We start from the raw sequence: 525,833 nt of genomic DNA, 5'->3' as shown, positions 1-525,833 counted from the left end.
AGATCTTCAAATTTGGTGCATATGGCACTTTATGCAGCTGCTGGCAGTCATTAATATCACCATCCTCCGTTCAAATCTCCCCCTGAACAAGCTGTTCTGAGGAGTAGAGTATTATTTGTTAGCCTTGGGAGGTACACTAGCAGCTGAGTTCAACCCTTGTTTTACGGTTGAGGACAGAAAGGCCTGTATAGGAAAAGCGATGTCACCCAGGGTTGTTTAGCATGAGAGCTGTTCTCTGAATATGAGAAAATCCATTTATTCAAAATGGTAGAAAATGATGCAGAGTATCAGATCTTGAGTAAAAGTCTCATTGGAACTATACATTTCATAATGTGCCTGCTTTTTTTTTGTAATCTTTCATGTTTCCTTATAACCCTTCTCAGTGGATTTCATGGTGGGCTGTGGCTCTCTCTGTAAACCTGTTTGCCTTGAGATTGTGTCTGAGAACATGGGGAGGATATAGGCACCCTCCCCACCCCCATTCTTTGACAGAGGGTACGTCAGCTTTGTCTATGTCAGAGCAAACCAGTGGCCTGGAAAATAGAAACTACAGTCAGTCTTTGGTTCTGGTGCCTTTGGATTTTATGTAGCATTCACATTTCTTTTTTTTTTTTTTTTTAATTTTTAAACTTTACATAATTGTATTAGTTTTGCCAAATATCAAAATGAATCCACCACAGGTATACATGTGTTCCCCATCCTGAAAGCATTCACATTTCAAAAAAAAAACCCCTGAGATTTAGAGGGTTCCAATTTTTAAACTTTTCACAGATTGACAACTATCATTTCCTTATGGAAATCATTACATAAAAGAATATTTGAACATCAAAGGTGAAAGACATGATATCAGAATAACCAACAACTTTTCCTCAGTAAAACTTATTGGCAATCTAGCCCTGACACATATGTAAAAACAAATGTGTATATGTACTTGTTACATGTATAAAGTTATCTGATCTTGCTCTGAATGAGTGAACATTTTAACAGAGTCTGGTATTTGGGAACATTTGTTCTAAACAGCACCCAACTACAAATTGAAATACTTTATGGCCACTGTGACTGAATTTTGATTATTGTTTTGTTTTCATGTTAAGCCATCTGCCAAGTTTTTTTTTTTTTTAATCTGAAAGAACCTATTAAAGCCATGCTCAGAGCATTTCTCTGCTTGTAGAAATTGATGCATATATTTATAGTCTGAGCTCTGTGCCATTTCTGAATATACTCCAAAACCTTGCAGAAAAGGAGCTATCTGCCCTGTGTTCTCAAATTCACAGTTCTGTCTGGTTGTCGTTTGATTCCTTCTAATATAAGCTGTGCTGTTGAGGTGAATTTTGCTTGCTGGTGGTCATGGGTAAGGCAATTACAAAGTCTGACATTATTCTTGGAACGGTTTTAAGTAAAATATCATAGTTCATCAAAACCTGTCTGCAGAACGCCAGCAAGTTAATAGTCATTTATGTACAGAAGAAAAAAGTTACGGCTGCCAGACCACCTTCATGTGGGAGATTTGGCCATAATTTTAAATATCCATTGTGAGAATTACATTATGTGTAAGGAAATCAGCATCCTGCAATTTTACTAGTAGGCCTAGAAGGGACTAATGTACAAGAAGTGTAAACAGGATAGGCAACTGAGGTGTCTCCAAAACTTCTGGTGCCTTCTACAAGGCTTTTGGAAAGAGCAGCGTTCCCAACACTTTTTTTTTTTTTTTTTTTAAATACAGAATGGTGTTATGGGGTCCTGAGTGTTTTAAACTCTTTGCTACAGGATTTGAACACTTTCTATGTGCTGAGTATCTCTTTGGACCATCTAACAAAAGCTTTGAAAGACCCCCATGAGTTGTAGCTACTGAGGAAGCTGAAGTCCACTGAGATGGTAACTTGCACAGATTCTCAGTCTATAGGCTAGACTGTATCTGGCCATTGTAGCAAATCAAAAGGCACCATCTTAAGGGTAGATGAATTACAGAAAGGTACTCCACTGAGCACCAGAGTTACAAAAAGGTGCCTGTCGGTCTATGTCCCTATAGCCCAGCAACAGGGATTCAGGTAAGACTTCTTAGGAATGTGGGTATTATCTTCATAACAAAGAGATGCCACTTCCTCAAAGCAAACACAGTCTTTCAGCAGAACACAAGGCTTTGGGAGCAGTGGGCTGAGTTATAGCTCCACTGACTCCAGTCTGGCCTAGCTTCTGCTGCAGCTGTGGTTTATTTTTTAATTGGAGGATAATTGCTTTACAATGTTGTGTTGACACATTATATCAATTCTTCCAGTTAGACCACATGGCAAGTAGAGGGCTTGGGAGTCGTACCTGGGTAGGACGATGCTAGAGGCACATGCTTAGGTGCAGTTTTCCCTTTCTTATCTTTAATACGGAGTTCGGGCCAGTGGGCAGATACCTCTGCATTCATGCTGAGGTCCCCAGAGTCGTTTCTCCTTTCTTCCCATCCTATTCCATGTACCTAGGTTGTGTATGCATGTGCATTCCCAGTGAATGGGAAATGAGCGCTGCCCTCAGAGAATTCTTGTTCTAGAGGCATCACCGTTTCCCAAGTCATTACATGAGTTGATGGTGCCAGTGGCAGGTGCAGGTAGAGGGAACATAAAAGGAGCCATGAGCACACAGGGCAGGGGCCAGACCCTGACTCAACATCAAAGGACTTCTGGGAGCAGCTGCGGCTAAGCCTGGGACTTGGGAAGGAAGAACAGGAATCCAGCAAGAGAACGATATGGATACGAGCAGTGGGTGTGACAAAGGCAGGCTATGGAAGGAAGCAGGACACAGATCTCAGAGGACTTCTGGGCCATGTCAAGGAGTTTACACGTTATCCCAGGGCTAAGGGAAACCACTGAATGTTTTTAAGCAGAAACATGTCTTCTAAAATAATAGTCCTGTATGTTCACATGGTCATATTTTAAAATGACTTTACAACTTTGCTTTTACTCTGTTCTTATTCAGTTGCTCAGTCATGTCTGACTCTCTGCAACCCCATGGACTGCAGCACGGCAGGCTTCCCTGTCTTTCACCATCTCCCACAGTTTGCTCAAACTCATGTCCATTGAGTCGGTAATGCCATCCAACCGGCTCATCCTCTGTCGGCTCCTTCTCCTCCTGCCTTCTATCTTTCCCAGCATCAGGATCTTTTGTAATGAGTTGGCTCTTTGATTCAGGTGGCCAAACTGTTGGAGCTTCACATTATATACTAAGATCTCATCTCGTTTTCAGTGTTTTTGAAAATGGTTTGAAATTAGTTCCTAGTGTTCCCCCAAGGGCTAAGTGACTTATCCTGGGTCTCCAGACTAGGTTTGGCCCGTCACTGTCTTCGTCACAGCATGTAGCATGATTACAGTGATGTATGTATTCCTATAGTGCTTTATTTGCTGCCTTCTGTGTCTGAACGTAAGCTCTGTGTGGACAGGGACCTTGTCTGTCTTGTTCACATAATAGATTATCCAACAAACACTTAGGTGATGAATTAATATCCCATGTCAAGGGGCCCTTCTGCTCCCTGATATTTAGTGGCTCCCCAGCACTCCAGTACTCTTGCCTGGAACATTCCATGGATGGAGGAGCTTGGTAGGCTACAGTCCATGGGATCACAAAGAGTCAGACATGACTGAGCAACTTCACTGGTTCAGCATCTTCAGTCTTTGGGAGCTGGTGCCTGAGACATGAATTGTGAACCCCCTGTCACTGAGAGTTTACAACAGGCTCTTGGGTTGTGCATGGTTAAAATTGTTTAGTGCAGCCTTTCCAAAAATTGACATTACGTTGTCATTGTAGTTCCTTTTAGGAAGCCCATTCATGGAAACCATGAATGAATTCATGGTTTCCATGAATGGGCTTCCTAAAGAATGAAGTAGAAGTTACTGGAGGTTACCACCAGTCTCTGAAAACTAAGGCTTTAGTTACTTTAGCAGAGGGATGCCCAACATCATCCTGTTTGGGAGCACCCTAGAACTGAGGTCTTCACAGCTCATAATGTCTTAATATCTCTTTACACCTCATGTTGTGGGTCAGTCCAAAAAAAGTTCAAGTTTGTGTGTTTCTAGACATTGACTCAGGTTCTGAATTAATCATGAGCAGATAGTTGTTCTCTTCAGGCTATGTGTTAGTTTCCTTTCTCTGGTATAACAAATTATCACAAAATTTAAACTAGTACACCTTTATTACCTTACATTTGTGAAGTTATAAGTTATTACATTTTAATATATAATATACATTCTTTGTCTGGCACAGGACTCCTAAAACACTTAGAATTTCCTTAGGAAAGATATCTTTTGTTAATGAGGGGACTTTTGGAAGGCACTTAAGGGAGGAGGGTGCTGTTTGCCCAGGGAACCAGCTGTTGAAACTTTCACTCCCACCTCCCTGCACCCAGACCTCTGAGGAGAGAAGAGCTAGAGATTGAATTCAATCACCAATAGCCAATAATTTAATCAATCATGCCTCTGTCATGAAACTTCCATAAAACCTCAGAAGGATAGGATTCTGAGAGCTTCCAGGTTGGTGAAGACAAAGATTTGGGGAGAATGATGTGCTCAGAGAAGGCATGGAAGCTCCATGCCTTCCCTCCACACATCCTTGTCCTACACATCTCTTCTATCTGGCTGTTCCTGAGATATATCCTTCTATAATAAACCCATAATCTAGTAAGTAAACTGTTTCTCTGAGTTCTGTGAGCCACTCTAGCAAGTTCACTGAACCCAAGCAGGGGATTGTTGGAACCTCCAATCTGTAGCTGGTCAGTCAGAAGCACAGACAACCCAATCTTATTTGGCATCTAAAGTTGGGGGCATGGGTGCACTCTTATAGAACTGAGCCCTTAACTTCTGGAAACCGATGCTATTTTCAGATAGTGTTAGAGTTGAGTTGAATTGTAGGATGCCCAGCAGGTGTTGGAGAATTGCTTGGTGGCATGGGGAATAAAATACACATGCATCATAACTGATACTGGTACAGTTGAAGTTCAAAATAGATCTTAGCTAAAAGCACAGGTTAGGCAGGGCTATGTTGTACATCTGGGGGCGCTAGGGAAGAAGTCATTTCTTGTGTGTTTTTCAGCTTCAGGTGGCTGCCTGTAATTGATCACGGTGTTAATCTCTCCAGGACGTATCTTCTCACACTTTTGCCTCTGTCTTTAATGCATAAGGATCCTTGTGATTACATTAAGCCCATCTTCATAATCCAGGCTAATCTTTCCATTTCAAGATCTAGAATCTAATCACACTTCTAAAGTCCCTTTGCTGGGTAGGTACCATGTTCCTAGGTTTTAAGGATTAGGATGTGGGCATCTTTAGAGGATTATTCTCTGCCTACCTCAGCTGCTATGTGGTGCATTCACCCAACTGGTATAGGAAAGAACAATGAGTCAAACGAGACCTAATTCCAGTTCACTTCTCCCACTTACAGAAATACAGTCTTAGGAAAGTTACTTCATTTGTTTCAGCCTCAGTTTCCTTATCTGTCAAATGGGAAAGATATTGTCTCACCTCAAAGAGTCACAAAGCTTATAGACAATTGTACAGGTATTATTTACTGCCTCTGTCTAGAAAACACTTAAAATGTTAGATGTTATCATTATTACCTTGTTTTCCTTGAGAGGGCATCTCTGATAGCACATGAGCCTTTTTGACTTGGGGAGATTTTCAGAAATTTATCATGGTATGTCATCATTCTCTTAAAGACTTTTGTTAACTTGAAATGGTACCGTTTTCATAAATGGAAGTTACAAAATACTCAATAGTAAGTTCAGAAATAGTCACTGAGAGCAATACAGATTTTGAAAAACAGCTTTCAATTCCAACAAGAAATTAATTTAGAGACTGGGTATGCCCTCAGAAATATTTTAAAAGTACATCATTCCAATTTCAGTGGGTGCAAGGATCGATCAGCCTTGGGCACCTTGTGGTCTTTGCCTGCTTTCCTCTCTTTGAGCCTTGACAGAAATTGCTTCGGGACTCTTCCTAGAAATCATCATGACATATAGGGCATTGTAAATTAGACTGTGCACGCCCTGCTCGCCTCTAAAACTAAATTCCCATAGAATAAGACTCATTTCCTGGTGCTGCTTTCCCAACTGACTTTTGGATAATCAGTTTCCTATAAATTCAAAATGAGATGCCAATTTGCCATAAAATTTTTAAAAAGCTCCTCAACAGCTGCCGGAGCTTGCCTTGAGGCAAGGTTCTATCGCACCCTTTCATTTCCTTTCTCCTACTTCCTGAAGACTAAGTCTGCCTGCCGCAGTGAGAGCTCTGTTCTCCGCTGACAATGGGCATTGTCTCTACACAAAAAGCTGAGGTCTATGAGCATATTTTGAAAAACTTGAGTAGGAAAACAGTATGAGAATGGTAAATCCCCCCTCCTCCAGCACACATGTTCACACATACATACCCATACATACACACACATACTCAGGAATTTATGAAGAATCCCCTGAATCTTGGTGCAGACTTGAATTGCCAGAATGCAAGAAATAATGTCTTTGTTGAGGCCATTTCTAGAGGCTCTGAGCTTTGGACAAGGACAATTCTTGGCTCATACTTTTGCCACAGAATTAGAAATCAAAAGTACAATTATTGAGTAATGAAGTTGTTTCTAAAAAAAATGCCAGAAATTCTGCATTCACAGGTTGTCAGTCTTGCACTTAAAGGTATTGAGTTCAGTAGATATTGTTAAATGACCAGAGTTTTCACCCATGAGAAGTGTTAAACACTATAATTACACAATAAATGTAGCTTATTGCTTCTTTTACAGCATAGATGATTCCTGAAATACTTTGTAGTTAGATTTTTTACAATTAAGTTGTTAATAAAGTCCTAAAGGATCTAATCATTTTAAAACTCCTTGCAGTGAATCTTTTTATGTAACCAATATGTTTTATAAAACAGTAATCGGAGTAGTGTTGACACAAGGATAGACGGACAAATCAGTTGAACCAAACAGAAGGTCCAGATTCAGATCTATGAACACATGAAAATTGGATCCATAACAGAGGTGTCTTTGCAGATCAGCCAGAGGAAGTCATCTTTTCAAATAACAACGCTGCTATTGGTTGGCCATATACAGGGAAAATTGGATTTCTATTTCTATATAACACAAATTTCAAGTGTATAAAGATGGAAATGTGAAAAGTAGATCTTCAAAAGTGCTAGAATAAAATAGAGACAATTTATTACTTGGAAGTAACATAAGAGTTTTAAAATATCACACATATATACACACATAAAGGAATTGCTACTGCTGCTGCTAAGTCGCATCGGTCGTGTCCAACTCTGTGAGACCCCATACACGGCAGCCCACCAGGCTCCCCTGTCCCTGGGATTCTCCAGGCAAGAACACTGCAGTGGGCTGCTATTTCCTTCTCCAATGCATGAAAGTGAAAAGTGAAAGTGAAGTCGCTCAGTTGTGTCCAACTCTTCCTGACTCCAGTCTCCTCCGTCCATGGGATTTTCCAGGCAAGAGTGCTGGAGTGGGCTGCCATTGCCTTCTCCACATAAAGGAAAATATTAATAAATTATCTTCCATTAAAATACAAAAGCCTAGTTTTGTCTAAAACCATTTTTAAAAGGTGAAAAAATAAGCCACAGTCATGGAGAATACATTTGCAAGGCAAAACTCAGCAAATCAATTAGAAGCAGTGTATTTTATAGATAATGGGTATGTACTAGAAACAAAACATGTAAATAATACTATAAAATATGAAATTAGGGGCTACATATTTTTAAATGCTGACATTCTCTATAACTTGATATATATGAACTAGGTGAAAATTAAATTCTGTGATACGTTCCAACGCACATGAAACATGAATGCTGAATAGTAGTTATAAGCATTTTATAATATTTTTTCAAATTTACTATACAGAAAAATCACAAGTTAACTTTAATAGTTGCTATTAACCTCCTACGTGTTTTATCCGTGTAGGCTCAAATTATTTCTTTTGACACAGGTCTACCTTATTCTCTTGAATTTTTAAACACAAGATTGAACAAAACTGAGAACTTGCAAAACCACAATTTTATCATTAATAATTATAATTTTAAAAAAATTCTATGTGCTTAGCATTGTGCTAAGAACTTCAAATGAAGTATCCCTTTTATTTCCTACAAACCTATTAGATAGGTACTGTTTTTAACAACCCTTTTTAACAGATGGTAAAACTGAAACACATGGATTATGTAATTTGCTTGCAATGGAATATCTAGTGAGTATTATTATTTAAATGATTTTGGTATGTTAGTGACTCAGTCGTGTCCGACTCTTTGTGACCCCTTGGACTATAGCCCACCCAGCTCCTCTGTTCATGGAATTCTCCAGGCAAGAATACTGGAGTGGGTTGCCATTTTCTTCTCCAGATTTTTGTATAGAAGATATAAAAACTTCCATTATTACACTCCTCTCTGACATCCTTAAGTGAAAGAACTAAGAGCAACAATGAAATAATTATTGTTTTTCAAAACACTTGTTTGCTAATTTGATATATTCTCTTTGCATGACTGCTGATAGGTCTTTAAATCACATTGATTTAAAAAACGAGGAAAAATTTTAAAAGTACTGTTTTCTAGTTTCAAATAACTAATAGATGGACTCTTACAGAAAGTTCCTGTTTAGATAACTTCTCTGAAAGAGAAGAAACTAAGATGGAAGATAATGTCTTATTCTACCCTGCTGTGACTTCTTCAGGTGGGCAATCAAATTGAGTCCTTTTAACACAGGTCATGTGCAAAAAAGGAAAAGAGATGTTTAATGAGATGTACTAGACAGAGAAAAATGAGGGAAATGCCATGTACCTCTCATCCCAATTTATTCTCTCCAGACTGAGGTTCAGCTCATACACCCCAAAAGGTAGCACCTACTCCTAAATTGAGGTTAGTTCATGCTGGTTTGAAAACAGTCATTGCATATAAATCTTCTATAGGCTCAAGCTTGATTTCTGTTTCCTTCATCTGGAAAGACCATTAAGAAACATTTGCATATAATGGAACTCTTAAAAGGCATCAGCATATTATTAAAACTATATAGATGTTGAAGTGCTTTTTATTCTGTGCTATTTAAATTGTGAATTGTATTTGGAAGTAATTAAAAGAATAGTACGAGACAGCAAAAGAGACACTGATGTATAGAACAGTCTTATGGACTCTGTGGGAGAGGGAGAGGGTGGGAAGATTTGGGAGAATGACAATGAAACATGTAAAATATCATGTAGGAAACGAGTTGCCAGTCCAGGTTCGATGCATGATGCTGGATGCTTGGGGCTGGTGCACTGGGACGGCCCAGAGGGATGGTATGGGGAGGGAGGAGGGAGGAGGGTTCGGGATGGGGAGCACATGTATACCTGTGGTGGATTCATTTTGATATTTGGCAAAACTAATACAATTATGTAAAGTTTAAAAATAAAATAAAATTAGAGAAAAAAAAAATAAAAGAATAGCAGACACAATCAAGGAACATGCTTAAGTGTCTGTGTTGTAGATGCAATTAGAAAACATCTTTTATTAAAAACAAGCACTAGCAAGTGGTAAGTTCAGGATTCAAGTCTAGAAAGCCTGACTCCAGAGCTTATCTAAGTTGGATGGATGCAAAGAAAAGTTAATCAAAAGACCTGCCCCTTCTGATGGTAGAAACTGGTTCCATTTCTTCTTTTTGTTCTTGTTTTTAAATTGAAATGTGGTTGATTTACAGTGTTCTGTAATTACTGCTGTACAGCAAAGTGATTCAGTTCTACATATATATACACACATTCTTTTTCATATTCCTTTCTCTTATGGTTTATCATTGGATATTGAATATAGTTCCTGTGTTATTCAGTAGGACCTTGGTGCTTATCCTTTCTATATATACTAGTTTGCATCTGCTAATCCCAGCGTCCCACTCTCCCACCTTGACCACCACAATCTATTCTCTCTGAACCTGGCCGTATGAGTTCTATTATTTTTATATACCTATTTCTACACACCCTATGCCATTCTGAGAATACTGTCGGAAAACTCAGATTCCATGTGTATTCTAACAATAAAGCCCTCCTTAATTTAGTTCTTTTTTTTTTTGAAATTCAACATCTAATAGAAACAATTCATGAATTTTGTTAGAGAAGTCTTTTACACTGTGAATATTTGAATAAATGACTGTCCTCTTTAACATTTCACAAGTGGATCACATAAATTAGTACATTTTTGATTCACAAATTAGATTCACATTCTTCACAACATGATTTGATTTTCTTTACCTCATTAAGAATACAAATAACTTTAAAGCAAATAAATTGTGCATCATACTCTTAAGTTTGTTTTAAAGAATAAAGATTTTCCCTAGTTCAATTTTATCTTGAATTAAAACATCCTATCTTCAACCCTTGTTTTCTGCTTATCATACACAACAATGCAAGTAGGTATAATGTGCAGAACATCAAAAACACTTATTTTCTCATCCGTGACTAAACCATTTTTATTCAATAAGTCTGTCCTGTAAAATTTTCTCTTTTTCTTTAAATGTGGGAACTTTGGTACTATTGGCTCTTGATCTAATGCTTATAAGAGAATATTTAATGGTTGGTGGCAGTTTTATTGCCCCTTAAACATTTAATTGGTTTTCTGCATAATTTCTCAGTGTGTTCTTATTTGTTTACATTTTTACACTTTTTGGTATAAAACTGAAAACTTATGGTATTGAATTTTATGACATTGGCAGAATTCCTCCTCCACAGTTGTAGTATATACTTATTTCCACTTTATGTACTCTTATTTCTAGGAGCCAAAATATGAACTTAACAGTGCAACATGGCCTTGATCCATAAAGTTTATATTTAGATCACTATTACAAATCAAAACCTTTTTCTTCTTTACACGAATAAGATTGTAGTTTCCTTTTCTTAATTTTCATTTATTATAAGTACACTGGAAAAATTTGAAGCTACATTTTATTATAATTTTTTAAAGTTCAATGTAAGTTTCATCAGTTTTGTTTTCCTTGCCGAAGTATGTTCTAATAGAAATGGCACCAGGGAGGAAGTCAGGAAATTCAGATTCTAGTCATAACACCACCGTTCATTTAGATGCTCTGTGATCCTAAGCCTTAGTTTGGACGAGATCAGAGATTTCCAAATTTCTTTAGGCTAACACTCTGTTTAAACAAATCTTACAATATTAAAATCAGAACACAGTATCTGAAAGAGTGTAATTTGTGTGTGTGTGTGTGTGTGTGTGTGTGACTTTATAATCCTAGAACAGTACAGTTTACTTGATGAAGGAAATAAGTCCTGCCAGCAACTAAGGAGAGGTTTTTCAATTGTTTTAAATGACTAGTTTGCCCTTCATGGCAATTTATTTTACAAGCACAGAAATTAGAAGCTTAGAAAGTAAGATATATTTATAAAAACTTTCTATTAGTCTGTGTCCCCCAGTCATTCTACTGGTATTTATATTAACAATTTAGTGAAATTCAAAAGAAGCAGTTTTCAAAAGTCCACACTTTAAATGGGGCAAAAACCAGAATGATGATACTGTAAAAAGTTTTTACTCTCATATTTAGACTTTATATAAAGTGAAGAAACATAAATGTTTTTGTTCTTAAATTACATGTATGAGAAAATTCATTATCATTTCTTCTGTCTTTGGGGAAATGCTCCCAAGGAACCTGTCTGCATCTCACAGTTGATTTCAGAAGGCCATTTCACGCACAACTCAGAACGCACTGTCAAGAGACAGAATGACATAACTGTTTTACAGAAAAACTGAGAATGAATGCCCACTTTATCTTTTGCTCACACTCTCTGAAGTCGAGCTGTGACCAGCCCCCCTCATATCATTGGTGCCCCACTTTGGCCCATCTAGCCCCAGTCTCCACTTGCCTCCATAGCCATTCCCATAAGGAGGCCCTGGGGCTGCTCCTTCCTCTGGGAACAGCTACCCTGATCCCCTGCAAGTCTCCAGGAGAATCTTGCCAGACTCTGACTCACAAACCTCTTTATTCCCCTCTCCTGTTCCTAAGTGAAGTGAAGTTGCTCAGTTGTGCCCGACTCTTTGCGACCCCGTGGACTGTAGCCTACCAGGCTCCTCTGTCCATTGGATTCTCCAGGCAAGAATACTGGAGTGGGTTGCAATTTCCTTCTCCAGGGGATCTTCCCCACCCAGGGATCGAACCCAGATCTCCCGCATTGCAGGCAGACTCTTTAACCTCTGAGCCACCAGGGAAGCTGTTCTTAATTTCATAGCAAATCTTGTAGGTTTTTGGTGCCTCCTTTGTTCTAGTTGTTTCAGCCTATCCTTGTTTTCTGATTTGTTTTGATGCTCCAAGCCTTGGTTCAGCCTCCCTCTCACCCAGGACTCCAAACGACTTTATTGTCCTTGACTTGATCTTAGCCAGAACAGCCCCAGGATTTCCCTCAGTTCAGTTCAGTCGCTCAGTCATGTCCAACTCTTTGTGACCCCTTCAGCTGAAGCACGACAGGCTTCCCTGTCCATCACCAACACCAGGAGCTTGCTCAAACTCAAGTCCATTGAGTCCGTGATGCCATCCAACCATCCTGTCCTCTGTCGTCCCCTTCTCCTCCTGCCTTCAATCTTTGCCAGCATCAGGGTCTTTTCCAATGAGTAAGTTCTTCCCATCAGGTAGCCAAAATATTGGCGCTTCTGCTTCAGTATCAGTCTTTCCAATGAATATTCAGGACTGATTTCCTTTAGGATGGACTGATTTGATCTCCTAGCAGTCCATGGGACTCTCAAGAGTCTTCTCCAACACCACAGTTCAAAGGCATCAATTCTTCAGTGCTCAACCTTCTTTATGGTCCAACTCTAACATGCTTGCATGACTACTGGAAAAACCATAGCTTTGACTAGATGGAGATTATTGGCAAAGTAGTGTCTCTGTTTTCCGATATGCTGTCTAGGTTGGTCATAGCTTTTCTTCCAAGGAGCAAGCATCTTTTAATTTCACAGCTGCAGTGATTTTGGAGCCCCTCAAAATAAAGTCTCTCACTGTTTCCATTGTTTCCCCATCTATTTGCCATGAAGTGATGGGACCGGATGCCATGATCTTCGTTTTCTAAATGTTGAGTTTTTAGCCAACTTTTTCACTGTCCTCTTTCACTTTCATCAAGAGAATCTTTAGTTCTTCACTTTCTGCCATAAGTGTCGTGTCATCTGCATGTCTGAGCTTGTTGATATTTCTCCCTGAAATCTTGATTCCAGCTTGTGCTTCATCCAGCCCAGCATTTCACATGATGTACTCTGCATGTAAGTTAAATTAGCAAGGTGACAATATACAGCCTTGACGTACTCCTTTTCCTATTTGGAACCAGTCTGTTCTATGTCCGGTTCTAACTGTTGCTTCTTGATCCGCATACAGATTTCTCAGGGGGTAGGTAAGGTGGTCTGGTATTCTCATGTCTTTCAGAATTTTCCACAGTTTGTTGTGATCTACACAGTCAAAGGCTTTGGCATAATCAATAAAGTAGAGTAGATGTTTCTTTGGAACTCTCGATGACACAACAGATGTTGGCAATTTAATTTCTGATTGCTCTGCCTTTTCTAAATCCAGCTTGAACATTTGGAAGTTTTTGGTTCAGGTACTGTTGAAGCCTGGCTTGGAGAATTTTGAGCATTACTTTGCTAGTGAGTGAGATGAGTGCAATTGTGTGGTAGTTTGAACATTCTTTGGCATTGCCCTTCTTTGGGATTGGAATGAAAACTGACCTTTTCCAGTCCTGTGGCCACTGCTGAGTTTTCCAAACTTGCTGGCATATTGAGTGCAGCACTTTCAAAGCATCATCTTCTAGGACTCAAAATAACTCCGCTGAAATTCCATCACCTTCACTAGCTTTATTCGTAGTGATGCTTTCTAAGGCCCACTTAACTTCAGACTCCAGGATGTCTGGCTCTAGGTGAGTGATCACACCATCGTGATTATCTGGGTTGTGAAGATCTTTTTTGTACAGTTCTTCTGTGTATTCTTGCCACCTCTTCTTAATATCTTCTGCTTCTGTTAGGTCCATACTGTTTCTGTCCTTTATTGTGCCCATCTTTGCATGAAATGTTCCCTTGATATCCCTAATTTTCTTGAAGAGATCTCTAGTCTTTCCCATTCTGTTGTTTTCCTCTATTTCTTTGCATTGATCACTGAGGAAGGCTTTTTAATCTCTCCTTGCTATTTTTTGGAACTCTGCATTCAGATCGGTATATTTTTCCTTTTCTCCTTTGCCTTTCACTTCTCTTTTCTCAGCTATTTGAAAGGCCTCCTCAGACAACCATTTTGCCTTTTTGCATTTCTTTTTCTTGGGGATGATCTTGATCACTGCTTCCTATACAATGTCATGAATCTTGTCCTTAGTTCTTCAGGCACTCTATCAGGTCCATCAGGTCGACCTGAATGGTCTAGTGGTTTTCCCTACTTTCTCCAATTTAAGGCTTAATTTGACAATAAGGAGTTCATGACCTGAGCCACACTCAGCTCCCAGTCTTGTTTTTGCTGACTGTATAGAGCTTGTCCATCTTTGGCTGCAAAGGATATAATCAGTCTGATTTTGGTATTGACCATTGGTGATGTCCATGTGTAGAGTCTTCTCTTGTGTTGTTGGAAGAGGGTGTTTGCTATGACCAGTGTGTTCATTCTCTGGGCAAAACTCTGTTATCCTTTGCCCTGCTTCATTTTGTACTCCAGGGCCAAACTTGCCTATACTCCAGGTGTCTCTTGACTTCCTACTTTTGTATTCCAGTCCCCTATGATGTAAAGGACCTAAAAAAAATTTTTTTTTGGTGTTAGTTCTAGAAGTTCTTGTAGGTCCTCATAGAACCACTCAACTTCAGTTTTTTCGGCATTAGTGGTTGGGGCATAGACTTGGATTACTGTGATTCCAGGACTTCCTTGGCCGCTGCCTACACAGTAGGAGTCCCAGCTGAAGTCCAGTGTCCCACTGAATCAGAGTCCCTTATAATCATGACATCACTCAATTCTAGACAAAAAATGAATTTATATTTTAAAGTCATTTTGTATTGATTTAATTCTTTTAGTCCAAAGGAGAGAAGACCCTTCCCGCCACACAGTTATTTTCATCTTTTTTCCCTTTTTGGTTTCAATCATCTAAAATCCTAAAAAGAAACCTTGCTTTTCAAAGACAATCTGATACAGATCCTTTTGGGATGAAGTTGGCCAATACTCAGGTAACAGTTTTGGACCCTATTTTATGTGTATACTGAATTAATTAAACATATTTTTATTCTTGATGAACTGACAAATACTTCATACACAGTTGTAGGATTGAAAGTGTCTTGGATTTATGTAGGTGGGCAAGCGTCTAAAAATGCTAGAGTATTCTTTCATTGTTTGATAAAAACATTTATCAGGCATTTACACTCTACAGGATTCCATAGGGAAATGTTTGCAACCTAATGAGCAGATCAAGATAGTAAAAGCTCATACAAACAAGTATATTTCCTTCCCTACACAGTTATTATATGTTTATTTTTCTTCTTACAGTAAGGACAAAATCCTGTTTAAATATACTGTTTTCTCTAAATTGTGAAGTATTTTATGGTATAATTCCACATAAAAGCTTCAGTTCTTACACTGTAAAATATAGTATTATACCTTAAATCCTAAACATTCTTGCTTGTGAGCTGAAAATTAAGAATCGGGATCCAGTCAAGCCCTTCCAATTGCTTTTGGAACAGGTGCTGGGGCAAAGCTGTGAAAACAGAAAGCTGAGCGCCAGGAATTCCCATGGCCTTCAAAAATGGAACTGACAAAACCATAGGGTGGTCCAACAGTCACTGCCAAATGACATAGCTCACTCTAATCACTGTATATTTTGAGAGCAAATGCACTGGAATAACGAAACTTTTTTCCCTTATTTTTGTATTTTGGAAAATAGGAACTAGGACAGTTGTGAGAATTTTCTGTGTTGTAAAGAGAAATTATAGGGAGAGTCTGAAACTGGTTTTTCATTAGGAAAGCAAATGAAAGGCACAGGTCCCACTGCTGGAAGCTCTGAGTCTCCCAGAGCCTCACTTTCGGTTCCTGGGAGTCCTTCCCAGCCGAGCACACTTCTGGGAGAACTCAGGGACTGGCCTCTCCATGTGCTCTCCACATCTGCCATCACCCTGGGGACTGCTGCCCCCTTCTGGTGCCACAGCCTTCTGGGTATTGCGCTCTCTCCCCCTCATGCTACTGGAGCCCTTGGGGTCTCAAAGCTGCAGGGGCTCACTGTTAAGAAGCCCCCAGTCTTGTTTTGCTCCTTTGACCTGTCAAATAACATCTCTGGGACTCAATTTCCTTTTCTGAATTCAGGATAAATAACAGGCCCCGTCCACACATAACATCTAAATGTACGTGCTAACTCAACATGCACTACTTTACAGGGTCCGATAAAGGAATGTGTATGAATGTGCTTCAAGAAGCAGAAATCTAAGATGTGAAGCTTGATATCTTAATTTGCACTGTGAACTGCCTGTTAATATAGTAAGATGTGCTTAGAAGTTTGAAAGTGAGAGTGATCATGAGCACAAAAAAGGTATTAAGATAAAATAATTGTGTGAGTTAAGACCAAAATAAAATGAGAGAATATCAAGTGGAAAATGGACAAGACGTCAGAAGTATGAGGTGAGCTCTAATGCCCTGTATGTACAGGTTGTCCAGTTACAAACAGCACACCCAAATTCGGATGACGCTACCGGAGTAAGGAAAGTAGACAGCCATGGGGAGCCAGGAGCGTGAGCAAAGGAGCTCTTAAGAGGCAAGAATTTATCAGTGATAAGCACATCATAAATTCCTGAAACAATCAGTTTCATCTATTGTACTTCACCTTGTACAGACAGGTGCTTCACTGGGTATAAAAATGCTTTTTTCTACTAAAATTAAGTTTTAGATTTTACAAAGTAAAAAGATGTACACCTCTGACAATCTTAAGGAAAAGAAAAGGAATTGTTCATTGGAAAGATACTGAACAGCCCACAGATCTAAGGAAGAACTGAAAGATGAGATTTGATTGCAGGAATGACGGGAGAGTCTCTTCAGAGCACCATTAGTGGCAATCAAAATGCAGAACACTGGTCAAATTCAAACTTCTTTCCTCCTGCCTGGGATAAACTGGAAAGGAGAAACAGCCCAGAGACCTTGTTTGTTTAAATTGCATGATTTCTTTTAATTTTTCATTTAGGAATAGTTTAGACTTAACAGAAAACTTGCATAAATAGTACAGAGCATTTCTGTATACCCGTCGCCCTGCTTTCCCTAATGTTGCTGCTACTGCTGCTAAGTCACTTCAGTCGTGTCCGACTCTGTGTGACCCCATAGACATCAGCCCACCAGGCTCCCCCATCCCTGGGATTCTCCAGGCAAGAACACTGGAGTGCGTTGCCATTTCCTTCTCCAGTGCATGAAAGTGAAAAGTGAAAGTGAAGTCGCTCAGCCTTATCCTACTCTTAGCGACCCCATGGACTGCAGCCCACCAGGCTCCTCTGTCCATGGGATTTTCCAGGCAAGAGTACTGGAGTGGGTCCCTAATGTTAGGATCCTGTATAACTGTAGTGCAGTGATCAAACCAAGAAATTGGCATTGGTGCAATACTAATAACTGAACTGCAAACCTTATTCGGGTTTCACCAGTTTACTCAGAAATGTGTTTTATCTGTACAAAATCAAGTCTAGGACTGGACTATCTAACTATCAGGTCTCCTTAGTCTCCTCCAGTCTGTGATGGTTTCTCAGTCTGTGCTTGTGTATCATGACCTTGACATTATTGAGAAGTGTGATCAGTTATTTTGTAGACTGTCTTGAAATTGAGTTTGGCTTTTTTTTTTTTTTTTTAGTTTGAAGCAAAGAAAGGTTTATTGTAGGTGACTCATGCTCAAAACTCCCTGAACTATCTGGCATTTTATAGGAAAGCTTGTGGTGGCTCAGACAATAAAGGATCTGCCTGCAATGTGAGAGACCGGGGTTCAGTCCCTAGCCTGGGAAGATTCCCTGAAGAAGGGATGGGCAATCCACTCCAAAATTCTTGCATGGAGAGTTCTATGGACAAAGGAACCTGGCAGGCTACAGTCTACAGGGTTGCAGAGAGTCAGATATGAGTAGAAGAAGGTGACTAACACTTTGACTTTTCGTGTATCTTTGGTAAGAACACCATAGGAGTGATGTTGTTCCCTTCTAGGTGTATCACATCAGTTTATATGACACTAACTTATCTTCTTAATGGTGATCTTTGTGGCTTTGTTTAATGTGGCATCTGCCAGGCTTCTCTAACATAGTTATTTTTCTCTTTGTTATTAAAAAAGTCTTGTGAGGAGATACTTTCTAAGGATGTAAATATGCTACATCTCATTATACTTTTGCTCACTAAATATGACATTGGTTGATGGTGTTTAACTTAACGCTTGCCTGCTGCTGCTGCTGCTGCTGCTAAGTCACTTCAGTTGTATCCAACTCTGTGTGACCCATGGACTGCAGCCTACCAGGCTCCCCCGTCCCTGGGATTCTCCAGGCAAGAACACTGGAGTGGGTTGCCATTTCCTTCTCCAATGCATGAAAGTGGAAAGTGAAAGTGAAGTCACTCAGTCATGTCCAACTCTTAGCGACCCCATGGACTGCAGCCTACCAGGCTCCTCCATCCATGGGATTTTCCAGGCAAGAGTACTAGAGTGGGGTGCCATTGCCTTCTCCCCAGTGCTTGCCTAGTGGTGATATTTTTGTTTCTCTTATTCCTTCTCCATTAAGAATCCCATGATTTCTTAATCAGTACTTGATTGGAGCATGATCATGATACCCATATTTAGGAAAATAGTATTTCTTACTAACACTAAGATGTGGTTATAGAAATCCAGGTTGCACTATTGAGACTTCATGCAGTTAATTGCCTCCAGTGCCTAATCAATTAGTTAAATACTCCCAACTGATTTAGCCTTATGAGATTCCATTTTAAGTATCATATAGAAACTGGGAATTTTATAATACTATTTTGTGACAATTAAAAGACTTACAGCTAGGGTAATTTGGTATAATGAGATAAAAACCACAGAATTAGAAAACTGTTGCCTGAAAAAACCTGGGTTGAATCAGATGCTTGTTTAAATGAGTTAATTGTTCAGTTTTGGTTGACATGGTATAGGAGGAAATATATTTTAAATGTATGTAAATAGATATAAAAAGGATATAGTCCCTTTAAGAAACCAGAGTGCCAAATGTAGGAAATATTCCAAGAAACAACTCTCAGGGTAGGGCAATCTTTTACATCATTTGCCACAATTTTGATAAAAGCAGAAAGTACACAGAGGCTCCGAGCTCTAGCCTCTAAGTCAGGAACAGCCCTGGGGGAGAAAAATTAAGAGCCTAGAGTAACTAGAAGGTGTTAAGGAGCCAATAAAATTTTTTCCTCTACATGGCAGCCAGGAACTGGCTGAAGGAGAAAGTGCCAGGGGCGATGAAAAGGTCCAATAACTTGAACCTGTGGCATTATTTCAGATAACAAAGTTTAGTTGGTACAACTGGTAAACACTGTGCATACAATTAAGTAAATATTCCTAACTTATAGAGTCATGGGGGAAATGAAATAAGCCATACTTAAGGATGGCTGGTGTACAGTAAACAGTGAATAAATATTCATTTTCACAACAAACATCCACTGAGTTTCCATGTAGTTTTACACTAAACCATTTTGGACCTTAGTTTTTTTTTTTTTTTTTTTTTCCAATAGCTATAAAAGTGATCATACTAACAACCTCTAAAGTGCCTTTTCATTTTAAAATGCTATGAATACACTGCCATAGGTGGATAATTTTAAACAAAAGTGCACATTTCACTTTTATAAAGGCCTAACTGCCTTCATTTATTTATTTGTTAAGTACTGGCTATATAGCAAGCACTATGCTGAAGACTGCTGCTGCTAAGTCACGTCAGTCGTGTCTGACTCGGTGGGACCCCATAGACGGCAGCCCACTAGGCTCCCCTGTCCCTGGGATTCTCCAGGCAAGAACACTGGAGTGGGTTGCCATTTCCTTCTCCAGGGCATGAAAGTGAAAAGTGAAAGTGAAGTCGCTCAGTCATGCCCGACTCTCAGCAACCCCATGGACTGCAGCCCACCAGGCTCCTCTGTCCATGGGATTTTCCAGGCAAGAGTACTGGAGTGGGGTGCCATTAGAATATTTAAATATTTAAATAAGTCAGTCATTCCCTGACTTATTTCAGCCTAACATTCTGTTCTGACAGATGACTACGCAAACTGTTAATATGTAATATGGTAGAATAGTGGAAGAAAGGGTAGTGCTTCCTGTAGGAGCAAAGGCTGCCCTTGGAAGTGAAGACAGGAGAACTGTTCTGTGTAGAGCAAGAAGAAATTTACCAAGCAGAGAACAGTGCATAAGGTAGAAGAATTGTTTGTACAAAGATATGGAAGTGTGTGGTCATTTAGGAATGAGTGTATTATACTTTGGATGGAGAAGAAAGTGATTGAATATGAGTCAAGTTAGGATAAGACTAGAGTTTGACTTCTGTAAGCAACAGGAAGCCGTTGTTACTTGAGTCACATGACACATCATTGTTTTACGATGTATTTGTCAGCAGGGTAGAAAATGAAATTAGAATGACTGGAGGCTGAGAAAACAGTTTAAAAGACAATTCAGGTAAGGAGCAATGATTTCAACTAGGGCAGGAATCATAGGTATAGAAGAGGAAGAGATGCCATAAATATTTTGAAACTAATGGTAGCCTCTAGGAGTTGCATATCTGTAACATGGCCATCAAAGTATTTATACTAACCTTTTCATTGAAAATATCTACAAATGTCAGTATGCTTGTGAATTTTTAAGCATCAAAATGCAAAAAAGTAAGAAAACATCAAGCCAAAAATCTATGTAAAAGACAGTACAGATAGGTTCAGCACAGCAGCTCTGCTTACCTAACTTAATTTATCGAGGCTTTGGGGAGAGTAAAGGGCAGAAGACAGAGCCTTTTTAATGTGAAGCTGGGAAGTCTAACAGATAAATTCCTTTGGGACCTCAAAGGGTTATGCCACATGTATAGGATATTAGGCTGAACTAATAATAAACTCTCTAAGTTTCTTCCATTTCCCCAACATCAGAGGATTGTTAAGAATTATAAGGAAAATCGTTGGACAAAGCAGGGTGTTGGGGAAAAAATAATAACGCAATTCTTTAAGTTGTAATCACAAGCTTGTCCTAAAAGTATTTGATAGGTAAAATTCACATTTCCTGGGAGGCCCCCAAAAGTTTAACCTAAAGTGTTCCAGAATTGGTAGTACCCTAGAATACTTGAGTGAAGTAGATATCAATCCCCTATAGAGAAACCCACCTACATAGTAGGCCTCAAAGATTTTCCACAAAGAATTATTCAAAGGAAAAGTGTGTATGTGTGTCATACATGTCTGACTCTTTGTGACCCTAAGGACTGTAGCCAGGCTTCTCTGTCCATGGGGATTCTCCAGACAAGAATACTGGAGTGGGTTGCCATGCCCTTCTCCAGGGGATCTTCCCAACCAAGGTATCGAACTCAGGTCTCCTGCATTGCAGGTGGATTCTTTACTATCTGAGACACCAGGGAACAAAGATAATCAAGCACACAGGAAACAAGATACCATGGACACGTACCAGTAGAAACAGGCAGCAAAAGCAGACCTATATAAATGTTAATATGAGACAGATTTTTATATAAATATAAATTTCCACTTTAAAACAAATTGTGTTTAAGCAAAGAAAGACAAACCTAAAAGTACCTGAACCGAAAACTAATATTAGCAGATTTTGGTTGGTTGGTCAGTCACTAAGTTATGTTCAACTCTTTGCAACCCCATGGACTGTAGCCTGCCAGGCTCCACTGCCCATATAGTTCTCTAGGCAAGAATGCTGGAGTGGGTTGCCATTTCCTTCTCCAGGAGATCTTCCTGATCCAGGAAGGATTAAACCCATGTCTCTTGCACTGGCAGGCAGATTCTTACACCACTGAGCTACCGGGGAAGCAGATTTTTAAATAAACCAAATAAAACTAAACAAATGATAATTGAGTTAAAAACTCAGATAACTTTAACTGCAACTACAGCTGAAAACATAATTAGTGAAATTAAGGGTCAGGAAAGGCCTATTAAGAACCAGAGTTTACAAAAATCTAGGGCAAGAGTATTAAGATGGAATAAGCTTACATGTCAGAAAACAAAGGTGGCCAGGGATCTGGAGCATAGTGAAGGAGAAAGTGGTAGAAGTTGAGGCCAAAGAAGGAGATGGGGGCCAGAACACACAGAACTTCATGTGCCAAGGGGATTACTGCCGTATGGAGCTGTGTGTTATAAAATGTGATGGGAACCATTGAAAAAGAGATTTAAAAGCAAAGTCTGAATTACATTTTAATAATAACATTCTGATTATGTGTGTAGAGAAAGAGGACTATTTAGAATCCTATTGCAATAGTCTTAGATGATGGCTATACTGATGAAGATGGAAGCAAAGAGAAATTTGAATGTGATTTATGGTGGGAGACTGGGAGACAGTTCTTTCTGAGTTTTAGTTTTCTGCATGTCTTGCAAGAAGAGTCACTGATTGTTTTTGCTCTGGACTGTCTTTTCTGGCTTGTATCCCTGTGTAGGGTACAATCTTGGAGACTAGATAGTCTTCCAGTGGAAAAAGGGCAGGCATGCTTACTGTAGTTTTCCAAGTTGAAAGCAAACTACTGTGTTTGTAAGTATACTTGGCCCTCTTTACATTACCCTGTAGGAACTGGAGCTTCAGGTAAGAAAATGCCAATATTATGGCTATTTGTTGTTGTTCAGTTGCTTAGGTTTGTCCAACTCTTTGTGACCCCATGGACTGCAGCACACTGGGCTTCCCTGTCCGTCACTATCTCTGGGAGTTTGCTCAAACTCCTGTCCATTCGAGTTGATGATGCCATCCAACTGTCTTATCCTTTATATAGGTCCATTTATATAGGTCTGCTTTTGCTGCCACTTCTCCTGCCCTCAATCTTTCCCAGCATCAGGGTCTTTTCAAATGAGTCAGCTCTTCCCATCAGGTGGCCAGAGTATTGGAGCTTCAGCTTCTGCATCAATCCTTCCAATGAATACTCAGGATTGATTTCCTTTAGGGTTGCCTGGTTGGATTTCCTTGCAGTCCAAGGGACACTAAAGAGTCTTCACTAGCACCACAATTTGGAAGCATCAATTCTTCAGTGATCAGCCTTCTTTCTGGTCCAACTCTCACATCCGTATATAACTACTGAAGAAATGATAACTTTGATTATATGGACCTTTGTCAGCAAAGCGATGTCTCTGCTTTTTAATATGCTATCCAGCTTTTCTTCCAAGGAGCAAGCATCTTTTAATTTCAAGGTTGTAGTCACCGTCTGCAGTGATTTTGGAACCCAAGGAAGTAAAATCTGTCATTGATTCCATTCCCCCCACCCCCATCCATTTGCCGTGAAGTGAAGGGACCAGATGTCATGATCTTAGTTTTTTGAAGTTGAGTTTTAAGCCAGCTTTTTTATTCTCCTCTTTCACCTTCATCAAGAGGCTCTTTAGTTCCTCTTTGCTTTCTGCCATAAGGGTGGTATCTTCTGCATATCTGAGGTTACTGATTTCTCATGGCAGTCTTTGATTCCAGTTTGTGCTTCATCCAGCCTGGCATTTTGCATGATGTACTCTGCATGTAAGTTAAATAAGCAGGTGACACTATACAGCCTTGACATACTCCTGTCCCAATTTTGAACCAGTCCACTGTTTCATGTTCGGTTCTTACTGTTGTTTTTTGACCTGCATACAGGTTTCTCAGGAGGCAAGTAAGGTGGTCTGGTATTCTCATCTCTTTAAGGATTTGCCACAGTTTGTTGTGATTCATACAGTCAAAAGCTTTAGCATAGTCAATGAAGCAGAAGTAGATATTTTTCAGAAATTCTCTTCCTTATTCTATGATCCAATGGATGTTGGCAATTTGACTATAGCTATTGGTTAATAAACTCCTTTGTCTCTAACTCAAAACTCATGTCTTATTCAAACATCCATAAAACTGAAGCAGGTTAACTTGATAGCTTGCAAGTAGACTCCAGTACTAGAAGTGTGCTGGAATGCTACATTGGGTATCAAATTACTTAAAAAGGGAGAGCATGAGAAAACCCCAGCTTCATGAACTAAGGCATGCAGGGGCAGGGAAAGTCAGACAAGGAAACTCAAACTTAGAAGTAAATGTAGGTTTATAAGAGGTTGATCAATGAGGCAAAATGTCAAAGAGGTGAACATGCTGTGTAATTGTATTTGGCAGTGAATAATGAAAATGGAGAGCCAGAGGCATACAACTGGGACACCCACTGTAGGAATAATGTGGGGATAGAGTTTCGACCTAGGGGCACTAAGCTTGCTGCAGGTGAAAAAAGAAAGTGTTGGTATTTCCCTTCACTAAAAGGGGAGGCAGATTATGGCTGAGGTTGTTTAAGTACTTATTATCTACTTCAAATCTGGATTAATATTAAAGCTAAGGGTGAAATGGGCAGATCATTTGTGGGATATAAGAAAGCTAGAGGTGTTAGAGGTCAAAGCTGAGTCAGAAAAGTCCTTTTTTATTCCCTCTTCTTGCATAAATGTCTTTCATGTTTCTCAGCATTGCATTCTACAAATCTTCCAAATTTGCTTCTTGTTTCTACCTTTCACATATTGTAAACACTTGACAAAGACTATGACCTGAGCCCTTTTTGACTATTGCTAAGGCATATTTCCCTTATAAAAACATTTCTTACATAAGTTATCAGTTAATTTTGTTAGGAATACTTTCAACAAGCAGTAATAAGAATACCCAACTAACTGTGGCTTAAGCGGTAGAGACATTGGATTATTTCACACAGTAGGAACAGTGAAGGTAGGAAGGTTTCAGGAAGAAATGTCTGTATCACCAATGACTCTGGTTCTTTTTCCCCTCTAGTCTGCCACCTTCTATCATGATAACAATTTGGCTCTTATTGTTCCTCATTCAAGTGGTTCAAAGCAGGAAGAGAAGGCCCTGGCCTCATGAGACTGGATAGAAAATGTGTTTTTCAGAAGTAATGAGCTGTGGTTAACATCTCTTTGGCTAGAACTGGATCTATACATGTTAGCCCAAACTGGGTCACGTGCCCGTGCAGACCAATCACCAGCAAAAGGAAAGGGATTATCGTGATTGACATAGGCCAGCATATCTCAGATGTCACTGCACACTGAAATCACATTGGGGGCCTTAAAAACACTGACGCCCGGGTCTTACCTCCAGAAATTCTGATGCGATTGTTCCGGGTGTGACCCGGGCATCAGGTCTATTTGTTTGAGTTTCCCAGGTGATTCTGTGTGCAGCCAAGGTTGACAGCTACTACTGAATACTTAAAATGCCAATTATGATCCTTTAGGGTTGGCGTAGGGGCCTAAGTCTACAAGTTCAAGGGATCTCAGCTGCCAACTGAATGAAACTGAGGTAGCAAAATGGCTGCTGGTAGCCTCAGACTCACATTTCTTTCAATCCGGCCAGCCCAGTGGGAAAAGGTCTCTTTCTTTTCCAGTATTTCCAGTAAAAGTGCAGAATTGAGTCCCACGGGGCTGTCTTTGGGTCTCTGCCATCCTCGAACTAATCCTTATGGCCAAAAGGATAGGAAACACTAGTAGACTGATTGTGGGTCATGTGCCAGAAACAGAAATCACACCAACAGAACCAAGTAGACTGAGTAGGAAAGGGGAAGAGCTTATTCCCCCAAAGGACTGTGTAGGTGCTGGTACTGGAAAAGGAGGAAGAAAAAACCAGAGGTGCACTTGTGTTCAATATACTGAATTTATTGAATGAATGAGCGGAAGAATGATCCTCGTTTTTTCCATTCCTAAGCAAGCAAAGGGAATAATTAGTACACTGCCCTCTCATTTAGTCTGACTTCTGTTCTTCAGAGGAACTCCATTGATGGTCAACATAAGGATCTTTGAAATATAATTTCATGTATTTAGGATTATTTCTATTCTCACACTGTGAACTAACTTCCACTAAATGGATAATGAGGAGAGATGTGTAGAAGATACACACATTCAGTAGGAAATAAACTTGAGTCTTTTGGCCCAAATTCACCGTGATCATTACAGTGCCAATTTTGCATATTTAATTGTCAAATACGTGGTATTAGAGAATAGCATACATGATTATCAAATCATCAAAATTAAGGTGTCTTCACCTGAAAATAAATAGTCATTCAACTAAATCAAAGCATGACTTTATTACTAACAGTGTATTAAAAACAACAAACAAAACCCCAAAGTAGGTATTATTGTGGCTTGTTAGCTTGGCTTTGTAGTCTCTTTGAATATTAGCATACACCAAGTTACAACCTTAGCAGGTGCTGTAGGATATCAGAGAACACGTGATGAAGAGTCAAAAAGAAATGTTAGGAGGCCAGAAGTGGTTCATTCAACCTATATCCTGACTCTTGACTTTCTACTTATGGATTAAGCATTAGCTTCAGGGTAATTATTTTCCAAAGGATATTAAAACACCAATTTCCATAGCCACCCTTACATGAGAGGGCAGTGAGGTGCTTCTTACAAATTGCCAGGAAGGGAGAATGGGGGAATCTTAGTTCCTGGACCAGAGATTGAATCCAGGCCAGCTGTGAAAGTGCTGTGTCCTAACCACTGGACTGTCAGGGAACTCCCTGTTTTATATGCCCAGGTTTATAATGTTATCATTTTGTTCTACAGAACACATGCCCATTCTTACTAAATCTATGTTTAAATTTATTTAGTGCTTCCATCAGCTCTCACCAAAACTTTCTTATCACTATATTCTGTATTTTGATTCAATTCTTAAAGGCTGGTTTTTATTGTCAAGTAATTTTTTTTTTCCAGTGGGGCTCATAGGGCTCTATTAAGTTTTTTTCTTTATTTTTGAGAATTATGACTGTTTTATTTATATTTAACCATTTTGGCTAACTATGGTAATTATGGGTCATCCTTTTCCTTAGAACTTGACAAATATTGTTTCATTGACTTCTAGCATTAAATCTTGTTATAAATTAGATGAGTCTAGAGTAATTTTCCCTCTGAATAGAAAATTTGTAAATATATATTTTTTGATATGTGACCTGAAGCCCTATAACTTAGGTGTGTGTCAGATTGGGTACTTAAAATTTCTGTATCAAACTTCCCTGAAATACAGTTTGTATCCTGCAAATATTGTTTTTCCCTTCACTTTAGAGACATTTTCTTGTATATATTATCCCTGAATATATCTTTTTTCCCCTGGGCTCTTTGCTTCAGAGATCTTGATTATCCTTATTTCAACTGATTTCAGTTTTAGTCCCTGAAGCTATTAAGTTTGTATCATTTCAACTGCCATATTTTTAAACTGAAGTATAGTTGATTTACCGAGTGTTAATATCTACTGTAAAATGACGTGAATTAACTATTAGTATACTCCATCCCCCATGAGCCTCCCTCCTTCCTGTCGCCCATCCCACCCATCTAGGTCATCACAGAGCACTGGGCTGAGTGCCCTCTGCTATACATCTGCTTCCCACTAGTTATCTGTTTTAAACATGGTAAAATATATCAACGCATTTATAGCATTGACATATATCAATGCTACTCTCTCAATTCGTCCCAGCCTCACCTCCCCCTGCTGTGTCCACAAGTCCATTGTCTGTCTAAGTCTCTATTCCTGCCCTGGAAATGGGTTCATACATTCTTTTTCATTTTGTCTTTTCCATTTCTTTTCATCTCACTTTGTTGTATAACCACATTTTTAAGTTCTTTAAATGGTTTGTATTTTGAATGGTTTGTTCCCACCCTTTTGCTCTGTTTTGCTGGTGGGTTTTCGCTGCTTCTTGCCATTTTACTGTTAGCAAGTTGCAGGGTTGTCCTGCTGTTTCTTTTTCTATTGTTCATGCCTGAGTGACTCTCCACTCTACTTGCTCTGCTAATGTGAAGAGTGATTTCTTAACTCTTCCTACAGTATTTGAGGGTTTGTGGGGTTTTTTTTCCCCCACTTCCTACCTACAGCTTGAGATTCTGTATGTCCTTAACCTACCTGCCCCCCTTTTTTTCCTGTGTACTAAAAGAGTGGTGGGGAATGAGAGTAGTGTGCAGGCTGTGTCAGATGACCTGGGGTCTTGTGCTTTTTTCCTGAGATTTTATTACATATCCGGTTCGAGAGTTCATTTTAGTTAATTAGGACTCAATACCATTCACACTGGGGAGTTCTTCTGGGCTTTGCATCCCCTTCTGTTTCACTCATTTCTCCCCTTTAGTTCTTTTCCACTGTTCGTCAAATGAGGAATAGGATAATAAAACCAACTCAATTTCCTTTTCTCCATATTTGGAGGTATTTTGTGGGAATTCTCAGGCTTTTGTGAACCCACCATCATAGTTTCTGGAAAACTGAGGGCTGGATTCTTAGCCAAGCTACGTCTTTCATTCTTGTTTCATTTCAAAATAGTTTCTTACTGTAATAGATTATGCCTCTTTCCTTATTTGGTGGTTTGAATTTTTCTTTTTGTTGGATTTTACTTTTTTAAACTAGAAAAGGCAACTTAAGTAGAGTGCATAAGGCATGAACTCTGGAGTCATACTGCCTGGCTTCAGGTCTCTATCACTTGCTCATTCCGAGATTTGAAATCAGGTAAAGAGCTTCCATGGTGTTAGTTTCCCAGTCTGTCGTATCTTTCTCAAAAAATTTATTAATATTTGTTAACACAAGTAGAGCTTTTAAAACAGTCTCTGGCATATAATAAGCACTTAATGTTAGGTAATCTTTTTATTTTTATTATGGCTAACTTTGTTAAACATTCAGCCATGGAGAGTTCTTCCCAATCTACCCCCTTAAACCAAAATCTCTGATTCTGTTCTTCAGGTCAGTGTTTCCTAAAATTTTGAATCTATAATACACATGTTGCCTGTCTAATGTGCTCAGTGAGGCTGTTCTGTTTCCATTAGTCCAGACTCTCTGTTTATAAACTCAAATCAGATAAACATGCCATTTTTTTCCTCCGTCTTTTCCTTTTCTCAAATCTTTGACTTTTAGGAGCTTATTAAGCACTTATCAATATCTGGTGCCTACTAGGCACTGATCAATGTTTCTAAATAAGGATACCTAAGAACTGTTGCACACTTGGGTTTTTATGTCCCCTGGTGGGCTTCCGTATATAGGGTTGCACAGAGTCACACACAACTGAAGCGACTTAGCAGCAGCAGCAGCAGCAAGGGTCATTTAAGAGTCCATGCCATTCTTTCATATATTGAACATCCTGGGGAAAAAAAAAAAAAAACTTGATATCTAGACATTATCTTTTATTCTTGCATAAGTTAACATGGTATATTTTAAAATATTTATTTTTGGTTTTATACTTCAAAATATCTGATTTCTGCCAATGATTCCCAAATAATGGGTCCTACAAACTGGTTGCATGTAGGTGGTAATATTGATTCCTCTTGGCGGCTGGGCCGAGCCTGAAAAGCTGGAACTACCTGCCCTCAACATTCTCCGCTTAGCTCTACAACAAAGATCATCTTCTGTGTGTGCCACAATATGGAATATGTTGAAAGGAACGATACTCTGCAGAAGTTAGTTACAATAAAAAGTAACACCCCCCGCTATATGGACCCATGCACCGTCAGCTTAGAGGGCAAATGATGGGTTTGAGAAAGTCCACCAAACCCCTAGAATTGAGTGCAAAGTTTGTGTGTTCTTCTGAGGTAAGGCTATATAACTCTTAAAAAGTCTTGGAATTTTTCAGAATGCAATTTGAGATTCAGAATCATCTGAACAAAGCTTTATCAAAGATATGGACTCCCAGGACTCATCTTACTGAATATAAATGACTAAAGTAAAATCCTTTACTTGTCCAGGATATTTGAAATTTTTTTCTGTACAAATGTCATTTTTTTTTTAAGTTGAGGCTGAGCATAGTGCTTGTGGCAAAATTGGGGAAAAATTATGCATTGTGTTTGACAGTAAGTTCTGGATTTATTGATAATATAAAGAGGTGATCATAAGTTGATAAGATCATCTGCTTTACTGACAAGAGTTTATATGTAGAAGAGATAAAAATGGCCTTTACTTCTTCACAGATTATATCACACATAGGTTGTGTTCTCTCTCAGAAACTTTCTTTTATATTGCAGTTTTAATTGAGATAATTGTAGATTCATGTGCATTTATAAGAAATAATAGAGGAATCTCATGTAGCCCTTACCTAGTTTCCCTCAATGGTAATGTTTTGCAGAACTCTAGTATAAATTCTGGAGAGGGAAATGGCAACCCACTCCAATGTCCTTGCCTGGAGAATCCCAGGGACGGGGGAGCCTGGTGGGCTGCTGTCTATGGGGTCACACAGAGTCGGACACGACTGAAGCGACTTAGCAGCAGCAGTATAAATTCAGTTCAGTTCAGTTGCTCAGTCATGTCCGACTCTGTGCGACCCCATGAACCGCAGCATGCCAGGCCTCCCTGTCCGTCACCAACTCCCGGAGTTCACTCAGACTCACGTCCATCGAGTCGGTGATGTCATCCAGCCATCTCATCCTCTGTCGTCCCCTTCTCCTCCTGTCCCCAATCCCTCCCAGCATCAGAGTCTTTTCCAATGAGTCAACTCTTTGCATCAGGTGGCCAAAGTATCGGAGTTTCAGCTTCAACATCAGTCCCTCCAGTGAACACCCAGGACTGATCTCCTTTAGGATGGACTGGTTGGATCTCCTTGCAGTCCAAGGGACTCTCAAGAGTCTTCTCCAACACCACAGTTCAAAAGCATCAATTCTTCAGTGCTCAGCTCTTTTATAGTCCAACTCTCACATCCAATTGTTGACAAAGTAATGTCTCTGCTTTTTAATATGCTGTCTAGGTTGGTCATAACTTATATGTATATATTGCAAAATGATTATCAGAATAAATTCAGTTAACATACATCATCCCACATAGTTACAAATTGTTTTTCTTGTGATGAGACCTTTTAAGACCTATTCCCTTAGCAACTTTCAAGTATATAATACAGTGTTGATAACTATGGTCACCATGCTCTACATTACATCCCCATGACTCGTTTATCTTCTAACTGGAATTTTATACTTTTTGACCACCTTTACTCATTTTGCCCACACCTGCCTCTGGCAGTCATCAATCTGTTCTCTGTAAATATGAATTCAGTTTTTTAGATTCCACATACAATTGATTATCATATGATCTCTCAAACTTTGAAAATTATAGAAAACTAATTTCAGATCCTATAAAAATAACTTTCTCTTAGTCAAAGCTGCTTACTGATGGAATGGGCCATTTTGCAGAGCACTAAGTTTCCATTTCACTGTAGAGGGATTGAACATAAGGACAACTGTAGAGGGAATTCAAACATAGGCATATTGGGATTCCACTGTTTTAATAATCTACCTTGCCCTGCAACTTCAATATTTTAAAATGTTTTTTTTTTTACAACAGTAACATACTTATTGCAGAAAATTTAAAAATTAGAGACCAACAGGAAAAAATAGAAAAAAAAAATGTAATCCTATGCCATTCATAGATAATTGCTGCTAGCATTTTAAAGTCTTCTAGTCTTTTTTATAGACATATTAATATAAATATATAGAAATATTTTTATAAAATACAATTAAATTGTGCCTTTTATATAATATTATAAATTATTTTTTCACTTAATATTAGATATACTGTTAGAAACTTATTTAGAATAGTTTTTAACATCTACCTATTTCATTTTATGGATAGTCATACTCTATTGACTTTTTTATACTGAATGTTTAGATTTTTTTCTTTTTATAAGACAATATTACAGTATACATCTATATAGTCAAAGCTTTGTATATATCTGTATTTTCTACTGCTGCACTAAAAAACTATCCCACACTTAATAGTTTAAAGCAACAAACATTTATTATTTTCTGAGTCTGGAATTAGAGGCACACTGGGTTTTTTTTTGGCCCACGGTCTTTCATAGGTCATCAGGATGTCAGCCAAGGTTGTAGTAATCTGAAGTCATTTTTTAAAACTGTCCAGTACAGTGTCATTAACTATAATCACTGTTGTATATTAGATCTCTAGACCTTATTCATCTTATAACTGGAAGTTTGACTCTTTAACCAGCATCACTCGTTCCTCCCCACCCCAGGCCCTGGTAACTACCATTCTGATCTCTGTTTCTGGGGGCTTGGCTTTTTTAGATTCCACATATAAGTGAAATCATATGGTATTTGTCTTTCTCTGTCTGAGTTATTTCACTTAGCATAATGTCCTCAAGATCCATCCATGTTGTCACAAATGAAAGAATGCCCCTTTTCATGGTTGAATAATATTCCATCAAGCATCTTCTTTATCCATTTATCCATCCAGTGAAAGATGTTTCCCTATCTCGGCTATTGTGCATAATACTGCAGTGAACATCAGAGGGCAGATATCGCTCTGCTATCTTGTTTTCATGTCCTTTAGATATATACCCAGAAGTGTGACTGATGAATCACACTGTATCTCTAGCTTCAGGTTTTTGAGGAAGCTCCAGAGTGTTTTCCATGGTGAGAATGTGCATTGCTGCAGCCACTAACACTGCAAAAGTGTTCCCTGATCTCCACAGAAATTTTCTAACACTTGTTATCTCTTGTCTTTTTGATGACAGTTATTCTAACATGTGTGAGGTACGTCTCATTGTGGTCTTGATTTGCCTGATCATCAGTGATTAGTGATGTTGAACACCTTTTTATGTACCCGTTGGCCATTTGTATAATTTTTTAGGAAAATGTCCATTCACTTCCTTTGCCCATTTAAAAATTGAATGGTTTGGTTTTTCTGCTATTGAGTTGTGAGCTGTTTGTACTTTTGGGGTATTAACCCCTTATAAGATATGGTAGATTTCCTTTTTGTTTTGTTGATCGTTCCCTGTGCTGTGCAGAAGCTTTTTAGTTAGATGTGGTCTTGTTTGCTTGCTTTTGCTTTTGCTGCCTTTGCTTTTGGTGTCAATCCCAAAAATTCATTGCTAAGACTGATGTCAAGGAGTTTAGCCCCTACCTTTTCTTCTAGGATTTTTATGTTTCAGATCTTACGTCCAAGTCTTTAACCCGTTTTGAATTGACTTTTTTGTTTTTGCTGCAACACATGGCATGTGGGATCTTAGTTCCCTGACCAGGAATGGAATCTAGGGCCATGGCAGTGAAAGCACCAAGTCCTAAACACTGGACCAACCAGAAAATTCCTGAGTTGACTGTTGTTGTGTGGTGTTGGATAGGAGTCCAGTTTCATTCTTTTGCACATGGCTCTTCAGTTTTCCCAAGGCCACTTATTGAAGAATCATCTGATGTCTCATCAGAGGCTGAATGCTGACTTTCATGGCTCCCTCTCATGGTCAACAAGTTAGCCAACTTGGGTTTGGGCGGCAGGTCATGTGGGCTCCTCCACAGGCTGCTAGAGAGTTCCTCCAATATGGCAGCTGACTTCCTGCCCCAAAGCAATTGATTTGGTAGAAAGCCAGACAGAGGTTGTTCTCCTTGTGAGCCAGCCTTAGAATGCATATGGCAGTCCTTCTGCCACACTGTTTCTGTTAGATGTGTCTTCACTGAATCTGGTTCATTTTCAAGACGAGAAGCATAAGGTTCCATCTTTTGAAGGGAGGAATGTTAAAAAAAAAAAAAAAGTTTTTTATGAACATGTTATAAAAATCACCACACCAACTAACCTTAAAATAGATTCCTAAAGAAGGGACTTGAAGGATCAAAGGATACAGAACCTGTTAAGGTGTATACGTATTTCTAAATTGCCTTTCAGACAATTTATACTGATTTTACTCACATATGAGTTCCTGTTCTCCTGAACCTTAGCAAACACTGAGCATTCTCTTTAAAGCAGGGCCCCTGCTTGCCCAAGGGGCACCTTTGTAAGAATTAGAAAAAGATGCCTCTTTTCTGGGCAGGCACAGGGCCCCTCCAAGGTACATGGCTTGGCAAGAGGAGTGCCCACCGGATGTCAGCTTCCCTGGCCTCTTGGGCTGGATGCCCTTGTGTAGGCCACAACATGCATAATCATACTCCATGGCCCTGTTGAAGATTTTCCTTTTTCTCCTAAACTACAAATCTGTGTTTTTCTACTCATTAGATCTGATTTTGCTTCTCATTCTAATCAGCAAAGAATTGCACTAATTTACAGTTTAAATTTATTATGTATACCTGAGAATGATAAAAATTTACTTTCTTAACAAGTTATTCTATACATGTTTTATTAAACTGGTTTGGGTTTCTTATCCCTGCTTGGCGTGCCTCTCACCATCCTTCAAAATGGGGATTGGACTGTCACTGTATTAGGACAAAACTGTTTGTAGGTGTGATTTCAGTTTGTAATGATACAGGCAAGCTTATAAAATGCCAGCCAGGAAAGTTAAGTGTGTACTTATAAGCATCAATTGCCCTTGACCATATTCACAGCTTCGGCCTTTTTCTTTTTTTTTACACTTTCATTTCCTGTAAGGGGAGATGTGATAAACCACAAAATTGGCCATGAATCCTACACCTGCTCCAACTAGCCATTTGGATCCTGGCACTTATTTTTCATAAGAATATACAAACATATTTATGCCAGTTTACTGGAGAATACAGCAGCCTATTCACATGTTCTGTTAGAAGGAAATGTTGAAATTACGATTTTTATGCTGCCTAAACCAGGCTATAACTACCATCCATTTTAATATACCTCTTTCTGTTCTTGTACATCAGGCATCAATTTCTGAGTAGTTTTTTACTGCTCAACTATCACTCATCTCATGTCCTTCTAAGACTGAAAATTTTCTTCATTAACTAGTAAAAGAAACATTTGATAATTAAAGGTTTGGGAACCTTGACTAATATAAATGTGGATGATACTGTTAAACAATTTGACTGTTTTAACTAACCACAGTGGTGGTCTTTTTACATTAAATTGACTATTCCACTTAATCATAAACAGTAAAGTGGTTTATGTGGTTAGAGTTGAAGCCAGAAATATAGCTGCTGTTTTTCACCCTAAATATTTGGGTGTGATATTATCATATCTGATTCCTCACTAAATCTATGCTTGGTGGTAGGTTTAGGAAGCAACAAGAGCTTGGATTTACTTCCACAGGCCTCATGGGAAGGATAATTGGAACATTACTTAAAATGTAATTGCTTTTCCATCAAAAAATTTAAACAGATCACTTTTCCAGGTGTCTAAGCACTGAATTTTTTTTTAAAAAGTGAGTTGCTAACACTTACCAAAATATACTCTTTATATCAAATAAAAATGAGTTCCAGTCACTGCAGATGGTGACTGCAGCCATGAAATTAAAAGACGCTTACTCCTTGGAAGAAAAGTTATGCCCAACCTAGATAGCATATTCAAAAGCAGAGACATTACTTTGCCAACAAAGGTCTGTCTAGTCAAGGCTGTGGTTTTTCCAGTGGTCATGTATGGATGTGAGAGTTGGACTGTGAAGAAAGCTGAGCGCTGAAGAATTGATGCTTTTGAACTGTGGTGTTGGAGAAGACTCTTGAGAGTCCCTTGGACTGCAATGAGATCCAACCAGTCCATTCTGAAGGAGATCAGTCCTGGGATTTCTTTGGAAGGAATGATGCTAAAGCTGAAACTCCAGTACTTTGGCCACCTCATGTGAAGAGTTGACTCATTGGAAAAGACTCATGCTGGGGGGGATTGGGGGCAGGAGGAGATGGGGACGACAGAGGATGAGATGGCTGGATGGCATCACTGACTTGATGGACGTGAGTCTGAGTGAACTCCGGGAGTTGGTGATGGACAGGGAGGCCTGGCGTGCTGCGCTTCATGGGGTCGCAAAGAGTCAGACATGACTGAGCGACTGAACTGAACTGAAGCACTGAATTTTTTTAAAAAAGTGGCAGTCGCTAACACTTACCAAAATATACTCTCTATATCAAATAAAAATGAGTTTCACTAAGAAGCAAACAACCTCACTCATAAAAAATTTGTGTGAGTGGTTACCTGTAAATAGATATGTGATATAATGTTCATGAAGATGAACAAATTCTAATATGACAAAAACAGCCTACTAATGGCTTAGAGTCCATTCTGAAATAGTCCCATTTGATCATTAGATCAAGCAAGACTATTTTAACTTTATGGCAGTCTCTACTCTCAATATCCTCTTTACCATATTGTCAGAAATATTTTTGCCTCTAAAATGTTCCTGTCCTTTCTAAGTTGTCAACCTGGATTTTACATCAGTAGAGAGAATGGTGCGAGAAAAAACCTTTCAGTGGGCCAAGGGTTTTGCTTAAATCAATTTCTGTTAAAGTGCTTTCCCATTTATCACCTCTGAAAGGACGTTTAACAAAGGCCCTCTGACGTAACTTTTGTCAGAGTACCAGGTAAACTGCTGCTTAAACATTAGCTTGGTCTTGAGACTGAGTCTTGGAGAGGGAGGGGCAGTCTTCAAACCTCAGTCTATATGAGGAAATGAATTTATTTGTGGAGTTGTTAGCTGCTTGTTTTAAAATGTGTTGCTTGGAACTTAACAGTTTCATGTCCACGGTGAGAATTCCCATGTGAAGCATGATCTAGGGGATTATGATACTTAAAGTTTAAAAAAAAATAGATGGGTGGATTGCTGGAAACATCCTTTCCAATGCAGCAGTATAAAAGGTTTTATGTGTACTGTGAACCTGGAATATTTGGCTCTTGTTGGGGAAAGTTGACTTTGCTGGCAGAATGTCCTGATTTTTTTTCACTTGTTTTTATGTTGTATTGGTTTGTAGCGTTGAAGCTGGACTTCAAAGTAAAATAGAGATTTTTATATTTGTGGAGATTAAGTCACTTCTATGAGGCATTTTCATAGGTTTAATTACATTCATGTAAGTGAATCAGAGTCCTAGGACAAAACAAGAATATTTAACAGAAAATGACACTTGTATTAAATGATGTTAATATTTACAGTAGAGTTGTTTTGAGGGTAGAGTGTGTCTGAGTTAGTCCCTCCCTTCTCAACAACACCTTTTTGGCGGTGACATTTTTGTGAATAGACCAAATTAAAGGTAGGCAGTAAGTTGCAACACAAAAGCAAAGATTACGCCTCCACCAAACCTGGCCACACCACCAATGTTTATTGGAACTTTTTGTTTTTCTAATACCACTTGGAATTTGGAAGGAGAGAGAAAATCTTTTCTGTTGTATCACTTATGCTGGATGTAGTCAGGTAAAAAAGAGCACCCAAAGGGATTTTAGTATTTATTTCTGTTAAATGAAAATATGAATAGGGCGAGAAAAACCTGGATGTGTTTGTGTGCACGCCCTTCTCCACTTTGGATGTGGCTGCTGCTCAAAATGAGGGACTCATAGGATGGGATGCTGCATGGAGGGAAGTCTGTCCTTGTGGACAAGACTTCCAGGGTGAACTGTGTTGACTTTTTTGATGTTTCTGGAAAAGGCTCTCTGAGAAATACATAGCACAGTATTCTGTCTCATTAGGTGCTCAATAAGTTTTTGTTTTTCTTTTGAAATAAATTATAACCCTAGACTTTGCCAGTGGCTCAGTGGTAAAGAATCCACCTGCAGTGCAGGAGATGTGGGTTTGATCCTTGGGTCAGGAAGATTCCCTAGAGCAGGCCATGGCAGCCCGCTCCAGTATTTTTGCCTGGAGAATCCCGTGGACAGAGGAGCCTGGCAGGCTACAGTCCATGGGGTCGCAAACAGCGGGACCAACTGAAGCAACTGTGCACACATAACCCAAGATCGTCTAGGCCCCAACTGTTAGGCCAAAGGCAGTGACTTGTTCTGTATGCTAGTTACAGGACCTTCAAGCTCCTTGAATGTTTCATATGGTGATTTCTAGGAGTCTGAAAGGGAGCGTCTTTTTGAGTTGAAAAGCAGGCCACAGGTTAGAAACTGCTTGAGAGGCTCAACATGGCAATGCTAGCTTTCTGATCTTCCCTACAGGGCCACTGGAAGGCCTGTGTAGGACCGTAAAGGTCATGCTCCCCACAGCCTCAGGGAGCATGATTTCCACGTGCTCCAAAACGAATGACGCTGCCTGGAATTTTGAACAATTCTTTGCTTGCTCTCCTACAAGGCTTTGCTTGCATTACCTCTGAGTATCCAAAAAACGGTGCTGTATTTCAGAGAGTTCACGACGTGCCAATGGCGTGTGTTAGTGCAGAAATGCAGAGTGCACCCTTTGCTTCTCTGCTCTGACATGCTTGGACACCTGAGGCCTGAAGTAGCACTGCTTGTGTCCTCTACTTTCCGTTAACAGCAGCTTCTGGAGACAGCCTCATTCTATACAAGTGCAGTGGGACCAAGATTTGAGGAGGATGAATAGCCAACCCCTTCTAGTCCTGACTCTCTGTGCCCATGAAAAACTTTCACTCAGCTCTTAGGGACCCTAACACATTTATTTATTAAGCATGCTTGTCTTGGTTGATTCTGTGCTGGGAATCAGGTGTGGACGCTTGCTAGAGTTTGAGTATGTGAATAAATTCATGAATGACTGGATTTTAGTATCCATATATATATATTTATTAAATTGGGTTTATGATGGGAAAAATCTGTATGTGGTATTAGTTGCCATAGTGGAGTTTGAACCCGAGATCTCTCATCAGGGTCTGTTGGAAAGATAAATTACTCATTCCTGTGTTTTTCTTTTTTAATTTAGTTAGATCCTCTCTGTATGATTTAATGGGAAAAGCTTTGAGGTTGATACAGAATCCTCACTAAACTTCCCAATAAACAAGCCATTAAATGGACAATGGGGGACAGCCTAACACATCCTGGAGAGGAATTCTAATAATTTCATAGTTCTGCTTGGTTTGCTTTAAATGATGCGTACCTAATAATCACCAGGACATCTTTAACATAAATAACTTACTGTTAATTTTAAAACAAAACCTTGGTTACCCTTAAGCCACACAGGAAATTGTGGTTTTCTGTTCCAGGATGAATTAACAGTTCAAAGCACCCTGTTTCCAGGGTCTATAACTCCCAGATGCAACGTGTTAGAGCCTCTAGCCAGAACACAGTGATCTACATACCTCCTCTCCAACACCACAGTTCCACCTCAGGCGAAGAGTTGACTCATTGGAAAAGACTCTGATGCTGGGAGGGATTGGGGGCAGGAGGAGAAGGGGATGACAGAGGATGAGATGGCTGGATGGCATCACTGACTCGATGGACGTGAGTCTGAGTGAACTCTGGGAGTTGGTGATGGACAGGGAGGCCTGGTGTGCTGTGATTCATGGGGTTGCAAAGAGTCAGACACGACTGAGCGGCTGGACTGACTGACTAACTGACATACCTCTTCAGCCCGAGGTCCTGCATCCAGAGTCTAGGGATGCAGCTTCTGGAGGATACAAAGGTTTTGTTTTGTTTTTCTCCTTTCCTGTGTGGTCTGTTTTTAAGAACAGCAGTTCTAGCCAGTCTCAACAACTTCTTTAATGTCTCCCAGTTAGAATGGGATACACTGATTGGATTGATTGAAACCTTTTGAAAGTACGCTCTGTTACTGATGGATAGAAATCTAAACTCCTCAATGTGCTAACAAGGCCCTCAGCCACATGACCCCAGCCCACCTTTCACACTGTTCTCTAACATCTCTGGCTGTGTAGACCATGCCCCAGCCTACAACAAATGCAGCACCACCACCCACATACATTTTGTGTATATCACGATTTTGTGATGGTGTGCACGCCATTCCATCCGACTAGAACTTTCTGCCTCCTTTCTATAGTCACCTTCTTTCTTAATAACTGGCCATCTCTGGGGCTGTTTACAGATGATCAGTTTCTCCTGCCTTCAGGGATTTGGTAGTGCTCTTCCCCATCCCGTTTTAATTTAGGTATGGTCCTATGACTTTTTCCTTCCAGTATGTTGTGAGCAGATGTGCTGGGCTGCCAGAAATCTCCTGGTAGGAGTTGAGAGGAATGAGAGGTCCTGAATCCAGCCCCGCCCTCTGCCCCAGCACTCCTCCTCCCTGCTGCAGCTCTCAGGAAGGTACCTGTTGAGATGAAGTCTCTGTCAGCTGGTCCCCTGGCGACTGTGCTGGACAGTGCCTCCCAGCTAACTAGACCTTGATGTCTAATATGAATGAGATATAAATGTTTGCATCTGTGTTAACAGAAATATCTGTGGTGGTGTTTTCCATGGCTTAGCCTTGCCTATCCTGGCTAATAATCACTACCAAATTGAATTCACATCTTAGCTTATCTAAGAACTAAGATTTGCTGTTGCCCACCTCTCCTGGAAAACCACACTGATCACAGTTCTCTTGGGCTTTCATGATGCCTTAGACATAACTTCATCATTACACTTGTCACAGTACATGGTAAGTTTTATTTACATGACTGTTTTCTTTGTCATCCTTTGAATCACCACGGAAAAGACTGTATCTTAGTCACCATTACTATCTTCCCCTACATTCTAACTTTTCTCATTTTCCGACCCACTGCCTGGCACTTGATTGATATTTAATGACCATTTTAAAATAAATGAGAAAAGGACAGTGGGAAAACCCACTTACCTTTTATGATTAGAAGAGGGTTTTTTAAACAGCTCAAACAGGGAAAATAAGCTCATCAAGTTATTTGGCCGAGATTTTTTTGCTGTTCGTTTGAAGTCAAGAATGTTAAGTTTATTTAAATATGGATTTTGCCCTAAATTAATTTCACAGGAGGAGAGTAAATCATTTTATTGGTAAAGTTCGCAATCAGCACCAAAATCTGCATCTCATATAATCAAGGTATTTTTAACTCTAGTCACATTGTTAATCCTCAATATTGTGTGTTTGCTTATGTTTCAGTCATTCAGTAAATATTTAATGATTGCCCCTATTGTGTCTGACACTATGCTAGGCACTAGATATGGTGAGTGAATAAAACACAATCCCTAACACTAGGGAGCTGATAGCTTAGTTGGACAACGATAGAAAAGGTAATTATAATACAATGTAGTATGGACCATAACACACACGGAGCATTATTTTATAAACACAGAAGCATTCTTACAGCCTGAGGAGTCTAAATCAGAATGACATGATCACATTCACAATTCTGCTGTTTCACTCTGGTTGCAAGATGGTTTTGTTTTTGTTGCTATGTTGTATGAAGTGCCTGACCTTATGCAATGCTGGTAAAATGGACAAGAGGTAAAGCTGAAAATCTTCATGTTTGGGTTGAGGTCGGAGTAAGGAAAGGGAGGAGTCAGAAATGACATCCAGGTGCTGTCTCGTGGGATTGGGGGTACGATAAGCCCACATGAGTAGAAGCACATTAAGATAAAAGTTAATAAAACCGTTTTGACATACTGAGTTTGAGGTATGCATGGTTATATCCAGGCACTATAGCCTGCAGAAGGTTAATGATACAGTTCTGAGCTTGAGATACATCTGTGCTGGACATGTGGATTTGAGTTCCCAGCATTCAACGTGTCCTCAGAGAAGTAAGGAGTGGCAAAGAAATCCAGAGAATTGAGGCGTAGAGTGGAGCCGTGGTTCTCATCAAGGGAGAAGGAGGCTGATGCCTAAAAGAGGGACAATTTCAGCCATCACAATGATTGGTAGTGCCCTTGGCATTTATTGTCCTACAAAGAAAGGACCGTTCTACACAGTAAAGAATAGTACATGGTTTTTTGGATGTCCTGCTGGACACTGATGCGGGTAAAAACTTGTTCTGAGCCTAGAAATTGACCCCATTTTATATGTAAGTAAGTTTTTCATGCTTTCTCTCTCTCTACATACACACACACACACACACACACACACACACACATATGTATGTTAGTTGCTCAGTTGTGTCCAACTCTTTGCAATCCCATGGACTGTAGCCCACCAGGCTCCTCTGTCCATGGAATTCTCCAGGCAAGAATACTGGAATGGGTTGCCTTTTCCTTCTCCAGGGGATCTTCCTAACCCAGGGATCGAAACTGGGGTCTCCCGCATTGCAGGCAGATTCTTTACCACCTGAGCCACCGGGGAAGTCCTGGTGGAATGCTTTCAATATACATTGTTATATTTTTTAGCCTCCAGAAATGTAACTACCCAATAATTATACTTATGTTTGGAATTTTACCAAGAGTTGTTACCATTTTTGTAAATCATACAGTTGAAGATATCAACCATGGTATTTGAGTTATACAGCTATATAAATCTACATTGTAATTGTCACAATTGGTAATGAAAGAGGTTTAGGGATCTGATTACTTAATTATGGCTTATAGTGCTATTGAATCAAAGTATTTACATATTGGAATATGTACTAATTTAATATAAATTCTTATTTATATTAGAATATTTTATTTTACTTAATGTCTTTACATATGTGTTATGAAGATATACTATATTTAGCTTCAAGATCCTAAATGGGGCATTACATGATTATAGAGAAGGGGCTTTGGGGCTGAGGGATTTGGTGAACTATTTCCAAAACCTGTAAAGGCCTACAAAGCACTGTGCTTCCTTCTTAGTGGTGGCAGATACAATAAATAACTTTTATTTTTGAGAGAATTTCCTTACATGCCCTTTAAAAAAAAAAGTCACTGATGCTGCAGACTTCTGAAACGTCATAGGGATTATCTCCCATCCTTTGGAGTTTATCCCATCTTGTAAGACAGAGACTTCTGACTCATGTTTAAAGAGGTTTAGGAATGCCAGCCTTCAGAGGAGAAGAGTGGGCCACTTTTACAGGGCCTACTCAAAGGGCCTGTAGAATCTGAAATTTCAAAGGCCTTGAGTGCACTGGCTGAGATATTTCTATCTCAAGTCTCACCCTTCCCCATCAGGGCACTGTAATTGAGCTCGCTTGTCAGACTTGAGAATTCACACTTCTGGACTTCACTCTTCCTAATTAAATTTAAAGCCTGGGCCTTAGTGTCTTCTGTTCTCCAGCTGCAAGAGGTAAACTGCTTCATATGCTGCCAAGGAAGGTCTCCTAATCACGCTTTTAAAACTGGTGATTCATCACCATTGTGCTTATTGTCGTTGTCTAGTGCATCAGTAACACCCAGCAATAGCCATCTAAATCTGTGATCATTAAATCACTATTTCCCCCATAGTGCTGACATGCCCAAGATCACAGCCCCTTTCAGTGCATTCCCTTCCACTGGCATCCTGTACTCCTTCACAGCTGGTGAATGATTGCATTGCCAAGGGCTTGAGTATTCTGCCTCTAATCCCCCTCCATGGCTCTATTATAGAATTGTTTTTAGGACACTTCCAGTTTTAAGCTCTAGGTTGGATTTCCTGGAAACAGATTCTGAGATGTAGTTTTGCAAGTAGCAGGTTTATTGGGGAGTGTTTTATGGGCTTCCCAGGTGGCTCAGTGGTAAAGAATCTGCCAGTCAATGCAGGAGATTTGGGTTCGAGCCCTACGTCAGGAAGATCCCTTGGAGGAGGAAATGGCAACCCACTCCAGTATTCTTGCCTGGAGAATCCCAGGGTCAGAGGATGGGGCACAGTCCATGGGATTGCAAAGAGTTGGACATGACTGAGCAACTGAGCACACACATTTCTGGAGTAGCACCTGTCAGAAACTGAAGAAGTTGTGATTAGGGAAAGAGAGCAGTTGTGTCAGAGGCCCTAGCTGACCTCACAGGGAGCTCTGCAAGTTGAGATATCCTTTAGAATTGTCCCACGGTGAAGCCGGGGGCCCAAGGGACTGTTAAATACCACCTTGCTGCTGCTGCTGCTGTTAAGTCACTTCAATCATGTCCGACTCTGTGCGACCCCATAGACGGCTGCCCACCAGGCTTCCCCGTCCCTGGGATTCTCCAGGCAAGAATACCACCTTAACTAGTGTTTAAATGCAGGCAATCCCTGAGGATGGGATTGGACCTTGGATGAGGCAACTACCTCTGCTCAAAAGTAATTCCCCGAGAGGAATGCCATTGTGATCCATAGGCCAAATTATTGTTGTTAAATTATTAGCTGCAGCATTGGGGGAGGGCAGGGCATGTGCCTTGGTCCTAAGGGGTTGATCTGGGTTTTGCAGCACGATACAGTAGAGTTCAGAAGTGCCATTTCAGAGGTGGTAAGAGAGGGAAGGGACAAAAAGATTCCAAGGAGGGAAAGATGAACAGGTTCATATCCCTCCCTGCTCGCCTTTTCATTGTTGTTGTTCAGTCGCTAAGTCATGTCTGACTCTCTGCAGCCCTATGGACCTGCAGCACACCTGGCTCCTGTCCTTCATGGCCATATTTTATTGCCACTTTCTAATTCAACCAAGATGTAGGGGAACGAGCACTAGCTTTGGAGCCAGGCCTGTTTTCAGATTAGAGTCTGCAACTTGCTAGCTGTGTGACCCTAGGCAAGGTATTTAAACTTTATTCTTTAGTTCTTTCATATGCAAAATGAGGTTAAGGTAGCCCCCTTTCGCATGCTGCTACTGCTAAGTCACTTCAGTCGTGTACGACTCTGTGCGACCCCATAGACAGCAGCCCACCAGGCTTCCCCGTTCCTGGGATTCTCCAGGCAAGAACACTGGAGTGGGTTGCCATTTCCTTCTCCAATGCATGAAAGTGAAAAGTGAAAGTGAAGTTGCTCAGTCGTGTCCGACTCTTCGCAACCCCATGGACTGCAACCTACCAGGCTCCTCTATCCATGGGATTTTCTGGGCAAAAGTACTGGAGTGGGGTGCCATTGCCTTCTCCGCCCTTTCACATGGGGTTATCATAAAGATTAATAGTTAACATTTCTGGCATTCTTAGTGTAGACTGGGTGTTCTTTTTGGTATTTCATTTGCTAACGCTGCCAGGGAGGAATGATTACTAGTCATCTCCCAGATGAATAGGCTGAAGCACAAAGATGGTTGATACCTTGCCCAAGAATTTCAAAACCAGTATGTAACAGAGTGGGAGATTTGAACACCCATCATCAACCTTATATACTTGATCTTTGATTATTGTCCTGTACCATTTGCTTTCTTTAAGTGAAATGTTTTATCAAAAGAGCTCATGGGTGTAGAGGACCTGTCACAAAGTAGGCACTCGGTAAATGTTAGTTTCTTTCCAGTCACCTTTTGGATGGATTTCTGAAATTGTCTGTCTAGATTGCTCTTCTGGTTCTGTTCTCTCAGGCCTCATGTGAGTCTGCATTCAAATGTTCATGAGAGCACTGTTTTATTCGTGCAGCGTGCTCATATATTGTGTGTGTGTGTGTTGCAAAATAGATCCTCAATTTTTTTAAATGAAAGAACAAATGACACTGGATATTTAAAAAAATAGTTTCTAGAGATATTGTAACATTATTATGGTGGTTCCACTACTAAGTACATTTGTCAAAACTTATTGCATTATACATTTAAATGGGTAAATTTTATTATATGTAAATTATGCCTCAATAAAGCAGATTGAAAAATAGTTTCAACTCTTAGTAAAACGAAAAAGAAGCTCCCTGGAATACATTTAATCACTATGGGATACTGAGACGAGTTCTCTACCACCAGAAAGGGACTCGAGTACAATTAGGTCATCCATTGTAGAAAGATTAAGTTTCTAGTTCAACCAAGATAATGTAACAACTTGGCTCAATGTTTCTTTAATTGATTTACTCTTTCCTCCCTGCTGCTTCTGTTATTCTGAGAATACTTTGAGTAAATTTTAATTTTAAACATGAGTTACCAAATTTTTTAGGAAATTGGGCCTCTATGGCACTGTCATATTGACCATATCCATAAAGCACAATGGCCAGGAAGTGGCATATTGGTTTACAATCCCAAATAGTCACATATAGTAATCTCAATCAGCCATGTTAACATGGGCAGAAATTCCGTATTAATGATATGAAGTCTGGAGTAAGAAGACACATTCAGATGGTGGTTTTAATTTTCTGAGGGTTGGGGAGAAGTGTTTCAGCAAGCATATTTATGTCATTTTCTTAAGTTGTCAAACCCTAGAAATTTATTGTGGCTACAAAAAATATCTTTTATAAATATGTCATTATAAATACAAAAAAGATGTTAAAGTAATCAGATACAAGAATAAATCTTGACAGTTTCTATTTGCAGGGCTTCTCTTGTGGCTTATATGGTAAAGAATCCGCCTGCAATGCGAGAGACCCGGCTTTGATCCCTGGGTTGGGAAGATACCCTGAGTATTCTGGCCTAGAGAAATCCATTGACTCTATAGCCCATGGGGTCACAGAGTTGGACACGACTCAGCGACCTTCACTTTTATTTGCAAGAGCAACTTGGTTTTCAAAGTATTCAGTCCTTCTGCTATTTCTTTTCATATTGGGTCTTTCAAAAAACCATAGAATTGAGGGAAAACTTTCTTAAAATTATTGAGGGCAAAAATGTATCATAGTGTACTGAATTCCTGGTTTTTTGGTGTCTCCCATGTTTTCACTTATTTTTAAGCAGCAGAGCTACATATTTTTCATCTTTGTTTTCCTAGCCATAGTATAGCGCCAAGCATGAATTCGTGCTTGTTCACTAACTGAGGTGAGTGCAGTGGGCTGTCAGGTGTTATTTCAAGGCACACTGAAGACCACGTGGTCACCTCTTCGCAGTGGAGAAGCCGGGTTATTGCTGAAGAGGCTTTAGAAATATCAGGCAGATAAGTACAGCTAATTGAAAACAAAACAGGTCTAGAGAGGTGGTGGCAATTTGTTAAAGGTTATCTAGCAGAACCAGATCTAGAATTTAGGACTTCTGAATTCTGGTTCATTTATCTTTCAAATACCGGATATTGGCCTTACGGGTTTTTAAAATCATCAGACAAGCATTCACTCATTCAATAGTAAACAAATACTTAATTACCCTCCTATATGTCAGATACTGCCCTAAATATTTGGGATAAAATAGTGAAAGGTATCTATACCCTACTCTAGTGAAAGAGCTGGGAAGGAGAAACAAATACAAATATGCAAATGAACAATTACTAAAGATTGCTTTATTATAAAAATGATTGTAGCAAGCGTTTATTACTTATTCAGTTAATTACTACATGTTCCAGGCACTATGCTGATGCTCAAAGAACCTCATTTAGTCCTCACTGGAACTCTTAAGTAGTTACTGCTTATCTGTCCTTTGAGGGTGGCAGAGGGAAGGTCCCTCAAGACGGATAAATTCCAAAGCACTGAGTTTGTTAGATGCCCTCCCCAGGTGGTATAGGCAGGCCCTGGGCCGGCGCTGGAAATCTCAGTGGACTGCAGTCTGGGGCTCCAGAGAGTGAATATTCTCTTAAGCCACCAACTGTCCTCTGCCCTCAGTCCAGAGACCTCGTGTTTTTGCCCTTTCCACAGAGCAAACTTCAGTTTTAGTCTTTATTTTCTTTGCCAGGATGAGGAAGGAACAGTCACCTGGTTGAGTGGTACAAGTGTAAGGGGTGGAAACTGGGAAGCAAGCTGCTTCCTAAAGTGACTCGGAACCAGTCTTCCTTACTGAGGCTTCCTCCTCCCATCACTTGTGCTGCCCCAGATAATAGTACATGTACGGTACATTGTGATCATTACATTTCAATATTTGGTATGTTTAATTATTTTTATTAGCTATTGGAAGTTAATATTTATAACATGTTGTAACAGAAATAGAATTACTATGGTAAAAGAACATGACAATTTTCAAAATTATTGGTATTGTTTGCACTTTCATATTTTTTTAAAGATAGTACAGGCTTCCCTGGTAGCTGAGCTGGTTAAAAAGTCCGCCTGCAATGCAGCAGCTACTGCTGCTGCTGCTAAGTCACTTCAGTCGTGTCCAACTCTATGTGACCCCATAGATGGCAGCCCACCAGGCTCTGCCCTCCCTGGGATTCTCCAGGCAAGAACACTGGAGTGGGTTGCCATTTCCTTCTCCAATGCATGAAAGTGAAAAGTGAAAGTGAAGTTGCTCAGTCGTGTCCAACTCCTTGCGACCCCATAGATGGCAGCCCACCAGGCTCTGCCCTCCCTGGGATTTTCCAGGCAAGAGTACTGGAGTGGGGTGCCATTGCCTTCTCTGACTCCAGTATATTCTGGCCTGGAGAATTCCATGGGGTTGCAAAGAGTTTGACACAACTGAGTGATTTTCACTTTAACAAAGATGTTGTTACCTATTCTGAAAATAATCTCCGTTTTGTGTTCACATTTAAGTTTTAATCTATCTGGACTTTGTGATTAAGTAAATTTCTTCTTTCTTTAACTCATTCTTTCTCTGTCTCTCCCCTGTTTCTTCCCTTTTTTCCTTTTCATATGTCTGACTTATAGCCTTGACAGCATTTGCTATAAATCTATCTTTTCCCCAGTATTTTCAGGGCAAATTCTATTTAAAATCAAGTTTCCACAAATGTATAGGTTTGTTTCCTAATTCTTTGATTCTGTTCTGTAGATTACTTTTGTATGATTGTGCTGCATTAGTTCCTGTAGTTCTATTAATATTAGTTACCTAGTAGAACAACCCCCACTGCCCACTCCTCAACTAGTTGTTTTTTCTTTATAGTTACTTGGTTCTTTTCACCTCCATGTAAATTCAGAAATGGCATGTCAGGTTCATGAAGTCTCATATTTTGAGTATTGATTAGATGGTGGTACTAACCTGCCTGCCAGTGCAGGAGACATAAGAGACACAGGTTTGATTCCTGGGTGGGGAAGATGCTCTGCAGGAGAGAATGGCTACCCACTCCAGTCTGCAGGAGAGAATGGCTACCCACTCCAGTATTCTTGCCTGTGGAATCCCATAGACAGAGGAGCCTGGCAGGCCACAGTCCACGGAGTCACAAAGAGTCGGACACGACTGAAGCGACTGTGAGCATGCATGCACGTAGATTTGTATTTAACCTATAGATTAAAAAGGAACATCTTTGTGATTCTGAAGCAATCTATGATCATGGTGTTTTTCCTTAATTCCTTAATATCATACCAGAAATCCCTATGGTGTTCTTTGTAAAGACCTCTTAAAGATTTATTTCTAGGTACTTTGTTTTTTGATGGTATCGTAACTCTTTCTGACTCTTTTTGATGGTATTGTAATGGTATCTTTAAAAAATTGTATTTCTATTTGTTTGCTGGCATATAGGAATATAATTAACTTATATATATTTTGTATCCACCAGTCTTATTAATCTGTGACTTTTAATAATTGAAGATTCTTTTGCATTTTTTATGTAGGCAATGATAGCATCTGTGAAAAATTGTACATTCCATTCTTTTCCTTCTAATTCTTATCCTTTTACTTTTTTCTATTGCCTTATTCTGCTGGCTTGGACCTCTTCTGAGTATGTTTAAAAATTTGCCTTTCATATAAATATCTAAAATTTAGGGACTGGTTATGTGAAATCAGTGAACTGACTACCATCTGATAGATTAAGATTACCTGTCATTAACTTGGTGGTCCCTATCTAAAGAGAACATAGTAAATCAATTCAGACATAGCTCATGAAACCACATAACCCTTACCTTTTGTAAATCTGGAAAGCTGTATAATTATTTAATGATTGGCTTCCCTAACAAACCTTAAGAAGAGGAAGGAGTGGGGTGCTCTTCTGTTCATCATTGTTTTCTCCAAAGTCTAGCATATTTCTGGCACAGAATGAACCTCTAATAAATAGATAATGTATGTAAGAAGTCTTTTTGAGGCTGGTAATTAGACTTTCAGCTTCATTGGCTACATGAAGGCTGTAGATTTATCCCACGCTGATTGTCTTTATTCATCCTGCTCAAAATGATGATGTTGGGCCAGCAGGATCCCCATCATCTTGGAGTTTGTTAGAAGTACAAAACCACAAACCCTACCCCAAATCTACTGTATCTGCATTTTAACAAGATCCCCAGGCAATTTGTAGGCTTTTAGTGTGGGAAGCCTTGATCTATGTGATGCCTGCTGGCTTACCTGCTCTAGGATCCTTTCAGAAGTTTAATCCCTATAGTTTTAGGCTGTGTCTGACTCTTTCCTGAGGAGGTCTGAAAATCCTCCTGCAACCAGTCACTCTGCCATCTCTCATGCATGCTAGAAGTCCTTGGAATTAAGTTAAAGCTCTTGTTTTCCTGTTCAAAAGACAAGGATTTCCTTCAGGAGCACAGTCAACGCCAGACAGAGATGATGTTTTTAGACAGGCCTGAAAACTTCCCCTTTTTATATCCATCAAGAAAATGCTGGGAATATTTGGCAGATAGTGTGTTCAAATGCATCATCGTCTGTGTGATTCCACCTCTTTGAAATGCATTAATGTTTGCAGTAAGTGGTAGAATGTTGGCAGTCTTTCCTGTGTGCTTGAAAATAATGTGTGTGCTACATTTGTTGAGTGCAAAGTTCTATGTATGTTTATTAGATCATGCTTTCAAGCTGTCACATTCATATTCCAGCCAGCAGTGAGGAGGATGGCAAAAAATTGGTGTCTCCAAACTTTGCTACTTTTAAGAAGTCTTTCTAGAAGCCTCATACAACACTTCAGTGTATATCGCAGGGAGCAGGAATTAGTCATATACCAGTATGTAGCTGTGTGGGAGGCAGGAAAATGCAGGATTTATTCTGGGTGGCGGTATGCCCAGTTAGCAATTGGGGTTTCATTCCAAAGAAGAAAGATATTTGTATTCATAGACGAGTAATAGTAATAGTACTTGCTATATATAGGACAGAAATTCTCTCACCATAAATAATACAGTATTTATGTTTCTGTTTTTTGCTAGTTGAAACCTGGCTCTTCTAGAAGACACTGCTTCTGCAATAGTCCCCTTGCATCAGTTCAGTTCAGATCCTCAGTCGTGTCTGACTCTTTGTGACCCCATGGACTGCAGCACGCCAGGCTTCCCTGTCCATCACCAACTCCCGGAGCTTACTCAAACTTGCATGCATTGAGTTGGTGATGCCATCCAACAATCTCTTCCTCTGTCGACACCTTCTCCTCCTGCCTTCAACCTTTCCCAGCATCAGGGTCTTTTCAAATGAGTCAGTTCTCTGCATCAGGTGGTCAGATTATTGGAGTTTCAGCTTCAGCATCAGTCCTTCCAATGAATATTCAGGACTGATTTCCTTTAGGATGGACTGGTTGTATCTCCCTGCTGTCCAAATGACTGTCTAGAGTCTTCTCCAACACCATAGTTCGAAAGAATCAATTCTTTGGTGCTCAGTTTTCTTTAGTCCAACTCTAACATCCATACATGACTACTGGAAAAACCACAGCTTTGACTAGACGGACCTTTGTTGGCAAAGTAATGTCGCTGCTTTTTAATATGCTGTCTAGGTTGGTCATTGGAGAAGGAAATGGCAACCCACTCCAGTATTCTTGCCTGGAGAATCCCAGGGACATAGGAGCCTGGTGGGCTCCCATCTGTGGGGTTGTACAGAGTTGGACACGACTGAACTGACTTACCAGGAGCAGCTAGGTTGGTCGTAGCTTTTCTTCCAAGGAGCAAGCATCTTTTAATTTCATGGCTGCAGTCAGCACCTGCAATGATTTTGGAGCCCCCCAAAATAAAGTTGGTCACTATTTCCATTGTTTCCCAGTCTATTTGCCATGAAGTGATGGGGCCTGATGCCATGATCTTAGTTTTCTGAATGTTGAGTTTTAAGCCAACTTTTTCACTCTCCTCTTTCACTTTCATCAACAGGCACTTTAGTTCTTCTTCACTTTCTGCCATAAGGGTGGTGTCATTTGCATATCTGAGGTTATTGATATTTCTCCCAGCAACCTTGATTCCAGCTTGTGCTTCTTCCAGTCCAGCGTTTCTCATGATGTACTCTGCATAGAAGTTAAATAAGCAGGGTGACAATATACAGCCTTGACATATTCCTTTTCCTATTTGGAATCAGTCAGTTGTTCCATGTCCAGTTCTAACTGTTGCTTCTTGACCTACATACAGACTTCTCAGGAGGCGGGTCAGATGGTCATGTATTCCCATCTCTTTCAGAATTTTCCACAGTTTATTGTGATCCACACAGTCAAAGGCTTTGGCATAGTCAATAAGACAGAAGTAGATGTTTTCCTGGAACTCTCTTGCTTTTTCAATGATCCAACAGATGTTGGCAGTTTGATCTCTGGTTCCTCTACCTTTTCTAAATCCAGCATGAACATCTGAAAGTTCACGGTTCATGTACTGTTGAAGCCTGGCTTGGAAAATTTTGAGCTTACTTTGCTAGCGAATGAGATGAGTGCAATTTGAACATTCTTTGGCATTGCCCTTCTTTGGGATTGGAATGAAAACTGACCTTTTCCAGTCCTGTGGACACTGCTGAGTTTTCCAAATTTGCTGGCATATTGAGTGCAGCACTTTCATAGCATCATCGTTTAGGATTTGAAATAGCTCAACTGGAATTCCATCACCTCCACTAGCTTTGTTAGTAGTGATGTTTCCTAAGGCCCACTTGACCTCGAATTCCAAGATGTCTGGCTCTAGGTGAGTGATCACACCATCGTGATTATCTGGGTCATGAAGATCTTTTTTGTATGATTCTTCTGTGTATTCTTGCCACCTCTTAATACTTTGTTTCTTTTAGGTCCATACCATTTCTGTCCTTTATTATGCCCATCTTTGCATGAAATGTTCCCTTGGTAACTCTTATTTTCTTGAAGAGATCTCTAGTTATTCCTATTCTATTGTTTTCCTATATTTCTTTACATTGATCACTGAGGAAAGCTTTTTTATCTCTCCTTGCTATTCTTTGGAACTCTGCATTCAAATGGATATATCTTTTCTTTTCTCCTTTGCCTTTCACTTCTGCTCTTTTCTCAGCTATTTGTAAGGCCTCCTCAGACAACCATTTTGCCTTTTTTCATTTCTTTTTCTTGGGGATGGTCTTGATCACTGCCTCCTGTACAATGTCATGAACCTCTGTCTGTAAGATCTAATCCCTTGAATCTATTTGTCACTTCTACTGTATAATCGTAAGGGATTTGATTTAGGTCAACCTGAATGGTCCAGTGGTTTTCCCTACTTTCTTCAATTTAAGGCTGAAATTTTGCAAAAGAAGTTCATGATCTGAGCCACAGTCAGCTCCCGGTCTTGTTTTTGCTGACTGTATAGAGCTTGTCCATCTTTGGCTGCAAAGAATATAATCAATCTGATTTCGGTATTGATCATCTGGTGATGTCCATGTTTAGAGTCTTCTCTTGTGTTGTTGCTGCTGCTAAGTCACTTCAGTCGTGTCCGACTCTGTGCGATCCCATAGACGGCAGCCCACCAGGCTCCCCCGTCCCTGGGATTCTCCAGGCAAGAACACTGGAGTGGGTTGCCATTTCCTTCTCCAATGCATGAAAGTGAAAAGTGAAAGTGAAGTCGCTCAGTCGTGTCCTACCCTCAGCGACCCCACGGACTGCAGCCTTCCAGGCTCCTCCGTCCATGGGATTTCACAGGCAGGAGTACTGGAGTGGGGTGCCACTGCCTTCTCCATTGTGTTGTTGGAAGAGGGTGTTTTCTATGACCAGTGCGTTCTCTTGGCAGAACTCTATTAGCCTTTGCCCTGCTTCATTCTGTACTCCTAGGCCAAATTTGCCTGTTACTCCAAGTTTTTCTTGACTTTCTACTTTTGTATTCCAGTCCCCTATAATGAAAAGGACATCTGTTTGGGATGTTAGTTCTAGAAGGTCTTGTAGGTCTTCATAGAACTGTTTCACCTCAGCTTCTTCAGCATTACTGGTCGGGGTATAGACTTGGATTACTGGGATATTGAATGGTTTGCCTTGGAAATGAACAGACATCATTCTGTCATTTTTGAGATGGCATCCGAGTACTGCATTTCAGACTCTCGTGTCGGCTATGATGGCTACTCCATTTCTTCTAAGGGATTCTTGCCCACAGTAGTAGATATAATGGGCATCTGAGTTAAATTCACCCATTCCAGTCCATTTTAGTTCACTGATTCCTGAAATGTTGTCATTCACTTCTGCCATCTCCTGTTTGACCACTTCCAATTTGCCTTGATTCATGGATCTAACATTCCAAGTTCCTATGCAATATTGCTCTTTACAGCATCGGACTTTACTTCCATCACCAGTCACATTCACAACTGGGTGGTGTTTTTGGTTTGGCTCCGTGTCTCCATTCCTTCTGGAATTATTTCTCCAGTGATCTCCAGTAGCATATTGGGCAACTACTGACTGGGGAGTTCATCTTTCAGTGTCTATCTTTTTGCCTTTTCATACTGTTCATGGGGTTCTCAAGGTAAGAATACTACAGTAGTTTGCCATTCCCTTCTCCAGTGGACCATGTTTTGTCAGCACTCTCCACAATGACCTGTCTGTCTTGGGTGGCCCTACACAGCATGGCTCACAGTTTCATTGAGTTAGACAAGGCTGTGGTCCATGTGATCAGATTGGTTAGTTTTCTGTGATTGTGGTTCTCATTCTGAGAAGGATAAGGAGGCTATAGAAGCTTCCTGATGGGAGAGACTGACTGAGGGGGAAACTGGGTCTTGTTCTGATGGGGGAGTCATGCTCAGTAAATCTTTAATCCAACTTTCTGTTGATGGGCGGGACTGTGTTCCCTCCCTGTTATTTGACCTGAGGCCAGACTATGGTGGAGGCAATGAAGATAATGGTGACTTCCTTCAAAAGGTCCCATGCATTCACTGCTGCACTCAATGCCCCCAACCCTGAAGCAGGCCACTGCCAACCCAGGCCTCCACCAGGCACTCACGGGCAAGTCTGGGTCAGTCTCTTATGGGGTCACTGGTCCTTTCTCCTGGGTCCTGGTGCACACAAGGGTTTGTTTGTATCCTCCAAGGGTCTGTTTCCCCAGTCCTGTGTAAGTTCTGGCAGCTCTATGGTGGGGTTAATAGCGACCTTCTCCAAAAGGGCTTATGCCATACCCAGGTCTGTTGCACCCAGAGCCCTACCGCTGCAGCAGTCCACTGATGACCCATACTTCTGCAGGAGAAGCTTCAAACACAGTCCTTTTGTATAAATACTACTTTCTCTCCTAAATACCACCCACCAAGGGAGTGGAGGTATGACCTGAACTGCTTGCTCTCACTTCTGTAAACTATTTCAAGATCACTCATTAATTCTACCCACCCCCCCCCCACCTTTTTAAAGACCTCTTGTCACTTGAGCCATGTGCTACTCAGCTACATCAGACTTCCTGTCAGTCACTGTCAAGGTCAGTTTCCCAATGACGGCCATATTCACTAAGGAGTTGAGTTCCTGGGTCTTCCTTTCCACTCCCATTGTGATCCATCATCTCTTTTGACTTAATGTACACAGTGAACAGTAGTTTTCAAAGGGATCCTGGGTTTCTTTGAGACCTTTTCAGGGGTTCCATGAGGGCTAAATCATTTTTATAATAATTCTAAGATGTTATCCTTCTTTTCACTGTCATTTTTTCACAAGGACACAGTAGAACTTTCCAGAAGCTACATGGTGTGTGATATTGCAACACACAGTGTATCCATAGAGGCAGCAATGAGACTCCAGCTGTCTCCTATTAAGCCAGAAATTCATAAAAAACAAAACAATGCTACTTTTATCTCTACTCTTTTAAGGTTGTTATTCATAAATATATTTTGTTTATGTTAGCATGTATTGGTTGATTTTGAAGTGAATTAATATAATTTTTGGTTTAAAATTTGAGTTTAAATTTATCACATGGTAAATATACATGATCAGAATCTTTTTAGGGTTCTAAAAAGTCTAAGACTGTAAAGGTTTCCTGAGACCAAAAAGTGCTGACACAGCTCCCCCTCCCCAAAAAAAGCCAATCCAGTATTTCAGCCTCTGAGTTCTTTGCCTTTACTGAAAGCACATTTACCTCGTATGCATAATGTTCAGAACAAGGGGCAATGATTTGTGTCTGATCTTCACATTCAACCGTCCAGTACAGCAACTTCCTTTTTAATGTCTCCAATTAGATGTCTCATGGGCACGCTTGGGCTCATTGTGTCGAAGCTAAATTTCATCACTTCTTCACCAAACGAGTTCTTCTTCCACTTTTACTGTTTCAGAAAAATGGCATCATGACCCACCCATTGCCTTAAACTAGAAGCCTGAAAGTAGTCTTCCGTGTCTCTTTCCTCCAAACTCATATTTAATAATTACCAAGTTACATCATTTCTATTGTCTATGTGTGTTCATCGTTATTTTGAAATTTTTTATTTTAATTGAAATATATTTGACATATAGTAAAAGTTTAAGGGATATAGCGTGTTTATTTGATATACTTATATATTGCCATACAGTTGCCCTTGTGGTGTTAGCTAACACCTCTGTCATGAATATAATTATCATTTCTTTTTTTGTGATGGGAATCATTAAAGTCTTGTCTTTAGCAGGTTTGTTTATAATACAGTAGTGTGGTCTATAATCACTTTGTTTTGCATTAGATGCCCAGGATTTATTTATCTACTAGTTACACCTTTGTATCCTTATGAACATCTCTCCTATTTCCCTAATTGCCAGCTCCTTTTTTCACTCTCTCTTTATGAGCTTAGCTTTTTCAGATTCTATACATAAGTGATATCATACAGTGGAAATCTTGCCATTTGTGACAACAGGATGGACCTTGGGGCATTATGCTAATGAATGAGTCAAACAGAGAAAGACACTTCTAGATTCTTAATGACTCCTGAATCTGTCCACTCACCTCCAATCCCATTGTCACTACTTTAGGTAAGTTCGCCATCATCTCAAATTCTGACTGCTTTGACAGACTGCCAGGTGTCTCCTTGTTCCCCTTAAGTCTGTCTTCCACATCTCACTCAAGTTGTTGTTCTGAACTAATTCTTGTCACATCACTTCCTCATTGGCAATCTTTTATTTCCCATTTACCTCAAGGTAAAATATAAACTTCATAAGGTAATGATCATTTTGTGAGCATACATTATTTCCTCAAGACAACTCCATAAAGTAGATACTGTTGTAACTTGAAATAAAAGTTAAAGTTGCTCAGTCCTGTCAGACTCTTTGTGACCCCACGAACTATACAGTCCATAGAATTCTTCAGGCCAGAATACCAGAGTGGGTAGCCTTTCCCTTCTCAAGGGGCTCTTCCCAACCCAGGGATCGAACCCAGGTCTCCCGCATTGCAGGCAGATTCTTTACCAGCTGAGCTCACCAGAGCTTACTATTGTAACTTATCATCCCCTTTTAAGATAAAGAAACTAAGGCATAGAAAGGTTATGTAACAAGTCCAACATATCAGTCAGTGAAACAGACCCACTGTGAGTTATGGGATAAGAGGTTTAGAAGGCAGTGGCACCCCATTCCAGTACTCTTGCCTGGAAAATCCCATGGATGGAGGAGCCTGGTAGGCTGCAGTCCATGGGGTCATGAAGAGTCAGACATGACTGAGCGACTTTCACTTTTCACTTTCATGCATTGGAGAAGGAAATGGCAACCCACTCCAGTGTTCTTATCTGGAGAATCCTGGGGACGGGGGAGCCTGGTTGGCTGCTGTTTATGGGGTCACACAGAGTCGGATGCGACTGAAGCGACTTAGCAGCAGCAAAGTATAATGAGATGTCTTAGAGGAGAAGCTAGAAGTTAGTGAGAAAAAGAAGTTAGTGGAAAAAGCACACACAGCCCCTGTAGTGGGACTATGAGGAGGCTGGCGGGGGCATCTGTGGGAGCTGTCACCTCATGGGTCTGCAGTCAAGCATCTGGTAATTGTCCTGGGGCTGCGCTTGGTCAGTGGAGCCAGAGCTGAGGAGAAGAGCTCAAAGTGGTGAAACAGAGGAGGGTGAGGACCAGCTGGAACCCTCCAGGCTCCTCTGGGTCTGCCACCACCTCCAACCATTAGGACCTTCAGAGGGTAATGACTGCCACTTCACTTCCATCTCCTAAAATCTCTCAAGTTCCTCATCTGGCCAATAATAACAGAACTATCCAGTAATGGAAAATATGAAGTACGATTCTCAAGTTAACCATGTTGATAATGGAATGGTTAAGCACCCTGAAAATCACCAAAGCTTGTAAATACTTGAACCAGGCTTTGAACCGAAGCAGCCTGCTTCAGCTTCTGTGCTGGTCCACCTTCTTGTGGCTTTCCTGTTCTTATTCCTGATTCCTTTGGTTTCACAGATGCCTGCTGTACATTCTCTACTTCAGCCACATTGACCTACCTCTGGTTCCCTAACTTTGGGATGATTTTTAACTTTAGGACCTGTGCACCAGAACATTCTGCCTTTCCCTCGCCTTTGTCTGGCCAAGTAAAAGTTATTTTACTTTTGGGTCTCAGCTAAGCTGTCACTGACTCTAGAATGACTTCCTTATCCTCTAAAGACTAACTTAAGTACTCCCTGTGCATAGGATCTAATGCTTGATGTTATCTTAGGACTCTTGACACACACCCTCTACCATAGCAGAGGCCTATGTGTCTTTCAGATTGCTGTATACCTAACACAATGGCTAATAATCCATGAGTAAATAGTCACACCTTTGAGTAGCTTATTTACTAAATTCCCTCCCTGGACTATAAACTCAATTGAGATGGGTTTTTGTCTTGCTTAATGTAACCTTAGCATACAGCATAATGTCTATTTATTTAATATATTTTGAATTAATGAGACCAAAAAATAACTGCAGAAGCTTACAATTCCAATAATCAATTGAATATGTTCTCTTCTTGGTAAATTAATAGAATATTATTTAGCTTAGATGATTAGACTCATTAATCACTCTGTTCATCTTTATAGATACAGTTACTAAGGTAAAATTATACTATGCAGTTCTAGTTATTTGTTCAGGTTTTAGTGATAACACAATAAAACCGACTTCTTTAAAAGATCTAAAGATAGCCAACTGTAAGGGTAAGAGTGTGAATAAATTGTTATTATTAGAAAATGACAGAAACACTGACTTCTTTGAACATTTTGCTGATTATCCTGATAGACTTGACTACTGGGAGAAGGAATCTAACAGTTCTGCTTGCTCATGAATTCTGATAAAGTCCAGGGAGTGAAGTAATCATGGTGTTTCTTCAGAAGGAGGCTGCCCTCCAGATGTAGGATAGAAAGGTAGAGTTACTAATGTGTTTTCTATGAAAATACACTGGCTTCAGTAGGAAAACCAAAGTGAAAGAATATGCTGCACATTAAAGTGAATCCTAAATCTTATAAATCCCTCTATAAGGAAAAAAACATGGAGGAGGAAGTTACATGAGCTAGAATATGAGCTAGGAAAAGATATGTAATGTATATTTAATGGTCAGAGTGGTATGCCACAGGTGAAGGATACTAGCATTTCTAGAGGTGAAATCAACTATCAGCTGCCTAAGCCAGACATTAGGAGCAGATAAGTCTTTGAGAGATAAAGGAGAAAGTTTTAAATAAATAGCATGTCATGAAGTTTTACTTCTTTTAACAAAAATGTTGATCAGTGCAACTAGAAGTGTTAATTAGCAAGTTTATGAATCTGGGTTCTGTTTATATTCTCTTATGAAGGACAATTATTTGTTAGCATAAGATTTATTCCTTAATGATGAATGTTAACAAGCTCAAATATCAGCTGAGTTTGGGTAAAAGATGAGATGTTTACAATATGCTCACAATTGTGGAAATTAAAATGTAGAACTTTTAAACAAATGATTATAGTTAAAGTAGAAGTGCAAACAGAGCTATAATTCATGACAAGTCAATTCTTTTTCCTGCCATAGTCACAAGTTTTTCACCTTCCTAGTAACACCCATATGACTGCAACAAAATAGATCAGGACTAAAGGGTTTGGTAAGACCTTGCTTTGCAAGAAAATAAAAACAAAAATAGACAAGACATTAAGAAAAAGACTATTGAGTTGCTGTTTAATGAATTCCCTATACTTTCAGGACTACAAAGCTAGGCTATGGGAAATTGAACTGTTTGAATCTTCTTTTGTTTCCAAATCTGTTATACATTTATTGACACATTCTATGTATACATTATATAGATTAGACCCCGGACCTAAATGATTTCCTGGGAATTAAGTTTAAAGAAATGGAGATCTTGGTAGTAGGGCTTTCCATCTGTTACTATAATCAAGACCTGTATTATATGTTAGGAGTGTGTGGAATACACTTTAGCCTGGTTATGGCTATACAGAAATGAATGCTGCTTCTTAATAACAGAGTAAAATTCAGGAATCTTCAATTCAGAAGTCCATTATCTCAAAGGTATACTCAAATAATATCTTCAAATTGTTATTTATTAATTAAAACTAGAGTGACAAAATAGAATGGTAAGAAATTCTGAGATCGTCTTTGGTATAATAGATAATAAAGTTCGTATGTAATTGAATTAATTTTGACAGCTCCTGGGTGCATCGCACATGAACCCTGGTCTGTCATACTCCCATGGCCACACCGTCCTCCAGTGTGAAGGTCATTAAAACAATAACACTCTTAATCATCTATATGGGAGAAGTATCTAAAAGAAAACCAGGAAGTGGATATATGAATATGTATAACTGATTCACTTTGCTGTATACCTGAAACTAATACAACATTGTAAATCAACTATACTCCAATAAAAATTAAAAAAAAAAAAAACCCGAAACAATCAACATCCAAATTGTAGACAATTGGAAAAAGTGAAAGAATATAGTTAAGGAAAACAATAGCATCCACTAAAACAGTGTCTTGGTCAATACGTTGAGTGCCTTTATACTAATTTTATATATATTGTACACTTATATGTCCTCAGAGTACTGTACCAAACACAACTGTGAAGTTACTAAATATAGAAATATGAATATCAGTAATTTCGAGATTGTGGTGAGTTGCAGATAGAGTAGTTCTTGTGAAATGTTCTGTTGTATAATCTGGAAGTCACTAAAAGCTCTCGTAGTCATTCACTTTTTGGTCAGTTGCCTCAGATGCTTTCTGTTTAAAAAGGTGCAGTGACTTGGGCAGCATAAGGTGGCAGCTTTATTAATGAGTAGCCTTTCTCCAAGTGGTTTTCTCATCACTCAGGGGAAATAGGCTTTATGAGTGTTAACACCATTCAAACTATTGTCTTTGGTTTTCATTTGTGAACAGCAGACTATTGTCACCCAATGAACCAGGCTTCTTGTCAACTTTGAGACCTCTATCTTGCAGAGCTAATACTTGAAATCTGAAAGATAATCTGTCCTTATTTCAGAATTCATGTTATAACATTACAGCTTAACTTCATTTATCTTTTTCATTATGACACACACATACCTTCAACACATATAGATCAGAAAAATCAGTATGATGCTAAATTGAGACCAGAAATATGTGATTTATCTTTGTATTCATTAACATGTGAAATACTGATTAATATGATACAAGTATGCTAAATGCTGAGAACACCAAAATATATAGTCCTGACCTCAAGAGGTCAAGGGCTTCCCTTGTGATTCAGCTGGTAAAGAATTCGCCTGCAATGCAGGAGACCTGGGTTCGATCCCTGGGTTCGGGAAGGGAAAGGCTACCCATTCCAATATTCTGGCCTGGAGAATTCCATGGACTGAATAGTCTATGGGGTCTCACAGAGTCAGACACAACTGAGCAACTGTGACTTTCAAGAAGTTTAGCAACTTGTAGAGAAAGATAAAACAAAAGCTTAACATTCAATATAATTTAAGTGCTTTAAAACCTTTAATAAAACGAAAGGGGATCCTAAGTTAAACTATTTCCTCACTCCCTATTAATGTTGGAATTTTAATCAAACATAAAAATGGCATCTTTAACAGTAAACGATGCTGATGGTGCTGTGTTGTCTGCATGGTAGTCTTCTCATAAACATTTCATGGTCCGTGATACCACATCCAAAGGCAATGGCAGTGAAGTAACTTTAATACAGAAAAAGGGTTAAAAACCTGCAGTCATTAACAGTTTACTCTTTTTGGTCCCCAACAGAACAACATTCTAAAGTAAGTCCATGGTTCTAGAAAGATCTTACTAACAGCAATGAGAACTAAACAGTAGATTCAGTTAGAGGTATTTTACTCAACCCATGCATCAGCTTGCACTTTTGACTTGTGACAGTATTTAGAAGATCTGGGGTAGAGGGTGTTCCGGTTAAGAATGTGAGCTCTTTGTCCTAAAAAATTTGGATTTAAATACTCATTCCAAGGTATGCTAGCTCTATATCTTAGCAAGTTAATTGCTTAAAACCTCAATTTTGGACTTCCCTGGCAGTCCAGTTGTTAAGACTTCCAGCTTCCAACGCATGGAGTGTGGGTTCAACATCTGGTAGGGGAACTAAGATCCCACATGCTGTGTGGCACAGCCAAAAAAAGGAAAAAAACACAAAAACCCACACACCCAATTTTCTTCATCTGTAAAGTTATGGAAATAATAGTGTCCATGATTAAATGAGATAAATTGCTATAGTACCTGGTACATAATAAACAGTGAACAAGTAATAGCCATTATTTATACTGTACTATTACTGTTCTTATTCCAGCTCATCTCTAATTTTATTTGACCTATAATAGGAGCATGTGTGAGAGAAGAATTTATCTGTTCTTATACTTCCACAAGAACATTTGGTGGGTGCAACAGTAATGTTATAAAATTGATGCATGTTTTCATGTTATATTTATTCATTCCTCATATATTAATCAAATGCTGAATATGTTCCAGGTTACTGATTGTGTGTCTGCATCCTGAAGGATCTCCTATTTACATCATAAAGTATCCTGAAACACTCTGTGTTCAGATACGAGTGCTCTGAAAATTTGATAACATTCTCAGCAAATCATCAGATTTGCTGGCCGTTTCTTACCATTTAGAGATGATAGTGATTATGGTCTGAATGTCTGTGTCCTCCCAAAATTCAGATGTTGAATCTTAACCCTTAATGGTAGTAGAGGTTGGATCTTTGGAAGGTAATTAGGTCAGGAGGGTAAAGCCTTCATGAATGGGATTAGTTTCCCAGGTGGCTCAGTGGTGAAGAAATCATCTACCAATTCAAGAGACTTGGGAGAGGAGGGTTCAATCCCTGGGGTTGGGAGGATCCCCTAGAAGAGGGCATGGCAACCCACTCCAGTATTCTTACCTGGAGAATCCCATGAACAGAGAAGCCTGGCAGGCTATAGTTCTTGGAGTCACAAAGAGTTGGATGTGACTGAGCACGCACACACACGTGAAGGGACCAGAGCTCGCTCGCTCTTTTTTCTTTGCTATGTGAGAACACAGTCAGTCATCTGCAACCTGGAAAAGAGCCCTTACCTGATCTCAGCGTTGCTAGCTCCCTGATCTCAGACTCCAAGCCTCTAGAACTCTGAGAAAGAAAATGTTGTTTAAGCCACTCAGTCTGTGATATTTTTGTTTTAACACCCTGATTGGGCTAAGATAATAGTCTCCGAATTCCTGAGCAAGGACTGAAGAAACTTTGCCCCTGAGACAGTCATTCCCACACCTGACTGAACTTCCATTATCTGGGCTCTCCCCATCCGACACTCAATCCAAATTGCAGATTGGTCCGCCCATCGCTTGCCCTGATCTTACAGTTAATAAACTTGTTTTTTTCCTTCTTTTGAAAATCTTTTCCTATTTTTAATTTTTTGTTTTGTTTTTATAAATCCCTAGCAAAACCCCATATATCCTGCTTCCCAAACAACCCATGTGTGGGGTGTTAATTGTTATTTCAGAACCTTTGAGTGGCTGATACAGTTGGGAATCTATGTATGGTTCTAAAACCTGGTCTCATGAGTCTAACATAATTGTGAGATTTCATAGTTTTGTCTTCCTTTAACAGCAAAGATACATGGAACATCTATTATTACTAGACACTGTGCTATGTTAAGAATATAAAAAGGTATAAAATATGAGAGTGGTAGTGCCAAAGCTTGAGAAGATGTGACTAATATGCATGGGGAAATAAAAACATGTTTTGTGGGAAGGAAAAAAGACATTTGACTGGGACCTAGAAGGTGAACCTCAGATGAGGAAGGGATAGCAGTCGGGGGCCTGATGATATACCAGGAGGGAGAGATGGTGGGAAGTGAGAAGATACTTGACAAGTAGCCTTGGAGGCTGGAGTGTTTGGCAAGAGATGTGGCTGGCATGGGATGCTGAAGTCAGGTTGTGATGAGCCCTGAAGTTTCTATTGGGATGCATAATTTGTAGGCAAAGGAGAATCCCACCATTTTGTAAGCAAGTGCGTCACAAGATCATCCACATTTCATGTGTTCAGACTTAATATCTAGCTCAACTTAATGAATGGTGCTACTCGACAAAATCACAAATGCTGTGTGCTAAAACAGAATTCTGCCAAAAGAAAAGAGATATTTTCTAATTGTATTTATTTTTGACGGTGCTGGGTCTTTGCTGCTGTGTGGACTCTTGTACAGTTGCCGAGTGTGGACTTCTTGCAGTGGTTCCGTTTGTTGTGGAGCACCGGCTCTAGGGCACAGGGCTTCACTTGTAGGACATGGGCTCAATAGTTGCAGCTCCCAGACTCTCAAGCACACATTCATTCAATAGTTGTGGCTCAAAGGCTTAGTTGCTCTGTGGCATGTGGGATCTTCTCAGATCAGGGATCAAACCCGAGTTTCCTGCATTGGCAGGCAGATTCTTTACACTGAGCCACCAGGGAAGCCCTGAAAAGAGCTATTTTAGAACGTAATTTTTTCTTGTTTCCTCCTTGACCTTTTGCTTCCTCATTCTTGCTATTTTTTGTTACTTGGAGGACTTGTTTTCTCTTTAGTCCTTTCCTCCTTAAACTTCAGTTCTGTCATTTTTCCTTTCCGTTAATAGTAGTGTGAAATTTCCAGGATTTATTGAAGACTGCCAAGGAAAGCTGTGGCTTTACCCTGCAGTATGCCCTAGAAATAATCAACCTAGCTATTTGATTTTGTGGTATAGAAATCTGAATAGCTTTCAGTGTTCCAGTATTGATGTCTTCACATTATGTGATTTTAAAGCATAGATATTCTTGTAATTAGTAATGTTAATAAGAACTTCGTAAAATGTCATCTTTTAGTTCACAGGGTTATATTCAATATTGTTCTGACATTAACACAGTGTTAAATCTTTATGAATTTATTGACATGTAAGGCACAAAACTCTGAATTCCTGGAACAGAGGTTAAACTTCACTAGCTTAAAGCAGTTCTGTTTATTGGAGAATATATGACGGAAAGAATAGGCTTTTCAGGTAGTTTAATTGGAGATTTGCTCTTCATATGTTTTCATTTCCTAACTTTTCTTTTGTCTAGTATAAAAGGAAATAGTCGCCGTGTATTTCTTCCTGAGATACATGCTGTAAATATACTGTGAGTCATGAAAACACCAAGAGGTTCCAAGGCTGGCAAATCACTTTAGAAGGAAAAAACCATTGGGAACATGAGGCTCCAAAGAAACAGATGTAAAAATTTTTATAAGTTTCATTGCAGAATTTTTTCCTAATTTTTCAGTTTTAGGAATTATGTAGGTGTATGGGTCAGAGTGGTTCAGAAAGAAAAGATGCTCAGGCTGTAGAAATTTTTAAAAATTGAAATGCAATAACATTGTATTCAAATCCAATTTCAAAGGGATTAATTTATATCAGGCCCTGGATAATTTGGCAGCATATAAATAGGTATATATTATATCTGCTTTTATTAAGAAAAATTGGAACAATGCTGACAGTAAAAGAAAGTAAAATCATTTTAGCATTTCTACTTCAGATTTTTTTCATGGTTTATTTCTGTTTCAATTGAGAAATTCTATTTTTCTTGAACTTACATAGTAGACAAAATGAATTTAGTTCTAGTTATAGAACTTGAATCTGCCTTTTTCCTGTATGTAATCACAGTTGTTTTAAATAAATAAAGAGAACAGCAGAAAATACAGTAGATGTTTCAGGATACAGTATGGAAGTAATCTGTGTATTTTAATTGTGAGATTATCACAGACATGCATCAGTGAATTATCAACATATTCATTCATATTAAAGTTATTTAATAGCCATTTCAGTACTATGAGCCTTAATACTTATGTGAATTATATATGTCATATTTATGTTGTATTTGTGTTACTATTTTAAGTTACTAACCTAACTACATTAAATATAGACTTGGAAAGTAGAGAGGGGTCTTAGAGATTTTTGACTTTCCTTCCTACCCACTGTAGGAACCTTTTCCACAATATTCCATCTCCGCCTCAGCCTGAAAGCTTAGGAAGGGACTCTCACTACCTTATGGTGTAATCTGCTATCCCATGTGAAAACTTCTGACTTGTGCTAAATACACTCATATCTAGCTAGCAAAAGTGGTTGTGTTTTAAAAAAACATGTGGTTGCAGAGAGTAGTGAAAGACAAGAAAGGGATCCTCAGGAAGTTTACAGTTTGGCAGCTGGCCTAGCCAAAAGCTTTAAATGCTGACCCAGAGAGCGACATTTCAAAAGCCGCAGACCCTACTGCTTCCCACGTTCCTGGCATCGTCGGCTTTTAGCCCAGGTGCTAGTCTCTAAGAAGCTTGGGAAACTGTTTAACAAAATATAAAGGACTCAAGTGCTTTACTTTTCCATCCGTTCTAGGATCTGAATCACAGCTTATCTAACATTCAAGATCTTTAGGTATTTTTGTCTCGTATCTGATCATTGGATACTTAAAAATGTGCTCACTGCTCGAGTAGTTTAGTAATGCCGAATAAGCCTGAAGTGCTGTAGTGACATTGCCTGGGTTCATATCTTACCTCTCCCACTTGGTAGCGTGGCCTTCAGCATGCTAACTTCTCTGTGACTCAATTTCCTCATTCGTAAGATTGGGAAGAAAATAGTACCTACCTTATTATAGACTGAAATGTGTTCATATGTATAAAGTACTTTGTAGTATGCCCAGCACACAGTAATTAATAAATTGGGCTTCTATTATAGAAGCTATACATGTTGCCAGTATTTACATTTTTAAGTTGGGTTTAAATACTCCAGTTGAGAGGTTTAATCTCTTATTTTGTGTATGTAGTCACTGCATTAGTAGTGGATTCTAAGAAAACCACAGTAGTATGAATTATAGGGAAAGAAAAAGATTTCTTTTTCTGGAATATTTCTTTCATCTAATTCCTAAGATAACTCAAGAAAGAGACTATTTTATGCCACATCTAGGGAGAAATAACTTAAAAACACACACTCCAGAATGTTACTTATGATGGTATACCTTTCTTAGGATAAAATAATAATGGTCAGATCCCTTATAGTTACGGAAGAGGGGAAATGGAAGAGGTAAAGATGTGGAAGTAGCGAAATCCATGAAGAGGAAACAGTTGGGAAAAAGGGAGGCTGAGATCACAGAAATAAGCTTACCAAATCACTTTCTCATGTGTATCCTATTCAGTTGCATGTAAATTCCACAAATAGGTTTGAGTCCAACAGAGCTGGGTAAATGTCTTATTCAGTGGGAAATAAGCCAGCAAATTCCATGAGAGTTCTTGCTTTTGCTGCCCTGGGGTCCTCTCCTGAGATCCTAGGAACTTTTCCTTTACCTTTACATTTGGATAAAAAGAGAAACTGTGCTTTTTCTTAGATTTGTCATCTCACCAAGTAGCCTTTCCTTCCTCTTCTCAACAGCTTCTCCCTGAGTGGTCCCTGTTGCCTTTAAAAGGACCACCAGCCCAGGTTGCAAGGCCAAGGAATATGCTTCTACAGCTCAATGTACTTGAGATAAAGTATTTTTCCAAGTCTGCTGGTGATCTTGGTAGCCACATCATTATCTTGGTTCGGATCTTTACTCTTTACACAGCAGACCCCTAACTGGTTCTGTGCTTCCATTTCTCCTTCTCTAGGTACTTCAAAATGATCTTCTGAAAGTCCCAGTCCACTATTTAATTCCTTGGTTTAAAAATCTTCATTGCTTCCACATCACCTGATAAGGAAAAATCTATTTCATTGGCTTATCTGACCAGGTCATTCCTGAACACTGAGATTCATCTCTTGTACCTTCTCCTGATAACTTGGGTAGCAGCACTGAGCTACCAAGCTGTGCCCTAAGTGTACTATGCTTTTTCATTCTGTTCCCTTTGCTTAGAATGCTTATTCTCTGTCTAGCTGCTTTTTGGTCTCTGAAGATCCTTCAGGGCCCTGATAAAATGTGGCTGTTCCCTGCAGTTTTTCCTGCCATTCCCAAGCAGAATAGTTCCTTTTCCTGTGTTCCAGTAGATGTACATTCATATACTAATTACTGTATTTCTCTCAGAATATTCTAATTTAAAAAATATGTATGTATGTATGTTGTCTCTTACAGGTTTCAAGAAGGGACAGACAGAATTTAAAATCTGAGATACCAGTGCATGGCATACCATGGGTACTCCGTGAAAGTAGATTGTTGAATAGCTTATACCCCAGATTCCTCATCCCTGCCTATTGAAATGCTACCTTCCAAGGTGTACTTCAGTTTCCTTTACTGTCCTCTCTGATTCTGTCTCACCCAGAGTGCTTTTTAAAAATTTTTTAGATTTCTTCATTCCTCTGATTTGGAATTTTAAAAGTATGTTATTTAATCTGTCTTCCCTACCCAGAGATGCATATACTCTTTGAATTAGTGTGTTACGTCCAGTATACTGTTTGTTTGCAAGGATATTTGCTGAATAGATTTGAGTCCATTCTTAGCACAGTTTCTGAAAAGCTGTACCGTAACCCACACACTCTCTGCTCCAAAACTTCTTTAATGTGTCATTTATTTCACAGTAGTTTGTGAGGATTGAAACTCTTAAGAGGAAAAAATAGTCAAATCAAAGTTACCAGTAATTCACACAGTAGAGGGGATCGATTCAATCAGATTTATTTCCTCTTTAAACCTAGTTAATGTCAGAAGATGGAGATGATAGGAAATTTGAGGACACTGAGGAAGGTAATTTAGGAGCACAGAGAATTTGGTAAGGGTAAAATGTGTGGATTCTACCTTGGGATTCTGGGGAGAGTAAGATGATTACTTGTACTAAGGACTAGAATGTGGGTTGAGTAAGAGGGGTGAGGCGATGCCAATGACAAATGTTTTGGAAAATTTCTAGTGTTATACTCAGCAGAACTTTCCTCATTCAGTCTGGCACCAAGAACCAGAACGCAGGTTAATCCTGATAATATCATGGTCCAGATATGTATTGGGGGCAAATAGACTTCTGTGGGGACCTTAACATGTCTTTGGGGAAAATATGCCTACATTTTACAGGCTCATCAATACATGCCTGGATGATACATCCAGGATGTATCATGGATGTATCCTTGATGATACATCATCTGCTCTTGAGTGGGAGTTGCATAAAATGTATTTATATATAGTTGAAATTCTTATAAGTTCAAAGGATTGTATTTAATGTTTAGCATAAAATCATTTAATGGGAATAATTTAAGAAAAGGGAGGAGGTGAAAAGAAAATGGTAGGCTAAGAATTAGACAATAGAGACATATGAAAAAAGTTGGAAAACTACATCAGAATGAAATGGTATTAAATGATTTGAATCACACCCTTGGTGCCTAGAGAAGGTTTATCAATATATATGGAAGATGGAAAAATTTTACAAGAGGAGGAAATTAATTCTGGAGGGTAAATAACTGAAAGACACTGGGAGGAAAAAAGTATTTGGAAGTTATTAGATGTCTCCCTGGAAAATACTGTGGACAAAATAGCTGATTTTAAAAAGTTAACTCTTATCCCCAAGGTTCCTGAAAGACTAGCTTAATTTATATTTACCTCCTTAGAAAATACTTCAACACTTAAAGATTTAGCAAGGAAATAACAAAGAAGTTACATACTTTCCTGAAGTAAACATGCTGATTGTAAAATTTCATCAAATACAAATGGAAGATGTTTCCTTTTTTGTTTTTGACAATTTTAAAATATGTGAAGAAAGGAAATATTTCTTTTCCCTAGGAGGCCCACCTGTTTCAGGGTTCCTACACTCCTCGTCCAAAACTGCAGGCATAATTTGCCGTGTAAGTGTACTTTTTACGAGGTGTTTTAAAGTTTTTATCAACTTCTCCAAAGTGTCAATGGCCTTGATGAGTTTCAGTCCACTGCGCTAGATCAGTTTTGGGAGCCCCTTCCAAGCTCTCAGTGTACAGTAATCCCACCTTTGTTCCTCAAACTTGTTTTTTTTTTTTTTTTTTTAAAAAACCCCTTCTTACACATGACCGAGAAAGCATCTGTGATTGAAGCCGAGGTGAGGCTCTGAGAAGCAGACCGAGCTGGGAAGTGCCCCGCCTCGATTCAGGGGATGCGGGGCAGTAGAAGGGCGGGAGGCAGCCGGCTCCCCAAGTCCGCTCGCCCTTCCAGACACAGGCGGCGGCGCTGGGGCAGCTCCAAGTGCGTCGAGAAGTGTAATCCCTCCGCTAAGTACTTGGCTCTCAGGCTCCAATCACTAGTGGGAGCTGGAGAGGGCAAGTGAAAAAAAAAAAAAATTCCAGAGGCAGCAGAGGAGCTAGAGAGAGAGGAAAAAAAAAAAGTCCCGAGGCGGCGGCAGAGCGGCCACGGCGGCCAGAAGTTGACGGCGCGGCCGTGCGCGGGGCGCGGAGTGGGCGCGGGCCTGCGGGGCGCCGAGACGGGCGGGGACCCGGGACTGCGGGGCGGCGGCGCAGAGGACGCCAGTGCCGGGGCGCGGCGGCGGGTAAGGCGCGCGCGGGCAGAGGACCGGAGGGCGGGAGCCCGGCTCGCGTGCGGGGGGCCGTGGAGCCGAGCCGAGCTAAGCCGGCGCGATCAGGCGGGCTGAAGGCGGTGCGGGACGGGCCGCACCCGGGCGCAGGGCTGGGCGGGCTCGCCGATGAGCGGAGAGCTAGCCGCACGCCGTGGGGGCGGCGGCGGCCGCCCAGGGGGCTTTGTGCGCGGGCGGCTCTGCCGGGATCCCCGGCCCCAGTGCCTCAGTCCGGGGGCAGAGGCGGCTGCGGGTGGGACACGTGCTCGGGGTCGGGAAGGAGGGACGCACCGAGGCGGGGAGTCGGGACCTGTGCGCCCAGGGAGCGGAGGGATGGCGGGCGGGAGGGCAACCCTGGAGTCGGGGAGACCGGGGGAACCTAGCCGCCGCTGGAGGCGCCGAGCCCGCCGAGACTGGACTTGGGGGCCCCAGCTCCGTGTGGAGCCACCTGCCCCGGCTGCCTCCCGAGACAGCCTGCGGCGGGAGAAAGTGCGCAGTGGGCCGGTCCAGTCGCCTGGGACCTGGCGACACTGCCCCTGGTGCCCCTCTTCCTGTCTGTTGCTCTGTTACAAGTTCTCAATGTTTCTCTGCCTTCTTCCTTCCATTCTCCCTCTATTTCTTTCTTCCTCTCCCCACCCACACTCTCTCTTTCCCCCCGTTTCTTTCTTGTCGTCGTCTTTTCTGTTTCTCAGTGTGACCCTGCCTATCGCTTTATCTTCCACCCAGCCTCCCAGACTTTTGCCTCTCTCTCATTTAGAGGCTGACTTTCTGCCCCTTGTCTCACTCTCTCCTCTCCGCACCCATCCGTCTACTCTCCCGTTTCTGTCAGGGCTCCGTATTTGTCAGTCCCTTGCGGTGTTCGGATTATTTGACACAGAGAAGATCCTCTGGAAGTTGTCTGGTGTGATGCCTTATTCCTTTTGAGCCGCACCTCTTCATCTGGGTCTTGGACCCTTCCAATTTGTTCTCCACGGAATGAGAACACTGGTTTCCTTGAGTTATTAGGAATTGTTCTTAGTTTCCTTCTCACCAAGGTGAGGTCAGTGACAGAGCAGACACAAAGGTGCCAGTGAAAGAAAACAGAAGAGAGCTGCTTACTGCCCCTGACATATAAAGAGAATGTATCAGATGTATCCACAGTGAAGCAGATCCACCTGAGAAAAGGCTCCTAGATTCTGGAGAGAAACACAAGAGGCTCCATCAGTAACGAGAGGAGTTAGCTAACAAGTATTTGAAAATAATTTGAAAGAGCGCTTAAGGAAATTTCTCCCTGTCCTAAACTGTTGCCAACTAATAACTGTTTTTCTTACATACTTTTTTTAGGATCCTAGTGACAGCTCTCCTAATTATTGTTTTGGGAAAATCATGGGAAATGTCCTGTGTCAACTGAGACATTTGTCTTTAAGAAAATATTCAGTCTTTGTACTCTTATACCTCTTTACACTCTAGTGATCAAGAAGAATTATTTCTAACTGCAAATAAAATAGAAAAGGATTTGTCAGTCCTTTTAAAACACGAGACATTCCAGAGATCAATAATTTCTTTGGAAAACTTTCACTACAAGGATGTTTTGAAGGATATTACATCTTAGTGAAATATGCAAGTTATTACACACTTAGATCATTGTACGATGCCAAAGAAGAAAAAAGATTGCATGCTATAAGCAAATCATAGCAGTGATGGTTTTTTAAAAATTTTTATGGGAAACATAGCTGGAAATTAATTGCTCTGATTTTCACTGTTTTCTTTAGTCATGCATAATGTACCTTTGTTTTTAGCAAAATATGGCCTAGGGCTACAAAACTTGATACAGTGTGTTATTTGTCCAATCTGAATTACCATTTAGAAAAACCACCTTTTCCTTTTGGTCACAAGATATGAGTTGATATGATCTCATTACTCATGTGCTGGGGTCTGTTGATGAATTTTAATGGCACTGACTTGTGATTTTAAATCAAAATGTTAGTTTTTGGTGAGTTAAAGTCTTGATTTATGTCATGTTAGTGAATCATCACTATTTATAGGGGCTTTGCCACCTTGTCTGCCAGGTGCTACACAGCGTTCAGCCTGGGCAGGGTTGTCTGAAATTGCCTGTTAGATCCGTGCTCCTGAGTGACGTGCTGCCTCTACTCATGGTGTGTTCATATATGCCCTTCAGAATGTTCTAGTTGTTAAAGATTTATCAAAAAGAAATTGACTTATTTTTTTCTTCATAAACTTTGAAAACTGTGTGAGATGGCCTGATAACTTATTTTTGTTACAGTAAATACTGATTGTATTATTTACTTAAAAGAATAAGGCAGTTTAAAATGTGATTTTTTTTGAGGGGGATACATAGAGTGCCCTTCACTTTTCCTCAGCACTCATATTTATTTAAATCTAAAATCAGTTTTCACCTACTCCAACCTAGCACAGCCTTCCCTAATTTTTTTAAGCCACCTTATCTCTGCCTCTCTGAGATGGGATATTGTCCTTTTCTTAGCTTCTCTGGGTTTCAGATGGCCCAGCACAGTACCTGCCACATGACACTCAAAAAATCCTTCGAGAATGATTTGTTCTCTTCCAATTTGTCTCTAACTTGTGATGCTTACATTTTGTAGATGGGGTAGCTCCAGGGAAATACTTTAGCATGGTATAATAGAGCATAGACTGAGGGTTGAGTCCTCAAGAGCATCTCACCACACGTTAATATTAACATTGAAGCAGACAAGCCCCAAAGAATTTGAAAACCATGCTCAGAACTAGACAGTGAAGTCACGTGGGCCATAGAACTGAGACCTTATATTCACTGTGCCACAGTTTTTTTTTTTTTTTTTTTTTACTGGACTCATGCCTGGCTTTTTCCACTTGAAATGAGTATATCTGTCTGTTATTAGAAGCAAACAGTTACTTAAACTCTGAAGATTCTTTCTCAGGCAAACCAATAAGAGTCATGTCTGAAATGTATCAATTTGCAATAACTTACAATCATAATCTACATATGCATGGAGGTAATCGTTCAGAACATTGCCTAAGTGCTCTTAGGTGTTAAGCATTATTTTGGATGCTGTGTCAGCTTGTGCAGACTGATTATTTCTACCTGCAAAGATGATTTAAGCTCTCTGAACTTAAACTGTCTCCTCTGTAACTTCCAGTGTGTATGTTGAAGAGGGCCGAGGAGAAAAGAAAGGAAGTTTGGACCAGATTAAGGGCTCTTTTTGAAGTCTCTTCAGAGACCACCAGTTGAACTCCCAGAACAACTGCAGATTCATCTGTTTTACATATCAGACTTCTCTGTGAGCTTTTGTTTGAAAGAAGGCTAACACAGTTTTAAAAAAAATCTTGAAGACCGCTTCACTTGATGTTTTCCAATCTTCCTTCCAGTTCTTCAATTTAATGATCAAGATCATTTCTGGGTTTTAATTCTGGGTATCTGAAGGATGGTTGATAAAAGTGTTAAGAGTTAGAAGGAGAAACTGCGTTTGCCTGAAGGATACTAATTTCAGGTTTCCATATGCCAAATGTGATGTGATGGCAGAAATTGAAGTAGAAGTGTTGCAGTATATAGAGGCAGGCCAGAATTCAGGGAGAGGAAGGGGCCAGAGCTAGACATAGAGATTTAAAAGTCATTCACACTGAATTAATAATTAAAACTAAGGAAAATGGAAACTTTTTAGGGGTAGTCTGGAGAGAAAAATGAAGATTTGGAGTGGAAAAGAGGGACATTTTATATTACTTCTGATTATTTTTAAAGTTCATCTTTAGTATTAAAAAAGCCCTTTGCTGTCCACCTGAAACTATCACAACATTGTTAATTGGCTATACTCCAATATAAAATAAAAAATTAAAAAGTAATTCATGGTTTACATCCAGCAATAATCTGTTTTCATGAATTTTAGAACATCCACATACATGCTAATCATCTTAATTACATTCATTTTTACTTAAATGTTTGTGCCTGGCATTACTGTATACTTCGGGACATTGCAGCCAAGAGAGACATAAGACCCTTGCTGTCATTGAACTCTCATTGTAGAGAGTGAAAACAGTGAATTATAAACAAGCACATAAGATAATTTTCAGTGGTATAAATTGCCATTATGAAAATAAGGCAGGGTGATATGATAGTTCAGTGACTGGGGCTGCTTCGTTTGAGGTGGTCAAGGAAGGCCTCTTTAAGGATGTTTCTGAACAGGAAAGATCCAGCCCAGTGAAGATCTGGGAGAACTTCTGTCAGTGAACTTCTGGGAATCATAAGGCTTTCACTATAGCAGCAGCAGGCTGGGCACCCTGGCAGTCAGGGGAAATGGTAGAAATGAGGTCAGAGAGATTGCCAGGGTGGTGTTAAAAAGTATGCATTTTATTCAAAGTACATTTTATTGACCTACTCAGGAGGATTTTAAACAGAATTGAATGAATGTGACTGTAGTGTGAGCAAGCATGTCTGAAGATGATGCAGAAAGCTGTGAGAAAGATCTGGCTGAGTTTGGTGGTTTGGCCAAGGGTGGAACCCTGAGAGATTGATCAGACATTGTTCTTATCACTGAGTAAGAGTCGCTGGGTTGAATCATGAGTCATAATGTGTAGCCTCCATCCACTCATCACTCTCCTGCCCCCACCGTTGATCTATACTGCAGCAGTCCACTGGTTCAGTAGTTGCTTTTGCTTTGAAATTGCAGACCTTAGTATCTCGCAGTTCCCACATGTCACCTCTTTGAAAAATGTTAGTTGCTCAGTCATGTCTGACTCTGCGACCCCATTGACTGTAGATCCCCAGGCTTCTCTGCCCATGAGATTCTCCAGGCAAGAATACTGGAGTGGTTTGCCATTCCCTTCTCCAGGAGATCTTCCCAACCCAGGGATTGAACCCAGGTCTCCTGCATTACATGCAGTTTCTTTACCATCTGAGCCACCAGGGAAACTTCATGTCACCTCAAGACCTTCAAATATGTCCTGGGCTGGAAGCAAGCTTCTTGACTCCAAGGCTGCAGAATGCATTGGGAAGTGTTGTGGCGGGGTTTTTTCAGACTCAGAGTGAGCCTTGGACTTCCTGGGGATGCTCAGCTAACCTCTCTTCACTTCAGTATACATCAAGTTTGTGTTCCGGTTACAAACGAAAGGAAGCAAGTTGGAATTTCTCTGATCATGTTAGTGTGTCACATTTTTCTGCCCCTCAGCTTTGAAAACTTTGTCTGCTTCTTGAAAGACTTCACTGTGAAGTCCACATTTTAGATTTGGGTCTCATCTGTCATACCCCAGCCTTTGCAAAGAGCATACAGTAAACATTCAGTAAATATGTGTGGAATGCCGTTGGATGCAATCTACTAGAGACCCCTAGTTTTGATTCCTCTGACTTTATTTTTCCTGTCTTTCAACAAGTATATGGCTGCATGTGCCTTCAGCTTACAAGGTAATAAGTAGCAAGTTTGGAAATGATTTTTCTGCAGTTTGCATTTACTTACTGGCTGAAGGAAAAGAGATACAATCCAATATATCTCTCTATAAGATTTCTTGCCTGGCTGTCTTAAGATAAACATTTTAGTCATTTTTATAGCAGTTAGATAGATACGGGTTTAAACAAGTACAGACACGTCTGTCATTCGTTAATTTGTTGATTTATGAATCGGAGGTGATTCCAAGGAGGTCTGTAATGATGGTGCCTTTGTCTAAATTAATCTCTTGATAGAGATCAGTGAGTTTTATCTAACTAAAAGAGTTTACAACCATCTGTAAAAGATATTAAATTATCATCAGTATCTTTTCTGGAAACAAGCTACTTACTGTTCTGCTGTTGTCCAATAAGCATTTAGCCACACTGGTACACATAATGGGGGATTATCCCTAAATCCTTTTGTTAACAAGTGTGTTCTGCTCAGATGGGCTTACAGGCAAGTTGGTTGGTTGTATCTAGCAATTCCACTTCACTGTTTCTTTAGATCCTTTTCAGTTAAGCTGTCTCTTCTGTATCTGAATGTCCTCTCTTCCTGTCTAACTTCATTTTGCTAAAACCTCTTGCATTATAGCCACTGGCTTCTGTGTGAAGTGCCTTCTGTCTGCCTCTCCAGGTCTGCTCTCAACCCTTTTACTTTATGTCCTCTGTCCAGGATGATACCTGGCTGAACTGTGTTGATTTCCAGATGGCTTATGTCGCTGGGGACCTCCGGAGAAAGATTAGAGGGACAAGGGTAGAGAAACGGGTATTGATTCTTTGGTGTGCTCCAAGTTGATGGATCAGCCTGGGCTGCCTGTGTCTCTGCTCAGAATGTCACTTCTGCTTTCAGCTAGTCTTCTCTGTGTCAGTTTCTTTCTCAGGACTCCAATAATCTCTGGAGTTAGCTCCTCTGTTTTTATGCCCCTGATTTATTGCACTATCCTTCAGGTTCTTTTACACTGCACCTATACCTTATTAAATTGTTTGCAAATAAATCCTCTTCAATTTTTCAGAAATTTGTAATGATTAAGGTCCTGTTTTTTGTTGATTAGCTTCTGAAAAGCTGCCTCCTTTTCGGAGCCTTCTTCAATTGATAAGAGCAGTCAACTCCCCTTACCTTGTTGGACACCCGCTTTCCACCAAATTTACTTGTTCTATCCGTGCAACAGTGACACAGAAAACTTACACTGTTCTTATATAAATACTTTTCTCTCAACCAGTTTATTGGTTGCAATTCTTTGCTTTATAGTCTGTAAATTTTCACATATGTGCTTTGGTTTCACTCACTCTTTTATTCGTTTATTAACATGGTACATACTTAGAGAGTTGCTACTTAGAACTTAGAACAATGCACTGTACTCAGCGTAGGTACAAAAAGGCAGATGTTTGTCCTTACTTGGATTGAAGACTGGGGAGGAGACAAGAAGTAAAAAACTCAACATTATATTTACCAGTCAAGTTTGTGATTTATTCAGTGACCACAGAGAGCAAAAACAGTCTAACCAAATTTCTCTTGTTTAGCAATTCTTGAAATTTTTAGGTCAAACACCATGGCAAGTTATTTCTATCTCATCACGTATTCAGTGAGAAATTGGAGTTCGAAGCACTATGAGTTTATCCAACTAATTCAGATACACAGTTTACATATACTAGTGTATTTTAGTTGATTGCGTTGTTTTCATGGTATGTTCCAATGGAACAGAGGTTTTTGGGATGTCAGGTTGTATAGCTCAAGAAGGGTCACGTGGGTGGTAGCCTAGCCTACTGCTGAACTGTGAGGGCTCTGGAGTTTGACTGCCTTTTTCTGTCACTTAATAGATGTGTGGCCTTGAACAAGTTGCTGAACCTTCTGTGTTTCAGCTTCGTTATCTGTAAGATGGAAATGGCAATCATAATGATTATGTCCTCGGTTTGAGGATTAGAATAGTGAATATTTGTAAAGTGTTTAGAACAATGTCAGGTACATAATAACCACCACAGAGGCATTCAATAAGTAAATGAATGATCAGAGAAGTCTGGGAGTTGCTGATATGTTTAAACTGAAGCCTTGTGTGAGCCTTAATTATGCTAATGTGCATTGTGACCATCCCCACAAGGGGTGTTTTGACCTTGGGGCTTATATTTTTCCCAGCATATATCATTGGACAAATGTTCCTCAGAACAAACTTTTGGAAAAATTGATACAAATAATTGGCTAAATATTTCACCAATCTGTTGTCTCCTGAGAGATGGGACTTGTTCCTCTACCTGTCACACTTGTTAAAAGAGTGGGAATCCAGTTCTTGTTCCCCTTCCTTTCCCCCTTTTTCTTTTTAAAGGTAAAATGAATGATTTTCTTCATTACCAAGAGAAAGACTTTCTGCTTGTATAGATGTAAGTATACTCAGAGCCTCTGGGGCTCACAGAGCCAAGGTTTACAGTCTTCTAAAAATCTACTAATTGTTTTATTTTTCTAATAAAGAATGCATATTCCTTGAAGTGAACTTGGGAAGTACAGAGAATTCTAACAGTTAAAACCACTCTTTTCTACCACACAGATAGCTTATTAACTTTTTGGGTCTCTCTCTTTTTTTTTTTTTTTAATATAATTAAGAGTATAGTATAATATGGTTTTGTGTCTTGCCTTTTTTTTTTTTCACTTTACTTTATATATTATTCTCAATCCCAGACGTATAATGACTTCTGGCCTTCAGATGATTGGTAATCTACATTTCAAAAGAGCTTCCTTCCCTACCTCCCCAGTTCTGTGGCCAGAGACAATATGAAAATAAAATGGTGTATCTAGAACGAGTTTCTCATTTTAAGTATTCTCGGAAATTGGAACCACCTGGTAAGCAGCTGGCAGTTCTGTTTAAGAGACCTGGAGTAGGTGACCTCAGGTTGCTTCATTTATGAGTCATTCCAGTGTTCTAGCCGGCAGGGCAGCCAGATGGACACACCAGAACCCATGACCAGGCTGCTTTGGAGGCAGTACTTAGTCATCCTGAGTGCCTGAGTGAACTTATATAATGTTGAGATTAACTGGGAAAAGTTATACAGGGAAACCTGAATTATTCTGGGATAAATGTAACCGTTACTCAATTTTTAAATGATACTTTCTTCCTTCCATTGCATGTTTGAGTTGTAGGATTCTAATAATATACTAATGTGTGGTTCTCTGTTTTATCTTGTCTTGTAATTTTATATTTTAAGTGAGAAACAATGTTGCATCTGTATGTCAGTACATAATGTAAAGATGTAAAAAATACTAAATGTTGTAAGTTTTACTCTATGTACTTTATTAAGTGAGGGATGCTGTTGTGGTTAAAATATGTCTGTTCAGTAAGTCCTTTCCCATTCAAAATATTTCAACAGTTTTGAATCTTTATCTCAAGATTAACTCAATCATGCTTTAAAACACTTATCTTTAACATCTGTAGCAAATGAAAATGTTTAAATTCTTTCTGAAGAAGAAAACCATGCTATACTGTTTAATTGAATTAAATTAGCTTTTCATGGAAATTTACCTAGGAGCTGTTTCTGGAACCAATTTGGAAAATGATCTTTGTGTTCTGTGGCATTTATGTTTGATTATGTTTTTTTTAGTAATTCTCAGTGGATGTGATTCACTCCTTGCTTCAGTCGTCAAACTCTCCCAATTTTTGTAGGCAAATTAGGCATTTCCTACTCCATAATTATGCATATTTATGGAATAATGTATGCTTGCTTGTTAAGTAAAGACAATATAAGCAATTCCTAATCATATAACTTAAAATTATCTAAATTTTTAAATCATTTTTAGCATTCCATAGAGTATGTTAAAGCTGAGATAAAGTCATATATAAATTAACTTCTTCCAAAAATGTCTTCCAGTTTGTTTTGACACCTTTTACTAAGAAAAACAGGTGTTATTGTTTCTAAAAATAGCAGAAAATCTAAAACTTCTTGTAAATACGTTGCCTTGAAACAGTCTGTACTTTAAGCACATCAAAGATGTGCCTACATTTTCTGTACTGCATTTTCTGCATTCTCTTAGATTGTTATTTCACAGAGTCATGAAGAATTTGAAAATTGCTCAGAAAAACTGAAGTTTCAGATTCTTCTAACTGAAAAATTTATCCTTCGGCATCAAGAGCACGGCGGTGTGTTTTATATGCTTGAACCAGGGCTATGACATAATACCTTTATTTCTTGAATACTTCCTACTTAGGAGTTTAAAGATATTTAAAGCATATTTAACTTTAAAAAACAAAACAAAAACAGCAGCAAAAAACCTTTGCCAGTATCTACAATGATCTGTGTGTTGGAATCGCAGCTCCTTGTCTCCTCAGGTCTGTGAATACACGCATGCTTATTTCTGTTCTCTCCTACTCTCCACTGTCCCAGTCGTGCCTCCCCCCTTTACTTTTTCTCAGTTTTGCACTTGATTTGGAAATACTGTTTCCTCTACTTTTCCTGAGCCAGAGGGGATTAAAACATTCTCATTTCTATGATCCTTAATCTCCATCAGAGTATTTTCACGACCCTTTCTGACTTTTCCATCCTCTGATGGGAGTTTTGACTGAGTTAGTATAATTGGAATGATGACTTGGTATTCTGTAGACATAATCTTAAAATACTATAATAATGTTATGGAAATGATAGTAATAGCGAGATGAATTTTTATTTTATGAAATTACTTATTATATAATTTCACTCATACTATTTTTATGAAATGTCCATGCTTGAAACATTTAAAGAAATGGATTCTAGTGGCTAAAGTTAAAAATGGCACAAACATATGAAATGTATTGCTAGATATGGCTTGAATCTACAGTTTTCATTCCTTTATGCATTTCTTTGATATAATGCACTTATAGATGTTTGTATAGGTTTTTATCAGATACTATCTAGCTCCTCTTTTATTTGAGATTTTATGTATTTATAATTGTGGTTTGAAAGGTGTTATTAAGCATTCTTAGATGTTTTTCTAATAACTTACTAGCATGCAGCTGACTTACCATGAGACCATAGATTCCTTTTTTGGCTCATTTCTCCTAACCCTGGAAGGTATAATGCAGTTTAACAATAATATTTTACATCTTCAGTTTGTGAATAATGTCTTTTTTACAAATGGAATTGTTAAATATTTATGCAGTATGGATAAACTTCATGCCATATGTGTCAGAGATAACCTGAGTCTTACTCTAAGGGGAAAGATGTTTAAAATCATGGATGATACACTATCAAAAAATAAACGCAGAACATAAACAGATGTAACATGGGAAAGACAGGGTGAAAAGTCGATGAGCACGTTGATGAGGTGCCACGGTGAGTCAGTCTATTATTCTGTCTTTAGGCGATGCCACTGGGGACTGTTTTAGGGAAGGTGTGACTGGTGTTCCATGATTTCACTTTTAAAATTTTGTATTATATCGGATATCTTAGTTTTCCTCAAGACACACCATTGCTCTCTTTTTGGAACTTATGAGAATTCTTCAGTGTAACTTCTTGACTTTATATTTGTATTCTAGTTGAATTGACAGCTGCAGTTCTTTAGCTCTGTATGTCTTGTCCATACTTTCCTTTGTTACACAGAGCCTATTGAGTTTTGACATGTTCAGTGTTTCCTTATAACCATCACCTGTCCAGACTGAAAGAATGCTCATCTATCTTGTTTTTCTTCACAGGTCTGTCCTGTGGTCCACTCAATCATTTATTTTTATTCACTTGGATTTTCCTCAGTTTCTAGATCTTTATTTCCCCTTCTTTCTTGGTAAAATTAGAATTATAATTTTTCATCCTTCAGTAGGTGGTGGAATGTTAGACTAGATCTGTGTGTAGTGTTTTAAGTAAAAATGAACTGTGGTTTTAAATTGGAGGGAAAAGCATGTTTTTTGTTCTTGAGTGATGTCAGTCCCATTGTTAGCTTTGTTGGCTGTGGGAACGCAGTAACACAGTGACTTCTGTGCTGCTATTTATGATATCTAAGGCCCATTTATCCTAAGAAGTACAGTCTCTCTGCTTCCTCCCTTACATGTCTAACCTTATAGTTTTCCACTTTAAGTCTTATTTGATGTCTTCCTCCTAGTAACTCATAAAGTTTCAGAAACCTTGTAGGTTATCCCACTGACTTGGCATCTCCCATACTGGAAAAACTTAGTATCTTTTGAAATCCTGGAAAATTTTTTATCTACATTTCCTCTTCTATATCATTTAAAAAGATGTTGAATAAGACCACTTCTAGCACCTTCCCTATTTTTAGTTTTCTTGCCAAAATAATGTCTTTTTTTTCTTTTTTACGGTCGTCTTTGTTTCTCCAGTTAAAAGTTCATCTAATCCTATGATGACTCAGTTCTAATAACTTTTGTGGTAGTACCTTGTCAAGGGCTTTAAAAAAAAATAGGGTGGATTATATTCACTGGTTTCTCCCTTGAGGCTCCATATAGCTTTTAGTATTCCAAGACATGATTAGCCCTAAAAAAGTCAAAGCTAGCCCCCCACCCCCTTACCATTGTTTGCTAAACTCCTTGCTGACCTTATGCTTTAGCATATATTGACCTCATAAATTTGCCAAATTGCCAAGGAATAATTATAACATTATATTGGGAGAATTTGAAGGGCTGAGGATAAAGGAGATGAAATTTTAGCATTAATGTGGATGGCTGAAATACAGTTATATATAAGCAGGCAAAAGATAGAGGTTACTATGTTTGAGTTTTTCCTATGTTCCAGGAAGTGAGCTAATAAATAGGCTCATCACGGTTGAGATCGTGATTGCCAGCTCCGTTTTTCAGATGAAGGAACTTAAGACATAGTGAGGTTCGGCAGTTGTTAGTGGGGGATTCTAATATAGGGCTGTTTGATTTTAAATCTGTACTTGAATATTGGAGGGCTCTTAGAGCCAGACATGTGTTAGTTATTGATGGTACAAAGATGAGCAGAGATAAGCCCATGTGGTCCAAGAGCTTCGAAAGACTCTTGGAAGAAGGAAGAGACTTGTACACAGTTGTAAGAGAAAATTGCATGTGGAAGATGTTGTGAGCGAACTTACCACATTTTTACTTAAACTGACTTCCATTTGATCCACATTTTTCTGTGTTGTGCTTTTTTTTTTTGTGAGGGAGGGGGAGAGGGACATGAAGTTATTAACATGGGTTAAATGTAGTGACATGTTTTAGTGGATTTGGGAAACCAAATAGCTCAGGTAGTTTGCTAAGAATATACAGATGCAAATGATGAAAATTATTTAAAATTAGTTTATCTGAAATGACATTAATAAACTTAAATTGTTTTGAAAGAACCACCATAATATAAACCTAATAATAAACATTGGATTTGGGGGCTTGGCAAAAATCTGCTTATTTGGAGGGACCAGAAAGTTTCCACTAAAAATACAATAAAAACCTTTGAGTAGAGTTTGATCTTGAAATCACTTTTTCTAACATTGAAATGGACTCTAGATCATCTATAATAGGGATATCACATATATTTTGTCTCTATTTTTATTAGACTGTGTTGGAATGAAAATGAAATTAATACAGTGGCTTTCAAAGAATCATAAAACCTCTTCTTTAAGTGTAATACCTTTATTTTTTGCATGTTTAAATGAAAGGGGTCTGTTGGCTGTGGCCATAGAGCTTAGCTGACGTAGAGTTGTTAAAGAAATCTTTAGTTTCCAAAATAATTAGTTGAAAAATATTTTACATGGAGCAGAAGTGCTGTGGGGAAAGCAAAGTTTAAAATGGATTTAGGCATTAAAAGTGAAATGGTAAATTTAAAAGTTAATATTACAAATATTACGTATAAGTTAAATCCTCACATTTTTGCTAGTCTGGTAATCACCATTTGATTTTCCAAAGGCATGTATAGGCCACAAAAACATTAAGTTATAGTATAATTTGTAACAAAGAGAAAGCTTCCTTAGTGACTCTTTATATTCCAAAATATAATTTTTCCATTATGGAAAATTATATCTATGTTGAACATAAATAATCAGATATTTGCTTCACTAATGATCCAGATTATTTTAAAATCATGTTACTGGATTTAACGATGCGACCTCTGTTCTGTGACCTTGTGTATTCTGGAGGCTTGTTATGCATGTCAAGGGTATTTCCTTTTATTTGTTTTAATTTTACCTGCCACTGAAATCATTGAATAACCCTTCATAATTTTATTATGAAACCATATAATAAGGAAGGACTAGTTGATTATTTTTTACTTTAACTTTCATAATCTCATATAGTTCAGATCTTCTTTGTGTTCTCATTTCTCAGGTCAGATAATTCATATTTTGCAGTGTCTCATCACAGTAATGGATGAGATAGGGTAATATGTTTCAATACATTTATTATTATTTTAGCATTTTAATTCTGTTCTCTCTTTCAAGGGGAGAGAAGCAAGTAGTTTGTTGAAAATAGCACACAATTGGGAGACAGGAAAGGCCATAATTAGTTTTGTAACCTGAGACTGATAAGTTAAATAAAAGATTGGCCAAGCTCTCTAAGGTCTTTCTGGCTTGAAATGCTATGATTCTATAACCCAGATGGGCAAATCGTATCATGGTTAATAATTACACTGTGACATTAGGTTTCTTAAGAGCAAGACACTGTAACTAATACATCTTTGTGTCTTTTTTTTTTCTTTAGGTAGTTTTTTAAATTTCTGAGACAAAACAGTGTTCACAAAAGTTCTTTCCAAACCTACTCACCTTTGGTATTTTAAATTCTTCAAATGAGAGACTGATACTTATAAATCATATAATTATACTGTGTACCATTTTATATACTTTTATAAATAAACCCTTGGAAAGTGAAAGTGAAGTCACTCAGTCGTGTCCAACCCTCTGTGACCCCATGGACTGTAGCCCACCTCCTCGGTCCATGGGATTTTCCCCTCATGAATACTGGAGTGGGTTGCCATTTCCTTCTCCAGGGGATCTTCCTGGCCCAGGAATTGACTCTGGGTCTCCTGCATTGCAGGCAGACACTTTACTGTCTGAGCCACTAGGGAAGCCCAAATAATTTTTGTTAATAGGAAGTTACTCTGCAATCAGTACTGTTGTAATACATTCTTTGAATTATTTTCTAAGAACTTTGAAGCAATAGTTGAAAATAGTTTTGTTCAGAAATCAGATTCAGTTTAAAAGTTGACTGTGTTGGATTATGGGCTTTCCAGGTAGAGCTGTGATAAAGAATCCACCTGCCAATGCAGGAGACACAGGTTCCGATCTCTGGGTCAGGAGGATCCTCTGGAGTAGGAAATGGCAGCCCACTTCAATATTCTTGTCTGGAAAATTTCATTAACAGAGGAACCTGGTGGGCTACAGTCCATGGGGTAGCAAAGAGTTGGACACAACTTGAGCAATTAATTGGGCACACATACTCATACTGGATCATAGTGGGTAATTTTACTAGAGATAAAATATGCAGAGAGAATAGCATTGAAACATGTATATTACCATATGTGGACTAGATCACTAGTCCAAGTTCAATGCATGAAACAGGGCACTCAAGGCCCGTGCACTGGGACAACCCTGGGGGATGGGATCAGGAGGGAGGTGGGAGGGGGGTTCAGGATGGGGGACACATTTACACCCATGGCTGATTCATGTCAGTGTATGGCAAAAACAACCACAGTATTGTAAAGTAATTAGCCTCCAATTAAAATAAATTAAAAAAGAAGAAATATGCAGGACATCCCAGCAATATGATGAATTTGATTTGATGATTATAACTTTTCACCGATAAGAGATTGTTTCCCTGTGCCTTTTAGCTAATTTTGTTTTTTAAATGCTGCATACTAAGTAATCTCTTTTAGAGCCCTTTTAAATATAAAAACAGGACTGAACTAGGTTTAAGATGTTGTGCAGATAACCTGGTTCTCCCTGTGAGAAGTTAATCCCCGTACTATTCTTTCTAAAATATTCTTTCCTTATATTGTTCCAGGATTGACTTAATATTCAGATGCCTTTAAATGTCTAGGCAACTTGATACATTCTTATTATTTTCAAGTTGATTAGTAATTTCCTTTTAAGAACTATAGTTTCATACAACAGTCATCTGTTATTTTTATATGTTTCAAGGTTTCAGTGATATATTCTAGATTATCCATAACAAGTTTTTAATCCCAGCCCACTTCTGTGCAATCTGTGTAGTATGTCTGTATGTGTTGAAAGAGTCTATGCTAAATAAAGTTATACTTACCAAATAAAGTAAAATAGGTTGAGAAAATTATGCTTACCCAGTAAAATAAGTAAAATAAGATAGAGGACGAGATGGTTGGATGGCCTCACTGACTCAATGGACATGAGTTTGAGCAAGCTCTGGGAGATGGTGAAGGACAGGGAAGCCTGGTGTGCTGCAGTCCATGGGGTTGAAAAGAGTTGAACAGGACTGAGTGACTGAACAAAGTAAAATAAAATTGAGGAAACAAATAATCACAGCCCCTACAGTTCATCCTGGAGCATTTGCTGTTGATATAAAGCAGGAAGCCTCCACTGAAAACTGTAGAGTTGTCTGTTTTACATGAATTGTTTGCTCTTAAGAGATTAAGGGAAATAAGGAAAAAGTTGAAGTTCTTAAGTAATGCTGAAAATGTTTTGTCCATAGTGAATGCATTAGAATTCATGAAGCTAAAATTCCTGAATCAAAAATGAGAAAGTGTGAAGCAGAATAAGGGAAATTCTCTTTATGTGGACTCTTTCTTGGAAGTTGGAGTGAAAATAAAAAAATAGTAAAAAAAAAAAAAAATTATAGCTAACATATATCACTTTACATATGAATTTCTCACACTGATGCTGTTCTAGCATTTTTCCCTTTGGCAAACAGCTTCATTTTCAGAAGAGTCTATTAATACCATCCCCCTGGACTCGTGTGTGTATATTAATGCATAGAATTAATGTATTCTATGAATACATACCCCCTGGAAGTAACTTTTCTTTCATTACTTTGTACCCTCTTCCATTCTAAATATTCTGCACTGCATCAATTAGTAATTACTAGTTTCCTGGATTGTTACTGTAATTAGCATCCTCACCAAAAGCTGCCTTGTTTCTCTGTTTTCCTCGTGTTTCACAATATGGAATATAGCACACAAAAGATGCTAGGTCAGTGTTGATTGATTGATTGCCTTCCTTACTTTAGTTCTTTATTTCCATGTAGTTATGGAAATTTTCCCTTTGAGAATATGTGAGGATCCTTAGGGTTTTTAAAAATTTACCATTTGTTTAATTTATAAATACATTCTAGGACATGAAATGGGAAAAAAATTCTCTTCTGTATTTTGACTAAAACCAACATAGATGCTCTGCAGTGGACTCTGCAGTCAGATACCCAGGTTTGTATTCTGGCTGTTCCATTCAGTGCGCTCATCTGTAAAATGGGGATAGTAGGAGTAGGACTCCGTAGGGATGCTGTGGTAATTGAATGAAGTACCCAGAACTCTGCCTGCTGCTGCTGCTGCTGCTAAGTCACTTCAGTTGTGTCGACTCTGTGTGACCCCATAGACATCAGCCCACCAGGCTCTCCTTCCCCTGGGATTCTCCAGGCAAGAACACTGGAGTGGGTGGCCATTTCCTTCTGCCTGGCATACAATAATTGTTCAATGAATGTTCACTCTTGTCCTTTGTTTTAGATGTCTTTAAGTGGCAGACACTCAGCCTACTTTGGGAGGTACCTATATGAGACTGTTCTATGAAAATGGAATGAAGAATATTTACAGAATTAATCAATTTTTAATTAAAATATTTATTTTGCTGCAGCACAACATGTGGGATCTTAGTTCCCTGAGCAGGGTTGGAACCTGTGCCCTATGCAGTGGAAGCACAGTCTTAACCACTGGACCACCAGGGAGGATCCTAATTGGTCAATTTTAATGAGAAATGATTTTCTTACAAAATGTTTCCAAATGCAAAACTTTAAGTCACAGATACTCATTAAAATAAGTGCATAGTTAGAAACAAGAAGCTCTTAGAAACAGTTATTTCCTTCCCTTTTTATTCAATTTGGGATACTTACATCTCTATTTCTAATACTTCTAAAAAAGAAAAAGTCTGTATAATGAAATAAGAGGATAAATTGTATCCATTTATTAATTTGAATGACATTTTCCCTTGGATGAATTATGAAAAGTCTGGTTAAGTTTAGCACTAATGGAGCTTGAAGAGATGTCAGTATTAAGCAAGTGTTTAGTTGCATGACCTGATCAGTTTACACTATTGCAGAACCTTAATTAAAGTTTTATTAAACTGTGTAAACTATGATCCAGTTTGGATTTGAAAGTAGATAGACATCTGTTTCAAATATTATTACCACAGTTAGAAATTAATAGCTGTTTTCTGAAAGTCTCAAAGTTGCCCTTTTGAAACTGTTATTTCTGTCTCCCCACCATTCTCTGTACTAAAATATTTTTTTGAGATATTAAGGTTATTTTAAAAATCACATTCATAATCTATAATATCTATACAACAGAAAAGCAGAGCAATGTTTGGAAATACTTTATTGAACTAAAAAACAAGACTTCTCTGTTTTATGTTAAAAGCAAATTTCTGTAGTGATGCATCAGAGGCATTGAAGCCAACTCTTCGATTGGGGACCTTTTGTACCTTCTCCCCCCCGTCTTTCTGTTTTTTCTTTATGAAATGAAGGCTAATTCTAGTTAAATTTGGTGTCAGTTTGCTCATTGACAGTAAACAAAAGTGCCCAATTTTTTTTCTTTGCCTCAATTACATTAGAAAATTCTTCAGCAAATGTACTTCTTCAGTTGGTTGTGTATACGTTTATCCTTTGTTCTGGAAAGGAGTCTTGATATCATTTCATTCAGAGTATTTAATGCTATCTAGATAAAAAACATCAGAATTTAAATTTTCTTTTAAACCTTGCTCACCTATCTCACAGTTAAGAATTCATTCATTTACTATGTTGCTGTGTCTTGGTTCTGTAAGAACTTATTATTAAATCAATGTGTGTTTGATAGAAACTTTTTAAAACATAGGAAGAAGTCAAAAGGAAAATTTCTCTACTTGAAGTCTGTTAATTGTTTTCATTTTGATATATTTATATCTCTCTTTATCATATAATTTTTAGATTTTAAAGAAGGGATATTAACATTTTAATTTTATATTTTATTTTGCTTAAAATTATGAATATTTTCTTTATGCTTCTAAATATTTTAATGACTAGAAAATACTAGTATTCCTTTTTAATATTTTTCCCATTTTTTATTATAAATAATACTGCAGTGAGCATCTTTATGAATAGATCTTTGAATATTTTTATAAAGGCCTTTATATATAACGCCAAATTTCTTTCCAGTCAAGTCATTCTAATTTATAATCCTACCTGCAGGGTATCTATTTAATTTTACTCATATTCTTAGTAAGTACTTCGGTTGTATCCATTAACTTTCTCTAAGGATCAGAAAAAGACAAAATGTAAAAAACCCAAACAGTAGTTTTGAATAAACAGGAACATGCTTCACATTATTTGTATTAAAAAAAAAAACAGGAATTTTTACTTCTTATGAATACTGACCATGACTCTTGATATATAATTTCATAAAATGTATACTACTACTACTACTACCAAGTCGCTTCAGTCGTGTCCGACTCTGTGCGACCCCATGAACGGCAGCCCACCAGGCTCCCCCATCCCTGGGATTCTCCAGGCAGGAATACTGGAGATAAAATGTATAAATAAATACAAATTAAAATGCCAGTCTTTTTTTTTATTATGGTTCTTTGTAACAATATAAATGATTTAAGGAAAAAGCAATTAAATTACATAATCCTTAAAGGCAGAAATGATGGTAGGAAAAATATCTCATGCAAATTATTTGATATGTAAAATAACATTTAAGGTGGTTTTGTGCCTTGTGAAAATACCCTTGTGTTGGAGCAGAGCTATAGAAACTAACTTGTCTGATTCCTGTAGTTTTTTGATATACGTTTTAAAAGGAAACATTTCTTCCGTATTTAAAAGTATATATTTTAAGGAATGACAGAGTGAATGTATTTATATCTGCTAGTCATTTATGAAGCAAAGTAATACCAGTACCGTTTAAACCTCCTGTGTACTCCTCAGTCACATTTACTCCTGTCCTTTCCAGCTGAATAAAAACTCACTTGAGTTTTGTCTGCATTATTCACTTACTTAAAAACAAATTTTTTTAATGCCGTATGCTTGTGTATCCCTAAACAGTGTATTTAGAGCTTTAGAAAAATATCATTCAGTGCTGTTGTATATTTTTACTTCCCCTTTCTCAAATTTATGTGTTTAAAACTTATTTATGGTGCCTAAAGCTATATTTCACTTATTTTCACTACTTTGTGATACTCTTTTTGTGAGTAGACCACAGTTTAGTTGCCATTTGTTGATGGTTATTTCTTTAATTTTTGCTATTAGAGCAAATGATGTTATGGGTTGCTTATGTCCTCAGTGCACAGGCATAAGGAACATGAGATTGCTTGGTTACACAAAAGGTGCATTTTAAATCTGTAAGATTACATTCTATTTTCCAAAGTAGTTCAAACTCCTACCAGCAGTATAACATAATCCGCATCATGCTGCTTCCTATCCTGTGCTTTCTGTTGTCAAATTTATTAAATGTTTTCTAACATCCAAGATTAACATGCTACCTTACTAAGATACTTTCAAGTTGTGGATACGAGTAATTTTTAAAACAATCAATTAAATTCTTTGCAAATATCTTCTTACTTGTGGTTTGTCTATTTTATGTTTGTATGGTAGCTTTTAACCACAGAAGTTCTCAATTTTAATGTAGTCAAAATTTTCCAGTCCTTATGGCTTACATTTCAGTTCCTTGTTTAACTTTTGCTTACCCTAAGGTCATAATGATGTTTTGTTATATCCTTAATCCATCTGCAACTGAATATTGTGAGGTGTGAGTTAAGGTTCAATTTAATTGTTTCCATATGTATCACCTGTTGCCCATTCATTTCAGAGTGGCTCTCCATTTAATTCAGCTCTTTTATATATGTGTGTATCTATATGTATGTTATAAATTCTATATGTTGTGGATGTGATACATATCTGTTTTATGTATATGCATCTATATATATAGATACGTACATCTCTTTTTGAGCTTTAAAATTTCCATTGGTCTAATTTTCTCTTGTAGTAATACTACACTGTCTTAATTTAAAAAGTTTATTGTGAGACTTTATTTTTTTAAACTGAAATATAGTTGACATGCAATGTTAGTTTCAGGTATACTGTGTAGTAATTTGACATTTGAATAGATTATGAGATGATTACCACTCTAAATCTAATAACCATCAGTTCACATACAAAGATTTTACAGTGTTGTTAATCTTATTCATTATGCTTTATTTTACATACCCGTGGGTCATTTATTTTACTACTGAAGGTTTGTTTTGTACTTCTTGATTCCCTTCACCTAGTTGTCCCCTCCCAACTCTCTCCCCTGGCAACCATCTATGTGTCTTCTGTTATCTATGAGTCTGTTTTCCTGTTGCTTTGTTAGATTCCACATATGAGTAAGATCATAATGGGATTTGTCTTTTTCTCACTTGACATAATGCCCTCTAGATACATCCATGTTGTCACAAATGGCAGGATTTCTGTCTTTTTTGTGACTGAGTAGTATCCTCTCTGTGTGTCATACCTTCTTTATTCATTCATGTTTTGGACACAGGTTCCACATCTATGCTGCAGTAAACATTGATGTGCCATATGTCTTTTTGTGTTAGTGGATTTTTTTCCCCCTCTTTTGGAAATACTCAAAAGAACTTCCCTGATGGCTCAGTGGTAAAGGATCCACTTGCCAATGCTAGAAACGTGAGTTCAATCCCTGTGTCAGGAGGATCCTCTGGAAAAGGAAATGGTAACCTATTGCAGTATTCTTGCCTGGGAAATCATGGACAGAGCAGCCTGATGGCCTATAGACCATGGAGTCTCAAAACAGTCGGATATGAATTAACAACTAAGCAACAAAACAACAGATACTCAGAAGTGAAGTTGCTGCATCATATGGCAATCCTATTTTTAAATTTTTTCAGGACTGTCCATAGTATCTACCATAGAGCCCATACCAAGGTACATCCTTACCGATTGTGTGCTATGATTCCCTTTTCCCCAAATCCTTGTTAATACTTACGATTTGTTTTCTTTTTGATGATAGCCATTCTGACAGGTGTGAGGTAGTAGCTCGTTGTGATTTTGACTTGCCTTTCCCTGATGAATAGTGATGTTGAACATCTTTTCATGTGCCTGTTGGTCATCTGTATGTCTTGGGAAAAATGTCTAAATGATTATTTAAGTTGGTGATGTCTCAAGTTTAAGCATTTTAATCACCCTATTTTTTAAATCCTCTCATGTTTAACATTTTTAACATAATATTTGACATCTTTGTATCCCTCAACTACTTACTGTGGCTATAATATGATTTTACAACTTGCGTCTTACCTTTCTGCTAGCTTTCTAACTAATTGATCTACCTTTACTGAATACTATGTTGGCCAATGAGATTTTTCCTTTCATGGTTTTTATATTTCTATGTGATCTTTTCTTTTTTGCTTGGAGGAGTCCCTTTAACATTTCTTGAAAAGTGAAATAGTGTTGCTGAATTCTTTAAACTTTTCTAATCTGTAAAACTCTTGGGTGAGGTGGACTTCCCAGATAGCTATTTGCCCAGCCTAGGGGCAGAGCTTGGGGGCTGGTGCTGGCCTGCTGAAGGGTGGGGCTGGGTCCTCAGCACTAGTAGGCTAGAGGCATGAATCCAGAATCATATTTAATAGTGCCAGTGTTGTTGCTATAGGGTGAGCTTTCAAAAATGTCTGCTACAGCTCCTCTGTCCCCAGGGTGAGCTCCAGTTGCTGCCTGCCTCTCCAGATGACTCTCCAAGATCAGCAAGTAGGTCTGACCCAGGTTTCTTTCTGCAGTGGGATTCAGAAAATGTGAGGTTTCACGTGCCCATTTAAGGAGGAGTCTCTGTTTCCTTCTAGCTCTTTGGCTCTCCCAAACATAAATCAGCCTTGCTAGTTTTCAAAGCTAGATGTTCTGGGTACAGGACCCCTGGGCTGGGGTGCCCAGTGTGGGTCTTAGACCCCTTACTCCTTGGGGAGGACCTCTGTCATTGTGGTATTGCTTCTCTTTGTGGGTCACTGGCCCAAGGGTGTGGGTCCTAACTTTACCACATCTCTGCCCCTCCTACCTGTTTCATTGTGGTTCCTTCTTTATATCTTGCACTGTGGAAAACTTTTTCTGCTAGTCTTGAGGTGGTTCTCATGGATAATTGCTTTGCAAATTGTCATAACTTGGGTGTGTCTGTGGGAGGAGATGAGTTCAGAATTTGGCCACCTCTTAATTATCTTCTTAGTAGACTGCTAATACAGTATCTGATTTTGGTTTGCTAATACAGTATCTCATTTAGAACTTTCACATATATGTTCATTGATGACATTAACCTTTTTCTCATAATCAATTTTATTGTTCCCTGTAACACACTCAGCCCTAGGTAGCCAATAATATAATTTCTGTCTCTATACATTTTCCTTTTTAGATGGTCAGTATAAACGCAGTTATTCAATATGTGATTTTTGTGACTGACTTTTTTCACTTAGTACAGTATTTTCAAGGTTCATCCGTATTTTAACATGGGTTAGTACTTAGTTCTTTTCTATTGCTGGGGAACATTCCACTGTATGCACATCCCACATATTTATCCATTTAGTAGTTGATGGAAATTAGGATTGTTTACACTTTTAAATTTATATTAATAATACTGCTGCTGCTAAGTCGCTTCAGTCGTGTCTGACTCTGTGCAACCCCATAGACGGCAGCCTACCAGGCTCCCTCGTCCCTGGGATTCTCCAGGCAAGAACACTGGAGTGGGTTGCCATTTCCTTATCCAAGGTCTTGTGTGGGCATATATTTTCATTTTCTTGGGTGTATACACATCAGGTTACAGTTTCCTGGCCATATGGTGAACTCTGTATTGAACATTTTGAGGAATTTCTAGATTGTTTTTCAAAGTGGTCTCAGCATTTTATATTCCCACCACCAGTATATAAGTGTTCCAATTTCTTAATATCCTCATCAACATTTATTATTATCTGTTTCTTTGGTTATAGCCATGTTAGTGGACGTGAAGTGATATCATGGTTTTAATTTGCAGCTTTCTGGTAGCCAGTGATGTTATGCATCTTTTCATGTACTTATCATCCATATGTATATCTTATTGGAAGAATAAGAAATATCTTTTTTTCTATAAGAAACAGAATAGAAATATCTATTCATATCCTTTGCTCACTTTTAAGTTGAGTTATTTATCCTCTTATTAAGGAACCATGTATTCTTTACATATTCTAATTAATGTCTTTTATGAGTCATGTTATTTGCAGGTATTTTTTCTTGGTTCCTAGGTTTTCTTTTTCACTTTCTTCATGGTGTCCTTGGAAGCAAAAGTGTTTTAAATTTGAAGTCCAATTTAATCTATATTTTGTTTGTACTTTTGGTATCTTATTTAGAGACCATTGACTCATCCCAGGTATGTATGTTTACCTCTGTGTTTTCCTATGAGTGTTTCAGCCTCATACTTGAAAGATAGTTTTCATGGATACAAGATTAATGATTGACAGTTTTTTTTTTTCTAACACATGGATATTATCATCCCAGGGTTTTTGGTTTCTACTGTTGCTTATGAGAAGGCACCATTAATCTCATTGTTGAGCTTTGAATTACTGCTTTTAATTAGATTGTTTTTCATCAAATTTGGGAAACTTTCTGTGATTATTCCTTCAATTTTTTTTCTCCCTTCTCTCCTTTTGATAGTCTCATTACCTGTGTATGTGCTTAACATCGTTGTTGTTATTTAGTCACTAAGTTGTGTGTGACTCTTTTGCGACCCCATGGACTATAGTCCACCAGGCTCCTCTGTCCATGGGATTTCCAGGCAAGAATACAGGAGAGGGCGGTCATTTCCTTCTCCAGGGGATCTTCCCAACCCAGGGATCACTTCCCAGCCCAGTGAGCCACCTGGGGAGCCCCTGTATATGCTTAAAGAGTCCCACATTTCTCTGTGGCTATGCTTATTTTTGTATAATATCTGTTGATCTGTCCCTTATTCTTTTTAAAACATAAGTTATTACACTACGTATCTCCAGAATTTACATTTAAAAAGTAATTTATCTTTATTGATAAAATTTTTCATCCATGTTTGGTTGGACGCTGTCATCATGTTATCTTTTACTTTTTAAAACACAGTCTTCTTTAGTCCTTTGAGTATATTTATGCTGCTGCTGCTAAGTCACTTCAGTCGTGTCCGACTCTGTGCGACCCCATAGATGGCAGCCCACCAGGCTCCGCCATCCCTGGGATTCTCCAGGCAAGAACACTAGAGTGGGTTGCTATTTCCTTCTCCAGTGCAGGAAAGTGAAAAGTGAAAGGGAAGTGGCTCAGTCATGTCTGACTCTTCTCGACCCCATGGACTGCAGCCCACCAGGCTCCTCCACCCATGGGATTTTCCAGGCAAGAGTACTGGAGTTGGGTGCCATTGCCTTCTCCAAGTATATTTATAATGGCGTTGAAAGATTTCTTTGTTAAATATGACACCTGGACCCTCTTGCCAATAGTGTCCCTACTATTTTTTTTCATGTTTATGGGTCACTTTTCTGTTTGTTGATACGTCTTGTAATTTTTCGGTAAAAAGTGGATGTTTTATGTAATATAGTAATTCTCAAATCTGATTTCCACTTTCCTCTGGTACTTGGTTTTGTTGTTATTTGCTTATTTCTTTAGTGACTTGGCTGGACTTTTTGAATTAAGCATTTCCCCCTTGCAGTATGAAGCTTCTGCTATCACTCTTCAGAAGGTGCAACCTTGAACATGTGTTCAGTCACCCTGGGATGACAGTGTTTTCTTAATGACTCTCTCTTTCCCGAATTATGCTGTCTGCATCTCTTGTCCTAACCTAGCTGTTAGGCTCCACTGGTAGCTGACTGATACACCCATTGTTTGGGCCAGTGCTCTGAAACATAAATTTGTTCAGTCTTGTTAATACATTTTTGACTACTTTGCAGGGGTAGTTTTTAAGGCTAGTATTAGGAGTTTGTTGTGACCTTAGGAAGACTCTTCTTAGGTCTTTTCCTAGTTCTCTGTGATAAACTAGGTGGCCTATCCATGCCAAGTCTCTCCAGTTGTGTCCAACTCTTTGCAATTCTATGGACTATAGCCTGCCAGTCTCCTCTGTCTGTGGGATTCTCCAGGCAAGAATACTTGAATGGGTTCATGCCCTTCTCCAGGGGATCTTCCCAACCCAGGGATCAAACCCATCTCTCTTATGTCTCCTGCATTGACAGATGGGTTCTTTAACACTAGTGCCATCTGGGAAGCTTATATGTCTCATTGACCTGTGTGTGCATGCTAAGTCATTTCAGTCATGTCCAACTCTTTGTGCCCGTATGGACTGTAGCCCACCATGCTCCTCTGTTCATAGGATTCTCCAGGCAAGAATACTGGAGTGGATTGCCATGTGCTCCTCCAGGAATCTACCAGACTCTTATTAATTACTTACCACTAAAATCACAATAAATTCTGGAAAATTCTGAAAGAAATGGGAATACCAGACCATCTGACCTGACTCTTGAGAAACCTATACGCAGGTAAGGAAGCAACAGTTAGAACTGGACATGGAATAACAGACTGGTTCCAAATAGGAAAAGGAGTTCGTCAAGGCTGTATATTGTCACCCTGCTTATTTAACTAATATGCAGAATACATCATGAGAAACACTGGGCTGGAAGAAGCACAGCTGGAATCAAGATTGCCGGGAGAAATATTAATAACCTCAGATATGTAGATGACACCACCTTAATGGCAGAAAGTGAAGAGGAACTCAAAAGCCTCTTGATGAAAGTGAAAGTGGAGAGTGAAAAAGTTGGCTTAAAGCTCAACATTCAGAAAACGAAGATCATGGCATCTGGTCCCATCACTTCATGGGAAATAGAGAAACAGTGGAAACAGTGTCAGACTTTATTTTTGGGGCTCCAAAATCACTGCAGATAGTGACTGCAGCCATGAAATTAAAAGATGCTTACTCCTTGGAAGGAAAGTTATGACCAACCTAGATAGGGTATTCAAAAGCAGAGACATTACTTTGCCAACAAAGGTCCTTCTAGTCAAGGCTATGCTTTTTCCTGTGGTCATGTATGGATGTGAGAGTTGGACTGTGAAGAAGGCTGAGCACCGAAGAATTGATGCTTTTGAACTGTGGTGTTGGAGAAGACTCTTGACAGTCCCTTGAACTGAAAGGAGGTCCAACCTGTCTGTCCTAAAGGAGATCAGTCCTGGGTGTTCATTGGAAGGCCTGATGCTAAAGCTGAAACTCCAATACTTTGGCCACCTCATGTGAAGAGTTGACTTATTGGAAAAGACCCTGATGCTGGGAGGGATTGAGGGCAGGAGGAGAAGGGGACAGCAGAGGATGAGATGGCTGGATGGCATCACTGACTCGATGGACATGAGTTTGAGTGAACTCCAGGAGTTGGTGATGGACAAGGAGACCTGGCGTGCTGCGATTCATGGGGTCGCAAAGAGTCGAACACGACTGAGTGGCTGAACTAATTGAACTGACTAAAATCTTTATTTTTTCTCCCGTCCTTAAGCTTAAGCTTTCCTATACTCTGGTGTTCCAGCTTAAGTTAGTCTCTCTGCACAATAATGCATTCAGTCAAGAATATCCATTTTATTTCATACTTATGTGGTATTTTAATTTTTTTTGGCCATAGTATAGATGATCCAACTGTTGGTTAAATTTGCCAACATGAAGTATTAACACTGGACTGAATGATTTACAGAAAATAAGAAATGATTCCTACTTGGCTTATGTTTTTATTCACCCAGATTTCCTAGACTTGTCAGTAAATTTCTATGCAGACTTTTGGTTATATATTGTTATCAATGCCTAGAGGACTGCAGAGTAGAAGGAAACCCTCGTCCATCTCTATTTTTTAAAATAAAAAATCCTTTGCATGGGAGGGAAATAGTCTCTTTGGCAAGAGTTTTGAATCCCTGTTCTTACAGACTTTCTCTCCCTCTGGGCAGACTCTCTAGGCCCCCTACCTGGAATGTGGGAACAGTGGAGGCCTCCTGGAGTGATGCCACTGTTTGCAAGCATGGTGCTGGACTGAGATAGTAGCCTCTGGTCTTCTCATCTTTCCTCTCCTGATGTAGAACCTTTATACCATGAGCCAGACAGGCTGAGGGCCTTCAGAGCCCCAATACTCTCTGCCTGCTTTGCTTGGTGTGGAGCCTCAACCCTGTTGGTAGAGGAAGGAGGCATTAGCCTCGTGGCTGACTGCTGTCATCAGGAATTTAGCCACAAAACTCAGAGCTAGGGGGATGGCAGATGCTGCTGGCTTCTCCCTCACGGTGAGATAGTGCCAAAAGCTGAGGAAAAACGAGTACCATTTTCTTGGCCATATCCACATTGAGTAGAGTTTTCATCAGGTTGAGCTGTGGGTGGGGAATGGGAGCCAGAATGTGGAGAGCCCATTGCTGTAGACTCTGTCTTTACCTTGGTTTAGTTTTTTTTTTTTTTTTTAATAAATGTTGCCTGATCTCATTATGCCCTTAAGACAATATACAGAGACTTTGAATGGCCTAAAATTTTTTTAAGTTTTCAAATACTTTTCACCAGTTACATTTTTGGGGCAGGGGAGTAGGTCTGTTGAGCTTCTCATGCTGCTGTTCTGAAAGTGGGTTGTTGTGAGATTAGCTTTTAATTTTCTTATTTTCCATGAGAGATTTAGGTATCAAATTTATGGTAGCCCAATGGGATGATGTTGGTAATGTGATTTTTCTTTTTTTTGGATGAACTCATTATGGACTCATGGGTATTTGTATCCTTCCCGAATTCTTAAGTTTAACCTTACTCCCTTGATATGGGATGTAGGTTCAATCCCTAGGTTGGGAAGATCCCCTGGAGAAGGAAATGGCAACCCACTCCAGTATTCTTGCCTGGAAAATCCCCTGGACAGAGGAGCCTGGTGGGCTACAGTTCATGAGATTGCAGAGTTGGACATGACCTAGCAACTGAGCACACAAGCTTTGTGTGTGTAAGCTAAGCCTAAGCTCCCAGAGTGATGGTATTAGGGGGTGGGGGCTTTGGGGGTTAATTAGATGAGGTCCTGAGGGTGGAGCCCTCATGAATGGGATTAGTGCCCTTCTAAGAGTCACAGTAGGACTTGCTTCCTCTCTTTCTCTGCCATGTGAGAATGTAGTGATGTGTCGGCAGCAGGCACCCTGAAGAAGGGCTCTTGCCAGAACTTGACCTTGGTGGCACCTTGATGTTGGACTTGGAGCCTTCATAACTGTGAGAAATAGATTTCTCTTCTTTTTAAGCTTCCCAGTCTATGGGTCTTTGTTACACTGGTCTGAACTAAGAACTTGTGTAGGGTTAGAATCTTATGTTCCTTGGAAAAATTATATAGATCTTTATAAAATCATCTGAACCGATGGGATTAGTTTTAAACTGCTGATTATTAGTTTTAAACTGCTGATTTATTTGTTGTAGGAGTATTCAGGCCTATTTCTCTGATTCTGTGTTTCCAAAGTTATAGATACATAATTTTTTGAAAGTTGCTCTTTTGTCTAACTTTAGTATATTGGCATATACTCTTGGCTTCATTCTTTCTCTACTCAGATTCATTTGGCTCCACCAGCCCCTCAGAACTCAGCTACAGGCCCCAGTTTCTTGTCATAGTAGTCACAGGGGTCATGCCATTCTCTGGTTGGAGAGCCTGGCCATCTTCATCATAATTTCACCTTTGACACTGTAGGTTATCTTAGCCACCTCCTCCATGTTTCAGTGCAGACTTCATATGATCTTTGGGCTGGGAGCTATAGCACATCCAAGCCAAGGTCTAACTATTTAGGATCTCCAGAGTCTCAGCCCCCCACAGCAGCTACTAGAGGGGCTAGATATCAGCCTGGGCATGCAGACGACTTGCCGTGCTCTGTAACTGACAGTGACCAGTGAGTGAGGGACACAGGAGGTAAATGCTTCCACTTGGCCTCTCTGGAGTTGTTCCCAGTGACACTGAACCAGCCGTGATTTCTTACACAGCTGTTGTCAGCTTGCTAATGTGTCACCATATCATTTTGTTTTCCCTCCTGTCCTGCCTCACTTTCCCTTTACCCTCACTCTTTCCTGTACTCTCTGAAAAATCACTGGCATGTAAGCTTTGTTTCGAACTCTGATTTCTAGGGAACAGAAAGAGAAGCAGATATTTGCTTCTAAATCTTAGTTGGGATTTATAGTTGGATTGCTTACCTCCTTGAAGCCATAAGAACTGCTGGTTTTAAGGGAGCTGATAACGACCCCCAGTGTGTAGTGGTATCACAGTGATACAGCTTTCAGCTCTGAATATTTGGTGTGAGAGGTAAAATGTAGGGCGACTGAGCTTGACTAATCACAGGGATGCAGATAACTATAAAGATTTTAATGTTTTGGCATCATCAGAGCCTTTGAAAAGAAAAAGGGATAGGCCCAAGGCAGCTGAGAGTCAGCTTCAGACACAGAGGGAAAGCCAAACTTATACTCATTTCTGCATCCGTAGTGAATACTGTGCTGAAAACCAGGCCCAGAGTGTGATTATAAGGGCGACATGGCTGCTAAGCAGACTAAACATGGGATACAGTTTTAACAGGGTGCCTATATTAAATTCAGAGACAGAGCAGGACTCTGAGATAAGGAATTTGATATGCTGAGTTGGGTGTGCTTGACTATATCGAACCCTCAAATTGCCCTGCATTTCTTGGTTGGGGGAAAACACGCTCCCTTCATCTGGAGTCTCTGCGGTGACACCACCTGAAGGTAATGCTTTGCAACTTGCTTAAGCTCCTCAAACTTTGTTCACATTACCTCTCATTACCTCCAGGTTAACAGCCTGAGTTGGGGGGACTACAATCCCTACTCCAAGGAGAAATGGACTCTACATCAAAATAATTGCCTGACAATATGTTCTTTCAGGGATTGCATATTTGTGGGAGTAGATGTTGAGGGTATTAAAAGATGGTGGGACATGGAATACAGGGTGTTACTGGGTGAATTAATTATTATGTGGATATGTAACTATAATTTGGGAGTAAATGATCAGACCAGGATGTATAGAAATATCAGAATTTCTTTGGTATGTTGTTGAGAAGGGAGTCAAAAGTCTTAGTGGACAGGAATACTGGAAAGGATTCACTTTGTAAGACTTGAGAACCTATCAGTTAGCTTCCTTAGGACATTCTCTTCCTCAAGACAAGGAATGTATTCCTGAACCTTCTGTTGAGTGCTAAACCTACTAATAAGCAGACCCGAAGCCCTCGATATGGCATTATCCAGCCAGTCTCTGGTGGCAGATGGGTTATTTTGGACACCTTTGAGCTTGGAAGAGGTAGCAGATTGTTCTTATCAGAATTGATATGTACAATAGGTTTTTATTCACCTTCCTATAGAAAGCTGTGGGTATTACTATCTTAGTGTTCAGTCCACTGACTGGCTGATGAATATGTCAGTTTGGGACTCCATGTAAGATTTCCTTGGACTAAGGGACCTGTTTATACTTGAGCTCATGATTGCAGGATTCAGGGTCTCATTATGCCTTCCAGCACCCAGAAGCATCTGGATAAGAAGGGTGGAAGGCCTGTGGAAGGCAGGAGAGGTTCAGGGAAGGAAGCAGCTTGTGGATATTTCTGTGGGTGTGGATGTACTGTACTACTTACGGTGCTGATTTGATAACTGATAGTGCTGAATTCGTAACAGAGGAATCTGAAAACATAGGGGTGGAGGTTAGACTTGGCTTTTGACCATCCATCTCAGTGACCCACTTGCAGACTTTGTACTTTGTGTCCCGCGGTTTTAGCCTCTGCTGGTTTAAAGGTTCTGATTTCTGGAGGGTGGGATGAAGAACAATTTAGCCGGAGGACATTAAGAATTCCATTGACTGAAAGCTGTGATATCACCTGTTCTCTTTGGGCTTATGATAGTGCACCAGTGGGCATAAAAGAAGTATCAGCTATTCCATTCATTTTGAACACCAGAAGTTAAGGTTACTGCTATCCGATGGGTACGGGGAGCATTGTCTCTGGCTTAGGGGATTCACTGGGGCATCTTCGGTTATTTCCTTGCCTTGGGGTAACTACATTTTGAACAACTTAAACAACCATAGCCTGACAAAGTCAAGGTAATTATAGGTCCAAGCCCATTGGGAATTAATGTCTGGGTCACCCTATAAGGCAAAAGCCCAGATTACCCAGAGCACTGGTCAAAGGTGAAGGGAATCTGAAATGGGAGGTGGAAGAGGGGAGGATAAATATCAGTTTATAGAACCTGGTGCAAATGGCACACACTGCAGCTTGGTTACTAACTCTTTTTGGCACATGCGAGTTGCTACCTTGAAGAACTGGACTTGTACCTCCTCTCTTGGAGAAGGTTTAAGAGCAGTCACCTTGTCGTATGAGATCTACGTGTCTTGAGAGCATGCCAGACACCCAAGTGGCACAGGGGGAGGGTTGCCCTAAAACTGGCGTCTGTGCTTTTCAGTCTTCTGAGTGCCACTGCCCATGTCTCAAAAGCTTGCTCTGCCGTTTCTTCAGAGCAGCCCCGGGGTATCTCCAGTCTTGACTGGGGCGGGGTAGGGGGGCGCCCTGCCTCTGCCATCATCAGTTCATCTTTGTCACTTCTACCTCAGATTCCTCTGAGGGGACCAGGTCTTGGCTTCTGCCCGCCTCCATCACTCATATGGGGATATATGAATGTCAGTATGTCCAGTGCTGTGGTGTTGGAGAAGACTCTTCCGAGTCCCTTTGACAGCAAAGAGATCAAACCAGTCAATAATAGAGGAATCAGCTCTAAATATTTATTGGAAGGACTGATGCTGAAGTGGAAGCCCCAATACTTTGGCCACCTGATACAAAGAACTGACTCATTGGAAAAGGCCCTGATGCTGGGAAAGATTGAAGGTGGGAGGAGAAGGGGACGACAGAGGATGAGATGGTTGGATAGCATCACTGATGCAGTGGATATGAGTTTGAGCAAGTTGAGTGAGTTGGTGATGGACAGAATCCTGGCGTGCTGCAGTCTCGGGGGTCTCAAAGAGTCAGACATGACTGAGCAACTGAACTGAACTAATGTCCAGTGCTGGGTAGCACTTAAATGAAGAGGATGCAGCTTTCTAGGAAGCTGCCCAGATGGGCCAGGAAGTACAACCTGTAGTGTGAAGGGGGAAACACTCTGGGTGGCAAACTTTGCCTAATAAGAGATGGGACATGGGAAGGAGACAGACAGTCGCTCATCTGTCTTTTCTTCAATAGATCCTTCTAAGATGCAGTGGTCCCATCCACCTTTCTGTATTGTCAGTGATGAGTATATATTTAAGAGGTAATCTGAGACAAGAGGAGAGATACTTGTTCCAAATAAAGGACAGCAGCCTCTGTGGTATTTTTAAAACTTCCTTAAAAATTAATTTTTATTGGAGTAGAGTTGATTTATAATGTTGTGTTAGTTTCAGGTGTCCAACAAAGTTGTTCAGTTATACAGATACACAATATCCACTCTTTTTTAGAGTCTTTCCCCTACAGGTTATTACAGAGTATTGAGTAGAGTTCCCTGTGCTACACAATATGTTCTTATTATCTGCTTTATATATAGTAGTTGTATATGTCAATCCCAGCCTCCCAATTTATCCTTCCCCCCTTTTTCCTTGGTAACCATAAGTTTGTTTTCTACATCTGTGACTATTTCTGATTTGTAAATAGGTTCGTTTGTACCATTTTTTAAAGATTCCACATATAGGCAGTATCATAGGATGTTTGTCTTTGTCTGACTTCACTCAGTATGACCCTCTCTAGGTCCATTCCTGTTGCTGCAATCTGTGGCATTATCAAGATAGGAAAAGGTGGCCTGTTATTGAGGAACTGAAATAGTTTGAGTTGAGATCATAGGATAATTGGCAAACATGAGATTTGAGTGGCAGATTAAGGCCTGATCTTTACAGTTTACACTCTATTCTAGAGTTTACTGCTGCTGCTAAGTCACTTCAGTCGTGTCCGACTCTGTGCGACCCCATAGACGGCAGCCTACTAGGCTCCTCTGTCCCTGGGATTCTCCAGGCAAGAACGCTGGAGTGGGCTGTCATTTCCTTCTCCAAGAGTTTACTAGTGATCTCCAAAATGGTATGTTTGTTCACTGGGGTGTAGGAGGAACTTACTAAAACTTCTATTAATATCACTTTTAGTGTCATCCATTATAAATTTGTTTTATGTATATAAATATCTTAGTACAGTAAGTCATATATATAACATAAAATAATTGAAAGATGCCAAGGAGAACTGATATGAGTTGTTACTGTTTGAACATAGTGGACTAATATCAGATATTGGTTTTAGAAAGATAACTTTATTTTCTGGGATAGGTTGCTGGGCACAGGTTATTGGGATTCAGAAGGTAGGAAGACAAGCTGAGAGGTGTATGACTTCCAGACGCTGAGGTCCCAGTCTTACTCCTTTATCCCTCCCGCTGTGGGCTCTCAGTCTTGGTCTTGGCCTGGATCTTTGTGACTTTCTGCAGAGTTGTCCATCAAGTAGGAGTCTCACATTTTAGGATTCATTCTGTGCTTTTCCACTGTCCACACTGAAAAAGTTCTCACTGTATCTTTCTACAGTTTGTTAAGGTAGAAGTAATTTCTCTTTTATCTTAACTTTAAAAAACAGACTATTTTTAAAGAGCAATTTAAGGTTTGAGGGCTTCCCTGGTAGCTCAGATGTTAAAGAATCTGCTTGCAATGCGGGTTTTAGCTTTAATCAAGATAATTTGAGAACAAAAAGAAAAGGATACTTTTTAGTTTTTTTTTGTTTGTTTTTACCTTTGGTTATCTTTAGTATCTTCATGCTTCATCACAACGAATGGCTCCTTGTTGTAACATCTGTTCTGTAGACATTCTATGTAGTCTTCCTTGACTTACATTCTGGCATTGCTTTTAATAACATTTTAATCGTTTTATTATGAAGTTTTCCAAATTTCCCATGTATTTTTTTATTATTTAGTATTACTATGATTTTATTTGGAGAAGAGTTAAGATTTTATCTCCATGAAGTTTAGAAATGATCACCGCTTCATGTTCTTTTGCTAGTGTCTTAACTTTCTGGAGAGAGCTGAAAAGTATAAACTATTTAAATGCTTAAGAAAGAGTTTTGTCTAAGTTATGCTCATGTTAAATTTTAAAATAATGAAATTGAGTCTTCTAATCACTTGCAAAAATACTTAAATTATCTAACTTAGTTTTTTATTTACTTGACTTAAAATATAAAATGATATTTTGTTGTTAAGTCATATTTTACTCTTTTGTGACTCTGTGGACTGTAGATCTCCAGACTCCTCTGCTCATGGGATTCTCTGGGCAAGAATCCTGAAGTGGGTTGCCATTTCCTTCTTCAGGGGATCTTCTTGACCCAGGGATAGGACTTGAGTCTCCTGCATTGCAGGCAGATTCTTTACCACTGAGCCATGGGGAAGCCCCAAGGGGTCACAGAAGAGTCTGACACAACTTAGCAACTAAACAGTAACAACAGAATGTTTTAGGAAAAGTTGACCAAAAGCAGCCAGAAGTGGCTTCCCCTAGTCCTGGCTGTTTTCTGAAATGAATGGTTCTTTATTTCCTAACCTATCTTCACCTGTTGTTTTAAACCTATTCTTTCTTCTTTTGATCTGGGGCCTAAATTTTTTGTTACGTGGCAATGTTTGATGTATACTGTATCTTGAAAAGAGGTTTAAAGGTTTAAAATTACTAAATTGAGTGATTTCTTACTTATCTGGCATATTTAAATAATGAATTATTCAAATTAAGGAAACATCTCAATTTTTATATCTTATTAAAATATATACTTATCATAGGCAGCTTAAAATATATATGCTTTCTTGCCTCATAAAATAAGTTATATTAAGCTAATTTAATCTCTCTTGATTACTCAGCTATTATTATAGAAATCTTCTTTGAAACTCTGCTTTCAGAAATAATGCTGGTATAAATAGGCTCTTTGTACTCTGAGTATTCTCAGACTGAATTCTGTCAATTTGGCCTCTGATTTTTGTCATTTATTTGATGGCTGCAGTATTTTTGCCTCTAGTGGACGCATGCCAGTTCCTCTCTCCTCCTTCCTTCCCCTTCTCATCACTATTTTTTCTCCCATAACACACCATACATAACACATACACACACCTTTTGTTGTTTGTATTTCTTTTATGTCCAATATATTGCAAAATAAGGGCATTAATCTGAAGCCAAGAAATTCTACTATTTGTAAAATATCCAAGTCTCATTGTACTTATCATCTGGCATTTCTTTTAACTGGTTAGTGGCCTTGTTTAGTATGCTTTTCAGTCTTGGCTAGGCTAGAGAGCTGAATTTTCTCATTAAATGTGTCTTTAGGTTAACTGAGAAGCTGTTGTAAAAATACATTTTTTTTTTGGTAGTTACATATGAATTGTGAAGCACAGTTGATTATGGAAGCATATCCAAGAAAATTGTCTTTTAAAATAGTGTTTACTAAACAATATGGCTTACCTGGTGGCTCAGTGGTTCAGAATATGCCTGTCAATGCAGGAAATGAGAATTCTGTCCCTGGGTTGGGAAGATCCCCTGGAGAAGAAAACGACACCCACTCCAATATTCTTGCCTGGGAAATCCCACTGACAGAAGAGTCTGGTGGGCTACATACAGTCCATGGCATTGCAGAGTCAGACATGACTTAATGACTAAATAACAAACAACAACATAGACACAAAACTTCACTAAATAATATTCAAAGCAACTTAAATGGGTTCTGCTTTTAATGTCTCAAAGTGATGGCATTATTCAGATAGTCACAAAAGGGGGAGAATATGGTTCAACTAATTTCCTATGGAAGGATATATAGAAAACATCTTGTTGAAACATTAAAAATATAATTTGGTGTAACCAGCAAGGATCTTATTCAAATATGAAAGAGAAGTCAAAAGCTTTACAGACAAGCAAAAGCTGAAAGAATTCAGCACCACCAAACCAGCTCTTCAACAAATGTGAAAGGATCTTCTCTAGACAGGAAACACAGAAAAGGTTTATAAACTTGAACCCAAAACAACAAAGTATGGCAACAGGATCATACCTATCAATAATTATCTTAAATGTAAATGGGTTGAATGCCCCAACCAAAAGACAAAGACTGACTGAATGGATACAAGAGACCTATATATGCTATCTACAAGAGACCCACCTCAAAGCTAGGGACACATACAGACTGAAAGTGAAGGACTGGAAAAAGATGTTTCATGCAAATGGAGACCAAAAGAAAGCAGGAGTAGCAATACTTATATCAGAAAAAATAGACTTTGAAATAAAGGCTGTGAAAAGAGACAAAGAAGGACACTACGTAATGATCAAAGGATCAGTCCAAAAAGAAGATATAACAATTATATATGCACCCAACATAGGAGCACCACAATATTTAGGCAAATGCTAACAAGTATGAAAGGGGAAATTAACAGTAACACAATAATAGTGGGAGACTTTAATACCCCACTTACACCTATGGTTAGATCAACTAAACAGAAAATTAGCAAGGAAACACAAACTTTAAATGATACAGTGGACCAGTTAGACCTAATTGATATCTATAGGACATTTCACCCTAAAAATATGAATTTCACCTTTTTCTCAAGTGCACGCAGAACCTTCTCCAGGATAGATCACATCCTGGGCCATAAATCTAGCCTTGGTAAATTCAAAAAAATTGAAATAATCTCGAGCATCTTTTCTGATCACAATTTGGTAAGATTAGATGTCAACTACAGGAAAAAAACTATTAAAATTTCCAACATATGGAGGCTAACCAACACACTTCTGACTAACCAACAAATCACAGAAAAAAATCAAAAAAGAAATCAAAATATGCATAGAAACGAATGAAAATGAAAACACAACAACCCAAAACCTATGAGATTCAGTAAAATCAGTGGTGGGGGAAGGTTCAAAGCAATACAAGCTTACCTCAAGAAACAGGAGAGAAATCAAATAAATAACCTAACTCTACACATAAAGCAACTAGAAAAAGAAGAAATGAAGCATCCCAGGGTTAGTAGAAGGAAAGAAATCACAAAAATTAGGGCAGAAATAAATGCAAAAGAAACAAAGTGGACCATAGCCAAAATAAAGCTAAAAGCTGGTTCTTTGAGAAGATAAATAAAATAGACAAACCATTATCTGGACTCGTTAAGAAAAAAGGGAGAAGAATTAAATCAACAAAATTAGAAATGAAAGTGGAGAAATCACAACAGACAACACAGAAATACAAAGGATCATAAGAGACTACTATCAGCAACTATATCCCAATAAAATGGACAACTTAGAAGAAATGGACAAATTCTTAGAAAAGTACAACTTTCCAAAACTGAACCAGGAAGTAGTAGAAAATCTTAACAGACCCATCATAAGCATAGAAATCGAAATTATAATCAGAAATCTTCCAACAAACAAAAGCCCAGGACCAGACGGCTTCACAGCTGAATTCTACCAAATATTTAGAGAAGAGCTAACACCTAGCCTACTCAAACTGTTCCAGAGGAAGGTAACCTTCCAAACTCATTCTATGAGGCCACCATCACCCTAATACCAAAACCTGACATAGATGCCACAAAAAAAAGAAAATACAGGCTAATATCACTGATGAACATAGATGCAAAAATCCTTAACAAAATTCTAGCAAACAGAATCCAACAACATATTAAAAAGACCATACATCATGACCAAGTGGGCTTTATCCCAGGGATGCAAGGATTCTTAAATATTCGCAAATCAATCAATGTGATACACCACATTAACAAATTGAAAGATAAAAGCCATATGATTATCTCAATAGATGCAGAGGAAGCCTTTGACAAAATTCAACATCCATTTATGATAAAAATCCTCCAGAAAGCAAGCATAGAAGGAACATACCTCAGCATAATAAAAGCCATATTTGACAAACCCACAGCAAACATTATCCTCAGTGGTGAAAAATTGAAAGCATTTCCCCTAAAGTCAGGAACAAGACAATGGTGCCCACTCTCACCGCTACTATTCAACATAGTTTTGGAATTTTTAGCCACAGCAATCAGAGGAGAAAAAGAAATAAAAGGAATCCAGATTGGAAAAGAAGAAGTAAAACTCTCACTGTCTGCAGATGACATGATCCTCTACGTAGAAAACCCTAAAGACTCCACCAGAAAATTACTGGAGCTAATCAATGAATATAGTAAAGTTGCAGAATATAAAATTAACACACAGAAATCCCTTGCATTCTTGTACACTAACAATGAGAAAACAGAAAGAGAAATTAAGGAAACCATTCCATTCACCATTGCAACGAAAAGAATAATAATACTTAGGAATAAATCTACCTAAAGAAACAAAAGACCTATATATAGAAAACTATAAAACTGATGAAAGAAATCAAAGATGACAAAAATAAATGAAGAAATATACCATGTTCATGGATTGGAAGAATCAATATAGTGAAAATGAGTATACTACCCAAAGCAATCTATAGATTCAGTGCAATCCCTATCAAGCTGCCAACGGTATTTTTCAGAGAACTAGAACAAATAATTTCACAATTTGTATGGAAATACAAAAAACCTCAAATAGCCAAAGCAATCTTGAGAAAGAAGAATGGAACTGGAGGAATCAACCTACCTGACTTCAGGCTCTACTACAAAGCCACAGTTATCAAGACAGTATGGTACTGGCACAAAGACAGAAACATAGATCAATGGAACAAAATAGAAAGCCCAGAGATAAATCCACACACCTGTGGACACCTTATCTTTGACAAAGGAGGCAAGAATATACAATGGAGAAAAGACAATCTCTTTAACAAGTGGTGCTGGGAAAACTGGTCAACCACTTGTAAAAGAATGAAACTAGAACACTTTCTAACACCATACACAAAAATAAACTCAAAATGGATTAAAGATCTAAACATAGACCAGAAACTATGAAACTCCTAGAGGAAAACATAGGCAAAACAGTCTCTGATGTAAATCATAGCAGGATCCTCTATGACCCACCTCCCAGAATAATGGAAATGAAAGCAAAAATAAACAAATGGGACCTAATTAAACTTAAAAGCTTTTATACAATGAAGGAAACTATAAGCAAGATGGAAAGGCAGCCTTCAGGATGGGAGAAAATAGCAGCAAATGAAGCAGAGAATTAATGTCAAAAATATACAAGCAACTACTGCAGCTCAATTCCAGAAAAATAAGTGACTCAATCAAAAAACGGACCAAAGAACTAAACAGACATTTCTCCAAAGAAGACATACAGATGGCTAACAAACACATGAAAAGATACTCAACATCACTCATTAAATGCAAATCAAAACCACAATGAGGTACCATCTCATGCTGGTCAGAATGGCTACTATCAAAAAGTCTACAAACAATGCTGGAGAGGGTGCGGAGAAAAAGGAACCCTCTTACACTGTTGGTGGGAATGCAAATTAGTACAGCCGCTATGGAGAACAGTGTGGAGATTTCTTAAAAAAACTGGAAATAGAACTGCCATATGACCCATCAATCCCACTGCTGGGCGTACACACCGAGGAAACCAGAATTGAAAGAGACATGTGTACCCCAATGTTCGTTGCAGCACTGTTTACAATAGCCAGGACATGGAAGCAAGTTAGATGTCCATTGGCAGACGAATGGATAAGAAAGCCATGGTACATATACACAATGGAATATTACTCAGCTATTAAAAAGAATGCATTTGAATCAGTTCTAATGAGGTGGATAAAACTGAAGCCTATTATACAGAGTGAAATAACTCAGAAAGAAGAACACCAATACAGTGTATTAATGCATATATATGTAATTTAGAGAGATGGTAACAATGACCCTATATGCAAGACAGCAAAAGAGACACAGATGTAAAGAACAGACTTTTAGACTCTGTGGGAGAGGGTGAGGGTGGGATGATTTGAGAGAATAGCATCGAAACCTGTATGTTATCATATGTGAAATAGATCACCAGTCCAGGTTCAATGCATGAGACAGGGTGCCCAGGGCTGGTGCACCAGGACAACCCTGAGGGATGGGATGGGGAGGGAGGTGGAAGAGAGGGTCAGGATAGGGAACACATGTACACCCATGGCTGTACACATGTACATTCATGTGAATGTATGGCAAAAACCACCACAATATTGTAATTAGCCTCCAATTAAAAAAAATAAATTCTTATCTAATAAATTCTATCTAAATAAATTCTTATCTAATTAGACTTAAATAAAAACACTGAAAAGAAAATAAAAAAAATATATATAATTTGGGTCTGGATTAATATTCAAAAAAAAGTAAAAACTTATACCACATGTCAGTACACTAAAGTAGTTGGGGAGTTAGATGACAACAGGGAGAGCCATTCATTCAATGTTTAGCCTGAGACTTTGCTTTTTGGATTTTATGTTTGGTAAATTGACATTGCATTTGTAAAACTGATATTACTTTGTGTAGTTGGAGATGGTCAGTAAATTGTCAGGCCAATTTTATGAGTTTAAACAATGCTTTCCTGTTCTGCACACATGCTGTGTAGATAATAGTAGCTAGGTGAAGTTGTGTTTTAACAGTACATTTGACTCACTTCTGCTAAGCAGCATTGGGTAAAATCACAGACTTGTGGTATGTTTGTGGCATCAATGTGTTTCTGAGTAGCCTGGACAAACAGTATCAAGTCTGTATTGAGTAAAAGCATAGTTTGAGATTTTTCCAGATTATATGCAAATAGGAAATAATTTAAACCTTTGAGAAGAGGTTTTTAAAAATACTTTTGAAGTTTTACATTGAGTAAGGATTGGGACTGGATAAATGAAAATAAGAGGTGTTATTTAAACACATCTCCTGATTTCTCTTCCATCTCATTAAAGATAGACTGTAAAGTAACAGAAGTTTTTTCCTAGAAGAGTGTTTTTTTTTCTGTTTCAGTTCTTAGGTTGCCTATATGTCTTCATTGGACTTCCTTGAATTTCTGTTAATGATATAGTTCTAGTAATTATCTTCCAGTGCGTCTTGAAATTGTTTGTGTTATAAGAAGGCAACAGAAACAAAATAAGCTCCAAAGTAATTTCTGCTTATTTCTCATTTATCTTTAGTCTATAATTGTGGCCAGGGTTAATGGATTTACTTTCTAGTTGAAATATTGAGTATAATATGGAAGTGTATAATAATTTGGCCTCTGGAGTACTCAGAGTTCAAGACATATATGTGTAAGAAATAAATACAATTTAGTTAGAAGCACTGTTTCTCTTATTTCTAAAGACTGTTTTGAACGTGCTCAGGGAAGTTTTTTAGAAATACATACAAATTACTGAGGTATCTGTTCTGTAAATTGAAGTATTGTGATTGCATGTGTTGTACAGAAGAAATCATGCAACTTAATATGAATTCAAAAAGTGCAGGGGATTATTGAGGCAAAAGTTGTGACCAACTTAGATATAGTGGTTAATAGTGAAGTGAATTCATATTGACCCCAGGTGGACTATGCAGTATTTTTCAAATTTGTTAACAAAGCGTTCTTGGGTAGTAGAGGGTATGTGTTTTGAAACACATTTCTGGTTCCTTTCTGAAGAGATTCTGATTGAATAGGGTTTGGATGAGAAACCCATGAAGTTGTACTTTTTACAAGTGCCCTAGGTGATTCTTGTTATTAAGTATGTTTGGCAGACACTGTCATCGTTTGAAGAGTTATACTGGCAAATAGTGTCTGTTGACTGCAGCAACCAAACAAGGTATTGGTTTTACGCTGTTAGAGGACTGTTTGCCATGTTTGTGGATGAGTTTATACTACAGATGATGGAAAATAGCTCTAGTCATTTAATTGCATTTTTCTTAAACATAATGGTATTTATTTAGGGTTTAAGATGTGTCATACATCGTGTTTATTGATTGCATGCAGCATTTGTGATTATTATTTTGTATATCTTGTTTTAATCTCATTTCAGAGTTGAGGAAATCAAGACTGAGAGTTGTGACTTAATTAGGGTCAGATTTAATGAGTGGGGAAGGTACGATTTAACCCGAGGTAGTCTCTCCGTTGCCAGAGTTAGTATTCTTAACCTAAGTGTAGGTATATTGTATGCTTGATTCCCTCTTTTTTTTTGTTAAGCGTTTGTAATTCCGAGGTCCTCAACTCCAGCATTCCTATAATAGGAAAGCAATTCTAGCAAGACTCAGAGTTGGCTATGGGGAGTTGTATGAAGGGACTGTTGTCATTCCCAATGAAGTCTGTCCCACAGCTCTCAAAAAGTGCCTTAGTATAAGGAGACACCTTATACTAGTGGTGTCTAGTATACACGAGTGGCCTGAGATGGCCTAGAGGATTCCTCATCCCTAGTTGTGCTGCGTTGTGTGCTAGGTTGCTTCAGGCTCTTTATGACCTCATGGACCGTAGCCTACCACGCTCCTCTGTCCATGGGGTTTTTCAGGCAAGAATACTGGAGTGGGCTGTCATGCTCTCCTCCAGGGAATCTTCCCAATCCAGGGATCAAACCCACAGCTCCTGGGTTTCCTGCATTGCAGGTGTGTTCTTTACTGCTGAGCCACCGGGGAAGCCCCATCCTTAGTTCGGAGTCTCCTAATAGCAGCTGAGTGTTGGATATACATCCACCACATCACTATTACTCCCCAAATCCCATCGTATCAGTCCTCCCACACAAATATTCTTGAAGCCAGGCAGCAGTGTCTGTCCTTTACATGTGTTTTCACTTACTGACCGACCTTTGGTGGGCTTAGCTGCCTCAGTCCTAAGTGATAACTTTTTGTTGACATCTGCCTGTTGGAGTTGCTGAATAGAGAGTTTAATCGGGGTGCTAATAATCTAAGGTGTTGACTGTGAGGAAGGTCAAGAGCTGCAGAGTGTGATTTACCCTCTAAGTTCTCAGGATTATAAATACTGAAGGTTTCTCATCTCCCTCTCCTACCCTCTGTTTTTAAAACATTAATTAACCTTTGAATTGAGAATCTTTTCTCTCATGTTGCTCTTTTAGAAAGCAGTATCCAGAGAGGAAGGGCTTCCCTGGTGTCTCAATGGGAACTTGAGAACTTGCCCGCCAATGCAGGAGACACGGGTTCGATCTCTGGTCAGGAAGAGCCCCTGGAGAAGGAAATGGAAACCCATCTCAGTATTCTTGCCTGGAGAATTCCATGGACTGAGGAGCCTGGTGCACTGCAGTCCATGGGTTCACAATGAGATGGACACGATTAAGTGACAACACAACAACAAACACATTTCTAGTCAGAGATGTCATTTGTATAAGAACAACTTTTGAGTCCAGATGTGAGATCTTATTTTAAAGTTTATATTGGAAGATTGTATAGGAGATGATTTATGACATTTCAGAGATTAGGATGTAGACTGAACATAGAAGAATTATTTGGACATTCCCCTGTGGTGGGAAGCAAAACTATTTTAAGGTCTTCTAGTTGTTTTCCTCTTTCCTTTGGTCAGCAAATGGGCTTTTAGTGAGTAAGACAATGACTTTTAAGAACTTAATATGAGTCTGGCACTCTTCTGGAATATACGTGGGCAACTGTGGGGAAGGTGTGAAGTCACCTTGTTGCTCCTCATCTGTGTGACCTCAAGCCAGTCCTATCTCATCTCTGGACTTAAGTTTCCTCAAGGTGAAATGGAAACTGTCCCTTCACAGACACTAACTGTTGCCTTTTGACCCGCATACAGGTTTCTCAGGAGACGTTTATTATCCTCATTTTATAAATAATAATGAAAATCCCTGGGACTCGGAAAGTTTAAATAATTTGTCCAAGATCCTTTAATAATACATACTGGGATTGAACTAAGCCTGTGTATCTGTTCTTTTCAATGCTGGAAAGCTGAAAGCTAATTTTAACTATTTGATTAAAAAATTTTTTTACATATAAATAGGAGAAAAACAATAGGACAAGAGTAGACTTTGGAAACGTCGACGGTTTTTTCCCCTTCTTGGATTTTTGCTCCTGCAAAGCAATAGATAAAATGAACCTTATGATTAAGTAAAAGATCAATAATATATTGAGATAATTAAGAGTTAATTACAACTGACTCAGATTTCAGGAATATATTTTTTTCTTTTCACTGTGTGAGACACTTTATGTAAGTCCAAAAAATTCCTTATTTTGGTTATTGGATTCTCTTATTTCATATTTTACAAATGAATATATACCACGGCAAATTGAGTAATCTTTCAAAAGTTCTTTTATTTTTAGCTGGGAGGAACACCTTCCCTGAAGGCAAGGAATGTTTTGTATTAGGTTGTAGATGTTGTGGTTGCCTACTGTAATCGTGAGAGACAGGTGCTGTAGACATCGTGTTTATTGGATGTTTGACTTCCTGCTTTTTTCCAGGTCATTGGTTCTGGCTGAATCCCCAGCATTTGTGTCGACATTGGTCTGGCCTATGATTTTGACAGAGCCTTTCCCCTTGGCAGCAGGGCCGGGGAGAGACCTGGGAGCCTCAGGAACTGGGTTAAGCTGTGCTGTTTGGGGAAACTCCTCAGTGTTTCTTTTAAAGGCACGTTGTCATCTCAGGAGCTCAGTTATCTTGTCTAAAATTATTTTTGTCCAAGGAGATCTGTCAAGAGATGATCGAGACAGAAGACTCTGTGATAAGTATCATTACGCAGTCTCCTTGGGTAATGATACTTTTTTCTCAGGTATTTCACCCTTCTTCCTAGCTCTTCTCCAAGATGGCAAAATGTAGGGGATAGTGGGTGTGGCAGAGGGACTTGCCTCATGCCCACTGCCCATTGTCTTTATATGTGAAGCGACTTCTCTTCATTGCCTGGTTGCTGGATGCCTCATTGACCTACAGTGCTCATGTTTGTGACTGATGAAACTCATGATCCACTAAAATTTTTTAATTCTCTCATTGGGTACATACTGGCTGGCTCCAGTCTTCTCCTTGGCTTTTGTCGGACCCTGGAACCCTTACTGTGATACCCACTTGGTCATGTCCTGTGAAGTCCACCTTGCAAATCTTGTTTCAGAGCAACCTCAATTTGTGGCAGTGATCTCCCTCTGAGAAGCTTCTTGGTCTGATTCATCACTGACTCAATGGACATGAGTTTGAGCAAGCTCTGGGAGATGGTGAAGGACAGGGAAGCCTGGTGTGCTGCAGTCCACAGGGTCCCAACGAGTGGGACACAACTGAGCGACTGAACAACCACCACCACCACACAGAATCTAGCACAGTTCAGGAAAGCTAAACCTCACTGATCCCCTGCTGGCCAGTTCACTGTGGTTTCTTTTAATAGTTCCACTCAGGTCCTTAGGGGTATCATGAAAATGGAGAAAGGAGCTTGTGAACAGGTCGGGACTAAAAGAATTGACATGTCTGCTCATCTCAATGCCTCCCTCCCGTTCTTTCCCCACAGTTCTTTCAGTGTCAGAACCAGGCAGATTTTCCTCTCAGGTCTTCCTTATATAGGAGTCTGTAGTTTAGCTGAGCAAAGATGGCAAAGGAAGGACAGTCTTCTCTCAAGATAACGATTTACAAGACTCTTATACTGCAAAATCTTATTTTCTGAATCTTAGAAGTTGAAAGTTTCTTCTGTATTGGTCCTTGTATTTGCAGTTATTCCATGATAAGCCTTAATTGGTCCAAGCTGTAAGCTTGGGGCAGATTTGGGAAAAATAATGTGTTTAAAAAAGCTAAGGTAAACAAGTACATTAACATTTCATAGTATTTGTTAAAAGTGGTAAAAAAGTGACTCTGGAAACTGACCCAGGTTCTTTGAACTAGATGTTCCAGGCTCTGTCCTATAGGATTAGTTAATAGCCATGTGTAAGACGATTCCTTGCAAAAGGGATATATGTCCAGATACGATATCTGCCTCTTAAGAGAATCAACAAATACTGGTTTATTAAAGGTTCTGAAAAGTCCTTCATAAGAAGAGTATCTGTTACATTTTGATCATGAGGCTTCTAAAAAGTTCTTAAATACCTACTGATTCTTAGTGGAAAACAGCTTTTGGCCCTGGTTGACCTAAATACAGGGCATGTTCATGGCCTTGCCAGTTAGAGTCTAAAACCAAAGAGAAATCAGATTTGAATGGCTGTTCACACAACTTGCTATGTAATGCTTTTTCTTGCCAAGGACCAATACTGAACCTCTAATGAATGGATTTTTTTGAAGTAAATCTGTATTTTAAACCTGTTCATCTAGTATTTGTTTTGAACTGAACTTCAGGTAGAAATAATTTTCTTTGGTACAGATACTTTTTTTGTAAAGTAGTTTATGTGATGTGGAAACTACTTCATAATATTTATGCCTAAGCAGGGAGCCTTTTGTTAGAGCCAGTTATTAATTGTTTTCTCTCTTGTTTAAATGTGAGACTCTGAAATTGTTTCATTTGGCTGCAGGCAAGCAAATTCATTTGGGACAGCTTCTGCATCAGTTTTCTGCAGATGAGTATAATATTAATAATATTTATGTTTACATGATTCTAGAATTTATTATGGATAGAAATAGCCAAGATTACATTTGTCTGAAGTAATATACCAACTTACAGTGCTTATTTTAGAGTTCTTCTAAATCTACAAAATGAAGAAGATGCTATGCTTGCTAACGGGATAGAGAATTAAAGACATGAAGGATTTTGGAGCTGGAAGAAACTAAATTGGTGCCTCTGTATACCATACATCAAAGCAGAGAAATGAGGCTAAGAGAAGTTAAATAACATTTTTAAGATTTTGTAGTGAGCACTAAAATATAAATTTGCTTTTGGTAAGCTGAATGATGATTTAACATTTTAGGTAGCTTTGCTTTTGCCTAAAACATTATACCAAACCTCAAGGAATCTGACTCCTTTAAAGATCTTAAATCAGATGCTCATCGTGGATGTGAAGTCCCACATTGTCTGTATATATTTTACTCCCTGAAAGGAAGTATATTTATATGGCTTATAAATATGTGGTGAACCAGCCTCAAGTTTTAATTTATTTTGAAAATAAGAGTATTTTTTGATTGATGATAAATGAAAGCTACAGCTTTATTGCTGAAGGCTTTTATTCACCAGTTGGGGTAATTTGTATTCACAAGTCACAATGGAATGAATTTATAATGCAGTTATAAATCATACTTACATTATTGTTCCCAGCAGTTGAAATGGTTTTAAATAGAAAAGTCACAGAATAATTATATTGCATTGATGGGGGTAGGAGAATTACTCTGGGGAGTAATGTGGAAACTGGGAAAAGAGTGTGGATGTAATAGATGGAGATTCTGGCAAAACCTTGGCTCTTAACCTAAAATGCCCTGGGAATGAATGCATCTGTTAAATTTTGTCCTTAACTTTTGTTCTTTATGTTCAGATCTCCATATCTTAACACATGGTAGCAGCTGAAAAGTTTGTATACATGAGTGCATGAAGAGTAAGTGAATAAATACAGATCTAGAAAATTGTAGCAAATAATAGTGTAAGAAAAGAATTCCATATAATTAAGTTTTAACACTCAATTTTTATACAGTACATTCATCTGATATTTTTACTGCCTGGATATAGCAATAACTATATTTTCTGAGGTGACTTTTACATGTAGTTCACTTTAGCTTTATTCAAGAAAACCAACCTCTTATTGTCTAAATGGGGTATTTTCCGTATTGTGCCCAGTTGCTCTTAAGGGAGTATATGTACAACTTATTAAATGCAGGCTGAATCATGACACTTTTGATAATATTCAGTGATTTCAGTCACTGTTGATAGCGAGTTTCTATATGTCAGGTCCAGAGTTAATATTCTTCTGCATCATAACTGGGCATTGGAAGAGAAATCATTAGTTGGCTCATTCACTTTGACTGTGTTCCCCATTGTTTGTAGCAGTTTGCTGCTGGATCTTATAAACTAGTTACTAAGCTCACAGAGACTGTTTCCTCAGTAGTTCAATGAGGGCAGTACCTGTCTTTCAGGGTTTGAATGAGGATGACATAGATCATCTGATATGCCAACTGCTCAGCACAGTTCATGCAGAGGTTATTGCACCAGAAACTAGTAATTCCTTCTATACTTTCCCTTTCTCATATTCTTTTACTCTATTGCATGTCAAAATGTAAATAACTGAGTTAATTATGCTTCCAATGCTTTAATATTTTCTTCATTAATTTCTAGGGCTGCCAGGTAAAACATAGGATACCCAGTTAAACTTGAATCTCAGATAAACAGTAAATAAAATTTTACTGTGAATTTGTCCCAATATTTTATGGGACATGCTTATACTAAAGTATAAGTCATGTTTATTTGAAATTCTAATTTAATTGGAGTATCTCATGTTTTTATTGTCTAATCTGGCAACTTGATTTCTACATGCCAAATTTTACATTATTAGCAATTGATGTTTCTTAATAAAAACATTAAGTAAGTTACGATGAAAAATAAATATTAGTTGCTGGTTATCTGTGTATTACAAATTATATATTATAATGAAAGTCATATATAGTAAAAGAATGAGACTTGATACAAAAAATTTGGTATGTTGTTTTCATTGTTATGTTGTTATCATTGCCTATGTTTTATTTCTTAGGACTCCAGGGAGAGAGGGAGGGAAGGAGGGACAGAGAAAGGGAGGAAGGTGAGAATCCAGTAGAGACATTTTGAATGTGCTTTTGGTTGTAAATCAATTAACACAGGAAATGAATCGCACTTAGGTAATTCAGAATGATTTAATTTAACTTGAAGGAGTGAGATCTGCTGAGAGCAGATCCCATGAACGTGTCTGCCATACCTGAGATATTGCGACTAGAGAGAATAACATGGTGTTTTGTAATCTGTGGAGAATAGGAAGTCAATTCAATATGGCTCCAGCATTGTATTTAATGGAACTTGGGTTTATAATGCTTCAGCATTTGAGCTGATAAAGGAAACAAATATTTTTTTATAGCAACAGTGTCTCAGCACTTACAATATCTTGTAGTTATTTGTGATTGTTACTTTGTACCATCTCTAAAACTAAATGAACATATTTGTTCCTGCTGCTGCTAAGTGGCGTCAGCCATGTCCGACTCTGTGTGACCCCATAGACGGCAGCCCACCAGGCTCCCCCGTCCCTGGGATTCTCCAGGCAAGAACACTGGAGTGGGTTGCCATTTCCTTCTCCAATGCAGGAAAGTGAAAAGTGAAAGTGAAGTCGCTCAGTCGTGTCCAACTCCAAGCGACCCCATGGACTGCAGCCCACCAGTCCCCTCTGTCCATGGGATTTTCCAGGCAAGAGTACTGGAGTGGGTTGCCATTGCCTTCTCCATATTTGTTCCTAGTGCTAGTATAAAGGTTTTGCATATTCTTTGCTGCTGCTGCTAAGTTGCTTCAGTCGTGTCCGACTCTGGGTGACCCCATAGATGGCAGCCCACCAGGCTTCCCCATCCCTGGGATTCTCCAGGCAAGAACACTGGAGTGGGTTGCCATTTCCTTCTCCATTGCATGAAAGTGAAAAGTGAAAGTGAAGTCACTCAGTCGTGTCCGACTTTTAGCAACCCCATGAACTGCAGCCCACCAGGCTCCTCCATCCGTGGGATTTTCCAGGCAAGAGTACTAGAGTGGGGTGCCATTGCCTTCTCCGCTAGACAGGTATTATATACCCAATTTGGAATTTACAGAAACTTAGAAAAATTATGGTGCTATTACATGAGGAAAACAACTAGTATCTTTTTGGTATTTTAGTTAAATTTTTAAAATTGAAATATAGTTGATTTACAACATATTAATTTCAGTTGTATAGGTTAGTGATTTAGTATTTTATACATTATACTTCATTAAGTTATTACAAAATAGTATAATTTCCTGTGCTGTACAATAGATCACTGTTGCTTTTTTTATTTTATACATTTTATATACATATATAAATAAATGTATATATATTTTATACATTTATTTTATACATGGTGGTCTGTATTTCTTAGTCCCATACTCTTGTTTTGCCACTCTTTCTTTCTGTCTCCCCATTGGTAATGAGTTTGTTTCCTGTATTTGTGAGTCTCTTTCTATTTTGCTAAATACATTCCTCTTGTTTTCTTTTTTAGATTCCACATGTAAATGATACCAAACATTATTTGGCTTTCTATGACTTATTTCACTAAGTGTAATATTTTCTTGGTCCATTCATGTTGTTGCAAATGGCAGAATTTCATTCTTCTTTTTTTTTTGCCTTGATAATAGAAGTTTATTAATTTTCATCCCTGACAACATGAAGTTTTTCATTCTTGGTGACAACAGAAATTAGGAAAATATTTTGCAATATTGGTGTTCATAGTAAACACATAATTAAATACATATATATATACACACACACACACACTTAAAGATTTTTAAAATTTAATTTTATTAAAAAATTGTCCAGTGTAGCCTGTTGAACTATTTGTTTCTGCTTCTCCATTGAAGCCTCCCTTGATTAGTTTCTAATGGTTCCCCAAAAATCTGTCTTATCTCTAGGCTTATTTCACTTATCATGTATATGACATGATATTCAGGAAAATAAAATATATTTTAATAATTAAAACAGCAAACTCAATCATCTAGGTAATAAGAGTCCAAATAAGCACATACAATATCTAATCTTCAGCAAAACAGTTGACGCAAAGTTCATATACAGTTGACCCTTCAGCAACAACGGTTTGAACTACACAGGTTCATTTGTACCCAGATTCCTTTCACTGAATATATACTTCATGATCTGCAGTTGGTTGAATCTGGTGTTTCAGAACCTTGGATATGGAGGGCCAGCTATAAAGTTATGTGAAATGTTGCAACTGCAGGAAGGGTTAGCGCCAGTTATCCGTGCATTTTTCAAGGGTCAAGTTGTACTCTATTTTAAAAGAAAGTATTAGAATCACTCTCAGGAACATAGTTTAAGACTACTGACTTCATACTAAATGAAAACGTTGATTTTTGCAAAGATTATCCATTTTTTAAAGTAAAACTGTGTTAGAAAAGATAGCTAACGTAAAGTTTCCTCATTAAACTTCAGTATAAAGTAGCTTATATTCTTTAGAAAATTATAATTACTGGTCATTTAGAATATTAATTTCAGATCATTTTGGATCATTTAGGATATTACAATAATTCTGAATTTTTTTCAGATGACAATAGAGGTATGTAATAATTTATTTTAGTAAATAGTATATAGGTTTGATACTGAAGGGACAGACAATAGAGATTTTTAAAACTATCACTCAATGAATAACAACTGCCTGCAATTTCTGAAAATGAGAAAGACTAATTTTTGGGGTAGGCAGAATAATGATCTCTCGAAGATGTCCATGTCCTAATTCCAAGAACTTGTAAGTGTGCTATTTTGTATGACAAACGGGGCAAGGCTCTCATTCATATTTCATGGAGAAATAAAAAGTTTTCCAGGCAAGCAAAGGTGAAGGGAGTTTATCACCACCAAACCAGTTTTACGACAAATGCTAAAGGAATTTCTCTAGGCAGGAAACACAAGAGAAGGAAAAGACCCACAGGAAATAAACCCAAAGGAATTAAGAAAACAGTAATAGTCTCATAGCCACCAGGGAAGTCCCATACATATAGATAATTACCTTAAATGTCAATGGGTTAAATGCACCAACCAAAAGACAGACTGGCTGGGCGGGTGAAAACGTGCTTGTATGCACTTCCACTTACCATATCACTCTGCTTGACCCCCCAGATTATATGTAGTTATTTTATATTGTTATGTTAGTCATGTTCTCATTATGGCCTGCAATTGTCATTATCTTTTATTTTTTGTCTGGCTATTGAGGGTGAAACTGATAAACATTTTTTACTATTGTGATTATGTAACTGTTACTCAATACCATTGTATCATGATTGGCCAACAGAAAAATAATAGAATTCTCTATCATCAAAACTACCACTTAATAGGAAAACCTGTAATCACTTTTTAAAATCCAGATGCATATCAGAATTATCTTTGAATTTTTTGAAAAATACAAATGCCCAGCTATTGCTTTTTTCCTCCAAAGTTCCAGATGTGTTTCTAATGAGCAGCCATGTTTATAAACAAATAAACTGTGTGATGATCTTTTACTTTTATCTAACTTGTTTCACTTTTTCTGTTTCATATTCAGTGCTCCCATTTCATTTAGTTTGTTTTCCAGTTTCTCCATCTCTTTTTTTTTTTTGATGTTCTTTCTCAAGTTTTTATCAAATATAGTAGAAAAACTTTTGTGTGTATATATATGCTCAAACTACCACACAATTGCATTCATCTCATATGCTAGTAAAGTAATGGTTAAAATTCTCCAAGCCAGGCTTCAGCAATACGTGAACCATGAACTTCCAAATGTTCAAGCTGGTTTTAGAAAAGGCAGAGGAACCAGATATCAAGTTGCCAACATCTGATGGATCATCAAAAAAGCAAGAGAGTTCCAGAAAAACATCTATTTCTGCTTTATGGACTATGCCAAAGCCTTTGACTGTGTGGATCACAATAAACTGTGGAAAATTCTGAAAGAAATGGGAATACCAGACCACCTGACCTGCCTCTTGAGAAACTTGTATGCAGGTCAGGAAGCAACAGTTAGAACTGGATATGGAACAACAGACTGGTTCCAAATAGGAAAAAGAGTACGTCAAGCCTGTATATCGTCACCCTGCTTATTTAACTTTTATGCAGAGTACATCATGAGAAATGCTGGGCTGGAGGAAGCACAAGCTGGAATCAAGATTGCCGGGGGAAATATCAATAACCTCAGATATGTAGATGACACCACCCTTATGGCAGAAAGTGAAGAAGAATTAAAGAGCCTCTTGATGAAAGTAAAAAAGAGGAGAGTGAAAAAGTTGGCTTAAAGCTTAACATTCAGAAAACGAAGATCATGGCATCTGGTCCCATCACTTCATGGCAGACAGTTGGGGAAACAGTGGAAATAGTGTCAGAGTTTATTTTTTTGGTCCAAAATCACTGCAGATGGTGATTGCAGCCATGAAATTAAAAGACGCTTACTCCTTGGAAGGAAAGTTATGACCAACCTAGACAGCATATTGAAAAGCAGAGACATTACTTTGCCAACAAAGGTCCGTCTAGTCAAGGCTTTGGTTTTTCCTGTGGTCATGTATGGATGTGAGAGTTGGGCTATAAAGAAAGCTGAATGCCAAAGAATTGATGCTTTCTTTTTTTTAATTTTATTTTTAAACTTTACAATATTGTATTGGTTTTGCCAAATATCGAAATGAATCCGCCACGGATATACATGAACTGAGGTGTTGGAGAAGACTCTTGAGAGTCCCTTGGACTGCAAGGAGATCCAACCAGTCCATTCTAAAGGAGATCAGTCCTGGGTGTTCATTGGAAGGACTGATGTTGAGGCTGAAACTCCAATACTTTGGCCACCTCATGAGAAGAGCTGGCTCATTGGAAAAGACCCTGATGCTGGGAAAGATTGAGGGCAGGAGGAGAAGGGGACAACAGAGGATGAGATGGTTGGATAGCATCACCAACTCGATGGACATGGGTTTGGGTGGACTCTGGGAGTTGGTGATGGACAGGGAGGGCTGGTGTGCTCCCGTTCATAGGGTCGCAAAGAGTCGGATACGACTGAACGACTGAACTGAACTAAATATAAATAGTATGTAGAATATATATATTTTAGAAAACTTACAAATTTTTGCCTAACTATATAAATTTATGGCATTTTGATTCCACTTGATTTAATATGAATAGAATGCTAGATTTCTAATTTAAGAAAATAGATATGTAGCAAGCAACAAAAGTTTTTACTGTGTAGCACAGGGAACTATAATCAATATCTTATAATAACCTATAATGGAAACTAACCTCAAAAATAATACATGAGCATATGTATAATGGAATCACCTTTCTGGGCACGTGAAACATGTACTTCAATAAAATATATAAAAAAAAATTCAATGGATTAGCAACTTAATTCCATCTGTAACTCATTCTTTTATGACTGAGTAATATTCCACTGTGTATACATGTATCACATCATCTTTATCCTTTCATCTGGTGAGGGACTCTAGGGTTTCTTTCAGATCTTAGATATTGTAAGTAGTGTTCCTATGAATATTGGGGTGCATTATCTGTTTGAATTAGTGTTTTCATTTTTTCCTCGGTTTGTACCCAGGAGTGGAATTGCTGGATCATATGGTAGTTCTATTTTTAGTTTTCTTAGGAAATGTCATTGCTGTTTTCCATGGTGGCTGTGCCAGTTCACATTCATACCAACAGTGTATTTGGAAAAATTATACTGTGGTTCTGGAGTGTGTGTGTGTGTAAAGGTCTCTCAGTTTTGTCTGGCTCTTTTGACCCTAGTCTGCCAGGCTCCTCTGCCCATGGAATTCTTCAGGTCAGAATACTGGAGTGCGTAGCCTTTCCCTTCTCCAGGGGATCTTCCCAACCCAGGGATCAAACCCGGGTCTCCCACACTGCAGGCGGATTCTTTACCATCTGAGCTACCCAACATTTGTTATTTGTAGCATTTTGATGATAGTCTTTTTGACAGGTGTGAGGTAATATCTCATTATGGTTTTGATTTGCATTTCTCTATTAGGCATGTTAAGCTTCTTTTCATGTGCATGTTTGCCATCCATATGTTTTCTTTGGAAAAATGTCTATTCAAGTGTTCTGCCCGTTTTTTGATTGGGTCATTTATTTTTTTGATACTGAATTGCATGAGATTTTTGGTATCACCCTTTGGTCATACCATTTGCAAATATTTTTTTTCCTTTTCAGTCGGTTGTCTTTTCATTTTGTTGGTGGTTATCTTTGCTGTGCAAGAACTTTTAAGTGTGATTATGTCTCATTTGTTTATTTGATTTGCAAGAGGAACAAAAATAAATAGAGCTGTGTTAGTGTTCTGTGCTCTCTTCCGGGAGTTTCATGGTTTCAGATCTTACATGTGGATCTTCAGTGCATCTTAAGTTTATTTTGCATATAGTGTCAAGGCATGTTCTAATTTTGTTCTTTTACCTGTAGCTGTCCAGTGTTCCCAGCACCAAGTATTAAAGAATCTCTCTTCTCCAGTGTGTGTTCTTGACTCCCTTGTTGATTGACTGTAGGCATGTGGGTTTCTTTCTGGGCTCTCTGTCCTGTTTCATTGATCTGTGTCTGCTTTTGTTCCAGTGCCATGCTGTTGTGATTACCGTGGCTTTGTAGTATAGTCTGAAGTCAGTGGATATGATTCCTCCAGTTTGTTTTTCTTTCTCAGGATTGTTTTGGCTATTTGGGGGTCTTTTGTGTTTCCATATGAATTTTAAACCTCTTTGTTCTAGTTCTGTGAAAAATGTCTTTGGTATTTTGACAGGGATTGCATTGATTCTATAGATTGCTGTGGATAGTATGGTCACTTTAACAACACCGAGTCTTCCTATCCAAGAACATGGTATACCTTTCCATCTGTTTGAGTTATCTTCAGTTTCTTTCATTAGCATCTTACAGTTTTTGAAGTTCAGGTCTTTTGCCTCCTTCAGTAGTTTTATTGCTTGAGTATTATTTGCAGGCAGGACATCATATACAATTGTCCTCATTGAATACTTTCTAGTTTCACCTCCTTTACACCGTTATAATTGTAAGCAACAACAAGAACAACTTGCACAGGTTCTCTTGGAATGAGGTTACCCTGTTAAAGGTACAGAATATTAATTCTTTTCTTATGTATAAGCTCTGGATGATATAGCTTCAGGTGAATTTACTTTGAACTCTCCAAGGGTCATGCTGATAATAAGTCAGTATAAGCAAAAGGTACCTAGTACAGCTGTTTTCTTCTCAATTACTAGTCTCATTTAATGCCTCTTTCTGTTGATTTTTTTCCCCTCCCTTTTGCATACACTATACAGTCCCTCCCTGCCAACTTGAAGAAAAGAGAAGCAATACTTTGCATGAATAATTTTTTTCTTCTCTTTCTAAAACACATTTGTTTTACTCTTCAGAAACAGAGGCCAACAATCTGAAGAACTCAAGAATACCAGTCAGCTTTCTACTGTAGGAAAAAACCTTTTGCATCAAGCTAAATATCCATGTGGTCTCTGCTTCTATCCGAGATTTGAGGCATAAGTGCAGCCACGTGTTCGCCCATGGGGAAAGGAGGAACTCAGGTGGTTACTGTGATTCTTCTTTAGAACGTGACTCTTGAAGGAAGCATGTGCATTGGTGAAGGTGTATTTGTGCCACCTTTCAGTTGTTTTGCACTTGTATGCAAGCGCAGAAGAACATGTGAATTTACAGCTTTTTTGTCTCTAAAACAAGTTGGCAATGGACTAAGGTCCAAATGGCATGGTTTTTTCTTTTCTTTTCTTTCTGCGTTTATGCTTTAAAACGAAACTCTCAAGAAATAAGAGAATTATGCAGGCTGTTGCTATCAACTCAAGGTACATAGCTTTTTGAGTCAAGTTCCTTTATTATGTATTTGTTGGTGTTTATTTGCTTCCAAGCCAAAGTATTTTTATTGTTTTGTGTTGAAGACCTGCTACAGTCTGTTCAACACTTGTTGGGCATATTCTGTCTTTAATGAATACATATTCTTTTTTTTTTTTTTGTATTTGCAACACCGTTCATTTATTTTTCACTGACAGTTAAATTACCACTTGAGAGTATCTGTTGACTAGAAAACAAATCCTCTACTTTTAATAAACCAGGAATCCTTCAGAATACCTCCCACACCAATTGATAGAAGGGGTCAGGGAGAAGGTATGAGTAGTGGACATGTGTAGCTGAGGTATACAGCCTTGCCATCAGACACAGCTGTGTTGGAGTTGGTGCTCTTTGAAGATAAAATGGTCAGTGGTTAGTGTCCAGATCATCTTTGTCTCAGATGACTAAGTGCCACTGCAGGGTTCTTTAATGGGTCCCATATTAACTTGGTAACACTATAGGTAGGCATATAAACAAATACTCGCCATAGTTGAATAAGTCCTTTTGTTCCTTCTAGAGTTGAATACGGAGAAGGCAATGGCACCCCACTCCAGTACTCTTGCCTGGAAAATCCCATGGATGGAGGAGCCTGGTGGGCCGCAGTCCATGGGGTCGCTAAGAGTCGGGCAAGACTCAGTGACTTTGCTTTCACTTTTCACTTTCCTGCATTGGAGAAGGCAATGGCAACCCACTCCAGTGTTCTTGCCTGGAGAATCTCAGGGACCGGGGAGCCTGGTGGGCTGCTGTCTGTGGGGTTGCACAGAGTTGGACACGACTGAAGCGACTTAGCAGCAGCAGCAGCAGAGTTGAATAGGTCCTTTTGTTCCAGGGAATAAAAGTATCTACTAGATACTAGTAGTATCTAGTAGTATCTTGAGTAGGTATCTACTCGAGTAGTATCTAGTCATCTTCCAGAATTAGAAATTCAGTGCAGCAGGAGAAGGAATAAATTTGGTCTGTGAATGGAAATAGGCAGCAAATTGTATTGTTGTCCCAAGGTCAGAAATCTAACAAGATTGGTATGCAAGACTACATCAAACATTTCATTACAGAGACAAACCAAGTGCAATTTGATTTTTAATTTAAAAAGTCTTAGGTATGTTTTTTACGATAAATAAAATATACTTCATATCTAAATCTCTTCTACTATAAAGATAAAAACCTAGACTGTTTTTCTTGAAGCTGTCGATTACAAGTGGTCAGAATAAACATGCCAAGTATACATTTCTGGGGTGTATTGTGTTGTTTTCACCCTTGTGTCTTGAGTGGCTTCCTCAGTGTCAGGCACATAGTTGGGTAGTTAACTGATCTAATTGGGTATGTTTGGCATGATTCTTTCAAACAGGGATCAGATATCTTTATTATATATATTGTATATAATGTATAATATATTCAGTTTATAAAGTATGTATTTAACATGTAAATTATATATATTTGTATCTTTATATCATGGATCAAATATTTTGATTATTTGTATCTAATACGTAAATATGTACATAAAATTCTTTTAAAATAGTCCATAGCATAGTGTTAGGAAGACTGGGTAGAAAATTTACTGGTTACAAGGAAAATCAGATATTTACATGTTTCCTTGTGAAGTGAGAAAAAGGTAGCATAATAAAGGTAATTGAATACTTATCAAAGTTCTCAAATTGCTAATTTTCGGACTCAATGAACGTATTTAGTTATGATAATGCTTATTGTTGCATAATGATGATTGCTTAAAATGTATAGTGCTCAACTATTAGAAAGAACAAAGAACAAATTTATTTCTTCATGTTAAGTTCACAACAGGTTTCCTGATTAGCAGATGGTTCTTTGATTAATGATTTAAGGACCCAGGCTGACCTTATTTTATGGCTCCATGATTTTCCATGTATGGCTTCCATGGTCCTTATGTGCTTCAGGCTGAGGGGAGAGACCAGGGAAGTTGCACGTTGGAGGTTCCATGGGCCAGGAGTAGAGGAGCTGCCTCCATTAATACTTGTGCTCACATCCCATGGGCTAGAACTCACCACGAGTACCTAACTCGTGGGTCCTCCCCTGCCTTCCAGGAACTGGGAATATAGTCTAACCATGTACTAGACCATGGATAATCAACTGCAATACACTCTTCTTTCATCACTGTTTCATTAATCAAATGACTCCAGTAGGGCTGTTATACTCCAATCTAGCCTGATCATTAGGAGAATTAATGGCTGTTTTAAAAATCAAAGCTAACTGAATGTTTGAGTACAAAATTCCTAAGTTTAAGAACTGCTAAGCTTCGATACCTTGGTCATGACAGATTTCTCCAGTGCCAGGGAGGGAACCTTTGAATCCAAATATTTTCTCTGTATAAAAGGCCCACCCACAATAACATTCATTTGCAGAAGGAAATGATTTATTGCTCCCTGTGAATGAGTACCAAAAAAAGTTTTCTACTGAAATTTGGTGCCAGTGTTTCCATATAAACATAATTTTACTATATTTGGAGATGTGGAAATTTATTTTTTCCATAGAATTTATAGGTTTTGTGATGTAAAGGGTTTTCATAAAGTCCTTGTGCAGTTTGAAAACTTGAAAATATTTAACTTTTATAGTTCAAAAATTTATGTTGTAGAAATGATATAAACAAGATCTAGAGGACATTTAAAGCTTTTTTCTCCCAAGTTACTTGGTCTGCTTGGCAAAGGATATTGTTTTATATTCTCATTCATTAAACATGCACTAGGTACCAGCTGTGTATTGTGTCATGGGCACACATTTGTTCCCTAGTCCTCTAGAATTTAAAGTCAGGTTGAGGAGAGAAGCTCTTAATCTATGAACTCAACACATAATCTATTCTGTTAGAGGAAATGGTGAAGGAGAAAGAGACCTATTTTTGAGGAGAGTTTCTGATGTTTTCATAAAGGTGACATATCATCTTGGCCTTGTTTTAATAGTCAGTTGTTATTTACCTGAAATAGAAGGGCTTTAGAGTATTCAGGGCAAAGAAAAGCACGGGCAGTGATGAAGGTTTGGACAATTCATAACATGATTGGGATCCTGGAATTAGTTTTCAAAGGCTGGGAGTTTGGCAGGTTAGGGAGTAAATGTGGGCTGTGTGCCCTTCCCAGGAGATTGGACTGGCTTTGCAGAGCACACTGAGGCTTTTTACTTTTTTCCATAGGCACCAGATAGGTCTGTGAGTTTTCAATATGGACAATGATACAAGCTGTATTTTAGAAAGATAACTCTGTTAGCTGTGTAAATAATGTGTTAATGTTGAAAAGACCAGAGGAGGCTGAGAGAGAATGAAGGCAGTCTCTGGGAGTGGAGAGCCCAAGATGGTTAGGGGAGAGAGTCCACAAGTAGAATTGCCAAAAGTTTGTCATCAGTTTCTAAAAGTGGTTTTTCGGTTTGTCATCAGAAATTGCAAAGATAATAATAAGTAAAATTGAGTAGTATCTTTGACCCAAAGTTTAATACACTTATTTTAAATACAGTTTTTGGATTTTGCATTATATGTCAAATACAGAAAAACAAAAGTTAACAAAATACAGGAAGATGAAGACAACCTTTATTGCTTCTTATTATGAAAATAATTGATGTTTTACTTATGGCTTCTTCCTTTACTTCATCTCACATAAGGATTTTAACCATTGTTCTAATTTTAGTAGCAAACTGGTTAATTACACAGTTATTTACAGAATACCTACATGTGCTCAGAGATGAGCTAGTTTATGAAGATGAACTATAAATCTCCTGCCAGTGTGGAGTTGAATATTCTCTTAAAGGAGACAGATAATATATAAAATAAATAAGAAAATCTACATACAGTGGCGGGTGTTCATAACACCCATGGAGAAAAATAAAACAGAGGAAGGGGCATGGCAACCATGGAAAGGTCTGTTATTAACTAGTGATCAGGGAGGGCACTCAGAAGGCAGTATATGAGGAGAGACATGAAGGTTATGAGGAAACAAGCTATGTGGATTCCGAGGGAAAGGATTTCCAAGTAGAGGGAACAGGCAGTGCTCAGATGGAGGAAGGAAACTGGGAGACCTGTATGTGAGGAACCAGGATGGCAGTGTGGCTGGAAAAGCACAGAGGGAAGGAGACGAGGTCTGAGAGGGAGATGGAGGCCATCTTGCTGTAGCCTTGTAGGCTGCTGCTGGGATTCTGGGATTTTCCCTGAATTAAATGAGGTGGAGAGTTTTGAGTAGAGATGTGACATCATCTGGCTGACGTTTTCAAAGGGTAGCATTGGCTGTTGAGGGCAGATTGTAGTGGGCCAGGATGGAGGCGGTGAGGAGGCCACGTCAACAATCCAGTTAAGAGAGAAAATACTGGCTTGGACTAGAGTGATGGTGGTAGAGATGGTGAGGAATGGTCATACTCAGACCGTATATGCTGACCAGTGGCGTGCGTGGTGTGAGAGAGGAGTCAAGGATGACGCCGAAGGTTTTTGCCTGTACAACCGGAAGAATGGAGTTAGCAATGTCAAAATAGGGAAAACAAGAATCCAGAGTATAGTTTGAGCATCACAAAGTTGCTCTGTCTATAAGATACACAGGTGAAAACACCAAGGAGGTAGTTGCCAGATACACTACCCTGAAGTCCAAAGGTCAGAGTAGCATTTTGAGTATGCCAGAGAATTTTGAGTGTTTGGATGAAAAATAGAGTTAATTTAAAACTGGTTTTAAATAACCCAAATATCATCTGTTTATAAATATTTAACACTTAAAATGAATTGGGATATATTGTAATGACAAGAAAAAAATAGATCATCTCTATAAAAATTTATTTCTCAAAGACTTTTTCCTATTTTATTCATATTAAAATTCTTTTTTAAAAAAAATTCTCATTTTTATAAATCCAGGATTCAGTAAAGGAGAACTTAAGAGATGGTTTTTCTTTAATTTGGGCTCAGAAAATAAGCTTTTCCTAAAAACACAGCATGTTACTGCCGTATGTAAACATTATGCTTACCAGTTGTTTACCTATGTCCTTATTCTGCTTTCCAGTAATAAGAGTTTCTGACAGGGTCACACAGTGAATGCCAGAGTAGAACCCTTAAAAGAGTGTGGGCTCTGAAACACATCCCGATTTTGCAATTCATTAGCTGGCTGAACTTAGGCAAGTTACTTAGGATCCTTCTGCCCCATTTTCCTTATTAGTAAACTAGAGATAATGCAACTGTAAGATTGGATTGTTGTGAGGATTAAAGGTATTAATACATATAAAGTCCTTAGATAAGGCATATAGTAAGGGCATAAGTGTTAGATATTATTATTTGCTATTGGTTAAATGTTTAGTATATGTAAAAATTTTAGTGGATACATTGCATATATTGTACTGTATACTTTTAAACATTTTCTGCACAGAATATATTTATTGCACAAAATAACAGTATTAATGGGAAACTAAAAAAAAATTAGTGTGAACTCTACTACTTCAAATTAATGAGGCATTTTTATTTCTTTCTTAGTCCCTCTCAGACATGTTCTCTTGAATATTTAATGTACCTTTCTGTCATTTTCCATGTTGTAATATGGTCATAATGATTATACATTTTAATGTAATAAAAATTATTTGGTTATACTTCTGATGGATATTTGGACTACTATAACTATAAATAGTGTTATTATATAATATTGGGAATTATGCATATTTTCCAGCAAATAATTCTCCTTTATTTCACTTCCTGGGATTATAGGCCTAAAAGTAGAATTACTGGGAAAAGGAATGTATGCTTTGGAAACATTTTCCTAAGTTTCTTTCAAATCTGTGCAGTATATCCTCCTATTAATGATGTATCGTCAATAGTTGTCATTTTTGTTTTGATAATTTAGTGGTTATTGGTAATATTGATAAATAGATATTAAACTATTAGTAAAAATCTTATTTTTGCTAATTTGAGGGGCTTCCCTCATAGTTCAGTTGGTAAAGAATCCACCTGCAATGCAGGAGACCCCAGTTTGATTCCTGGGTTTGGAAGATCTGCTGGAGAAGGGAAAGGCTACCCAGTCCAGTATTCTGGCCTGGAGAATTCCATGTATAGTCCATGAGGTCACAAAGAGTCAGACACAACTGGGTGACTTTCACTTTGACATGATAGAGAACATGGGTGTTGGGGTTAGGCTGTCTGCATGTAAATCCCAGAATCACCCTTGAGTAGACGTGTGATCTTGGGAAGGGTACTTACTGTTCTAAGCATTGGCTTTACTGGACTGTAAAGTGTGAATAATGCCATAGCCTGCCTACTGTGGCTATTGTAAGGATTAAGTCAGATGATATGTATCAAAAGAACATAGTGTCTGATGTTTTGTAAGGTTATTACTGTTCACTCAGTTTTTTTCTGAGTGCTTTTGATTCTCAGTATGAACAATTATGTCAAACAGTTTTAATATTTGTGTACATTTTTATTTTGTGTGGATTTTTTTTGGAGGACTTAAGCATATTTTGTGCTAAATGATATTTTTCATAGCATATAGTATATATGTATGTTTTATTGATATTTTGGTACTGTATAGTTTCTTTGGTTTGTTGGTTTTCCTTCCTTTCACTTGTGTATTATTTTAAAAAGGCATGTGTCATTATAACCTCTTCTCATATACCTAATAAATAGTTTATGCTACTGTTTATGTAATTTGAACTGTTTGGATGTAAGTCGTTCATTCTGTTTGGGATTTGTTGTAAAATGTGAAATATGGATCTCAATTAGTATTTGAGAATATATTACCATTAGTTTTTACTTTGTCATTGTTTTTAATAGCTCAAGTTATTTTTCTGTAGAAATAAAAATGAAGACATGAAATGCTTTTTAGTAAAAATCTAGCTATTGCATTGTTTTCTACATTTTATTTTCTAAAAAGTGAATTTCACAGAAGTTAGTCATATGACTTAGAAGGCAGTATTATCAAGGAAAACAAAGTGGTCCAGGCTTATGCTTTTCTTAAAATCTTTATTTGGAAAAGATAGGTACAAGTAATTTTCCTTCTCCATCTGTCTCTAAAGATAGTAATTGCACACCTGTAAAGTCCTTTGAGAATTCATGGTCAGTATAAAAGATAACAGTTTGATTCTGAAGAGAATGCACCACAAAATCCCTAGAAAACTTGTTTCCAGGTACTGAACTTTTCAAATACTCAATGTAATTTCCTTTTCACAGTTTCATAAATTTCCCCTTTCCGTTCTTTGATTAGATTCTTGCTGTACTGTTCCTTAGGCTTGTGGCTTTTGACATATTATCCTCACAGCCTCAGTTTCTCTGCCTGGTCTGCAAAATGGAAATCCTAATGACAGTTGGTATCATTTTGTTGATTAGTGCCTGTGTCTAACTAGTTGCTAAATACTTTAAAATGTCTTTTGCTTCTCAAGAATGAGAGATAATATCTGCTGTATGCTCCAGGGTCCGGAGGTAGTAATGGGAGATAGATGCATCTCAAGAGAAGTTAACAAGAGTGTATAGAAAACCTTTTCTGATGTTGTTGTTCAGTCCTTAAGTCATGTCTGACTCTTTGTGACCCCATGAACTACAGCACACCAGGTTCCTCTGTCCTCCACTATCTCCCAGAGTTTGCCCAAGTTTATATCCATTTAGTTGGTGAGGCTGTCTAACAGTCTCATCCTCTGCCTCCCTCTTAGCCTTTTTGCCTTCAGTCTTTCCCAGCATCAGGGTCTTTTCCAATGAGTCATGTGTTTGCATCAGGTGGCCAAAGTACTGGAGTTTCAGCTTCAGCATCAATCCTTCTAATGAATATTCAGGGTTGATTTCCTATGGGATTGACTGGTTTGATCTCCCTGCAGTCCAAGGGAATCTCAAGAGTCTTCACTAGCACCACAATTTGAAAGCATCAATTCTTTGGCACTGAGCCTTCTTTATGGTCCATCTCTCACATCCATACATGACTACTGCAAAAACCATAGCTTTGACTAGGCTGACCTTTGCTGCCAAAGTGATGTCCCTGCTTTTTAATACACTCTCTAGATTTGTGATAGCTTTCCTTCTAAGGAGCAAGTGTCTTTTAATTTCGTGGCTGCAGTCACCTTCTGTAGTGATTTTTGGAGCCCAAGAAAATAAAATGTCATTGCTTCCCATTCTTTTTCTCTTCCAGCCACTTTCACGAGGAGGTTCTCATATTGGATGGCATGTGTTATATGCCTAAAATGCACCGAGGTGAAAAATATTGGAATCCGCAGTTCTACATGGATGGTTCTTAACTATCCTTCCCAGGAAGATCACTAAAAGAACTTCAAAATTTAAGTCAGGTGCCTAGGCATTAGTGTTTTAGAAAGCTCAGCTGATGATTCTGTTGTTAACATAGGTTTAAGAACAAATACTCTGAATTAGTTTTATGTAGTGAGAGCAGTACTGCTCTTTGTATTCACTCTTTCATTTTACTGAGGACTTCTTTACAGATACCCCTGTGATCAACTCATTACAGTATCTTTGTCTTGTGCTTTTATTTATACTCTGGCTATTTTAGTTTAGCCTTCTAGGTATTCTCATTTATTCAATGAACAATAATAATATCCAGTATTTACATACTGCTACTTTTGTGCCAGGCAGTACCACAAGTACTTTATATATTTAACTCATACATTTTCCATGACAACTTTATAGGATAAGATACTGTTATTGCCCCCATTTTACATATTAAGAGACTGAGCCACAGAGAGGCTAAATACCTTGCTCAGGGTCATATAGCTATTAAGAGCCAGAGCTGTACCTCACTGGTAGAGTCTAAGCTTTACCTTCCAGGCAGTGCTATTTCTGTGGTTGGAGTGCTTGCTCCAACTGGAGTACCTGGACTACCAGGGACTCTCTGGGGTGCTGAGATGAACCCAGTGGACAGAAGAGAAAAAAAATCATACCAATGGGGAAATTCTAAGGGTACTGCTGATTTTTAGGCAAGATCTAGTCTTAAAGTGCTCTACCACGAAGCTATCCAATATAATTACTTATAATTTTGTATAGTTGAAAATCTATGGTATCTTTACTTCAAGAAATGTTTTATTAGTCTAGACTGATTTTGGCGGGTGATGAATAACTGGACATTTATGGAAAAAAAATTCCACACTCATTTTCTAGACAGGTTCAAAAGTGTTTAGTTTTCTCTTATAGGGTTAGCCTTGGGCCAGAGGGTACAATTTTATAGTTGGAACTTGCTCAGTTCTCTCTGGATGAAGGGACTTAATATATTTTTCCCTCTTTTTTTCCTAACGGGAAAAAACGTCAAATACATATCCAGGCATTTGTTAATCCTCATTTACCTTTACAGCTTATCTTCATGGTCTCTCATTCTTTGGGCACTGTTGAGTATTATAGGTGGCTAATGAACAAAGCTGATTTGAGCTAAAAATTTGGCTGATAATAGTAACGGAGCTACCCATGCTGATACCAGTTACGTGTATGCAGGAGTTTCCATTTGAGCTCCTGTGGTGGGACTGTGGGAATTTCAGGTCCTGTGGCACAGCCGATGGAAGTATTTTTAGCTCAGAGGCTCTTTCATCAACCCCTGTGTCACACTGCTTAAACAGCTGCTTACTCTGTGTGTGTGTGTAAGCAAGTTCTTCTTCGTCCTCCCCAATGACCTAGATCTGAGACCCTAATTCAGTCCTTCATAAATATAGCTTTGGTTGTGACCTTTAATCTGGGTGCTCTTGTGATTTTCAAGTACATGCTGACAGAGATTTTATGGGAATATAAAAGTATCTGCTTCATGGGTGAAAAAAGATTTTTTAACAAGGAGCTCCCCCAGTACACAGTCACAGACACAAAACCTTAATAGTGGGACAGAATTTACCTAGTAAGAACTTGTGTTTTGAAAGGTTGACTTGAAAGCATTGTGTTCTGTTATAGTCAGAGGAGCACTTTCCTGCCAAAAGGAACATTTCCTGAAACAGTCTGTCATTCTGAGCTTTTGTTCACTCCTGCTCCTTTAGTTTGCTTCAGGATTACTGAGTAGCTAAACAAATTGAAATTGCCTGGATTTCATATCCATCTTTGCTACAAAACTGTGATGCTTTGAAGCCTGGGAAACAAGTGTATTATTTCACTGCCGCTTCCACTGAGGCCGAGCGAGACCCACATTGTATAACTTGTGAGAAAAGGGGTTAGGGAAGCAAGAAGGAATTTTCCTAGGGTACTAGACCTTTTTACCAGCAGGGTTTTAACTCGGTAGTCTGATTTAAAGTTTATGATTTAACTTCACCAAAAAAATCAACTATGAAGTGAATTAAAAAAAAACCAAACCATTGGAATGTGCTCCATCTACAACAAACCTTTGTTTTCTTGGAGAGCTTTACCGAGCTCATAATTTGTGAGCAGTTTGCCAGTGCTTGTATGTAACCTGATTGCTGGTCTGCCTTTCCAGTGGGACTGTAAACTCCTCCAGGGCAAGGAGACTGTTTTGTTCATTGTTTATTCCTGGGACTATGCAGAGTGTTCCACAAAAAAGTGTTTTAAATTACTTAATGCCTTGTTGTGATGAAAACATTTTTCTCATAAAGATACAGTAATGATTTGAATCAACAACAAGAAGCCTTTTTCTCTGAATACTTGAAAGATCTCAGAACTTTAAGACAGATACTAACTCAATCTCAAAGGGCGTTTGTATCTAGGATTCTTAACTCAGGGTGTCAAATCTAAACAAAGTCAAAAGTGTAAATATATTTGCAGCTCTTACAAAGTGTTAACAACATCACACAGATGCCTAATCTGATTTATACTCAGAAACTTCATGAATGAAGAGAAGTACATTTAAACTGTCAGGGAAAAAAGAACCTGATTCATTCTACTTTTAGCATTGACTTTAAGCATATAATATATGTTGCTAAAACTGGACTTTTTCAGAAATATGGTATTCACAATAATTCGAATAGCGGATTCTGAGAGAGATCATTAGTGCTCACAATATGCTTTAACTCTTACCAGCTGTGACAGGCCACACCATTGCTGTTCCTCAGATTTTGCCTAGAAGCTTTGAAAGAATCTGTTTATAAACTGGAACCAATACTTAAGTGTCACTGGATTAACACTTCAGAATTTCATGTTTACACGTATATTTCACAACTCTCTTTAATATGCTTTAAAGCTGGCTGAGACTTATTTATGTGTTACACAGCTATACTGGGTTCCATAATCTATACCTACTTTCTTTTGAAATTAAATTTACTGCCACAGAAAATTGTGGCGAAAATAAAGCCAAAAGGTGTTGCAGCCTACTAATTGAAAACATGCATTCTGTAACTGGTAAGCATTAGTAGACACTTAGGAGGTTAAGTTTTATTTAGTATTCTTAAAATTTAATACTAACAGAAAACTCAGATTTAAAAATATTAGCAAAATATTCTCAAATAAGCTTAGCTAGAACATACATACATATACATACATATATATATATATATATATAAAGAGAAATTTTGTTTTAAACTTAAAACAAATGTAGACTCTATTCCCAAAGAGAATTCATGCAGAAAAGTTAAGATTTGGCTTAAGATAGTGTTGGAAGTGATTCCTGCCTAGAAGGATCTTAAATCAAAATTAATAGAGGTTCAGTGAAACAGTAGTATATATAAACTATTAAAGTTAATTCCATAAAACTTTTGAGTACCTACTGTTTGATGGACATTGTGCTCGGCAATATGGATATAGTAATGAACAAGATGTAAGTGCTAGATCGTATGGATTTAGTCATAAATGTAATAAGAGCAAGATTTATAAATGTTTTCTTGTGGCCTAGGTGGAACTATGTGTTGGCAGCTGCTTAAAAAAAAAAAATTAGGTGGCTTTTGGCAAATTCATACCATATGCATCTATTTAGGTTGTAGGTAAGTGAATCTTTCAGCTCCTTTCCTCCTTCCCCAGTTAATGAAACACACTATATGCTGGTACCAAGCTTGGTAGTAGCACTAACTTTACTATGTGGTAATTGCTTATCTATTTGATTAGTTCTTACTGGGCTGTGAGCTTTTAGAAAGTAGAGAGCACTCAGGTTTACAGGCCAGAGCTTCCTGACTCACTGGACAGATTTAACTATGGTTAGGTAAGATGTGTAAATTAGTAAGTTGGAAAAGGAAAATTGGAAAAAAGAGAAGAAAGAATAAGGAGGAAGATGGGCAGAGTGGAAAAGAAAGAAATGAGGAATACTGAGAGAAAATAGGAAGTGGCTGGCTCCCTCTCTTCCCTGTCTTCTTCAGATGAGCCCAGCTGCGACCTTCTGTCTCAGGGCTCTGGGGAGCATGGTAGCAGTAGCAGTAAAGCCCGGTTTGGACTGAGGTTGAGTCTCTAAGTCTTATTGAAACACTACTGCTGTAGGTGTGGTACCCAGAGGACTAAACCACAGCATTCTAGCAAACATTCCAAGCCAGGCAGATGGGGGACCTGTTTGTTCCTAGTTGGGCTCCTGAACAGCAGCATTCCCTGATCAGCTGCTCATAAAGTGCAAAGGAGACCGAGGCTTTTTTAGTGTGATGCTCACCAGTCCAGCATTCTTCTCACAGTATAGTGGCAGCATCCTAGAGCTAAGCTTTGAATGATGATTGCATTTGAGTGGGAAATGATATTCCTAAATGTGAGCTTTAGATAAAATTGTATTTTTGCCTCCCAGTTAAAAAGTGTTCATATCAAAAGACAAATGTTTTCAAGTTGATTTTTGGCATCAACATTTGGCAAGCATTTCTATAGGCAACCACGATGCCATACTGTGGGCTCCCCTGGTGGCTTGGTGGTAAAGAATCTGCCTGCAGTTCAGGAAACCACCCTGAGTTCAGGAGATGCAGGCCACCCGAGGGTCTGGACGATCTCTTGGAGAAGGGCATGGCAACCCACTCTAGTATTCTTCCTGGGAAATCCCATGGACAGAGGAGCTTGATGGGCTGTAGTCCATGGGGTTGCAAAAGAATCGGACATGACTTGGCGACTAAACCAACACCAGGCCATATTGCAAGCTTGCTTGTTAGAGATTCTTTGAAATGGTTAGTTGAAATATGGTGAAATAATTTCTTACTGAGGTTGTGGTGCCCTTTCTCGTGTCACATCCTCAATTTACCTCATGGAAGAGCAGCTTTAAATTCTGAGACAAAGCTACTTTTCAAAGATTTTGTTTAAAACTAGAGCGAAGTGGGCAAAGAGAAGGGGTCCATTGCTGTGGACACGTTGGTGGGAGAAGTGACTTAATGGAAGGTGATCTTTGGTTCATGTCCCTCCACGCTTCTGTCCTCGTGGGCTGCCAGGCTCTGTGATGGATGTGTGTGGGGGCAAAGCTGTGTTTCCGGTCTTGCCTTTGGGCAACTCTGCCTGTACTTTGGGGGACCAGTGGCTGGAATATAGTTTTAGAGACAACTAGCAGAGAAGGGACTTGTGAAGAAAAAATAGAAAGACATGAAATAACATACTGGGAGCCCTTTGCTGCGTACACAGTCCACCTCTGTCTATGGCAGAGTACTGACTCTCCATTTATTTCCCAGGGTTACAGTCTGCCTGAGATAGGGAGCAGAGAAAAGGTTAGAGGTGCCAGTCTTAGCAGCCTACAGATTGAATTGTTTTTATCTTAGTGTCCCTTTCATTTTGGGAGTTCAGAGTCTCATTTGGTGTTTAAATTTCTTTCAAAATTGTGGTGAAGTAAAATCAAATGTATGATGGAGCTACTAATTCAGGTGCTTAACAGTTTAAACCATTTTTGTTTGGGTTTTGATGCATCAACTCAGTTCATCATTTTGGTTAGCCTGATCATTGCTGACACTGTCCCATGCACCTCGTCAGAAAGGAGCTCAGGAAATCTTTCATATCTTAACGTTCTTCTCCGTCGACTCTCCATGAGGTACTTCTTTTGTGTGCTGGTACACAGCTCCGTGGTAGCGCTTACTATCTGGAGATTGTTCTGTATCCGATTTCTTTAGTGGATCCTGAGCATGTGACTGAGCAGACATCTTCATCACCTGTGAATCTTCTAAACTTTAACCACGCATGATTATCCCCATATGCCTGCACCAAAGTAGTGCATCCCCGTGATGTTTGGACTAATATAGGTTTTTTGACTTGAAGTATAGTTGGTTTACAACGTTATGTTTCAGGTGTACAGAAAAGAGATTCAATTATACGTATATATTGGCTCTTTTTCAGATTCTTTGCTAATCTACGTTATTACAAGTTATTGGATATAGTTCCCCTAGCTATACAGTAGGTCCTTGTTTATCTGTTTTATATATCAGATCAGATCAGATCAGTCACTCAGTCATGTCCGACTCTTTGTGACCCCATGAATTGCAGCACGCCAGGCCTCCCTGTCCATCACCAACTCCCGGAGTTCACTGAGACTCACTTCCATCGAGTCAGTGATGCCATCCAGCCATCTCAACTTCTGTCGTCCCCTTCTCCTCCTGCCCCCAATCCCTCCCAGCATCAGGGTCTTTTCCAATGAATCAACTCTTCGCATGAGGTGGCCAAAGTACTGGAGTTTCAGCTTTAGCATCATTCCTTCCAAAGAAATCCCAGGGCTGATCATCAGAATGGACTGGTTGGATCTCCTTGCAGTCCAAGGGACTCTCAAGAGGCTTCTCCAACACCGCACTTCAAAAGCATCAATTCTTCGGCACTCAGCCTTCTTTACAGTCCAACTCTCACAACCATACATGACCACAGGAAAAACCATAGCCTTGACTAGACAAACCTTTGTTGGCAAAGTAATGTCTCTGCTTTTGAATATGCTGTCTAGGTTGGTCATAACTTTCCTTCCAAGGAGTAAGCGTCTTTTAATTTCATGGCTGCAGTCACCATCTGCAGTGATTTTGGAGCCCAGAAAAATAAAGTCTGACACTGCTTCCACTGTTTCCTCATCTATTTCCCATGAAGTGATGGGACCGGATGCCATGATCTTCGTTTTCTGAATGTTAAGCTTTAAGCCAACTTTTTCACTCTCCACTTTCACTTTCATCAAGAGGCTTTTGAGTTCCTCTTCACTTTCTGCCATAAGGGTGGTGTCATCTGCATATCTGAGGTTATTGAGATTTCTCCTGGCAATATTGATTCCAGCTTGTGCTTCTTCCAGTCCAGCGTTTCTCATGATGTACTCTGCATATAAGTTAAATAAACAAGGTGACAATGTACAGCCTTGATGAACTCCTTTTCCTATTTGGAACCAGTCTGTTGTTCCATGTCCAGTTCGAACTGTTGCTTCCTGACCTGCATACAGATTTCTCAAGAGGCAGATCAGGTGGTCTGGTATTCCCATCTCTTTCAGAATTTTCCACAGTTTATTGTGATGCACACAGTTAAAGGCTTTGGCATAGTCAATAAAGCACAAATAGATGTTTTTCTGGAACTCTCTTGCATTTTCTATGATCCAGCAGATGTTGGCAATTTGATCTCTGGTTCCTCTGCCTTTTCTAAAACCAGCATGAACATCTGGAAGTTCACGGTTCACATATTGCTGAAGCCTGGCTTAGGGAATTTTGAGCATTACTTTACTAGCGTGTGAGATGAGTGCAATTGTGCAGTAGTTTGAGCATTCTTTGGCATTGCCTTTCTTTGGGATTGGAATGAAAACTGACCTTTTCCAGTCCTGTGGCCACTGCTGAGTTTTCCAAATTTGCTGGCATATTGAGTGCAGCACTTTCACAGCACCATCTTTCAGGGTTTGGAATAGCTCAACTGGAATTCCATCACCTCCACTAGCTTTGTTCATAGTGATGCTTCCTAAGGCTCACTTGACTTCACATTCTAGGATAGTAGTATATATCTGTTAATTCTAAACTCTTAATTTATCCCTCCCCCTCCCCTTTTGATAACTGTAAGTGTGTTTTCCGTGTCTGTGAATCGATTTTTGTTTTGTAAATCAGTTCGTTTGTATCATGTTTTTCTAGATTCCACATGAGTGACACCATATGATATTTGTCTTTCTCTGTCAGACTTCACTTAATATGATAATCTCTTGGTCTATCCGTGTTGCTATAAATACCATTGTTTTACTCTTTTTATGGCTGAGTAACACACACACACACACACACCTCATCTTTATACATTCATCTGTCAGTGGGTGGGCATTTAGGTTGCTTCCATGTCTTGGCTATTGTAAATAGTGGTGCTGTAAACATTGAGGTACATGTATCTTTCAAATCAGCTTACTCTGGATATTTGCCCAGGAGGGGATTGTAGGATCATATACTAGTTCTATTTTTAGTTTTTAAGGAAGTTCCATACTGCTCTTAGTAGTGACTAGATCAATTTACATTCCTACCAATGGTGTAGGAGGACTCCTTTTTCTCCACACACTCTCCAGCATTTATTATTTGTAGATATTAAGCACCTTTTCATGTACCTGTTAGCCATCTGTGTGTCTTCTTTGGAGAAATGTCTATTTAGGTCTTCTGCCCAATTTTTGATTGATTGTTATTTTTTTGACATTAAGCTGTATGAGCAATTTATATATTTTGGAAATTAATCTCTTATTGGTCATAATACTTGCAAATATTTTCTTCCATCCCATAGGTTGTTTTTTGTTTCATTTATGATTTTCTTTGCTGTGTAAAACCTTTTAAATTTATTTAGGTCCCATTTGTTCTTATTTCCATTACTCTAGGAGATGTATTCAAAAAGTTATTGCTGCGATTTATGTCAAAGAGTATTCTGTTTTCCTCTAGGGACTTTATGGTATCTGGTCTTACATTTAGATCTTTAATCCATTTTGAGATTACTTTTGTATATAGTGTTAGAGAATGTTCTAATTTCATTCTTTTACATGTAGTTGTCCAGTTTTCTCAGCATCACTTATTGAAGACAGTGTCTTTTCTCCATTGTGTATTCTTGCCTGCTCTGTCTTAAGTTAATTGGCTATAAGTACATGGATTTATTTCTGGGCTTTTTATGTTGTTCCATTGACCTGTGTGTCTCTTTTTGTGCTAGTACCATACTGTTTTGATTACTGTAGCTTTGTAGTATAATTTGAAGTCAGAGAGCATGATTCCTCCAGCTTTGTTCATCTTAAAATGTTTTTGATTCTTTGGGGTCATTTGTGTTTGCATAAAAATTAAAGCATTTTTTTTTGTCCTAGTTCTGTGAAAAATGTCATTGGTAGTTTGATAGTTATTACATTGAGTCTGTAGATTGCCTTGGGTATTATGGTCATTTTTAACAATATTAATTCTTCTAATCCAAGAACATGATACATCTTTCCATCTGTGTGTGTCGTCTTTCATTTCTCTTATGAATGTCTTAAAGTTTGCAGAGTACGGTTGTTTTGTTTCCTTAGTATTTTATTCTTTTTGATACAATAGTAAATGGAATTATATCCAAATTTATCTTTCTGACATTTCAGTGTTATTGTTTAGAAATGCAACAGATTTCTGTATGTTAGTTTTATGTCCTGCAACTTTACTGAATTCATTGAACTCTATTAGTTTTCTGGTAGCATCTTTCGGATTTTTCTATGTATAGTATCATGTCATCTGCAAACAATGACAATTTTTCTCTCCTTTTCCAGTACAAATTCCTTTTGTTTTTCTTCTATGATGGCTGTATCTAGGAGTGCCAAGACTATATTGAATAAAATGACAAGAGTGGACATCCTTGTTTCCTGATCTTAGAGGAAGTGCTTTCAGCTTTTCATTGTTGAGTATGATGTTAGATGTGAGTTTGTCATCTATGACCGTTATTATGTTGAGGTATGTTCCCTTTGTTGGGTTCCCAGATGGCTCAGTGGTAAAGAATTCACCTGCAAATGCAGGAGACGCAGGAGATGTGGGTTTAATCCCTGGGTTAGGAAGATCCCCTGGAGTAGGAAATGGCAAACTGCTCCAGTATTCTTGCCTGGAAGATTTCATGGATAGAGGAGCCTGGCAGGCTACAGTCCATGAGGTCACAGAGTCAGACATGACTGAGCACACATGATGTTTCCTCTATGACCACTTTCTGTAGAGTTTTTAAAATCATAAATGGATGTTCAATTTTACCAAAGCTTTTCCTTCATCTCTTGAGATGCCCATATGGTTTCTATTATTCAATGTGTTAATGTGATGTATCACATTGGTTTATTTGCAGATACTGAAAAGTCTTCGTATCCCTGGGATAAATCCCACTTGATTATTGTATGTGATCCTTTTAATGTATTGTTGGAGTCTGTTTGCTAGGATTTTGTTGAGGATTTTTGCATCTATGTTCATCAATGATACTGGCTTGTAATTTTCTTTTCCTGTGAAATTTTTGTCTAGTTTAGGTTTCAGGGTGACAGTGGCCTCATAGTATAGATTCTCGCGTGTTTCTTTCTCTACAGTTTTTGTACTAGTTTAAGAAGGATAGGTGTTAACTCTTCTCTGAATGTTCGATAGAATTCACCTGGGAAACTGCCTGGTTCTGGTCTTTTGTTTGTTGGGCGGTTTAAAATTACTGATTCAGTTTCAGTACTGGTAATTGATCTGCTCATATTTTCTATTTCTTCCTGGCTCAGTCTTGAGAGATTGTACTTGAGAATATGTCCTTTTCTTCTAGTTTGTCTGTTTTATTTGCATATAATTGCTCTTAGTAGTCGCTTAGGGTCCTTTGTATTTCTGTGTTTTCAGTTGTAACTTCTCCTTTCTCATTTCTAATCTTACTGATTTGAGCCCTCTCCTTTTTTTTCTTGATGAGTCTGGCTAAAGGTTTATCAATTTTCTTTATATTTTCAGAGAACCAGTTTTTAGTTTCATTGATCTTTTTTATTTGGATTTTTAGTCTCTATTTCATGTATTTCTGCTCTGATCTTTATGGACTTCTTCTAACTTTGGGTTTTGTTTGTTCTTTCTGTAGTTTATATATGATTAGGTTGTTGGATAATAATGACTGGCTTATCCTTATTTGTGTTAAAAGATGCAGAAGAGTAAATCAGAGTGTCTCCTATAATAGATAAATCTGTACTTGCCAGGTACAAATTTAATGTGGTCTGTGGAATATGGAAGCAAAATGGATTTCATTTTATATCAACAAAGTTTTATAAGAAATTAAAATCATATCTCATAAATATATATTTATAAAGGATTAAATACTACTGACAAAGGGCATTTTTTCCCCTGGTTTCCTAAACTTTGAAGCCAGGCTCATGATAACATTTACTTTTTAAGTCCTTGCTTTTGCAATTAAGAATGCTAGATTTCCCCCCTGTGCCATTCGTTACTGGGAGAGGATCTAGAAGTTTATTTTTATTTGTGGGAAAATGTTTTTAAACTGTTGAACCTCATAAGAAGGATATGAAATCATATTTTCTTTGATAATAGCCAGTCAAGATAAATGAATTGACAGGATGGTACAGAATGTAGAACTTAGATTTTTTAAGATATATTTGAAACATAAATGAAACATTAACAGAAATCTCACAGGAGACTTTTGGCTGCAGTCTATTGCTGGTAGTTTATAGCTTGTGAAGAATGTTAAGGTTAAATAAGGGTTGAAGGGATATTGCAGATGTTACTCTTCTGTCAAGTATAGTCATTTGCACACCTGCAACGCTAGGGTCGTCTTTTAATGTGGATTAAAGCTCACTAGGGGCCAGACTGCTTCCAGATTTATTTCCTGCTCACTTTGTTCTCTTTTCCACTGTGCTCTTCTGTGTCCTCACTCTCATTTATTTAACCTATTTTTGTAGAGGAAGTTGTTCTTGTGGATTTTGGATTTTCTTGTAATATAAAAAAATATGGAATCATTGAGATTCCTATTAAAGTTATTTTTGCTGTCCAATTATTGTTATCATTAGTAAGGTGTTTATAAAGGGAGCCTAGTAACTGTATTCTTTGGGGAAAGAGGAACATCTGGAAAATTCTGTATAATAGTAAAAATGGAAACAGATGCATAATTGCTAACCTGCCTCCTGTCAGAAATCTGTTAGTAATAATTTAGAAAAAAATTTTATTCTGCTTACCCATGAAAGATAAATATGTACTTAAAATATTAAATTGGTGAAAGTGAAATGAATAGTTTTATAATAGTATTAGTGATTTTGGTGAAAAGTCTTACATTTCCAAAAGTAACAATTTTGCCCATAAAATGTAGGAGTTAAAATACAATAACTTTTGATATGACTTGCCAAACAGATATAAATTCTTTAATAATTTATGTGGTCAAAAATGCAGCATGTTACCACTTTCAAAAATGATTTAATTATAAAAATAAACCAAAAATACAGAGTTCTTAAAAAAAAAAACTAGTTTCAAAAATGATTTAATTATAAAAATAAACCAAAAATACAGAGTTGTTAAAAAAAAAAAAAAACTAGTTTTTTTTTTCTTTTTTTGAAATAATTTTTCTTTGTGTGCTTATTTGCTAAGTCATGTTTGATTCTTTGCAACCCTATGGACTGTAGCCTGCCAGGCACCTCTGTCCATGGGATTTCCCAGGCAAGAATACTGGAGTGGATTGCCATTTCCTTTTCCAGGGGATCATCCTGACTTGAGGATTGAACCCAAGTCTCCTGCATTGGCAGGTGAATTCTTTACCACCTGAGAAGCTCTACTTTTCTTTATATAATGTAATTTGACTCCTTAAATGTGTGCTGTTCCTAAAATGGCATTCTGTTTGATAGGTGTCCCCTGTACCCTACTCCAGATCTCCTGCTGTGTTTCTCTGGTGAGTTGTTTAAGACTTGAGCAGCAAAAGCATCCCCTTTTATAGGGTAAAAGCTTTCAGTGGTAGATCCTCTCTCCTTGACATTAGACAGTATGATTATGTTATCAAGTCTGTATATTGCCTTTTGGAAATACATTGACAAATAGTCCTTTTAAAGCAAAGTTTATACAGAGAACAAAACTCTCATACACGTATTATTCACATTTCTGTGCTGCTTTAAATTGATGTTTGTCAGTCATTTCATTCACAAATTCAACAAATTATCTGTGGAATACCCAGTGTGCCAGCTCCTAGGTTAGGCATCAGAACAGACAAAAATCTTTCTCTCATGGAGCTCATGTTCTTTAAATCCTATTACCTGTTAACTGATGCTTTCATTCAGAATTAGCTTTTTTTAAAATTCCCCTAGTAATTATTTATTGCTATTCTTACAGCTTCCCTGGTGGCTCATATGATGAATCCATCTGTAGTGTGGGAGACCTGGGTTTGATCCCTGGTTTGGGAAGATTCCCTGGAGGAGGGCCTGGCAGCCCATGGAGATTCTCTTGCCTGGAGAATCTCCATGGACAGAGGAGCCAGGCAGGCTACAGTCCTTGGGGTCACAATGAGTCAGAGACGACTTGAGTAACTAAGCACCTTCCTATGGCAGCCAGCAGTGCTGAGCTGCTTAGTAGAAGTCGAAGGTATCTGTGCTATAATATGAAAGATTTAACTCACATGAAATTTTTGTGATTAAAAGGAAAAAGAGAAAAGTTGCTCGATGAACAGGATGAGTATACAAGTTACCACCGAGACAGTACAGTATAATGGAGAGGTGACTGGAATGTGAGTCAAAAGACATTTCATCACTTAATTCTGTGAATTGGTGACTCACTTTTCTGCTTCTTTTCTCAGCAGACTAACTCATAGTTACAGAGAGAAATGCCTGCCATATTAGCTTCATGCAAGGTGTTTATAAACACTCGATAAGATCGTATATGAGAAAACATTTAGATCTGAACATATTTAAGGTCTTTTATAACATTGCTTAAGCATTTTATTAGGAAATGTGAACATACAAGGTGGATTTGTGGCTTTCAGTAATTTGAATTTGCAATGATGTTAAATTATCCATAACTTCTAATTAATGGATTTAATGATTGAAGCATTGTAAAATCTTGGTATTTCTTCACACCAATCGCTACCGAAGTTACTGCAAGAAATGGCATACATGATTGGATGAGATGCTATTTTATTTGGACAGGAATAACACACAGTAAGAAGTTGGATTATTTACAAAGACAGAATTATGTTCTGATACAGTACATTTAAGGAAATAGTTCCAAAGAGTCAAAGGTAGATTTTTTCCAAAGTGTATTCTTATTTTAAAATTTTTACTGCTTTGTAACTTTTGAAATAGAGTTGATACACAATGTTGTGTTAATTTCTGCTGTACAGTATAGTGATTCAGTTATTTCATATATATTCTTTTTTAATATTCTTTTCATTATGATTTATTTTAGAATATTGAATATAGTCCCTTCCTATACAGTAAGACCTTGTTGTTTATCCATTCTATGTATACCAGTTTGCATCTGCTAACTCTGAACTCCCAATCTATCCCTATATAATCCATATTTAATAACTTACATTTGCTAACCTGAACCTCCTGGTCCATTTCTCTTCCTACCCTTGGAAACCACAGATCTGTTCTCTGTGAACCTGTTTCTGTTTCATAAAAGTTCTTTTGTGTCATACTTTAGATTCCACATTTAAGTAATATCATATGGTATTTGCCGTTCTCTTTCTGACTTTCTTCACTTCTTATGACAATCTCTAGTTGTATCCATGTTGCTGCAAATGGCATTTCATTCTTTCTTATGGCTTACTAGTATTCCACTATATATGTGCACCACATCTTCTTTATCCATTCATCTGTTGATGGGCATTTAGGTTGCTTCCATGTCTTGACTCCTGTAAATAGTGCTGCCATGAACATAGGGGTGCATATATGTTTATGAATTATATTTTTATCTGGATATATGCCCAGGCATGGGATTAGGGAATCATACGGTAGCTCTATTTTTAGTTTTTTGAGGAACCTTCATACTGTTTTCCATAGTGGGTGCACCAACTTACATTCCCACCCACAGTGTAGGAGAGTTCCCTTTTCTCCACACCCTCTCCAGCATTTATTGTGTGTAGATTTTTTTGATGGCCATTTCCAATGTGAGGTGATCATCATTGTATTTTGATTGCATTTCTGTGATAATTAGCAATGTTAAGCATCTCCAAAGTGTATTCTACAGAGCATGGTAAGATGTTAGTGGTTGCTTTTTGACTCCAGGGTTAAATAATTAGCTATTAATTTATTGTAAAACTTATCAGAGCTTGTAATATGCTGATATGTATAGTGAAATTTTCAGAGGGCTTACAAAATTTGTGGCATTTTCCAGCAGTATTTAAGAATGGGTATTTTGTGGTCCTGGTACCAGCAGGATCACCATCACTGGGACTACACCCCAAACCTCCTAAATCAGAATTTCTGAAGGTAGGGCTAATACTCTGTTTTAGTAAGCCCTCCAGGTAATCCTGATGTATGTGAGAACCATTGTCTTGGGTTCTAGGAACATAGTTTGGAAAGTAAAGAGCTAATGAAATTAAAATATGTATGCTTCAGCAAGCCATTGTTTTATTCTGAGTAGTAATATTTAGGACTCAAGAGTTCATGTAGGGGTGTGTGTGTATGTGTGTGTGTGTGTGTGAGATCATCAAAGGAAAAAAAAAAAGTAAATTCATTCTTGCCAAGTAAGATAGGTGTGGTAGAATTAAAAAGGTGTTGAAAGTTTATGATTCAGGATTTAGCAAAAGTGGAGTTGGATTAGCTTTAGATTATACATCTCTCTTTATAATACCACACCCTGACAACTTCAGATTTATACTTTTGTAAATTGAAAATGTGCATACTTGCATATTTTGGACTACAAAATGCTCAGGATTTAAATTTTCATAAAGGGTTATGCTGTTATTCTTTTTGTTTGTTTTTTTTTAAAGCTTCCTGGCTCTCTTAGTTTATTCCAACATGTTACAATTTTCTTATGATACTCTTAGGAATGTTTTTTAACAGTTCCTTATTGGCTGCTTAGAAGGGGATTGGTAGGCGCTGTGCTAAGTCTTGAACATACGTTTGTAAATACAGTGCTGATCATCACAGAGCTTGTAGAGTATGGGAAGGTGGAGGCCAGGAAACAAGATGCTGCCTGAGGAGTGAAGTGCCTCTCTGGTAAGGAAGTCCAGGATACTAGACAAGAAACAAGGACACGTGATCTAGACCTTTGGCATTATGTAAGGTTTCTTGGAGGTAATGTTGAATAAAATGTTGTGATTTGATAGAAGCAGTTTTTTAAATTTCACAGCATTAACTTGAAAAATAGTGCAGGAATATTCGAACTCATTTCTAATTTGGGAAGGAAAAACAGTACTTTGGGAGCATTTCTGATTAGTGGCCAGTTGATCATGTGGGTTAAAATGCAATGCATCTGTTGATTGAAAAAAACAGAGATGTTTTTTCTATCATAGTGAAAACAAAGATCATATCATCCTGAATTTTAAAAAATTGGAAATGAAACTTCATCATCACATGTGTGTTTTATTATCCAAACATTCTGATAAGTAATGTATTTAGTCTGACATAATAAAAAATATTTACATCAAATAAATATGTAAGTAATAATTTTTTGGGCACCTTCAAAAGGGAAAATCCCAAAATTTATCAAAAATAATATTAAAAGTATTTATGAGTTAAAAACCTTTTCTAGGAATGCTAATGTGTAAATACCATGTGTGATTATAGAATTCTACTCATTTATGTATGTACTTTCCTGTGGTACAGTGTATTTCTTTTTATGAATATAATTTTATCTCTTTAAAGGAGTAAGCTATTCATACTGTGTCAGTAAAGCTAGTGTTAATTTTAAAATTCTAGTGTTTAATATATTTTTTGAGTCACTGGGTTTTATTAGCTGTTAATTATATCAGCCCTACAGATAGGATTTTATTCTGTGTAGTTTATCATTTTAGTTTCTTCCTCCCTTCCTGCTTAAAAACTCTACCAGGTACTGTTATTGCTGTGGTTTCCTTTTGGAAAATCACCTCTAGATACTGCCGTATTGTATCAGATAGTAGAGGTAGCTGTAATGATGTTGATAATTTCCTGGATTTACTACTGGAGGTAAATGACACTATAATGTCATTTAATACCAGACACTATTAATACTCCAGATAACCAGAGTCCCTAAGAGTTGATGGAGGAAGGTTTATTTGTACCTTAGAGGAGCTGATGACTTGATTGAGGTCAGTAATCATGTAGAAAGGGAGTATGAAAGTCATACTGCATAGGTTACATAGGCACTGAGCATTTACATTAAGCACATGATTTAGCTTTTCTGGGCATTAGTTTCCTCATCCTTAAAATGTACCTGCTTTATAGACTGTAATGAGCATTTTGAAAGTTAATTAATGTAAAGTACTTAGATTGTGGCACATAGTCAATGATCAACAAATGTTAGGAATTATCATGTTTCATTCAGCCTTTAATAATCCTTCATTTTTAGGGTAAAGAAGATACTGTTGTTAACAAGGCCCATAAAACAGCCCCATATTCTGTCCAGTGTCCCTTGCCCACACCTTTTCCCCCCTGAATGTTCAAGCTACTTTCTGTCTTTGGGAGGTTTTATAGCTGTTTGTTACTGTCTCTCCTGAAATATTTTTTTCTTCATCTTTTCTTGGACAACTGATTTTTTTCTTGTGCTTAAAGTTTGAGCTCAAAAAACAAATTCTTAGCTTAACCTTTCCAGATATTACCCCACCAGCCCTCCATACCTCCAATCTAGATATTGCTCCCTGTTCCTAGCTGTATTCATATAGAATTTTAAGTTTATGATGATGCAATTAGTTTATTTGTTGTTTCTTTACTCCATAGCATACTATGGACCCCAAACTGTTCTTAGCACATAGGAGATGCTAAATAAATATTTGAATGTGTATGTGTGGAAGGGAGTGAGTAACATGAATCAATGAGTTTCCCTGTAGGTACTTGAGTATGATGCATGTTTGGGTACTGTAAACACTGGTACTAGATAATCCTGATACATAAATGAGACATTTTTCATTGTTCTTGATTCTTGAGAAGATAAATGTGTTACTGTATGCAGGGGTATTTGAGAACTACCAATACAGAGTAAGTGGGCTTGGTTTGACTGATTAAATGGTGAAAAAGTCTTCTTTGGTTTTTGCAAATCATGTGAAACAGAGTAGAAGTATTTGTGTTTGAAGTATGCTAACAGTGGTATACCTGGGCCTTTAAATATCACCAGCTTCGACAGTGTCCCCAGGCTGCTGTGGGGCTGCAGGAGGCACAGTTGTGTTCCCTGGTATGCATCTGCAGGTGATCACCCTGAGGCCCTTGGCCTGCAGGAAGTCGTTGAGAATCAGTAAGCTGGACTCTGAGGCTCCTGCCTGAGCTTTACAAGTACAGATTTGTTTGCAGGAGAGACTAGTTCCATTAGGTTGAATTCATTAGCTGCTTATCTTCCTTTTCTCCTGTCCTTTTCCCCCTTATACGTACAATTCTACTTTAGGTGATTTCTCCTTTCATATCCCAGCTTCCTCCAATTTTGCATACTTGAAAATATCTTTTTCCCCCCTTTCTCCCCCTACAACTTACAAGCAGTGAAAAACTGATCAAAGTTAAACCATTTCAAAGGCATTAAACTCCTGTTTGACTGAGAGATTAAGGTTTGGCACACGAACTGAAATTCTATAGTTTAGAATCTTGTGAACCAGAATCAATAAAATGGTTCATCAGAATGGGAGTGTTTTCTACTTTCTGGATCACTGATTATTTAGTACAGAAAGTTTGGCATCACCAAAGCACATCGTTTAGCTGCTCATCCATGCCTTACTCTGAAAAGGAAATGGCAGTACCTACTTTGTTATTTTCTACTCGCTAAGCCGTGTCTGACTCATTGTGACCCCATGAACTGCAGCATGACAGGCTTCCCTGTCCTTTACTATCTCCCAGAGCTTGCTTAAACTCATGTCCATTGAGTCGGTGATGCCATCCAACCATTTCATCCTCTGTTGCCCCCTTCTCCTTCTGCCCTCAGTCTTTCCCAGCATGAGGGTCTTTTCTAACGAGTCAGTTCTTTGCATCAGGTAGCCAAAGTAAACTGGAGCTTCAGCTTCAGTTGTTCCAATGAATATTCAGGGTTGGTTTCCTTTGGGATTGACTGGTTTGATGTCCTTGTAGTCCAAGGGACTCTCAAGAGTCTTCTCTAGCACCACAATTCAAAAGCATCAGTTCTTTGGTGCTAAGCCTTCTTTATTCAACTCCAACGTCTATACATGACTACTGGAAAAACTATAACTTAACTATATGGACTTTTGTTTGCAAAGTGATACTTTTTAATACACTGTCTTGGTTTGTCATAGCTTTCTTTCCAAGGAACAAGTGTCTTTTAATTTGATGGCTGTAGTCACCATCTGCAGTGATTTTGGAGCCCAAGAAAATAAATTTGTTACTGCTTCCACTTTTTCCTCTTCCATTTGCTATGAAGTGATGGGACCAGGTGCCATGATCTTAGTTTTTTGAATATACCTTCTTTGGATATTTTGATAATAAAAGGGACTGATTTTTCCTCCACTGATTGAACTCAACAGTTCCTAAGAAAGAGGCTGACATTATAATCATAGAATAATCTTTGCGATTTTTTTTTTTCTTTGAAACTGTCCTTCAGAAAAGCTATAGTAGTAGTCCTTCTCCTCACTGGGATGAGGCCTTATCCATTTTAAAACCATATTCTTGTGCAATCTCTAGGCCTGTTTGGGAAGACATTGATTAGTTTGTCTGAGTCATCTTTGGTTATGTAGATAATCATAAAGAGTTTTCTGTAGGTGTTTTGGTTTTCTGTAGCAGCAAGGGTTATCTTTACAGCAGTGTTAAAATAGAAGACATAATTTATTCCCTTTTTTGGGGGGCATTTTTTTGGCAGCAGTGTTCACAGAAGAGCTTCAAGTACAAAGTCATTCCCTGTGCATGCTAACATTGAAGTTGTTTTCTTAAATGACTTCTAAAAATGGAATATTCTTCTAGTAAGGTTAACAAGCTTTCAGAATTGCAATAAATTAATCAGTTGGCAAAATATTTTCTGTTGATATAGTGATAATCTCTTTGGTGATAAGCAAATATGGCCATAAAGATACAATTATATATATATATATATACACACACATGTACATATTTTAGGTGCTGGTTTATATTGAGAATATTTATTATGTGTAAGTTTTATAAAACTGTACTATATAAAGATTCTATCTCCAAAGATCATGATACATTTTATTAAAATGTGAGATTGCCATTCACTGAAAAGCCATCATGTTTCCTACCGATGGTCGTTAATTGGGGAATGAGGAAAGTAACTGCAAATGAAGTGAATCTTAGTAATGTTTCTTAGTAGGTTTTCTAATCTTTAGTAATCGTCCCTAGTGAACCACTTAAAGGAGATAACTGCTGGAAAAATGGAAGGGCATTGTTCTAATAATGACTCACTTACATGTGTTCCTTTAGCATGGACCTTTTTAAAGCCTTGGTGCAACAGAATAAAAAGTGCTTAGAATTTGCTTTTTTTTTTTTTTTTTTAAAGAATGATTTAACTTACTAGATTTTTTAGATACATGGTACAAAACTCAAAAACTACAATGTGAACTTCCTCCTCCTCTTCTATACACTCAGAAGTCCTCACAGAGACAAAGACTGTGATGGAGAGATTGTATGTGTACATGTACACATACATATAAATGGAAATATACAGAACAGTGTATATAGCATGTATAAAATGTTTTATATGTGTATTTCTTGCTTTTAAATATAAGGTAGGGTAGCTATACATATGTTCTGTATCTTCAGTTCAGTCACTCAGTCATGTCCGACTCTTTGAGACCCTGTGGACTGCAGCACGCCAGGCTTCCCTGTCCATCACCACTCCCGGAGCCTGCTCAAACTCGCGTCCATTGAGTCGGTGATGCCATTTAATCGTCTCATCCTTTGTTGTCCCATTCTTCTCCTGCCTTCAATCTTTCCCAGCATCCAGGTCTTTTCCAATGAGTCAGTTCTTCACATCAGGTGGCCAAAGTATTGGAGCTTCAGCTTCAGCATCAATCCTTCCCATGAATATTCCGGACTGATTTCCTTTAGGATTTGATCTCCTTGCAGTCCAAGGGACTCTCAAGAGTCTTCTCCAACACCACAGTTCAAAAGCATCAATTCTTTGGCACTCAGGTTTCTTCACAGTCCAACTCTCACATCCATACATGGATACTGGAAAAACCGTAGCTTTGACTAAATGATCTTTGTCGGCAAAGTAGTGTCTGTGCTTTTTGATATGCTCTTTAGGTTTGTCATAGCTTTTCTTCCAACAAGCAAGCGTCTTTTAATTTCATGGCTGCAATCACCATCTGCAGTGATTTTGGAGCCCCAAAAAAGAAAGTCTGTCACCGTTTCTATTGTTTCCCCATCTATTTGCCGTGAAGTGATGGGGCCAGATGCCATGATCTTCATTTTTTGAATGTTGAGTTTTAAGCCAGCTATTTCACTCTCCTCTTTCACTTTCATCAAGAGCTTCTTTAGTTCCTTTTCACTTTCTGCCATAAGGGTGGTGTCATCTGCATATCTGAGGTTACTGAAATTTCTCCCAGCAATCTTGATTCCAGCTTGTGCTTCATCCAGCCCAGCGTTTCGCATGATGTACTCTGCATAGAAGTTGAATAATCAGGGTGACGATAGACAGGCTTGTGTACTCCTTTCCCAATTTGGAACCAGTCCAGTGTTCCATGTCCTGTTCTAACTGTTACTTCTTGGCCTGCCTACAGATTTCACAGAAGTCAGGTAAGGTGGTCTGGTAATCCCATCTCTTTCAGAATTTTCCACAGTTTGTTGTGATCTTCACAGTCAAGGGCTTTGAAGTAGTCAATAAAGAAGAAGTAGATGTTTTCTGGAACTCTCTTGCTTTTTCTATGATCTGGTGGATGTTGGTAATTTGATCTCTGGTTCCTCTGCCTTTTGTACATCAAGCTTGTACATCTGAAGGTTCTTGGTTCATGTACTGTTGAAACCCAGCTTGGAGAATTTTGAACATTACTTTGCTAATGTGTGAGATGAGTGCAATTGTGCAGTAGTTTGAACATTCTTTGGCATGGCCTTTCTCTGGGATTGGAATGAAAGCTGACCTTTTTCAGTCCTGTGGCCACAGCTGAGTTTTCCAAATTTGGTGACATATTGAGTGCAGCATCTTCTTTTAGGATTTGAAATAGCTCAACTGGAATCCCATCACCTGTAGTAGCTTTGTTCATACTGATGCTTCCTAAGGCTCACTTGAGTTCAGATTCCAGGATGTCTGGCTCTGGGTAACTGATCGTGCCATTGTGGTTATCTGGGTCATCAGGATCTTTTTTGTATAGTTCTTCAGTGTATTCTTGCCACCTCTTCTTAATATCTTCTGATTCTGTTAGGTCCATACCATTTCTGTCCTTTATTGAGCCCATCTTTGCATGAAATGTTCCCTTGGTATCTCTAATTTTCTTGAAGAGATAGATCTCTAGTCTTTCCCATTCTATTGTTTTCCTCTATTTCTTTGCACTGATTACTTTTTTCACATAACATATAAAGCTATATCATTCCTTTAAATGCTACGTACAATTATGTTAAATGTCGTGTATAGATATAATGTATTTGGTTTTTCCAGTCATTTGTTTTTCATGAACATGTGTGCCTGTAACTTCAGGAACATTTCTTAGAGCATAGAGAATTGTACACCAGATAGTTTGTGCCCATTCCATGCCCGCCCACAGTATGTGATAGTTTCTGCTACAGTGAACATTTTATCAAACTCTTTAAATTTTTGCAAAGCTTAGATAAAGAAAAAATGCTGTCTCTTTGATGGTTTTACTTTGCATTTTTCATATCAGAGGTGCTGTGCATTTTTTCATATACTTAACCACTTATGTTTGAATTTTTGTAAAAATATTTCCATAGTGATTATTTTTAATACATTGTTACTGCTGCTGCTGCTGCTGCTAAGTCACCTCAGTCGTGTCCCACTCTATGCGACCCCATAGACAGCAGCCCACCAGGCTCGCCTGTCCCTGGGATTCTCCAGGCAAGAATACTGGAGTGGGTTGCCATTTCCTTCTCCAATGCATGAAAGTGAAAAGTCAAAGTGAAGTCGCTCAGTCGTGTCCGACTCTTCGAGACCCCATGGACTGCAGCCCACCAGGCTCCTCCGTCCATGGGATTTTCCAGGCAAGAGTACTGGAGTGGGGTGCCACTGCCTTCTCCATCATACATTGTTGGTCTTTGTTTTGGTTTATTTTTAGGACCTTTTTGTCCTTTGTGGTGAAAGTATTTAGTCAATTTGTATTTTGACTTCACTTGTGATTTTTTTGTTCCCGAGACACAGGTGACATTTCTTTTTTGCCATTTACTCTGTGACACTCTTTTAAACCATTTAATTTGTCCTCATAAATGTAATCTTTAATAAAATTTAAAAATCCATGAGAAATTAAGTAACTTGCCTACAGTCTCAGAGTTAAGTTGAACTCAGATAGTCTGACCCCAAACCCTATCCTCTTAACTACTATACTATACTACCTGTTTGTTTTTCTTAAAGAATAAAGATGTAATTTTCCTGAATTAAAAAATAATCTTAATTCATGAGATTTTTTTCTTCTTGATATGGGCCACTTATAATTAGCAGATATATATTTTAATTATTTTTTTTCCCACAAATAGAAGTACAGGGACTGATTTACTACTTACTTCAAAGTAAAATTGAGAATTATTTGTTCATGGGTTAGAATTCTTATTTACTCTGATTGGATTTTGCTGTCTTAATGTTTTTTTCAGCGTTTTCACAAACTGTTACATGTTACAGAAACTGCCTCTCAGACTCTCTTAAACAGTGAAAGAAATGTATTGGTTCACAAAATAAAGTTCAGGGACACCAGGCTTCAGGCAAGGTTTGATCCAGAGGCTCAGGGCGTTCTTGGGATCCAGCTTTGTTTCCTGAGATACTCCAGACTCTGCACTTTGCTCCATCCCCAGACAAGATGTCCTCGTTACCTCACATATTCAGGTCATACTGTCCAAGTGTAACAGTCAAGTGCATTCACATCAGAAATTCTAGTGAGAGTACTGATGCTTACTCTGATTGACTCCAGTTGGATTTCGAACTCCATCCTTGGGCTGGGAATGGAGTTAGGTTTCCTGGGATTACATATCCCTAATGGAAACTGGGCCTTATTGGGTAATGGGAAAACAGACTGATGTTACAGCCAAATTCTGGTTGTACCAATGGGATGGGGGAGGGTAAACACACATCCTAGTACTTTTGGGCAAGTAATGTGAAGCACAAACTTTTATTTCAATGTATCCTTTTTTAAAGGTAAATATTACAATTTTACATTATATTCTATATGACAGTCTTGTATATATCAACATTCTTTCAGAGTTTTGAGTAAAGTCTTTGAACTGTCCTTTAACCTGACTTCAGGCATCCCTTGGTGTACCAGTATGTGTGTGTAAACAAGTCTTGCATAATCTTAATGTAATGGACTCTTAATAAAAGCACATATTTGATGTATAGAATAGAACAGTGATAAAATAGAACACTGAAAGATTTAGTCAGTCCTATATCCTAGATATATTTTAAGCCATGATTTTTATAAAATATTGTCCATTTTAAGGGTGTTTTCCATAATTGACTATTATTTGCAACTACCTATAACAACTGGCGTTAACCACTTCTTGGGTACTGATAATCATTATAAAAATATCAGAGGATATTTTTTAGAAAACATTCTTTGTACTCTTGGTCATTAAACTTAGTCTGAGAATGTGTTTAGTAGCTATAACCATGTGCAGGACATTTTAAAAAGTAGAATTGAACTCTCAACCCCAGGTTTCCCCTGAGATAATTACAGGATGAAAAAATGACTGAAGGAAAAAAAAAAATCAATTTATCTTTGTTAATAAAAATGCCTGAGTATTGTTCAATATCTTTTAATTTTAATGATACTTTCATTTTACCTACACAAATGCCTACTTAACATCTGTCTGTTTTTAGAAAAAAAGTTATTTTCTGTGATCTCATCTGAGACTTGGATAGTAGAGAAAAACTTCTAATTATTTTCAAGCAAAAGTAGGACTCACTGTGTGCCAGCCACTGTTTTAATGTTTAAAATATAATTACCTCTAATACTTACAGCAGTCCTAAGAAAGTCAGGTTCTAACATGATTAAATAATTTGCCCAACATTGTTTACAGAGCTGGTAAATAGTTAAGTGGGAGAAGCCAGGCAGGCAGACTCAGGAGGCCATGATCTTAAGTACACAGTGTGTTGATTCCTAGTTATTCTATTAATAAAAAGGAAACCTTTGCCAGGTAAATCTCTGGAAGTTCGTTATGAAAACAATTTGTGGTGATACTGTTTGTGGACTCCTCTGGTTTGAAAGTGAACGACCAACCCAGTGTTTGAGCTCTGGCACCGGTGCAGGCTATTTCCCAGAAACTCACATCTGTGCTGTACCTTTTGAAGTCATGCTTTGCTGGATCTTTGATGTGTTTCTTCTGTCCAGGTTCCTTTCAGGTGTCTAACTTCAAATGAGTGGTAATGGTGCCATTCTTCACCAATAACATAATGGAACTTGGGTTCTTTTATCCTTGTTGTTCTGTCGGTCATAATATGCTGGATTTATTTTCACTAATCAAAATGTTGAGTTTGAAGGTTTATCTTTTGGTTGGTATTTTGTGTATTTATCCATTCAGTGAGAGATTAAATTAGAAACTTTTACATGATATTTTTTGAAACACCAGCTGCTCTTCAAAAGAAGTGTGGTGCATGAATTACGTTTGTGTTTTGGTAAGCAGCAACTGGGTGAAAGCCTTAAATCATTTTCTCTCTCAGCCTCAGTTCACCTCACCTCCTTTATTTTGGATACTCACCTCATGCTTCTCTCACTTCTATAACGTGCTTCTAGTCTTGTGGGAATAGTGAAGAACAAGCTGGGGGGCTGTAACTTGGAAAAAATATTGAATAAATGTAAAAATAGCTCTCTATTTTCAATTGTCTTCCACTGTGGCTTGCTTTTTCTTGTCTCTTCCCTCTGTTGTACTCCAGCCCCACTCTGTTATAGTTACAGGAAAAAGAAACCAATCTTAGATTTATTGGAAGTGAATTCAGAGTGGCTCAAAGGAAGAATTGAAGAATCAGGCTTTAGGATTGGAGCCAGTTGCTTGCTGACCTGTGTCTAGACATCCTTCAAGTTCATGACTCATCTCTGGTCACCTTCTCAGGACTGTAGCATCTGGGGAAAGTGTGGGAGGACCCAAGTCAGTCCCCCCCACCCCCCAACGCTGTCTGTGGACTGGAGGGATGGGCTGTACTCTTGGAGGAGCCTGCCCCAGAGGATGTAGAGCTGGCTAGGTTTCTGTCTCCCCATTCCTCCACCTCCCCACCCCTGACCCCGCCCTGGGTCTCTCTGGATTCCATGTACACTCCCAGACATAGGCAGTCTAATTTGATTTTGAGCAGAATTTTTCTCTAAGAAAGAAAGACTTGCTAAAAAAAAGAAGTATTCCGAATCAATTTCATATTGATCTCTGGATAATTCTCAGTCATGATTTCAGTAATCAGGCATGCAAATTGATAAGATTGATGAATGTGGCTAAGACGATAAAAATGGGCGATAAATATATTTCTACCTGTGCCCTTCCTCAGAGAAAACCCAGAGAGGAAGGAGGGAGAAGAATTGGATTAGTAGTTTTGCTTATTTTTCTGGTTTAGCTTTTTGCAAGACTTCTCTGCTTTTGCCAACTAAGAATAGAGAAAAATAGAATGTAACACTAAAAGAGGAGAAAAAGAAAATCATCACAGAATGTTGATAATTAGAATTTTATAAAATGCTATCACAGATGACATATTTTGTAGAGGACTTAACTTCATGATTTAAAGAGTGAGTGGGCAGAGTGGTATATGAGAAAACTTGTACTAATAATTTCTGTTTCAGAAACTTGCTGAATTTAAAGCAGTTCAAAATAAATTGTTAGGTTAAAAATTATGAGACTGACAATAACCAGGAAATTAAGGACTAAAGAAGAAAGATTGTTATCAAAACTTAGACTCATTTATTTCAGTCACAAGCTGAAGTTTCTACCTCATTTATATCCTATATTTAAACTCTACAAAAGTCAATTTTTTATTAAAATTCTGTACATGTCCATTTACATGTAAACCTTTAAGAAGAAACACTAAGTGTTATTATTTTGATGTAATATATACATCAGGGTATAGGAAACAAATTTGGAAGAATTATTTCCTCTCTGTGTACTGTGCTTGTTGCCCAGTTGTGTCCAACTCTTTGTGACCCCATGGAGGGTAGCCCAGCATGCTCCTCTGTCCGTGGGAATTCTCCAGGCAAGAATACTGGAGTGGGTTGCCATGCCCTCCTTGAGGGGATCTTCCCAACCCAGTGATCGAACCCAGGTTTCCCTCCTTGCAGGTGGATTCTTTACTGTCTAAGCCACCAGAGAAGCCCAAGAATACTGGGTAGCCTGTCTCTTCTCCAAGGGGTCTCCCTGACCCAGGAATCGAACTGAGGACTCCTGCATTGCAGGCAGATTCTTTACCAGCCGAGCTACCAGGGAAGCCCATTTCTTCCCTAGAAATCTGTATTTAAATTTTGTTACCTTATCAAATATATTGAAAAATGCCTTTATGAATTGCAGTGAAAGTAACCATAAGTTTTCCAGTTTAATACAGTTGAACATTGGTAAATAAGTGCTATGCTGGTGTGTCATAATCTTAGGATTCAGTTAGGAATTCAAAGAAAGCTGAAGCTAAGTTTCAGTTATGGTATTTCGTGGAGTCTATGAACGTCTATTTTGGGAAAATTAACTGCTATATATGACAGTTCTCTATAATTGATCCCCAAAGTACCCAACAGGGACATTTTTCATTAACGGAAGTATTAAAAAAATGGGATAAAGGTTATTTTTTAAAGAATGAATTGCTGTAGCTATTTTCATGTATTAGAAGTGAGGCCTTTCAGTCATTTCATTCTGTGTTGCGGGGAGATGGTCCTGACAGAGTGAAGAGCATGTCCAGGTAACACGGGTAGCATTGTGACCGACAGGCTTGAAGGCCAGCATGCCTGAAGTGGCCAGCATGGTCCAAGGGGAGAGGACTAAGAGGGCATCAGAAAGTCAGGAGGTAAGGAGATCATGTTCAGACTTGTAGGCAGTCTTAAGGACCTTGGCTTGTATTTTTAGTGATATGGAAAGTCATTGGAATGTTTTAATCAAATGAGTAACATGAGTTGTCATTGGCTTAAAAAAGATTGTTCTGGCTCCTGCATCAGAGTAATGTCAGGACCAAGGACGGCAGTTGAGACACCTGCTGAAGTTTCCCGTAGCAATCCCAGGTGAACCAGGGTGGCGGCAGATGAGAGCTGATGAGAAAAAGTAAAACACAGAGTGTATTTCACAGGAAGAACCAAACGGATTGGAACTGGATGTGGGAGGTAGATAAGAGGGAGCTGTCAGGAACAAATGCAAGGATTTCTCCAGATCGAAGGCTGAAGTTTCCATTTGTGAGGCCAAGGGGAGGCTGAGAAGTAAAGGTGTGGGTTAAGTCAGGAGTTCATTTTGGGGTATGTTGAGATGTCAGTTAAAATGGGTATGTGAGACGGAGTTCAGGTAGGAGTATGGCTGAAGATACAAATTTGAGTTTCATTTGCACGTAGGTTTTGCCTAAAGCCACTAGACTGGATGAGACTATTTAGAGAGTGAGTGTTGATAGAAGAGAAATTCAGACTGATGCTAGAGAACTCTGAGGGTTGGAAGTCAGGGAGATGAATAATCAGCGAAGGAAGATGCAGAGTGAGGTACAAAGGTAGTCGGGACATTGTATGTATGCTGGCAGCCACGTGGTGAAGGCATTTCAAGGAGAAGGAATTGATAATCTTAGTTAAATCCTGTTTAAAGTTCAGCAACAAGGAGGGTCAGCTGGCAACCTTGACAGAAGCAGCTGGTGGCATTGAGGGAAGGCGTGACTGGATTGGCTTCAAGAGAGGGAAAGAGTTGAGGGGGGAATTGCAGGTAGCAAGTATGTATGTCTATACTTGTGGAAAAAAGCTGAGAAATGAGTACTATTTGGAAAGGAAATGAGGCCAATATAAGTTCTTTTTTTTTTTTTTAAACGAAAGTAAATTCAGCACAGAAGTGATCCAGTCTTGAGCTGTGCGGGTGGGGGTGTATGTGAACTCCTATTGTTCTGTCCTTCAGGTAGCCAGGAGAGATGGGATCTAGTGCAGAAAGGGGACCCTGGGGCCTGGGGTGAGGGGGTCAGTGGAGAAGGAGGTGGTCTCGGATAGACACACAGATTATTTATTCACTTAGGGAAGGTGGAATATATGGGCACAGATGCAGGTTGATAATTAGGTGTGTGGGGCAGGCTAAAGTAGGAAGGTTTTTATACTGTGTGTTTTAAAAGTTTATTTCGTTTTTTACTTTCTGCGGGCTGTCCTAGAGAGAGGACTGCAGGGTGTGGGAACAAGAAGGATTGTGGAGAGAAAAGCTAGAAACCAAGTGAAAGACTCTTGCTCAGTGGAGTTTAATAGCAGCTGCTGCCTGTCCTGGAATATATTGTATTCTCTCCATTTGTTCTGACTCTTCAGTCAAAACCAGTAGCACGTGAAGGATTGTCCCTTGACTGACTTTTCTTTCCCTTCCTCTCAGTTCTTGCTCTTGCCTCTCTTCATCCTGAACACAAGGCCTTCTGTGTACAGCAGGCTTTGCCTCAAGAGTTGAGGCAATGGAGCGAGATTACAACATGATCCTTCCTGCCTTAATTTAAAAAAAACCCTTTCCCTCTTGCTTCAGAGCAGTTGTTCTTCCTTCTTTATGCTCTGGAACCTTTTGGCAAACTAGGAAAAGTGTATAGATGCCCCTTCCCCCCAAAAAATGTTTTTTTTTCTTTTTATGAAAAAGTTCATAGTATTTCAGAGGAAACCAATTAACAAGCTACAGGTTTTTAAATATTAAAAAACATACTTGTGATACAATATGAGTCTTTATTGTGCCTTCAAGGATGAGCTCTAGTAGATGGTCCCATGACTACCTAATTTCAAAGTAGTCAATGAGTAAATAATATTCTTAGATATCTGTAGCATCTGAGATATAATATGAAACCATGATTTCCTCTAGTGACAAGATCACAGGTATTGATACTGTGATTTGTTGCTTACTTTAACAATTAAAGGAAGTGCTTAATTTCAGCTAAAGGGTCATAAAAACAGAGATGAAGTATTTTCTCCCATCGAGTTCTGTCCTACAATCTGTGTGTAAACCTTTTGGAAGTCTGGACTTCAGCTGAATCACCCTTGCCTCAGAAGAAATATTGCACCTCTCCTGTCCAAGGCTGATCCCATCACCCATGATCTGTGTTTCTATTCTTTATTTTCTCTAGGACCTGCTCCAAACAGATATCCCAGATTGCTTTTATATCTTGAATCTTTTTCTATCCATTGGTTTCAACTTCCTTTTTGAAATGGACTTGACTTTCCTTTTATCTTTTGTTTCCCCTGAGGGCAATAAATAGCCTAAGTTGCCTGGATGTGGCCAGTTCAGGGCTGGCATGTGCGCTTTAAGTGTTCACTGCTGTAGAAGTGCTCATTAACTGTTGAGGATAAATAAATAGGTACTTCTCTTTCTGATGGAAATTCACAGACTTTTGTTTCAATTAGCAGATGTTATAACTGTCTTCCTTCTGGTAAATGGAAGATCCTCCCAGCATTAGTGAACATCATGTACGCCCCAGTGGTAAACTCAGTAAATTCATCAGTCTGTTGGTGAAAGTTAATATTCTCCTGGAGGGATATGTTAGATTTCCAAATTTAAGTGACTTTGTTAAAAGAAGTTGAGATTGACTCTTTGTCAAACCAGTTCATAGGTTTCCATGAAAATCTGATAAAATATTGAATGATTTATAACTTGTAACTGTGTGTGTAAAATATAGTCTGCCTCAATTTTGTTAAGTTGGAAATGTTTAAATGTGTATGTTTAAAAATATAGTTCTGAATTAAATTTTGCATAGATTAATAGAGACATGAGTTATTTTAGATTACACTGATACAATTATGACAATAGAATTTAGTTTGGGAGAATTATTTACTATTAGTATTAGCACATGTTTTTGTCCTTGATATGAAATTACTTTTATTTTGTCAGTTGATACAGTCTATCCTGGATTGATTTACTTTTCTCATAATCCAGTATCTAATATACTTTGAACACATACTTCTAATTTATGTAGCTATAAATTATATTTTTATTTTATAATACTTGTCTCTGGTTTACTATTCCTTAATTATTGAAGGGTTTCTTGTATTTTTATATAGATATATTTATGCCAACATAAATGAGTCAGTTGAAGTAACTGCAAAGCTGTTACATTGGTGCTTGGCACATAATGAACACTATACAATAACATTAGGGACCACAGACATTCTTTCCAACTAGATTATAAATTTGTGTGTAAACTCTTTGAACGTGGGACCTTATTTTTCTTATACATCACCTTCTCCCTGGCATACCTGGCACAGTGTTTAGTCCAGAGTGCCTATAAATAAATATTTGTTGCATGAATGTAAGCCCCTAAGGAACAGTGGTCATGTAAGGTGGGAAGAGGTTGCAGAAAGTGGAGTTTTTCTGGTAACTCATGACAAAGATAAACACATTTCCTTCTCTTACCTATTTTTATTTGGTGCAACTGATATATCTTACAATTACAAAATGACTATGGTTATTGAAAGTGGATGAGGTGTCATTAAGCCAGGACACACTGACATGGCTGTCTTCTTTCTGGCCAGCTTCCATTCTCATTCAGTATATATATTAAAGGCCATAGTTGGTAGCATTTTGAATATTATCTGTGGGCTTAAGTGAATATTTGGGGGTCAAGTTATTCAATTAAGCTGTGTGGATAGAAAAAATATGCATACACAGATATACAAAGGGAAAATCCTGAGAGAATTAATGAGCATCGTGCAAGCCCTGCTGATAAATGCTGTATGTCTAATTTTAGGCAGTGATTGATATTTTAGCATATATAAACCATTAATGTATTAACCTTTATAAATTAGTAAGTGATGTTTTAATATTAGGAATGAGATATTTTAACATATGGAGTGTTACTTTTTATAGTTCCAAATGGCAGTCATGGTAATGAAATAAATTATAGATTTTATTACATTTACGTACTTGCCAGTTCAGTAGAGAACTCAGATATTTTATAGGGTCATGAAAATTAATCAGTCACATTTTCTTCTTGTAATGATAAGCACCCATATTAAAAATTATCACATTTCAGGTACTTTATTTTTTGATCATCATTGTCTTATCTTTCCCCTTTAAGAAAAAGCAGAGCAACTACTATACATATATAAAGTAATTTTATACTTGCCAATTGATCTTCCCTTGGGGGCTACTGTAATTTTTATAAATAGCTTGCTGACTTCGAAGAAACATAGTTCTGTCCTTAGGAACTCATCTGGAAAGGGCATTTCTTTGGGGATATGGAGACCATGTGTGGAATTTCAGCTACAGGAAAAATCCTGGGATTTAAACAAAGAAATATTGCCTAGTTTAAAATTGAAGGTCTGTTTGTGAAACGTTGCCTTGCTCTTAATAGCAGTATTTTGTTTTTAGACCCTAATATATTGTGGAATTATAGTCCCCAGTCTGGAGTTTTCAAACTCCTAGGGACCTGCAAATAGATTGGTGCCACTGGTCGTATTATCCTGGTCAAAAGTACTGATTTGAAGTAGTTTATCTTTGACTTATTAAAAATGAGCAAACATTTCTGATTTAAAAATGGCAGTTTGTTTAATTCACTAAATTTCTCATAACATGGAGTTCATGGGGTAAAAATAATGTAAAGTTCCTTTGGGAAAGACTCATGTCAGCCTGAGGCCTAATCTCTGCAACTGTCATATATGTAAGATAGTTGCCACTAGAGATTTTACTGATTGAGTTAATGTATTCATTTGTAAAGCTAAGAAGAAAGACTAGTTAAGTGTATTTTACTTAAAAAAAAATTGAGGTGTAATTGATATATAACATTATATTAGTTTCAGGTGTACACAAGCTCTCATTACAGAAAAAAAAAAATATAACTGTGTGTGGTGACGGAAGTTAACTGACTCGTGGTGGTGATCATGTCACAATATATACAAATATAATGAGAGCTTGTTAGATGTACTCTTAGCAATTTTTAAATATATAATACAGTATCATTAACTGTGATCACCATGCTGTATATAGTATCCCCAAGGCTCATTTATTTTGTAAGTAGAAGTTTGTGCCTTTTGACAACCATCAAACATTTCTGAATTTTACTTTATGGTAAGGTTTAATGAACTACTTTTTATCCCACATTAAAATTTTTAATAGAAGATGCAGGTGGTTTTATGATATTTCTGTGATGAGAATACATGTGAAGGTTGATATATCTTGTATATATTATTATCCTTAATGCAATGGATACGTGATACTAAATTCATATTTCTTAAAGTAACTTTCACTATCCTTGGATTAAGAGATATCCAAAATAATACCCTTTACTGTTTTAGGACCAGCATTATTTTTTCCTTTTTGTTTGTTTTACTTTTTTTCTTTCTCTTTGAGGAAGAGGAAGAGGTCATCGTTAGACTAGTAGCACGTGCCCACATCAGGCTTCAGACCCTCTGCATGTATATCACACTCCACCCCCAACTTGTAAAAGCACTAGAGCTGTTACTGAAGACTCATTTTCTATGAATTCACTTTGAAACACATACAAATTAAGAAAAACATTAAATGAATAATTATAGAATTACCCAGTTACAGTCCAATTTGATATGGTGATAAGCAAAGCATTCTTATTCTTACATGGCTTAAATGTGCTGATGGAATTTCTCATTCTACTGATACACAGTTTTGTTCTTCACGATGGTATGTAAAATACCTAACCTCAATTCTTTCTTATTGCGAGGTAAACTAATTCTAGTACAGTCTATGGTTGGAGGGAAATTAACTGTGTTATTTGCATTTTCTCTAGGCTGCCTTCCCTGGTAGCTCAGATGGTAAGAGCATCTGCCTACAATGCAGGAGACCTGAGTTCAATCCCTGGGTTGGGAAGATCCCCTGGAGAAGGAAATGGCAACCCACTCCAGTACTCTTGCCTTGAAAATCCCATGTACGGAGGAGCCATGGATGGAAACTACAGTCCATGGGGTCGCAAATAGTTGGACATGATTGAGCCACTTCACTTTCACTTTCATGAAGCTCTTTATTCTTGTTAACTCTGTTCTCTCAAACTCCACACTGTCTTGTCTATTTTATAGCACTCCTTTAGTATCCTAAAATAATAGCATGATATGAAACTCTACTTTAATCCTATTGTATAAAGGAAAAAGTTACATTAAAATTTAATTTTTGTAAAAAATTGTAACAAATACATTTTCAAAAATAACATGAATTCCAATATGGAAATGCTTCAGCATGACCATAACAGAAATAATTAACAAATTAGGTTCTTGTACTCATGTGTAGTATCACTATATGCCATGGATACAAATACAGGCTAAAGAAAAAGTGGTTGCATCAGTGACTCAGAAAACAATAAATGGAATTGAGAATGTGGGTGTGAATTTTTGATATGTTGAATCACTTTTGACAAGGCTCAAAATGTAATAAACCCTTTATTTGAAAAATTCAGTGTGTATTAAAAATGTTTCATAAATACTATGTTTTTGTGTAAAATGGAGTAAGATTGTAGACTCAGGTAATTATCAGTGTATTTTTCATACTCCTGAGTCTCCAGCCGTTCATTAGGCTTGGGAGCCCAGGAACAGTCTTTGTTTGGGACTCTCTTGTGTATTGCAGCAAACATAGCAGGCTTCTTCTCAGCCTATGAAAGGAAACAATATTCCCTAGTCACTATGTAAGCCAAAATGTAATCACTTATTTTCAGAAAGGCCAGCGCTAGGTGATTCTTTTGGGAAAGGACTTTTGCTCTAGGCTGAGGTTTTAAACCTTAATGTCTGTTTTCTAAAGCATAAGTAGTTTTTACCTCTCCTGTAGACTGCCCACTTTTCTTCATTATCCTAACATAATCAATAAAAATTCATGTTTGTTTATCTAAGAATATGCCTAATAGACAATGGTGTGACTATAATAATCTAGGTGTACAAATAAAATTTCAAGCAAAGTACCAGTTACTAATAAACCACTGTGGGTGAGATCCTTTCATCTTCTTTAAGAAGAAGTCTAGTACCTGAACTGAGAACTTCCATATATACAAGCTGGCTTTGGAAAAGGTAGAGGAACTAGAGATCAAATTGCCAACATCCATTGGATCATAGAAAATGCAAGGGAATTCCAGAAAAACATCTGCTTCATTGACTGTGCTAAAGCCATTGACTGTGTGGATCACAACAAGCTGTAGAAAATTCTGAAAGAGATGGGAATACCAGAATACCTTATCTGCTTCCTGAGAAACTTGTATGCAGATCAAGAAGCAACAGTTAGAACTGGACATGGAACAACAGACTGGTTTCAAATTGGGAAAGGGATATGTCAATGCTGTATATTGTCACCCTGCTTATTTTTTTAAAAAATTTTATTTTTAAACTTTACAATATTCTATTAGTTTTGCCCAATATCGAAATGAATCCGCCACAGGTATACCTGTGTTTCCCATCCTGAACCCTCCTCCCTCTTCCCCCACCAATACCCTCCCTCTGGGTCGTCCCAGCGCACCAGCCCCAAGCATCCAGTATCGTGCATCGAACCTGGACTGGTGACTCATTTCATACATGATATTATACATGTTTCAATGCCATTCTCCCAAATCTCCCCACCCTCCCCCTCTCCCACAGAGTCCATAAGACTGATCTATACATGAGTGTCTCTTTTGCTGTCTCGTACACAGGGTTATTGTTACCATCTTTCTAAATTCCATATATATGCATTAGTATACTGTATTGGTGTTTTTCTTTCTGACTTACTTCACTCTGTATAATAGGTTCCAGTTTCATCCATCTCATTAGAACTGATTCAAATGTATTCTTTTTAATGGCTGAGTAATACTCCATTGTGTATATGTACCACTGCTTTCTTTATCCATTCATCTGCTGATGGGCATCTAGGTTGCTTCCATGTCCTGGCTATTATAAACAGTGCTGCGATGAATATTGGGGTACACGTGTCTCTTTCCCTTCTGGTTTCCTCAGTGTGTATGCCCAGCAGTGGGATTGCTGGATCATAAGGTAGTTCTATTTCCAGTTTTTTAAGGAATCTCCACACTGTTCTCCATAGTGGCTGTACTAGTTTGCATTCCTACCAACAGTGTAAGAGGGTTCCCTTTTCTCCACACCCTCTCCAGCATTGATTGCTTGTAGACTTTTGGATCGCAGCCATTCTGACTGGTGTGAAATGGTACCTCATAGTGGTTTTGATTTGCATTTCTCTGATAATGAGTGATGTTGAGCATCTTTTCATGTGTTTGTTAGCCATCTGTATGTCGTCTTTGGAGAAATGTCTGTTTAGTTCTTTGGCCCATTTTTTGATTGGGTCATTTATTTTTCTGGAGTTGAGCTGTAGGAGTTGCTTGTATATTTTTGAGATTAGTTGTTTGTCAGTTGCTTCATTTGCTATTATTTTCTCCCATTCTGAAGGCTGTCTTTTCACCTTGCTAATAGTTTCCTTTGTTGTGCAGAAGCTTTTAAGGTTAATTAGGTCCCATTTGTTTATTTTTGCTTTTATTTCCAATATTCTGGGAGGGGGGTCATAGAGGATCCTGCTGTGATGTATGTTGGAGAGTGTTTTGCCTATGTTCTCCTCTAGGAGTTTTATAGTTTCTGGTCTTATGTTGAGATCTTTAATCCATTTTGAGTTTATTGTTGTGTATGGTGTTAGAAAGTGTTCTAGTTTCATTCTTTTACAAGTGGTTGACCAGTTTTCCCAGCACCACTTGTTAAAGAGATTGTCTTTAATCCATTGTATATTCTTGCCTCCTTTGTCAAAGATAAGGTGTCCATATGTGCGTGGATTTATCTCTGGGCTTTCTGTTTTGTTCCATTGATCTATGTTTCTGTCTTTGTGCCAGTACCATACTGTCTTGATAACTGTGGCTTTGTAATAGAGCCTGAAGTCAGGTAGGTTGATTCCTCCAGTTCCATTCTTCTTTCTCAAGATAGCTTTGGCTATTCGAGGTTTTTTGTATTTCCATACAAATTGTGAAATTATTTGTTCTAGCTCACCCTGCTTATTATATGCAGAGTACATCATGTGAAATCCTGGGCTGGAGGAAGCACAAGCTGGAATCAAGATTGTCAGGAGAAATATCAATAACCTCAGATATGCAGATGATGCCACCCTTATGCAGAAAGCAAAGAGAAACTTAAGGTCCTCTTGATGAAAGTGAAAGAGAGTGAAAAAGCTGGCTTAAAACTCAGCATTCAAAAAATGAAGATCATGGCATCTGGTCCCATCACTTCATGGCAAATAGATGGGGAAACAATGGAAACAGTGAGAGACTTTATATTTGGGGGCTCCAAAATCACTGCAGATGGTGACTGCAGCCATGAAATTAAAGACGCCTGCTCCTTGGAAGAAAAGCTGTGATCAACCTAGAAAGCGTGCTAAAAAGCAGAGACATTACTTTGCCTACAAAGATCTGTCTAGTCAAAGCTATGTTTTTTCCAGTAGTCACATGTGGATGTGACAGTTTGGACCATAACGAACGTTGAGTGTCAAATAATTGATGCTTTTGAACTGTGGTGTTGGAGAAAACTTTTGAGTCTCCGGGATATGGTGGAGGACAGGGAAGCTTGGCATGCTGCAGTCCATTGGGTCACAAAGAGTTGGACATGACTGAGTGACTGAACAGCAACAACAACTTTGTGTAAAGATTAGGCATTTATTTATATTTTAAAATATGTGAGGAGTTAATCATAACACCAGACATTTATAGAACACTTAAGTAGCAGTTATGTTGTTTGCCTTATCTATTTTTAGTTTGCTAACCATCTGATAAAGCAGGCATTGCTGATATCTTCACTTTTCAAAGCAAACTCAGAGCTGTAGGGAGGTTAATTACCTTGCTCAAGGTCACACAGCTATTAACTAGTAGAGGCAGGATTTAAACTTGTGTTTTTCTTACTCTAGAGTATTTACTTTTAAATTACAATGGTGTTCAGATGAAACCTTTTTGAAAGTAGATCACCACTGTTAACACGTCTAACACAGACCTTCAGAGAAGCTTTCCTAACTTTTAAACATACTTATACATGCTTTAGCAATACGTGAACCGTGAACTTCCAGATGTTCAAGCTAGTTTTAGAAAGGCAGAGGAACCAGAGATCAAATTGCCATCATCCACTGGATCATAGAAAAAGCAAGAGAGTTCCAGAAAAATATCTATTTCTGCTTTAATGACTATGCCAAAACCTTTGACTGTGTGGATCACAATAAACTGTGAAAAATTCTGAAAGAAATGGGAATACCAGCCCACCTGACCTGCCTCTTGAGAAACCTATATGCAGGTCAGGAAGCAATAGTTAGAACTGGACATGGAACAATAGACTAGTTCCAAATAGGAAAAGGTATACATCAAGGCTGTATATTGTCACCCTGCTTATTTAACTTATATGCAGAGAACATCATGAGAAATGCTGGGCTGGAGGAAGCACAAGCTGGAATCAAGATTGCCAGGAGAAATATCAATAACCTTAGATATGTAGATGACACCACCCTTATGGCAGAAAATGAAGAAGAACTAAAGAGCCTCTTGATGAAAATGAAAGAGGAGAATGAAAAAGTTGGCTTAAAGCTCAACATTCAGAAAACAAAGATCATGGCATCTGGTCCCATCACTTCATGGCAGATAGATGGGGAAACAGTGGCTGACTTTATCTTTTTGGGCTCCAAAGTCACTGCAGATGGTGATTGCAGCTATGAAATTAAAAGATGCTTATTCCTTGGAAAGTTATGACTAACCTAGACTGCATATTAAAAAGCAGAGACATTACTTTTCCAACAAAGGTCTGTCTAGTCAAGGCTGTGGTTTTACCAGTGGCCACGTATGGATGTGAGATTTGGACTGTAAAGAAAGCTGAATGCCGAAGAACTGATGCTTTTGATCTGTGGTGTTGGAGAAGACTCTTGAGAGTCCCTTGGACTGCAAGGAGATCCAATCAGTCCATCCTAAAGGAGATCAGTCCTGGGTGTTCATTGGAGGGACTGATGCTGAAGCTGAAACTCCAATACTTTGGTCACCTCATGCGAAGAGTTGCCTCATTGGAAAAGACTCTGATGCTGGGAGGGATTGGGGGCAGGAAGAGAAGGGGACGACAGAGGATGAGATGGCTGGATGGCGTCACTGACTCAATGGACATGAGTTTGGGTGAACTCCGGGAGTTGGTGATGGACAGGGAGGCCTGGCGTGCTGCTGTTCATGGGGTCGCAAAGAGCTGGACATGCCTGAGCAACTGAACTGAACTGATAAATGCTTCCTGTTAGTTTCCCTTTTCGGGGCACCTATATGGGATATAAAAGGACATATACACAGAAATTCTACTTGCTGGTGTTTAAATGTCAAAGTGGCAATGAGAAATTGATGATGACCAAGTGCTTCAAACCTGCCAGGATGAAGTATGATCAGGATGCTCATCAGTCAGTCAGTTCAGTTGCTCAGTCATGTCCGACTCTTGGCAACCCCATGGATTGCAGCACGCCAGGCTTCCCTGTCCATTACCACTCACAGAACTTGCTCAAACTCATGTCCATCACATCAGTGATGCCATCCAACCATCTCATCCTCTGTCATCCCCTTCTCCTCCCACCTTCAATTTTTCCCAGCATCAGGGTCTTTTCCAATGAGTCAGTTCTTTGCATCAAGTGGCCAGAGTATTGGAGTTTCAACTTCAGCATCAGTCCTTCCAAAGAATATTCAGGACTGATTTCCTGTAGTATCGACTGGTTGCAAAAACAACACCCAGTTGTGGATGTGACAGGTGATGGAAATAAAGTCCAATGCTGTAAAAAGCGATATTCCATAGGAACCTGGAATGTTAGATCCATGAATCAAGGCAAATTGAAAGTGGTCAAATAGGAGATGAGAAGAGTGAACACTGACATTTTAGGAATCAGTGAACTAAAATAGACTGGAATGGGTGAATTTAACTCAGATAACCATTATATCTACTACTATAGGCAAGAATCCCTTAGAAGAAATGAAGTAGCCATCATAGTCAACAAGAGAGTCCAAAATGCAGTACTGGGATGCAGAGTGAAAAACAACAGAATGATGTCTGTTCGTTTCTAAGGTAAACCATTCACTATCACAGTAATCCAAGTCTATGCCCCAACCAGTAACGCTGAAGAAGCTGAAGTTGAATGGTTCAGTGAAGACCTACAAGACCTTCTAGCACTAACACCCAAAGGAGATGTCCTTTTCATTGTAGGGGACTGGAATGCAAAAGTAGGAATTCAAGAGCTACCTAGAAGAAGAGGCAAATTTGGTCTTGGAGTACAAAACGAAGCAGGTCAAAGGCTAACAGAGTTTTGCCAGGGAACACAATGGTCATAGGAAACACCCTCCTCCAACAACACAAGAGAAGACTCTACTCATGGACATCACTAGATAGTCAATACCAACATTGTATTGATTATATTCTTTTCAGCCAGAGATGGAGAAACTCTATACAGTCAGCAAAAACAAGAACGGGAGCTGACTGTAGCTCAGATCATGAACTCCTTATTGCCAAATTCAGACTTAAATTGAAGAAAGTAGGAAAACCACTAGACCATTCGGGTATGGCCTAAATCAAATCCCTTATGATTATACAGTGGAAGTGACAAATAGAGTCAAGGGATTATATCTGATAGAGTACTTGAAGACTATGGATGGAGGGTCATGACATTGTACAGGAGGCAGGGATCAAGACCATCCCCTAGAAAAAGAAATGCACAAAAGCAAAATGGCTGTCTGAAGAGGCTTTACAAATAGCTGCAAAAAGAAGAGAAGCTAAAAGCCAAGGAGAAAAGGAAAGATATACCCATTTGAATGCAGCATTCCAAAGAATAGCAAGAAGAGATAAGAAAGCCAGGCTGCTCATCAGTGATCAGTATGTGAACTTAGTCTCCCTGTGTCGTCTAGAATGATAGAAAATATAAAAGCACTGTCATGTACTTGACAAAATCTACAAGAATAATAAAACCCAGAAGGTACCAGGATAATGCTTATTTTTTTGTTAAGCACCTTCAACTTCCAACTAATGGGAAAGCCTACTTGAAATTTCTTCAGATGCCAGTTACCAGTGTGTGTATGGCTGCCACTGGTGATATTTGTGACTTTATTGTGTAAACAGTGCCTTTTAGTCTTCTCTGTGTTATTCCTTTCAGCATTAATAAATTTATTTAAAATAGGGTCATGTGAAAGGATCAAATGAATCTTTCTTGTGCTTGGCAGTGAAGTAATCAGAATTTTTACTTATTTTAGATTCAGAGAGGCTTCTCATTAAAAAATAGCCTTTTTCATAGTTGCTGATTCTGCCTCTTCCACTTTGCTGTTGGAAGACCAATGAAGACTTTGAAAGAAACACACACCATATTGGAGGAAGAAAAAGACTAATTCTACCAGAAATTTTGATGCATTTCCTCCACCCAAAAGGAACTGAACTGGTTAAAACCAGATTGTCTGATGAAACAGCCTAGCCAGTTTAAAGTAGGAAATGTAGTTTGCTGCTTTCATAACATCTGCTGCTTGTTCAAACGCCTCTAGTCTTTAAACAGTGAGAAAACGAGGCTGCTCTCCATCTGCTGCAAGGAGGCTGTTTTTCTGAGGAAGCTATAGTGTTACCATCACTTAGGTCTCCATTCTCTTATGTCTCTCTACATCCGTCCAACAGCTGTATGAACGACAGTAAGCAGCGAGGGTATGAAGGGTAGAGACAGTTGGGGCTGCCCACTGCTGCATCCCAAATGGATGGTGTCTCCTCAGATAGAGGGCTCAAGATGGGAATGGAGAACTAAATGGTAGGCATTTTACTCTTAGATGATCCTTTTTCAGACCAGCAATATATAAGGAGAAGGTCCCTCTGCAGTCCAGAAGACCAGCAGTAGAATAATGCCTGCAAGGGACTTCCCTGGGGGTCTAGTGGTTAAGACTCTGAGCTTCCAATGCAGGTGGCCTGGGTTTAATCCTTGATCAGGGAACTAGATCCCATATGCCACAACTAATAAGCTCATGTGCCACTATTAAGACCTGGCACAGCCGAAAAAAAAAGGTTCCTGAGAGTCACTGAGAACTGGGCTTATAACTCTTGACATTCCTGCTACAGAATTGAAAAGGGGGTTCTGTAATTATCCAAGAGCGAAATGAGCTAGGCCAGTCCTCTATTGACAGTGAACAGCACCATCATCATAGAAGATGCAGTAGTAAAACTCAACAGCATGGGATCTGTTGACAGTGTATACTTCAAGGTGAAGATTGATCATCCTGAAGATGCAAGAGAGAAGCTTGTTTTGGGGAAATATTTACAATGATTAGAATGTTTACTAAACAGTGTACCATAAGAGAACATCTTCTAAGGTATGGTATCTATGGAACTGCAGTGGGGAACTCTAAGAGAACAAATTCATGTTTTAGTAAAAGTGAGCAGAGAGTGTAAGGAACACTGGAACTGAGAGCCGGATTTAAGGATGCAGAGGAGGCAGCATTATTAGTCTTGAAAAACTAAGTGATGTGAAGAACAAATCTGAAGAACTTTCTTAGGTTTTAGAGAAGGATCAAGAAGTGAAAAGATGGGGGAAAAAGCTGAAATCCAAGCTAAGACAGGCAAATATAAATGGCTGATAAAAATATGAAAATAATTCAGCCTTATTATGCAGGGAAATGTAAATGAAAATAAAAATGAGTTCTCACTTTGCACCAATCTAATTTATTACTCAAGTGATAATTTTCACACAAGACCAGTAAAAAGAATACTGTTTAAACTGAACATTTATTTAATACTTAACACAGTGTTCTTAAAATATTTAACACTGCATTTAAAATCAACTGTACTTCAGTAAAAAAAAATGTAGTCATTTAGATAGTTTGATAACATTTTCTTAAAGAGGTTACCACTTTATCTAAAGGAATAATGCATATGTAGTAAGATTTATATATAAGGGTAATAGAAATGGGAAAAAAATCCAGTAAACTATGAGAGACTTAAACCTAGTAATAATTTATATCCTTAATATGTGATTTTGAAAATAGTGATATGGAAGTGTCCTTTGCTAATAGTGTAATTTCAGTGTTTCTCAAGCTGGATGCTAATAGTCAAAAGAGGAAAATATATTAAGTGGGAAATAAATTTTGGAAGCTGCTTATCACCTAAATTTGTTATGACTTGCTTCCTGTCTTTTATTATGATTTGAAAAATCATATAGGCTCTGAGAAATCCTTCAATAAAGACATCAACTAACTTTTCTTAATTTGTTTTATACTGTTTACACCACAAAACACTGCTTTTAGTGGAAGAGATACTAACATCTCTCAGTGTTCAATAAATACCAGTTTGGGAAACAATGTGTTTATGAAATGGAAGTAAATACACCAAATAACTTGAAAATATCTCTGAATAATGTAATTGTTTTATACTTACATGTAACTCAACTTTTCTTCATGAATTTCTTCAATAAGAATGCAGTACTTTTTTTAACATAAAGAAATACAGCAAATGTATTAAAAAAAATTGGATACTCCAACTATAAAATTTAGAAGTCATTAGAGGAATCACCATTATCTTGAAATTCATGTCACACTTAACTTCTGTAACTTAAAACTTTTACAGAATTTTGGATTAGGCCTTTATTTTAAAATCTGGAGGGAGATATTTTAGTTCCTCCTTGACTATGAATGATGGATTTCAATAGACTAACAAATTGGGTTGCCTTGAGTCAAAATAGAATGAAAATAGTTATTTGTTTTAATCAAAGAACTAAATACAGCTGTCATCTTACTTGTTATTAACCTCAAACATATGAAAAATAGGACAGGGAGGTTATTTGCTGTTGATGGTTGAGAGGTATGTGTGTGCATGTATGCATTTAAAGTTTCTAACTTCTTCATTTGCTTCATTTTTAATACATCAAAGTGAAAAACCTTGTAATCCCACCACTTTAGAGTCTTTCTCCTCCCTTTCCAGATCAACTTAAATTCTTCTAATTATTCACAGATGAGATTAAAGTCCAAAGAATTTTTGTCCACATTATGCTGTTTCTCTTCTTTCTTTTAGAGATGACTACCTTTCTTTTTGTAGCTGTATTAATAGATAAGTACATCAATCTAGTTTACTCTTGCCCTAATCATATTTTATTAATGCAAGAAGTTTTAGACTAACAGAGGAAAATCTGGAAGTGATTTAGATCTTGCCTTTTTGAAAAATGTGAATCGTGGTCCCATCAGACTGTCCAGAGCAAGTTCAGTTGGGAGATGAGAGAGGTAAGCTTCAGAAGGCTACGCTTTGTTAGAATAGATAATATTCACTGTAAGTTGTAAAGTGAAGTTGAAAAATGTGTATTTTAGTCTTTTTTTTTTTTTTTAAACAGCTTTCCATCTTTTCAGTTAAACAAATGAGTTTTTTATGCTTTAGACTAAAGGCTATGTAGCACACATGAATACCCATCCTGTGAGGGCTGCTTTAACGCTGTCAGTAGACCAGTCTTAATTTGTATACTGATAGAGGTAAAAGAGCATCTCTTCTCCAACATTAATTTGCTAAGTAAGACATAATTTCAGAAGGCCTTCTGCACATTTACTCTAAGAACAAAGATGGAAAGTCCTGGAATCCTCATATGTTTAACTCCTGCATTCTTGACGTGGTGAACACTTTGATCACTGTAGTGTGGCAGTTTGCAGCCAAATCCTAACCCAGGTGGCATAAAGATGATGAACCTTAAAACAATGGGCTTCAGTGACAAGGCTTTCAAAGGGGGTTAACATGCCGGAAAAATAATAGAGAAGTCTGTGAAAATAAACATTTTGAGTTATTTTGGTTGCCCCTGTGAGCAAAAATTATTTAATTGCATATCAATAACTAAAGGGTGGTGTGGTTAGGATTTCAAAAGTTAAATCTTTTCCATTTCATCCAGTGAAAAAATCTTCTTCGTGAGTCTCCAGAAGCTCAGTTAACGTTTTTCATTGTGATCAATGTGTCTTTGGGGATTTTCATCTGTAACTAAATAAAACTTATTTTTTTCTCTTAATTTGAAATTCCAGTTCCTTGGTGAAATTCTCTAATTGGAATAAGAGAAGCAAAATTTCTGACCCCATTCTCCCTTCACAAATAATTCCCTAAAACTTCCTAAGCTGGGTATAACACTGCCGATGAAGGGAGAAATTGAAGGTTGAAAGAATCAATGTAGCCTGTTACTTTATTTTGTATCCAGATATTGTTTGCTGCTGCTGCTAAGTCGCTTCAGTCGTGTCCGACTCTGTGCGTCCCCATAGACGGCAGCCCACCAGGCTCCCCCGTCCCTAGGATTCTCCAGGCAAGAACACTGGAGTGGGTTGCCATTTCCTTCTCCAATGCATGAAAGTGAAAAGTGAAAGTGAGGTCGCTCAGTCATGTCGGACTCCTATCGACCCCATGGACTGCAGCCCACCAGGCCCCTCCATCCATGGGATTTTCCAGGCAAGAGTACTGGAGTGGGTTGCCAGATATTGTTTACTAGGGGAAAATTGATCTCTTTGGGTAGGGAAGAAATAAAGAGAATTATATATGCTACAAACTTCAGGAGCAAAAATTGTGTACTTATAAGCATTTAGAGATTCAGAATGTCATTAAAAAGCTGAACAAATACTGTTCCCCAAATAGTCATCAGACATTAGAGAATGAAATCCATAGTCACAAAGGGCAGCTCTTGGGAAAAAGGACTGTTTATTTTTTTAATTCATAGGTCTTCAATGGCAATTTTCAAATAAAAGGTTTGCTTAAATATCTATTAAGAAAATAAAAAAAGCTGAGGCATAAGGATTAAATTTATGAATTAAATTGAGTGTTTTAAATTAAACTTGTTCTATCTGTTAGTGTCTTACAGCCAGGCATCTTTTTTCTTAAGGAAGAGGTGTTTGCTACTCCATTTTTTAAAAAAGTTTTGTAGGAGTTTGCTCTACTTCCTATTAGTAAGTGTTGAGATTATATAGTAAAGGAAAGTGTTTAATAATAGTTGGAACCAGCTTTTAAGTTTGGCAGACATGCAGCTTCTTGATCCTAGGCATTTTTGCCTCAGTCTCTTCTAGAAGTTCTTGGACTAAGTCAGCCTAAAACTTCATTTTTATGTGACTGTCTCTTTCACAAATCCAATTCCATTCCATCCCATTTCATTCTATCCCATTCCTTTCTTATTTCATATATGTGAATATACTTTCCTGGTGGCTCAGATGGTAAAGAATCCTCCTGCAATATAGAAGACCAGAGTTAAATCTATGGGTTGGTAAGATCCCCTGGAGAAGGGCATGGCAACCCACTCCAGTATGCCTGCCTGGAGAATCCCATGGGCAAAGGAAAAGCCTCTTGATAAAAATAAAAAGAGGAGAGTGAAAAAGCTGGCTTAAAGCTCAACATTCAGAAAACTGAGATCATGGCATCCAGTCCCATCACTTCATGGAAAATAAATGGGGAAACAATGGAAACAGTAAGAGACTTTATTTTCTTGGGCTCCAAAATCACTGCAGATGGTAACTGATAAGCCATGAAAATAAAAGGTGCTTGCTCCTTGGAAGAAAAGCCATGACCAACCTAGACAGCATGTTAAAAAGCAGAGACATTACTTTGCTGACAAAGGTCCATCTAGTCAAAGCTATGGTTTTTCCAGTAGCCATGTTTGGATGTGAGAGTTAGACTATACAGAAAGCTGAGCGCCAAAGTTGATGCTTTTGAACTGTGATGTTGGACAAGACTCTTGAGAGTCCCTTGGACTACAAGGAGATCCAACCAGTCCATCCTAAAGGAAATCAGTCCTGAATATTCATTGGAAGGACTGATGCTGAAGCTGAAGTTCCAATACTTTGGCCACCTGATGCAAAGAACTGACTCACTGGAAGAGACCCTGATGCTGGGAAAGATTGAAGGCAGGAGGAGAAGGGGATGTCAGAGGATGAGATGGTTGGATAGCATCACTGACTCGATGGACATGAGTTTGAGCAAGCTCTGGGAGTTTGTGATGGACAGGGAAGCCTGGTGTGCTGCAGCCCATGGGGTTGCAAAGAGTCAGACACAACTGAGCGACTGAACTCATATGTGAATATATTTTCCATTTTTGTCTTGAGAGATATATAGTGTAGTGCAGTTATTAAGGGAAAGGACACTGTGACTAAAGTGGATTCAAACTCCTGTTGTGCTATTTACTAGCTGGACGATTTATGATAAATTATTTAAGCCCTGTGTCACTTCCCTGGTATGTAAAATAGAGATACTGATATCACTTACCTCTCAGAGCTGTTGTGATATTAAATGTGATAGCACATGTAAAGTGCTTACTGCTGCTACTGCTAAGTCACTTCAGTCGTGTCCGACTCTGTGAGACCCCATAGATGGCAGCCCACCAGGCTCCCCGTCCCTGGGATTCTTCAGGCAAGAATACTGTAGTGGGTTGCTATTTCCTTCTCCAATGCATGAAAGTGAAAAGTGAAAGGGAAGTCGCTTAGTCGTGCCTGACTCTTAGCAACCCCATGGACTGCAGCCTACCAGGCTCCTCCGTCCATGGGATTTTCCAGGCAAGAGTACTGGAGTGGGGTGCCATTGCCTTCTCTGTAAAGTGCTTGGAACAATGTATAATGCGCATCTAAATCCTTTTGTCGATCTTTGAAGGCTGATTAGAACTTGATATTACCTGTTCCATCCCAGAGTTTTTCTGGACCCACTTTGATGGTCATATTTCACTTCGACCAAGTTTGAATTCTTCCTTTGGTCTGCTCCCCCCATGCCCTGCATGTTCCTAGAATACTCTCCACATTGCTCCAGCTACTTGGATTCTACATGTCAAGCCTCCTATCCTTCCCTTTTCTTACTACCAAAGTAAAGTCATAGTCCCTGAAATTAAAACTGATATAGACTGCAAACCTTTTAAGTACAGACAGACATTGTTTTTTGGTATCCCAAAACATCCTATATTGCAGCACTGAGCAAAAATGTTACCAAATAAATACATGCTGATTATAAAATTGTGCTTGTTGCTAATCTATTGATATTTAACAATGGAGAAATTTAGAAATGATATATAATAATATAGGTCAGAATAGGCTTTTTCTATGCAAAAAAGAATCCTCTTGCAATGCGAGAGACCTGGGTTCAGTCCCTGGGTTGGGAAGATCCCCTGGAGGCAATACATTGCCATGCCCCTGTATTCTTGTCTGGAGAATCCCCATGGACAGAGGAGCCTGTGTGGACTATAGTCTGTGGGTTCTTGGGTTCTTAAAGAGCCGGACAGAACTGAGTTACTAAGCACAGCACATACACCAGGTTTTTTTCTATTTACAATTTCAGTTGTGTGCTAATAGATTAGGAATTATCAGAGGTAGTTTTCACATTGTATATATTCCCTGAACCTATTGTTTGAGTAAAATAAGATCATCCTATGTTGAATTTCATACAAGTAGGTGAATAGTTTGTATTTAACCACTTTGTGTAGACTTAGTTGTAAGGAAACTATACATTTTATTTGAAATAATAGTAACTTTGCTGTACAGAAGAGACTAACGCAGCATAATCAACTATACTCCAATAAAAATTTAAAAAATAGTAGCAGTTAACTTTATATAGTGCTTACTGTATGCTGCACAGTCCCTGTTAGATGGAAAAGTAAAAATAAAGACAAGGTATCTTGGGGATTCCAAATTTAATTATAAATGTTAGAAACTTTTTTTTTTTTTTTAATGAGAGATTTTAGTTTAGAGAGTTTTACGTTGAATAGAAATGGTGCTTCTAGATGGCTCACCTGTCTGTACCTGACCCTGAGGAATCCCCACGGTGGTGGTCACCCCCAAGAAGTAAAGTGAGCAGTGGAGGGCACTGGCCTTGCAGCCTGGCGTGGTGAATAACAGTTCTGGGGTTTTCTTTTCCCTTGAAAATCTCTCCGAGGTCTTCAGGCTATTCAAAGAGAAAGGTGAAGAACATAGTAGCACTCTGTATTTATTTTGCAGCTGCTATTTGGTTTCTAATTTAGGCTGTGTATTTTCCTTTAATGTTTCATTTTGACGTAATGTATTTTAAAATGGACTTTTCCTGTGGATAAACATTTTATCATATGATTTTCTCAAGTTCTAGGCGACAATGTGGCTGTGTTTTATTTACTTGAATCATTTGTGATGAGAACCAGACTCAAACTTATTTCAGAAATAGTGGTAATTATACAAATGAAAGAGGCAGATATCTGTTTTTATTCACAGTTGCTCTGCAGTGCATTCCTGAAACTATATCTGAATAATCATACATCTTCTAAAATTGGTAGATATGTTATACTTGTCCATTGGAAGTTATATGTAATTAGGGTGATATATGGTTGTCAGACAGAATAAGATTTAGCATATGGGTAGCTACAGTAGTCCCCTTTTACCTATGGTTTTGCTTCCAAGGTTTCAGTTACCCACAGTCAACCACAGTCTGAAAATATTCCAGAAATAAACAATTCCTAGATTTTAAAGTGCACACCATTCTGAGTAGTGTGATGAAGTCACACATCATCCCACCTGGGAGGGGAATCATCCCTTTGTCCCAGGCACCCATGCTGTACACCCTACTTACCAATTAGTCACTGAGTATCTGACTTGGTTATCAGATAACTGTTGAGATATGCAGTGCTTGAGTTCAGGTAGCCCTTCTTTTACAATTTTAATTGTGGCCCCAAAGTGCAAGAGTAGTGATGCTGGCAGTTCAGATATTCTCACTGTGCCTGATTTATAAACTAAGCTTCATCATAAGTATGTGTATCTAGGAAAAGACATGGTGTATGTGGAGTTTAGTACCATTCAGTTTCAGGTGTCCACTGGGGGTCTTGGAACATATCCTCCATGGATCAGTGGGGGAGTACTGTAAGATATGGTAATGAGGTTAAAGGTAATGAAAGATAGATACAAATGTACATGAAAAATTGTGTGCTTAAATTGTTCTTTTAAACTAAAACTGTAGGTTTTAGTTGATCTCCTACTTGCATATATAAATAAAAAAAGAAAGAAGTTGGTAGGTCTTGTTATGGTCTCAGGTGTGAACATTTGGAGTAGACAAAATTCAAGGCATATGTGTTGCAGTAGCTGTACTGTGGTCTGTTGCTTGAGCACCCATCACAGTAATTATTGGAATCTAGTCTCCAGAAGATCCTCTCTGGGATACAGTCCCAACGTGAATCACAACCTCTTCCATTTTGCATCTCCTTCATGGCAGGTGGATAGAAATAGTGGCATTTGGGAGGGTGTCAGGATAAAAAAAATCAGGGTGTCAGGATTAAAAAAAAGAAACTTCATTTTATTAAAAAAAATCAAGGTATTGCTTAGAATATTTTAGGGGGAGGAGTAGAGGTGTAAGGATTTGGAGTCATTTTGGATATTAGGGTGACTTATCCTTAGGAAGGAAATGTTTATTAGGTGCTGTTTCTGAGCCACACAGTTTTGTTTTTCTTTTATAAATGGGTCATTTAATAAGAGTCAAAGGCTTATCAAAAGATTAAGTTGTATAGAAGTAGATAATTTCTTAGAATTTCTTGATTGTAGATTAGGGACTTAGTTATCTTAGGTCATTGTATTTTGACAAGGGTACAAACTCAAGGAGCTTTAAGTGTGTTTTGGAACTACTAGGACTGAAGGCTGAATGTGAACAAAAAGTCAGACTTACTTGATCACCTTTTCATCAACTTTATTTAAATCATATTTAAAAATTTAAATCCTGAACTTAGCTTTTTCTGTTTAAATATATTACATAAATGTATTTTATTTTATTTTATTTTTTCATAAATGTATTTTAATAGCTTCATGGTATATGGAGGTTTGTTTTATAATCTACCAATGATATACTTCAATATAATTTATAGAATAAAAATGAGTTTATGGATATCATGTAGATTAATTCTGAAATAGAAATGTAGATTTTATTTTGTTTATTAAAACTCATAAGAATGTAGTACATAGTTCAAAGCAAATCTGTTCACATTGTTTTCTACATAAAGTTTTCAGCAGTTCCTGTTGCCTTCACAATGAAGTCTAACATGTATCTAGGAAACCTCATCTTTTTCATTTATTCATTCGCAAAAGCTTTTATTTGTCCCCAGTCTGCTCCTTTTCTCATTCCTAGTAGAGATTTTGTCACTATCTGTATTCTCAAGTGTTCTACCTTAACATATTTCTGTAGCTTTTTAGAGGATGACCATTTCTTTTTACTGAGAAAATACAGGTCCTCAGAGATGACTATCAGCTTTCTGCTTTTGTACCAGTGCCCACTCCTGCACCTCTTGATACTTAAAATAACAATATTCTTATTCAGTCATATTCTCTCTCTTTTCCTGTCCTTTTCTTTGCTAACTCCCTTTTTACAAACTCTTTGCCCTTCCCTGATTCAATCTCAACATCTGTTACTCTCACTCTTTGGAAAGAATCTGTGTATGTTCCTGACTGCCCATTCATTGTTTACTTCATTGTCTGTAGCTAGAATTTGTTCATTTGCTTAGTTGTGTCTGACTCTTTGTGACCCGTTAGACTGTAGCCTGCCAGGCTCCTCTGTCCATGGGAGTTTCCAGGCAAGAATTTTGGAGTGGATTGCTATTTCCTCCTCTAAAGGATCTTCCCAACCCAAAGATCGAACCTGCATCTCCTGCCTTGTCAGGCAGATTCTTTATTACGGAGCCACCTGGGAAGCCCCATAGCTACAACTGCTTTCATCAGATTACTAATGACCATTGATTTGCCAAATCTCAGGGATTTGTTTCAGGCACTAGCATATCCCCTGTATCCAGTGGTGCTGCATATTAAGACACAAACAATTTGTTAAAATAATGACATTTTTCACTTGTATTATCTTCTTTTCGTTTATCTGACTTCACCTTCTCTAGGTTCTCTTGTGCATGCTAAGTCGCTTCAGTCGTATCTGACTCTGCAGCCATATGGACTGTAGCCACCAGGCTCCTCTGTCCCTGGAAATTCTCCAGTCAAGCATACTGGAGTGGTTTGCCATTCCCTCCTCCAGGGGATTTTCCTGACGAAAGGATCGAATCTGTGTCTCTTACATTCCCATCATTGATAGGGGGGTCTTTACCACTAGTGCCTCATGGGAAGTCCCTAGGTTCATTTATTGGCTCCTTAAATATCTGTGTTCTCTGTAAGGTTCTGAGAGACCACGTTCTCATTCCACCATGATTTTTACTGTTTGGATAGAAGGCGTCCATTTACAAGCATGCCTTCCAGTGTAGAGCACGTCTCTCATCTTAAGTCTTGGCCCATATTCAAAGACAATCTCTGTGTGTGTTCATGGAGTTCCGAACTCAGGATCAGTCCCCAGAAGTACAGTCCTTCTAGGTTATTTCTTATAAGTGACTTCACCAGATGCGCAAACACTGAAACCAGATCTGAAACAGCTCTATAATTCTTGCTGCCTCTGATACCTTAATTTTGAGTCTTCTTCCTCTCTTTATTCCTCAATCTTAGGGTCTAGGTTAGCGCCATCTCAGTTTTCACCTGGAATGTACTTAGTTTAGTCTCTTTGCCTGTCTCTCTAGTTTTGACTGACTGTGTTTTATGTTTCTTCTTTTTAACCTGAGTAAAAGATTTTAGAGTTTCAATGGGATGCATACATTTTCTTTTCGGATTGGATCAGATTGAAAATATTTGTTTGTGAACCCTTGGAAAAAACAGAACTTTTCAGGACCTTCAAAAAGTGATTGGTACATTACTCAATGCATGTTTATGATTTTGATATAGTGATATTTTTTGAAGCTAGTTTTAGCTGCATATTAAGATCATGATTTACTTCTTTATTCAGTTTAAAAGAACTTCTTACTGTTGTTGGCTTTGCATGGGGAAACTAAGAGGATCACATTTCCTTGGAAAGGGCTGAGAAGTGTCTTTTGTTTCCAGTGTTGGAGAATAAGCATGACTTTGACAGTTGTATATGACAGGAAGACCATTCTCTGCAGAGGGAAGACAAAAGCCAATGCTTAATGCCATGAAAAGAAACAGTGAAAATATTCTTGGAATGTGAAAATGTTTGAATTTATGCAAATGCATAAGAAGATTAATATTTGTATTTGTCTAGTCTCATTAATTTATTTAGACAAATATTTTATCTCAGGGATTCTTAGTTTGGTAGACTAGATATGATGGATTGAATTCTGCTCTTTAATTTCTTCTGTAACTCCTAATATCTTGTTAGTACTGTTTATTTACATAGTAATATGAATCTCCATAGAGTCATTATTTAGAAGTCAAATGTTAGAACACTCTGATGAGAGGGCCAAAAATACAAAATTGAATCTTAACTTTGTCTAAAACCTCTTAAAAAAAATGGCAGTAAGTCTGTACTTCGTTTAAAATAATTTATCTTTCACACATATACACACACGTAGAGAGGAATGCTAATTTGTATTTCTACTTGCTAGATAACTTGTGAATTTCACTTTTTCTATAATGTAAAAGGTAAAGCCTCCATAGGTTTTCTTTTAAAGTCTAGAATCATTATTCATATAATGTATGAAAACAATTTTACACTTTTTTTCTTCAATCCATTTTCCTTTATATTACTAAGCACCAGAAGAAAGGCAAATTTTTCCTGTGATGCTAAAATTTCTTCCAGATCACATGCAGAAACACCCTTTCCTTTTCCCTTTGAGGTCGTTCTAAGTGATCATTTATAGACTTTTAAGTATATATGGCCAGGTCTTTAATCTGAGCTACTCTGTCTAAATTTAAACTGTTCAGATAGTATGTATCTTCAATGTTAGGCTTTGCATATGGTCTACACTTTAACCAGGTATTATTTTTTTTTTCTTTTAGATTTGACTGAAATTAGAGGTGTGTTCCATCTATATTGTATGGAACATTGTATATTGTATGCTTGATTTTGAAATACTCTTTTATTCGTTATATAATAGAATGTGCCTGTGTTTCTAACTGTACGTTTCCTAATTAGTACTACTTAAATTATTTTCCTTGGATTATGTAGGCATTTCTTTTTAAAAGTTTAGTTTTTATAAAATGCTTCATGTTTTATATATGTTTGGCTTTCTAAACGTTTTTTCTGAAGATGTGAAGCTGAATGAATTTAAAGAACAGCAGTTGCACTTTCCCCTTTGAGACCTGGTCAGCTTTTGCATAAGAAATAGCAAATGTCTTACAGATTGAATAAATTATTAGTAGTACTTTTAAGGTGATATTTAGCAAACTTTATGGGTAATTGAAAATACAGGTAGTCTATATGTTATAAAATTACCTTACTATAGGGAAAAAATTGCAGAGACATTTAGATCTTAAGGAAATGTATCCTGTTGTCCTAAACAGCCTTTTAAATACTAGTTTTATAAATCCTGATCAGTCTTCGCTAAATTTTGCTTTTAAAATTTTGAATGAAAATGCATGATGCATGAGTTCCTTCAGTGTGGAGTTTGTGTTGTCCTTGGGCTTGTTTTTGTGATTTTCTTCCACTGAAGTTGGAATGGAGTCTTGAAGAATAGGTTTTTGGCTCCCAAGGGCCATCATAGTTATATACTAATTCTTAATCACTGTGTCTGTGGAGTATATCCCTGTTGTAGGCCTCAGCATATTGACTTGCCCTTCTTCTTATTTCCAGCCAAGATTTTGGAAATGTCTTAATCGCGCCCCCCCCCCCCCGCAAAAGTACACATTTTCCACTTGGAATGGAAAGCATCTTTACTTGGTTATAGTATTTGCTGTATGATGACTAAGGAATTACTGCTATAAATAGAAACTGTCAACTTAGTTATCAGTGTGCATTTTGAATGAAAGGATCCATAGCTTTTATTTCTTCTCAGTCCTTTTTCTTCTAGATAGTGGAGAATGGGGGAAAAATAAATGGTTTAATAATGCAACTTTTTGTGAGTATGTGAAAATAAATATGAATGCCTTTGTTACAGTGAGGTTTTTACATTATAGATGGATTTCATATTCTTTGAAATAAAAATTTGTGCAAAATTTAAATTGCACAAATTATCCTGTTAGCAGAGCAGATTTATAATGCTCCAACATTATTGAAAATCTTGCACTGGATTCTTACCTGACTCTGCAAGTTTTTTCTCTAAAACTGAGATGATACAAAGAAGGTTAACATGACTCAGAATTTGGGATTTCCCATATCAGCACTGGAAGCTGTCTTCTTATACAATCTTGAATGGCAATTGTGAAGTAGTGGCAATAACTGTAGATGAGGAGCTAGGTAACCTGAATTTTCAAGTAGACTTTGTTGTTTTCAAGTTTCAGAACTCCAGTGTAAATAATTTTTTTTAAATGAGAGGTATTATGTTAAATACTGCATGTACATTATCTTAATTCTTACAGTATAAGTTAGGCATTATCTCCAGTTTATAGATTAAGAAACCAAGGCTTAGTAAAGTTAAGCAGCTTACCCAAGATTACACAGCCAGGAAATACAGAGCTGAAATTCATACCCAGGGAATATTTGGCTCCAAGGCAAATTCTTCCCTGTATTCTCTGTAAAGTACCATGTACTTGTGGTGAGGATTGTTGTTGTTATTTAGTCACTCAGTCGTGTCTGGCTCTTTGGGACCCCATGGGTGGCAGCACACTAGGGTTCTCTGTCCTTCTCCTATCTTCTGGAACTTGCTCAAACTCATGTCCATTGAGTCAGTCATGCCATCCAACCATCTCATCCTCTGTTGTCCCCTTCTCCTTCTGCCCTCAATCTTTCCACATCAGGGTCTCTTCTTATTAGTTGGCTCTTTCCATCAGGTGGCCAAAGTATTGGAGCTTCAGTGTCAGTCCTTCCGATGAATATTCAGGGTTGATTTCCTTTAGGATTGACCAGTTTGATCTCTTTGCAGTCTAAGGGACTCTCAAAGAGTCTTCTCCAGCACCACAGAACATAAGCATCAATTCTTTGGTGCTCAGCCTTCTTTATGGTCCAACTGTCACATCCATACATAACTATTGCAAAAATCATAGCTTTGACTATATGGATCTTTGTTGGTAAAGTAATGTCTCTGCTTTTTAATATGCTGCCTAGGCTTGTAATAGCTTTTCTTCCAAGGAGCAAGCGTCTTTTAATTTCATGGCTTCAGTCACCATCTGCAGTGATTTTGGAGCCCAAGAAAATAAAGTCTTTCACTGTTTTCATTGTTTCCCCTCCTATTTTGCCATGAAGTGATGGGGCTGGATGCCATGATCTTCGTTTTTTGAATACTGAATTTTAAGTCAGCTTTTTCACTCTCTTCTTTCACCTTCATCAAGAGGCTCTTTAGTTCCTTTTCGCTTTCTGCCATAAGGGTAGTGTTATTGATATTTATTGTTATTTCTCCCGGCAGTCTTGATTCCTGTGCCTCATCCAGCTCAACGTTGCACATGATGTATTCTGCATATAAGTTACATAAGCAGGGTGACAATATACAGCCTTGACGTACTCCTTTCCCAATTTGAAGCCAGTCTGTTCCATGTCTGGTTCTAACTATTGCTTCTTGACCTGCATACAGGTTTCTCAGGAGGCACGTGAGATAGTTTGGTATTTCCATCTCTTTTAACAATTTTCCACAGTTTATTGTGATCCACACAGTCAAAGTCTTTATGTAGTCAATGAAGCAGAAATAGGTGTTTTTCTGAATTCTCTTGATCCAACTGATCAAGTTCTATGATCCAACTGATGTTGGTAATTTGATCTCTGGTTCCTTTTGTAAAGTAAGCTGTTAGTCTTGGTATAGTAAAACATGGCATATTTGGAATTGGAACTGTTGTGAATCCCTTATGCTATTTTAAGGTTTTATGTTTACTTTGTAATTTTTTATATATGAATACTTTATATCCTCAGGATTGTTTATGTTTTGTCAGTGTCATGTTTTTTGATTTATGAAGTATTCATGGTTTTTTTTTTTAAGTTACTAAGAGGGAAGGAAATCTGTGATTCCCTCCCCCTGCCCTTATTATTCATGGAATTTTGTTCTGGAAAAAAGAAAAATCAATAGTTTTACCTCAGAATCTTATTTAGGATTTTTTGGACTTTAGAGCTTAATAATTTTTTAAAATGATTCACTTGTAATTTCCTGGAGAAGGATAGGATCTTTTAACACTCCAGCATTCTTCTTTTTTTTTTTTTTTTTTTTTAACATTCCACTATTCCTTAAAAAAAAAGAAAGAAAAGGTAAATACATTAAAAAAAAATTTGATTGCTTTGGTGAGAATAGTGAATGGTCAAAGGATTTTAAACAATTTAGTTTACTACCTGTATATAGACACTATTTTGAGTGTTGTGCATTACTGAAATACTTGAAGGCCTTTTTTTGGTATGCATTGCTGAAATACCCTAAGGTTTGATTCTAGAATGCTTGAAAAAATTTAAATTGCAAGAGAAAAACAAATGAATGCTTACTCATGTTGTAACACTTTTCTATAATTTCCCTCAATTTCTGAGGTTGTCCTTTGTTACCTTTTATTCAGGTTAGGAATGGATTTTAAGTACTCTTGATTCCAAGTAATTTGTTTAATTGTCTTAATGCTATCTTTGTAATGACTTTAAGCTGTGGTGCTCTGTGAGCTAGCGCCCAAGGGCTGGATAATTGACATCCAGGCAGTGAGGTCTGCTTTCTCTTACTGATCTCTTGCAGCCTCTGTGACCTCACAAGGGCATTTAAAAAAAATGTTTTAACCTCTAGTAGCTTTGAAGGCAAAGTTCTAGAATATGGTTTGGGAATTCAAAATTGATAATTTAAGTAAAACTAATGTAAATACATATTTATAGACAAAACCCTCGAGTCTAAATTATAGTTTAAACACGCTCTAAAAGCATGCACTTTTTTTTTCAAGATTATTTTTTTAAACCCAGGAGCAATATAGTGTGAAAAGTCCCTATCAGTATCACATATTCAGTGATGGTTGCCAGTATTTGTTTGAAATATAAATTTTGAAGTTCTGTTTTTTGATTAAAGTAGATGTATATGAAATTATTAACCTTAATTTTCTGATGGAAAATAAAAAATAATTCTTCACCTTTCATGAATAGTATGATGGATGAATCTACAGCTTTTTGTTTAAGATTCTTCTTAACAATTTCAAGTATTTAGCAAAGCTCTGTGTAAACATTCACAATAAATGATCACTTATTGCCTAGTTACTTGTAAATGCTTTCTGTAAGCATAAAACTGAACTTAGAATAAAGGATATAAGACACAGTTTGTACTCCCATTAGGCTCCTCTGTCCATGGATTTCTCCAGGCAAGAATCTTGGAGTGGTTAGTCATTTCCTTCTCCAGGGGATCTTGCCAACCTAGGGATCGAACCTGGGTCTCCTGCATTGCAGGTGGACTCTTTACCATCTGAGCCACAAGGGAACCGCGCCCCCCCCCCCCGCCCCGCCCCCACCAAGCCTGGAGCAAAGAAATTTTAATTTGAATCAATTTAAAAGTAATGTTGGGAGAAATATCAATAACCTCAGATATGTAGATGACACCACCCTTATGGCAGAAAGTGAAGAGGAACTAAAAAGCCTCTTGATGAAAGTGAAAGAGGAGAGTGAAAAAGTTGGCTTAAAGCTCAACAGTCCGAAAACTAAGATCATGGCATCTGGTCCCATCACTTCATGGGAATTATTAGATAGGGAGACAGTGGAAACAGTGTCAGACTTTATTTTTTGGGGCTCCAAAATCGCTGCAGATGGTGATTGCATCCATGAAATTAAAAGACGCTTATTGCTTGCAAGGAAAGTTATGACCAACCTAGATAGCATATTGAAAAGCAGAGAGATTACTTTGCCAACAGTGGTCCGTCTAGTCAAGGCTATGGTTTTTCCTGTGGTCATGTATGGATGTGAGAGTTGGACTGTGAAGACAGCTGAGTGCCAAAGAATAGATGCTTTTGAACTGTGGTACTGGAGAAGACTCTTGAGAGTCCCTTGGACTGCAAGGAGATCCAACCAGTCCATCCTAAAGGAGATCAGTCCTGGGTGTTCATTGGAAGGACTGATGCTGAGGCTGACACTCCAATACTTTGGCCACCTCATGCGAGGAGTTGACTCATTGGAAAAGACCCTGATGCTGGGAGAGATTGGGGGCAGGAGGAGAAGGGGACGACAGAGGATGAGATGGCTGGATGGCATCACGGACTCGATGGACATGAGTTTGGATGAACTCTGGGAGTTGGTGATGGACAGGGAGGCCTGGCGTGCTGTGATTCATGGGGTCGCAAAGAGTTGGACACGACCGAGTGACTGAACTGAAATGGAAAGTAATGTAAGTCTGCACTAGCTTTGAAAGATTTTGGACAGCTACTTAGTTAGGTTGCCTGTGAGGTCCCTCAGGCCCATCTCACATGTGTAAAGGCTATATTTAGAAATACTCTATCTGAATTTTATTTGCCTTCAGTCAAACTTCCTGGGTCATCATTGATCAGTCTTGTAGCAGGTATTCCTGATGGCATTCTTTTGCCTCTCTGGTCTGTCTGGCGAGTGCTTTATTTGTTCTTTCACTTCAGAGAGTCTTCCTTGAGTACTCACCACATTATCAAATGATCCTCAATCCACTTGTCAACTTGCATCTGGGCCACTCTTCTCTTATTTGCCTGTTGCCCTGGATTTTTGCATTCCTCTTCCTTTTTGTAGGTTGGGTCTTCTGCCTGGTCTTTCCATTCCTCCTCCTGCTTTTCTAAATCTTATCTATACTTCAAGGCTATGAATTATGAAGCAATGAATTATCACTTTGTAATATCACTTTGTAAATTCATGTATGTTAATTATTATTACCTATGTTTTATTGTCTTTAAAATTTTTATAGAAAACACAAAATTTATCAAGTTAACAATTTTTACCTGTAAAGTTCAGTAGTATTAAGTATATTCATATTGTGCAACAGATTATCACTACTTCGTCATCTTGCAAAATTGAAACTCTCTGCTCATTAAAAAGCTTCCCATTTCTCCTGCCCTTCAGCCTCTGGTAACTGCTATACTACTTTCTGTTTCTGTGAGTTTGACAGCTTTAGATATCTCATGTCAGTGAAATTATACAAGGTTTGTTTTTCTGTGACTGACATATCACATTGCATAATATTTATCCATGTTGTGACATGTGACAGAATGTTCTTCTTTTTTAAAACTGAATAATATTCCAGTGTGTGTATATACCGCGTTTTGTTTTTCCGTTCATCCGTCTGTGGGCATTTGGGATGCTTTTACCTCTTGGCTACTGTCAGTAATGCTACTGTGAACATGTGCACATATTTCTCTGAGATGTGCTTTCAGTTCTTTTGGCTACAGACTCAGAAGTGGGATTGCTGCTGGATCATATGACATTTTTATTTTTAATTTTTTGAAGAACTGCCATGTTTCTTGTTGTGGGTGTACCATTGTTTATTCCTACTAACAGTATATCAGGGTTCCAGTTTCTCTGCATCCTTTCTACCTCTTGTTATTTTTTTCTTTTTTAATAGTAGTTATCTTCATTCTTATGGGTGTGAGGTAATATCTCATGATTGTGGTTTTTGGTTTTCATTTTGCTATTGATTAATGCTGAACATCTGTTCCTTTGCTTGTTGGCCATTTGCATATCAAAAGTTTGGAGAACTTTTATTGAAGTCCTTTGCCCGTTAATTGAGTTCCTTTTTTGTTGTTGATATGTAGGAGTTGTCTATATGTTCTGGATATTAAACTCAGATGCATAATATGCTAATATTTGCTCCCATTCTACAGTTTGCACTCTGATGATTGTGTCCCTTACTGTGCAGAAGCTTTGTAAGTTTAGCATAGGCCTGTGTGTTTGCTTTTGTTGTCTGTGCCTTCAATGACATGGCTAAGAGCTCATTGTCAAATCCAGTGTCTTGATACTTTTCTTTTATATTCTCTTCTAGGTATATTAGTTGAGTCTTTAATCCATTTTGAGTTAGTTTTGTGTAAGGCAAAGGTCTGGCTTCATCCAACTTCTTTCAAATGTGGATATCTAGTTTTCCTAGCACCATTTGCTTAAAAGACTATAGGTAAGTTAGACTTTGAAAATTGTCTGCTCATTAATCATACTGAACCTGGCCATTGACTGTTAGGCATTTTTGAAACGCCATGACTTTTTATAGATGAGATTGAAGCACAGAGGAATTTCAGTAATTCATCTAAGGCCCAGATAAAATATGTTTACAAATTCATTAATTCCTAGTTACTTAATAGATGTCTATTAAGTACCAAGACTGTGGTTTTTTGAAACTATTTTTGACTGCATCAGGTCATAGTTTCAACAGGTGGGATCTTTTGTTGCAGTGTACTGACTCTGTTCTTAAGTGAATTGGTCTTATGTTGGCCTTTAAGGTGAGATGCCTGGTATTTAAGCATTTCAGTTTGATGCTGTGTATAAAGTGATTTGATTTATTCTGATTCTACTGTTTATTAATACTTTTGCATATTATATGAATGCTCTTAAATTGTAATAATTTTAAAATAGCATTAATTAAAAAGTAAATCATTAATTCATACTTGGCATTAAAATCTCATACAACTTTGTTTTTCAGACTATTAAAATGTCCTAGTTTGTGAATCCAATTTAAGGTCTGTCCTGATTTGGGAGAGTTAAATAAAACTGTGTTCTAACAGAGTTCTGTTTGTAAACTTGAACTCTGTGAGAAATGGATTTTATTTTACTTTGAGATTGTAGGAATTTTATTATACTAATCTGGCAGTCAATTCAGTTTGTCAGTTTAATTCAGATATAAATTTGTTTGCCTGCTTAATCAGATACCATTACAATGAAAATACCTTATTTTTTACCTTACTTGACCACACATTTTGCTTTTAGTCTTTGTCTTTATTCTTTGTCTCTCTTATGTGTTTTAATTAGAAAAACATATTTCCTACCTAATTAAGATCTAATTGTGGTTTACAGAAATTTTACTAGAATTGGGTGATATGAATACTATCAAAGGACTATTAAAATCCCACTGTTTTTCTTGCTTCTGTTTTTTAGTAAACAAACTTGGTTCGAAAACTGTTATAGATAAAATCCAGTATACATAGTGACTCTTGTCTGTGGCTATCCTTTTATATAAGTAAACTCTTTAGTGTTACTTATACTTATTATTAGCTTCATTTTGGAAATATACCAGACAAACTTTGTATGATATTTGTAATTTTATTATATGGAGTACTGTATTTTCTTATGTTTGCATGCTAGGAGCTCAAAAGTTAGAGCTATGAGGTGCTATAATACAAATATCTTTTTCCCCAGTTTAAATATGTATTCAATTGGCTCTGCATTTGTATTGATGAAACATCACCCACCTTTTTCTTCAACTAATAGGTTAAAACAAATAATATCTCCATTTTTTTTCTCCCTCTGTTGACAGAGTGGATTTCACCCTACTCTTAGATGTGAAAGGAAGGGGAGGTTATTGCATACTTTGCTGATAAAAGTAAGGTCATAGTAATTACTAAAGAGTTTAGGATGTTTGGACATCATTATTAGTTTTTAACATTTTGACTTTGGGGTATGCTGAAGTTAACAGAAACTTAATATATTTTATACAAAGAATGGAATGTATGTTTGGTCCTTTAGTTATCAGTAAAAACACATAAGATAAGGAAACCAGTATAAATCAACACGACAAAGATGTGATTTGTTATATAATGAGAAAGTAACTTGTACCTTTCATTTGAAATGTTGGCTTACACACTTAGTTTGTTCATCAAACATTTACACACTTGGTAATAACCTTTTTCCAAATGTTACTGATATCAACATGATAACATTTTTCAGGTTAATAAACAAACTAGATTACAGAATTATGCTGTTTTCAAGCAAATCCAATCCATTATATTTTTGGACTGATAGTTCTAGTTGGCTTCACTCATTTGAGAGGGCAAATGTGAAACAAGTGTGAGCACTTCAGAGGCCCCAAGCCTGAAGAGCTTGCGAGGAACCTTAGTGAGTGAGCATGTGGAGACTCTTTTCTAACCAGTTTATCCCTGTGTATAGTTACTTTTTATAACGTGCTTCATTGTTCAGGCAATGCTACAAATCCTTCATATATATATATACACACACACACAAACACACACAGAGACGCACACACACACATGTGTATATATATATATATATTTGTGCTTGCTTAGTCGCTCAGTCTGTGTCTGACTCTGTGACCCCGTGGACTGTAGTAGCCCGTCAGGCACCTCTGTCCATGGGATTCTCCAGACAAAAATACTGGAGTGGGTAGCCATTCCCTTCTCCAGGGGATCTTCCCGGCCCAGGGATTGAACTGGGGTCCCCTGCATTGCAGGCAGATTCTTTACCATCTGAGCAACCAGGGAAGCCCTAGGAAGCCCTATATATACACACACACACTCACACATATATGTAGATAAACATATATTTAAGTACAGTGTATTTATAGAAAGATATTCAGTATTCTTTGCAACATTTTCATTCCCACTTTAAAGATGATAAAACTGAACATTGGAAGGTTGAAAAAGCTAAAGATAACATAGCTAGTAAATGGTAGACCTGAGATTAAATCATGACATCATGCTCTTTACTGCCAATGTTATACTTAAAATCTATAACACTATTTAAACAATTACCCTAGGGCAGACTCGTGTGTGTGTGCGCGCTTGTGCTAAGTAGCTTCAGTTGTGTCTGACTCTGTGCAACTCTATGGACTGTAGCCCACCAGGCTCCTCTGTCCATGGGATTCTCCAGGCAAGAATGCTGAAGTCTGTTGCCATGCCCTTCTCCAGAGGATCTTCCTAATCTAGGAATTGAACCGGAGTCTCTTATGTCTCCTGCATCGGCAGGCAGGCTCTTTACCACTAATGCCACCTGGGAAGCCCAGACCCTTGCTTCAGTTCAGTTCAGTCACTCAGTTGTGTCCGACTCTTTGAGACCCCATGGACTAGAGCATGCCAGGCTTCCCGGTCCATCACCAATCCCAGAGCTTGCTCAAACTCATGTCCATCTAGTTGGTGATGCCATCCAACCATCTCATCCTCTGTTGTCCCCTTCTCCTCCCACCTTCAGTCTTTCCTAGCATCAGGGTCTTTTCCAATGAGGCAACTCTTCACAGGAGGTGGCCAAAGTATTGGAGTTTCAGCTTTAGCATCAGTCCTTCTAATGAACACCCAGGACTGATCTCCTTTAGGATGGACTGGTTGGATCTCCTTGCAGTCCAAGGGACTCTCAAGAGTCTTCTCCAACAGCACAGTTCAAAAGCATCAATTCTTTGGCGGTCATCTTATTACACATCAACCCTTGCTTATTAGACAGCAACTGACAGCTCAGCTGCAAACTCAAATTTTGGTCAGCTTCTACTTTTTAGTAAAATTCTGTACTTCAAAAATGTCTTTTAATTTTTGACTACCTAATTTGTTTTCAGCCAAAAACAAATACCTAAAAATTTTTCTGTGAAAATACCAACTTAATGACTCTGTAATATCCATAGTTCTGTCTTTGTTTTAGAAGACTTAAATTGTTATAATGAGAGGTGAGATAATAGTAGGAGAATGTATATTTTCACCTTTTGATTAGTGATTTATCATTTTCTCATTTTCTTTTAATTCTTCTGGAAAATATTTGCTTCATTATTTCATATTTCTTGGAATTTGCACAAAACGTTGCAAAATACTAATGGGAAATTCTGAGAGAGAAAATCACTGCATATTTCTTTGAAAATGAAACTTAGGAACATGAGTTAAATACTATTGGAGTGATGAAGTTCACTTTCACAAGACTGGTTTTAAAGGCAGGGCATGTTGGTCAGAAAAGCTGAGTAGAGAGTATAGGAGACCAAGGAGGTCTGTACACAAGAGTTGGGCTATTTGAAAAGCTTGTGGATGTCAATAATTTTTTAATTGCTGTGTTTTTATATATTTCTTAAAATCTCCAGAAACCATGTGCCCTTTTTTCTCTTTCTGTAATGAAAGGTAGCACCATCCACCTAGTGGCAGCAATTTAAAGTATAGACCTTGGACAGGGAGGAAATAAGAAGGCTCTAAGTAATGCTCAAAATTCTCCAAGCCAGGCTTCAGCAATATGTGAACCGTGAACTTGCTGATGTTCAAGCTGGTTTTAGAAAAGGCAGAGGAACCAGAGATCAAATTGCCAACATCCACTGGATCATGGAAAAAGCAAGAGAGTTCCAGAAAAACATCTATTTCTGCTTTATTGACTATGCCAAAGCCTTTGACTGTGTGGCTCACAATAAACTGTGGAAAATTCTGAAAGAGATGGGAATACCAGACCACCTGATCTGCCTCTTGAGAAATCTGTATGCAGGTCAGGAAGCAACAGTTAGAACTGGACATAGAACAACAGACTGGTTCCAAATAGGAAAAGGAGTTCATCAAGGCTGTATATTGTCACCCTGTTTATTTAACTTCTATGCATAGTACATCATGAGAAACGCTGGGCTGGAAGAAACACAAGCTGGAATCAAGATTGCCAGGAGAAATATCAATAACCTCAGATATGCAGATGACACCACCCTTATGGCAGAAAGTGAAGAGGAACTCAAAAGCCTCTTGATGAAAGTGAAAGTGGAGAGTGAAAAAGTTGGCTTAAAGCTCATCATTCAGAAAACGAAGATCATGGCATCCAGTCCCACCACTTCATGGGAAATAGATGGGGAAACAGTGGAAACAGTGTCAGACTTTATTTTTCTGGGCTCCAAAATCACTACAGATGGTGACTGCAGCCATGAAATTAAAAGACGCTTACTCCTTGGAAGGAAAGTTATGAGCAACCTAGATAGCATATTCAAAAGCAGAGACATTACTTTGCCAACAAAGGTTCGTCTAGTCAAGGCTATGGTTTTTCCTGTGGTCATGTATGGTTGTGAGAGTTGGACTGTGAAGAAGGCTGAGTGCCGAAGAATTGATGCTTTTGAAGCGTGGTGTTGGAGAAGCCTCTTGAGAGTCCCTTGGACTGCAAGGAGATCCAACCAGTCCATTCTGAAGGAGATCAGCCCTGGGATTTCTTTGGAAGGAATGATGCTAAAGCTGAAACTCCAGTACTTTGGCCACCTCATGCGAAGAGTTGACTCATTGGAGAAGACTCTGATGCTGGGAGGGATTGGGGGCAAGAGGAGAAGGGGACGACAGAGGATGAGATGGCTGGATGGCATCACTGACTCGATGGACGTGAGTCTGGGTGAACTCTGGGAGTTGTTGATGGACAGGGAGGCCTGGCGTGCTGCAATTCATGGGGTCGCAAAGAGTTGGACATGACTGAGCGACTGATCTGATCTGATTTGATCTGAACCTAAATCTTTTTTTGACAACCAGCTACATCTGAGGTGAAAAAGTGCCTCTTCAGCATGGGACAGAAGGTGTTAGATGAAGAGAACAATGATTGTGAATTAATAACTCTTAAGGATCTGATAATTTATTAGTCAATTTAAAGTTTCTTAATTTCTTCTTGGTAATTTGAGATTGGGCTTCCCTGATGGCTCATCAGTACAGAATCCGCCTGCCAGTGCAGGAGACTCAGGTTCGATCCCTGGGCCAGGAAGATTCCTTGGAGAAGGAAATGGCAACCCACACCAGTATTCTTGTCTGGGAAATCCCATTGTTAGGTAGGTAGAATAGGGAAAGGAGTCCAAAATGGTGGTGGCTAAAAGACAAGGAAGATTAAAGGAAGGTCTGAGGACCAGAGTGAAGACTTCAGGTAGGACAAACAGAACAAACAGCACTCCTGGCTAAGCCCAATTTGCATAGGGCAGGCCCAGGTGGAGGAAAGAACATATAAAAGGAGGAGCCAAAGCGCTTTCTCACGGACTCTCTCTCTCCCGTGCGCTGGGGCGCTCTACTCCTCCTGTCTTTGGATCCATGAGCCCTCACGCCTCGAAGATGGATTTTCCTGCTATCTTCTAAATAAAATAGAGCTGTAACACTGAGCTGTAACACTGATTTGTCTAAGAGCTATAACACGGTCCTTTTGAGACCTGAGAGCTATAACACAGTCTATCCAAGACCCAAGAGCTGTGACACGCTGAGGGGGCTTTAATGTCCGTCACTCCAAATCTTTGTTGTGACGAGACAAAGAGCCAAGGAACATAGACTTGTGTGACACCATGAACAGAGGAGCCTGGTGGGCTACAGTCCATGGGGTTGCAAAGAGTTGGACACGACTTAGCAACTAAACAGCAAAAGCAGTTAGAGAATGGGTGAAATTTTAGTGGAACGTGAAAAGAGAATGAAAAATTTTCACCAGGTGCTTCAGTGAAATTGTTCCAGTTCATTTTCCATAAGAAGAAGAAAATAGATTATAAAAGTGTTGGTTGACACTTTGTGTGAACAGTGCAGGTAAACTGATTCCATAATAATGGAGAGATGGGCTTTGTTTTCTTATGTCTTTTCCGATAACAAATGAGCAATGGGGAGAATAAAGTTAGATTTTTAAAATGCGCTTGACTTTAATTTACTACAGTGAGCTCTATCAAAATTTTTTATATTTTAAATCATTACTGAATATAGTCAGTACAGCTTTTGAAAAGTTACTTAATATAAAAGATACCATTACTTAAAAATAGCCATTTTAAAAGATGACAGGATAATAGTAAGAATGAATAAATAATGTAACTTATAAGTATGATTATTACTGATTTTTGGCCTATCAGGAAAACCCTTAGGCTAGGGGAAAAAACGAAGCTAAATTTTCAACATGGTAACATCCAGAGCCACCACCTTATGCCATCGTACTGAAAAACACATGTTGACGTGGGTACCAGAATCGTGGAATTTCCCTCATGGGGAAATGATGGGAGAGAAGGCTAGAAGCAGTAGGACTTGATGTGGCTGCTGCTTTTTTTTTTTTTTTTTTTTGCAGAATGACATCTGGGATATGGGACAGGGCATCAGGGAACTCCTACATGGACAGGATGTGGACTTTGGAAAAGGTTTCTGTCCACTTTTTAGTCATGCTCCCAGTTGTTGATGGGATCAGAGTTAACTCCAAGGAAAGAACAGGAGGTGTCTTTTATCAGATTTGGAATGGGTCAGAGAACTAGTTTGATGTGGCTTCAGAGTTGGGATTTCTGCTAGTAAATGAACTGGAGTAAATCAGAAAAGAGGGAGAACCTTAGCCTGTGGACCAGACCCTCATAATTCTGCTGGGAAAGTATGTGTGTGGGGGGTGGGGGTTCTTATAGGCTCTGCTCCCTAGGAATTAGGTTTAAAATTAATCTAGACTACAGAAGTAATCTCAGTCTGACCCTCCAGGGTGTGAGGACTTCTAACACAAGGCTTCATGAACATATGCCAGAACATGGTACTTGCTCATTACAATTAGCCTGTAAATTAAAATTTTAACTCTACTTTTTAAACAACAAGCTTGAGAAAGGTAGAAACTGATATGCATGTGTGTGTTTCCAAGGGCATCAACTATCAAATGTGTTGGCTTTCATTTAATATGCAGGTGACTCTGGTTTATTTCCTGGGTTGGGAAGATTCCCCTGGAGAAGGGATAGGCTACCCACTCCAGTATTCTGGCCTGGAGAATGCCATGGACAGTGTAGTCCATATCGCAAATAGTTGGGCATGACTGAGTGACTTTCATTTAATATATTGTCTAGAAATGCAAGATTAGGACAGTTGAAACATTTTATTAGTGAAAATAATCAATGCTTATTGTAGAAATAGTAGAGGTAAAAGGAGTTCTGTAACCTCAAAGTTTGAATTTTTATATTCTCCCTCCATCTATTCCCTTAGCCTCCTTCCCCACCTTGTAATTGGAATCATATTGCCTTTGTTGCTGCATGGTTTTCTGAAACAGAATTTTAATTAAAGACTGTATGGTCTTTGAATATACTAGGTCAGATTATATCTGTAGAATATGTTACTAACAGAATAACTAGATCAAAAAATAGGAATTTTTTTAAGGCTCTTAAAATATACTGTAAAATTTTTTCAGAATGCTGTATGATTTGTATTTGTTTCAGGAGTTTGAGGGGCCTGGCTCTACTGGCTAGTATTATGAAAATCTTTGTTAATTAGATGGGAGATTTGTGTTCTATTCTGATATTCTATCCTTTGATCCCTTCTGAGGTTCTACTTTTTCTTTTTTTCTTTAACTTCTAATGTATTTATTTGGATAGACATTTGTATTTCATTTTGTGTGATTTTCCTGTTCATGTATTTGCTAATTTTAGCTTAGCAAAAATTGCAGTTTTGCTATTGCAGTTTTAGCTTATTTCTAACTTGAATGAGATTCTTATGTAATGAAAATGATTGCTTTTTTTGCTGTCTTGTCAAATAGTCTTAAAGCTTGTTGCTTACGTTCAATGTAAATGAATATACTGCAGTTTATAGGTTTCACATTGAATTTAATGAAGTATAAAGTTTTCACATTCATGGCTAATTTTTTTTTTTTTTTAACAATTTCTTCTAGTTTCTGGATTTAGAAAGCTTTCAGATGACCATTTTGATGGTGATAAGAATAGATTTGGCATGTACTGTATTTCCAGACTTAGTCTAACATTCACTGTAACAGTCTTAGGAAGTAATTGGCTGCTAGTACTTTGTTTTGTGAGCTTGTTTGGTGAATGGATGGCAAAACTAAAATAGAGAAAATAAGTTATTTGAGTTAACCTAGTAAGTAAATGACAGAACTGGCCCCACACTTCCCTAGAACAGAACAGACAAGCGTACTCTTAAAATGATTCGGGTATTAATGGAAAGTACCATGAAAGATACTTGATTTATCTAATATTTGAATTTGTGATCCTCATTTTTCTAATATTCAGTGATTTCTTTCTTCTTTCCATAAACTCTGTAAAAAATTCCATCATTATAGAATTGGAGTAGTATCTTACAAAAATACGTAGTTCATATATATTTCAGTGTCATCAAATTACTGTATGACAAGAATTGACTAGACAATTAAAAATTAGTTTTTAATACAAAGTAAGATATGTTTTAAAAAAAACTTCCTATATTTCAGTTACATGAACCATATGGAGTATTCAAAATTCCTAGATTAAATTTGAATTAAAGTACTTAGTTTTTGTGTGTGTGTGTGGCTTTTATCCAGTGTCTAAGAGAAGTGATTATGATATGAACAGATTAATTTTTTATGGAACATACTGTTATATAAAATGTCAAAACAACAAAAATCCTTCTAATTTTACTTCTTAAAAAGTATAAGACACTGTTGTATTTATTGTTGTTGTTATTTTCTAAAAAGACAGAATTTTCGTAGCAGGAAAGTCCTTCTTTAAAGTAGCTAAACACTTGGCTGCCTATTTGAGTGGTTCTCATTCAAGAACTGGCAGAATTTCAGAGTACTTTGTAAATCCTGATTGTCTCTATAAATTCAAGGCAGAACAGCTATAATTTACCCTCCATACAAGGAATTAAAGTGATATTTTAATCAACTTTCAAAGATAGAGAACCATTCTTTTTTCTTTTTTTTTCATTCTTTTTTCTTTCAAAGACTTGAGAGTGAAAAAGATGCCATGCAAGAATTTGGCAATGAAAGGAGCTGGGTTCAAGTTCTAGGCTTAGGCAAATATTTTAAATTCTCTAGGCTTCCTTTTCTTCAGTTGTAAAATAAGGCCATTGATTTCACCTCAGTGGGTGGCTGTGGTCCCTTCCAGCTCTAAATATAATCTTTCTAAAATAATCTGAGATATCCTGGAGTAATTTATAAGTGAAATGAAAAACTCATCGTGGTAAGACAGTGAACCCTGAATGTTCCCACGACAAAATTTGTGAAGCTTTGAAAAATGCTGATTCCCTTTGCTGGGAGATTTTGATTCCAAATTCTGGTTTCCAGACCAAGGACTGTGTGTTTAAAAACAAAAACCAAAGTTGTCATGTGAACCATTGGGTAGCCAAGTATGAAACTGCTCTAAAAAGGGCTCCTCTGTTGCCTACCTTTTCTATTCTTTCTCTATTGAAAGGCTGGGGAGGAGGACGTCTTTCTGTAGATTCTTTCAGTTTAAAATATTTGTCATCATTTCCATAGAGGAAGACATTTTTAACAGCTTGCAGAGGAAAGTGCGTAGTCTTTTGTGTTTTTTTCTATTCCAGGAAGCAAGAACTGTTCTATTACCAGATAAATTTCATATGGGAACACGTATAGCTCTGTCTTGTCTTGCAAACAAGAATCATTATTCCCCTCATATTGTCCTCAGTTCAGCTTGGGGAATGAGGAGTAGCAGGGGAAATACATGAAGATTTAGCTGAAGGTTTACCCTTTGCCTGTCCTCTCCTTTGTTGTTGTTGCCTACTGAAATTGTCTTCGACTTGTCATGCTATGCTAAATTCCCGGCATACTTGTTTCATTTCATCTTGTCAGTGACTCTTTGAGAGAAGATACTATAACCTATTCTTTTTAGAGATGAGGAAAATCAGAAGCAGAGACTTCATCTGCCTGGTCCAGATAATCTGGCTAGAATTGGTAGAGTGGAGATTTGAATTTGAATGTAGGTCAATCTGGCTGTACCTTTAAAGGTTACAGTGTCTGGCTTTCATATAGGGTTCTTCAGATTTCCTCAAGGATCAGGAAATATGGGTAAAACAAAGGTCTTCTATAAAAGGCATTTATTATATCATAATTATAAATATAGAAATTAGTAAATTATAAATGTTATCACTGCTCAGATTTGGTTGGCAGTGCACATTGAATGAACGGCTCCTTTTCTTCAGAGTTGCTAGTATGTAGAATCAGAATTGGCACCAGGCAAAACAGTGAGACACAGTGCAGACACCCCCTTGCCCTTCACCTCCTTTTTCTTCTTCAGTGACCTTGACATTTTTAGGCAGTACTCAGTTGTTACTGAGGGTTCTTTCTACTGATCTGCCCTTCCTGACAGTGTCCTGTAGGAACACTGAAAACCAACCCTGGAAAAGTAACACAATTCTGTTGATAGTTTACCACCCCTCTTCCACTGACCAGACAACTGTGCTAGCTGGATTCTAGTCCAGAGCTTGCTCTTTTATAAGGTCGTTGGGAATATGAGCGAGCTTCTTGGGACCGAGGGTCTGCAGACTCTGATGCTATCTATAGTCTAAATTTGTCTGTACGTTTTCTGGTCCATAACTTCATCAGAGTCTCCAAGGAGCCAATGGTCAAAAAACAAGATGGAACGAAGAGTTTTTGCATTTCATCACGTTGGCATTCTAATCAGTCTTTTCTTCTCCATCTCTGTTACTAATCAGATATTAATTTGATAGTTCTTTCCCCAAGGTTTTCTTATTCATTACTGGTATACGTGCTCATGTATTTGCTGTTTATACCTCTGCTGTGGGCTTCCCTGGTAGCTCAGCTGGTAAAGAATCCACGTGCAATGCAGGAGACCCCAGTTCGATTCCTGGGTTGGGAAGATCTGCTGGAGGAGAGGCATAGACTACCCACTCTAGTACTCTTGGGCTTCCCTGGTGGCTTGGATGGTATAAAGAATCTGCCTGCAGTGCGGGAAACCTGGGTTTCATCCCTGGGGTGGAAAGATCCCCTGGAGGAGGGCATGGCAACCCACTCGAGTATTCTTGCCTGGAGAATCCTCACCGACAGAGGAGCCTGGCGGTGTTCGTAGGCACCGTACACCGAATGTCGTAAATTCCATGGTGTCGTGAAGAGTCGGACGTGACTGAGCGACTAACCACAGCACAGCACCTCTGCTGTATTTTCATAAAGTATTTGGGACTGTTCATGTTAAAACATTAAACAACTTATGAATAACTTGATTTTTATCCAAGAGTAATACTTTTCATAATGTAATACATTTCATAAGCTTTTTACCTAACATACTTAAAAAATGGTTTCTAGATGGAGAGCTCTTTATTGTGGTATGCTCAATACATATGAAATATATTAAAAATATATGTATATGAAATATAAGGTACAGAATATAGGATTTAGTTTGTTTTTCTTTGTATTAATTATTATTGCTTCATTGTAATGATTTTTCTAAGTTTTAGTTTCACTCTTTTCCTAATCCAGAGGTTGAAAACTTGAGTGGCTTGAGAGTTGATTGGGAGTAGAGTGGGTTGAGAGCAGAACAATATGGAGTAGTGGGAACTATGATAAAATAGAAAATAATTGCACTGCTAAAGCATTTACATTCATATGGTAGGAGAAATGCTGCTAGCCTCACAACTATGGACAAGGGCAGATGTCTGACTGTTGATCTGCTCCCTTTTTAGAACTAGAGATGTGTCAATAAGTTGGATACATTTGCAGTTAAACTATTATAGGATAAAGCAAATGATCAGTCATAATTAGAGGAGTATATCTTTTTTTTTAAAGATCTGTTCTTCAATAAGTTGAAAATTCCATGAGTAGATGAACTATTGACTCCTCAGACCTACTAGAGTATTTGGCCCATAGCAGTGTGTTGAAAACACATTTAGTAGTATAGTGAGTTCTGCCTCCTAATTTCCCACCAAATCTGCTTATTCCTTTGCATCGCTACCATCAATACTCTTATCTACAGCACTGCTGTAACTTATAAGTTACCAAAATAATTTTTCTGACTCTAGTTTGGTTCATGTGAATCTTTGCACACTGAAGCTGGAGTGATCTTTGAAGGATTCAGAACTAATAACATACCTCCTTCAATTAAAAGCTTTTGATAGATTTTAATAGTTAAGATTAAATCTAATTTTAACTAGCTGCTTGGTCTTCTAGCCTTCTTGTATAAAAATCTGACCTCAAGTCAGCTAAAAGGATCCCTCTAATATAGATAAGATTTATGACCACTGCAGGATTGTATCAGTTTTTCATAATCTTATTTAAGTGTTATGGAATTTCTAGATGCTAAAAAAGATAACATCTTATGAAATATTGACTGCAAACTTAAATTTCATATTTACAGATTATGACTTATCCAGTGCAAAAATGGCCCCAGTTCTCTTCTTCTATATTCTCTGCAATGTGACTTTACAATTCTTCCTGTTAAGAAATAGAGTCTATTTCCTACCTCTTGAATCTGCTGGCCTTGTGATTTGGTTGAGCCAATAGAATGTGTAAGGGGTAAGGGTAGGACAATTTTCAGGCTTAGTCTTAAGAATCCTTGTTGTGTCCATTCCCTTTTGGAACCTTGCCACTGCCAGGAGAACAAGGACAGACTAGCCTAATGGAAGAACATCAGCCAAGTGGACAGTTAAAGTTGTTATACTCAAGCCAGTCATTCTAGGCTAGCCACCATCCAGCTGACCCTGAGACATATGAGAGCCCAGCAGAGACGAGCAGAGTTGCCTCCCCAACTTGTACCTTACCACGCAATCTTTAATGAGCCCAATTGACCTGAAGAACCTTCCAAATGATACATAGACTCCTGAGCAACAATTAGTATTTGAAGCCGCTGACTTTTAGGGAAGTTAATTTTTGTATCAGTTGCTAATAGATACAGATACTGGTACCTTTTTCATCCAGTTAGTGAAAAGAAGACTTAATTAATTCTCTTTGTTTTTAAACTGGAACAATTAGAGCTAGCACATTTATTATCAGAGAAGAAACTAATACAAGAGACATTTTGCCAAAATGTCTCATTGTCCTGTACTTGAAGGAAATGTTATGTAGTAAGAACACTTGACTTCCATTTTTGACATTATGGCAGAATATTTTTTTAAATTTTCAAGATTTTATAAATACATAATATAAAAAGTACAATCTACTATTAAATATAATTTTAAGTGCATTGCTGAGCTGGCAGGATACTAAGAGAAATCTTTGGAAGACAAAAATAAGAGAACATGAATCCAGAAAAATAAGGAGAGCTCTAAATTTGACAGCCTTGGTGTTTAAATCCTGGAAATTTAGCATTCTCAGTGAAAGGATGTACTTGAACCAAAACTACCCCATAAACGAAAGCTTAGAAAACGTTACAGGACAGATCAGGTGAACAAAAGATCAATAAATAGAAGATACAAACAACCTAATCTGTAGGTTAGGTCTTATAGACATAAGTTTAATGTAAACTCTACACCCTAACAGTAGAGATTACACATACTTCTTAAGTGCTTATTGCATTCACAAAAATTGATAACATTCACAAACAAAACATTAATTTTGTGAAGTAGAAATATGGCAAATAGCATTCTCTGATCACTATGCATTAAAAGAATTTCTTAACAAAAACAGAACATATTAGTAGCTTTGAAGGAAATAGAAATGATCAGTCTATAGAGAGAAGGGGCTTCCCTGGTGGTTAAGACAGTAAAGAATCTGCCTGCAATGTAGAAGACCTGGGTTCACTCCTTGGGTTAGGAAGTCCCCCTGGAGGAGGCCATGGCAACCCACTCCACTATTCTTGCCTGGAGAATCTCCACGGATAGAGGAGCCTGGTGGACTACTGTCTATGGGGTCGCAAAGAGTCGGACATGACTGAGTGACTAACCATAGCACATAGAGAGAAGACCAGGAACACATATGTACCAAGTTTGTAGAATGATGGGGGCATGGATCTTCATTGATGTCAAAGTGATAGTGCTGTTGGGTTTTTTTTTTTTTTTTAAAAACCTATCATAATAGAATTGAGTAAAAATTTTAATTTACCACTATTAGTGCTAAATTCAGCAAACTTTGTTTTTTCTCCTCTGTACAAAATACTGCGATGAAAAACTCTTTGCCTTGAAGAAACTCCTAATAGAGGTGGGTAGTTATGATCATTATTACAGTGGTAGAATTAATCAAATACTACTGGAGAAGAAAATGGCAACCCACTCCAGTATTCTTGCCTGGAGAATCCCAGGGACAGAGGAGCCTGGTGGACTGCCGTCTATGGAGTCGCACAGAGTCAAACACGACTGAAGCGACTTAGAAGCAGCAGCAGCAGCAGCATGAGACAATACTCAGCATCTAATATTTCTACAGTTTTGATGCTTGTTGAGGAGCAGGGTCTTCATATTGGGTTTTCTTCTGTACCTTGTGGCCTGGATAACGCAAATCCTGTTTCCTAGCCTGCATACAGTAAGATATTCAGTACAATTAAAACCCAACTAATGAGTCAATCTCATGTCTGTAGTTTTTTAAGGAATTTATATCACCTTATTATTTATACTTTATGATAATTTAAAAAATGAAACAGTTGAAAGTGAAAGGCTGAAAGTGCTAGTCGCTCAGTTGTTTCTGACTCTTTGCAACCCCATGCACTATATGGCCCGCCAAACTCCTCTGTTCATGGAATTCTGCAGGCAAGGATACTGGAGTGAGTTGCCATTACCTTCTCCAGGGGATCTTTCTGATCCAGGGATCAAACATGGGTCTTCTGCATTGCCAGCAGATTCTTTACTGTCGGAGCCATCAGGGAAGCCCAATTTTTAAAATAAGATTATAATTTGTATATGAGGACCTTCGCGTGAGCAGATCTTTTTTGAGATGCTTCCTGCTCTAGGATCCCTTTTACTCATTTTGAAATAGCAGTGAGAGGACTGACTGTCTTTTTATTTGTTTAAAAATAACAAAAAAAGACTTTGCCTTTTTAAATAACTGAGTTAGACTTGGTTATTTTACAACATTTAGAAAGTCCAAAGTATGAAAAGAAGAACATATTTCCACTAACTGTTACCCAGATGAGCATTTCTCATATTGTGATCAGTATTCTTCTTCCTTTTCTCTCTCTCCTATCCTCATTTTTCGTTAGCTTTTTTTCCCCTCTTTCTTCTCTTTCATTTGCACCTTCTATATGTGTACAATTAAAATATTTTATGTATCTGCTGTTCTTTTACACAGTGTGATGGTGGGACCAGGAAGATAAATTGTAAGTGGGCAGATTGAGGAAGGCCTTCTTGGAGATGGTAGCTTGGTTATGGAATGCATATTGGTGAGCATGACATCCAGTTGAGGCCAAGCAAACTGAAACATCAGAGTTTGGAGCAGAGAAAGATTTATTTCAGGGCTATCCAAAGAGAGAGGTGACTAATGCCCCCAAAGCCCCAAACTCCCTGAAGGGCTTCAGCAAAGCATTTTTAAAGACAAGTAAGGGAGGTTTGGGATTGGTTATTGCAAACTTCTGTGGGGGAATCCTTTGTTCTTATGGCTGTTAGCTGCCCCCCATAAGTCAGTTTCCTATAAACTTCTAACAGGAGAAATGTTCTTTCTTGTTTTGAATGGAAAAGTGTTCAACTCTTAAAGGACAAAGTCTTGAGAATGGGCTTTCCTGTATATTTCAGGTTATTTTTAACTTGAATCAAAAACAGCAGAATACAAAGGTTGAAGAGCTAATGGGGAGTCAGATTTATTTTTCCTTATTATAGTTTTTTTTCTGATCTGGGTTTCAGAGAACTGGGAGAGATGTTTGACAGGCAAAAATGGGGACAAGATCATGGTTGGTAAAGTTCTCTTACTAAAGGCACACGGGCAGGGAAATTGAGACTGAAAAATGCAAATAGTTGTGAATGTATGTTTGTTCACCATGATAAAAGCCTGAATAATAGCAATAGTTAATGATGATACAAAGCACTTTCTATGGGCCAGGGACTGTTCTAACCTTGTAAACATTATTTAATTTTATCACAGTTAAGTGAGGCAGATTCTATTATTAAGTATGTTACAGATAAGGAAACAAAAACATCGTGGGATTAACTAGTAACTTGGCTCCAAATTGGTAAGTAATAAAGCTGGGATCAGACAGAGGAAGGCTGGCTGTAGATTTGTGCTTGTACCCATAAGCAAGGTACTTCCCTGGTGGCTCAGCTGGTAAAGAGTCTGTCTACAGTGCAGGAGACCTGGGTTTGATCCCTTGGAGAAGGAAATGGCAACCCACTCCAGTATTCTTGCCTGGGAAATCCCATGGACATAGAAGCCTGGTGGGTAACAACCTGTGTAGTCTCAAAGAGTCGGACACGACAGCGACTAAACCACCATAAATAAAGTGACTAGTAAACCAGAAATTTCTGATCTTGTTCCCATTTCATATGTTTTTCTAAGGTTATTTACATGGGATTGTTTTTTTTTTTTCATTTTAAAGTTTCAGAAAAGATATTGATAGATTACTAAGGCAACTACATATTCCATTGTTTCTTATACTGTAAACCTGACTTTCCGCCAGTATTAAAACAGTCTAAATTTTATAGTACTCCTATTTAATAGTTAAAAATATATATATAGACTTCAGGAGCCTTATTTTTTTAATTTTAAATGTATGCTGGAGCCTCAAAGAATGAGAAATTTATAATGTAGTCCTTTCAGGAATTCAGTACTAAAAGTCTCTTTTGTGGAATCCAAGGGAGATCTTCCTTCTAATGAATTCTTATTGTCCCTAGTATAGTGGTGATGTTCCACATGTGTAATCCACAAGCCAGTTTAGTGGAATTTTAATAAAAGATATTTTATCTCTTGCCCTCCTATATTTTTATCTTCATTTGCCTATGGTTACAATATTTTTTCAATAATAACATTATAATATACTTAGAATTTCTCAAGTATCTTATGCATGATAGGCATTTTCTGAGTCAAACATTGCTAAGCCCTATAGCAACTCTGTATAATCTGTTTCCCAGTTGAAGTAACTGAAGCTTAAACTGGCACAGTGAAAACAAGTGAAGATTAAAATTTAGGATTGTAGAGCTCCAGAGTTCATGCATGTGGTGTTAAAGCTCTGGTTCTTTCAATACAAAAATTGGTCACTAGATAAAAGGAAAAGGTTTCGCCCTTTCTGCTGATGTGAACAGAGGAAGTGCTTATTAGTTCTAAGTCTCCCCCAGTGATTTTCACTGATGCTGCTGTCCTGCTGAGAGCTTTCCCATACAGTCACTATAATGTACCACAGCACCGGGCTTCCAAAACGGGAAACCTGAGAAGGATCCACATTCTTCCTGTAAGCAACAGATGGTTACTGTTTAAGTGAGGGTAAACTCTGAATCTCATCTCTAAAGGGATTTTAGGTTTTTGCAGGGTGGGCGGGTTTAGAGGGTTACTCAAGAAAATCAAGCTAGTAACAAAATTGAGGAGGAAGAAATAACAAACCAAATTTGCCTGTAGCTCTTTTCATGATATATACTCTTCAGTTACAGTCATGTGGTAGGTTGTATTTTTCTGCCCCTTCCTTACCCTAATAGAGGAGGAGGGATGATGGGAGGGCATGGCAGACTGTTGAAATTTGTAGTGTGTTGGCATCTAGCAAGTGAGTTTTGCTGTGGGGTAAGTCCTGTGGCTTGTTTTCTGCCTTCGTGAATAGAGCCTTTCCATCTTTGCCAAGCCTGCAGTTAATGCGGTCAAGGGATTTATTATGAAATGTACTAAATCTTGGCATGGAGCTAATTGCATATAACAAGAAGCGTGCTAGGGGCTTGGACCTGAGAAGTGACACATGCAAAAAGCATTCTCTTTCTGATGCTGCTGAAAGAGGTTTTGTGTAGGGAAATGTCTGCATGTCTGCACTTATTGCTAATGAGGTAACCCGTCACCCAAAGCATATTTCTGAGTTACTTGTTAAAATAAATGCAGAGGTCTACCTCTTACTCTGAAATTTACCAACAAGTGGCAATTGAAGAATATTTACTAGCTCCAACTTTACTTCTAAAACTCTTACTATACCATAAAAATACACTCATGGCAGTTTAAATTACATAATTACAACTTAGAATAATTCTTATATAAAGGTATAAAAGGCAACCAGAAAGGTATTGTCTTAACTCAAGCTACCATAACAAAATACCATGGAGCCTGGGGCTTACGCAACAGAAATTTTCACATAGCTCTGGAGGCTGGAGGTCTGAGGAAAGGGTATCACTATGGGTGGGTCTGATGAGGGCTCTCTTCTTGACTTACAGATGAATGATTTTTCTTTGTAGCCTCACTTGGAGGTGGAAGAGGGGAAGAATGGGAGATTCAAAGAGAGCTTGAGCTCTTGTTCTCTGGTGTCTCTCCTTATAAAAGCACTAATCTTATCATAAGCTACCTCCTACTCCCTGCCAATGACCCTGCCAGAAGAGTCTAAACCTAGTTATCCCCCAAAGACCCTATCTCCAAATACCATCATATTGAGAGGTGGGGCTTCAACATACAAATTTGGCAGGGACACAGTCCAGTCCATAGAAGAAGAATTCAAAGGATAAAACACACAACACATCTTTTTAAACCCACTGTATATCCTTAAATTTTTATTTTAAAATTTCCTTTAAAGGTAATTGAATAACCAAAAAGTACAAAATTGAATAATATTTTATCTTTTTCTATTGTGTTTGTGAAATGGTTTTTTAAATGAAATGTCTCAAATATCTATTGAGATATTTATAGTCCTCACAACACTCTAATGTATACAGTGTATATAGTAGGTGCTTAATACTTGTTTGGTATATTAAAAACCTAAAGAGGTTTAGCACTTTCCCACAGTACATACCACATTATGTATTAGTTTACTGAAATATACAGAGAGGAGACCAGTAAAACTTGGTTTAATGAAAGAGTCACATCTTTTTTTGACTATTAGTAGAAACATTTTTTGCAGACAATTCTCTTTCCTTCTGATACCAAATTCTGATTAACAAGGTATGTTTAGGAAATAGTTTCATATTTTCCTAGATTAGTAATTTTTGTACATGTAAAGCTGAGACTGATACTTAAAAAGTAAGTGGGAAGTGATAAATGGGATGATTGTAGTGGTCCCCAGCATACAGTTAACACTAATCTTGATGCTAGTGGTTTTTAAGTGGCAGTAGTTCTGACTGTAAAACAAAACAGAAGCGGTCACCCATTTTAATCCTGGCACAGCAAAAAGGAAATGTTGAAATGAAAGTGTTTGTAGCCTTTGAAAAAAAAAAAAAAGAGTAGCATTTGAAAATAGAAGAGCAAAAATATCATTTGTATGATCCCTGTAACATTGCAAATTCATTAATATGCAGGGCTTACCAGATCAGTTTGAATTTTTATCAAGTGCCAGAACTTGGCACTGATCAGGGTGATAAAAACCTGATGATTTACAGAGAAGGAATGGTTTGCTTGTTCATTCATTCATTCAAAATTAATTTATTGAGGTTCTCCTGTGTTTTGAGGCACCATGCCAAACACCATATGAGAGAGACAAATCAGTGATAGCTTTTACCCTTGAGTACTTAATTTTGTAATTACTTAACTAACATTGAGTCTCTCCTACATATACAGTACTGTCCTGTCTCTTGGGATTGAAAATATAAACATCATTAAAAACCGTCCTTTTTAAAGAAGCTTGTGTCTCATCTAGGGAAATACACATAAACACATAATTGCTGTTAGTTATTAAGTTTAATAACTTGAGATTTGGTGCCAGGTCTAAATAGAGGTTAACATTCAAGTGGAACGTATGGCTTTCCAAACCATTCACCAAATCTGGTAAGTGTTGTTGCAGTAGTATATGTCTTTTCTACCCAATGGGTGGTCTGAGAACCAGCAGCAATGTCATCACTTGGGAGACAATACTGGAAATGTATACGAATCTCGGGTTTCACTGCAGACCTACTGAATCTGACTCTCTCGTTGGTTAGTTGCTCAGTGGTGTCTGACTCTTTGTGACCCCCATGGTCTGCAGCATGCCAGGCTTCCCTGTCCTTCATTATCTTCCGGAGTTTACTCAAACTCATGTCCATTGAGTCGATGATGCCATCCAATCATGTCAACCCCAGGCATAAGATCTCCACGTGATTCATATACACATTGAAATTTAGGGAACTTTAATATAAGATTTGACTTGTATTCATACTTAGATAAAATTTTATCTGATCTCATAGCAGAGTTGTTTTATTTGCACATGTGTTCTTTTCACAAGCATTTAGTGAACACAAAATTTATTAAACATGTACCAGGTTCTGTATTGGGAGCTAAAGACAAATCAAACAACTTTTAGCCACAATTGCTAAATAAATTCTATAACTTTGTAAAGAAGTAATTATATCTGTATGGAGAGGAAGAAAACATTCTAGAGAAGACGTAATACCTGAACCAGATCTGAAAAGGTGGGCAAGGATTTCTTTAGGAGAGGGAGAAATATCCCAGGTTCTTTTCTCAGAATCCATTTATCTGTCAGCTTTGGAACAGGTGAGTTACTAGAGATAGGTTATTGAGTCTTTTAAAAATTATTAGGTAGCACCTAAATTAAGGTTTGTGTATTTGGTGTATTTTGTCAATAAGATGAGTATATTATTTCTTAAGGAAATGTCATGTAATGAGCATTGAAGTTCAATGTGAGTAACTTCACGCTGAACTGAGAGTTTTCTGTTGTTGTTTTTTTCATCTGTAAAATAGTGAAGTCAGTTTTGTGAGATTTTAATGAAGATTATTGGTGCAAAAAATTTAACACTATGGAGTCCAGTAAATTTTAACTGTTTTTAATGATTATAAGGACAATTTTTGACATAATGTTGCTAATTTATTTTAGTAAAAGGAAAATATAACAATGTGACCCGTGTAAAGTAAAAATATTCCCCTACAATAATAATAGCAATAAATCCTCTATAATCTGAGATGAAAAAATTAAAAACAGAAATAATGAGTCATAATGTCTAAAAACTGAAAAAAATATTTTCACCTTCTTAAAGAGGAAACTTGTGAACTCAACATTCTCCTTTGGCTCTAGACTCTGCACTTCGGTGTTTATAGTCAATCCCAGGACAGGCCCTCTCTGTCTATAGTAACGGACCATTTCAGTCCTTCTTAATGAGGCTTCACCTTAATGCCTTTTAAATATTTGAATAGCAAATTTGTCTGAAGTGGACTCTTCAGCATGTTGTGTGTGGGCTTCCCAAGAAGAAATACATCCATGTGTTCTTAGAGAAAATATGACTTTTTTTTATTTCCTGAATTTGAAAAAACATGTTTAAGTTCCAAGCTAATGCAGAGCAGCTGAGCCTTTCTCTCATAAACAAAAATTGAAATTGGCTTTCTCTAAAAGTTTCTTTATTCAGTTCTCAGGAATTGGAGTACTTGCTTTTCTATAGCTGGAGTCTCATACGACTTAAGGCAGAATGTCTTGGTGCCTTTCCATTCATTTAAAATGGCCTTCTAAGAACCAGCAGTAGAAGGCAGATGTCACTGGGCGGTATTAATCTGAGTAAAGGTGAGAGTAGTGCAGAGAACCTACTGCTGTGTGGCATGGTCAGAAACGGGCAACAGCATAAAGGGGGCTGAGGGACAGAATTTGAGTCCCACAGTGAAATGTGCTACTCAAGGTAAACAATCCATTGTTGTTGTCTTTGGCAATTCTTGAGAACCTTGTCATGTTAATGTAGTTATTGAAATTGAATTTCAAGATTGTACTGTTGTTCTCATATTTCACTTAAAAACAGTACTGCTAACTCCCACCTTGAGAGATCACATGTATCTCATAAGCAGGGCACTGCTAATATTTTAGTAACCCCACAAGAAGGATGGTGAAATGAAATACTGTGAAAACACAACCGACTTGTGTTTTCTTTTCCCAACTTGCTTGCAGTAAGAAGCGTAATGTAAAAATAACCCAGTACCAGATTTACTTCAGAAATGCACAAATGGTACCCATTGTGTGTCAGAGATCACCCTGAGTCTCTGTGACCTTGGCAACATTTCAGGGGTTACATTTTCGCACGAATCAACGTTTCTTGAACAGTTTCTCCAGTATATTGGCACAGACCAGCTGTTCTTAAACAGTAAGCATTTATACCTTTTCCCCACCTATTTTTCCTCACTGAACATAGCTATTATAGTCTTTATAAGAGAGAGAGAGAGAGAGAGAAGAAAAAAGGAAGAGAGGAAAGCAAGGAAGAGGGGTGGAGAGAAACAGAGGAAGAAAAAGATAAAGGAAGAAAGGAGCCCTAATTACCGATTTGTGCTAGAAGTTTCCACAATGTCAGGACAGTGGTGTCATACTTGATCTTAGTTCACATTTGTTCCTTTAAAAAAATACTTATTTATTTATTTTTGGCCATGCTGGGTCTTCACTGTTGCGCAGGGTCCTTCTCTAGTTGTGGTGAGCAGGGGCCCCTCTCTAGTTGCAGCGTGCACGCTTCTCATTGTGATGGCTCCTGTGTTGCTGCTCCCCGGATCAGAGGTTGTGTCTCATGGGCTTAGTTGCCCTGCGGCATGTGGGATCTTCCCAGAGCAGAGACTGAACCCATGCCCCCGGCATTGGCAGGTGGATTCTTAACCACTGGACCACCAGAGAAGCTCAACTCCCGTCCCCCACCACTGCCTTATGTAATTTTAAAAGATTGGCTCCTTCAGGATTTCCTTTTGATAATATATTGCTTATTGCTCCCAGTAGAACGGTTAAGAGGGATATTTATGAAACAGGATGTGTATTTTCATTGACATATCATTTGATTGATTTTCTAATAGGGAGGAGTTATAGATTTGACTTTGGGGTATTTCAGAATTACTTGAAGAAAGGAGAGTTCTTATTTCTTTTAACTTGCTCATCTTAGGCGCTGAATATTGAAAGAGATTGCTGTTTTATGTTCTGTACTTTCACATTTTAATGTACTTCTTCTTATGACTATAAATAGAGTGAGTCTTTTGATCATTACTGGATTTTTAAAGTTATGTTAAATCCATCATGAAACTACTGATTTCTTCTTGGTTTTCCGAGGATTAGGCAGAATAGTTATTCTGCAAATACCATGATAAAGAAAAATGATATTAGAAAACAAAGTAGTTAATATCAATGTCTTAAGTTTTATAAAGTAACTTTACATTGGAAAGACTTGGTAGTATGATGTCTAGCTATTAATGTAAACAAGCATCACAAAATACTCTTTTCTTTTGGTTTTAGAGTTGTATAGCTCATCCAACATTGAAAATGTGTTGTTCTTGAAAGAAAAATATCCCTCATTGCCTAGATTAATGGTGCTTCAAGGCATGTTTACTCAAAGATGGCAGCAAAGAGTTGAACAGGCTAAATGTTCTACATTAGCGAGCACTGTGTCATATACAACAGATGGAGCCGATGGACTGTTTATGTAGCTGCCTTCAATTTTTCCTTGATTTATAGTCTATGAGAAAATTGAAATGTTTTTTCGATTTTTAAAGAAAAACAAAAATAAGGACATTTTACACAAAAATCTGTTAATTCTAAAATTTGGTTCATGAAAAATCTTAGCCTGCTATTGTACATCAGGTCTAATGTTAAGTTGTACATTCAGGTCCTTTTCAAGAGTTGCTCTATGAGACAGCTGAATCAAGGAAAATTACCTTGATTTTGGTATCCTATAGGCAGCTTGTAGTATGTACCTATAATCCACTGGCTAAATTTAAACATATGGCACTTGCAAGTAATCATTAAGAATTACGCTGGTGTTCATGAAAACAGAACATGAAAGGTATTAGAAATATGTTTTATATGTGTTTGATTTTAGAGTAAAACAATCAAATTTCCTAAACTGGTATGTTTCTTTTGTGTCCAGTTACTGGAAAATCATCGTATGAGCATTCTAAAATAGGAAAAGTGCTTTTACTGTATACTTCATAATGCTAAAATGTTACCCAAACGTGCCACTTGTTAGAGAAAACAAAGGAACCTATCTGTGTTTATCTGTAGGATTTCTTAAAAGAGTTTCTGATTGGTATTTGAGTTTGAAGTCTACTGTTGACATTAACATACATATTTCAATGTTTTATGACCAATCTCACTAGTAGGGCTTTGGCTATTAGCAGTATTCTTTTAGCAAGGATAGCAATAAAGACTTTCTACTTTTAGAAATTTATTTTTTCATTTAATGATGTAGTCCTGGTTGAAAGCTCTTTGGGAATTTATTAAAAAAGAAAAAAAGTCTACTACTTACTCAAAGGATAAAAGTGAATAGTGTCTTTAGAGGTTTGAAAAAAATGTTTATCTTCTTATTGTTGAAGTTGATATAACTTCTCAAATTAGTGATACATATGTGCATGGTCACATAGCCCATGAGTAGAGTATTTTTGACAGATTTAGATTTAGATAGATGATCAAAATATCTGTTCCAGACAGAAAGATAAAATTTTGAGAATGGAGTATTTTAAATTGATATTTGTTATTTAGTCTTACATGATTGATCTTCTGATGCTCTGAATTTGCTGTATATAAATCTGAAAGTTGAAAATTAGCTCTAATTTGAATGTAACTTTTATACCAATAGTTATGCATATAATTTATTTGGTTATATTTTAATGTGAAAGAACTTATCAAAGTTAAAACTAAAATAGTAAGGTTCTGTAGTGTATATTTACAAATATAAAAATATTTAAAATAAATTTGTAATATAAATTTACAGATATAAAATGTCTATGAATTGATTCTACAGTCTAAATGAGAATGTAAACCTTTTGAAAAAATCATACCTAGTTATAATACTTTTTTTTTTTTTTTTAACATATTTCGGGTTACATTAAGTCTCTAGAGTTTTGTAGGAGTTATTTTTTCGTTTGTGCCAATAAGTGAAATTAAAGTTTGTCAAGAATTGTTGGCTTTCAGAATATTAGAATATGTCATAAAATGACTAAGTGTCAAACTAAGACCCTATTGTATGGAGAGGCTTGGCCAAAAAAATTAATATAAACTATATCCTAATTCAAAAATAAGTGAAATGAAAAGATAGTATTGATTTGAAAGATTGAATATCTCTTATATTTATGTATAGTAGGCAATGTATAGTAGGTTATATATAGTAGGCAATATTTATAAAATTCTGGTTTAGTTATGTCTTGGCTTACTCATGAGTCTGAAAGATTATAAGCAAACTTGAGATATTTACTGATAGGATTTCCATACTTAAATATCAGCCAGCGAGAATATGTTTGAGGCCTCAACCTTGTTTTTCTAAAGCCTTCTGATAAAGTTGTCCTCTCGCCATGGCTAAGCCTGGCTCTGATGCTACACCACCATCACATGGAAGGGGACTCAGCCCCCAGACTAAAATGACATATGCTGTGGCTTTTGTCCTAGCTCTTTTGCTTTTGTAGGATGACCTTGAGTGGCCTCCAAAACTTCTTGTTCTCCATTGTAAATAAGAGATAGTAATATGTATTCCTGCATAATTCACAGATTAAAGTCATTGTAGACGACGCAGTGCATTTGAAGGCATTTGGGAGACTTGTCTGGTAAGGCATTATTCTTATGTCTTCCAGTCACCCAAAAAACTGGAACATTTCTATCTGCCAGCTACCCTTTTTTCAGCACATCCTGCCCTCAAAGTATCTGCTGTATTTTTAGTAAAAGTTAAAAGGAAAAAGTGGACCGTAATCCTGTGTATTTCTTTCTGGTCTTTTTTCTGTGCATTTAAAATAAGATTAAAAGCAACAATGCATATATTCTTTTGTAAGTTCCTGTTTATGTATAACATAAATTTTTTTCTTGAATTCTTTTTAAACATTATTTTTGATGAATATATAAGATACTTATCTGAGAAGACATACTGTGTTTACTTAATTCTTGTTCTGTACTTGAAAGGTTAGATTGTTTCTAGTTTTTTTTTTTTTAATGCACAGAAAATTCCTTATGCAAAATTTTTGTAAAATTTTGTAACTCATTAAGGCCTGGAAAATCCCATGGATGGAGGGGCCTGGTGGGCTGCAGTCTATGGGGTCGCTAGGAGTCGGACACGACTGAGCGACTTCACTTTCACTTTTCACTTTCATGCACTGGAGAAGGAAATGGCAACCCACTCCAGTGTTCTTGCCTGGAGAATCCCAGGGACGGGGGAGCCTGGTGGGCTGCCATCTATGGGGTCGCACAGAGTCGGACACGACTGAAGCAACTTAGCAGCAGCAAGGTCTTTTTAAAATATTTTTTTCCCATTATGGTTTATCATAGGATACTGAATATAGTTCTCTGTGCTATATAGTAGGACCTTGTTGCTTATCATTCTGTATATAACAGATTACATCTGCTAGCCACAACCTGCCAGTCCATCACTCCCCCAAGTTTCTCCCTCTTAATAGCCACAAGTCTGTTCACTATGCCTGTGAATCTGTTTCTTTTTCACAAAAGTTCATTTGTGTCATAGTTTAGAGTCCACGTATAAGTGATGTCATATAGTATGTGTCTTTCTCTTTCTGACTGGTTTCACTTAGTATGATAGTCTTAGTTGCATCTGTGTCGCTGCAGATGGCACCATTTCATTCTTTATGTGACTGAGTAATATTCCATTGTGTATATGCACCACTTCTTCTTTATCCATTCACCTGTTGATGGGCATTTAGGTGGTTTCCCTGTCTTGGCTTTTGTGACTAGAGCTGCTATGAACATAGAGGTACATGTATCTTTTTGAATTATAGTTTTGTCTGGATATATGCCCAGGAGTGGGATTGCTAGATCTTATAGAAAATCTAAGTTTAGTTTTCTGAGTAACTGTCATACTGTTTTCCATAGTGACTGTACCAACTTACATTCCCAGCAACTGTGTAGGAGTATTCCCTTTTCTCTGCCCCCCACTCCAGCATTTGTTATTTTTAGACTTTTTGATGATGGCCATTCTGACCAGTAGTACCTTACTGTAATTTTTTTTGAAGATTTATTTATTTTTGGCTGCACCAGATCTTCATTGCTGTACTTGGGCTTTCTTTAGTTTTCCCGCAGCATGTGGGATCTTCCTGGACCAGGGATCGAATCCCTCTGCATTGGCAGGTGGATTCTTAACCACTAGACCACCAGGGAAGCCCACCCATTGTAGTTTGGATGTGCATTTCTGTAATAGTGATGTTGAACATTGTTTCATATACTTATTGGCCAGATTATTTCTAGTTTTGATATAAAAGACATGTACTATAGGAACATCTTACTCTGCAAAATTTGATCTGATTTTGGCTGCTTTCTAAATATTTATTCTTAGCAGTGGAATTACTGAAGCAGGGGGTATAATCATTTTCATGTTGATAATTACTGATAAATTATTTTCTGAAAGACTTTAAATGTAGTTTCAGTTATTCCCCTGGATTAGGCATTTTCTTTCTTTTCCTACTTTAAACACTCTTCATTTTTCAAGGCCTATTTTTTCCTAGAACCCTTCCTAGACTCCTCACAGCACCCTTGAAGAAGTTCTATTTTCCAAAGTGTCTGGAGACTCCTTAGACCCAATTTTATTATTTTGAAAATTCATTCTGTTATTTTGAGATAATAGCAATTATAGTTGTATTAGTTTCCAGGGCTCCTGCAACAATACACCACAATTTTAGTGGTTTAAAACAGCATAAATGTTCTCTTACAGTTCTTGATGGTAGAAGTTCTCTTACAGTTCTTGATGGTAGAAGTCAAAAACCAGTTTCACTATGACTCAGTGAGTCCAAATCCAGTCTGGAGGCTGTAGGGGAGAATCTATTTCTCGTTTCTTCAAGCTTCTGGTGGCTACTAGCATTCCTTGATTTGTGGCCACATCCCTCAGTCTGTGTCCATGGCCACATTACCTTTTTTTCTTTGTGTGTGACATTGGCTTCACTCTTCATCTTATAAGGATGCTTGTGATGGCACTTGGAGTCCACCCAGTTAATCCAAGATACGCTCCCTGTCTCGGTGTCCTTCATCACAGCTGCGAAGATCCTACTGTATAAGGGAACACTCACAGGTTCTGGGTGGTAGGACCTGATGTTTTGGTAGCCAACATGAAGGCCCCTACAGTGATTCATCGCTAAATGAGTAGGGCAATTTGAATGATGATTTGGATTTTTAAAAATTTTTATATATTTAAAACAAAATAACTGATACTGTTGGGAAATGATATAGTTGAATATGAAGTATGACTATAGTATGATCTCTTACTAGTATTATGTGACCTACTATTAAATGTAGTTTATATGTATTTATGGAAATTTAGCAAAAGAAGGGGCTTCCCTGGTGGCTCAGTGGTAAAGAATCTGCCTGCAATGCAGGAGACTTGGGTTTGATCCCTGGGCCGGTAAGATTCCCCTGGAGGGAGGGTATGGTAACCCACCCTAGTACTCTTGCCTAGAGAATCCTCTGGACAGGGGAGCCTGGCAGGCAGTATATAGGGTCGCACAGAGTCGAACTTGACTAAAGCGACTAAGCAGCAGCAGCAAAAGAAGACTTGATATTTATAATTGGTGTTTAAAAACTTTTCAATAGAAATGTGAAATATCCTAATTCAAATTCATGAAAAATTCCTGAACAAATTTATTATAGTCACTGTCAAGCAAGGTACTAAAACTTTTCTTTTTGACCTGGAATGTTTTTACTAGAATTAAATTGGGCATTTTTCTCCAAGATACCTGTGACATTAACTGAGTTTCCCTGTTCACCCACAGGTAGTTATCATTTCAGGTATCCATTTCTTTAAATTTTTTTTTAAAAAATTGAGATGTCACTGATAAAGTATATATTTGTGACAGTCCATGCCAGGTTCAGAGCTTGCTATTCCAATTGCTACTGTACCGTTCCAGAAAACAGCAGGTTGTTACTTAGACTCCCAGTATGAGAGAGGAACTCAGGGAAAGTGGGAGGAATAGGCAAGGGTTAGAAATAACCTGCAGTTCTAATCTTCAGAACCTTTGCATAAACAAGATTGGAATAAAAACAGTATTGTTGTTTTTCTTAAATTTGGAAACCTGTAACTTATCCAATCATAACATTCCGTGCTGAGTGCATGCACACTTTTAAAAGACACCACACTGAAATGCACTAGGTCCCCACATCTGCTTCAGTGCTGCCTTTGTGTGTAACTTAAACTTCAGACGTCAATTGGCTGGACACTGTATTTTTATATCGCATCCAGTGAAATGAAAAGATAAAATAGCCAGCAGAATATAGTCGGCATAGCACTAGTAAGTTTTAAGAACATTTTATGTGTTGATCAGAATGTTGGGTCCTATATTTTTAATGCAAAATCATAAAGGTACAATCATTTAGAAATTTTCACCACTTAGGATTAGCGTTCTATCGTCGAATACAGTGAAAGTTTATTAAAAACAAGGGGGCAGAGTTCTGAGAAAAAGAAAAATTAGCCAAAAATGTGATTTAAAATTAACGGAACATTCTATGTCTGATAGTTTTGTTCAAGAATGCAAATGTCCATATTCTCTGAGGCAGTATTTGGAGCAACATAGAAGCTGTCTGAATTATTTGCTTAACAAAGAGTATCAGTAAGTTGTTTGCCTGCTTCCTGGGGGCATAGAAACAATTTTGCTTTTTGTTATGGCAAATCTTGAAACTGAAATAACATAGAAAATAAAGTATGCTTTTAGGCGTATTCAAAATACACCCCTGGTCCATATCTCTCTGGAATGTAAAAGACAATTTACCATAACACAAAACAACACAATCCTAGAATAGTAAAAATAGCTCCTAAAAGTACTCCTCAGGAGTGTCAGACCTGCTGCGAGCCTGTCCTGTGCGCATCCATGTGGAAGGTAGAATGAGATCTTGTCACAGTAAAGGGCTGAGAGGTCTGGACCTCTGGGCACATCCCGTTTAGGCATATTTTGCTATCAGTGTCTTTGTGTTGTGGGTAGGGGGCCTCAGTTCATTATAGGTTGAAACTTTAAATGTATTCTCTTCTGTCTAGGCACTTTGGGCATAGGAAAGATCCAGTGTTTTTCAGACTGAGTATTGTGATGCATAAATAGAGTTATGACATCAATTTAATGTCTCAATTAGCAATTAAATACATTGAGATGCAATACAATACAAAATATCAGAGCGCCTCACTGATAATGTAAGAGTAAGCATTGTTTCGCATATTTGCTTATATTCTGCAATGTAACATACAAATATTCTAATCAACTCTTCTGAGATCTCTCCTCAGTTTGGAAGTACTCTAATATATGACTAGGTCTTTGTGTTCAGACTGTGGGAAGGGTGGAGACACCAGTATGACAGTCAATTATTGTTGGTAGATTGATGAGATAGGAACAGATGCAGAATGACCTTAAGAGATAAACTATACTTATGTTGGGTGAGAGATTTTTCTCTGTGTTCTTTGACCAGCTATTCACTCTCCTGAAATTGTGGATTTAGTCAGCTCAAAAGGTTGTTCCTAATCTATGAAACAGAAAGTAAAACAGCAATGAAATACCACTTTATACCCATCAGATCGGCAAAGTAAATCTGATATCCCCAACTTTGGCTTGAATGTGGCAATAGAGTAATTATTTTCCATCACTTTGGAAGGCAGTTTGACCCATCCTGGTGAATTTGAAGGTGTGTGTGTCCTCTGACCCAGTACTTCTTTGGCTGTGTGTCTGCTGCAGAGGAAGGAACTCGCTCACATATGCAGAGAGCACTTGTACCAGGGCGTTTATTACACCATTCATATATATGTCTGCATATCCATATTTCTAAATAGATATATGACTGTGTAGATACAGAGATCTGATCACTTCTATATTGTTTCATTTCAACAATGGAATGATTTAAGAGGGTAAAGCAAGATACTTTGATTTTGTTTTTCTTATTCTCAGTTCTCTTTCTGCAAACTGTGTGTGTATGTATGTAAAGGAAACAACCTGACTATCCCTTTACTGAGGAAGAAATAACAAACTGAGGTTATCTATGCTATAAATATGCTATAGCAGAGTTGGAATGAATGGGTTAGACCTACCTGGACCAAGAGTGAAGTTGCTCAGTCGTGTCTGACTCTTTGCGACCCCATGGGCTGTAGCCTACTGGGCTCCTCTGTCCATGGGATTTTCAGGCAATAGTCCTGGAGTGGATTGCCATTTCCTTCTCCACGGGATCTTCCCAACCCAGGAATCAAACCCAGGTCTCCCAATTGTAGACAGATGCTTTACCATCTGAGCCACCAGGGAAGTCTCTTTACCTGAACCAATGGAACACATCAAAAATAACAGGGAAGACAGAAAAGAAAATGCAGAGAATTCACATATTTTAATGCTACTTCTGTAAAACTTTGATATATAAAATAAAACATAGTATCTATTATGCATATACATTCATATTTATTTAAAACCTGAGTGGAAAATAGAATTCTGAGGTTTGATCAACTTGGTAGAGGGAGAGAGTGAGAAGGGATGGTGATAATACTTAGTCGTGCTTGGTGATATTTTAGCTCTTATCTGTACCATTTGTGGCCAAAAAGATAAAGGTTCTGAAGAACAAGAGTGTGAAATGAGACTGTCATGCAGAGTGAGTAAGTCAGAAAGAGAAAAGCAGAAATAGTATTGGGTTGGTGGAAAAGTTTGTTTTGGGTTTTCCATAAGGTGTTATGGATTAAGTTCATCTGAATGAACTTTTTGGAAACCCAGTGTATATCATTTGTGTGTGGAATCTAGAGAAATTATATAGATGAGCTTGTTGGCAAAGCAGAAAGAGACACAGACATAGAGAACAAATATATGGATACCAAGGGGAAAGGGAGGATGGAATGTGAATTGGGAGATGGGATCTGACATATATACACACTACTATGTATAAAATGTGGCTTCCTGGGTAGCTCAGCTGGTAAAGAATCTGCCTCCAATGCAGGAGACCCTGGTTCAATTCCTGGGTCAAAATTTCCCCTGGAGAGGGGATAGGCTACCCATTGCAGTATTCTTGGGCTTCCCTGCTGGCTCAGATGGTAAAGAATCTGCCTGCCATGCGGAAGACCTGGGTTTGATCCCTGGATTGGAAAGATCCCCTGGAGGAGGGCATGGCAACCCAATCCAATATTCTTACCTGGAAAATCCCCATGAACCGAGGAACCTGGTGGGCTATAGTCAATAAGAGTCGGACAGTACTGAGCAGCTAAGCACAGCTCATGTATAAATACTTCCCAGGTGGTGCTAGTGTTAAAGAATCTGCCTGCCAATGCTGGAGACACAGGAGACACAGATTTGATCCCTGGTTGGGAAGATTCCCTGGAGAAGCAAATGGCAACCCACTCCAGTATGCTTGCTTGGGAATTCCCATGGACAGAGGAGCCTGGCAGACTATGAGGTTGCAGAGTCGACACGACTAAGTGCGTGTGTGCATGTGTTTGTGCGTGTGCGCACGCACACACACACACACACACAAAATAACTAATGAGAACCAGTTGTATAGCACAGGGAACTCATTATGCTATGGTGAACAAATGGAAGGAAATCCAAAAAGAGGGGATATGTGTATATGCATAGCAGATATACTTTGTTGTATGATTGACGCTAACACGATATTGTAAAGCAAATATACTCCAATAAAAATTAACAAAAACTCTGAAATATTAGTATTTGCTACTGTGGCTTGTAAGTACATGGATATATTGTTCTCTGATTTCTCTTTGTCCAAATTTCTAAACTACTTAAAATGTAGTCTATCCTATCTTTAAAAACTGGAATTTTTTAAATCTTCGAGTTGTAGATTAATAAATTTGTTTGAGTTTCCATAACTCTTTAAATACATTCACTTAATATTTTAAAGAAAAGGCAAACTTTATATCTCAACAGTCTCATTTGCTGATCTCTGCTATATTTGGCTTCATTTCATTGCAGGAATGTAAAGAAAGTAATGTGAAATGTTTTGATACTTTGTTCTTGCTTATTCATTCTCTGCGTTCTCAGTGTACATTCACTGCAACAGAAGCTCGTGAAGGATGGGATTTTGGTTTCTGGTTTACCAGCATCTAGAGGAGTTAATGCCTGGAGCTAGTAGGGCTTAGTACTTTTTTTTCAATGAATGGACTAAAGAATAATAATGAATCTCCAGCTGTGAATGCTTTCTCCTAGTCTGTTAGTATGCATATAGCACAGCCAGTGCATATTACATTCTAAATGAAATTACTGTGAAAGACATCAGAAGATACTTTTATATTAATCCATTCCTTACTTTCCTGTGAGGGCTTACTGTCAGGACAAAATTTCTTTTGTTGGACAAGCTTGCTTTAAAAGATAACCCAGTTCACTCCCACGCTTACCTTTTGTTTTTATGCCTCATTTTCTGATTAATTCAGAGCTAAACCTATTGTCTTTTGGGTACTATAGAATGAATTTATGCATGCCTATATCTTCTACAGTGTCTAATGGTTTCCAGTTTTTGTTTGATTTTTTCTATTTGCTGTTCTACTATCATATTTCATATTGTCTTAACACTGTAAACGGTCTCAAATTTTTTTTTGGAAAAAATGTTATTTCCACAAAAATCACATTACTTTAAAGTTGTATATTACCTACTTTTTTTGAAAATGCATCGTTTAAAATGTACCTGAGGTCTAATATTTTTACCGGAAATTGGTTATAAACTTTATAAAGTCAATGCTTACTTAATCTAATTGGCTGAGTTGTACCCCCCCCCCCCCCACAAATTCATATGTTCACATACTTTAGAATGTGACTGTATTTGGAGATAGAGTTTTTAAAGGGGAGTAATTAAATTAAAATGAGGTCACTGGGGCAAGCCTTAATCCAATGTGACTGATTTCCTTATAAGAAGAGATTAGGACACAAACAATACAGAAGGAACACTGTAAAGATACAGAGAGAAGACAGCTACATGGAAGCTGCAGAACTTGATTAGAAGAAATCAACTGTGTCAACAATTTCATCTTGGATTCTAGCCTCTAGAACTGTGAGAAAATAACTTTCTGTTGTTTAAGCTACCTAGTGTGTGGTATTTGCTATGCAGAAAACTAGAAAACTAATACACTTGGTAAAATGAATGGATATATACACATTTATCTTTTGTTAACCAAATTTTAATAGCCAATAACCTACCATTTACATCTTATGAAAAAACAGAATCTGTGAAAGTGAAAGTCGCTCAGTCGTGTCTGACTCTTTGTGACCCTATGGACTATACAGTCCATGGAATTCTCCAGGCCAGAATACTGCAGTGGGTAGCCTTCCCCTTCTCCAGGGGATCTTCCCTACCCAGGGATCTAACCCAGGTCTTCTGCATTGCATGCGGATTCTTTACCAGCTGAGCCACAAGGGAAGCCTGAGAATACTGGAGTGGGTAGCTTATCCCTTCTCCAGTGGATCTTCCTAACTTAGGAATTGAACTGGGGTCTCCTGCATTACAGGCTGATTCTTTACCACCTGAGCTATCAGGGAAGGCCGAATAAGGAAATAAGAATAAGGAAATAGAAAGATGTCAAATATGTGATCTGTACAGTCTTACTTTGTTTATATAGTTTTTTAGTCTTTAAATACAGTGTCATTTGGATGGACCTAGAGATTATCATACTAAGTGAAGTACCTCTGAGAAAGACAAATACTATATGATATTAATTACATGTGGAATCTAAAATATGACAAAAATGAACTTATTTGCAAAACAGAGACAGACTCACAGACATAGAAAACAAATTTATTGTTACCAGAGGGGAAAGGGAGGGGGACAGGGATAAATAAGGAGTTTGGGATTAGCAGATACAAACTACTATATATAAAGCAGATAAACAACAAGGCCCTACTATATAACATGGGAAATTGTATTCAGTAGCCTATAATTGGAGAAGGCAATGGCACCCCACTCCAGTACTCTTGCCTGGGAAATCCCGTGGACAGAGGACCCTGGTAGGCTACAGTCCATGGGATGGCAAAGAGTAGGACTCAACTGAGCGACTTCACTTTCACTTTTCACTTTCATGCATTGGAGAAGGAAATGGCAACCCACTCCAGTGGTCTTGTCTGGAGAATCCCAGGGATGGGGGAGCCTGGTGGGCTTCCATCTATGGGGTTGCACAGAGTTGGACACGACTGAAGCGACTTAGCAGCAGCAGCCTATAATTAGCCATAGTGGAAAAGAAAAAAATATAAATACAGTGTCATACATCATCTCCTTAGGTAGCATTCTGACATTCCAGTACATAGCAGCATTTCAGTATACATTTGGCCCTATATCCTACTCATGTACAGTTCTTTAATATTTAGTGCCTATGATAGGGACTTTAAAGTACTTTTCACGCACTTTGCCACCTCAGTTAGCCTTAATGTTAATTTACGTCTAACGTTTGAAAAAGTGGTAAACAATGTGTATTATTAGTATGGTAGCAAATGAGAATACAGAACATTCAGTTCAGTTCAGTCGCTCAGTCGTGTCCGACTCTTCGTGACCCCATGAATCACAGCATGCCAGGCCTCCCTGTCCATCACAAACTCCCCGAGTTCACTCAGACTCAAGTCCATAGAGTCAGTGATGCCATCCAGCCATCTCAGCCTCTGTCGTCCCCTTCTCCTCCTGCCCCCAATCCCTCCCAGCATCAGAGTCTTTTCCAATGAGTCAGCTCTTGGCATGAGGTGGCCAAAGTACTGGAGTTTCAGCTTCAGCATCATTCCCTCCAAAGAGATCCCAGGGCTGATCTCCTTCAGAATGGACTGGTTGGATCTCCTTGCAGTCCAAGGGACTCTCAAGAGTCTTCTCCAATACCACACTTCAAAAGTATCAATTCTTCGGTGCTCAGCCTTCTTCACAGTCCAACTCTCACATTCATATGTGACCACAGGAAAAACCATAGCCTTGACTAGAAGGACCTTTGTTGGCAAAGTAATGTCTCTGCTTTTGAATATGCTGTCTAGGTTGGTCAAAACTTTCCTTCCAAGGAGTAAGCGTCTTTTAATTTCATGGCTGCAGTCACCATCTGCAGTGATTTTGGAGCCCCAAAAATAAAGTCTGACGCTGTTTCCACTGTTTCCCCATCTATTTCCCATGAAGTGATGGGACTGGATGCCATGATCTTCGTTTTCTGAATGTTGAGCTTTAAGCCAACTTTTTCACTCTCCTCTTTCACTTTCATCAAGAGGCTTTTGAGTTCCTCTTCACTTTCTGCCATAAGGGTGGTGTCATCTGCATATCTGAGGTTATTGATATTTCTCCCGGCAATCTTGATTCCAGCTTGTGTTTCTTCCAGCCCAGCGTTTCTCATGATGTACTCTGCATATAAGTTAAATAAGCAGGGTGACAATATACAGCCTTGACGTCCTCCTTTTCCTACTTGGAACCAGTCTGTTGTTCCATGTCCAGTTCTAACTGTTGCTTCCTGACCTGCATACAGATTTCTCAAGAGGCAGATTAGGTGGTCTGGTATTCCCATTTCTTAGGTTAGCTCAAATTGCTCATTCATAGCTACAGTTATTTGGTAAATATTTTTCTACAGTGGTTTTACAGTAACTACTTCTCCTGGTTTCAATTCATCTTCACCAAGTGATTTGTGAATTACTAATAAGAAAAATCAATGATTATAAAACGTTAATCAGTGGTGAAACATTCTTTTGCTTCTAAAATGAAAAAATAGTCATTAATATTGTAGAACATTATTTTTTCTGGTAGCAAGCAGGGAAGTAAGTTTTCTGAGGTTTTAAGATGATGAACCCTAAAATATGAAAAAGGTTGTATTTGAACCTACTTGCTTTTTAACATTGGTTTGCTTTTATTCTTCAACTTGGCAAATATCAAGAAAAGCAGGCTTGACTTATCTCTCATTTCACTATTTGTTTTTCTTCATCGTCCATCACAATTTCATGTGTACACTTCAAAAACTACCAGAAAATTTAAAAAAATATGAAATATTCTACCCCAAACACTATAAGAAAATAAAAATATATGAAATAGTCTACCCTAAATTTTCAGTCTTCTCTTTTGAGTGACTTTGAGCTGTAAAGGCCTGGGAATCCTTAAATCTCTATTTTCAGCAGGCGCCATGAAAATTGTTTTGTAAATTATTTTAAACTATCTCATATAACTCGTGAAACTGTTGGTGAATTCGTTTATAAAATCTTTTAAAGATGGTACATTTTTCCTTTAAGATGGTCATGATTGTTAGTGTTGTTAATTTCTTAACTATTGGTATGAATGAATTTAAATGAATTTTCTCACTTTTATTAATTCAGTAGCAAATTATGTCTCATTTTTTATTGGACTGCTTGAAATTTTCTGGTTTTCATCATACTTAGAATATGTAGATTTTACTACCTTAGTATTGCTTCTGCAGTGAAGGTAACTAATTTCTAATGCAGAACAGTTGACAGTTTAAAGTATAGACCTCTTAAGATCAGTTTATAGTCTAAAAACAACTATATTGTTTATGAGGTTAATCAGTGAAAATTAATCTATACTTTCTGTCAACTTGCATTTTGTTCAAGTCAGACTGCTTTTGACTAGTCACATCATCCGTTCACATAGCCTTCCTTCCGTGTTTCTCCTTTGAGTAACCCACATTCCATTTGCACCCAAAAGATAGTTGGTGTGATCATGTTGCCGTGCTCTGCCCTCCTGTGTATTCCTCAGAGCTGTGGTGCTAAGGGCTCCCTGCATAGAATGCCTACCTGCCTCTGGCCGCACCAGCGTACCTAATGGTAAATGTGTCACAGCTAGTCATGTGGAGGGCAGGGTGGTATATTTCTCTGATTTTCTTTGCATTTCCTTTTCTGTCTTAATGTAAAATTTGGAATTTTAACATTTACAAAGGAAGCAATTTAAATGGAATTCATTTTTTAAAAACTGTTCATTCTGTTTTTAATAGAGATTTATTTCCCTTTGGGAAGGTATAAGGCTACACAGGAAGACTGAGTGGATAATAAAATTAACAAAGTAATATTGGTGATTAAAAAAAAAAAGTATTTCACAGCTAAGGTTGGTTCTTGTGAAGGAAACTCTTAGTTTCTATTCAGCCAAGATTTTTCTCTTCTGAATAGTGTTTGGATGTAATTCACATTATCTCCAGTGACTCTACTTTTTCCTGGCTGCTAAAGCCGAGTAACTCTTCAGATTATTTTCTTTCTGTAGGTATTTTGATAAATCAATCGGTTTGAGTTGTCTGGTTGGTTTGGGAACTCAAATGAGTAAAACCTTTGAAAATGTCTCCAAAGACCAAATAAAATCAAAACCTTTTTTTCCCCTTTATATTTTTTATTTTTGTTATGTCGAAAACCTAGTTCAAATACCAGTGCATTTCAGACTAGACATTTGAGTTTTATATGGGTAAAAAAAAAAAAATCACATAAAATATTCATACTTGAGGGGCAATAGCCAAAGGCAAAAATGTTTCATGACTCACTATTAGTCTTCCTGACTGTTCATCCAAGAAAGACATATCCTTTCCTCTTACATCTCTCTGGCCTGATTTCTTAATGCGAATTAAACTCTTGACGACAATCATGTATCTTTTATTTTTACTTTTTAGGGGATAGTTCACATTTTGTCTCTTTAATAAGAAGAAGGTCTTCTCTATTGTAATTTGGTTAATTTCTGGATTTTATAGAGCAGCTTTTTTGGATTATAATCTCTGCCAGGATTATTCCTCTCCATATCCAGGTAGGTAGAACATTTTACCAGCTGTCATCTTTGAGTTCCAACTGGTATAATGTTTATGCCACAGCCTTGAGCTTCGGATCAGTAACTCTGAGAAGTGTAATAGAATCTGACATGCAGGGAGGTTTTTAGAATGTGCATGCCTGTGCCCTATTCTGGACATACTGCTTTAGAATTTTAAAGGTGGTAACTGGGCATGTGCAATTTGCAAAACCTCTCAGTATATTGTGATGCACTCGCATGGTGAAGAGACATTGAGTACACTATAAACCCTGAAGATGTGTCATTGATAATATTCTTCATATAACTGAGAGGAAGGCGTCTTTTGTTGTTTCTGACCCAGAATGGCATTGCCTATGACTGGTGAAAGGAAACTAAGCTATATTAACAGGAAACAAAATTCATTCGGCGTGAATTCACCTATGCAGGAAATAAAGTGATGTGATTGGAGCATTTAGGATTCAATGCTTAAACCATAAAGTAATTGCCTATTCTTATGCTCAGCCTCTATCTCAAATGCCCCTCTTTTCCATTCTCTCTTTACCTAACTCTCTACTAAGACATGCTTCAGGCAGTGCCATCTTGTTTCACTGATACCCTTACCAGAACCTCTAGGTAGAATGAGAGGCCACCTCTATAGCTCTCTACAGTCTTTAGCACATGACTGTCATCTGTGTGTCATACTGTACAGAAACGTTATTTCTTATGACTTGTGTGTGTCCCCTCATTAACCTGTGAATTCATCCAGGGAAGGGACAGTGCCTTACATAATAGCTGGGGAAATCTTTGTTTCTCCAATGCTGAAGTGTCACAGGTGGTCTTAAGTGTTTGCTGAGTGACATTACTTTTTCTATATAGTAGTAGGATTAATGAGAATGCTCATGTCTGGGATCTTTACAAGTTAAAAAGCCTTCAGGGAGGGTCCATGCTAAATAAATATGGAAAGTTTCACCTGCTCACCTTAAATAAGAGACAAGATACTTTTCATGAGAATTGGTCTTTATAGACTGAACCAGAATTTTGATACTGTATTAGAATTTCAGAATTTTTATTTATTTATTTAATTTTATTTTATTTTTAAACTTTACATAATTGTATTAGTTTTGCCAAATATCAAAATGAATCCATCACAGGTATACATGTGCTCCCCATCCTGAACCCTTTCAGAATTTAAGAATTTTGTAAGAGTAAATTTGGCATACTAGTGCTTGTCTGATATTTTATATACTACATTTGAATTGGATTTTTCAATTAGTGTTGATTTATTCAACAAGCATTTCAATGTCCTTAAAACACTATTACCATGTTTTCTGTTATATCATGTTTTCTCTGTTATCTTACTGCTCTTAGCTCTTTGAATCTTTCTTATTTCTCATCCTAAACCTCTAAATGTTAGCGCTCCTCAAGGTTTTCTTTATATCACCTTCTTTTCTTTTTTTGTACTGTTATCTGTAATGATATCACTCTTTCTCAAGGCTCTCCATGCCATCTATATGTTAATGATCCCCAGATTTTATCTTCGGGTTCAATTCTCTTATTATAGGTAGTAATTTATTTCAAAAGCTTAGTCATAGTAAAGGGTAGGCTGATGGATATCTGTAGATGAAGACAGGACTTTTCATCAGATCCAGTGGTGTCTCATTAATGCATTCATGTCAGATATCTTCTATTTAAATGAATTATGAAAAACCCATAATCTTGATTAATTCTTCTTTTATAGTCCTTAGGTGTTCCTCGTGAACTTATTTTTATTGAGGTGATGATGATTTGTAACATTGTATGTTTTATGTGTACAACAGTATAATTTGACATCTGTATACTCTACAGTCGGCTCATCAGCAGAAGTCTAGTTTCTGTCACTATTCTGTTAACCCCCTTTATCCATTGCACCCTTCTTCAGCCCTTCTTTCTTTCCCACTCTTGTAAGCACCAATCTGTTCTCTGTATCTATGAATTTGTTTTTATTTTGTTTATTGTTATTTTTAATAATAATAAAATATTCTGGTTCTTAAATGGGAATACCACCTTACCTGCCTCCTGAGAAATCTGTATGCAGGTCAAGAAGCAACAAGTTAGGGAAAAAAAAAAAAAGGGAGCAACAAGTTAGAACTGGACATGGAACAACGGACTGGTTCAAAATTTGGGAAAGAAAGTGAAAGTGAAGTCGCTCAGTCGTGTCCGACTCTTTGCGACCCCATGGACTGTAGCCTGCCAGGCTGCTCTGTCCATCGGATTCTCCAGGCAAGAATACTGGAGTGGGGTGCCATTGCCTTCTCCAGGGGATCTTCCCAACCCAGGGATTGAACCCAGGTCTCCCACATTGCAGGCAGACGCTATAACCTCTGAGCTACCAGGGAAAATTTGGGAAGGAGTACATAAAGGCTGTATATTGTCACCCTGCTTATTTAACATATCATGCTTTGAAATGCCAGGCTGGATGAAGCACAAGCTAGAATCAAGATTGCCGGGAGAAATATTAATAACCTCAGATACGCAGATGACACCACACTATGACAGAAAGCAAAGAAGAACTAAAGAGCCTCTTGATGAAGATGAAAGAGGAGAGTGAAAAAGCTGGCTTAAAACTCAACATTCAAAATATGAAGATCATGGCTTCCAGTCCCATCACTTCATGGGCAAGTAGATGGGGAAACAATGAAACAGTGACAGACTTTATTTTCTCGGGCTCCAAAATCACTGCAGATGGTGACTGAAGCCATGAAATTAAAAGACTAGCTCCTTGGAATAACAGTTATGACAAACCTAGGTGCTATATTAAAAAGCAGAGACATTACTTTGCCAGCGAAGGTCTGTATAGTCAAAGCTATGATTTTTCCAGTAGTCATGTGTGGATGTGAGAGTTGGACCATAAAGAAGGCTGAGTGCTGATGAACTGTGGTGTTGGAGAAGACTCTTGAGAGTCCCTTGGACTGCAGGAGATCAAACCAGTCAATACTAAAAGATACCAGTCTTGAATATTCATTGGAAGGACTGATGTTGAAGCTGAAACTCCAATACTTTGGCCACCTGATGCAAAGAACTGACTCATTAGAAAAGACCTTGATGTTGGGAAAGAGGGCAGAAGGAGAAGGGGACGACAGAGGATGAGATGGCTGGATGGCATCACCGACTCGATGGACATGGGTTTGAGCAAATTCCAGTAGCTGGTGATGGACAGGGAGGCTTGGTGTGCTGGAGTCAATGGGGTCACAAAGAGTCAGACATGGCTGATCGACTGAACTGATATTTTAATTCCACATATAGGTGCATTCATATGGTATTTCTCTTATTTTACTTATGACATACTCAAGGTCCATGCATGTTATCACAGATGGCAAGATTTCATCTATTTTTGGCTGAGTTGTATTCCATTGTTTGTGTGTGTGTGTGTGTTTATATCACATCTACTTTATCCACTTATCTGCCCAAGGGCACATTTCGGGTGTTTCTATATCTCAGCTATTGAAAATAATACTGCAATGAATAGGGTGCATATTTCTTTCCGTATTATTAGTGTTTTTGTATTCTTCAGACAAATACCTAGAAGTGGCATGTCTGGATTATATGATAGTTCTTTTCTTAATACTTTGAGAAATCTGTTTTCTGTTTTCTATAGTGGTAGCACCTACATTTCTGTCAATAGTATATAAGGGTTTGCCCTTGTCCACATCCTCTCTACTACTTACTATTTCTTGTCTTTAGATAATAGCCTTTCTAACAGTCATAATGTCATATTTCATTGTGGTTTTGATTTGTATTTCCATAATAATTAATGATGAACATCTTTTCACGTACCTGTTGGCTATCTGTGATCCTCTGACCGTTTTTTAATTAGGTTATTTTTGTTATTGAGTTGTATGAATTTTTTATATAGTTTGGATATTAACCCCTTATACGTGATTTGCAAATATACTCTTTGATTTGGTAGGTTGTGTCTTGCTTTATTGATGGCTTTCTTTGATGGGCAGAAGCTTTTCAGTTTGATGTAGTTCCACTTGTTTGTTTGTTCTTCTGTTTTCCTTGCCTGAGCAGACATATCCAAAAAAATATTGTTAAGACTGATGTCAAAGACCATCCTGATGCTTATGTTTTTTTCTGGAATTTTTATGGTTTCAACTCCTACATTCAAGTCCTCAGTCCATTTTGTGTTAATTTTTTTGGTATAAGATCGTGGTCTAGTTAAATTCTTTGGCATGTTTCTGTCCAGATTTCCCGACACTCTATAAAGAGAGTTTCCTTCCTCAGTTGCATTTTTTATGTCTCTTTTGTTGTAAATTAGTTGTCCATCTATGTGTATGTTTATGTCTGGGCTTCAAATTTGGTTTCATAGATCTGTGTATCAGTTTTTTTTTCCCCCCAATACCATGGTTTTTAAAATTATAGTTTTGTAGTGTAATTTGAAATCAGGATTTTAATGACTCCAGCTTTGGTTTTTTTCTCAGGATTGTTTTGGCTGTTTGGAATCTTTTGTGTTTTCATGCATTTTTAGGATTTTTATTTTTGAAAAAAATATCCTTGGAATTTTAATAGCAATTGCATTGAATCTGTGGATCACTTTAGGTAAAATGGACATTTTAACCATGTTAACTCTTACACTGAACATGGAATAGTTCTCCATTTACTTGTGTCTCTTTGAATTTCTTTCAACAGTGTCTTACAGTTTTCAACATACAGGTCTTTCACCTCCTTAGTTAAATTTATTCCTAGGTATTGTAGTGATTGTAAACAAGCTTGTTGGTGCACAGGAATACAACAGAGTTTTGTGTATTGACTCTGTGCCCTGAATGGTGTCCATTTATTGCTTCTAAATTTCTTTGATGTCTGTAGGTTTTCTGTGTATAAAATGCCATTATAAAACAGTGACAATTTTTCTCCTTTCCAGTTGGGATGCCTTTTATTTCTTTCTCTTGCCTAATAGGGAAGTACTTCCAATGATGTGTTGAATAAGATTGGTGAGATTGAGCATCCTTGTCTTATTTCTGAACTTAGAAGGATAGCTTTTAGTTTTTCATTTCTGAGTATGATTTAGCTGTGGGTTTGTAATCTGTGGCCTTTATTATGTTCAATATTTCATCTATATTTCATCTTTCATTTTATCGAATATTGAATTTCATCAGATGCTTTTTCTGCATTTACTGAGATAATTGTATGATTTTTATCTTTTGTTAATGTGATGTATCATTGAATGATTTGCAGATCTAGAATCATCTTTGGATTCCTGGAATAAATCCCACTTGATCATGGTGTATGATCCTTTTTAAGTATTATAGAATTTGGTTAACTAATACATTGTCGAGGATTTTTGCATCTATGTTTAATCGGTGATACTGGCTAATAATTTTCTCTTTTTTTTGGTTGCCCTTGTCTGATTTAGTATCACAGTAACACTGGCCTTGAAAGCTGTGTTAGAAAACATTCACTTCTTGAGTTTTTTGAGAAGGTTTTGAGAAGAATAAGTAGTTAATATTTGAATGTTTGGTAGAATTTGGCAATGAAGCCATCTGGTCCTGGAGTTTTGCTTTTTGGGGGGGATTTTTGACTACTGTTTCAAACTTCTTAGTGGTAATCAGTCTATTCAGATTTTCTGCATCTTCCTGATTCAATCTTGGAAGGTTGTATGATTCTAAGTATTAATCCATTTCTTTTATTAATCCATGTCTGTTTTGTTGGCTTATGGCTATTCATTGTAATCTGTTACAGTCCTTTGTATTTCTTTTCTTGTTTCACATTTTATTTGTTTGAACTTTTTTTTTCCTTAGGGAATCTAGCTAAAGACTTTTTAATTTTGTTTATCTTTTCAGAAAAATCAGCATTTTGTTTCATTGATCTTTCCTATGATCCTTTAAGTCTCCATTTATTTATTTTCCTCGATTTTTATTATTTCCTTCCTTTTATTGATTTTGTTCTTTTTCTAGTTTGAATTAGATTGGAATCAAAAGTAGGAAGTCAAGAAACACCTGGAGTAACTGGCAAATTTGGCTTTGGAGTACAGATGAAGAGGGCAAAAGGCTAATAGAGTTTTGCCAACAGAACGCACTGATCATAGCAAACACCCTCTTCCAGCAACACAAAAGAAGACTCTACACATGGACAACACCAGATGGTCAGCACCGAAATCAGATTGATTGTATTCTTTGCAGCCAAAGATGGAGAAGCTCTATACAGTCAGCAAAAACAAGACCGGGAGCTCACTGTGGCTCAGATAATGAACTCCTTATTGCCAAATTCAGACTTAAAGAAAGTAGGGAAAACCACTATTCAGGTATGACCTAAATCAAATCCCTTACAATTATACAGTGTAAGTGAGAAATAGATTCAAAGGATTAGATCTGATAGAGTGTCTGATGAACTATGGACAGAGGTGACATTTTACAGGACATTTTACAGCAGCCAGGGATTAAGACCATCCCCAAGAAAAAGAAATGCAAAAAAACTGTACTGGCTGTCTAAGGAGCCCTTACAAATAGCTGTGAAAAGAAGAGAAGTGAAAAGCAAATGAGAAAAGGAAAGATATACCATTTGAATGCAGAGTTCCAAAAAATAGCAAGGAGAGATAAAGCCTTCCTCAATGATCAGTGCATAGAAATGGAGGAAAACAATAGAATGGAAAAGACTAGAGATCTCTTCAAGAAAATTAGAGATACCGAGGGAACATTTCATGCAAAGATGGGCTTGATAAAGGACAGAAATGGTATGGACCTAAAAGCAGCAGAAGGTATTAAGAAGAGGTGGCAAGAATACACAGAAGAACTATACCAAAAAGGTCTTCATGATGCAGATAATGACAATGATATGATCACTCACCTAGAGCCAGACATCCTGGAATGCGAAGTCAAGTGGCCCTTATGAAGCATCACTAAAACAAATCTAGTGGAAGGGATGGAATTCCAGTTGAGCTGTTTCAAATCCTGAAAGATGATGCTGTGAAAGTGCTGTACTCAATATGCCAGCAAACTTGGAAAACTCAGCAGTGGCCACAGGACTGAAAAACATGTTTTCACTCCAGTCCCAAAGGCAATGCCAAAGAATGCTCAGACAACTGCACAATTTCACTTGTCTCACATGCTAGTAAAGTAATGCTCAAAATTCTCCAAGCCAGGCTTCAACAGTACCTGAACCATGAACTTCCAGATATTCAAGCTGGTTTTAGAAAAGGCAGAGGAACCAGAGATCAAATTGCCAACATCCATTGGATTTTTGAAAAAGCGAGAGAGTTCCAGAAAAACATCTATTTCTGCTTTATTAACTATGCCAAAGCCTTTGACTGTGTGGGTTACCACAAACTGAAAAATTCTGAAAGAAATGGGAATACCAGACCACCTGATCTGCCTCTTGAGAAATCTGTATGCAGGTCAGGAAGCAACAGTTAGAACTGGACATTGCACAACAGACTGATTCCAAATAGGAAAAGGAGTTCGTCAAGGCTGTATATTGTCACCCTGCTTATTTAACTTCTATGCAGAGTACATCATGAGAAACGCTGGGCTGGATGAAGCCCAAGCTGGAATCAAGATTGCCGGGAGAAATATCAATAACCTCAGATATGCAGATGACACCACCCTTCTGCAGAAAGTGAAGAAGAGCTAAAGAGCCTCTTGATGAAAAGAGGAGAGTGAAAAAGTTGGCTTAAAGCTCAACATTCAGAAAACAAAGATCATGACATCTGGTCCCATCACTTCATGGCAAATAGGTGGGGAAACAGTGGAAACAGTGTCAGACTTTATTTTGGGGGGCTTAAAATCACTGCAGATGGTTACTGCAGCCATGAAATTAAAAGACACTTACTCCTTGGAAGGAAACTTATGTCCAACCTAGACAGCATATTAAAAAGCAGAGACATTACTTTGCCAACAAAGGTCTGTCTAGTCAAGGCTGTGGTTTTTCCAGTAGTCATGTATGGATGTGAGAGTTGGACTATAAAGAAAGCTGAGTGCTGAAGAATTGATGCTTTTCATCTGTAGTGTTGGAGAAGACTCTTGAAAGTCCCTTGGACTGCAAGGAGTTCCAAGCACTCCATCCTCAAGGAAATCAGTCCTGAATATTCATTGGAAGGACTGATGTTGAAGCTGAAACTCCAATAATTTGGCCACCTGATGTGTAGAACTGACTCATTTGAAAAGACCTTGATGCTGGGAAAGATGAAGGTGGGAGGAGAAGGGGATGACAGAGGATGAGATGGTTGGATGGCATCACGGACTCAATGGACATGAGTTTGAGTAAACTCCGGGAGTTGGTGCTGGACAGGGAGGCCTGGTGTACTGCAGTTCATGGGGTTGCAAACAGTCAGACACGACTGAGCGACTGAAGTGAAATGAATTATATTGTTTGAGGTTTTTTTTGTTTCCTGAGTTAGGCCTGTATTGCTGTAACTTTCCTCTTTTGCTGCATCCTATAGATTTTGTTATGTTCTTTTTCAATTTCCATTTGTCATCCTGCATGTTTTTATTTATCCTTTTGTGTTCTCCATTGACTCAAGAGTTTTTCAGTGACATTTTGTTTAGTCTCTACACATTTGTGATATTTCCAGCTTTCTTCTTGTAGTGGGTTTCTAGTTGCCAACCACTTTTTGTTATGACTTTAGTCTTCTTACAAGCTACTGAGACTTCTTTTATATCCCCAAATGTGGTCTATTCAAATGTCTATATGCATTTGAAAAGAATGTGAATTCTGCTGCATTTGGATGAAATGTTCCATATATATCTATCAATTCTATGTGATCTAATGTTTCACTGAAGACCTGTGTTTCCTTATTGACTTTCTGTCTGGATATTCCAGCCGCTGATCTGAATATGGTGTTAAAGTTCCCTCTTATTACTGCACTGCTGTCAGTTTCTCTCTTTAGATCTGTTAAAATTTGCTTTTTATATTTTAGTGCTTTTATGTTAGGTGCATATATTTAATAATAAATAGTATGTTTTCTTGCTGCATTGCCCCTTTATCATGATGTAACATCTATTTTTGTCACTTTTTATCTGTTTTTGTCTTAATGTATATTTTGTCTGAGTGAAGCTCCACCCACTTTCTTTTGACTGCCATTTGCTTGCAGCATCATCTTCCATTCTTTCACGTTGAGCCTGTATTTGTCTTTAGAGCTGAAATGAGTCTCCTATAGGCACACGTGTACTTGGGTCTTATTTTTTAATCCATCCAGCCACTCTGTGTCTTTAGATTGCTGAATTCAATTCATTTTCATTAAGAGTGATTATTGTTAATGAAGAGGTAGTATTTTCTATCTTTGGTTTTTGGTTTTCCTATATATTTTTTTTTTCATAACATCATTCATTTCTTTTAAATATGGTAAATTTTTAAAATACAGAAAAGTACAAAACAGAAAGTAACAAACATCTAAATTCCTTTCATCCACAATTTATCATTATAAAATTTTTGAGGTTTTGATTTTCATCTTTTTTTTTTTTTATAATTTTAAAACATGTGTTCCCCATCCTGAACCCTCCTCCCTCCTCCCTCCCCATACCATCCCTCTGGGTCGTCCCAGTGCACCAGCCCCAAGCATCCAGCATCGTGCATTGAACCTGGACTGGCATCTCGTTTCATACATGACATTTCACATGTTTCAATGCCATTCTCCCAAATCTTCCCACCCTCTCCCTCTCCCACAGAGTCCATAAGCCTGTTCTATACATCAGTGTCTCTTTTGCTGTCTCGTATACAGGGTTATCGTTACCATCTTTCTAAATTCCATATATATGCGTTAGTATACTGTATTGGTGTTTTTCCTTCTGGCTTACTTCACTCTGTATAATAGGCTCCAGTTTCATCCACCTCATTAGAACTGATTCAAATGTATTCTTTTTAATGGCTGAGTAGTACTCCATTGTGTATATGTACCACTGCCTTCTTATCCATTCATCCGCTGATGGACATCTAGGTTGCTTCCATGTCCTGGCTATTATAAACAGTGCTGCGATGAACATTGGGGTACACGTGTCTCTTTCCCTTCTGGTTTCCTCAGTGTGTATGCCCAGCAGTGGGATTGCTGGATCATAAGGCAGTTCTATTTCCAGTTTTTTTAAGGAATCTCCACACTGTTCTCCATAGTGGCTGTACTAGTTTGCATTCCCACCAACAGTGTAAGAGGGTTCCCGTTTCTCCACACCCTCTCCAGCATTTATTATTTGTAGACTTTTGGGTCGCAGCCATTCTGACTGGTGTGAAATGATATCTCATAATGGTTTTGATTTGCATTTCTCTGATAATGAGTGATGTTGAGCATCTTTTCATGTGTTTGTTAGCCATCTGTATGTCGTCTTTGGAGAAATGTCTATTTAGATCTTTGGCCCATTTTTTGATTGGGTCATTTATTTTTCTGGAGTTGAGCTGAAGGAGTTGCTTGTATATTTTTGAGATTAGTTGTTTGTCAGTTGCTTCATTTGCTATTATTTTCTCCCATTCTGAAGGCTGTCTTTTCACCTTGCTAATAGTTTCCTTTGATGTGCAGAAGCTTCTAAGTTTAATTAGGTCCCATTTATTAATTTTTGCTTTTATTTCCAATATTCTGGGAGGTGGGTCATAGAGGATCCTGCTGTGATGTATGTCAGAGAGTGTTTTGCCTATGTTCTCCTCTAGGAGTTTTATAGTTTCTGGTCTTACGTTGAGATCTGTAATCCATTTTGAGTTTATTTTTGTATATGGTGTTAGAAAGTGTTCTAGTTTCATTCTTTTACAAGTGGTTGACCAGATTTCCCAGCACCACTTGTTAAAGAGATTGTCTTTAATCCATTGTATATTCTTGCCTCCTTTGTCAAAGATAAGGTGTCCATATGTGCGTGGATTTATCTCTGGGCTTTCTATTTTGTTCCATTGGTCTATATTTCTGTCTTTGTGCCAGTACCATACTGTCTTGATAACTGTGGCTTTGTAGTAGAGCCTGAAGTCAGGTAGGTTGATTCCTCCAGTTCCATTTTTCTTTCTCAAGATTGCTTTGGCTATTTGAGGTTTTTTGTATTTCCATACAAATTGTGAAATTATTTGTTCTAGCTCTGTGAAGAATACTGTTGGTAGCTTGATAGGGATTGCATTGAATCTATAAATTGCTTTGGGTAGTATACTCATTTTCACTATATTGATTCTTCCAATCCATGAACATGGTATATTTCTCCATCTATTAGTGTCCTCTTTGATTTCTTTCACCAGTGTTTTATAGTTTTCTATATATAGGTCTTCAGTTTCTTTAGGTAGATATATTCCTAAGTATTTTATTCTTTCCGTTGCAATGGTGAATGGAATTGTTTCCTTAATTTCTCTTTCTGTTTTCTCATTATTAGTGTATAGGAATGCAAGGGATTTCTGTGTGTTGATTTTATATCCTGCAACTTTACTATAATCATTGATTAGTTCTAGTAATTTTCTGGTGGAGTCTTTAGGGTTTTCTACGTAGAGGATCATGTCATCTGCAAATAGTGAGAGTTTTACTTCTTCTTTTCCAATTTGGATTCCTTTTATTTCTTTTTCTGCTCTGATTGCTGTGGCCAAAACTTCCAAAACTATGTTGAATAGTAATGGTGAAAGTGGGCACCCTTGTTTTGTTCCTGACTTTAGAGGAAATGCTTTCAATTTTTCACCATTGAGGATAATGTTTGCTGTGGGTTTGTCATATATAGCTTTCATTATGTTGAGGTATGTTCCTTCTATTCCTGCTTTCTGGAGAATTTTTATCATAAATGGGTGTTGAATTTTGTCAAAGGCTTTCTCTGCATCTATTGAGATAATCATATGGTTTTTGTTTTTCAATTTGTTAATGTGGTGTATTACATTGATTGATTTGCGGATATTGAAGAATCCTTGCATCCCTGGGATAAAGCCCACTTGGTCATGGTGTATGATCTTTTTAATGTGTTGTTGGATTCTGATTGCTAGAATTTTGTTTAGGATTTTTGCATCTATGTTCATCAGTGATATTGGCCTGTAGTTTTCTTTTTTTGTGGCATCTTTGTCAGGTTTTGGTATTAGGGTGATGGTGGCCTCATAGAATGAGTTTGGAAGTTTACCTTCCTCTGCAATTTTCTGGAAGAGTTTGAGCAGGATAGGTGTTAGCTCTTCTCTAAATTTTTGGTAGAATTCAGCTGTGAAGCCGTCTGGACCTGGGCTTTTGTTTGCTGGAAGATTTTTGATTACAGTTTCAATTTCCGTGCTTGTGATGGGTCTGTTAAGGTTTTCTATTTCTTCCTGGTCGAGTTTTGGAAAGTTGTACTTTTCTAAGAATTTGTCCATTTCTTCCTCGTTGTCCATTTTATTGGCATATAATTGTTGATAGTAGTCTCTTATAATCCTTTGTATTTCTGTGTTGTCTGTTGTGATCTCTCCATTTTCGTTTCTAATTTTATTGATTTGATGTTTCTCCCTTTGTTTCTTGATGAGTCTGGCTAATGGTTTATCAATTTTATTTATCCTTTCAAAGAACCAGCTTTTGGCTTTGTTGATTTTTGCTATGGTCTCTTTTGTTTCTTTCGCATTTATTTCTGCTCTAATTTTTAAGATTTCTTTCCTTCTACTAACCCTGGGGTTCTTCATTTCTTCCTTTTCTAGTTGCTTTAGGTGTAGAGTTAGGTTATTTATTTGACTTTTTTCTTGTTTCTTGAGGTGTGCCTGTATTACTATGAACTTTCCCCTTAGGACTGCTTTTACTGTGTCCCACAGGTTTTGGGTTGTTGTGTTTTCATTTTCATTCGTTTCTATGCAAATTTTGATTTCTTTTTTGATTTCTTCTGTGATTTGTTGGTTATTCAGCAGGGTGTTGTTCATCCTCCATATGTTGGAATTTTTAATAGTTTTTCTCCTGTAATTGAGATCTAATCTTACTGCATTGTGGTCAGAAAATATGCTTGGAATGATTTCTATTTTTTTGAATTTACCAAGGCTAGCTTTATGGCCCAGGATGTGATCTATCCTGGAGAAGGTTCCATGTGCGCTTGAGAAAAAGGTGAAATTCATTGTTTTGGGATGAAATGTCCTATAGATATCAATTAGGTCTAACTGGTCTATTGTATCGTTTAAAGTTTGTGTTTCCTTGTTAATTTTCTGTTTAGTTGATCTATCCATAGGTGTGAGTGGGGTATTAAAATCTCCCACTATTATTGTGTTATTGTTAATTTCTCCTTTCATACTTGTTAGCATTTATCTTACATACTGCGGTGCTCCCGTGTTGGGTGCATATATATTTATAATTGTTATATCTTCTTCTTGGATTGATCCTTTGATCATTATATAGTGACCTTCTTTGTCTCTTTTCACAGCCTTTGTTTTAAAGTCTATTTTATCTGATATGAGTATTGCTACTCCTGCTTTCTTTTGGTCCCTATTTGCATGGAAAATCTTTTTCCAGCCCTTCACTTTCAGTCTGTATGTGTCCCCTGTTTTGAGGTGGGTCTCCTGTAGACAACATATGTAGGGGTCTTGTTTTTGTATCCATTCAGCCAGTCTTTGTCTTTTGGTTGGGGCATTCAACCCATTTACGTTTAAGGTAATTACTGATAAGTATGATCCCGTTGCCATTTACTTTATTGTTTGGGGTTCGAATTTATACACCCTTTTTGTGTTTCCTGTCTAGAGAATATCCTTTAGTATTTGTTGGAGAGCTGGTTTGGTGGTGCAGAATTCTCTCAGCTTTTGCTTGTCTGAGAAGCTTTTGATTTCTCCTTCATACTTGAATGAAATCCTTGCTGGGTACAATAATCTGGGCTGTAGGTTATTTTCTTTCATCATTTTAAGTATGTCTTGCCATTCCCTCCTGGCTTGAAGAGTTTCTATTGAAAGATCAGCTGTTATCCTTATGGGAATTCCCTTGTGTGTTATTTGTTGTTTTTCCCTTGCTGCTTTTAATATTTGTTCTTTGTGTTTGATCTTTGTTAATTTGATTAATATGTGTCTTGGGGTGTTTCACCTTGGGTTTATCCTGTTTGGGATTCTCTGGGTTTCTTGGACTTGAGTGATTATTTCCTTCCCCAGTTTAGGGAAGTTTTCAACTATTATCTCCTCAAGTATTTTCTCATGGTCTTTCTTTTTGTCTTCTTCTTCTGGAACCTCTATGATTCGAATGTTGTAGCGTTTAATATTGTCCTGGAGGTCTCTGAGATTGTCCTCATTTCTTTTAATTTGTTTTTCTTTTATTCTCTCTGATTCATTTATTTCTACCATTCTATCTTCTAATTCACTAATCCTATCTTCTGCCTCTGTTATTCTACTATTTGTTGCCTCCAGAGTGTTTTTAATTTCATTTATTGCATTATTCATTATATATTGACTCTTTTTTATTTCTTCTAGGTCCTTGTTAAACCTTTCTTGCATCTTCTCAATCCTTGTCTCCAAGCTATTTATCTGTGATTCCATTTTAATTTCAAGATTTTGGATCAATTTCACTATCATTATTCGGAATTCTTTATCAGGTAGATTCCCTATCTCTTCCTCTTTTGTTTGGTTTGGTGGGCATTTATCCTGTTCCTTTATCTGCTGGCTATTCCTCTGTTTCTTCATCTTGTTTAAATTGCTGAGTTTGGGGTGTCCTTTCTGTATTCTGGCAGTTTGTGGAGTTCTCTTTATTGTGGCTTTCCTCGCTGTGTTTGGGTTTGTACAGGTGGCTTGTCAAGGTTTCCTGGTTAGGGAAGCTTGTGTCGGTGTTCTGATGGGTGGAGCTGTATTTCTTCTCTTTGTTCAGTTGCGCTGTGGGGAGGGAGGGAGGGATGCTGTAAACAAATAACACTGGCGTGAGCTCGCAGTGCCTCAGCCACACTGGGTCTGCCCCTGCTCACGGCGCGTATAGCCTCCCTGCCCACACTGCTCGGGCTCTAGGTTGTTCCGCCGGGAACAATCCGAGGCTGGCCCTGGGTTGCATGTACCTCCCAGGTCCAAGCCGCTCAGGTTCAGGCACTCGGGTAGTCCTCAGAGGCGCAGACTCAGTTGGGCCTGAGTTTTGTGCTCTTCCCAGGTCCGAGCAGCTCAAGTGATGAGGTATTTGGCGAGCGCCAATGCTGCGACTTATCGCCTCCCCGCCACTCGGTTATCTGGGTGTAAAACCGGCGCACCTTCTCAGGCAGATGTTAACCGTCCAGACCCCCAAAAAGTTTTAGTTAGCAAAGAAGCCTGCTTACAGTTTTATAGATAATGTCTCTCTGGGGCTGCGATTGCCCCCTTCCGGCTCTGGCTGCCTGTCACCGGAGGGGGAAGTTCTGCAGCCGGCTATCTCTGTTCAATTCTTTGTTCCGTGCGCGGGCCTGGCGGTGTCTTAGGTTGGGGCTGGCTTTTCGCGTGGTAGATATCCCGCAGTCTGGTTTGCTAGCCCAAATTATTTTGCTCAGATAGTGCTCAGGGTATTCAGGCCAGATTCTTACTCTAAGCGATGCAGCTGCGCCTCCCTGCCCAGCCCCCGCTTGCTAATGGCGCGTGCAGGCGTCTGCGCTGCTTTTCCGCTGGGGGAGTTACCGTAGGACTCGCAATCTTCGAGTTTTAATTGTTTATTTATTTTTTCTTCCTGTTATGTTGCCCTCTGTGCTTCCAAAGCTCGGCACAGATTCGGCAGTGAGAAGGTTTCCTGGTGTTTGGAAACTTCTCTCTTTTTAAGACTCCCTTCCCGGGACGGAACTCTGTCCCTCCCTCTTTTGTCTCTTTTTTTGTCTTTTATATTTTTTCCTACCTCCTTTTGAAGAGTTGGATTGCTTTTCTGGGTGCCTGATGTCCTCTGCCAGCATTCAGAAGTTGTTTTGTGGAATTTACTTGACGTTTAAATGCTCTTTTGATGAATTTGTGGGGGAGAAAGTGTTCTTCCCGTCCTACTCCTCCGCCATCTTCTCTTTGCTGTGGTTTTCCTATATTTTTATTGTTTCTTTTTGTGTTTCGTCTGAAGTTTTACTGTGGTGGTTTTCTCGTGATGTTTTTCTCCGTGTCTTTTCTGTTTGTTTGCTTCATGTCTCTGGTCTAGGTTTTTGTATTGTGTTTATCATGGTATTTGTATAAAACATCTCATAAATAACAGTCCTTTTTCTGCTGATCGCATCTCTTCATTTGTGTCTACATGTTTTGTCATTTTCCTTTTGAGTTTTATTGCAGATTATTTCTATTTTGTTGTGCATTTGTTACCAAATGAAAGTAGCTATAGTTCTTTGGAAGGAATGATGCTAAAGCTGAAACTCTAATACTTTGGCCACCTCATGCGAAGACTTGACTCATTGGAAAAGACTCTGATGCTGGGAAGGATTGGGGGCAGGAAGAGAAGGGGACGACAGAGGATGAGATGGCTGGATGGCATCACCGACTCGATGGACATGAGTCTGAGTGAACTCTGGGAGTTGGTGATGAACAGGGAGGCCTGGTGTGCTGCGATTCATGGGGTCGCAAAGAGTCGGACACGACTGAGTGACTGAACTGAATAGTTATATAATGGTTTTAACTTTTGTGCTATAATTGTTTAACAACTTGTCCTGATATAGAGTTGGAATTTTCTGATTCTGTTTACACCTTACTTAAAGTCTTACATACTTTTGCCTTTTGTTTCTGATAAAAGAGCTCCTTTCAACATTTCTTGTAATGTAGGTCTAGTGGTAACGACTTACTCAGCTATTGTTTGTCTGGGAAAGCATTTTCTTCACTTTTCTATCTGATGATAAATTTGCTGGATATTCTTCACTGATAATTTTTGTCTTTCAGTATTTTGAGTATGTTATTGTACTCTCTTCTGGTTGGTAGAGTTTCTGCTGAGAAATCTACTGATAGTCTGATGGGGGTACCTTTGTAGGTTATTGTCTTTTTTCCCCCTGGTTGTTTTAAAAATTATTTCTTTGTTACTGACTTTGGTTATTTTAATATAATGTGCCTTGCAGAATGTCTTTTTGCACCAAGATAATTAGGTGTTCTATTAGGTTCATAGACTTGTATACCTGATTCCTTTGCCAGGTTTGGGAACTCTTCGCTATTGTTTCTTTAAAGAAGCTCTCTGCTTTCTCTTAGATAGTCCTTGTGGAGCATCTTCATTTTTAAAAAAATGTCTTAGTTCTCTCCCATCTTTCACATGAATTATTTTTAGATTTCTATCTTTCAGCACACTAATTTCCTCTTGTAAATGGTCTGCTCTATTTCCAGTGCTTCCTAATGCATTCTTCAGCTCACTTGTTGAGTTCTTCAGCTCTAGATATTGTTTTGTTCTTCTTTTTCAGAGTTTCAGTCTCTTCATTAAAATATTCCTTCTGTTCATGAATTTTGTTCCTGAGTTCATTGAACTATATTTGTGAGGTTTTTTAGCTTGTTGAATTTCTTCATAACAGCTGTTCTGAATTCTCTATCAGATCACAATCTTCTGTGACATCAAGTTTGGTTTCTGGAGAATTTTCTTTTTGTGATACCATTACTGTGATTTTTCATGTTGCTTGATGAGCTGCTGTTCTAATGGCACCTTTGCAATAGTGAATACTTTTATTATTTAAGTAAAGCTTTTTTTTACTTTGAGTCTAATAGTTCAACAGATTGGTATTAGAGGTCCTTTTTTTTGTTTCTCCTGGTGGGTTGACTGGTAAAGAATCTGCCTGCAATGTGGGAGACCTGGTTTTGTTCCCTGGGTTGGGAAGATCCCCTGGAGAAGGGATAGGCTACTCACTCCAGTATTCTGGCCTGGAGAATTCCGTGGACTGTGTAGTCCATGGGGTCACAAAGAGTCGGACACGACTAAGTCACTTTCACTTTCTTTTGTTTTTCAGTAGATGGAGCTATAGCAATAGTTTTTTTCTTTCTCTTATCTGAGTTGCTTCTATTTTTCCTCTGAGATATCTCTGAGAATTGGCACTATCGACCCTCTATCACTTCTGCTAGAGGTGTTACCAGCTCTCTGGTCCTCACTGCTGGTACCTCCAGGGTCTCGGGTGCTTTGTTGCTATAGCTGATGTTTCTACTAAGGACACCATGTTGGTAGGCTGCTGTGCTGTGACCAGGGTTGCCTGGGTCATGGACTGCCATGGTGTGGAAAGGGGATTGTATGGGGGAGCTGAAGCTGTCAGGTTCATGGGCATTACCGCTTTAGGGGAGGCAGATTTGCAGGCACTGCAGTGGCTGGGGGGTTGGGGTCCCAGGCCCTAACCACCTCTGCTGCTTGGTTCCCTGTCACTTAGGTGCTGCTGAGGCTGAGAGGCTGCCGTTTCGTGTGCTGCCTCTGCTGCTGCTACCGAGGTCTTTGGGGTGTGAACTCGGCTGTCATGGCTAGGGTCTGGAATGGGGCATTGCCTTTGCTGAACCCTTAGTTCTGCCTTCTCTATGTGGCCAGTCCACTCATATTTAGATGTCTAGATGTGTGGATCTCTCCTGCATAATGTATTGGGCAGAGGATACTTTTTTGAGTTATGAGTGTTTAGCTAGTTGTAGATTGACGGGGTTAGACAAAGGGAGCATCTCATTCCACCATGATGCTGACGTAATTGTCATAATGTTATTCCCTTTATTGGTTCCCTAAGGTTGCTGTAAGCAGTTACCACAAACTTGGTGGCTTGAACAACAAAAATGAATTTGGTTATAGTCTGGAGGCCAAAAGTCTGAAATCAGGGTGTTAATCATAGTGCCAACTCATGAAATTGTCGTAAAGATTAAAAGGTTTAATATGTGTTTGGTGCCTGAAATACCTCGCACAAAGTAAGCACATTTTAGTGTGTAAGTGCTGTCGCAGTCAGTCTTCTGACTTAATAGGCCTGTGAGGGTGTTTACCTGATAACTTTCAACTTAATTTCTCCTCCCTTTTCTTCACCTTAAATACTATTCAGTTGTGATCATTTGTGAGGTAATGCGAGAGGTATACTACAGTCGTGTAGATGGCCTTTGCACAGTCAGGGTCAGCTCTGGACCATCCCACTAGGAGCCTCTGCACGGCTGAATGGTTGGAGATTGTGGGGCCTATTGTGCTTTTAAATGCATGTGGTTGCATGGGATCCCTGGAATGTTAATTAATTTTCATATTTCCCTTTAAACTACCTCTGTAGCTGGAACAGAGAGTTTCTGAGCTGGGTCCCAAAGTGGCATTCTCATTCACAAACACCCTCAAAGAAGATTGTACTTGAAGTTTTCCTGTAATTTTAAAGAGTCTATAAAAGGCATTCTAGGTTTGCAAAACTGGTTTAAAATATGTTCCCAGGTCTAGCAGTGGACTTTTGGTCATATATTCATACTAAAGGTTCTGGCATTACTTAAGACAGTGTCCTCTGCGAGGCTGAGGTGCATTTATGGCAACTGAGGGACTGTGAGATAAAGAATGATACTCTCAGATTTCCTCTGAGAAACTTCTGGCCTTGTTAGAAGTGATTCTATTTCAAAGCATGTCTCATTTTATATTATTCTCTGTGGTATTATTTTTCTCTTAAAATTAAAGAACCCCTGATGTAGTTATTGAAGTAAATTCAAGTCTGTTGAATTCTTGTCTGTCATTATAGACCAGTGGCAAGAAATGAGACTCAGTCAGGCCTTGTAGATTATACACATAAGTTTAGTTGATCAATGTAATTTATAAATGTGTGTTTTTTAAAGATAACTGCTTACTTCTATTATATTTTTAAGTTAAACAACAGTATTGAAAATTTCAGATAATTCAGGGTAAAAATTATTGACAAAAGAGAATTTATTAGGTTAAATTGACTCATACAGTACTTATGTTTCACTACTGCCACCTGGGAAGCATAGAAATTTTTATTGATAAAAGAGGTTATTAAATTGACTCATCCGATACTTATATTAACCGCATATACTGTATCCTCCTTTCTACCTCATTGACTTGCTTTTGGGTCTTTCATACTTGTATTCAAAACAGACTAGTTTCTTGTTTCTGTACAGTGAGATGCGCTGAGAAAATTATTCATTCACCAATATTCATTTGGAGTGTACATTTTACTGACTTGGTCCCAGCCTCTGAGATGAATGAGACTCAAACTTTTGCTTAGTGAATCTAGAAGAGAGAATCAATGTGTAAACCATTGAATTACAATATCGTATGAAAAAGGCAAGAGGTTGCAGTGATTAACTATCTAGGATTGAGGGTGGGGAGAAGTTTGCAAAGAGAAGGTAACACTGAGCTGTATTTTGAAATATAAAGGAAGCTTGTTGGCTGATATGAACAGAGAAGAAAGTGTGCATCATGAATTATGATGTGTGCAATCAACTTGGTTTTGATGCTTATAATTTATGGTTGCTCTATTTCTGCAACTCCTGGTAGCTGTGTTTTGGTGTAGTTTGTGGAAATCTTGGAAGTTTCATTTACCTTATACCTGCCAAATAATTTGATGAGATAGTATAATATCAAATTAATATTTGCATTGTGTAGTCTCTAAGTTGTATCTGACTCTTTTGCAGCCCCGTGTACTGTAGCCTGCCAGGATCCTCTGTCCATGGGATTTCCCAGGCAAGAATACTGGAGCAGGTTGCCATATCCTTCTCCATAAGTGAATGTAGATTAAGCCCTGATAATTGATATCACAATTTCAGAGGTTTGAAATGTATTATATAATACTTTTAAAATACTACAATCATAGCATTTTCAGCCCCTTCTGTTCCAGTACATCTGTGTAAGGCACTCTTTCTGTGGCTTCGTGATGGCTCACCATGGTGATAGCTCTCAATCTTGGGCAGTGGGGTAGGCCCACATAGAAGCATATACTTACTAAGGATAATCCAGTCCTTGTAACATATAAATTTCTAAGTGCAAGTGGATTAATATGCTAGGTATTTATTTCTCACCTACAGGATGAGAATTTTTGACTGGTAAGTGGATGTGGGATGGCTGGAGATTAGGTAGGAGGCGAGAGGGTTTGGTGCCTTATTGTTGCTCAGGGATCTAGGCCGATAGACATTCCCCTGTCTCTAGCATACAACTTCTAAACTTGCCATGCGTGTTCCCATCCAAGTTCTGTTTGGGAGAAAAGAGAAAGTGGAGAAGGCCTATCAGCTTTGTATCTACCTAAGCCCTGAAATGATATACATAACCTCTGTTCCTGGTCCATTGGTAAATATCAGCCAGAAGGCCCCACCTAAGTGTAAAAGAAGGTGGAAAATATTGTCCCCTGCTGGACCACTGCTTCTCAACAACTCAGTGCTATGGAAGATGAGCATAAATGTTTGCTGGGAAGTCAGCTACCTTTGAACTTCCTTCGTAGCTCAGATCGTAAAGAATCTGCCTGCAATGCAGGAAACCCAGGTTTGATCCCTGAGTCAGGAAGAACTCCTGGACAAGGAAATGGCAACCCACTCCAGTATTCTTGCCTAGGGAATTCCATGGACAGAGGGACTTAAAGAGTCAGACAGGACTGAGTGACTACCATTTCACTTGCATTTCAGCTACTTCTACAACCAAGGTATGTTAGAATCATTAATGAGGGAGTCAGAGGGTTTTGGAAGTGTAAGTAGCTTGAAAAAGCCTCGCAGGTGATTTGCGTATGTCTTCGGGCATTTTTCTTTTTTTACCTTGAGTATTAATACTAGCCAGATGTCTTCCTGTGTAGGTGATGATTCTGAAATTCAGGGAGTTTGTCTTAAAGTTAAATGTTAAATTTTGGCTTAGTATTTCATGTACATCATCCTGACTTTATTTTTCTACCATAGTGTGCTTAGTATGCTGAGTTTTTTTGCTTTTCCAGCCAGTTTTCAAAGTCCATTTTTCTTAAAGTTTTAAATTCCTACAATTCCCAGAATAAAACAATTTTAAATACATATACACTGCTTTTGGAAGAGGTAACAATCCTTGGATCTAGGGAAGGTTTGATTTAATGCTTTATTTGACTATAATTTTAGTTATAGTTGTGTAGTAGTATACAGTATAGTTATAGTAAGTAGGACATAATTGCCAGGTAGATGATATATGTGCATTATTTCATTCATAAGTAGAGATTGAGTATGCATTCTGCTTTCCATCTCCATTTCAGTGACAGATGCTGTAAGATTTATTAATACATTAGTAACATAAACTTATCCAGGAGGTGATAATGAGTCCTAAGGTTAATAACAACAACCATACCTCCCTTGGAATGAGATTCAGAATTGCTGCCAGTGCTGATAATTTTCCCTTTTATAATTTTTTAAATCTGTTTTTGGCTGTTGTGGGTTTTTGTTGCTGCACAGGCGTTTCTCTAGTTGTAGCGAATGGGGGCTACTCTCTGGTTGTGGCACACTGGCTTCTCATTGCAGTGGTTTTGTTGCAGAGCACAGGCCCCAGGGCACGTGGGCGTCAGGAGCTGCAGTGCATGGGCTCAGCAGTTGTGGTTCTCAGGTTGTAGAGCATAGGCTCAATAGTTGTGTCACATGGGCTTAGTTGCTCCATGTGGGATCTTCCAAGACTAGGGTTAAACAGGTGTCTCCTGCATTGCCAGGTGGATCCTTTACTGTTGAGCCTCCAGGGAAACCCAATTTTGACTTTTAAGAAGTCACTTCTTTTCACTAGTTCTTAAAAGGATTGGAACTACTGCAGTAAATGAGATTCATAGTGTGATGAATTTGAACCACAAATGATTTCTGGTTGTAGTCCCACTATCTTATGTTCATTATTCCTCAGTTGTGTGTGTGTATGTGTGTGTGTGTGTGTGTAGCCTACTCTTTTTCAGGCCCTCATTATGGGCCAGGTTGTGGATGGTGGGTATAAAGTGCTCTCATGCAGCTTCAGTTCAGTCGCTCAGTCGTGTCTGACTCTTTGCGACTCAATGAATCACAGCACACCAGGCCTCCCTGTCCATCACCCAAACCCATGTCCATCGAGTCAGTGATGCCATCCAGCCATCTCATCCTCTGTTGTTCCCTTCTCTTCCTGCCCTCAATCCTTCCCAGCATGAGGGTCTTTTCCAGTGAGTAAGCTCTTTGCATCAGGTGGCCAAAGTATTGGAGTTTCAGCTTCAGCATCAGTCCCTCCAATGAACACCAAGGACTATACTCCTTTAAAATGGACTGGTTGGATCTCCTTGTAGTCCAAGGTACTCTCAAGAGTCTTCTACAACACCACAGTTCAAAAGAAGCAATCCTTTGGCTCTCAGCTTTCTTTATAGTCCAACTCTCACATCCATACATGAATACTGGAAAAACCATAGCCTTGACTGGATGGACCTTTGTTGGCAAAATAATGTCTCTGCTTTTTAATATGCTATCTAGGTTGGTCATAACTTTCCTTCCAAGGAGTAAGTGTCTTTTAATTTCATGGCTGCAGTCACCATCTACAGTGATTTTGGAGCCCAAAAAAATAAAGTCTGACACTACTTCCACTGTTTCCCCATCTATTTCCCATGAAGTGATGGGACCAGATGCCATGATCTTCGTTTTCTGAATGCTGAGCTTTAAGCCATTTTTTTCACTCTCCTCTTTCACTTTCATCAAGACACTTTTTAGTTCTTCTTCGCTTTCTGCCATAAGGGTGGTGTCATCTGCATATCTGAGGTTATTGATATTTCTCCCAGCAATCTTGATTCCAGCTTGTGCTTCTTCCAGCCCAGCGTTTCTCATGATGTACTCTGCATATAAGTTAAATAAGCAGGGTGACAATATACAGCCTTGACGAACTCCTTTTCCTATTTGGAACCAGTCTGTTGTTCCATGTCCAGTTCTAAGTGTTGCTTCCTGACCTGCATACAGGTTTCTCAAGAGGCAGGTCAGGTAGTCTGGTATTCCCATCTCTTTCAGAATTTTCCACAGTTTATTGTGATCCACACAGTCAAAGGCTTTGGCATAGTCAATAAAGTCATAGTCATTTCCCCTGGAGAAGGAAATGGCAGCCCACTCCAGTATTCTTGCCTGGAGAATCCCATGGATGGAGGAGCCTGGTAGGCTACAGGCCATGGAATCTCAAAGAGTTGGACACGACTGAGTGACTTCACTTCAGTCAATAAAGCAGAAATAGATGTTTGTCTGGAACTCTCTTGCTTTTTCCATGATCTACCGGATGTTGGCAATTTGACCTCTGGTTCCTCTGCCTTTTCTATAACCAGCTTGAACTCTGGAATTTTATGGTTCATGTATTACTGAAGCCTGGCTTGGAGAATTTTAAGCATTACTTTACTAGCGTGTGAGATGAGTGCATTTGTGCAGTAGTTTGAGCATTCTTTGGCATTGCCTTTCTTTGGAATTGGAATGAAAACTGATCTTTTCCAGTCCTATGGCCACTGCTGAGTTTTCCAAGTTTGCTGGAATATAGAGTGCAGCACTTTAACAGCTTCATCTTTCAGGATTTGAAATAGCTCAACTGGTATTCCATCACCTCCACTAGCTTTGTTCATAGTGATGCTTCCTAATGCCCACTTGTCTTCACATTCTAGGATGTCTAGCTTTAGGTGAGTGAGCACACCATCGTGATAATCTGGGTCATGAAGATCTTTCTGTACAGTTCTTCTGTGTATTCTTGCCACCTCTTTTTAATATCTTCTGCTTCTGTTAGGTCCATACCATTTCTTTATTGTGCTCATCTTTGCATAAAATGTTCCCTTGGTATCTCTAATTTTCTTGACGAGATCTCTAGTCTTTCCCATTCTCACGTTTTAGTGTAGTGTTATTAATTGTGATGGAAATGTTGTATATCTGTAGTATTCCCTATGATAGCTGTTATCTTTGTGTGGCCCATTAGGCACTTAAAATGTAGCTAGTGATATTTTACATGTGACATGTAAAATATCATGTATGAAACGAGTTGCCAGTCCAGGTTTGATGCACGATACTGGATGCTTGGGGCTAGAGCGCTGGGACGACCCAGAGGGATGGTATGGGGAGGGAGGAGGGTTCAGGATGGGGAACACATGTATACCTGTGGTGGATTCATTTTGATATTTGGCAAAACTAATACAATTATGTAAAGTTTAAAAATAAAATAAAATTTTAAAAAAGCCAAAAAAAATGTAGCTAGTGAAACTGAGGAATTGAATTCTTTCTTTATCACTTCAGTGTTATTGAGATATAATTGACAATTGACACACAGCACTATATAAGTTTAAGGTTTACAACCTAATGATTTGACTTACATATATCATGAAATGATTGTCTCAAGTTTAATGATTATCGGTCATCTCATAAAACATTAAAGAAATGAGGAAAAAGTGTTTTTTTTTTGTTTGTTTGTGATGAGAACTCTCAAGATTTAGTCTTAATTTTCCTGTATATCTTGGGCTCCAAAATCACTGCAGGTGGTGGCTGCAGCCATCAAATTAAAAGACACCTGCTCCTTGGAAAGAAAGCTATGGCCAAACTAGACAGCATATTAAAAAGCATTACTCTGCCAACAAAGGTATGTCTAGTCAAAGCTTTGGTTTTTCCAGTAGTCCTGTATGTATGGATGTGAGAATTGGCCTATAAAGAAAGCTGAGTGCCGAAGAATTGATGCTTTTGAACTGTGGTGTTGGAGAAGACTCTTGAGAGTCCCTTGAACTGCAAGGATATCCAACCAGTCAATCCTAAAGGAAATCAGTCCTGAATATTCACTAGAATGACTGATGCTGAAGCTGAAACTCTAGTACTTTGACCACTTGCTACTAAGAACTGACTCATTGGAAAAGACCCTGATGCTGGGAAAGATTGAAGGTGGGAGGAGAAGGGGACAACAGAGGGATGAAATGTTTGACTGGCATCACCGAGTCAATGGACATGAGTTTGGGTAAACTCCGGGAGTGAGTGATGGACAGGGAGGCCTGGCGTGCTGCAGTCCATGGGGTCGCAAAGAGTCAGACACGACTGAGCGACTGAACTGAACTGCCTTCATCCCCCGCTCCTCCTCTCTTCCTCTGTTAACCACAGGCGTGATCTCTTTTTCTATGAGTTTGTTTTTGAAGTATAATTGACCTCTAGCACTGTATTAGTTCCTGATACACAACGTAGTGATTTGATGCATCTATCACAAAAAGATCACCGTGATAAGTCTAGTTGTCCTCTGTCGCCAAAAACATTACATAATTATTGACTATTTTCCCCAATCTGTACATTTTATATCTGTGACTAATTTGTTATAAAACTGAAAGTTTATGCCTCTTAAGCTTCCATTTTCTCCTCCCCAACCCCTACCTTCTGGCAACGACCTGTTTGTTCTTTTTTATTGATGACTGTTTGGTTATATTTGTTCACTTGATTAGCTTTTTAGATTTTACATAAATGAAATCATATAGTATTTGCCTTTCTGGCTTATTTCACTTAGTGTAATACTTTCTAGGTCCTTCCATGTTGTTGTAAAGGGAAAGGTTTCCTTTTGTATGGCTAAGTAATATTCTATGTGCGTGTATGTATGTATATATTATGTGTGTGTATGTATAACAGAAAACATTCTGTTATACAAAATAGACTAAGGCGTGCTCAGGGAGGACAGAAACCTCCCGTGGAGCAGAAGGGCAAAAGCTCGCTTGATCTTGATTTTCAGTATGGATACAGAATGTGAGAGTGGGGCCTCTTTAAAAAAATAAAAACAAAAACAAAATAGAATACATATATACTAATAGGATATAATAGAATACAATATATTCTGTTATACATACATATACACACGCATGTGTGTGTGTGTGTGTGTGTGTGTGTGACATCTTCTTTATCTACTAATAACAGATGGGCACTTAGGTCACTTCCACACCTTGAGTATTATAAACATTACTGCATTGAATACAGGGGTGCATATATCTTTCCAAAATAGTCCTTTCACTTTCTTTGGATAAATACCCAGGAGTAGAATTGCTGGATCATATGGTAGTTATATTTTTATTTTTTTGAGGAACCTACATATTGTTTTCCATTATAGTTTCACCAATTTAAATTCCCACCAACAGGATGAGGCTTCCCTTTTTCCCCATCACCCTGTCAACACTTGTTATTTGTTGTCTGTTTGATAATAGTCACTCTAATATGTGTGATATGATATTTCATTGTGGTTTTGATTTGCATTTCCCTATTGCATAATGATATTGAGCATCTCTTCATATGCTGTTGGCCATCTGTATGTCTACTTGGGGTTGAATTCTTAATTTTATTTGATTTTAATTAAAGTTTAAACAGCTACATGTGTGAGATATTGGCTTTCTAATTGAACTGTGCAAGTCTAGGGGAAAATTACACATTGTTCAAATAATCACACTATGAAATGTAAAATTGAAAGATTGATAAATGGTGTGATATATACACAATGCTTTGAGCACCTGTTGAGTTTTGACTTATGCAGGTAGGTCATTAAAAGCTTAGGTTTGGGCAAGGCTAAGATGGAGAGAAATGGGTAAATTTGAAAGATAAATACCATGTAAAATGAACAGGATCTGTTGATAGTTTCCAAGTGCCTTCTAGATTTCTTGCCTGTACAATTGAGAGATGAAACTTATTCACTAAGAGAACACTGAAAAAGAAGTAGGTTTATGGGTGAAGCAAATGAGCTTGATTTTATAATACTGGGTTGGAATACACTGGGCTGAGAAACAGAATAGAGATTTAGGCTGGAAATAGACATATGGTAATTGAAGCTATGAGCCAGAATGTGTTCTCTTAGAAAGCAAAATTTGAGACAGTGAGAGTGCCATGGACTGAATTCTTGTGCTTGATTGTGGGTTAGCATGTAGAGGAAGGAGAAGGATAGTGGATTCAGAGAAAACTAGGATTCAAGGAAATTGAGGTTCCAGTGAAGTCAAGGATAGCCTTAGTTGATACAGTTGGATGAGTAGGCCTGAGGACAGAAGGTTCTGGTTTAAGATGTATGAATAAGTGAATTTTGAGATGGAATATTTAGTAGTTGTAGTAGTGTTAGTCACTCAATCATGTCTGACTCTTTGCGACCCAATGGACTGTGGCCTGCTAGGCTCCTCTAACCGTGGGATTCTCCAGGCAAGAATACTGGAGTGGACCACCATTTGCTTCTCCAGAGGATCTTTCCAACCCAGGGATCGAACCCGGGTCTCCTGCATTGCAGGCAGATTCTTTACCATCTGAGCTACAAGGAAGATCCAAGCTACCAGGAATATTTAAGGGTCATGATAATTTTCAGGCACTGTCTGTGGGCATGGATGACCAAAATAAAGCAGAGAAAACCGTAAAGATTAATTATAATGAAAGTATTTAATCCCATTTTGACAAAGGCAGTCTAAAGCTGTCTCTTGTTAGAATTAAAAGATATTAAAATGTGTTTCATAATGTGTATATATTTAAGTAGTAATATATGCATGAGATACTCATTTGTTATGGTACATAATCAAGCTAATGATAATATAACATCTCTTAGGGAGCTTTTGATCATTCAAAATTTGAAGATTTGTTGTGGAAAGTCTTTGAAAATAATTAAAGATGATTTACCCTGTTTTTTAAAAAACTTATATGACTCCTCAATATTGGTAGATACCAAAAATGCCTTGAATTTTGCATTTGTGGCTTTGAATGTATGAATGTTATTGCAAATTAAATCACCTGTCCATGATTTGAAATATGTAAAACTGAGCATTTGACCATTCATTTTTCATTGGCATTGACTTTTTAGCAGCTCTTACATTTTTTCTTCCTTTTATAATTAACTGAAACCGCAACCTGGAAAGAACATGAGTTATTTGAACCTTATGATGAAAAATCCCCAATGAAGTTTTAATAAGTTCAGGGAAGTAGATAGTTATCAAAATGATTTTGATTTACTATCTGTGAACCAGTTCTTACACCTCCCCCCACGCTTGCAAAAGCACGCATGAGTTAACCTTTCTAGTTCAGGCTAAATTGTAGAATATAATTCTAAAATTATTTAATATTTGGCAAAACTAATACAATTATGTAAAGTTTAAAAATAAAATAAAATTGGAAGAATAAAAAAAAAATCAAAAAAAAAATAGTTTTTGAATATAATTGCTCAGTATGACAAACGTTCCATTTTTTTTTTTCTTGGCTGTCTTTAGTTTTGAAATGAAGACATATTTAATTAATGAAGATATTTAAAAAAGGATATGGATGTATCAATGTAAATACCAATTTCAGTTGTGATTTATATGATTAATGTTTTGGTACTTAACATATTACCATCACTACCACTCCAAATATGCAGATTAAGTATGTGATTTTAGCATTTTTAATAATTTATGTGTAATCGACATTCTACATTATATTTAATTGGAGAAGGAAATGGTGGCCCACTCCAGTGTTCTTGCCTGGAGAATCCCAGGGACGGTGGAGCCTGGTGGGCTGCTGTCCATGGGGTCACACAGAGTCGGACACGACTGAAGTGATTTAGCAGCAGGTGTAAAACGTAATGATTCGATATTTGTATGTATTGCAAATAATCATCACAATAATTCTAGCTGTCATCCATCACCAGAATTCTTTTTCTTGTGATGAGACCTTGTAAGATTTATACTTTTAACAATTTTCAAATATGCAATATAGTGTTATTAATTCTAGTTGTCATGTTGTACATTCCATCCCCATTACTCATTTATCTTATAAGTGGAAACTTGTAGCTTTTGATACCCTTCACCTGTCCCACCCACCCCTTTCCCCTCTGGCAACCACCAATCTGGTCTCTGTATCTGTGAGCTTGTTTCGTCTGTATTTTAAGAATTCCTCATATAGGTGAGATCATACTGCGTTTGTTTGTCTTTGTGTGACTTATTTCATTTAGCCTAATGCCCTCAAAGTCCATTCATATTGTTACAAAAGGCAAGATTTCATTCTTTATATGGCTGAAGTGTGTGTATGTACCACATTTTCTTTATACATTCGTCTGCCGATGGGCAGTTGGTGTGGTTTCCGTATCTTGGCTATTGTAAATAATGCTGCAGTGAACAGAGGTGCACATATCTTTTCAAGCCAGTGTTTTCGTTTTCTTTGGATAAATTCCAGAAGGGGAAATACTAGATCATACGGTAGTTCTATTTTTAATTTTTTGAGGAAACTTCATGCTGTTTTTGATTGTGACTGTACCAGTTTATCGGAGAAGGCAATGGCACCCCACTCCAGTACTCTTGCCTGGAGAATCCCATGGATGGAGGAGCCTTGTAGGCTGCAGTCCATGGGGTCGCGAAGAGTCAGACATGACTGAGCAACTTCACTTTCACTTTTCACTTTCCTGCAATGAAATGGCAACCCACTCCAGTGTTCTTGCCTGGAGAATCTCAGGGATGGGGGAGCCTGGTGGCTGCCGTCTATGGGGTCGCACAGAGTCGGACATGACTGAAGCAACTTAGCAGCAGCGGTACCAGTTTATATCCCACCAGTAGTGCACACAAATGTTCCCTTTCCTTCACATCTTCTCCAACACTTATTTCTTGACTTTTTGATACAGCCATTCTAACAGGTCTCGTTTTGATTTGCATTTCCTTGTTGATTAGTGTTGAACATCTTTTTATGTAGCTTGGCCATCTGTATATCATTTTTGAGAAAATGACCATTCAGGTCTTCTGCCCCATTTTAAATCAGATTTTTTTTTTTTTTTTTTTGCTTGAGTTGGATCTTCCTGACTCAGGCAGGGATCCGAACCTGGGTCTCCTCCTTTTGAGCCACCAGGGAAGCCCCAAAGTGTTAGTTGCTTAGTCGTGTCCAACTCTTTCTGACCCATGGACTAGAGCCTGCCAGGCTCCTCTGTCCATGGAATTCTCCAGGCCTGAATATTGGAATGGGTTGCCATGCCCTGCCCCAGGGGATCTTCCTGACCCAGGGATAGAACCCAGATCTTGTGTATTGCAGGCGGATTCTTTATGATGTGAGCCACCGGGGAAGCCCTATATTTTGAGTGTTAACCCCTTGTCATATATATGACTTGCAAATATTTTCTCCCATTTAGTAGGTTGGCATTTCACTTGGTGGACGGTTTTCTTTGCTCTGCAAAAACTTTAGTTTCATGTAGTCTCATTTGTTTGTTTTTGCTTTTATTGCCTTTGATTTCTATGAAAAGTGCAAAAAATTGTTGCCAAGACTGATATCGAGGAGCTTACCACCTTTATTTTTTCTGGGAGTTTTATAGTTTTAGGACTTAAATTCAGGTCCTTAACCATTTTGAATTAGCTTTTGTGTATGGTATATGATTCCACGCTTTTGCATTTGTCTGTCCAATTTTCCCAACATCACATATTGGAGAGACTTTTCTCCATTGTGTATTCTTGATTTCTTTGTCATAAATTAATTGACCATGTGTGTGTCAGCTTATTTCTGGGCTCTGTATTCTGTTCATTGATCTGTTTTTCTGCCGGTAGCGTACTATTTTGATTAATATAGCTTTGTAATATAGTTTGAAACCAGGGAGCATGATGCCTCCAGTTTTGTTTCTTCTTTCTCAGTATTGCTTTTGGCTTTGGGGTCTTTTATGGTTCCCTCCAAATTTAGGGTTGTTTGTTCTTTCCTGTGAAAAAATGCCATTGGCATTGTGGTTGTGTTTTCTTTAAATATGTATATTGCCTTAGGTATTATGGGCATTTCAATAGTATTAATTTTTCCAGTTCATGAGCACAGCACCTTTTTCAATTTCTTCCTGTCATCTTCAATTTTTTATCAATATCTTATAGTTTTCAGTGTACAGGTGTTTCACTTCCTTGGTTAAATTTTCTTCCATGGTATTTTATTCTTTTGAATGAAATTATAAATAAGAATGTTTCCTTAATTTTTCTGATAGGTTTATTATTAGTGTATAGAAACAACAGATTTCTGTATATTGATTTTGTATCCTGCAACTTTACTAAATATATTCTAATATTCTTTGGTGGAGTCTAGGTTTTCTATGTATAAGATCACATCACGATTATATATATTGCTTCATAGTTGCCACTTGTTTGTGTATATGTGCAAACACACTTGATCATCTTCCCAAACTCTGCATGTAACAGCAAAAAAGTTTTTTTTTTTTCCAATGAAATTATTCTAAAATGAAGATACTATTCTATTCTCTAATTTTCTGAGACTGAAGTATTGAGGCAATGCTATTAAAATTGTATAAATGTGCATATTATATCATGTTAATTAGAAATTAAGTTCTTTATTCTTACTGTGGCCTCACTTTAAGTGGTAGATATAGCAAGAGGGTAGTTTTACTCTTTACTATTTACAAAATGTGCAGCTTCTACCTATAATGGATTTCAATTTCCTCGTGAACTTGCTCTGCCGAGTAACTGGTTATTAAAAATATAATCTTGCCAGTTAATTTTTTAGCCTCTTCTGAATTAAGTCATTTCCTGTTGATTCTGTTTGGTGTAAATGCTCAGTCTTCTGTTTTCTCTTATTGTATTACTCTGTAAGATGCATCTGTACTTGTCTCCTATGACAGTCTGGTCAGTTTCTTCATTGTTGTGGTGAGTTCACTGCTGGGAGCCTAGTTTGTTGTGATCTATACATGTGTTTGTTGAGGGGTGCCTGGTTCTCACTGGCCTTTTTGATTAACGTGTAGTTGTGTACTACTAAAGTCCATGATCCCAGCTATTTACATTTAGTTTTGAAGATCTCAGATAATGCAACCCTTTATGCTGAGCCTAGGCCTCTGCCAGCCCACCAGCCCTCTCAGTGGGCTTTACTCTCAGGAGGACCTGTGAGAAGTTCTGAATCCCTTGCAAGCCACACTGAAATCACGAGTACCCAGTGGATTGCTTTAGGTATATCTGTCACTGCCCTCTTCCAATCTATATTCCCATGTTATTTACTATGTGCAGTTGAACTGATATTTGTTCTTCTCCTAGGGCATTTACTTTCACACTATCAGCCTATGGACTATAATAAATACATTTAAAACTGTGGCATGGAAACAAAAGTTTCATAAATCAATATTTACCTTTCCTACTTAAGAGAAACTTGATATCTTCTATATTATTGTAATAAAAATTTTAAAATGCTACTTTTGACCAAGTAATAGGTCTTTGCTTGCTTGCTAAGTCTCTTCAGTCGTGTCCGACTCTGTGCGACCCCATAGATGGCAGCCCACTAGGCTCCCCTGTTCCTGGTATTCTCCAGGCAAGAACACTGGAGTGGGTTGCCATTTCCTTACCTGAAGTTTAATGAACATTGTTTATAGAGGCCTGCAGCCTCCCCCAGGTTATGCCTGAGATGCAGGTCTCTAAAGAAGATGTTCTTTGGGTGCCTTATATCAGACTGGATGTACTAACAGAGACACTTCTTTACCTACCTCCCCCCACCCCTGCCATTTTTCCCATATAGAAGGTTCAGGCCATACAGTCTGGTTTTGTAATGATCTCCTTTCTCTCCATCTGTCTTTACTTTCCATACTCTCCCATGGTCAAAAGGGGCAGACCTTCTTCTATGTGTTGGGGTTTTCTTTTCATCCTAAACTGAGCCCTTTCTGTGTTAAATGGGTAAATTCTGTGATGCAGTCATCCAAATTTTGGTGTGGGCTGGGGATTACCAATAAAACTAGGTTACTTTAACAAAAACTGTCACCCCTAATAGCATGGTTAGGATCATGCTATTAGGTTAGGATATACTTTTTTTTGTTTGTTTGTTTTTAATTCCTTTAATGGTAATAGTGCTGCTTAGATTTTTTTTGATTCATCCTGGATTCAATTTTGATTACATGTTTTCCTTAGAATGTATTAATTACATCCAAATTTACTAATTTATTTATTGTCTTCAAATTATTTATTGATTTCTTGTTGTTTGATCTTAGCATCTGTAGTTATATCTCCATTTTCTAAAACATTAACTTGTGCATTCTCTTTTGTTGCTTATTTTGATTCATTTCTTTTGGTTCATATCTTTTTACTTTCTTCCTGTTTTTTCCCTTCTGCTTGTTTCTAGCTTCTTTTTTTCCCCAGTCTTTTAAAGGTATAATTAACATACAACATTTTCTTATTGTATCTTAGTTTCAGGAGCACAACATAATGATTTGATATTTGGATATATTGCAAATCATCACTACAACAAATCTGATTAACATCTGTCATCATACATAGTTACAAACTTTTCTTTTTATTTTGATGAGCACTTTGAAGATCTACTCCTAGAAACTTTCAAATATGCAATGCAGTATTTTAGCTATAGTCACCATGTGGTACATTACATCCTCATAACTTATTTTTTTTTATTTTAAATTTTATTTTATTTTTAAACTTTACATAATTGTATTAGTTTTGGCCAAATATCAAAATGAATCCACCACAGGTATACATGTGTTCCCCATCCTGAACCCTCCTCCCTCCTCCCTCCCCATACCATCCCTCTGGGTCATCCCAGTGCACTAGCCCCAAGCATCCAGTATCGTGCATCGAACCTGGACTGGCATCTCGTTTCATACATGCTATTTTACATGTTTCAATGCCATTCTCCCAAAGGATATACTTTGAATCATTTTTTTTCCATTTGAAAAAGCTGGTGAATTAAAGTGGGGACAAGGACTTGGTTGTCATATTCTTTATTCTTTAAAAGTAATTGTCTTTCAGTTGTATATGAATATTAATAATTCTTTAAACTCTGTATTGAGTTGTTGTGCCAGTAGTAGAAAAAGTGTGTTCTTGCAAGTTTTCACTGTTTTTGGGTTCAGAATTTCCAGGAGACTTCAGACTCAGTTTTGTATGAAGTTTAAAGTCAGATGTGGCAGACTTATTTATCTTAGAAACTGGAGGTTGGTGCCTTGACTGCTTTCACCCATTTCCTCCACCCCCTGCCTCTGGCAGCCAACCAGTCTGTTCTCTATATCTGAGAGTTCAGTGTTTTGTAAGTCCTGGGGATATGATGAGCAGTATGGTGATTAGAGTGAACAGTACCATATTGTATATTTCGAAGTTGATGAGAGAGTAGATCTTAAGAGTTCTCATGACGAGAAAAAACAACGTGTGTAACTCTGTGTGGTGATGGATGTTAACTAAACCCAGGTACTCATTTCATAATCTGGACGTCTATCAAGTCGTTACGTTGCACATCTAAAACTAATACAATGTTTTATGTCACTTGTATTTCAATGAGAAAAAAGTAATCATAAAACAAAACCAGATGTGGTGGGTACATTGAAAAAAGGAAAAGGGTTCTAATTGTGTTTTTTCTATTAGCTAAAAGGCGTTCTTCTAAATGTGAGAGCAAACAAAACCACTTTGCTCATACACAAGGAAAGCCCTCTTTCTGAAGAGCAGTTATTTCCACTTTTTATAAATGTAAAAGATTGCCCAGAGTTTTAACGTTTTTATTGCTTTCTGATTATTTTTTATTGAAATGCTTATTGTTTCTTGTTAAATAGCTGCTTTAATTATACAGCAGTGGCCCAGCTTCTCAACCTTTTCCAGAAGAAGCCCCCAGTTTCCATTAAAGAGTTTTATGGGGGCTCCCCACACGTCAGATTTCACACAGCCAGCTACATTGGCTTTTTATAAAGGTCTTTGAATGCAATGCCAAGGCCTCCCACTAATTGTTTTATGGGCTCGGTGTGGGATCTGCATCCCTGACTGAGGAAGCCCCATGTTAAAAGACTGTGGGAGTGAGGAGTTGTCAAACATACTCAGAAAGAGCAGTTAAAAAAAAAAAAATCCTGGTTAGCTGTACTGTTGTTGCCAAGGAGCATAAGCAGAACGCAAAACATGCCAAATGGTGACTGATTTTAAACAGCATCTCCTATTGCAGAGAATACTCACTTCATTACATTTTTGACAGAAAATCAAATTACAAATAGCTCCATAATTGATTTTAATGCTCTTTGGAAAGTTTGGCACTGGTAAATTGCTGTTTTTTCTTAAAGTGGTTAAAAAAAACACAACAGACTTAAATATTTTTATGTGTTCTTTCAAGGGGAGATAACTCATCACGATTATCTGTGAAGATTTAGTCTTGGAATAATGTGTTCAAAGTTCTTTGCTTCATTATCTTTTTTTCCTCTGAAAAGGTTAAGGAAGTATGTTTTTGCCCCTCCCTTAATGGTTTTGCCCCTTTAATGGTTTTATTAACCATTAAAGTACATGTATTCCACACTAAAAAGAAGTACTTTCTGAACTTTAAAGAAAAATTTGTAGTAGCAGAATTAAAACTCTTCCTCCCTCACCTTGTGTTTTTTCTATCTCAAGCATCTGCTTGGCATTCTGAGCCTGTCTTTCTAGACACAGAAACAGGATATTTGTGATGTACAGTTTGAACTTACTGTTTTTAGCTTGGTTAATGTTGACTTGTGAACAGTCATTTGAGCCAAACTTCATTAAGGCCTAGAGTAGAAATACTGTATTCTGTAGGAGGGTAAGTACAAAGTGTCTCCTTGCAGGTTGATAGCATTAAAACTAAATGATGTATTGGGATTTTTGTGAATTTTGAAATATCTTCTTGGAAGTGGTGAGGGAGAAAAGTGAGTAGAGTTATTTTCAGTAATTGAAATGTACTGATTAAAAAAAGATTCTCATATTTAAAAAAATCTTGAATTAGCAATTATTTATGGAAAAAAATTCTCTTTTTCTTAGTGTTTCTTATGTTGTTGTTCAGTCTCTCAGTCATGTCTGACTCTTTGCAGCCCCATGGATTACAGCAGTCACTTCAGCATTCTTGCCTTGAGAACCCCGTTAATAGTATGAAAAGGCAAAAGTGTTTCTTATATGTATGTGTAATATGTGGATATTTCTTGTGTGTGGTATATGTGTGTGATACTTATTAGTGGTGAAAGAGCATAGCATAATACAGTATCAATGTGTATAGGGCTTGCCTGGTGACTCAGTGGTAAAGAATCTGCCCACCAGTGCAGAGAAGACTTGGGTTTGATCCCTGGGTGGGGAAGATCCCCTGGAAAAGGGAATGGCAACCCATTCCAGTATTCTTGCCTGGGAAATCTCATGGACAGACACTCTATGGCGTTGCTAAGAGTCAGACACAACTTAGCGACTGAAACTAAACAATCACCATCAGTATGTAATCTATAGAGCAAACCACAAATAAACATTGTGTTAAGTACACAGGGAGTTAAAGTGTGCTAACTACAGAAGGTAATCTCAGTTGTCTGTTAATATATTGATGCTTTTGAACTGTGGTGTTGGAGGAGACTCTTGAGAGAGTCCCTTGGACAGCAAGGAGATCCAACCAGTCCATCGTAAAGGAAATCAGTCCTGAATATTCATCGGAAGGACTGATGCTGAAGCTGAGACTCCAGTACTTTGGCCACCTGATGTGAAGCGCTGACTCATTTGAAAAGACCCTGATACTGGGAAAGATTGAAGGCGGGAGGAGAAGGGGATGACAGAGGATGAGATTATTGGATGGCATCACTGACTCAATAGACATGAGTCTGAGTAAAGTCTGGGAGTTGGTGATGGACAGGGAGGCCTGGCATGCTGCAATCCATGGGGTCCCAAAGAGTCGGACACGACTGAGCAACTAAATTGAACTGATTCATATAACTGTTACATTTTTCCTTTCAAAATTGACATAAGATTGCAAAACCTGAAACAGAAAGAAACCCTTGATGGTAATTTCCTTATCACTGTGACTCTAAAAAATTTTAATTTCAATTTTAATATATGTTATAATTATCAATGTAAAATAACTTTAGTCAACAAGCTGTTACCAACTGTGTGAAAAATCACTCTTTAAAGCCAGATATTCTCTCTGGATGACCCCTTGTATGTTTATTTTGAATAATAATCAAGTTAGCAGTATGACCCATAAAATCAGCCATACCGTGTACATTAAAGATAAGTTATCTTTTACAGCTTCTTTTATGAACTTAAATTTGTCATTTTAAATTCAAACTGCAAAATATGAAATCTTTTAACCATTGGCAACATTTCTGCTGTCAGTTTTGCTAAAATTTTCCCTACGTTTTGAATTCTGAGGGGCCAAATTACATAGAGTGATTGACACTGCTTCTGTGCTGCCCTAAGATTCTTTCATCCCAGTGGAGCTCACATCTGAAGTGCTATTTCATTGACTCATTTTTCTATTACAGTCATGCAAAATATCCTTGCTTGTAATTAACCCATCTTTAACCAGCTTGCTTTTCTTCATCAGATACTTTGCTCTTTCTGTAGTTGTTCTGTTGATATCTTTGTGTGCATTTTTTATGTCCATGATGATAAAGTTTGAAAAGGAAAAAAAACAAAGCTGTGCCACTGCATCAGTTAAAGAATCCATAATAATGTTCTGATTTGTTTTCAGTTAATATTATAAATTAATATATATTTAATACTTTGTCAATTCCAAGTACACTTTGTATAATAGATATATTTTCTACTCCTGTATCTGTAGCCTTATATCATTCCTATTTCCAGATGAGAAAATTGAGTCTTAAGAGAGTTAGGAAAATATCCCAGTCACATAGCAAATAAACAGAGTCATGATATGAATGCAACAGGCATATTATATATAGTCATCACTCAGTGTCTGGGGAAGAGAGATAGTTGGTCCAGCGACCCACTGCAGATACCAGACTCCATAGGTGCAAGTCTCATAGTTGGCCCTCTGTGTCTATGGGTGAGGAACTGTGGATGGGGAGGGCCAACTGTATATGTATTGAAAAAAATCTGTGTGTGAGTGGATCCACGCAGTTCAGATTCATATTGTTCAAGGGTCAACTGTACTACAGAGTTTTATGTTTGTGAAAGGAAGTATTGCAATTAAAGAGGTTGTTTGGATATTTTGATTTATTTTTTTTATTTCTGGTGACTGGTATCTGGTTTACAGAGAGTGTTCTCAGGTAACTACTAATAGTATATGCACAGTAATTGTTGAATGAACGCCAGAGCACTGAGTTCAGGTTCTGACATTTAGACTGAATATTGATAAATATTGATTGAACATTCTTGAACTTAGGCTTCTCACTTTAAAAAATAATGTATTTAGGCATTGGAAAAACTGCACATCCATGTACGAAAGAATGAAATTGGATTCTTATATCATACACAAAAATCAGCTCAGAATGGATTAAAGACGTAAAACATAATCTTGAGGCTGTATACCTCCTAGAAGAAAACATAGGGGAAATGTTTCATAACATTAATCTTGGCAATAATGTTATGGATGTGACCCACACAGAAAACACAGGTAGCAAAAGCAAAATAAACGAGTAGGCCTACGAGCACTACTCGGCCAGGCAGACAACAGACTGAAAAGGCAGCCTGCAGAATGAGAGAAAATATTTGCAAACCATTTATCAGATAGAGTTAATCTCCAAATACATATAATGAACTTCTACAACTCAACACCAAAAAACCTGATTAAAAATGGATTATGAACTTGAATAGTCATTTATCCAAAGAAGACCTAAAAATGTCCAACAGGTATATGAAAAATGGTATCACTAGTCATGGAGGGAAAGGAAATCCAAACCGTGATGAGATCACTTCATACCTATCAGGATGGCTGTTATTTAGAAAGATAAAGTATTGGCAAAGATGTGGAGAAATTAGAATGCTTGCATGCTGTTTTGGGAATGTAAAATGGTGCAGCCACTAAGGAAAGCAATAAGGAGGCTCCTCAAAAATTAAAAATAGAACTATGATATGATCCAGGCATCCTACTTCTGGATATTTATCCAAGGAATTGATGTCAGGATCTCTAAATGATACAAGCTCTCCCATGTTTATTGCAGAAGTATTTGTAATAGCCAAGATGTGGAGAAAACTTAAACATCCGTGGACAGATGAATGAATAAATAAGATATGGGATATACATATTGGAACACTATTTAGCCTTAAAGAAGGAAGTTCTGCTGTATGTAACAGCATGGAAGAACCTGAGGATATTGCATTAACTGAAAAAATCAAATCAGAGACAGATGCATGACTCCACTTAAACGAGTACCTAACACAGACAAATTCATAGAATCATAGTGTGTAATGGTGGTTGCCAGGGGCTGAGGAGCAGGGGAAATGAGGAGTTACTCATCAGCAGATGTAATGGTTCAGTTAAGCAAGGTGAACGAGCTCTAGGGGTCTGCTGTGCCACATCGTGCCCAGAGTCAACCCCACTGTGTTTTACACTTAAAATTTGTTAACAGAGTAGATCTTGTGTTATGTGTTTTTACCCACAGTAAACTAACATTAAAAACTTTCTTTTAAACATGAAAAAAGAGAAGTTTATCTGAGCTATTTTGTATCATGGATAAGAACAGACATACTCTTCTTAGAGATATATTGATAACAGTGGGATGAGAGAGTGGTCATAAAACTTCCTTTGCTCTATTTGTCCCTGCCCCTAGGCAGCTGAAATATACTAGATAAGGTGATCTTTCAACTCAAAGATAATTTGGGTTCCAAATCTCTTTGGCCACAATCTCTTGAAAGGTCTGGCTTGGACAGAGTCTTAGGAGAATCTACAGTATGACGTTAAATAACATGATGAGTAAACCACTCTTGGGGGTAGGGATGGGGTTGCCTTCAACACTCAGTCCTTTCTAATTATTATGGGATCCAGTGTAAGGATGTAATGTCTTGACTGGCGTATGCCCTTCTGGGGATGGTGGTATTCTCTTTTACTTTGGGAATACATTTCTTTTCCTTTTGCAGATAATTTTCCTTTTCCTCCCTGCCTTTGGGCATTTAAAACATTTACTTGGTATATGCCTGTTACTCCTACTTGGCAACTGTAGTTACGTGTCTTCACTGTTTCTGGGAAAGCACTGTGTAGTTGGAGCTGTAGGATTACTGAAATCATCCTATCACCTGAACTGTTAACTTGTACAGTGACTTCTTGCTCTTATATTTCTAGGTAAAACTTAACTGTACTCGTAAATTAGAGAAAAATGATAATTTTTTTGCTTTATGTTTCTTGAGACTATAAAAGTTGGGAAGGTATCAGAGCCCATTGGGAGACGTAGTCCACTATAAAGTTAATTTGGAGTAGGGACATTTGGGGGCATTTTGCTTCATTTCAGTGTAAATTTATTCTTCTTTTACCTCTCTGTAATCTGTCAAAACAGAGACGTTTAAAAGAGCAGAGCCAAAGTCTCAGATAGGATCAGAATGTGTCCCAGGCTTGATTGGTAGGATGGATTCTTTTCTTGCCTCCCCAGCATTCATTTGACAACTTTTCTCCCACTAATAATCCATGGTTTCCTTCTGAGTATCCATGAATTTCTAGAGAAGCCAACTTTACTTTCTGCATACATTTTAGATCAAGACAATCAGTGTATTTCATTCTTCTGGCTCTAGTGATGGATACAGGGTGTGTATGTGACCTAAGCCAATTCATCCAAACTGAATCATAGAGGTTTGTTCAAGCATGTCAGAACAAAAATGATTTCTTTCTTGGCAAACTTGGGGAAGGGGAGTATTTTGCCTTTGGCATTGCTCGTCTCAGTGTTGGAATAATGAGCTAAAATGGTATAGTGGAGAAATGGTTTCTTGGTTATTTCATGAAGCATTGTATCAAACCTTATCTGAAGCTCATCCTACTTAACTTTTCAGTTATGAGAACCAGTAAATCTCTTTTACATGTAAGTTAGCTTGAATAAATCACTGCCACTGAATGAATTTTGACTGATACATGTAAACTTTTTGTACTTTTGCCTAGACCTTCCTAATTTAGTTTACTTTCCTAGAAATAAAAATGTCCTGTCTATTTAGAACTTAGTTTCCTCATCTATTAAATGCAGAGTTTGAATTGGACTGTATAAAGTATCTGTTGGATCACTTTTTCTCTCTTTTTTTCCAAGTAGTGGAGCTTGAATCTGTTAGATCAGAAATGTGCCAACTTCTCTTTTCCTGTTTAAGAAAGATCTATCTTGCTGAAATCTAGACTCTAGGAATGTGGATTCCTTCAATACCGCACATAGAACAGCATGAATATCATATATTTTTAGTCAGTTTCACAATGTATGATTAACTCTATTTTTACCCGAGAAATAAATATTTTTTAGAGATGCAAGTTTAGAGAAATAGGTGAGCATAAAAATGATGAAGAATTATTTTCCCATTGATATTTCCATTAATCTGTAAGAAACAACAGGTGACTATAGGGAAGCAAGGAAGTAATAATGCCAAAAATAAGCAGTATGTCCTTATATAAATCATTTAATTTTGCTGTGTTTTTCCCCCTAATAAGAGACTGGCTGCCTAACCTTAGCCAGCTATATCTTAACTGTTGTCTGTAGTTAAAGTTATTAGAGAGTAGTCACAGATCAGCCCAAAACTTTAACCCACTATTAGAAAAACAACTTACAGCAGATGTCTTAAAGATATTGTAAGTCCAGGTGAAATTCACATGTAAGGGAAAGCACAGAAGTGCATTGAAGCTTGGACATGGTACCAGGGGAATTTTAATGGCGTTTGGATATTCATAAGGACTTTAACCATCTGTTCCAATAAGGTGAAAAACTGAGTGGATTTTTAAAGCTCACTGGTAGTGGGTGGAGTGTTGGTGAGAATTGGCTTCTGTTGAAATGTACTGAACAATGACAGGCAGCAATCAGCACTTTATATGAATTTAGTGAATGATACTTTGTTACTTGCAAGGCACTAATTTGTGTCTTTTTTTTTTTTTTTACCCTGAAAGCGACAATTTTGATATGTGTGATTCAACGATAAATGATAAAAATAAATTCAACGATAAATAAATGATAAATAAATGTGTGAAATGCTATTCATGAGAAATAGGTGTATTCCTCCTCCAGATTGCACTGTAGGACTTTTAATGCTTTTTCTTCTGAATAGGTGTTTTTCAGGTTTTGCAGAATTTGTACCAAATTTGTCTTGGTCTTATCTGTAAGGAAAAATTAGTTGAACATAGTTAGGCCTAATATTGCTCTCATTTTTCTGTTATGCTTGCTAACTTGACCTTAGCAGTGAGTTTTCTTATATTTTAAAGTATTACTGAAATTAAAGATATTTAAATTTTACTATTTTTCTTTCAGGCCAACCAAAACATTAGCCTAGAGGAGTTTGCTCTGGAGTTCAGATGCATCTGCCATTTTGAATGGATGCTCCAGGGACCTGTCTTATTTTGTTTCTCTCAAGAACACCTTGTTAAATTTGGCAATCATGTCCAAAGTCAGCAATACATGCTGAGTTTCATGAGTTATTTGGCTATACATTGGGTTGCCTTTTTTTTTTTTTTTTTTAGAGCTGTCACTATTTTCATTGAATCTTATAGTGTTATATTGATTTATAGTTTTGTGTGCATACGTGAGCAATAGCTACATTTGCTTCTTGTAGTTTAAAAAAAAAATAGTTAAGAGTACCTTTGCCTAGTGTTCACAATGTGGAAATCTAGTAGATAAAGTTTAGAAAACAGATGACCTCAAATTATGTGTTGGCTTTTAAAAAATGTTTAATTTAAAGCATGTTTATTTTGACACTTAATGAAAGGATACTTTTCCTTGTGGTGGAATGATAGGAGTTCCTTTGAAAAAGATAGTTCCTCTCTTAAAATTAACCTGGTATTTACTTTCTTTGCTTCAAGTTTTTTGGTATATAATCCATTCATCCAAAGAACTTAAGTTTCACTGACGATAATTGGTGAACTTGGATGAAACTGCATGTGACCAGTGCGAGTCCCAGTCTTAGCGTCCAGGAAAGGGGCAGTAAACGTGCTAGTGGACAGACCAGTTCATTCACTCTTTGATGAGTTGGTTTGCTTCCAAACCTGCATTAATGCATTTACATTTTCAACCAAGTTCTGCAAATACTGACAGTGTTCCTGTGATCAGACCATTAGGTGCCTCTAGATGAGAAATAGCTGTGGCACATTTCCTGTCCCTCATGGAGCCAGTGGATTACTAATGGCATAATGTAAAAGCAAAAATAAACAATGTTCAGGACATATTTAGAAACTATACAAGACACAGGTGTTCTGTGAGGGCATGGTCAGAGGTGGATGGGGAAAAATAAAATTATGAATTAGCCAGTGTTTGAGATCATCACTGAAATATCAAGCAGCCTTTCTGGGAAGAGGATATGGGAGAAAGGGACATTCAATGAGCAGAAATGCCATGAGTAAAGGTAGGGAACTATGACTAGGAAATGGTGAAGAAATGAAGTTTCAGGATAGTAAGCCTTAAGTAGGTTCTGTATGAAGAAAACTGCCATGTACTGAGTGGATCTTAAATGCCAAGGGGTATTCACTTAATATTTTTGGTGGAGGGGAACCACTCAGGGTTGAAAATAAAATCACTTGGAACAGAGCTTTGTGCAGAGCAGTTGGGGTTCTGCTTAGGAAGAACTGGAACACTTTTGGAAGTTACACAGATGGTAAAATGGTGAACTTCATGGTGGCCAAAGCAATGGAAAGAAAGGGACAAATTCCTGACATATTGACTATGTGGTATCTGTTGTGGTTGGCAAATATTTGGGTATAGAGGATGAGGGAGACTGGTGTGAAGGATAACCCCAAAGTTTTGAGGCTGTCTCTGGAATGTTGGTTATTTTATTAATGGAAATTGAGATGTCAAAAAAGAGCTGTTTGTGAAGAGAAAACATAGAAATTAGATAAAAGGGACTTCACATGTGCTTTATTTCATAGCTATAACAGGAAAAAGCTTGATTTGATGACTAAATACATGTTTGTTTGTTTGTTTGTTTGTTTTACATTAGTTCTACAAGTCATTCTGTGTGTGAAATTCTTTAATATGTTTCTTAGATTTGGAGTTAATATGCCAAAACTTGTACACAATGGCAGACCAATTACACTTTTAAAATATCTGTTTTAATTTGTTATTTTTTATTGAACTATAGTTGGTTTATAATGTGTGAGTTTCTGTTGTACATCCATGTGATTCATATTATTTTTCAGGTTCTTTCCCATTATAGGTTATTACAAGATACTGAGTATATATATATATGCCCTGTGCTATACAGTAGGTCCTTGTTGGTTATTTCTTTTATATATAGTTGTGTGCAAATTCCTAATATATCCCATCCCCCTTCCCCTTTGCTAGCCATGTTTGTTTCTGTGTCTTTAGTCTATTTCTGTTTTGTAAATACGTTCATTTGTATTATTTTTTTGGTTCCGTACATAAGTGATATATGATATTTGTCCTTCTCTGTCTGATTCACCTCCTTTAGTATGATAATCTCTAGGTCTATCCATGTTGTTGCAAATGGCATTATTTCATTCTTTTTTATGGCTGAGTAATATTCTCTTGTATGTGTCATATACCATATCTTCTTTATCCATTCACCTGTCGATGGACATGTGGGTTGCTTCCATGTCTTGGCTGTTGTTAGGAGTGCTGCTATAAACAGCCCAATTACACTTTAAGCTTGGTAAACTAAAAACATTTCAAAGATTTGAGACCTCTCTCTAACATCTGATTGACTCTTCTGTGGCAATACTAGGTGGGTCCGCCTCTTGCTATGTTGTCATACAAATGAAATGAAAGGGCTAAATTTTTTTCTAGATGTTCTGCAGTAAAACAAAAGGAGAATATTGTTTGGCCAGACACTATGGAAATAAACAGCTGGCTAGGACTACTTTTTTCTTTCTTTGTTGTATAAGTTTCAGGTGTACAGAATTATAATTCAACATCTGTGTACATTACATGGTGATCACCACCATAAGTTTAAATACCATCAATCACCATATACCTAACTTCCTCTACCCATTTTGTCTATGCCAGGCACTACTCTGGTCTTGCCATAGATAGTAAAACATGTTTAGGAAGATTTGTAATGTAGAGTCCTTGGTTTTGCTTTTTGAGCTTTGGTCCACACCAGATATTTGACCTACTTACGTCTTTATAAGCGCTTTAATGTATCAGTTTTATTTACGAATGATAACATGCAATTCTTTAATTCTTAAAAGCTCCTATACCGCATTTGAAATGTGTAATGGGTGATATAAGGAGACAAGTGAACTCATAATGAGTACTTCCTGTCCTGCCATTAATATTTACTAATCATCAATTGAACAACGGATTTGGGTAACTTTAAGTTGTATAGAACATATAGCATGATTTAGTTTGATATTATGGTTGTATTTTATATTTTACACTTAATATACTTGCATATTTTAAAGATATTGTGGGTTCAGCTCCAGATTACTGTGGTAAAGTGAATATTGCAATAAATCGAGTCACCTGATTTTTTGGTTTCCCAGTGCATATAAAAGTTATGTTTACACTATACATGCAGTTTGTTAAGCATGCAATAGCATTATGTCTAAAAAAGTTATATACCTTAATTAAAAAATATACTATTGTTAAAAATATGTTGATTATCATCTGAGTCTTTACAATGAAATTTACCCATTTATTGACTCTTCCTTTCATGAATAGTTTCTTTGTAGAATGCAGTGCTATTTGAAAGCGGTTTACCTTCAGTAGAACTTATTTAAGAATTGAAGTCAGTCCTCTCAAACCCTGCCACTGCTTTATCAACTAAATTTATGAAGTATTCTAAATCCTTTGTAGTTGTTTCAACAGTCTTCACAGCATCTACACCTGGAATAGATTTCATCTCAAACTATTTTCTTTTTCATTCTTAAGAAGCAACTCCTCATCCATGAGGATGGAGAATCCCCATGGACAGAGGAGCCTAGCGGGCCTATAGTCCATGGGGTCACAAAGAATCGGACACAACTGAGCGACTAAGCACATACACACAGTTCTTCAGATGGTGGGATCTTCGGAATAAGTGAGCATTGGCTTCAGCTTAAAGCACTAGCTCCTACCATGACAATCAGTATGTCCTTTGAAGCCAGACATTGACTTCCCTCTAGCCATCAAAGTCACTGATGGCATCTTCTTTCAGTAGAAGACTCTTTGCTTAATATTGAAAATCTGTTGCTCTGTGTAGCCACCTTCGTGAAGTGTCTTAGCTAGATCTGGATAGCTTGCTACACCTTCTGTATCAGCACCTGCTGCTTCACCATGAATTTTTATGTTATGAAGATGGGTTTTTTCCTTAAACCTCATGAACTAACCTCTGCCAGCTTCAAACTTTTCTTCTGCAGCTTTCTTACCTTGGGATTTGTAGACTTGAAGAGATTTCGGGCCTTGCTCTGGATTGAGTTTTGGCTTAAGAAAATGTTGTGTCTGGTTTGATATTCTATCCAGACCATTAAAACTTTAGTCTATGAGCAATGACTGTTTTGTTTCCTTATTATTCATGTGTTCACTCGAGTAGCACTTTCAGTTTCCTACAAGAACTCCTTGCATTCACAGCCTAGCTGTTTGACCCAAAAGGTATAACTTTCCACCTGTGTTGGCTTTCACCATGCCTTCTTCAATAAGCCCAGTCATTTTTAGCTTTTGATTTAAACTGAGAGACTTGAAACTCTTTCTTTCACTTAAACACCTAGAGGCCATTGTAAGGTTACTAAGTGGCCTGATTTCAATACTGTTGTGTCTGAGAGAATAGGGAGATGCAAAGACAGAGTGATGGGGGAACGGCCAGTGACTGGAGTGTTCATAACACATACGGCATTGATTAAGTTTACCATCTTATATGGGTGTGGTTCATGGTGCCCCCAAAGAATTAGAATAGTAACATCAAAGATCACTGATCACAGATCATGACAAGAATACAATAATGAAAAAGTTTGAAATATTGGGTTGTCCAAAATGTTCATTCAGGTTTTTCTGTAAGATGTTATGGAAAAACCCAAACAAATGTTTTGGCCAAACAAATTATTTCCACAATTACAAAAATATGACACAGAGGCATGAAGTGAGCAAATGCTGATGGAGAAATGGTACCGCCAGACTTACTCAATGCAGGGTTGCCACATTCAATTTGTTAAAAACAAAGAACTGTGAAGCACAATAAAGTACAATAATATGACATATGCCTATATTTCCCAAATGTTTTGGATAGGGATAAAGTGATCTTATTTATTCCCTTAAGGTTCATTAAAATACAGTGACTTATGACACAACTCATTGAATGGTTTTCGTAACACATGCACTTAAAATCAGCAGAAGCCAATGTCTCCTCACAATTCAGCTTCCTTAGACTGAATAACATTAAACTTGACTTGGGTAATGGGTTAAGAGATTCTCAAATAACAGGGAGTGTCCTAGAGCACTTCTCTTACTTCCCAGTGAGATTTCAATTGTAGTCAAAGCCATCATTAAACATTTGTTTGGTATCACTTTGGGGTATTGTGGCATATTTTAAAAACTTGGGTAGGGTGACATGCAGTGGAGTGTAAATTGGGAACAGTTGGAACACTTAATATGTTCCAGGAGCTATGCAATTTTTTCTATTCCCACATTGTATTTGTTCTACAATAACTTTTGCACCACTGTTTTCTTACTGCTGAAACTATCTTTTCAAAGGTCATAAGTTACCTCTCTTGTTGCAAAATCTATTGGCCTCTTTTAGTCCTTTGGCTAAGAGTGATCGCAGGATCATTTGACACTTAGGTGTTCCCTTCTCAAAACTCTTTACTCTTTAACTCACTTTTCACCACCTGTGCTGCTTCTTTTGTTTCCTTTATATGTTTCTTCACTTACTCTGCCTCCCTTTTTGTTGTTCCCAGGAGTTTAATCTGAGGCTTTTTTTGCCGGCCCTCTCCTGGTTCACTCTGTACACACTTTCATGACTTTATTTGCCATTATTAATGCTGATGGCACTCATATTCCTGTTCCCAGAACAGATCTCTTCTACACACAGCAAATCATCTTGTACAGTTTCTAAAGATCCTCCTTGGAATGGATTTTCTCAGTTGTCAACAAGGTGATTTCCTTGAATATTTGCCTCTAGTGAACCAATGGTTTCCAAGGTATTTTCAGTTTTTGGCCTCACCAGATGTGCTCTCTGCTTACATCCTGGAATGTGAAGTCAAGTGGGCCTTAGAAAGCATCACTACGAACAAAGCTAGTGGAGGTGATGGAATTCCGGTTGAGCTGTTCCAAATCCTGAAAGATGATGCTGTGAAAGTGCCGCACTCAATATGCCAGCAAATTTGGAAAACTCAGCAGTGGCCACAGGACTGGAAAAGGTCAGTTTTCATTCCAATCCCAAAGAGAGGCAATGCCAAAGAATGCTCAAACTACCACACAACTGCACTCATCTCACACACTAGTAAAGTAATGCTTAAAATTCTCCAAGCCAGGCTTCAGCAATATGTGAACCGTGAACTTCCTGATGTTCAAGCTGGTTTTAGAAAAGGCAGAGGAACCAAAGATCAAATTGCCAACATCCGCTGGATCATGGAAAAAGCAAGAGAGTTCCAGAAAAACATCTATTTCTGCTTTATTGACTATGCCAAAGCCTTTAACTGTGTGCATCACAATAAACTGTGGAAAATTCTGAAAGAGATGGGAATACCAGACCACCTGATCTGCCTCTTGAGAAATGTGTATGCAGGTCAGGAAGCAACAGTTAGAACTGGACACGGAACAACAGGCTGGTTCCAAATAGGAAAAGGAGTTCGTCAAGGCTGTATATTGTCACCCTGCTTATTTAACTTATATGCAGAGTACATCATGAGAAACGCTGTACTGGAAGAAGCACAAGCTGGAATCAAGATTGCCAGGAGAAATATCAATAACCTCAGATATGCAGATGACACCACCCTTATGGCAGAAAGTGAAGAGGAACTCAAAAGCCTCTTGATGAAAGTGAAAATGGAGAGTGAAAAAGTGGGCTTAAAGCTCAACATTCAGAAAACGAAGGTCATGGCATCTGGTCCCATCACTTCATGGGAAATAGATGGGGAAACAGTGGAAACAGTGTCAGACTTTATTTTTCTGGGCTCCAAAATCACTGCAGATGGTGACTGCAGCCATAAAATTAAAAGACGCTTACTCCTTGGAAGGAAAGTTATGACTAACCTAGATAGCATATTCAAAAGCAGAGACATTACTTTGCCAACAAAGGTTCGTCTAGTCAAGGCTATGGTTTTTCCTGTGGTCATGTATGGTTGAGAGAGTTGGACCATGAAGAAGGCTGAGCACAGAAGAATTGATGCTTTTGAAGTGTGGTGTTGGAGAAGACTCTTGAGAATCCCTTGGACTGCAAGGAGATCCATCCAGTCCATTCTGAAGGAGATCAGCCCTGGGATTTCTTTGGAAGGAATGATGCTAAAGCTGAAACTCCAGTACTTTGGCCACCTCATGTGAAGAGTTGACTCATTGGAAAAGACTCTGATGCCGGGAGGGATTGGGGGCAGGAGGAGAAGGGGACGACAGAAGATGAGATGGCTGGATGGCATCGCTGACTCGATGGACGTGAGTCTCGGTGAACTCCGGGAGTTGGTGATGGACAGGGAGGCCTGGCGTGCTGTGATTCATGGGGTCGCAAAGAGTCGGACACAACTGAGAGACTGATCTGATCTGATCTGTTCTGTTTCTTTAATACTTTTTATGTGTGTCTGCCATTCTCTGTTTTGATTATTACAACCTTAGTTGAGAACTCTATCATTTCTCACCTAAATCATCATCATCATGAAATTAAAAGACGCTTGTTCCTTGGAAGAAAAGCTATGACCAACCTAGACAGCATATTAAAAAGCAGAGACATTACTTTGCCAGCAAAGGTCCGTCTAGTCAAGGCTATGGTTTTACCAGTAGTCATGTATGCATGTGAACTATAAAGAAAACTGAGCACCAAAGAATTGATACTTTTGAATGGTGGTATTTCAGAAGACTCTTGAGAGTCCATTGGACATCAAGGAGATCTAACCAGTCCATCCTAAAGGAAATCAGTCCTATTTATTGGAAGGACTGTTACTGAATCTGAAACTCCAATACTTAGGCCACCTCATGCGAAGAGCTGACTCATTTGAAAAGACCCTGATATTGGGATTGATTGAAGGCAGGAGGAGAAGGGGACGACAGAGGATGAGATGGTTGGATGGCATCACCGACTCAATGAACATGAGTTTGAGTAAGCTCCGGGAGTTGGTGATAGACAGGGAAGCCTGGCGTGCAAAGAGTCATGGGGTCGCAAAGAGTCAGACACGACTGAGCTACTGAACTGAACCATTCTCTGTTTTGATTACTACAGCCTTAGTTGAGGACTCTATCATTTCTCACCTAAATCATCATAACCATCTCTTCATTGGTCTCCCTGCTTTTCAGGGAGAATCAGTTTTGCTTCTTCCATTCTGGTATCCGTTTTGTAGTCAAAGTGACTTTTCTAAAACATATTCTTAAGTGGTTTCCTAGCATAAAGTATCAAAATCCTCAGTATGACATAGGAGGGTCTTGATATATGGTGCGCTTAAAAATTCAAACCTGGTATTTCATCACATGTTCTGTGGTTAACTCCCAGTAGTCTTCAGAATCTGTCCCACTGTAGCCTGGCCTGTTCCCTGATATTCCAGGTGAGGCCTCTGTCACTTCCTTGTGTTCCTGTGGGACAGTTTAAGACAATGTATTGCAATCATTTGTTTTCTTTTTCTTTCTTACACTTTCCTTTTAATATTGATAGAAAAAAGCCTTTGGCTTTTTTCCATATATACTTGCTGTAAGTATTTAATATATGACTAATAGATATACAATGAGCATTGAATGAATTAATGATTAACCACACTAAGATCAATAAAACCTACATTCTGTTCTCAAGTACCTCATTGTGTGGTGAGGAGTTTTACAAGTACAAATAATTTTAAAAAGCCATCAACAAACAATTACAATGTAGTGTGGTATGAGCTATTAAATATAATGTTTTTAAGTAGGAAGTCATTAAATGCTAATCTCTCAAGGGACTGTCTCTTGAGGATATATAATAGAATTAAACTAATTTTCATGGCATTCAACCATGTTTCTTTGAAATGAGGTCTTACTGTAACACTTAAGGTATTCAGAGTACTTTACAAAACATTTTTATTGACTCTGTAAAACTTTACTTTGTCTTTTGTTTTGTCAGTTTTATGAGGGCTCAACAAAAGTGAGGCAGGTTGTATTAAGTTTCTAGACATCTTATTTGCCTGGTTAGGAAATTATGAAGATCATAGCTTAATTTTCTTTTCCTTTCTGGGCATACTACAATAATTTCTATTATCTAACAAGATTTTACATGACTTTATGCTTTATAGTTAATTAGCTAATTATAAGAAACAGTGTTTTTTTCCCTCTAAAGCAATTTAAAAGGACATCATGCATTTTTAAGAACTTGGGCCTGTTACTTTTATGATCTCTAAGATTTACGAATGCCATTGTAACATAATTTTCTTCATAACAATGGAGTAAAATATTGTTGAAAAACTTAAGTTACCTCTTCTGATTTTTAAAGTTTTAAGTAATATGTGTCATGGACTTTTGGAATAGTCAACACTGTGAATATTAACCTGGTGATTGCAAGGGCAGGATCTGCTTAACTGGTTTTCAAATTGTGTCCCTCAGGACTCTAGCTTTCTGAGGGGTGTGTGAGGAGCCCTGTGGGGAAACTGAGGAGTAGGTGGACTGACTGGTGAAGTTCTGTACCCCTCACGCATCTTCCACCCTCCAATCATATTTGCTGCTTTTCTATTATCTGCTGGCCTTTCTTTGTAAAGGATATTGTTTAAGGAGAGGAAAACTTCAAAAATACCTCAAACCATTGATTCACTTGATGCAAATATTCAAGGAAATCCCCTTTTAACAATTGAGATAACCTATGAAGGTGGAAAAAGTACAAAATTTTTGCATGTGTCACCTTCTGTGAGATCCTGGAAGACAGTGAAGGAGAGCTGTAGACTTTAAAGTGCTGGGCGATGTGTCCTATCTCATCTGTTTTCCATCAAAGGCTTTCAGTCACCACGTGGCATTTCCATCGTCTGGTCTTTAGAACCTGTGAACCAGGGCCTGACTAGATTTAGGGGGAGCTGGAGGTGGAAATTTTGAGGATGGGAGATTTAAAATTTAATGCTTCTAAAGAGCAAGGGAAAGGTTTGCTGATCTTGCCAGTTCCGTGGTGTTCACATCATAAGGCTAAGTACTTTATGCCAGGAAGCTGAAGGGTCAGGTCATAGTTTTATAGGTTTTGGCCAAAGGCAGTTTCAAGGGAAAAGTAATTGTTTAAAGGTGCTGACCACTACCCGAATGTAGTCCTCCATTCTTTTGGTCTCTTGTTTCTCTCCCTTGCCCCAAATAGGGTTATCCTGGGTGCACAATTCAGGTCACTACCATAGTAACCACAGACACAGAGCACAAAGGAGTGCAGTTTGCTTTAATTTCATAAGGATGAAAATAAAACTTACAAGGAGATGCTTAGAGGTGACATAGATGATGGTATAAAAATGTGTCAATAAGAGATATGTTGGAATGGACTTTGCCCATAAAATAATTTTATATCTTAAGCAGAATCTAGGGAGTAACTGCATCTTTTTAAACACTTAAAAAAGTTGGCAGAGTTGATTCAAAGTGCTATTTAAAACTTACTTTTATGGCAAAACCAATACAATATTGTAAAAAAAATAAATGAAAAAAAAATAAAATGACCCTTTTTTTTGGGAAACTGTCAATTTGAAGGATAGGATTCTTTTCAGCAGCACTTGTAAAAATATTCATTTACATATCTGAGGCAGGTTTAGTGTAGTTTGTCATAAAGAGATGAGCTTGTCAAATGCACACACACACACACACACACATATTCTCCTTTTTGGCCTCAGAGAAGAAATTCCAAGACCGTAGATAAATACTGTGCATTTCTACAATACATCTCAAAGATAAGTAGACTTTTGATTCATACACATATTAAGATGAAATAGTTTAAGAACAGGGATTAATCATACCTGGGACAAAGATATTACTGGAGTTTGTTTGTGAATTTGGAGTTGGGGTCCTAGGAAGTGGTTGAGAAGATATCACTTAATGATCTCCCTCGCCTTGTTGTACTGATGACTTATACAAGGAACATGATCTTCAACTGTGGTCAACTCTACTTGGTGCAAAAAATCGTTGTGGCTACTATATCTTCATTTCTAATTGTAAAAGCAATATATGTTTGTAATTAGAATTGTGTTTAGTTCTACTAAAAGATAACCTCTGGGAACATGTTGGTATGTCTTATTTTCTCTTTTTTGTATGCCTGTGCATATGTATTAAAATTGGAGTCAAATTATGCATGTAGTTTTTTTATAGGTTTTGTACACTGCATTTTTATTTCCTTTAACAGTTTTTCAATATGTGCCTGCTGTAATCTAGGAATTTTTTTGTGCCATTAAATTTACCTCAAAAGCATGATAGTCAATGACTTCTTAATATTCCATCATATCACCATTTATTTCAGTATCTTACCCTTGGACATTACATTGTTTTAGCTTTTTGCTATTATAAATATAAACTTTTTTTTTTACCTCTAGAACTCTTTTCTATTTGAATATATCTGATTACTTCCTGAAGAAAAGAGATGTAACTATAGATTTTAATAATCCTTGATTTAATAGCACTGTAACTTGGGAGAATTAGATGAACCTAAGCTTTCATAGAGCCCAAATAATAGGACATTTAGAAAATGTAAGACATAGTTACTCTGACTGACTTTTCAGTAATCAGCATTCTGGATGGATTTTAAACGGTCTAGTCATCACCATCATTTTAGTGTAGATGTATCCCGGTTCTAAGATAGTGCTATTGCTCAATAGGTAACAGACATTTGTTAGGACAGTGTCGTTGTAAACTGTGTCATTTCTCATTACTGTTCGCAAATACCTGAGACAGTCTCGGCACCCAATTCTTATTGCATACAACTTTTAGAGCCTCATATCTTACACACATCTGGATCGTTGATGCTGTGAAAACACTCCACTGCACCATAACCCCATTGAATAAAAGAGGAAAAATTTAAGAGAAAAGAAAATTCCTACACAGTGTAAAGGTATTTTATTGTGCTCTATGATAATCAACAAATTTTGCTTTTACTGCTGAAGTTTGAACTATGTCTGACATTTTTTTTTCTTTTCGATACACCTTGCAGTAGCGAATGGCTGTAAGATGAAAGATAACTGATAATTTTCTCTCCCTCCTGTCCTCTCCCTCTCCCCATGTGTGTGTTTTGTGACTCAGGTCTATTTTTTTCAAATATATGATTTGGTTCATTTGTGTCATTTGTAGCATCCACAAATATTTAGTCAAGTATTTAATCTTCCCATGAAATGCTTCAGAGATTTGTCATATAAAATCACTGGTTTCTCTTTAGTGCTAAGTCATAGCAAATTATCATCTTTTTTAGGTTGATTTCGTAGAGTGTTAAGTGCTGTTTAAATTTCACTTCGATATGGAGCTATTTATTTTTCTCCTAATCACTTAAAATAGCAAGAGCTAATCAACTGGAGTTTTTCTCCTTTTTATGAATACATCAGTCTACCCCTGACTCACATACATGTTTCTGCCTTTAGGTCAGTGGGAACTTTTCCCAGCTATGTTTTTTTTTTTTTGCCCCCTTCATTCCTAATTTCTCTCAGGAACAAATGGCAGCATAGTTAAGCATTAGAAACTTGTTGCTAAAGGTGCTAACCTAAACATCAGTGCCAGGATACGACTGAGACTTAATAGACTAATTAATTTGTCTACTGCACCTCTGACCTGGGAATTACGTACAATGGGCTACACTTCCAGAACTAAGAGTTTGGGATCCAAAGTAGAGAAAAATGCAACTTTTGTGTGCTTTATACATCAACATGCAATTAATACTGGGTTCTTTTAGAAAACAGATTTTGAAAATGGAGCTTTCATCCATCACGTTTTGGAAGTAAGATATTGCAAGATTCTGTGTACCTTATCTCAGTTTTCTTCTTTTACATTTTATGATGGTATTAAGCAGAGCCCTCACATTACTTGATCCAAACATGCTGCTGACCTCCAGAGGAGCAAATTATATAGACCACGTTTTCTGTTTTATCTATTTGCAATGTAGTGTGCTCAGATAAGAACCACAGTCACTCAGAAAAAAAATAGGAACCCGAAGCTTGAATAACATTTAAAAAAAGTGTTTGTGTTTTAATTCCTGACTGTGCTATTTATGCTTCTATCAGTGAGAAGATTACTTTTATTTTCCCTTGTATTCCTTTTCTCCCTTCTTCATTTTAGAGATAATTTGACTATTTATTATTCAAAGGGCAGGTAACATTTGACTGCCACTGAATTCTTATTGTCCACACTGGATAGAAGCTGAAATGAAAAATAATCTGTTTATATTAGCCTGTCAGTGTCTGGTTGGAGGCTCCTCAGGTGGCTCATGGTAAAGAATCTGCCTACAATGATGGAGATATGGGTTCGATCCCTGGGTTGGGAAGATCCCCTGGAGTAGGAAATGGCAACCTACTCTAGTAGGCAACCTACTCTACTTCCGTGGACAGAGGAGCTTGACATGGGCTCATGTGACCCCAGTCCATGGGGTCACATAAAGTCGGATATGATTTAGTGACTAAACAGCAAAAATGTCTGGTTATGCATCTCTCTGGGTCTTGTGAACTCACAGAGGTACCAAGTAAGCCCTTTTCTGTTAAGATTTTATTTACAGCGGGGTTTTAATATTTTGGTGGTTTGTGGATTTGGAAGGACTCATCAGGCCACCAAATGTTTGTTGAACACATGGCAGACACTATTCTAGACACTGCTGCTAAAGCAGTGAACAAGACTAATGCTTCTGGCTCTGCAGAGGCTTACAGTCCATAGCAGTAGTCACACACAAAGTAAGTACTAAGAGTAACAGTGTAACTCACAACAAGGCTATTTGTTACGTACACAGCAAAACAAGCTGAAAAGACAGAGCCATGACTGGAATATGTGTGAGGGGCTATTTTAGCCAGAGTATTAAAAGAGCTCTCAGGGAGGAGGTACTAGAGCTGAGAACTTAACCATGAGATGGTAGCTTGTGGGTAGGTGCTGTTCTCTTTCAGTTACTGGCAGTCATTTACCAGGAAGATGCAAGATTTCATATACTTTTCAGTGTAGGCATAGCACATGGATAGAGCAGATACTCACAGGCTATGAGGATGAACGAAATAGATAGATACTGGCCTATGATTTGAGAGGCAAATGCTTTTACCTTTCTAAAGTAATGTTGCCTCCAGTAGTAGAGTGAAAGTTTTAGATTTCATATGCATGTTGTTGTTGGCATTGTTGAAATGTAGCGTGAACATCACATTGAATTATTTATTTATTTACTAGGTTTCAGCATGCTCAAGAGCGTGAATGAACCTGAAGTGGAGGTACTGTGCATAAATCATCAAGAACGTCCTACACTTTGGTTATCAGCAGCTTGTTTATCTGATTCGTATCTAAAGCAAGTCAGATTTGCCATGATAGTTCATCTCATAGTAACTAAATCATTGATTTTAAGGAAGAAGCCTTAAAATGACTTTGCGTGGCAAGTTATGCACGGCAGTTCGCCATATGTCTAACCAAGTCACATAGAGGTTAGTTAAGGTGTTAAAGCAGTAATCTGAAATCTGGGGTAGGGGGCAAAGGTGGGGGCTAGTGAAGGCAAGAAGGCAGGTTGTGTAGAGGCCGGACAGAAAAAGCAGCAGAGACTCTATTTACTGCCTTGCTTTTATTTGTACCCATTTCAAAAGAAAACCTGATGAACAGGTATGTTTGCTATGCCTTCACTTTGACAGGTTGGGGGGTGGTTCGGTGGGGGAGATGGAATTCTGTTATCTCTGAAGACTTAGTGTTTGAAAGACATTCCAAGATCAGTAGATAGATAAACATGGTTTCCAGTTTAGGCTTTACAATGCTAATCTTGACCTGTTTCTTCTTGTTTATACACTGAAAACTGAAGTTTTCAAGATAGAAGAAATATTTATTCACAAACTGAGAATGGATTCGACTTTCAGTAAAGATTCATGTTAAATGTCAGTGCTGCACAGAACCTTTTCTTGGCTTCCCCTCTTCTCATACAGTTATTGTTTCATGATCATTCATATTATATTACTTTCATTTATTGTCATTCCATTTGCTTCATCCCTTATTTCAAATACTCATTGTTTCTCGGTTATATTTTAAAATAACTTCTCAGATCCATCTACTTTATCCCATTCCAAATTCTCTACCGTTTCATCAGCAGAAGGAATACTGACCATTCTCTCTTCGTGACCTCCAATGCTTCCAGGGTTACATTCTGTAACATATAGGGCCCTTTAACTTCCTCAGATCCTTATATGTCCTCATCACTTGGCACTACTTTTTCCAATCCTATTCTTAAAGCCTATGAATCTTTTATGGTTCATCAGTTTATCTGCTTGCTCATTCATTCACGATTCTGTTCCTTTGCACTTGCTGTTTCCTCTTAGTTGAACGTCATTCGCACTCCTTATTTTCTTGGCACATTTTTACTTATATTCATGATTCTATTTAAAGGGAAGATTTGTCTATGATTCTTTCCCTGGCAGAGTTAGGAACTTCCCATCTGTCATCCCATAATGCTGTGACTATCTCTGATTTGAATCTCAATATAAAAGTTTTCATGGCTCTCTCAGTATTTAGTAAACCTTTTATGGACAGATACTGCCTTCTGTTTTCCTCTTTATCCCCAGCCCTCAACACATTAACTAGCAGTGATTCACTGTCATGCGTTGAATGAATAAATCGATGACTGCTTTGTGTTGTACCACCATGCTGTTTATAGTGAAGGAAAAATGTTAATAATATGATTGATTAGTTCCTGTGTTCGGTAAGCTTGTGATTTCGTTTGGTGGACAAGACTTAAACACATGAAATAATTAGGAAAAACAAGCTAAAGCATAGTATACAAATGGATTATTTTTATCTTAAAAGTATAGCATACACATACATGTATATGCACATGGTGGTTTGGAGGAAGGGCAAAGGTCAAATTTAAGTTATGAGTTAAGCTTCTTGGACTAGATAAAGGTTTCATGGGATAGTGTGGGAGCTGAGATTGGAACATGGTCTGAGGCGTGAGCAAAGTTGTTATTTGATTGAGTCCTATGCATGTTTTTTCTAGCTTATTTTTAGTAAGTCTTAGATAGTTTGTGTACATTTACTATAAAGGCAAATGTTTAATATTTTTATTTTGTAAAGGGCCAAAAATCAAATAGGGGAAATTAGAACAAGAAATGAAAGTTGACATGGATGCTGTATATGCATTAGAAAGAGATTAATCCATATGAAGCAAAATCTGGGCTGAATGAAGTCCTAAATCCAGATGCCCAGGTAGGAAATGCAATAACTGACAGAATTATCTCATAATGACAATAATGTAAAACCTCCCTTTGGTTGGGTTTTAAACAATATTTGTGAACAGGATTTCCTGGGAACAAAGGGGTTAGGGCTAGAACACACTCCACCTGTATGGGGAAAATGAAAACCAGAGAGCAAAAATAAGCCAAATTCATTAGTTTTCAGGTGTTTAAATTGAGTCAGGCATGACTGTTTGATGGAAGAGAGACCATCTCATCATCTTTCTGGGCAGTTAGAAAAGGGAATATGTTCAGTGGGAATGTGCAGAAGGTTCACAGACTGAGCAACTAATTAAGTAGGTTAAGTAGTCCCATAAAGGCTGAAACCTATAGCCACAATCTGTGACTATACATTTCTCACTCGTATATTGGTTCCCTGAGTGCATTGAAGATAATGCTGCCTTAGTCTAGGATATGTGAGTCAGAAAGAAATTTAGGAAACTCAAAGCTGTATTCTTCCCTTTGGGGCCAAAGGTCCCTAGTTAGTCATCTCCGCTGTACTTTTCATAGTCTTCTTATGTGCCTTTTTAGATGATGTTCAGAATTTTTAGTTGTAGTCATCTAGTGGGATAAGGGCCTCCTGGTAGCTCAGATGGTAGAGAATATGCCTGCAGTGCAGGAGACCTGGTTTCCGTCCCTGAGTTGGGAAGATCTCCTGGAGGAGGGCATGACAACCCACTTCAGGATTCTTGCCTGGAGAATCCCCGTAGACAGAGGAGCCTGGCGGGCTACAGTCCACAGGGTTGCAAAGAGTTGGACACAACTGAGTGACTAAGTGCAGCACAACACAGTGGGATAAACATGAAGAAATACTTATATCCATTCCAGTCCAGAATCACTTAGGTTTTTTAAAAGTTTCTATTTGGTCTTCGGAATTTAGGATTGGAGTATGTTGAATGTTACTTCCCTGGTGGCTCAGACGGTAAAGCGTCTGCCTACAATGCGGGAGACCCGGGTTCAAGCCTTGGTGGGAAAGATCCCCTGGAGAAGGAAATGGCAATCCACTTCAGTACTATTGCCTGGAAAATCCCATGGGCAGAAGAGCCTGGTAGGCTACAGTCCATGGGGTCGCAAAGAGTCAGACACAACTGAGCAACTTCACTTCACTATGTTGAATTGATAGCTTTTCAAACATAGGGAGATAATATGCTGTGGATTCTTAGGCACCAAAAGACAAACTACAATAATAGCTACATTTGCCATATGCCAAACCCTCTGTAAAGCATGGGGCTTCCCTGGTGGCTCAGATGGTAATGAATCCACCTGCAATGCAAGAGACCCAGGTTCAATCCCTGGGTTGGGAAGGTCCCATGGAGAAGGGAATGCAACCCACTCCAGTATTCTTGCGTGGAGATTTCCATGGACAGAGGAGCCTGGTGGGCTATGGTCCATGGGGTTGCGAAGAGTTGGTCCCCACCAAGCGACTGTCACTTTAACTTTCTTTTCTACCTCTGCCCTCTGTGGAAGGAAAGCAGGGCAAAGAGAAGTTTTTAAGCTTTACCCAGGACTCCAGACCTGATTCCATAAACTCAGCTTTTAGTTACTGTGTTCCCTTTACCATTTGATGAATAAAATTTCTTAGGACTCTGACATCCTAAATTGAGTATCACCGACTTTCAGCAAAGGATTACGGAAATTGGTGATGGAACCAGATGCTTAAAGTGATAGACTGAGAATTGTGTATGTGAGTCACAAAGAACTATAACTGCAAACTTGAGTTTTTCCCTCACTTCTCCTTTCCTCTAGAATAATTTTTATGGTTCTCATAATTAGGGAGTAACCAACACTATCAGGGTAATAACTAAACTCTTCAACATAGAAGTGATAGTTCTGGATAGGCTGGTGGTCTGTGATGTTATTAGGTTGTCATGAAAATTTAAATATCAGTTTGAAAGTCAGCCTGAGGGTCCACTGTACTTGCATATTTGCAAAGTTTTCCTGGATTAAGGTAGTATGAGTTTCCTGACTTTCTCAAGTTTGTAAATTTCATAAGCTTTATTCATTAAAGTCAGGTCCAAAGCAAACTGATAACTAACATTTGCTATCTCGTCACAGCTTTCTTATTTTCTTTTAATTTCTTGATGGAAACCATCAGTACAGGTGGCATGTTGCTAACACACTTCGGTATATATGAGGTGAAAAACCTCATTTGTTATTTTCCAGTTTTTAGATTTAGTGGTTATATTTCCTGATTTTCATAGTTTGATATAACTTTCCAGATATTAATTAGGAAAGTATCTTGTTTTGGTTTAACACATTTTAAAGCCAAAACCATTTTAGGATACATTTGCCACAGTCGAAAGAATGCAGCAGTTGTGAAAGGACCTGGAGAATTTCAACAGTATTCTAGTTAGTTGGTGTGGTCAGTGCTTTAACATGAGTTGTTTGTTTTGAATTATATACTATTACAAATTAATACTACTCACCCTTTTTTTGTGTGTGTCTAGGAACTAAACCAGCAATACTAATGCATGTGGGTGTTATCATTATGGTGACGTAAAAATCAAACATTTATGAACTAACAAAGCAGGAATTGTTCAAGATACAATGGGACACTGGGTCTGGTTAATTTTTCCACCTGACTTCGTATAAATTCAGGCTTCTGCAACATTGCTTATGATATTTTCAATGTGTCATAATTCCTGGTGATAAAAATTTCTATAGTTTTGCCAGTTTGAAGTTCTTAAAGATTTTTTTTTTTGTCTTTGTCACAGTTGTTGAACTTGGGAAGAAATAGTATTTACTCAATTGTACAATATCTATAGGCTGATTTACTGTGGGGCCACTGGATTGCTAGTCAGCTTAGATTATCGCTCATTTCAGCATTTCTCTACCATATTGTTAGCTATGCACTGAGACTGACGTAATTGCACCAAACTTGTTCCTCTCCTTTACCTTGAATTGAAAGTATTACCAAGCTCTGTTACTCTGTCCTCTGTTGGTCTCCAGAGGTAACCCCTAAAATTTATTCTCACTTTCACAATCCTCTCCAAGGCTTTTATCCTCAAATGACTGAATTTTAGCACAGATTTTAAAAATTGATTTCTCTGCTTCTGTTTTTTCCAACTCCATGCAGAAAAGTTGATCTGAATTTTGAGGTACATGGTAGTAGGTACATTATAAGGAATCAATAAATGCTTATTGATTGGTTGGAAATGAGTTCTCATTGGTAAAAAGTCAGATACTTCATTTGAATATTTAAATGTTAATGATTGAAGCCATTTTTTGTTTGTTTTGGTGAAAAGTCTTTCAAAGTTCAACTATGTTCTTTATTTATATACCTTCTACATTTTAGTTGTGAAATGTGCATCCGGGTTCTCCTACAGGTGCTAAAAAAAACTAAAAAGTGCTGGTTACAAACTTTGAGTAATCATTTAGCAGTTCAAAATAGTAAAGTTAAAGGTAATACTTCCTTTCTAGATATTTTCCATTTTTAGCTGTAAAATATATTTAGATATTTAAAAAGGTTAAAAATTAAAGTGAGAGTTAGCAGATGGTATAGGCAATATAAAGAAATTGAAAAAAAAGAAAAAGCATTTTATAGGACTTTCTCACATCTGTGAGATTGTTGACCTAGTAACAATTCATTTTGGGGAGCTTAGTTTCAGTGGGTTGATCTCTGTTTTCAAGAAGAATATGAAAATGGTAACCTAACTGTAATTTGTTGCTTTTTCACCAAAGTCCTTGAGTATATTTAAAGTTGTCTGAAAAGTGTGCAGTGAAAGTTGTGTGAACAGTCCTTTAGTTTCTATTGTTTTGTGTTTCAAACATCACTCATCTACTTTCAAATATTAACAGGTGTTCTGCCAGCTGTGCCGAAAATGTTTCAAATGATTTAGAAGCTGTTTCCACACTTACCTTGTATAGGGGCTATTTACTGTGAAAGGAGTTCTCTGATTACAGAGTGCTTAGGTACAGGCGAGGGACTAGAAGCCAGACAAGCAAGTCTAATTTGAGGTCTACCTGCCTGTCATTGTTGCTTCAGAAGGAGAAAAAGTGGGAGGACTAGGATTGGTTTTTATGTAGCACTGGTGCTGATAAATGGATTTTTCTTTTAATCTTGCATACTTTGGCATGTGTATTTATGTTGTGGCAGGAAAGAATTTAAATGGTATCAGAATAATTTTATTTTCATGGCTGCATGAAGATGCAAGGAAAGAGTTTGAATTCTCAGAGATTTTAGAGCTATTGAGGCCTATTAAAATAGAGGAATAGACTCTGTATTTTACCACTTTAGTAAAAAAAAATATGTAAGGTCTTTTCTATCTGTAAAGTTAACTGATTAATGACCATAAATGACTGGGAACATGTAGGAAATTTTGTGATTATCTCACACTCTTGTCAAGACATTAAGCTTTAGAATTTATGAATATTTATGTTTCATGCCACTGAGATTAAACTATTCTTTGCTTACTTATTGTTAACCAACCATATAAGCAAGTCTCAATAGGTAGTAAATTAAACAAAACTGTTTTCGTGCTAATAAGTAGGGTTTGCCTTCACTTATAAATAATCATGTTTGAAACATTTCATTTTCAAGCTGTAGTTATATGCAACAAATACCATGTTTAAATGTCATCTTATAGCTAATATCAAATTTAATTGTTGCTGTCACTTTATGGCATACCATTATTGGACTGAATTCTAGCTTCAGAGTACAACTCCAGATATAAGCAGATGTTAAGAATTTTTGCCTAAGAGTTACAGGAATAGGATAGTGTGTCCATATGATATGGTCTTATTTGTAATATTGAGAACATGTTTGCGTTTTGTGGATGAAATAAAACTAATTAGGAGCTCTAGGGATTATCACAGAGAAGGCACCCCACCCCTGTACTCTTGCCTGGAAAATCCCATGGATGGAGGAGCCTGGTGGGCTGCAGTCCATGGGGTCCCTAAGAGTTGGACATGACTGAGCGACTTCACTTTCACTTTTCACTTTCATGCATTGGAGAAGGAAATGGCAACCCACTCCAGTGTTCTTGCCTGGAGAATCCCAGGGATGGGGGAGCCTGGTGGACTGCCGTCTATGGGGTCGCACAGAGTCGGACACGACTGAAACGACTTAGCAGCAGGGATTATCTAATACTTTCTTTGCATATTGTAGTCTATTGTAGAGCTGCTGTGATCTAAAGCACTGTAATATCTTCAGTCAGCAAACCTTCCACTCTTAAATTTTTATTTTTCCTTATTATTAGAAAATTAAAACAGCCAAACCTCTTCATTCTTAAGAATATCGCAGTATAATGCAGTCAGGACACGGCTTAGCGACTGAATAACCAAGTACGGTCATGAAAAAAACTGGTCCTAGAATCAGCTGCTGCTAAGTTGCTTCAGTCGTGTCCGACTCTGTGAGACCCCATAGACGGCAGCTCACCAGGCTCCCCCGTCCCTGGGATTCTCTAGGCAAGAACACTGGAGTGGGTTGCCATTTCCTTCTCCAATGCATGAAAGTGAAAAGTCAAAGTGAAGTCGCGCAGTTGTGTCTGACTCTTCATGACCCCATGGACTGCAGCCTACCAGGCTCCTCCATCCATGGGATTTTCCAGGCAAGAGTACTGGAGTGGGGTGCCATTGCCTTCTCCAGAATCAGCTGTCATGGATGTAAATGTTTACTCTTCTTTCCTACTTATCTTTACCTTTAAATGAGGATAATACTAATAGTATTTAACACATAGGTTTGTTTAAGTGTTAAATGAATTCATTTATTGTCTTTACCTCTAAATGAGGGCAATAATAATAGTATGTAACAGATAGGTTTGCTTAAATGTTAAATGAATTAATGCATTCAGTGTATAGGACAGTGCCCTGCATGGACAAGTACGGTTGAGCCATCATCATTTAGAGGCTTGGTCCTCCCATGCTGCTAAGTCGCTTCAGTCGTGTCCGACTCTGTGGGACCCCATGGACTGCAGCCCACCAGCCTCCTCCGTCCATGGGATTTTCCAGGCAAGAGCACTGGAGTGGGGTGCCATTGCCTTCTCCTTGGTCCTCCCATACCTGATGCCTATTGATTGAAAAATACTAATGTGGGAAAATGGAACTTTATATACTGTCATTTCTCGTGGTTTTAATTTTTAAAGTAAAGGAAACTGAAATTGAGTGCTGTTAAACAAATTGTTTAAGATTAAACAAGTACTTAGTGGCACATTTGCCCTAAACTAGAATTTAAACCTTTTTCAATGTTTGGCATCTGCTCTGTTTTTATCTCAAGAGCATTTAAATAATTTTAATAGTTATCTTTTGTACTTTTGATGTTTAGAATTTTTCTTTAATTTGTAATTTCATGAGAATCATTAAAATGCGACAGAGGTATAAAGTAGAAACTATTTTATATTCATGTATCTCTAAAATTACTTTAAAATTTCTCTTTTGGAAGATGGTTTGTATGTCTTGTTGTATAGCCATAGCCATGTCACTCAGTGGTGTCCGACTCTTTGCGACCCCATGGACTGTAGCCTACCAGGCTTCTCTGTCCATGGGATTTTCCAGGCAATAGTACTGGAGTGGATTGCCATTTCCTTCTCCAGGGGATCTTCCCAACCCAGGGATCGAACCCGCATCTCCCGCATTGTAGACAGACGCTTTACCATCTGAGCCACCAGGGAAATCCCGTCTTGTTGTATAGGAACACTGAAATACGGGAACCAGAGTGCACTTCGACATGGTGTCTTCTCTCGGCCATGGTCGGAAGCTTGACATTCTGTGCCAAAGCAAATGGTAGCAGGGTTTAAATTCATAGGTTAGCTCTTAACATTAATAATGCATTGTTACTTTGCATTTCTCTGAAGGCCAGGATTTAATTCATCACACTTCCTATGTAGATACAGGTCATAGCTAAAGAGAAATTGTTTGTTTAGATGACCTTGTATACTGTCCATCAAGAGCCTAATGATTTATATTGTAATTTTTACAAAGTACTGTGATTCACAATAGGGTGTCAGGCAGTTAGATGGTGACGTGTATTTTTTGGGTAGTCCCAGTGGTAAGTGAAGCTTCTGAAGGCAGAACTATAAATAGGTCCTAATTACCTGCCCTCGGTGATTTTTTTGTATGTGTATATTGAACTTTCTGACTTATTGTAATGCTACCACCGTGTTTATGGTGCAACTGGTATACCTGTATTGACTGGAGAAATTGAATGACTGTCTGGTACATGAAATAGATTCCAGCCTTTTTCCGTGACATCATTATTATAACAGACTTCCTTAATATGAACAGCAGCTGTGCACTTTTGTGAGTTTTACATTATGAACCATAACAACCTTTTCAGCTCTATACAAGTGATAGGGTAGCTTGATGCTTAACAAATGAAGCCAGACTCTGAGCTGTGAAACTGTTAACAGATCTAGTAATGACATGGGCCCCTGTTTGGAACATTTCATAATACAACTGGGGAAAACAGGAGTGACCGCCATTTAGCACATTGGCAAAGAGGTTTTTCTTTACCTCTTGTTCTGTATAAGTCCATGGAATTAATGAGAAATTGATTTGCAGTTTGTGTCAGTAGATCTAGAGTCTCTTCAGTTGAATTTTATTTTGAAAATACCAGATTTTCCAGCATTTGAACATTCTATTTCCAGCCTTTAAGCAGAAAATCAAGTAATATTTTCCTTGACTATCAAAAAATAGTGCTTCCTTTTACTTATAAAGGTAAGAATCTAGTGTGATGTGAAAAAATATCTTGATTAAACATCTATGGGTTATATATGTGTAGCAAAATAATATCTGTTTTTAATCTGAATAATAATAAAGCAAAAATAAATCATTTTAATAGAGAAATTTAACTGTTATAGGCTTACCTGAAAAATTCCTTACATATTCTGCCTTATTAACCTTTTTCTCTTTGAATAATAATTTATGACTGTGGTTTGCAGTGACAAATTATATAACTTCCATGTGTCTATTTTTATAGTAAAAAGAAATAAATAACTTGGAATAATGTCATTTCCTGGGATTTGTAAAATTCTGCAGAGTGTTTTAAACAAGAGAGATCAAAATTCTTGAGATGGGAAAATTTTTAGAAGAATATCCTTTATAATTCCCTGTCTCATTATAAATTTATGCTCTTAAAAGAACAGTGATTTCACAACTAATCATATACAATCCTTGTTAAAAGAAGTGAGTGCTGCCATGGAATATTGATGCGTATATTAGAGTTACCTCTTATGACCCTTTCAGCAACAAACTCCTATTTTTTAGACTGTCATTGTCATCACTAATTTTTTTTTGAGTGGGAGTTGACAGCTTCTTTGTTATCAATGAAAGGATATAAAATATTTTTCAGATTGCTAGTGAAAAAGAAAAATTGTGGCTTGTAAAAATGTCAAATCTTGAATTTGTCAGGGAATTGTAATTCTAAATTTTATCAATTTTGCCATTTAGTTCAGATATCATTTAGGTTGATGTGAGGGTTCATTTTTATGAATGAGACATCTAATACTTAGAGGACAAATTGATCTGCAGAAAGCTTTATAATATGGCTTCTTACAGAAGGGACTGGGGCAAATTTGAAATAAGCTTCATATAATTGAATTTTCAGTGACAAGAATTGAATTTATACTACATATATTTAACAATAGCCTAAAATTATGAATTATGAATTTAGTTTTTAACTTCAATTACTAAAGTTTCTAGTCAAGCAAAAAAGCCAACCTTAAATAATGCTGTTTCTTTTCAAATGCTGTCATTTGAGATTATAACTCATAGTTTATATAATAGTATGCAAAAGTGCAAATTCAGAGAACAGTCCTGACTTTAATAGAAAAAATATGGCATCATAATCAGTGTATTATTGTGATTAGGTTGATTACTGTCACTCAAAAATGAGAAATTTAATGATAGATATGTTGAATAAATCTGGGAAGAAATTTTAAATATAACCTTTCTTGAACCCCTATAACAAATATTTTTTATTTAGGCAAATTTTACTTGATGGGCTTAACACTACTTATGTGCTTATCTAGAAGTGAAGGTAGCTTTAACAACCTGAATAAAGTGAAATATTTGCTGGTATAACTTGATTAGGAGTATTGGTATGGAATAAGTCCATTTTTAAAGAACAGTCACAATTCTTCACAGATGTTTGCTTTTTTGAGCTAATTGGTGGCTGGCTGTCTTTCAGGTGAATTAATCTTTGTTTGATTAGATTGTAAAGTCCTTGAGGGCTGGATTCTTGCTTTCCTTGTACCTCTCCATGATTGGGGTAGAGTAGGTATTTAGTACACATGTGTTAGCTGAAGTAATGGTCTTGTTCTAAGCAGGATTTTGAAGTCAGATCACATGCCTTTGTGTGATAGGACCAGCCAGCCAAATAGCCAAGGGTGGTGCAGTTGATTGAATTTTATGGCCTGTCATGGCTCCTTTAGCACCGTTTCTTCTTGCAGTTTCTTTCTGTTCCTAGGAATGAAGCCTCCTGCAACCTGCAGCCCCTCTGGCTGTTGGTGGATTTAGTCCTGAACCACAAGTGTGCTGTAAGGCTTCTCTGAGTTCTTATAAATTCAGATTCTACTACTGAACCCCTTGCTGCAACTTACTGACTTCTCTTAGGTGTTAAGTCCTTTACATATGCAAATTTATTTAATTCTCACAATCCTGTGAGACAGGCATTTTACATGCCAGAACAAGTACCCTGTCTAGTGACTCACACCAGACTGGGAAGAGACCAGATGTTCATCTAGGACTTTCTGACTCCTAACTTCTTTCCTTAAATCTCTTCCTGGTCAAAGCTTTTTTTTCTTCTGTCAGACCAGGTACTTGCTCTTCTCTTAACTGTAGTTGGGTGCTTACAGTTCAGACCCTTCTAAAGTGACTTGGTCATTACCAGGTGGTAGTTCCCACAGCACCACCACCAGAATCACTCTGAAAGATTCTAGAAGAACAGGCGTGTTGAGAAACATAAGGAAACGTGAAATGAGCAACATGAAAGAAGGAGAGGACGCTCAGGATCCCTGTGTCTTGCCGAAGTGCTCAAGTTTCCAAGACAAACAATGTATTTAAGCTCAAAACCAGTCTTTCTGCCTGAAATCAGCACTTTTTAAGGTATCTAATCCTTCTCATTCAGATAGAAGTTAAAAATAAAGGAAAAGGAAACAAAAACAAAAACCAACAAGGAGCACGAAGAAGAGGTGAAGCTTTATATTTCCCGTGCTTGAGCCCAGGCCCTTGAAGAATTCTAAGGTCCATATAATCTGGGGTCCTTCTTAGCTGACTGTAATGTTAGCTATTTCTCTTACTCTCTGAGTTTAAATTACATCCTTTGTAAGTTGGAGATTATAATTCCCCAATCCAGGGTGCACAACAGAATTTCCTGGATTGTTTTATTTTTTCCTTTCTCTTTCCTTCTCGCCCTTTCTCTCCCCAGGTGTCTCGGATTCAGCCTAGATTTGCTAATCACAGTCTTTGCCTGGGCTTGTGCAGAGATAGGGAGATGTGACTGGATGGGAGGTGGTGAAGTGTGCCTTGCTAAGGAGTGTGGGCGTTGCTGTGCAGCTGGTTGGGAGGCTGTGCAAGTTTTAAAGCAGTTTATTAGTGTCTCTGACAACAGTGAATGAAGGTAGGCAAAAGGTGTGCCATCAAACAGGTAAATATGTCTTTATTTTGTGAAATGTGTAACTTAAGGTAAATGTATTCGTTAGTAAATTGTATTTTGAAAAGAATAAAAGGTGAAGTCGGTAAAGAGACTGCCTTTCTTTTCAAGGATGGATTTATATTTCTAATTTGTCTCCAAATGACAATTCATTCATTCTTTCACTCAGGAATGTTAATTGTGTGCCAGATACAAATTATGTTACTCCCTCAGAAAATAATTTGGTCTTACTGAGCTGCTGCCTATATGTGGAATAATGGAAAGGGGTAATTTTGAATCTGGTGAAGAAAGACCCTTTAATTATTAGACAAGAACTTTGTTAATTACCTCTGCCTCTCATTTATGTTTTCCTCACATATTGGTACTTAAAGGCAACTGTAATTTTTTAAAAAAATCACAATTATATCAACATCTTAAAAGAAAAATACTTGGTTTCATTATCAAGTACAGAAGAACGTACCACCGACTGCTTAATGTCACTTTTACGGGTTATTTATTTTTGTCCAATCTCCAATTCCTGTTGAGCATTTGGAAATGGTTGCATTTCTTTTCCAGAAACCTTATTGTTGGGGGATAAACCAGTCTCATTTAGACTTTGACTTGAGTATTTGCCATTACATTTCTTTCCTCGTTGCCATTGAAATATTGGGATTCCCTTTATGGAATGTATTTTTACAGTAATGCAGAGGCTTCTGAAGCTAGTTCAGCTTTCACTAGTAGTTGATAGAAGCGAGTACCTGATGTAGGCTTTCCACTCATTTTCTGTTATAAGAGCCAGAGATCACAAAAGTCCTACTCAGATTTATGAAATTGTTATTGAACTAAGTGATGCTTAGAGGTTTGACTTGATGGTTTAGTGGGGCAAAAAGGAGTTTTGAATTTGCAATCATATGTCTCTAAGAGGCTTAGAGATTGCTAGATCTTCACCTTCATAAGTTCCTTACATGAATTTCTTAACCAGGACTCAGTTTTCTCGGCTGCAAAATGGGTGTGTTAATTCCTATGTGATGGAGTGGCTGAGGATAAAATGACTTATGAAAACAAGTATCAGACTTAATATTAAGTCTTAATAAATGTTATTTTTCTCAAATAGTTTTCCAGCATCCAAATAGAAGCATGAATAAATACATCATATGTGCAGATCATAAAGCCAAAAAGCTCTTGTATGTTTTTATTTATATTAAGCCTATTTTCAAGAGCAGTTTTAGAGTCACGGGAAAATTGAGGGGACGGTATAGAGATTTCCCATAGCCTCCCTGCCCCTACAAGCATAACATTTCCTCATTATCAACATCCCCCTCCAGAATGGTACATTGTTAAAATTGGTGAACCTGCATTGACATAGTATAATTGCTGCTGCTGCTGCTAAGTCACTTTAGTCCTGTCCGACTCTGTGCGACACCATAGACGGCAGCCCACAAGGCTCCCCCGTCCCTGGGATTCTCCAGGCAAGAACACTGGAGTGGGTTGCCATTTCCTTCTCCGATGCATGAAAGTGAAAAGTGAAAGTGAAGTCGCTCAGTCATGTCCGACTCTAGCGACCCCATGGACTGCAGCCCACTGAGCTCCTCTGTCCCAAAGTCTATACCTTATGTAGCAGTTTAGTCTTGGTGGTGGGTATGCGTATGGACATTCTATGGGTATTCTATGAGTATGGACAGATGTATCCCATTCTGTGGGTATGGACAAATGTACCATCACTGCACTATTTTCACTGCTATAAAAATCCTGTGTACTCTGCCTGTTCATACCTCTCCCTGGCAACCACTAATCTTTTTACCGATTGTGTAGTTTTGCTTCTTATAGGATATCATATAGTTGGAATCATACAGTATGTAACCTTTTCAGATTGGCTTCTTTCATTTAACAATATGCATGTAAGTTCCCTCCATACTTTTTTAAGACTTGAGAACTCATTTCTTTTTAGCACTGAATTAATACCCTGTTTGCATATACTACAGTGTATCCATCTACCTACTAGTGAAAGACATCTTGATTGCTTATGTAACGTTTTATATTTTTTTAAAGGAATTTGCTTAATTTTTGGCTGTGCTGGGTCTTTATTGCTGCATGGGCTTTTCTCTATAGAGAACGGGGGCTACTCTCTAGCTGTGGTGCGCAGGCTTCTCATTGCCACGGTTTCTCTTGTCGTGCAGCATGGGCTCAAGGGCACACAGGCTTCAGCCATTGTGTGTGGGCTCAGTAGCTGCAGCTTTCAGGCTCAGTTGCTCCGCAGCATGTGGGACCCTTCTGGATCAGGAATCAAACTTGTGTCTCCTGCAGTGGCAGGCGGATTCTTTACCATTGAGCCACTAGGGAAGCCCTAATGTTTTATATTCTTACTTGAGTCCTTTTTTTCGTAGTCATTTGAAAGGGTTTTAAATAGTACAAATTTAAGTATAATAAATACAGTTAATTGTATTCTATTTTGTAATTCATTGTTCTTACATTTTCCTTAAAGCTATTCTGAGAATTTAGAATATTACAAATGCAAAATGAAACAACATTGTATAACATAGACTCCAGCTGATTTTGAAAACTTTACTGAGTTCTTATCCCACCCTTTATTCAATATTCCTTGCTTCTCCATTATAACGGGCTCTAACATCCTGTAGTTGTTAAGAATTTTTCTATTTCCCGGATACTTTTATGTCCATTAATGAATTCAATCCCATGACAGCTCTATTTTAAGCTCTTCTTTCTGCCTTTGGTTTAGATCCTATCCACTGCTGCCATCTTCTTGATGTTGACTGAGCCTTCAGTTCTTTGTTGCTTTTTTATTTTTTATTTTTGTTCCTTTGGAGAAGAGATTGTCTTGTAATATACTGCTGGTACAGTTACACAGTTCATCCTTGTAATATAATATTGGGAGGCTCAGCTCTTTGGAACAGTGATGTATACACTGTGCTTTTCAGGAACATTCAGTGGCTTTTCTCTCCCATTCAGAGCATAGAGATCAGATGGCAAATGAACTAAGTATCTTTATCCTTTGTCTTTACTCTTGATCAAACCAAAGTGGTTTACTCTTTGGGTCGAGAATAGATTTTGCTTGTTATTACACTGTCTTTTCATTGCTGATTCCATGTCTGAGTGAAAAGAGTGAGACTGACTATATTTCAGATTTTGATTGTTTAATTGTGCAACTTGGGCTAAATTATTAAACTTTATACCTATACAATGCAGATCATTATGGCTGCCACACGTGGCTGCTCAGATGGTACACTCGGACGGCACAGCTTGAGGGACTCTGTTCATATAGATTACAATATTTGGAATGCCCCACATCCTTTGAAGGGTTGTTATGAGAATTATATGAGCTCATAAAGAGAGTAGTATTACATGATGATAAAGAGTCTGGATTTCAGAGCCCCAATTCCTGGGATCATAACTAAGCCATTCCACTTATTACCCTTATGATCTTGGGAAAATCATTTAACCTTTTCTGTGCCTCACTTCTCATTTAAGATGGAAACAGCAGTGACTCTCTCACAGGGATATTTTGAAAATATAATGTATTAATATTAAAAAAAAGCACTTAGAATAGTTCCTGGCATATACAGATAGTTCCTGGCATGTACTAAACTCCTAGTATGTTTTAACTGTTTTTCTAATTATGTGAAAATTATTTACTGTCATGTTGATGCTCTTTATCTGTTAGCTCCTTATATAAGGCTTACTTTTCACATTTATGGTCCTTCTCCATTAGGTCTTTTCTAACCCTTATGCTCTGATTATCTTCTTTAGAATTATACACAGTAGCAATTACAGTAGGCATGTGATTTAACTTTGAACTTATGCTGTATTATAGCATGTGTGTTTCTCTTTCTATAAGGCCAGGACCCTTATCTGTATCTTTAAAGTGTTCTCAGGTTTTATCCGGAGAAGGCAATGGCACCCCACTCCAGTACTCTTGCCTGGAAAATCCCATGGACAGAGGAGCCTGGTGAGCTACAGTTCATGGGGTCTCTAAGAGTCAGACACAACTGAGCGACTTCACTTTCACTTTTCACTTTCATGCATTGGAGAAGGAAATGGCAACCCACTCCAGTGTTCTTGCCTGGAGAATCCCAGGGACGGGGGAGCCTGGTGGGCTGCCATCTATGGGGTCGCACAGAGTTGGACACGACTGAAGCGACTTAGCAGTAGCAGCAGCAGGTTTTATCAGCTTCTGCCTCACTTGAAATGGTGTTGGTGGAAAAGGATCCAGTGTTGCTCTCTGCTCTGTAGGGAGCTCTCTGCTCTCCTAAGAGTCTGAGGCTTGAGAACCAGAAAAGACAGCAAAAATGATATACTCATGGTCTCCTCATTTTAAAGGCTTTTCTAATCCATTTGATGATTTAATTTTGCATGCTTGACAGTGAACAATTGCAATGTTATTAAATTCTCTGGTGTATGTTCAGACTAACAGAAAGCAGTAGGAGTTGAGAAGAAAGCTGTGTCTGTAAGAGCTGGGTTAGTGAGAAGAGGTTTCCTTGTGGGGTGCAGCTGAAATGGAGTTTGTGTGAATTGATTGAGCTGAACTAGACCTTCAGATGGTGCTGATAATGTTAATATTTACGTTGATACTGATAGGTGGTGGTTTAGTCACTAAGTTGTGTCTGACTCTTGGAACCCCATAGACTACAGCCTGCCACGCTCCTCTGTCCGTGGATTTCCTGGGCAGGAATACTAAAGTGGGTTTCTGTTTCCTTCTCCAGGGATTTTCCTGACCCAGGGATTGAACCCTCATCTGCATTGCAGCCGGTTTGTTTACCAACTCAGCCACTAATAGCTAATATGTGCTAATATTAATCCAAAGAGTAAACATTAACGCAGCTTGCTATGCTAGACATTGTTCTTAGTGTTTTACACATATTTACACATTTAATTCTTACAATAAATCTGTGAAGCAGGGACTACTACTATTCCCATGGTAAAAATAAGGAACTTGATATGACCAATACATTTATTGAGTTGTGATCATGATTATGAATTTTACTTTATTTCACAATAAATGAAAGCCTTTACAGTTCCTTGAATGCCAACATTTTGAAATTATGTTCCATCATGTTTTCTTTCATCACTCCATGTAATCTTTCTTTTTATTTATTTCTTTTTAAATGAAAGTTGTTTTTATGTTAGCTCCCTCCTGATAAAGACATAATATAATTACCAACAACAACACAAAAAGATAAAAGGCTTTCCTGGTTTGGAATGTGGGGTAGCTTATTGTATAATTTTATAGCTTCTTTTATAGTTTAGGTCAGCACATCAGATTTTAATGGTTTCTTATTTGTCTGATTGAAAACAACTGGTAAAGCTCATCTCTAGCATGATGAAACAGTATTGAGTTTGCAAAATATTTATGGTGGTGGAGTTCTGGATTTAATTTCGAGATACTTGGGTGCCAGTAACAGACGAGAATTTGCTTTATAACAACTTTGATGGACTTCGTGTACTCCTGTCTGACTTTATAACATCAATTCTGGATTATTGGCAAATCCCATCAGTAGTTTTCTGGGCAGGCTTTTGGTGGAAATAGGCTTTGATTTTTATTGTGTTACTTAAAGGAAAAAATTGAAATTAATCTGTCATTTTTTTATTTATCAAAGAGTCTGTCTTGGTTTCAATTTGTAACTGCATCTTTTTCTAATGAGACACAGGCTATATTCCTTGTGATGTCAAAGAAAATTGTTTAGTTTCTAATAGAAATAGAAACCATTTAGGAGGTTGCTGAAGATGAACAAACTTGAATGTGATTTCAAAAAAAAAGTCTCCAAGTGTGGGCTGCTGTGTTGATGCGCACAGCATCCAGTCGTTACTGGTTTATTCATTTGCCAAAGTAACAGAGGAATAATCTGTAGGACAAGTGTTTGTTGTTGAGTCCCCAACTAATTGGGGCCATATTTCATGTGGGTGTTTACCTATCTTACTTTATTCTCATCCACAGATCTTGCTGTGGATTAGTGTTAACAGCCCTGTGTTTGAGCATAGCTGTGAAACTCGATGCCTCACACCGGAGGCCGACGTCTATGGCAGCATAGAAGGTGTGATTATAAAGTGTGAGACTGGTTTCCACTTTATGGACAGACTGTGACCATGCAGTCTGCCTCTGTTGTGTGGTTTTCTCCTTTTTGCAGTATGTGGGTGGGAATGTATGTAGGAATTCTTTGCGGCTCTTCCCTCTCCACCCCCCCCCCCCCGCCTACCCCACCCCCACGAGGCTTCAAGATGTTTGAATAAACATTTGTCTTTCTATTTTTCTTGTCCCGCCCCCGCACCACTGCCCTGTTGCCTTCACTGCAAATGTAGATGGAAAACATTTTCCTTTGACCTACCTTTTCTATATTACTTTAGTTCATCACAAGGATGCTTCATACATGATACTATAATCATTCATTTTTTTACTCAAGTCTAGGCAGTTACACATAACTTCAGTTAGTGAATTAAAGTATTTAATCAACTCTAAGATATAAGATACAATCTGATTTCAGAGATATAATAGTGTGAAAACATGCTTATAGTGGTGGTAAAGTGTTACTGATTTAAGTTGTACCTTTTTCCAGGATGTCACAATGAAAAAAGCAGGCAGTTGTATCAGTGAAATGTGGTAACTTTTACTGGGCCCTGGCTACTGTAGGTTATCACTCATATTTGATATGAATTATGAACAATATGAATGGAACCAAGATAAACATATGTGTGCCAAATTCCAGTTTTTGACCACTTTTAAATACACCATTATTAATTATGGAACCTGATTATCCCATATGTTCTTAAAATGCTTATGAAAGAAAAGAAAAAAGGAATAAAAGAAACTTTCTACTTCTCAGTCTATCAATTCATCACCCATTAGCATTCTACTGAAAAAGCAGTACTAGTGGTAATAACATTATCTTTGGATCATTCACACATGATCAGTGAAACATGGTGTATAATACCATGAGCTTCAGAGGAAAGTAGACCTATACTCTGCTTTGTCCTGGGGTCTACTTTGAAACCTTGAGCAAATTGCTTTTTTCTTTCATTTTTCTCAAAGGAGAACCATACTTAACACATCGAGCTGTGTTGAGGATTAAATTATTAATCTAAGGACACTTTACACCTTGTTCAGACATACGACTGGGATGTTAGTTTGCTAGGGTGGCTGTAACCATGTACCACAGACTGGGTGACTTAACAACAGAAGTTGATTTACTCAGTTTTGGAGGCTTCAAGTTCAAGGTCAGGGTGCAGGCATCAGAGGCCTTTCTCTTGGGCTTGTGGATGGCTGCCTTCTTGCTACCTCTTCCCATAGTCATCCCCTTGTGTGAACACATTTGTGGTGTCCTCTCCATGTCCTAATCTCTCCTCCTCTTAAGGACAACAGCCTAGCAACTGTCAGCAATCTTAACAACCTATTTGTAATTTAATTACCTCTTTAGCGGCCCTATCTCCAAATATAGTCATATTCTCAGGTATTTGGGGGCTACAGCCTGTGAACCTGCTGCTGCTGCTAAGTCGTTTCAGTCGTGTCCGACTCTGTGCAACCCCATAGATGGCAGCCCACGATGCTCCCCCATCCCTGGGATTCTCCAGGCAAGAACACTGGACTGGGTTGCCATTGCCTTCTCCAATGCATGAAAGTGAAAAGTGAAAGTGAAGTCGCTCAGTCGTGTCTGACTCATCACGACCCCATGGACTGCAGCCCACCATGCTCCTCCATCCATGGGATTTTCCAGGCAAGAGTGCTGGAGTGGGTTGCCGTTGCCTTCTCCACTGTGAACCTGGGGGGACTGCAGTTCAGACCATAACAGCAACCCCACGGATTTGTTATTATTCAGAAATGATTACTGCTTCTGTGAGGATTCTCAGGTGGTGTCTGGTGTCAGAGTAAGAGTGGGAGTGTAGTGAAATGAGAGTCCTTGTCCCAGGTTAGCATGGTCAGCATAGGTCTCCTGAGAACCTTGGAGTTTTTCTGGTGGTGAGGATGGTAGTGCAAGTTTAAGCAAAAGATCAGTGGTTATAAATGAGGTTTAAAATGCTAAATTTGGAATGAACACGGTACGGTTGGAAAAAATGTGAGAAAGTCAATTTGGCAGGGAAAGAGCATCACATTGGGAAGTCATGAGAGGTTAAGTGTCTATAAGAAAAGAAGAGACCAGCTTTTACAGTTGCTCGAAAACCAGGCTGGGTTTGTAAACTCATGTTAAAGACTATTAAACTGTAGTATGACATAAAAAGAATTTTCAGAGGGTCAGAAAGTTTTTTTTTTTTTATATACTATGCAAATTTCTGTATATTTTTAATACACGAGATGAGCATATATTTTACATATTGCTCATGTCTTTAAATACATTCGAAAGCATTTGCAGTGGCCTTGTTAGCAATGCATGGTAATGGTAGGTAGTCAGCAGTTTCATAAGACATGTGGTGTGTGTGTGTATGCTCAGTTGCTCAGTCATGTCCGACTCTTTGTGACCCCATGGACTGTAGCCTGCCAGGCTCCTCTGTCCATGAGATTTCCAAGGTGAGAATACTGGAGTGAGTTCCCATTTCATTCACTAAGACACGTGAGTACCCTGAAGTAATGTGTTCAGTTCCTCTGCTCTCCTCCATCTCTGTGAGAAAATGTAAGGTTTAAGGATCCTTTCTAGACAAGTCATATTGGACTTGTGGATAATCCCTGAGAGAGTTTGTAAGCATTTTATGGTTTATCTTGAAAGTTGAATATTCCTTTGGATTATTAAAATGTCTCTTCTCACCTTTCTTTTAAATATTTTTACCAATATTGTTTCAGCCACATGTGCTGTCTTTATAAGGACAGCATTCTTTCTTGAAATGTAATATAAAATTTCATTACAAAATGCTCACTTGGGTTCCATTTCATAAAGTTAATTTACTTCACAGAGCTTTGGAAATGCTTTGTCTCGTGGAGTTTTTGATCTTTGATTAAAATGTCAGGTAATAAAAATATTATGTGAATTGAGATATATCTGAAATCAAATCTAGGGTAGAGAATATAACTTTAGTTACAACATGGAAAGTTTTGTGCATTCGTTATTATTTTTGAAATCCCCTTAAAAGTGAAAAATAAAGAGGTCAGTGTGATGATCTAAAAATTAGTTTTCAGAGATTCATATGTTAATTGTCTGCGTGTTTTCAGTGTCAGAATAGAAAAGTTTAATAGCTCTTGACTTATTGTTTAAATTAAGAGTTAGTAGTGACACATCTTGAATTATTGCATGATCTGCACGATATGCAGATGACACCACCCTTATGGCAGAAAGTGAAGAGGAACTCAAAAGCCTCTTGATGAAAGTGGAAGAGGAGAGTGAAAAAGTTGGCTTAAAGCTCAACATTCAGAAAACGAAGATCATGGCATCCGGTCCCATCACTTCATGGGAAATAGATGGGGAAACAGTGGAAACAGTGTCAGACTTTATTTTTCTGGGCTCCAAAATCACTGCAGATGGTTACTGCAGCCATGAAATTAAAAGACGCTTACTCCTTGGAAGGAAAGTTATGACCAACCTAGATAGCATATTCAAAAGCAGAGACATTACTTTGCCAACAAAGGTCCATCTAGTCAAGGCTATAGTTTTTCCTGTGGTCATGTATGGATGTGAGAGTTGGACTGTGAAGAAGGCTGAGCGCCAAAGAATTGATGCTTTTGAAGTGTGGTGTTGGAGAAGACTCTTGAGAGTCCCTTGGACTGCAAGGAGATCCAACCAGTCCATTCTGAAGGAGATCAGCCCTGGGATTTCTTTGGAAGGGATGATGCTAAAGCTGAAACTCCAGTACTTTGGCCACCTCATGCAAAGAGTTGACTCATTGGAAAAGACTCTGATGCTGGGAGGGATTGGGGGCAAGAGGAGAAGGGGACGACAGAGGATGAGATGGCTGGATGGCATCACTGACTCGATGGACGTGAGTCTGAGTGAACTCCGGGAGTTGGTGATGGACAGGGATGCCTGGCGTGCTGCGATTCACGGGGTCGCAAAGAGTCGGACACGACTGAGCGACTGATCTGATCTGAAGGACCTCTTAACTTATAGAAATTGTCTGGGATGCTAAATTTTTATCTCTTTTTGCTAATATGAAGGCAATGGCACCCCACTCCAGTAGTCTTGCCTGGAAAATCTCATGGGCGGAGGAGCCTGGTAGGCTGCAGTCCATAGGGTCGCGAAGAGTCGGACACGACTGATCGACTTCACTTTCACTTTTCACTTTCATGCATTGGAGAAGGAAATGGCAACCCACTCCAGTGTTCTTGCCTGGAGAATCCCAGGGACGGAGGAGCCTGGCGGGCTGCTGTCTGTGGGGTCACACAGAGTCGGACATGACTGAAGCGACTTAGCAGCAGCCGCAGCTAATATGAAGGACCAGGGACTTTGCAGATCTTTTTGTTTAATGAGGACAGTTTTAGTTGTAAGTCATCTTTTAAGGAAAATGAAATTATATTTCAATAGTAGGAAATAATATTTCCACGTTACCAGTTCTGAGGGAATTATCTCCTCATTAGAGCTGTAGTATTAAGACTTTTGGGCTTCCCTGGGAACTCAGCTGGTAAAGAATCTGCCTGCAATGCAGGAGACTCTGGTTCGATTCCTGGGTCAGCAAAATCCCCTGGTGAAGGGATAAGCTACCCACTCCAGTATTCTTGGGCTTCCCTGGTAGCTCAGTTAGTAAAGAATCCGCCTGCAGTGCAGGAGACCTGGGTTCAATCCCTGGGTTGGAAAGATCCCTTGGAGGAGGGCATGGCAACCCACTCCAGTGTTCTTGCCTGGAGAATCCCCTTGGACAGAGGAGCCTGGCGGGCTATAGTCCATGGGGTCTCAAAGAGTCAGACATGACTGAGAAATAAGCACGTTGAGACTCTTGCTTATCTAAGCATAATTTCATAGCATAAATCTCCTGTATACTAGATCCTTTAAGAGATCATTATGGACATTGTTATTTTTCCTGTCACTCATGTCAGTGAACCATTTTCAGAGGCAGCTTGAGTCAGTAACGTCAAGTCTCTTATATATCCACGTGGTTTAGGAATAAGTGATAGTAATGTTAGAGCATAAGAAGAGAGAACTTTCGGGCATTCTGAGGCAAATTAGGTCTAAGGGGCTGCTTTAATTTAAAAAACAAAAGCACTACTGTTTCTATCCAGAAAACCAAATATCTTGGAGTTAAACATGGAAAATGTTTATAGTGTTGTATAGTTTTATTACTTCAGACAGAAGGAAAAGAGTTTATTGAGTAACCTTCAGCCAATAAGAAATTTTATACAGGCCAACAATCAAGAGGTGAACAAAAAATATTTTCTGGTTTAGGGAGAATGAGTAATAAAGGCTTAAAACCTTAGCTGTTCGCTTTGAAACAAGTGCAGTCTTTTCTGTTTTGTTTTGAACAGTGGACAGCTAGCAAGTAGAAAGGCTTTGTGACTTAAAGAATGGCTCTCAAAGTGTAGGTTGTGCCCTTTTCTACTCTTCTTCTTCCCTTAGATTGCTAATTTGGTGGTTGAACTTCAAGCAGATGTCTTGAACCAAGAACTAAGAGTTGTACGTGGAGGATGGTGTGAAATTGGTATTGGAAGAGACTGGGCTTTTTAGGATTGTGGAATTGCCATACCAAACCTCTCTGTTGCCTGGGGATTTGCTTCTGATAGAGAAACAAACTTTTGTTTAAGCCACTGCCGTGTTAGGCTTCCTGTCACTCATGGTGAATGTGATTGTGACTCTGATACCCTCCCCAGCTCTGTTTACTTGTTGTTGTTGTTCAGTCTCTAAGTTGTGGCCCACTCTTTGTGAGTCCATGGACTGCAGCATGCCAGGCTTCCCTGTCCTTCACTGTCTCCTGGAGTTTGTTCAAACTCCTGTCCACTGAGTCAGTGATGCTATCTAACCGTCTCATCTTCTGTTGCCCCCTTCTGCTGCTCTCAGTTTTTCCCAGGATCAGGATCTTTTCCATTGAGTCGGCTCTTCTTATCAGGTGGCTGAAGTATTGGAGCTTCAGCTTCAGCCTCAGTCCTTCCTGTGAGTATTCAGATTTGATTTCCTTTAGGATGGACTGGTTTGATCTCCTTGCAGTCCAAGGGAGTCTCAAGAGTCTTCTCCAGAACCACAGTTCTGGAGCATCAATTTTTCAGTGCTCTTTGACTCCTAGAGCCAAGTGAGCTATGTTCTGCTGGTCAAATCTAGTCCACTGCCAGTTTTGTAAATAAAGTTTTATTGGAGCACGGCCATGCCCACTTGCTTACACATTGTCTGTGGCTGGCCATGGCTGCTCTCCTGTTAATGTGGCAGAGTTAAGTAGCTGTGTTAGAGACCATGTGGCCCCGAAGGCCTAAAACTTTTATGATGTGCCCCTTTATAGAAAAAAAATTAACCAATCTTATCTCTTGATTGACCTCATTTTTTTTTCCTTTGCAAATGTCTCTTTCATTCATTTTTTTCCTGTATTTATACAGGTCCATTACCAGGCTGAACATTTTTAGCTCATGTTTGAACTACTTTAGCTGTCTTGTTGCAAGTGTTCTTAAATCATTTGTAATTCTATCATTTATTCATTCTGATATGCCTTAACATGGTAAGCTTTCCTAGACATATTTCCATTATGTCACTCCTCTGATGGAAAACTTTCAGTGACTTCCTCTTTTCTACAGCATCAGGTCATAAAATTTTTGCTTCTCTTTTATGATTCCTTATATTCTTTGCCTATCCTGGCATGACAGCATTATTCTTTTATTCATTTATTAATCATTTAACAAACTTTTAAAATACCAACCTGTGCTAGGAAACATAAAATGAATCCACAGTTCTAGTGATCCTTTGTAAAATAGTAGCAGCTTCCAATTGGTCTCGTAGCCACTAGTCTTCCCTGTTCTGGTCTTTTATCTTTCTCAGTGCTTTCTGAGGAGTTTTCTGGAATGCAGTTTTGAATATGTCACACTCCTGATTACAGCCTTCAGTGACCCCACATCCCCTGCATGGCAGCATGTGCAGATTAAATCTCAGTTTGTAGTGTAGAATATGAGGCTTTACCTGGTTTGGCCCTTGCATATTTTTTGTAATTCTAGTTTTCCTTTGAGACAACCTTATACTCTTTCCTTGAGAGCTTGCCCTTTTAAAAATTTCTGCCCAATTTCTGTTCCTTTTGCTCGTACAGTATAGCTGTCTGAAGAAACCTTCTTTTTCCTTCTTTCCTGCCAGCCCTTTTCTGCAATAATAACATGTCCTTATTAAGTCTTCCTAGATGAAGCATGAATGACACCTCCATCAGAGGTGTCCCTGCCCCCTCCAGCTGAGCTCATCACGGCCTCCTCTATGTTAATAGAGCCTTGTGCGTACTTATTATTGAGCACTTACAATTGTCAGAGTTGCTGGTTCAAACAGTCATTTCACTTCTACTACACAGTGACTCCTTAAAGTTTCCTGATCACATGTTCCCCTTGGTTCTTGCCACTTTCCATCATGCCCGTTATCATAGTTGTGTGTTATATTTCTTTGTATTGCTATTGGATTAATGTCCTTCTCATTCAGCACTTATCCCACCCCCAGCCAGGTCGGCAGCTTTGTGCTCATCATTTCATTTCCCAGTGTAGAGCTAAGTACCTGGCATACAACATGCTCTCAATTCTGGTTGTTGAGTAAGTATTCTAGTTTAATACTAGAACACTAGAATAATAATAGTATTCAAATTTAATTTGAGGGCAAAAGACTGTTTTTCCTTTTGTGTTTGTGTCTGTGTCACGTAGCACAGAACTCAACAATGTTCATCGCTAATGAAGCCTTGAAGAGTACTTAAAGAAAAAAGAGAGATTCTTTTCTTCAAATAAATCTTAACAGAATCTCAACATATAAAAGAGAGAAAGCAGAAGTACCATGTGTGATTACCCTCCCCCTGCTCCTCACTGGGCTCCTGAGGGAACTTCCCAGAATCCCTTGGCCTCACCTCAGGAATGATGGTTGGGAAACCAGTGGTAGAGTGGAAATAACATTGTCTAAAATAGCAGGTGAGCAGTGTTTTTCATCAAGTTCTGGCTGTCCCCGTGTGTCTGGGCAAATTGTTTAACTACTCTGGGACTTGGTTTTCTTGTCTTTGAAATGAGAAATTTGAACTAAAGTTCTTGGTGTATCTTTCTAGCTGTGTAAGTGTATTTAAAAGTGTATGTTTTTTACTGGCCTTTGGTCTTCATTTAGATATACATATTCTCTCATTTTCCCTTTTTTAAATTTCTGCCCAATTTCTGTTCCTTTTGCTCATACCGTATAGCTGTCTTAAGAATCCTTCTTTCTCCCTCTTTCCTGCCAACCCTTTTCTGCAATATGCCCTATTGCTGAATTTCTCTCAAGACCATGCCAAGTTTCAACTCATCTAAGAAGTACTCCCCAGCTACTCCTTTGCTTAATACACTTGTTACATTCATTGTCCACAGAGCACATAAGCTAGAACCTAACATACAGAGTTTTCCCAGTACAGACTTTGCATGCCAGAATGTGTTTTAGCAGGTAGATTGGCCAGATACCCATTTTGCTTACCTTAAACAATAGTGTTTCAAGATATTAAGGCATGTTCTTTCCAAATGTATGTTACTTACTTTGTGATAAATATATTAATATATACATTTTATTGGAACACTCTGTAAAGTTTCTTCTATTGATCAATTATCTCTGTTAGCTTTATCTGCTTGATTACACAGACCTCACATTTCTATGTGTATCTTATCATTTACTATTGTTGATTGATCTTTTGAAAATTAAGCCCCTATTTAGTTGTCCAAGTTAGAAGAAATAGAGGGAGATATACTTAGAATATTATTTAGTGAGACTGTAATTCAAATGACATTGTATTTACTTATACAAGAGTTGGGCCATAAAGAAAGCTGAGCACCAAAGAATTGATGATGCTTTTGAACTGTGGTGTTGGAGAAGACTCTTGAGAGTACCTTGGACAACAAGGAGATCAAACCAATCTATCCTAAAGGAAATCAGTCCTGAATATTCATTGGAAGGACTGAAGCTGAAGCTCCAATACTTTGGCTACCTGATACAAAGAATTGACTCATTGGAAAACACTCTGATGTTGGGAAAAATTGAAGGCAGGTGGAGAAGGGGATGACACAGGATGAGATGGTTGGATGGCATCACCGACTCAATGGACATGAGTTTGAGCAAGCTCTAGGAGTTGGTGGTGGACAGGGAAGCCTGGTGTGCTACAGTCTGTGGGGTCACAAGAGGACTATGCAAAAAGAAAAAAAAAAAAGTTGGACATGACAATAAAAAAAAGAGTCAGATAGGACTGAGCGACTGAACTGATACAAGAGAGACAATCCATTAAAATCATCTCTATTATTCATTAGTAAAAGAGCAGAACAGAAGACAGACAAGTTTTGTTCTCAGATCTGAATTTGAATCGGAGCTCTGTGTGGCTTTAGGCAAAATAAAACCTCTCTGATTTTAGATTCCTTTATTTAAATGGGATAATGCCTTCTCAGGGTTGTTGTTAGGATTAGAGCTAAAGCCATGTCTAAAGTCTATCACATAGTAGACATCCCACCAAAGTTAACTGTTCATGGTATTTGTTATCACTGAAGAAATCTGAGATAAGCTCCCTGTAGTCAAAGAAAAAGATCCATGTTTTTGATAGGGTCCATGCACATTCATTTCTTTTCTGGCTTGGGTTATGTAAGAGATTTTAGATTGAAGTTAAGAGCTTTTTTTTTTTTTCATTTTCCCTTCAGGCAGATTTTCTCTTGGTTTAAAACTGCTGAAAGAAATTGGAGAAAATAAGGAGAATTGGTAACTTTCATGAAAGTAACTTTCATGTTCATATTTTGTGGGACTGATTTTTATCTTCTGAATTTCCTAAGTGGTACACTGAATGTCTTTCAAAGAAATGTAGTCTGTTTTAGACTAAAAGTAAAGTGTGCCTGTGTTCTCATGTTTACATATATGCAGAGGAGCATTGATATGACACATCTTTAGGCTCTCAAGAGCCCTGAACAGTATTTAGAGCAATGACCCTGTGATCATCAATGAAGCATTTGTGGACAGACATTGGAAAGCAGGTTCACTGGCAGATAGGGAAAGTGTGAACCAGCAAAGCGCTTAGAATGGACGTACGACCACACAGTTGTAGAAAACAGAGTTTGAATTTCTCAACACAATGTCTTGGCTTTGGACTCCCAGAGTTTAAATATTGACTTTTAAAATGAGTTGAAAGTTGATATATGCCACCTTATAATATCTTTCTCAGCACACTGTGTTAAGTGGCAGTAACACAGCCTTGATGAATAACTAGTTCTGTGTTGTTTCTGATTTACAGCCCTGGTAATTTTTCTTGTTCTGGGAATACATTGCATGAGAACACATGTTGAAGTTAAAATTAGCTTTAACCTATCTAAGTAAAAATGAGAATTCTGCTCATATAACCAACTTAAAAATATTTAATTTAAAAATAGTGTTTCAATATATAGATTTAATTCTCTTTCTCAGAGAAATTATCAAAAGAATAAAAAATATAAGCATAGAAACAAAAATAGAACTGAGAGTATTAAAATGAATGATATATCAGTTTTAGAAGAAAATAGAACATTTAAATACCCTTGGAAAAAACAATGTAAAAATTTGCCATAAGAAAAACAGGCTTATGTCTTCTTACTCAAAGGTAAAAAATACACTATAATGAAAAAATGCAAACTTCTTAATTGGCCACAGTGGTTTTTTTTTTACAATGAATAATTATTTTAAGTCATGAACTCTGTATAATGAGCTATATGGAAAATCTCCCTATAATTGGGTAATTCCAGAACCTTCACTTGGCTGTATATATTTGGTATAAATATTCTCAAGAGAGTTTATGACTTAATTGTCATGCCTAAGAAATATTTGCATTTTGTTAGATTTAACTTAAAGTACAATTAAGAATTGAAAACCTAAAGCTCGATGACTCCATTCAGATTATGTGCAGTCACTGAAAAATACTTTACTTGCTATGTCTATACTGAAAAATTGTCATGAGCACAACCAGCTGTATCCTAAGAGAGAGTGCGGGAAAGTTTAAGCAGAGTTTCTAGAAGTTCCATGAAGGGAATGAGGGCCCTTGGAGACATATTAGACATATTAGTCAGTCTGTAATAAAGAAATTATTTATCTTGGGAGGTGACAAAAAGAGGCAGAAACTAAGCATGTGAGATATTTTTATATAATACTGATGTGTAGGGAGGAGATAGGAATTCGTGATAAAACCCCAAAGGTTGGGTTATATTCAAACTCTGTTAGTTTACAGAGAAATTAAATTAATTAAATAAAACCATTGAATTAAGGGATAATTTCCTCTTTTGACCTAGAATAGGCCTTTTAAGACTTTTTGTGCAGTCTTCAACCCTGTTAAGTAGACATACACATACCTTTAACATCTTTCTTAGGTTTAATGACTAATGTAATTTGAATTGAGAAGACTGCCTAGAATCAGCCGTTCAGAAAGTAGGAAGTATTATAAATGCAACATTCTCATTACACAGTATGTACAGCAGTCACATTTATTGTAAAGTGTCTTTCTGTAATTGAAAATAGAGAAAAATTCCATTTTTATTAACTTATAGAACAGATAACTTCAATTTACACGTGTTTTGTCCATGTGAAACAGATAAATTTTCCTTTGGCCATTTAATAAAATAATAAGAACATTAAAAAGTCTGATTGTGGTACTCTAAAAACTCAAGAAAGATCTGAAATTTTATTAGAGAACATGAGATACCACACATGACCATATTTGTTATCTCACTTGGAGGGTATCTCCATAAAGGCAGTGATAATGACATTTTAGTGGTTTGATTAATTTCCCTATTAGCTGTCCAAATATAAACTGTACTTGTAACTTTACATTCAGAGAGATTTTGTTTCTTTTCCTTTTTGTCCTCGTTGGGCTTTCCTGGCATCTGTCCAGATGCTGTTACTTAATAATATCTGTATGGCTTATTTTCTGCTCAGAAAGATGTAGCGAAAGACCAAAGTGGTCACACCTTGCTGGCAGTGGTGGCTCCACAGGCCCCATGTCTCCCTCAGTCCTTAAGGCAAGGTCTCACTGAGCCTCCACAGAGGAACCTTACAGTGCTCAGCTCTGGGACGTGGTGAGTACTTAATTAAAAAAAAATAAAAGCACGTTTAAGAATGCTGTTTTTCATGGACTGCCCATTACATGAGAAAATGAAAATGCTATGTCGAGTTCTGGGCCAAATTTTAACATTTATTTAAAAATTAGGTATTTTATTTTTTTGGACTGAGAAATGTCGGAAAATTTACACTGCCAGTTTAGACACTGCAATGTTAGGAGGATCATTTGAGAAGCGGCAACCTCAAAGTAATTTTATACTCCTTGAGTTACTTTTCACTTTGATCCTTACTCTGGCACTTGAAGGCAGCTCATGGAGTTGGGCAGGTGGCAGGCACAGAGCCATGGACCTCTGGTGTTTGAGACAACTCAAAAATCCATCCTGTGCTAAGTCAGTGAGAATGGAAGATCTTCTTGATTAGTGAGTTTTACCACTGGCACCATTATATTCTTGTACCCTTGGTCCATGTTCTAAAGTAATTAGGTCTTATTCCTAGAGATCCACCTTCCCTCACTACTCCATTATCTACTGTCAAATGTCCCTCATGTTCTCCAGGTTCTATCCAGCTTCACTCATACTTATTTTGTGGGTTTTCTAGCAGTTTTTCTGGGCAACTATAGTTCATCCCTATATCTCAGGTCATCTTGATCAGCTACATTCCACCCATCCCTGTGTCTACATTCTAACACTGAGACAAATGCTTGTATAGAAGCCTACAGTTGCCAGGCTAGTAAGACAGTAAAAAATCCGCCTGCAGTGTGGAAGACCCAGATTTGATCCCTGGGTCAGGAAGATCCCCTGGAAAAGGCAATGGCTACCCACTCTAGTATTCTTGCCTGGAGAATCTCATGGACAGAAGAACCTGGTGGGCTGTAGTCTATGGAGTCACAAAGAGTTGGACATGACTGAGCAAGTAACACACAGAGACTAGGTTGTTCGTTCTATTCCAAAGCTGAAGGACTTTATTTTGACATTGGGTAATACCCTCAGAAAAATTATAGCCCATCACAAAGCATTCCCCTGCCCCATGTTTTATCCTAACAAAATTTTGATTACTTTAAAAACATTTGGATTTTAGGATTAAGAGCCTGTGTTCTTACTGCAATAATAGAATCAAAGAATAGAAATCTTCTCTGATTTAGTTTCCTTCTCACCAACATGATATTTCACATTGAAATCTTGTTGTTTATTCTTATTATCTACCCACTACAATGTGAGATCCACTTAGGCAGGGAATTCTGTCTGCTTTTTTCCCCCTCTGTGTCTTCAGTTCTTGTAATAGAGCCTGGTGTACAGTACATGCCCAGTAAATATTTGTAGACTGAAATTCTAACTTTGTCAAATAATTAGGTATTTAAGTTTAGAAGTCTACTAAAGAGTTAACATTTACTATGCTTTGATTGCCTTGCAGTTTTTTAAGAAATAAAAGTGATACTTTCATGAGTTTTTAAATGTTTGCTATATTTCTCAATGTTTCAACATTTACTATTCTTAAGAACAGGAGAAGGCAATGGCACCCCACTCCAGTACTGTTGCCCGGAAAATTTCATGGATGGAAGAGCCTGGTAGGCTGCAGTCCATGGGGTCGCTAAGAGTTGGACACGACTGAGCAACTTGACTTTCACTTTCCACTTTCATGCATTGGAGAAGGAAATGGCAACCCACTCCAGTGTTTTTGCCTGGGGAATCTCATGGACAGAGAAGCCTGGTAGGCTGCAGTCCGTGGGGCCGCACAGAGTCGGACACAACTGAAGCAACTTAGTAGTATGCTTAAGAATTATAATTAGAGATTAACTTTTTAGTTACTTGGAAGCCTAGGATTATATTTTTGTTATATACTTGTTTTATATCTTCAGTTCAATTCAGTTCAGTCGCTCAGTTGTGTCCGACTCTTTCTGACTCCATGAATCGCAGCACGCCAGGCCTCACTGTCCATCACCAACTCCTGGAGTTCACTCAAACTCATGTCCATCGAGTCAGTGATGCCATCCAGCCATCTCATCCTCTGTCATTCCCTTTTCCTCCTGCCCCCAATCCCTCCCAGCATCAGAGTCTTTTCCAATGAGTCAACTCTTTGCATGAGGTGGCCAAAGTACTGGAGTTTCAGCTTTAGCATCATTCCCTCCAAAGAAATCCCAGGACTGATCTCCTTCAGAATGGACTGGTTGGATCTCCTTGCAGTCCAAGGGACTCTCAAGAGTCTTCTCCAACACCACAGTTCAAAAGCATCAATTCTTTGGCGCTCAGCCTTCTTCACAGTCCAACTCTCACATCCATACATGACCACTGGAAAAACCATAGCCTTGACTAGACGAACCTTTGTTGGCAAAGTAATATCTCATAGCCTTTTAAATTCTTTTTTTTTGGCTCTTGTAAACCCATTAAAATAAGCCAAGCATACTTATTGATCCTAAGACATACAGTATTAATGTATTTTATGATCACTGAATTTGGAATATGGTTTAATGTCATCATATGACAATCACAGCGTTTTTTGTTTTTTTTTTTTCTTAGTGTTAACATAAAATGGTGGTGTGCTGCATCATGTGAATAATGATGTTTTGTGTTTGAGGAAATACTTTAGTTACACTTTAAAGTTTTCGATACTGTTTAAAAATCATTAAAGTTTAATTTCTAGAGTAATTTTCCATTTGAATCACAAAGCTACTGTGAAAAAAATCACAAAAACACTTGATAGTCTTCTTCCCTACACTTCATATCCCTCAGTTACACTAGCAGAATAATAATTTGAAGGGGGTTTGCTATTACTAAAATGGAACTAGAGGGAGTGATTAATCACTTGACAGCGATTTCAAGGTACCACTTCTGACAGTGTGTGTAATGAAAACCTGTCCGTTTGCAGCTTCACACATGATCTCAGCCTGTTGTGTGACCTCCTCTATCAGGCACGGTTTCCATCTCCTAAATAAAGCAGAGGTGTCCTCCAGAGGCCATTCAGCTTTTGATAGAATATTAGAATCCTGTGTTAACAAGTTTGTGAGAATCTAGAATGTATCTCCCAGGCAGGAGGCAAGGGACTTTAAGAGTTGTCAGAGAAACTATGTAGAGTTGTCAAGTTTTAAAGAAACTATTTGACACCTCTGATTCACTGACTGACATTGTAGAAAGTCACCCATCTCTGAGCCTGTTTCAATACTTGCAAAATGGGAGAACTGGCCTGTAGAATGATAAATAAAAAAGTTGTCTCCGTAGAAATGGATGGATGTGTTTTAGAAAGAGTCACTTTGATTTCAGCAAAAAATTTGTTTGAACATTCATTGATTGGAAGAGACTGATCATTTGTTGGTTGGAAGAGGGTGATCCCAATAGTCTTTGAACTTAACATGTTTATTAATTAAATTAGTCATTGTTCCGAACCGAATGTTACTAAGATAGTTTATTATTCAGTCTGTCACTTTAAAGAAAAACAATTTAGACCTCACCTCTATCATGTAGTCATTTAACTTATGTTTAGTTTCACATGACAATTAAAATATGATGGATAAGCATGCAGTACCCTAATTTAATTCAGAGATGCCTCAGCTGCAAGCTGCAGCTCCATATCTATTTACCTTCTTGATCTTATCAAATATGACACCACAGAGATCAGATTTAATTACCATTTTTCTCTTACTGCTTATTCATTGACAGATTTATTACCTTCAATATTTAATGTTACAGAATATTTTGGATTGATTATTCCAACAAAATTTAAGTTTTTAAAGCATCAAACACTTCATATGTAAACTGTAATAATGAGACTAATATAAATGTTGTTAATAAAATTTAACCTAATTTAATGTATTTGTTGCCACAAAATAGGAATTTGTGACACAATTTCTCTCTTATATAACATTATAATCTTACTAATGTAGTTTTGCACTTAAAATATACTTCATGTCTTAGGCAAAAGTGCTAAAAATAAAAGTTATAGAAGTAATCTTATTTAAGAGTGATAATTGTAAATAAGCTTCCTAAATGATTTTAAGATCATTTGATTTTCTTTGACATTGTATTGCATTTGTATTGAAGGTTTGGGTGATCATTTATTATAAATATTATAAATAATTGTGCTCAGAATCTTTAAGAAGTTAGAGGAATATTTAAATGGTGTTAATGCAAGATGTAGTTTATATAATATTCTTTAATATTTTTTCCCCCCACAATAAATAATAAGGTGAAAAAAAATCATTCAGGCTATGGATAACATAAAATCTTCTTTGAAGAAATTTTATGAGTCATCTTTACAAAGTATTTGGGGGAGAATTAGGTTCACTTAAAACATATAATTTGCATTCAGTGTCTTGCTAGCTGTAATTTTAGCTAACTTGTTTTTTATAACTTTATCTCTACTCATACTGATTTTTCAGATCTGTTTTTATTTTCATCTGATATTTAATTCAATAATTTTTTTCCAAACGAACAACTTGTCATTGAGGTATCATTGATTTTCAGTGTTGTGTCCGTCTCAGGTGTGTAGCAAAGTGATTCAGTTATATATGTGTATTTTTTCAGACTTTTCTCATGGATTTTTACAAGATACTGAATACAGTTCTCTGTGCCATACAGTAGGTCCTTATTGTTTACTTTATATATATTAGTGTGTTTCTGTTAATCACAAACTCTTAACTTATTTCTCCCCCACCTCTTCTCCTTTGGTAACTGGAGGTTTATTTTCTGTAACTGTGAGTCTATTTCTGTTTTGTACATAGATTCATTTGTGTCATTTTTTACATTATACATATAATTAATATCCTATGATATTTGTCTTTCTCTGATTTGCTTCAGTTACTATGATAATCTCTAGCTCCATCCATGTTGCTGAAGAAGGCATTATTTCATTCTTTTTCATAGCTGAGTAATAATCCACTGTATATTTATACCACATTTTCTTGACTCATTCATCTTTATTCATTCATAGACATGTCCTGGTTATAAATACTGCTGCTGTGAACATTGCAGTGGATGTATCTTCTTGAGTTAGAGTTTTCATTGTTTGTGGATATATGGCCTAAATGAAAAACTTTATATGATATATTTGAATATGAAAACAATCTGCTGTCTGTAGTACATTTGGGAAATGCAGACAATAAAAAGAAAATAGGTTTGTTCATTAGTTTCATCATCTCGGGTAACCATGGATGTCATATTGGTTCATTTCTTTCCATTACTTACTTATTCTAGGTGTGTGCATACATCCATGCGTTTTCATAAGTGTCTTGTAGACAGGCATACTACCCTCTCCATGGTGGGATGGGAGATATTATTGCAGTTATCTGCCTCTGGCCGTTCTTTGACCACACCTTTACAGCCCTCTTACATTTAAAAAATGCTTATGTTTGTCATCAAAGCCCTCCTCCCCCAACTAAGCTTCATTCCATCCTGCATTACCTTGGAGTCTAGGATCTTGTCTTGTAAATCAAATCCAGGTGCAGATGAGGCTCCTTGAGTAAGGCTTCAAGTATTGAACATTCTTGAACTAGAGGATTTTCTGAAAAACTTTGAACTAAAGATGTAAGTTATCTGCCCTTTACATAGCCAACATTTTATGGTATGACAGGCACAGGAAAATTCTGTGGTCCCACCTGTTCAAAGACAGAGAACTGAGAGGCTGCTGTATTCCACAGCAGATATCAAACCCAGATGGTCTTGCTGTCATTTGCTTAAGTTGGGGCTCAGTCTTTTTCTGGGAATTGTCCTCCTGACTCTTGATTCTTCTCACTATGTCTGTTTTTCCATCGTCTGAATTGTCATTCGTTTTCCAAAAAAACATGGCCTGAATTTGTTGCTGACAAGTTTTCTCAAGCTTCTACCTGTGCATGAAAGTTTGGGGTCCAAAATCCACTTTTTATTTTGTGGTGTTTTTGTTTGCTTTTAGCTCCAAATTTGCTAAGAAATTTTTAGAGTTTCTTATATGTTAATTTATAATTCACTCTGTTAGCAAAAGCCACACTCCCCAAATTTCTGAGATAATTGCTCTTTTACCAGAGGTTTCCTATGTGATGTGATAACACCCTTACTTTTTTTTTTAATTGAAGTATAATTGACTTACAATATTATGTTAGTCTCGGGTATACAGCATAGTAATTTGATATTTTAATAGATTATACTCCATATAAATTATTATTGACTGTTGCTTTATTCCCTGCACTGAACATTGCATCCTTGTATCTTATTTTATACCCAGTAACTCGTGGGACTTCCCTGGTGCCTTAGATGGTAAATAATCTGCCTGCAATGCAGGAGACCTGGGTTCAGTCCCTGGGTTGGGAAGATCCTCTGGAGAAGAGAATGGCCACCCACTCCAGTATTCTTGCCTGAGAAATCCCATGGAAAGAGGAACCTGGCGGGCTACCATCCACGGGGTCGCAAAGAGTTGGACACGACTGAAGAACTGACACTAAAAACTTGTACCTCTTAACCCCTTACCCCGACTTTGCCCCCCAACCCCATTCCCAATCTTAAAATGCTTAGTAGTCCTGTTGCTTAGAGGAGAAAGTTGTCTTCTGTTCCCTTAACATCCTTAGAAGTTCTTTTATCTACTTTAAATAATCTATGAGGCAACCATCTTGATATTGCTGAAATTTTGATACAGAGTGTTTATAGTCACATGCTTACCTTTACTTGTAGACCAGATTTTTCTGACATCACCTGGCATTTTATCTTTTCCCTGAGGCTCCCTTTTATTTTGCTCTCTGAAGCGATAGGAAATGAAAAATAGTTCTATTTTCAAACCTAGAAAGTTTGGTCTTATTTTTAATAGTTCCTCCAAATTTTGCTGAAAACCAAATAGTTCCTTTTTGAACTCATCCGTCTCTGGCAGCATCACGTCCTAAGGAACAAAGGGGAGGTACGTGCTCCTTTCAGTATGCTGTTCAGAAGTCTCCTTAAATTAATTCCTTGGCGTTCATTAGGTACATTTTCTATTTTTTTACCTCAGTGTGGGCAATCATATTTTGCTAAATGTCCTTCAACCACTTAGCAAGAATCCGCTTTTCTCTGCCTTCAGAAAACATACCTCTTGTTTCTTTGGGGCCCTCACAGTCAAAACTCTTTGCGGCACATCAAGGTGTCATTGACAGTCTCATTCTGGCTTCCATCTGCTGTCTGGTCTAAAAGTCAGTACCATCAGTTTTGAGTTCACTTCCCTTTATTGTGCTACTTTCACTTCTGATATCAAAGTATGTTCTAGTTACATATTGCTTTCTAACAAAGAACTATAAAACACAGTGGTTTGAGACAGTAAAAACCAATGTTATCTCCTGCTTTCTGTGGGCCAGAATTCTGGGCAGAGCTCAGATAGGTGGTTCTGACTCCGTTTCTCTTGAATTTGAAGTCTTTGGTGTCTGGAGCCAAAATAGTGGGAGGCTGAAGCAGCTGAAGGTGTGGTCCAGGCATGTCTCTATTCATGTAGTCTTAAGGACTCTGTGAGTTCCCCCCGTTGGCAGTTTGGTCTTTTAGCGTCATGTCCCCTGCGTAGTCAGACTGCTAAAGTAGTAGCCAGAGGCTTCAAGAACGTGGGTTCTGATGAGTCAGGTGAGGGTCGGACCATATTTTAATGTCCTGGTCTTGAAGCACATAGTGTCACTTTGACTATAGTCGTCAGCTCATCCAGATTCAAGGAGAATTTAGACCTCGCCTCTCAATGGGATATAAGAAGAGCATTTGGGATAGGAGATATTGTTGTGGCCATTGTTTGAAAATGAAATCTACTGTGCTCTGTATCCAGTCTTTACAGGTCAGCTTCAAAATTTATGGAATATAGATATAGATGTTGTTAGAAATATTGATAGAACCTTTTATGTATGAAAAAAAAAACACTTAACATCCTTGCTTTCATCCTCAAATTTTGCTATTTAAACATTCATTGAATTTTTAGTTATAGCATTTAATGGGGATCTAAATTTAATGTTTTTCTCTTGACTAAGCCAAAATTAGGATTGTGGGTGGTACATGTTTTAAGTTGTATCAAGTTCTTAGGCATGCAGAGTTTATGAATAGTAATAGTTTTAACTGGCCAGCTATTGAAACCTTGTGGTTTTGTAAAAGAAGAAAAATGTTTCCTAAAAATTAAGAAAAATTACATTTCTTCCTACAACCTAGCTCTGCAGAAGAACGGACAGATTGTCACAGTAATTCTTAAAATTAATCTTTTGAAATACTCAGAACATATGGTTGAACTTCATGAATATGAGCTGTGAGCTCTTCCATTAAAGGCGGTGAGCATGCAGCTGCCAGCATCTCCTTTCTTCTTGGTCGCATCAGCTTAGTTTGTCTTCTGTCACTCCATAACTGAGCCACATGTGCTTTGGAAAATTTTGGACTGTTTCGGATGTTTAGTCTGCATGGGCTGCACCCTGTCCCTGCATCTGATTACTTCAGCTCTCGCTCTGCTTTCAGCAGCAGTGCTGTCCAGCCAGCTTTTGTAGGAGTGCCAGGCCTGCAGTAGCTTGTGAAAGCCGAGGACCAGAAAACTGCGAGCTCTGTGAAACTCGACTGTGTCTTCACAGAACTCCTAAGAACCAGTTCTACTTAGCCCTCTTAAATGGATCTAAGGTGATATAAAATGAATAAAAAATACCAGAATGAAGTATCACAGTTGATTGCAATTATTATACCTAGGAAAAAGTATAGCACTTTTAAGCAATCAACGTGGCTTATCGACAGTGAAAATTCAGTATCATAAAAACAAAGGTAGCGTTGCGTGCATGCCAGGTTGCTTCAGTTGTGTCCCACTTTTTGCAACCTCATGGACGGTAGCCCGCCAGGCTCTGTGCTTGGGATTCTCCAGGCAAAAATACTGGAGTGGGTTGCCATTTCCTTCTCCAAGGTAGCATTGCTTAGTGAAATATTACCTGTAATTTGAATGATCTTTCAAAATATATTCAAAATGTGTATAAGTTCTAACATAGGATTGCATATTACATGTCATAGTTATAATTTTGCCTCAGCAATTCACCCTGAGTAAGTTTCTCTGTGATATAAATTCCAGCAAGCAACCTAGTAGAGTCGATTTGGTCATTTAATATCAACCAGATTTTTAAGACTATTGAATTGTATTTCAAACAAAAGAACTCAGATCATTAGGTAAGTAGTAATCCTATAAAAGCAACAAATGACAAAATAATATGACAGCATTGAAAACTGGGTCATAAAGTAACATAAAAGTAACATGAGATAAGAAAATAATTGGAATGTCAGATTGTGATAAATATTTTCAGCTCATTTCAATTAATTCACTTAGCATTTAATTGTATTATGAAGGGTATTAACAGTTTAATATTATGACTTATTCATGAAAATTGAACTTATTCATTTAAAGTTGAAATGCATATGTTCCATTTAATAGTTTCCTACTCAAATTTTACAAGTTATTATTATTATTATTTTTTCTGAGCAAGTCGGTAACTCATTGATTGTCAGAGTAGTGACTGTGTTAGGCTTATGTGTTCACCATTATGCAAGATCAGATGAACCGAAATTTATTAATAATTTTAGAACAATCTTTTTGGGCCTTTATATTTTTTGCCTACTTCCCCTCCTACCCATCTGCACACTGCTTTACAAATCTTCTTATGCCACATGGATTCTTAAAGCCGCTCACTGGTTTCTCATTGCCGGGAGGATGACAGATATAAAAGCCCAGGCCCTCCATGATTAGCTTCTTCCTCACTTTCTTGCCTTGTCTCCTGCTTCTCCCTCCACTGCAGCCTCTGCTCCATCCACAGAGACTGCTTGTCATTTTTTGCACAGACTGTACTATCTCTCACAGCTCTGCCTCTTTTGGGATGGATCCATCTCTGCCTGTTTTCCTAGACTAATTCTACTCACCCCATTTAGGCTTTCCTTTCCTTCCCAATGAATTAAGCGCTCTTTTGGGATGGATCCATCTCTGCCTCTTTTCCTAGACTAATTCTACTCACCCCATTTAGGCTTAGTTCCATGACTACCTTTCCTTCCCAATGAATTAAGCGCTTATATTTTTTCACTTACATACAGCTCTTACATTGGTTTTATTACTATACATTATAGCTTTTGCTGGTGTGCTACTTGGAGACTGGACTTGTGTCATACTTAGGTTTATGTTATCGATGGCGGGCATATATTAGATATTCAAAACTGTTTACTGAAGGAGTGAATGATTGAACGAATTTATGGTGCATTTTATTTTTCATTTACATCTGCAGTCTTAAATCATCGAATCCTCTTTTTCAATGGGTCTCTTTTCTTGCTGGGAGCATAGCAGTACCTCTCATTTCACATTTCAGCTTTTTCACATTTTTTTCATATTCCTCACTTTTTTGTCCTTTTACCAAGGAGGAGAGAGTGGTAGGCACCAGGGCCTGTCATTGGTAATGTATATTTGCAGCTCCTTCCAGCACTTGGCTGCTTTATGTGTCTTACCTTCAGTAGTGGGAGGCTGATAAGTCTGCATTATTTTATTAATTAGGTGTTTGTCTAATACCACAAAGGATGGTACTGTGAATGTGCAAAAGTGCATAAACATAGCTCTTGATGTCAATTAATGTATTGTCTACTAGAAAAAAGGAGACAGATACTTAATACAAGATGGGGATGCTGTGGGTTTTCATAAAGGTATAGAAAGAATGCACAGGCTATTTTGAGATAGGTTAACTCAGCTAGCTTTATCAGATAGAACTTAAAGAAGATAGGGTTGAATAGAAGTTGTCATTTCTTTTGACTCGCATACTGTGAATTCCATACAGATGGACTGTGCAGAAAATTTATCTACTGTCTTGAAATTCCTTTAAAGAAAAATTGGTGGTAGTACAGTACTTACATATGCAATTTTGATGAAATATTGTCTTGGGTAGGCAAATTGAGAAATATCTTAAGTGTATTTCCTATGGAGGGGTTGACTTTTTAAATAAAATTCCTTCATGTAGCTCATGTATTTTAATATCCTCATGAAACTGGAGGAGATGGTATCTCAGCAGAGCTTGTAGGACTGTAGAGCCACATGATAGTTGAGTCAGTTTTTAGCTGATTGGTTTGCCTGCCTGAAATGGGACCAGGACTTGATTGCTTTTGCTTTTCTTTAATTTTGGTACCTTAGTTTATGCATAATTATTAGCTGTTACAAAATAAGAACTTAGGTTGACACTAAGAGCTGGAAAATGAGACATTTGACGACTGTTAGGAAACTTTATTCTCTGTTAAATGCAGTCCAAAAAAAGGTGTTCTAGTGTTTATTTGAAAATAGAGATGCCATCTGCACCTGATTAATATGTCTAAATACTTTAACCCATGATGAGTTTCTCAGGTTACAGCAGTTCTAAATAAATCCCATTTCTCCTCAAAGGTTATTTTCCAATGCAGTGCTGGTGAGCAAACTCTTAGCAGAATTATATACTACAAAATGATGTGCCATTTACAGTGGATGGGACATGTGGTCTGCACTAGAGAACTCCCACGGTTAATGCTACAAATAGTCAAAAAGAATAATGTAAGGAAAATTCAGAAACCATCTCCAATGTTTTGTGTATCATTTTTTTTCTTCAGAGACACAAAGTTATTCACAAATTATAAGCAAACATATTCTAGGATTTACAGGGAGAATTACATTAAAGCAATGAATCAGGAAATGGGTATAACTGAGTGGGGCATTACCCAAAGAACCATTATTCACCTAAATTATTTGAATTTCTAGAGGTACCTGTTTCAAGAATTGCTTTCATTTTTATTGTTCTTTAGAAGAATTTGCTTAGGAAACTAATGTATTCTTAAGGCCTATTGTTTCTTTTCCCCAGGTATCCAGATAGAAATTAGACATTTAAGTGCATGACAGAAATTTCAGCTCAAATTTAATCTTCCAATGACTGTTTATGTAATTAGAATCTTTCCATGGCTTAAGTTAGTGCTTTAGCTGGGTGGCATATCAGAATCCCATGGAGGGTTTCAGAGAACACTTGATCACTGGTTCCTGCTTCAGTGATAGGTCTCGGATGTGGCCTAGGCATTTGGATTTTTAAAAGCATTACAGGTGATTCTCATGCGCAGTACAGTTTAAGAACCACTGGCCTAAAACACCTACATCATTCAGTACTAATTATTTAACTTCATTGTGTATCTCTGCCCACCTCCCCCAACGTTTTTCATGTTTGTCATTTTTGTTGTTATTGTTGTTTTTTGTCATTTGAAAGCCAAGGATTGTTCTTACCCTGGGATCTTTCCATTAGCAGTTCCGCCCTCCTGGAATGCTCTTCCTACAGATCCTTATATGGTTTATCTCCTTCTCATCTTTCAGGTCTCAGCTCCATGGGCTCTTCAGGCAAAGCTTTTCTTAATTCCCCGTCTCCAAAGCTTTCTTTTCCCCAGCATTGTCATGTTATTCTGTTGTATTGTTGCCATTCTGAAGGGACCATGAGATGTTTCATTCATTTGTTAGTCCTCTCCACCCCCAACTATAAGGTAAACCCCAGGTATGTCTGGTTCACCATCATATTCCCAGCATTAAAAGCCAAGCGTGTCATCCAGCAGTTCCTTGATAAATATTGTTTGAATAAGTGAATTAAAATGTCAATAGAAAAAATATTGTGGGAATATGGCTCCCTGGAATATGCCTCCTGACTCATTTGAAAAGACCCTGATGCTGGAAAAGATTGAAGATGAAATTAGTGAAAATGTCAACAGGCAGAGAAGAAATAAACCTTGACATTTGCCCCCCCCCTCCACCCCCCTAGTACTGAAACCTCTGGGTCAGTGATATTAAGACTGGGCTATTTATTACTACTGGAGGCTCTCACTGCGTGGCTGTACTTTGGGTCTTAACCATCATCCCAAAGTGCCACACATGTGAAATCTTCACATACTTTCTTCTATTACTTCATATAGTTTACTTCTATTAGAGGAGCTCTCTGATAGCACCTCCTCCTCCATAAAGCCTTCCCTGAGCTCAGTCTCCACGAAGAGCTGGTTTCCTGTGTTCTGCTTGCTTGCCTCAGGCTGTCGCCATGCTGTGTTATAAAGATCTGTCACCAGTCCCTGTCTCCCTCACCAGCTTCCCTGAGAGCACTGATTGTGCTATAGTACCAAGCCCGTCACTGGTTCTCAGCAAGTGTTACGTTGAATGAAAGCATAAATAAATACAAAATACTCCACAAGAAGCATTACAACTGCCAATTAAAATTATACAATGGATTTATCAGGAATATAAGTAAGTTCAAGTGGTTTTTAATAGAATAAAGCAATAAATAAGGGTATTCTAGGCCAACTTGGGGGTGTGATGTTATGCACAGTTAGGAAATTAAGAAAACATTCTTGGTGCCAATAAGTCTGAGCACAGGCTTCCAACTGATACGGGGCTTGTCATCTATACAAGGTTTTCATCACTCACTTGGGACTTTTATACATTATTTACCCTTTATGATAAACTTCGTTTCAATAGCTGCTATTCAGATGGATGCATTTTCCAGTAACACCTGATATGCATTTTAAAATGCAGCTTTTAATTGGTATTGATTGCCAGTAAACCCAATGATAACTTTCTTCAGTGTATTTTGAACTTCATTATTCTGCCCAATAGAAAATGGAGCAATCTTTGGGCATATAAATATTTAAAATTCTCTAGGTAGATCCCTGTTAGTTCCATGGTACCATTGTTATCATTTTAGTTTTTGAATACTTCTTAGGGTCACTCTTTCAGACTGTATCCCACTTCAAAATTGCTATCACTATGCATAAGTTTACCAGAAAGCTAGATTTTTTAAAAAGGAAAATCATGTAATTGGAGTGAACATTTTCAACAGCATTGTGGAATTGTTCATTGCCTCATTTTATGTCACAAAGATGATAAAACAGAGAAGTGAATACTCAGGACAGAAATGCCATCAGGTCCCCCCAGACCATCCTTAAGTGCAGTGTTATCACTAATTTGTTGCTGGCAGACTCCAGATTGGTACTTGCTTTTCCTTTCTCCTTTTAGGAGGAAGCACTAAATTTGTCACACTTCTAAAAATGAGACAAGCAAGAAGGAGTAAGGAGTTTTAATATCAGCCTTACAGCACCCAAAGAAGTTTGTTTGTTTGTTTGTTTGTTTGTTTTTTAATTTTTGAGTTTGCATTCCCACATAGTTGGATCTAGTTCTATTATACCAGCTCAAATATTACTCCGATGAAATTTAGGGTTCAGAGAATTTTGTTTGTTCTTGAAAAGATACAGAAACTTGTAAATGCTGCTTCACAGGGCATTTCTAGTGAACACATGGTTTGGTGTGTTAGGTGAGTGTAACATGGGATTTGTGTTGTGGGCAAAAGGGAAATGAAACCTAAAGGATAAGGCCAGGTCGAGATGGCTGAGTGGCCTCTGTTCTGTGCTGAAGGCTTGAATCCTCTGTCGGCAAGATGAGGTGTTGAAATTTTGTAACCCGTGGAAGCAATGTAGAAGACGGACAGAGAAGGCAGAGTGGTGACAGGAGAGTCGATGGTGAGTCTTTCAGTGTTTAAGGTTACATAAAAGCTAGACCTGAATTTTGGTAGGAACAGAGGGAAGGGTAGGAGGCATGAACTTGAGAGGTATTCCAAAGCTAGACAGAGTAGTAACTAATTAGAATTGGGGGAGAACAGAAGTAGAACACTGAAATTTTTGCTGAGTAATGGTACTGTCATTACCCAAGTCATGGGTGTGTGTGTGTGTGTGTGTGTGTGTGTGTGTGTGTGTGTATGTTGCCATTATTAAAAAATATATATATTTGCCTCAAACTGGAATACTTCAGTTTATCCATTAGGTGTTATTATTTTTTTCAATAGGAAAATCCATACTGAGGGAGGGTCCCTCAGGTGTTGTTAAAATGTGTAGTAATACAGGCCAAGGGTTTAATACAAAAAGTCCCAAATTCAGTTTCTGTCTATATTTCTTTAAAATGTCGGCACATTGGGCTGTTCCTTGCCTACTTTGGATTTCCATTTTTGCTTATGTAAAGTAGGAATTTTTTCTCATTGGCTTATCCTAATGATCAAATGAGAAAGCATATGAAGAAAGACTCCTTAAAAACATGCCGTATAAATGTGCGTCAATAGATTTGTACAGAGTTGGCCAGCAAGAGGGGGAATACCCCATCAATATGGGTCCCATGCCCTGAGCGTGATCTGAGTTCCTGTACTTCTAAAATGTTCCTTTATGTTCTTCACTGATGTGATTTAAGTATCTGGAATGAGTGGCAGTTTGTATATGCTTTTTCAAAGATGGATAGTTATACAAAGCAGTTATTTTAATTTAACAGTTCAATACATATTCTCTTCATAATAAAATAGAAATATAATCAGGTTGATTCCTAAATTGATGTGCTATTTGTTAACATTATTTCATTTCTTCAGTGGATTATGAAAGAATATAAGGATATTCTTTCTTTACCTTTTCTATGCACATGTAGAAGTCATGTCCAACTCTTTGTGACCCCATGGACTGTAGCCCGCCAGACTCTTCTGTCCATGGGATTCTCCAGGGAAGAATACTGGAGTGGGTTGACATGCCCTCCTCCAGGAGATCTTCCTGACCCAGGGATTGAACCCAGGTCTCCTGCGTTGCAGGCAGATTCTTTATCATCTGAACTAGCAGGGGAGCTCGTTTATACTTTTACCTCCCACCTATCCTCAACCTAGTTCCAGCTCTGATCTTGGCCAATGTAAGCTGAATACCAGGATGAAGCAAATTAGAGGAAGGGAAAAAGCACCTCAAAGGGCACTCCTGTGCAGTTTTCACCTATTCCAAAGTAGTCTAATGAAATCAGAGCTTACAGAAACTAGAAAGATTGCTTTAGTTCACCTCAAAGTTTATTTAACTTACTGTTGGAAATATATATGACAATATTCAGATCCACTAAAATACAGAAGTAAAAGTAAGATTTAAAACATTTTCGTCTTTCTTTCTGCATTACTCCTTATTTACTTTTGACAATGCATTTCAAGAAAATTTCAAGCCCTGTCAAGCAGGACAGCCAATAGAAACAACCCCATTTTATGTGTAAACCAAACGAGAGTAGTAGATATATCATTCATTTCTTGTTAAAATTGGTTGGCTTTATTGTTTTCTTCCTATTTCTTCTCCTTTTTTTGAGACATATTTTGATTAGAAAAATGTGGCATTAAAGTGAATAATGATATTCTTTGGCTTTACAAATTTAAATCTTGCATATGAGAACAGATAGATCATATAGCAGTAAAATAAACCAGTGATGTTTTTATATTCTTTTATGAATTTTAATAATTCTTTTGTGAGATTTAACATATATTCCTATTTTCCGTGCTCGTTTAATTATTCAGTGATGCTTTTATGACTTACTGTTGTGTGATTAATAGTAACAAAGGTCAGCTTAAATGTGGTAGATAGGTATTTCCCTCCTCCACTGAACTGATTTTTGCTGAATTCTTCCTGGCTGGGATTTCTCCTTTTCCATCCTAAGGAATGCATGGTGGTAGCTTGTCTTACTGAGTTCCCTAATCTCTCCTGCTCTCCTTTTAGCTGACAGAAATCCTTCTGGTAGGGACGATTTTAGGATCACCCTGCCTCTCCTGTCTTGGAGAGGGCGCTTAGTTCTTTCTCGGGATATCTGTTCCTCTGTTCAACAAAATATACTCCAGTTGTTTCTAGAAATGTTCCATTAAATTAATATCACATTGCTAATTATGGATATCTGTATGAATAAAAAGATCCTCAAATGAATTGTCCTTGAAAAAGCAACAAAAACTGAGAGTTGAGATCTTTTTGGTGACAGAAAACCTTTGTTTCCAGTGTTGGGTGATCATCTGAAATATTAGAGCTACTCAGCAATTAATGGAATTAAAAATTCTCAAAGATTCTTACTGTTAGATAGACAATCTAATTTTCATTTTGAACTGATTTTAGAGAAATTTGAATTAGTGAAGTTAATTCCTTAAATTTAAGAAATAAATATTAAAGCTATGTAATGATTGTAAGACCTGTACACTTTTGTAAGAGTAGAAAATTCCTGAAATTATATTGCAAATAAATATTATATTTCCAATATTTTTGAAATTGTCCTTGGTGTTATATAAATATATATGCCATTAAGAGGAAAACAAATGGAAATACTGGTATGTAGCTGAGAACTCAGCTATTAATATTAATCATGAAGAGAGACATTAGTATAGTTTTATATGAGACCAATTAGCAACAACTACAAGAATAACTCGATAATCTTGATGTTTTTCACTCTTTATTGTTACTTTTTTTTGTTAAATGTTATTGAGCTTTTTTATTGATTATGGTTATATGTGTTCCATGCACTATGAATTTCAAAACAATTTCTATTTATAAGTGATACAATGTTTAGTTTGTCGTTTGTTTGATGTCAAATACAAATTTAAAAGGACTTCTATTCTTTGCTCTATCATTTTTCTGCTTCATATTTTTCCCCTTTTAAGTTTATATACAGCATTGTTCTGATTGAAAGAGCCTTTTTTATTAATTATGTAGTCAATACCTTCAACTAATAATGGATAGGTACTTAGAATAAACTGGCAGCAGTAAAGGTTAGTAGACCTATGTATGATTTTCCTGTGGGGTCCCGGGAGCCCAAAGTATTTATTACATGAGAACAAAGAACCTTAGAGTTAAAGGTAAGTGACTTTCTTTATAATATGACTAATAGAGACCTGTGTTCATTGGAAGGAGTGATGCTGAAGCTGAAATTCCAGTACTTTGGCCACCTCACGCAAAGAGTTGACTCATTGGAAAGGACTCTGATGCTGGGAGGGATTGGGGGCAGGAGGAGAGGGGGACGACAGAGGATGAGATGGCTGGATGGCATCACTGACTCGATGGACGTGAGTCTCAGTGAACTCTGGGAGTTGGTGATGGACAGGGAGGCCTGGCGTGCTGCGATTCATGGGGTCGCAAAGAGTCGGACACGACTGAGCGACTGATCTGAACTGAAAGGAAAAACAAGGAGAAAACCATCCATAGTTTGTTTCTAACCAGGCATATTATAGAATCAGTTTTCTTTCTCTTCAATCTTTTACATGGAAAGTCACATATTTCCTCGGTACTTTTGAAAAATCATGGCCAATTTGGATTACTAGTATTTTCCTAGAACCCATTGCCCCTGAGGAGTGTGTCATTCTTTATGGTGTTGGGTAAATTTGTAGCCTTCATGATTAAGTTTGTCAGCAATGTATTTTAAGGTCATTCATTTCTTAATCAATTTTTTGCTTTTTCTCCACGTCTAACCTCAAGGAAGCATTAAAGTATTCATATAACAGGATTACAGTTCCAGTTTCCTAGCACTTATCTAATAGAGTACTTAATTATTACCAAATTGAAAATACTAATATAGGTATTCATCATAATACTGAACAGAGGGTTAGTACATATTCTTTGTCATTACAAATTTTAAAAGTTTCTTTACTAAAAATTCTGTTGAAAATGCAGAGGAATTCAAATTATTAGTTTAAAAATGGAAGCAATATACCAATAAATCACATGTCTAATCCCTAATCTTTCATTTGTTGATTAGTTTGTTCATTTATTCAGCTAAGAAGTAAGTGATCATGTCTGTGTCACATATAACTTGAAAATATGCCTTAAGCTTCATTCAGTCCTGAGCTTTTTTGAAATTGTATTTACTGAAAAGAGTAAATGTTCAAAAGGCCAAGAAGCACACGAAAAGATACTGAACGTTTTGTCATTAGGGAAATGGAAATTAAAATCACAATGAGATTGTGCTTTATACTTACAGTGTTGCTGTAATAAAGATAGTTGATTACAGGTGTTTATAGGAATGTGGAGAAATTGGAACCCTCATACTTTGCTGGTGGGGATGTAAATGGTGCAGTCACTTTGAAAAGCTAAAAGTGAAAGTGAAGTTGGTCAGTTGTGTCCGACTCTTTGCAATCCCATGGACTGTAGCCTTCCAGGCTTCTCTGTCCATGAGATTTTCCAGGCAAGGGTACCGGAGTGGGTTGCCATTTCCTTCTCCAGGAGATCTTCCTGACCCAGGGATCAAACCTGGATCTCCTGCGTTGCAGGCAGACACTTTACTCTCTGAGCCACCAGGGTAGTAGTCACTTTAGAAAACAATTTAACAGTTCTTTATGTTGTTAAACATGAAATTACCATATTACTTAGCAGTTTCACTCTTGCTGTTTACCCACGAGAAATGAAAATGTAAGTTCACCCAAAAACTTGTACATGAAATTTCATAGCAGCATTTTTCATAATAGCTCAAAAATGGGGACAACCCAAATGTCCATCAGCTAATGAGTGGATAAATAAAAAGCGTATTTTAGACAGTAAAGTGTTATGACACAGTAAAAAGTGAAGTGCTGATACTCAGATCAGAGGTACTATATGAAACTCATCTTTTTGATGAGGAAACTAAGGTTATATAACTTGTAACTTGAGAAAGATGAAAACTCAAGTCATCTTGACTTTAGAACACTCAGTCTCTACACTGTGATGAGTGGTTTGTTGTTTTAAATCATTATCCCCATCTGTCTTTCTCTTCTTTTATTGTAGCCAAACTTTTTGTAAGAGTGATCCTACTCAATGTCTCATTTTAATTGCTTAAGCCAACTTTAAAAGTTAAGCCAACTTTTTCACTCTCCTCTTTCACCTTCAACAAGAGGCTTTTTAGTTCCTCTTCACTTTCTGCCATAACGGTGGTGTCATCTGCATATCTGAGATTATTGGTATTGATTCCAGCTTGTGCTACTTCCAGCCCAGCGTTTCTCATGATGTACTCCGCATAGAAGTTAAATAAGCAGGGTGACAATATACAGCCTTGACGTACTCCTTTTCCTATTTGGAATCAGTCTGTTGTTCCATGTCCAGTTCTAACTGTTGCTTCCTGACCTGCATACAGATTTCTCAAGAGGCAGGTCAGGTGGTCTGGTATTCTCATCTCTTTCAGGATATGCATTTAAATTTCATTCATGTCTTTCATGACTTGATAGCTAATCTTTTAGTACTGATAATATTCCACTGCCTAGATGTACCACAGTTTATTTATCTAGTCACTCACTGAAGGATCTTCTGGTTGCTTCCAGTTTTTTGCCAGTTATAATTAAAGTTTCTATAAACATCTGCATTTTTGTATAGGCATACGTTTTCAAATCCTTTGGGTAAATATGAGTGTGATTGATAAATCATATGATAAGAGTGTGTTTAATTTTGTAAGAAACCTCCAAACAGTCTTTCACAGTGGCTGGATCATTTTGAATACCCACCAGCAGGAAATGAAAGTTCTTCTTTCACATCTTCACACCACTAGTTACACACCTCAATCAGCATTTAGTGTTGTGTGTGTTCTGGATTTTAGTCATTCTAAAAGTTGTATAGTGGTATGGCATATCGTTGTTTGAATTTGCATTTCCTTGATGACAGATGAATTAGAGCATTTTCCATATGCTTATTTGCCATCTGTATATCTTTTTTTGTGATATATCTATTAAGATCTTTGGCTCATTAAAAAAAATTTTTTTTTGAGTTTTTAGAGTTCTTATCTTTCAGATAACAGTCCTTCATTAGATGTCTTTTGCAAATATTTTCTCTGTTTGTGACTTGTGTTCTCATTGCCTTGATATTATCTTTCTCAGAGGTTATTAATTTTTAAGTTCAACATACCAATTATTTTTTTTTATGGGTCATGCCTTTGTTGTTTTATCTAAAAAGTCGTCATCATATCCAAGGCCATCTAGGTTTTATCCTGTATTATACTCTAAGAGTTTTACAGCTTTGCATTTTACATGGAAGATCTGTGATCTATTTGTAGTTAATTTTTGTGAAGGGTGTAAGATCTGTGTCCAGATTCAATTTTTTGCCTATGGATGTCCAGTTGTTCCAGCACCATTTGTTGAAAAGATTGTCTTTGCTTTATGGTTTTGCCTCTGCTCCTTGTCAAAGATTAGTTGACTTTACTTAAGTGAGTCTATTTCTGTGCTTTCTGTTGTGCCATTGATTTCTTTTCTTTCTCTAATATCACACTGTCGTGATTACTACAGCTTTATAGTCAGCCTTGATGTTACTGTCAGTCTTTCATCTTTGTTCTTACTTACTGTTGTTGGCTATTCTAGGTCTTTATCCTCTCTGTGTGAACTTTAGTATGAGTTTGTTAATATCCAAAAAGATGGATTTTGGTGGAGATTACATTGAATCTATAAATAAAGTTGGGAAGAACTGATATTTTGGTAGTGTTAAGTCTGCACACCTTTGACTCTATGTAGTCCTTACCCTTCAGTCAAATCAAAGACAAAACCCTTCAGGCTATTTTTTATAAGGCATATCAATCATTTTAATTTTGTCCACTGATTAATTTCTTCATCTCATCTTCTTGCTACCCTTTAAAACTCAAAATTCTAGGAGTTTCCTGAGAGAACTGTATGATAAGGCTTTAATTCCTTACTGACTTCCTGAGGGCATGGTGTAGTCCTCTTCCTTGCTTAGCCTTGGCTTCCTCTGTTTAAGTAACTGATAGAAAGACAGTATGTGGTACTATAGTCCAGTCAGACAGGTGTGACCTGAATCCCAGATCTACTGATTATTAGTTGTATGGCTTCAGACAAGTCACTTTATAACCCCAAGACTCATTGTCTTTTTCTTGAAAAAGGTAAAAGCATACTCATCTGTCAGAGTTTTAGTGTTAGAGATAGTTCTATAGTTTCTATTAGGCAATAATCACTCAATAATATTCTCTTTTAGACCACATGCTTCAGGAAGTCAAGAGACTTAACTAAAGTTCCTAATTTTCATTAGGGCTCTCTCTTTGTGATGATTCTGTCTTGCCAAATGTGTAATGTCATGTATCTACCATTACAGTGTCAAAATAAAGCCAAAACACGTAGCTTCTCTGCCCTAAAATTCCCTGTGCTCCATCTGCTCATTCCCCCTCCCCACCCAAACCCTATAGCCTTTTCAGACTAGCTTCTTTCACTTAGCAATTGAATAAATGGTTTTAATGGAGTGAGTGTCCAGAGTCTTAACTTTTACACATTAATTTCTCTTAATATTGATTTAGCTCAGAACAATGCTTTATTCACAGCAGTCTCTCTCTAACTTTACAAAAGAAAGATGTATACCTGCTGCTGCTGCTAAGTAGCTTCAGTCGTTTCCGACTCTGTGTGACCCCATAGACAGCAGCCCACTAGGCTCCTCTGATCCCTGGGATTCTCCAGGCAAGAATACTGGAGTGGGTTGCCATTTCCTTCTCCAATGCATGAAAGTGAAAAGTGAAAGTAAAAAAAAGTGAAAGTAAAGTTGCTCAGTGCCCGACTCTTAGCAACCCCATGGACTGCAGCCTAACAGGCTCCTCTGTCCATGGGATTTTCCGGGCAAGAGTACTAGAGTGGATTGCCATTGCCTTCTCTGGCATATACCTATCCATCCCAAATCATACTATGGTGCATTGTAGCTAAGATCATAGAAAACTTAGCAATTAAACAATTTAAATTAATGTCTTAGATTTTTTTTGTGGAAAAGTAAGAATATTTTTTTTGTTGTGGAGAGGTTTAGGGTGAAAAATGAAAGAATTTTAGTTACAAAATACATTATGTAAGAATTCTCCGAGGAAGTGAGATGGAAATAAAGGTTGATAAAATAGTAATATAAAATTTTCAGCTTGAAAGAAGAGTCTATTCATGTATTTTTAAAATGCATAACAATTTTATGACCCTGAATTTAGGTTCTATTGCATATTCTTAAAATAGTTGATAGAAGTTTTATTTTAAAATGTTTAAAATGTCAGTATTTCCAATAGAGTGGAAATTAAATTCTTTTCAAGTGCATATTTTACCACAGGTGAAAAATTGTAGGCATTAACTTGATAATGTGTTAATGGTTACATATTTTTCAAAATTCTTTTAAGGGTCTGTGAATAAAAATAGTTGAAGACTACTCACCTACTATATAAAACCCAGTTTTTTAACCTGGTATATATAACCCTTCATCACCTTTCTCCTTCTAGTCCCTTTTTTTTTTTTTTTTGGGTCATTTAACCATTTCCTGCTTTATATTCTGTGCTCCAGTAAAAGAAAACTTGGAAATTCCATATCATTTTTTCCTTGCCTCCTTGTTTTCATTGTGTTATTCCTTCTCATCTTTGTCTCATTGCTGTCTATTCATTCTTTTTTTAAAATTTTTTATTGGAGTGTAGCTGATTTAGTATGTTGTTAGCTTCAGGTGTACAACAAAGGAAATCAGTTATCCATATACATATATCCACTCTTTCCTCTGCTATACACTGTGTTGTTATTAGTTTATCTATTTTATATACAGTAGTGAGTATGTGTCAGTCCTAATCTCATCATTTATCTCCCCCTCGTTTTCCTCCGGGTAACCATAAGTTTATTTGCTGCATCTGTGACTCTATTTCTTTTTTGTAATTAAGTTTATTTGCACATTTTTTTTGTTTAGATTCCACATGTAAGTGATAATAACATTTATTTTTGTCTGTCTGACTTTACTCAGTGTGACTCTTTCTTGGTCCATCTGTGTTGCTGCAAATGGCATTAGTTCATTCTTTCTGTGGCTGAATAATATTCTGTTTATATATGTACTGCATCTTCTTTATCCATTCACCTATTGGTGGACATTTAGTTTTCTTCCATGTCCTGGCTATCATAAATAGTGCTGCAGTGAACATTAGGGTGCTTATCTCTTTTTGAGTTATGGTTTTCTCCAGGTTTTTGCCCAGCATCTATTTCTGCTTTATTAACTATGCCAAAGCCTTTGACTGTGTGGATCACAATAAACTGTGGAAAATTCTGAAAGAGATGGGAATACTGGACCACCTGATCTAACTCTTGAGAAATTTGTATGCAGGTCAGGAAGCAACAGTTAGAACTGGACATGGAACAACAGACTGGTTCCAAATAGGAAAAGGAGTACGTCAGGGCTGTATATTGTCACCCTGTTTATTTAACTTATATGCACAATACATCATGAGAAACACTGGACTGGAGAAGCATAAAGTGGAATCAAGATTGCCGGGAGAAATATCAATAACCTCAGATATGCAGATGACACCACCCTTATGGCAGAGAGTGAAGAGGAACTCAAAAGCCTCTTGATGAAAGTGAAAGTGGAGAGTGAAAAAGTTGGCTTAAAGCTCAACATTCAGAAAACGAAGATTATGGCATCCAGTCCCACCACTTCATGGGAAATAGATGGGGAAACAGTGGAAACAGTGTCAGACTTTATTTTTCTGGGCTCCAAAATCACTGCAGATGGTGACTGCAGCCATGAAATTAAAAGACGCTTACTCCTTGGAAGGAAAGTTATGACCAACCTAGATAGCATATTCAAGAGCAGAGACATTACTTTGCCAACAAAGGTTCGTCTAGTCAGATCAGATCAGTCGCTCAGTTGTGTCCGACTCTTTGCAACCCCATGAATCGCAGCACGCCAGGCCTCCCTGTCCCTCACCAACTCCCGGAGTTCACTGAGACTCACGTCCATCGAGTCAGTGATGCCATCCAGCCATCTCATCCTCTGGCGTCCCCTTCTCCTCCTGCCCCCAATCCCTCCCAGCATCAGAGTCTTTTCCAATGAGTCAACTCTTCGCATGAGGTGGCCAAAGTACTGGAGTTTCAGCTTTAGCATCATTCCTTCCAAAGAAATCCCAGGGCTAATCTCCTTCAGAATGGACTGGTTGGATCTCCTTGCAGTCCAAGGGGCTCTCAAGAGTCTTCTCCAACACCACAGTTCAAAAGCATCAATTCTTTGGTGCTCAGCCTTCTTCATAGTCCAACTCTCACATCCATACATGACCACAGGAAAAACCATAGCCTTGACTAGATGGACCTTTGTTGGCAAAGTAATGTCTCTGCTTTTGAATATGTTATCTAGGTTGGTCATAACTTTTCTTCCAAGGAGTAAGCGTCTTTTAATTTCATGGCTGCAGTCACCATCTGCAGTGATTTTGGAGCCCTAAAGTCTGACACTGTTTCCACTGTTTCCACATCTATTTCCCATGATGTGGTGGGACCGGATGCTATGATCTTCGTTTTCTGGATGTTGAGCTTTAAGCCAACTTTTCACTCTCCACTTTCACTTTTCATCAAGAGGCTTTTGAGTTCCTCTTCACTTTCTGCCATAGGGGTGGTGTCATCTGCATATCTGAGGTTATTGATATTTCTCCCGGCAATCTTGATTCCAGCCTTTGTTTCTTCTAGTCCAGCGTTTCTCATGATGTACTCTGCATATAAGTTAAATAAACAGGGTGACAATATACAGCCTTGACGAACTCCTTTTCCTATTTGGAACCAGTCTGTTGTTCCATGTCCAGTTCTAACTGTTGCTTCCTGACCTGCATACAAATTTCTCAAGAGGCAGATCAGGTGGTCTGGTATTCCCATCTCTTGAAGAATTTTCGTCTAGTCAAGGCTATGGTTTTTCCTGTGGTCATGTATGGTTGTGAGAGTTGGACTGTGAAGAAGGCTGAGCGCCAAAGAATTGATGCTTTTGAATGTGGTGTTGGAGAAGACTCTTGAGAGTGCCTTGGACTGCAAGGAGGTCCAACCAGTCCATTCTGAAGGACATCAGCCCTGGGATTTCTTTGGAAAGAATGATGCTAAAGCTGAAACTCCAGTACTTTGGCCACCTCACGCGAAGAGTTGACTCATTGGAAAAGACTCTGATGCTGGGAGGGATTGGCGGCAAGAGGAGACAGGGATGACAGAGGATGAGATGGCTGGATGGCATCACTGACTCGATGGACATGAGTCTGAGTGAACTCCGGGAGTTGGTGAGGGACAGGGAGGCCTGGCGTGCTGCGATTCATGGGGTTGCAAAGAGTTGGACACGACTGAGCGACTGATCTCATCTGAACTGATCTAAAGATTGCTGGATTATATAGTAGCTGTCTTTTCAGTTTTTTAAGGACACTCCTTATTTTTCTCCTTAGTGCCTATACCAATAGCATTGGTATATATACATTGGGAATATACAGTCCTATCCCCAGTGCAAGGGTTCCCTTTTCTCCGTATCCTCTCCAGCATTTATTGTTTGTAGACTTTTTTGGCAGTGGGTGATCTGACTTGTGTGAAGTGATACTTCACTGTAGTTTTGATTTGCATTTCTCCTTAAGTTAGTGATGTTGAGCATCTTTTCATGTACTTTTTGGCTATCTATATGTCTTCTTTGGAAAAATACCTCTTTAAGTCTTCAACCCATTTTTTGATTGGATTTATTTATTTTTTTTTATGTTAAGCTGCATGAGCTGTTTGTATATTTTGGAGATTAATCCCTTGTCTATCACTTCATTTGTAAGTATTTTCTTACATTTCGAGGGTTGTCTTTTCTTTTTGTTTATGGTTTCCTTTGTTTTGCAGATCTTTTAAGTTTAATTAGACCTTGTTTGTTTTATTTTTGTTTTTATTTCCATTAGTCTAGGAGGTGGATTGAAAAAGATCTTGGTACTGTTTGCAAGTAGTGTTCTCCCTGTGTTCTCCTTTGATAGTTTTATAGTATCTGGCCTTACTTTAAAAACTTATTTAGGTCTTTAATCCATTTTGAGTTTATTTTTGTATATGGCATTAGTGACTGTTCTAATTTCATTCTTTTACACATAGCTGTCCAGTTTTCCCAGAACTGTTTATTGGAGAGACTGTCTTTTCTCCATTGTACATTCTTGTCTCCTTTGCCATACATTAGGTGATCGTAGGTGTGTGGTTTTATCTCTGGACTTTCTAGAAATTTTGTTCCATTGATCTATATTTCTCTTTTTGTGCCAGTACCATACGGTTTTGATAACTGTAGTTTTGTACTATAGTCTGAATTCAGGGAGTCTGATTTCTCTGCCTTCATTTTTCTTTCTGCAGTTTTCTTTGGCTATTTGGGGTATTTTGTGTTTCCATACAAATTAAAAGCTTTTTGTTCTAATTTTATGAAAAATGCCATTGGTAATTTGTCAGGGATTGAATTGAATCTGTACATTGTTTTGAATAGTAGAGTCATTTTGACAGTATTGATTCTCCTAATCAAAAAATGTGGTATTTCTCTCCATCTGTTTGTGTCACCTTTAAAGTCTTGATTGAGGAATTTCCTGTGTCCCCTCAGATTCTCATGTGCCAGGAACCCCTGCTGCCCTCCTAGTTTGCACCACTGTATTAACATGATGTTTTGTCATTATTGGCGCCCCCCCGACCCCTGCCATGAGATTGGACTGAAAAGGCTCAGAGTAGGAACTGTGTTTCATCTTGGGCTCCTCAGCACCTAACCGAGGGGCACCTAACTCCTCAGCACCTAACATATACCTCTCCTGGTATTAAGTTAATTTATTGGGTAAATATTGATTATTAAATGAAGCAAGAAAAAGTAGATTTCAACTGTTAGAAAGCTAATTCTTGTATATAACTTTTTTGTAGGGGTTGTCAATTACACTGTTAAAGACTATTTTTGTTTTATGCTGGTTATTTCTCTAGCTGTAATGTTTACATTTACTGATAAGGCTTTTGGTAAGATTTCATATGAAAATCAGGGTTTGAACCTAAAAATGAATTTAGGAACCTTTTTTAGTAGAAGGAGCACAACTTTGTGAGAAATAGAGCAAGGGCTTCTGGTTTCAGCCCTGCCACAAACTTGCCATGTGATTGTGTAAATTAACCAGGCTGGAGGTGACTTTTCTCATCTATTAAATGAGTGAGTGACCAGATAGTTCTTAAATTTCCTTTACTCTTTATTTAATCGAGATGACATTTCAATTAGGTAAACATATGATTAGTCTCGACAAGAAGAGTAAAAATATATGCTTACTTTATTTTCTAATTATTCATCCTGTGGACATAATATGTGGGACAGTAGATGATGGTGACCTTGTTTATATCACCTACAAATTATATAGTCATGGGTTAGATTTTATCCTTAATTAAAAAAATAAAATTTAAATTGTCATCATTGAAAATCTAGAAGTATTTCATATGTTGATTCATATAATTTCCAGATTATATTTTAGCCTCTTTTAGAAAGTACTTAATTTGATCTGATTAATATTATACTTTCCTGTGCACTTCAATCAGTCTAGAAATGAATTTATTCATGTTGAAACATTTCTTTGTGGTCAGTTAGTCAGTGCCACCTTATTCAATGAGGAGCAATATTAAAAACAATTGCAAAAACGCTCTCCTACGTCTTTTGGTTATTCATAGTATGTAGTAATTCAGTTTTATAAAGCCTGATTAAATGACATTAAGGTATGACTTTTATAAAGGGTTTGAAATTATATTGTTTGGCCAAAACAAAGGCAGTGTTTCCTTTCTTGGCTTCTACTCCATCCAGCCCCCCTTTCCTCCACCTGCTTGAGGAAAACTGTATTTCTTCAGACAAACCTCATAATTGCCCTTCTGTGCCTGATTTGGGCCTCAGGAAAGGCCCATAGCATCTGTAAAGCTGGCAGAAAAATGGTATTTCCAGGCAGGCACAGGGTTGCTGGGTAGTGAGCCAATCCACAGCTTTGTCTGAGCAGCTGAGAACTTTGCCGGAGTATTACCACGGTGTTCAGTAACACGGACCTGTGCCATGAGCAAGTAAAGCACTGAGCAAGTGTCAGGGTCAATATTTATAGACCACTACGTAGCTGCCTTGCAGAGAGAGAAAACGAGAGAGAAACACGCACGCAGAGGGCAGGGAAAGAAAGACTGTACGGGAGGGAACTCTAATTTCCCATTTTTGTCTTAAAACATTCTTTTTGATTGTCAGGTTCAAACTTCTGCTGCATCACAACCATTTTCCGTTGAGCTATGACAAGAGAGGATACAAAAAGTTAAACAAGCGAGCCTGTCATACGTAGAAGGTAAGTAATTAGCCAGCTCAGTCTTGCTTTTACTCGTAAACGCCATCTCCCTTTTGGCTGCTCTACATCAGTAAGCAAAGGGCTGTGTGACATGTTAAAGCTAATGAGGAAAGGCTGCCTGCTGGTTGAGAGTGTTCTTGGTGGCAGTATACTTTTGTGTTCTGCTCTTCAGAATGTTGTGTAGGTTCAAAATGCACTATAGTGTCGTGGGTGGTGGGAATGGCTCTTCAACACTGATTCCGTGGTGTATCCTGTCAGTAAATTTCTGTGTCTTCATTCTCTCATACTTGAAGTCTTCTGATTGGTAAATTTGTGTTTATTTTTTATATTGGTATTGAAACATGATTATTAATAAGTTTATAGTGGATGCTGGTTTAGAAATGGAATAGGGGAAAAATTCAGATGAATGGTTGAAGATTTTGTTGACTTTGTGAAAATGTGTAGACTGTGAATGTGAGATGTGAGAAACATAAGGTCTTTTTGAAAGAAATCCAGTGTCCATTTGGCAGTCCATTAAAATGAAATAATGACTACTTCTGGGAACAGAGAAAAGTGGGAGTGATGAAAAGTCAGAACAGGCTTCTTAATCCAAGATGCAAAGAACTCAGTGTTTAGGAGAATTTCTCTGCTTGTTAAGTGATGTGCTAGATTGGGTCCTCACAAAATGTGGTTCATTACTAAAGACATTAAGTTAACATCCCCTGCTCCACATCATAGTTTTTTCTTTTTATCCCCCTTTCATCACAGGCAGCACTTGGACACATGATTCTCTATGTGACTATAGTGCTTTTGTCTATTCAGTTATCATCATTGTTTTGCATATCTCAGATTGACATTAAAAGCGGTGTTGCTAAAGGGGACAGAAAGTACTTGGTTTCTATGTGTTTTCTGATTTAGGACACCCATGAATTGATACACTTGTGTTTTATGTCTACTGCACATGATTTGGAAAGTAATATGTTGCTTTGCTGTAGGTTTGGCATTAACTAGATGAAGTTTGTCAACCGACAGATCGAAAATTTCCCTGTAGGTTTTTTAGTTGTGGAGTAACACTAGTGTGGTATTTAAAAATGTTAGGCTGGATGATAGATGGTGATTACTCTTCCAAAGATTTTTTGTATTACATAAGTATTTGTATTACATATTAAATTAAAAACAAAACATGAATGCTGCAGTAGAGCTTAAACTGCAAACCAATAGAGATACAAGAAAAAGCTAATACTCTGGATAGGCTTTGTATTAGAGTTAATATTCAGGAACCAACTCATTCTAAAACTGGATAAACTTATGTCCAAAACAGTAGGTGGAATATCTTAAGTAAATATCTTAAAATGAAGCCAATAGTTGTAGAATATCATTGCTGTTGAATCACATAAAATTTAAAAAATAATGCAAAATGCTTCAAAATCAGTTTTACTAATTCAGATGTGCTTTAAGGCTAACCTGATATCTAAAGTTAAACTGTATTTGACTTTCATTTAGTGCTTGTTTTAGCCTCTGCAACAAGCTTTTTTTTTTTTTTTTTACTTTTTAAGGTATTGGCTCCCCTTTTATTAATGGGTTTCTGTAGACTTGTTTATTTTGAAAATGCAACCATGGTTGATTTAGAATGGGTGTTTCTCAAAATTTTCTTTGCTAATACATTTGGGTAATAACTCTTGATCAAGATTGTAATTTCAGTTCTTTAATATCTTTTACTCATTCATTTTATAAGTTACATAAATAACATATTCAATCAGTGATAATTGACTTCTTAAGCCTTTTAAAATTTGTTTTATTTTTATTTGTTATGGTATCTTGTTTCTGAAGTACCCTATGGAAACTTTGGCTAGAAAGCAAGCTAACAAAACTACTACAATAAAATAAAGTTTTCCCTTTAATCAAAAGAGGAAATAGAAAAGTGTGGTATAGATTGACAGTGTCTAAGATGGGATATATATGGTTGAAGGCTGGTTGAGCATTTTAAAACTTGAAACACTATCTCAATATTATTTTTGAATGTCAACCCTAATATTGGTTATTTGTCATATTTGTAAATAACATTCTATACTTAAGTAAAAGCGTTAGTCACTCAGTCGTGTCCAACTCTTTGTGACTCCATGGACTGTAGCCCACCAGGCTCCTCTGTCCATGGAATTCTCCAGGCAAGAATACTGGCGTGGTTAGCCATTCCCTTCTCCAGGGGATCTTCCTGACCCATGGATTGAACCCAGGTCTCCCACATTGCAGGTAGATTCTTTACCATCTGAGCCACCAGCCACCGTGAAATGGGGAAGCATTTCATACATAGACATATTATAAAAATGGGTAGGATCTTTTGCATCATGTTTTGACTATCTGCTGAAGTAAAGTTAGTGAATTTAGCTTGAAATGTTAATGTTGGCCTCCTCTCACTGCCCCTGTCATTTGCTGTACTCCTAGTCCATATGCTGTACTATCCTTAGAGGGATCCATCTCCCACCATGATGAACTCTCTACTTTTCTTGCTAAAGCCCTCTCATCCCTGGCCCTCGTTTGCTCATAGATAGAGGTCAGGCTTCTTGGCACAGTGAGTCCCTTCTTGAAGAGTCCCTTCTGATCTGGCTGCTACTTTTGTTCTGTATTCGTCTTTTGATGTTAGTTCTGGGCTGTTTTCCACATCTCTCTTTTGAGCGTATTCCTTCTCCCTCTGCTTTATGCTCCAACGTTATTGGAATATCTTACATTTCTAAAGCAATCCATGCTGTTTTACTCCTTTCTGGAATTGTTTATGTTGCTTCTTCTGTCATGAAACACCCTCTTCCTGGTCTTTGCCTTTCAGGCTTAATGAAGTTATCCCTTCCCAGATGCCCTGCTGGTCCACTGTCAGCCTCTATGGTCTGGTCTCCTGTTCAGACCATGGCCTCAGCACTTCTGCAAAGTCGATGATACACTGTTTTGTCTTCCCATATGAGTTTGTGAGCTATGTACATAGCCAGGTTTTAAAATTTTATTTATTTAATTTTTGTAGCAGAATTAAAGTTTATTCCACTTTTTCTTACAGCACAAAACTTAAAAACAGTATTATTTAGCATTTAATGTACATGAACTAGGAAAATATGAGAATCCCAGATGTCAAATGTATTATTACATTGTGGGAAGAATGACCTCAAATATATAAAAATGCACAAAGCATTAGTCTTCCTCCTTTACTGCTTAGAAAGATATGATTGTTTCTCAATTTACAAAGAAGAATCAGGACAGTTTAAATTATTAAAAATTTTGCATACAGAACACTGGAGTTGCTTATGTAGGAGGGCATTCTCACCAGCTTCTTCTATACACAATTGAATATATAATTTTGTATGATTTTAAATGAATTCTTTTGTGTTCTTCCAAGACCTAACGTAAAACAGATACTCAAGAACTTGAACTAAGGAAAACCTTTATCAAATTTATTTTAAACCCACTTTTCTTTATAGAGTTTATTTTAATGTAATTTAAAACCTTGGTTAACTGGATTGAAGGAAAAGCCTTTTATGAAGTTGGTAAATGCTTTTGAAACAGTAGCAATACTTAAATTTGTTTCTCTCCCAGCAATTATAGTAGGGCATATTCATCCATGCAAGTAGATATTTTTTGAACTAATAACCTATTTGAATGACATTCAAAATTATCTTGGTTAGCACATACAAATTCTGGATATATAGCCTGCAGATATTTAATTAATTTCATGAAATCTATCAACAAAATCAGCTAGTTGTTGCACTCCTATGAATTGCTGTGATAAATTAAGTGATGCTGTGGCAAATTGAAGACAGAGTTATACCTTCCAAAAGGTCCAGAGAGAGTTTCAGGAGAGAATGGGTCCATCCTCATGTATATTAAAAAATTACACAATGGAATGACTCTTCAATGTTACCAATAAAGTTACACCTTCTAATTTTATTTCCTCTTGTAGAGAAAGTTAAGGATTTAAGGAAGTAATAGAAAATCATGACTTAAAATTTCTCTAAACTGAAAGGTGATACTTCATTTCAGTCAGAAGAATTTGCCCCTCAAAATAGAAATGTTCAAAGAAAAGGATGGCAATGTTTAAAAAAGTAGTTGAAAAATAGCATCTGTTTCTTTGAGCTCAGATAGTGAATAAAATTTTATTTTCTCTTTAATTGTGTTTTATTTCCCCACCATACATAAAATATTTACTTTGTATGTGAAATAATTTGTGTGCCAGAATCAAGGTATAGCTTTATGCACTGTTTAGAATAATTCAAAACTTTCCTTATTTTGGTTATTTTTACTTCTCTGTGTGTTCTACTAGTGTTTCCACTGCAGTTGAAGTCTGATAAACCTCTCCCAGCTGTTGAATATGACTCTTGCATTTGTTTAACCTTGAATTGTATCTGTCTTAGGAATGAAAACAAGATTGGGTATTTTCACAGGAAATATTGGTAGCTTTTTAATTTGCTTGGTATGGACCATAATTCAATCTGTAATTTTTCTTCAGATTTATTTTGCCCACACAACTACCTTGTAGTTAATTAAATAGGTATGATAAGGTATCTTATCAAAGAGTTATAGGTATCTTACTGACTTATCAAGTGATATAAATGTTGTAAAATAAGAAGAGCAGAAGTTATTGTGGTCATGGATTTAGGAATGTACCTTGTTTCCATCAGCCAGTGATGAGAAAAACCTGTTTGCCTCAATATTAAAAAAATTACAGCAAAAACAAATGAAGGCAAAGAAAATACCATTACTACCACCAGCAAGAAGTCAAAAAAGCATAGAAAATTTTGCTAAAACAATTAAATTTTTATTCTTGTTAGCAGGTTAGCTTGCTAGTCATTTTCTTTGTATAGCTATGCACGGCATAGAATTCACAGAATGTGAGAGGACAAAAATGAATTAATAATTAAAGTAGAAACTTCAAAAACTTCTTCTTTAACTTTTATTTTATAGATAAGGACAAATGTTGTACAAAGTGGCAGTGTAATTTGCCAAACATCAGCTTTTAAAGTAGCTAGTTAGGATTTTGATTTAAAAAAAAATGTAAGGCCAGTATTTTATCATTGTGACTTTCCCCATCTGTTTATAATTGCCCTTTTTATTCTGTGTATTAGATGTAAAGCCTAATTTGTTGTATCTCTGAGTTTTGTCATGTATTCACACTCCTTTGCATTATTTCACAACTCCTGAAAGTTAAAGCCAGTAATTATTACTCCCAACTGAGATGGAGGTCTTTTCCACTCATAATCATAGTTAAACATATTTATTTTTAAATAACAGAAACTCTTTTTCTGGCTTCCCTGATTTCTCCCACTCTGTTTGGTAGTAGAGTTAGATTTATGCCCTCACAAACATTCTCTTTTTCAGTAGGATATGGCAGATAGTCCTGAAGCAAAAGACAGAAACTGCAGAAACAAATTTAATACTTTCATTATATCTTAGCCTCTAATAGAGAATATATAGTTATATGTTGTTTTATAGCTTTAAGATGACCATTAATTATATTTATAGCTGGAAAATTATTGAAAATGAAAATCAAAGAACCAAATGTGCTTTTCTAGATTATATAGACTTTCATCTTAGAGTCTTAAAAAATATAAATAATTAAAGGGTCAGAGAGGAGTAAAACAAGCTTGTTTTGTACATCTCATCTTCTTTTAAGACTTTGCTTCTCTATTCCTGTCCCCACAATCCCCGAAGGAACTGGAGCTCTTCAATTCTTTCCATTCTCATTTCTGGAAACAGTTGCTTGTACTGAAAGATGAAAATGTTTTTGAGCAAGTCACTGGAGGCTTGCCTCAGCCTCAGCCTATGATTTCTATACCTTCTTCTTGTCTTCTCCCTCAGTTAAGTGACCTGCTGTACCCAACCTTTCCAGTAAATGAAAATAGTCTGACTATTCTCCATCCCTTAGTATATATCTTCATTGGATTGATACTTTTCATTTTAAAGATGTATTACCTATCTTCTCAAACTCTTGGTGCTCAGAGATTTATAATTTTAAAATCTTTGCTAATATGATAGAGGAAGGTGATATTTATGTTTTTAATTACTAGTAAACTTGAGCCTGAGGGGGTTATTAGTTATTAGCATAATATTTTTATCATTTATCTATTTATATAGTTTTTTTTTTTCCCCAGAGGCTGTATTTCTCTTATTGGTTTAAAAAGTTTGGGTATTTTTTTAAGTAAAAGAATCTTGGTTCTTTAAAGCCCTGTTAGTTGTAACTGTTTTCATAAGCTTCTGATCACTTTAAAATTTTGTTTTCTATGGTTTGAAATAGGTGTATTGGAAATACCTTTATTAATCCTAATGAGTATTTTCTTCATCTCCTTTGAAGCTTATAATGTTTTTTACAATCCAAATATATGAAAACTATTTTTTAAATATTTTTATGGTTTGTTGTTGTTCAGTCTCCCAGTCATGTCTGACCCTTTGCAACCCCATGGACTGCAGCATGCCAGGCCTTTCTGTCCTCACCGTTTCCTGAAGTTTGCCCAAGTTCATGTCCATTGCATTGGTGATGCCATCCATCCATCTCATCCTATGATGCCCTCTTCTCCATCTGCCCTCAATCTTTCCCAGCATCAGGGACTTTTCCAGTGAGCCACCTGTTTGCATTAGATGACCAAAATCCTGGAATTTCAACTTCACCATTAGTTCTTCCAATGAGTATTCATGGTTGATTTCCCTTAAGATTGGCTGGTTTGATTTCCTTGCTATCCTAGGGACTCTCAGGAGTCTTCTCCGGTACCACAGTTCGAAGGCATCAGTTCTTCAGCACTCAGCCTTCTTTATGGTCCAGCTTTCACAACTGTACACGACCACTGGGAAGACCATAGCCTTGACTATACAGACCTTTTTTGGCAGAGGAATGTCTCTGCTTTTCAACACACTGTCTAGGTTTGTCATCGTTTTCCTGCCCAGAAGAAAACATCTTCTGATTTCATGGCTGCAGTCACCATCGCAGTGATTTTAGATACCAAGAAGAGGAAATCGGTCACTACTTCCAACTTTCCCCCTTCTGTTTGCCATGAAGTAATGGGGCCAGATGCCATGATCTTAGTTTTTTGTAATATGTAGTTTGAAGCCGACTTTCACTCTCCTCCTACACTCTCGTAGAGAGGCTCTTTAGTTCCTCTTCACTTTTCTGCCATTAGAGTGGTATCATTCGCATATCTGAGGTTGTTGATGTTTCTCCTGCCTATCTGGATTCCAGCTTGTAACTTAACAAGCCCAGCATTTCTCACAATGTGCTCAGTGTATAGATTAAACAAACAGGGTGACAGCAGACAGCCCTGTCGTACTCCTTTCTCAATCTTGAACCAATCACTTGTTCCATACAGGGTTCTAAGTGTTGCTTCTTGACCTGCATACAGCTTTCTCAGGAGTTAGGTAAGATGGTCTGGTATTCCCATGTCTTTAAGAGCTTTCCACAGTTTCTTATGCTGCACACAGTCAAAGGCTTCCGTGTAGCCAATGAAACAGAGGTAGAAGTTTTTCTGGTGTTCCCTTGCTTTCTCTGTGATCCAGGGAATCCTGGCAATTTGATCTCTGGTTTCTCTTCCTTTTCTAAACCCAGCTTGGACATCTGAATGTTCTTGGTTAATTCTGTGATTCACAAGGGACTTATTAACTAACCACTTCAATATTTTCAGTCCCCTTTCCCACTTTTTAAATGAAGTTATCTCTTGTGCTCCTTTGATGCAAATTTAAATCTTTATGCTACCTCTCAACTTGTATTGCATTTAAAATTTTGTGTCTAAGAAATGAAATTTCATGTTTATTATTAAGTAAGATTTAAACATTGGAACATGTTAGGGTGTTGTGGGACTTAACTTGGTGTGTGCCTTGAAATTACTGTAGACAGGAGGCTGCATTTATTACTTATGTTAAAGCAGACTTAATAAGAATATGAATCTGTGAGTGAGAAATTATACATTAATAATAGTCACCATTTATCAAGGTTTTCTGGATAATATATCTGGCATTCCACCAAGCACTGTAGCTATGATTTCATTAACTATTATGATTTCCTCATAAATTGAGTGACTTACTCTGATTTTTTTTCAGGATAAACTGAGACCCCAAGATATAAAGTAGCCTGATGGGTCTCACATAGCTAATAAATGATAGGGCCATGATTTAAACCCAGATCTGACCAAACTCCATCTTTTAAGGAATTACTACCAAATAGAGAAATTATGCTTTTGCCATAAATGTTAAGAGATGCAGGTCTGTGGGGTCAGGTGTTAAGAACCTTCCTGACTTGAGTCAGTCTATGAAGAAATGAACTCAGGAACAATGACTTTCAAAGGACACCAAGGAAATGGGTGATATGAGGAGGCTTTTATTGTTTGGAGTTAGTAATGAAGACACAAGAATCTCAAGGTGGACAGAAATAACTCTGGACTTGAAATCAGCTAAAATCAGTTACATTTTTTAGAACAACTTCAGATTTTAGTACCTGTTGATGCTGGGAGGGATTGGGGGCAGGAGGAGAAGGGGACGACAGAGGATGAGATGGCTGGATGGCATCACTGACTCGATGGACGTGAGTCTCAGTGAACTCCGGGAGTTGGTGAGGGACAGGGAGGCCTGGCGTGCTGCGATTCATGGGGTCGCAAAGAGTCAGACACGACTGAGTGACTGATCTGATCTGATTGATTTTTATAATTTTCTTTCATCCAAAGCCAGCTTGCTCACTTCTGCCCCATGTACAAAATACATAGCACCATTCCCTCCCTCACATACCTGCTTGTGACCTCAGCAAGGAAATTGGCACTGGGCCGCCAGGCCAGCAGGACAGACTATTCCATCTGGGCCTCTGTTTTTATATTACAAGCTTCATTCAGGGAAGACATGAGTCTCCCTAACTGGCAGCCTTGGCTATCATCTCTATTTTAACCTACTAAGTTAAAAGCCTCCCAGGTGTTGCTGTGGTATTTACAGCAGGAAAGGAAATTCTAGATATTTTAGTATCATTAGAACTCAGTACTTTTGTGCTAACTGGTTTACCTGGAGTAGTGTGAAAGGATAGCTTTATCTGCTGTGAATGAGCTTAAGCGATAAGTACAGTTTGTATATGTTGGAGGCAGGAATTCCTATATAAAAGTTTATACAAAGACGTTTGCTCTCTTATTTGTTTATTATACATTTGGCCATCAGGAAGTAATTTGTTTTCCTCTTAAACTCAAGGCAAACCATTTTGCTTCAAGATAATACAGGATTTTCTTTCTCCCTGGGTCACTCTGCTCTTTGTTGATACATTGGTGTTATTTATGCTAAGATTTACAGTACAGTTTATTGGGGTTTTGTTTGCAGCTCTGCCTTGAACACTTGAAGATAACAACCTTTTAGTTAATAAGCAGGATATTTTTGTATTATTACTTGGAAAGTATGCATTAGTCTATATATGTACTCATTAACAGTTTAAAAAATTCTACATAGGTTATTCATATATTTTTTATTCATCTTTTATAGTTTCCTATTTTTCAGTTCAGTTCAGTTGCTCAGTCGTGTTAGATTCTTTGTGACCCCACAGACTGCAGCATGCCAAGCTTCCCTGTCCATCAGTAACTCCCGGAGTCCACCCAAACCCATGTCCATTGAGTCGGTGATGCCATCCAACCATCTCATCCTCTGTCGTCCCCTTCTCCTCCTGCCCTCAATCTTTCACGGCATCAGGGTCATTTTAAATGAGTCAGCTCTTTGCATGAGGTGACCAAAGTATTGGAGTTTCAACTTCAACATCAGTCCTACCAATGAACACCCAGGACTGATCTCCTTTAGGATGGACTGGTTGGATCTCCTTGCAGTCCAAGGGACTCTTAAGAGTCTTCTCCAACACCACAGTTCAAAAGTGTCAATTCTTTGGCCCTCAGCTTTCTTTATAGTCCAACTCTCACATCCATACATGACTACTGGAAAAACCATAGCTTTGACTGGATGGACCTTTTTTGGTAAAGTAATGTCTCTGCTTTTTAATATGCTGTTTACATTGATCATAGCTTTCCTTCCAAGGAGCAAGCATCTTTTAATTTCATGGCTGCAGTCACCATTTGCAGTGATTTTGGAGCCCCCCAAAATAAAGTCTCTCACTGTTTCCATTGTTTCCCCATCTGTTTTCCATGAAGTGATGGCACTGGATGCCATGGTATTCAATTTTCTGAATGCTGACTTTAAAGCCAGCTTTTTCACTCTCTTCTTTTACTTTCATCAAAAGGCTCCTTAGTTCTTTTTCACTTTCTGCCTTAAGGGTGGGGTCATTTGCCTATCTGAGGTTATTGATATTTTTCCTGGCACTGTTGATTCCAGCTTGTGCTTCGTTCAGCCCGGCATTTCTCATGATGTACTCTGCATATAAGTTAAATAAGCAGGGTGACAATATGCAGCCTTGATGTACTCCTTTCCCGATTTGGAACCAGTCTGTTGTTCCATGTCCAGTTCTAACTGTTGCTTCTTGACCTGCATACAGATTTCTCAGGAGGCAGGTCAGGTGGTCTGGTATTCCCATCTCTTGATGAATTTTCCACAGTTTGTTGTGATCCACACAGTCAAAGGCTTTGGCATAGTCACTAAAGCAGAAATAGATGTTTTTCTGGATCTCTTGTTTTTTCGATGGTTCAGCAGATGTTGGCAATTTGATCTCTTGTTTCTCTGCCTTTTCTAAATCCAGCTTGAACATCTGGAATGTCACGGTTCATGTACTGTTGAAGCCTGGCTTGGAGAATTTTGAGCAATTACTTTGTTAGAGTGTGAGATGAGTGCAATTGTGCAGTAGTTTGAACATTCTTTGGCATGGCCTTTCCTTGGGATTGGAATGAAAACTGACCTTTTCCAGTCCTGTGGTCACTTCTAAGTTTTCCACATTTACTGGCATATTGTTTACAGCACAGTATATAGTTATAATTCCATATATGCTTTCATACATTAATTCTGCAGGTAAATATTGACTTTTTCTCTGTGTGAAATTCACTTCATTGAGTGTCTCTCTTTTTCATTCCTCTCTATACCACTTTTAACTTCAACAGCAATTTAATATATTATTCACAGTAGTATCTTAACTTACTAACCTTGAAATTTATTTCTATCTTTGTTATCAGAGGCTTATTGGCAAATCAAATAGACAAGGAATAATAGAGAAGGAAAGAATGGTGACCTAGGACACACTATTCTACAAAAGTAATTCATGCTTCTTTGAACGTGCAAAAATATTTGTTGAAAATTAGCTAGCATACAATGTGTATGGTCTTTGAGTTGCTCATTAATACTCCACGTGTAATCTTTTAAAATTATTATTGGTAGAAATAGAGAATTACTTAGAATGACTTTTTTTCTTTTACTGCATCAGTATAAAGTAGATGGGTACAGCTTTCAGAGCACAGTGTGAGCTTAAAATAAGACTGCTGAAGTCATGTTTCTTAACTAGCAGAGCCGGTTTTTTGGTCAATTTTAAGCTATTTTTTTTTTCCCACTGAAATGTAGTTAATTTACAGTGTTGTGTTAGTTTCTGGTATACAGCAAATTGATTCAGTGATTAAATCACTGGGTCAGATTCTTTCCTATTACAGTTTATTAGAAGATATTGAATATATTAATAGTTCCATGTTCTATACAGTGGAACCTTGTTGTTTATCTATTTTATATATAATAGTTTGTATTTGTTAATCCCAAACTCCTAATTTATTTCCACCACCACAGACTTTACCCTTTGGTAACCATAAATTTGTTTTTGATGTCTGTAAGTCTGTTTTTTGTTTTGTATGTTAAGTTCATTTGTATCATTTTTTCTAAGGTTCCACATATAAGTCATAGTATATGATATTTGTCTTTCTCTCTCTGCCTTCATTTAGAATGATAATTTCTAGTTTCATCCATGTTGCTGCAAATGGCATTATTTCATTCTTTTTATGGCTGGGTAATATTCCATTGTGTATATATACTGCATGTTCTTTATCCATTCATCCGTTGGTGGACATTTAGGTTGCTTTCATGTCTTGGCTATTGTAAATAGTGCTGCAGTGAACAATTTGAAGCCTTTCTTATACTGCACATTCTCTCTAGTAGAAGAGAAATGAGATGCTTATGCCAACATGACTTTAATTTCTTAATAATCTAAATTGCCTAATATGATTTGCCCAGAAGTTGAGAATCTGTTTTTTTTGTTGTTGTTGTTATTTGTTTCTTAATTTTGGTAAATTTTGATGAGGTATTTTCTGTGATATACCTACTTTTATGATCATTAACTATATATTGTCAGTGGTATAAATTGATGCTTTTAGAGCCATAAAGCATACTGAGATCAAACACTGGTTCACAGATACCATAGGCATGTGGAACTTATGGCATAGCTCTTGTCCTTTGCACTTCTATCCCATACATATTGTGAAAGTGAAAGTCGCTCAGTTATGTCTGACTCTTTGCGACCCCATGAACTGTACAGTCCATGGAATTCTCCAGGCCAGAATACTGGAGTGGGTAACATTTCCCTTCTCCAGGGGATCTTCCCAACCCAGGAATTGAAGTGGGGTCTCCTGCATTGCAGGTGGTTTCTTTACCAAGTGAGGTTTCAGGGAAGCCCATATATACTGTAAAGTGACTCATTTCTACATGTTGAGCAGTTCAACAAACAGGTTGACCTGGGTGACCTGGTGTCCAGCACAGGATCACCTGTCCAGCCGCAAGTCACACAGGCTGTCAGCCCCCTCTTTATTTCCCACTTTGTCTCTTTATCCCCACCCTGCCTCCCTACTTGTTACTATCTTCCTTTCCCTCTTCCTAGTTAATGACCATATTAAATGATTGATTTTAACTTCAGCATTTCCCTTCCCTTCCATCTTTCATCTATTTCCAATTATTTCAGAAAATATATTTTGTGTAATTTTAAGAAAACATTTCCAGTTTTAAGATAAATATTAATGCCTGGAAGTAAGAGAAACTTGTATCATAAAATGATATTTTTATTTTTAAAATGATATTTCACAATTTCCATAAAGTCATTTACTCGCTGGTTTTATAATTAATAATAACTTGGTCAATGTTTTGCCATGAATATTTGTGTTTATCATAATTTCATTCAGCCCTTATAATAATTCTGGGAGATGGTTATTTTTATCCTGTACTTAAGATGAGGAAATGGAAATCCAAAATTAAATAGTGACTTAGGTACAATCATGCCTGTGATCACACAGTTTGGAAAGTAGGACACGTAGGATTAGAACCCAGTTCTTTCTGACTCGGGAAGCTTTATAGTATGATGTCTCACTTTCTTTTAAAATAGACAGTTTCACTTTCCTAATCCTGCACATGTCTACAGTTTGAAAAGTAGTGCATCAGTGCAGATGGCTTCCCAGGGTAACGGAGGTCCAAGTCAGAGGGCAGCCAGATCATAAGGAGGACTGGCTCTCTTAATAGTTAGCAACAGGAAGAGAAAATCTCATTTTTAAATATATTATTTTTGTTTAATTCCGTGTTTTTCTCACTTTTGTAACTCCATCAAGGTTTCTTTATGTAAAGGGAAAGCAAAACAAGTTCTTAGAAAACTATAATCTTCCAAATACATCAGTGCCATGGTTTAGCATGTTGTTGAGGCAGGTCAAAGTTTCATCTGTAGACTATACATTCTCGATTTCAATTGAATTCTAGTAGACTTGCTTAGTTTTAAATCACACTGATATGGCATGGATTTTTAAATCGCACCATTATGAAAATAGATATTTTCAGATTATTTGGAGATGAGTTATATTGCTTGTATAGATTAACTTTGTGTTGCTCTACTTTTCAGGAACTTTATTAGAAATTATGTGGGGTAGGAAATAACATTCAACCAATAAATTTTAACTTTAGTTGAAACTATTTTTTAAAGACTGGATATTGAAAAAACTAAAACTATAGATAAAGCTGACTTTTAGGAATTACCTGTTGATTTTTTTTTCATGACTTATGAAAAAACCTATTTGGAAGATATAATTTAAGGTTATTACATAATATAACTTCTGTTTGAAAAATGTTTTACATTTTAAAAGCATTTTAACACCCAGTGTTCTTTTGACCTTTTGCTCCCCAAAATGCTTTGAAGCAAATTATATGCAGTTTATGGATGGAAAAGTTAACATGAAGTGAGCATAGGGTGACGACCCCCAGACTGGGGAAAGCAGTGTTTTGACCTTACCAGAATAGATATTGAAGTTGGTCATTTTAATTTTAGTATATGAAATGTAAAGAAATAAGTATGTATTCAATATATGTTAACCCACACCAGACTTTAGAAGCAATAATGAGTAGCAGGTTTAAGTCATTTAAAACAATTATGTCTGTTAATATTGAGAAAATTTTATAAATTTAGTTATTTATGAAACTGAGAAAGGAATTTAAGAGTATAGTGGCAGAACACCTGCACTGAGTTTGTGGAATTATGTGGGAGTCTAGTTTGACAACCACTGAATTATCACATAAAATTCTTAATCAGTATATAGTGCAATAGTAATATTTTTCTCAACATTTTCATAAGCTGTGTTGGAGTATCAATAGTTTATAAGGAATACTACTACTACTAAGTCACTTCAGTCGTGTCCGACTCTGTGCGACCCCATAGACGGCAGCCCACCAGGCTCCCCCGTCCCTGGGATTCTCCAGGCAAGAACACTGGAGTGGGTTGCCATTTCCTTCTCCAATGCATGAAAGTGAAAAGTGAAAGTGAAGTAGCTCAGTCGTGTCCAACCCTCAGCGACCCTATGGACTGCAGCCTACCAGGCTCCTCCATCCATGGGATTTTCCAGGCAAGAGTACTGGAGTGGGGTGCCATTGCCTTCTCCCTTAAGGAATACAGACTAGTTTAAATAAACTTCTAAATGTTGTCTCATACTGTATGGGGTGAAGTGGTAACAGCATGACCAATTACATAAACTATATACAAATCATACAAATGTGAAGGGAGTGAATTTATCAAATTGATGTTCAGAGTTTTCAGAATTTCCCAAAATCTATTTGTTCTTTCATCATGCTTTATGATGCGGGCTTCAACTTTAGCACATCCATCCTAGCACATCTGTCCTTTCTTCTTTTGAGTCCTGGTGAGCCTTGAATCAATGTTGCCACTACAATCGGTGATTAGCTATTCATATGGAAAACTAAAATTGATCTCTAAACACTTCATTTCATAAATGGAAACAAAATCTGTATGGAAGAATTAACTATGAGAAACAGTACTATTTTAAAATATTGAGAAAAGGATATATTTATCTTTTTGGGGAAAGATAAGAACTTTAAACATAAACAGAAGAAATCATAAAAAGATTAATAAATTTAACAACATTAAAGTTTTAACAGTATGTTCATCAAAGAGTAAAAATGGCTAAGAAAGTCAAAAAGCCTGGTTTGGTGTGTAGAATATATTTAAGATTCTATGAATTAATAAAAAAGTGTGGTCAGCTAATATAAAAATGAACAGGAATTTCAAAAAGAGAAAATTCAGATAGTAAACATGTGAAAGTTTGCTGAGCCTCATTAATAATTAGAGAAATGTAAATTACAGCTAGAGTAATATGCTATTATATATCTGTCATGTGTTAAAAATATAAGAGTCTGAAACATACCAAATGTTAGTGTGGCTGTGAAACAACAGGGACTCTCATATACTGTGAATGGGAATGTAAATTGGTACAATTGAATTGGCTCATTGAAATTGAGCATAGTATACTCTTTTTCTCAGCAGTTCCACTCCTAGGAGTATATCCTATAGAGATTCTTGCTCTTATGCCTTAGGAAATAGGAACAAGGTTTTTTATTGTAGTCTTGTATATAATAGCAAAACACAAGACAAATTTGCAAACAACAGAAAATAGAATGGATAAATTGGAGAATATTCGTCCACAGTGGAATTAACATAATAGCGAAAATGAATGAACCTGAATGACTGCCAAAAACATAATGTTGGATAAAAACAAGTCTCAAAAAATACATACAACATGACTCTAGTGATACAGGGTTTGTGTGTTGTGCTGTGTTAAATCTCTTCGGTCGTGTCCGATTCTTTGCAACACAATGAGTCGTAGCTCACCAGGCTTCTCTGTTCATGGGATTCTCCAAGGAAGAACACTGGAAACTTTAGACAGAAACAGACTGAGTAATATATTTTTGTAGACTCATTATGTATATGCATGTACATTATTATTTAAAAAATCACGAAAAAATTAAAACAAATTGAGGCTATTGAGTGTTCTAGTTGGAGGGAAGGAGTTGGGTTCAGGGTAGACACAGCCCAGAGAGCTTGCTGCTGCTGCTGCTGCTGTTGTCGCTTCAGTTGTGTCCGACTCTCTGGCAGCCCACCAGGCTCCCCCGTCCCTGGGATTCTCCAGGCAAGAATACTGGAGTGGGTTGCCATTTCCTTCTCCAAGGCATGATAGTGAAAAATGAAAGTGAAGTCGCTCAGTCGTGTCCGACTCCTAGCGACCCCATGGACTGCAGCCTACCAGGCTCCTCCGTCCATGGGATTTTCCAGGCAAGAGTACTGGAGTGGGGTGCCATTGAGCTTGGGTGATATATAAATGGGTGATCCTTAAAATTTTTGTTTACAAGTACAATTATGAACAATTATGTATCTTATAATTGATTATTATAAACAATGGATTTATAAGTAACATTGTATCAATAATTATATTATTAAACTGAAATTACATAAAGTGCACGCATATAAAATATTTTATAATACAGTAAAAACAATTGTAAGAAAGTATTTCTTCCTCTTTTTCTTCAAAAAACCTTTTAAATTTCAAGTTAATTTTTATGAATATTCTATATAGCTTTTATATGGGTCCTTACAAGTTTGAATTTTTCATATTTTATACTTAGTATGAGTCTCTTGCCTGTTGGCACTAATGTCCAGAAAGTTATATAATTTGCATTGATTTCTCACTGTCGTGATTTTCTACTGGTAATCTTGTTTTCCAGTGGTGCCTGTACCTCGCTAGCTTCTGGTCCTTCCCAGATGTATATTTAAGTGTTATCATTTGTTTGTTTGTTTTTATCTGCCCCGGATCTTCTTTGCTGTGCATGGGCTTTCTCTAGTTGCAGCAAGCTAGTTTCTGATTGTGGCGGCTTTTCTTGTCGCAGAGCACAGGCTCTTGGCTTGCAGGCTTCAGAAGTTGCAGTGGATGAGCTCAGTTGCCCTGCAGCATGCGGGATCTTCCCAGAACAGGGCTCAAGCCCATGTGCCCTGCATTCACAGGCAGATTCTCAACCACTGTACTACCAGGGATGTCCCATTCATACTTCTTTAGCTCATTGACTCCCATGTGTTCAATAACAGGTCTTTTATTACTTTTTTCCATTTTTTTTTTCCTTCTACAGTATTTCTGGGATCCTCAGGAATTTCCATATTTGTTCACACACATACCAGGGTGCCTATGTGGACTAACACTCTGTCCTTCCTCAAGGCCTTCCTTCCCAATTCCAGGCTGACATTCTTGAGCACTCTTCCTCACAGCTGCACCAGGCCCCTTCTGTTGGCAGATGTTGCTGCTTTAAATCATTGCTGTTCTTCACTATGCTTGAGATAGTTTTGCTGCTCCTGTTGATGGTGGTGATCTGTCCCTGGCTACCAGAATATTTCTGCATCTCCAGACTGATTACTTGTTCTGGATCCTGGGACGTGAGGTCTTGTCCAGTACCCATCAGTCTTCTTTAATGCTTGAACCCTGACGTTGTACTGCTGCTGCTGCTAAGTCGCTTCAGTCGTGTCCGACTCTGTGCGACCCCGTAGACGGCAGCCCACTAGGCTCCTCTGTCCCTGGGATTCTCCAGGCAAGAATACTGGAGTGGGTTGCCATTTCCTTCTCCAATGCGTGAAAGTGAAGTCGCTCAGTCGTGCCTGACTCTTAGCGACCCCATGGACTGTAGCCTACCAGGCTTCTCTGTCCATGGGATATTCCAGGCAAGAGTACTGGAGTGGGTTACCATTGCCTTCTCCGCTGACGTTGTACACTCTGTTGCAAACGGAGAACAGGAACAGCAGCTGCCTTCCTCCTGTTAATTGTTAATAGCTCTTGTTTGAGGACCTACAGAATGTTTGCATAGGCCTCAAACTGTTGTGGGTTTTGTGGAATTGTGTATTCTGGTTTTACCTCTGTTCTTACAGACCACACATGCCCCAAGGTAGATGGATCAATAAGGGTTATAGTCACATTTATCAAGTTATTACCAGAAGCGTTACCCTCCTCTGAATCTCTGGTCTTATTGCCAAGTCTAACTTGCCATTTCACTCTTCCCTGTAGATAAATTGTCTCTCAGAAGTACTGGTTCTAACTTAAAAATTTGCTTTTAGAAATTGTGCAATTCCATTGTAACTTCAGACCTGATATCAACTGATCAGTTAATCAATGAATCGCAATCTCTTCCTCTCTCTTTCTCCCACTTCCTTTTTTCACTTTGTTATACACACATATAGAACTCTAGATTCTTTGGCATTCAGACATGCCTGCATATGTCAAACTCTTATTGTAGATCAGGTTTAAACTGTTTCTTAGGTAGTTCTTAGAGAGAGAATTAGGCCCTAACATATGTGTCACTGCATGTATCAGCATCTAAACCCTGAACTCAGCCTGAATACCAATAAATAACAGTAACCATTATAGCAGCAGAGAGTAGCAGCAAGGATAATTACATTTCATATATTATTTCATTTAAATTGTATTAAAGACTGTGAGTTAGATTTTATCTTTCCCATTTTATGGACAATGAAGCTGAGACTCAGATAGCATAAATAACCAAAATTTGGATAAATGGTTAAAAAAAAATGGAATTGTGCTACAGAATAGGTCTACCTGGTTTGAAAGCCTATGATTTTAACCAAAAATTAGATTTAAAAAATGTTAACACAGATTCAGTTCAGTATATTCTTTAAAATGTGATTTCAGGTACTGTTTAGCTTCTTATTTTGAATAATCACTCAAATTTTTCTATAAGAATATAATAATTTGTTTGAAAATAGTAGCTCAGTGGTGTAACTTATTTTTATGGGCAATGTTCAGTTTCATAACAATCTGTTGTATTAGATGTTACTCTGTACTTGAGAATCCACTCTATAAAAATTGGATATCCTGCCTACTAAACTGTAATCCTCACAAGCTGCAATATTTACCCAGCCAGTAAAATCTCTTTAGTCAACATTTGATTATTTTATCATTAAGGACTATTAAGCTTCCATGAAATACTGCAAGTAAGTTTAATCTTTCAGTAACCTTTTAGTAACATGTCCCCCTGAATTATAAGCAGTATAAACTTCTAGACAATAAGGGAGGGGCTTCATTTTTTTGAGATTGGGTTATCTTATAGAAAGATTCAGGGAGGAATCAAAGTGATCAAAACTCTGTGATAAAAAATCTGAATCTTTATTGTCACATTGTAATGGAAAATATTAAAGTCATCTAAATACTCATTCACAGTAGCATAGATAAATAACTCTACATAAAGAACTGTATAGTTATGCAGTTGAATGACCTGAGCTATGATTATCGACATTGATTAATCATTAAAATATAAGCAATTGAACAAAATAAGCTACTGAAGGAGACATGCATTACATCGTTTATAGAAAATATTTTAAACATTCTGTAAAGAGTATATATGGCTTATAGATACAGATATTCATAGGCATATACATGAATGTATACATATTAATATATATACATAAGACTCACAAACTCACAGATATACATTAAAATATGCCTGAAAATGGTAAACATCAAAATCAGGGTAGTGATTACCTATAAAAGGGGTAAGAAGGCATTTGATATTGGAACTGGCTGTACAGGATTGTATCTATAATGTTTGCTTTCTTAATCTCAGTAAAATACATGGGTGTTCAATTTATGCTCTCTATCCTTTTGGCATAATTGAAATATTTCATATTAATAAACCTGAGCAAACAAATTTTCAATGTTTGAATGGCTTGGCAAAATCAATATGCTTTCCCAAAGGTATTGATAGAGCACTTAATTTTTAAAAATAACTTTATTTTCTTATTTTTTCCAAAAATAAAGAGAAGCCAAAAGACAGAGGAAGAGAAAGCTGTGGACCACATGCTTCCTTTTCCCTTTCTATTATGGTCCATTATATTACTACATACCTCACAAATGGTTTCATAAATACCATATTTTTCCAGTTCCACGACGCCAACTTCGATCTATTGTTAGCTTTTTCTGAAAGGAGAAATTCTACTGTACTAAATATACATTTATGCATTTTATATATATATATGTACTTTACGGTTTCATTAATGAAATATTAATATTACATATGTATATGAATATAAATTAAAGAACAAATGAGGATGTTTTGCCACATTTTGCTGAAACAGTCACTACCTACCCAATTAAGCTTGAGTTTGCAATGAACCTTCATGTCCTAGTAGAACCAGGCTCATTTTGCTAGTCCTCCTTAAGTTAGGATGGATTTACAAAAAATTATTTCTGTTTGTCAGCTAATCTGTTTGAATGAAAGTGGTCTAGGCTGCCACGTGTTTAGTTACATGTAAAGTTTTCCCTGTGTGACTAAGGTGTACTTAAATTCCCAGTCCAGTTTTTGCATAAGAGCACATTGTACCTGCAGTGTTATAGACATTGTTATTGACTGCTGCATTTTCTTTCATCCTAAGGTGGATATTCTTTCACATACTACCATTTATCTTATAAAACACGCGTGCTCAGTCACTCAGTCATGTCCAACTCTTTGCGACCCTATGGACTGTAGCCCTCCAGGCTCCTCTGTCCATGGGATTCTCCAGGCAAGAATACTAGAGTGGGTTGTCGTGCCCTCCACTAGGGGATCTTCCCAACTCAGGAACTGAAGCCACATCTCCTGCATTACAGGCAGATTTTCTACTGCTGAGCCACCAGGGAAGCCCCTTATAAGGCATACATATGTATTTAATGAGGTAGTTTCTTCTTCCCAAAAGAGAGCTCAAAGTAGATTAGAGTTGACTTCATGTAATTGGAAAAAAAGTGATGTTTAAGAAAAAGTTGTAGAATATGTGGCAGGTCCAGGCATCAGTTTTCAATATAATCTCAATGTCTGCTCTGATAATTTATCTGATAAAGGCTCAATAGTTTTGTGAGAGATTAAAGGGTAAGTTATGAAATTAGAGAGCCTAGGTTCTCCACCAACAAGTCACTGTATGAACTTTAACAAATTAGTTAACCTTCTGGGGCTTCAATATCCTCGTTTGTAAAGTGTCCCCCCCCCCCCACTTGAGAAGAGTCTTGGTGTGGAGAATGAGTGTACTTGAGTTAAAGAGTCAAGTCAAAGGGCAGGCACCATGCAACAGATGGAGACCCAATGAAGACATTTGCTTAATTGAGACAAAGGCAGAGAACTGGAAGATGTGGGAAACTTTAAAGACCTAGAAAAAGCTTACATCAAACAGATTTGAGGGACACAGAGAGAATAGTGACATATTTTCATGTTGTCTGACCTGGCCAATTGAATGGACGCTGGGTATGTATTCATATCAGATCAGATCAGATCAGTCGCTCAGTCATGTCCGACTCTTTGCGACCCCATGTTGCGACCCCATGAAATGCAGCACGCCAGGCCTCCCTGTCCATCACCAACTCCCGGAGTTCACTGAGACTCACGTCCATCGAGTCAGTGATGCCATCCAGCCATCTCATCCTCTGTCATCCCCTTCTCCTCCTGCCCCCAATCCCTCCCAGCATCAGAGTCTTTTCCAATGAGTCAACTCTTCGCATGAGGTGGCCAAAGTACTGGAGTTTCAGCTTTAGCCTCATTCCTTCCAAAGAAATCCCAGGGCTGATCTCCTTCAGAATGGACTGGATGGATCTCCTTGCAGTCCAAGGTACTCTCAAGAGTCTTCTCCAACACCACAGTTCAAAAGCATCAATTCTTCTGTGCTCAGCCTTCTTCACAGTCCAACTCTCACATCCATACATGACCACAGGAAAAACCATAGCCTTGACTAGACGAACCTTTGTTGGCAAAGTACTGTCTCTGCTTTTCAATATGCTATCTAGGTTGGTCATAACTTTCCTTCCAAGGAGTAAGCATCTTTTAATTTCATGGCTGCAATCACCATCTGCAGTGATTTTGGAGCCCAGAAAAATAAAGTCTGACACTGTTTCCACTGTTTCCCCATCTATTTCCCATGAAGTGGTGGGACTGGATGCCATGATCTTCGTTTTCTGAATGTTGAGCTTTAAGCCCACTTTTTCACTCTCCACGTTCACTTTCACTTTCATCAAGAGGCTTTTGAGTTCCTCTTCACTTTCTGCCATAAGGGTGGTGTCATCTGCATATCTGAGGTTATTGATATTTCTCCCAGCAATCTTGATTCCAGCTTGTGTTTCTTCTAGTCCAGCATTTCTCATGATGTACTCTGAATATAAGTTAAATAAACAGGGTGACAATATACAGCCTTGACGAACTCCTTTTCCTATTTGGAACCAGTCTGTTGTTCCATGTCCAGTTCTAACTGTTGCTTCCTGACCTGCATACAAATTTCTCAAGAGGCAGATCAGGTGGTCTGGTATTCCCATCTCTTTCAAAATTTTCCACAGTTTGTTGTGATCCACACAGTCAAAGGCTTTGGCATAGTCAATAAAGCAGAAATAGATGTTTTTCTGAAACTCTCTTGCTTTTTCCATGATCCAGCGGATGTTGGCAATTTGATCTCTGGTTCCTCTGCCTTTTCTAAAACCAGCTTGAACATCAGGAAGTTCACGGTTCAAATATTGCTGAAGCCTGGCTTGGAGAATTTTGAGCATTACTTTACTAGCGTGTGAGATGAGTGCAATTGTGCAGTAGTTTGAGCATTCTTTGGCATTGGCTTTGTTTGGGATTGGAATGAAAACTGACCTTTTCCAGTCCTGTATGTATTATGTATGTATTGTATTATGTATGTATTATGTATGTGTATGTATTATCAAGGTAGAAAATATTGGAAGGGCCCCTTTTAGAGGAAGAATGGGTCCTTAACATTTCCATGTGTAAGTATATTCATCTCAGACTTAAAAATTACACTTATCATCTTTTCTACTCTGTACCTGCCACTCTCTGTCACTGTTGAAAACTGTTTAAATGCATTCCAGTGGATGTCGTTCATTGCTGTGTTTTCTATTTCTGCTGGCATGGTTGCTTGCTTGCCCTGAAGTGATGCTCTGTCCGTTTTGGAGAAGCTTACATCCTCAGTTACCTGTTATATCGTAAACATTCTCTAACAGCTCCATCATTGGGATGATCTTGATGCTCTTTCTGTTTCTTTTTAATGTCTTGGTGTCCTTTGCTCTTAGAATCATTCCAGTTCATTTAAAAAATTCCAAAACTACCTAATTTCAAAGAGAATGGAATTAGGATTCTCTTTCTTAGGAATTACTTGATCCATTCAAAGAGTTATTTAGCCACTCCCTTAGAACAGTTGTTTAAACTCCAGGGAATTGGGATAATCTTTGCAACCAAGAGTTCCATAACCCGTTAATCCAGAACAATGATGTATCTTCACTTTATGTCTTGTAATAAGAAAACCACTCTAATTGTTCAGTAATAGCTAAGGAAGATTTGTTTCAGGCTGAGTGTTGGTGTCCACATAAGTTAAAGGTATATCAGATTTATAACAGTTATGTATAGATTTATATAAAGATGATATGACTATATTATATGGTAGAGGTGCAAGGGTCACCTTATCAGGCATATATTTAGCATCTCATTGTGGATCTATGCTTTCTATCATTTAGGAATTACATTGGATGTAATTAATGGGAACTAGAAATGATAGAAAAATAAAAGATTATTTCTCTTTCACCTAAAGTCCAGAGGCAGGCAGTCCAGATAGGTTGTGGCAGTTCCAGAGACATCAGGGATCCATCTCTTTCTAGTTTCCTATTCTACCAACCTAGCATGTGGCTTCCATCTCCAAAAAAATTTTTTTTGGTCCTTAGTAGCTATTATCATTCCTGCTGCATGTCTAATTTCTAGGTCTCTGGAAAGAGGCAGAAGTAAGGGACAGATCACATGAACAAATAATTTGGTCAAGTACCTTTTTGTGAGCAGCAGTTCAAGATTCTCAACTCTGGTTAAATTTCATGACAAACTTTGAATCAAAGGACCACATCACAGTCTTCTAGCTGAGTACGTTGCTACCCTCAAAAGCCAGGATTCTGTTGCCAAGGAAGAAGAAAAGAATGGTTAATGGGTGATGACTAGCCTATTTTTGTCTCATGAATTCAACTGAAGATATTGATGAAAGTAGAAAAATGAACATTTTTCTTTGGTTATAAATTTTACATACAGTTGCCTCATCTTAAAATGTCCCTGATAGATACCTTTCAAATTTGTTAACCCCATTGAAAAAGGAAAAAGATAATCCTATCTTATTCTTAACACATTAAGTCAAAATGCATGGTTTCATGAAGAAATTTGAATATTTCCATGAATATTTTAGACTGAGATTTATTCTAATTAAGGAACTAAGGAATCAACTGGAAAAGTTGTGTGTGTGTGTGTTAGTCACTCAGTACTGTCCAACTCTTTGCGATCCCGTGGGCTGTGGCCTGGCAGGCTGTAGCCTCCTCCAGGCTTGCATGGAATTCTCAAGGCAAGAATACTGGAATGGGTAGCCATTCTCTTTTCCAGGGGATCTTCCCAGGGATCAAACCTGAGTGTCCCGCATTGCAGTAGATTCTTTCCTGTCTGAGCCACCAGAGGAATCTATGGATGTACACATATATCCAGAACCTTAGGTCTGTTCTAGGAACTGTAGATGCTAGCATGTGGCTTCCATCTCCAAAAAAATTTTTTTTTGGTCCTTAGTAGCTATTATCATTCCTGCTGCATGTCTAATTTCTAGGTCGCTGGAAAGAGGCAGAAGTAAGGGACAGATCACATGAACAAATAATTTGGTCAAGTACCTTTTTGTGAGCAGCAGTTCAAGATTCTCAACTCTGGCTAAATTTCATGACAAACTTTATGAAAGCAAGGCATTTATTTGTTCAAGATCACAAGTGAATACATTGTTGATTATTTCAGTCATTTACAGTGCTATTAATACAAGAGAAGTTGAATCTTTATATATTTCATTTATTTTTATTCTTAAGCATAAACACTAACCCGGCCTATAGATTCTTTGATATGATTGTACCTATGCTGCTTCTAATTACTATTGATTTGAATTAACATTACATAGGACAGTTATTTTTAGTGCTTTACCAGCTGTGTAAATATCCTAATTGAATAAACAGACTAAAATTAATCACAGAATTTACTGTACTAGCAGTATTTACAACTTCATTGTGAACTGTGTTTTAAACATCTGTCCTTCATTAACTATATCTTAAACACAGACTTTTATAATGCTGGTCAAATTAAAAGTATTTGTACAAAGACACTATAATACAATAGTACTTGGAGAAAAGAACAAAATTTCTGAGAAAAGAGTATCTTAATAATTAACAAAGTTTGGGTTAGTGATGCTGTCTCTCATAAAAACATATAAGAACCTATCAGAGATAAGAAAGAAAGCATTTTTAAAAGAGCTCTCAGAAGACTAAACTCTATCATACTGACAATTTGAAATCAGGTTTCTGAATAGGATATTTATGTTGTTATTTTAAAATGTATTTGTCTTGTGCGTTGCAACTTTTTCGTTGAATAACTGGTTACTGAATTGAAAAACATTGTGTGGTCTTTAAGGTGAATTAGGATATACAAAATGGAGAAAGAGATGTAATAAATCTGACTTTCAAAAGTTATTTTTCCCCTCCAACAATAACTCTATGTCTGTCCAATTCGATTATGTAAAAGTCATAGTATTTTATTTTTATAGTTAATTTTCTAGCCTGAACCCTGCAAGGCTAGTTCCTCATGTATTTCCTCCAACTGATTTTATTTTGGATATGATGATTTTTATCTGATTTTCCTTTGAGAAAACATGAACATTTGCTTCCTTGGCTGACTTACAGGTACGGGTGAGTACTAAAGGACCCACATGAATGGGCTTCATAAGAGAGAGCCCACGCCATGCAGAGATGCTGCCCGAGGCCAACTATTTGTGCTCTGGAAAAAGCTGACTTGCCTGAGAAAATAGGTAGTAAGACCACCCTGCTGTTTTGTTTTGTTCTGTGTGTGTATATGTATGTGTGTGTGTATATATATATATATATACACATACACAGGGTAGTGAACGATGCTTTTAACAATGATTAGAGAAAACTAGAACATGTAATGGAGAAGGCGATGGCACCCCACTCCAGTACTCTTGCCTGGCAAATCCCATGGACGGAGGAGCCTGGTGGGCTGCAGTCCATGGGGTCGTTAAGAGTCAGACACGACTGAGCGACTTCACTTTCACTTTCACTTTCATGCATTGGAGAAGGAAATGGCAACCCACTCCAGTGTTCTTGCCTAGAGAATCCCAGGGACGGGGGAGCCTGGTGGGCTGCCGTCTGTGGGGTCGCACAGAGTCGGACACGACTGAAGCGACTTAGCAGCAGCAGCAGCAGAACATATAAAACTTTTGGAGGAGTACTACTTATACATGGTATAGAAGAAAATAGTAAGGGTAAGGAGGTGATAAATTAGAAAATAGATACAGTATGATGTCATTAACCTACATTGAAATCTAGGTATATGTTGTACTTGTTATTTTATTTTGTAAAGTTGGCATTTTTATTATATTATAAAATTATATTCTGTATTGTCTTTCTTAATTAGATGATAGTTTTTCTGTGGAAACTGTTATCTTTTATTTCTCTGGGATCTCCTGTAGCATCTGGCATCATGTCAGACACTTTATAAGCCTAAAAAAGATATTTCACTGAATCTGAGCGCAAATTTGATGAACAGTGATTCCTTCATGCAAGTTTCCCCAGTGGCTCAGTGATAAAGAATCTGCCTGGAATGCAGGAGACTCAGGAGATGCAGGTTCAATCCCTGAGTTGGGAAGATCCCCTGGAGGAGGAAATGGCAACCTACTCCACTATTCTTGCCTGGGAAAGTCCCATGGACAGAGGAGCCTGGTGGGCTATAACCCGTAGGGTCGCAGAGAGTCAGACACAACTAAGCATGGCATGGCACAGTGCCTTCATCCAGTGCTTTGAGGATTCTGAGGCTGTGTTGGTGTCAGTAGGAAAAAAATGTGGTGTTAAATTAGACCAGGGGCTGTTTTATATATCGCAGTGCCTGGAGCTTATAATGGTGCCTGACAGGCTGTAGGTGCTAAATAAACATTTGTTAGATGAATGAATAAGTGTTTCTGCAATAGTTGAGAGAGCAAAAAAGAAAGGCAAAATATTTGACTTTCTGTTACTAAGTTAACTCTAAAGTCTCTTCTAATTCTAAATTCTATGATTGGCATAAACATTTGTTAATTCAGCAAATGTTATATCAGCATCCAAATTCAGAATCCAGACTATCTTATAGTTGGCAGATTTTTGTAGATTCAAAGCTGTTAATAATAATTAGATGGATAGAAATCATCTTTTCTGGGGTTTGCCTACTGTGATTTAAAAAACAGTGAAAAAACTCAGCTATATGAACTTGATGAAGCTATTCAAATTTTAATATTATTCTGTACCCCAACTAATACTCAACTGGTTAATTGAATTACATTCCTCTTCAGTTTATATTGCAGTTTACAAAGTAAAAGCTCATTAATCTGGCTGTGGAATATTTTGGGGGGTGATTGAATACTCTGTTTTATGTAGGGTGAGATTAAACTGGCTCATTTATCTGATTTTATAACACCAGCATTTTGAAAGAGACTTTATACGTCTCTAAATATTTTAGACATAAAATGGATTCCTGGAGATTATGTGATTAGAATTGTAGGTTTTTATTACCAGGCTTAATTAGTACTCAGATCTCCTGATTTCAGTACTAATGCCTTTTTGAAATGTCAGTGTTTCCCAGTGACTTTTTCACTTAAATATAGGTTAAAAAAGATACACTCCACTAATAACAGAATGGTTCAGCATTCCACTGAGCATCGTCCAGAAGGACTTTGGGGGAGCAGGGGCTGTGAGGTGATGCACATTTGTCCCAGTGGGAGCCCTGACGCATGAAAAGAGGGGCAGCCAGGACTGTGGCTCTTAAAGTATGGCCTGTGAACCCCTGGGAGCTCTGAGGAAACTTTTAGGGCATTTCTGAATTCAAAACTACTTTAATAACAATACTTAGATGTTATTTGCCTTTTTCACTGTGCTGATATTTGCTCACATGGTTTAGAAGCAATGGTGGGGAAAATGTGGATGTCTTGGCACCAACCAAGGTGATGGCTGCAGATGTATAATCACCACTGGGCTCCTCACTGCCAAACCCTTGAAGAAAAAAGAGAAAAATGAACATTTAACTTAAAATGTTCTTAATAATAGTAGTAGAAATCATCACTTCATTAAATCTCAACCTTTGAGTGCATGCCTTATGTTAATATTCTCTGTGATAAAATGAAAGTATGCTTGACCTTCTCCTGCATAGAGAAGGATGATGGTTTTATTTAAGGAATTGTTGCAGAACTAGCTCCTTTTTAATGGGTCATCACTGTAAGATGGAAGAATGACTGACACACTGTGACAGTTTAGACTTGGATATTTGGACGTTTTCTTGAAAATAATGAACTAAGCTTATCAAGAAAAATAATGGACTGTGTTTGTTCTAATCTGAGCTTTCAAGTGAAAATCCAAATAAAAACTCAGATTTTGGAAAACTTTTTCGTCACCACGAACTTGAGAGTATATAAATTTTTAGAATCTCTTTTAATGATATTGGTGCTGATATTAACAAATGTGACCTTTCTTTTGTTATTGTATAAGGAAATGTGTTAATGTTTCCAAGCTCTGTGTGGATCAGTGTGTGATATTATGCAACTATAAATGAATAAACGATCTACTCAAAGTGCAAGGGGGTAGAAAGATTTTAATGTAAAAGACTACAAATATTTCATTGTTACATTTCAGATTCTACATTACAACTAAACTTTAAGAAACTACTCCATGCTGACTTGTGGTGTAGTAGTATGGAAGAATATCCACAATATAGGAAAAAGCTTTTAAAATATTTCCCTCTTTTAAAGTTTTTTTAATCTCTGGGAGACAGACTTGTCTTCATATACTGCAGCCACAACAACTTATCACATAACATTAAAAGCAGAAGCAAAGTTGAGAGTCTATCTTCTGTTAAGCTAGATGCTTCTCACCAAATTATTTTTATTTGAGGAAACATGGTTATTTTTATGAAAATATTAATGATAATATATAGTAGATATTTTTATTTTAAAGTGAATTAAATAAATATTTTATAAATGCCTCAGTTTTAATTTCTAGTACGGTAAATCAAAACCCAAACAAGCATAAACAAAAAAAACAAAGTTTTTTTTGTTTCTTAGTATTTTTTAAGAATGTAAAAGAATCCTGAGACTAAAAACTTTGATGATGCTTCTCTAGACTCTGGATTAGATGATGCTAATTTAATCCAATCTAATCTAGACTCTAGTCTTGCACTATTTTTGTACATATGCAGTTATATACAGATTGTAGGAACAAGAGACAAGAGCATGGAAAGAGAGAGATGAAGGGCTGTATCAAAGTACTTACAAAGTATTTTCCAGATCTATTCTTAACTTTTGCTGAGGCTATGGGAAGGGTACAAATGGAAAACTACATACTTTATGTCATGATATTTAAAATTTATAAATTAAATTAATATACTGTTAAGTAAAATATGTTTATCCTCATGCTCTGACAAATATACCGTTTAACCAACGATTAGGAAAATATACATAAAGAATCAGGTTATGCCAAATAACTGTGTGTAGCACAAATTCAAAATAATTGCCTTTCCACAAAGGACTATGGTTTATCTTAGGGAGACCTCATAGCAATGGTCAGACAAGAGAAGGACAGGGAAGAATATTCTCCTTTTTTGCTTTTCCAGCATCTTCTTCCAATCAACTGACAATTCCAGGGAAAATGCCCACTTTCTCTTGCTTTGTGTGAGAGGAGGCTCTACTCTCCACCCAGGATTCAGCTGCTCATCCATTTTGTGCTCTTTCCTTAACCTCACTGTGCGTGCTAAGTTGCTTCAATTGTGTCCAACTCTTTACAACCCTATGGAGTGTAGCCCACAAGGCTCCTCTGTCCTTGGGGATTCTCCAGACAAGAATACTGGAGTGGGTTGCCTTTTCTTACTCCAAGGGATCTTGCCCACCCAGGGATCAAACCTGCATCTCTTAGGTCGTCTTCTTTGGCAAGAGGGCTCTTTACTACTAGCACCGCCTGGAAAGCCACCTGCCATGCACGAGACCTAAGAGACACGGGTTTGTTCCCTAGGTTAGGAACATCCCCTGGAGGAGGTCATGGCAGTCCACTCCGGTATTCTTGCGTGGAGCATCCCATGGACAGAGGAGCCTGGTGGGCTACAGCCTGTAAGGTTGCAAAGAGTCAGGCACGACTGACGCTACTTAGCACAGTACAACCACTGTACAAGACATCAACTAAAAAGCCCAAATAAGTCTGCAAAGTTACTCTTTAATCATCAGCAAGCCATTCAGTCAGTGCCCCTCTCTGGCAATACTGCTTTTTAAAGATTTTCCAATGAGACAAATAGAAAGTCCAAGTTTCACTGTAGGGTTCCCAGATTTACTTGAATTTTGTGTTGGACTACTGCTGCCTTAGGAGAGATGATCTGACCGTGGCCAAAACACACAACTCTTGTTCTTCCTCCCACCTTCTTACCACAACATAAGGCATTTATCTTGCATATACATGGACGTCTCAGCCTTCTTGTCTGAACTCTGTCTCGCAGGTGTGGGTGTGTTCGTGCCGAGTCGTGTCTGACTCTTTGTGACCCCAAGGATTGCAGCTCACCGGGCTCCTCTGACCATGGGATTCTACAGGCAAGAATAATGGAGTGGGTTGCCATTTCCTTCTCCAGGGGATCTTCCCAACCCAGGGTTCAAGCCCCTGTCTCTTGTGTCTTCTGCATTGGTAGGCAGATTCTTTACACCAGGGCCACCTGGGAAGCCCTTGGGCAGTAACTGATTACTCTTGGCCATCCAAAGGCTGTATATTGTCACCCTGCTTATTTAACTTATATGCAGAGTACATCATGAGAAATGCTGTACTGGATGAAGCACAAGCTGGAATCAAGATTGCTGGGAGAAATATCAATAACCTCAGATAGGCAGAAGACACCACACTTATGGCAGAAAGCAAAGAAGAACTAAAGGGCCTCTTGATGAAAGTGAGAGAGGAGAGTCAAAAATTTGGTTTAAATCTCAGCATTCAGAAAACTAAGATCATGGCATCCAGTCCCATCACTTCATGGCAAATAGATGGGGAAACAGTGACAGACTTTATTTTTTTGGCCTCCAAAATCACTGCAGATGGTGACTGCAGCCATGAAATTAAGATACTTGCTCCTTGGAAGAAAAGTTTTGACCAACCTAGATAGCATATTAAAAAGCAGAGACATTACTGGCAAAGGTCCATCTAGTCAAAGCTATGCTTTTTCCAGTAGTCATGTATGGATGTGAGAGTTGGACTATAAAGAAAACTGAGCTTCGAAGAATTGATGCTTTTGAACTGTGCTGTTGGAGAAGACTCTTGAGAGCCCCTTAGACTGCAAGGAGGTCCCACCAATCTATCCTAAAGGAAATCTGTCCTGAATATCCATTGGAAGAACTGATGCTGAAGCTGAAACTCTAATACTTTGGCCACCTGATGCAAAGAACCGACTCCTTTGAAAAGACTCTGATGCTGGGAAAGATTGAAGGTGGAGGAGAAGGGGATGACAGAGGATGAGATGGTTGGATGGCATCACTAACTCGATGGACATGAGCTTGAGTAAACTCCAGGAGTTGGTGTTGGACAGGGAGATCTGGCGTGCTGCAGTCCATGGGGTCGCAAAGAGTCAGATACGACTGAATGACTGAACTGATCCAAAAGATGTACACTCTGGTTCTTTAGGATGAGAATTCCAGGGTCCTAGGTATGAGTCACTTATGTGCATGTATCCGTGTAAGAAAATTTACATTTTAATTTTGTTGATAATTTGCATTTAGAGTACATTTTTATTAAGAAGTAATTTTAGATTTCCAGAATAATGAGAAGTCTATAGAGAAGTTATGAATCAAGTTGGGAATTGTATGGAAATGAATATATTGTTTTTGGAAAGTATTTTTAAAAAGAGTGAATAGTTAAATTTTAAAATAACTAATAATAGTTCCCATAAAACCAGTAATGAAGCCATTTACTTTAAAAAATTCCGATCTTGGGCCTCTGAAGTGCTGTTGAGTAGCAGGGGGCAGGGGGGAGGGGGTGCTAGTTGCTACTAACCATACAGTATCCTAGTTGTTTCTCAGAGTTAATATTAACTACCATAGATTTGTAATTTATAATGTGGAAGTATTTTAGTCACTGGTATTACCTGCGTTATTTGGTATTCTGCATCCTCGTGAAATATTGAATGGCCCCTTGTTCATGGAATTACATGAACTTTGGGGTTGGCTATTTTGGGAATTATTTTATACAACAGAATTGTCTTCTTAATGATAATGTTTTTCTTAAAAAAATAGTCCAAGCTTTTATTTTGACTTGCATAGTTAAATCAACATAGTATGGTTAAGACATGGGACCTGAATTGGAAGGGTTAATCTTCAAGTTCAGCTTGAGCTGTGTTTACTGATCCTTTTCTGCTGCTTGTTAATTGGCACCTCAGACTCCATACTAATTAATGGGAGAGCAAGGGGCAGGTGGCGCTGTTTTATTTTGATAATCCTTGTCAGCAATGTCTGTGTAATCTTCTTATTTAATTATAATGAATGTGCATTTGGGGTGCATGAACTTTCAACAGCTTTTCACTGAAAGTTCACTGGACAAGGACAGTTTTGCAGTTGTCAGACACTGCTACAGATTGCATACAAAGCCAATTGTTTCACCATTTTAGTTCTGAACTCACACAAATGGAAGTCACTAATGGGCATACCTTGTGCTTCTTTAAAGCCAGACAAGGATAACTATCCAGAGAAATGAACTAAATCTATGCTTCCTATAATTGTGCCCCTCTTTTTTGGAGTGAGGGTAAGAAATATGCTTAAATAGGGACATTAATTTTAAGAGTACTTAATAGATGAAAATATTAGAGTAATGTTTTTTCTGGAATGAAGAGCCTAGGCAGGAAGTCAAAATAAATGGAACTGATTTACTTAAGAATTTGCAAGTTTTAGCTGTGAAATGACTAGATAAATGATTCTTTTGGAAAGTAGGTACTTACTAGCAGATGCATATTTTACTAATTTCCATTTTAAAGAGAATGTTAGGCTTTCAAGTATAAGGATTTAGGTAAAGATTTCAAGTATATAGATTTAGGTAAAAATAAATTCATAATAATTTTGAAGTCTGGGGCCCAGTCTTAAAATTGTGTTACAAGCAGTGCATTATTTATTTGGGGAAAGTGCGAGAAAATGAAGGAGGAAAAAATCAAAAAACACCTCCTTGGCTGTTAATACCTTGAAACTTAGTGGAAAGGAAATAACACCCAATTTATAAGAACTCTAATGTAAACAAACAGGAGCTATGATAGGAAATAGCACTAGGGCCGGTTTATAAGACTTGGTCTATGTTCATTTTTTAGATAAAACTTCCTGTACTTCCAGCCATTTTAGTCCAGACCAAAACCAAAATAAACCTTACTCAAATGGTGAAAGGAAGCATTTAATTGGGTGATATTTTTGGAAAATCAAAAATAGTTACTTCTGTTGTTGGTACTTTGATAAAAGTTTCTGTTATTGATAAAAACTTAAGTGTTATTTGAGATATTGTAACACTTAAATATTATTTGAGTATTGATAAAAACTTGTGTTATTTGAGTATTGTTAAAAAATTTAAGTTTTATTTGAGATAAAAGTATAGATTTATATGAACTTGGATGTTAATTATATACTTATAGTTTACAATAATGACATTTCATAATACTATTGTTGTGCCTTATCAGAGAATATTTACTTGACTTAATTTAAATTGACAATTAAAATAGAAATCCAAATCTGTGGTTCTCAACCCAGGAGCAGTTTTGGCAGTCTCAAGACACTTCTTATTTTTACCACTGGGAAAGGATACTATTGGTGTCTAATGAGTAGAAATGATGGATGCTGCTAAAAACTCTCTAAAAGACACAGGACAGTTTCCCCATGAAAAAGAATTATGTGTCCCCCGAATGTTTATATTACTGGGATTAGAAATCTGCCCTTTCACTCATGAAACACTACACATTTATAATCAATGGATTGTGAAGATTCCGGAGAGTTTATAAAGAGATGCTGTGTTTAAGGAAATAGTTATATTGGGCTTCCCTGGTGGTTCAGTGGCAAAGAATCCACCTGCCAACGCAGGCAATGCAGGTTCGATCCCTCGGTTGGGAAGATCCGCTGGAGAAGGAAATGGCAACCCACTCTAGTATTCTTGCCTGGAAAATGCCACGGGTTGAAGGAGCCTGGTGGGCTCCTGTCCACTGGGGTTGCGAAAGAGTAGGACATGACTTAGCCACTAAACAACAACAGCAAATCCAAGTATTGGGTTGTATGGGATTGATCAATAAATAACATATTCCTAATCTTTATCACTTTCTCTGCCTTTCAAATTATAATTTTATACTGAAAGAATAAAAGAGAATAAACATTAGCTACAGTAATGCAAACTAAATGGTTGGCTAAAATGTGGTAATCATTTAGCAATATATGTGTATATCAAATCCTTATGTTGTTTACCTTATACTAATACAATGTTATATGTCAAGTATGTCTAAATAAAACTAGGGAAGAAAGTTACACTGGTGGGGAGTAGTCTAAAATATAGGAAAGAGCAGTTACAAGTTCTCTAGGTTTTGTATCAGGTTTTACTATATACTCAAAATTGAAGAAAGTGTAGTGTTAACGTGGCCAGAGAAGAATACAGTGTGATCAGTGTGGTATGCGCCATGTTGTATGCTGTTGTATCTGTAAAGCTTGTGTGGTTTCCTGGGTGTAAAGTAGCTACGTTAGAGATTTTTAAGTGGGTTTTAACCCAACAACTAAAATCAGGCTTCAGTTCATCTGATTTGAAAAATTGATCCTCATCTTTTATTCATATGTAATTTTTTATTAACCTATGATAAGTGGATAGAATTTAAATCAGGTGTTTATTTACTGTAAGAACAATAACCTGATTCCAGGTTAAACAGTTTGTTTCGTCTGCTCATTATTTTTCTTTCATGACATTAATGCAACTAAATATATCCTCAGCACTATATTTCAGATGTTTTTTTTTGGCCTGCTGGTATTCATCATTGGTCTTTTAAAAGTCACTAAATCAGTTCCTACTGACTTTCGTATGTAATAGGGCAGACATGCTATGTAAAATGTTTTAAAGTATGTAGAATTTTACATATACTATATATAGGGCATCTGTAAGCAAATATTTCTGAACCCACCATTGTACATAAGAAATTTAGAACTAACATTATGTTAATGCTGTATGAACATTGGTTGGAATAGGGATGCTTGTTTGCTTTTGGAACTGGCCTATCTTCAAATATTATTGGTAAAACACATATTTATAGAGCTCAGCAGAAAATGAATGTGTCCTGAGTGTGTGAGGAGTGGATTATGTATTCATAAAAGATAGCTTTCAAAGTAAATGAGAAGTAGCTTGTTTGCAGAACAATTCAGTAGTTTATGTATATATATATCTTATTCCCTGGGAGAAAAGAAATAGGACAGACAGTGTGGTCAGCGGTGAGGTGGAGAACTTGTTCAATGGCAGGAGGTTTTGTCTATAGAACACGAAGGCTCACTCAGCTGGGTCTCGGCAGTATATTTTATAAGGAAACCTGTGTGTAAAAATAGATGTGAATGAAACTTCTTTTAGGGCACAGGGTCCTATGGTTGTTACAGAGCCACTTTGTTTTAATGGAAAGAAAATACGAAAACTCTCCATTTGGAAGCAAGTCTTAGGGGAGTGGCTTTGAAAAAGTATCTTTTTGTGCACTGTTACTAGTAAGCAGCCAAAACAGGTGTGTTTTCTAACCACACTGATTAAGTAACTACCTTAATCAGCATTTCTCAAATTCTGTTAGGGCGTACTTCGTTTAGAATACTAGAAATCATATATAATGATTTGGTACACTTTTTCTGTGAATTTTGGCAGATAATTCAATATTTGAAACAAAAGATGAAATTGAAGGAAATTGTGTTGAAGTTCTAGGTAATATTTGCTATTTACCCTTTAAAAAAATCACATGATACACCCAGTCCAGAGTTTGAATGTTATTGTCTATGACAAGAAAATGCTTTTATTTCTATGGTGTTTATAAATGCCTATATTTACAACCCTCTTTGTAACATCAGTGGAGTTTCTGAAATTTGAGTTTATAAAAAGAATATGGAATTAAGTTAATATATGACTATTACAATATTCAAGTAATATATACATAAATCTACTGCTAGTTTAAATCAATTAGATGGATTTAATTTAAAGTCTGTTTTCCTCGTGACAGGACTAAAGAGAACAACCCTATTTATTGCAGGAAGGTCTGTGTTATGGATTTTCAATAATGTGTTGGAGCTCAGGTTAGATACAGTGAGTGGAAGCTACTCTGTTAGTATCATACTCAAGTTAAAAATGAGAAAAACTTTCAGTGCTTTCTTGACCTCCATAGTGAAAGTCAAAGTCACTGGTCATGTCCGACTCTTTGCGACCCCGTGAATTCTCCAGGCCAAAATACTACAGTGGGTAGCCTATCCCTTCTCCAGGGGATCTTCCCGACCCAGGAATCAAACCAGGGTCTCCTGCATTGCAGGGATTCTTTACCAGCTGAGCTACCAAGGAAGCCCAAGAACAGGTGTATTTTCTTTACCATAAAATTGCCACTAACTTTATTCTCTTATGTGAAATTATTTACCATTTCTAATGAGTCCATAGGGCTCAAAATAAATGAAATCTAACACATTTAAACACACATACCCCCCAAACTTTGCTCCATACCTTTCTTTCCTCTCCTTAGAGACTTCAGCCTTCTCCTTTATAGCATGCCTACCAACAAAACTTCTCGTATGGTAAAATGTTTTCAATTTATATGTTCTTTCCATCTCTTATGTCAGAGACCCTTGAAGTTACTTCAGATCTCAAAGCAATGATGGCAAGCCTTCAACACTCACTTCTTTTAAAATAAGTTTATATGCATTTGTGTAATACATTTTCTGGTTCTCTGGCTTTGAGGCCTCTGCCACAAATGAAACAGACCTCTCACACAAAATACATTTTAATGTATGCATGCTTATACACATGAATGAGAGCGTATATAATACAAGAAGTCCTAATGTGAAGATTTAAATACTGAACAATATCTTACAGGTTACAAGCTTTCACATATGTTCTGTCATTTGTTCAGTATGACAATATTGTGAGGAATAAGGGGATTTCTGTTTTCTAGCAAGAACTGATGCTAAGAGGGATTAATTGTGGTAGAGATGGAATCTGTGACCCTTAGTCTAATGTACTTTTTATTAGACCACACTAAAAATTCTATTTTAAAACCCAGCAAGATGACATTGCTTATTAATAGAACGGTTGAATTAAGAATTGTCGAATCTATCTATAATGTAGCCTATGAGGCCAACACTTTTAGCTACTTGAATAATGATTCTAGCAGCTAATATAATAGAGTCTATATTTGCACACTGCATAGTCTTTGTCCATTAAAGGAAAATGTAACATTAATTGATTTATTGATTTTGCTTTTAGAAAACTCCATTTTCTCTTTGATGAGAGATGATTGGTCTTGACAATTGAAGGTATTTATTGCATTTCAGATTAAAATTTTATCTGCCAGACGAGTGTCTCAGCCTCTTAGGGTTTCCCCACTCTCTAGGATTCTACTGTCTTCTTCTCCTTCCAAGATCAGTGCTGTTGCAAACTTAAGAAGCCTCGTGGTATTGAGAGAGGTGTGTCCGGTCCTGGTACTATCCTATGTAACCCGCTGCATCTACCTCTGTAAGGACTGCCCTCTTGTTGGCTCAGTCCGTCGTCTAAGCTATTCTAGAACACAGTCCACAAGCGATGGTATCTGTAAATGTAGTATCAGCACAGATAATACAACTTACTTCATCCATCCCATAGATGTCAATTGTCTCTGTTGTGTGCCAGGCACAGTTACAGATGCTTTGGATTTTGTAGTGACCATGACAAAGTACCTGCTTCCAAGTGCTGATATTTAGAAGGAAATGGCCAATAAATACAAAACAGAGATCCTCAAATCAGACATGACCTGAAGAAAATGTTAGGAAAGTTGGCATTTATTTTTCTTAGGCTGGCCACAGAACTGAAATCTAAATAAGGAGAATAAGTTAGAGGGACAAGTGAAGGGACTGTGAGATTAAAGGAGTGTGTTGTGCTCGAGGGCTAAAGAGAACACCAGCATTCAGAGGACATTTTGGGCAAAGGGGAAAGTGATAGGAGATGAGGTCAAAGAAGCAGGCAGAGGCTGAAACATGTGGGCCACAGTAGCAAGTGTGGTTTTCTTTGTAATTGGAGGTTTTAAGTAGGAAAGTAGCATGTGATTTACACTTTGCAGATGTTTCTTTGGTTGCTGAGTGGAGTACTCCCTCTGAGGCAGGACGTATGGAATCAGTATCCTAAAGGAGGCTATTCTATGAGTTTCTGCAGGACTGTAATTTAGTCTAGAATTTTTGCAGTGGAAGTGCTGAAAAGTGGTTCAATTTAGGATATATTTTGGGTATAGTACTACCAAGTCGTGATATAATGTATTGAATATAAGACCTGAGAGAAAGAGAGGAATTAAGGAAGATCTAATGATTTATTAGATCTAATTCATTAAGAAAGATCTAATGATTCCCTAGTGAAGGACAGGGAAGCCTGGCGTTCTGCAGTCCATGGGGTTACAGAATCAGACAAGACTGAGTGACTGAACCACAAAAATGATTTGTGAACAGAAAATATCTCTTGTAAAGGGTTAAAATGGTAACAGCTTACCTGGCTGGTTTGCTTTCATTCACTCGGTCATTGTTGTGGAAATGTGAAGTATCTTGATAGAATCCGCACTTTACACTCAAATTGTTTCCTAGAAGTTGCTGCTTCAGTTGGTTCAAATACACCTATTAGCCAGAAGAAGAGAAAATGGGATACATGTTGGAACGCACTTTTCAATTTCGAAATGGTTTTCAGAAACGTTATTAGGAATCATATTTTGAATATCTGTTGTAGAACTGTGATCAAAGTGTCAGTTCACTAAAATGGTTTTCTGATGACCGTAGTTTTATTTACCAAGAGAGAAGGTAAAGAACATTGCTCATATTTGTGCTATGAATTTGAAAGACCTGATATGGTAATAATAACCTATTTTAAGATAGCACATATAATCATTAAACCTTTGTTTAGGTTTTAGCATGACTAGCATAGATTTGTGATTGTGTTTTTTTGGGTCACAAGTACACTTGACATTATGTCAGCGCCCCTTGTGTAATCAATGTGTAACAGTGTATCTTCGCTCATTTTATAGAACATAACTTCATGATATGCAGGTTGATATTTGTGTCTTCTAATATATAACATTTTCTTCATACAAATCATCTATTTGATTTTGTAATCTTAATGAAGAATTAAACCCCAAATGATAATAGAAAAAATAATTCAGTTATTACACAAAGGTATAGACTTCAGAATATCCTTGTAAAGCTGTACGTTTGTAAAGTTACCAAATAACTTTGTGTCCATACTGACTCCATCCACTTTAAGCATGATTTCTCACTATTTCTTAGTCCAGGTACTTTATATATTATATTCTCAGTTTTGTTACTCATTAAAATGAGTAACATTATTCATTTTTTAAAATACTTTTCCTTTAATGTTTATATAATTCTTAGATACCATTTGAAGTTGTCCCTATAATGTCTATATTATTTTAGATAAAAATAATAATTGCCAGATTACTCGGGATTTAATTTAAAAAATGAGTGAAGTATACCATAGTTATATATCTATATAGTCTGTGCTTTTAAAAATGAAAGGCAAATTTTTCTTAGCTAAATTCTTAAAATTATCCAGCTTATTACTTCTTTCTCTGTGGCCAATTAAAAAAGAAGTAGTACTCCATGGGGTTGCAAAGAGTCGGACACGACTGAGTGACTGAACTCAACTGAGTACTCTCTAGGGTCAGAAGACCAGTTAGCATTGTTTGTCAAACAAAATGAAAAGAAATATTTGATTCCAAACTGAGAAGAATCTATTTCTCATTTAACTTATTTTTTTCTCATGTGTTTCACTTGATTTAAAAAAAAGAAAAATTAAAATTATAATACTAATTGATTTGTCAGTTAATCTCTTAGAGTCTGAAATGTTTAACTAGTTATCTGAAGTTATCTGATTAAAAATGTTGAAGGGGGAAAACCAGAATTTCTCCATTTCTCATGACCAAATCCTACATGCTTTTCTCTCAGAATGTGGATCTGAGAGGGAAACCCAGCTTGCTTTATTATTCATCTTTCCTTTTCAACTGGATGATAAAGGCTGAGCCATCACATCAAGCCTATTCTGAAGATGTCCTGAGTAACAATAAACCCTTTGTGATGAAAATAGCACAGGGTAGCTATTGACAAAGTTAAAAATCCTGAACTTACTTATAATCTATATTACAATGTACTTTGCACATCAGCAGTCTTCTGCTTATTGACTGGGAAAATATAAGTTAAAATGGATTATCTTAAATAGAATATAAAGTTTTTCATTTTCAGCCTTGTACTTTAACCACCAAACCACTCAGATAATTAAGTTGGTAGATGAGATGCCGGCTTTTATGCACATATATTGCCTGATGTGTTCTATACTTTTTATTAGGGGTGGTAATAATTAATCATCTTTTATCTGTGTGTTACTTTCTACTTGATGATACTTTTTGCTATGTCAAAGATTGTTTTGCAGAAATAACCTGACCACAGTGGAAGAACCCCTAGAGTAAAGGAAAGCACCCTAAGATTCAGATGAATTAACTTAATGAAGATGGTGTCTTCAGTGCAGAGGCAACAGGAAGGCAGGACCAGAAGCATTTACCCCAGGAGGTTATATATAGGATGATTGGAGACATTCCTAGAGACAATGAAGCACTGGCATTTATTTAAGAGAGAGGCTATTTCACTCAGAGGGCTCATGCTGGAATTAACTGGTGTCATTTTGAAGGAGGGTTTTGCTAATTGGCATCTCCCAATTGTGTATAATGCCAACACCTTTTTGTATTAATTATTTCCCGTAAGCATAACTCAGTAAAGGAAAACTCGTTGCAGGTTTATAAAGATTTAAGAGGAACTGTTGCAATTTAATTGGTTTCCAAAAGCCCTATGTGAACCAAAACAGTTGGTTGGCATTATTTGTATAATGTTTTGTTGTTTGACGTTGCGAGCATTATGTTCATGTATTGTGGTGATGGCCTGCTGAGTAATTGCAAGGTTCATTATACTACCAAGACTGTCAAGGGGCATTTATGGATATTCATGTGCAGTGAACCCTTGAACTTGAACTGGTCATTCTTCTCTCCCATGTCTGAAATTGTGTTTACTCTAAATGGCAGGAGAAACTTTAATTATGAAACTAGTAAAGAGGAAAAATTACCTAAGTTAAAGTTTAAAGTGATAAAAAGTGATCAATGTATTTAAAAATGTACCTGCAATTTTTCCTTTCTACTATTAAAATGTTATAGTGCTGACACATAATTGCATGTTAATAAATACATATGTATGTTTACCCACACATACCTCTTGAGTTTTGCTTTTTAAATTTCTTTGATATTTCAAAAGTTTTTGAATCAATGTGCAATGCTTGGATCATATTTTTAAATTTCACATTAATATTTTCAATTTTTTATTAATATTTGGCCAGTAAATAGAATTTATACAGTATAAATAATGGATTTCTAATTTTTTACATTGAAATATATTTTGGGTGCACATTTGTCATGAAACAGTATGTCTTTGAAATACTTTAAAAAGCTTAGATTATGAGTTTCTTTGAGAGTACAGATGACATTATTATGGTAGAAGGGATTTCTTTATGAGTGTCCCTCCACTAGACTTTTAAATTCTTGAGAATAGAAGCATTCCATTAACTAATCTATGTATCCTGTCTCCAAGTGCTCAATGCATAGTGCATGTTCAATGAAATCTTGCAGAACTGAACTGAAGAGAGCTGAGAGAAAAGCAGGAATATAAGAGAAAATTGTAATTGAAAATACAGATACAAGTAGAACGTGGAGCACATGGAAACTGGTGGCAAGAGATGAAACTGGAGAATGAGGTGGGGCAGATGCTTCTGTTGCAGGTGATTGGATCAGATAGAGACAATGTTATGGAGCCACTGCAGGATTTTAAGCAGTTAATCATTCTTCACAGTGTTACAGAGGATGGAAATGGGGCAGGAGTAAATCAACTCTCTGATTCACCCTGGCTGGGATATAGTATTTTGGAAGCCTGAGTTGGGCAAAGGTTGTTTCCCCCCACCCCCTTAAAAAAAAACAAACCTCTTAAAAAAATTAATTTTGGTAAAACATACATACAATAAAATTTGCTACCTTAATGATTTTTACATGTTACAATTCAGTAGTGTTAAATATGTCCACATTATTGGGCAAAGTTGAAACTCATTCTGTTCAGGCAGTCGTAGCATAATACATCATGCTGAGTGACTTAAGCGACCATGGACATCTATTTCTCACATTCTGGAGGCCTGAAAGTCCAAGATCATGGTGCCAGAATATTGGATTCCTGGTGATGACCCCCTTCCTGGAGTTAGATCGCTGTCTCCTTATAGAGCAGAGAGAGACAGAGAACACAACAGAGTTAGCTCAGATCCCTCTTCCTCCTCTTATAAAGACACTAATCCCATTATGGGGGCCTTACCTTCATGACCTCATCTAAGCTTGATTATCTTCAAAAGGCCCCATCTTCAAATACTATCATATTGAGGGGTTATGGCTTCATCATGTGAATAACAGCATTTATATTTTTGTGACTGGTTTATTTCACTCAGTATAATGTCTTTAAGGTTCATCCATTCTGTAGTATATGTCAGAATTTCCTTCCCTTAAAAGGCTGAATAATGCATCATCATGTGAACATTCCATATTTTCTCTATCCATTCATCTATTGTAAAACTCTTGAGTTACTATTACCTTTTAGCCCTTGTGTATAATGTTACTATGCACATGGGTGTGTAACTATCTTCTCAAAATTCTGCTTTCAATTCATTTGGATATATATCCAGAAGTAGAATTGTTAGATTATAAAGTAATTCTGTTTATGATTTTTTAAAGAGTTACTCTTTTCCATACCAGCTGTACCATTTTACATTCCCACCAACAAGGGTTTCAGGTTCTTCACATCCTCTCCAAATAATTATTTTGTTTTTGTTGATAATAGCTATTCTGTTGGGTATGAGATGATATCTCATTGTGATTTTAATTTACATTTCCCTAGTGATTAGTGATGTTGAGCGCCTTTTTGTGTGCTCGTTGGCCATTTATATATCTTCTTTGAAGAAATGTCTATGTAAAGTCTTTGCCCATTTTTAAAATTGGGTTGTGTTTTGTTTTTGTTGTTGTTGCTGCTGCTGCTAAGTCGCTTCAGTCATGTTCGACTCTTTGCAACCCCATAGACAGCTGCCCACCAGGCTCCCCCATCCCTGGGATTCTCCAGGCAAGAACACTGGAGTGGGTTGCCATTTCCTTCTCCAATGCATGAAAGTAAAAAGTGAAAGTGAAGTCACTCAGTCATGTCTGACTCTTCCGAGACCCCATGGACTGCAGCCTACCAGGCTCCTCCATCCATGGGATTTTCTAGGCAAGAACACTGGAGTGGGTTGCCATTTCCTTCTCCAATGTGTGAAAGTGAAAAGTGAAAGTGAAGTTGCTCAGTTGTGTCTGACTTGTAGCGTCCCCATGGACTGCAGCCCACCAGGCTCCTCCGTCCATGGGATTTTCTAGGCAAGAGTACTGGAGTGGCTTGCCATTTCCTTCTTCGTTGTTGTTGAGTTCTAGGCATTCTTACATATTCGGGATAATAGCCCTTTATCAGATATATGATTTACATGATTTCTTCCATTTCATAGGTTGCTTTTTCATGCTATATTAGGTTGCTTTTTCATGCTATTGATTGTATTCTTTGATGCACAGAGGTTTTAAGTTTTATGTTTACTTTATCTATTTTTTAAATTGCCTATGGTTTTGAAATCACATCCAAAGAATCATTGCCCAATGAAGGAATGTGAAACGTTTCCCATATGTTTTCCTTTAAGAGTCTTATACTTTTAGTTCCTATGATTAGTTCTTTGATCCATTTAGAGTTCATTTTTGTATGTTGTATAAGGTAGGGATTCATCTTTACTTTTTACATGTGGATATTCATATTTTCCCAAAACCACTTGTTTAAAAGACTGTCCTTTCCTTACTCAATGGTTTTAGCAGTCTTGTTGATGCTCCCTGCTGGAGCAAAGGAAGAAAAGGGCCTTTGGTGCATGGAAATGAGAAATGGACTTAAGAGACAGAATCTTGGAGAGACACCAGAAACTTCCTAAATAAGATAATCCTGGAGGCAATTTCAGGAAAAAGATGGTGGAACCTTTAAAAGCACAAAAGGGAAGATTTAGAGCAACTTCCAGAGCCAGAAAGAGTGAGAAAATAATGTTTTGTTTGTTTTCAAAAAATATGTGAAGTAAACAAGGAGGGAAGTGTAAAAAGTGTGGAAAAAGATGAATGATAGGCAGTTTACCTTAAGGAAATATAAAGTGTCCTATGGAAAACAGTAGGCATAAATAGTTATAATGAAGGGTGAGGTAATAAGATATGTGTCATAGACATGTCAAGTACTATGGAAGTTTAGAAAAGGAAACAATTATTTCTACCAAGGGAATGAGTTGGGTCTTCCTGGATATATTGCTCAACATTTCAGGTTGAAAGCAACAGAAACCAACTATGATTAATTTACACAGAAAACAAAGCTACTAAGAGGATATTTGCTAGTTCATAGATTATCCAGGAAGAAATCTGGATTCATCCAGGAGGTGATGTAATTCCAACTGAGCTATTTCAAATCCTAAAAAGTGATGCTGTTAAAGTGTTGCACTCAGTATGCCAGCAAATTTGGAAAACTCAGCAGTGGAGACAAGATTTGAAAAGGCCAATTTTCATTCCAGTATCAAGGAAGGGCAATGCCATAGAATGTTCAAACTACCACACAGTTGCAATCATTTCACATGCTAACCAAGGTAATGCTCAAAATCCTTCAAGCTAGACTTCAATAGTACGTGAACCGAGAACTTCTGTGTGAACAAGCTGGATTTAGAAAAGGCAGAAGAACCAGATATCAAATTGTCAACATTTGTTGGATGGTGGAAAAAGCAAGGGAATTCCAGAAAAAATCTAGTTTTGCTTCATCGACTATGCTTAAGCCTTTGACTGTGTGGATCATGATAAACTGTGGAAAATTCTTCAAGAGATGGGAATACCAGACCACCTTACCTGCCTCCTGAGAAATCTATACACAGATCAAGAAACAGCCATTAGAACTGGACATGGAACAATAGGCTGATTCAAAATTGGGAAAGGAGTGTATCAAAGCTGTATATTGTCACCCTGCTTATTTAACTTCTATGCAGAGTACATCATGTGAAATGCTGGGCTGGATGAAGCTCAAGCTGGAATCAATATTGCTGGGAGAAATGTCAGTAACTTCAGATATGAAAATGGCACCACCCTAATGGCAGAAAGTGAAGGAAACTAAAGATCCTCTTGATAAGGTTGAAAGAGAAGAATGAAAAAGCTGACTTAGAACTCAACATTCAAAAAATTAAGATCATGGCATCTGACCCCATCACTTCATGGCAAATAGATAGGGAAAAATTGGAAGCAGTGACAGACTATTTTCTTGGGCTCCAAAATCACTGCAGTGGGTGCTGCAGCCGTGAAATTAAAAGATGCTTGCTCCTTGGAAGAAAAGCTATAACAAAACTAGACTTTGCATTAAAAAGCAGAGATATTACTTTGCTGACAAAGGTCTGTCTAGGCAAATATATGATTTTTCTAGTAGTCATGTATGGATGTAAGAGTTGGACCATGAAGAAGACTGAGTGTTGAAGAATTGATGCTTTTGAATTGTGGTGCTGGAGAAGACTCTTGAGAATCCCTTGGACTGCCAGGAGATCAAACCAGTCAGTCCTAAAGGAAATCAACCCCACATATTCATTGGAAGGACTGATGCTGAAGCTGAAACTCCATTACTTTGGCAACTGATGCAAAGAGCCAACTCATTGCAAAAGAACCTGATGCTTGAAAAGGTTGTGGGCAGGATGAGAAGGGGAAGACAGAGGATGAGATGGCTGGATGGCATCACCTATTCAATAGACATGAATTGGAGCAAACTCTGGGAGATGGTGAAGCCTGGTGTGCTGCAGTCTATCGGGTCTCTGAGAGTTGGATACGACTGAGCAATTGAACAACAACCAGGAAGAAATGAGAACCAAGTTTGGAAGACACACTACCTAGAACTGTATTTAAAATTGCAGCTCAGTATTCATCTTGTAAGAAGGACAGCAGTGTCACCAGTTCAGCATGGGCATTCTCACTTACCTGCTCGCATCTTCAATGCTAGGTCCAGATGTTACACCTGTACTTGGTACTGCTGCTGCCTTTGGAAGCGCTGGTCAGAATGTATGCCCTGAGCTCTTTGGTAGCTTTGTGTAAAGTCTGGGAGAGGCACATCTGATTTGGAAGGTTTTGGTCCTATAGTCATGTCCTAGCTGCTAGAGAGGCAAAGAAAGTGAATCTGTGAAATTTTTTACCTTCTATTTTGGTAGAGTTCTGTCTCAAACAAATGGAAAATGCCCAACACTTAGGAAATGAGAAGGGCTTAAAGCTAGGTGATTGCAAAGCATGGTAACATCCACAGGGTTAAGAGAGGTAGAATTTGGAGTGCTTTTAAAGTAATGATAGTATTTAGACTTGCGTTTGTAGTTGGAAATAGGGGAGTGGTGGTTCAAAAAAATAGGTTTAGCCTCGTAGTCAAAATGATACTAGCTGAAACCTGGGCTTTACAAAGGAAAACATTTGAGAGAAGAAATCATTGGGAAAGAATCATGGTTATCTATATTATATGAACATGAGAGGAAAGAAACTTGGATAAATAGGCCCTCATTATGAAAACCAAATGAAGAGCTTCTAGTGAGACCTTAGTAAATTCTCTGTGTTCAATTTACTTTTAAATGAATGAGGATTTTAAGAGGGAAAGTAGAGACAGTGCCACATGGCCGGGGGACAGAAAGGATTTGTTGACTTTTGAAAGAAGAATTTCATTAGAATGGTGGTGATAGAATCTAAGAGCAAGTAGAGATTTACAAGGAAAAAGGAATTGGGTTGAGAGTAAAGAGGCAGTAAGGGTCAGGTGCTTGAGGAAGTGAGAGATAAGGCTTGTCAAAGGAAATACTTGAAAAAAGATTAATTGAGCACCTACCGCATGGTAACCGTTGCGAGTGCTTGCAGAATCTAAGTGAACAATGGACAAAGATCAGTGCCCAGGGGGTCCTTATTCTCTGCAAGGGTGAGGGGAGCCAAGTAGTTAACAATAAAAATAGCTAGTTTAATTTTATAGTGGTTAAAGGTGGTAAGTAGACAAAACTAGTAAAGCAGAGTAAGAAAAATTAGTTGGATTTGTTCATCTTTGAAAGAAGAATTTCTTTGGAATGGTGGGAATACAGGTCTAGTAGGGACTGGTTGGAGTTTGGGGAAGGGAGTGTTGCAGTGGTTCATGGGGTATAGGATAGGCTTCACTGAGAATGGAACCAAGACTTGAAGAAGGTGATGGAGGGAGCTAAGTAGATATCTAAGGAAGGAGTGTTGCAGGCAGAGGAATGGGAGACCCAGAGTTCTGAGCTGGAGCATGCTTGATGTGTTTGAGGAACAGGATGAGGAAGGGGAAGAATAGTGGAAGAACCCAATGAGGTATTTGGAAGCCACCTTTTATATGACCTTGTAAACCACCACAGGGACTTCAGAAGGACATCCTAAGCATCTACTCTAGGACTGACAGCTTTTTGATACTTTTTGTAGCCCACTATGGGGTTAATCTGAATCTTCATATACAATTCAGAAAGACTTCAAACTTGCTTTTCATAGGCTATTTTTATTTTTAACAACTTCCAGAAAGAGATAATGAAAAACCAATAAAGATAATGTTAAAAAAGAGATGCAAAGTGAGGCAAGATTCTTTACTGAAGAGACAGAAGGTAAACTGCGATTTAGTTTTTTTTTTTGCCTCAGAGTGAAGTGAACATCTTGTTCAATTGTCAATTTCTGATTATATACATATAATTTAATGAAAAATTGAACACCACTTTTAAACAAGTGTTTCTAAAAGAGCAGCTATTGCTTTTGAACTTCCTCTTTTCCTTTTCTTTTTTAACAAATTTTTTAGTAAAGGTGCTAATGAGATGTATTGAGGACTCAGAATAGAAATTATGGTGACTATTTAAATCAGATTGATCATCTGGATTGGCCTTAAATCATCTGAATAAATTCGGGTTTTACTCATGTCAATTAAGGTTGAATTTGAACCTTTTGGCATAATCCTGAAGGTAACTCTCTGGTTGACTAAATTTTTCAGTTTTCAGTTGGGTATTTGATAGTAACAGACATGGCCACACAGGTTGTTGACTAACTATAGTATAATAAGAAACATAGAGCAAAGTGAACAGATAAAGGAATGCCTGTGTAACTAAGATTTTTGTATTATACAAGAGTGGTATTAGAATTTCATATATTTTCATTAGACTAGTGGGGATTTTGTTTCTAATATGCCACTGATTTTATCTGCTATTGTGGTCTGTAAAGCTCATCTTTTTCATCTCCATAATTTAAGCATCTTATTTTTGTCACTTCATGTGCATTTAGTATCCTCTGATTTGGCTATAATGCTTTGGATGGAGCATGGAAGAAAGGGTTTCACTAAGACTGAAGTCTGATTTCGCTGTATGGTGATATACTCTGATTGAATAAGGTCTATGTGTGGGTTTTTTTTTTTTAATTTATTTATTAAAAACTATTGGTTTAAACATTCAAACCAACCCTGAAACTTGTGAAAATTCTGCAGATATGGGGTATATTAGAAAGGCTTTAATGAAGCTATCATAGAAAATGTTTCTTCTCATAAAAAACTCGAAACACTAAACAGCTGTGCTTTGTATCTGGGGACAGGTGAAGGAAGATAGGGAATTATATGCATGCGTGTGTATTTATACAAGATACAATATATTTCAGGCATCCTTTTGGTATCAACCATCTGTCATTAGGAAAGTATTTTCAATATACACAGTTGACTTCTGGCTGGTAGAAGAGATGACAGGTCTAGCATGTTATGATTCTGAACTGAAAATTGTGACAGTCTTACTTCTCATATTTGAAAATATTTTTGCATGTACATAGATTTTCAGTGTCACATTAAATCAAAATTAGCTTTCAGTAACCCTTGTATTTCTTCTACCATCAATTTGTAAAAGACTACTAAGAGCTAAGTCTGCTAAGAAATGTGGAAATCATATACTGGCAGCACGACTGTTGAAAAAATACCCTGAAAAAGCTGATGGATGCTAAATAAAACCAAACTTTTCTTTGTTATAAATGTCTTCTCTTTTACATTAAGAAACTTTTCCTCATGTGATTCCTTATATACATACTTAGGAGGTATTTTCCAAAGAGTGGAAAACAGATTTTCTAGGAGCTGGCTCCATATGGTATGTGAACTTAAGCATATATTCTTCAAATGTTTAAATAGGCCTATACTTTAACTCCTTTTATATTTCTTTATTTGTGTAAACTAAGATGCACCTTCCTTCTAATTTATATTCAGAGGAATTTACAAGGAAACATACAAAGTAAACATTTTTTGTATAATAACTTAAATATAAATTCTTATTTTCAGTTTAATACCAGTTCAAGTTGGATTTGCATGAAATCAATGCATAATTGACTCTAGGATGAAATAAGAGTAGAGTGATAGTAATTGTCTTTAAGAATTGATTTTTAAATGATGACTTTTATAATGGCTAGCAAGAGATGCAGAGAGACACTTGGAGGTTTTGCTTTTATGCTTAGGGGTGCATTAGTACTAATTTGATAAGATAATATCCTTTGGAAGAGAGCTTCAGGTAGGACAAGTTAGTAGCTTCTGTGGCTCATTATTTTCCCAGTGAGTAACTTTAATACTGAAGAGACTGGGGCCAAAGTATTAAAACAACAAAAATCCTTTTCGCACACAGTTCCTTGCAAGTGGGGTGAAGTAGATCTTCTCAACAGCTTTCTCATGTGTGAAGAAGATAGCATCTTTCATTAAAACAAACTTGGACTCATCTGTTGGAGGGGGGGAGTGCATTACATTGTCCTGGTGACTTCCTGCACCCACTTTTTCTTTCTAAGTTGACGGAGTTGCCGCACTATACCTGCTGAAGCACAGGTTGACTGAAGGGAAAACAGTCTTTGCTCCCTCACCTTAGCTGCTTCACTGGTTTGATAAACGTACCCTGAAGGGCTGCTGGAAAAGTTAAAAAAAGATGTATACAAGACACTGCTTTAAATCAATGAACATAAGCTTATGTTTTAATTATTATTAATACACTTTTTATAAACAACTAATACACACAGTCTAGAGGCAAGTTACATCTCTCACTTTTATCTGAAACTGCTGACCTCTGAATTCACCGCTTTGATTACCGGAGTGTCTCTTGTCCCATTCCTCTGAATCCACAGGTTTAGGATTGAAGGTATCTGATCACTCATTTGCTCTAGCCTTCAGAATTTCTGGTAGTCATGTTCTTTGAATGAATCTTATCAGCCCATGTCTCTGAGTCTTCCATCAACTGAGTGGATGGTTTCTGCCCCAGTTATTTCTTGCAGAGCAGAAGCATGTGAGTCTCTAGCCAGTGAAATACTGGTGACTGATCCTATCTACCTGTGACCAGTTCCAGGCCTCTTTGGCTCAGGCTTACTCTGTATTCTCATCTGTAAGTGGGAATGATATCCCTGGTGGCTCAGACAGTAAAGAGCCTGCCTGCAACGTGGGAGACCCTGGTTCGATCCCTGAGTCAGGAATATCCCCTTGAGAAGGAAGTGGCAATCCGTTCCAGTATTCTTGCCTGGGCAACCCCATGAACAGAGAGCCTGGTGGTTTATGTAGTCCGTGGGGTCGCAAAGAATCAGACACAACTGAGTGACTAACGCTCACTCCCTCACACAAGGAGCAGTGAGGACCAATGAGGCAATGTATGTTAGTTACATAATGTAGAGCCTAAAGAATAAAAGTTCACCAAGTGGTGTGTAACATCAATAGCATCATCATCCTATAATCTTTTAGAAATAGCCTATTTATCCTCCCTGGGTTACTTACTTTCCAGCTCCTGTCAAGACATCCTCTCATTCAAATTTAGCTTCTTATCTGACGTAGTCATACTGACCAGGTGATGGATTGAATAGCATGCAGTGAATAGCATACAGAATAATCTCACATTTATGTATCACCTGGTTCCCTATTCCTGGAGCACAAGTGTGACCTTCAGTTCAGTTCAGTCATATTCTTTGGCACTCAGCTTTCTTTATAGTTCAACTCTCACATCCATCAGTTCAGTTCAGTCCAGTTGCTCAGTCGGGTCCAACTCTTTGCAACCCCATGAACTGCAGCACACCAGGCCTCCCTGTCCATCAACTCCCTGTCCAACTCCCAGAGTTCACCCAAACTCATGTCCATTGAGTCGGTGATGCCATCCAACCATCTCATCCTCTGTCATCCCCCTTTCCTCCTGGCCCCAATCTTTCCCATCATCAGGGTCTTTTCAGATGAGTCAGCTCTTTGCATGAGGTGGCCAAAGTGTTGGAGTTTCAGCTTCAACATCAGTCCTTCTAGTGAACACCCAGGACTGATCTCCTTTAGGATGGACTGGTTGGATCTCCTTGCAGTCCAAGGGACTCTCAAGAGTCTTCTCCAACACCACAGTTCAAAAGCATCAATTCTTTGGTGCTCAGCTTTCTTCACAGTCCAACTCTCACATCCATACATGATCACTGGAAAAACCATAGCTTTGACTGGATGGACCCTTTGTTGACAAAGTAATGTCTCTGCTTTTTAATATGCTGTTAAAAGTTATGACCAGCTGGTCACAACTTTTCTTCCAAGGAGTAAGTGTCTTTTAATTTCATGGCTGCAGTCACCATTTGCAGTGATTTAGGATCCCAGAAAAATAAAGGCTGTCACTCTTTCCACTGTTTCTCCATCTGTTTGCCATGAAGTGATGGGACCGGATGCCATGATCTTCATTTTCTGCATATTGAGCTTTAAGCCAACTTTTTCACTCTCTTCTTTCACTTTCATCAAGAGTCTCTTTAGTTCTTCTTCACTTTCTGCCGTTAGGGTGGTGTCATCTGCATATCTGAGGTTGTTGATATTTCTTCCGCAATCTTGATTCTCGCTTGTGCTTCCTCCAGCCCGGAGTTTCTCATAATGTACTCTACATATAAGTTAAGTAAGCAGAGTGACAATATACTGCCTGACGTACTCCTTTTCCTATTTGGAACCAGTCTGTAGTTCATGTCCAGTTCTAACTGTTGCTTCCTGATCTGCATACACATTTCTCAAGAGGCAGGTCAGGTTTTCTGGTATTCCCATCTCTTTCAGAGTTTTCCACAGTTTGTTGTGATCTACACAGTCAAAGGCTTTGGCATAGTCCATAAAGCAGAAATAGATGTTTTTCTGGAACTCTCTTGCTTTTTTGATGATCCAGCTGATGTTGGCAATTTGATCTCTGGTTCCTCTGCCTTTTCTAAAACCAGCTTGAACATCTGGAAGTTCACAGTTCACATATTGCTGAAGCCTGGCTTGGAGAATTTTGAGCATTACTTTACTAGCGTGTGAGATGAGTGCAATGGTGCGATTGTTAGAGTGTTCTTTGGCATTGCCTTTCTTTGGGATTGGAATGAAAACTGACCTTTTCCAGTCCTGTGGCCACTGCTGAGTTTTCCAAATTTGCTGGCATATTGAGTGCAGCACTTTCACAGCATCATCTTTCAGGATTTGAAATAGCTGAACTGGAATTCCATCCCCATCCACTAGGTTTGTTCATAGTGATGCTTTCTAAGGCCCACTTGACTTCACATTCCAGGATGTTTGGCTTTAGGTGAGTGATCACACCATCATGATTATCTGGGTCATGAAAATCTTTTTTGTATAATTCTTCTGTGTATTCTTGCCACCTCTTCTTAATATCATCTGCTTCTGTTAGGTGCATATCATTTCTGTCCTTTATTGAGCCCGTCTTTGCATGAAATGTTCGCTTGATATCGCTAATTTTTTTAGAGAGATCTCTAGTCTTTCCTATTCTGTTGTTTTTCTCTATTTCTTTGCAGTGATCACTGAGGAAGGCTTTCTTATCTCTCCTTGCTATTCTTTGGAACTCTGTATTCAAATGGGTATATCTTTCCTTTTCTCCTTTGCTTTTCTCTTCTCTTCTTTTCACAGCTATTTGTAAGGCCTCCTCAGACAGCTATTTTGCTTTTTTGCATTTCTTTTCCACGGGGATGGTCTTGATCCCTGTCTCCTGTACAGTGTCACGAACCTCCATCCATAGTTCATCAGGCACTCTGTCTATCAGATCTAGTCCCTTAAATCTATTTCTCACTTCCACAGTATAATCATAAGGGATTTGATTTAGGTCATACCTGAATGGTCTAGTGGTTTTCCCCACTTAGCCTTTCTTTGCATCACACTGAAACCAGGTATTAATAGAATTATGCCTGTATGGGGTTCAGAGGTCCTAGGGCAGTCTGGAGGTTTATTATTGTTTTTTTTTTACTTTATAGCTTATCTTAACAAACTACCTGAGTTAATTTTCATTAGTACTTTAATTGTGTAAGTTGCCTTTAATTCTCTGGTACTCTTTAATGTTAATTGTTTTTTTTGTGTGTAGTATTCTTATCTTGTATGCAGGCTCTACAGGTCCTTGTTATATTCACGGTCTGACATAGGCTTTTTAAAAAAACCTCACAATCTCTAGGTAAATGATAGTGTCCTATATTTAAGATATTATTCTGTTAGAAAATTCCATGAAATATCTTTTTGTAATGGATTTGTGCTGATGATCAAATTATACCCTCTAAGTCCATAGTGTTACATTATTTTAGGAGAATAAAGTTTGGGCTTATTTATTCTCTTTTATAAGCTCTCAGATCCCTTTATTGAGTTGTGAGGAGTAGCAATGATAAAAGACCAACACTGAAAGCCTGTATCAGAAGATATTATGTCTATTTCATAATATTGGGATTGTACCCTGTCCGTCTCATCAAGGCTATGGTTTTTCCAGTAGTCATGTATGGATGTCAGAGTTGGACTGTGAAGAAAGCTGAGCACCGAAGAATTGATGCTTTTGAACTGTGGTGTTGGAGAAGACCCTTGAGAGTCCCTTGGACTGCAAGGAGATTCAACCAGTCCATTCTAAAGGAGATCAGTCCTGGGTGTTCTTTGGAAGGAATGATGCTAAAGCTGAAACTCCAGTACTTTGGCCACTTCATGCGAAGAGGTGACTCACTGGAAAAGACTCTGATGCTGGGAGGGATTGGGGGCAGGAGAGAAGGGGACGACAGAGGATGAGATGGCTGGATGGCATCACCAACTTGATGGACATGAGTTTGAGTGAACTCCAGGAGTTGCTGATGGACAGGGAGGCCTGGCGTGCTGTGATCCATGGGGTCGCAAAGAGTCAGACACGACTGAGCGACTGAACTGACTGACTGACTGACCCTGTTAATAATGATCATATTTTTATTAGGTAATAATGGCTTATGCTATTGATTGGTATTTAATTTCATTAAGATATGTTCAGAGTATTTTATCACAAATACTCTATTACTTTTATAAATGGCTCAAAAAGGATGCCTCTATGATGGTTGTTATAAAATTCATAGTTTTAGTTTTTGATATATATCTTTAGTGAACAATTATTTCAGGAAAAAATATCAATCTGCTAAATTTATTGACCTTGTTTATAAGTAAAGGTTTGGAAATTTTAAAGCTGAAGTGCAATCTGGTTTTCTCTTTTTTACTTGTGTGTGAAATTTTTTTGTTGCTAGTGGTAACTGTAGAGAATTTTTTTCAAATAGCACCCTTTTAATAACAATGGTCTCCCCAAATATACTGTGGCATAGCTTTAAACTTTATTAAGTCTGTCTTGGACTCCCCCTTCCTCTCTCTGAGTAAATGGAAGAAAAGTTTGGCAGGCTCCATGCTGTGCACTTGATTGATGTCCAGAACATCTGAAGGACTTTTGTGTCCTGCCTGCTCTCCATGAGTGCATAATGTGTGAATACTTAAAGAAGGTCAGCCCTTATCACATGTAATCTAGGCCTGAAGGCAGATCAGCAGTGACAGTCATATCCCGTAAGTAAGAACACAAATCATCCTCTACATGCTTTAGACAAGTTGTGGGATATTTTTTCTCTCTTTTTACCCCTTCCCACTCATGGGGGGACCTTGGCAGAGCCATGAAAGCAGAGAGAAGACGTGCTCAGAATAATATGTCACTCTTCCGAGGGAGGAAGGGATTGTTTATTTGTCATGATGTGATGGTCTTTCACTGTGCAGCTGAAGGGAGCTTTGGGTTGTTAATGACTAGTGATGTGGAATGCTGCAAATTAGAATGGGGTGGGGAGGCAAGAGGCAGCCTGAAAGCCGCTGAAGTTGTGGCCTTTGTAAACCCCAGAGTCAGGAAAAAAGGTTTTTTGCACACTTGAGTTCTATTGTTTATTTTTTCTCCGATAAGGGAGTAACTTTTTATATTATTTTGTAAGTGTAAAGCTGAAAATCAGAATGACAAGATGCATTAGCCAGTACAATTGTGAACACAGTTTTCTATTTTTTGTGCAACTAGTATGAAAGTATGAAGACTATTTTACTGCAGAACTCTGTGGCATTGTAGGTACTTAAAATGCTATGACTTCTAATAGGAGCAAGGAAAGAACTGTTTTTTATGTGTCTGTGTGTTTGAACAGAAGTTTAAAAGTAAACATTCCAAACAATATTAGCAGAGATGTTCAAGTGTTAAAATAACACTCACCTTATTGTTCTCATGGAGACTATTAAGGATATTGTTGCATTTTCTTACATAAAAAGGAAAATATTTTTCATCTAATCTCAAAAAGTTTACTAGTTTCTTTTGAAACCCAATCAGCTGCAAGAAGTAGTTGTGGTCAGGTCATACAATGAAAACTGCAGACACCCCATTCAGAGGCCGAGGCATTGCTTCCTATGCATGTAAGATAAAATCAAAAATCAAATTAGGAGCTATAGGGCCCTTCCTTCCCAATGTCTCTCTCCCACTCTGCTTTTCCAGCCCAGTTTCTCTGCTCTCAAGGCATATACAGGATTTCATGTTCTCAGCAAACATTGCTCTTTTTCTTGCTCATAAATGTCTGTACTGTCTGTCCTCTGCTTGGAATCCCTCTGCCTCCCTTCACGCAGTGAATTCCTACTTATCTTTGAAGACCCGGTTCAAATGCCTCTTCCCCACAAGTCCAATCCCACCCCCGGCCAGAATTAATCTTTGTTTATGCACTGTATTCTCCATGTTCCCTCGGCAGAGCCGGCCATGTCTGTAGTGCCTTGTCATGATTTGATTGTGTCTGTCTTCGCCCACTACAAGGTAGGCTTTGTCCTAAAGGCAGGTATGGTGTAATGTTCCCATACCCCCTTCACTTGACACAGTCCCCCACATATAGTTTAAAAAGCTGTGTCTATATATAAAATCAGGAGATTTGGGGGAGTTTTATGTGAAAATAAGTCACAAGTTGAAACTGTTAAAAAGTAGTCTCATATTTTCAAACTGCTTCTTGTATTTCTTCAATTGCATAATGACTTAATAAATGAGGTAAATAAAATAATTAAATCAGTATTTGCCTTTGTGAGTATAATATGAATTTTTAAAACTCAATTATCCTAAGATATATTGTGTGTGTATGTGTGTATGTATATATATATATATATATAAAATATCCTTGTTTTAATGATCATATTATTTGTGACAGGAAGAATTTGGCAAATGTCATATTAAAGAACATTATTGTTAATAAGGATTTTTTTTTTTTTTTTGGTCAAGAGGCAGTAGAGTGATTAGTGAAAGTTGTCAGGAAGTTGACTATTTTCTGATGTCCTCCTATGTACTGGGCACTGTATTCAGTAACTTCTGTTCATTTACTTGTCTTATTGGTATAACAATGTTAACAGGTACTGAGCAGATTATAGGACAGAGAGTTTAAATAATTTACTTAAGATTACACAGATGACACAGACTTTCTCTATAGATGGATCCACAAACCTAGAGTGAGTGCATCTGTGTATGAATTCTACAGATTATGCAGAGTGATGACTCGTATTCATATTGGTAATACTAGCTGCAGTCTTTTTTTTTTTTCCCTTGCCCCTCTCAGGTGTACAAATTCAATTTGATACCTTTCTTTCAATATTCTCTCAGAGCTTTCTTTGAAGCCTCATTTGGTGTGTACTTTACAGTGAGTGGGCTAAATCATATGCAAATATGGATTTTTTTTTTCTTGGCTAAGTCAGATTTCTGATCTGCATTACAAGACTTTTTAAAGATCTTTTGAGCCTGTTTGTCTGGAATCGAAGTGTGTGTTTTATACAACATCTCCTGCATTGTTGGTACCTAAAAGAAAGGTGAAAGGATTAGTTGCTCAGTCGTGTCTGACTCTTCGCGACCTCATAGACTGTAGCTCACTGGGCTCCTCTGTCCATGGAATTCTCCAGGCAAGGATACTGGAGTGGGTTGTCATTTCCTCCTCTAAGGGATATTCCTGACCCAGGGATTGAACCTGGGTCTCCTGTATTGCAGGCAGATTCTTTATCATTTGAGCCATCAGGGAAACCTGGCATATGTTAAATGGTAACGGCAAAATGGAGGGAATTAATAGGGCTACCTCTTGAATTTCTTCGTATAAGTTAAAAAAAAAAAAAAAGATCTGTATTGCCAAAAACTTTGACTAAATGAAAAACTGTTGTCAGTCTTCTAATTTTCACTTCTATTCACATGAGTGAGTGTGTGAGAATTGCTCAATCATGTCCGACTCTTTGAGACCACATAGACTGTAGCCCACCAGGCTCCTCTGTCCATGGAATTCTCCAGGCAAGAATACTGGAGTGGGTTGCCATTTCCTTCTCCAGGGGATCTTCCTGACTCAGGGATCGAACCTGGGTCTCCTGCATTACAGGCAGATACTTTACCATCTGAGCTACCAGTGAAAGTGAAAGTCACTCAGTTGTGCCTGACTCTTTGCAACCCCATGGACTATATAGTCCATGGAATTCTCCAGGCCAGAATACTGGAGTGGGTAGCCTTTCCCTTCTCCAGGGGATCTTCCCAACCCAGGGATCGAACCCATGTCTCCTGCATTGCAGGAGGATTCTTTACCAGCTGAGCCACGAGAGAAACCCTCTACTCACATAATTGGAGATTCAGGTTTACAGACTCATCTTATATTCTGAAATCTTAAACCTTTATAAAAATTCATTAAGCCAGTTCATGCTCAAAAGCCTGTCGGTTATTTATATGATATATAGCCTAAACTCTGTAACCTTAATTCAGAATCCTACACAATCTGCTTCCACTCTGTCTGGCTTTCTTTCCAACCATTTACTATAGGAGCCATCTGTTCCAGTAAGATTTTTTTTGTCTCATGCTATTGCACATGTAAAATATTTAATCCTGCCTCTAATCCTTGCTCATATAATTTCCTCTCTTTTCATCTTCTCTATCTCTGTATAAGTTCAATTCATATTTCAGCATCCAACTCTGCCTTCAGTGTTGGGCCCAGTCTAATCCATCCCTTACTCTGATTTTCGATCTTTATTCCATTTGAAGACACTTCATTTTAAAGTGACTACTGTTTTTTACTTAGTTCTCTATTACATATACACTGCTTTTTCTATGGTACTGTGAACCTCTTGAGTGCATTTACTTCAGCTAGCACATAGTTCACCAGAAATGGTTGCTGGTATGTCTTGTTTTGAACTGAATTAGGATTTTGGGGCAAGAGCAACTATTCCCTCTTTATGCTTTGTACCATTTGTGGATGCCCGTATTGGGGAAATGTGAGCAGTGGGAACTGTCCCACATTTTAGCCATTCACTCGTCATCCCAGAGCTCAAGGCTAGGTTCCAATTTGGCAATGGAACCATGTTGTGATGTGGCACTGAGCCGAATGTAGAAAGTTTGGACAAGAGGTTCTATTTGATTTTGGTTTGCTCTTCACTCACGTGACCCCTTTGATCCTGATCTCTCTTATTCATTTTAGTATGCCACAGTCTCCCTAAAAGGAATATGGATAAATGATACTGAAAGATTATCTCATTTACCTCCCCAAACTTCTATTTTCCTGAGAAGTAAGGTCTGTGGATTCTGTGAAATGCTTAACATGTAGTTAAAGCTTAGAATATTCCAAAATTTTCTATGTGGTTATGTGTGAAATTCCATTTCATGAAATGGAACTGAGGATGTTGGCTTGATAGTATTAATAGCATTTATTAAATCCTAACAAGCAATTGTTCAGCTACTCTAAGACAGAGAATAGATTTGAATGCCATCCATTAGGATAGTGCTGGGAGTTGCTGGTGTGTGTGAAAAGAAGTGGGGGTGTCTCTTAAGAAGGGGAAGATAGCAGAGATTTTTTTTTCCAAGAAAGTTATTCTTAAAATTTCAAGTAAACGCATTCTAATGCTATCTTAGATATAACCATTGAATTATGTCTCTGCTCTCATACTCATATATCCTTTATCATGCAAATGGATTAGATTTAATAACTACTTTTGTGTCTTTCTATAACACTGAAAATTTGTTTATATTTTTTGCTGTTCTTTAATTATCAACAGTTCCCAGAGTGAATCAGAGTCTTGTAGTCCCTTAGTATCAGACAGGTCACTCAGAATATCATTAGAAAGTTGAAATATTACAAAATATTCAGAGTTATATTGAGGCACAATTATAATTAATGTGTAAAACATTGAATAACTTACCTTGGTTTTATTCACATAATAAAATAGGTTAGGTCACAGTACTTTTTTTTTTGCTCTGTAGAAAACTTCAAACTATAGTCATATCAAATTAATTAATGAATAGCTTAACTGAAATCTTTCAACTTGGAATATTCATTAAAGATGGCTTTTGTATGGGACCCTTTTTTGTATCCATGCACTTGATTCAGAAGCATTTGCCTCATTGTATAAATGTTGATGTAGTGTGAGAAAATGCCATAACGTGACACTTGGATGTGTTGCAACATTTCTATCGTATTATCAAAGAAAAAAATTTTTATTTCTCTTTGTCTTTCTATGATTCCCAAAGAGTTACCATTCATGGCAGAGGGGGAAAAAAAAAAAAAAAAGCAAAAAGCCTTAACAGAAGAAGTAAGCAGTTGCATGTCAGCACAGTATAGGTACGTGTATCTCCGGAATGTCTCCACACCTGCCCAGGACGTGTGGGGACTTCGGCATGGTCAGTCCGGAGCGAAGTCCCGCCTGCCCTGGCCTCTGTGTGGACAGCTGGGTCAGGCTCCTTTCTTAAGAAAACAACCCGGCCCGGGGTCCTCACCGCCCTTTGTTGTCCTCCCCACGAGGTGATCAGTTGGAGTCTCCGTGGTGACAGAACCAGTTTGTAACAGGCTTGTCTTTCACGGTCCTGTCTAGGGCTTGCTGGCAGGCTTGCCGGAAGCTCTGACAAGAGTGGCAGCAGAGGAGTCTCCGTGAAAGAAGGAAAGGCAAGAAACAGGAGGCTTAAACAGGCAGGTCACATTGACTGCTCTCCTGCTGCAATGGGTTGGCTGGACAAACTAAACTGGCAGCTTCACATTTCCTTGCTCATTCTTCTGTCTATGCACACGAGGGGTAAGAAGATCAGTGCCCCGCAGTACAGTGCTGACAGGGGGCTCCGTGAATGTCTGGTTTCTTGGTTTTTATCACAGAAGGGAAAGTTCAGGGCAGAAGTTCAACGGCTAAACATTTCCAGCTCCCATCCTCCAACTGCTCTGTAACCTTACTACTTTCTCTGTCGGGGCAACGCTTTGTAGAGTGTGTGTCAGAATAATTTTAAAAGGGATGCGAAGTTTCTGTTTGTTCTAGCGATTAATTACGTGCAGTCTAATTTGGAACTCTGAGGATGAGGTTGAGTGTCAATATGCTGTGACAGTTTATATGATGAATTTAAGAAAACAGTGTAATAAACTTTGTTTTGATCATTTAAATTTATTTGAGTATTGTTAGGTTTTTTATAGTTAGCTAATTAACTTTGAAGTTCATTGTAATTTTACATGGATGCATTGAGTAAATCTGTAGTTTTACAATGGCAATAATTGTAATTTGTGAATATGTCATGTTTACCCATATTTAAGAACAGGGGCTTTCTTAAATGATCATTTTGTTCAGAAGAATTATTCTTGTATAAAGTTGCCTAAAGGAGAAAAAAAAATTAAAATTATTTTAAAGAGCTAAAAGAGTAATTATGAAAGTAGCTGAACTATTTTCAACTTAGAAGAAGGATAACTTAAAATGGAACAATTATCTGTGATAGTGATTGGTAGTGAGGAAGTCACAAAGTTGTAAATAAGGAAATAGCCCTTTTATAAAATTCAGCCAGGTGACAAAGGGAATATGTGTGAGGTCGAAATGCATTTACAGGTCAGCCTCATATGCCTGGGAATGCATTTAACAGAACTTGTTTGGCAGTACTGTTTACTTGAGAAGCATGTATTACCAATTGGCATATATTTGGATTGACACTTATAAGATTAATTTTTCATAATCTCACAGTGTTCCATGACACTATGTAAGTATTATATTTTGTTACTTGGCTCCATGAAAAAATTCTTTTAATTTCTGGTTATAGATACGTGTAATTCAAAAGACTTTTGTATGTTGATATGAGGAAACAACATGTAATTCATTTACCTGGTTGGCTAATTTATTTTCCAAAAATTGTCATAATCTGGTACCTTCTAGAAGAGACAGAAAGACCTCAGGGAAACTTTCTTAAGAATGTCCGAAGAAACTCAAAGCATGATATATATGAGGTGAAAAATCTTATTCCTCTACTCATGCTACCACTATTTCTTGATTGCCTAAGGGCAATTTTTCATTCCCTGTTTATCATTTTCCTTGAAACCTATGAATACATAAACTATTTATCATTATGTCAGTCAAAAGTGAAGAGGCTATATGTTACAGACTGAATCTTTGAATCATAAATATTAGGATTAGAATACACCTTAAGATAGTATTGTGTGGTTGACTTTTCAGTGAGAAGGTTGAAGCCCAGAGACATTCCCTGCTTCTTTCCGTGAAGCATAACCTTTTTAACTCCCTGTTCAGAGCCCTTTCATATGAGTGCCCATGTGGGTCTGTGTGTGTCTACTAATTTATTTCGTAGCATAGTGGTTAAGTGTATGAACTCTGGAACAAGAATGCCTGGGTTTGAATCTTAGCTTCACCACTTACTAGATTGTAAACTAAATGAGGAGTCTTATTGGTGCCTTGATTTTCTCAACTGTGAAATGGGCATAATAATAATAACTAACCATAGGATTGACTTGATTACTAAATAATTACTAGATACATACAAAGCACTTAGAGGAGTGATAGTGCATACTATTGTCTAAGAGTTTGCTATTATTAGTGTCATTAGGAATAATGCTAATCTGTGTAGGAATAGGAGACAACCAATCTGGAAATGGAAATTGAGACAAGACTTTGAAAGAATCCCATAGCTCATCTTAGTGTGCTGTGCTTAGTCACTCAGTTGTATTTGCCTCTTTTTGTGACTCCATGGACTGGAGGCAACCAGGCTCCTCTGTCCATGGGAATTCTCCAGGCAAGAATACTGGAGTGGGTTGCCAGGCCCTCCTCCAGGGAATCTTCCCAACCCAGGGATCAAACCCAGGTCTCCTACATTGCAGGCGGGTTCTTTACCTGCAATGCAGACTGTGATTAACGTACTGAATCTCACTTTTTATTCCTAGCTTTGTCACTAATGAAATTTTCACTGTTTTTGAAGAATCTCTCTACCTGTAACCTTGTGTAAAATAAGTTTCATTTTTTTTCTGGAAAAAATGTATTTTCCTGTATGAAAACAGAGTGTACTATAGAGAGAGACTGAGCTCAACCAAGACCAAGTAACTTTGACTACTGAAGTTAAATATTCATTGACAACTTGTAATGCGTTATGATCATTAATTAGCATGTACTTCAGAAAGAATGATTACCACTAAGATAGGTATGTATGAAGCACGGACCTATGTAGTGGTCACGACTTATTAAGTGAATGACAAAGCCAAGATTAATGTTCTGAGACCTTAAATACTTATTTAAAGTAACTGTGTTTCAAAATGACAGCTTGAGACATTTGGAGAGTGTGTGCTTCAGGCTAATACAAATATTTAGTTATTTAAATATATGGAAACCTAAACATTCTACGTGGAAGGAATATGTCCATTATTCCAATTCTACCTTAAATGGTACTGCTGCTGCTAAGTCGCTTCAGTCGTGTCCGACTCTGCGACCCCATAGACAGCAGCCCACCAGGCTCCCCCGTCCCTGGGATTCTCAAGGCAAGAACCCTGGCGTGGGTACAAAGCTCTGCAAAGTCACAGCAAGTGGAACAGAGTAGCTAGGTTGGCCTGTGTGTGGGGTGATTCATCAGCCTAAATCTTATCACTGCTTAAATCTTATCTTAAACGTTTTACTTGAGGAGACATAGTCTTAGAAAAAAGGGAGAAAGGGTACATGTTGGTAGGTTTTGAACATTGTGTTTTTTATATTGGCACATTGTGATTGCTTTAGGAATGTATTTTTTAAAACTCGAGATCATGAAGTGTGGAATTGCCTCCTTCTAAAAGTGAAAAGACGGCCTGTAATGGTAAAGAGCTGTAGTGTTCATTTCTGCTTGAAATATAGTATTTTAGAGATTGATTTCTTGATGCCACCCTGCCCCTTGTTTCTTAAATCACAGTAGGGAATTACAGGCGATCCTAATGAACACAGTACAACGTGTAGACAGTGTTTAGCATCATTTTGGCCACTACCATTCTTGTGAAGTTCTGCCAGAGGAATATAGTGAGGTTATAAAGGTGGTAGATTGAGGGACCTAAAAAGTAAAGGATGCTTTCTGTTTGTTCTAACACATCGGTGGCAACAATGCACCCTTCCTGACAAGGATGTTCCTCACGCTCTGGCGTTTTAAGAGGTGACATGTTTATTTGGCTTCTTGTTAAACGTATATGTGAAAATTTTCACAGTGCCTGTGCCCCCGTCCAGAAAATCATAGTAATAGATTATTACAGCAATCAGATTAAAATAAAAATTGGTAGCCAACTTTCGGTCTTTAGGAGTAATTCTATCTCAATGAAGAGTTACTGGGAAAAAAGGCAAGATAGGAAGTAGGTACTAGCTCTTTTGGAGTAGAGGAAAACCCCCAAACCCAATGAACAAAAGCAGGTCCCAGTCTCCATGGCCCCTGCAGTTTTATATAACCAGGATTTTACATCCTGCTACTTCATTGCCAGGTCGTATTTCGTACATTTCCTACTGTAATATTTGTGTTTGATCTGGTTGACACTAATTTAAAACTGTTTAAAAAAAATCTACGCTATTAAATATTTTCAGTAGAATTAAGACAAATAGGAAATGCAGTAACAGGAGGATAACAAACATTGCTGCGAATGTGTAGTTTCAAAATTAAAATGGTACTATTGGTATAGGGCATTGATTTTTGGTAATATTTTTAAGTGAAAAATGATCCTTGTTGCCATATGGCACACTATAGTGAAAATCTGAGCTGTTAGACCGACACATCTGTTAAATGCATAAACAGGGGTCTGTGTTTAAAATGTTTTCTACTGCAGCTATTATGTGGCACTTCCAACAATTAATCTTGGGCTGTTAATCGGGAGTAACTGCACCTTGTGGTGAGCATCACAGATGTAAGAAATTTGATCTCTGTGGCAATTTACCTGGGAGGAAAGTGGCTCAATTATAGTTCTCAATTTAAATTCTGCAGAGTAGATTGGATTAAACACATTCACATTACTATTGAGTGTAAACTCAAATTATTTAGTTTTATCATTTGTTATGAGAAGTTATCTTCTTTAAATATGTAGTGATGGCTACCATGTTATTTAAGGCATATGTATCTCTCAATATCTGTGCATACATAATTTTAACCTTTAAATTACAAATACATGAAAACTTCTGAAAAAATATTAATGTTATAATAGATCAGAGTTCAGATTAGTTTTTTTTTTTTTTTTGTCTTTGTGAGCCAGTTGAATTTGAAATAACATTTTACCAATCTTTTATTGACTTAAAATAACTGCTAGGAACAAATTTATGAATATGTTTTTTCTGCTAACTTTTCAAATGTATATCTCAGTTTTAGAATCAGACAGGACATTAGGCAAATCTTTAAGACAGTGTACTGACAATTAAAATCAGCTACATTGTCTATCAAGCTTTCTTATGCTACATTTTAAGTTCAGATGGACCCTTTTGGTCTTGATTATTATACTTTTTTCCATCTGTAAAATAATCACTCTGCTCATCATAATAGACTTGTGTGTGTAAATATTCATATTAAAATACCTAAGGATGATTTTTTGACTATGGGCTCAGAATAACCTCATTCTTATTTCTAGGCCCTGCTACTTTTCACTTTATGCTAGAGGAGCTGTGGCTTTTGGATTAACTGATTTCTTGCTTGATATCAGCTCCATCATCACACTCCTCCCAAAACTAATTAGCTTCCATATTAGTTAATAATGTGTCTAAGATCACATTAGTAGTATTGATATTTTGGGCAAAAGAACAGAAACTTAAGTAGAGGAAGAAGTTGAATGGAGACCTAAAGAAAAGCTAAAGGAAACACAAGCCTCATGGGACCCAGAGAGGCCACAGGACCTGAGTTTCTACTCATCCATGTCTGTGAGGGACCTCATGGACATTGCCTTCTTTTCTCTGTGTGTCTTTTCCCTTCTTTCTGTCTACAAGTCGTTACCAGACATTCCATGCATTATAAAATCCAGACCTTTCTACGTCCTTCCAGGTTTGCATCAGTGAGGCTCTGACTCCTTTGCAGCTCATCTCACTACTCAGTGGTCAGCAAGCCACAAAGGCCTTTCCTGTCCGGAAGGATCCAGACTCCTCTTCCTTTCCACATATGTAGTTTCCATAGCCCAAAAAATTCTTTCTACTCTACTTATTCATTTGCTTAAGTATCACTAAGTTTTCCTTAACAATCCAAATTAAATGAGATCCACTTGCTATAACCCCTCATTGTAAGTTTTGTTTCAGTTTTATAGTACATGTGATGTATCATTGTATGTGTCACTCTCCTGCTGAAAGCCCAGCTTCTCAGAGGAAAAACCACGTCCGTCTCATTTATTGCTGAATTCAAGTGCCTAGTACAGTGCTTGGCCTGCAGAGGAGTCTACCTCCTTAGACATACTCATTATTTTGCGCATGACCCAAAACAGTGTCTGCATTTTATGATATTTGAAGAGCTTCTTTGCTTAGCTCTCCAAACTTAACTGATAAACATTTCACTGTTTCTTGTTTTTAATTCTTTGGAGAGAGAATTTGATTGACTGCTGACCCTAAACAGTAATCAGATGTGAGTCAAATAGTATGCATAGTCATCCGGTGCCAAGATGGGCACCAGACAGTAATTGACACTGGGGACAGTGGAAGTTTGTTCTAGAAGAAGTTTTGGATTAGGTTGACAATCAAAAACACCTAATATAACTGCTACTGGAATTTAAAATAGCAATATGAATACCTCTAGTATTCCTTTGCTTATAATGAACTCCTATTGGCTACTAAGTGACTTATTAGCTATATGAGTAGAAAAATTATAAAAAAGAATATGTATAATATCATATAAGAAACGAATCACCAGTCCAGGTTCGATGAAGGATACAGGATGCTTGGTGCTGATGCACTGGGATGGCCCAGAGGGATGGTACAGGGAGGGAGGTGGGAAGGGGGTTCAGGATGGGGAGCATGTGTACACCCATGGCGGATTCATGTTGATGTATGGCAAAACCAATACAATATTGTAAAGTAATTAGCCTCCAATTAAAATAAATACATTTAAATTTAAAAAAGTACTTTATTTTTTATATCAACTTTGGTATTCAGGAAATGTCACTACAAAAAGTTGTTGATTTTAATAGTAACTGAAGTGGTATGATTTTCTTTACTCTTTAAGAAAAGATGCTGTGGAAACTCAAGATACTAAAGGTGGTGGCAAAAATAATACATGAAACAAGTACTGTAATCTCTTGGCAGATTTAGCTTTGTCAGATTGTTACATATAACTTTCACTCCTTTATTGAAACAAGTAGTTGCACATCATATGTCTCACAAAGAATATCTCATAAATTTTACATTTTGATCCCTAAAAAGGCCACAAGTTTGTGGCTAGCAGTATATGTTTCATTAGATTAGATTCTGGGAACTTGAGTGTCTGAAACTATGCTTTTGATCCCTTTTGGAGTCCAGGGGAGAATGAATATACATAACAAAATCACTTTTTAAAAACCTCTTAAGTACATGCAGAAGACTGGTTTTGGTGCGTAGGTTTTTACTGCTTGATAGTATCCTGTGGTCATAATGTGAGGACCTAATGTCCCCATATTTATCTTAGTATCTTCACAATTTTAACGGGAGTTTTAAAGGTAAGGAAATAGCTACTGATATCAGTTTTGCATCAATTGTGGAACTTCGGCGTTGTGGGAACTGCATTGATAAGATATCAGCCAAGTGTGAGAGAATTTAATATAATATGGCATCTTAAAATTCTTTATGATTATTTCTGTTTTCCTTTAAACTATGCCAAGGCCAATAGTATATAGCTTCAGAAAATCTGAGGCCAGGTTTGTTTTGTAAACTTTGCATAAAATTATCTTTCTGCTATTATGTTTGTAGAAATATTCATGTTGAAACTATGTCTTTGCTAAAATCTTCAGCTTTATTTTGGTTTCTCTAAAAGAAAACTATGACAATATTTTTCAAATCTGAAAAATAATAACCTGCCAATTGTAATTGTGTGTACTTTTAATGATGGTGCACTTTTTATGGGGCTAAATCTCAATGGAATGTTTATCTTGGTTAGAGTCAATATGCTCAATTGCTTATTGTTTTTAAATTCCATTATGATTTATATGTTTCTTTTTTGAAAAAAGTAAAGGTTAATGTTGTAAGAGTAATATGCTGTATTTGCCTATTAACTATTAACTCATTTAAGTGAGGGGATGTGCAGCTCATTGGAGGAATATTCAACTGGTTCTGAGTTTAACTCAGGCACTTAAATCAGCTGAGTTATCGAGAACTGTGCAGTGACCTGGAAAACAACAAAAAAGTTTCATCAGGACGTAACAGAAGAAGGGTAGATGCCACTTAATTGAGGTTACTAAACAAGTTGCCTTTTTACTTCCATACTTTCTTATACATATTATATATATCTGCATACATATGTTTCTTATATGCATGTTTTCATAGGGTTATTACAGTTTATTGAAATCAGACACTATCACTAAATATTTCCTACTTAATTTCCTATGCCCTGAATGAAAATGTGTTCAAATTGGGGAATGGGTTTAAAGGAAAAGGACCCTCATGATAAATTGAATGATTTTACTGACATAAGACATTCTTTCAGTGGGTATTTTTGAAGATTGTTTTGGGCTGTATTTTTAAAAAGACACTAAACAGTTTATTCATAAAATGCATTTTGGTAGTTATGGATATTGTTAATCTACCCTACTTAACCTCTTCTAGTGAAAAATATAATTTTCTGTCTTTTTTTGTTAGACTTAATGACAAACATCTTGCAAATTAGATTTTCATATATTTCATCTCTTTCTTATGCTCAATTTAATCTATCAAAGCCACACATTGTAGAAGACATCTGGTATTGAGCTTAGGCAGCTGGGTTTCATTTGTAAAGGTTTTGAGCAAATTTCGGTGCTTGCCAACAATAATATAGCAGTTGGCCAATGTGTTTTCTTTGTGGCAGCTTGGTGCCGTGTGGCAGGAGAGACCTGAATTCAGGATCAGGTGATTTTCTGGCCTCTTCCTGGCTTGACTGGAAGGACTTGAGGATTTTATGCAGGTGTTGCGGTGACCACTGGCTGGGTGAGGGGCCTGCTGCAGTGGCTAGTGAATGAGAATTAGTTGATGAGCAGTGGCAATCAGCAGTGATCCATTCGAGAAACCAGGAGTCTGCAGTTTTCCTCACAGCATGGTTCAGTGTGTTTCCGACATCAGAGTCACTAAAGGTCATTTTAAAGATGCAGTCCCCTATACCCCATCCCAGATCTACTGAACCAAGTATTTGGGAGCTGAGCCCAGAAAGCTGCAGTTGATTAAGCTACCTCAAGGGATTTGGCACACACTGCATTAGAGTTAATAAATTTCAGTTCATTCTTTACCTGCAGACAAAACCTCTAACCCCCCTTTTCTGACCAAGAAACTTATTTATATTAATGGTATTTAAAAAGAATTGTCAGAGTTTGTTTCAGAAATAACTTACCTACATACCTGGTTTTGGTGTTCTTTCTTAAGATACTGCATTAGTATAGCCTGTTGTTTAATGAAACAGTTGTCCTGGCATTATTAAAATATTGTCCCTAATGATGAAGAAGGGATCCTAAGTCTTAATTTATTTGGAAGAATCCAAATCTGGAATGAAGGATTTCTTGGAGGGTGAAACAAAAATGTGAATCCCAAATTAATGTACATTCAGGTACATTAATTAAGTCATTTCTCTCTCCAGATTGTCATAGGACATCTGGTTGGCTCTTGGAAATCTTTTCAGAGTTTGGCTCTGTGAACCACCTTCAGAAAGCTCCTTATTGTTGTTGAGACGCTTCTGAGCCCTGTTGTTGTTGAGTTGCTAAGTCCTGTCCAACTCTTTGCGATCCCATGGACTGCAGCACTCCAGGCTTCCCTGTCCTTCACTATATTCTGGAGTTTGCTCAAACTCATATCCATTGAGTTGGTGATGCTATCTAACCATGTCATCCACTGTTTCTTCCTTCTCCTGACCTCAATCTTTCCCAGTGTCAGGGTCTTTTCCAAAGAGTTGACTCTTTGCATCAGGTGACCAAAGTATTGGTGCTCCAGCATCAGTCCTTGCAATGAATATTCAGGGTTGATTTCCTTTAGGATTGACTGGTTGGATCTCCTTGCAGTCCAAGGGACTCTCAAGAGCCTTCTCCAGCACCACAGTTCGAAAGCATCAATTTTTCAGCACTCAGCCATCTTTATGGTCCAACCCTTACATCGATACATGGCTACTGGAAAAACCGTAGCTTTGACTAGATGGACCTTTGTCAGCAAAGTGATGTCTCTGCTTTTTAATACACTCTCTAGGTTGATCATACCTTTCCTTCCAACGACTAAGCGTCTTTCAATTTCATGGTTGCCATCACCGTCCACAGTGATTTTGGAGCCCAAGAAAATAAAATATGTCATTGTTCCCTGAGCCCTGTACCCCCCTCTAATTATATTCAACATGTTATTCCTAATGCAAATAGTTTGTCTTTGTAGAAATGTAGGCGGTTTTGGTGACTCTTCTGAAATAAACCAAGTCATAACTCTCTTCTTTGCTTCTGCTGGAAAAGTTCTATGCCAGAATTCTTACCTAGTGTTGTATTTTTGTTTTATTGGTTCTGAGTCCAGAATTGAGTTTTCCAGACAAACACTTATGAGTTCCAGGGCAGTATGGAAACACACCCAGGGAATGTGTGGTTTGAAGTGAGGATTGCCTCTTTAGAAGTGAATAGGGTAGTGACTGTTGTTGAAATGTCATTAAATGGAAATATACTTTTCACCTTATCTTCCTTTGGAAGTTAGCACTCAGGATAGTCACTTTAGAAAGTTCCTGCATCCCCTCAGGGACCTGATTTACAATAAACATACACATAGTGCTTAATGTAAGTAGCCAGCACCCCGGAAAATACAGCATGAAAAAAGGGTAAGAGAAGGGGCAGTCTGAGTGTTTGAGAATGTCTCATTTTCATGATCCATGTCATGCATGGGCTACATCTGCAGCTTTTTACAGTTTTTGGAGGAAGCTCAGCAATGCAGCTGTCTCTAATGTACTGTGAACCTTGAAAAGGAATTTCCTTTCAAGTAAGAGCGGAAGTAGTTCGTGTGTGGGATGATGGAGCTGAAGGTTTTCTTCAACAGAGAATAAAGTGCCATTATATAAACAAACATCTACACAACCTCAAGTAAGCCCAGTAAAAACAAATGCTACGGGCACCTACATTGCTGTTTGAAAAGACCTAGTTAATTTTAACGATCTACTTGTGTTCTCTCATTTTCACAAGGGAGGAAGCATGGGCACACAGTTGTTAGGCGACTTACCCAAATCTCACTGTTACTTCTAGTGGCTGAACCAGAATTTGGAGTTGCAGAGGTTTTGTTCTTGTTCTTTGAGGAATTACATTTAAATTGGACTTTATGATTTGTATTTAGGCTGAATCTTTGGAAGTCAAATTCTTTGCCACATGAACAATTTTATTTAAGAGACACATAGAAACACACACCACAAGTACCATAAATGAATATTCCAGGGTAAGAATAAAGCTCAGAGATGATAACTTCTGCTTAGATTTTCCCACTTACTATAATATGTAATATTTTGTAAAAAGTACCATATATTCAGCCACATTTAGACTGTCATAATTTAGTGCTTATATTTCCCTGGTGGCTCAGTGGTAAAGAATCCTCCTGCAATATAGGAGTCACGGGTTTGATCCCTGGGTCAGGAAGATCCCCTGGAGGAGGAAATAACAACTAATTCCAGTATTCTTGCCTGAGAAATCCCATGGACAGAGGAGCCTAGAGGGCTACAGTCCATGGGGTTGCAAAAGGGTCAGATATGACTTAGCAACTAAACAACACAACAATTTAGTGCTTACAGAAATGCAACTTATGTTCAGTTTGTTCTTAGCCATAGTACTTCGCCATCTGAGGTGGGAAGGCAAAATTAGCAACACAATTGAGTTATTTTCTAAGGAAAAAAAAACCTATCTTGCTGTGAAGAATGGAGCATCCTTCCCTTTTTCCTCTTCCTAAGATTTTCTGCAAATGTTATTCTAAAGAGATTACTTGTGAAGTATCCTGAGTAGCTCTGACTGCAAATAAGTAATATGATATGCAGCTTTACACAAAAGTGAATGCTCTCATCTCTCCAGATTTATTTCTTAATGCTAAAATTACAAGGTCATTGTTCCTTCCTATTGCAGGGTATCACTTATACATGGATCCTTTAGGTTTACACATTGAGTTTTATGGTCAGGAGCAGTAGCTGTAGAATGTTTTAGTATAATCGATGAACTGTCTTTACCAGATAAAATTGCTGTGGTGTTTATACTAATCTCTTCTACCTCTTCCTCAGTCACTGTGAATCCACACTGTGATTTTGCAAACTGAATACTTGGTCTTTTGTTCTGGGGCTTTGTTTTCATTTTTTAATTTCTTTTTAAGGAATTTTTGAATTTGTGCTGAAGATTTCTTATCACCTATTTGTACTTGGTGTGTGAGCATAATTATACACCCCATGAAAAAGTTCTGTAATGTTTTACTTCTTTGTCTAGATTCTTTGTTTATTATCCCCTTGGCTTTCAATAAATCAATACTTTATTTACAAAATAATCAAAATGGTCTAGGGCTTAAAAAGAAAAGTGTATACTTATAGTTCTGTTAGGTACTAAGCTAACAGACAATATTTTACTTGTGATTTTATAATTCACAAATCCAAGGATACAAATATCTTCATTGTAATCCATTCACTTGTAAATGCCTGTGTTTGTAGATAGTAAGTAAGCACTGAGCAAGTTAGGTATATTTGCTCTTCTAGATATAAAAACTTACTATGATGTTATAGTTTAATAGCTATAGTAATTAAAATAGTGTGGTTATGGCCCAGGGTAGCCATAGATTTGTGGGACATGATACAGAATCATATATATAAGGAAATAATATATCAGAGGGGACATTAGAGATCAGTGGGGAAAGGTAGACTTGTTTGAAAACCTCACTTCATACCATGTATAAAATTCATGAAACAGGAGAAAAATAATCATCTCCAAATATGTCGTAAAGCTAAAGGTGAAATTCAAAAAGTGAAAATGTTTAGAAGAAAATAATAGCTCATGTTCCATGTATTGTTATAAACACTTCATCATTTAAATGCACACAACATGAGATAGGTGCTCTTATCCCCCTATCCTATAAATGAAGAAACAGCTTCAGACAAGTAAATAATTTGTTTCAGATTACACAGTGATACATGGTAGAATATAGATTCAAATCAAGACAGATTGGTTCTTGTGTCCATTCCATTGGTAGCTATATAATACAGTGTCTCTTAGAGAAGAACATTTGTATGTGAAGACGCTCAGTCATGTCCGACTCTTTGCGACCCCGTGGACTGTAGCCCACCAGGCTCCTCTGTCCATGGGATTCTCTAGGCAAGAATACTGGAGTGGGTTGCCATTTCCATCAACATTTGTATAGCTTAAAGTTAAAAAAATGCAAAGATCACAGAACATAAAGATATTATTTTAGAATTTCTAAGCAGTTTAATTATTGGTAGTTCAACAAAGCAAATAACAAGCCAAAGGATGGCTTACATACTTGGAAAACATGTTACAAGACATGTAACTGAGAAAAATTTAATATCAATTATATATAAAGAATGTCTTCCTAAATGAGAAAAATACCAAAAAAGGGTCAGAAGACATGAACAGGCCATTGACAGAGTAGATGGAAGTACAGGAAAAGAAACTAAATAAGTAAAGTTAAAATAATATGAGCTACCAAGTTAAAATTAAGGAATAGGCAAAATAATCTGAGGTTATCAAGCCTTGGCAGGCATATGGAGAAATGGGAACTTTCAAGCACTGCTAATTGGAATCTAAGTTGTTCTCAACCATTTTCAAAAGTAATATATGATTTTTAGGTCTGGATCATATTTATATAGAAATATTCATAAGATAAAGCAATTGAGATATGCTGTCAAAAGCACAAGCAGCAATAAAATAATGTATAATACAAAGGATCATCAAAGAAAAATACATCATCAAGAAAGTGAGAGAAGAGCCCACAGAATGGAGAAAACACTTGCAAATCATATATCCAGTATTGGACTCCATTCCAGATTATATAAAGAACTCTTAAAACCAATAATAAAAGGTAATTCTTTTTTAAAATGGGAAAGGATTTTGACAGAAATTTCTCTAAAGAATATGTAGAGATGGCCAATGATCATATGAAAAGATGCTCAGTGTCATTAGCTATCAGTTCAGTTCAGTCACTCAGTCATGTCTGACGCTTTGTGACCCCATGCACTGCAGCACGCCAGGCTTCCCTGTCCACCACCAACTCCTGGAGCTTGATCAAATTCATGTCCATCGAGTTGGTGATGCCATCCACCTCTGTGGCCCCTTCTCCTCCTGCCTTCAGTCTTTACCAGCATCAGGGTCTTTTACAGTGACTTAGCTCTTCCTATCAGGTGGCCAAAATATTGGAGCTTCAGGTTCAGCATCAGTCCTTTCAATGAATATTCAGAACTGATTTCCTTTAGGATTGACTGGCTTGATCTCCTTGCAGTCCAATGGACTCTCAAGAGTCTTCTCCAACACCACAGTTCAAAAGCATCAATTCTTTAGCACTTAGCTTTCTTTGTACTCCAACTCTCACATCCATACATGACTACTGGAAAAACCATGGCTTTGACTAGACAGACCGGTGTTGGCAAAGTAATGTCTCTGCTTTTTAATATGCTGTCTAGGTTGGTCATAGCTTTTCTTACAAGGACCAAGCACCTTTTAATTTCATGGCTGCAGTAACCACCTGCAGTGATTTTGGAGCCCCCCAAAATAAACTCAGCCACTGTTTCCACTGTTTCCCCATCTATTTGCCATGAAGTGATGGGACCAGATGCCATGATCTTTGTTTTTTGAATGTTGAGTTTTAAGCCAGCTTTATCACTCTCCTCTTTCACCTTCATCAAGGGGCTCTTTAGTTCTTCTTCACTTTCTGCCATAAGGGTGGTATCATCTGCATATCTGAGTTTATTGATATTTCTCCTGGCAGTCTTGATTTCAGCTTGTGCTTCATCCAGTCCGGCGTGTCTCATGATGTACTCTGCGTATAAGTTAAATAAGCAGTGTGGCAATATACAGCCTTGACGAACTCCTTTCCTAGTTTTGAACCAGTCCATTGTTCCATATCCAGTTCTAACTGTTGCTTCCTGACCTGCATACAGATTTCTCAAGAGGCAGGTCAGGTGGTCTGGTATTCCCATCTCTTGAAGAATTTTCTCCAGTTTGTTGTGATCCACACAGTCAAAGGCTTTGGCATAGTCAATAAAGCAGATGTTTTTCTGGAACTCTCTTGCATTTTCTATGATCCAGCAGATGTTGGCAATTTGATCTCTGGTTTTTCTGCTTTTTCTAAATCCAGGTTGAACATCTGGAAGTTCATGGTTCATGTACTGTTGAAGCCTGGCTTGGAGTATTACTTTGCTAGCGTGTGAGGTGAGTGCAATGGTGTGGTAGTTTGAACATTCTGTGGCGTTGCCTTTCTTTGGGATTGGAATGAAAACTGACCTTTTCCATTCCTGTGTCCAGTCCTAAGTTTTCCAAATTTGCTGGCATATTGAGTATAGCACTTTCACAGCATCATCTTTTAGGATTTGAGATAGTTCAACTGGAATTCTCTCACCTCCTCTAGTTTTGTTCGTAGTAAGGCTCACTTGACTTCGTATTCCAGGATGTCTGGCTGTAGGTGAGTGATCACGCCATCGTAGTTATCTGGGTCATTAATATTTTTTTAAACAGTTCTGTGTGTTCTTCTTAATATTTTCTGCTTCTGTTACGTCCATACTGTTTCTGTCCTTTATTGTACCCATCTTTAGCTGTCAATGGCATTCAAATCAAAACCACGAGATACTTGTCCACCCACTAGAGTGGCTATAATCAAAAAGATAATAGCCAGTGTTGGCAGAGATGTGGAGAAATTGGAATCCTCATACACTACTTCTGGGAATAGAAAATGGTGTAACCGCTTTTGAAAAAACAGTCTGTCAGTTCCTCACAGTGTTAAACATTCAGTTACCATATGCTCCAGATGTTTCACTCCTGAGTATCTATCCAAGAGAAGTGAGAACCTAATGTCCCCACAGAATTTGTACATGTTCACAGCAGTGTTATTCATAATAGCCAGTAAGTGGAAAACTCGTATGTCCAGCAGCTGATGAATGGATAAACAAAATGTTGTGTATCTATATAGTAAAATATTCTTTGGCAATAAAAATTATGCTATAACTTGAATAAACTTTGAAAACATCATGCTATGTGAAAGAAGCCAGATTCTAAGAACACATATTGTCATATTGCATTTATATGAAAAGTCTAGAATTTAAAACTATACACTGATGTAAGAGAGGTTAGTAGCCTTAAGTTGCCTGGGATGGGGAGTCAGGGGCAAGAATAGGGAGTGACTGTTAATGGCTATGGGACTTGTTTGAGGGTGTTATGAAGATGTTCTAAAATTGCGTGGTGATATAATTGCAAAACTCTGTGCTAAAAAGGATTGAATTGAACATGTTAAATAGGTCAGTCTTACGGCATGTGAATTGTTTCTATAAAGCTCCGAAAATATTCATTGTTGTTGTTGTTCATTCACCCAGTTGTGTCCAGCTCTTTCGACCCCATGGACTGCAGCGCGCCAGGCCTCCCTGTCCCTTACCATCTCCTGGAGTTTGCCCAAGTTCATGTCCATTGTATCAGTGATGCCCTCTTATTCTCTGACGCCCTTTTCTCCTTCTGCCCTCAATCTTTCTCAGCATCAGGGACTTTTCCAATGAGTCGTCTCTTCGCATGAGATGACCAGAATACTGGCGCTTCAGCATCAGTCCTTCCAGTGAAGTAGGCTATTTATCTACTACTATGAAATATTCTAGTAGTAGATAAAAAGCCAATTTATGATAGTGGTGAATATGGTGGGAGAAGGGGTTGGTCCTCAATCGACTTTATTCTATAATTTATTCCTTTATGATAAAAAAAATCCCTGAAGACTGAACCCAATATTCTTTTTTTAGTGTATTTGTAGAATTTTATGTAATAAAAGAGATAACCCATAACAAAATTGAGTACATAGCCACACCCTTACCTTCCTTTCAGCTAGAAAGCACTATGGGTTTTTCTTTCCTCTAAAAATTAAAGGAGCTTTGTAGCTGGTGCTAGTGGTAAAGAATCTGGCTGCTAATGCAGAAGACATAAGAGATGTGGGTTTCATTCCAGGGTTGGGAAGATTTCCTGGAAAAGGTCATGACCACTTACTCTAGTATTCAAGACTTGGGTTCCAGAAAATGTTCTCTACAAGGAAAACACTAAATTCAGGTTCCTGTGTTGACTGTTATTTTCTTTTTCTGATATCAATTATAATAGTATTTTACTTGTGAAATCAGAATTTTAGTGAGGAGGCTTTGTTATTTTATTTAGTTGGTTTATGAGAAAAATTACTTGTGATTAAGAGTTACCATTAGTTCTGGTTAAGATCATATCATTTTTCCTTTGTTAAAACTTAGCAGAGTAGCCCACCTGCAACCCTGCTTGTTCAGTTATTGCTTTTGGGGACAATTGGTCTTCATAATTCTGTATCTGGGCCTTATGGGGATCTGTTAATTTGCCTATGAATCTTTATCATTAACTGTCTCTACAGAGATTAATAGATCGTCCTAGGGACAGAGAGCATGCCTATAGGCTAGGAAGCCTCTTTCCAAGCTTTGCTCCTTGTTACTGTAGCAGAAACGCCTTTCCTGTAGAGTAGCTGGAAAACTGCCCACCCTGACAAGCCCTTCTCAGATAGCAGTAACTCATAGTCATAACAAAAACATTTTTCCCCCAGAATATTGTTTCATACTTCTCCCACTCAGGGCCATGGCCATCATTAGGATGGGAAAATGACCCCAGGGCCTTGAGGTTTGTACATCAGAGTATTAACAACAAGTGATGCTAAAGCTGATTCAGGATAAGCTGGCATGTGGTTGTGACAGCATTCAAATACTGTTGAAATACGTTTGCTCTATAGAGTACAGCTTAAGCAAGAGTTCTTTTGTTGAATTCTAGAACCTATAAACATAAGCGTGATTGGAATAGTTTACTTAGAGTCAAAGGATGAAAAAATGTGCAGAGCCAGAAGTCTGTGTAGGGAAACGGATGACACATGAAAGCTAGATTGTGACTAGACAGCAAGTGGTTTTCAAATTGTGGTCCCTGCATCAGTGTAACATGGGGACCTGTTGGAAATATAAATTCTCGTGTCCCAACCCAGATCTACTGAATCAAAATCTCCAGGGAATGCATCCAGAAAACTTTGTTTTTAACAAGCCGTCCGGTTGATACAGATGTGTGGTTAAAGTTTGAGAACTTTGAACTAAAATTATGTGGCTTTGTGAGTAAACTTGAACTTTATCCCACAGGCAATGGAAATTCATGGAGGGTTCGTGAGCTGAGTTATGGTATGATTGGTGTTTTAGTTAGATAATGGAGTCTTCTGCCTTCTTTTTCTAATAAAGGAATTTCAGTTTAGAAAAAATTAAAAATGCTACCACATCTAGCTATGTGATTGATTGCATATGTTTCAGAAGTGTCTATTATTTTGTAGTATTTTATAATTAAATATGAGTTGTTTAAGGACTTAATAGAACTTTGGAACTTTCAAACTTGAATGATTTTTATTCTCTCTAAATTATAAAATGATGCTTTCTTTTGTATGCTGTTTTGTTCCCTACACTGAAAACACTTTGCAGTTTTAATAGGACCTAGGTGTACTCTTAAATTCTAAAGATATTCTCCAAATAATTTTAGAAAATGTCTGAGGGCGTTTCCCAGGTCACTTTACTGTGTAATTTTTTCCCAAGTATGTTTTGCCTTTTAAATGTTTTCATTTTTCCTCTTAATCTTGTTTTGCATCAGTAACACATGATGTGTTGGCATCTTCGGGAATTGCACATTTGTTCCAAGTGAAAAGGACTAGGTTCAGAAAATCTAGTCAGCCAGAAAATTTACCCAACAGAAACCTATATTGAATTTAAAAATAATGTGCTCACATTTTCCATCAGAACTAAAATGGATTGAAGTCAGGAAGCCTCTATGAGAAGTTGACTGGGCTCTGCCTTCCATGAACATGGCTTCTTGTGTGGCTCAGTGGTAAACAATCTGCCTGCCAATGCAGGAGACGCAGGTTCTATCCCTGGGTTGGGAAGATCCCCTGGAGAAAGAAGGCAATGGCACCCTACCCCAGTACTCTTGCCTGGAAAATCACATGGATGGAGGAGCCTGGTGGGCTGCAGTCCATGGGGTCGCTAAGAGTTGGACACGACTGAGCGATTTCACTTTCACTTTTCACTTTTCACTTTCATGCATTGGAGAAGGAAATGGCAACCCACTCCAGTGTTCTTGCCTGGAGAATCCCAGGGACAGGGGAGCCTAGTGGGCTGCCGTCTATGGGGTCGCACAGAGTCGGACACGACTGAAGTGACTTAGCAGCAGTAGCCAGTATTCTTGCCTGGAAAAATTCCATGGACAGAGGAGCCTGGTGGACCTCAGTCCATGGGGTTGCCAAGAGTTGGACATGACTGAGCTGAGCACACATGTGCTACCTGAACAGCATAACCAAATATGTCGTTTAGTCCTGTAACTTGTAGACAATGTGGCGAAAAAGATCTTCTTTCCAGAAGTCTGGCATGGGGCTGACTGTAAAGATCTGATTTTTATCAACCCTCTCTTTAGGAGTCTTTAAGATTTAAAATTCAGTACAATGATTTATTTTACTTCCAGATGGTCTTATTTTTATGTTAACTGGAATGCTGGTATTAAGATCCAATAAGATGGGAAGGAGGAAGCAGGAGAGGAGGGACAAATTAGGAGTTTGGGATTAACAGATACACACTACTAATATATAAACATTGCAGACCTACTGGATAGCACAGTATCTCTATTGAATATAGAGAAGTGTATTCAGTATGTTATAATAACCTAAAGTGGAAATGAATCTGAAAAAAGTGTGTGTGTGTATGTATACACACATACACACTTTGTTGTACATCTGAAACATTGTAAATCTACTATACTTCAATTAAAAAAAAATGCAGTAAGCATTTTTAATCTTTAATGATCTAATTCTATAAATATCCTAACACATATTATACTCGGATCTTGGCTCAGAGTTAACTATTTGGGAGAAAGCAGGAGTCTTTTCTGATGGGATTCAAAATAATTGAATTTTAATTGTTTCCCAGCTACTGAATATTATGTGACTTTGGACATAAGCTTCAGTGTCTCAGGATGAGGTGACACGTTAAAATATTTAAATAGTTCATATGAGAAGTTGGTTTGGGGCACAGATACTGTTTTAAAAATAAACATAGAATGACTCGGAGAAACCACTTATTCCTTAATTTAACATACTTTAATTGCATACCTAGTATCTTCCAGTGTTGTAATATGCCCTTTGGGTTCAAGAAAAATATTCCATGATTACATCCTGGAGGGGAGGCAGGCACATACAAAGACTACTTTGGGAATGGGTGGGTGTGTATCTAACTTAAAAGGAGATATCTACTGAGTTTCCAATTAAAGGCTGATAAGGAGTTATTTGAGCAAAACAGATAGCCAGAGGGACCAACCTGAGCAAAATTCCAGAGAGCCCCGAGAGAGCACGGTGTGGCCAGAGGATTGAGTTTATTTAGTATAACTGCAGAGTTAGAGGTGAGGGGCAGTGAGTGGCTAATTTGAGATTGTAAGCAGGGCTGAAGAGATGAAGGTGTGTGTGAACCGGAGATGCAGAGATCAATGACTACTTTTTAGAAGGAAGTAACATACATAATCGTATTTCCCACTGTCTTTTGGTTAATGGCAGTTTCCTGCCTGCAGTTAATTAGGACCAAACCTTGGCATTATCCTTATCTCTTCTTTATGTCTCACGTAGTGCATATAGTCCATTAGAGAATTATTCCAAGACTATTTTTTAGGGCTCCATGTACTCCACTTCAGAATCCTCTTGAGACTACCCCTTCCTGCTGTCATGGGTGTGTGTGTGCTCAGTTGCTTCAGTCGTGTCCGACTCTTTGCGACCCTGTGGACTGTAGCCTGCCAAGGTCCTCTCTCCATGGGATTCTCCAGGCAAGAATACTGGAGTGGATTGTCATGCTCTCCTCCAGGGGATCTTCCTGACCCAGGGATTGAACCCCCGTCTCCTGCATTGCAGGCGGATTCTTTACCCACTGAGCCACCTCTTGTGAAGGCATTGCCCTGTTTTATGAAGATGAAATTGGACACTCACTTAACCTCTTGGTCCCCTGCCTTGGGGCTTCTTTAATGCAACACGGGGAAGCAATGTGTGCTGACACACAGCTTGAAAGGAAGGGCCATACACGACCAGTGGGGTATGGTAGGAGCCGAGCCAGAATGGAGATACTGAGATTCATGTCATGGTACCTCTGGCGAGGTGAGCTAGTTAACTCATCCTCAGATTGCCTATGTTTTTTCTTTCCTGTTTCACAGCCCTGGCTGATTCCTGGATGACATTGCCGGTAAACTGCCTGTTGGCAAGCAGTTGTCTTAGGCTCTACTTTCTTGGAAATTAAAGTAATAATGCCTTCAAAACACATCTTGAATTTGACCGCTTCTCATCACCCCTGCCACTGCCATCCGTGTTCAAACCACAGTCAGCACCCGTCTGAATCATGCACTCACTGCTTCACTGTCGGTGCCTGCAGTCATCTAAGTGCTCTCTGCTTTGATTTTTGTCCCTATAGTCCATCTTTGGCACAGCAACCAGAGGAAAAAGTTCCCACAAGGCCCTCTCAGATCCGTCTCTTTTTCTTCTATGACCTCCCCTCCTACTACCGTGCCTCTTTCTGGACAAACCTGTGCCTCATGCTCTTCAGTGACCCCAGGTACACTTCCACCTCAGGGCTCTTGCTTTCTTCTGTCTGGAACACTCCCACTTCATAGCTCACTCTCACCGCCTTTCCCTTCCCAGAAATGACTGCCTCAGAGAGGAGATTCTGACTGTCCTCTTTAAAATAACAACCACGCCCTACATCTTCTATCTCCTTTCTCTGCTTTATTTCTCCACATTGCACATAACATAATGTGCTTTCATCTTGACTTGACTTCTCTTTTCTCCAGTAACTGTCAGCTTTGTCAGGGCAGGGAATTGTGTCTTTTTCTGTTCATTATTACATCCTTGGGCAGAACCTGCTACCTGGTAGGTGTTTCCAAATAACTGTTTAGTTAAGCAAATAAATGAATGTGTATTTTAGAAAATGTAGTTCTGGTTATAGTATAAGATGGTTAGAGGAAGGTAGGGCTAGAGATTGGGAGCCTGTTGTAGACCACCAGGTAAGAAATGGTGAGGGCTACATTTGGAATCTTTTAACAATATCAGTAGAGAGTTAAGGAAGGATTCCAGAAAAATTTAGAAGATTGAAATGATTGTATTGCTAATGGATTGGATATAATGGATATAGAGAGGGAGACATCCAGGAAGATTCTTGGGTTTTTCTTTGGCAGCTGTGAGGATGATGGGTATGCTTATCAGAAAGAAACTGAAGACAGTTTAGGTTTAGAAAGAACAAGGATAGGCTGGAGAGGCTTCAGGAAGGAGGAAGAACTTCAGATTTAAATACGTTGAGTTTGGTATATCAGCAAGACCTCTTAGCATGAAGTGTTAGTTTCATAGTCAGTTGACTATAAAAGGACTAGAGCTCAGAAGAGGACACTTGTGTCTAATAAGTGGATTGTGTCTTGAGATGGGCCTTACGCAAATCAAGCAAGGGAAAACCGTGCACTACAGCATGTTCCTATAGGAGTATAGGAATGCCTACTGTTGCCAGGGGGGAAAGTGGCTCTTGTTTTAAAAAAGTTTGAAAGAAGAAATCCTTGAAAAAGAGAAAAGAAAAAAGGGAACTGTCTGATTCATTTTTGTTGGTACACTTTGAAAGAATGAAAACAGCATTTATCTTCAGTGAAGTGTCTAAGTACCTCTAGAATACAAAGAAGTTAGCCTTTACCTTGCCCTGGCTAGCCTCAAACACTCTGTTTTGCTTTCACAGCCATCTTCTTTTATTGAAAACACGTTGAAGTACATTTTTTTCCTTTAGTCACCGGAAATGAGTACGTTCTTTAGTAAAACATCCAGAATGCATGTAATGAAAAATGTTTAATGTTTCGAGTAAGATTCCTGGTATATATGTATCTATTGAGTAATATAAGTTTTCAGTGACTGTGTTCTCCACTTATATGCTTTTCACCTATTTTGAAGCTCAGATTTTTGCCAATAGCTTTCATACCTCTGGTGATTTTTATTACCTTATTTAGTAGAGGAGAGGAAAGCATCTTGAACTGGTCTTCAGCCTAGACATTTATTTAACAAATTGATTTCTCAAGGGGCAACACTGTTGGAAGAGATTACTATACACAAATCTCTGGGCCGAGAGTGGATAGAGATGAGAAAGATACTGCCAAGGAAATTTATAGAAACAAAACCCAAATCACTCTGTGCTGTGATCATCTTGTAGTTGGTGAGTGCACCTTAGCTTTGGTTGAAATCTTGGACTTGCTATTTGAATTTAATCCTTGCTGTTTGATCTCATGTGGACAATTTACATTTCACTAAGATGTGAATGATCTTATAGTCTTAGCTTTCATTGGGCACAGGGGCATTAGTGGCTGCACTGCCTGAATTGCCATCAATAGAGAATGGATTCTGAGGACATGTTGTTGAGTTGCCATGTCCTTCTTTTGTGACCCCATGGACTGCAGCAGCGTGCCAGGCTTCCATGTCCTTCACTATCTCCTGGAGTTTTCCCAGATTCAGGTCCACTGAGTCAGACATACAGTGAGTCTGACATACAATGAGTCACTCACTGAGTCTGAGGACACACATTAGATCTCAACTATATTGCTGATAGTGAAATTAAACTTTTTATTAGGTTGAAACCACAATTCAAGGGCCCAAGGTAATTCAGATTTAATTAAAAGAACTTTTTATATTTATTTAAGAAACTTGGGTATTTTAGGAAACTTTGAAAACCAAGAATAACTGAATCAAGTTTCTCCATAGAAATACCATGAATAGGAAGCATGTGTGTGTGTATATTTTCGTCAGGAACTGGTCCACATTTTGATGGGGGCTGGCAAGTCCCTAGCTCGGCAGTCGACAAGCTGCAGACTCAGGAGAGCCAGTAGTATAGTTAGAGTCCAGACAGAGATACAGAGATCAGGAGTTTAAGACCCAGGAAGAGAGCTGATACTTCAGTTGGAATCTGAAGGCAGGAAAAATGTGACGGCCCAGCTTGAAGACATAAGATATGAGGCATTCCCTCTTTTTTGGAGAGTCAACCTTTTTGTCCTGTTCAGACCTTCAACCGATTAGGGAGGGCAATCTGCTTTCTGCAGTCTCTCAGATGTTAGATTCATCCCAAACACCCTCCCAGAAATACCAGATAATGTTTGACCAGATATCTGGTACCCACAATCCAGTCAAGTTGGCATATAAAGTTAATCATCCCAATAACACTATTTTAAAATCTTTTCAACTACATTCAGTTAATAAAGCGTTTAGGTATAGCTCTGTAGATTCAGCAGAGAGTAAGACATTTTGAGTATCTAAAGAAGTAAAGAACAGGTGTCAGGTAATGCTTAATAAGACTAAAATAAAGTAAATAAAGTAATAAAAGATACAAGTTTTTAGTATTTATGTTCTTCACCAGGATATTTTTCATGTATATTGAAGCTTACTCAGTTGTGTCTGACTCTTTGTGACCCCATGGACTGTAGCCCACCAGGCTCCTCTGTCCTTGAAATTCTTCAAGCCAGAATACTGGAGTAGCTAGCTGTTCCTTTCTCTAGGGGATCTTCCCAACCCAGGGATCTAATCCAGGTCTCCTATATTACAGGCAGATCTTTACCATCTGAGCCACCAGGGAAATCCTGAAGCTTACTACATGGGACTAAAAATTAAGTTTCTTATTCTGAACTTTAAATTATTAAACAGATATTAAGAAAACCATATACTTACTTTTCCATTTTTTAATTCCTTTTTAAATTTGTTTAAATCACAATGCATATTCGTCTGGAAGGTGGTAGCATAATCATAAAGAACCAATAAAAGCTTAGTCTGTTTAAAAAAAAAAGTGCTAGTGGATACCACAAGAAAAAAATTTCTTTTTTTTTTTAATTTTGATTTTTTTTTTAATTTTTTAAAAAATTTTAAGTCCTCTATTATTCCTTTAATTTTCACTTTTATAACCTACTATTACTTTGCAAAAAAAAAGACCCTATTTTTTTAAAAGCAAACTTCATATATATATTTTTTATAATTTTTTTGATCTTGTTTCTTTTTTTTTTTTATCTTCTTTTCTTTAACATTGTATTTTTGAAATTCCAAACTGTACTCTAGATTTTTAATTTTAGCTTTTTGGTATTTGTTATCAATTTTGTACCTATATATATATATATTTTTTTTTTTTAAGAATTTTTGTTACTTTTTTTTTCTCTCTTTCTTTCTCTTCTTCTTTTATATAACATTGTATACCTGAAATTCCAAACTCAACTGTAGATTTTTAATTTATGCTTTTTGGTATTTGTTATCAACTTTGTACCTATATTTTCTTTATAATTTTTACAACTTTGTTTTTGTTTGTTTTCTCTCTTTCTTTTTCTTCTTTTTTTTTAACATTGTATTTTTGAAATTCCAAACTCTACTCTAGATTTTTAACTTTTGCTTTTTGGTATTTTTTATCAATTTTATATCTATATTTTCTTTATAATTTTTGCAACTTTTTTTTTTTTTCTCTCTTTCTTTTCCTTCTTCTTTTCTTTAACATTGTATTTTTGAAATTCCAAACTCTACTCTAGATTTTTAATTTTTGCTTTTATGTATTTGTTACCAATTTTGTACCTTTAAGAACCCAATCTTCAGTACCCATTTTTCACTAGGGAGCGAGATTACTGGCTTGACTGCTCTCTCTCCCTTTGGACTCTCCTTTTTCTCCACCAGGTCGCCTGTGTCTCCTCCCTAACCCCTCTCTACCCAACTCTGTGAATTTCTGTGTGTTCCAGATGGTGGAGAACACTTAGGGAACTGATTACTGGCTGGATCTGTCTCCCTCCTTTTCATTCCCCCCTTTTATCCTCCTGCATACCTCTGCCTCCTTCCTCCTTCTTCTCTTCTCTGTATAACTCCGTGAACATCTCTGAGCGGTCCAGTTGTGGAGTGCACATAAGGAAGTGATTACTGGCTAGCCCACTCTCTCCTCTATTGATTCCACATCATCTCATCCGGGTCACCTCTAACTCCCTCCTCCCTCTTCTCTTCTCCACGTAACGCTGTGAACCTCTCTGGGTGACCCTCACGGCGGAGAAACTTTTCATCTTTAACGTAGATGTTTTATCAATGGTGCTGTATAGAAGGAGAAGTTTTGAAACTACTGTAAAAATAAGACCGATAACTGGAAGCAGGAGGCTTAAGTCCAAACCCTGACTCCAGGGAACTCCTGACTCCAGGGAACATTAATTGACAGGAGCTCATCAAACACCTCCATACCTACACTGAAACCAAGCACCACACAAGGGCCAACAAGTTCCAGGGCAAGACATACCAAACAAATTCAGCCCTGAGCTCCAAGATACAGGCTTCCCAAAGTCATCCCCAAACCATAGACATCTCATAACTCATTACTGGACACTTCATTGCACTCCAGAGAGAAGAAATCCAGCTCCACCCACCAGAACACCGACACAAGCTTCCCTAACCAAGAAACCTTGACAAGCCACCTGTACAAACCCACACACAGCGAGGAAATGCCACAATAAAGAGAACTCCACAAACTGCCAGAATACAGAAAGGACACCCCAAACTCAGCAATTTAAACAAGATGAAGAGACAGAGGAATACCCAGCAGATAAAGGAACAGGATAAATGCCCACCAAACCAAACAAAAGAGGAAGAGATAGGGAAGCTACCTGATAAAGAATTCAGAATAATTATAGTGAAATTGATCCAAAATCTTGAAATCAAAATGGAATCACAGATAAATAGCCTGGAGACAAGGATTGAGAAGTTGCAAGAAAGGTTTAACAAGGACCTAGAAGAAATAAAAAAGAGTCAATATATAATGAATAATGCAATAAATGAAATTAAAAACACTCTGGAAGCAACAAATAGTAGAATAACAGAGGTAGAAGATAGGATTAGTGAATTAGAAGATAGAGTGGTAGAAATAAATGAATCAGAGAGGAAAAAAGAAAAACGAATTAAAAGAAATGAGGACAATCTCAGAGACCTCCAGGACAATATTAAACGCTACAACATTCGAATCATAGGGGTCCCAGAAGAAGAAGACAAAAAGAAAGACCATGAGAAAATACTTGAGGAGATAATAGTTGAAAACTTCCCTAAAATGGGGAAGGAAATAATCAAAAGTCCAAGAAACCCAGAGAGTCCCAAACAGGATAAACCCAAGGCGAAACACCACAAGACATATATTAATCAAATTAACAAAGATCAAACACAAAGAACAAATATTAAAAGCAGCAAGGGAAAAACAACAAATAACACATAAGGGAATTCCCATAAGGATAACAGCTGATCTTTCAATAGAAACTCTTCAAGCCAGGAGGGGATGGCAAGACATACTTAAAGTGATGAAAGAAAATAACCTACAGCCAGATTATTGTACCCAGCAAGGATCTCATTCAAATATGAAGGAGAAATCAAAAGCTTTACAGATAAGCAAAAGCTGAGAGAATTCAGCACCACCACACCAGCTCTCCAACAAATACTAAAGGATATTCTCTAGACAGGAAACACAAAAACGGTGTATAAATTCGAACCCAAAACAATAAAGTAAATGGCAACGGGATCATACTTATCAGTAATTACCTTAAACGTAAATGGGTTGAATGCCCCAACCAAAAGACAAAGACTGGCTGAATGGATACAAACACAAGACCCCTACATATGTTGTCTACAAGAGACCCACCTCAAAACAGGGGACACATACAGACTGAAAGTGAAGGGCTGGAAAAAGATTTTCTGTGCAAATAGGGACCAAAAGAAAGCAGGAGTAGCAATACTCATATCAGATAAAATAGACTTTAAAACAAAGGCTGTGAAAAAAGACCAAGACGGTCACTACATAATGATCAAAGGATCAATCCAAGAAGAAGATATAACAATTATAAATATATATGCACCCAACACGGGAGCACCACAATATGTAAGATAAATGCTAACAAGTATGAAAGGAGAAATTAACAATAACACAATAATAGTGGGAGACTTTAATACCCCTCTCACACCTATGGATAGATCAACTAAATAGAAAGTTAACAAGGAAACACAAACTTTAAACGATACAATAGACCAGTTAGACCTAATTGATATCTATAGGACATTTCATCCCAAAACAATGAATTTCACCTTTTTCTCAAGTGCACATGGAACCTTCTCCAGGATAGATCACATCCTGGGCCATAAATCTAGCCTTGGTAAATTCAAAAAAATAGATATCATTCCAAGCATCTTTTCTGACCACAATGCATTAAGATTAGACCTCAATTACAGGAGAAAAACTATTAAAAATTCCAACATATGGAGGATGAACAACACCCTGCTGAATAACCAACAAATCACAGAAGAAATCAAAATTTGCACAGAAACAAATGAAAATGAAAACACAACAACCCCAAACCTGTGGTACACTGTAAAAGCAGTCCTAAGGGGAAAGTTCATAGCAATACAGGCACACCTCAAGAAACAAGAAAAAAGTCAAATAAATAACCTAACTCCACACCTAAAGCAACTAGAAAAGGAAGAAATGAAGAACCCCAGGGTTAGTAGAAGGAAAGAAATCTTAAAAATTAAGGCAGAAATAAATGCAAAAGAAACAAAAGAGACCATAGCAAAAATCAACAAAGCCAAAAGCTGGTTCTTTGAAAGGATAAATAAAATTGACAAACCATTAGCCAGACTCATCAAGAAACAAAGGGAGAAAAATCAAATCAATAAAATTAGAAATGAAACTGGAGAGATCACAACAGACAACACAGAAATACAAAGGATCATAAGAGACTACTATCAACAATTATATGCCAGTAAAATGGACAACGTGGAAGAAATGGACAAATTCTTAGAAAAGTACAACTTTCCAAAACTCGACCAGGAAGAAATAGAAAATCTTAACAGACCCATCACAAGCACGGAAATTGAAACTCTAATCAAAAATCTTCCAGCAAAGAAAAAAAATTTCTTCAGCGTGTTTTGCCCCTGTGTTGCATTATTCTGTTCCTGCATAATATTTGTGGTCCCCTGTTTGGTGCCATGTGTTTCTGAATTCAGGTAATATAAAATGTTTCTGTGCTTACTGGATACTGTAGGTAAACCAAATTTTGATATTATTTAATTTTAAAAGAATGAGAGTCTTTATAACTATATGTATAATTATTTAGCCACAGAGCATAGCTTATTAAATGGCCATTACAGATGTGTTTCCTCTTCCCATCTCACCGTCCCCAGTTCCAGCTAAACTTTAGGAAGTGAAAAATACAAAGCAGCTGGGAAAATGATTGTAAGAATTTAACAGCTGTATTTGAATGACTTAAATATTTTAGAGTCAAGTACAAAATAAAAATTATCTGATTATTGTTTAATAAAATTTCTTAAAGATATTTAAATGAATTAGGTCTTTGAATTTGGCTCATTTTTGGAAATTATAGAGGGGCTTCACTAAATAAACATATTTACTTTCTTCTGTCTTAATTTCCCAAAATTTAACTGAGGTATCTTTTATATCTGGTTTTATGATAATGACAAAGTAGTTATTTTCACAATTCAGGGACTTTGGGGAGGTCTTTTTATAGAAACATATTTATCTCTCATTGAGGAAACAACAGTTTTAAAAGGGGAAAAGTTATTGCTATATGTCTGAAAATAACAAACATGTTTTCCCCTTTCTTACAGTAAATCAGATGGGGTGGGTTTTGGAGAGACGTGTTCTCATGGAGTTAATATTTGACTTTCCAGCTCATTTGCATTTGGCTGACCTTGGGAACTCTGGCATGGCCTTGGTATCTTGTGAGATCTCCCACCTTTTGGCAATGGGAGGAAATATTTGAGGCTACGGCTTCATCAGAAGTCAATCATTATGATAATACACTCCCTGACAGCTGTGTAGGATTAATGTAAAATGCAACACTTTGGTGAATGCTTTCTTTGAAGACTCAAATCCAGTGTGAAAACATTCTTTAATGCAAAAGATTTGTGGCACTTTCATAATAGCTGGGCCTGCCCTGTTGATTTAGATCAAAATCATTTCCTCCCAACATCATAACTATTTTACTGTTCAGTGGTGCAGAAGGCATCATCAATAGTTAGTGAAGTGTTTTGGATCATTTGGAATTGGATGACTGATAAAAATGAAAATATCTCTAACAGATTGTGCTGTGGTGGACTTCTTACAAAGGCAAAAATAAAAGTTATCGCTACACTAAGAATTTTCTTAAGTGTTCAAATGATACGAACCATTTGGGTAAACATCTAATACAATACTGAATGTTTACAATTCCATTTAAGACTTTCATCATGCCTACTCTACTTTGGAATCTTAACTGTTTTCTCTTTCAGCTTTTAGGGAAAGGAAACACCACTTCTTTTACTGTATAATGAATATTTATGAAGTCCTTTGACAATTAGGGCTCATTAAAATTCACTTCAAAAGAAAATAGATAAAACACTTTTAAGACCAGAGCAGAATGTGGTGGCAAATAGTAACTCACATCTCTCTCTCCTTTAAGTCAGAAACACTCTGCAAATGAACTGATAGTCTTAGTCCAGGTTCAATGCATGAGACAGGGTGCTCAGGGCTGGTGCACTGGGATGACCCAGAGGAATGGGATGGGGAGGGAGGTGGGAGGGGGTTCAGGATGGGGAACACATGTACACCCGTGGCTGATTCATATCAATATATGGCAAAAACCACTACAATATTGTAAAGTAATTAGCCTCCAATTAAAATAAATAAATTAAAAAAAATAAAAATGATTGTAGGTTTAAATATGGTGGATGTCTTTGATTATCACACGGTGACTGTGATTTTGTATTGACTGTTGCCATGGTGAGTCTTTTTTCTGTAGATACTAGGAGATCCTGTTTTAATATGGCATATCTGTTAATGGGAAGGAGACCAGTCTTTGTTTGGAGTCAGACTTCTTGTTTAAAATCTGTTTCAACTCTCTCTTGTTCTGTGACCTTGTGCAAGTTGTCAGGGCCTCAGTTTCTGCATTTTAATATGGGGGAAATAACACTGTAGGACTCATAAGCTTGTTGGAAGAAGCAACAAGAGTTATTGCAGAAAAACACTGCAGATAGTTCCTGGCGCATTAGTTTTCTGTTTTGAGAAATCTTTTCTTTCAATTTGAAAAGATCTTTGTTTCTCCTGGCTGAGGTTGTGCAAAGGAATCGTCAGTGAATCCTCACTTCTTATGGGTAGCATTTTAGCTTCCTTTTTCATCTCTGTTTTTCTCCATTCTTTCTTCCCAGGACCCCAGGCCTCTGTGTCTTGCCACTTGCAGCTACCTTAGACTGCAGTCTTCTCTTAGTTCAAATATGTCACACAGAATATGAGGATGCATAAATATATATTCAGTCATTTACCAAAGCACAGTCTTTTTTGAATGAGAAATTGCTGAAGTTAAGGTATTTTGAAGTAAGAGCACTTGTAACATCTTTGCTATTATTCCATGTATATCATTGTTATTTGGTAATGGAAGTAAAGAATACCTGGATATGAAATCAGATAATGGCCCAGAAAATTACATGCCGGCTCATCATCATTTTAAATTTGAAATGGAGTATGCGTTGGATGAGTAGACGAGTACTAAGGAATCCATTGACATATTTCTCTTTCTAAGATGCTTAACATTGCAGAAGTAAGCACTGACTTGGAAACCAAAAATTTGTATTCTGTTGATAAATGTATTCCTCTCAAGAACATCTCATTTATTCTTAAGTAATCTACCTTATACTAAGGTATAAGGTAGATTACTTACACTCAGTAATCTTATACATCTCACTTATACTAAGAAATCTTAAGTAAAACACGATAGGTCATAAGTTTAAATTTGTCTTTGTAAAGTGCTAATTTCTGTTATTTAATGCAAACCGTATCTTTAAGACAAGCCTCATAAATTGAATAATAGTCATAGTTTCCACTGGAATTTTTGCTGCTTTCATTATTTGCTCTTTACAGTCTATGAGAAGACCTATGCAAGATGTTGGACCTGTTTTACGGTAACTGAGTAAACTTTCGCTTCTAATAATTATTTTCTATTGAAAGTGCGATGACTCTATTTACTATTTTTGAGAAGTGAAACTGCCCGATTTGATTGTTGTTAAATCTGTCTTTATGGTTTTTAGCCATTGAGTCCTCATTTTGGAGTGGAAACTTTCTAAAGAAGACACTAAATATTTCTGTATTTTCTGTATACACGCTCTGTACATTAATAGTGCTCAGGCTGCCTTTGCTGTAAAAAGGCTGTCATCTCCCAGTTCAGTGAGATCTGTGGCTTCCTTCTCCCCTAACGTCGCTGTGAACAGCCATGAGGCGGATGCTGAGAGGTAAAAGGTCACAGTTGTGAAGGTGTCTAGTGCAAAGAGAGAGAAGGAGACGCAGATGTTGAACTGTGAATGTCCTGTTGATGTAAAACAGGCTTAGTTTCTCTGTATGGATGGCAGAATGTTCAGAAAGCATGTAGAAAGTTCCCAAATTGTACCAAGAAGTAAGAAAGTCCAGTGAATAATCTTGTCTCTATCCAAGAGACCTACGTTGATGTATAACCCTCCTTTCACGTCTGTGTCATCAAATTATAGGATGAACTGGTACTTTGCTGGAGAGATGAGCTTATTTTGTGCTCTGCAGGAATCCATTATGATAATGTCTATGTGTATGTGTAATATATATATATATGTAAATATTATATACATGTAATATATATATATTTGTCCTTATAAAACTACTTAGAAGACTTATAAAATATTATGTTTTAAAATGTTTTTATACTTAAAAACTTAACTATCTTTCCTTCAAAAATTTACAAATGCTAAAATCAGAGTTGAATGAGAATGTGAGCTAGTTAACACCAAACAATGAATTTCTTTGATCAAAAATTTCAGTGATTAATAGTATATGAATTGTTTACACTAATATCGAACAAACTCCTTAAGGAACTGTTCTGAGTATTTTATACATACAAATGAATAAATGCCATTGCCCTCATTTTACCGATGAGGAAATTGAAGTTCATGGAGGTTAAGTAAATTGTCTGAGGTCACACAGCTAATTATTCAAGTTAATAATCAGTTGGGTGGCTCACATGTAAATAAACTGTACTACTTGCCATAAGAGGGTGATAGTTGATAGGCCAGAATATGTGTGCAACTAACTGTTCTTCAATGTAGAGTAAAATGTGTAACATGGCAAAGTTCCTAAAAAGATGCATATACTTCTGATTGTGAACTGTATCATAGATGATAGAAACGGAGGTGGCTATAGTCTGAAAATTACGAGCAAAGACATGGGAATATGAAAAAACCTGGGGAGAGTGATACATATGGACAGAGAGCTGGGAAGATAGGTTGAGTCAATTAATTTTTCTTTTTAGGTTACCGGGTCGTTGTTGCTGTTGGCAGGCCTTCTCTAGCTGTGGCCAGAGAGAGCCACTCTCCGGTTCCATGCAGTTGTCTCGTTTCAGTGGCCTCTCTCGTTGTGGGGCATGGGCTCTAGGGCACGCAGGCTTTGGTACTTCTGGTCCGTGGGCTTAGTTGGCCTTTGACATGTGGGATCTTCCTGGACCAGAAATCAAACCTGGGTCCCCTACATGGCAGGTAGATTCTTAACCGCTGGACCACCAGGGAAGCCCAGGTTGAGTCAATTAAAGTACCTTGGATGCCTTTTTAAGAACTTTGGAATTACAACTTTTTATTTCACTTTAGCTTTTTTATTTTCTCAAGTTTATGCATGTGTATTGCTATTTTTAGATTACAGTGAAAATAATGACCATAGAAGTGGGAGAAAGATCAGAGATTTAATTGTTTATATGGCATAGCAAAACTGTCAGCTCAATCCTAAGACTTTATATCTGAGCCTTGGTCATTTATAAAAATGGAAATAATTGTACCTGCGTTGCTAACTGTGGTGAGAATTATATGAAAATGTGTGAAAACTCTGAGAAGAGTGTTTTGCCTGTGGTAAGTACTCCATAGCTTGCTTGCTTTCATTTGTGGCTCATTTCAGCAATTTTTCTTTACTTCCCTGAAGCATACAAACCACACTGCAATAGCCTTTTTATACAGTAAAGGGTTAATGGACAAGCCACTTTCTCCATGCAATTTTTAGATTGTCTTCATACATTGTAAAGTGAGTGCCATATTACCTCTTTGTTCTTTTAATTTTCTTCCTTTTAAAAACATAGGACATTAGAGTCTGGTGAAGTTATATAACTGGCTGTATATGATTATATATCAACAGAAGATCTGAGATACATGATTAAATGTCGGCCAATTTTAAATTTTCATAACACTGGATGTTGTAGAATGCTTATGTGTATAATTTCTGGATCTGTTTAACACACATATGTTTGTTCATGTAAGTGTCTTGCAAAGTGTAAGTTCTAAAGATACAGAATATTGTTAAGAAGTAGTAGCTAATGCTAACAGTTGATAGCAACTTGAATTGAATATGACATACAGGGTATGCTATTCTTAAGATGTGTGCTCAGTCGTGACTGGCTCTTTGCAACCCCATTGAATGTAGCCTGCCAGGCTCCTCTGTCTGTGGAATTTTCCAGGCAAGAATATTGGAGCAGGTTGCCATATCCTTCTCCAAAGGGTCTTCCTGACCCAGGGATCTAACCTGCATCTTCTGCATTGGCAGGCAGTTGCTTTACCAACGCACTATCACATAAAGTGCTGTGAAGGCAAAGTTGCTATGACACAGTAAACAAACCTCAATATGAGTAAGTATTGTTGGTATACTTCATGAGTTGCATAATGTTCTATAGTTTTTTCTTTGAACAGTGCTACATTTATTTATCACTGCTAGCAGGAGCCATGCTAATGGAACTTCCATGTGATTTCTTCCAAATAGTGAAACTAATTAAAAAAAAAATTATAAAGTGGTTAAATTTGTTTGAAAATTAGAAATATGAATTAGTACCTGTAGATAGTACCAACGATAAATTCTAGAAAACAGTTGTGTGTACATATTTTTTTCCTTCAGTCACTTTCTTTTTTATACAGCTTTTAAAAGTTACTTTTAATTTACAGTTATTACAGAATATGGGGCTTTCCTGGTGGCTCAGAGGGTAAAGCGTCTGCCTACCATGCAGGAGACTTGGGTTTGATCCCTGGGTTGGGAAGATCCCCTGGAGAAGGCAATGGCAACCCACTCCAGTACTCTTGTCTGGAAAATCAGATGGACTGAGAAGCCTGGTAGGCTACAGTCCATGGGGTCGCAAAGAGTCGGACATGACTGAGCGACTTCATTTTCACTTTCACTTTCACAGAATATTGGCTATATTCATTGTGTTGTACATCCTTGAGCCTATCTTACACCCAATAATTTGTACCTCCTGCTCCCCCACATCTATATGGTCCCTCCTGCCCCTCCGCACTAGTAACCATTTGGTTTTTCTCTAAATCTGTGTCTGCTGCTTTTTTGTTATATTCACTAGTTTGTTGTATTTTTTAGATTCCACATATAAATGATATCATATAGTATTTGTCTTTGTCTGACTTATTTCACTTAGCATAATGCCATCCAAGTCCATCCCTTTTGCTCCATATGTTAAAATTTGGTCTTTTTTATGGCTGAGTAGTGTTCATTGTATATGTACCATATCTTCTTTGTCCATTTGTTTATTGATGGACACTTAGGTTGCTTCCGTATCTTGGCTGTTGTAAACAGTGCTACTGTGAACATTGGAACGAGTGTATCTTTTCAGATTAGTCTTTTTGTTTTCTTGGATATATACCCAAGAGTGGAATTGCTGGGTCATGTGGTAATTCTATTTTTAGTTTTTTGAGACACCTCCAAACTGTTTTCCACAGTGACTGCTTCAATTTACTTTGCTACCAACAGTGTACAAGGGTTTTCTTTTCTTCGTATCTTAGCCAGCATTTGTTATTTATGTTCTTTTTGATGCTAGACATTCTGACAGGTGTGAGGTGATTCCTCACTGTGGTTTTGATCCGCATTTCTCTGCTGAGCATCTTTTCATGTACCTGTTGGCCATCTGCATTTCCTCTTTGGAAAAATGTCTATTCAATTCTTCTGCCCATTTTTTAATTGGGTTGTTTGTTTTTTTGATGTTCAGTTGTGTGAGTTGTTTATATATGTTGGATATTAATCCTTTATCAGTCATATCATTTGTGCAAATCTTCTCTCATTTAGTAAGTTGCCTTTTTGTTTTGTCAGTGGTTTCTTTTGCTGTGCAGAAGCTTTTAAATTTAATTAGATCCCATTTGTATATTTTTATTCAATTTCCTTTAGGAAATGGATCAAAAAGTTATTGCTGTGATTTATATCAAAAAGTGTTTGCCTAAGTTTTTCTCTAGGAGTTTTATATTATGTGATCTTACATTTGTGTCTTTTATCCATTTAATTGCTCTGTCTTTAAATTGGTTCTGGATTCTGGTAGTCACTTTATAACTTACATAGCTGAGGTGAAAGATGTATCCTTTTCTATGTTACAAACTTCGCAGTCATTACCATCAAGTTTTAATCCATAGATTTCTGGAAAATCAAGGCAACCTACATTTGTTGGGAATTTACTCTGTCTCGGTCACAGGGCCTACACTAAGTGCTTTATAGAACTTCATTCAATCTTAGCAATAACTACAAGAGAAGTAGACATGCTTACTCCTGTTTTCAAGATGGAGAAATGGAGGTCCAGAGAAATGACTGAGTTTTTCGCAAGGTGTACAGCTAATTAGCCAAGCGGGGCATGATCTCTAGCCCATGTGTCCTCTTCTCTGAGTGCTGTCCAGGTTACACTGGCATCACAGACAGTGTTCAGAACCTTCCTTTCACACTCCTGTTCCCATGCTTCAGTCCTTAGTAACCTAAAAAGTAATTTACTTGAATTTGCTCTGTCAAAGTGGGGTCAATGTCTTTCTTGAGCTTGAAAAGTATATGTAGAGGGGACAGAGGAAGTATCAGAAAAATTTAGCTGCATTTTCACATTATGTTTTCAATTTTTAAAAGTGGAAATTTTATCAAACAGCAATCACAATAGAACATACACACACTCCCCTCTCTGAAATAACATAATCATAGGTATAATATGAGATAACATTGTAGCTTCCCTCACATTAGATAATCCTCAAAATCTTCATAATAGGGAAGTTGTTTCACGTAAGAGAGGAACAATTTACACATGCCTGCCAGTGCCAGGCATTATTCTAGATGCTGAGGTTGTCTTGGTTAAACCAAAGAGATATAACTCTTACTCTGTTAAAGTTTATATGCAAAATACGTATTTCATTTGAGTGTTAGTAATCACATTTAAGACCTCATATAAGAAATACTGTTTCCCCATACAATATTTTTAGGTGGGAAAGAAGATCTGCTAAGTGTACCCCTTGTTTAAGACCCTTCAGTGATATAAAATCTAACTTTTCCTACAAACAATAAATGCTGGAGAGGGTGTGGAGAAAAGGGAACACTCTTGCACTGTTGGTGGGAAGGTAAATTGATACAGCCACTGTGGAAAACAGTATGGAGTTTCCTTAAAAAAAAAAAAAAAACTAGCAATAAAACCACCATATGACCCAGCAATCCCACTCCTAGGCATATACCCTGAGGAAACCAAAATTGAAAAAGACACATGTATCCCATTGTTCATTGCAACACTATTTACAATAGCTTGGCATTTCTTGGTGGCTCAGATGGTAAAGCGTGTGCCTGCAATGTGGGAGACCTGGGTTGGATTCCTGGGTCGGGAAGATCCCCTGGAGAAGGAAATGGCAACCCACTCCAGTATTCTTGCCTAGAAAATTCCATGGATGGAGGAGCCTGGTGGGCTATAGTCCATGGGGTCGCAAAGAGTCAGACATGACTGAGCGACTTCACTTTCTTTTCTTTCTTTCTTACAGTACCTAGAACACGGAAGCAACCTAGATTTCCATCGACAGATGAATGGATAAAGAAGTTGTGGTACATATACACAATGGAATATTAGTCATAAAAAGGAACTCATTTGAGTCAGTTCTAATGAGGTGGATGAACCTAGAACCTATTATACAGAGTGAAGTGAGTCAGAAAGAGAAAGATAAATATTGTATTCTAACACATATATATGGAATCTAGAAAATGGTACTAAAGAATTTATTTGCAGGGCAGCAGTGGAGAAACAGACATAGAGAATAGACTTATGGACATGGGTATAGGGGAGGAGAGGGTGAGATGTATAGAAAGAGTAACATGGAAACTTACATTACCATATGTAAAATAGATAGCCAATGGGAATTTGCTGTATGCCTCAGGAAACTCAAAACAGGGCTCTATATCAACCTGGAGGGGTAGGATGGGGAGGGAGATGGGAAGGAAGTTCAAAAGAGAGGGGATATACATATACCTATGGCAGATTCATGTTATGGTTTGACAGAAAACAACAAAATTCTGTAAAGCAATTATCCTTCAATAAAAAAAGTTAATTAAAAAAATCTAACTTTTCTTAATTCAGAATTGGCTGTTTCCTGCAGCATGAAGGAAAAAATGGCTCTTTGGAGATCAAGAGACTTAAAGTATGTTCAGATCAAGACATGCACATAGTTAAAGTTAGAGAAAAGCTTGTCTCATCGTGGTCAACCTCAGAGTATTCAATATGAAAAAAACACAGAACCATGCAGAAGAAACAGAAAATCCTGACTATGATAGCTTACAACCAAAAAGCAAAGCAAGCACATATCAACCAGAACTCATTAGTGCCACATTTAACAAATTATTCTTCTCTTCTTAATTACTTTTCTGAGAATGTGAACTTTGTGTACCTGTTTATTTTACTTTCATATTAATGAATCACTTTTTGCTTTTCTCAAGTGTTTATCAGTATTTCATAACTGGCAGCAGCTAAGTGGTGACAGCTTAATTTTCAGTGCTCTGTGTCATTTATGTTTTAATTGATCTCAAGTTTATATTAATAATTGCTTTCATATCTGTCACATATAATATTTTTGTGAGCTATCTAGTGTTTCCAACTGAAAATCTCTCCTTAGATCTCAAAAAGGTTCAATAATATATATATATATACACACATATATATATATTTTACTCACTTTGCCTTCTTGAAATTATCTCTTATGCTCATTCCCTTCTCTTCCACTGTTGTTAAAATTTCTTAGCTTATCTTAATATATACATAGATTTTATATATCTAGTGACCAGGAGTTTGTCATCTAGTGTGGCAGTTCTCAAAAAATGATTCATGAGGATAGTAATAAATTGATTTATTATTAACATTTTCACTGATGATACAAAAGAGAAATAGTGGTTAGAGCTGTTGATAGAACCTTAGCGCAAATGCAGATGGGGCATCAAACTGTACTTACGTTCCTCTCTGCCATGTATTCAGAGGAAAAACAAACCATCATTCACGCCAACTGACCAAACACCAAACCAGCGAACCAAACACCCACCACCCAACACCAAGCAAAAAGCTTTATTGTTATTTAATAATACCTTGGTTAGATAATATCCTGAATGAAGCTGTTAAAATTCTGATGTTTATTAAATTCCAGCCTCTGAGTCTATTTCTTTTTAATATTCTGTGTGACAAAATGTGGAGAATACATAAAGAAATTCTTCAGCATCCTGAAGGTTGATGGTTTCTCAATGACTTATTTCATGAAAGGCAATTTTTACTATAAAGAATGACTGACAGACAAACCGTTGTTCTTCAGGCATGGGTATTTGCAGGTGTATTCTCAAAAAATGAACAGAGCGAGCCTCTCACTTCAGGGAAAACAACTGCCAGTATTTATTGCTAATGATCAGATTCAAGCTTTCAGACAAAATTCAGAATCTGGAAGCTTGCACGCACAGGATTGATCTGCATAACTGAGTGAACCAACTGGACAACTAGTGCCCATTGTTTCATCTTCATGCATGTATAAAAATCTATTCAAAGTGTATGACAGACAGTAGATTTTATCAGATTATGCAAATTTCATTGATAGGGTTTCACACTTGAATCTAACTTTGAAGAGATGTCTACTTGTCCAGTGTTTGTGTAGTACTCCAAAATAATCACTATTATGAAAAAAGTCTACTAAAATATAGGTCTTTTTCCAACTACATATCTGTGGCCGTACATTCTTCGTATATGTCAGACACAATATATTGCAAAAGATATAATTCAGAAGCAGATACCCAGTTTCTTAAGTTAGACATTAAAGAGATTTGCAAAAATGTAAAACAGTACTACATTTTTCGTTTTTCTGAAAGCATATTAAAATAAATGGGTTCCCAGGTGGCACTAGTGATAAAGAACTCACCTGGTGATGCAGGAGACATAAAAGACACACGTTCGATCCCTGGGTTGGGAAGATCCCCTGGAGAAGGGCATGGTGACCGACTCTGGCATTCTTGCCTGGAGAATCCCATGGACAGAGGAGCCTGGCAGGTTGCAGTCCATAGGGTTGCACAGAGTTGGACATGACTGAAAGCGACTTAGCAGCACACATACATATTTAAAAACTGTTCAGTTTTAATTCCTAATTGAGTAAATGATAGCTATTATCCATAATAAAATTATGGATAAATTTTTATTTATAAAAATATGATGCTCTTAATAATTTTTAATTAGGGAAAAGAATCTTGAAAGCAAAACATTTGTGAACTGCTGTCTAGAGGAGTCATTGCTTTTCAGAGTCACAGAGCCAAGAGTTTACCTCCCACCTTTGTCTGCTGCTTACTTGTTTGTTTTCAGAAAAATAACCTCTCCAAGCCCTAGTCCCTTCATTTATAAAATGAGCATTTTGAGGATTATATTATATGAGATTTATCAACACATAATTTGGGACAGATAAATGCTTTTTTAAATTAAATACTTAATCCCCTTGAGACTCCTTGAGGTGGAAGTCCTGTAACTATGAAGTGTTTGAGATTTTTAAAAAATTAAGAACTGACCTAAGGTCACACAGCTAATACAAGGGAGTACTGGAATTCTTATATTTTATTAATATAGTATTCAGTACCCTCTTTTTAGGCTATAGATGCAAAAAAGAATGTGTATCAGCAATGTGAAAGTTATGTGGAACCATACTACGTCTGAAGTAGGAGGGAGGTTAGAGAACACACTTTCCTAACATCTCCTTTTACTGATAAGGACATTCAGGGCATACAAATATATCATTGTGACCCCTGAATTGCTTTGAACCTGAAAGTATTTTTAACATAATTTTTATCATCCTTTCTTACCTCCCATTCTTTGCTTGGCTGGACTAAAAGAACTCAATTATCTTTGGCAAGAACTATTCTTACTATCCCACACAGATGGTGATGAAAACAAAAGCACACGAAAGAAAGAAGATAGAAAGGATATGGTAAATAACCGTAACCTTCTGTGTCTACTGGCTGATCTGTTTTTATTTTGTTCATTATTTTGATTTTTTTAAACCTTGAGAACTCAGTGTTTGTTGGAAATTTAGCTGAAGTAATTTAAGAAGGGGATGTTTGGGGAGACTTGACACTGTAATAAAAAAGAAGGAACTGGCTGTGTTTGGAACAGGAGAATGTATATGCCAGTCAGCGCCAGACAACCCATCTCTGCAGAACAGGCTGATAAGACTCCTGGCTAACATTCATTTGGTAATTTCTAGAGAGGAAGGCGTAGTTCTTTACTACACATGCTAAAGCTTCTCCTTCTCCTCACCCACAACCCCTTGATACCTTATGGACACTGGCATTAAGGCTTGGTGCTGCCACGTTATTATGGTTATTCTTTCTTTGTTTCATCATAATTTGCTCCCTTTGAAAACATGAACTTAATATACTCTATCAAAGTAAAATCCAGCCTTTATTTAAACATAGCTTGTATAAATAATCAGCTCAAGGGAAGTGAAAGTTATTTCCAGGCTATTGTATGTGTTAGTTTAATTTTAGAAATTCCCTACTGCCGTTCAGTTTGGGCTCTTTGTCCTGTCCCCTTTCCCCTTTCTCTAATATAATGCAATCTCCTTTCACATTTATTCAAATTCCTTTTTCAGTAAACTCATTAATGCAAGCCCATAAGCGTACATAATTTAGTATGCATGTAATATTCCCTAAATATGTAAAAATAGACGTCAGCCTTAAAAAATCTGCCTGAAAGTAGATAGGTGAAGTCAGGGGCATCCATATATACCGCCATATTTATTACATAAAGTACGCGTACTTGTTATGAATGATTTTCTGTACTTGTTGCCAGATGGGCTTGGGTTGATTTTTATTCCTTCTGTCCATGACTAGTTATGATGTTAGGCAGTGGGAGGTGAGATGCCGTTTTTCCAAATTGTTTATTGAGTTAGGGGAGAACTGGAAGTAGTTAGTGATAGAACATGTAGTATTTTGGAATATTCGGGTCACCAGAGCAACTGCTGCTTTCTGCGCAGATTCTTTTCTTTAGAAACACCCCCACCACTCTCTTTGTTACCCATCCAGGGAATGCGGTCATGGGAAAAGCAGTCATCGTGTGGTACTGATGTGTTATGGTGCTGACTCAGGGTCATTTCCTTCACACTGAGTTTCTAATCTAGACAGGTATGTTTGGCTGAGTCTTTTCTCGTGATCTAACTCATTCATTGGTATTCCTTCCACAAACACATCCTGAGAACCTGTGTTTACTGTCTATACCTTATTTGGTCAACCATCACTGTGCTGGTTTTCCAAACAAAACTTTCTGGACATTCTGGAGATTTTCCAAGTTGATAGCAAAACTCGGGCTACACAATTCCTTCACCTGTTTGGAATCTAGTTATCCTGTTATACGTGTGACTTGGCCTATTGTAAGATGAGTTGGTGCTTGGTTACATGTTCTGTATAAATTACTACATTTTGATATAGGGCACAAGCATCAGCATCTCAGGTTTTCCTTTCAGGGCTCCTTTGCACTTTCTTCCAAATATACTCATTTTCTCTTTGTCCTAAAATCCTTTTCCAGCTGGGCTGATCTAGCCTGGGAAAACTGTTCTTTGTTCATAACCCAGGAAGGAACGGATGCAGGCCAACCATCCTCTGTGAGAAACTGGTCTCGGTTGTGCATCTGGGTGTGTGAGAAGAGCCGGGACCCAGCGGACAAATGGCAGGGTGGCTCCCCTGAGAGGACAAGTAGGGATGAAAGCTCCCACTTAGGATGTGTGTGTTGAGTGGAGGGGGCAAACAGAGACATTTCACACCTGGTGTTTCCTGTCTTCTCAGTGGGAATGGGAGGGAAGAAAGGAGACATCTGGATCTTCAAGAACAGTGGAGTTTTTGAGAAGCCATTGCGGGTTGGGAGATAAATGAGGATGGAAGGTAGGAAAGAGTCTCACGTTTTTTTTTTTAGACAGGACTATTCTGCACAAACACTCGAGCGGAGGGCCCCTGCCTTCGTTTTCCCTGTGCATTGTAGAATATTAGTGGTGAAGACCTCAGGGTTTGCTGCTACCAAGCAGAAAAGTAAAGCTGAGAAACTTGGCTTGTGTCGATTTAAAAGCACATTCATCAGCCACTACCGGTTATGCTGCAGAAGTGGAGAGTGCCCCGTGCATCCTGCTCTGAGCATCAGCTCTTGGCCTGACTCAGACCCTGGGTGATGGACTGAGGAAAGGAAAAATGCCCTAAAGTTTCTGTTTTTTGATTATTGCCTGGGGGAGGGTGTTCAGTAGTGAGACCTTGTTTGAGGTTTGGAAAATACTAGGGATACCTGGCAAGAAGATGGTTTTACGGTAATAATTTGCTACTTGTGTATCTTCATTGTGAACATACTTGTAGGATGTATGTGTGTATATGTGTGCGAGAGAAAAGGAAAGGTTATATAAAATAGTAAATCTTTGGAATGAATGTTTATGGTTGATGTGATTTTTTAAATTCTAAATTGATATGTTTACCTTCAATTATTAATAACCTCAGAAATCTATGACTATTAAGTCTTTAATGGTAGGCAGAATTTTTCTGATCTTGATTCATTTAATAGTAAGAATTTCCTTCTAGTCACTAAAAAAGATTAAGAACATGTCACACTTACGTTACTGTTTGAGTTTAATATAGGTTTTGAATGGTTAACTACAGTTTTTTTTTTTTTTTTTTTCTTTTTAAACACAGGCTCTGGTAGTTTCAGAATTGAAATACTGTTTCCATCTTTCTATCTCAGGCTTGGTTTCCTCAAGACCAGGTGGCTATTAATGTGAACCAGTTTTTCTTAAGCATTTGTTACTGATATCCTAACGTTTGGTTTTTTGTGGGTTGTCGTAGTTTTCATGATGTGACAAAAACTTAATGTTTATTGATATCAAATATTTTATTGTTGTTCAGCCTGCTGAATTGTCAGTGAAGTAGAACAGAAGAGGTGATATTGAAGAAAACATTAAAGGTTTGCTAAGAGGTGGCAATAAATGTGGTATTACTAGCAGAGATGCTTTTGAACAATACTGCTAAGGAATAGGTCTAATGAGATTTGGGACGTTGTTTAAAATTAGTCAGCATTAGTGTAATGTTCTTTCAGGGAACGTTTGTAATGCCCACAAGAATGTGTCAGTGGAGTGATCAGATTCCAGACGAACCTTCAGTTGCTTTCAGTAGTTGACATAACACACACCTGTGTGTTCTCTTTTCTGACCTCAAAATTGTTTTGAAAAACTTCTGACATCTGGAAGTGTGAAAAAGAGCAGATTTTGATTTGTTTTCTGACAAGTGGGAAGAATAAGTTCTAAATGTAGTGTGTTTTACTTGTATATGGCACTTGCAGAAAGCACCATGTTTATCTCATAGCCTTCTAATCAAGCACAGAATAAAACCTCTGAGTTACATGATAGATTAATATTTTCTTGCAGCATTTTAATATGCTAGAGATGGAAATATGTATATACATACACATTTACATAATATTATAAATGTAGATAAATGAGCAGTTGCACTCAGTTGTATTTCTTTTTCTTGGAAGGAGTCATTTAGGAATTTTCTATCAAAACAAATTGTGAAGAGGAATACTATTGATAAGAAAACTGACCCAGTTCAACTTTAACTTTTACACAGTGACAGGTAAAGCTTTCCTTGATAACATATATTTGCTCAACCTCAGTATTATCATAAATGCTGTCACTTAAAATAAAATATCAAGTTATCAATAAATTTTCTTTGAACTCGAATTACTCTGCAATAACTTTGGTAACTAAATCAGTTGGTCTTTTAAAATATATGCTCTATGTTTTATATATTATATTATAAAATAAAGTGCTTAATGATTTTGTGTGTTCTGGTATCCTAGATTGATTTTTATTAAATCTTCAGATTTTTCTTTTCACAATTAAGCTTCACTTGGTTTGGCATCAGCAGCTTATTCCTTGCAATCTATTTAATTGAATAGCTTCTGCTGTTTATCCTAAAATGCAGATAAATGGCTTTCAGCACACTGTTTATAGTTTAGTAGTTCCTGAAGTGAGTCAACATTATCTGCTAGCGTCTACATGTCATAACTAATGATCTCTCTGCTTATACTTTCTTGCTGGTGAGGAGACACTGAACTCTACAGAGGAGAAAGCCCTGAACACTTGGGGGTGGGGGGGCTTATTTGGGATGGAGCCTATTGAACAGCTTTTTTCCCCCCCTTATTGGTATGAAATGGGAAGAGAAATATTTCGTTTACCATGATTTCAATTGCGCAAACGCAATCACAAAGTCTTGTATTCTAAGGACTGGGATGAAAAATTGGGGGGATGTAGCTACTAGAGGGATTTGTTTTATTCCAGATTATCTCTCTAATTAATAATTAGCACAATTTTGATCCTTTCCTGGCCAGGCTGTTTGATATGATGGTAGAGACGGAGAGCCACTAGGAAATTTTCATGTTACCACCAAATAGTTACTGTGGTTTCAGTGATGAAAGCAAATAGTTTTTTGTCTGCAAAGAAAGATGAAAAGAAAATAAGTAACCTTCATTGTTGAAAATAAATAACCATCATTTATCACAAGTGAGGTCTATTCATTCTGAAAGAACCTCATGCTCTTTCTTTAAGGAAAATACAAAACAAAAGTCAGTGAGACTTCACTCCTACTGAGGATCAGCAGGCTTGATGGCTGTTACAGTTAAAGCTAACAAAGTTTTGCCAATCTCTGATTCATTAAAAAATGAGAGTTCTTGCCTCCCATACTGAATATCTGAGTTTTTAGGTAGAGATAAGACCTTCTGTAGCTGAACTTAGAAAAAGACTTCTTAATAACTGAAGAACAAATTCTTTAATTTTGGTAAAATATTTTGCTTGGTCTTAAATATTCTTTGTCAAAGTGGGAAACTTTCTAACTGAAGTGGTCATTTAAAATAGCTACTGTCCTTTTCTCCTATATTAATGTTATTACTAATTGTTGGGAGTACTTTGATCATTTAAATAGAACATGAGTAAGTATATATTTTTTATTACTCTGATACTGAAATTTAAAATCATATACCAATTTATCAAAATATTTCAGGGTGAAAAGAAAAACATTATACACAAAGATATGTCTGCCTTTTGTTGTGTGGCTGAGAATAACCATGTTTGTGAGAGAGAGTTACTTGTAGCATCTTAGATTCAGGGGTTTTTTGGATGGTTTGGTTGAGATACCATATTGATAATTATTTTAAAAAGGAGAAAGAAAACATTTTTACTTTAGAATATGATGTATGGGCAGGTAATTTTTGGCATCATTGAGGAGTTACAAGTTGGCTGAAGAACTACAAAGAAGGAAAATTTGAAGGTAAGATCAGACTTTTCAAAACCTGGGCCATTTAGTTTGCTAGGCTTTATACAATTACAAAATTTAAAAAGTAAGATTGCTTTTGAAGAATGTTTTGAAAACTGAAGCCATTTGTTTATTGAAAGAGGGAAAGCTTGAGAAACATCAGGCCAGAATGTTCCAATGTATGTCATACCCAGATTTAAGATAACAAAATCATTACAATAACAGAGTCTCAATTCAGATCTTTCCTTGGTGTTTCTGCTCAAACATCAATAAGACTTTTGCCTTTGACAATCTTATTCCAAAAAATCAAACAAAGCTGATGGTGGTTCAGAATCTCAATACTATTTTATGGTCAATTAAGTATAATTTCAGAAAAAAAAATTTTTTATATTTAAACATCAGTAGTCTATATATATTTTTTCTAGTCATATAAATACCCAGAGCCCAACTCGGTTTTCTTGTTTAGTTCTGATGCACAGACCAGAGTATGGGAATAGTTAGGAAAATATTAATACAACGTTTTGTGGCATACTACCACAAACCTTGATCCTTCTCCAGTTAGCCTCACAGTGTTATCTGGAACTTTAAACGCAGTATTATCTTTAACACTGCTGTCCAAATATAAAGGAAAGCTCTAAGACGTGTCAGATTCTAATGAGGGAGAATGCTTTTATGACCATAGGAATTTCCTTTGACCCTATTACTCCTAATATATATCATATGTAATTTTTCTAGTGTTTTTATATACTGTTTTTCTTAGTAGGTAATTAATGTCTAAGTAATGAAAATAAAAAATATTTTTAAACATTTTAGTATATACTTTATATATAAGATTTTAAGTTGATATATTTTCTTCATTTCAACTCTTTTTGTATATATAAATGAATGTTTAACCATCTGCTACTAGGAAAGGGTGTCTGGTTTTTGGGTAAGTTTTTAGATTATTTAAAATGGCATGGACACTGGCCTAGGGGACAGATGGTTTTGTGTTTATATAATAGAGTGTAAATGGAAAAAGAGTGAAAATTTTGGTATGAGTGAATGGTCAGCAGCCCTTTTATGACAAAACAACAACAATAACTGAAAAAATAACTTTTATTCACTTTTCTGGATTAGATTTTAAGGTTTATGAGTTAGTGGCCATTTCTTCTTCACCTCTATGAAATCAGAGTGCTTTGTAGATAGCTTTGTGTATGATAAATATTTCTTAAATCAATTTGGACTTGCCAGCAATTTAATGCTGGATAAAATAAATATTTTCTGCTGTCTTAAGCCACCCATGATGAATAAGATATTTGTGTTTCAAATATAAATTTTATATAAAAAATTCTGAGTCAAGTCCAGTGATATGGTGGACTTAATAAAAAGATAAAATTAATGGTAATCATTTGGTTTCAGTTTTGCCAGCAAAAGGAGTTAGACATCTAGAATAGGTAAACCTCTTTAAAGAAAGATTTTTAAATGTTTGTGTAGCTGATCAATTTGTGAAGTTATGCTTATTTTAAAATAAACCCAAGAGTTGCATGTTGATATACCATTCTAAATGTCAAAAGGATAATGTCAAAAATAGATTTCTAGATACTTGAATGTTGTATGGTTTTCTGCCTTGCGTATAATCAGAGGCAGCTTTGAACCATCTGGAAATGTTACATAATACACTGTGGTCAATGATTTTTTCTTTTCTTTTTATTTATTTTTTTGATTCTAAGGTTTCTTTTCTCTTTCACCTTTCCACTGTCATATGCCATGTATCTTGAACATAGCTCAGTGCCTGAACAGAATAATCTCTCTTGCCAGCTCATAATCAAAGGGAGTACTGAGAAAAACAGCTGAGCTGTATTAGGCAACCACCGTCTGGACTGCATTTCTTAACTGGTGAATAACACATCACAGGTGCAGGATTAGAGCTGCCTACGGTGCTGGGCTCTTTAGTGGACACCCCTAGCAGTTCTCTGCATCCTCCTCATGTCTCATCCCAGGGAACCTGGCAACGATCTTAGCAAGCATACAGAAATCGCGAGTGAGTAGTGGGAGATGCTTTTTATCTTACAGAGGCCGTTTATCCCCCTCCAGAAATGTAAGCCAGACCAGTTAAGATGCTTCTGGCTCACACAAAAGGGATGATGGAACTTAGTCCTTCTTGGCATAGAGGGTGGAGAACAGTACAGTTTAGGGGGTTCAAAAACTTTGTGCATGAAAATTACTGTGCATGACAAGCAGATAGTTTAGCTTAGCTGTCCCTGCAGTGTATGATTGAAGTTACTTTTAAACTGCTAAATATTGTGCATACCTTATTTCAACTTCTGTGTTGTCCGTGTGTTGAGTGGGGGCCTGTGTTTGCCCTTACACATTTTCCAGTACGGTCATGATTAAAATCAAGTGTTATGGCTGTGTAAAGTCTTTGTGGTATAATTTGTAGTTTTTGACATAGTAAATTCTTTTGCTATCTGTGACATGTAAGTCTCAATTCATAGATTACAGAAGTCTAAGTTACTTTCTCGCAAGTACGATATTTACAATATAAAAATATTTTAAAGTATGTATTAATGATTTAAATATTAGAAGGAATCAGTGTTTTGAAGATTTAGTTTCTAAATCATTTAATCAGGAAGGTTATAAATTGTTTTACAGTAAAGTATACAGTCAGAGAAACTAAGACAAGTATTCTTTAGTACTTCATGTCATTTTTGCTATCTTAGAAAACTTTTCTATGAATCATAACACATAATTTTAAACAGAACCATGTAAACAGCACTGCAGGTTTTGTATAGTTGTTTCTTTAGTTTTTCTGTTTAAACTCCATATAATAGCTTTCTGATATTCAGATTTTGTTTTAATTCATTTTGCTGCAGGTTATCATTATTCCATGTTGTTTCATCATAGACCTTTAAACTCGTTGGTGGTGATAGTAGTTAATATTAGTGTATTGTAAGTTAAGTTTTAAAATATACATATTCTATTTTATTCCTCAAACATTTAAACGTTTGAAACAGCAATATATTTGCATTTTTAAGGTCAGTAAACTCCTCACTAAAGTATCCTTTAACCATTATCCAATTAGAGGATACAGAAAGGATTAGAAACAGAGAGAGATCCTAAATGCTTTCCAGGTTTTTTCTTTGGGGAGAAAGAATAGCATGAACCTGGTGATTTGGTTTCTGATCTATCTGGCTTCATTGTCACGTCTCTTCTTTACATGGATGTCTGTTCAAAGTAGTTTTACACATCAAGCTGTCTTGGGAGTGCTTTGCAAAGCTGTGGAGTAAGTTTTGGTGTGATGGCAAGTAAAACATCCACTTTGATTAGCTTCAGAACTCTGTGAAACAGAGCATTGATAGAAACATCACAGAATAAAACCAAAGCTCCTGGCTTGGCAGTCTGCCATGTCCTGGTGTACATTATTGTCAGAGAGGCTATGGTTCAGTTTCTTTTCCAAAAATGTGGATTTAAACAGACATACTAAGTATTTTAAAACACAGAGATATTTTTGACCTTTAAAATGATCCTATTAGCTGTGATTTTGCTTTTTTATGAAGGTAGATTCAGTTTGATGTTAAACTATCTTTAAACATGGTGGTTACTTGCTTGTAAAGTTTATTATTTCTTATATTGACATTTTTACTAAGATACTTGTAATCATGTTGTGTTTTAGAGTGTTTTCAAAGGTTTTTAATATCTGTGAACATTTTGGTTGAGCTTCTCAAAACTCAAAAGCATTAAAACCTGAGGGAAAGGTAGCTACTGTTTTACCCTTAAGGAATATAAATGTGATGTCCAAAGAACTATAACTCCTATTATAATCAATTATGATGCTTACTTGGGCTCATAACTCTATATTAGTTACCTGGAAAACAAATGTACATGTTGTATGGTCCCATTTATGTAATATTTCATTTTTTAATGATCTGCTCAACTCATAGCATCTCAGAATATAAAACACTTGAATTATTGAAGTTTTCACTTTTTACCCAGATGTTGTAGGGTCTCTGGGCAGAGCTTGCATGATATAAAATGTTGAAAACATGATTGTCTTACAGAAGCTGAGTGATGTGGTGATATGGATGTGTTAAGTATAGTGAAGAGAGAAACAATTGCCAGCAAATGGAAACATTTATAACAAAATATTTTATTATTACGGCCCTGGTTTCTATAGTCTCTAGCATGTCTCTAACATTGTAAAACTAATGTGTTTTTCTTACCCTATTCAGTAGTGTCAACAATGAACCACTGAAATGAAACAACTGTCAGAATCCCTGGTTTTGGTGCTTACGTTTTCCATAGAAGTTATTGGTTGATTACTGCCACTCCTGGCCATCTTCCCTCCTGTGTCTCCTACCTGAGACTTAGTTATATTTGACAATTCTGTGTGGCACTGTGACATCCATTTTATTGTTTGCGTACACTGTTTTTGGTTTTCCGTATGTAGTTGATTTGTCTCACTATGTTCCACATGCAGTCGATTTGTCTCACCAGCAAGATTGCTCTGTTGCTGAAGGTACTTCCAGTGCTCTTGGCCATTGTGTTATGTAGATGGAATGAATTTAATGATTCATTTTTACCACAGGGAAAAAAGAAAATGAGTAACAATGTATTAGCCACGAACAAACTATCCGTGTTTCTTAAACCAGAAAGCTCAATATTTTTATAGACTTTTTGTGCGCAGTGATGAACCTAAAAAGGCAGTTAATGGAAATAACATAAAAGAAAGGGGAATTAAAGAAAAAGAGAGAAATCAGGGTGAGAAAAAGGATGGGGAAAGAAGAAAAGGAAGAGAAGTAGAAACATTTAGGAGATGAAGCCTTAGAGATAAGGGACAAAAACAGTTGAGTGAGGGAAAGAGAAAAATATGAACAAAAGCAAAAAAAAAAAAAAAAAAGGCAAAAAACAGAAGCTTTAGCAGCACAGATAACAATGACAATTTACTATTATTCACTCAGTATGTTCAGGGAACTGTGATAGGTGCTTTCTTTGAAATAGCTCATCCAGTTCTCATAGAAAGCCAGTGTGTTCTAACACTCTCCACAGCCTCTGTTAAGCAACTTGCTAAGGGCACAGAGCAAGGCAATAGCTCAACCAGGTTTGAACTGTTGTAGCCGATATCCTGGTCAAGTCTGTGTCCACTGCTTGGGGCCCACATGTGACACGGTTTCTCACTTGGCATTCCATGCCCTTCTATAGCATGCTAGCCCCTGGACTCACCGCCACCAAGCCTCCATTGTCTCTCTCTCCTATGACTTCTGAGACTCTTGAAGGAGAAGGACACTCCTGAGCAGTTAACATCACTATTAATAATTGAAAGTCTACTCTTTTTTAATAATGCATGAGATTTTGCTTTGATATTTTTGTGTCTAAGTTGTATTTATATTTTGTTTTCAAGAGTTTAGCCACATATTCAACTTTTTATTAATGATTGAGTTTCATGTTGTTTATATATATATTTTTAAGTTCTGTTGCAAACAGCATAGAAAGCTTGTTTGAAAATGTCTTAGTGTGAAAGAGGGCTAGGCAATGAAAATTGAAGTCAGGACTTGTGAATTGTATATACTTGTTAGATAGTAATTTGAATTATTAAATTGAGTTAAATGATTCAAGGCTTAGGTGATAAAAATAAGTTATCTATTTAAACCTACGATTCAGGATCACTAAAGCTTAAAAATTAATATTATTTTCAAACTCTGATTCACATTTTATTCCTGTGTATTTTTAACCAGTATACCCTTTAAACCAGTTTTGGTTGAGAAAGGAAATGGGCATTGATTCATATTATTTATTATCATAGCACTGTGGACAGTGGTAGAATGGATCATTCTCAAAGCACTACTGGACAGCGTGGTGCTTTCGTATTTTCTTCCACTAATCTTTTTACCCAAGATACTTGAAGTACAAACTTGTATGATATGAATTTCAGTTTCTCTTCTTGCTCCGGCCTGCCCTCTGGTGAAGATGAGGTAGAACAGAGAAGACACTCAAAATTTTGTTAATTCTGGAGATATTTGGAGATCTAAAGAGAAAAAAAAAAAAAAGAAAATGAGAGCAAAATAGATTACTAGTAGATTCTGTGGCACCAGATAATTATATGTCATCTTTAAATGAAATTTGAAGAGTCACAGCTCTTTTTTAGTACATTGCATATTTGAGATTTAATTTTCTTGAATTATCCCTATTCATAAAGATTGTTCTTTATGTGTTTTAATGTGATAGTGGATTCTAATATTCTCTTCACTGTGACATACAAAACAATATGTATATCACAAATTTAAAATGATTTATTGTAGTTTTGAAATGACAAGAATGTTACCAAGAAAAAAAAATCAAAACTAAGTTTAGCTAAAGTGTACTTTAAGATATAATAAATGTACTGTAGGATAGGGCTTCCCTGGTAGCTCAGACAGTAAAGTGTCTGCCTAAAATGCGGGAGACCCAGGTTCCATCCTGGGTTGGGAAAATCCTCTGGAGAAGGAAATAGCAACCCACTCCAGTATTCATGCCTGGAAAATCCCATGGACCGAGGAGCCTGGTGGGCTACAGTCCATGGGGTCGCAAAGAGTCGGACACAACTGAACGACTTCACTTCACTTCACTTCACTGTAGGATATGACCTGTTAAGCCTTTGTAATTGAACGAAAGTCACACTGCTGCATGATGATCATTTTTATTTCATGAAGTTTGAGCAATTTGCCTGAAAAATCTGTAAATCTATCTCATAGGAAAATATGTGTTGAAGTATGTTCTTTCTGTACTTGTTGAGAGTTCTTTAAAAACACAAATGGATGTTAAATTTTGTCAAATGCTTTTTCTTCATTGATTGATATGATATGATTTTCATCCTTCATTTTGTTAATATGGTGAATCGCACTGGTTGACTTGTAGAAATTGTAACATCCTTACATCTCTGGAGTAAATCTCATTTGATCATGGTGTATAATCTTTTTAATACATTGTTGGATTCGGCTTGCTAATATTTTGTTGAGGATTTTTAGATATGTTCATCAAGGATATTGACCTGTAATTTTCTTTTCTTATGGTGTCCTTGTTTGGTTTTGATATCAAGGACATTTTTGCTTCATAACATGATTTTGGAAGTGTTTCCTCCTCTCCTGTTTTTAGAAGAATTTGAGAAGGATTGATATTAATTCTTCTTTGGATTTTTGATAGAATTGACCAGTTAAGCCATCTGAAACTAGACTTCCGGTTGTTGGGAGGTTTAAATTCTTGATTCAGTTTCCAGATCTTTCTGCTGCTGCTAAGTTACTTCAGTCGTGTCCGACTCTGTGCGACCCCATAAATGGCAGCCCACCAGGCTCCCCTGTCTCTGGGATTCTCCAGGCAAGAACACTGGAGTGGGTTGCCATTTCCTTCTCCAATGAATGAAAGTGAAAGTGAAGTCGCTCAGTTGTATCCGACTCCTAGTGACCCCATGGACTGCAGCCTTCCAGGCTCCTCCGTCCATGGGATTTTCCAGGCAAGAGTACTGGAGTGGGGTGCCATTGCCATATCTTTCTAATAGCTACATAATCTTTTGTGTACTGTACACAAAAAATTAACTCAAAATGTATTAAAGATATGAATGTAAGACCTGAAACCATGTAACTCCTCCAAGGATACATAGATGATAAGCTCCTTAACTTAGGTCTTCATGATTTTTTTGGATTTGACACCAAAAAAGACAAGGAAAAATAAATGAGAGGGACTGCATCAAAAAAAAAAAAAAAAAAAAAAGGCTCTGTACTGCAAAGGGAAACCATCAACAAATGAGAAGGGAACCTACTGAATAAAAGAAAATATTTATTAGATGTATATCTGATACGGAGTTGATGATCCAAAATATATAAAGAGCTAATACAGCTCTTCCCTGGTGGCTCAGCAGTAAAAATCTGCCTGATAATCCAGGAGACATGGGAGATGTAAGTTTGATCCCTGTGTCTGGAAGATCCACTGGAGAAGAAAATAGCAACCCATTCCAATATCCCCTAGACGGAGGAGCCTGGTGGGCTACAGTCAATAGGGTCACAAAAGAGTCAGAAACGACTTAGCAACTGAACAACAACATGCAACTCATTAGCCAGAAAATGAATAAAAAACCAAAGTCCTATTTTCAAAAATGAGCAGATGATCTGAATAGTCATTTTTCCAAAGAAAGACATATAGATGACCAACAGGTACATGAAAAAAACATTTAACACCATTAATCAATAGGGAAATAGGTATCAAAACCTCAATTCGATATCACTTCACACCTGATAGAATGGGTATTCTCAAAAAGACAAAAGATAAACAAATCCTGGTGAGGAAGTAGAGAAGAGAAAACCCCTGTGCATTGTAAATTGGTGCAGCCACTGTGGAAAACAGTATGCACATCCCTCAAAAAACTGAAAGACAGAACTACCATGAAATCAAGTAATTCTACTTCTGGGTGTTTATCCAAGGAAACAGAAACTAACTTGAAAAAAAGAATATCCACCTCTGTGTTTACTGCAGCATTATTTACAATGACCAAGATACAGAACAACCGAAGTGCCCAGCACAGGATGGATAAAGGAGGTGTGGTACATTGTTGTACGCCTGACACTAGTATTGTATGGCAGTTGTACCACACTTTAGATTTTATAATCTTTTTTAACTCTATTCTTAAGCTTTTAATATGAGTCTAATCAAATGTATTTATTCTCCTGCTACTGCTTCTCTTACCCCATTCTCTATTTAATAGTCTCCAAATTATCAGTCAATGACTTTAATTTTATCTTGTGTTTGGAAATATTGTGAATTGTTTGATAACAATTTTCATTTCATAAGAAATTAAGACATCTATACGAGTAACTGACTCCTAAGTAGTAATTATACAATTTACATAGATTACTCCTTTGATTATTTTAGCAAAAGCAAATAGAAAGAACTCTTTGCCTGTCTCAGATTTGCATTTAATTTTTTGCTATTGATGTCACTTCAGTCGTGTCCGACTCTGTGTGACCCCATAGACGGCAGCCCACCAGGCTACCCCATCCCTGGGATTCTCCAGGCAAGAACACTGGAGTGGGTTGCCATTTCCTTCTCCAATGCGTGAAAGTGAAGTCGCTCAGTCGTGTCCGACTCTTAGCGACCCCATGGACTGCGGCCCATCAGGCTCCTCCATCCATGGGATTTTCCAGGCAAGAGTACTGGAGTGGGGTGCCATCGCCTTCTCCGTGCATTTAATTATCCATTTATTTAATGCTTCTTAAAAGCAATGATTTATCATCTCACTGCTTTTAGTCATTTGGGTCACATTATATGAAGGCAGCCTTTATATGTTCTTTCAGTGTTGTCTGTTAACTCAGTTTGCAGAGATGAAATCTTTAATATGAGCTAACTGTACTTTTTGTTCTTGTGAATGTGGTTTTGTTAAGATAGCATGTATTTTGACTACACGTTAAAGTGTTAAGCATTTTAGAAAGATTATGCAGCAATATTTTATCTTTGCAATCTGTATAGAAAGGATGATTCTTAAACCTTCTGGTTAGCATGTTTTCCTTTCTAGTGTCTCCTCAAGATTCCTTTTCTATTACTAGCTATTTGTTTTAACCCTTTTTGTCCTTGTAGTGGAATTTTGTAATTAAAATGTTCTGTAAACTATCCCTTTGTACAAAAATTATATTTTAACAGTCTTTCTTGTCAGTAAATATACTTCTATGTCAACATTTCAATAACTACATAGGAATCTCTTTTTAAAAATCTGATTATACCCTTGGTAGCTCAGCTGGTAAAGAATCTGCCTGCAATGCAGGAGACCCTGGTTCAATTCCTGGGTTGGGGAGATTCCCTGGAGAAGGGATAGGCTACCCACTTCAATATTCTTGGGCTTTTCTGGTGACTCAGCTGGTAAAGAATCTGCCCACAATGCGGGAGACCTGGGTTCGATCTCTGGGTTGGGAAGATCCCCTGGAGAAGGCAATAGCTACCCTCTCCAGTATCCTGGCCTGAAGAATTCCATGGACTGTGTAGTCCATGAGGGTCACAAAGAGTCAGACACAACTGACTGACTTTCACTTTTTTTTTTACAGATTGTTAATAAGCAATATTGTGAAAAGACTCTTTCTAGCTCCATTTTATATCATTATTTTATTTGAGTTAAAGTGAGAGAATATCATAAATCCTTTCTTAAAATACTTCTTACAAATGTCATCTTATTTTCAGTAGTTTGAAGACGTTCCTTTTCTACCATAGAGCATTCTATGTGAATATTCCATTTAACAACTTTTCCCATCAGACGGTAAATTCTGTGTATGTTCAGTTCATCCTACATACCTGGGCTATGTCTGAAACAAGGTAGGCACCCAGTATATATTTAAGAAGTAGACATATGTGTAATATTAATAAATGAATTTTTATTATTTTGTTTTAAAAACTTCAAAGAGCAGGGGCCTGGTATGGAGGGAAGCAGGATGTAATAAGTTTTAAATATCTTACTTTCATCACTGTGAGTTACTTTGAGGTTCCTCAGGTCATAAAGTTAGTAAGACTGAGAACCACATTTATAAAGAAGGAAGTCTGTGGTAGGGAGATACATAGACATACCGACACCCACTGCACCTGGGTATCGAGCAATGCTAGGGCGTTTATGCAGGTTTTAAATACAGCATGCGAATGTGAACTGTGTTTTACTTCACTTTCTTTTGGAGTTTTAACTTATGGATGAGCACCATATTTTATAGAAATAATAAACACCTATCGGGATTAAATATTTTTAATCTAGTCCTAGTTTTCTCAAAGTGGAGTTGCACGTCATCTGTCTCAAAATCACATGGGGTCTCGTTGAGTATGCCTTCTCTTGGCTTACCTGAGACCTGTAGAATCAGAATCACTATGATGGCCCAGGATTCTGAATAGAACAGACTCTTAATATAGTACAGTTTGTATATCTTCTACAGACTAAAATTCAAGGAACTGTTCAAGAAAGTTAGGTGCACATCTTACATAAATTTCAAAAATCTAATGAAATATTAGAATTAATGATTGGGGAAATTCTAATAAATTGATCTAACAGATTGTTGTTTTCCTTTTCAATTATTACTCTAAGAATTCAACTAATTGTTATAGCACTGAGAAAGTCAGAAAACAACATCACAGATCTTTTTTTAAACTCCTCATTCTCTGATCTAATAATGGTTGGAGGCACTGATTTGTAGTTTAAAAAATAGCAAAAGCATACTGTACACATCTATTGTGTATACTATACTTCAAGAATTTCAATTTTTTAACCCAATGCCTTTCAGATAATATTTTTGTTGAAATTTTATTTAACTATAGGCAAACTGGATGTGCTGTGAGATTTTAAATCATTTCTCAGGGTGACGATTTCTACAGTGACATAGCATGTCTGAGAACTTTTACCACTATGCCTGAAACTTAATAGGTGTCAACCCACGCTTCCTCGAGCATCATTATATTCCAAAGGTGGTGGTAAAGAAGAAAATATGAGAACAGTCTCAGGGATATGTCACCCTATGTTGTGAAACATTGTCTTGCTACTTAGAAGGTAAAAAATTAGATTTTTCCAATAACGTTACCTAATATTTATCAAGTAATAGCACATAACATACACACTCTAAACTCTTGACATGAACATGACATAGGTGTTTATAATTATCTTCATTTTAATGATAAGAAAAAAGCACAATGAGATTATTTGTAAAGTTATTCAGGGTCAACTAGCTGATAAACAGTGAAGTGTATTTTTGAACCCAGAAAAATATGTCTGTAGACATTATGTCTACCATCGTTTCTTCCACTTAAACTGAAGATGTACAATCACTGCTAATAGGTAGTCCCTTTTGCTTGTAAATACTGATGAGGGAGATTTATTTTTTGAAATATATCTTGATAATTATCAATATCAATATAATATTTTTTGAAATCTATCTTGATAATTAAGTTTCTATCTTCCTACGAATTTCACAGATTAAATATTTCCTATGATTTCTTTTAAAAATACTTGATATACCTAAAGTAAAAAGACTAGTAGAAGTTTTAGGGCCCAAACAATCTGGATTTAAATCCTGTATTCATGACTTATTAGCTGCGTGCAGATCACTTAAATTTCAAATCTTAATTTTCTCATCTGAAAATGGGAATGATAATATTTACTCACAGGATTACATACAGAGATAATCTATATAATAGTGTGTCATTGAACTGCTTGCACTCAGTCAAATACAACTATTATAGCTTAATGTAGAAACTACTACTCTGAAAGGCTTATGAGAACTTCTAGTGAGACCTATCTATATTGTAGAGAAAGTATAGTTTTTCATATCAGAACATCAGAATGTGTTCTCTGTTTATATCTTTAAGTGTCATGAATACTTACTATTTTGTTTAACATCATAATTCTTTGGACAGAAGACTGTGGCTGGGCTATCCCAAATATGCTTAAATTCTTACTTTCTTCTTTTCAGCAAACTTCCTTGATAACATGCTTTTGCGAAGTTCAGGAAAATTAAGTGTGGGCACCAAGAAAGAGGATGGTGAGAGTACAGCCCCCACCCCTCGTCCAAAGATCTTGCGATGCAAATGCCACCACCATTGTCCAGAAGACTCGGTCAACAATATTTGCAGGTTGGTCATTATCAATTGTTCAACTCCAGTTTTCACAGAAAGGCATCCTTTTTTGACTATAGAATTTTAGGCTAGTTCTCCCAAGAACACATTTTGGGGAGTAGGGCCTACTTCCCTTACCTCTCAGAGCTGTGCCTGTCTTAACTATTGAATCCCATTTTGCCCTGAAATATTGTTCTGAAATCATTCTTCCACCAAATATCACTTGTGCACATCAACAGAGAGTGCAGATCCCAGGGTCCTTGTCAAGGAGCAGAGACTAATTATTTTCTTGCAAAAGACCTCAGCCCCCAAATAAATAACTGCAACAGCAGGAGCTGTCAAATGTGTAGGGGTTTTTGTTTGTTTTAATCATTTATGTTGATGGTGTTAGTATTCTGGAAAGAACAACCTAAGCTGTTGACTTCCCAGGTGGCGCTAGTCGTAAAGAACCCTCCTGCCAATGCAGGAGACGTAAGAGACAGATTTGATCCCTGAGTTGGGAAGATCCCTGGGAGTAGGAAATGGCAACCCACTCCTGTACTCTTGCCTGGAGAATCCCACGGGCTGAGGAGCCTGTGGGGCTGCATTCCATGGGGTCACAAAAAGCTGGGCATGACTGAAGTGACTTAGACTGAGTGACTGTCACTGTCAAGCTGTTAGGAGTATTCATAAACAGATTCTGGGAAACAGTGTAGTAACAGAGCTTATGGGAGTCCCCAGAAGTTAGAAAGACAGTATCAAAGTACTCAAGAATGGGCTCCTTAGTAGGTAATCAAGTTTGTATAAATACTTTCAAATATTTGAAACTAGGCTTTTTGCTTCTTCCTTCCTTACACATCATGGTGCAGCTACATCCATCTTGTTGGTGACTGTCACTGCATTTATTCCCCCTGGTGAGGTCGACAGTAAATACAGAGGCTAGAGTATGCCCAGGGAGAAGTGGGTGAGATAACAAGACACGTGTGGGTCTCAGGAGCTGAAGTGTCAGAGAAGCAGAGTCTCCCTCGAGGAGGGTAATGAACCCAGATAGGGAGCTAGGCTGCTGCTGGGTTGGAACTCTGGGCAGAATGTCTGGACAGCTGTTTAGGACCTCTAGTTCTCCAGGAAGGAGCATGAAGCTGAGCTGAGTGTTTTTTCTTTCATACTGAGAGTTTTCAAAAAAAACTTCTTATGAAGTGGGAACTATCTAATAGAAGCTTACCAGTGTATCCTAAAATATATAGTTCAAGTAATATGAATTTGACAGAATGATGCAATGAGGAGATTCGGGTGTGTTAATAAATATATGTCTCATTTAATCAGCACAACAATGCAGTGTGGTAGAGAATGCTCATTTCTTTCCCTTAGACCTAAGGAGTTCAGGGCCCAGAGAAGTCTAGTAACTTGGCCCTTGTATGATAGCACCAGGTTGCAAGTCTTACTCCAAGTCTTAAACCAGGATAAAATGATTCCAAAGCTCAGATAGTATTTCCTAGGAAATGCTTGCAGTAAACAGAAAAAAGTATCAGAAAAATCACACAGAGTTTTCTGAAGAAGAGAAGCAGGAATTAGCATGTTAGGGAGATATTCTACTATTTTGTCTAAGCCTGTAGTGATTGCAAGTGAGTCTGTATGTGCCCTTTGAGCCATAGCTGTGGGGATCATATGTTCAGATTTTCCAGAATTATCCAAAATTACCCCGATTTCAAATATTTTGTCCTGTTTTCCTCATAGGCCATTGAAGTGTCCTAAGTTGCTTTGAGAGGAAGTGTTGAGGCACTGTTGACTGCGATGCAAGTGCTCTGTGGTGGGAAGGGGGAGCTCGGCATGTTGGAGGAGATGTGGTGGGTTTGAGCCTGGAGATGGGAGAACTTTGGCCGTGGCCTGAAGGAGCTGTTTAAGCAGGAGTAGCAATGGAGATTGATGTGATGTGATTTGCTTTTTTGAAAAATTATCTCTGCTGCAGAGTACTCAGCGTATTAGAGGGAGACAAAAGTGAATTTGAGAACAACAGCAGCCAGGTGAGAGAAATTGAAAAGTGGATTCAGGAGAGACATAAAACTAATGTTTATTGAGCTTTTACACTACTAGAATGTTTACTTTCATCTGTCTTTAATCTTCATACCATTCCTGTAAAGAATGTAGCATTATCTGTATTTTCCAGGTGAGAAATCTGAGACTCTGAGAGGTTATAAAATTTTTATTAGGTCATTCATTGTGCACACCCAAATGATTGAAGAAAAAAATTGTGACCAAGGTATTAAGATTCTAAATTTCTAACTAACAGCTAAACTCTGACACTCAAAGGAGCAGAAATATTCACTCTTGGGTAAAAGGTACATCCATTTTGCTAACAAGATATTGATTCCAGTTGAGTCTCCTGTGAGCTGAGGTCAATCATGTCTGAATCACAAGGCCTTTTTCTGTTCTGTGCTCTAAGACTTAAGAACAGATCCAGGCCTTTCTGCCTCCATCCCTGTAAGCCCTATAAATCAGATAGTTCTCAGGCTATGATGGTGGTGGTTTAGTCACTAAGTCATGTACAATTCCTTTGCAACCCCATGGACTGTAACTTGCCAGGTTCCTCTGTCCATGGAATTTCCCAGACAAGAATACTGAAGTAGGTTGCCACTTCCTTCTCCAGGGGATCTTCCCAACCCAGAGACTGAACCCACATCTCCTCCATTGCAGGCAAATTTTTTACTGCTGAGCTACCAGGGAAAACCTTCTCAGGCTCTTCTGTCCATGGGATTTCCCAGGCAAGAATACTGGAGTGGGTTGCCATTTCCTTCTCCAGGGGATTTTCCTGACCCAGGGATCAAACCTGGGTCTCCTGCACTGCAGGCAGAGTCTTTACCATCTGAGCCACTAGGGAAGTCCCTTCCCAGGCTGTACCTCTGGTCAAAAATTTTTCCCAATAAGTTGAGCACTGATACTTTCTAAAGTTCAATAAAAATGAATTACTGGAAAAATTAATTAAAAATACTTACAGATTACATTCTTCATTTTTCTATTGTCTGTTAATTAAATTCAAGGGCTTCCCAGATGGTTCGACAGTAAAGAATCCACCTACAATGCAGGAAATGCAGGATACGTAGGTTCGATCCCTGGGTTGGAAGGTCCCCTGGAGAAGGTCATGGCAACCCACTCCAGTATTCTTACTTGGAGAATTCCATGGACAGAGGAGCCTAGTGGGCTACTGTCTATAGAGTTGCAAAGATTAGACACAATTGAACGACTGAGCATGCATGCATTAATTAAATTCAACAGAGCTGGAGTTACTGCGATACAAATTTCAATTTCTATATTAATGTACTCAGAGACCAGTAATAAGTAGTTTTTGAGGGAGCACACTTTGAGTAATACTGCACTGAATCTTGCCCTTCTAGGCAAAACAGTTTTAAAGATAAGTCCTTGCTTATGGCTTGAATGAAGGCTGGTACCAGGCAGATTGTAGCCACGCTGGATAGCCTAGGTAGAGTGCATGCTCATTACCACTCCCACATTCCTGTAGAGAATAACCCAGAAAGTAGCCCAAATCAAAAGTGCATCACACTTTTTCAGAGATTCTGAAATCCCCTGAAGATCCAGGGAATCTTCTGACCCAGGGATCGAACTCACGTATCCTGCATTGTAGGTGGATTCTTTACTGCCGAGCCATCTGGGAAGCCCTTGATGGGATAATTCAGAGAACATGCACAAAGCATAGAGGGTTTTGTCCTTTGTTTTATTATTGTGTTTTTAACTCTGTATGAGTACTTTTTGGCCTTGATTGCTGATCCGTTCCATTTACATGGCCTAATGGCACGTATGTTAGATGCAGTGCATACATATCCTGCTGAATAAAGTAGTAGGATACTTTTTTAATATCCATAATTCAAATTAAAGGATGAAACCGTTGTCTAACCTCCCTCAATAAAATATTGATCATCTAAATTCTTTTCAGTTGTTACTTTGCATTGTTTATCTTTCTTATTCCATTTCTAGATTCTATTCCTAGGACCTCATACTATCACAGTATGCTTCAAAAACTGCACAGTCTCCTTAATTAACTCTTTGTGTATGACTTCCACCATGTCAATCTTCTATTTTGTTTTCCTGTCCTAGCAAGCATTATCTCAGTCTTATTTATTTTTTTTTTTCTGTATATAATCTGGTCCCACTTTATGTATTCTTCCTTGTTTTACTTGACATGATCTGTGATAGTCATTTTTGTCCCTTTCTCACCACTTCTCTCAAGTTACTCTACTCTCTCATACAAGTCTATCCAGTTCTTCTTTTTTTTTAACTCTTTTTCAAGGTAATTTCAAATATTTCCTTATTTATTTGACCAAAAATCCTCCTACCTTGGCAGTTTTCAGGGTTTGTAGGTATTATAAATCATATTGTATGTTTGCATAGATGTACAAATGATTCCAGGTGCCTAAATGACAAATTAGATGAGTCTCTAGCTGTTTCCTGAAGAGTCAAAGAGGGCAGAAGGGAAAGCTTAGGGGTTTAGTAGGAAGTGAACAGTGTAAGGCTTTTTACAGCTATACATTGAGAACCACTGAAGATTTCTGAGTAAGAAGGAACATGTAAGATCAGGCGATGCTGTCCAGAGCCCTTTTATATAGTTTGTGTTGACTCGGAGCTTCGAAACCTTCTGCCAAATGTGACGGTGTGTGCTTTCAGAGAGATGCTCCTGACCCAGGCCTCAGAGTGCTTGAAGCGAGCACTGTTCTCATCTGTGTGTATATCTTCTGTTCATCCAGTTTATTCCACTGTTGCCCAGACCACCTGAACATTCAGCTTTATGATCTTTTTTTCCCCAGTAGAAGATGTTGAGTTAAAACCATTTCACTTATGAGAATGTTCTTTCTGTGGAACAGATCACTTAGTTGAATGAGGATATAGTTTCAAATTCACTTGTGAAATCTTTTATAAGGAATAACTCTGCTTTTGTGTCTCTTGTTAATCATGAATGATTCTTAAATGGATCCATTTAGTGTTGGACTTAATAGAAAGTGAATAGTGTTGGGCTTGGTACAGTTATACATAGAGAATCATTGAAGATACTTGAGCAGGAAGGAAGATGGAAGATTTTTCAGGCAGTACTGTGTGGATTGGGTTAGAGACTAGAAAGAGGAGAGGGGGTGTCCAGCTAGGAGGCTGTCAGAGTAAGGTATGTGAGAGGTCTGCACAGGCCTGCAGGAGTGAGAACATGCAAACGTGTATATAATACAACAATTGAGACAAGTTCAAAACAATCTTGTACCTCCTAGGAAGAAAATGAACAAAACATTAGATCACGTGGCATGGCTGCCAGAGGAGGATGTATGGTGGTTACACTCTCTTCAAGATAAAGTAAAAAGACCCTTCTCACATTGGAACTTCACCACTAATGTAACTTCAGTAACTTCAGCTTCCCCCAGTGCTGTGACATCTCAGAGGAAAAGACAGAAAACGGGAGCAGTGACGGTCCTACCTATCTTACCATCTTTCCCTCCACCACCATGGGAACACCCCCACCTAAGATCATAAGGGGAAACAAACGAAAGAGAAAACGAAAAAACCTCAGGACTCCATGACTCTGGTGATGACCTTTGCTCAGCGTTCTTCTTTGCCTTCCTGCCAGTCAATAGAAAGCACTTAATTAGCTGGTGATTTCTGTCCCTGCTGAAGTGGAATGACTGTCTTTCCTAGGATTGGTGCATAGATGTTGAACTCCTTGAAAACAAAGGTTGCATATTCCTCACCCTTGATTCTCAGCATCTGTCTGAGGCATAGTATGCTTAATGTGTGTGTGTTAGTTGCTCAGTCGTGCCCAACTCTTTGCAACCCCATGGACTGTAGCCCACTGGGCTCCTCTGTCTGTGAAATTCTCCTGGCAAGAATACTGGAGCGGGTTGCCATTCCCTTCTCCAGGGCATCTTCCCGAACCAGAGATTGAACCCAGGTCTCCTGAACTACAGACAGATTCTTTACCGTCTGAGCCACCAGGGAAGCCAGTATGCTTAATAGTTTGTAAAAGTAACTGTAGTTAAGCAACTTTCAGCCGTTTTAGTTAACTGACTAAAATCTACATGACTTAAACACAACTTGAAAAGCTGTATCTTTATTTACCTATAACAGAAAACTTTATTTATTCCCTTCATTGTGAAATAGATATTTTAGAAGACAGTGTCCTCAAGGATCTACAATTCACCTAAAACAAGCAGCCTTTCAAGTAGTTTCTGACCGAAACTTAAAAGAATTTTGAAAGAAATTTAAGAATGCTAGTATTTCTTACACCCTGGAAAAAAAGTGGAGTAAATAATTTGATTCAATTTGATCAGGATAAATAGATTGATTGGTGTAGAGAACTTGAATCCTTGTGAGCAGATGCACTTGAGCAAGTTTTCATTTATTTAATCAGTTTTTTTTTTTCTTGCCTGGAGAATCCCAAGGATGGGGGAGCCTAGTGGGCTGCCATCTGTGGGGTCACAGAGTTGGACACAACTGAAGTGACTTAGTAGCAGTAGCAATCAGTTTTTGTCAAGGGAAAAATTTTTAACTATTTAATAATTCAGCCAAATTCAGACTTAAATTGAAGAAAGTAGGGAAAACCACTAGACCATTCAGGTATGACCTAAATCAAATCCCTTATAATTATACAGTGGAAGTGAAAAATAGATTTAAGGGCCTAGATCTGATAGACAGAGTGCCTGATGAACTATGTTCGGAGGTTTGTGACACCGAACAGGAGACAGGGATCAAGACCATCCCCGTGGAAAAGAAATGCAAAAAAGCAAAATGGCTGTCTGGGGAGGCCTTACAAATAGCTGTGAAAAGAAGAGAAGTGAAAAGCAAAGGAGAAAAGGACATATATAAGCATATGAATGCAGAGTTCTAAAGAACAGCAAGAAGAGAGAAGAAAGTCTTCCTAGGCGATCATTGCAAAGAAATAGAGGAAAACAACAGAATGGGAAAGACTAGAGATCTCTTCAAGAAAATTAGAGATACTAAGGGAACATTTCATGCAAAGATGGGCTCGATAAAGGACAGAAATGGTATGGAACTAACAGTAGCAGAAGATATTAAGAGGTGGCAAGAATACACGGAAGAACTGTACAAAAAAGAGCTTCACGACCAAGATAATCACGATGGTGTGATCACTGACCTAGAGCCAGACATCCTGGAATGTGAAGTCAAGTGGGCCTTAGAAAGCATCACTATGAACAAAGCTAGTGGAGGTGATGGAATTCCAGTTGAGCTATTCCAAATCCTGAAAGATGATGCTGTGAAAGTGCTGCACTCAGTATGCCAGCAAATTTGGAAAACTCAGCAGTGGCCACAGGACTGGAAAAGGTCAGCAGTCCTAAAGAAAGGCAATGCCAAAGAATGCTCAAACTACCGCACCATTGCACTCATCTCACACGCTAGTAAAGTATTGCTCAAAATTCTCCAAGCCAGGCTTCAGCAAAATGTGAACTGTGAACTTGCAGATGTTCAAGCTGGTTTTAGAAAAGGCAGAGGAACCAGAGATCAAATTGCCAACATCCGCTGGATCATGGAAAAAGCAAGAGAGTTTCAGAAAAACATCTTTCTGCTTTTTGACTATGCCAAAGCCTTTGACTGTGTGGATCACAATAAACTGTGGAAAATTCTGAAAGAGATGGGAATACCAGACCACCTGACCTGCCTCTTGAGAAATCTGTATGCAGGTCAGGAAGCAACAGTTAGAACTGGACATGAAACAACAGACTGGTTCCAAATAGGAAAAGGAGTACGTCAAGGCTGTATCTTGTCACCCTGCTTATTTAACTTCTGTGCAGAGTGCATCATGAGAAACGCTGGGCTGGAAGAAGCACAAGCTGGAATCAAGATTTCCAGGAGAAATATCAGTAACCTCAGATATGCAGATGACACCACCCTTATGGCAGAAAGTGAAGAAGAACTCAAAAGCCTCTTGATGAAAGTGAAAGAGGAGAGTGAAAAAGTTGGCTTAAAGCTCAACATTCAGAAAACTAAGATCATGGCATCTGGTCCCATCACTTCCTGGCAAATAGATGGGGAAACAGTGGAAACAGTGTCAGACTTTATTTTTCTGGGCTCCAAAATCACTGCAGATGGTGACTGCAGTCATGGAATTAAAAGATGCTTACTCCTTGGAAGGAAAGTTATGACCAACCTAGATAGCATATTCAAAAGCAGAGACATTACTTTGCCAACGAAGGTCCATCTAGTCAAGGTTATGGTTTTTCCAGTGGTCATGTGTGAATGTGAGAGGTGGACTGTGAAGAAAGCTGAGCGCCAAAGAATTGCTTCTTTTGAACTGTGGTGTTGGAGAAGACTCTTGAGAGTCCCTTGGACTGCAAGGAGATCCAACCAGTCCATTCTGAAGGACATCAGTCCTGGGTGTTCTTTGGAAGGAATGATGCTAAAGCTGAAACTCCAGTACTTTGGCCACCTCATGCGAAGAGTTGACTCATTGGAAAAGACTCTGATGCTGGGAGGGATTGGGGGCAGGAGGGGAAGGGGACGCCAGAGGATGAGATGGCTGGATGGCATCACTGACTCGATGGATATGAGTCTGAGTGAACTCCTGGAGTTGGTGATGGACAGGGAGGCCTGGCGTACTGCGATTCATGGGGTTGCAAAGAGTCAGACACAACTGGGCGACATGAACTGAACTGAGTTTCTTGGTGATTTTTAGATTATTTTATTACTGCTTTTAAAATTTCCTATCACCGTGATTGAGCAGATCAGATAAACTCCTTTTTAACTACTACTTTAAAAATTATATTTTATAGTTAAATTAATCTTTATAAGGATCTAAACCAGTTAGAAGAAAATTTCTACAATAGTCCCTTCTCAACTGTGGTGGTTATATTTTTGGACAACTTGAGGTTTTTAATAAAGAAGCATAAGATCTTAGTGGAAGAATAGAATTAAAGGGACAAAGACTTGCGTAAACCTTATAAACCTTGCCCTCACTCTGCAACGAATGAGTTGGGGTCCAGAAGTGAAAGTGAAAGTGGCTCAGTCATGTTCGACTCTTTGCAACCTCATGGAGGCAGCCCATGGAATTCTCCAGGCCAGAATACTGGAGTAGGTAGCCTTTCCCTTCTCCGGGGGATCTTCTAACCCAGGGATCGAACACAGATCTCCTGCATTGCAGGCAGATTCTTTACCAGCTGAGCCACCGGGAAAGCCCAGAAATGCTGGAGTGGGTAGCCTATCCCTTCTCTAGCAGATCTTCCCAACCTAAGGATCGAACCCAGGTCTCCCGCATTGCAGGCGGATCCTTTACCAACTGAACTACTGTTTATAAATCCATTTGACCCCAAATGAAAACAGGCAAAACGTCCAGGCTCAGGATGCACAGCCACCTAAGGAGTATCATTTGGTCCCTCCAAGCTTTAAACTAAGTGTATCCCTTTCTTGCTGCTGCTGTTGCTAAGTCTCTTCAGTCGTGTCTGACTCTTCGAGACCCCATGGATTGCAGCCTCCCAGGCTCCTCTGTCCATGGGATTTTCCAGGCAAGAGTACTGGAGTGGGATGCCATTGCCTTCTCTGATCCCTTTCTTACTTACTAGTAAATGTTCACAGGCACACTGAAAATCTCCCAAGGCAGTTTATCCTCAATGTTCTCTCAAGATGTTCCAGATTTCTTTGCTTTTGAAATACTGGGCATATTCAAGGAGGCATGAACCTGTAGAACTATCCAAGGTTGTAACAGAGGTTTTATTATCTACTTTGACCTCATATGACATTTACTTTTTCAAATGCTTTGCTTTTTCATGAATTGGCCTTATGTTGAGAGGCATTCAGTACTGATGACTGATAATGTTTATAGGCAACTGTTTTGTCAATTACTTTTGCTGACTTTATAACACAGGGGCAGAATTTTTGAAATGTCACATCAGTTGTCTTTTTTATTGACGTTTGGTTGATTTATAGTATTACATTAGTTTTATATATACAGCATAATTATTTAGTATTTTTATAGATTGTACTGCATTTAAAGTTATTATAAAATAATGCCCGTATTTTCTCATGCTGTACAAATATATCCTTGTAGCTTATTTATTTTATACATGGTAATTCGTACCTCTTAATCCCTGCCTCTATCTTGCCTCTCCTTCCTTTTGAATTGTCTTTTAAAATTCATTATCATTACTGTAATCAAATGATTCATCCTGCATTCATATATGCATCTCACTGCTTTCAATTTTGTATAAAATTATTTCACCTTTTATTTTTCTCATGATTCTTCATCTCTTGTTATCACTTTCAACACTCTAGGGATGACGGGTAGCAATCTATATAAAACATTTGAAACCTGTACTTAAATATGGAAGCAAGCAGCAGAATGTTGAGATAAGCCCATGGTAAAGTCAGATGCCTTTGGTGACATTCAGCAGCCGTCTCTTAGTGGTGGGTGGTTGATCGGCTTTGATTCCAGAGTGCAGTTGTGTTTATATTTGTGCTTGCTCGAGAGTTGAAAGTTCTCAAGTAATTTTTAAGTGTCTGTAATTGCACTACTGGTTTCCAGTCAATGGCCCTTCCTAGCTAGCAATTTCAGTAAGAAGTTTATAAATTATTTTTGTCTTATTGTCAGTAATATGCACTTGAGATGGTTCTCTTGCCCTCTTGCTTATCCTCCAACTAAGTATTTCAGTTTGTATCCGGATTTATAACGTATAGGACACCAACTTCTTTCTCTAGGGCCTCTCTCCCTCTCCACCCCCTTTTTAACATTTATTTTTTTATTGAAATAATGTTGGTTTATAACATTTCATGTTTCCTTGTACATTTTATTTCTACTTCTGTATACACTACAGCATCTCTCCATCAAAAATCTTGTTTCCATCCTCTATTTTAGCTTCCTCCTCTTCACGGATAAGGGAGTGGCCCCTCAGTACATTTTTAAAGCTTGGATTTACTCTTCCTGATGTTTCTTTACATTTAACAGGACATTGTAAAAGTAACATGCCAACAGCTTTACCAGCCTTTTCTTTTTTGATTCTTAGAAGTTGCGTCAAATTACATTTCTCTATACTCAGATTTTGACTTAAGGGGACCTCCTGGATAAGGAGAAATTAGTCTTTTTAGATTTAACGTATTGTATCAAACTTTTTTAGTCATGCTATGATTTCCTAATGTCAGAAGCTTAAAATAACTTTATTCTTAATTCCTGAATTTTACTTTTGATGAGAAATGCAAGTTACACACAGAGTGTAAGTATATAGGAAAGGGATAAAAGAAATGTATAGGAAAGGGATAAAAGAAGAATCACATGGTTATTGTTTGCTTATATTGTCTGAGGTAAATTTCTAAGGGATGGTTCTTTCATTTATTGCCTTCATTTTAGGTCTGTGTTGTCACGCCTGTGTTGGACGCTGACCATGGACATACATCTTTCTCTCAGGAAAGAGATGGGGATGTAGTTCAGTAGTTTATTTCTTAGCACAGGCAGTAGTGGTTTATGACTTATTTTGGGAGTCTCTTTGCATTCATCACCCAAACTTGTGAAGTAATGTCTGTTTAAAAATTGTTCTATATATAATAGTCCTTGTTTTTCATTTTTAATCCCTGGAGGGACTTTGGAAAAGCTATGAGAAAGAAGCAAGAAGTCCTTCATGCTACATATGATTCTCTATCTGTTTGTTTTATGACCTTCTATAAGTATGTTAGACTCTCATAACCTTTAGTTACCTATTTGTGAAATAGAAATATTACTTGTCATTATTCATGAGAGGATTAAATGAGATTCTAAGCAAAAGTTCTTTTTAGTGTAGAAAACCAGACAAAAATTAAAAATATTGTTTCTGTGGCTTTCATATCATGGTAAAAGCCCTTCTTTCTGCTGTCTATCCTTACCCCACACTCAAATTAAGACCAGACTTGTTGCCACAAAGCCCAATGTTTTCATATGCCATCCTGAAAGTAGAGCGAGGTACTGCATGGCACAGTCTTAGTCGCCTCACTTAGGCTGTGCTGACTCCAATTCCTACTTCTCCGTAGTCTGTAAGCCCCCTGTATGCCTTGGTGCTAAGTCACTTCAGTCGTGTCCGACTCTGTGCAACCCCATAGATGGCAGCCCACCAGGCTCCCCCTATCCCTGGGATTCTCCAGGCAAGAACACTGGAGTGGGGTGCCATTTCCTTCTCCAATGCATGAAAGTGAAAAGTCAAAGCAAAGTTGCTCAGTCGTGTCCGACTCTTAGCGACCTCATGGACTGCAGCTCACCAGGCTCCTCCGTCCATGGGATTTTCCAGGCAAGAGTACTGGAGTGGGGTGCCATTGCCTTCTCCCCTGTACGCCTTAGGAAGAGATAAATTCACTTCACTACCTCAGAGCAAGTAGAACCAGAATAAACACTCACCTGCATGGGTTCACCCCAGTTGTGCCTCTCACTAGCTGTATGGCCTTTGAGAAATCACTCAAGATCTCTGAACCTCAGTTTCTTCATATAGAAAGTAAGCATATTATTACCTTCCTCTTGGAGTGGATTTCTGAAGGTGATAGCTATGAAGGGCCAGAAATGCTGTTAATTTATATGTTATATGGAAATGTTGGATCCTTTCTCATGAGTTTCTAGACAGAGGATATATGAGTACATAGTTTATGATAATTAAATCAACTTAAAAGGAAGTTTTGGGATTCTTTAATCAGATAATAACCTGTTATATGATCTTTTACTTTCTTCTTGTTTGTAATGAAATAAATGATTGTTGTTGTTGTTTAGTCGCTCAGTTGTGTCTGACTCTTTTGCAATGCCATGGACTGTAGCCCACCAGGCTCCTCTGTCCATGGGATTTCCCAGGCAAGAATACTGGAGTGGGTTGCCATTGCCTTCTCCAGGGGGTCTTTCTGACTGAAGGATTGGAACCCGAATCTCCTACATTGGCAGGTTAATTCTTTACCACTGATCCACCAGGGAAGCCCCAAACAAGTGATAAACATCTTCAGTTCCTTTTACCCTGGACACACTTGCTCTCTCTCATGTGCACACACACACTTACTTTGCCTGTTTGATCTTTAGCACAGATGGGTATTGTTTCACGATGATAGAAGAAGATGACTCTGGGATGCCCGTGGTCACTTCTGGATGTCTAGGACTAGAAGGCTCAGATTTTCAGTGTCGGGTAAGGAAGATACCTTGCTTCTACTTTGTAACCTTTTATTGGCAAGATTGCAAACAGCTAAGTTTCAAGCAAGATAAAATAGAATTTTTTTTGACTCGCTTGTTTTCAGTAATTTGGACAATAATTAGAAAATTTGCATTGGGTCAGTTCTCCCTTCATTTTGAAATCAAGTAGTCATTTTATTTTTGCTGTTAACTTTTGGCTTAGGGACTCATTAGATCATCTTGCTCAAATTCCGATTTGGTTAATTGCATTAAGCCAAGCCTTCTTCCTGAGTTTATACTATGCATACTGGTTATTGCAAATAGTAATTTTGTGGAAGTGCAAGTTGCAGTAAGAATATACATGATGATTTGAAAGAAATTACCTAATACGGCATTTCAGCATGTCTGAATAAAATTATTAGAATTTTAAGTCAGTTCTGTAAAGAGTGTTAATTTGCTAGTTTTAGGTGATATGGCTTTGAAATTTGGGGTAAACCTATTAATAGCTGTCAGGTTTCAATTTCAGGACACTCCCATTCCTCATCAGAGACGATCCATTGAATGCTGCACAGAACGGAATGAATGTAATAAAGATCTACATCCCACACTTCCTCCGCTGAAAAACAGAGGTAAGGAGAGGAAGGCTCACAGGCTGGAAAAGTTTTAGGCATAAAGAAGATAAACACTTGAATTATTCTCTTTTCCAAATGTATCTACCTGAACTGTTTTCTTACTCCTGGCCCAGAGGGCCGAGACAAGATGACAGTGAAACTGACATTCAGAGATGAATACAGGGAGTTATTGGGAAAATAGTCACATTTGACTTCACTCTTAAGATTTACTTCTTTACCCTGTTCTTACTTCCCTCAGAAAACTAGTGACTAGAACTTGGAGTGGGTTTCAAGAGGATAGAGGAGGGAGAAAGTGTTGTTTGTTTACCCCTAAATGTTATTCAGAAGTTGTGCTTGATTCAAAGACTGCTATTTGGCTACATTTGTTTTAAAAATAAGGACCTTATAAAGCTGCAGTCTCCAGCCTTTTTGACACCAGGAACTGGTTTTTTGGAAGATATTTTTTTTTGCAGACTGCAAGGGGAGGTGGTTTCAGGATAATTCAAGTGCATTACATTTATTGTACACTATATTTGTATTATTATTACATCATATCCACCTTAGATCATCAGACATTAGATCCCAGAGGCTGGGGACCTTTGTATAAAGGGTTAATTCAGATCATTTGCTTCATGGCATTTCCTTTTATTTATGCTAGAGTAACTACCTTTTAGTCAATTCATATATATTGATAAAATGGAGAAAATATCTAGAAAGTTTAGTTCTAAGACTTACACATTTAGTGTTGCTCATTAAAAAAAGACACACACCGCATCCCCAATGACTCTTGGTTAAAAACAGCCCCCATGTTTCCTTTTTTCTTGGTCTCACCACAAAATAAATGATTTGTAATTGTCATAGTCCTAAGTCTTAAAAAAGTAGCTTAAGATGATTTATCATCATTGATTTTTATTTCTTAACAGAATATCTTCCCAACAAAATACAATGACCTTATTGTGTTCTGATGATATTTTATAACATTTGTTCCTATAGCCTAGCTCTGTAAGATTGATTCATAATAGTTCACATCAAAAAGTCACAGGCAGTTTTTCTTTTTTAATTTTGCCAGTCAGCATGCTAGGTGTTAGGGATCAGAAATGGATGAAGAAAATTCTTGCTTTCAAGACTAGCACACTAGATTGTGAGAGAGAAACATGGAAATAATTATACTCAGAAAAAATCTCAGTAGAAACGAAAAGAATGGCTCATTTTGGAGTAGGAGGATGTCAAAATACTGCATAGGTGTGATACTTGAGCAAATTTTAAGGATGAACAGAAGTTTGCCAAGTGGGTAAGGCAGAAATAAACAATTTAAAAATGAAAATGGCTAACATAAGCCAAGAATTATGCTAGTAACTGTGACATTAATTAAACCATTTGAGCTTCACAACAGTCCTGTCGGGTATTTAGGATTTTTAGTCCCCATTTAAATATGAGGCTTTTGCAGCACTGAGAGGTTAATTCACTTTCCCAAGGTTGCACAGCCTGTGAATAGCAATGACTCTAAACAGAGGCAGTCTAATGTGTGTAATATTTGAGAAAGATTTGCAAAATGCAGTTATGTGAAATAGCATAGCTGGTTGGGAAAAGTCTAATTCAGTTGTTTGACGCCTCGCTGTTCGAAGTGGGCCTGTGGATCAGCAGCACCGGCATCACTTGAAACTCATTAGACATGCAGAGGCTCAGGCCTCACTCCAGACTACTAAACCTGCATTTTCAATGAGATTTCCCAAGTGATTTATACGCACATTAAAGTTTGGGCAACACGTTTGGTAGAAAAAGACCTGTGTGTGGATGTGGCTAGCACCACTGTGTCTCAGTGTGTGTTTGACAACACCTTGTTCAAAGAGAAGTCCACTGATTTCAAACTGCTATGAAATTCTAAATGTTTGTTTTGTTTTGTTGTTATTCCCTCATGAATCAGTAGCAAAAAGTAGGCGATCTATAGGCAGCAGTTTGAATAGCACTGATACAGGGGCTGATGTGTTGGGCTTGGGGCCGGGAGGTGGGTAAAGAGTGCAAGAAATGAAGATGGATGTACTAGAATCACTTCCCTCAAGGAGGAAATCCTACCAGCAGGGATTAGGAAAACGGACTTAAATGCTGAAAGGGCTGCAGTTCTCATACTGTCCTGTAGGTGGAACCAGATTCCAGTTAGGACCTGGCAGACAGGCGGGGATTCTCTGAGGAGGTTGAGTGTTCTAGAGAACTGAGTGAAAAGGTTTTGGAAAGAAGAGCAGTTGTACTGGGAAGGCAAGTCCTCTGTTCAGGAAAGTGGATGCTGATGTGGCTGGTGGATTATGTGAGAATTATACTAGGTGATAGATTTGAAGGTGCGGAGTTTAGTGGCTTTAAAGGTTACTGTTTTGAACTCCGAAGATCCTAGGTATGCCTAGGTGAGGTCTGTGTAGGTTCCACCTCACCATTTTTGGTGCAGTCATTTTGGGGTCCAGTAAAAGTCACTGAAGACTGTGGTCTGAGAGCACTGGTCATGTTTACATAAATACACCACAGAGCTGCTGGGTTGTTGTTGTTGTTGTTTTTTTGCCTCTACCGTATATACATGGGCAGCATTTTTACAGGAAGTATATTATATATGTTTACTGAACATCAGTAATGCCTTGGTCAGAAACGTTTGCATTTCAGCCTTATGTATATATGTCTACATGTAGTTGTATTGGAGACATGTTGTATGTATGTTTTGGTATAAAACCCAAAATAAAGAAAAGGGGTGTTAAAGAGACATGGAACCGTCTTATTTTGATATTTTTAATTATAGCTGCTGTTGTAATACTTAGGACCAACCCTAACTTTTGTGGAGCTGGGGCAATAATATAAATGGAAGATCACATACCATTTACCTAATTATTTAAAACTCATATAATCTAATATAGCAGACTGGTAAATACAATACTTTTCATTAACTGAATTTAACAAGTGTATTTTTATAATGGTGAAGAACACCAACTTTGCATTTAGAATGCTTGATTTATTCCCTGCAGTGTGGGAGGGGGAGTGATGGGGATCCTGCACAGGGAGGAGCCTCTCACGCAGGCAGCTGGACACCTGTTCGTGTCTGTGGTAGAGATACTGTTGGTTCGGAATGCTTGAAGCACATACCTGGGTCCACACCACTCTGGCAGCCCCCACAGACATTTCTTCAACTGGAGCCAATTTTGTGACTAGACGGCCCCATGTGGTTCTTATTATATAAAACTCACCTCAGCAGCCACTGTCAGAGAAATCTGAGAGAAAAGATGTATTATTTGCAGAAACTAGAGGTTACACAGCACACCTGAGGGCCACACAGCAGGGTCACAGGCATTTGGGGTGGGGACCTGGGCTTCTGCTTTTATTGGGGTCAAAAGTAGGGTGCCTAGGATTTCATAGGTTCACCCTTTATTGGCAAATTGATTAATTAACTTAAATGACTGAGTTATAATTGACATATAACATTATATTAGTTTCAGGTGTACAGCATAATGACTCGATATTTGTATGTATTGCAAAATCATTACCACAATAAGTCTAGCTAATGTTTGTCACCCTACACGGTTACAAAAATATTGGCCAATTTAAAACATAAGAGTGGGGATAAGGGTATAGGAAGGGAAAGTGGAGTTCTTAAGGTGGTCAGTTATCCAGGGAACTTCGTTGGCAGGTCACCTGCTTTCTTCCTAGTTGTTTTACCAGTAGTTGCGTCATGCAGCTGGTAATAATGTTTATTCGAGATAGAGGTTTTGGAATAGATGCCTCAGTAATCAGAAGCTTAATGTTGGGCAAACACCTGGCCCTCTGGTTTATGCTCCGCCCACACGTCTTGCCCCAGCCAACCTCCGCCACCTGTTTGTCAAAGGTTAGGGTAAGTACACTAGTTCTTCAGTCCACCTTCAAGGAGACAGGGAGCTGTACAGTCCCCAGACACAGGCCTGGGGCCATTTAGGTAGAATTTCAGACTTTGGGGCAATGGCCAGTGTTTTAAATGGAGAGTGGGATGGGACAAATCTGGATGGACACTTCACTGGAGTTTTGCAAACCCACTGCTCACCGGGAAGAGGTACAGTTGAAGGGAGCCAGAGCTCAGAGCCCAGGCCAGTTTTGTGGGTGAGGGCAGTGGAAGGTATCATCATAACCATGATAATCACATTTGCTAAGATGGGTGGAGTGCTTACTTACCATGGCCCTTTTCTAAGTTGTTGTTGTTGAGTCACCCAGTCATGTCTGACTCTTTGCAGTCCAACGGATTGTGGCAAGCCAGGCCTCCCTGTCCCTTACCATCTCCTAAAGTTCACCCAAGTTCATGTCCCTTGCATCGGTGATACCATCTGGCCATCTTATCCTCTGATGCCCTCTTTTCCTTCTCCACTCAGTTTTTTCCAGCATCAGGGACTTTTCCAATGAGTAGACTGTTCACATCAGATGACCAAAACACTGGAGTTTCAGCTTCAGCATCAGTCCTTCCAAAGAGTATTCAGGGTTGATTTGCCTTAAGATTGACTGGTTTGATTTTCTTGCTGTCCAAGTACTTTTCTAATTACTTTACATATACTAACTGATTTAATCCTCATAACAGCTCAGTGGGGAAGGCACTATTACCATCGTCCCCATTTCACAGACATGCAGCTGAGGAGCAGTGAGGTCAAGGACCGTGTGAAGGTTATACAGCTAGAGTGAGCACTGGAGATGGGAAGTGGGCCTTGGACCACATCACCCTGAATCGTCTATAACAAAGAAAAGGGAAACAAAACCCTGAATGACACTGTTGGGAAAAAGGCTTTTATGTATCTAAGACTTGGAAAGCTCTAAGTAAGTAGTGGCTGGTTAGCCATATCACAAAATAATCAGTAAACAACAATATGATTACTTAAACGCCTTCTGTTTATTATGTTTGCTTTGCACAATTAGCAGTTTCTTCATTCTAGAATGGGCTTCCTTTGTGGCTCAGCTGGTAAAGAATCTGCCTGCAGTGTGGGAGACTGGGTTCCATCCTTGAGTTGGGAAGATCCCCTGGAGAAGGGAAAGGCTGCCCACTCCAGTATTCTGGCCTGGAGAATGCCATGGACTGTAAGTCTATGGGGGCTCAAAGAGTCAGATATGACTGAAGCAACTTAGCATGCAGGCATGCACGTACCCCTACCCTTAGTACTACTCAGATCTATAATAAAACCTCACCTAAGCCTCTTTAATTATAAATACCTACAAGTAAGTTTGCTGATTAAAAAATAAGCAAGAAAACCTTTTCTATCTATCCAGTTTTTTTCCCCTTCCCCCCTACCCCAACTTGGATACATTTGCTTAGCAGGATATTAGAGATACAAAACCGCCTCCAATAAATATTTATCAGTGTATATTTAGAAGCTTGAAATTTTATTTGTCATCTTCTATTTCACAAAAAAGATGATGAAGGGTGGCCAGAAAGCAGCAGAAATTCTTTTATGAATATTAGTTTTCTCTTTCCTTTGCTTATTTTATATCAGCACCAGCAATGCATAATACCCTGGGGTGATATTCTTTCTCCTGAAGAAAGAATTATAAAAAGTAATTAGATCAAATGCAGCACCTTCATCATAAATGATGAAGTTTGATTCGGGAAGCCCAGTAACACTGCAGTTAGTGCTAAGAGGAGGGAGAGATGTCTGTTTTGATGGACAGGCTTGTAGGGAGAAGTCGTGGTGCCCTGGTGTCTGGCTTGCTGCCTGCAGAATTAGTGATGAAGGGGCCCCGGAAGAATGATGTATACCTACACTCTCAGCATCACATGATCTGACCGAGATATTGTGAGTAAAATGTTCTCTGGAAATGATGTATAGGCAGGAGAATTTGGTGAGGTTTCTTTTCTCCTCTCAAGTTACTTATTTTTGCTTAAATTTTTTTTTTCAAATGAGCACTTAAAAGAGTGGAAGACTGGTGTTAAAGTGAACAGAAGCTTTCCTTTATTAAATGAGATCCTCTAATTTAGGTTTTACAAAACCAAAGTTCGTATAATTTTTTGGAATAGGTGTGGGTTTTTGTGTGTTTAAATATGGGAATTATGTATACTGCGTATATACTTCATACAAAATGTGTCAGAAACACCTTTTTGTTTGTTTTGAAATAGAATAACTTCCAATATAGGTTAAGTAACATTATAATACAGGATGTCCTAAGCTCAACTTTACCTTCTGATTTCTTATTCAACTAAAAAAATATTTTGAGCACTTTACAGATTTGTTTTAAAATGCTGTTACTTAGCTTTGATATTATCAATTATAAATTAAACTCAATAGAGTAACCCGTATTTAACCAATGAAACAACTCCCTTATTCTCCACAACACACATAGGTCAAATATATGATAGAATGCAAAGTTGAGTTGCAGAATTCTCCTTCTGACACATGTATTATACTTGTGGTAGTATAAACCACTCTGTGAGCCTGAGCTGAATTCCTTGACAAGGAGTAGCCTCAACATTTCTTGAAATGTGCAGCTTTTAACTTTTCTGGAAATTCTGGTTAACTTTGTATTGGAGGCATATGGAAGGAATGTAGAAATCATTTGTCTTTTTTAATCTGAATATAAAAATTCTTTCTTGACTTCCTTTGTTACCAGGAAATAAAATTCTAAACTTTTTCTGCAGGGAAGTGATTAGAATATTATTTCTTTGTTCTTATAGTGAATGTATTTCTAGATGTTACCATAAGATGGCATACCAATATATGAGGAAAATAGATTACAGTATTATCTGTTGACTAAAAACCTCTGACAAGACTATGCTTTTCAGGTACTTTTTGCTCTAGTAATAGAAAGATGTCTCCAATTTATCTGTGATTATAACATTGAGAACACACATAAGGATGTCTTCCAGCATGTGTTTCCAAGTCTTTCTAGCTATTTAGTTTTTTATTTCTTCTTGCAGTTATGAGCCATATTCTAGCCTTATGAAAACAGTCCTGGAATTTAAATAGCTGCAAACCAGTTAATTATCAGAGAGGAGACAAGTAGTGACAATACTATTTTGTTAGGAAACCGCTGGTGATTCTTTTTTGCCTCTCAGAGTGAACCAGACTTCCCTGGAGAGTTCTCCGATCTACTTCCCTGAGCAGCTGGAGTGACAGCCAAGTAGAAGCCTGCTGCCCTGGAGAGAATCGGGGGCTCTGTTCTTTCCTGATAGGTATCTGGTAGTGTTCGCCTTCTGAGACTCAACAGTGACATGAATGTTTACATTGTTAATGCCCTGAGCACAGGTAATGGCAGATTAAAACATGACTGGCGTGACCAACAGAAACAAAAGGTTTATTGATAAGGCAATAAATTCATGGCAGAAGACCAGGAGGCAGGTCTTGAGGCTCTAGGGCCTAGGGTTATTGGGGCAAAGAAAAGGAAAGTGGGAAGATAATGCTAGCCTTTTTTAAAACAGTGCTTGATGATAAGGAAAAATCCCTTAGATTCTTTCGATGTCATGGCTCTCATCAATCAGAAATCTGTTAAGATGAGTAATAACTATACTTTTCTTATAGCTCAGAGTATTCTGCATTTACGTAGAAAGTGAAAGTCGCTGAGGCTTTCTATATTTGTATACTGATAATATGTTGTGCTTATGTAGTTAGTTCTTCTAGTTCTGATAGAGTATCCAGGGATCTCTATGATTTTCTACAAAATCAGGACTTTTGCTTTCTTGTCCTTAAAACTGGAAATAGATTTTAAGTTGTTTCCAGTGCCATTATTTGCTCCATGGCATTTGCACACCTGCATTGTCAGTTGCTCTCTCACTGGAATGGGAACTCTCTAAGGGAGTGTTGGAGTCCTTTACCTGCACAGTTTTCCTATAAGACTGAAATTATTTCAAAATAATTAAGATGTATGTTCCCATTGGTAAAAAAAAAAAAAAGAAGAAACTGTTATAATCTTTTTAAAGGATATTTTGACAATGTGTATGATGAAACTTAAAATATATATCCTTCAACCTAACACTTGTATTTTTTAGAATCTAGATTAGGAAAATAATCATTGACATGTGCAATGATGTATGTGTAAGAATGTTCATCACAGAATTTTATGTATCACAGCAAAGATGTATTATAACAAAATCTTCCCAATCTCCTAAATATACATCATCAGAAGACTGACTTTCTAATTAGAATGTGTTTGTATGTATACCATGTAGTCTTTGAAACTCATGTTGCAAGAAAAATTTTATTGTTTTAGAAAATGTCTACAATATTATGAATGAAAACAATCTAGGTACAAGGTAATTATGATTTCCCCCCAGTTTTTTATGTGGTGAAATACACAGAACAGAAAGTTTTCCATCTTAATCACTTAGGTATACAGTTCATTGATAGTAAATATGTTTATGATGTTGTGCAGCCATCACCACCATCCATTTATATAGCTCTGTTTATCTTGGAGAACCAAAACTCTTACCCATTAAGCTGTAGTTTTCCCCAACTCTCTTCCCTCCTAATCCTTGACAGTCACCATTCTTCTTTTTGTCTTTATGATTTTGACTTCTCTAAGTATCTCATATAAGTGGAGTGCTCATCTTTTTATGACTGGCTTATTTCACTTAGCCTAATATCCTCGAGGTTCATTCATGTTGTAGCATCTGTCCAGAATGCCTTCCTTTTTAAGGCTGAACTACATCTTATGTAATATACCACATTTTGCTTATCCATTTGTGTGTCAGTGGACATGGTTCACTTCCATATTTTGGCTGTGAGAATAATAGAGCTGTGGGTTTATAAAGCATTTTTGTGAACTATTTTGCTCATGAAATTTTTTTGTTTGTTGAAATGAGACTGGAAAGACATATAGTAAAATGTTAGTAGTAAGTTTTCTTTTTTCTTTTAGTAGTAAGTTTTCTAAGTAGTGAGGTGATGGCAGTTTTATTTATTTCAGTTAATTTGTGCTATTCAGTTTTTCTTCAGGGAATGTATGATGCTTTTGAATGAAAAAAGAAAGTTGCATTGAGTGGGATGAGGTCCCCAGCCAGAATGTTCAGGTAGCCGTACAATGAAAAGTGCATAGCACAGTTAGAAAACATCTTGTTTGTAGATAACAAAAGTAATAAATTACAATACATGATACCTTTTAAAGTTAAGAAGCAGCAATGATTCTCCCAAGGATGGGTGGTGCCCTTAATCAGAATGGTGCTAATTCTGTTACTATGTAAGTGCACCTGGCTTTCAGTCAGTTTTCTCAGGAAAAAAAACATATGTTCCAGAGACTACTGCATATAAAATCACCTGGGATGGTTGTAAAATAAAAATAAAATACTTTGAATAAAAATCTCTGGTGTTGAAGTCAGTAAAGCAGCATTTTTATAAAGCTCTTCTAGTCATTCTTATTTTTAGGAATTTTGAAAAATCATGCTATAAGTAAATCTTATTTGTGAAGAACTGGAATTAAAATAGCATGAATACTATTTAACAATTTGTTCTTTAAAAAGATCACACCATAATTCTTTGAGTAGGCACATGCATTCTTTTAAAAATTGATGCCATTTATGAAAAAATTAGGTATGTATTTTTGAAGGGCATCTTTGTTTAAAATATTGCACATCCGTGTATTCTGTTTATTTGCCAATATTTGAGGAATTATGTTCCTTTGTCTCCATCATAGGATTGCTTTGCTTTTTATGTACAATGAATAGAGATTCATTTTTTATCCAAATTTATGATGTAGAGTGCCCCAGAAACCACATGAGAAGAGTCTGGAAACCCATCAACTGGATCTGAAATAAAATACCTGCTTATATTTTAAGGGTATTGGTCCATTTACACTTATTTATATTCTGTGCTTTTATCCTGTGTCAAACCTGTTCCTTCCAAAGAGGAAGAAGTGCATACTCTTGAAGTGAGTGCCTGGATGAACAGTGATGCATGTTACTCAAGCTCGTTTACTCAGATTTTGAGAGTATATATTTATTTCTTATCAATGAGCAGATTAAAAGAACCGCACATCTACACATAGAGGTTAGCAAGCAGTTTGAGGAAAGACTTGCTTCCTAATTTTTAAGTAAAAGTAATCTTGTATTATGCCTCTCTTTACTTCTATTTAATTTCAGATTTTGTTGACGGACCTATACACCACAAAGCTTTACTTATATCTGTGACTGTGTGTAGTTTGCTCTTGGTCCTCATCATTTTATTCTGTTACTTCAGGTAAGTTTCCAACACATGGATGTAGACTTTTGAGTTTATAAAATCATCCTCATACTGTTCTACCTGTTGATGTTTTTCATCACAGCTTTCCTTGACCTAATTAGATATTAGATTTCACTGACAGTATCAGTTACTGTTGATAATCATTTGTCCTAATGAAGTTATTAATAGATAGTTGTCTTATTTCTGCTTCAAATATCAAGACTACCCAGAAAAATTTCATCTCTAAGAAACTTATGGTAGCTAGGAAATTCAGCAACTAGTTGCTACTAACCTTTGATTCAAAGCAAGAAATGACCATGTTGACTTAGAATCACTTTAGTAATTCCTTATTTTGTAAGCTAACAGTATTCCCTTATTATCAAATGATTATAAAAGATAGCATATTAATTATTAAGATAGACTATGTTCAGTTAGTAGATGTAGATTCGATCCATGGGTCAGGAAAATCCCCTGGAGAAGGAAATGGCAACCCATAATCAATATTCTTGCCTGGAGAATCCCATGGACAGAGGAGACTGGCAGGCTATAGTCCATGAGGTCGCAAAGAGTCGGACATGACTTAGCAAGTAAGCAGCAACATTACAAATTATTTTCAATCACCTAAGAACTCATTTTCTAATTTATGAAATATCAGGGACCTTTAAGTTCTTATTATTGCCCTTTTGTAATATTTATGTTCAGTTCAGTCACTCAGTCGTGTCTGACTCTTTGCGACCCCATGAATCACAGCACGCCAGGCCTCCCTGTATTTAGGTTACTATTCTACAAATAAGAGTTGACTCAAATATCATCAATTCTAACTTAAGACATGATTATTGACAAAAGCTTTTAAAGTTTCGGTTTATCTATACTATCGCTTTATACGTTGCCTTTTATGAGAAAGTTACAATGTCTTTTGTAAACTAAAAATCTGCATCTTTAGCTAATTAGGGACCTTGTAAGAAAAGATTGTAGGGAAAGGATGTTAGAACTATCCTGGCGAAGGAAATGGCAACCCACTCCAGTATGTTTGCCTGGGGAATCCCTTGAACAGAAGAGCCTGGTGGCCTATAGTGCATGGAGTGGCAAAGAGTCAGACACGACTGAGAGACTACTACTACTATTGGAACTATATAAAATTGTTAATGGAATGTAGGCCGCTTGGATATATGCAATCAAAAGAAACAGAGAAAATGAAAGATGGTTTTGACTGAGTGAAAATTTGAAGTTTAGTTTAAAAAATAGGTTAGAACACTAATTATGACTTTGTGTTTTGGAAATCATAACTAAGGATGATATATATTGAGCATCTAATCTTGTATTTACGTGCAAAGATGAACCTGCCGTGGTTCTGCGTGTTCTGTCCCTGTCCTTGCAATCCCGTGTCTAACGTTTTCTTCCTTTGTGCATCTTCAGGTATAAAAGACAAGAAGCCAGACCTCGGTACAGCATTGGGTTAGAACAGGATGAAACTTACATTCCTCCTGGAGAATCCCTGAGAGACTTAATTGAGCAGTCGCAGAGCTCAGGGAGCGGATCAGGCCTCCCTCTGCTGGTATGAGAGGAACATACCTTGAATGTAAAGGAAATGTCAGTAACTGCTGGGTGTCATTTTACTGAAACGGATAGGGCAGTGGACAAAGGAAAGCGCTCTGCAGTCAGACATCAGATCTCAGATGCAGGCTTTCCAGATAACATTTTGACATATTGGGGGTGAGGTCATTGTTCTTTAATGTAAGTGTATGGTTACAATCCAGACCTCTGCGCTCTGATAAAGAGCAGATTAGAAAACATTCGACATGGGACCATCTTCCCTCTGTTTTCAGGAAGGATAATGTTACAGCACTTTGGCCTGGCTTTTGAAGGCAAAAGTATTACAACCAACTGGGATCTGAATACTTCTAAAAGGGAAGAAGGCTGCCTCTCAGCTGGAGGGTTTATGTTTCAGGGTGAAGCCCTGGCTTTTCCATTCAGGAGAGTTTTAATTTTCTGATGGTCAGCGCTGCCAACTTGGAAGAAAATATACAGTGAATCCAAGGCACTTGCTTTAATGAGAAAAGCATTTGGTTACTTTATGGACCATGCACAAAGATTGTTGGGACTTGAAATGGAAATAACAATGAGAAATATTTTCCTTTATAAACTTTATAAATTCTGAGATTGATTTTCCTAATGTTTATTGTCTGGTTCTGACTTTGGATGTCTTGTTTACTTGATTCTTTTGGTGACCTTTTATTTAGTACTAAAAGTAACTTAAAAATCTCAAGCCAAGAGTTTATTTTATAACTCTTTTCCTTAGCATACAAAAAGCTGTATACATTTAACATATATAACTTGAAGAGTTTGGAAATAAGTAGGTGGCTCAGTTGGTAAAGAATCTGTCTGCAATTCAGGGGACCTGGTTTTGATCCCTGGGTTGGGAAGCTACCCTGGAGAAGAAAATGACAACTCACTCGAGTATTCTTGCCTGGGAAATCTCATGGACAGAGGAGCCTGGTGGGCTACAGTTCATGGGGTCACAAAGAGTTGGACACCACTTAGTGACTAAACCACCATACACCCCTGAAGCCATAACCACAGTCTAGGCCATAAACATATCCATCACCTCCAAAAGTTGCCTCCTGCCCCATTCATTATTATTATTTTATGATAAGAGCCCAGTGTAAGAGCTAACCTCTTTGCAAATTTTTTTAAGATTATAATACATATATATTAAATAGAGGTGATAGCTAGTGCTACTGTGATAATTATATCTCATTATTTAAATATATCAAATCAGCATGCCGTATACCTTAAACTTAAAAAAAGTTATATGCTAAGTATATCTAATTAAAAATAAAATGAGTGTCAACTTTTTGCTTCAAACTAAGGAAAAAAGAATGCAACATTCCATTAGTAACTATAGGCACTGTGCTGTGTGGCACATCTCTGGGACTTATTCATTTTGCACAGCTGAAACTCTGTTCAGTTCAGTCACTCAGTCGTGTCCGATTCTTTGCGACCCCATGGACTGCAGCACACCAGGCCTCCCTGTCCATCGCCAACTCCCAGAGCTTACTCAAACTCATGTCCATCGAGTCAGTGATGCCATCCAACCATCTCATCCTCTGTCCTCCCCTTCTCCTCCCGCCCTCAATCTTTCCCAGCATCCGGGTCTTTTCAAATGAGTCAGTTCTTCGCATCAGGTGGTCAGACTCTATACTCTTCAACTAATACCTCCCGTGGAGGTCATACACCAGACAGAAAACCACTTGTGAAGTAGCTGTTATGACCAAACTGATGCTACTTAGGATATAAATCTTTTTTTAATGTAAAGTTCTTATCAAATTGCTTGACTTTTTATTCTTAGAATTTAACTGATATATAACAAATACCATTCTTACATTTAAAAATGTTTTATTACACTTCAAGTACAGATATTAAAATTCCCTTTGATATTAATCAATCAGATACTTACACTCTTAGAATTGGAAACTACTGTCTTCCTCCTTCTAGCTCATCTTTCTCATTCCTGTGGCGTTCTCTCTCAAATCTTTGACCTTGCCTGTTTCACTTTCCTGCATAACACACTCAATATCCAGTCATGATTGTGGGTCTTCTTTCTTAGCTTGATAAGCATAGCATCCTTCTCCTCCCACCTCTTCCCCACTGGATTCTTAAGCTCTTGCGTCAGCCTTGAGTAATTGTTTTGAAAACACAACATGTTTTTTTTTTTTTTTTAGCTTTATTTTTTTTAATTTTATTTTATTTTTAAACTTTACATAATTGTATTAGTTTTGCCAAATATCAAAATGAATCCACCACAGGTATACATGTGTTCCCCATCCTGAACCCTCCTCCCTCCTCCCTCCCCATACCATCCCTCTGGGTCGTCCCTGTGCTCTAGCCCCAAGCATCCAGTATCGTGCATCGAACCTGGACTGGCATCTCATTTCATACATGATATTTTACATGTTTCAATGCCATTCTCCCAAATCTTCCCAGCCTCTCCCTCTCCCACAGAGTCCATAAGACTGTTCTATACATCAGTGTCTCTTTTGCTGTCTCACACACAGGGTTATTGTTACCATCTTTCTAAATTCCATATATATGCGTTAGTATACTGTATTGGTGTTTTTCCTTCTGGCTTACTTCACTCTGTATAATAGGCTCCAGTTTCATCCACCTCATTAGAACTGATTCAAATGTATTCTTTTTACTGGCTGAGTAATACTCCATTGTGTATATGTACCACTGCTTTCTTTATCCATTCATCTGCTGATGGACATCTAGGTTGCTTCCATGTCCTGGCTATTATAAACAGTGCTGCGATGAACATTGGGGTACACGTGTCTCTTTCCCTTCTGGTTTCCTCAGTGTGTATGCCCAGCAGTGGGATTGCTGGATCATAAGGCAGTTCTATTTCCAGTTTTTTAAGGAATCTCCACACTGTTCTCCATAGTGGCTGTACTAGTTTGCATTCCCACCAACAGTGTAAGAGGGTTCCCTTTTCTCCACACCCTCTCCAGCATTTATTATTTGCAGACTTTTGGATTGCAGCCATTCTGACTGGTGTGAAATGGTACCTCATAGTGGTTTTGATTTGCATTTCTGTAATAATAAGTGATGTTGAGCATCTTTTCATGTGTTTGTTAGCCATCTGTATGTCTTCTTTGGAGAAATGTCTATTTAGTTCTTTGGCCCATTTTTTGATTGGGTCATTTATTTTTCTGGAGTTGAGCTGTAGGAGTTGCTTGTATATTTTTGAGATTAGTTGTTTGTCAGTTGCTTCATTTGCTATTATTTTCTCCAATTCTGAAGGCTGTCTTTTCACCTTGCTAATAGTTTCCTTTGATGTGCAGAAGCTTTTAAGGTTAACTAGGTCCCATTTGTTTATTTTTGCTTTTTAAGATCCATGTCTTTGCAAATATGTCTTTCTGGAGAGTTCCTCAGATTATGCCCCATGTTTTTTCTCTGTGACAGATTAGACTGAGCCAGTTTGTTTAACTTATGTCATAACAGAAGTTTGCACAACCAATGCAGCAACCAATATAGCTTAAATGTTTAAAATAACATTGAAATTGGTATTAATGTACCTGTGTCTTTAGGTGGACTCACATCTCTTTTGAGGTGGAGACTACATTTTGTCACTTGGCATCCTGGGATGATTAAAGAGGCTGCTCAATTATTTATTTGTTAAAAAAAAAAGAAAACTTTCAACTCCCAACTTTTGGTATCTGTGAAAATACTATCTTATGTCTGTAATCTGGGTACCAAACAACAGTGTTTGGCTATTAACCATATACGGTTAAGAGCAGCCAGGTTTCCAGAGGTCCAGCGCTGGCCAGATTATGGCCTTTAAAGGATGATCTCATTTAATCCTCATAGCTGCTGTGAGGTGGTGTAGAAATGTATCCTGTATCACACATCAGGGGCCCAAGCCCACTGGGGTCAACCAGCTGGTCCATGGAGAAGCCAGGAGTCAAACCCGGGTAATCTACCTTTAGAATCTGTGCTCCCAGTGCTTGTGAGCCAAATGTTAAGTAAAATTAAGACCTGCATTCGATAACAACAGGATGGGAAGAAGGCTCCTATCACTCACTTGAGCGAAGGGAAAGCCTCGGTATTGTTTTAAGATTTGTTTTTTAAGATAAACAGTACAAAAATGTTCAGTAGTCTCTCTTTGTATTATGTGAGTGAGTATCTCACCTTAATTCCACTTTGTCATTTATTTCATTAACATAAAGGGAAAGTTCATGTCTTGTGTATAAACACATACTTGGAACTAATATTTACTAAGTGACTTTGTATATAAATCCTCTAAGGGAGGAATATCATAGAGTGGTTGTAAGAATTTTCCCTGATATATATATATACACACACACACACACACACACACACACACACACATACAGACATATACAGACATATAAATATGCCTGGCATTTTGAATACCTGCATACTATGTATTTAATCAATAGTAACACTATTTATTTATACCATATTTATCTGACCTTGTAAAGGAACAAAAGGTGAAAAATCTGTCCAGTATGCAACATTACCATGGTCTTATTAAGCAGATATGTTAAACAGTGTATTTATGTGTAGAGGTGTGTACTTCGTTAATTCAGGGACATAGAGCACAGAGGTTTCTAGGGTCCACATGGGCTTAATTTACCATTGGACACTATCAGATAACTGATCACTAGATAGAAAGACATTTCTAAAATAGTGATAACCCTTATAATCCTTACACAGTGAGTTGTCCTCACTTTACATGACATAATTCTTCTCTGTTTTGAATCACAATTATAATGATTGTATTGAGTTTGTATAATCTAACTTTCAAAATTGATATCTAAAGATGTCATATAGAAAGAAAGTTTGAGTGCAGAAAGATCTGAAACATTAACTAAATCAAATAAAAATGCAAATAAATGACATAGTTAAAACATTTTTCAAAATGTATTTTTGGGTCCGTAGATGTTATAATAAATCTCAAAAGAGAAGTATATTTTAAATTTCTGAATATAGTTTAGTGAGACTTTTCATTTTGAGATAAGTTGCTCCTGTTCTTGTGAACGTTGCCAATTTCGTCTGTACTCTTATCAAATTCATTATATATGTCATCATTAGAAAAAAAGTGGACTTAAAACTGTTTATATTAGGAAATGATCTGTGGATTTACACAAGCAATGCTTTGTAACAACTGTAAATCAATAATACTTCTTTAATCAATGTAGGAAGTCTCCTCTCAGGCCAGTAGTTTAACTGCTTATGGATGGCCCTCAGCTGCTCGGCGCTCTTGATGCTTCTGCTCCCTTGTTTGGGAGGGAAATGGACTGACTGTCTCCTGCAGGGCCTTTCGACTCCTAAAGGGAGGGAGGCTCGTCTACGCGTACACTTGATGCCTCATTTCCTTCAGCCTGAGTGACTTAACGGCATGTCAGCAATGCTTTTATTCTTTAATTCTTTTAGAGGAAAAGAAAAAGACTTTATCTTGTCCCCAAAAGCTTTCAGTCTGATATTAGTGCTGTTAATGATTCTGGCAAAGGATAGCATTACGTCTTGAATTGATGAAATCATTCATTAGACAAAAACAGAACCCATCCCAATTGGTAGACATCCGTGGTAGTCAGAATGCTAGCCCCCACAATGTCCATGTCCTTAGCCCTAAAATCTGTTGTTTTACAAGGCAAAGGGGAATTAAAGTTGCTCATCAGCTGGGCTTCCCTGGTGGCTCACATGCTAAAGTTGCTCATCAGCTGACCTTGAGATGAGATTATCTAGGTGAGCTCAGTATAGTTGTTGTTGTTCAGTCACTAAGTTGCATCCAACTCTTTGCGACCCCATGGACTAGAGCACACCAGGCTTCCCTGTCCTCCCCTATCTCCTGGAGTTTGCTCAGGTTAATGACAGTAGCTCATATATATAGTTAACTCAGTATAGTTACATGACCCTTAAAAGTATAAATACAGAAAGAAACACTTTAAATTTACTTAATGCAAAGCCTATCTCTGGGAAGAGTACATCCCAACTTTCTAAGCAGATCTTATGAGAGTTCTATGTTTGATTTTTTTATATCTCCCAAATTATGTAAATAGTCACCAACACTTAGCCCCTTTAGTCATGGTGTTTTTAAAAACCTAAGCACAGACTGAATGCTGATCATGTGTAAAGAGACATTTAACCCCTATGCCGCTTGAGCCTCTTGTTTTCCTTCTGCCTGTCTCTGCTGCACTTCGTAATTCTTCAGAGCGCTCTCATAGCTTTGCTTTTTCCCCAGCTCTAATGGGCTGTTCTCCCTTTCCGTTTTACATTTTTGGTTGTGAGAGCCCTTCCACCTCAAAGCATAGTTTTCAGTGATTTCTTACTCCTTGCTTATGTTTCATTCTGTCTCCTACTCTTCACATTCGTCACACATCTCACGCAGTGTGGCATTCTGTATCTGATGTTTCCAGTATCTGTAATCTGAAGGTGTTAAGTCTATTTGGATTCTTCCTCTTGCCTCATTTGCAGTGGGTGTTTCCTTTTGTTTTAAGGCATTTACCCTGTGGGATCCTCTCTCTTTCCTTTCCCTCCCTCTATTTTCTTTCTTCCCTTCCTTCTCTCCCTCCCCTCCCCACCTTGGGGATTTCCTTTATTCCCTTGTGAGCCCAATAATGCATTACACTTTTTTGTTTCTTTTATTTTATCCATGACCAAGCTGTCAGGTGGCAGGAGCTCCTTCAGAGGCTCTAGTATCCTTCCATAGTAGTGGAGTGAAGCATATTCTGTAATAATTTCCTCAAGAGAGGATTTGTATTTGTTTTTGCCAGGAGCCATGGTGGTGGTGTGCTAGCAAACTAGGGCAAATTTGGTCCCATTCAGTGGTCCAGGCTTAATGCTAAAGCCCAGGGTTCGGTGTTTCTCATTTTAAAAGGGTCAGAGTTCATCGTCTAGATCTCAAGGCTGGTGTTATTCTTTGCCCATATAGCAGCCTGGCATTTGTATATGCTGAATGCTCATCTAGCCCTGCGCTCTTCTTAACTCTTCCCTTCCTCTTTTCCTTCCTCTGCCTACACCTCCCGCTTAGAGATTTCCTCTGCGAGTATTTCTGAGTATGCCCAACAGTGCAGTACCTTTCTGTTTTGTTGTATGTCATCGAAGCATATAGTGGTATGGTTCCCTTCAGAGTATCTAGTGGCCCACGCTAGTGGTAGAAGTGAAAAGTATTCTTTTCTGCCAGTTACTGTGAACCCTTCAAGTGTTTTTCTCTGTGAAAATAATAATTGGTAAAATGAAATAATAATTTGGAAACAATACTTCAAGCACTCAAAACCAACAGTCTCAAATGTATATTTAAAAGAGGGCAACATAAATTAATAAGTAAAATTAATAAGTAAATAAAAATAACTTGTCTCACCAGTCTCCTCTGTCCATGGGATTCTCCAGGCAAGAATACTGGAGTGGGTTGCCATTTCCTCCTCCAGGGGATCTTCCCAACCCAGGGATCGAACCCGAGTCTCTTGTGTCTGCCGCATTGGCACACAGATTCTTTACCACTACTGCCACCTGGGAAACCCATATAAAGAAAAACTACTGACTAAATATATTTTACATGCAATTGTTTTCTTCTCTGAAGGAAAAAATAAAACATTTTAAACAAATCTGTACTGCTCTGAATACACTAACAGTGTGTTGGGGGATTTAACAGGTCCAGAGGACGATAGCAAAGCAAATTCAGATGGTGAAACAGATTGGAAAAGGTCGCTATGGGGAAGTTTGGATGGGAAAGTGGCGTGGCGAAAAGGTAGCTGTGAAAGTGTTCTTCACTACAGAGGAGGCCAGCTGGTTCCGAGAGACAGAAATATATCAGACGGTGTTGATGAGGCATGAAAACATCTTGGGTGAGTATAAGTCTGTATTAGCGATGTTCAGGGTTTCCTAGCTTTCCTCGCTTTTTCTGTTAACATCTGCATATTAACTCATCTGCCTAGACCCTCTATGAAATATATAGACATTTTCTTTTTGGCCTGAGCCCAAGAATGTCATGCACATCTAATGGGAGACCTCACAGGAGGAATGACGAAGGCACTTCTATGAATGGATGGTGGGCTTGAAATGAAACATGTTCAAATTATTTTTTTTTTCTTCAGGGACAGGAAATGCAAATGCAATACCAAAATTTCTCAAATTTCTTAGGGATTTGAAGGAGCACATTTTTGTCTAAGTACTGTGAAGTTATGGGAATTTTATCTGCAGGGTTTATTTATATCCAGAGTTTATATTGAGAATTGATTTCCTTTTTAAGTTAGAAATGATCTAGCTGGATTATTCAAGTAGAAAGAGTGTCAGCTAATCCTGGAGTGTGTGCCTGTTTTGTAAACAGTGTCTTATGTGTAATTATAATACCATGAACTATTTACTGTTAACTTAGAAATAATTTAAATATCAGCTACTGATTGGAAAGGTATCCTGTCTTCAGATACAAATGCTTAGTGTTTCTCCACCCCTGCTGTTTTGGTTATCTGTGATGGGCTTCCCAGGTGGCTCAGTGGTAAAGAATCTACCTGCCAAGCAGGAGATGCAGGTTCAATCCCTGGGTCGGGAAGACTCCTTGGAGAAGGAAATGGCAACCCACTCCAGTATTCTTGCCTGGGAAATCCCATGGACAGAGGAGCCTGGTGGGCTACAGTCCATGGGGTCACAAAGAGTCAGACACAACTTAGGAACTAAATTGCAACAATGATGGGTATTAGTAATTTAATGCTCTCATAAGCACAATCAGAAAACCGAATGAGATGCCGAATAAAAGACACCTATGACAAAGGATGATCGTTGAAAAAATGAATTATCCTGGTAGTATTTAGAAAACACGTAGCTTCAACCCTTTTTGTCTTCTTTCCTTTTAGGCTTCATTGCTGCAGATATCAAAGGGACGGGGTCCTGGACACAACTGTACCTAATCACAGATTATCATGAAAACGGTTCCCTCTATGATTACCTGAAGTCCACCACCCTAGATACTAAGTCGATGTTGAAGTTAGCCTATTCCTCAGTCAGTGGCCTGTGTCACTTACACACTGAAATCTTTAGTACTCAAGGCAAACCAGCAATTGCCCATCGAGATCTGAAAAGTAAGAACATCCTCGTGAAGAAAAATGGAACTTGCTGTATAGCTGACCTGGGCTTGGCTGTTAAGTTTATTAGGTTAGTATCAAGGTAAACAAATATACTTTTTATGGTTCTTTTCTATCATTTTTTATAGATGATGTATTTTGTCTCTCAGGGCTTCTAGGATATTTAGTGGAGGAGGAATGTTGCTAACTTTGACTTTTCCTGGAGGGGAAAAAGAAGAAACATCTTCTTTGCAACAAATAAACAGTGTTTGGGTCAGTTCTATTGTTTCTAAGCTTATCAGTGACCTGACTTCAAGACATTGTTCACATAGGTTTGAGCTGTCATGAATCTGTTAAGAAAAGAAGTTGCTAATGCCTGGGATTGTGTGCTCAGAATTCTGCATAACATTTGTTAGGTAGGAAGAGGTTTCAGGAAAGAGCTACAATTATGTAGTGATAAAGGCATTTTTTATGTGTTATAAGAAAGATAACTTGCAGAGGTATTCTATGAGAAATGTTAGAAATGAATAAGCAACAGAGTGCCAGTATTCAGCACTGCAGCTTCTGCAGGATGGGCAAGAAGAATGCCCATAGCTGGGGTTCTGGTTTGCTTACCTTTGTTGTATTCATGGCAGCTCCTTTATCGTGTAGGATTTAATTAGAAAGATGATTCTTCTGCTTTGAAAACAAAACGAAATGAGTTTGCAAACTACAAGAAAAGAGGGATCATCTTATACCTGCTTTTTAAAAATTCAGTTTAGGCCCAGCTTTTATTAAATTATTGGACCTTATTATGGATTTTTTCCCCCAAAGAGACTCTGTAGAATATGGAGAAGGACATAAAGGAAAAGCCAAGACAAAGAATAAAACTGACGAGAAAGGACTAAGGGATTGGTATTTTCACCCAGAAGTAAAGATGGAGAGGTGATAAAATGATAAATCCTAAATATATAAAGGTCTTCACCAACTGGGGAAGGTAGAGGGTAGCAAATTGAAGTCCTTGGTCTTTAAAAACAAAGCAGGAGGAAATGCTTTGGACTGTAGATTCAAGTTAGAAATATGAGCTCCTGCTAATAAAGATGATTTGAATCTTCTCTCTCTTCTGAATTCTTTTTTCTGACCTACACCCTTTTTTAAGTCTCATCTACCACAGGGAACTTTCCATGATGCTTCTTAAATTGCCAGCGTTTCTCCTTCCCTCCCTGTGAAATTTCTTAAGAGTTCTAAAGAGTAATTTGCTTTCACAGTCCAGCAGTTCGCGGTATTTGCAGTTTGGCTGCTGCTCCGTCTCTTCTGAAGCTCCTTTACTGAAGGACAGCATGGATTTTGTCACCAGAAGCCTTTTTTCCCATCGGCCCACCTGCCCTGTGCCCACACTTTTCTTGCTCCTGTGTTCCTAGTGTGTTTATTCCAGGTTCTCCTCCTTTCTCTCTGTGGGTTCTGCTCTCTTTTTCTTAAGCATTTTTCCACTTCTCAATATCATGCTGCACATGCTTTCTCTCCCCATTTCCCAGTTTTGGTGGATCCATTCTAAAGTGTGAGGCTTATTCCCTTTGTTCCCTAAGATTGCTCAGTTGAATGAATTCTGTCTCCATGATATTCCCGCTGGAACTGGGCCAGTTGGGGGCCTCCTACCATTTTTCTAGATTCTGGAGTAAAGCATTTTGTAGTTATTTCCTCTTCCCAATTTGTCTTTTACATACTGCTGCAAGATATACTTTCTTGAAGCATAATTTTGGGCATCATCATAATTTCATCATTTGCTCTGGCTTTGGGTTAAAACGTAATTTCTCTCACACCTCTGAGTGTTTGTAATATGCTTTTATCTTTATCTGAATACCCAATATCCTCTCCTTTATTTTAGTAGCTACTACTTCATAATTTTATCCTTTAGAACCCCTATTACCATTCCCTTACAAGCCTGGCTTTCAGTGAGTTTCTGTTGTATGGTCATCAGTGACTGCTTTTCTGTCATTGTCACTGGAGACGAAGTTCCGTGAAGGTAGATACCATGTTTTTCTTAAATTTACATCTCTAGTCTTTCCTTGGTGCTCGTTATATAGGGGTTGCTTCAAAATTTTGTATAAAGCTTAAATGAATGATTCCATATGGACTATGGGATGAAGGGAAAAAGCATTTTTTTTCCCTCTTATCTCCAGGGATTTTTCACACGCTGAATTAAATATACCTTTCTATTTTTATGTCCAATTTATATGGACATAAAACTCTCCAATTTATATGCTTTATTTTGCAAGGCTGAACTTATTTGTGTGTTTTCCATGTATACTCCATGTTTGCTACTGGTTTGCTTTTGGCTAGACAGCATATGGCACTCCAGTACTCTTGCCTGGAAAATCCCATGGACAGGGGAGCCTGGTGGGCTGCCGTCTCAGGGGTCGCACAGAGTCAGACACGACTGAAACGACTTAGCAGCAGCAGCAGCAGACAACATATAGCTTGGAATGCCCTTGCGTCTCCATGTTACTTAATCCAGTCTCAGAGTTACCTCTAAGTCACTTTACTCATCCCCCAGGTAGGAAGGATGACATCATCTCTTCTACTCCCATGATAATTTTCTGACCCTTGCCTGCCTGACCCTGTAATTATTTTAGTGCATGCCTCATCTTACCCTCCTCTTCACTGGGCATCTTGAGAGTCCATGTTGTTATGTGATGTTTCTCATTTGACATGACATAGTGAGTTACCCATTAGAGATATTATTTTGAATCAGTACTTGTTGGCAGTATCAAAGTAATTAAGAACTCATTGTCTTAATAGACCTTAAAAAAAAAACCAGGAAAATGAGTATCTATTATATTTCTGAAACTTAGTTCTGCTTAATGGGAATGAACTAAATGAACTCTCAAATTTCATACAAACCCAGACATAAGCAGTGGAAGGAAATACATTAAGGGATAATTCAGAGATTTATTTGGCATATATTGACTGTTTAATGGAGAGAGGAAGGATATGAGGATACTAGCTCAGATGAACAACTTCAATAGCTATCGCAAAGACCTCATATGGCTAACTAGCAGCTGTGGGATCATTTACCACCCTGGGCCTCAGTTTCCTTTATATTAAATGGATGTTGAATTTGGTAATTGGAAGTCCTTTTCATGTTTTTATTTCATATGTTTCAGAGGAACTTTGGTCTTCTCAATTTTTGAGCCTCACTTTTAAACCTTGCTGTACACAGTTCTTTGGTTTTCACTCTGCCCGACTTTCCTGTTGCGGGGGAGTATGAAGCATATGTGCACAGATATTTACAGCATTGTACTACAAGTGGGGTCAAAGCTAACTCAGTGTTGAGTTCTCAAACTTCACATGTGAACTTCCTGTGAGAACTTAATCTTTGCTGTGGTCTCTGTGTGCTAAGTGTTCTCTCAGGCTTTTAAATCATTTTGGGGAGGTTTCCAGTGATGTTTGGAGAAGGAAATGGTAACCCACTCCAGTATTCTTGCCTGGAGAATCCCGTGGACAGAGGAGCCTGGTGGGCTGCTGTCCATGGGGTCTCACAGAGTCAGACATGGCTGAAGCGACTTTGCATGCATGCATTGGAGAAGGAAATGGCAATCCACTCCAGTATTCTTACCTGGAGAATCCCAGGGACAGAGGAGCCTGGTGGGCTACCATCTATGGGGTCGCACAGAGTCGGACGTGACTTAGCCGCAGCAGCAGCCAGTGATGTTCACAGAGGGTGGACAATGCGTTAGAGGTTTCCTGCTCACTTAACTTATTTATGCTGTATTGTTTTCTTCGTGCACACTCTTGAAAATGATGTAAGTGCTGATGCACCTCATCAGCCGAAGGGAGATGGAATCCGGGTGATGCCACGAGAGACACTCCCATTAACCTTAATCTCTCGGGATAAGAAAACAGTGAAACGTGGAATCTCATGAAGGAACTTACAGAGCTTTCCACCCTGCCCTCTGGAGGATCACACAGCCCCTCTGGTACTTCAAGGACAGAATGATATGTTTTCTTAGTGAGGGAGTAAGTCCTGCCTGGCTTATGGCCTTTCAGGTATTATATTTTATATAGAAAGCCTACAGTGAAGACTGGGCTGTAACACACATCTCCAGATTGATGCCTGCCCATTTGTCCAAGTGCAGAGGAGATGGAGAGTCTGGCCCAGAAGGTTCTCAGTGTTCTTTGTCTCTCAGTGACATACACACCACTGCTTCTGGTGTGTATACTTAGTGGTTTTCAAAAAAAGGGACATGGTTAAGTCACAGACCAAGCATGAGTGGCAGCACGCCCAAGCAGGGTTTCTGCAGCCTCATCCACCTTCTTGAAGAGTTTCCATGTCAAGCTTCTCTTTCTAAGAAACCCTGAGATGTCTCAGGGTTTACTCATAGGAGCAGTGAATTCTGTTGGTGCTGCAGAAAACCCTTCTCGTTGGTTAACATCTGCCTAGGCAGAGCTCAGTTCAGCAAGTCAGTTCAATAGCTATTTGCAAGATACAATAGGAGAGATGAAGGATGTGCATAGTCCCTTCTTCTATGAGAATATTTCATGCTTTGAAAGGCATTTTTGTCTTTCTAACAAGTGATTCAGTATTCTCTGCTGTGGTTCATGTGTGGTTAGTTTCTTGCAAGAAATGTGTGGTAACATTCCTTGAAAGAATCTCTGCTTATGGATTCATAATTAGAAGCTTAATTAATATAAAAAAATTAAGGTTAAGATAGATATTATACTTTTAAATACCTGCTTTATTCCCTGCCATCAAAATAAAATTCTTTCTGTCCTTTTTCCAGTGCATGAGACCCAAGAGTTTAAGGCACACCCTGCTCCACTGAGTTGGAAGGGTGCTCAGGTTCATTCTCTGGTCTCTTAGGATCCTGGAAGGAGGCCCCACTTCCAGCCTTTCTGCATCCACAAGGACTCTTTGATTCTTTTCCTCAGTTTTACCAACACCTGCAGTCTACACGCCACTGTAGACACCAATATTGGGCCACTGCAGGCAGCTGCCTGGGCACAGGCAGTAAGAGGCTGCCCGGTTTGTAGACAACATAACCCATTAAAATGATCTCCATGTGCGGAAGTTCTAAACAGTGTCAGTGATAAGATGCCCTCTCCCAGGAGAGGGCCTCACCTCTACCATCCTCTCCTTAGTACATATAGCCTTCTTGCAGCTTCAGAGAGAAAAGCCTTGGTCTTGTATCTTTTTCTTCTTCTATGTCTGTCTGTCTGTTTGCGTTTTCCCCACCCCCCTTCTCTCCGACACACACACACACATACACACCCTAAGTCATCTTTGCTTTCCTCCCCAACCTGGAGTAGTTTCCTTGAAATCTCTCACTTGCTTTGTGGCCCCAAATAAGAGGTGCTGCATCCATCTCTTCTTGCCAAACTCTTCTCTTGGCCCTCCCATCCTCCACGGAAAAGGAAAGCAGGGGATGGTGAGGCCACCTGCCCTCGTCTGCTTCTTTCTCTCTCCTGGGGCCTTTCCTTCAGGTACTCATACCTGTCCTTAAAGATCTGCATCTCGTCCTAACGCTGGGCCTGGGGAAGAACCCCTCTGATTGTACTTCCTGTCCCTTCTGCTTTCTTTGCTTTTGCTGCCCCAGTGCTAAATCACTTTAATTTCTCTTTGTGACCTTGAAGAGAAATACAAGTTCCATTTTTCTCTCCCCTTATTTGGAAACAGCTAAGATGATGTGACTGAATACCTGGGAGAGAAATGTAGTTTAATTACTTTCAACTAGGAAAACCCTCATGAGGCAAAAGGGACAGAGCCGGATGTTTTGGAGAAACTAATACTTTATAATGTTGGATGGAAATTACTTATAATAAGTATGTTTGTTCTTTAACATATAGTGCTGAAGGCTTTTGCCATTGGGTTGATAGTCCTGTACAAAATTAATTTGCTGAACAAAATGCAATTTATCTTTCTACATGGCTGCAATGTTTCATTTTATGGCCTATGTATAATAGAGATTTTTAAGTTTTTCTTTAAATCATACATAGAAAAGTTTACTATTAAAAAACCTTTTCCTTCTTTCATTTAAAGTGTATTCCCTACTGCCATGTGCAAGACACGTGGTGAATGGAGACGGAGTGGAGACCTGCTCTTTAGGGACAAACCCAATGATTATGATGTCATTCAGGGCTCAGAGGAGTTTACAGTCTTTGGTTGGAAGATGAATATTCATTGAGATGCCACAAAGGAGAATATTTATTCAGGTTCTTCTAGGGGAAGATATTTATTCAGCTCTCCCGGGGGAGATAGTTATTCCAGCGCTGGTGGGAGGGCACTTAGGATGGAAAGCACAGGGTGGGAGAGGGACAGTAGTGGCTAGGGTACTATGTAAGTAAGGAGATGGTTTTGGAGCATCTGATGGACAAGCAAAGTCCTCGACCAAGTGTTTTTTCCATGTTTGAGGGAATGAGAGTCTAGAGAACTATAAATAGTCTGGCCATCACAAATCCTAAATCTGTTATCCTCCAGTACCAATTAGTTTTTAGTTTTCCCATAGATGTCTCCATGCCACGCATTCTGTTAGCCCTTCTTGACCTCCCAAATCCAACTAAAAGATTAAGGACTAAGTATAAGAATGGAAAAGAATTATCTAAAATCGTTACCAACTGAGGTTATGAGAGTATGCCTTTGGCCTAAATGTACTCCTGTGGGGCCCATGTTCTTGGTTTTCTTTCCCAGAACATGTTCTGGCAGATGATTTAAGCCGTTCGCCGTCTTCTTTCCATCTGCAAACCCCCATGCTCGTTTCTCTGCACAGAACCCAGAATCCTCTGTCCAACCCAGCACTGGTTTCCCCCAGTGGTTCAAGGTCATAAACTATAACACACACAGGTTACACAATAATGAAGAACCCGCTGTGTGTTCACATGAGAGGTGTCAGTGGGTAGAAGAGGAGGAGAGAAATTGCTTTATAATTGAAGGGGGAGCCTCTGTGGCATCTTTGACATCTGTTATTTTCCCACATTATCATTCAGCCTCTTCTCTTTTGTGTTCCTTACTATGTACTCTTTAGGTACACGGGTGACCTTTTTCTATTATGTCCTGCTGATAAATACTGTGATTCATATTTTATACTCTTTCTAGCCTTAGAAAAAAGCCTAGAGCACTGAGACCTACATTTGCTGATGGAAAGGAGTATGAACTCTTTTTTTTTTTTTTCATTTAAAAAAATTTCCTTTAACTGTTATTTTAGGAAAATGGGCTCCTTCAGAGTTGTTGCTTTTAAAAGATCTTGAGGGGCCTAATGAGTATCCTAGTGACACATCTGGTGAAATAGCTTTAGCTAAAGAATTTTAGATGGAAGCGAATTTTAAATGGTAGTAAGAATGAAGCTTTATAAGTTTTAGTAAATGTTAACAGTTTTGCGATCTACAGCGGGATAACTGCCACCCTTCAGATTTTCCCAATGACACTGTGTTTTATGTTTTTGAAGATAGAGATTGAGGCAGTAAGATCCGACCCCAAGCTGTTTTTTTTCTTCCCCCAAAGCCACTGTGTGGTGGTGGTTGCCCAGTCGCTCAGTCCTGTCCACCTCTTTGCTGCCTCGTGGACTGAAGCACACGAGGATCCCCTCCATTATCTCCCAGAGTTTGCTCAGACTCATGTCTACTGAGTCAGTGATGCCATCCAACCATCTCATCCTCTGCCACCACCTTCTCCTTTGGCCTTCAGTCTTTCCCAGCTTCAGGGTCTTTTCCGTTAAGTCTTCCCTTTGCATCAGGTGGCCAGAGTATTGGAGCTTCGGCATCAATCCTTCCAATGAATATTCAGGGTTGATTTCCTTTAGGCTTGACTGGTTTGATCTCCTTGCAGTCCAAGGGACTCTCAAGAGTCTTCTTCTGAAACACAATTTGAAAGCATCAGTTTTTTGGTGCTTAGCCTTCTTTATGGCCTACCTCTCACATCTATCCATGACTACTCGAAAAACCATAGCTTTGACTTTACAGACCTTTGTTGGCAAAATGATGTCTCTGCTTTTTAATATGCTGTCTAGGTTTATCATAGCCCTTCTTCCAAGGAGCAAGCATCTTTTAATTTCATGGCTGCAGTCACCCTATGCAGTGATTTTGGAGCCCAGGAAAATAAAATCTGTCACTGCTTCCATTGTTCCTCTTCTGTTTGCCTTGAAATGATGGGACTGGATGCTATGATCTTAGTTTTTTGAATGTTGAGTTTCAAGCCAGCTTTTTCACTCTCCTCTCTCACCCTCATCAAGAGGCTTTTTATTTCCTTTTCACTTTCTGCCATTAGAATGGTATCATCTGCATATCTCAGGTTGCTGATATTTCTCCCAGCAATCTTGATTCCAGCTTGTGCTTTGCTAAATTTGCTGTTGTCTGTGATGCAGTATGATGAACAGTGTGGTATTTGATATATGCAGCTGTTTTCTGCATTGAGGAAAAAGAACAAACATATCAGTGGTTGAGAGTGAGTGGAGTCTGATGAAAAGAAAAAGAAAAACTCTTGGGAATCAAGAGAAAGGAAGGTTTATCACAGATTTTCTAGAGACTTCAGGTTAATCATGAGGTTTTTTTTTTGTTGTTGTTAATCTTTTCTGTTTTGCAGTTGATTCATCCATCAAAACAGGGGTTCGTTGCTCCATATTTCCTCTAGTTTCTTTTGAGCTGTGGGACTTGTTGAACTCGTGATGCGTGCTTAGCATTGTGCTGGAAGTGATGTTACATGTCTCCTCTCATTAATTGTCAGCTTCTCATGCAATCATAGTTTGGCAGATTTGCAAAGTGGGTTCATAGCTCCGGCTCCAGCTCACTGCACTGAGACCGTGGTTCCCACATGCCAGCCTGCAGATGACTGTCCTTCCATCAGGAATTTTCTCCCTGTCTATGCAGAATAATAATAATTAATAGATCATGTTGTGAAATCGTCTGGAAGCTAAAGATAATATATTCAGTTATTTTCCTTTTTATTAAAAAATACATGTTATTTGGTTTATGAAATAATAGTGCTAGTAGAAATCCTTTTTATAGGTCTCTGCTTATCAAAGTAAAACCTTTGCAAATCTTCGTTGATCCTCTCCTCCTGTCCCTTCTTACTTGTTTGTAGCTGCAAAAGCCTCCCAACACTTGGCTTAAGAAATACTGTCTCAAATAAACCAAATTCACATGTGCATCTGCCAGTTTTAAGGGCTAATATATGAAGGGATGGACGGTGATTTTGACATTGAATAGGTATTTATTCATAGCAATAATGTAGAGTTTACACTGATCTTGTGGCAGTGCTATCTTACATGTTGTAGCTTCATTCTGCTTGTCATCTTCATTGGGTTTTGACCTGTGATTATCGAACTTTTGGCAAGAAATTTTTTAGGGAAACGTTACGCCTTGAAAGGATATCCTTTCTCACCTTTCACTAAAGCACCGAATTAGGAATCCCCCGACCTGTCATTCATTGGTCCTCTTCAAAGCTGATAGCGCTTTGCCTGTCTTTCTCCTTAGTGACACGAATGAAGTTGACATACCCCCCAACACTCGAGTTGGCACCAAGCGCTACATGCCTCCAGAAGTGCTGGATGAGAGCTTGAACAGAAACCACTTTCAGTCTTACATCATGGCCGACATGTACAGCTTTGGACTCATCCTTTGGGAGGTCGCTAGGAGATGTGTATCAGGAGGTAAGTGACAGTGATACTCCTGGAGCTGCTGCAAATCCTTTCTCTCTGGTCAGAAATCAGAGTTATTGCATTGTTTACTAAATCAGATTTGATTTGATTTTCTCCTGTATTTCTGTTGATGCAATCACAGTCCTCCCAAACCATGGGATTTAACATCTTAGAACGGTCTTCGCCACCTTCCCTCCGCCTGCTACTACTGCTGAGTCTCTTTCAGGCACACTGCCAGCTTCCTCTGGCCTTTTCAGAGCTCACCCCCTTCTACCATGTATATTGTCTCCTTTCTCTCCTGAGCTTTTCCTCCAGCAGGTACTCCATCAAGTCAAACCCCCTTTCCTACCCCTTCCAGCTTCTGGCCTCACCCCGAACATCAATGGCCCCTTCCCTGTGGCTTCCTCTGTACAGATGAAGGGAGACACATCAATGTGGGGGGACACCCGTTGTTTAAGCCCCTAATTCTTGAATTTCTATGATACGTCCTCATAAACGAGCTTGAAAGCATCAGTTTGTATCAAAAGGAAATTAAAGCATAAGAGTGTCATTATTGTTCATGATAACTTTTCTGTAAACATAAGGATTCCTTAGTAAAACTAAGAAAAGATTTTTTTAAATATTCAGAGGTAATACTTTGTAGTGTTTCGTTTATTGCTGCATAATTTGCTCTCGGCAGATTTGAACATCTTTTAGGTGAGGAGCTGAGTTGCAGGCTTTTCCGTATCAAGTGCCCTGTTTATGCCTCTACTTTTGGTTGTGCTGGTTCAGAAAGTAACATTGCTGCCTTTCCTCAGGATGGCTGGTTCCTCACTTTCTCAAAAATTTGAGCTTATCCAGGGATCTGATAGAGCAGCAGGCGCTTAACTAGTACAGGGATTTTTTTCTTGGACCTGCCATTTATTTGTGAACCTTTGATGCGTTACTAAATTTTTCTTTGTTTCTGTTTCCTTATTGTCAGAAGGACGTGAATGATTGTATCTACCTCAGATGGTTGTTGTGAGGTTTCAATGATTGTAAAAAAGAATTAAAACTGCCTGGCATATAAAGAGCACTCAGTACACGTTAGCTATTATTTTTACTTTTCATTTTGGTTGGTAGAGACTTAACTTACGTTTAGAGTCATATTTAAATACGAAGGAGAAACAACAGATCAACAGGTATTCATACTTTCATAGAAAGATCATCTTCAATGATGCCTTCTAGTCACTCTGGGAACTCTGTGCCTCGTGTAAGCAGTTAAAAATAGAAAACTTTCCCTCTGAAATAAGAGACGTCTTTAGGTCAAAAGGAAAGCGAATGCAGGACAAGTTTCCTAAACAGATATTTTATAAATCTCCTTTTGTAATTATGATTTCATGCTTTATTAAGAGTAAACGAGTCTGTTTTTGAATAATATGCTTACACTTATTTTTTTATTAAGATAGGTTTACAGAAGTTAAAGGAGTAGTAGAGTGTAGATTACTTTTCTAATTATGTTTTCTTGAACATCTAAAAGTGAATAGGGCTACAAGAAGCCTTTATTTGAAAGCTTGTGTGCAGGAATACAGGAGCCAGGATTCTCTACTTAGGAAACAAGCCAACCTTATGTAGACAGCAGAGTATTAGTTGCTTTTCTAGGGCTGTCTTTGCCTGTGGGGGTTAGAGAGGTACTAACATGTTCCCTTATCTCCATATGAGATTGATGTATATTTGTCAGAAAGACCCGGCTCTGTCTAAGACCAACTGTATGGCATCGGGCAAGTTACTTAATCTTTCAAAATCAGCTTTACTCATCTGTATAGTGCTATCTTATAAACATAGTTCTGAGAATCTAATAAGATAAATTATAACATATACTATTCATGCCTTGCAGATCATAGACTCTCAGCAGATGAGTTTCTTTGCTCTTCCAGAGGAGACAAGCACAGAGATTCTGTTCTCTAACATTCTCCTTTGTGAGGATATTGGAAATTTGGGGTTTATCTTTCTAGTCTGGATACTTTTGGGTGAAGCAGACATATCCAGGTATAGGCCTTTCAGACTTTGGGAGAAAAGAGAAATTTTTGAAGTTTCAGACACAAAGGCAGCAGTTGTGGAAAATTTTGATAATGTTATTGCATGATAAGGAGAGAGGAGTAAGGCCTAGAGCGCAAAGACAGACTCCTGTGAATTGATAATTTTGTGTGGTTGGCTTTGTGTCTGTGGTGGCCTGTACACCCACCTCACCACCATGCATCCGTCCAGCCAGGTAAGGCACCAGCATTAGGCACCAAGGAAAATCTGAGCTGAATGAGATCAATAGCATCCTCGCTTAAGATTTCCAGAACCATCATTTTGAGGATTAGGAAGGGAGGAAGAACGGGAATGAAATGAGCATCTCCTGTCCAGGAGACCTTTGCTTTCATTGTCTTATGTGGAGATGACACACAGCAGAAGGAATTAGTGACGTAGATAGTACATATATTTTTGATCTGTAATCTCAGCAGGGGACAGAATAAATGGTGAGTTGGAGTGATCTGAGAAAACTTTTGAACCTTCTGGTCCTTCATGATTATAAATGGGTTTGAATTTACAAGAAAGGACATAATAAAGTGTTAGTCACTCAGTTGTGTCCAGCTCTACGACCCCCATGGACTATAGCCCACCAGGCTCCTCTGTTCATGGGATTTTCCAGGCCGGAATACTGGAGTGGGCTGCCATGCCCTTCTCCAGGGGATCTTCCCAACCCAGGGATCAAACCCATGTCTCTTATGTCTCCTGCATTGGGAGGCAGATTCTTTACCACTAGCACCACCTGGAATATAGTATTCTAAATTTTCAGTGTGTAAGAATACATTCTGATGATTAAGCAGAAAGAAAGTGTACATCTGACATTATGTTATGCAGCCATGAAATTAAAAGACGCTTGCTCCTTGGAAGGAAAGTTATGACCAACCTAGATAGCATATTCAAAAGCAGAGACATTACTTTGCCAACAAAGGTCCATCTAGTCAAGGCTATGGTTTTTCCTGTGGTCATGTATGGATGTGAGAGTTGGACTGTGAAGAAGGCTGAGCGCTGAAGAATTGATGCTTTTGAACTGTGGTGTTGGAGAAGACTCTTGAGAGTCCCTTGGACTGCAAGGAGATCCAACCAGTCCATTCTGAAGGAGATCAGCCCTGGGATTTCTTTGGAGGGAATGATGCTGAAGCTGAAACTCCAGTACTTTGGCCACCTCATGCAAAGAGCTGACTCATTGGAAAAGACTCTGATGCTGGGAGGGATTGGGGGCAGGAGGAGAAGGGGACGACAGAGGATGAGATGGCTGGATGGCATCACTGACTCGATGGACTTGAGTCTGAGTGAACTTGGGGAGTTGGTGATGGACAGGGAGGCCTGGCGTGCTGCATTCATGGGGTCACAAAGAGTTGGATACGACTGAGCGACTGAACTGAACTGAACTGAGGATACACTGCCAAATTTATTATGAGATTCATAATCTCATATTGCAGTAGTAGAAATAGTTACATATTGTACAGAATGAGTTTGGGGTGTGTCTGCCAAATTTGCACAAGATTTATATAGATTTTTAAAATTTTGGCACAGAGTACAAGAGCAATTATAAAATCAGAAGTAAATTTGAGCTGTTTGTTTACTTAGCTTTTAGAAGTTAGGAAAAAAGGCTTGAAGGTGTATAATAATTTTTCCATGTGCTTTTTATTCATTTTTTGAATATTGTGTCATTTGGGCCCATTTTTTTCAAGGTTGGTGGGTTTTTGTCGCATTTTTTTTTTTTTTTTTTTTTGCTGTTTTTCAACCTGAACTTGTCTTTGGTGCTGATAGAAATTTCCTCTGAGAACAGTTTGTTTGTTAGACTTTTATTTCCTCTTCACAGAAAATAATAACCTTATTAAGATCATATTTTCAGGTATAGTGGAAGAATATCAGCTCCCCTATCATGACCTGGTGCCCAGTGACCCCTCTTATGAGGACATGAGAGAGATTGTGTGTATCAAGAAGCTGCGGCCCTCCTTCCCCAACCGGTGGAGCAGCGACGAGGTGAGGTTGGAGGTCTTTTCTCCTTTTGCCAAAATTCCAAATACTTATTGCAGGAATTCGTCTTCTCTGTTGGGACGATAATGGTGTGTCATTGCAGGAATTTATATGGAGATAAGTGCAGTATGTTACATTATCTGTTCCTTTCTCCTGTTTGATTTTGCTGCTTCCAAAATACATTGAATGGGTCAGTATTTAGCCGACATAACTGATAACATGATTTAATTTACTGGTGATGTCCTGACACTTGCATAGAGGCTGTTACTTCTCCGAATGTGCGTGTGTAAAATATCATGAATTTTCTCCATGACAGACTCACATACAGCATTCTCTCATTTAATGAGAGAAGAGGTAGGCATCTGAAGAATTGAGTTTTCTGTACACCGAAGTGGTACAGGGTGACCTACGTGAGATGCCTGACTGTGCTGTGGGTCTTCCTTAATAAGGATGACGTGATGCTGTGGGAACAAACCCACGCTCAGTCGGGCTCTGAGTGCGTCCTGGTGAAACCTACACAGCAGGTCTGAGAGGAGCTGCCGGAAGCAGGAAGTGAGCCGGCCAGCCTTGCCTCTCGTGCCCGCTCTGCGCCTTGCTCACCCCTTCTCCATCCACCCTGGGAAACTCTGGACCCCTCAGACCTGGAGTGTCTGGCAGCACTTGGGGGAGTGCCACATTCTGAGAGGAGTTTGAAGCATCCCTTAAAAAAAAAAAAAAAAAAAAAACAGTATCCAAGCCAGTGCAGACAAATGGACAGAACACTGTTTATAAACTAATTCTTCAGTGTTAATTGCATTTAAAAATAACTTTTGATTCTTTGGTTTTGTGGCCAGTTACTGAAATGCTAAATAATACATATGTTTCCCAGTGAGCTGTGCAGAAAGCTTTATAAGATGCTGGAGATTATATTATTTTGAAGGTGATTATGGGCATTGATATTGCTGAGTCCCTTCACTGAGGATTTCTAATGAAACGAAATGGTGCTTTTCAACAGGAAGGCCGATAATTGACATGCCACAGGAGAACGCAGGAGAAACTTGTAGTGAGGCTGTGCACAGGTCATTAATCTTGTTAAATGGTATAGTGTGATGCTGTTATTGTAGCGGACAGCTATGATTGAGGAATAACCACGTTTGTTTGACTAGTATGGAATTAGATAAAAGATTTAAGTTCATCGAGTGTTAGAGACAGTCCAGGAGTGTGCAGCGGAATACAGGCTCCCTGGGTATTTCTGTATTTGTTTAATCTGACTTCAAAGACACTCTTCTACAATCAGCAAAGCCACCTGCTTGCTCCTATCACAAGCAAGACATGAAAATTTGTTTTAGTCCTTTAAGATTTGCATGAGAAAGGAATTTTTATGGAATATTATGCCTACATGCTTTTAAGACTATCTTTTAAAAGTACATTCAAATTTCAGAAACCCAGAACTAAAAGCCAGTATCGAGTGCCAGCCTTACAGATCATACGTTTCTCTCGTGTAAGTCCAGTTTTCCTTTTCCTTCCTGCAGTGTCTCAGGCAGATGGGGAAACTCATGACGGAATGCTGGGCTCACAATCCTGCCTCAAGACTGACAGCCCTACGGGTTAAGAAGACACTTGCCAAAATGTCAGAGTCCCAGGACATTAAGCTCTGAGGCAGGAGTAAGTGTCTCTGGACAAAGCCAGCAGATATTCTTCTGTTTGTGGGCAGAGCAAAAGATGTTCCAGAAGCATCCACAGTACCAGCCTCGCACATCCTCCTGCTCCCCAGAGGGTGTATTCTTACCTCTCAGGGAGCAGCCTGGACAAACAGAAGTTTCCAGAAGCACGGATTCCTCGTGTCTGTCTGTAGGAGGGAGAAACTGCCTGGGTAATTTGTTCAAGATATGATGCATGTTGCTTTCTAAGAAAGCCCAGTATTTTGGGATTGCCTTTTTTTTTCCCTCAAAAGATAATTTTGCCAAAATAAAACAAAAATGTAAATGTTTCAAGGTATATACTATTTTAGTTTAAAGAATAACAACTAAAGTTCTTCCCAGAAACTCTGCTGGAAGGTAAATTAAAATATGTGTTTCCATTGGTAAAATGTTGTTGCACTCTACCAACCAAAAGACAATCGTTGAAGCCGGAGAACCGAATGGAACTCATCTTAAAAGCCCCGACGTGCCCCTGCCTCCTCAGACCACTCTGGCCAGCCCTGCACTGGGGCAGCCACAGCAATGTGAACGCACCTGGGTGCCGGCACCGCCTGTGTGGGACCACCTCTGGGGATTCCCACCCGTGACCTCCTGCAGCTTCAGAGGATGTGGGACAAATGAAGGTTTTGCGTGACTCTACTAGAAGTAAATGTTAACACTGTTCTTCAGAACCACTTTGTATTTCTGATTCTGTTAGGGTTTTTCTTTCATTAAACACAAAGCTTTTGTGTGTAGGACGTTGAACCCCTGCATGCTTTTGATCTCTCAAATGAAAGGATCAATATTAAGTGGCTGTCAGTTGTGTCGAAGACAAGGCGCTTTAAAATAGAGATACTTTGCTCTTGTGCTCTAAGAAGATGGTGTCAGAAAGGTAGGCGGTGAGGATGGAGGTGCACGTGGCTTATGTCTTAGGTGTGCAGAAGAGACCTCCTCGGGCGCAGGGGGAAAGGTGTGCATGACTTACTGTGTACGAGGAGGGTTTTTTGAGTTATTATCTGCCTTTTCTCTGTCTGAGTTTAGAGGAGAGGAAACTTACATCAGGTTAATTGAACTAATTTTAATTAGATAAATATAACTTCCAAATGGAACAGCAGAGGAATGCTAGTGGAGACCACAAGATATTATGGCTGTCGTGACTGAGTCTAGAATAGATACAGATGGAGGATGTAAGTCTTAGGTGATAGCATCACAGGAGTGCTGACTCAGTTTATTTTTATTTTCATGATGTTCAACTCACTTTTTAATTTATTATTGTTTTCTTCTCCGTGGCACTTGTGCAGAACATCTCTCCAGCTATTCAGTTATGTAGGCATAAAAACTTTGGAGCAGCAGGAGTCAAATCATTGACAGGGCTAGTATTCCTTAACAACAGGAGCATAATAAAGGGTACAATTGTACACATCCCTCTGAACCTTATTCATTTGCTTCCCGACTGTGGTTTTTTTTTGCTTCTTAGAATTCTGTTGTGTTTAGCAAAGAATTGGGAAGCCCCTCCTCTTTGCCCTTAAACCGCCCCCCCCCCCTCCGCCAAAACAGCAATTCTGTTCTTCCCAGAATACTCCAGGGGGCAGTGTTTTATAACGCATTTTCATTTCCCCACTTGGTGGCTGAAGGATGGAGAGTTTTTGGAAATGTGACAGCTGCATGAAAAATGAGAAAATATTTTCCTGACTTCTGAAGTGAGCTTGCAGCTGGTGACTGGTTCCTCCAGAAAGCCTCCAAAGGCAGAGACTGACTGTGAGCTGTGCTTACCGTCTGGGGGAAGCAGTGTTCTGTATTCAGCATTCACTCCCCAATGCTTCATAACCACAGCTCCTTTGTAACAATATTTGCTTAATCCTTGAATATGAAAAAAAAAGTTTCTGCTTTTTCAAAGATTAAAAACAGTTGATTCCAAATATAATTATGATTAGAATGCTGCTTTTACTGATATTAAGATAACCTGAGTAATAGTGTAAATGTTCCATTTTCTTAGGTCAAATATTCTTTGTGATTGCTTAGAAGGGAGTATGTGGCTAAAGCTAAGTGTAATAATCATCTGAGCCTAGGAGAGAAACTTCAGTGCCTCTAATCAGACCATCTGCAAAACAAATAAGTACACATTTATGTCAGTTAAGTGGGGACATGTTTGTGTTTCTTGATTTTCCCTAAATTTAGGTGATGTTTGGGCTTAGTGCTTAGGTAACAATGTGGTTTTGTTTTTCATAAGTTCTTATACATGGATAACTTCAAATCAGAATATACTGTGGAGAGGTGATGATTTGAAGGTAAGCTAGATTTCTAGGGATGTGTTGGTTCCTGTGAAAAATGGAAAGAAATTAAGATAGTGTCCAAATTTCTTTCATATAATTTGTTTGGTTGCTTTAGAAAAATGGATAGCTTACTCTCTAATTCCCAACCTGGTATACTCACTGTGGACATTTAAAAATTATTCCTGGTATACTTAAAAAGACATGTTAATTACTATTGTGTTTTAATGATATAAGAATTTATTTATGAATAGATTTTTTTTCCTGTCTTGCCAAAATCCACCTCACTTAGGAAATATTAAATTGTTCTTAAAGAGACTACCTACTCACTTCCAAATAATTAATTTTGATTTTTACATTTCTGGTAGCTCAGAAGTGAATTTTATTTTTTTGTTTTGTCTCTCAATAGAATAGTGGGGACCTGGAAATAATGTAGATGATTGCTTACTTTCAGGACGATTTCAAAGACTACAATTTTCTTCTAACCTTTTCGCTGCAAAGGAATCCTAAAATATTACTTGTTAGCTAATATAAGTTTTGTATGCTAAGATATTTGGGTTTATAGTTTATGTATGTGTGTGTATATTATATAAATATATGTATATATAAATACTATGTTCAGTTTGGAGTCTGGCACAACTCCATTATGTGGATTAGAGAGTAAAATATTACGGATGATAAAGTACTAAGTGAAACATAATATTTATTTATATAAAAGGGTGTAGATTGTTACATCACAGGCAGCAGTGTTATATGAACATTGTGTGTGAGGAGACAGGTCTCTGACCTCCTGAAACGCGCTGCTTGAAAGACACTAGTGACCATTCTTTTTATTCTCAAAACAAAACTTCTTATAAAATACGCTAAGATTTTATTTACAGGGAATTCTTCGACACGTTTCAATTGCTGCGTAAGCAGGTAGAGCGAGGACTGAATACTGATCGACTCTCATGTTTCTAGAGTCATGCATATTCGTTAGAAGTGACAGTGTTTTGTGTTGTTGGTCTGTTCTTCTTTGTTGGTAGGTGGAAAGGCACTGAAAGAAGTACAGTTTTTTAAACTTGAAAAATTCTATAGTTATAGCTCCTTAGAAAACTTAGTCACATAGCCATGGAAAGGAAGGAAGGCATCAGAAGTGACTTAATTTAGCACTTATGATTCCTTTTGTAAAACAAAACAAAAATGCCATATTTTTTGGAGAAAAGTTAGACTATATAAGGGATTTTGTTGTCTGTTTCAAAAGAAGACTCATTTGTGTTCTTTTGGGGAACCAGTGCCTTACTGAATTTGTATATACTGTAATTATTCAGATCTAGGGAACAAACAATTGTATTTGTTACAAATTGTATATGGCTTTGTTTTAACATTCCCCCTAATAAAATGGTTTCATTCTCCCCTTGGAAAGAACACTCTGTTGTCCTATAGTTGTGCCTGTTCTCTGTCTGTAAAAATGTCATGTTGTAACGGGCAGGAGAGGTGGCCGTGGACAGCGACGCGGGTGAGTGTGTGCCGTGGCGGCAGGAGAGCAGGACGAGAGGTCTGATGGCTCCGATTCTGTCTGTTATTAGGAGGCACAACCATCTGTTGAGAGGGAGAGGAAAGGTAGGAACCTTGGTGATGAGGTCATAGGCAGCTGCTTACAGGCAACGCCCAGGGCCCCGTTGAGACGGAGAAGGCTGACTGTGGCTGGTGACCAGGGTGTGGCCGCTGGGCCACCAGACAACTGGCCTGTGAACCTGGGCCCGCTCGTTCTCCCCGCTCTGTCAGGGTAGCCCTGTTTTGACCTCTTGAAGACACGGCTTCTTCCCCTTGAAGACAAGAATAATATTAATCTCTACTGCATGGAGTGGTTCTGAAGATGAAATAACCCGTGCCATGCCCCCTAAGCATTTGGTGAAGCACTCGACTATTACTAAATATTAGCTATTATGACAAATTCTCTGTGCTACTCTTCTATGTATTAATAGTTTTATGGTTTTATTTTTTTCTATCAGGAACCCAGATGTAGGCCTGGAGACTGCGACAGCTGGTTTCATTTCAGGTGGGAGTTACCAGGCATATGCAGCAAGGGGCCCTGGAAAATAAGATTTATCATCAAGGGGGCAGCTGACGTGGTTCAGAGGAGGGAGGGACTAAAGAAGAGGCCGGTGACAGGTCCAGAGAAACTAGGTCAGAGGGCAGGGAACTAGGCTGGGGTCGAGGTGGTGTGTTTGCACTTATTGAGAAAGACGCTGTGTTCAGAATCAAGATTTCAAAGAGTGAGTCACAAGACCAAGGACAGGCTGAGGGTGTGCTCACAGGGGTGGATGGATTTATTCATGGACAAGATGATTGGTGATGACACATGCATGCCAAAGCCAGATTGTTGGGTCCGTCTTTGTGGATTTCGAAGCCCCCCCAGGATGGTGGTGGTCTAATGACATGAAGATTGTGAGACAGGATTCACCAGAGCCATTGGGGGATGGGGACAGAGGGTGGAGACAGAGGCTGGTGGGGCCTGATGGCCTGATGTACTACAGAGTGGGCATTCGTGCAAGGGCAGTGACCTGGCAGCAGCGCCCCAACAGTAGGAAAGAGACTCCATCCTTTCTCCCGACTGTGAAGTCCATGGAGCATGGAGCAAACAGGTTGTTGCTGTTGTTTCGGAATCAATGTCCCCCAGAGAGGAGACAGCCGTCTGCAGAGGGAGAGGGAACACGTTGAAGTGTTTGTCCATGGACTGGGAATCCTGGAGGCCAGAGTGAAAAGTTTGGTTTTGAGGCCATCCAGGGATGGCTTAGACAGTAAAGAATCTGCCTGCAGTGGAGGAGACCCAGGTTCTATCCCTGGGTTAGGAACATCCCCTGGGAAG

At 37.9% G+C, this 525,833-nt stretch overlaps 1 protein-coding gene across 31 annotated transcripts; it reads left to right on the top strand.

Moving 5' to 3' along the window:
* Nucleotides 1-70,228: 70,228 nt before the first annotated feature.
* BMPR1B (bone morphogenetic protein receptor type 1B) lies at nucleotides 70,229-524,389 on the top strand. 31 transcript variants are annotated; one of them, XM_061419616.1, is made up of 16 exons: nucleotides 70,229-70,306; nucleotides 351,196-351,289; nucleotides 426,906-426,979; nucleotides 456,695-456,792; nucleotides 458,419-458,484; nucleotides 460,267-460,489; nucleotides 470,901-471,060; nucleotides 484,034-484,136; nucleotides 484,647-484,749; nucleotides 494,777-494,873; nucleotides 496,272-496,410; nucleotides 504,031-504,223; nucleotides 505,229-505,526; nucleotides 514,877-515,052; nucleotides 518,930-519,060; nucleotides 520,566-524,389. In XM_061419616.1, the coding sequence occupies exons 6-16, from the start codon at nucleotides 460,435-460,437 to the stop codon at nucleotides 520,689-520,691; spliced, it is 1,581 nt and encodes a 526-aa protein (XP_061275600.1). In that variant the 5' UTR covers nucleotides 70,229-70,306; nucleotides 351,196-351,289; nucleotides 426,906-426,979; nucleotides 456,695-456,792; nucleotides 458,419-458,484; nucleotides 460,267-460,434; the 3' UTR covers nucleotides 520,692-524,389. The 31 variants fall into 31 exon arrangements, with proteins under 31 accessions (XP_061275600.1, XP_061275618.1, XP_061275622.1 ...); XM_061419632.1 differs by lacking the exon at nucleotides 70,229-70,306 and adding an exon at nucleotides 304,227-304,454 and having other exon boundaries at nucleotides 484,039-484,136; XM_061419612.1 differs by lacking the exon at nucleotides 70,229-70,306 and adding an exon at nucleotides 304,231-304,454.
* The last annotated feature ends 1,444 nt before the right edge of the window (nucleotides 524,390-525,833 follow it).

Source organism: Bos javanicus, chromosome 6, assembly GCF_032452875.1.
Source record: "Bos javanicus breed banteng chromosome 6, ARS-OSU_banteng_1.0, whole genome shotgun sequence".
NCBI lineage: Eukaryota > Metazoa > Chordata > Mammalia > Artiodactyla > Bovidae > Bos > Bos javanicus.
Note: the sequence above shows the minus strand (reverse complement) of the source record. Positions and strands in the feature narration are given on the sequence as shown.

Excerpts from the sequence above, each read along its gene's own strand:
- BMPR1B (XM_061419610.1), top strand. The coding sequence starts at position 477,965 with ATGGGAAAGACTAGAGATCTCTTCAAGAAAATTAGAGATACTAAGGGA.